At 40.5% G+C, this 518963-nt stretch overlaps 8 protein-coding genes, 3 non-coding genes and 5 pseudogenes across 19 annotated transcripts; 7 read left to right on the forward strand and 9 right to left on the reverse strand.

Moving 5' to 3' along the window:
* The first annotated feature begins 4448 nt into the window (after nt 1-4448).
* Nucleotides 4449-26731, forward strand: ARF4 (ARF GTPase 4). Its single transcript, XM_003936531.4, has 6 exons — nt 4449-4800; nt 15892-15972; nt 16607-16716; nt 20590-20661; nt 22878-23003; nt 26527-26731. Exons 1-6 carry the CDS (start codon nt 4734-4736, stop codon nt 26611-26613), a joined length of 543 nt encoding a protein of 180 aa, XP_003936580.1. The 5' UTR covers nt 4449-4733; the 3' UTR covers nt 26614-26731.
* Nucleotides 26732-27556: 825 nt separating this feature from the next.
* On the forward strand, nt 27557-288092 carry DNAH12 (dynein axonemal heavy chain 12). 5 transcript variants are annotated; one of them, XM_074403604.1, is made up of 74 exons: nt 27557-31059; nt 61333-61535; nt 76886-76967; nt 77165-77191; nt 90063-90252; nt 91773-91845; nt 92436-92594; nt 93708-93903; nt 97563-97751; nt 98804-98960; nt 99875-99966; nt 105225-105403; nt 111166-111301; nt 117286-117411; nt 118622-118756; nt 119620-119813; nt 121322-121565; nt 127504-127689; nt 128959-129159; nt 130906-131100; nt 132476-132597; nt 132693-132975; nt 135777-135896; nt 137196-137352; nt 137707-137879; nt 151686-151838; nt 152106-152345; nt 152921-153166; nt 153522-153641; nt 161243-161352; nt 164490-164673; nt 164810-164950; nt 169762-169845; nt 170284-170472; nt 173626-173745; nt 175333-175521; nt 177604-177755; nt 181311-181449; nt 183101-183267; nt 189538-189793; nt 190965-191264; nt 191786-191964; nt 193107-193299; nt 202587-202748; nt 204494-204688; nt 208827-208960; nt 209445-209607; nt 210290-210370; nt 210722-210898; nt 212201-212332; nt 214584-214673; nt 215932-216072; nt 217967-218208; nt 219548-219695; nt 219982-220127; nt 227988-228202; nt 229308-229500; nt 232689-232881; nt 237047-237219; nt 242821-242961; nt 248734-248892; nt 249057-249201; nt 255128-255278; nt 255486-255739; nt 256249-256389; nt 270421-270558; nt 274591-274824; nt 275676-275864; nt 278082-278185; nt 280416-280620; nt 284574-284711; nt 285145-285236; nt 286569-286636; nt 287870-288092. In XM_074403604.1, the coding sequence occupies exons 2-74, from the start codon at nt 61366-61368 to the stop codon at nt 288058-288060; spliced, it is 11883 nt and encodes a 3960-aa protein (XP_074259705.1). In that variant the 5' UTR covers nt 27557-31059; nt 61333-61365; the 3' UTR covers nt 288061-288092. The 5 variants fall into 5 exon arrangements, with proteins under 5 accessions (XP_074259705.1, XP_074259704.1, XP_074259708.1 ...); XM_074403603.1 differs by lacking the exon at nt 27557-31059 and adding an exon at nt 56793-60661; XM_074403607.1 differs by lacking the exons at nt 27557-31059; nt 227988-228202; nt 229308-229500; ... (14 more) ...; nt 286569-286636; nt 287870-288092 and adding an exon at nt 56793-60661 and having other exon boundaries at nt 237047-237117.
* PDE12 (phosphodiesterase 12) lies at nt 40690-44521 on the reverse strand. Its single transcript, XM_003936530.4, has 3 exons — nt 43089-44521; nt 41715-41793; nt 40690-41543 (listed from the first exon to the last, which is right to left on the reverse strand). The coding sequence occupies exons 1-3, from the start codon at nt 44388-44390 to the stop codon at nt 41101-41103; spliced, it is 1824 nt and encodes a 607-aa protein (XP_003936579.2). The 5' UTR covers nt 44391-44521; the 3' UTR covers nt 40690-41100.
* Nucleotides 53338-53444, reverse strand: LOC120367228 (U6 spliceosomal RNA). Its single transcript, XR_005581656.1, has one exon. It is a non-coding gene; the product is annotated as a U6 spliceosomal RNA (small nuclear RNA).
* LOC120367236 (U6 spliceosomal RNA) lies at nt 68431-68536 on the forward strand. The gene has a single exon (XR_005581662.1). It is a non-coding gene; the product is annotated as a U6 spliceosomal RNA (small nuclear RNA).
* LOC120367224 (U6 spliceosomal RNA) lies at nt 88546-88651 on the reverse strand. Its single transcript, XR_005581653.1, has one exon. It is a non-coding gene; the product is annotated as a U6 spliceosomal RNA (small nuclear RNA).
* Nucleotides 120006-120095, forward strand: LOC120367280 (small nucleolar RNA U13; annotated as a pseudogene).
* Nucleotides 275839-287879, reverse strand: LOC120367158 (keratin, type II cytoskeletal 8 pseudogene; annotated as a pseudogene).
* Nucleotides 288093-289217: 1125 nt separating the features above from the next.
* ASB14 (ankyrin repeat and SOCS box containing 14) lies at nt 289218-309165 on the forward strand. 2 transcript variants are annotated; one of them, XM_074403623.1, is made up of 10 exons: nt 289218-289322; nt 289818-290036; nt 292301-292354; nt 293133-293266; nt 293362-293520; nt 298770-299015; nt 302272-302443; nt 302905-303448; nt 303897-304050; nt 305061-309165. In XM_074403623.1, exons 2-10 carry the CDS (start codon nt 289915-289917, stop codon nt 305237-305239), a joined length of 1764 nt encoding a protein of 587 aa, XP_074259724.1. In that variant the 5' UTR covers nt 289218-289322; nt 289818-289914; the 3' UTR covers nt 305240-309165. The 2 variants fall into 2 exon arrangements, with proteins under 2 accessions (XP_074259724.1, XP_074259723.1); XM_074403622.1 differs by lacking the exon at nt 292301-292354 and having other exon boundaries at nt 289219-289322; nt 289932-290036; nt 293135-293266.
* On the reverse strand, nt 308352-353301 carry APPL1 (adaptor protein, phosphotyrosine interacting with PH domain and leucine zipper 1). 3 transcript variants are annotated; one of them, XM_039477335.2, is made up of 22 exons: nt 353156-353299; nt 346286-346384; nt 344675-344734; nt 344099-344170; nt 341710-341797; nt 340116-340157; nt 339345-339403; nt 335705-335851; nt 334086-334168; nt 333223-333381; nt 332043-332231; nt 329942-329984; nt 328556-328612; nt 324973-325070; nt 324598-324780; nt 322671-322723; nt 321425-321599; nt 321296-321332; nt 320520-320666; nt 313953-314003; nt 313238-313327; nt 308352-312189 (listed from the first exon to the last, which is right to left on the reverse strand). In XM_039477335.2, the coding sequence occupies exons 1-22, from the start codon at nt 353207-353209 to the stop codon at nt 312043-312045; spliced, it is 2133 nt and encodes a 710-aa protein (XP_039333269.1). In that variant the 5' UTR covers nt 353210-353299; the 3' UTR covers nt 308352-312042. The 3 variants fall into 3 exon arrangements, with proteins under 3 accessions (XP_039333269.1, XP_074259715.1, XP_039333270.1); XM_074403614.1 differs by lacking the exon at nt 353156-353299 and adding an exon at nt 351330-351529; XM_039477336.2 differs by lacking the exon at nt 313238-313327 and having other exon boundaries at nt 353156-353301.
* Nucleotides 353302-353446: 145 nt separating this feature from the next.
* HESX1 (HESX homeobox 1) lies at nt 353447-385554 on the forward strand. Its single transcript, XM_003936535.4, has 6 exons — nt 353447-353527; nt 354717-354757; nt 383359-383625; nt 384421-384620; nt 384893-384994; nt 385091-385554. Exons 3-6 carry the CDS (start codon nt 383469-383471, stop codon nt 385187-385189), a joined length of 558 nt encoding a protein of 185 aa, XP_003936584.1. The 5' UTR covers nt 353447-353527; nt 354717-354757; nt 383359-383468; the 3' UTR covers nt 385190-385554.
* A 12989-nt stretch (nt 385555-398543) lies between these two features.
* Nucleotides 398544-398870, reverse strand: LOC101034449 (large ribosomal subunit protein eL42-like). The gene has a single exon (XM_010347002.2). The coding sequence runs from the start codon at nt 398866-398868 to the stop codon at nt 398545-398547; it is 324 nt and encodes a 107-aa protein (XP_010345304.1). The 5' UTR covers nt 398869-398870; the 3' UTR covers nt 398544.
* A 26738-nt stretch (nt 398871-425608) lies between these two features.
* On the reverse strand, nt 425609-427046 carry LOC101035611 (cytochrome c oxidase subunit 6A1, mitochondrial pseudogene; annotated as a pseudogene).
* IL17RD (interleukin 17 receptor D) lies at nt 426951-507234 on the forward strand. 2 transcript variants are annotated; one of them, XM_003936536.3, is made up of 13 exons: nt 426951-427170; nt 476337-476394; nt 482913-483038; nt 487322-487440; nt 487975-488095; nt 491046-491090; nt 491192-491343; nt 492876-492941; nt 494258-494312; nt 494824-494934; nt 496065-496249; nt 499188-500130; nt 500901-507234. In XM_003936536.3, exons 1-13 carry the CDS (start codon nt 427045-427047, stop codon nt 501011-501013), a joined length of 2220 nt encoding a protein of 739 aa, XP_003936585.1. In that variant the 5' UTR covers nt 426951-427044; the 3' UTR covers nt 501014-507234. The 2 variants fall into 2 exon arrangements, with proteins under 2 accessions (XP_003936585.1, XP_074259725.1); XM_074403624.1 differs by having other exon boundaries at nt 496086-496249.
* Nucleotides 448403-448926, reverse strand: LOC141585317 (RNA-binding protein 3 pseudogene; annotated as a pseudogene).
* Nucleotides 462021-462591, reverse strand: LOC104652726 (large ribosomal subunit protein eL19-like; annotated as a pseudogene).
* Nucleotides 507235-518963: the final 11729 nt, after the last annotated feature.

Here is a 518963-nt window from a genome sequence, read left to right on the forward strand (position 1 = left end):
AAACCCCGTCTCTACTAAAAATACAGAATTAGCTGGGTGTAGTGGTGCCTGCCTGTGATTCTAGCTACTCAGGAGGCTGAGGCAGGTGAATCACTTGAACCTGGGAGGCAGAGGTTGTGGTGAGCCAAGATTACACCATTGTACTCCAGCCTGGGCAACAAGAGTGAAACTCTGTCTTAAAAAAAAAAAAAAATTCGCCAGGTGTGGTGGCTCATGCCTGTAATCCAAGCACTTTGGAGGCCAAGGCGGGCGGATCACCTGAGGTCGGGAGTTCAAGATCAGCCTGACCAACACAGTGAAACCTCGTCTATAAAAAAAAAAAAAATTCTGGCTGGGAATAGTGGTTCATGCCTGTAATCTCAGCACTTTGGGAAGCTGAGGCAGGAGTATCACCTGAGGTCAGGGGGTCAAGACCAGCCTGGTCAACAAGGTGAAACCCCATCTCTACTAAAAATACAAAAATTAGCCAGGCATGGTGGCGTTTGCCTGTAGTCCCAGCTACTTGGGAGGCTGAGGCAGGAGAATTGCTTGAACCTGGGAGGTGGAGATTGAGGTGATCTGAGATGGACCATTGCACTCCAGCCTGGGCAAGAAGCGTGAAACTCCAACTCAAAAAAAAAAAAAAAAAAAAGTAAAATCTGAAAGAATGTCAAGCTAACAGTGGTTAATTCTTTTTTTTTTTTTTTTGAGATGGAGTCTCATTCTGTAGCCCACACTAGAGTGCAGTGGCCTGATCTCTGCTCATTGCAACCTCCACCTCCCAGATCCCAGTTCAAGCAATTCTCCTGCCTCAGCCTCCCAAGTAGCTGGGATTACAGAAACGCACCATCATACCCAGCTAATTTTTTTATTTTTAGTGAAGACAGGGTTTCACCAGTTTAGCCAGGCTGGTCTTGAACTCCTGACCTCATGATCCACCCACTGTGGCCTCCCAAAGTGCTGGGATTACAGGTGTGAGCCACTGCACCCAGCGGGTTAATTCATCAAAGATTATTTTTTTAATTATGCAAGTGCAGTAATGAATGAATAAAGTCATCTTATAAAATGAACACAGACACAAAAATACATGTGCTTAAATGTTCATAGAAACTTTATTCATAATAGCCCAAAACTTTAAACAACACAAAGTCCACCAACTGGTGAATGGGTAAACAAACTGTGGTATACAATCAAAGAGTACTCAGCAATAAAAAAGAGCAAACTTCTGATACACACAATAACATGGATGAATCTCAAAATCATTATGCTAGGAGAAAAAAGCCAGACATACTGAATGATTCTACATATATGAGCTTGTAGAAAGGAAAAAAGCTATGGTGACAGCAGCTCAGTGATGGGCCAGGAGCTGGAGGCGAGAGGGGAGCATGAGGGAACTTTTGTGGGTAATAGAATTGTTTGATATCATAATTATAATGATAGCTATACTACTGTATATATTTGTTAAAATTCATCAAATTGCCAGGCTTGGTGGCTCATGCCTGTAATCCCAGCATTTTGAGGGGGCCAAGGCTCGTGGATAACGTGAAGTCAGGAGTTTGAGACCAGCCTGGCCAACATGGTGAAACCCCATGTCTACTAAAAATACAAAAATAGCCATATTTAGGAGGCTGAGGCAGAAGAATGATTTGAACCCAGGAGGTGGAGGTTGCAGTGAGCCTATTGATCTAGAAAAAAAATAATAATCAACCTGTATATTTAAATTGGATTTTATTGCAGTAAATTATATCTCAGGCAGACTTTGGTATGTGTGTGTGAGAGAGTCTTGCTCTGTTACCAGGCTGGAGTGCAGTGGCGTGATCTTGGCTCACTGCAGCCTCCACCTCCTGGGTTCAAGCAGTTCTCCTGCTTCAGCCTCCTGAGTAGCTGGGACTACAGGCACATGCCACCACATCCAGCTGATTTTTGCATTTTTAGTAGAGAAGCAGTTTCATCATGTTGGCCAGAATGGTTTTGATCTCTTGACCTCGTGATCCACCCGCCTCGGCCTCCCCAGTGCTGGGATTACAGGCATGAGTCACCATGCCCGGCCTCAAGCAGACACAGTACAAATAAGCTCTCCTTTAGATTACCAATCCAAAACCAGGTTCTCTCACTCCTTGAGATGAGATGAGAGCTGGCCCCCTACTCCCTCCACACAAGTAAATCAGGTAACTGCTAATGATGAGGTTGGTGCAAAAGTAACCCATATCACTATTGCAAGTGGATTCTACAAGTTCTTGTTCTGCATTTACACACACACACAAACGCAGGGGAGGTACATACTTTTCTGTTATCTTACAGCACTTAAACTATTTGGCATTTTCCCACTAAATGTACCTCGGAGAGCTTTTCATAAGAGTATGTCTTTCTACATAATTCTTCTGACTCCTTAATCTTTTTTGTGTGCATGTGAGGGAGTTTCACTCTTGTTGTCCAGGCTGGAATGCAATGGCATGATCTCGGCTCACCGCAACCTTTGCCTTCCGGGTTCAAGTGATTCTCTAGCTTCAACCTCCCAAGTAGCTAGGATTACAGACATGCGCCACCGTGCCCAGCTAATTTTGAATTTTTAGTACCGACCAGGTTTCTCCATGTTGGTCAAGCTGGTCTGGAACTCTCGACTTCAGGTGATCTGCCCACCTCGGCCTCCCAAAGTGCTGGGATTACAGGCGGGAGAGGCGTGAGCCACTGCGCCCAGCTCTCCCTATTCTGTAGCATGGATACACCAGTTTGTTCAGCTATCCTATCACTCAACCATATTTATTGAGTATTGGCGGTGTGCCAAGTTCAGGAAATACAATATACTATAAAAATGGACTAGTTTTCTGCCCTCCTGGTGTTTTCTGACAAGTGGGGAAGGGAGCGGGCCGTCAATAGTAATATTAAATGTGAAATAATAACCACAAAGGGAGGTTATGATGCTTTGAGCTGAGTAATAGATTTCTCTCTTCAAGAAGTCGACAAAGTATTTTCCTAGAGAAAATACCTTTAAACCGATCTGAAGGTGGGTGAACATGGCTTAACTGGGTAAGAGCAGGGGTTGGCCTGCAGCAACAATATGATGGAAGAGGTATGTTGGAGGTGGAGAAAATTATGAGGAACTTGCTTTTTAACACTTTTTCATTTTTTACAAGATACATACCTTATTTTGTAATCAGAAAAGCTATGAGATTATATATACTTTTTTGAGACGGAGTCTGGTTCTTGTCGCCTAAGCTGGAGTGAAGTGGCGAGATCTCGGGTCACCGCAACCTCCGCCTCCTTCGTTCAAGCGATTCTACTGCCTCAGCTTCCCGAGTAGCTGGGATTACAGGTGCCGGCCACCACGCCAGGCTAATTCCCCCCCCCCTCCCCCCCGGGACAGAGTTTTGCTCTGTTGCCCAGGCTAAAGTGCAGTGGCACAACCTCGCCTCACTGCAAGCTCCACCTCCCTGGTTCAAGCCATTCTTCTGCCTCAGCCTCCCAAGTAGCTGGAATTGCAGGAGCCTGCTAACATGCACGGCTTTTTGTATTCTTAGTAGAGAATGGGTTTCACCATGTTGGCCAGGCTGGTCTCAAACTACCGACCTCAGGTGATCCACCCACCTCGGCCTCCCAAAGTGGTGGGATTACAGGCGCAGGCCCTAATTTTTATATTTTAAGTAAAGATGGGGTTTCACCATGGTGGCCAGGCTGGTTTCGAACTCCTGACCTCAGACCTCGGCCTCGTAAAGTGCTGGGATTACAGGCGTGAGCCACCGCTCCCGGCCTGATCACAAATACTTTTAAAGTGAAGAGGCTTTCCACTTCCTCAACATAAGGTGTTAATCTTTCATGCTTCTAGGAGAATAAGCACAAGAAAAGACTTCCTCGTTGCTTTCTCTTGAAAAAGCAACAGCCGATGAACGTGTTGGAGCGCTCTCGCCGAGACAGAATTAGGGATCTTCAGTCTGACCTGGCAGAGTGGTTGAAGCCTCTAGCCCTAGCTGCTTACTGGGGTGCCACAGCTTCTCCGCCCAAGCGTCGGCTTTTAACCACTTTTCTCCGCAAAAGTACTGCTCGGTCTTCACGCGCCAACTAAGGCAAGTGTCTGGTGCGATGTGTGAGACGTGTAAGTTCAGGGCATCAGGGAATCCCCAACGCGCGCACCGTAATAGAAGAGGGCGCGGTTCCTCACCTGACCCACAATGCTCAGCTTGCCTTTCCGGAAACAAGAACTGTCACCTCGACAATGCTGCATCCTGGCGGAAGCGTCGTGCCCATACTCTGGAAGCGAGGAAGCGAGGTATTGTGGGGCTTTGTCCGTCTTCCAGTACGCATGTGTCAGCTGGCGCCTCTCGGCTTTTAGAGCCACGTCCGGGCGGTGGCGGCGACGAGAGAAGCACGTCAACGAAACCGGCCAATCCCCTGCGCGCGCAAGCGCAGTGGCTCGGACAGCACCGGAAGCGCAGGGGGATGGGGCAAGGGTGACGCGATTCTGTCCGCGTTGGAGGGGCTGGGCCGCGGCTAAAGTCGCCGCGGCCGCCGCGTGACGTGGCACAGCCGAAGCCTAAAGGCTAGAGCCGGAGCTGCCGCGCCAGTCGCCTAGCAGGTCGTCTACCGGCTAATTCCTGTCCAGGAGCTTCATCGGCACAGCGGCCAGCGAGACGTTCCAGGCTGTTTCTTCCTCCGCTTTCTCTTCCCTCTGGTTTATTTTGCTGGGAGCGCGAAAGGAGGAAGCACGGGGCCGTCCCAAACCCCTTTTGCTTCTGCCCATCGCAAGTGCCACTACCACCATGGGCCTCACTATCTCCTCCCTTTTCTCCCGCCTCTTTGGCAAGAAGCAGATGCGCATTTTGATGGGTGAGTGAGGGTCTGCGAGTCGAGGCGGGACCCGGGAAAGGCAGGGTCTCCACCATTGCGGTGGCCTCCGGGCCTGTGTTTCCCTCCGCCAGCCGTGGTGGGGGAGGGGCGCCGGGTCGGGGGGCGGTAGGAGTTCTTAACGGGGAACAATGGAGCGGAGCGTGAGCGGTCGCCCCACATCTGTCGCCCGGCGTGGCAGGGACAGGGCTTCGGTCAGGGCTTCTTTCTGGACTTGGCTTTTTCTCCTTGTTATTGAAAGCTGGGCGACATCGGGCAGAGATGTGGGGAAAGCCAACTCTAGGAATCAGACGCTTGGCCAGGCCCTTCCTGGGGGCGATCTGCATAGCTTCTTGCCCGGGTGTGGACAGCGGTCAGGAGCGAGGCAGAGCAACTCCAGCCTCTTCCCTCCCCCTCTGCGCTTCGTGTACAGGCCCTGCACACCCCACTGGTATGTGAGCGAGCGGCCACCCGGAGCCCAGAGCCGCCCGGGGCAGGAAGTGCGGTGGCCAGGGAGCACCTAAGGTTTCCGAAGCGTCCGGAGTCCTTAAGCGCTCACTTTGCTTAACTTTGCCGTGCGCTGGTTTCCGTTTCAAGTTTTTCCCTCTTGTTCATCGCATTCTCCGAAAACTGAGCTTATCTTTCGTCTATTTCTTTGGCTGTTTAAAAAAACTTTAAATGTATTTGGTTTATTCTCCTAGGTTTTCAAACTTGTTTTTAGCTGGCCTAAGGTCTAATGCAAAAGAATTTTAGAAACATTTTTTTTTTAAAAACCTGATAAATTTTCAGTAACTGAACTGAACATCATGGCGCTGAATTTTAGGGTAGCCTTGTTAGATAGTAACTACAGTTTGTTGGCTTTTTTTTAAATTTCTTTTTAGATAATTGACATTTTAAAAACTACTATTTAGGGGGCGGGTTTTTGCTCAGCTGAGGGAGAAGGGCTGTCAATTGGCTGCTATAAGCAACCGCTCCCGGTTACTGTGAGCATTCTACATTACAGCTGAGCTCCATGGACTAGAATAACGCTGAAAGAAGCCCTTCTCACTTTGAACGTTGAAACTTGTTGGTTCATCAGCTTGTTTTCTACCGGAGGAGATTTTATTTTCTTTCCTTTTTTTTGGAGACGGAATTTTGCTTTTGTCGCCCAGGCTGGAGTGCAGAGGCGCAATCTCGGCTCACTGCAACCTCCACCTGCCGGGTTCAAGCGATTCTCCTGCCTCAGCCTCCCAGGTAGCTGGATTACAGGCATGCACAAGCAGGCCCGGCTAATATTTTGTATTATTAGGAGAGATGGGGTTTCACCACGTTGACCAGACTGGTCTCGAACTCTTGACCTCAGATGAACCGCCCGCCTCCACTTCCCAAAGTGCTGGGATTATAGGCATGACCCACCATGCACGGATGGAGGTTTTATTTTCGAACTGTTCTACCACTGAAAGTTTTCAAACACAAGCTTCTGTAGTATTTCAAGGTATAGGAAGAGTAAAAGTATTTACATTGGCTCATGTTTAATTTCCTCTTAATTCAGCTTATTTACAATTTATAAAACAATTGTTTATGATTCATTCATAAAGATAAAAGTATTTTCTCTTTCAAAGTTTCTTAGATTTCCTTTGTCAAGAGGACAGAATTATTTTAGGAAAGCAAGCATATTTAAGTTTTAAGTGGCTGAAAGTTGGCAGTCTGAAAAAGGATCTGAAGTTAATGAATGGACTTTGGACTGTGATAAATGTATTTCCAGTCTGTTCCTTAAAGAGATTTACCAATGCGTGGTTGGGTTCCATAGCATGTAGTATATTGGTCTTTTTACTTAAGATTTATTGTAAATAAATTGCTGTTTTTCATTTCCTTAGTCTTTTGTGACTGATGAAAGTATCAGAGGGGCAAGGAAGATACAAGTATGCTACCAGCACTTTCCTATATTTACTATATTGGGAGGCATTTTCCACCACCCCCAAAAATGTTTGGAAGAAAATGGGAGAGAAAAAATATTTAACTTTCTGCATTTGTGCGGAGAATTGAAGTAATGATTTAGGAGTTATTTGTTTTGAATGTTTTATTACTCAGGCATGCTATTCTTTTGCACTTTAATTTTGGGATAATCAGTTTTCCTTGACTAATAAAAACACTTTAGTCACAAGATCAAGATTTATGGCAACTCATCAAAGGAAGTATCAACACAAGGGAGATATGTGCATGAACAGGGAAAAAGGTGGTTTGGAAGTTTGATAATTTTTACATTTTTCTGTCTGGCTTTGTGAGTGGCAGCAAAAATAACATCACTTTTAAAGTGTCTGCCCCATTCAGCTGTTGGAATTTATCAGTTAATGTTTTACCTTAGTGTGCTGCTTTTTTCTTTATAAAGCTCAGATAAGATTCATGCCTTCCTGAGTCAGTGTTTTTTTCAGACTTTACCATTTTAAATTATAAGGAGATACCGGTTACCTGATGTGTCAGTTTGCCAACCTACTATGGAGAAGTTTTAAATTTAATTCCTATAAGCTGCTGTTCTCCTGAAAGTTCAAGTAACTTTAAATGATACTGGAAGTTAGCTTGTAGTTAACTGTAATTAAAAATAAAAAGCCCAACACAGTGTATCAAAGTTAACATCATCTGAACTATTGATTGACAGAAATTATGTAGTAATTACTTGTAAGGGGAAGTTACGAGAGTGATGATGCTGCCCGAGTTAGAAAGCTACAGCTTCTGGCCAGATATCGGTGGTTTACGCCTATAATCGCTGCACTTTGGGAGGCCAAGATGGGAGGATTGCTTTGAGGCCAGGAGTTTGCAACCAGCCTAGTCAACATAGCAAGACCCCATCTCTTTGAAAAAAATAAAACAATAGCTTCTGTATTTTATTTATTTATTTAGAGATTGAGTTTTGCTCTTGTTGCCCAGACTGATTGAGTTTTGCTCTTGTTGCCCAGACTGGAGTGCAGTGGCATGATCTAGGCTCACTACAACCTCCCTAGTAGCTGGGATTACAAGTGCTACCACCAAGCCTGGCTAATTTTTGTATTTTTAGTAGAGACGGCGTTTCACTATGTTGGCCAGGCTAGTCTCAAACTCCTGACCTCAGGTGATCCAACTGCCTTGGTCTCCCAAAGTGCTGGGAATACAGGCAGAGCCATCACGTCTGGCCGGCTTCTGCATTTATATATGTACACACACACACACACACACACACACACATATATTTAATATTTATATATACATTTATTTTAAATAATAATGTTTTTATCTTGAGTAGCTGAGACGACAAGGACACGCTACCATGCCTGGCTAATTTTTGAAATTTTTTGTAGTGACATGGTCTCACTATCTTGCCTATTTTTGGGCTAAAGTGATCCTCCCACCTTGGCCTCGCAAAGTGCTGGGGTTACAGGAGTGGGCCACTGAGCCTGGCTGCATTGTCCTATTTTAAGTCTAGTTTCTGTATCTTGATTCACGATAAGATGTAAGATTGTAATATTGCTAAGTGAATCCTTAAATTATGTATGTATCAAAAAATACTAATGTGTTCTGCAGAGGAATTATTAATTCTGATCTCTTTACTTTGAACTTCCCAGTTCTTGCCTGTTGAAAAGGTGAAAAACTGTTACTTTTTAAAAGTTTGCTGATACCAGTGTAGTGCAGTATGCTGGTGTAGTTCTGTATTGTCTTGTGTGTGACTGTGGCTTTGAGGACCTAGAGAGGTTCAGGAGAAAGATCCTGTTTTTGTCACTTTAAAAAATATTACCAAGCTAAAGAATGGTGTTTTATATTTGTTTCTTAGCATATTTTGTGAATTTTTTATTTATTTTTTCTGATTGTAAAAGTGGTATATGTTCTATCTGTTACATTTAGAAAACAGGTAAAAGAATAAAGTGAGGCCGGGCACGGTGGCTCAAGCCTGTAATCCCAGCACTTTGGGAGGCCGAGGCGGGTAGATCACAAGGTCAAGAGATGGAGACCATCCTGGTCAACATGGTGAAACCCCGTCTCTACTAAAAATACAAAAAATTAGCTGGGCATGGTGGCGCATGCCTATAATCCCAGCTACTCAGGAGGCTGAGGCAGGAGAATTGCCTGAACCCAGGAGGCCGGGGTTGCGGTGAGCCAAGATCGTGCCATTGCACTCCAGCCTGGGTAACAAGGGCGAAACTCCGTCTCAAAAAAAAATAAATAAATAAAGTGATAATTACCTATCTGTAATTCCACTGTTCTGTCATATTTACTCTCAACCTTATTTTCGTTTTTATTTTTATTTTTTGAGACAGGGTTTTGCTCTGTCACCCAGCCTCTGGGGCGCATACAGGTGGCATGATGATAGCTCACTGTAGCCTTGAACTCCTGGGCTCAGATGATCCCTCCTGCCTTAGGCATTGGAGTAGCTAGGACTAGAGGCACCACTACACCCTGCTAATTTTTACATTATCTTTTAGAGAATAGGGGGTCTTGCTTTGTTGCCCAGATGATCTCGAACTCCTGGGTTCAAGAGATCCTCCTTCCTCGACCTCCCAAAGTGCTGGGATTACAGGTGTAAACCACCACATCTGGTACACTCCCAGCCTTTTAAGGGGAAGTTTTCGTTCCTCAAAATAGTTGTAATATTTAGTTTTGTGTCCTCTCTTTTTTGATTTAGCTTATTGCAGGCATTTTCTCAGGTTATTGGTTGAACATATAAAAAAAAATTAGCAGGGCATAGTGGCATTTCTAGTCCTAGCCTTTAAAAAAACAGGCTTTTCTGATTGGTTATGTGAATATAGGAAACAGAAAAGGCAAAAATCCTTAGTTTCATGGTACTCGTTGATAGGTACAACCATCTTTAGATGCACCCTTTTGCATTATTAAAATAATGCAATAGGCTGTCAGAAACTTTGATAATTTTCTGCAAATTAACTCACTGATAAAAATGTAGATGTTTCTCATCCATGTGTAGAAGCAGAACCTAAGTTCACATTTTTCCGTATACCTGGTGGCCTCAGTTTCAGTTTGGATAGTCAAGCCTCTGATGAATTAGAGTAAACACGCACACACACACACACACACACACACACTTTTTTGAGATGGCATCTCACTCTCATCCAGGCTGGAATACAGTGGCATGATCTCAGCTCACTGCAACCTCCACCTCCTGGGTTCAAGCAATCCTCCTGCCTCAGCCTCCTGAGTACCTGGGATTACAGGTGTCCACCACCACCCCTCGCTAATTTGAATAATTTTAGTACAGGCAGGGTTTCACCGTATTGCTCAGACTGGTCTTGAATTCCTGACCTCAGGTGATCCACCAGCCTTGGCCTCCCAAAGTCCTGGGACTACAGGCATGAGTCACTGCGCCCAGCCAAAATATTAAGATACAGTGTGTCCACCATAAAAACCTAAAGGCAGGATGACAGTATGTAAATAGTACTTGAAATCTCTGGCATCAGAACTAGGGTTTTTTTGGTTCCGGCTTTTTAGAAAACTTAAGCAAAAAAAAAAATCGAGATACAATTCATGTACCATAAAATTTACCCTGTTACAGTGTATAATTCCCTGGGTTTTAGTATATATATTCACAAAGTTGTGGAACCATCACTATCCTCTAAGGAAACCTGATACGCATTAGTAGTTGTTCCCATTCCCCCTCTTCCCATCCTCTGGCAGCCACTAATCTGTTTTCTGTTTCTGTGGGTTCATTTATTCTGGACATTTCATTTAATGGAATCATATAATTTGTGGCCGTTTATGTCTGGCTTTTTTCACTTGGCATGGTGTTTAAAAAAAAGAAAAAGTTCATTCATATTATAGCATATATTAGTACTTCATTCTTTTTATTTTTTTTCTTTACATTCATGTCACATAAGCACCTCATTTCATTGGATGGCCAAATAGTAATTCAGTTTTATGGATAAACCATATTTTATCTGTCCATTTATCAGTTGATGAAAATTTGTTTTTTTCCACTTTCTGGCTCCTCAATATTCGTGAAGAAGTTTTTTGTGTGGGCAAGTGTTTTAATTCTCTGATAAATACTTAGGAGTGGAATTGTGTCATGGTAACCGTGTTTAACGTTTTGAGGACCTGATAAACGTTTCCATTTTACATCCCCATTTACATCCCCACTAGCAATATATGAGGGTTTTAATTTCTCTGCAAGACTTAGATTTTAAAATAACTATTCTATTTCTGTGATTGTGGGGACATTTCTGAACATTAAATGTCTTTTTTTTTTGAGACGGAGTTTCGCTCTTGTTACCCAGGCTGGAGTGCAATGGCGCGATCTCGGCTCACCGCAACCTCCGCCTCCTGGGTTCAGGCAATTCTCCTGCCTCAGCTTCCTGAGTAGCTGGGATTATAGGCACGTGCCACCATGTCCAGCTAATTTTTTGTATTTTTAGTAGAGACAGGGTTTCACCATGTTGACCAGGATGGTCTCGATCTCTTGACCTCATGATCCACCCGCCTCGGCCTCCCAAAGTGCTGGGATTACAGGTGTAAGCCACTGCGCCCGGCCTCATTAAATGTCTTATCTGAAAAATGGAAGGTTATTGTGAGGATTGAATTCCAAAAATGTGTAGAATCACCTAGTACTATGCTTAGAATGCAGTAAGTATTCAATTTAAAATTATTATTATGTAAAATTATGTGGCTTGGGCAACATGGCAAGACCTCATCTCTACAAAAAATCACACCTGGCTAATTTTTGTATTTTTGTAGAGACAGAGTTTTGCCATGTTGCCCAGTTGGACACAAACTCCAGAGCTCAGGCAATCCACCTGCCTCGGCCTTCCAACGTGCTGGGATTACAGGTGTGAGCTACCACTCACAGCTTCCCAGCTCATTCAATTTTTCTTTTTTAAAGATGGATCTCACTATGTTGACCAGGGTGGTTTCAAACTCTTGGGCTCGAGCAATCCTCCCGACTCAGCCTCTCCTAAAGTGCTAGGATTACAGGTGTGAGTGACTGTGTCTGGCTGGCAAAGATTTCTGAGGTAGTTTTGCTGCTATATTAACACTTCGGTCAAATTGCAAGTCTGGTTAAGGAGAACAAGTAATAATTCCAGTGCATCTTTGAAGACGGTTGCTTGTTTATGGACGTGGAGGGGAGGCAGAACATTGCTGGGCTATACAGATTAGTCTTATCTTGGCCAGTTGAAAATCAGTTGTAGTTTTCATTTTGTGGAGAAATTTCATTGCCAAATATTGCAACATTAAGGAAATACATAAGAAATGACTAAAGTGGCACAAAATTGTTGGATTGATACGTTTTTGAATAAAGAACTGTGTTTTAAGTGAGGATGTTATACGTTTAATTTGTGCCTTAAAGCTTAGTAGAAATATCTTTTTTAAAAATTTTGCATTTATACAGCATTATTATTTTTGATGCAACTGTGTAAGATACATTCTATGTCGCTGTGAGCCATTAAACTGTTATCTTGTAATATATATTTAAAAAATAATTTGTGGATGCTTAAAAGTTATTATGGGTGTATTATTTCCCCCCCACCCCACCCCACAAATTCTGGAGTGACCTAGAAATGGTTGGATTATTTTGTAAACACTTACCTTTTTAAAAAAGTAAACAATATATAAAATATTATATATTTAAAGCCCTCAAGCAATCATCTTCAAAAAGATACGTCAGGAAATGTAAACAGCCCAACATTTTAATAAAAGAAATCTACTTGGACAATTTTTTTTCTCTTTTCATAAAAGTAATAGGTAAAAAAAAAAATTTATCAGTAGAGGAGCAAGTAAACTAGTAAACAATTCTGTAAGTAGAGGAGCAAGGCAACTGTTCATACAAACACATAGGAAAGCTATTAAAAGAAAACGTGGATTCCCTGCGTGCTTTTCTATAATTCAAAATAATATAATCATGATTTGTCTTGGATTTCTTCCATTCTTTGTCAATATTTTTGGATTTACTTTTTTTTTTTTGAGATGGAGTTCCACTCTGGTTGCCCAGGATGGACTGCAGTGGTGCGATCTCGGCTCACTGCAACATCCGCCTCCTGGGTTCAGGCGATTCTCCTGCCTCAGCCTCCTGAGTTAGCTAGGAGTACAGGCACGTGCTATCATGCCCCAGCTAATTTTTTAGGAGAGACGGGGTTTCACCATGTTGGCCAGGCTGGTCTCAAACTCCTAAAGATCCGCCTGCTTCAGGGTCCCACAGTGCTGGGATTACAGGTGTGAGCCACCATGCCCAGCCTTACACGGTTTTTAAATGGCAATCTGAGGTCCAGTTGGAGCGCCAGTGAGAACTGGCAGGTACCATAGTTTGGTGTGTGTGTGTGTGTGTGTGTGTGTGTGTGTGTGCGCGCGCGCGCGCGCATGTGTGTGTCTGTGTTTCCTAATCAGCATCTCAGTTTCAATTCTGACTTGGCTTAATCATATTTGAACTTAGTTAAAAGTTAATTTTTGTTATCTTAAGAATTTGGTCTGAATTACCCAAGGGAGTTTTATGTTTTTAAGAGACTTAGCGGCCGGGCGCGGTGGCTCAAGCCTGTAATCCCAGCACTTTGGGAGGCCGAGGCGGGTGGATCACGAGGTCAAGAGATCGAGACCATCCTAGTCAACATAGTGAAACCCCGTCTCTACTAAAAATACAAAAAAAAAAATTAGCTGGGCGTGGTGGCGTGTGCCTGTAATCCCAGCTACTCAGGAGGCTGAGGCAGGAGAATTGCCTGAACCCAGGAGGCGGAGGTTGCGGTGAGCTGAGATCGCGCCATTGCACTCCAGCCTGGGTAACAAGAGTGAAACTCCGCCTCAACAAAAAAAAAAAAAAAAAAAAAAAAAGAGACTTAGCTTTGTAGAATCATTTAAAGATCCAGGTTTTTTTTCTTTTTTTTCTTTTGCCACCCTCGCCTTTGTTTTATATCTTGTTACTAAAGATTCCAGACTTTAACTTAGTTCCTTTTTATGATATTTTTTAGAATTATGTTTTCTGATCTTTTTGATACTGTTCCATGCTCAAAAAATCAAACACTTGTGTAATAGTTGGTTTTTATTGTTATGCTCCTGAATGAGGGTTTGGTGTGGGCTGATCACACCGACTAGTATTTGGGAAGGAATAAACCTGCATCCAGTACGAAGTGGCGAACAGGATTTTACAGGACAAAGGAATAAAAGCCTTGAGTCTCCAAAAAGATCTAAAAGTTATTTTTGGTAGGGCACAGAGTAGAAAGGGTTTTTAAGAGGATCCAAGGAATCCGAATTGCCTGTAGCCTTCAGTTCTGTTTTGGAGTAACTCATAAAAGATAGACTTAGTTGCCCTGGAATGTAAATTAGATAAGTGAGATAATTTCAGTTCTTTTCTAACTTGCACTGCTTTTATGTGCTAAGTCATGCTTTGACTTAAATATTAAGAACATGTCCTTGCTTAAATCAATACTCGGTTGAATCGATATAAAAATCTACGATAAGTTAAATCCAGGCAGCCAGATATGATATCCTAAGAACAAACATATATTCAGTTAGGCCATTAGATACTGATCTTTCATTTGTGAGGGCTTTAGCAAACACTGCAGAATATACAGGTTTTAAGAGATTCATACTTACAGGCATTTAATTTGTTCTTCACTGTCATTCTAATAAAGAGGTATAGCCTCTTGTTCTAGTGTGGATTTTTTTTCACAAGCAAGCACATTTTTCCCTATATGAACTTCTGCCTCAAATGAATCATTTTAAGAATTTAGGCCTGGCACAGTGACTCACACCTATAATCCCAGAGCTTTCAAAGGCTGAGGCAGTTGGATCACCTCAGTTCAGGAGTTCAAGACCAGCCTGGCCAACATGGTGAAACCCCATCTCTCCTAAAAAATTAGCTGGGGCGTGGTGGTGCGTGCCTATAGTCCCAGCCACTTGGGAGGCTGAGGTAGGATAATCGCTTGAACCTGGGAGATGGAGATTGCAGTGAGCTGAGATTGCACTATTGCACTCCAGCCTGGGTGCAGTGTTACTCTGTCTTAAGAAAAATAATTTAGATATTACTTATATTGTCACAGAACCTATTTCCTTCTCTGAAGAATTTTTTTTAAAAAAGATACTACTGGTATTGGAGATGAATATGAGAGGGTCATTTTTATAACACAGGTTAATCAGACTTTGGTTTTCATTTTGGCACATTTAATGTTGAAATGGATTTAAGCAGGGGTAAAATTGGCTTCATCTTCCTTTATTATCATAAGGTGACTAGGACATAAGTATACCAGTGTATTTTTACCTCTTAGCATCAAAATGTTACCCAAATTTTACTCTGTATTTATGAGAAATTTTTTTTACAAATCTTAAGATAATTCTTTTCACTTATTATGTGTTCTCTGAATCAACTTCTAATTTGTTTTTTTAAATTTTTTAAATTTTTATTTTTATTTTTTCAGAATTCTTTTATGACTGACATAATTTGTTTTAAAAAATGGTGGTAGTACAGCTGGGCATGGTGGCTCACACCTGTAATCCCGGCACTTTGGGAGGCCCAGGCAGGTAGATCATTTGACGCCAGGAGTTTGAGATCATCCCGACCAACATGGTGAAACCTCATTTCTACTAAAAATACAAAAATTAGCTGGGCATGGTGGTGGGCGCCTGTAGTCCCAGCTACTCATGAGGCCGAGGCAGGAGAATTGCTTGAAACCCAGGAGGCAGAGATTGCAGTGAGTGAAGATCACGCCACTGCAGTCCAGCCTGGGTGACAGAGCAAGAGTTCATCCCTCCTGCAACTCCCCAAAAATGGTGGTAGTTCATAGGATTAATAAGGACTTGGATTGGAAGAGATCTTAGATGATTTGATCCAGTCCCTTTATTTTATGGCTCATTTCTTTGGCCTTGGTGTCCTAAAAGTCACTCAACTAGTTTGTTGCAAAGCTAGAGATTAGAGCCTAAGCCAGCTGTATACTCTTTTCCTTTTATTAGTACGTGCTGTCTCTCTTGGTCTAGAAAGAAGAATGGAGAGGCTTGTTGTAGGAAGTGTTGCCCTTGGGAATCAGAAATAAGATTATTTCATTTCTAACTCATTTGTGTCTTAAAGTTAACTTCTACTTTTGAACTATATATTTACTGTAAAATTATTTGTTGGGAGTATGCTTTTGGTCTGGATTTTAAATCTATAATGTCTTCTTCTAGTTGGATTGGATGCTGCTGGCAAGACAACCATTCTGTATAAACTGAAGTTAGGGGAGATAGTCACCACCATTCCTACCATTGGTAAGAAAGTTTACAGATGACTTTATATCATGATATGTTGTAAAGTGGAATATAATACAGTCTAGTTTTGACACTGTCTTTTTGTTAAGCTTGTTGATTATCTTAGAAGTACTTTTAAAACAGGCTGGGCGGGCATATCCCCTGAGGTCGGGAATTCAAGACCAGCCTGACCAACATGGAGAAGCCCCTTCTCTACTTAAAAGAAAAAAAAAAAAATTTAGCCGGGCATGGTGGTGCATGCCTGTAATCCCAGCTACTCGGGAGGCTGAGGCAGGAGAATTGCTTGAATCTGGGAGGCTGAGGTTGCAGTGAGCTGAGATCGAGCCATTGCTCTCCAGCCTAGGCAACAAGAGTGAAACTCTTGTCTCAGAAAAACCAGTCCAGGTGTGGTGGTCATGCCTGTAATCCCAGCACTTTGGGAGGCCAAGGAGGGTGATCACTTGAGCCAAGGAGTTCAAGACCAGCCTGCGTAACATAGCGAGACCTTGTCTCTGATGTTTAGGTTTAAATTATTTTTATATATATATAAAAATAAATAATTGCTTTTAAAACACTATTCTAAAAAAATTCCACAATAAAAGGTTTTATTTTCTTAATGACGCTGCACAGCGGTCATTTTTGTTTTTCTTTGTAGGTTTTAACGTGGAAACAGTAGAATATAAGAACATTTGTTTCACAGTATGGGATGTTGGTGGTCAAGATAGAATTAGGCCTCTCTGGAAGCATTACTTCCAGAATACCCAGGTAAGGGATACTATATGTTTTTATAACTTTTCTTTGTGGGTTTCATGCTCTAAAGTTTATATCAGTGTCTAGTATTTACTTGGATGTTGGTGTTTACTATGAGTTGGCATTTATCTTATCTCCACTTCCACATTCTTCAGTGGACTCTCGCTTATGCCTTGGAAGGCTAACTTATGCAGAGTGGAAGAGTTGTATAACAGTTACAGTAAATGTTTGGAAGATGGGATGGATGATGCTGTACTTCTCAAGTATAAATTGGGTCTCTTATCCATAGTTCTTTCGTTTCCATCTTAGTTTATCAAGTAAGGTCTGTTTAAACTATCATTGTAGTTTCTGATTAAGACAATTGATAGTCCTTTGTTTAGCCCAGTTAGGTGTTTACTTTATTAAATACATTATGGTCAGTTCGCTGCATTGATTCGTAAGATATTTTTTATATTGCCATGTAGTATTTATATATAATACTGGCATGGAAGAGACCTTAGTGTTCCTGTAGAACAGGAGTTCTCAAATTTGGTGGCACTTAAGAATCACATGGGGAGCTTTAAAAATCCCAAGACCTGGATCATCCCCTAGACCATTTGAATCAGAATCTCAGGGTATATAGTCCAGGTATAGTATAGTAGTGTTTCTTAAACTTTAATATGCATATGAATAACCTGGGTATTTATTAAAAATACACATTGATTCCATAGGTCCTACGTAAGGCCTGCAATTCTGTATTTCTAGCACTTCTTGGGTCGTGCTGATACTACTGGTCTGGTATCTTACAACACAGCGCTACTTACATTTTGGGCTGGGTTATTCTTTGTTGTTGGGTATGGGGAGGGCTCTCTATGCATTGTAGGATGTGTAGTAGCATCCTTGTCCCATACCCACTAGATGCCAATAGCAGCTCCCCCCATCTGGCAGCCAAAAATCTCTCCACACCTGCAAAATATCCCCTGGGAGCAAAATTGTTCCCTGCTGAGAACCACTGTTCTTAATCTAACTAACTCTCTTATATTTGAGGAAACTGAAACTTAGAATGACTTACCCAATTATCCTCTGGGAGCAAAATTGCTCCCTGCTGAGAACCACTGTTCTTAATCTAACTAACTCTCTTATATTTGAGGAAACTGAAACTTAGAATGACTTACCCAAGACGGGAGAGTTTGTTCTTACTCTACCTTTGTTTAACTTGGTCCCAACTCTGTTATTTTTTCTGTCACCTAAGGAATTTCTTGTCAGTTTTTGTTTACTACTTAAGTTGGTAAGTTTTTTTTAAATGTGGTATCACTAACACTTTTTATGTTTAAGACTTGCAATGTCATCTTGTTACCCAACTCTTAAAACATTGCATACAAGTGGGGTATATTGCCACCAGGTGGCAGTGAATACCCTAGGTGAGTGGCTGGGAAAACCAGGTTTACATAGTATGTCATGTTAAATAGTGGTATGCTTTTTAATTTAAAAATGAGAATGTTTATGGTCATCAATATAGCTGTGACTAGAAAAGATACTTAATACAGAGGCACATACTTTAAAAAAAGCTTTATCATGGAAAATGTTAAATACAAAATTCTTGGGAAACCACTGTTTCTGATCTCAGAATTTCGGGGGTTTTGGAATATTTGCATTTTACCAGTTGAGCATCCTAAAGCCAGAAATCCAAAATCCGATATACTCCAATGAATTTTTATGCTGGTGTTCAGAAAGTTTTGGATTTTGGGGTTTTGGATTAAGGAAACTCTGTATACATATATAGTCATCTCTAATGTGCTCTACCCTCTAGTCTTTGTTTTTTTTCTGAGATGGAGTCTCACTCTGTTGCCCAGGCTGGAGTGCAGTGATGTGATCTTGGCACACTGCAGCCTCTGCCTCCTGGGTTTAAGCAATTCTCCTGCCTCAGCCTCCCAAGTAGCTGGGACTACAGGCATGTTGCCACCACACCTGGCTAATTTTATATTTTTAGTAGAGATGGGGTTTCACCATATTGGCCAGGCTGGTCTCAGTCTCCTGACCTCATGTGATCCCCCTGCCTAGGCCTCTCAGAGTGCTAGGATTACAAGTATGAGCCTCCGCACCTGACCAATATATTTTGAAAGAGTTAGATACGAAGTAAAACCTTGCTAATCCTTAATCCTAATAGTTCTTGACCCAGGTTAACCCTGGCTTTATCCCTAGATTTGTTTAGAATGCTTTAATTTACTTTGCATTCTTAATTTGAGATTAGACCCAATTCTGGCCTCTTTGGACCACCTTAGAAATAGAAGTCCGCCGGGCGCGGTGGCTCAAGCCTATAATCCTAGCCCTTCGGGAGGCCGAGGTGGGTGGATCACGAGGTCAAGAGATCGAGACCATCCTGGTCAACATAGTGAAACCCTGTCTCTACTAAAAATACAAAAAATTAGCTGGGCATGGTGGCGCGTGCCTGTAATCCCAGCTACTCAGGAGGCTGAGGCAGGAGAATTGCCTGAGCCCAGGAGGCGGAGGTTGCGGTGAGCTGAGATTGCACCATTGCACTCCAGCCTGGGTAACAAGAGCGAAACTCCGTGTCAAAAAAAAAAAGAAAGAAAAGTCCAAGTGCTATTTCCTAGGGAGTTCATGCTAGCTGGGGAAAGCTTTATGTGTTACTTGATACAATCAAAGCTAAGTTCTTAGCTTGTGTTCCGAGCATTCCTGATCAGTTCTTCTAGCTATAAAATTTAAAATAAACTAATTATAACTTTAACCATGTTTCTAACTTACACTAATAAACCATGGCACAGTGTTTAATAAATTCCTATTAGATAATTCCAATTAATTTGCCATTCTAAATAATTAAGCAAATATTTGGCTGTTAAAATAATCATACAGCAGCTGGGCTTATCTGTAGAATCCTAACTTTTCTTCACTCTTGATTCTAGGCTGTTCCAAGAAGAAAATAATTAGGGATTAATTCCTGGAATAATTCTCCTTCTCAGTAATGTTACTTTGGGACTGATAGTATTATTTATGTTTTAAAACAGAATAGAGGCTGGGTGCAGTGGCTTATGCCTGTATTCTCATCACTTTGGGAAGCTGAGGTGGGAGGATTGCTTGAGCTCAGGAGTTTGAGACCAGCCTGGGGACCCTGTCTTTACATTAAAAAAAAAAACAAAAAAACAAAAAAACAAAAACAATAAAAATGAAAGGTTAGTAATCAAGATAAAATTAGATCCCTTTTAGGGGCATTACCTCTTGTAAAGGGTACATTCCAGGACTGGGTGCTGTGGTTTATGCCTGAAACTGCAACATTTTGGGGCCGGACGCAGTGGCTCTTGGGATCAATGGATCCTCCCACCTCAGTCTCCCAAGTAGCTGGGATTACAGGCATGTACCACCACACCCAGATAATTTCTGCATTTATTTTTTGTAGAGACAGGCTTTTGCCATGTTGCCCAGGTTGGTCTCAAACTCCTGAACTCAAGTGATCTCAGGCCTGATTGCTTGACTGCCTCGGCCTCCCAAAGTGTTGGGATTACAGGCATGAGCCACCATACCTGGCCAAATTCACGATTCTTTAGGCTCCTTGATTTGTTGTTTTTCTTTCTGTTCCTACTATGTGGCTATTTTGGTACCTGTACTTATATGTGAGAGTACAGAGGGGAGAGGGGAAAATGGATACAGTTTATTCCTAGGGTAGTTGAGAAAAGTAGTTCATTGGTGAAGAATAAGATTTTTTTAGATTTGAAATAGCACTGATAAATTAAAATTACAAATAGTTCTCAAATCAGCTTTCAGCGTTACAGCCTTAATGAGACATTTTCTTTCTAATATCTAACCACTGATAACATTTTTCTGCCTACACTTATGTTTCTTATAGAGAGTGTTGTTTAACTCTTAAAATTTACTGAAACAATCTTTCCCCAGGGTCTTATTTTTGTGGTAGATAGCAATGATCGTGAAAGAATTCAGGAAGTAGCAGATGAGCTGCAGAAAATGGTAAGAATATACTTTAAATTCATCATTTTCAAGGTGTGTTTTTCTGGGTGAAACTGGTGGTGTGTTAGTACATTTTAGCTATGATGAGATTATAAAAATGATTTTTGAAGGGGCTAGAAATAAACTTAAGAAACTATGTTATCCACAGATTCTTAATAATGTACTTCAAAATCGCTTATAGAGCTTTTTAAAAAACACATGGAAGAGTAGTTACTTCAGTAAGTTGGGAGGAAGGCACAGCAGCTATTTTTAGAATGCCTCATGGGTAATCTTGATGCCTGTGTCTGGCTGAGGATATCAGATTTAGCTAAGTGCCTTATTTTACAGATATCAAATCTGTATTGCTGAAGCAGTGGTTTTTTTTTTTTTTTTGTTTTGTTTTGTTTTTTTTGAGACGGAGTTTCGCTCTTGTTACCCAGGCTGGAGTGCAATGGCACGATCTCGGCTCACCGCAACCTCCGCCTCCTGGGTTCAGGCAATTCTCCTGCCTCAACCTCCTGAGTAGCTGGGATTACAGGCACGTGCCACCATGCCCAGTTAATTTTTTGTATTTTTAGTAGAGATAGGGTTTCACTATGTTGACCAGGATGGTCTCGATCTCTCGACCTCGTGATCCACCCGCCTAGGCCTCCTGAAGTGCTGGGATTACAAGCTTGAGCCACCGTGCCCGGCCTGCTGAAGCAGTTTTGACCCTAAGAATCTTGGTTCAGATGTTTTGTTCCCAGGGTCATTGGTTCCATTTTCTCTATGTTGTGCCAATAATTACTTTAGAAATGTTTTTTATAGTAACCATTAAAAGATAAGGAATTCCTTCTGAAAGTAGAGACAGTTTGGTTCACAGTGGCATTTTGCAGCCTTGCCACATATTGAATTAATGTGATTAATGTTTTCAAGTATTCATGTTGTTATTCTGAACAGAGGAAAACTTAGGAGAATCCTTGTCATGATTTTAAACTTGAATTTTTTTTTTTTTTCTTCTCTGAGGCAGAGTCTTGCTCTGTTGCCCAGGCTGGAGGTGCAGTGGCATGTTCTTGGCTCACTGTAACCTCTGCCTCCAGGGTTCAAGCAATTCTCCTGCATCAGCCTCCCAAGTAGTTGAGATTACAGGCACCATGCCCGGCTAATTTGTTGTATTTTTTTAGTAGAGACGGGCTGACCAGGCTGTTCTTAAACTCCTGACCTCGTGATCTGCCTGCCTTGTCCTCCCAATGTGTTGGGATTATAGGTGTGAGCCACCATGCCTGGCCTGAAATGAAATCTTAATTCTCATTCATTACTCCTAAGACTACAGTGCAGTTTGTAAAACCATTGTGCCAGTATATGTGTGACTAAATCATTGTTGGATTTTTGCCTGAGTCAAATGTCACCAGCTTTCCCCTTTTTTTTTTAAAAAAAAAAGCACTTCATTGAGACATACTTGTTGACATGCTATAAATAACAACCTTTAAAATTGCAAATCAGTGGCTTTTAGTATACACAGTTGTCCAACTGTCACCACAATCTACTACTAGAAAATTTTCATCACCCCGAAAAGAAATCTCGGAACCATTAGCAGTCACTCCCCATTTCCATCCTCTCCTGCGCTACACTCCCAGCCTCTGACAGCCACTAATTAGTTGGTCTCTATACAGTCACCTATTCTGGACATTCACATAAATGAAAACATACAAAGTGTTCTTTTGTGACTGTTTTCACTTAGCATAATTTTTCAGGGTTCATCTGTATTGTATCATGCGTCAGTACAGGTTCTATTCTTGGTTCCGTTTTTGTATTTTTCATGATACTGCCAACGCCCAAATAATTGTGATGTTGTCCCACTCTTGGTCCAGCTGGCAGGAAAGAAGTCTGAAAAGTACTTCTGCTATTAAGTACCATAAGATCCTGTCATAAACATTTTATTCCCATATGTGTTTCTTGCCCTTATCAGTTCTGACAATTGGTAATCATGAAGGCTGAATGATGAGTGATTTGCTTTAATGGGGTTTAGGATGATTGACTGGAAAAACAATCTGTCTTACTTGAAGGCATATGATTGTTTGCTCTGGATTTAAAAACTGAGTGGTGTGAGTTATGAGTATCTGAACTTTATGTAGAGAAATTTGGTTAATGTTTAATAATGTATATAATGCTGAGTAAAGTATATATAGGAAGACAGTTTGTTTTCAGAAATTGGATTCTGGTTGGTAGTTTTTAATGCCTTATCTTTTTATTTCCAGCTTCTGGTAGATGAGTTGAGAGATGCAGTGCTGCTGCTTTTTGCAAACAAACAGGATTTGCCAAATGCTATGGCCATCAGCGAAATGACAGATAAACTAGGTCTTCAGTCTCTTCGTAACAGAACAGTAAGTATGTGGAGGTTAATACTAACCTCTTTTTTTTTTTTTTTGAGACGGAGTTTCGGTCTTGTTACCCAGGCTGGAGTGCAATGGCGCGATCTCGGCTCACCGCAACCTCTGCCCCCTGGGTTCAGGCAATTCTCCTGCCTCAGCCTCCTGAGTAGCTGGGATTACAGGCATGCGCCACCATGCCCAGCTAATTTTTTGTATTTTTAGTAGAGACGGGGTTTCACCATGTTGACCAGGATGGTCTTGATCTCTTGACCTCGTGATCCACCCGCCTCGGCCTCCCAAAGTGCTGGGATTACAGGCTTAATATTAACCTCTTGACTATTAAGAGTTACTAGGCCGGGCACGGTGGCTCATACCTGTAATCCCAGCACTTTGGGAGGCTGAGACAGGCAGGCCACCTGAGGTCAGGAGTTCGAGACCAGCCTGACCAACATGGAGAAACCCTGCTCTCCTAAAAATACAGAATTAGCTAGATGTGGTGGCACATGCCTGTAATCCTAGCTACTTGGGAGGCTGAGGCAGGAGAATCACTTGAACCCAGAAGGTGGAGGTTGCGGTGAGCTGAGATCATGCCATTGCATTCCTGCCTGGGCAACATGAGTGAGACTCAGTCTCAAAGATAAAAAGGATAATTGTGTAAAGTACTATGCAGTTTAAACATTTATTTATTATCTCCTTTTGACAAATAATGAACACATCATTTATTTAAAAATATGGTAATAAGCTTTAAATATCTTTGATTTTTTTGTAAAGATATAGAAAACTATTGTGGAATTGGTCTAAAGATTATTGATAGTCTTTTTTTAATCTTTTTTTTTGAAGGGGGAAGTGGAAAGAATGGAAAGGAGATTATTGATAGTCTTAATTTTAATTTTGTATCTTTTAACCCTACAGCAAACATTTTGTAATTTGGCTTTCTTATTAAGGGTCCAGTATTTTTAGCAACTGAAATTTAGCTAATATTGTTTAGTACTGTTTGTTTGCTTGTTTTAAAAGTGGAGATGGGCCAGGCGTGGTGGCTCAAGCCTGTAATCCCAGCACTTTGGGAGGCCGAGGCGGGTGGATCACAAGGTCAAGAGATCAAGACCATCCTGGTCAACATGGTGAAACCCCGTCTCTACTAAAAATACAAAAAATTAGCTGAGCATGGTGGCTCATGCCTGTAATCCCAGCTACTCAGGAGGCTGAGGCAGGAGAATTGCCTGAACCCAGGAGGCGAAGGTTGCGGTGAGCCGAGATTACGCCATTGCACTCCAGCCTGGGTAACAAGAGAGAGCAAAACTCCGTCTCAAAAAAAAAAAAGTGGAGATGGGGGTGTTGCTTTGTTGCCAGGCTGGTCTTGAGGTCCTGGACTCAAGCAATCCTCCCACTATCTCAGGCTGCCAAAGCGCTGGGACTCCAGCTATGGTGCCCAACGTTGTTTGCTTGTTATCAGCTTATGGAGGGGACCAGGTACCATGGTTCTCCTGTAATCCCAACACTTTGGAAAGCCAAGGCAGGATGATTGCTTGATGCCAGGAGTTCGAAACCAGCCCGGGCAACAAAGTGAAACCCCATCTCTACAAAAATAAAAACTAGCTGGGTGTGGTGGCATGCTCCTTTAGTCCCAGATACTTGGGAGGCGGAGGTGGGAGGACTGTTTGAACCCCGAAGTTGAACGCTGCAGTGATCTGTCATTGTACCCATTGCCCTTCAGCCTGGGTGACAGAAAAAGACTGTTTCTTTAAACGAAAAAAATTGTACTTCTCTAAAATCGCTTATCATTTGAGATCAGTGATTGAGATAAATTATCATAAACTTAGTGTCATGTACTTTTTATAGTAATTTTGCATTAACTTGTAAACAAGGCAAATACTGTGGCTGTGGTAAAAAATGAAACACAGAGAACCTATTGTCTGAGACATCTCAGGCTGATTTAAACAACTTAAACTGGGCTGGGTATGGTGGCTCACACCTGTAATCCCAGCACTTTGGGAGGCGAAGGCAGGTGGATCACTTGAGACCAGGAGTTCAAGCCTAGCCTGGCCAGCGTGGTGAAACCCTGTCTCTACTCAAAATACAGAAATTAGCTGGGTGTGGTGGTGCATGCCTATGTAATCCCCAGCTACTTGAGAGGCTGAAGACATGAGAATCTCTTGAGCCTGCCAGGCGGGGGTTGCAGTGAGCTGAAATCACACCACTCCAGCCTGGGCAACAGAGTGAGTTCTCTGTCTCAAAACAATAAATAAATAAACAACATTAACTGTAAATGATACAAGTTTTCCATACTGTGAAGCTATGAATTTGAGCCTTTTCCTAGCCTCCTAGGTTACTGAGATTTGTTATTCAAATAATCGGCAATATGGTATACTTGCAGTGGCCTCGAAACATTAAACTGGTCCAAAAAATTAATAAAACTAAACTATGCCTTAAATGTAAATTGCTTTCTAGGTTTTATTTTCTTGATATTTTTACATAGTTACTGGAGATAAGATTCATTACCATCTAAAAAACAAGAATGGGCTGGCCACTGTTTTTTAGATGGTAAAAACAATGGCTCACGCCTGTAATCCCAACACTTTGGGAGGCAGGCAGATCATGAGGTCAGGAATTTAAGCCCAGCCTGGCCACCATAGTGAAACCCTGTCTCTATTAAAAATACAAAAATTAGCCAGGCATGGTGGCGCATGCCTGTAGTCCCAGCTACTCAGGAGGCTGAGGCAGGATAATAGCTTGAATCTGGAGGCAGAGGTTGTGGTGACCCAAGACTGTGCCACTGCACTCCTGCCTGGGCAACAGAGTGAGACTCAGTCTCCAAAAAAAAAAAAAACAAAAAAAAAAACCAAGAACATTTTAGAATGCATGAGACTAAAGATAGTAGAATTATCTGAAAAGCTTGCCCCTAAAATATCAACAAACTCTGCTCTTTCAAAAATTTACCTCTTCTACTTTGGGGTAGTTTATTAGTTACTAATTTCCCCATGATTTCTCTTTTCAGATTAAGTGGTAGAACGTTTACTAAAAAGGAACTAAAAACCAGCACTGAAAAAAAGCCGAATGATTGAGGGGGCGGGGAATGTTGTTTAAATATAATAAATAGGTAGAAGTAACTTACTTATTTTATTTTGTTTTGTTTTATTTTTTTTTATTTTATTTTGTTTTATTTTATTTTATTTTTGAGATGGAGTCACACTCTCTCGCCCAGGCTGGAGTGCAGTGGCATGACCTTGGCTCACTGTAATCTCCAGAATAGGTAGAAGTAGCTTTATGTTTAAAAAATAATTTAATCTAAAAAAGTAGAGACAGTCTCACTATGTTGCCCAGGCTGATCTCGAACTCAAGTGATCCATCTCCACCTCCCAAAGTGCTGAGATTTATAGGTGTGAGCCGCCATGCCCAGCCAGAAGTAACTTTAAATATGGGAGAATTTTGTGAGAAGCAGGAGGTTGAGAAGACTCCTAATTTTGATTAAGAAAGTTGAAACACTGGTTATATATTAACTGTGTTAATCAAGTTTTTTCTTGTCTTTTCTTTACAGTGGTATGTTCAAGCCACTTGTGCAACACAAGGAACTGGTCTGTATGAAGGACTTGACTGGCTGTCAAATGAGCTTTCAAAACGTTAAATGAAACTGGATAACTAACCAAGGACATGTTTGATAAAATTGGTCTAGGCTTGTTACAACAAATTAGTTTGTATCTTGGTTATTAAACAGTATCTGGGACTGGTTTGGGCAGAACTTATTTTGTTGCCAATTATTGTTTACCAAGTATAATGTTGCTATTTAGCAATGTTACTGGTTTTAAAAAAATTCTCCTTGGGGAAAAAGTATCCTCTTTCAATTTTACTTCCCATAAGCCTAAATGCCTGGACATAGCTATTGTGAAACCCTTAAATAAATCTGTTTTGAGTGTTTTTTGAGCCCCAGACAAATAATATTTTTAAGTTATCCCCTTGCTACTTTACTGACACCTTTATCATTCCTGAGACAGTCTGCTAATTTAAAAATGTAGCATTCCATTTGTATTTATTTCTCTCCCTTGCCAAAAAAGATTTTCTAATACTGCCTGTACCATCCAGGGAAAGATCCAAAACACTATTCAGCTCTCTTGCACTGAGGAAATTTTTTCCCCCTGCATTGACTCCTGGCCTACATCAGCCAAACTTACTTTGGTGTAGTTTGGATTTGATAGCTAATTAGTTCCGTGCTGGTTGCAAATAATTGACATTTAGATGGTTTTTAATATTCAGCAGATTGTCTTCCTTTATATCATGTCTTTTTTATGTTGCATGTTGCTTTTGTTATCAGCCTGATTTTTTGCTCAGTATATGATAGTTCTGCTGATGTTTTATTATTGGGCAGGCATATCTTCATTAAGAGTTTTTGGAAGACTCGTCAAATTCAATGAATACATTTTCTTCATAACCCATTTGGAATTATTCCTAATAAAATGATAAAATACGTTAATTGTGTGTTCTTCTTGAGTCTTGAAGGTATTTGAAATGTATTTTCTCATATAGCAAACTTTGCTTGCATATTTTGTGTACTGTGAACATTAATACAGATCCCACTGGTAGTTACTAATTGTATAAAGTGGAGATCTGGGTTCTCATGTGTATAACAACATGGGGAGCACTATTAAAAATTTAAGTTTTCTAAAGTCAGATCAAGAGTGAAAAGCAGGTCTGGCACAGTGGCTCACGCCTGTTATCTTAGCACTTTGGGAGGCCGAGGCAGAAGGAGCACTTGAGACCAGGAGTTCGAGATCAGCCTTGGCAACGCAGTGAGACCCTGTCTCTACTTAAAAAGAAACAAACAAACAATGGGGGAGAGGCATGGCGTGTGGAGTAGGGCGGGGAGAGTAAAAGGTTATATAATAAAATGAACTGCCCAAAAAGCACGTATGCACGTAGTTAAGATTAATTAAGAAAAATTCAAGTGCTGCTTGTATGGCTAACATAGAGACTTAAGTGATGTTACTCTTCTACAAAAAAGTTTCACAGGCACTTTTTTCTTTTTTTAAATGGGAGTTTTGCTCTTTCGCTCAGGCTGGAGTAAAGTGATGCGATCATGGCTCACTGCAACCTCCACCCTGTGTTCAGTTGATTCTCCTGCCTCAGCCTCCCGAGTAGCTGGGATTACAGGCGTGTGCCACCACGCCCAGCTAATTTTTGTATTTTTAGTAGAGACAGGGTTTCACCATGTTAGCCAGGCTGGTCCCAAACTCTTGACCTCGGGTGATTCATCCACCTTGGCCTCCCAAAGTGCTAGGATTACAGGCATGAGCCACCATGCCAGACCACACTTTTCTTTTTAACATGATAAATTTTAGAACTTCAACAGAAAGTTGCATTTAACTCATAAAGGTATACCTCATCAACTACATCTATTAAGTTGTTAAGGGCTCAACTTGATAACTGAGTAACTTAGTTTCTGTCTGTATTCTAATGTCGCATTCTTAATGGCTTGTAAAGCTTCAGCTAAATTTATGGATTGAAAATTACTTCCAAAATCAAATGCATACTTGTAAACATATTTTTGAATTGCCAAATAAATAATAATAAATAATGGCCAGGCACAGTGGCTCACACCTATAATCCTAGTACTTTGGGAGGCCAAGGTGGGCAGATTGCCTGAGCTTAGGAGTTCAAGACCAGCCTGGGCAACATAGTGAAACCTAAAATCTACAAAAAATGAAAATTCAGCATGGCGCTGCATGCTTGTGGTCCTAGGTACTTGAGAGGCCAAGGGAAGAGAATCACTTGAACCTGGGAGGCAGAGGTTGCAGTGAGCTGAGATCGTGCTACTGCACTGAAGCCTGGGTGACAGCAAGACTCTGTTCCCTCCCCGCCCACCACCAAAAAAAGGAAATACTGGATTAACCAAAAGGAAATTAGAATAGTTGATTATTAGGGCAAAGTGTATGTTTGAAGTAGTTTGTGTTGCTTGTTAGAAATGCAGTTTTCCTAGCCAACTGGATGAAATCTCCCTTCTTCCTTCCAAAGAAGAGAGGTGTCATTTCTTGTTATGATAAAACTGAGCTATAGTATGTGTGTGTAGTCTTATAGGGTATCAACTAGGAAATATAAAAGATAAATGAGGCTGGGCGCAGTGGCTCACGCCTGTAATCCCAGCACTTTGGAGGCCGAGGTGGGCAGATCACGAGGTCAAGGCATTGAGACCATCCTGGCCAACATGGTGAAACCCCATCTCTACTAAAAAAAAATACAAAAATTAGCTGGGCGTGGTGGTGCGCGCCTATAGTCTCAGCTACTCCAGAGGCTGAGGCAGGAGATTTGCTTGAACCTGGGAGGCGGAGGTTGCAGTGAGTTGAGATCATGCTTCTGCACTCCAGCCTGGTACCTGGCGACACAACAAGACTGTCTCAAAAACAAACAAAAAAAAACCCAACCATAAATGAATAAATTCAGTGTTAGGGTTGTAGTTAAATCATTAAGTTGCCAAAGCATTTAACCCAGTTATGCAAAGGTGTTTTCATGGACTGTAAAAAAGGACTAGAGTATCCATATAATCTTACTTGTGATGTAAGGCAGCTCTTCTTGAGATGATCTCACTCTGTCACCCAGGATGGAGTGCAGTGGCAGAATCTTGGCTCACTGCAACCTTCACCTCATGGGTTCAAGTGATTCTCCCACCTCAGCCCTGAAAGTAGCTGGTACTACAGGCATGAGCCACCACACCTAGCTAATTTTTATATTTTTCTGTTTTTTTTTTACAGACGGAGGTTTCACCATGGTGGTCAGGCTGGTCTTGAACTCCTAACCTTGTGATCCGCCTGCCTCAGCCTCCCAAAGTGCTGGGATTATAGGCATGAGCCACCGTGTCTAGCCTTAATTTTTTTTTTAAATTTATTTTTGCCATGCCCCAAACCCAAATTTATATATTTTTTAAATAAAGTGTTAACTTAGCAACTTGATACTTGTTTACCCCCCAGAATTATTTTGTCTTCAGTCGTTGTAGTATTTTTTTAAGTTCCTTTTTTTTTTTTTTCCAAATAGAAGTGGTTAAATGTTCTGGGGAAAAGTATTGAGAGGTAACTCCTAGCCTTTCCCTGTTTTATGCAAATACAAAATCACTATCACTGTCCTTGCTTACTGAAGCACTCTTACGAAATAGTTTATGCTATTAAAATTGAATGCTTACTGTTCACTCAAATGTTAAACCTCGTGTTGGTCAATGAATAAGAGTTCTCTGTGACTGCCCCTGTTGTACAGAACAGTTGATTATATCCCCAGATTAGAAAGTATTTTGTCAAATAATGTCAAGAGAAACTAAAGAGAAATTGTGATTCCCTTATATGCTCACTTGGCAGCATCAGAGTTAAGAATAGTGTGATTATCTGTTCTCTGGTCTCCCTGTCCAATAAGCTTATTTTTTTTTTTGTCCATAATATTTCCCATTGTCTTTTGTATTTAACATAAGCTGCTTTTCTGTGATTTAATATCTTGATAATTTGTTAAGGGTTTCAATTTCAATGGAATTTTCCACTTAACCTTATATACCCTCCATTGAAATAAAAAAGGCATGGTGGCTCATGCCTGCAATCCCAGCACTTTGGGAGGCTGAGACAGGAGGATCCCTTGAGGCCAGGAGTTTGAGACCAACCTGGTAAATACAGTGAGACCACCATCTCTACTAAAAAAAAAATAAAAAGGAAATATGTCTTTTGTGGAGAGTATTGGTGTCTCATTCAGAAACTTGTTTACTTGAGCATACAGAATTATCTTTCATGTAGTAGTAATTACTTTCAGGTCACTTACTGGGATCAAACTTTTTTTTTTTTTTTGAGACAGGATCTCGCTCTGTTGCCCCGGCTAGAGTGCAGTGGCATGATCACAGCTCACTGAGCCTTAACCTCCCAAGCTCAAGCAATCCTCCTACCTCAGTCTCCTGTGTAGCTGGGATTATAGGCCCACGCCATCATGCCTGGCTAATTTTTGTTATTTTTTTTTTTATAGAGATGGGGTTTTGCCATGTTGCTTAGGCTGGTCTTCAACTCGAGTTCAAGCGATTCACCCACCTAGGCATCCCAAAGTGCTGAGATTACAGGTAGGAGCCAATGTGCCTGGCCTGAACTTTCTTAAATGTGAAATACCTGGTTCTTTGTCATGGATGTTTAAAAGTGACTCCTAACTTGTCATTGAAGACAAGTGCTTTTATTTTCTTTTATCTTATTCAGATGGAGTCTCACTTTGTTGCCCAGGCTGGAGTACAGTGGTGTGATCTTAGCTCACTGCAACCTCTGCCTCCGGGGTTCAAGCAATTCTCCTGCCTCAGCCTCCTGGGTAGCTGGGCTTACAGGCACACACCATGGTATTTTTAGTAGAGACAGGGTTTCACCATGTTGGCCAGGCTGGTCTTGAACTCCTGACCTCAGGTGATCCCTCTGCCTCGGCCTCCCAAAGTTTTGGGATTACAGGCGTGAGCCACTGCACCTGGCTAAGTGCTTTTCAGTGGGGAGAAGCCGGAGAGAAAACAAGTGCTTGTACCTTCTGGTAGCTTGTACTTCTAGGTGTTTCAATAATGTAAATATTGGTTACCAGCTTTGGTAGAATCAGTATGAAAACTATATTTAATAATAACAATCTGTAAGTTAATTACCTGAGGATCTAATAGGGAAAATATACTTCTACTAGCATATACATTGTGACATTGCATTCATGGGCCACTACTGGAAAGTTACTTGGCTGCTGTTGTTTTTCACTGTTACTTTTAGAGGACTATCCCTTTATCTTAAGTAAATTCTAATAACATTGTGAGAAATGAACAGCAAAAGTGCTTATCTAGACACAGGCGAAGAATAATTAAGGTAGCTGTACAGCTGGAGGCCTGCCACTACGGCTTCATGTGTCAGCGGGCAGCGGGGTTAGGTTCCTTCCTGACCTTGTCAGTTATTTCTATATTGTTCAAATGATATGTTTTCAATTTTTTTGACAGGGAGGGCAGTCTCGTTCTGTCACCCAGGCTGGAGTGCAGTGGCATAATCTCAGCTCACTGCAACCTCCATCTCCTGGGTTCAAGCAATTCTTCTGCCTCAGCCTCCCGAGTAGCTGGGACTACAGGCGCACATCACCACACCCGGCTAATTTTTGTATTTTTAGTAGAGACGGGGTTTCACCATATTGGCCAGGCTGGTCTCCAACTCCTGACCCTGTGATCCACCCACCTCGGCCTCCCAAAGTGCTGGGATTACAAGCACTGAGCCACCCTGACTGGTCAAAAAAAATTTTTTTTTTTTTTTTTTTTTTTTTTTTTTAATGGATTCTTGCCCTGTCACCCAGGCTGGAGTGCAGAGGTGCAAATCCTGGCTCACTGCAACCTCTGCCTCCTGGGTTCAAGAGATTCTCCTGCCTCAGTATCTGGAGTAGCAGTGACTACAGGAGCGCACCAGCACACCTGTCTAAGAATTTTTTTTTTGTATTTTTAGTAGAGACAAGGTTTCACCATGTTGGCTAGGCTGGTTTCAAACTCCTGAGAAGTGATCAGGCCTGCCTTGGCCTCCCAAAGTGCTGGGATTACAGGCATGAGCCACCCCGTCCAGCCACATTTTCAGTTTTATTGGGCATGTTAAGTACTTGGTGTTGGACAGCTTATCCCTGCTTTCTGGGAACTCACCAGATTTTGGTTACAAGTTTTCTTTTTTTTAGGCTGGGAACTAAAGGGATGTATGAAGCACAGACAATGATTTGCCTCTTGGATGGCCCTGAAAAGGCAAGGGATGATGGATTATTATTGTCATTATATATATATTTTAAGGAGGGGTGGCTAAACAACAAATAACACTTTTAAATGGGCAAGTATTTCAAAAGACATTTCTCCAGAGATATATAGATGGCCAATGAGCACATAAAGAGATGCTTAACATCATTAACCATCATGGAAATGCAAATCAAAACCACAATGAAATGCCACTTAACACTAGGATGCCTATAATCAAAAAAAGATAATGAAATGTTGATGAGGATGGAGGGAAGTTGGAACCCTCCTATTGCTGGTGCGAATGCAAATAATGCAACTGCTTTCCATAACAGCCTAGCAGTTCCTCAAAAGGTTATCATATGATCCAACAATTCCACTCCTTGTATATGCCCAAGAGAAACAGAAACACATATTCACTCAAAAACTTGTACACAAATGTTTACAGCAGTATTAGTAATAGAAGCCAGGAAGTGGAAGCAATCCAAATGTCTGTCATCTAATGACTGGACAGATGTGGTATGTTCATAAGATGGAACATTCATTATAAAAACTAACTCCTGATACATGCTACAACAGTAAGAACCTTAGAAACATCTTAAGTGAAAGAGGCCAGTCACAAAAGACTACATAAACCATATGATTCCATTTATATGAAATGTCCAGAATAGGCAAATTCAGACAGGTAAGTTGTTGCCAGGAGCTGGGGGAAATAGGGAGTGACTGTCAAGTGAATACGCAGCTTCTTTTAGGGACCAGTCCTTGTCAACTGTGTTGATAAGCAGTGATGAAAAGCTCTTATGGAGAATGGGATTATGTGATGTGAGCCACTGTGTGGGCCTGATTCCATTATTTATAATAGAATTATTTAAAATTCTACAGCTTGGATAGAAATATCCTTTCTTGGTTTAAGATACCCAAAACACAAAAAGAAAAATAAAAGAAAATAAAAAAAAAAAAGATACCCAAAACACTATACTTAACGCAGCCTTTCTGAGGAAGGCCACTATTTATTTCTAACTGATTTTATCTCTGGATGTACCATTTCTCCAAACTATTCCACAGGGGATATAAGGATTATATGCAATAAATTATTTTAAAAGTGTGTGTATCAAATTTTAGAATAACTGAGGGAGTACAATTAGAATGTTCATAACACAAATGATGAATGCTTGATGTAACGGATACTCAATTTATTGAAATGTACCACATAAATATATATACCTACTATGTACCCATAAAATGTTTTTAAAAATTGCTAAATATGTTCTTTCCTGGAGAAAAAACTTGTTTTAAATTTTTTTTTTTTTTTTTAAAGGGCTGTGTGTGGTGGCTCACACCTATAATCCCAGTACTTTGGGAGGCTGAAGTGGGAGAATCATTTGAGCTCAGGAGTTTAAGACCAGCCTGGGCAACATAGTGAGACATTATCTCTACAAAAAAAATTTGAAAATTAGCCAGACTTCGTGGCATGCACCTGTAGTCGCAGCTATTCAGGAGACTGAGGTAGAAGGATCGCTTAAGCCCTGGAGTTTGAGACTGCAGTGAGCTATGATCATGCCACTATACACTCTAGCCTGGGCAACAGCAAGACCCTGTCTTATTACTTAAATAAAAAAAAATTTTGTGCTGACTGGGTGGGGTAGTTTCATGTCTGTAATACCAGCACTTAGGGAGGCAAAGGTGGGTGGATTGCTTGAATTCAGAAGTTCAAGACCAGCCTGGGCAACGGGGTGAAACCTTTTTTTTTTTTTTTTTTTTTTGTCTATAAAATATACAAAAACTGGCCAGGTGTGGTGGTGTGCACCTGTAGTTCCAGCTATTTGGGGAGGCTGTGGTGGGAGGATTGCATAAGTCCAGGAGGCAGATAGAGGTTGCAGTGAACTGTGATGGCACCACTGCCTTCCAGCCTAGGTGACAAAGCCAGACCCTGTCTTAAAAAAGAAAAGTGTGTATGTTACATAGTATAAGAAAGCCGCCGGGCGCGGTGGCTCAAGCCTGTAATCCCAGCACTTTGGGAGGCCGAGGCGGGTGGATCACGAGGTCGAGAGATCGAGACCAACCTGGTCAACATGGTGAAACCCCGTCTCTACTAAAAATACAAAAAATTAGCTGGGCGTGGTGGCGCGTGCCTGTAATCCCAGCTACCCAACCAGGAGGCTGAGGCAGAATTGCCTGAACCCAGGAGGCGGAGGTTGTGGTGAGCCGAGATCGCACCATTGCACTCCAGCCTGGGTAACAAGAGCGAAACTCCATCTCAAAAAAAAAAAAAAAAAAAAAGAAAGCCAACTAAGGCCAGGCGTGGTGGCTCGTGCACTCGTGTAATCCCAGCACTTTGGGGGGCTGAGGTGAGCGAATCACCTGAGGTTGGGAGTTGGAGACCAGCCTGACCAACATGGAGAAACCACGTCTCTACTAAAAATACAAAATTAGCCGGGTATGGTGGCGCATGCCTGTAATCCCAGCTGCTTGGGAGGCTGAGGCAAGAGAATTGCTTGAACCTGGGAGGCGGAGGTTGCAGTGAGCCAGGATCAACCCATTGTACTCCAGCCAGAGCAACAAGAGTGAAACTGTCTCAAAAAAAAAAGCCAACTAAAGAAAACCTATCCAGTTCCCCTACTGAACCATCTTCAACATATAAGGAACACAAATGGTATGAAACTAGCAAAAATGCAACCTAGAAATACTTCAATACACTTAAAAAAAGGTACATTAAAAAAAAAAAAAAAGAACCAAAAAAAAGGAAGGTACATCAACAGTCAATACTTCATGATAACATCATCAAAGTGTATTACTGGGCAAAATGGTCTGTGTTGTATAAATGCCTTGACATACAATCAATACATAAATAGGACAGAAGATAGAGATGAATAATTCAGTTTTCTATGAAATTTTGCAAGGAAATTTTAAATTAGAGTCTAACACCGGCAATATGAACATGGATTTTTGGCAACCCAGAGTTTGCTAGCATAGCAGATAGCTGAAGAGATTTCGCATGTTTAAGATTATTTTACCACATATATAAAATTAAAATTTAGGCCAGGTATGGTGGCTCATGCCTGTAATCCCAGCACTTTGAGAGGCTAAAGTGGGCAGATCACCTGAGGTTAGGAGTTCAAGACGAGCCTGGCCATATGGTGAAACCCCGTTTCTACTAAAAATACAAAAATTAGCTGGGTGTGGTGGTGCACATCCATAATCCCAGCCACTAAGGAGGCTAAGGCAGGAGAATCGTTTAAGCCCAGGTGGCAGAGGTTGCAGTGAGCCAAGATCGTGCCACTGCACTCCAGCTTGGGTGACAGAGAAAAAAAAAATTAAAATTTAGCATGTCTTTTTTTTTTGAGATGGAGTTTTGCTCTTGTTACCCAGGCTGGAGTGCAATGGCGCAATCTCGGCTCACTGCAACTTCCACCTCCTGGGTTCAGGCAATTCTGCCTCAGCCTCCTGAGTAGCTGGGATTACAGGCACGCACCACCATGCCCAGCTGATTTTTTTTGTATTTTTAGTAGAGACGGGGTTTCACCATGTTGACCAGGATGGTCTTGATCTCTTGACCTCGTGATCCATCTGCCTCGGCCTCCCAAAGTGCTGGGATTACAGGCTTGAGCCACTGCGCCCGGCGTAGCATGTCTTAAATATGATTCAGTACACTGCGAAGATGGCCAATTTGCAAAATAATTTCCTGTATTTTTATAATTTTGAATGTCATATTAGCTCAATTTTTTAAAAAATTATTTTAAAATCTTATCTTGAATTTAGAGCTTTCTTTTTAAAATATATTTTTAATAAGTAGAGTTTGGTCTTTTTTTTTTTGAAAGACGGGGTTTCACCATGTTGGCCAGGCTGGTCTTGAACTCCCGACCTCAGGTGATCTGCCCGCCTTGGCCTCCAAAGTGCTTGGATTACAGGCGTGACCCACGATGCCCAGCTGGTCTTTTTTTTTAAGCAGCATAACTTGGTTATATTCAGCCACTGTCATTTCAGTTTCTCAGGAATTAGTATTTCTGATTCTTGCTATCTGCAAATGTGTACCTAAATCAAGATTTAAAAGCAGTAGGAACTAGATTGTTTCATAACATTGTGACTGTACTGAATGCAACTGGCTTATACACTTGAGAATGTTAATCTCATGTGAATCATGTGAATTTTATCTCAAGAAAAAATGATTTGGTAATATATCAGCAAATAGTACTGTATGGTTATTCTGAAGTTAGTGCTAAGAAAAAAAAATCAAGTTAATACAGCTCTAGTATTTTCAACATTTAAAAAAGTACTTTCTCATAAAGCAGGAGCACAGAACTTATATATTACCCATGTCAGTTAAAGCTGTTAAAAATTGTCCTCTCTACCCCCAACAAAATGAACTCTAGAGTGGTTTTCTGGAGACAGGGTCTTGCTCTGTCACCCAGGCTGGAGTGCAGATCACACCTTGATCACAGCTCACTGCAGGCCTGACCTCTTGGGCTCAAGTGATCCTCTCTGGCTTCCACCTCCTGAGTAGCTGGGACTACAGGCATGCACTACCATGCCTGGCTAATTTTATTTTTTGCAGAGATGGGGTCTCACAATGTTGCCAAGCCTGGTCTTGGAACTCCTCAGCTCAAGTGATCTTCCTGCCTTAGCCTCCCAAAATGTTGGGATTACAGTTGTGAGCCACTGTGCCTAGCCCTCTAGACAATGTTGCCTTCCTGTACTATATTGAGCAATTATTTTATTATTATTATTTTGAGAGTTTCGCTCATTGCCCAGGTTGGAACGCAGTGGTGATCTTGGCTCACTAACTTCCCCTTCCTAGGTTTGTGATTCTCCTGCCTCAGGTTCCCAAGCAGATGAAATTACAGGCACCTGCCACCACCCCCTGCTAATTTTTCTATGTTTAGTAGAGATGGGGTTTCACCTTGTTGACCAAGCTGGTCTTGAACTCCTGACCTCAGGTGATCCACCCACCTCGGCCTCTCAAAGTGCTGGGATTATAATAGGTGTGAGCCACTGTGCTGGTCAATTATTATGCTCAAAACCCGGAAATATTTATTTGTGTTTAGAAAATTGGTTTTCAGGCCGGGCGTGGTGGCTCATGCCTGTAATCCCAGCACTTTGGGCGGCCGAAGCGGGCGGATCACCTGAGGTCAAGAGATTGAGACCATCTTGGCCAACATGGAAAAACCCTGTCTCTACTAAAAATACAAAAAAATTAGCCAAGTGTGGCATGTGCCTATAGTCACAGCTACTAGGGAGGCTGAGACAGAATTGTTTGCACCCATGAGGCAGAGGTTGTAGTGAACCAAAATCATGCCACTGCACTCCAGCCTGGCAACAGAGCAAGACTCTGTCTCAAAAAAAAAAAAAAAAAAAAAAAAAAAATTTAGAATATTAATTCTATAGCAAGAACTTGTGATATTATAAAATGTGGTTTACCAAAGAAACTCACTAGATTTTCCATGTTTTCTTAAAATTAAATTCACTAAAAAATCCAAATGCAATTAAAAAAATGCAATCACACAGGTTGCTTTAAACAGACATTTCTGGGTGCCTACGGGCAGTGGGAGTAGACTCAAAGTTCCGGTTCCTCGGGTGAGGTGACCCTATTAAAAAATAATAAAATAAAAAATAAACAGACATTTCTGAATAACAATGCATTCCAACTCATGAGTACAAAGAAATGTGTATGCTATTTATGCATTCTTAGTGTTTGATACCTTTGCACTCCAGTCATTCCAAAATATCTGTATACTGGAGATTTGATCAGATTATATGATACTTCACAATAACATTCCATGTCCTAATAATCTGAAATGTCTGTATACAGAGTATACTGTTTAGTCAGAAAAGGATATAGAACATGGAATGTCTGTAAAGTGTTGAGTTTTTCTGACTAGAGTTTAATCTAGCTAGTTTTAATGTAGAACCTGTATTTTTTTTCATGGGCATGTTTGAATTTTTTCTTTCAAAATGTTTCTCAACTTTTCAAAGTGACACTTTGTGTTTTCTCCCAATTCACTCTAAAGGTCCTGTCAACATCTTTGTTTGAAAGGACCACGGCCGGGCGCGGTGGCTCAAGCCTGTAATCCCAGCACTTTGGGAGGCCGAGGCGGGTGGATCACGAGGTCAAGAGATCGAGACCATCCTGGTCAACATGGTGAAACCCCATCTCTACTAAAAATACAAAAAATTAGCTGGGCATGGTGGCGCGTGCCTATAATCCCAGCTACTCAGGAGGCTGAGGCAGGAGAATTGCCTGAACCCAGGAGGCGGAGGTTGCAGTGAGCCGAGATCGCACCATCGCACTCCAGCCTGGGTAACAAGAGCGAAACTCCGTCTCAAAAAAAAAAAAAAGAAAGGAGACCAAAAACACATTTTAAAAATGAAAAAAAAATATTCATGAGAGAATCAGGTTTTGGTTTTAATCTATTATTTACATATTTGTAAACTGCTGTTAAAATGCTCTCAAAAATAGTATTTAGGAAGGCACAATTTGGTAGCATCAATTTTTTATTTATACTTTTTTTCTAAACAAGATCCCAAGAAACTTCCACTTTAATTTTTCCCTTGGTCAAGTGCAGACAAAACCCTTTCATTCTCAAACTTACTAAAAGTTAGCAATACATTTGATAGTGAGCAGCATATGAAAGTACAGATGTTATCAAAAGAGGAAAATTTTTATGATACTGGGTTCAGAGATTAAAGAATTTGAAACAAGGGCTTTCATGACTGGGGAAAACCAAAGCTTTTCCTGAAGGGGGTGGGCTTTTAATACCCCAGCTATTAATTAAATGCAGAAATGAGATAACATAGTTATCCTGAACATCAAAAAAGCAACAGCTAAAGTATTATAAATAATGTATTTGACAACTTAATTAGTAAAGCTCTGTTACGACTCTAGGCTAGACACTAATCAGCGTAACCATTTGTAATTTCTAATTTTAAAAAGTTTGGTTTCACATTTAAATTTTCTTTTACTATATATATATTACATATGTACACACTGTTGTAACTCAAAACTATAATGCTTGTCTATAAAAAGAATAGTATTTTTTTATTTCAGAGATGCTTAAAAGTCCCACTACTCACCCTTTTTCCTATTTATAAAAACCAACAATTTTGAAATTACTTCCAGCATAGAAATGCTCAATGATTCATCCAAAATTTCAAGCCCATATCAGTAGGTAGTTTCTTATAATGTATTGTGCTGTATTCTCTAATATCATATGGTCAAATACCCTGTTCATTTGTGAACACTTTTCATGGGTAAGAGTAAATAAAGACAATGAGATCAAGTTGAGTATGTTGCTACTCACTTTGAATACTAAATTGTGCTTGCATCCTAAAAATTAAAACGAGCTGCAGTAAGAATTAGAATATAAATTGTGTTCATTTGTACCATACACTAAAAACTAAATTCCTAAAAATAAGAATGAAAATACTTTACTTGTTCATTGAAAAATGAAAGATGAGAAGCAATAACAATGGGTGACAAATTTCTTTTTATCTTTTGTTAAAGCTCTGAAATTGTAGTAAATCACTAAATTGAGGTAGAGGTAGACCCTAATGTTACACCTTCCATGTTTCAGGTCTCTCATCTTAGGTCTCTAATGTCACCTATAACTTAGTCTCTTACCTTCACTTACATATGTTTTCCCTCTTAGTACATAAACATGATTCAATTTGGAATGTGTTGTTACGAAAGAAAAGATCATTCAAATGGTACTTTAAAAATTCTGAAGTACTAGCTAAAAAATTTCACTTATAAAAACATGTACACAAGGGCCAGGCATGGTGGCTCACACCTGTAACCCTAGCACTTTGGGAGGCTGAGGCGGGAGGATCATGTGAGGTCAGGAGTTCAAGACCAGCCTGTCCAACGTGGTGAAACCCCATTTCCACTAAAAATACAAAAATTACCTGGACATGTTGGTGAGTGCCTGTAATCCCAGCTACTCAGAAGGTTGAGGCAGGAGAATCACTTGAACCTGGGTGGGGGGTGGGGGATGGGGGGTGGGGGGGCGGAGGTTGCAGTGAGCTGAGATCCTGCCATTGAACTCCAGCCTGGGCAACAAGAGCAAAACTCCATCTCAAAAACAAACAAAAAAAATGTACACAATAACTGAATCTTCCTTTTTTTTCTGAGAGCCTCAAATTGGAGAAAAATAATTCAATTTTCTATTTTGCTAGTCATAAATATATCTGTTTCTCCTCCAAATGTAGAGATAAAAAAGAAAGAGAAGAGTTGTGATGCAAACATTAACAGTTTCATAACAAAGACATCTGGAACGTAACTAGGAGTATTGAACATTTACCATTCCTCTTCAAAGATTACATATAAACTTTGATTCATATTAAATTTTTTTGCTAAAGTAACTACTTCCTTTTCAGACTTCAGTTCCATTAAACACACATCTATTTCCATTTTAAATCACATACAAGTGCTATGTGATCAGAGGGATGGGAAACACTAGGTAAGGCCTGGTGGGTGGTAACTTCTTCATGACTAGGTAATGGAATCACCTGTTCAACTTCTAAAGCATTTAAGTCAATGAAAATGTAATCTAGACATCCATGAAAGCCACCAACATAATTTGTATAAGCAGGTTCACCACAAGCACTTTTCAGCTTGAAGAAATGCATAAGAGACATGTTGCATCTTTCCTCCTCCCCATTGGAAGCCCAGTCTTCATGATCCTCTGGAATGCTGCCATTGATGACAAAATGATACATTCCTGTTGATGGTGTACTATTAAAGTCCCCACAAAATATAACTGGTATGCCAGGATACAGATCACATGAAACATGTCTAATGTGAGCCAAGGCTACTGCCATTTGAATGAGGCGAATATACCCACCTATGAACATAAAAAACATTAATGTAAGCATTTTTAAAAGTTGTTTAAGTTAAAAAAGAAAAAACTACACAAATTACAGTCTCTCGGTGACATTGAAAATATATATGTATAAAATAAATTTAAACAATCTTAACCACATTTAAGTCACTTGTGAGACTAAGTAAAACCTACCTTTAGGATGCCAGTAAAGATGGGTATTAGCAACACATATCCTTTTAGAAGAGTCCTTTGTAGACTGAAGAACTGAAACCTAAAATAAACAAAAAGTGGCAAGAGTTCGGCTGCCATCTGCAAATCTCCCAAATGTTTTTTTATCTAAGACTATATGATGAACTAACATTTTATTCCACCTCCTTCCCTTGATGAACTAGGACTGCAATCATGAAATCCGATTTGTTATTTAAGTTTCAGGATCTACATGAGTAGGAGTCCGTGGAACATATTTTAATAACAGTTCAATATATAAAGCTAGTATGTAAACAATACATTTTACATGACAACACTTTGGAGAAAAGTGTTTTCAAGCGTAAGTGGAGGCTCGTATCAGACAGACCTTGGTTTGAATACTCCCTTTACCGTGTATAGCAATGTGACCTGCAGAAAGGCACTTTGCTAGCCACTTTCTAGTAATCACTGACAATACCATCCACATGGACTGTTGTGTGGAGACAATTAAATGATCTTACACAGGTGCATGAAGCCCCTTAGGTGCTGAAAAAAATGGTAGCTGCTCTTCTTACCATAAACAAAATTAATTACTTAAAAATTTTAACACATGAATTACATCTATAAAATGGGAACAGGGGAATTACTGTGAAGATTCAATAAGCCTATGATTTTTTAAAAAAACAACTAGTTTATACTTATGGAGCACTTCAAAACACACCAAGCTCTTAAATTTTAAGTACTTTGGGCCGGGAGCGGTGGCTTACGCCTATAATCCCAGCACTTTGGGAGGCCGAGGCGGGTGAATCACGAGGTCAGGCGTTTGAGACTAGCCTGGCCAACACAGTGAAATCCCGTCTCTACTAAAAATACAAAAAATTAGCCGGGCGGGGTGGCGGGCGCCTGTATCCCGGCTACTTGGGAGGCTGAGGCAGGAGAATCGCTTGAACCTGGTTCAAGGTTGCGGTGAGTCGAGATCACGCCACAGCACTCCAGCCCGGGCAACAGTGTGAGACTCCGTCTCAAAAAAAAGCAAGTACTTTAAAATGTGCCAGAACAGTGCTTGGCAAGCAGTAAAAAACATTAGCTACTATAGTTCTTGCACTTAGCATGTGTCCCTCTCGCTAGATTGTAAGCACTGTAAAAGTCCTGCTTGTCTTGTTCAAGGCAACCTGCAGTGTGGCAGGCACACCAGAGGTATTCAAAAAATATCTGCTGAATCAATGAAGATTAAACTTTGCGTTGAAGATACAAGAGCAAACACACCTTTCAACAATAGCTGGATACTTTCATTGCAATTTTAACCCCCACCTAAACGCTTGCCTTTTAGGCCCCTAAAAGTGGGACAGTAATGTGAAGAGATGCGCGGAGTTACTTTACCTGAAGAACAGAAGATCTCTGGAGCACCTTCTCCCGCGCTGATGGGTACAAAACTAGTTTCTCCAGCAGTTCTTTGTGAAGTGGGTCGGACTCAAGGGCTTCGTGGAACGAAATGTCATGCTGGCTAAGAAGGCTGAACTTTGACTTTCGGTAGAAAGTGGCCAGGCCTTCGTGCTGCTTGATTCGAAACACCCCCTCTAGCCCGAAGGCCTCTAGGGCGGGTACCAAGCTGTCAGAAAACACTGCGCGGTCAACCTCCTGCAAACAGATGACATCGGCGTTGTAGCCGGTGAGTTCCTTCTGGATAAGGTTCTGGCGGTAGTCGAGCTCCAGGGCGTAGGGGGCACAGTATGGGTACAGGACAGTTCGCGAGAAATCAGTCTGCGCGTACGTATCTGCCAGGATGTTGTAAGAGACAGTGCGGATAAAAGCGTCCTCCGTCACCTTCTTCGTGTAGAGATGCCGGTGGTCAAAAGTGCAGGTGCCAGGCCCAGCCTCTACCCGACACACACTTTCCAACTCCCGGCTCGGCCCAAAGCGCTGCCCATCGCCTGGGGTGCAATGAAGCTTGAGCCTTAGCCCGATGTCGGCATTGGACGGAGTGTAGACGCGCTCCTGCACTTCAGTCTCGGTCCAAGAAGGAGAGGAGGGAGACAATGGCGAGAGGACACCGACCTCAGGCTCCGCCGCTCCGGACTCGGCTTCCTTGTACCAGCGGAAGAGGGAGCCGGCGGGATCTCCAAATTCGAGGCCGAGCTTGGGGCACACAGGGAACCCGGCCATGATGTAGCGCGGCAACTGCAGTTCGGTGAAGGCGGGCGGGTTGCGCTCCACCTTGTACTTCACGTCGCCGATCTGCAGCACCGCGCCGTCCTGCCACGCGTCCACGTTGAGCACGTCCTCAGCCACTGCCTCCTCCCGGTAGTACAGCTTCACCACGGGCTCGCAGGCCACCGCCGGCTCGGACCCCGGCCCTGAACAGGACTCACCGCCGCTCGCATTCTGCCGGCTCTTCCTGCTCTTCTTGGCGGCGGCCGCCTTCGCGTGCCCCTTTAGGGCGTTGGTAGCGATGCGGCTGAGTACTCGACCCAGAGGCTCGCTCTGGTCGCGCTGCATGTTCTTGTGACTGCCATCAGCCAAAGCGAATGACAGGCTCAGCTTAGGTTCCGAGGGTACACAGCGCACGACAGCGCGTTCCATCGCTTCCGCCGCCTTCTCGCTCTCGGCTTCAGCTCGGCTCAGCTGCTCCACCGCCGTCCGGATCCTCCGAAGCGCGGCGCGAATGCCTGGGAGCCTCCACATGAACCTGGTGGCCCAGCGGTCGACCAGCCCCGCGGCCGATCAGCGGCCTACCGTCAAGTGGAGCTGAGGAGCCGAGACCGCCGGCTTTGACTCATTCAGACCTCGCGACTTCCGGCTAGTGGAGAGAGGGAATGAAGTGTTTCCGCCTCGCACTTTCGCCAAGCGCTTGGGCACTCATGTCTCTAATTCTCTGAAGATTAATTTTTATCTACAAAATAGGTCAGAATTATAGGGAGGTGAAGAAAACATAAAGGTGTCAGAGGAAAATACTAGATTTTATGATTTTCGAAAGTGCACGCTGCGGACGGGAGGTAGCCTGAGCTCCAAGCCGGAAGTGGATGGGGCAGTGTCACGTGTTCCGCTTCGCTAGGAGACGTGGACTTCTGTCCTGGAATCTTGACTGGTGAACGAACCCTCCTGCCTGCGCTCCGGACTCGACTGCGCTAGGATGTGGAGACCTCCACCCGGACTGCGAGCTTTAATCGCGGTGTGGAATATGTTGCCCATTTCATCTCCATATCATTGCCCAGCCTAATCGCTCTTTTCGGTGGCCTGGTGCGTTCATCCCAGGCTGAGCCAGCGCCTACACACGGAGCAGAGTCTTTGTGGTATATAATAACAAACAATATACAGTAACTCCCATTTAGTGAGTGCAGACTATGCGAGAAACACTGCACACACTATCTTATTTAAGCCTCATAGTTCTTCTCAGGTCCCTTTATCCGTTGCTTTACAGATGCGAAGTCCAGAGACATTAGCTGCTCAGGGTCACACAACTATTAATTGACAGAAAGAAATAGTACTGACAAGCTACTGAAGGTTGTTTGTTATTTTTTTATTAGAGACGAGTTGTCACTTTGTCACCCAGGCTGGTGTGTAGTGGCCTGTTCATACCTCACTGCCGCCTCGAACTCCAGGGCTCCGGTGATCCTCCCACTTCAGCCTCCCAGGTACAGGGATTACGGGCAAGAGCCACCCAGCTATGTTCTGTTCATTGTTTGTTAGTAAAGAGATAGGAAGACTCTTTCTGTTTAGAGTTACTACATTTAACAAATAAAATTACAGGACTCTTGGTTAAATTCGATTTTCAGATAAGCAAGGAATAAAAATGGGGCATACTTATCTTAAATAGTTGGCCGGGCGCTCACGCCTGTAATTCCAGCACTTTGGGAGGCTGGGGTAGACAGATCACAAGATCTGGAGTTCGAGACCAGCCTGACCAACATGGTGAAACCCCATCTCTATTTAAAACACAAAAAATTAGCCAGGCGTGGTGGTGCTACCCTGTAATCCCAGCTACTCAGGAGCTGAGGGAGGACAATCGCTTGAACCTGGGAGGTGGAGGTTGCTGTGAGCCAAGATCACACCGCTGCACTCCAGCCTGGGCAAAAGAGCAAGACTCCATCTCAAAAAAAAATCTGAATTTATTTGTTTAATATAATTGTTATTTTTTAGGCAGAGTCTTGCTTTTAGCCCAGGCTGGAGTGCAGCTGTGTGATCTTGGCTCACTGCAACTTCCACTTCCAGAATTCAATCAATTCTGTGCCTCAGCCTCCCAAGCAGCTGGGACAACAGGCACACACCCCCAACGCTCAACTAATTTTTGTATTTTTAGTAGAGACGGGGTTCATCATGTTGCCCCGGCTGGTCTCAAACTCCTGGCCTCAAGCCACCTGCCTTGGCCTCCCAAAATCCTGAGATAAGTGAAAGCCACCTCCCCTGGTGTAAAATGTTGGGTACCAGCCCAACCCTGTACGTGGGTACCCTCAGTCCCGGCAGTGACAAGGGATTGAGAAAAGGAAATAAAGGCAGAGACACAAGAGTAGAAGTTACAGCATGGGTACAGGGGACCAATGCAAGCGTGGGAATCCCATTGGCCTCGAGCTTTGGGCTCCAAAAGCTTTTATTATGTGCATAATCTCATTGATCTTACAGGCATGGAAGGGGAGGATTAAGAAGAGGGTAAGATGGGGAGGGGGGAAGAGCCCTTGAGATCCTTCTAAGACATGCTAAACTAATACTCTTGAGTTTATCACCAATTGTTATCAGGGTGCGGCTGCATCAGAGGTGTAGTGGATTGGTGGGGTGTCTGACCACATCCATGCATCAAGGGGCTTTTCTCTCCCAAGCATTGAGAACATAGAGCAATTAAAATCACTCCATATTCCGAGAACCTAGGCAGAGCCTAAAGTGTTCCCTGATCTCTGCCCTGCAAGGCTTTTCTCCTCCTTGCCAGCTCCCATCAGCAAAGACCCTCCTGGATGTTGTGAGCAGAGGTTGCCTCCCTTCTCAGAGATCTTTGCATAAGCCCTCTTTACGAGGCCCTCATGCAGTCTCCATGTTGAGAAGGCATTCATGGGACCAGACCAGTATTACCTGCTCTGCAACCACCACGAGGTGTTCCCAGTGTTACTGCACCCTCCGATGGTCTTTACCTTAGGCCTCCTGTTGCCGCTTGATTTCCAATTAACTGCACCAATAATACAGTTTAGTTGCATAAACTTCAGTGTACTCTGAGCCAAGCAAGCTTATAATTATTTACCTAGAATTAACATAGGTCTCCCCCTAGCCATCTTGACCCACATAAGGCATCCTGTATATTATTGCTATTGTTTTAAAAGGTCTTGAAGAATGAATGATTTTAACTGTAGACCAGAAAGAGATCCAGCGTGATGAGTAAAGAGACCAGGGGAGAGTAATAGATAGGAAAGATATGCATCTACCAGATTGTGTAGTGCATTCTAAACCATACTATGAAGTTCTGGATTTCTTCTAAGAGGGCCATTAGAGTTGTTTTGCTTGCAATTATGGAAAAGTTTTAATTTTCATTTTCTTGAAAGGGGAAAAGCTAAAAAATATTTGGTTTTAATTGCAGGAAAAAAAGTGTTTGATACCATAATTGTCACTGGCCTCTGTGCTATATATATATATATATATATATATATATATATATATATATATATATTGAGATGGAACCTTACTCTCTCACCCAGGCTGGAGTGCAGTGGTGCAATCTCGTGCCTCAGCCTCCCTAATAGCTGAGATTACAGGTGTGCACTGGCATGCATGGTTAGTTTTTGTATTTTTAGTAGAGACGGCATTTCACCATCTACTAAATACGGTGAAATGCCGTCTCTACTAAAAATACAAAAATTAGACGGGATTTCACCACCTCTACTCAACATGGTGAAACCCTGTCTCTACTAAAAATACAAAAATAGCCAGGCGCAGTGGCAGGCACCTGTAATCCCAGCTACTCGCGGGGCTGAGACAGGAGAATCTCTTGAACCTGGGGAGTGGAGGTTGCAGTGAGCCAAGATCGTGCCCCTGCACTGCAGCCTGGGCAACAGAGAGACTCTGCCTAGAGGGGAGGGGAGAATAAGTAGCTTAAGAATTTAATTTAGACATTACATTTTGCCTGCATCAATTGGTCAGACAGATTTATGCTTCCTCTGCTAGATGTTTTAAGGTCATAAAACTGTTGCTTCCATGATACTTTTAATACTTGCTTGATTTGTGTATAAGCTAAAACCATGAGGGCTGGCTGCTGGGCTCCCCTGAAACCTTGCACACATTTTGATATGAGCTTTTGTCTTTGGTTTTTAGCCTCTGGATTCTGAAAGCTAGACAGGTGGCCATGGTGAAACCTGGAAACATATGTGTGTCTGTGTCCCCTGGCCCACCAGCTGAATGGTAGAGCAGAGACTAGTATGGCCCCATCCTCCCTGGCCCAACTCTTTATCCTTGTCATGTTGGGAGGGGTTGGAACCTCCACTGTCATCTTCACAGCTTTATCCTCTGTACTGGGCTCTACACCTGGTATGTAAATCCAGGACACAGATGGGCTCTCCCTTCATAGCTGTCCTCGATGCCACATGGATACTCAGGAACAGGATGACTGGGGTTGGCAGAAGGGCAAGGGATATTGGGAAAGGTACCTTTGTCCAATATCTTAAAGGCCTTGGTTAAGATGAGACTGGCTGATGAAGGGTTAGGTTAGTTTTGTGTTTTCTTTGCTTTATTATTATTATTAATTTTTTTTGATATGAAGTTTTGCCCTTGTTGCCCAGGCCGGAGTACAATGGTGTGATCTTGGCTCACTGCAGCCTCCACTTCCCGGGTTCAAGTGATTCTCCTGCTTCAGCCTCCCCAGTAGTTGGAATTACAGGTGCCTGCCACCACACCCAGCTAAGTTTTTATATTTTTAGTAGAGACAGGGTTTCACTATGTTGCCTAGGCTGGTCTTGAACTCCTGACCTCAGGCTATCCACACGCCTTAGCCTCCAAAAGTGCTGTGATTACAGCATGAGCCACTGTGCCGGCTACTTTTTATTTTAATTTTATGATTATTATTTTTGAGATGGAGTTTCGCTCTTGTTGCCCAGTCTGGAGTGCAATAACACAATCTTGGCTCACTGTAACCTCTGTCTCCCAGGTGCAAGTGATTCTCCTGCCTCAACCTCCCAAATACCTGGGATTACAATCATGCACCAGCATACCTGGCTAATTTTGTATTTTTAGTAGAGACAGGTTTGAGAACTCCTGACCTCAGGTGATCTGCCTGCCTTGGCCTCCCAAAGTGCTGGGATTACAGGCCTGAGCCATCGTACCTGGCCATTCTTATTTTTTTTTAAGACAGAGTCTCACTCTGTTACCCAGGCTGGAGTGCTGTGGCACCATGATAGCTTGCTGCAGCCTTGAACTCCTTGGGCTCCTATTTTAGGTACATGCCCCACCAAACTAATTATTTTGTATTTGTTGTAGAGATGGGGGATCTCACTATATTGCCCAAGCTGGTCTCAAACTCCTGGGCTGAAGTGATCCTCCTGCCTTGGCCTCCCAAAGGGCTGAGATTGGCAGTGTGAGACACTATGCCCGGTGGCTTTGTTTTTTCAAAATAAATAACTTTCTCGAATGGAAGGGACTTAATGAAAATAAATAAGTAACTTAAATGGGTAGTTTTGCTTTCCATAAGCAAATGAAATACAGTTGTTAAGAACAAGTAAATTAGGTAAGTGTGAATGGAATAAGCATCTACAAATAAACTTGTCATAGTTTCAAAAATCTTTTCAGTAATTTAAAATCATAAAGTCATGTTATATTAAATTAGGTAACAGATAATTATAAATTGTCTTGAGGTGGCTGAGCACAGTGGCTCATGCCTCTAATCCCAGCACTTTGGGAGGCTGAGATGGGAGGATGATTTGAGCCCCAAGCAACATAGTGAGACCCCATCTCTTAAAAAAAAAAAATTAAATGTTTGAGTTATTTCTAAGTTAGTGAGTGAAAATGCTGAAACATTAATTATTAAACATAAGTTTAAGTTTATATATTTGATGTCTTGGTTTATTTTTTCACTTTTTTCCACTTATTCTCAAGTTCTGTTTGTTTTTTTTTTAATTTTTGATGTCTTGCTTCATGTGATACAGACAGCTAAATATATTTGGATCCATTGATCAACAAATTGAGAAAACATATTTTTAGAAATTATTGCATGGCTCTTGTCTGCAAACACTGATATAAAACAATTCAAAATCACTGACTTCCTGGGTTTTCACTAGAAACTGGTGTTACTAAGTTAAAATTCAAATTAATATATGTAATTAAAACTACTAAAAGTAAGAATTTTGCATACAGAGTACAGTAAAAGCAACATGTTTTTAGTGAAGAAAAGTTATGAGATATGTGTGTGTATATATATATATATTTTGTTGTTGTTGTTGTTGTTGTTGTTGTTGTTGTTGTTGTTTTTGAGCTGGAGTTTCACTCTTTTTTCCCAGGCTGGAGTGCAATAGCTCGATCTCGGCTCACTGCAACCTCCACCTCCTGGGTTCAGGCAATTCTCCTGCCTCAGCCTCCTGAGTAGCTGGGACTACAGGCATGCACCACCATGCCTAGCTAATTTTTGTCTATTTAGTAGAGACAGGGTTTCACCATGTTGACTGGGATGGCCTCGATTTCTTGACCTTGTGATCCACCCGCCTTGGCCTCCCAAAGTGCTGGGATTATAGGCATGAGCCACTGCACCCAACCAAGGATATATTCTTTTGTTAAAAAATTTTTGTTTCTAACCACTGAAACAGTAACAACAACAAAAAAAAGAAAAACGTTCGGCTAACTAAAGGTTTTGTAAAGGTTGTTTTAGAATAAATATGTGGCACTTTGGGAGGCTGAGGTGGGGGGATCACCTGAGCTCAGGAGTTCAAGACCAGCCTGGCCAACATGGTGAAACCCCGTCTCTATTAAAAATACAAACAAACAAAAAAATAGCTGGGCATGATGGTATGTGCCTGGGATCCCAGCTACTCAAGAAGCTGATGTAGGAGTATCACTTGAACCCGGGAGGCAAAGGTTGCAGTGAGCCAAGATTGCACCACTGTACTCCAGTCTGGGCCACAGAGCAAGACTGTCACTCACTCACACACACATACACACACACACACACACGCACAAGCTGGGCATGGTGGCTCACACCTGTAATCCCAGCACTTTGGGAGGTCGAGGCAGGTGTATCAGGAGGTCAGGAGATTGAGAGTGCACCATCCTGGCTAACATGGTGCACTCCATCTCTACTAAAAATGCAAAAAGTTAGTCGGGCGTGATGGCACACACCTGTAGTCCCAGCTACTCGGGAGGCTGAAGCAGGAGAATTGCTTGATCCCAAGAAGCAGAGGTTGCAGTGAGCCAAGATCGAGCCATTGCACTTCAGGCTGGGTGATAGAGCAAGACTCCGTCTCAAAAAAAAAAAAAAAAGAATAAATGTATGGAAAAATGTTATACACAAAAATAAATGGATGTAAGAAGTTAGAGAAAAAAATTTAAAAACGAAGGGGGTTATAAAAAGCTTATGGAATTCTTACGTAGTCAAAGCTGACTGGATCTATTTGTTTATAAGGTTATTATTAATATTTATTCATCTTTTTTTTTTTTTTAAGAGACAGGGTCTTGGTCTGTGACTCAGGTTGGAGTATTGTTATATAGTCTTAGCTCATTTGTAATCTCAAATTTCTGGGCTTACGCATTCCTCTTGTGTCAATCTCCCAAGTGGCTAGGACTGCAGGTATGTGCCACCATGCCTGGCTAATTAAAAAACTGTTGTTTTATAGAGATGGAGTCTCGCTCGATGTGTTGCCCAGGCTGGTCTTGCACTCCTGGCCTCAAATGATCTTCCCACCTTGGCGTCCCAGAGTGTTGGGATTATAGGTGTGAACCACCATGCCTGGCCATATAGTTTTATTGAAATTTGCTTTAGTATTAGTTAATACACTGATACAAAAGTAAAATTTGATTCTCTCATTTGAACATGATTTTCTGGTAGTACCTTTTTTTTTTTTTTTTTTTTTTGAGATGGAGTTTCACTTTGTTGTTGCCCAGGCTGGAGTGCAGTGACACGGTCTTGGCTCACTGCAACTTCCACCTCCCAGGTTCAAGTGATTCTCCTCCTCAGCCTCCTGAGTAGCTGGGATTACAGGCACCAACCACCACGCCTGGCTAATTTTTGTATTTTTAGTAGAGACAGGGGTCTCACCATGTTGACCAGGCTGGTCTTGAACTCCTGACCTCATGATCCACCTGCCTCAGCCTCCCAAAATGCTGGGATTACAGGCGTGAACCACCACACCTGGCCTTCTGGTAGTATTAATAAAAGATAGTAAGCCAGTCATGGTGGCTCACGCCTGTTATCCTAGCACTTTGGGAGGCCAAGGCAGAAAAATTGCTTGAGCCCAGGAGTTCGAGAGCAGCCTAGGCAACACAGCAAAACCCTGTCTCTACCAAAAATACAAAAATTAGCTGGGCATGTTGGTTCATACCTGTAGTCCTAGCAGGCACTGCACTCTAGTCCTCAGTCTGGAGACCGAGGTGGGAGGATAGTTTAAGCCTGGGAGGCTGAAGTTGCAGTGAGCTGAGATTGCACCATTGCAATCCAGCCTGGGTGACAGAGCCAGAACTTGTCTCAAAAGATAAAAGAAAATAAAATATGGTAAAAGATTTTGTTCACTTTTTGAGTAAATTGCAAAAGAAAGATGAGAGAGAAACTGATTGTGTGCCTCATGCTGTCTAAAATATTTTAAAAAAAAAAATTTTTTTTTTGAGACTGGGTCTCGCTCTGTTGCCCAGGCTGGAGTGCAATGGTATGATCTTGGCTCACTGCAACCTTTGCCTCCTAGGTTCAAGCGATTCTGTCACCTCAGCCTCCCGAGTAGCGGGAACTACAGGTGTGTACCACCATGCCCAGCTAATTTTCATATTTTTTGGTAGAGACCGGATTTCACCATGCTGGCGAGACTGGCCTGGAATTCCTGATCTCAAGTTATCTGCCTGCCTCAGTCTCCCAAAAGGCTGGAATTACAGGCGTGACCCATTGCACCTGGCCTGATTACATTTTTTAATTAAAAAAGCCCAGGCTGGCCGGGCACGGTGGCTCACGCCTGTAATCTCAGCACTTTGGGAGGCCAGGGCAGGCAGATCACAAGGTCAAGAGATCGAGACCATCCTGGCTAACATGGTGAAACTCTGTCTCTACTAAAAATACAAAAAATTAGCCAGTCACAGTGGTGAGCACCTATAGTCCCAGCTATTCGGGAGGCTGAGGCAGGAGAATTGCTTGAAACCGGAAAATGGAAGTTGCAGTGAGCCAGGATCGTGCTACTGCACTCCAGCCTGGTGATAGAACGAAACTCTGTCTCAAAAACAAACAACAACAACAAAAAGCCCAGGCTGGAGTGCATTGGCTATTCACAGGTGCAACCATAATAGCCCACTGCCTCCTTGAACTTCTGAGCTCAAGTGATGCTCACACCTCAGCCTCCTGAGTACCTGGGATTACAGGCACAGGCCACTGGATCTGGCCCTGCTCTCTTTGTTAGATCTTTTCATTATTTGGAAAACTGAGTCTTCTCTCTATCAAAAAGCGAAGGATTTTGCTTTATAAAATCTTAAAAAAAAAAAAACTGTGGAATGCTTCACAAATGTTTGTGTCATTCTTGTTCAGGTGCCATGCTAATCTTCTCTGTATCATTTCAGCTTTAGTGTTTGTGCTGCTGAAATGAGCACTGCTTTGTAAAATTTTTCAGATTATCACTTTAGCTAAATGAATGACTGATACTTTACAGTGACCTGTAATCTTATTTTGATAAAATGTTTTAAAACTTTCCTAGTTTGTATTCATTAAAAAAAATTTTTTTGAGACAGTGTCTCACTCTGTCACCCAGGCTGGAGTGCAGTGGTGCAGTCATAGCTCACCGCAGCCTCGACCTCCTGGGCTTAAGCAATCCTCCCACCTCAGTGTCTCAAGTATCTGGGACCACAAGCACACACCACCAACGCCTGGCTAAGTTTTAAAAAATATTCTGTAGAGACAGCATCTCTCTATGTTGCCCAGGCTGTTCTCAAACTCCAGGGCTCAAGTGATCTTTCACCTTGGACTTCCAAAGTGCTGGGATTATAGGTTTGAGCCACTGAGCCTGGCCTTTTCTATTTTATTTGAGTGTTTTTATCCTTTGACATACTTGACAGCCTTCCCAAAATCAAATTTCAAATTCTAAATTATTTAGTCTTTTTGGCCTCAAACTAATCTTATGTTATCCTAGAATGGCCCTAGAAGTCTAAGAAAGACATATTATTCTTTATTTGATAAGTAAATTATACGGAAAACCTTCTTTGCATTACATTTATATGAACATATTATTAATATGTTTTTTAAAAGTATATGAGATTCCTAAAAATATGTGTCTTTGTATATGTTATCAGTCATAATTATGGCTACTATGTAAAACTTTTGTAGATTACAAAAAAAAAGCAAATTTCCTTGTCAATTTCATTATTGTTGTAAACTTTTACCAGGTCTTTCACCACAGCCATTCTAAATCTTGTTGTTCATAGTAAATTGCTTTATTCTGATGTTTCTTCTAAATGATCCTTGCAAGCAAATATAATCCTTAAGTATTGTGTCTTCAAAGCGGTTTATGAAAAGGATAAAGAGGTTTATGAAAAGCATAAAAATCTCTGTTACATACTCTGGAATACAGGCATCTGTTGATTATTCAGTTGGACTGGATAAGAACTTGAAAAACTGCAAGGTGAAAACTGGACCTAAGATGTCTAATTTATCAAGTAGAACAAAAATTAATTACATGGGACTGAACTGATGAGGACAGAAATGATTTTACTGACTTTTTTTTTTTTTTAAGAAAAAGAATAAAGAAGATGAAGAAAGAGAAAGAGGAAGAGGGAGAGAAGATGGGGGTATTGCTTTATTGCCCAGGCTAGAATGCAGTCTAAATATGGGTATGCCTATAATTGTCCTTAATAATGGAGACATAAAAGAAAATGAGGGAAGAGAATAACAAACAAGGAGCCAACCAACATTTCGTTTAAACTTCTAAGTTGATATGATGTGGTACTGATAAGAATGTATATTTTGTGTATTTAAAGTGGAGAGTTCTATAAATGTTAATTACGTTTACTTGTTCCAGATCTGAGTTCAAGTCCTGGATATCGTTGTTAATTTTCTGTCTCATTGATCTGTCTAATATTAATGTTGAAGTCTCCCGCTATTATTGTGTGGGAGTCTAAGTCTCTTTATTAGTCTTGTATGTCTAGGTATTCCTGTATTGGGTGCATATATATTTAGGATCTTTAGCTCTTCTTGTTGTTGCATTGATCCTTTTATCATTATATAATGTCCTTCTTTGCTTCTTTGGATCTTAGTTGCTTTAAAGACTATTTTATCAGAGGCAAAAATTGTAACTTCTGCTTTTTGTTTATTTATTTTAGCTCTCTGTTTGGTTGGTAAATCTTTCTCCATCCATTTTTTTGAGTCTTTGTGTATCCTTGAATATGAGATGGGTCTGGATGCAGCATACTGATGGGTTTTAGTTTTTTATTCAAATTGCCTGTCTGTCTTTGGATTGGGGGATTTAGTCAATTTAAATTTAGAATTAATAATGATATATGTGAGTTTAATACCATTTAATATTAGCTGGCTATTTTGCCCATTAGTTGATGTAAATTCTTCATTATATTGATGCTCTTTTTGGTATTTTTTAGAAAGGCTGATACTGTTTGTTCCTTTCTATGTGTAGTGGTTCCTTCAGAAGCTCTTGTAAAGCAGGCCTGGTGGTGATGAAATCTCTGAGTGCTTGCTTGTTCACAAAAAAACTTTATTTTTCCTTCACTTATGAAGCTTAGTTTGACTGGATGTGAAATTCTTGGTTGAAAGTTCTTTTCTTTAAGGATGTTGAATATTGGTCCCCACTCTATTCTGGCTTGTAGGGTTTCTGCTGAGAGATCTGCTGTAAGTCTGATAGGCTTCCCTTTGTGGGTAAACCTGACCTTTCTCTCTGGCTGCCCTTAGTATTTTCTCCTTTATTTCAACTCTGGTGAATCTGACGATTATGTGCCTTGGGGTTGCTCTTCTTGAGGTGTATCTTTGTGGTATTCTCTGTATTACCTGAAGTTGCATATTATCCTGCCTTATTAGGTTGGGAAAATTTTCCTGAATAATATCCTGAAGCATATTTTCCAGCTTGGATTCATTCTCTTCGTCACATTCAGGTACACCTATCAAGCGCAGATTAGGTCTTTTCACATAGTCCCATATTTCTTGGAGACTTTGCTCGTTCCTTTTTATCTTTTTTTCTCTAATCTTGTCTTCTAGTTTTATTTCATTGAGTTGGTCTTCGACCTCTGATATCCTTTCTTCTGCTTGATCAATTCGGCTGTTAAAACTTGTGCATACTTCACGTAGTTCTCGTATTGTGTTTTTCAGCTCCATCAATTCACTTATTTTCCTCTCAAAATTGTGTATTCTTGTTAACATTTCGTCAAACCTTTTTTCAAAGTGCTTAGTTTCTTTGGATTGTATTAGAACAAGTTCTTTTAATTCACAGAAGTTTCTTATTATCCACATTTTGAAGCCTGCTTCTGTAATTGGAACCCACTCGTTCTCCATCAAGCCTTGCTTTGTTGCTGATGAGGAACTGGGATCCCCTGCTGAGGGAGAGGCGTTCTGATCTTGGGTATTCTCACCCTTTTTTGTCTGTTTTCTTCCCTTCGTTGTAGATTTATCCATCTGTGGTCTTTATAATTACTGTCTTTGTAATTGGGTTTCTGAGTGGACGTCCAACTTATTGATTCTCAGCGCCGAAATCTGAGCAACCCACTGCGCTGACTAAATCAGCGGCGTTAAGATTGATGGTGCTTCTGTATATTCTCGCTCATAGGCGGGTGTTGAACAATGAGAACACATGGACACAGGGAGGGGAGCACTACACACTGGGGTCCGTTGGGGGGAAATGGGGGAGGGGCGGGGGGGTGGGGAGGTGGGAAGAGATAGCATGGGGAGAAATGACAGATACAGGTGAGGGGACGGAAGGCAGCAAAGCACACTGCCATGTGTGTACCTATGCAACAATCTTGCATGTTCATCACATGTACCCCAAAACCTAAAATGCAATAAAAAAAAAAAAAAAGATTGATGGTGCTTTTCTGACTCTGCACCAAGAACCGATGCTCCGAGGCGCCGGCAAAACCGCCTCACCGGTCACAAGAGTCGCGCTGGCGACCCGTGGGGCTCCTCCGCTGGGAATCTCCTGGTGCGTGAGCAACAGGAATTCATGTGAAGGTGTGGCGTCCTCTCGTTCTTTGCGCTTTCACTGGGAGCTACAATTTCACTGGGAGTTACACTGCTAGTGATCAGCCATCTTGATTTTACTGACTTTTTTTGCTTGAAAGGTTGCTGACATTTTAATTTTTTTTCTTTCAGAGTTAAGAAAACTTTTTTCTCTGCATTATCTGTAGTTTTACAGCAATTTGGTAACCATTTGGTATATTTTGTGAGTAAAATTGAAATATTTACCTTTTTCTCTACCTGGTATCTCCAGAATTAGGAAACGATTCATGAGTATTCTTATTTTATGACAATATATTTATTTGTATTAGCTCAAGAGGAATCTGTTCTTGTAAAAGAACATACTTTTGGAAACATTGGCTGTTAAAAATATGTACATTGGCAAGGTGTGGTGGCTCACTCCTATAATCCTAGCACATCTAGAGGCCAAGGCAGGAGGATTGCTTGAGGCCAGGCCAACCTGGCCAACATAGTGAGACTTTGTCTTTAAAATAAAATTATTTTTAAAAGTGAAAAAAAAAAAAAAAGATGTACATTGTATCAGTCAGGTTTCAAAGTGGGAAGCAGAACCAGTAAGAGATAATATATATCATCTATATCCATATATAGATATATGTATGTGTATATTATTATTATTATTATTATTATTATTATTATTTTTACAAAGAATTGGCTTATGCAATGGAAGGGGCTGCAAAGCAAGTCCAAGGTCTGTAGGGCAGGCTGTCAAGAAGGGAAGAACTAGAAAATTGAGAGCAGTTGTAGATCCAGCTGTTCTTTGGAGTTTGACTCAGGGCATGCCTATCTTTTTATTATTTTTTAAATTTTTTAATTTTTTAAAATAGAGATGGAGTTACACCATGTTGCCCAGGCTGGTCTCAAACTCCTAGGCTCAAGCAAGCTGCCTGGCTTGGCCTCCTAACATGCTGGGATTACATGTTTGATCCACTTTGCCAGGCCTAAATCTTTTTAAAAGGATTTCTACTGATTGAGTCAGGCTCACCCAGGCTTATCTCCTTAGACCAATGTCGGTTGACCACCAGGGACTTGAATTATATCTGTAATCTCTTCACAGCAGCCCTAGATTAGGGTTTGATTGAATGACTGGGAGGAGGTGAATATGTCATACATAAGATTGCTGCCTTCTCTTCAGTCCTTCTAGTTTAGCCTAACCAAATTGATATTCAGGCCAGATATAGTGACGCAGCCTGTAATCCCAACACTTTTAGGAAGCTGAAGCAGGAGGATTGCTTGAGCCTGGGAGTTTGAGACAAGCTTGGGCAACATAGTGAGACACTGTCCCAACAAAATATTTTTAAAAATTAGCCAGTGTCTTGGTGTGCGCCTGTAGTCCCAGCTACTCAGGAGGCTGAGGTGGTAGGATCCCTTGAGCCCAGGAGTTTGGAGATGCAGTGAGCTATTGCAGTAGTCTCAGCAATGCAAGATGTAGCAGTTTCTCAGGCCTGGCGCGGTGGCTCATGCCTGTAATCCCAGCACTTTGGGAGGCTGAGGCGGGTGGATCAAGAGGTCAGGAGTTTGAGACCAGCCTGACCAACATGGTGAAACCCTGTCTCTACTAAAAATACAAAAATTAGCTGGGCCTGGTGGCATGTGCCTGTAATCCCAGCTACTTGGGAGCCTGAGGCAGGAGAATCGCTTGAACCCAGGAGGCGGAGATTGCAGTGAGCCGACATTAGGCCACTGCACTCCAGCCTGGGTGACAGAGCGAGACTCCATCTCAAAGAAAAACAGTTTCTGGTTATCTGAGATAACAACTGGGATTCTTTGTCCTACCTCCAACACAAGTAAGTAGGGCAGACCCCAAGGTGAGTTTAGAGTGAAAGTTTAATAGTGAAAGAAGAAAACTCTCTGCCAGCAGAGAGGGGCACCTGAATGGGGTGCTCCCTGTGAGGCTGGGGTCCAGGGTTTTTATGGACTGGGAAGGGGAAGAAATGTGTTTCATGCCCCCCACTCCCCTTCCCAGGGGCCTTAGCCCAGGACTAATCAGGAGCTGAAGTGATGATTCATAGATGCTGCTTAGCTTGGCCCAGGACCTGTGGAGCTAAAGTGAAAGCTGGGCCCTGGAGCTTGGCCCGGGACCAATGAGCGGCTGAAGCGATGATTTATAGAAGCCCAATTTACAATCCAAATAAAAGAAAGTAGAGCGCCCACCGGAACCTACTGGACCGTACTGTGCCCACGCCCACAAAAGGAGAAGAAACTTTTTTTTTCCTTGGAGCCCATACAAAGGACAAAGGCATTTTTGTGCCAGGCCTTGTTCCTTTATGTGAATGAGAAGGTCGGTGCAAGTTTTTGTCTAAATGGGCTGGAGGTTTTTCTGTCTGTGCAGTCGCGGGCATGTCTCCAGGCACAACACCCTGTGCTAGTTGCCTTATCAGTGCCTGCAGCTTGAATTTTTTTTTTCCCCAGGCTGCTTTTTATGTTATGTGGGGATGAGGCACTGACCTATGGGCCGGGGTTTCTCCGGGGACCCTTCCCTTGCTATCTACCTAAGGCAAAAGCTAGCTGACTCCTTTCACAGTGATGGTGCCGCTGTACTCCAGCCTGGGTGTCAGAGCGACACCCTGCCTGTAAAAAATAAATGTTAATAAATTGACATTTTAAAAAACTGTCTAATCTGTTATAGGATTAGAGTTTAAACAAAAAAAGGTCACATATTTATACAAGTATTTTATTTTCTACAGAAAGATAGTTTGCTTTTACAAACTACCCAGAAGTTTTAACTTGTTCATTCGCTCACTTAAATGACATTTTAGAGCACCTGCTGTGAGACAGACACAAATGTTGCCTGTGCTTTCGTTAAAACGACAAAAAATTATGTAGTGACTGACAGAGTGCTCAAATATTTGTTGAATGAATATGCTATTTTTTTAAGTCTCATGAGATCTAAGAATGAATATGCTGTTAACAGACCAGCAGGATGTATTCACTTCCCTAATTTAATTTTGATACAGTATTCTTGTAGGCTATTATCGTTTAGTTGCGCAGCTTCAAACAGCAATATTTCACATCTTTCTCCCAGCGAACTCACTAAATTCACACCTTAACCTGTTTGATTTTGCCAAAGAATTGCTGCAAGTGCTGTGTCAACAAATAGCAAATCTAGAAACAAGATAAATTATATTGCTGATTAGTTACAATATTTACAGGATGTCACTAGGGGACACTTGAAAACTTGATTCTCTTGCCGAGTGTTTCCATACATCTATTTTCCAACAGATCTATATTTCCAGTCTTGCAGTTTTCCACAATTTGAAGGTCCTGATTTCCTGGTCCCCTTCCAAGGAAAGGCAGTTAAGTTAAAAACAAACAAACAAACAAACAAAAAACAAAACTCACACACTATTTACTTGAGTCACGACTTATTGTTGTGACAGGTAATCTTAGTCCTTTGCGGCGCAGCAACTGCCTCTCCAGGCAACCTTTGCCCAGCCCCACCCGCGGGGGCCTCCACAGTTTCCATAGCGACGACGTTGTTTCCACCCGCCCTTCTCCAGCTACGCGCCTGGCTTTCCAGAGCCGCTGGCTTTCCGGAGGCTTCGCCCTCGTTATCCCTTTCCTTTCACCCGAGGAGAGGCTCAGACTGTCTCTCAGCGGGAAAGTAGTGAGAGACAATCAGGTACTTGTTCTCTGCTTTTCTCTTCCTTTCCCTCTCAGGGCAGGTGTCGAGATTTGGGTGCCAACTTAAACGCTCTTTCAAGGCAGGAATCTCCAAATCCTGTAGGCATTCATGGCAAGTATAGTTGTGATCACAGTAAAATTTTTGAGCATTTACATGACCTTTTAGATTGCCATGCATTAACTGCCTATTTTTTGCTTGATCATAGCACCACTTTCTTGGAAGGCAGCAAGAGTAAAATATCCTAGTGATGTTAAAAAACATGACTGATGTTAAAATCGGCTTTTATGTGGAAGGGGATCATCCCTCAACAACTGGATTTGTTGTTGTGGTCGTGGTGGTGGTTTGCATCTAGGGAAAATTTTGAACCCAGAATGTTAGAGCTGTAGGGATATTACAAAGCATTTAATTCAACTCCTTAATTTCATGCATAAGGTAACAAGCCCTAAAGGGGAACTGACTGGCTCGTTGCTTCATAGGTGCCTCGTAGAGTTCTAACAGGAATCCCTGCCAACTTACCTCAACTGCCATTCTTTAGACTGATGCCATACTTGGCAGGAAGATCCAAAACGTGTCCAGAATTTTATTTTTGGTATTGGTATGTTAGACCTGTTATGAATATATTGAGGCTTGTTTATACAATAATGGCTTTATGGACTTTTTCTCCTCAGAGTACAGAGCATTTTAATCTTTAGGGGATCAAGATGTCAGTTCCAAACAAAGCTGCCATTACAGCAGAAAAGGAAGCTCTGAACTTGAAGTTACCCCCCATTGTCCATTTCCCAGAAAACATAGGCGCTGATACGCCAACACAAAGTAAGCTGCTAAAATACAGAAGATCCAAGGAGGAGCAGAAGAAAATCAATCAGTTAGTGTAAGTAGCATATTAGTAGATAATTCTTGCTTGGAATTCAAGTGAAATGATTGGTGTTCATATTCTCATAAAAAGTTTTAACTGTGGAGGTTGTTCATGGGTAAAATACAACTGTTTTCAAGTTAGTTAGAAAAAAATTGACAAATAATTGTAATGATAGCAAATATTATACACTGTGCACTGTTAGACATTGTTCTTACCACCTGTACTTCTCACAACAATCCTATCAGGTAGGTACTATTGTTAGCTCCATTTTTTAGATGAGTCAACTGAGGTATAGAGAAGTTAAGTAACTTGCCTAAGGTTGCACAGCTGGGATTTGCACTTGGTTGGTCTGGTTCTAAAGTTCATTAAGCACCATACTATTCCTCCTCTCAATATAACCGTACTGATTCCCGAAAGTAAAATCAAATAACTAAACCTCTACAATTTGAACAAATACTTAATAAAATATCTTGAAACTACTTATATTTGAAATTTTTTGATATGAAAGGAAACATGGTTCAGCATCCTACTCACCCCCCCATCTCCAATTTAGTGGAAATTAAAACTAATTTAGGTACCTGCTGCCTAAGGCTGTGATGAGAAGTTGGTTCAGTTCAATTAGACAGTTACTGAGAATTTCCTAAACACCTGATTCTGCTGAGTTCTAGGGATAAATAAAAATACATGGATTTCATTTACAAAATTCCAAGGCAGCACTTAAAGTATAAAATGAGAAATTTCTCTTAGGTGGATTTGTTTCCCTTTCTACATTGTCTTTCCTTTCTTGGTTGGCCTCATTTTAAAATATTTTTTGCAGCTGACAAAGTATTGTTGCCAATTTAATAATTTTAATTTTTACTAATTTTACTTTCCTTACAACTAAACATTTTTATATTAATATTTAATATAAACATATATTAATCATATAACTTCTTTAGAGTTAGTTTTTTTTTGAGACAGGGTTTCACTCTTGTTGCCCAGGCTGGAGTTTAATGGTGTGATCTCAGCTCACTGCAACCTCTGCCTCCCAGGTTCAAGCAATTCTCGTTCCTTAGCCTCCCAAGGAGCTGGGATTACAGGTACCTGCCACCACACCCAGCTAATTTTTGTATTTTTAGTAGAGACAGGGTTTCACTATGTTGATCGAGCTGGTCTTGAACTCTTGACTTCATGATCTGCCTGCCTTGGCCTCCCAAAGTGCTGGAATTACAGGCGTGAGCCACACCATGCCAGGCCCTAGATTTACATTTTTATTAGTCATCAATCATTTACTTATATTTAAATATATATTTATAGGGTATATAAACTAATGTCAGTACATGTATGATTAGAAATGCTTAAGTGTTAAAAGACTTAGATAAAAAAAAAAAAAAGGCTGGATATGGTGGTTAATGCCTGTAACCTCAGAATTTTGGGAGGCCACAGTGGCAGGATTACTTGAGTCTAGGAATTTGAGACCAGTCTGGGCAGGGTAGTAAGGCCCTCATCTCTCAAAAAAAAAAAAAAAACAAAAAAAAAACCCCAAAACACTAGCCAGGTATGGTGGGACATGCCTGTGGTCCTAACTACTTGGGAGGCAGAGGCAGGAATATTGCTTGAGCCCAGAAGGTCAAAGCTATAGTGAGCTGTGATGGTGTCATTGCACTCCCAGCAATGGGCAATGGAACGAGACCCTATCTCAAACAAGCAAATGAAAATAGTTTTAAAAGTAAAAGAGAGGCCAGACTCAGTGGCTCACACTTGTAATCCTAGCACTTTGGGATGCCAAGGTGGGCAGATCACCTGAGGTCAGGAGTTTGAGACCAGCCTGGCCAACATGTTGAAACCCCGTCTCTACTATAAATACAAAAAATTAGCTGGGTGTGGTGGCAGGTGCCTGTAATCCCAGCTACTCAGGAGGCGGAGGCGGGAGAATTGCTTGAATCTGGGAGGGGAAGGTTGCAGTGAGCGGAGATCATGCCACTGTACTCCAGCCTGGGTGACAGAGAGAGACTCCATCTCAAAAAAAGAAAAAGAAAAACTCCATCTCAAAAAAAAAGAAAAAGAAAAAGAGAGATGCCTTCCTCCTTCATTCCTAAGATTCTATTCAATGTTTCAGTAGATTTAGAGAAGTGAGTTCTCTAGGAATTATAGATTGTTCTTTTTTTTTTTTTTTTGGAGACAGGGTCTTGCTCTGTCAACCAGGCTGGAGTGTAGTGGCATGATCTCAGCTCACTGCAACCTCAACCTCCTGGACTCAAGTGATCCTCCCACCTCAGCCTCTCAAGTGGCTGGGACTACAGGCATGCACCACCACACACGGTTAATTTTTTGTATTTTTTGAAAAGACACAGTTTTGCCATATTGCCCAGTCTTGGTCTCAAATTCTTCGGCTTAAGTGATCCATCTGCCTTGACTTCCCAAAGTGCTGGGATTACAGGCATGAGCCACTGCATCGGGTCTAGATTGTTTTAACTCCATAACTTTCATTATCTTGCATTATCATGTTGAACTGCTTGGAGTTTCACGAATATACTGTATTTTTCACAGTTTAGAGATGTACTCTGCAATTTCCCTCACTGCACTATCTGCCTGAATACTTATCCTAGTTCTTCCAGGTTCAGTTTATGGGTCACCTTCTCTAGAAAGCCTTCTCCTAATCCCTTTCATGCTGCTTTAACCCTCTGTATGCATTTCTCTCACATCAGTTTATTTAGCAGATACTAAGTATCTGCTGTTACACAGACACTTGTTACTGAGGAGACCATAGAAAACACAACAGACGGTGGCTCATGCCTGTAATCCCAGCACTTTGGGAGGCCAAGGCAGGTGGATCACCTGAGGCCAGGAATTCCAGGCCAACCTGACCAACATGACAAAACCCTGTCTTTACTAAAAATCCAAAAATTAGCTGGGCAAGGTTGCTTGTGCTTGTAATCTCAGCTACTCAGGAGGCTGAGGCAGGAGAATAGCTTGAACTTGAGAGGTGAAGGTTGCAGTGAACTGAGATCACGCCACTGCACCCCAGCCTGGGTGACCGAGCAAGACTCTGTCTCAAAAAACAAAACAAACAAAAAAGCGAACACAACAAAAAGGATTGTATCTTTAAGTCATTTGTATGCTAGTGAGAGGAGACAGGTAGTAAATATGTAAAAAACAAAAAGGGTGTGTTAACCTTTTAGCTGATGATAGATGCTATGAAGAAATCAGACAATAGGACAGAGAGAAGGTATTCCCAGGAGCACCACAGGAAAGGCCTGTGGAGATAATATGTAACTAGAGATCCAGAGAATGAGAAGATGCCTGTCATCTAAGTAAACATGAGAAAAGCTCTCTAGCAAAGGGGATAGCAAGCATGAAATCTTTGAAATAATGATGCTTTCAGTACATTCTAGGAACATGATTCTAGGAATCATGAGCCTGGGGAAGGGTGGTATCAGGTGAAGATGGAGAGGGAGGTGGGAACAGATTGTGTAGGCCTTGTTGGCCATGACAGGGAATTCAGATTTTATTTTTAAGTGCAGCGGAAGCTACTGAAATGTTTCAAACAAGAAAGTGACATGAAACCTGACTTACATTTAAAAGGTATCACTCTGGCTATTAAGAATAGAGTGAGGTGGAGGGGAAGAGGGAAGAGTAGGGGGCACAAAGAGACCAGGGAGGATGCCACTACAGTAGCATAGGTGAGAATTTACAGCGGTTTGGATAAGGCTAGAGACTGTGGAGGAGGAAAATAGATTTACAGGAGATGTATTTCAGAGGCAGGATCAGTAGGATTTGCTGTTGGGTTAGCTTTGGTAGCCAGGTGGATAGTAGTGTCACTGATTGATAGGGAATTGAGGAAGTTCAGGTGATGGGGATTAAAAAGCAATAATACTCTTTATTTTTTGACCCATGTCTTGCTATCTTTTGGAGCGTAAGTGCCTGTGTGATATGTAAAGGGAAATACATTAATAGCAGTTGGATAGATAAGAGAAGTCTCGGCTGGAGATACAAAAATTTGGGAGTCGACTGGGAATGGTGTCTCATGCCTGTAATCTCAGCATTTGGAGAGGCTGAGGCAGGCAGATCATGAGGTCAGGAGTTCGAGATCAGCCTGACTAACATGGTGAAACCCCTTCCCTACTAAAAATACAAAAATTAGCCAGGAGTGGTGGTATGCCCCTGTAATCCCAGCTACTCAGGAGGCTAAGGCAGGAGAATTGCTTGAACCAGGGAGGCAGAGGTTGCAGTGAGTCGAGGTTGTGTCACTGCACCCCAGCCTGGGTGACAAAGCAACACTCCATATCAAAAAAAATTGGGGAGTCACCAGAATGTAGATGATGTTTTTTTGCATGTACGTGATTTTTAAAGCTATAGGGAATCGTTGGAATCATGCAGAGAGTGAGGGCGAGAGCTAGGCAAGAGAGAGCACAGGGGAGAGCATGAGTGAGCAAGTGAACTGAGAAAGGCAAAGGCCAATGGCAAAGCGTTACAGGTGTGGAGAAAAGTCACCCAGCAAGTAGAGTAAGTGTGACTGGTAAGGAAGGAGGAAAAGCAGAAGAGCAAGATGTTCTAAGCACAGAGTATGTTACAATACAATGTACTTTTCTTTTCTTAGTTGTCTTTCTTCTCTACCTTGGCATGCTTAAGGAGAGGGATCTCAACACAAATCACAGGGTTTGGCATGTTATGACAAATGAATGAGGGGATGAATGACTTTTTAAGGAAGAAACTTGCCTTATTGTGCTTTTTACAGATCTGTAAATAGTACAACTTTTATTTTGGTGCTTAAATTTAAAAATGCTGCCTCAAAATTACCTGAAGCATAGTGCTATATTAATACTGAGATTAGAACTGCCATGTGTTTCTTTGGGAAAAATGCATTTGGAATTATTGGTTTTATTATATTTTCCCTGGATGTGTTCGCAATGTTAGGGTCATTTAAAAGAAAAAAAAAAAAAGAGCGGGGTACAGTGGCTCACGCCTGTAATCCCAGCACTTTGGGAGGCCGAGGTGGGAGGATCACAAGGTCAGGAGTTTGAGACCAGCCTGGCCAACACAGTGAAACCCCGTGTCTACGAAAAATAAAAACAAGTAAAAACAAAAAAGAAAAAAAAGTTACTTTAGTGAGTGCTCACTTTGCTAAACTTTACCTCATACTGGATTCCACTTCATTTTTTTTTCCATCTCCTTATTAATAAGCATATTCTTTGAAAACTAAGTTTATCTTGTGTGTGTTTCTTTTAAGTATATTTGGTGTATTCTCCTTGGATTTCAAACTCATTTTTAGCTGGCCAAAGGTCTAATGCAAAAAACTTTTAGAAACCAATTTTTTTTTTTTTTTAGGCAGAGTTTCACTCTTGTTGCCCAGGCTGGAGTGCAATGGCGCGATCTCGGCTCACTGCAACCTCTGCCTCCTAGGTTCAAGCAATTCTCCTGCCTCAGCCTCCTGAGTAGCTGGGATTACAGGAACCCACACCATGCCTGGCTAATTTTTGTATTTTTAGTAGGGTATCACCATGTTGGGCAGACTGGTCTTGAACTCCAGACCTCAGGTGATCTGCCCGCCTCAGCCTCCGAAAGTGCTGGGATTACAGGTGTGAGCCACTGCGCCCAGCCTCAGAAACGAATTTTTTAAAAAAATGATAAAATTAAAGATTTTTTTTTTAAAAAACTGGAAACATATCTTTCTGGATGGCTATGGACTTTGGGATTCTCCATCCCTTGCTATCTGTACCTGTTAGACGACAGGCATGCAGACTTCCCTTTTTGAAAGGTGGAGTGATGTCTGTGGATAGAGGAAGTTCCTGGGGTGAGGTAGAGTATAAAGAGTCATGGGTAGAAGTGGGCCCCCTACTAGGGCCAGTCGCTGGGAACACTTGGCTGAGCCAGTATCGTTTTGTAGCTTTCCAGAGTCTCAAGAATGAGCCTGCCTTCTTTTTTGGCTACTACCTCACCTCTTGATTCAAGCCAGTTTCTCTTCTTTACTGCATGTGGTTTTTTACACATTTGAAATTTTCAAGTATTTATTTATTTGATTTTATTATAAAATTTTTTAGTTTAGTGATGATTATTCATTATTCGTCCCCCTCACCGCGTTCTTTTTGAGACAGGGTCTCACTCCGTGGCCCAGGCTGGAGTGTAGTGGTGTAATCACTGCTCACTACAGCCTCTGACTTCCCGGCTCAAGCAATCCTCCCACCTCAGTCTCCTTTGTAGCTGGGACTCCAGGTACAGTGCACACCACTGTGCCCAGCTAATTTATGTATTTTTTGTAGAGACAGAGTCTCATCATGTTGCCCAAGCTGGTCTTGAACTCAAGTGACCTACCTGTGTTGGCCTCCCAAAGTGCTGGGAGCCACTGTGCCCAGTCTGTTTTTAATTGTTAATATACAAATCAAAAACAGTCAGAGAGTGAAAAGGCTCACTCATATGTTCTTCCAGCTCTTTTTATTTATAGCCAGTAGGAGAAAACACACTCTAGAAATTGTTGCTATGCAAAAAGGTGGCATTTATATATAAAGAACAGGAAATCAGGCATATTTATGTTGGGATAATTAGAGTACAAGGCTGACTATGACTAGTGCCAATTAGCATACCAAAGTATAAGGCAAATTCCTTGAAAGTAGCAATCACTTAGAGCTAGACTCTTTAGGGAGACCTGATGGATGAAGGGAAGCCTGGCCAAGGTCTTGAAGATTGACAAAGAAAAGAAGGAGGAGGATATCCAGGTACATTTTCTACTTCATGTGAGAAAGTCTTAGGAGTTTTAGTTTACTACAGGCTTAGTAAGATTCAGCAGGGAAATGAGGCTGCTCAAAAAGGCTAATTCAGTCTTAGGATACTTTAATAAATGTATCATGTCTAGGCAATGGGAGAGAAAATTTTCACTCTGTAGTGGTCAAACATCACATGGAATTCTGGGGTCACACTTCAAGAAGGACTTTGAGTGTTCTTTTGGCAGCACACGCACACAAATTGGAACAATACAGAGAAGATTAGTAAGGCCCCTGTGCAAGGGTAATGTACAAATTTGTGAGGTGTTCCATATAAAATGAAAGTTAAAAGAGGGACATTGATAAACCAGAATAGCTACAGAGGTATCCTAGACTATTTTTTATTGCTATAACCGAATACCACAGACTGGATAATTTATAAAGAATAGGGGTTTAGGCTGTACATGGTGGCTCACACTTGTAATCCCAGCACTTTGAGAGGCCGAGGCAGGCAGATCACAAGGTCAGGAGTTCGAGGCCAGCCTGACCAACACAGTGAAACCCCATCTCTACTAAAAATACAAAAATTAGCTGGGTGTGATGGCAGGCACTTGTAATCCCAAGCTACTATGGAGTCTGAGACGTGAGAATCGCCTGGACCCAGGAGGCGGCGGTTGCAGTCAGCCAAGATCATGCCACTGCACACCAGCCTGGGTGACAGAACTAGACTCCATCTCAAAAAAAAAAAAAAAAAAAAAAAAAAAAGAAGGCCAGGCACACAGTGGCTTATGCCTCTAATCCCAGCACTTTGGGAGGCCAAGGAGGGCAGATCACCTGAGGTCGGGAGTTTGACCAACATGGAAAAAACCTTATTTCTACTAAAAATACAAAATTAGCTGGATGTGGTGGTGCATACCTGCAATCCCAGCTACTCAGGAGGCTGAGGCAGGAGAATTGTTTGAACCTGGGAGGCGGAGGTTGCAAAAAAAAAAAAAAAGGAAAAAAAAAGAGATTTAGGCCTGGTGCGGTGGCTCACGCCTGTAATCCCAGCACTTTGGGAGGCCGAGGCAGGCGGATCACGAGGTCAAGCGATTGAGACCATCCTGGCCAACATGATGAAACCCCGTTTCTACTGAAAATACAAAAATTAGCTGGGCATGGTGGCGTGCACCTGTGGTCCCAGGTACTCGGGAGGCTGAGGCAGGAGAATTGTTTGAACCCGGGAGGTGGAGGTTACAGTGAGCCGAGATCGTGCCACTGCACTCCAGCCTGGCACCTGGAGATGGAACAAGATTCTGTCTTGAAAACAATAAAGCAATGATGCAACAAATTGAAAAGCAGCCGAGCACGGTGGCTCATGCCTGTAATCCCAGCATTTTGGAAGGCTGAGGCAGACAGATCACTTGAGGTCAGGAATTCAAGACCAGCCTGGCCAACATGGTGAAACCTTGTCTCTACTAAAGATACAAAAATTAGCTGGGCGTGGTGGTGGGTGCCTGTAATCCCAGCTACTCAGGAGGCTGAGGCAGGATAATCACTCGAACCCAGGAGGCGGAGGTTGTGGTGAACGGAGATTGCCCCATCGCACTCCAGGCTGGGCAACAAGAGTGAACCTCCATCCCAAACAAACAAACAAACAAAAAACAATCCTAAAGTTTATATGAAACCACAAAACACCCAGAATAGCCAAAGCTATTGTAAGCAAAAACAAAACTGTAGGAATTATATTACTTGCCTTTAAATTATACTAAAGTGCTAATGGTAACCAAAATGGCATAATATTGGCATAAAAACAGACATCTAGACCAGTGAGACAGAATGAAGAACCCAGAAGTAAATCCATATATCTACAGTGAACTCATTTTCAACAAAGGTGCCAAGAACATACAATGGAGAAAGGACAATCTCTTCAGTAAATGGTGCTGGGAAAACTGGATATCCATATGCAGAATAATGAAACTAGACCCCTGTCTCTTACCATATACAAAAATCAAATCAAAATGGATTAAAGACGTAAATCTCAGACTATGAAACTACTGCAAGAAAACACTGGGCGAAACTCTCCAGAATATTGGAGTGGGTGAAGATTTCTTGAGTGATGCCCCATGAGCACAGGCAACTGAACCAAAAATGGACAAAGGGGATTCATATCAAGTTAAAGCCCTTCCTTATAGCAAAGGAAATAACAAAATGATGAGACAACCCATAGAATGGGAAAAAATATTTGCAAACTATCCATCTGACAAGGGAATAATAACCATAATATGTAAGGAGCTCAAACAACTCTGATACAGTTTGGATGTGTGACCCCACTGAAATCTTACATTGAATTGTATTCCTCAGTATTGGAGATGGGGCCTGGTGGGAAATGATTGGGTCATGGGGATGTATTTCTCATAAATGGTTTAGCACCATCCCCTTGATGCTGTCCTCATGATAATGAGTTCTCATGAGATTGGTAGCTTCAAAGTGTGCCTCCTGCCCCTGCTCTTGCTTCTGCTTTCACCATGTGACATGCTTCCTCCTCCTTCACCTTCCACCTCATGATTATATGCTTCCTGAGGCCTCCTCAGCAGCAGATGCTAAGCAGTTTCCTGTGCAGCCTGCAGAACCAGGAGCCAATTAAACCTCTTTTCTTTAAAAATTATCCAGTCTCAGGTATTTCTCTCTTTTAAAAAAAATTTCTTAGAAGCAAAGTCTTGCTGTGCTGCCCAGACTGGTTTCAAATCCCTGGGCTCAAGCAATCCTTCTCCCATGACCTTCCAAAGGGCTGGAATTATAGGCATTAGTTACCACACCTGGCCAGTCTTAGGTATTTTTTTTACATCAATGCAAGAATGGCCTAATACAAACTCTATAGGAAAAGAAAAATCTACTAGTCTGATTAAAAAATAGGCAAAAGATCTGAATAGACATTTCTCAAAAGAAGACATGCAAATGAAAAAGAGGTGGATCACCTGAAGTTAGGAGTTTGAGACCAGCCTGGCCAACATGGTGAAACCTCATCCCTACTAAAAATACAAAAATTAGCTGGGCATGGTGGTGGGCGACTGTGATCCCAGCTACTTGGAGGCTGAGGCAGGAGAATCGCTTGAACCTGGGAGGCAGAGGTTGCAGTGAGCCGAGATCACGCTACCCGCACCCCATTCTGGGTGACAGAGTGAGACTCCATCTCAAGAAAAAAAAGAAAAGAAAAAGAAAATGGCAAACAGATATAGGAAAATGTGCTCAAGATCATTGATAATCAGAGAAATGAAAGTCAAAACTACAATGAGATATCATCTCACTCTAGTTAAAATGGCTTGTATCCAAAAGATAGGCAGTAACAAATGCTGGCAAGGATGTGGAAAAAAGGGAATCCCCATACGCTGTTGGGAATAAATACAACCACTTAGATATTTCTTTATAGCAATGCAAGAATGGCCTAATACAAACTCTATAGGGAAAAAAAATCCAATAATCTGATTTTAAAAATAGGCATAAGATCTGAATAGACATTTCTCAAAAGAAGAACTGAAAATGGCACACAGGGGCGGATCACCTAGGGTCAGGAGTTAGAGACCAGCCTGGCCAACATGGTGAAACCCGGTCCCTACTAAAAATACAAAAATTAGCCGGGCATGGTGATATCTCATTGTAGTTTTGATTTGCATTTCTCTGATGATGAATGTTGTTGAGCACCTTTTCATATACCTGTTTGCCATACGTGCCAAACAGTTTGGAGGTTTCTCAGGAAATGAAAAATAGAGCTCCCATATGATTCAGTAATCCCACTCCCAGGTATATACCCAAAAGAAAGGAAATCCGTATTCAGAGAGGTATCGGCCCTCCCATGTTTACTGCAGTAATAGTCAAGATTTGGAAGCAACCTGAGTATCTATAAACAGATGATTGGGCTGTGCTGAGACCAGCTCAGTCGTGGAGATCCCAACTCAGGTAGTACTAAAGGAAGGAAGAAACAGACACAAAGATAGCAAAAGAGGGAATCAGAGTGGGACATCAGGGGGCTCACAGCATTCCCAGCTGAAAGGCCCGGAGCAGACTCTGACCCACTTATTTATTTTTTGTGAACAAGTGATTATTTTTGATGAGCAGGTGTTCTATGTTTTTTCATGGAATAAAGATTAACTAGGCAGGCGGCTAGTGCCTGTTCACTACTAATTAAGAATAAACTAGAAAACATTCTTGGAGGGAGCTATGGGGGCAGAGTCATGTATCCTGTGTTTTAAGAACTGGTTTCACGGATGCATGATTGGTACATATTGTTTACTATTCTATAACGCCCTGAGCAGTTTTCTGCCTGGGGCGATTTGGTGTTCCTTGCCATTGTTTCTCAGTAAACAAGGTATCATTCATCACACACATCAAGATTTGTTCTCATCAGGCTGTTCTGTCTATGGAGTAGCCATTCTTTTATTTCTTTACTTCTCGAATAAACTTGCTTTAAGAAAAGAAAACAAAACAAAAACCAAAAACCCAGATGAATGGATAAAGAAAATGTGGTACATAAACATAATGGAGTACCATTCAGCCATAAAAAAGAATGAGGACCTATCATTTGCAACAACATGGATTGTTGGGTACCAGTCCCAGCCCCATACATGGGTGCCCTGAGGCCCGGCGGTGACAAGGGATTGAGAAAAGGAAATAAAGACAGAGACACAAGAGTAGAAGTTACAGCATGGGTCCAGGGGACCAACACAAGCATGGGAACCGAGTTGGCCCCAAGCTCTGGGTTCCAAACACTTTTTTCTTTTCTTTTTTTTTTCGGAGTTTCGCTCTTGTTGCCCAGGCTGGAATGCAATGGCTCGATCTCGGCTCACTGCAACCTCCGCCTCCTGGATTCAGGCAATTCTCCTGTCTCAGCCTCGTGAGTAGCTGGGATTACAGGCACGCGCCACCACGCCCAGCTAGTTTTTTGTATTTTTAGTAGAGACGGGGGTTTCACCATGTTGACCAGGATGGTCTCGATCTCTCGACCTCGTGATCCACCCACCTCGGCCTCCCAAAGTGCTGGGATTACAGGCTTGAGCCACTGCGCGGGCCTCCAAACACTTTTATTATGTGCATAATCTCATTGATCTTACGGGTGTGGAAGGGGAAGATGGAGGAGCCGGTAAGTTGGGGGGAGGGGGAAGAGCACTTGAGATCCTTCTAAGACATGCTAAACTAGTACTCTGAGCATTTAACAGCACTTGAGATCCTTCTAAGACATGCTAAACTAGTACTCTGAGTTTACCACCAATTGTTATCGGGGTGCGGCTGCATCAGAAGTATAGGGGATGAGGAGCCACCGGGTTTGACCACACCCAATACATCAAGGGGCTTTTAGTTAAAATTACTCCAGTATATTCTGAAAACCTAGACAGAGCCTGAGGCATTCCCTGATTTCTGCCCTGCAAGGCTTTTCTCCTCCTTGCCAGCTCCCATCTGCAAAGACCCTGCCAGATCTTGTGAGCAGAGGTCACCTCCCTTCTCAGAGATCTTTGCATAAGCCCTCTTCCCCCACCCACCCCATAAACCGTCTTTACGAGGCCCTCATGCAGTCTCCATGTTGAGAAGGCATTTGTGGGACCAGACCAGTATTCCCTGCTCTGCAACCACCACGAGGTGTTCCTGGTGTTAACTGCACTCTTCGATGGTCTTTACCTTAGGCTTCCTGTTGCCTAAGGATTGCTGGATTTCTAATTAACTGCACCAATAATATAGTTTAGTTCAGTGTATAAACTTGAGTGTACTCTGAGCCAAGCAAGCTTATAATTATTTAGCTAGAATTAAGCATAGGTCTTCCCCTGGCCATCTTGACCCACAGTGGATGGTCATTATGTTAAGTGAAATAAGCCAGGCACAGAAAGGAAAACATTGCATGCTTTCACTTATCTGTGGGCACTAAAAATTAAACTCATTCACTTATCTGTGGGTGCTAAAAATTAAACTGTTTGAATTCATGGAGATAGTAGAAGGATGGTTACCAGAGGCTGTGAAAGGGTAGTGGGGAAGATTTGGGGGGGGAGAAATTGGGTTGGTTAATGGGTACAAAAAAACAAAAGAATAAGTAGGACATGAGTAGTATTTGCTAGCACGACATGGTGACTATAATATAAATAATTTAATTGTACATTTAAAAATAACAAAGGCCGGGCATGGTGGCTCACACCTGTAATCCAAGCCCTTTGGAGGCCAAGGCGGGCAGATCACCTGAGGTCCGGAGTTCAAGACCAGCCTGACCAACATGGTGAAACCCGGTCTTAAAAAAAAAATAACTAAAAGAGTATAATTGAACTGTTTGAACCACAAAGGATAAATGCTCGAGGTGATGGATACCCTATCTACCTTGATATGATCATTATGCATAACATGCCTATATCAAAATATCTCATGTAACCCAGAAATATATACACCTACTATGTACCTACAAAAATTAAAAAAATAAAGTGATGACTGCCACCTGTCTTCCAACACCCTCACCCATTTCACAGTACTCTCATGGTACTCTCAGGCTGTGCCCCTGGAGTACCATGGGTACAGCTTGATATTGCTGAGAGAATTCATCTCTATCAGGTAAGGTACTAAACTAGACATGCAAGATCATTTCCAAATACGCTATTCTGATCATTCATTCAACAGATTCTTACTGAGCTGCTATACCTTGATAGATACTATTTAAGTGGTGTGGGGAGAGCAGTGAGCAAAATAGGCATGATCCTTGTCTGTATGCTGTTTACAGGTCTGTGGTTTTATGGCTCCAGTGGACACCCTTTTCTTCAGATTTTTTTTTGGTTCTTCTCTTACCTAGCTGATGGTTATCTCCTTTGCTCATCCAATTGTTATTTGTCCTCATTCCTGTCATACCTGACACTCTCCAAGCTTTTCTGAATTCTCTTTTCTTTACCTTGTATGCTTTTTCCTTTGGCCATCTCTTCTAGTATATCTGGCCTTATAGACTGTTAGATTTGTCTTCCTATATACGTTTCCATCCTCAAAACCTCGAGAGTTCCTATTGTCTATTGGATTGCTTACTTCCTATTGTCTATTGGATTAAAGAGTTTGTTTTTGAGACCTTTAGCTGGATGTTTCAACGCGCTTCTCCAGACTTATCTCTACTTGACACTGTCAGCTTTGGGTGGATTGAACGGCCCCTGCTTCCTTGTTTCCCCTTTGATCCTTTCCTTGCCTTCCTGTTTCTTGAGGTCTTTGTTTTTTTAGATCCCAGGAAAACTATGTCTTCATCTGAAATCCTCTTTCATTTAAAGCTCATTGCTAGTGCTAATGTGTATGTGGCCTTCACAGATGGAAGTGAACTCGTCCCCCCTCGGAACCACAGGGTACCTATATGGCATTCCGTTTTTTTCTTCTCACCTAATCAGTTCATGAGTCCTTGAGATTTGTTGTTATATTTTAATAGGATCTAGTGTTGTGATTTGCATAATGTAGGCATTCAATAAATATTTGCTGACAGATTAATGGATTATACAATAGGATTATACAACTTAATTTAAGGAGAAAAATATATCTTATGGATGCAAAAGATCTATAAACAGTTTTGAAGGTGAACTATTTATTTATTTATTTTTGCTAGAGACAGAGTTTTGCGCTGTCGCCCAGGCTGGAGTGCAGTGGCCCGATCTCGGCTTACTACAACCTCTGCCTCCTGGGTTCAAGCAATTCTCCTGCCTCAGCATCCCGAGTAGCTGGGACTACAGGTGCATGCCACCACGTATGGCTAATTTCTTTTGTATTTTAGTAGAGACGAGGTTTCAACATGTTTCCCAGGCTTGTCTCTAACTCCTGAGCTCAGGCAGTCTGCCCATCTTGGCCTCCCAAAGTGCTAGGATTACAGGCCTGAGCCACCGTGCCTGGCCAAAGGTAAACTGTTTCTTGAGCATCTACTATGTGCCAGGTACTGTTCTAGGCACTGAAGATAGCCACAATGAATAAAACAGTCTACAAAATATACTATATCAAATGATGGTAAGTGCTTTGAAGCAAGATAAGTGAGGATAAAATAGATGGATGTGAAGGAGGTGCTACTTATTAATATAGGGGATGGGGAGAGGCTTCTTTGATGGACTGACAGACATTTGAACAGAGATGATACATATAAGGGCCCACTATGCATTGGGATTCATTTTTAAATGATCAGTAAGTTAAACTTGAAAAAATCTGGGCCAGGCGCGGTGGCTCAAGCCCGTAATCCCAGCACTTTGGGAGGCCGAGGCGGGTGGATCATGAGATCAAGAGATCGAGACCATCCTGGTCAACATGGTGAAACCCCATCTCTACTAAAAATACAAAAAATTAGCTGGGCATGGTGGCACGTGCCTGTAATCCCAGCTACTCAGGAGGCTGAGGCAGGAGAATTGCCTGAACCCAGGAGGCGGAGGTTGCTGTGAGCCGAGATCGCCCCATTGCACTCCAGCCTGGGTAACAAGAGCGAAACTCCGTCTCAAAAAAAAAAAAAAAAAAGAAAAAATCTGATTTTTATTCTCACTCTGTTATATATATATATGAATTATTTAAAAATTAAGATCTCATTGATAATATCTATTGGGATTTGTTTCTTATAAAAAATTCAGTAAGATAACTCAATTATCTCTTAGTATAGTTAGAAGAATGCTCAAATTGTAATGTTTTAGTAACTTATGCTAATGTTATCAAGAGAGTCATATTTCTAACTATAAATTTCAGAATTGATGGAGCCAAAAGAAATTTAGACAGAACACTGGATAAAAGAACACCCGTATTACCACCCCCTGATTATCCTCAAACTGTAAGTCTTTGTTTCCTCTTTAAAATGTTTATCCTTCTATCATTTTAATTTGTAGTTAAGACAATCTCAATATAACTAATGTTTTTAAAAGGAATCATAGATATATTTTAAACTATATATTTAATTTTTAAACAATTGAAATTAATTTTAAAATGTTCTCCTTGATTTAATTATATCTTGTTTATTTTTTTTGACAGATGAACAGTGAAATGAAAAAAAAAGGAGTGAGTTCAAGTTTTTATATTTCTTGTTTTGAAAATGTTCAAAGAAATTATTGCAAAGTAGTTTCTTCTAATACCACCTGCTAAGTCCCATTCTAGAAAAGAGATAAATTTAGAAACGGAGATTTTTATTTTCTTTTCCCAAGGGAACAAACATGTCATGAACAACAATATGGCAATATGGACTTTTTTGTTTTAGGCAGGGTTTTGCTCTGTCACCCAGGCTGGAGTGCAGTGGTGTGATCTCTGCTCACCGCAACCTTCATTTCCCGGTATCAAGTGATTCTCCTGCCTCAGTTTCCCCGAGTAACTGGGATTACAGGTACCCACTAATTTTTGGTATTTTTAGTAAAGACGGGGTTTCACCATGTTGGCCAGGCTGGTCTTGAACTCCTGACCTCAGGTGATCGCCTGCCATGGCCTCCCAAAGTGCTGGGATTGCAGGCGTGAGACACTGCACTGGGGTGCCCGGCCTCACTTGTCTTTTTAAACTCTAGGGCTGAGTGCAGTGGCTCACACATGTAATCCCAACACTTTGGGAGGATGAGGTGGGTGAATCACCTGAGGTCAGGAATTCAAGACCAGCTTGGCCAACATGGTGAAACCCCGTCTCTACTAAAAATACCCCAAAAATAGCTGGATGTAGTATCGGGTGTCTGTAATCCTATGTAGTAGCGGGCATCTGTAGTTCTAGCTACTCAGGAGGCTGAGGCAGGAGAATCACTTGAACCTTTGAGGCAGAGGTTGTGGTGAGCTGAGATCATGCCATTGCACTCCAGCCTGGGCAACAAAAGTGAAACTTCATCTCAAAATAAAACAAAACACTTTGGTCAGTGGAACAGAATAGATGACACAGAAATAATAGACCCAACACTAGTATAGCCAACTGATTTTTATTATTACTATTATTATTTTAGAGATGGAGGTCTCTCTTTGCTGCTCAGGTTCATCTTGAGTTCCTGGGCTCAAGTGATCCTCCTGCCCCAGCCTCCTGAGTAGCTGGGATTACAAGAGTAGCTGGGTTTACAAGAGCATGCCACCATGACCCTGATTTTTGACTAAGTTGCAAAAATCATTCAGTGAAGGAAGAATAGTCTTTTCAAGGAATGGGGGGAACCAAATTGGGTATCATAAAATAAAAAAATAAAAAAATAAACTCAGCCTAAACCTCCCACCTTGTACAAAAATTAACTAAAAATTGATCATAGGTGTAAATGTAAAATGTAAAACTACTTTAAAAAATTAGAAAAAGACATAGGAGAAACAAACCATAAAACTTTTAGAAAAACCCAGCCTAGACAAAGAGTTCTTAGGTGTGTTCTCAAAAGCAAAATCCAGGTGCCTGGATTTTTAATCCAGAGAAAAATTTAAAACTGAATAAATTACATTTCATCAAAATTAAAAACGATTGCTCAGTGAAAGACCCTGTTAAGAGGATGAAAAAACAAGCTGCACACTGGGAGAAAATATTCACAAGTTGCCTATCCGACAAAGGAATTGTGTCTAGGATATATAAAGAACTCTTAAAACTCAACAGTATAAAAACAAAAAAATCTGATTAGAAAATGGGTAAAAATGGCCAGGCGCAGTGGCTCATGCCTGTAATCCCAGCATTCTGGGAGGCCAAGGCAGGCAGATCACCTGAGATCAGGAGTTTGCAACCAGCCTGGCCAACATGGTGAAACCTCCTCGCTACTAAAAATACAAAATTAGCTGGGTGTAATCCCAGCTACTTGGGAGGCTGAGGCAGGAGAATCACTTAAACCCAGGAGGCAGATGTTGCATTGAGCCAAGATCATGCCACTGCACTCCAGCCTGGGTGACAGACAAAGACTCTGTCTCTAATAATAATAATAATAATAATAATAATAATAATAATAATAAAATGTACAAAGGCTTGGTTTAGCATTTTGTAGTTTTACTTTCAGAAATTCTCGGCAATTAATAAGATAATTTATTAAAGATGGTCCTTTCTACCTCTGTGGTGTGTGCTATTAAAAAAGGAGAAAACTCTAAATTGAATCACCTTTTTAATTTACTCATTTCTGTACAGCAGGTTGTGGAAGCAGTTTAATTCAGAGGAGAACTTTGCTTATGGTTGAGCAGTTAGAAAATAATGTTAGCTCTCTCAACACTGTTGCATTAAAAAAAAAAGTTAAACAAAGTCCAGTTTAACCCCCACCCCCCACCAAAAAACGAATGATATGAACAGACATTTTACCACAGAGGATATATGGATGTCGAATGATATTCAACATCATTAGCCATTATGGTAATACAGATGAAAACCATGATTCATTTTCACTACATACCTATTAGAATGGCTGAAATAAAAAAACAGTGACAATTTCAGCTGACTTTTGACACCACGGACCATTTATTTCCTTTCTAACATTCCCTTACGTTTGTTCATCTTGTTCTTCATTATTTCTCTGTCATCTCCATGGTTCCTCTTCCTTGAGTAGCTTGTAGCCACTCTTTTTCCTTGAATCTCCCTGAATGATTCTCTCCTTTTCTGATTTCAGCTACCGTCCATATGTAGGGGACTCCCAGAGATTTTTCTGCACAAATATCTCAGCGTCAGCATGTTAACAAAATGACCCCACAAGCTTCCTTCATAAGACTCCTCTTCCTCATCTTCTATTCTAGTTGTTGTTATCACCATCTATCTGGTTACTCATGCTTAAAATATCTGAATCTGAACTTATTTTTTCCCCCTCCCTAACTACCTCCCTCCCATATACTTAGTCCCCAAAAGCTCTATATAGTTCTTAAATCAGTCATTTTCTTGTCCTAGCCTTTGATCAGAACTTCATCCCTTGTCTTGACCACAGTGGCCAACAGTGGCTTTTTTTTTCTTCTTCTTGTTTTGAGTCATGCTCTGTCACCCAGGCTGGAATGCAGTGGGGCAATCTCAGCTCATTGCAACCTCTGCATCCTGGGTTCAAGCAATTTTCATGCCTCAGCCTCACAAATAGCTGGGATTACAGGCACATGCCACCATGCCTGGCTAATTTATGTATTTTTAGTAGAGACAGAGTTTCACCATGTTGGCCAGCCTGGTCTCAAACTCCTGACCACAAGTGATCTGCCTGCTTCAGCCTCCCAAAGTGCTGGGATTGCAGTTGTGAGCTACCGCGCCAGGGCAGAAGTTGCTTCTTAATCAACTACTATACTGTCAAGCACCAAATATAGTTATTTAATGAATGATTGATGAATGAATAAATATAAAAACACATGTTCAGTAAAATATAACAGCTGTTATGATAGAAGTATGAAGAGACTACAGTGAGGGCATAAAGTAGAAAGGTTAAAAAAATTTTTTTTTCTGTTTTTTGAGGTAGTTTCTCACTCTGTCACCCAGGCTGGTGTGCAGGGGAGTGATCTGGGCTTACTGTAACATCTGCTTCCCAGGCTCAAGTGATCCTCTAGCGTCAGCCTCCTAAGGAACTGGAACTACAGGTGTGAGCCACCACACTTGGCTATTTATTTATTTATTTATTTATAGAGATGGAGTTTCGCCGTGTTGCCCACACTTGTCTCTAACTCCTGAGCTGAAAGGGATCCACCTGCTTCCACCTCCCAAAGTGATGAGATTACAGGCATGAGCCAACTGTGCCGGCCCAGGAAGCTTTCACGAAAGATTTTGAAAGTACATCAGTTGATTTAGAAAGACAGCGTTATGCTAAGGCAGATTATATACTTTAATTCTAAGGGTCAAACTTTTTTTTTTTTTTTAACAGAAATGAAATTACTGTCTATACAGTTGGGCCTGAAGTCATAAAGGGTAGTGCTTGAGATCACAGAAATAAGCAAGGAAGTTCTTTTTTTTTTTTTTGAAAGAAAAAAAGAGAAAGAGAGAGAGAGAACAGGAGTCTTGCTCTATTGCCCAGGCTGGAATGCAATCTAAAAATAGGTATTGAAAACCTCTTTTATGCCGATAATTGTGCTTAACGGTGGAGACAGGAAGGAATAAGGGAAAAAAATAATAAACAGCCAACCAATATTTAAGTCTGTGAAATGCTATGCAAATGCTGAAGAGTGATTTACTTCCAATTATGTGGTCACTTTCAAAATAGGTGTAATGTGATACTGAGAAAAATGTATGTTCTGTGGACCTGGGGTGAAGAATTCTATATTCACTGAGTTTACTTGTTCCAGGTCTGAGTTCAAATCATAGATGTCCCTGTTAATTTTCTATCTCAATCCGTCGAATATTAATGTGATATCAAAGTCTCCCGCTATTATTGTGCGGGAGTTCAAGTCTCTTTATAAGTCATTAAGAACTTGTCTTATGTATCTGGGTTCTCCTATTGGGTGCATGTATATTTATAATCATTGACTCCTGTTGTTGCATTGATCCTTTTACCATTATGTAATGTCCTTCTTAGTTTCTTTTAATTTTTGTTACTATTAAAGTCTATTTTGTCAGAGACGAAAGTTACAACTCCTTTTTTTTTCTCTCTCTCCATATGATTGGTGAGTCTTCCTCCAACCCTTTGAGTCTTTGTGCGTCCTACTTAAGAGATGGATCTGGATACAGCGTACCGATGAGTTTTGACTTTTTATTCAATTTGCCTGTCTGTGTCTTTGATTGGGGCTTTTAATCTATTTAAATTAGGATTAATATTGATATTTATGAGTTTAATATTGTCATTTAATGCTAGCTGGCTATTTTGCCCATTACTTGATGTAGATTCTTCATTATGGAAATACTTTTTACCTTTTGGTAAGTTTTTGGGATGACTGATACTGGTTATTCCTTTCTGTGTGTAGTGCTTCTTTCAGAAGCTCTTGTAAAGCAGGCCTGGTGGTGTTGAAATCTCTGAGTGCTTGCTTGTTCATGAAAAATTTTATTTTTCCTTCATTTATGAAGCTTAATTTGGCTGGATATGAGATTCTGGGTTGGAAATTCTTTTGTTTGAGGATATTGAATATTGACCCTCACTTTCTTCTAGTTTGTAGGGTTGCAGCTGAGAGATCTGCTGTGAGTCTGATAGGCTTCCCTTTATGGGTAACCTGACCTTTCTCTCTAGTTGCCCTTAGAATTTTCTCCTTCATTTCAACCCTGGTGAATCTAATGATTATGTGTCTTGGGGTTGCTCTACCTGAGGAATATCTTTGTAGTGTTCTCTGTATTACCTGGAGTTGAGTATTGTACTGCCTTACTAGGTTAGGAAAGTTTTCCTGAATAATATCCTGAAGAATATTTTCCAGCTTGAATTCATTCTCTTCATGACATTCAGGTACACCTATCAAACGTAAATTAGGTCTTTTCACATAGTCCCATATTTCTTGGAGACTTTGCTCATTCCTTTTTACTTTCTTCTCTAATCTTGTCTTCTTGTTTCATTAAGTTGGTCTTTGACCTCTGATATCCTTTCTTCTGCTTGATCAATTCTACTGTTAAAACCTGTGCATACTTCGTGGAGTTCTCGTATTCTTCAGTTTCATTAATTCACTTATATTCCTCTCTAAATTGTCTATTCTCGTTAGGATTTTGTCAAATCTTTTTTTCAAGGTTCTTAGTTTCTTTACATTGGTCTAGAACCTGTTCTTTTAACTCACAGAAGTTTCTTATTATCCACCTTCTGAAGCCTAATTCTGTTAATGGAACGTGCTCGTTCTCCATCAGGCCTTGTTCCCTTGTTGATGAGGAACTGTGATCCCCTGTAGAGGGAGAGGCGTTCTGATTTTGGGTATTCTCAGCCTTTTTACGCTGGTTTCTTCCCATCATTGTAAATTTATCCACCTGTTGTCTTTGTAATTACTGACTTTCAAATTAGGTCTCTGAGTGGACATCCAACTTGTTGATTCCCAGCGCCGGAATCTGAGCAACCCACTGCGCAGGCTAAAACAGTGGCGTTAAGATTCTTGGTGCTTTTCTGCCTGGGAATCTCCGGTCTGGCTTCCCTCTTGAGTCCATTTTTCAATCAGCTGAATAGGCGACTCTGCCTTCCCGGAGCTCCAAACGTCGACCAAACGGGGACCCAGTCCCGTTTACTCTGCACTGAGAACCGCCGTGCCGGGGCGCTGGCAAAACCGCAAAACTGGTGCGGCAGCCACAGGAGTCGCGCTGGAGACCCATGGGGCTCCTCCGCTGGAAATCGCCTGGTCTGTGAGCAACAAAAATTCCTCTGTAAGTGTGGCGTCCTCTCGTTCTTTGTGCTTTCACTGGGAGCTACAATCCTCAGCTGCTAGTGATCGGCCATCTTGGATCTCTCTCAGGTCAAACAGTTTTATTTTAGGAGATGAAATAGTTTTAAAAAGGCATAAGCTAAAGATACTTAATTAGAATAATGAATTGAAATTTCCTTTTTACTTTTTTCCACAGAAAAACACATTCAATAAATTTCCTTTCATTGTATGGTCATATAGTAATTTTATTCAAGCTTAATTTTCTATATGGTATTTCAGAGCTTGACCATGGCCTCCTTTCTAGAACTGCTATAGGTTTGGGATACTGCGAAAATATCATCTTTGTATAATTTATTTATTCATGAGATACTTAATAAATACCTATAATTGATCCTGTGCTGGAAGCTGAAGATTGCTGGACAAGATGGACATATAACCTTTATGAAGCTTACAGTTTAATGAGGAAGACATATAATAATCAAATAAGCAAAATTTTTCTATTTATTTCACTTAATAAAATTGTGGTAAGTACTATGAAGGAAATACAGGGTAATATGGTAGATAGTGACTGGTGAGGGAGTGGGGCTGTATCAGGCAGGTGGTTACAGAAGGCATTCCTGGCATTTATGGAGACCTGAATGATATAAAGGAGCCAGCCATGGAAGAACCTGGGGTTGAGAATTTCCCAACAGAGAGAACAGCTGAGTTTAAGTTACCTGAAGGAGAAAACAACTTGGTATGTTCCAGCTTGACTAGAGAATGCTGACTGAGCTCGTGGGAAGGTATCGAATAAACTTGAAAAGGGAGTCAGGAGCCAGATACGAGGGCCTTGTAGGCTACGGTAAGGTGCTCGGATTTTACTCAAAGTGACAATTAGAACTCACTGGAGGATTCTGCCCATGGGGGTGACATAAATTGATTTAATGTTGAAAAGTCACTTTGACAATTCTATAAAAAAGCCCACTAAGATTCTTTAGAAGATGGATTGTGGCTACGGCAGGAATATAAAGGAAGAACCGCGTCGTTGTACAAGATTAACAGTCTAGGTGAGAGAGAATGGTAGTTAAGACTAGAGCGATAGCAATAGAGAGAAATTGTTGGACTCATATTTGGGGAGTAAATATGACAGGACTTGCAGATAGAGTGCATGTGGAGGGTGAGGAAAAGAGGAACCAAGGATGACGCTTAAGCTTTGGCCTGATTTTGTAGAGTAATTGGCGACACTTTTTTTTTTTTCCGTCTTCAATATTTCTAGCTGAGGAAGGCGACACTTACTAAGATCATCTAGAGAGGAGAGATGAGCTGGAATAGGAAGAGGACCAAGTTCAATGCTAGACAGAGGTCAGCCCATTGATACAGTGAGGGATTGGGGACAATCACGAGACTTTTAAGATTAAGCAGTACATTAATGGAGTGGGCATAGAAAAATGTCTTTCTGTGAGAATTTTGAGTGAGCAACTAATTGAAAAAAAATAAAGGTAAGATACAAAAGAAAAAATGTCCATCTAGGCTATACATTAAAAACATCTTTTTATATCAGAATAATTTTAGACATACAAAAAAGTTGTAGAAGAGAGTATCAAGAAATCCCCTGTATGCTTTATCTGTTTGCATAATATTAACAGCTTTGTCTGTAACAATGATTACTATGAGAGTTACCAAATAGTAATTTTTTTAATCACTTATTTTACATTTTTCAGTTGGAATTCTGTAGTAAGCAAGAACTTCTAATTTTTTTCTTCATCCATTTGTTCATTTATATCAGTGTGGACTATGGATTTTTATTTTAGCCATTAAGTTATAATGTATTATTAATAATAATTATTATTAGTTTTTAGAGATGAGGTTTTGTTCTGTTGTCCAGGCTGGAGAACAGTGTTGTGATCATAGCTCACTGCAGCCTTGAACCCTTGGGCTCAAGCCATGCTCCCACCCCAGCCTCTTGAGTAGCTGGGATTACAGGCATGAGCCACAGTGAGCTGGCTTTATTATTATTAGTTTCAGAGTTCAGTTGTTCCATATTTGGCCAGTGGGAGCCCTTCAAGTTGACTCTTTCATCTTTTTTCACATATCTCATCATTCTTTGAGCACATCCTTACTTTTTGGCAAAATAAGATGTTCCAGGATCATGGTATATATACTTTTTCTATTCTAGCCCTGGAATCAGTCATTTCTCTAGGGATTTTTGGCTCCTTTTAGTAGAGAATGGTAGTTAGAAACCATGATATGTGTGTTAGATGTGCTCCTCGATACTGAGTGTCATTGCTTCCTGGCTTTCTCAGCAGAAAGATCTAGAAAATAATTCTTTCCCTCTCTCTCTCTCAAAAACCATGGATTCATACTGATACTGCCTATTCCAGTTCAACATCACAGGGATCATTCTAGCCTGTCCCCCTTTCTCTATGCATAGCTCCCTTCTTTGACAGTGAGGAATCTGGCTTTCATCCATTAGCCACAAGGTTTACTTATTTTGTTAAATCCTAGAGTATACATAAGTAATTTCAAAATTGTTAACTCATGCTACTGTGAAAAACCTGTTCACCGTAATTTAATATTCATCTATGGTTTTTTATTCTTAGCATAAAGATATATGGTTAAAATATTGTGTTCAATATTGGTTCTATACTCCTGTTCAGTAGGTAATTATTAATATGTTTTCAGCTAGATAATTATTAATAACTTGAAATTCAGGTAGGTTCATTGATTTGTTTGTTTTCATTTGGAGCTTCTTTTCTCCCCCATTTGTGTTGATATTTTTTACTTATACTTTGAGCATGTGAAACAACAGCAAGGTTTAAAATCAGAACTATACCAAAAATACACCTCACAGAAGCATCTCCCATCCCTTCTACCCTGTTCCTATGCCCCCATACTTTCTACCTGTTCCAAGCCACTCTTTCATGTAACTAATCTCATTAATTTTTGATTTATCCTTTTGTGTGTTTTTTTTTCACAATGAACAGATATGTTTTCTTATTTCTTTTTGTCTTACACAAAATGCATCATGCTATAGGTACTCTTGCTCTGGTTTTTTTTTTTTTTTTTTTTTTTTGAGATGGAGTCTCGCTCTGTCGCCCAGGCTGGAGTGCAGTGGTGTGATTTCAACTCACTGCAACCTTCACCTCCCAGGTTCAAGCAGTTCTGCCTCAGCCTCCCAAGTAGCTGAGACTACAGGTGCACACAGCTACACCCAGCTTTTTTTTTTTTGTATTTTTGGTAGAGATGGGGTTTCACCATATTTGGCCAGGATGGTCTAGGTCTCTTGACCTCGTGATCTGCCCACCTTGGCTCCCAAAGTGCTGGGAATACAGGTGTGAGCCGCCACACCTGGCCACATTTTGTTTTTAACTCAATAATTTATCCTAGAAGTGGCTCCATATCAATCTTCCTCACTTTTCAGTATTGCTGCACAGAACACCAATGTATGCATCAACCACTCTTAAATGTTTTCAGTATTTTGCTGTAATGAATAACCTTGTATATGTGTGTTTTCATACTGTTGGAGGTATAGTGTTAATTTCTCTAAATGGGACTTCTGGGTCAATATGTGGTCTTGTTAGATATTGCAAAATTTCTCTCCAAAATGTGCCAGCAATTTATGAGAGTGTTTGATTCCCCATAGTTTCACAAAAGAATGTGGGGGTCGTATTTTTTAAAAATTTTGTCAATCTGATATGTGACAGATACTATTTCAGGGTAGATTAAATTTGCTTTCTGTAATTATGAATAAGATTATACATTTTAAAATATGGTTTAGGTGCCATTATTAGTATTATTATTTTGAGATGGAGTCTCACACTGTCACCTGGGCTGGAGTGCAATGGAGCAGTCTCAGCTCACTGCAACCTCTGCTCACAGGCTCAAGCAATTCTCCTGCCTCAGCCTCCTGAGTAGCTGAGATTACAGGCACCTGCCACCACACCAAGCTACTTTTTTGTATTTTTAGCAGAGACAGGGTTTCACTATGTTGGCCAGGCTGGCCTTGAATTCTTAGCCTCAAGCGATCCACCCGCCTTAGCCTCCCAAAGTGCTGGGATTATAAGCATGAGCCACTGCACCCGGCCTTTAATTATATTTTTATTGTGAAATGTTGGTTTATATCTTCTGCCCATTTTTCTGTTGTAGTTTTGGTGTTATTTTTCCCTAAACATTTACAAATTGTGAAAAAATACACATAATATAAAACCATCGTAACCATTAAAAAAATTTTTTTTAATCTTTATTTTTTTGAGACAGGGTCTTGCTATGTTGCCCAGGCTGGAGTGCAGTGGCTATTCACAGGTGTGATCCCACTACTGATCAACGCCAGAGTTTTGACCTGCTCCATTTCTGACCTGGGCTGATTCACCCCTCCTTAGGCAACCTGGTGGTTCCCCGCTCCGGGGAGGTCACCATACTGATGCCGAACTTGGTGTGGACACCTGATCGGCATAGCGCACTACAGCCCAGAACTCCTGGGCTCAAGTGATCCTCCCACCCAGTCTCCCAAGTAGCTGGGACTCAGGCACGTGCCACTGCACCTGGCCCATCTTAACCATTTTTAAGTGTACAGTTTAGTAGTATTTTCTGAAAAAAATTTTTTTTTTAAAATTTTAAGTTCTGGGATACATGTGCATAACGTGCAGGTTTGTTACACAGGTATACGTGTGCCATGGTGGTTTGCTGCACCTATTGGCCCATCCTCTAGGTTCCCTTCCCTTGCCCTCCACCTCACTATGGGGCCCTGGTTTGTGTTGTTCTCCTGTCTGTGTCCATGTGTTCTCATTGTTCACCTCCCATTTAGGAGTGAGAATATGCAGTATTTGGTTTTCTCTTCCTGTGTTAGTGTGCTGAGGATGATGGCTTCCAGCTTCACCCATGTCCCTGCAAAGGACATGATCTCATTCTTTTTTATGGCTGTGTAGTATTCCATGGTGTATCTGTACCACATTTTCTTTATCCAGTCTATCATTGATGGACATTTGGATTGGTTCCATGACTTTGCTATTATAAATAGTGCTGCAGTAAACATATGTGTGCATGTGTCTTTATAGTAGAATGATTTCTATTTCTTTGGGTATATACTCAGTAATGGGATTCCTGAATCAAATGCTATTTCTGGTTCAAGCTTCTTGAGGAATTACCATACTGTCTTCCACAATGGTTGAAATAATTTACATTCCCACGAACAGTGTAAAAGAATTCCTTTTTCTCCACAGCTCGCCAGTATTTATTGTTTCAAAAATATGGAATGTTTCATGAATTTGTGGTCATCCTTGCACAGAGGCTGTGCTAATCTTCTCTGTATCGTTCCAATTTTAGTATATGTGCGGCCAAAGCAAGCACAGTTTAGTAGTAGTTTCACATTGCTGTGCAGTGAATCTCCAGAACATTTTCATCTTGCAAAACTGAAACTCTGTATTTATTAAATAACAACTTCCTCTTCCCCATACCCCTTGGTAGCTACCATTTTGTTTTCTGTTCCTATAAATTTAACTGCTCCATTTCTCATGTAAGTGGAATAATGCAATTATTGTGTCTTATTGTGATTGGCTTATTTCACTTAGCATAATGTCCTTAAAGTTCACCCATCACCTAAATTTTAAAGCATTCTTTCTACTTTGAGATCTATGTTGCAAATATTTTCTGCCAGATTGTCAATTGTCTTTTTAAATTGTTTTTTGTTATGCAAACGTTTATATTTTTATTGTAGTGAAAATTAATCTATCATTTGATTTTTTTTGTATCTAGTATTTGAATCATAGATAGAAAGGTTTTTCCTATACTCAAGTTATAAAATACTTCATCTATGTTTTTCTTATGGATCCTTGTATATAATTTCATTGTTTAAGTTAAATTCTGGAGTTTATTCGTGTGTGTGTATTTTATCTTTTTCCAAATGGCTAACCAGTTGTTCCAGAAGTAATTATTAAAACCCAGTGATTTGAGATGCCATGTTTATCATGTGCTAAATTTTCTGATATGTTGGTCTATTTTTTGACTTTTTTTTATTTTCCACTGATCTGTCTATTCATATATCTAGGCTACACCAGGCTTTGTGGTATGTTCTAATGTCTCCTAGGGCTAGCCCTCCATTGCAGATTTTCTTTCTCAGAGTTTTCTTGGTTATTCTTGCATGTTGATTTTTCCACATGAACTTTAGGATCAACTAATCTAATTCCATAAAAGTGTATGTAGATATTTTTATTGGCATTGTGTTAAATTAATTTTGGGAAAACTGACATTTTCATGAAGTTAAAATGTCTTTACTAAGATCAAGTGTCTTTTCATTTATTCATGTCTATTTTTAGTCAGACCATTCTTATAAAAGAATTTATGAAATTATATTATACTACTATGGTTCTGGAATATAATCTCCAAGAGAGCATAGGCTTTGTCTGTTTTGTTCAGCTACTATATACCCAGCATTTAGAACAATGAATATTTGTTGAATCAGTGGATATATTATAATAATAAGTTAGATAATAAGGAATAATAAGTTAGATAATCTTTGTTTTGCCTTGAGAAAATGACTCTATTAATAACATTAATTTGGCAAGAATTCGTCATAAAGAAAAAGATAAAATGGTTTATTTGTAGGGTGTACTTTTGGATTAAGTGGTTTTTATTCTGAAAATGTTATTTTTCAGATTATTTTTAATCTGAAAAAATGTTATCTTAGGAAGGAGAGTTCAGGAGTTACACTGAAATGCTACAACCATGCAGAACATTTAATTTTTTCTTATTATGTTCCCAGTTGAACTATATTTATATGAAGCACTGTGTAGAAAGTAGTCCTATAGTACCTATTCAGCAGGAGTGGCTGGATCACATGTTAAGGCTGATACCTGAGTCTTTAAAGGAAGGGAAAGAAAGAGAAGAGATCCTTGAAAGTCTCATAAATGAGGTGTCAAGTGACTTTGAAAACAGCATGAAGAGATATTTGGGTAAGTAGCATTTAACACACACCAAGCTTCTTTCACCTTTGCTTCTCCCCAACCCCACTGAATCAGAAATAGAAATAAGCAAAATTAATAATGAATATTATATATTTAAATGATATCTATTTTTTTCTTTTTTTTTTCTTTGAGACAGGATCACTGTGTCCAGGCTGGAGTGCAGGGTTGCTATTTCAGCTCACTGCAGCCTCCGCCTGCTGAGTTGAAGTGATTCCCCTACCTCAGCCTCCCGACTACCTGGACCTTCAGGCATGTGCCCCCATGTCCAGCTGATTTTTTTATTTTTTGGTAAAGATAGGGTTTCACCATGTTGGCCAACCTAGTCTCGAACTCCTGGGCTCAAGCCATGTGCCCACCTTGGCCTCCCAAAGTGCTGGGATTATAGGGAGCCACTCAGCCTGGCCTAAACTATATGTATTTCTTACATATGATTTTTATTTAAAGGTTTTACTTTGAGCCTATACTCAAGTCAACATCCTTACAATTTAAGGGTACTTTTTTTTTTTTTTTTTTTTTAGCTAATATCTCTTTGATGTTTTACTTTGTCTTTATTATTTTAGCTATACTATTTATAGATTTACTAGAAAATACTAATGTGTTTTGGAAGATTTATTAAGGTATAATCTTTGCTATTTTTAGAAAAACTTTTTTCCTTTTTAAAAACTGACAAAAACTGTATGTAATTATCATGTACAGTATAGTTTGAAATATGTATACATTGTGGAGTAGCTAAATTGAGCTAATTAACAAATGCATTTTTCCCATATTTATCATTTTTTGTGTGTGGTAGGAACACAAAATCTACTCTTGGCAATTTTCTAAAATACAATGTCACCATGTTGTATAGTTTCTTTTCTTTTTTTTGAGATGAAGTTTCGCTCTTGTCGCCCAGGCTGGAGTGCAGTGGTGATCTCGGCTCACTGCAAACTTCCCCTCCTGGGTTCAAGCAATTCTCCTGCGTCAGCCTCCTGAATAGCTGGGATTACAGGCACACACCACCAAGTCTGGCTAATTTTTGTATTTTTAGTAGGGACAAGGTTTCACCATGTTGGCCAGGCTGGTCTCAAACTCCTGACCTCAGGTGATCTGCCCGCCTTGGCCTCCCAAAGTACAGGCGTGAGCCACTGTGCCCCGCCTGCATCTAGTATCATCTCTTGAACTTGCTCCCTCCTCTCTAACTGAAATTTGGTAGCCTGTGACCAACATCCTCCCAGCCCCAGGTAGCCGCCATGAAATACATTTTTTTAAGTGGCCACGCTGGTGACTTTTGAGTAGATGGAATACGAAAAACTGAGAGTGTATTAAAGCTTTTCTTTATATGAACTTTCCTCTGAAGTAAGGCCAAAATTGTACCAAGCACTCGATTTTGTTTCTAATAAAGGAGTTTTTTCTTGCTTTCCTTTTAATGCACAGTAAACTATAACATCCAAAATTAAAAGTTAGAAACATTGATATGAAGAGGTTGTACAGAGATTTTCAAGAAGCAATAATATATTTGTGTATTTTAGTGCAAAGCGTTCTTGTGAAACCACCAGTTAAATGGCTTGAAGATGAAGGAGGTCCTTTGCCTGAATCCCCTGTGTGAGTAAATTATTTTAAATAGAGTACCTCAGTTTTTCATACAAATCAAAAATAAACTGATCTTAGATTGAGGTCTACAATTGTGATGCTCAAAGGCATTTTGAACATATCTAAAAAAAAAGTACTCTTGTTTTCTCCCCCAACGGTGTCCCCTCCACTCTGCTTGTTTAGTTCTGCATACATAATTGGGGAGATGTTTATGAATGCATAGCTTAACTTAGCCTTGCGTAAGCTTTGGTGTATGCCAGAAAGATCTCTCCATCCCTTTTCTTCAGTCTTAAAGACTGTGTTCTTTCAGCTTTACCTGGGGCAACTGAACCAAAGCACAGTGAAGTTAGCAGAGCTCTCAGATGTGGCCCATCAATCAGCCTTACTCACAAATTATTTCTGTTCTTTCTGAAGATAATGCACTTTGGACTTCTTGATGTGTTTTTTTATTAAATGCATATAAGGCTCCCGTTAGTGACACAGTTCCCTCTTCTCAAGCCACAGTTTTCTCACTTTAATATTAATTCATGTTATAAACATTATTTCCTAAAGTTTAGGGTATATTATTTTAATCATGTTTGACCTGTGTTTTGCTTTTCCAGAGGCCTAGATTATTCTAATCCTTGGCATTCTAGCTATGTGCAGGCAAGAAATCAAATATTCTCTAATTTGTACATTGTTCATCCAACTATGAAAACGCTACTGGACCTTGGTTATACAACATTTGGTGATATAATTTTGTTGGACTTCACAGGAATTAGGTAAAATCCTGTACTTACTAATTAAATTTAAAATATGAATGTCTCTTTGCTTGTCTATATTTTTGACTATATACTTTAAAAAACTGATTCCTAATCTTCAACACTTTTCTCTAAATTTTAGAATATAAAAAATGTATCTTGGCAGGCATGGTGGCTCATGCCTGTAATCATAGCACTTTGGGAGGCCGAGTTGGGTGGATCGTGAGGTCAGGAGATCGAGACCATCCTGGCTAACACAGTGAAACCACATCTCTACTAAAAATTCAGAAAATTAGGCTGGGTGCAGTGGCTCATGACTGTAATCCCAGCACTTCGGGTGGCAGAGGTGGGCGGATCACCTGAGGTTGAGAGTTCGAGATCAGCCTGACCAATATGGAGACACCCCGTTTCTACTAAAAATATAAAATTAGCCAGGCACAGTGGTACATGCTTGTAATCCCAGCTACTCGGAAGGCTGAGGCAGAAGAACTGCTTGAACCCAGGAGGCGGAGGTTGCAGTGAGCTGAGATTGCAACAACGGTGAAACTCTGTCTCAAAGAAAAAAAAAATTAGCCAGGTGTGGTGGCATGCGCCTGTCGTCCCAGCTACTTGGGAGGCTGAAGCAGGAGAATCGCTTGAACCTGGGAGGCAGAGGTTGCAGTGAGCTGAGATGGCATCACTGCACTTCAGCCTGGGGGACAGAGTGAGACGCTGCCTCAAAACAAACAAACAAACAAAACAAAACAAAAACACCAATATCGCTTACTTGTTTCAACAATTGTGTGTTTTTGTCTTTTTCCCTGAGATGGAGTATTGCTCTGTTACCCAGGCTAGAGTTTGGTGGTGCAATCTACACCTCCCAGGTTCCAGCAATTCTTATGCCTCAGCCTCCCGAGTTGCTGGGATTGTAGGTGCACACCACCACACCCAGCTAATCTTTGTATTTTTAGTAGAGTCAGGGTTTCACCATGTTAGCCAGGCTAGTCTTGAACTCTTGACCTCATGATCCACCTGCCTCAACCTCCCAAAGTGTTGGGATTACAGGCTTGAGCCACCTCGCCTGGCCCAACAAATGTTTTTTAAGACCAATATGTATCATTTGCTTCAAATCATATTTCTTTTTCTCATAAATAGAGCTAAAGGTCCAATTGATTGTGAATCACTGAAAACTGATTTATCAATAGAAGCTAGAAAAGCAGAAGAGAAGATAATGAATACATGGTATCCAAAGGTTATAAACATCTTTACCAAGAAGGAGGCACTAGAAGGTATTAAACCTGAAAAGTTGGATGCATTTTATAGCTGTGTTTCCACACTTATGTCAAATCAGGTAAATACACTTTACATATATTGCATGATAATGTTATTAAAATTAGTTCAGTATTTTAAATTAAAATTCTATGTAAACATAGTACTAAGTAATTATTTTGAAATAAATTAGAATATTTCTACTGTAATTTTATTTAAATAATTGTAACAGGAAAATACTGAGTTTCTGAAACTAAAATGAAAGAAGTCTAGAAGTATATGCCAGTATTATGAGTGATTACTTGGCTCATGCCTAAACGATATGTAAGTTAATTATAGTTTTATTGGAGTATGCTAACAAAAAACTATTCTAGTAACGTATTTTTGAATTTATTAGATTCCAAGTTGATTGATTTTCATTTTGTTCTCAGTAAAATATTGGTTTAAAATGTTATTGATCATTGCGTAAGAGGAATCCAGTGGAAACAATTTTAAAAATCACTGATAATCTTTAAATGACAAATAGAGAATTTTTAATTTTATGAAATTATATTTATGGCCTCCTCAAATTTTTACTATTGTAGATACACAATTCTAGAAAAATAGTTTTGAAGAAAAACTTTCCCTTTTGGTAAAGACTTCCAGTAATTCCATGACTTTTGTCTTACATGTTTAAAAGGAGAATATACATATTTAATATCTAGTATGTAACACTGTAAGTAATATACATGGTTTCCTTTCTACCTTTATCCTCTTAAGAGGACTATGATTATAAGGGGCCGGGCATGGTGGCTCATGCCTGTAATCCCAGCACTTTGGGAGGCCGAGGTGGGTGGATCACGAGGTCAAGAGATCGAGACCATCCTGGTCAACATGGTGAAACCCCGTCTTTACTAAAAATACAAAAAAATTAGCTGGGCATGGTGGCGTGTGCCTGTAATCCCAGCTACTCAGGAGGCTGAGGCAGGAGAATTGCCTGAACTCAGGAGGCGGAGGTTGTGGTGAGCCGAGATCGCACCATTGCACTCCAGCCTGGGTAACAAGAGCGAAACTCCGTCTCAAAAAAAAAAAAGGACTATGATTACTAATAAAAGTAAAGAGATGAGGAATGTCTTGAAGATCATGTAGATTCATGTTTTTCTACTGGGCTAAATTCCCAACAGTTGGTTCTCTATAAGAAAGCACTATTCATACTTTAGAGGCTCATCATGCACATTTCTAAGTTCCAGTGGCTTTACCTTCACCTAGTAGTGTGCTAGAGATACGGCTTTCCAGAAAAGAAAATCACCCTGAGGCTGGGTGCAGTGGCTACACCTATAATACCAGCACTTTGGGAGGCCCATGCAGGTCGATCATTTGAGCTCATGAGTTCAAGACCAGCCTGGCCAACATGGCAAACCTCCTCTCTTCTGAAAATACAAAAATTAGCCAGACGTAGTGGCATACACCTATAATCCCAGCCACTCAGGAGGCTGAGGCATGAGAATAGTTTGAGACCAGGAGGCGGAGGTTGTGCTGCATTCCAGCCTGGGCAACAGAATGAGACTCTGTCTCAACATAAAAACAAACAAGAGAAAAAGAAAATTACCCTGACTTGTAGTGTTTACTGATTTCTGTGGTGTAAATATTCCCACTGTGGTAAATTTCAAGTTTCTAAGAGTTTAGCAACTGGCTCACAAAATTCTCGAATATTTAACAATTTGCTCTTGAGACAATAGCATTCCACTGTACCTCACTCCATGTGCATGTCCCCCATTACACCCTTACCTCCTGATGTCAGGCCGCCCCTCCCCTCAGCCTTTACCATGTTGTTTGATCTTCTGGAACATTTTCTGTACCAGGGACAGAATTAATGATTGTGAAAAATTCTACATGCCTATAATCCCAGCACTTTGGGAGGCCAAGGCAGGCAGATTACCTGAGGTCAGGAGTTTCAGATGAACCTGACCAACATGGAGAAACCCTGTCTCTACTAAAAATACAAAATTAGCTGGGCGTGGTGTTGCACGCCTGTAATCCCAGCTACTCGGAAGGCTGAGGCAGGAGAATTGCTTGAACACTTGGGAGGCGGAGGTTGCAGTGAGCTGAGATCATGCCATTGCCCTCCAGCCCAGGCAACAAGAATGAAACTCTGGTTCAAAAAAAAAAAAAAAAAAAAAAAAAGAATGTGAAAAATTTTGAGTTGCCATTTTAAGATTGTTGATATTCTATTTAAAATTAGGGTTTGGCTTGATATGGTGGCTCACACCTATTATCTTGGCACTTTGGGAGGCTGAGGTGGGAGGATCACTTGATCCTAGGAGCTCAAGACAAGCCTGGCTAACAAAGTGAGACACTGTCTCTAGAAAAAAAAGTGAAAAACGAACCAGGCATGGTAGCTCATGCCTATGGTCCCAGCTACTCAGGAAGCTGAGGTGAGAGGATTGCTTGAGCCCAGGATCCCAGGAGCTCAAGGCTGCTGTGAACTATGATTGTGCCACTGCACTCTAGCCTGGTCTTAAAAAAATAAAAACAAAAACAAAATTAGGGTTTGCATATAATGTTCTATTTATTGTTTTGTTTGTTAATGTATGTTCTCACTTATTTGTGGGAGCTAAAAATTAAAACAGTTGAAATCATGGAGATAAAGAGTAGAAGGATCGTTACCAGAGGCTGCGGAAGGTGGTGGGAGAAGTGGGGGGTAAGTGGAGATATTTAATGGATACAATAAAAAATTAGAAAGAATGAATAAGCTGAGTGTGGTGGCACATGCCTGCAATCCCAGCACTGTGGGAGGCGGAATTGGGCAGATCACTTGAGCTCAGGAGTTTGAGACCAGCTATGAGCAACATGGCAAAACCCTGACTCTACAAAAAATAGAAAAATTAGCCAGACGTGGTGGCATGTGCAGGTAGTTCCAGCTACTCGGGAGGCTGAGGTGGAAGGATGGCTTGAGCCCAAGAGGCAGAGGTTGCAGTGAGTTGAGGTCTTGCCACTGCATTCCAACCTGGGCAACCCTGCCTCAAAAAAAAGAAAAGAAAAAACAATGAATGAAAAAGACTGTTTGCTAGCACAACTGGGTAACTATAGCAAAACATAATTTGATCATCCCTTTAAAAATAACTAAGAGTATAATTAGATTGTTTGTAACACAAAGGATAAATACTTGAAGTGACGGATACCCCATTTACCCTGATGTAACTAATAAACATGACATTCCTGTGTCAGAATATCTCATGTAACCCATAAATATATACACCTACTGTGTACCCACAAACACTAGAAATTAAAAAGAACATATCATGCTGATTAGCTGGGTATGATGGCATGCACTGTAGTCCCAGCTACTCAGGAGGCTGAGGCAGAAAGATTACCTGGGTCCAGGAGTTCAAGGTTACAGTGAGCTATGATGGTACCACTGTACTACAGTGTGGGCAACAGAGTGAGACACTGACTTAAAATAAAAACAAAAACAGCCAGGCGTAGTGGCTCATGCCTGTAATCCAAGCACTTTGGAGGCCAAGGCGGGCGGATCACCTGAGGTCAGGAGTTCAAGACCAGCCTGACCAATATGGTGAAACCCCATCTTTAAAAAAACAAAAACATATATATGTGAAGATAATTTTCAAGACTTAATGGATTGAGAAGATGTTTTAATTATAGGAAATTATAATCAGATATAGGCAATTATAATCAGTTTGCTGATTTCAGTTAAAGGTTGAATTTGTATTCTCTAAAGTAATAGCAAATTATGTCATGCAGCTAAAGGATTTCTTAAGGAGAACTGTGGAAGAATTTGTAAAACTCTTTGACCCAAAAGATCAACAAAGGCTGCCAATATTTAAGATGGAATTGACATTTGATGATGACAAAATGGAATTTTATCCTACCTTTCAAGATTTGGAAGATATTGTTTTGAGCTTGGTAGAACGAATAGCTGAAGCTCTGCAGGTATTGCATCTTTACCCACTGGATTTCTTTATGTGGCTTTTTAAAAGAATTTTATTTGAGTTGAATCTCTATGAAGTATATATGTACATAAAATGTTATAACTCTTTTATTTTCCTCCCTCAATTATTTTAAATTAGCAATTGCTTTCTCTTTGAAAAAGTCTCTTGGCTGGAGATGACATTTTTCTTCTTAGAACTTTTCTTGTAGCCATGAATTGATTTTTTTTTTTTTTGGCATGTCTCATCTCCTCTACTGAGTTGTGAGCTTCTTACGAACAAGATTCAATTAATATTTGTTATTTCTAGAGTTTTCTGGTATAATTACTTTGGTATTAGTCAATAAATGTTTGTTGAATGATAGAAAACTAATGTAACTCGAGGTTTTCTTTGTTTTGTTTGAGACAGGGTCTCACTATGTTACCTAGGCTGACATGCAGTGGCTATTCACAGACATGATCATAGCACACTGCTGCCTCAAACTCCTGGGCTTAAATGATCCTCTTGCCTCAGCCTCCCAAGTAGCTGGGACAATAGGCATATGCTGCTGCACCTGGCCCAACTTGTTTTATGTTAGACTACAAACTATATAATTTTAAATCATTATTTTGTATCAATTATTTTTTCTTAGGCCATTGAAATCTGAAAAGAATGTTGTAAAATATTGTATAAGATCTACATATAGGCCAGGCGCAGTGGCTCACACCTGTAATCCTAGCACTTTGGGAGACAGAGGCAGGCGGATTCCCTGAGCTCAGGAGTTCGAGACCAGCCTGGGCAAAATGGTGAAACCCTGTCACCAATAAAATACAAAAAGTTGGCTGAGCGCGTCAGCGTGCGCCTGTAGTTCCAGCTACTCAGGAGGCTGAAGCAGGAGAGTTGCATGAATCTGAGAGGTGGAGGTTGCACTGAGCTGAGATTGCACCACTGCACTCCAGCCTGGGTGACAGAGCAAGACTCTGTCTCAAAAACAAACAAACAAACAAAAAAACCCACTATATATAGATTAATTATACAGTTAGATATTTATTAAATTGTTACTTTTATTTGTGTTAGAATGTCCAGACAATCCCCTCTTGGCTATCAGGAACTTCAACACCAGTAAATCTTGACACAGCACTTCCTGAACACGTGTTATCCTGGGCTGTTAATACACTGAAGGCAGCAGTACGTCGGAACTTAGAAGGCGCAAGAAAACATTATGAGACATACGGTATATATGACATATATAATATTATACCATTTTTCATCATTGTTTTGTGCTGGAGTTTAGTCAGGTATTTGTCTGGGGCTGCCATGAAAGAACAAGGAGAGCTAGAAGTGAGCAGAGGCGTGGCTTTCGGCAGAGTCAAGGATCAAACCCAATGTATTTTGTTGTCCAGTCCAAAGGGTGCATGTTAACTGGAGCAGGGTGATAAAGTCAAAGGCAGAAAGAAGAAATGTTGGAATAATTCAAGGGTAAAAGCAAGGAAATTTCTGAGAGTCGTTTTGAAGAGCCTGTAGCTCAATTTTATTGGTCTGTATCCTTCTCAACTGTGTGTCAGGTCAGGATGTATAGTTGTTAACCAGCATTTTCTATTAATTGGTGTATCTGTACCCCTAAGTTATTTTTAAGAGCCTCAAATGCTCTATTACCTTTGTTTTAAAATGTCTGTGTTTAACTTGGTTTGCTTTTATTCTACCCATTTTCTTAAAATATAGTAAACCATGTATGTTAATACTCTATTAATAATAATATTTAGGCTGGGTGTGACGGCTCACACCTGTAATCCCAACACTTTGGGAGGCCAATGCAGGTGGATCACCTGAGGTCAGGAATTTGTGACCAGCCTGTCTCTACTAAAAATATAAAAATTGGCCAGGCATGGTGGCACATGCCTGTAATTCCAGCTACTTGGGAGGCTGAGGCAGGAGAATCACTTGAACCCAGGAGGTGGAGGTTACAGTGAGCAGAGATCGAACCACTGCACTGCAGTCTGGGTGACAAGAGTGAAATTCCATCTCAAAATAACAATAATAATAATGGCAGTTAATTGAGTAGGTTCCCCATTCCATGATCACGTAAAAAAGTGTTTTATCGTTTAAAAAGGGTATTGTTGAGATTTTAATTAGATTATTAATTTTCAGTTGAAAAATATAATTGGCTCCTTGATGGGACGGCAGTTGAGAATATAGAGACTTTTCAGACAGAAGATCATACTTTTGATGAATATACAGAGGTAAGTGGTAATTCTGTTTTTATGAATGTGTTTTGGATTTTTTGTAATAGTGGGATCTTTTCATTCTAAAAAGTAAATGCTTAAATAGAATTTCTTTCTTTCTTTTTTTTTTTTTTTTGAGACGGAGTTTCGCTCTTGTTACCCAAGCTGGAGTGCAATGGCGCGATCTCGGCTCACCGCAACCTCCGCCTCCCAGGTTCAGGCAATTCTCCTGCCTCAGCCTCCTGAGTAGCTGGGATTACAGGCATGCACCACCATGCCCAGCTAATTTTTTTTTTTTTTTGTATTTTTAGTAGAGACGGGGTTTCACCATGTTGACCAGGATGGTCTCGATCTCTCGACCTCGTGATCCACCCGCCTCGGCCTCCCAAAGTGCTGGGATTACAGGCTTGAGCCACCGCGCCCGGCCTAGAATTTCTTATTTAAAATATTTCAGTAAAACTCATTGGCTTACCTTGTAATTTTAGTCATTCATTTACTCTTTGGTTAATTCAGCAAAAATTTCCTTAACCCATTCAGATACCTAGCAAGGTTTGGTGATGCAAAAATAAATGATAGGGTGGGTGTGGTGGCTAATGCCTGTAATCCCAGCATTTTGAGAGAACGAGGCAGAAGCATTGCTTGAGCCCAGGAGTTTGAGATCAGCCTGGACAACATCGTGAGAACCTGTCTCTACAAAAGTGTTGTTTTTTTGTTTGTTTTTTTTTTTTTAAATTAGCCAGGTATGGTAGTCCCTTCTTACTCAGGAGGCTGAGGCAAGAAAAGAATCACTTGAGCCCAGGAAGTTTAGGCTGCAGTGAGCTATGATTACACCACTGCACTGCAACTGGGCAACAAAGCGAGACCTTGTCTCAAAAAAATATATATGTATATACATGAACACTGTCTTCAGGAACTAACATTTGGCCTGGAAGTCTGACATGGAACTAACAACTATAATGTGTTGATATAAGTACTGGAATAGAGATATGGACAAAGTGTTGTTTGTTTTGGAAAATTGGTAAAGATATTATGCAAAAGTGAAATGTGAGTTAGGCTTTGAAGTAGATTTTATAGGTGGAGAAGGGAGAAGATGCAGCATGAACCAAAGTGTTCAGAGAACATACATGAATGGAAATAGTTAAAGAATAGGTATCAGGGACACAGAACATGAAAGATTTAGAATATGATGAAGTTGGAAATGCAAGTTGGAGCCACATGGGAAAATCCTGGGGTACCTTTGCTTAAGAGTTTGTGCTTTGTCCTAAAGATTTTAAACCATGAAAGTAATCTATTTGGATCTGAGTTTTAGAAAGGTAATTCTGAGCCAGGCATGGTGGCTTACGCTGTAATCCCATCACTTTAGGAGACCGAAGTGGGTGGATCACCTGAGGTCTGGAGTTTGAGACCAGCCTGGCCAACATGGTGAAGCCCCATCTCTACTAAAGATAGAAACTAGCAGGGCGTGGTGGCACATGCCTGTAATCCCAGCTACTCAGGGGCTGAGGCAGGAGGATCACTTGAACCTGGGAGGTGGAGGTTGTAGCGAGCGGAGATGTGTCACTGCACTCCAGTCTAGGCAACAGTGTGAGACTCTGTCTCAAAAAAAATAAAATAAAATAAAATAAAAAAGATAATTCTGGTAGCGATGAGGGAAAAGGCAATTGAAAAAAAGATTCCTACCTCCTCAAGGGACCTTGTTCTATTGGTTAAAACTAGCCTTATATTTCTTCATTTTCCTTCTTTCTATTGACTGTTTAGATTTTTTAATGTGTACTTTATGCATTTTAATTTTTTTAACATCTTAAATTTTAAAAATATAGAGTTTTTTGTCTGTTTTTTGAGACAGGGTCTCACTCTATTGCCCAGGCTGGAGTGCAGTGGCATGATCATGGCTCACTACAGCCTTAACCTCCTGGGTCCTTCACTTCAGCCTCCCGAGTAGCTGGGACTATCTCAGCTCACTGTAACCCCTGCCTCCCAGGGTCAAGCGATTCTCCTGCCTCAGCCTCCTGAGTAGCTGGGATTATAGGCACCTGCCACCACGCACAGCTAATTTTTTGTATTTTCACTAGAGACAGGGTTTCACCATGTTGGCCAGGCTTGTCTCAAACTCCTGACCTCCAGTAATCCACCCGCCTTGGCCTTTCAAAATGTTAGGATTACAGGTGTGAGCCTGTAATCTGGCCTCCGATTATTTATTTTTTTAGAAACAGGGTCTCTGTTGCCCAGGCTGGAGTGCCATGATATGATCATAGCTCAATGCAGCCTCAAGTTCCTGGGCTCAAGCAGTCCTCCTACCTTAGCCTTCTGAGTAGCAAGGATTAGAGGTGTGTGCCACCATGCCTGTCTATTTTTTTCTATTTTATTTTATTCGAGACAAGGTCACCCAGGCTGGAATGCAGTGGTGTGATCACGGCTTACTGCAGCCTCTGCCTTCTGGGTTCAAGTGATCCTCCCATTTCAGCCTCCTGAGAAGCTGGTGCTACAGGCACATGCCATAACACTTGGCTAATTCTTGTATTTTTTTTTTTTTTTTTTTGTAGAGATGGGGTTTCACCTTATTGCCCAAGCTGGCTGGCTAATTTTTAAAAAATTATTTTTTTTGTAGAGATGGGGGTTTCACTATGTTGCTCAGGCTGATCTCAAACTCCTGACTTCAAGCAATTCTTCTGTCTCAGTCTCCCAAAGTGCTGGGGGTTTATAGGCATGAGCCACCATGCCTGGCTTATACAGATGAATTTATAGGATACTTGTGATTTCTGAAAAAATAAAACAGGACAGGGGAGTGGTTAAAGATATAGTTAAAAAAAGGTTGGTCATGAATTGCTAATTGTTGAAACTGGATGATGTGTACATTTTGCCTATTTTTGTATGTTTAAAATGTTCCATGAAAAAGTTTAATATAATTGTGAAATATAACATACATACAGAAAACTATGTAAAGTACATATGTATAGATTGATAGGTAATTATAACCTGGGTGGTAATAACCATGCAGCTTAAGAATGAGAACTTTCTGAAATCATAGGTAGCTAAAAAAAAAAAAAAAAAAAAGAATGAGAACTTTCCAATACCCAGAAGCCACCATGTGCCTCTCCCCAATTATAACTTTCCTGTCTTTATTGGTAACTATTATCCTGACATTTCCTGCTTTCCTTTATGATTTTACCACCTATGTACTTATACTTAAATGATATAGTTTAGTTTTGTCCACGGTATATAAAAGATATCATACTGTATATGTTCTTTTGTGTTTTTCTTCTTTTGTTATGGTAAAATTTATCCATATTCATCTTTCTTCGGTGCCATAAGTTCTTTCTATCCTTTATTTGTTTATTTGGTGTATTTCTTTTCTTTTCTTGTTTTTTTTTTTTTTGAAGTAGAGTCTCACTCTGTCTCCCAGGCTGGAGTGCAGTGGCACAATCTCTGCTCAATGCAACCTCCGCCCCTCAGGTTCAAGTGAGTATCAGCCTCTCGAGTAGCTGGGTTTATAGGCATGATAGCAGGTGCCTATAATCCCAGCTACCCGAGAGGCTGAGATTTGCTTGAACCTGGGGGGTGGAGCGCCACCACACTTAGTTAATTTTTATATTTTTAGTAGAGATGGGGTTTCGCTATGTTGGCCAGGCTGGTCTTGAACTCCTGACCTCAGGTGATCTACCCTCCTCAGCCTCCCAAAGTGCTAGGATTGCAGGTGTGAGTCACCATGCCCAGCCTATTTGGTGTATGTCCAACCAAGAGCAAGGCAGGCACTTCAGATAAGTCTTTGAATTAATTAATTGTTATCTTCCCCCTTGAACATTAAAAAATTTAAACCCAATTCACCACATTCCTAGATACTCTAGAAAAAAGGGATAGCATTGAGAGAGTGTAACATGAAGGAAAGTTCTCCTGAAGGAAGAATAAAAAGAATAGGACATTTTGGTAGAGAGTGGAGATTGAGTGAGAAGGAAGGCAGATCGAAACATTGAAGGTGGATTGTGAAATTAAGTCAAAGTTTGTCCAAAGTTGGTAAGTATGTTTCACTTTTACCAAGTACAACATAGCTTGTCAGATTTTTTTGATACTACTTTGTTTAATTTTAAAAAATTATCCCAGCGTTTAGGTACTAAGAAGTTGACATACATTCCAAAATCTTGGATCTTGGTAATTGCAGAGCATAATATTTCTCTCTTCTTGGATTATTATCATTATTTATTTATCTTTTTTCTTAATCATCATTATTATTATTATTATTATTTTGAGACGAAGTTTCACTCTTGTTACCCAGGCTGGACTGCAATGGCGCGATCTCGGCTCACCACAACCTCGGCTTCCTGGGTTCAGGCAATTCTCCTGCCTCAGCCTCCCGAGTAGCTGGGATTACAGGAACGCACCACCATGCCCAGCTAATTTTTTGTGTGTTTTTTTTTTAGTAGAGACGGGGTTTCACTATGTTGACCAGGATGGTCTCGATCTCCTGACCTCGTGATCCATCCGCCTCGGCCTCCCAAAGTGCTGGGATTATAGGCGTGAGCCACCGCGCCCGGCCTTAATCATTATTTTTAACAGACAGGGTCTCACCTTGTCACCAATCCTGGAATGCAGGGTTCCATCATAGCTTACTGCAGCCTCAAGCTCCTGGGCTCAAGTGATCCTCCCACCTCAACCTCCTTTGAGTAGCTGGGATTATAGGCTCAAACCATCATGCCTGGCTTGGGGTATTTTGACAAAAACCAATAGGTTCCTTATATATATATGTATATTTCCCTGAAGATTGAATTAGAATCCTTGACCATGTGGACGTAAAGTACGAAATACTAAAAATTTAATGAGCTATCAGTAATGGCAAAAGCAAATATTTGTCCGCTATGCAAGTTGACTCTGGGGATAGTATTAAAAAATAATTATTGAGGGAAATTTTACCTTGTGATATGTTCAGATTTTGATACTGTGAATGGCATCATATTAGATATTTACTGGTAAATTGGCAAATTCCTTAAGGAAAGAACAGGTGAAAAAAATATGTATGCAACAAGGAAAAAAATTTTAGTCACTTAGCAGAATAAAGTGTATCTATATTATATAATTAAGGAATTATATATATATAATTATATAATTAAGGAATAAAGTGCATTTATATTATATAATTAAGGAATTATATATTCTATATAATTATATAATTAAGGAATAAAGTGTATATATAATATAATTAAGAATTTCATAACGATACAATATTATAAAATCAGTGAACGTTCTAAGCATTTTTTTTTTTAATTTGAACACTGTTTTTCAAGTTTGTAGAAAAATTTTTCAGTCTTGCCTCAGAAATAATGCTTTTGCCTCAGTGGATTCATTACCCTATGGTGCGTTTGGATTGTGAAGATTTGAAGACAGGCCTGACAAATAAAGCAAAAGCCTTTGCAAACATATTATTAAATGATATAGCTTCAAAATATAGAAAAGAAAATGAATGGTAAGTAGCATTAATTTCCAAGCTCAGAATTATATGGCTAAAAGAAATATTTTGCTAAAGTAATTCTTGTTTAAAAACAAGGGCTGGCGCGGTGGCTCAAGCCTGTAATCCCAGTACTTTGGGAGGCTGAGGTGGGCGGATCACAAGGTCAAGAGATCGAGACAATCCTGGTCAACATGGTGAAACCCTGTCTCTACTAAAAATACAAAAAATTAGCTGGGCATGGTGGTGCATGCCTGTAATCCCAGCTACTCAGGAGGCTGAGGCAGGAGAATTGCCTGAACCCAGGAGGCGGAGATTGCGGTGAGCCGAGATCGCGCCATTGCACTCCAGCCTGGGTAACAAGAGTGAAACTCCGTCTCAAAAAAAAAAAAAAAGCTTAAAATATGTAAGTACTTACAACTTTTTCTCCATAGCTGCCTCCTATAGAGGTGCCTTTGTAGTCCCATTGGGCTGGGTTCTTTTTGTTTGATACTATTTTTAATGCAACCCAGGATTTTAAAGAAAAGAAATGGAAATAAACCAGATTCAGGTACAGATTACATGATAATGATAAGATTACAGACTTTTGGTAATACTGGGCAGATCTGTGATCATCCCTGACCCCAATATTTACTTATTGTATCACCTAGCTTATTTTTCTCATCTGTAAAATGGGGACACTAATACCTACTTTGCAGGTGACTATAAAACTAGATTCATAAATTAGTGGACTGCTACCTGAGTATGTCATGTGGATGTGTTTTGCTTGTTTCACACTGTGTTTTATTTTGTTTAAACACATTTTAGACTTGCTATTATTTTAAAATTAGGAGTACACACACACATGCATATGCACACACACACACTTTGAATTTCTTTCTTTTCTTGAAAAAGTAGGAAGACAATGCCACATTGGGCCCACTGTGATAAATGGAGTTAAGAAGCAACTTTCCTTGTTAGACATGGAATATGTCCTGTGGTTTGTTCACCCAGAGCTCAACCAATCCATCATCCAATTTATTGAACTCATTTGTTATCTGTGAGTTCCCCAAAAAGCTTGTAACTTTTGTAAAGATTAAAACTAATGTATGTATAGCACCTAGCATATGCCTGGCACATGGGTACTCCGTAAATGTTAGCTATGATGTTTATTTTCCTGGAAGCAAAGTGAAAAAATTGTATGCTTTGGAATCAGAAAGACTTGAATTTGAATCCTGACTGCATTACTACTTCCATAAATCCGGGCAAGCTACTTAATTTTCTTGAGCTTCAGTTTCCTACTGTGCTTAACTATGAGAAATAGTACCTTCCTTGCAGGACTAATGTTAGGATCACAGGTAACATTTGTAAAATATCTAGCACCTTGCTTGGCATAGAATAGGAGCCCAATAAATATCTTAAATTGAATAAGCAAATATATTACAGTCAGAAGTCAAGTTTATCAGGCATACTCTCTATATAAAAGTAGACTACACAAGAGGATATCAAAGAGGGTAAAGTATTAGAACCTTTCCCTTTCTTGAGAGTTGTAACCATCCTGATGAGTAAGAACAATGGCAGTGCCACAGTTGGTTAAAAAAAAATTGTTTAACAGAACTTTTTTGTATTTATCTTCACAGTATATGTGATTTTTCTGGAATATTCCATACTTCTCACAAAATAACTATCTTATTATAAACCTATGATATAAAAGCAATGGAAAAAGCTGTGCAGTTTCCTTCACCTAGTTTATTCTTTGATTCCATCCTGTTTAAATTCTATACTTTAGGTAACATCAAAAGGAGGAAATGTGTGCCACTAGGTTAAGTACAAGGTCACTGAAGAACAATTTGCTTACTTCACAGTTTGGTTTGGCATCGCGTGGGCCATCTTGATTTCATAATTTTGTTTGCCTCCTTTTCTTTTGCTGAAATCTCTCTCCCCAAAGGACACAGATTCTTCTCCAGCAAGATGATCCCCAGGAGGATTCTCTGTCTTTTTGCATTATCTACGTTAATGCATTCCTCCTATATTTTTTTTTCTCCCTCTCTGCCTCCCTCCCTCCCTCCCTTCCTCCCTCCCTCCCTTCCTCCCTTCCTTCCTTATTTATTTATTTATTTATTTAAATTAGAGATGAGGCCTTGCCATGTTGCCTAGGCTGGTCTCAAACTCCTGGACTCAAGCGACCTTCCTTTCGTGCCCTCCCAAAGTGCTGGGATTACAGATGTGAGACACCGTGCCTGGCCACATTCCTCTTGTCTTTCTGATAATCAAGAATTAACTATAAAGTCCTACTTGATCTGACTCCTGCTTACCACTCCAACTTCGTCCTACGTCCTCTTCCTGGCATTCATTCCTACTGGCCTGTTTGCCATTCCTAAAGTATGCCAAGCTTATTACCACTGTATGGCCTTTGTCTTTGCTGTTTTTTCTTCCTGGAATCTCTTTTCCTCTTATTTGAATGACTCTGTTGTTGTTGTTGTTGTTTTTCCCTACCTTGAATATCACCTTCCTAGAAAGGCATTGCCTGGCCACTCTTACAGTGGCTTCTTCCTGACACTCGATCATTCTTTTTCCTTTTACCTTGCTTTATTTTTCTTCATAGCTTTTTTTTTTTTTTCTTTAGAGATTGGGTCTCATTATGTTGCCCAGACTAAAGTGCAGTAGCACAATCATAGCTCACTGCAGCCTTGAACTCCTGGGCTTAAGGGATCCTCATCATTTTTTTGCTACCTAACATAGTCCATATTTGTGTGCTTTGTCTCTCTCCTCAGCTTGAATGTAAGCTTTATGAGGACAGGATCTCATTTGCTGCTATATTTACAATGTTTAGACTTTTTCTTAGCATATTGTAGGTACTCAGCTATTTATTAAATGAGTAAATGAGCAAGTAAAATTTCCCACATATTTCTTAAATTCCCCCACAAACTAAGAGGTCACTTACCTCTTTTACACTTTGTTTTTACATGTTTTTTCCTTATATTTCTGGTAATAGCATGGCAATACAGATTTCTATTTCTTACTTAAAATAAAAAAAATTTTTTTTATTAGAGACATGGTTTTTCCCTGTTGCCCAGGCTGATTTCAAACTCCTGGGCTCGAGAGATCCTCCTACCTCAGCCTCCCAAAGCACTGGGATTACAAGTGTGAGCCACTGTGCCTGGGCTAGATATATATATATATATATTTAAATTTTATTTTATTTTATTTTAAAGATGGGGTTTCACCATGTTGGTCAGGCTGGTCTTGATCTCCTGACCTCAGGTGATCCGTCCACCTTGGCCTCCAAAGTGTTTGGATTACAGGCGTGAGCCACAACGCCTGGCCTGGGCTAGATATTTTTTTTTCTTAAAGAAAAAATTATTGGCCTGGTGTGGTGGCTCACGCCTGTAATCTCAGCACGTTGGGAGGCCAAGGCAGGCGGATCACATGAGGTCAGGAGTTCAAGACCAACCTGGCCAACATGGTGAAACCCTCTCTTTAAAAAAAAAAAAAGAAAAACTTATTTTAATTTTTAAAATTTCAATAGTTTTGGGGGTTACAAATGGTTTGGTTACATGCAAGTTCTTTTTTTTTTTTTTTTTAAGATAAAGTCTCACTGTAACCTCTGCCTCCCAGGTTCCGGTTATTCTCTTGTATTAGCTCCCCAAATAGCTGGGATTACATGTATGTGCCAACATGCCTGGCTAATTTTGTATTTTTAGTAGAGACGGGTTTCACCATGTTGGCTAGCCTGGTCTCAAACTCCTGATCTCAGGTAATCTACCAGCCTGGGCCTCCTAAAGTGCTGGGATTACAGGTGCGAGTCACCGCGCCCAGCAGGTAAGTTCTTTAGTGGTGATTTCTGAGATTTTAGTGTACCCGTCACTCAGGCAGTGTACACTGTACCAATATGTAGTCTTTTGCCCCTCACCTGCCTCTCAGCTTTCCTCACACTGAGTCCCCAGTGTCCGTTATGTCACTCTTTTGCATCCTCATAGCTTAGCTGCCACTTTAGAGAATATACTGTATTTGGTTTTCTATGGCTGAGTTACTTCACTTAGAATAATGACCTCCAGCTCCATTCAACTTACTGCAAAAGATATTATTTAATTCCTTTTTGTGGCCAAGTAGTATTCCATGTTTTCTTTGCCTTTTCATTGGTTGATGGGCACTAAGATTGGTTCCGTAGCTTTGCAATTGAGAACTGTGCTGCTACAAACATGCCTGTGTAGATGTCTTTTTCATATGACTTCTTTTCCTTTGGATAGATATCTAGTAGTGGGATTGCTTGAATGATAGTTCTATTTTCAGTTCTTTTTTATTTTTATTTTTGAGACGGAGTCTCGCTCTTGTTGCCCAGGCTGGAGTGCAATGGCGCATTCTCGGCTCACCGCAACCTCCGCCTCCTGGGTTCAGGCAATTCTCCTGCCTCAGCCTCCTGAGTAGCTGGGATTACAGGCACGCGCCACCATGCCCAGCTAATTTTTTGTATTTTTAGTAGAGACGGGGTTTCACTATGTTGACCAGGATGTTCTCGATCTCTTGACCTCGTGATCCACCCGCCTCGGCCTCCCAAAGTGCTGGGATTACAGGCTTGAGCCACCGCGCCCGGCCCTATTTTCAGTTCTTAAGGAATCTCAATACTGTTTTCCATAGTGGTTGTACTAATTTGCATTTTCACAAGCAGTTTAAATACTCACTTTTCAGCATATCCACCCCAACATCTGTTATTTTTAGACTTTTAAATTATGACCGTTCTTGTAGGAATGAGGTGGTATCTCATTGTGGTTTTAATTTGCATTTGCCTCATGATTAGTTATGTTGAGCATTTTTTCATAGGTTTGTTGGCTGTTTGTCTATCTTCTTCTTCTTTTTTTTTTGAGATAGAGTCTTGTTGCCCAGGCTGGAGTCAGTGGCACAATCTCAGCTCACTGCAACCTCCGCCTCCTGGGTTCAAGCAATTCTCCTGCCTCAGCCTCCTGAGTAGCTGGGAATACAGGTGTGTACCACCATGCCTGGCTAAGTTTTGTATTTTTATTAGAGATGGGGTTTTACTATATTGGCTAGCCTGCTCTTGGACTCCTGATCTCTCATGATCTGCCCACTTCGGCCTCCCACGATTCTGGAATTACAGGCTTGAGCCACGAAGCCCAGCCTTATCTATTTTCTTTTGAGAAATGCCTGTTCATGTCCTTTGTCCACTTTTTGATGAGTTTATTTGTTTTTTCCTTGCTGATTTGTTTGAGTTCATTGTGGATTCTGGGTACTAGTCTTTTGTCAGAGGCACAGTTTGCAAATATTTTCTCCCACTCTGTGGGTTGTCTGTTTACCGTGCTGATTATTTCTTTTGCTGTGTAGAAGCTGTTTGGTTTAATTAGGTCCCTTTTTAAATTTTTGTTTTTGTTGTTTGCTTTTGAGGTCTTGGTCATGAATTCTTTGCCTAGGTCAATGTCCAGAAGCTTTTTTCCTCATGTTTTTTTCTGGAATTTTTATGGTTTCAGGTCTTGGATTTAAGTCTTTGATCCATCTTGAGGTGATTTTTGTATAAGGTGAGAGATGGGGATCCTGTGGCTATTCAGGTTTCCCAGCACTGTTTATTGAATAGGGTGTCCTTCTCCAATTTGTCTTTGTATGCTGGGATTACAGGTGTGAGCCACTGTGTCTTGCCAAGCGTAATATTTTAAGATGCCTTAGTGAATCAACCAATTACTTTTAGGATAGCACAGTTCTTATTTTATAATAATTGTCATAACACACATTTATTGAATATGATGTAATATTAATGAACGTAAGTCTATTAAAGAGAAGTATTATGTCAGTATTTGCAGTGAATTTGAAGCAATTAAAGAACATGCATTAAAAGTTCCTGAAACAACAGAAGAGATGATGGATCTGATAACTTATGTAGAAAAAGCTCGGACTGCAGGAATTGAAGAATTGATTTCAAGGATCCAGGTAAGAAACTTTTAATTTACACATTTTGTGTTTTTCTCATTGTGAAATATAATATTCATAGTGAAGATGTGTAAAACAGATAGTTACACAAATAATTGTAAATTCAGCAGTTATATTGCCACCACCCAGGTCAAGAAATAGGGTACTGTTAGCACCCCAGGACTCTGCATATGACTTCCTGATCACAATGCCTCTCCTCCTTCCCTGTCCTCCTCTAGAGGTTTCCAGTTGATTTGTACAGGAATCATAGCTTTGAATTTCTTTAGTTTCACCAATTGTGTGTATGTCCTTAAACAACAGAGATTTTTAGAAATATTTTTTCTTTTAGTTTCTGAATGTATGCCTTTTTCAGCACAAGATTATATACCTATTTACCTATATTTTACTCTTATTCTTTGTTTAAAAAAACTTTAAAAAATGTTAAACAATACATATACCCAAATTACATAAAACACAAATTGTACAATTTGGAATGTTCTAAAGTAAACAGTCAGTAATTGCCACCTAGGGAAATCAATATAACCTTGCTGACACCCTTGAAGCCCATCATCATCTCTTGTCTTCTGGATGTTAGCACTACTCTGATTTTTTTTTTTTTTTTTTGAGACGTAGTCTCACTCTGTCACCCAGGCTGGAGTGCAGTGGCATAATTTCAGCTCACTGCAACCTCCGTCTCCTGGGTTCAAGTGATTTTCCTGCCTCAGCCCTCTGAGTAGCTGGCACTACAGACGTCCATCACCACACCCAGCTAATTTTTGTATTTTTAGTAGAGATGGGGTTTCACTATATTGGCCAGGCTAGACATGCATTTCTAATCACTGTAATTTCTGATTTTGATCTTTATATAAAGGGAGTCATATTGTTTATATTCTTTTGCCTCTCGGCAACGATATATTAGTATAGTAATGTCATTGTTCCTTAACTTTAGTTGATTTTCATTGCTGTCTAGTATTCTATTCCATATTGCATCCATTCCACATTGTATATAATAATTTATTTTACAAATTTGACTACTCTAGATATTTGGTTGTTTCTGCTTTTGCTGTTACTGGCAATGCTTCTGGGAACATTTTTGTACATGTATCCTGGTGCATATATTCATTTCTTCCAGGTGTTATAGGATATGCTTTTCTTCACTTTACTAATTAAGGCAAAATTCTTTTCCAAGTAGTTCGTTTTAGACTCCTATTAGCAGTGCACAAAGTTTCTGTTATTTTACATCCTTACTTGCAATTGTGAGATGGTTTCTATTTTGCCACTCTACTGGGCGAAAGTTTGGTATTTTCAATGTGCATTTTCCTGAAAAAAATGAATTTGAACACTTTTCATATGCTTATTGGCCATTTGGAGTGCCTCTTTTGTGAAATGATAGTATATATATTTTGCTCATTTAATTTTTGGATTTTATTTACTATTTCCTTATTGATTTGTAGTAGTTAAAAAAGTGGTAAAATAACACAAAATTGACAATTTTAACCATTTTTAAGTTTACAGTTCAATGTAGTGAATTTTAATATATTATTGGGTATCTTTTTATTCACTGTGTAATTTAACTTTTTAATGGTGTTTTTGATGGACAGAAGTCCTAAATTTTAATGCAGTTAAATGGAACAATCTTTTATTTTATAGCTAGTGCTTTCTGTGTTTTGTAAGAAATCCTCTCCTACCTTGGTTCAAAGATATTTTTATTCCACCCTTTTCTAGAAGCTGTTTAGTTTTGCTTTTTGGATTTACGTTTCAATCCTGAAATTTTATTTCTGTGAATAATGTGAGGTCCAATTTAAATATTTTCCCATATAGATGAGCAATTACGTATTTATTGATGAGACCATCCCCACCGTGTCCATATATGTGTAGATATGTTTTGAGGCAGCTTGTTCTGTTCCGTTAGCCTTTTTCTTTTCTTTCTTCTTCTTCTTCTTTTTTTTTTTTGAGATGAGTCTTATTTAGTCGCTCAGGCTAGAGTGCAGTGGTGCAATCTCAGGTCACTGCAACCTTCACCTCTCTGGTTCAAGCGATTCGTGTGCCTCAGGCTCTCGAGTAGCTGAGATTACTGGCATGCACCAAACACGGCCATCTAGTTTTTGTAGTTTTTGTAGATATGGGGTTTCACCATGCTGCCCAAGCTGGTCTCGAATTTCTGGCCTCAAGTGAGCCACACGTGCCAGCCTCCCAAAGTGCTGGGATTACAGATGTGAGCCACTGTGCCCGGCCTCCATTGGCCTTTTTGTCTACCCTTTTCTTGATACCACATTCACTTAATTATAACAGGTTAATGACAATTACAATAGTAAGTCCTGATACCTGATAGAACGTGTCCTTTCACCTTGTTCTTCATTATGTTTCTTGCTTGTTTTTAGCCCTTAACATTTGCATATAAAGTTCATAATCAACTTTTCATATTCTACAAAAATCTGTTGGGATTTTGATTAGGAATGTATTAAGTAGACAATGGAGAGAATTGGTAAATTTACAATATGGAGTCTTCCAATTCATAATAGAATGTTTTATTTATTTACCTCTTATTTAACATCTCTCATTGTTTTATAATTTTCTCTGTAGAGGTGTTACATACCTTTTTTAGGTATAATTTTAGGTACTTAATATCTTTTTATATTATATAGTATTTTTAAATGGTTTAATCTTCTGTTTATTGCTTGAATACAGAAATATAATTAATATATAAAATGATAACTATTTTTTAGAACAATTTTAGGTATACAGAGAAATTGGGCACATAGTAAGACAGTTCTTCAGTTCTTATGTTAGCATCCCACCTTTGGTGCTCCCCTCCACACTTAGTGTCCTGATTATTAATGTCTTACATTTGTATGGCATATTTGTTGCAATTGATAAACCATTATTGATACATTATTATTATTATTATTATTACTACTACTTTGAGACAAAGTCTCACTCTATTGCCCAGGCTGGAGTGCAGTGGTATGATCTTGGCTCACTGCAACCTCCACCTACCGGGTTCAAGCAATTCTTCTGCCTCAGCCTCCTGAGTAGCTGGGAATACAGGTACATGCCACCACGCTCAGCTAATTTTTTTGTATTTTTAGTAGAGACGGGGTTTCACCAGGCTGGTTAGACTGGTCTCGAACTCCTGACCTCAAATGATCCCCCTACCTCAGCCTCCAAAAGTACTGGGATTACAGGTGTGAGCCACCACATGAATCTTGGAACAGAAAAATGGCATTAAGTAAAAACTAAGAAAATCTTTAGTTAAAACCCATAGTTTATTCAGATTTCCTTAGTTTTTACTTAATGCCATTTTTTTCTGTTCAAGATTCCATCTAAAATACCACATTATGTTTAGTCATATTTCCTTGGGCTCCCCTTGGCTGTAACAGTTTCTCAGGGTTTGCTTGTTTTTGATGACCATGACAGTTTTGAAAAGTATTGATCAGGTATATCGTAGGATGGCCTCCTATGGATATTGTCTGTTGTTTTTTCTCGGGATTAGACTCAGGTATGGTTTCTTTGGGAGGAGGATCACAGAGGTTAAGTGCCACTTTATGACATCATATCAAGGGTATATACAATCATCATGACTTAACACTGTTGTTGGCCTTAATCACCTGGCTGAAGTCATGTTTGTCAGGTCTCTCCATCTTTTTCCTCCCCCTTCCATTTTGTACCCTCTGGAAGGAAGTCACTATTTGCAGGTCACACTTAAGAATTGGGAAGTTATATTCTCTTTCTTTTAGGATGCAGAATATACACAATTTATTTGGAACTTTCATGCATCAGAGATTTGTCTCTTTTCCCCCGCTTTTTAATTTATTCAATCATTTATTCATATCAATATGGATTTATGGATATTTATTTTGTACTTTGGGCTATAATATAAAATTTATTTTTATATAGTAGTTTAATACCCATCACTCACTTTTTCTTTTAAAATTTTCTATTTAAAAATTTTGACTTTAGGCCAAGCACAGTGGCTCATGCCTATAATCCCAGCACTTTGGGAGGCCAAGGTGGGTGGATTACCTGAGGTCAGGAGTTTGAGACAAGCCTGACCAACATGGTGAAACTCCATCTCTACTAAATACAAAAAGTTAACGGGGCATGCATGCCTATAAATCCAGCTACTTGGGAGGCTGAGGCAGGAGAATCACTTGAACCTGGGAGGCGAAGGTTTCAGTGAGCTGAGATTGTGCCATTGCACTCCAGCCTGTGTAACAAGAGTGAAATTCCATCTCAAAAAAAAAAAAAATTCAACTTTAATATTTTCATATTTTTAAATTTCGCTTCTTAATTTTAATAGTTTATCTGAAGATTATTTTGGATGTCTGTATATTGCATTATATAACTTACAAATAATGACAGTTTTGTTTTTCCTGATCAAATATTACACATTTGCCAAACTTAATTTTCTTTGCAACAGTGGACTGTTTGGGACTCTAGTACAATGTTGAATAGCAGTGGATGGCAGGTTTCCCATCTTTATCCCAACCTTAAGGGGAAAGCTTTCAAGATTTCACTATTAAATATGACATTTATTTTATGTCATACTTAATAGTATTTTTTGCATACTATTTTTTACACACTAGTTTTTACACACACTATTTTTTACATACATACTTATTTTTTACACACTATTAAGTATGACATGAGTTTTATGTAGGTACTTTTGCCAGATTAATGAATTCCCTTCTATTGCTGATGTGCTACTAGGTTTTTTTTTTAAAGAAAAGTTATTATGAGCGGACTTTGAATTTCACTACATGCTCTTTTTTGCATCTACTGTGGTGATCATATGCTTTTTCTCTTTAATCTATTAATTTAACCTATTAATCTGTAATTATAAAAATTATAATTTATTAAATCTATAATTTAATCTACAAATAGATTACATGGATCATTTATTATTTTAAAGTTTTATTTCTACATGCATTGTATATATGTAATATATGTAATGTACAGAATATATATTTAATGTTATTTGCAACATATAATTATGTATAGCTATATAATATAAAATCAAAAACCTTAAATTTGCCTTTGAATCTGTATTTCAGTTCTTAAAAATTAGTACTACAGTACAGCTTATAGAGCACTGAAAGATACAGAAGGTAAAATTATTCAACCTCTCTACTCAGATAAATCTATTGTTTTAAGAGTTTTTAAATTTGCAACTCACTTCCAACTCTGTTTGAGACAGAGTCTAACTGTCACTCAGGCTGGAGTGTGAACTGCAGTGACGGATCTCGACTCACTGCACCATCTGCCTCCGGGGTTCAAGCAATTCTCCTGCCTCAGCCTCCTGAGTAGCTGGGACTATAGGCGTGTATCAGTATGCCCGGCTAATTTTTGTATTTTTGTAGCTACAGAGTGTCACCATGTTGGCTGGGCTGGTCTTGAACTCTTGACCTCAGGTGATCCACCCACCTCAGCCTCCCCAAGTGCTGGGATTATAGGTGTGAGCCACTGCACCCAGCCAACTCACCTACAACTCTTTCTGAATAATTACAAACAGCAATATTCTAAACTATTGTATACAGCAATATGTGAAGTAGGCAAAAAAGGTGGCAAAAAAAGATACAAATCAAAACAAAAGATACTTTAGTATCTTTGTCATTAGAGATTCAAAAATTAAAAAATTCATAAGAATAAAATAATTTAAAATCCTTTAAAATCAAAGTTAAATAATTGCTGAACATTTAGTTATGTTTTTCAGTCATAAACAAGGGAGGACCAAGAGTTCGTTTATGCTAAGTTGACTGCAAGTGAAAACTTCTTAAAAGCCTTATTTCTAGCATAAAAGTAAGCAACTATGTGACATGAAACAAGATAAATAATACTATAGCTATTGAAATACCCATCTGGTTTGGGTGATATATAAAATATCAGTTAATAATCTGAATCTAGTTGAAATCTGAAAAGGTATTAAAAATTATTGTTGTTAATCTCTTTTTCATAATGACTTAGATTTTCTATATGGCATATTATATCTGGAGTTTCTTTTGTAGGAATCTAAACGCCAAATGAGTTACTTTTTAGATGTTTTTCTATTTCCTCAAGAAGACTTAGCTCTAAATGCAACTGTCCTCATGTGGCCTAAGAAAATAAATCCTGTTTTTGATGAAAATGATGAGGTAAATATATTTTTCAGTATGTATTTTTGTATTCTGACATTTGAAGCACAGAATTCACATTTAATTTCATATCTACTGGCCATCTAGCTTTCAAAGTAATTCTGTGTGTCAATATGAGTTTGAGACTGGCCACCCTATGGAGGCAAGCTGTTAGGCTTAACTCACAAGGTCTGGTAAGTAGTGGGGCTGACATTTAAAAAGTCAGAGCTATTACATAAATTAATAATAGAAGCACTTAACTGAGAAAGTGCTTTCCATTTATTCACTTATTTCACTCTCATCAAAATCTCATGTGCTCCCATTTCTTCCATTTTATAGATGAGAAATATGAGACTCAGATAAATTAAATAGCTCAGTATCACAGATAAGATATATGATTTTATATCAGAACGAATATATTTCAGATATTGAAAAAGTCCTAATGTAGACCAGTTTATCCTAAATTGGGAGGTAAGATGGTATTGTAATAAAAAGTGTGGCCTTCCATCAAATAAACCAAGATTCTCATCCAGATTTTGATTTTTTTTTTTGTAAACTTGAACAAGACTTCCATAAGATTCCATTTCTTTTCTCTGAAATGAGAATAATAATACCAGTAATAATATAGGTAAGATATTTAATAGTTCTTGGGCATATACTCAATAAATGGTAATTTTATTATTATCCCAGAATCTGTTAAATAAAGTATTTAATGAATACAGTTGTTAAAGTCACTTTGGAGATCTAGGAACATTTTTCTGTGTGGTTTATTATTCTTTGCATTTTTATATCAGTTATTATAAACATTGTTTTATTTTTCTACTCATTTTTACTTCTCTGGGTTTTTTTTTTGAGACAGAGTCTCTCTCTGTTGTCACCCAGGCTGGAGTGTAGTGGTGCAATCTCAGCTCACTGCAACCTCCGCCTTCCAGGTTCCAGTGATTCTCTGGCCTCAGCCTCCCGAGTAGCTGGGACTATAGGCATGTGCCACCATGCCCAGTTAATTTTTGTATTTTTAGTAGAGATGGGGTTTCACCATGTTGGCAAGTATGATCTCGATTGCTTGACTGTGATCTACCCACCTCAGCCTCACAAAGTGCTGGGATTACAGACGTGCATCGCCGCCCCCAGCCCTCTGATTTTTAAAATTATTATACACAGTATTTAGATTTCTGACTTGGTAATTCTTTGTTACAGATTAACTAACATGATTAAATTGTCTTTTAAAAAGCTAATTGAGAATGCTAAACATAAAAAAGAAAATGAACTAATGGCCAAGAGAGAGAAACTTATTTTGGAAATAGAAAAGGAATCACGCCACATGGAAGAGTTTACAGAATTTGCAGAGCTGGAACGCATGCAACAGGTCTGATAAATATATAAGAAAAAGCTATGGCCAGCCCATAGAGTCATACAGGACATATTAACATAAATTTAAAAATATAGAAAAATATATGTTTACTATATTTTTTGTTAGCTGTATTATATAGATATATAGAAAAGTATAATTACACTTATCTAATACTATAACATATAGTAAAATACATAAATATTTATATAAATATTTTATATGTAGTCCCAGCCTCCTGAGTAGCTGGGACTAACAGGCATGTGCCACCATGCATGGCTAATTTTTTATATTTTCTTTAAAGATGGGGTTTTGCCATGTTGCCCAGGCTGGCAAACGAAGACCTGAATTTTAGGCCCAGAACTGGAACTATGTAATCTTTCTTGTGACTTAGTTATCTAATTGTAGTATAGACATAATTGTACTTTTTGTTTTCAATCATAATTATGTTGTGAAGCTAATATTTAAAGTTGCTGTATAGGCTGGGTGCGGTGGCTTATGCCTATCATCCCAGCACTTTGGGAGGCTGAGGCGGGTGATCACTTGAGGTCTGGAGTTTGAGATCAGCCTGGTCAACATGGTGAAATCCCATCTCTACTAAAAATACAAAAGTTAGCCGGGTGTGGTGGTGTGCACCTGTAGTCCCAGCTATTCGGTGGGCTGAGGCGGGAGGATTGCTTGAACCAGGGGGCAGAGGTTGCAGTGAGCCCAGATAGCACCACTGCACTCCAACCTAAAAATAAAATAAGGTTGCAGTATAAATGCAAGAGCATATCTTACACAGTACCATACTATTTTATAACATTACTTGAATATTTTTAAGATATTTAATTAATTTAAGATATTTTGTTAATATTTAACAAAAAATTATTTGTTTTTAGTATGTGACAGATGTAAGACAATTACAAAAACGTATTCAGGAATCTGAAGAAGCAGTGCAGTTTATTAATAAAGAAGAGGAACTTTTCAAGTGGGAATTGACAAAATATCCTGAACTGGATAAATTAAAAGTTAACATTGAGCCTTATCAGAAGTTTTTTAATTTTGTTCTGAAGTGGCAACGATCAGAAAAACGGTAATTCTGGTAATGTAATAAAAATCAAGCAAATGATAGAAAATAACTTGCAAAATATAAATTGATTTTTTTTTTTGGTTAAGTGTTTAAAAGTAGGAGTTATCTGTCCATTTGAAAGAGAACCAAGTACCATATAGAAGAAGCATCCAGTGCTGCTAAGGTACCACTAACCTTACTAATATAATATCTGAGATCCTTTTCTGGCTTATGGGCATGATTGGTGTGTGAGAAGTATGCCTCCCTCAAACATTGTTACGATGTCAGCACATTACCCTTCTGACATGAAAAAAGCATATATAATATATGAGTTGTCATTTAGGTTTCTGAGAGTCAATTTCCTTTTTAATACAATAGATTAATTTCACTAATGTTTACCCCCAAAATTAGAAGTATGGAGTCAAATCTGCATTTTATTTTTATTTTTGTTTTATAATTTCAACTTTTATTTTAGATTCGGAAACATGTGCAGATTTGTTACATGGGTATATTGCATGCCACTGAGGTTTGGAATACAAATGATCCTATCACCCAGGTAGTGAGCATAGCATCTACTAGGTAGTTTTTCAGCCCTTGTTCCCCTCCCTCTCTCTCACCTTTCGTAGTCCCCAGTGTCTGTTGCTCCCATCTCTATGTCCACGTGTACCCAGGGCTTACCTCCCACTTCAAAGTGAGACCATGAGATGTTTGCTTTTCTGTTTCTGCATTAATTTGCTTAGGATAATGGCCTTCAGCTGCATCCATGTTGCTGCAAAGGGCATGATTCCATTCTTTTTTAGGGTTGTGTTGTATTCCGTAGTGTATATGTACCAAATTTTCTTTTCTTTTTTTTCTTATTTGTACCCCACTTTCAATCATGTGACTTTTCTACCAAATTTTCTTTATTCAATCCACTGTTGATGGGCACCCAGGCTGACTCCATGTCTTTGCCACTATAAATAGTGCTGTGATGAACAGACAAGTACATATGTCTTTTTGGTAGAATGATTATTTTCCTCTGGGTATGTACCCAGTAATGGAATTGCTGGGTCATATAGTAGTTCTGTCTTAAGTTCTTTGAGAAATCTCCAAACTACTCTCCACAGTGGCTGAGCAAATTTACAGTCCCACCAACAGTGCAACAGTGAATAAGCATTCCCTTTTCTTCACAGCATCTGTTTTTTTGTTTTTTTAAGCTTTTTAATAATAGCCATTCTGGTCAATGGGAGATGGTCTCTCATTATGCTTTGACTTGCATTTCTCTGATGTGAATATGCATTTTATTTGGGTACTATAAGTCATCCATTTATAATCTGATACATATTTTAGCACATGCAGCATAATCAAAATGATTATTTTAGTTCTGTCTATCTACCATCAGCTGTACCTGTGTACCTGAGAAAAACTGTTAACAGCTTTTGTCCTCATTTTTCTCTCTTAAAAAAAAAAATAAGGGGTCTAGTCTAAAGGATCTCTAAGGCACCTTCAAACTCTGAAAGTCTGAGTTTAATAATTTTTTTCTTTCAATTCAGGTGGATGGATGGAGGGTTTTTGGACCTCAATGGGGAAAGCATGGAGGCTGATGTGGAAGAGTTTTCCCGCGAAATTTTTAAGACACTAAAATTTTTCCAAACGAAGCTAAAGAAAGAATTACAAGAAAAAAGAAAGGCAGCAAGAAAACGGTCTCTGGAAGAAGAGAAAATTGAAGAAGAACCCAAAGAGAATCCTACTATTACTATGTGCAGTACAGTCATGGAACAGATAAAAGCTTTTAAGGTATAAATGTATATAATAACATTTTAATATTTTAGCGATCTTCTCAACTTTTCTGTTGCATAATATATAAATTATAAAGCCTATCTTCTTGTTTTACATGTTTATCAATTATTATCATTATTATTAAGTTTTGAGACAGGGTCTTAGTATGTTTCCCACGATAGAGTATAGTGGTGACTCCCTGCCAACTTCACCTCCTGGGCTCAAGTCATCCTCCCACCTCAACCTCCTGAGTAGCTGGTACTACAGGTGTATACCACCATGCCTGGCTAATTTTTTTGAGAGATGGGGTTTGGCCATGTTGCCCAGGCTGGTCTCGAACTCCTGTGCTCAAGCAATCTGTCCACTTTGGCCTCCCAAAGTGCAGGGATTACAGGCATGAGCCACCACACCTGGCCTATTATTATTACTTTTTAGATAGGGTCTTACCCTGTTGCCCAGGCTGGAGTGCAGTGGCACAATCATAGCTTACTGCAGCCTCAGACTCCTTGGCTCAGGAAGAAGACACTATTTCTTCCTCTTTGGCCAATGAATTGGGTCTCTGTCACTTGTAATCAAAGGAGTGTGGCCAAATGAAGGTACTGAGGAGAAACAATCAGAAAAAAATAAGATTTTAAATTCCTCTGCTATGCCTCAGGCTCTTGGTCAAGCTCTGACTCACTCCCAGCTCTGTTGTAGGCATGGGTATTGTGACAGAACTAAGTGACTGGTTTTGGGAGGAAGTGGTAAGGGCAAGAGAGGGCACTTTATTCTTCTCATCTTTTGAATTACATCTGTTTGCATCTTTGATATTTTGGTGTCTCATTCCCACAACTTGAGCTCCTCATCATGAAGCACCATTATGGAGTGTAGGGAAGGCTAATGGGTGGTGAATGACAGCCATATTTGAGGGGCAGATCAAAGATAATATACATATAAAGCCAGATGTCACAAAACCGGGGAAATAGTTCCTCTGGCCTAAGAAAGGCAGTAGAAGATTGCTCAGATCTATTAGGGCAGATTGCATACTTCCTGAAAATGATACAAAATCATTTTCCTACGGAAAACATAGGAAGAGGACACCATTGTTCATAATTTTAATAAACTAAACAAATCTAATAAAATAGCCTGCCATTAATTCAGTATAATCCAATCTTTGAAGTGAGGTTATAACTATTTTTTTCTAGATGAATACATTAAAAGTTTTTGGCATTTGCAAAATGCTTAGGTGGAGAAGGCTTTTGAGCCCAGATAAATTATTGACCCATGGATTCTAAATTTTAAGAATTACTCAAGGCCAGGCATGGTGGCTCATGCTCGTAGTCTCAGCACTTTGGGAGGCCAAAGCAGGCAGCTCACCTGAGGTCAGGAGTTTGAGACCAGCCCGACCAACATGGTGAAACCCCATCTCTACTAAAAATACAAAAAATTAGCTGAGCGTGGTGGTGCATACCTGTAATCCCAGCTACTTGGGAGACTGAGGCAGGAGAATCATTTGAACCTGGGAGGCGAAGGTTGCAGTCAGCCGAGATCATGCCACTGCATGCCCCACCTGGGCGACAGAGCCAGACTCCATCTCAAAAAAAAAAAAAAAAAATTTTACTCAAGAAAACCTTGATAGAGCTTTTCTCATCATCAAGTGCTAATGAAAAGAAATAGAAAGATTTGGAAGCAGGCTGGGTATAGTGGATGACACCTGTAACCTGTAATCCCAGGGCTTTGGGAGGATCATTTGAGGCCAGAAGTTCAAGACCAGCCTGGGTAACATAGCGAGGCCCTACCTCTACAAAAAATAAAAAGTAGGTTATAAATAAAAAAATTAAAAGGTAGGGTAACATAGTGAGACTCTATCTCTACAAAAAATAAAAAATTAGCCAGACATGATAAAAAAAATTCAGCTGTTCTGAAGTCCCAGCTACTCCAGAGACTGAGGTGGAAGGATCACTTAAGCCCAGGAATTTGAGATTACAGTGAGCTATTATTGTACCACTGCACTCCTGGGCAATAGAGTGAGACCCTGTCTCAACAAAAACAAGGACATAAATTTACTAGGGCAGACCACGTAGCCTATACTAAGTGCAGCAACACAGGGTAAGAGTTTTTTGGGAAGGATTTGGAACCATACTGCTTAGTTATACTATTCTGCACCTGGCAGTTCTATACCTTGAGCAAGATATGTAGCTGCTTGCGCCTCAGTCCTCTCATTTATAAAGAGAGAATAAAAATAGTTTTTGTGACAGTCAGTAATACATCCTCTTCCCAAGGCAGTAGTGGCACTGGTTTTATTGGCAAATTTCCACTGTCAGCATGCCCAGAGTGCAAACTCTGCGACTGGATTTAAGCATTGTTCCTGTCTATGTCTAGTCGTCTCAGAGATTCCATGGCTGCCTGATTTTTTTTTTTTGACTTAAAAATTCTTTTCAATGTTGAATACATTTGCATGGTCTAAAAAATATAAAAATATATATCTGAAAATTCTCCTCCTCATGTTTCTCACCTGTATCACTCAGGTGATAAGTGTTATTATCTTCTTGTTTATAGTTCCAGAGTTTTTTTTTTTACACATATAACAATGTGAATATATATTCTTATCTGTCTATCTTTTTACATAAAATCTAGCATATGATGTATATGATTTTCTTTTATTTCTTCATTTTGCTTAATTTATCTTAGAGACTTTTTCTTGTTATATATTGGGAGCTTCTTCATTTTTTTTCATACTTATATAATATATGAATAATCTGTGTGTGTGTGTGTGTGTGTGTGTGTGTGTGTGAATTGCATGTGTTTGAAGGTGACTGCAGGGTAAATTGTGGAAGAGTAAATGCTAGGTTACAGTCTACAGTTGAATTACCCTCTGTAGGGGTTATACCAGTGTATACTCTTATCAACTTTCATAATAAAATACATCAAATTTTAGGTTTTTGCTACTCTACTAAGAGAACTTTCATTTCTCTTATTGCAAGTAAAATCTTAAACATTTTCATATATTTCATATATTTGAGTTTTTGTATTTCTTTTCCTGTTAACTGTTTTAACATACCTCTGCCTATTTTTCTTTTGAATTATTGGCCTTTTTCCTACTGATTTCTTTTCCTATATATATGGGAAATTAGGCTTTGTCTGTGATGTGAACATTTATTGTTTGCGTTTTGACCTTGCTTATGGTAACTTGTGCCTTGCAGAAGCCTTTTATTTTTATGTAATTATTTTTATTCTTTTCCTTTATGGTGCTTGGGTTCTGAACTGTAGTTTAAAATGCCTTCCCCATGCCAAATTATTTTTTCTAATGCTTTTATGGTCTGTTATTTGTTCATGTTTTATTCAGGATATTTGAGGTTATGTTCAGGAAGGATTTTGGTTTTAGTTTTCTTTTCTTGTAATGTCTTTGTCAGATTTCGGTATCAGAGTTATATTGGCTTTGTATAACAAATTAGGAAGTTTTGTTTTCTCTATTTGCTGAAACAGTTTTTTATAAATTGGTATTATTTCTTTCTTATTTTAGAGAAACATTCACTAGTGAAACCATTTAGCCTGAAGTTTTGTTTGTAGGAAAGGTTTTGAAAACAGACTCTCTCTCTCTATTTCTCAAGTACTGATTTCTTCTTCATATTCTGTAAGGACCACAGGTTAGCTGAGTCTCTGCTCCAAGTTGCAGTCCTGTTCTGCTCCTGAGTTCCAGGACACAGGCTATGCCTTGAGCTAATGTGAGCCAATCTGGTGTTAGGGAGAAAGAGCAAGGGCTGAGCTACACCATGCACCTGAGTTTAGATCTTCCACTCAATTGTGACATACTTCATGTCCACCCGTATTACATTGGCTGAAGCAAGTTCTGTGCCAATTTCCCCTCTATGTGAAGGAAAAGAGAATTTCTTTAATAGATAGAGGGCTTTTCAAATTTTCTGTTTAATTTGGGTAGATTGTATTTTTTAAGGAATTTGTCCATTTCTTCTAAGTCATTGATTTTGTTGCCGTAAAGTTGCTAATAACATTTCTTTATTGTCTTTTAAATGTCTGTAGAATCTATAGTGCTAGCTCCTTTTAAATTCTAAATATTGGTTCTTTTAATTTTCTCTCTCTTTTTTTCATTAAGCAGTCGTTAGGAATTTCGCTGTTTATTGTTGGTCAGAGGGCTCACATATCCCTGTCTCCTGCACTTCGTCTGTTTGTGGAGATCATGGTTCCCGGTTTGCTGTTGTTTTTGCTGGATATACATCTGTGTCTTTGCATTGAAGTGTTATGTATTCTAGTGTTCATTGTCTAGCTTGCTTTGTTTTATATTGGATATATTTGCTTAGAGTTTCTTTAGCGCTAGGTCACTGCTTCCTTTTCAGCTCCAGGTGGCACCTTAAGCCCAGGTTTGTCTTGGCTCTAGTACCCAGTGGGAAGTACTGCCTTTCCTGAATGGGGACGGTCCCAAAGGGTATATTCTGGCAGTATGGGAAGCTGTCTAGGAGTTTGTGCCCAGGGGACCTGTGGGACAAACCTCCTACAATGTGCTGCTGCAGAATAGCCACTCTAATTTGGGCATCCCCTGTGGATTATAGAGTTTCTGGGGCTGGGGAGGGTCGTCCTACCTTCTCCCTTTGTCTCTGTCCTCAGGAATTATTGATCCCTTCAGGCATTGGGAATGCTTCCTGTGGGTTAAGGGAGGGATGGGTCTCCTGCTAGGGACCCAGGGTGGTGGGGTAGCTGGTTGTGCACTTTGACCTTACTCTTATCAGGGTAGAAACAGTGAGCTGGGGGGAAATTTTCTGCCCACTTGGTACCAGACAGAATAGGGAGAGGGGCATTGCAGATGTGGAAGTTCGATTCTCTTACTGTCGGCTCCTCTGCTTGGAGCTTTTTTTCACTTTTATGTGGCCCAGCTACTCAGGAGGCTGTAATCCTAGCTACTCAGGAGGCTGAGGCTGGAGAATCTCTTGAATCCCGAAGGAGGTTGCAGCGAGCCAAGATCGCGTCAGTGCACTCCAACCTAGGCGATGGAGTGAGACTCTGTCTAAATAAATAAGTAAATAAAGAGTATGTCCTTCCTACTTTTTAGATGTTAAAACTTCATTTATTTAAAAAATACTGAGTGCCTGTTATAGTATGTTCTGATGAATTCTAGGGAATATGTCACAAGCAAAAACATGATGGTGATAACCAACAGGAGGTTAAAACAGTCCTTAACTAAGCAAAATGAAAAGTGTGCTAGTTTGTGGTCCTCCAATTTAAAAAATTTGTAATATTAAGTTATTACTTATACAAAGTTAAAACATGACTCATGAAAAAGTAAAAGAGGGGGCCAGGCATGGTGGCCCATACCTGTAATCCCAGCACTTTGGGAGGCCAAGGCGGGTGTCACTCAGCAGAGATAAAACACTGTTACATTTTGGGATTTTGGCACAGATATTTTCCCCATTCGTGCTATGTGTGTGTATTTATAGCTATATATTATATTTTTCTGCAAGTAGTACTTATAACAAAATTGAATTTCTAAAATAATACCACAGTTTTATCATATACTTAATATTTTACAGAATAATTACCCTTCATTCTTCCTTTTTTTAAAAAAATAGAGACAAGGCCTCACTCTGTCACCCAAGCTGGAGGACAGTATTGCAGTCATAGCTCACTGTGACCTCAAATTCCTGAGCTCAAGAGATCCTTTCATCCCAAACTCCCAAAGTGCTGGGATTACAGGCATGAACCATTGTGCCTGGCCCTTCATTCTTCTTTTTCACTCTTATAATTTTCCTGGCTATTTTTACATGCTTATTTTTGCAGGTGAAGCTTGGATTCATTTTGTTAGCATCTCTCTCCTTCCAAATCTAATTGAGGCTTTGATTGTACTGATAGAAATGTATTAAGTAATTTGAAGAAATGTAATCCTTATACTATCAAGGCTTCATCTACGGAATCTATGTGTGTGGAAGTCAAATGAGTGACTCATTATTTTTTATATTTTTGCCATTAGGAATATATTCCTACTGTCTCCATTCTGTGCAATCCAGGAATGAGACCTCGTCATTGGAAACAGATGTCAGATATTGTAGGCTATGATTTGACTCCAGACTCTGGTACTACACTGAGAAAAGTTTTAAAATTAAACCTTACCCCATACTTGGAACAATTTGAAGTGATAAGTGCAGGTGCAAGCAAGGTAAACGTAAAGATCAACCGAAATACTTTACGTGATGAGTTTGTTAATCAAGTAATCATAGTTTTTGTTGTGGTTGAATATGTATAGTACTGGATAGCAGTGGGAGGTGGTGGGGGAGAGTGGTAGAAGACCACTATCTGGCTGGGAGTGGTGGCTCACACCTGTAATCCCAGCACTGTGAAAGGCTGAGACACGGGGATCACCTGAGGTCAGGAGTTTGAGACCAGCCTGGCCAATATGGTGAAACTCCGTCTCTACTAAAAATACAAAAATTAGCTGGGCATGGCAGTGGGTACCTGTAATCCCAGCTAACCAGGAGGCTAAGGCAGGAGAATCGCTTGAACCTGGGAGGCAGAGGTTGTAGTGAACTGAGATCACACCACTGCACTCCAGCCTGGGTGACAAGAGCAAAATTCCATCTCAAAACAAAACAAAACAAAACAAAACAAAACAAAAACACTCTTCCCACCCCCACACAAAGTGTGTACTTACTTGTCCTGAATCCAAATGAGAAACGACTCCTTTGACATCCTCTTAATTCTGCCACATTCTGATGTAGTTGGATGATGTGCTAGTGTTGGTACATAATTTTTTCATTAAGAATACTGGTGTATGTGTGGCATGTGATATGTGTGTGTTCTAGCAGGGTAAGTATGGCCCTAAAGAATGGGTTCTTGAAGTACACAGAAAACATCTTCAGACTATGGGCTGGCTGTAGAAAGGCCACTTCGAAGAAAGTCCTACAGGCATTTTATTCTCTTGTCCATTTTTTTTTTTTAGACGGAGTCTCACACTGTTGCTCAGACTGCAGTACAGTGGCACGATCTCGGCTCACTGCCATCTCTGCCTCTTGGGTTCAAGCAGTTCTCCTGACTCAGCCTCCTGAGTAGCTGGGATTACGGGCGTGTGTTACCAGGCCTAGCTAATTTTTTTGTATTTCCTGACCTTGTGATCCGCCCACCTCGGCCTTCCAAAGTGCTGAGATTGTAGGCATCAGCCACCGTGCCCGGCCTCTCTTGTCCATTTTTAGTAATGACAGCAGTTTTCATAGCAAGTGAATCTTTAAAAATTACGTAATTCTTTTTCTTAGTCATTTTGAAAATGTTGAAAAAAACTTTTCTAACTTAAAAAGTTATACTGAAGTGACATTGTCTTAAGGAAGTGATAACGTCATACATCAAATGCTTACTGAATTCACTAGGGAAAGTCAATATAGTAAATAAGAATCTTTTGTCACCATCCCATTGTTTTTTCATTCCTACCTTTTAGGAATTTTCATTAGAGAAAGCCATGCATACAATGATGGGAACTTGGGACGATATTGCTTTTCATATAAGTCTTTATCGTGACACTGGAGTCTGTATTCTTTCTTCAGTGGATGAAATTCAGGCCCTCCTTGATGATCAAATTATAAAAACTCAGACAATGAGAGGCTCACCTTTCATCAAACCATTTGAAAATGAGATCAAGGTATGTTAAATATGACAATCAGCTCTTGATCATATGTATAGATTGCAGTCTTATTACATATACACGGTCATGGTAATAAGTAGTTTATTGGATGGATTTTTAAGTGTTTATTCAAATCGTAGACCTATAACCTTGATATTTTAGCTCATAAAATACAAAATGATATTCAAAATTTAATATAGAAATATATACATATAAATGATTTTTAAAAGAAAAATGTCTTATTAACATCTTCTCCAATGGCAGTGATAGACTCAGGAGGAAAACAGGTGGTATTATTTACTCTAAATTTAGAAAACCTAGACCCTGTTTCATGCTGCATTGCTGCAACTTGTAGTAAAGTTCTATACACCAAGCTTTAATTATAGTTGTAAACAGCTAGCATGAGGATCTTTTAGAGTAATTAATGCATTATTGTTCACTTGAGAAAAATAAGTGGTATTTGAGGCTCCAAGATTACTTCATACTTTTTGGTTGATGTGGGTAAATATAGAATGCAAACAAATTATGATAACTAATAGCTCTATAGGTATTGTAAAAATTCTAACTGGGGACTATATAAATTGGGGAAAGACGATTGGATTTTTTTACCCTGATATCAGTTGATTTCAAACTATATTCCAGATGCTGCTCTAGGAACTTTACACTTATTAATCCACTTGATCCCTGCAGCTGACCTTCAAAGTAGGCACTGTTATTATCTGTATTCATAGACAAGGAAACCAAGGCATAGGAGGACAGGTCATTTTCCTGAGTTCACCAACCTAACAAATGACAGAGCTGGGGTTCAAACCAAGGCAGTTTGGTTTTAATATGAGCATAAGTAGTGTTTTATAGAAGATTTTGGCTGTCATTATTTGGAGAAAACAGAGTCATGTTCTTCCAAGAGGACATAAGGCTGGACATTATCCTAAGAAGCAGTCTAGCCTAGCCTTTCCTGATAAATATTACTTTTTTTGTAGAAATTTACTTGTCTAACAGGAGGAATTTAGAAAACAAATTTAAAAGCTATCTTATAGATTTTTTTAAAAATCAAAGATATGAGACTTAATCTCTTGACACATAGATTTAGGTACATATTTAAGAACCAAAGAAAGATATTATGTTAATGGTCTTCAGCTAATGAAATATCTTGTCATTTCTAGGGGATCTATGAGAATAAGGAGGCTTATTTCATTTTATTTTTCATGTCAGCTCATTTTTCTCCAAAGTCTCTTGAGGTAGAGCAGGATTTCTCAACCTGTCACTGTTGATTTTTTGGTTTCTATGCTTCTTTGTGATGGGGGCTGTCTTGTACATTATAGATTGTTTAGCTGCGTCTCTGGCCTCTACCCACTAGACACTAGTAACATCTTCCCCCATCAGTTGTGACAACCAAAAATGTTAACAGACATTGTCAAATGTTCCCTGGGGTGGGAGGCAAAATTGCCGGTGGTTGATAACCACTGCTGTAGAGCAGGATATGTGTTGGGTGCTTTTGGGACTCCAAATGGCTCACCTAGAGATCAGGAAACTGGTCAAAATAACTTTACAGTCATTTCCAATTGTGAGTTCCAATGATTTAAGAAAACCTCAGACCTCTTAGAATTTTTCTAAGCCTTTGTGAGACATACATAAGTAAGCTTAAGCTGTAAGATGTTTTGCATTTATTTAAAAATAATAGTAAATTTGAAATGCATTTTCCTTGCTATAATTTATAGCTTTTCTTTAATAACTAGAATTTAATGCAGTATGCTCTTCATTAAGGCCTGGGAGGACCGTTTGATTCGAATACAAGAAACAATTGATGAGTGGTTAAAAGTACAAGCTCAATGGCTTTACTTAGAGCCTATCTTTTGTTCTGAGGATATCATGCAACAGATGCCAGAAGAAGGGCGTCAATTTCAGACAGTAGACAGATATTGGAGGGATATCATGAAGTTTTGTGCAAAGGATCCAAAGGTGAAATGTTTGTTTTCTCTCTCACAATAGGTGAACCTTTGTTTTTGGATATTAAAGAAAACATCTGACTTTTTTTTCTGATTACAAAAATTAACCTGTTCATTGTATACAAACTGGAAAGTTCAGACAAATATAAGAAAGCATAAAAGTATTAAAATAAGTTTACTTTTCAATTCATGAGATATACTGCTTGTAACTCATTAGTATACCTAGTGGAGCTGCTTCAGATTTACATCTGATTCACATGACTTCTGCTATACACACTCACTGCTCTCCTCCTCAACAAAATAAATAAATAAATCAAATTAAATGGAGAGAGAACAAGAGAGAGGGAGAGAGAATGAATAGTGCAGGTGACTCACCTGACATTCTGCTAGTGACTCTGTATACTCAGAGAGTGATGGGGAAAAATCTGCTGTTCTCTCACTTGGTCTAAATTCCAATATCTCTCCTAGTAAATGCTGAAAGGCATACTCTATATTTTTCATACACACAGTGCACATATTCCATAGATATGCATCTACTTTTTCATCTGGTGTTCAATTTATGAAATAACAATTTATTCCCATGCTGAATGAAAAGTAGCTGTGCTGGACTCACTGAGAGTCAGTAGTGCACTGAAATTTATGTTTTAAGGATTTTGCTTTACCTGTGGACTTCAGAATCTTTGTGAAACATGATTTCTTATAGATCAAAGGTCAGCAATTTTTTTCTGCTAAGGGCGGTCTAGTAAAATATTTAGACTTTGTCTTACAAATATATACATATTTTAGACTTTGCAAGACAGGTCTTTTTTGCAGCTACTCAATTCTGTTGTCATTGCAGTGAGAAAGGAGTCAGAGATAATATGTAAATGAATGTGTCTGTGCGACAGTAAAACTTTATGGACACGGACATTTTCGTATGTCACAAAATACCCTTCTTTTGATTTTTTTAACCTCTAAAAGTGTAAAAATAGTTTTCAGCTTATAACCCATACAAAAACTGACAGCAGGCTGGGTTTGGCCTGCAGGATGTAGTTGGCCAACTCCTTGCTATACATTGCTGAATTTATGGTTGACAGTAGTAAAAGTAAAAATTAAATCAAGCACCAGCCGAACAGACTTTTCACACAATATTCAAAATAATGTAGGAGAAATGACAATATGGATGACAATCATCACTTGTCATTTTAACTAGTGTCTTTGGATAAGTATTTATAATTCATTGAATTTTAGTTTTTACATTTAAAAAAGATTTCATTGCAAATTTTATAAACCCGACATTTTTTCATAAACCTTTTAACATTAAAACATGTTTAACATATAGTATAGATTGATATGTAAGCCTTGTATCTAGCACGTAAGTGCTGACTTGAATGAATTGTCTCGTTTAGGTTCTTGCTGCCACTTCTTTGACAGGTTTGTTGGAAAAACTGCAGAACTGCAATGAACTTTTGGAGAAAATTATGAAAGGTCTTAATGCATATCTTGAAAAGAAACGTCTTTTCTTCCCTCGGTATGATAGATGATCAATTGCGCTGTAATTAAAAGCATTTCCATATGTGTAATGAATTATAACTAAAGCTTTTGTATTTGTATGTTTTTCCCTAGTTTTTTCTTCTTATCTAATGATGAAATGTTAGAGATTTTATCAGAGACCAAAGATCCACTTAGAGTTCAGCCGCATTTAAAAAAATGCTTCGAGGGCATTGCTAAATTGGAGTTCCTTCCCAATTTGGACATTAAAGCCATGTATAGTTCTGAGGGCGAGCGAGTGGAGTTGATAGCACTCATTTCCACGTCTGCAGCTCGGGGTGCTGTGGAAAAGTGGCTCGTTCAGGTGGAAGATCTAATGCTCCGGAGTATTCACGATGTGATCGCTGCAGCCAGGCTGGTATGTTTCCTAGGATTTGATGTATACTCTATTTTCTGCAAATGCTTTGTTTAAGAGGTTTTGAAAACCAGTAAATTAACATTTAAAGTCGTTACTATTTTAAATCATTTATTTTCTTTACCTGTTTGTTTCTAACATTATATTAACATAACAGTATTACTATGAATTGATAATAGTATGTGATGGTTGTAAAAGAGAAAAGATATTATGAGAGAATAATAAGAGGTATGTAATTTAGAATGGGGGAAGTTCCAGTGATAGGCTATTAGAGGAGGTGATGTTGAAACTGAGACGCAAAGGTTAGGTAGGAATTAGCCAGGTAAAGAGCAAGTGAGAGAGCATCTAGGTATCCTACGTAAAGACCTGGGATCAGAAAGAACTGGGGAGTTGTGAGATCCTGAAAGAAGACAAATGTGTCTGGAGTAGGGTAAGCAAAGTGGAGAGTGAAGTCACATGAGGTTGGAAAGGAAGGCAGTTTTATTTTATTTTATTTTAAATGCAATGGAACACCACCTAAATATTTTAATCATGGGAGAGACATAGTCTGATTTATATTTTTATACCATTATGGTTGTGGTATAAATAAAAGATTAGTGGAGGTGTGAAAACAGGAAGGCAAATTAGGAGACTCAGATTAGTTTAGATGAAAGATGATGTGGGCTGGTTTGTCAGAGATTCAAATTCAAAAAACAAAAATCAAAACCAAAAATAAGGGGAAAAAGATGTAGTCTGGTACTATGCAAATGGCAGAAGATATGGAGCAAAGTAGCATATCAGAAATATATTTTGTAGTTAATTTCAACAGGTCCTGATGATGAATTGATTGTAGAGTACAAGGGTAAGGAGGAGGAGGTCTCAAAAATCACTTTTAGGCTTCTAATTTTATCGTATGGGTGGCATTTGTTCTGGGCAATTACTGGACAAGAAGCAGGTTTGTGAGGCTTAGGGGAAGATCAAGAGTTCGATTTTAGATGTATTAAAATAGAAATGCTATGAGCTAGCCTAGTAAATATGTTTCATAGGCAAACAGTCCTGCACATTAGCACATGGGAAACTGTAGGACAGTTCTCTTCAGACGTGAGTGATAAATACAAGACCTAGTTCACTTACTGCTTTTTACACTGAAACAACTACTTAGAAACTGAAATGAGATGAACAAACATTAAAAAGTATGTAATAAATTTGAAAGATAACACTTGGCACTACGTGTATCTCACTTATGCTAATTCAATTAACCCAATCTTGAATGATAAGCATGTATATTTCTGCCTTTAAGACCGCAAAGGAGCAGTTACATAGTAGAATAGTTTTAACATGCTTTATATTCAGCAACTCACTGTACGTCAGTGTTCTTTTTCTTTCACCAAGAGCCCTATGAAGCTCATCTTCTTGTGGTGGCTATTCTGTTCAGCTTCAGTGTTACTACAGATAAATCTTGACTTTTTCTCCCCTTTTGCTATTTATGATTCAAAACAAACTAAAACACATAGGAAAGAATCACTATTGTCCATGAAAGTATTTCCTTAATCAGTATAGAAATTAACCTTCTACGTACCTAGCAATGGCTCTTAGTCACCACTCATCCTTCTTTAAAGCTAAGGTTGGCTTATCATTTGCATTTATTTATAAATATTGCTAATAAGCATATTGTAATAATACTTATATCCTATTTTAACATTCTTAGATATAAGATGATGTTATTGTATTGAAAATATAGTTTACATTAGCATCAGCTTCAAAATTCATTCTGTAGTTTTCGATTTATAGTTTGGATCTGCTAAAATCATTTACTGTTTAAACAAGCTATTCTAAAAAAGATTAAACCTCTCCCTCCATAAATCCACTTAAATGCATTTTGAATATCAAAGTGTTAGGAAAAAAAAGAGAAAATATACCTTGAATTCAAAACTACAGATTGTTCAATTATACATAATTGAACAAATATATGATTATTAAATTATATACTCTGATCATATAGGTTTTTAGAAAAGCTATGGATAAATAATACAAGGGTGCTATTAGTGCAGTTTTAAACTATATTGTAGTTTAAACTCCTTTTCAATCAAATCTTGGCATCAATATACAGAATCTATTTGACTAGTTTTTTGTTTTGGTTTTTTTTTGAGGCAGAGTCTCACTCTGTGGCCCAGGCTGGAGTGCAGAGGCAGGATCTCCACTCGCTGCAACCTCTGCCTCCTGGGTTCAAGCGATTCTCCTGCCTCAGCCTCTCCAGTAGCTGGGATTACAGGTGCCTGCATCATGCTCAGCTAATTTTATTTGTATTTTTAGTAGAGACAGAGGTTTTACTACGTTGGCCAGGCTGGTCTCAAACTCCTGACCTCAGGTGATCTGCCTGCCTCAGCCTCCTAAAGTGCTGGGATTACAGGTGTGAGCCACTGCACTTGGCCTTGACTAGTTTTTTTAAGTTTACTAAAATTTTTATACTTTATTATGATAGAAGTAATAGGTATTCTATATGGAGAACTTGACAACTCCTCATAGCAAAGGAACATAAAAATCACATAGAAATCAACTTCCAGAAGAATCAACAGTTACATCTGTCCATTATTAACATGTTGGTATTTACCTTTTCATTCTTTTATAAATAAGTATTTCAAAAATACAATAATAATTTATGAAATTTGGGAGGAATCTTTTAAATAGCCATTTAACATTTTTTATGACTGTATGATATTCTAGCCTATGTATGTACCAAATATTGCACTTCTCTATTGCTAGACATTTAGCTATTTTTTCCTCATTCAATCTTTTAAAGTTAGAAATTTATTTTAATTATTCAGGCTTATCCAGAATCTGCAAGAAGAGACTGGGTTCGAGAGTGGCCTGGCCAAGTTGTACTTTGTGTTTCTCAAATGTTCTGGACATCTGAGACACAGGAAGTTATAAGTGATGGGAGAGAGGTAAAGCAAGCATTGTTTGCTTTTAGGCAGTATTCTTCATTTCGGCTTTTTGTTTAAATTTAATTTTATTATTTTTAGAAATGAAATCTTGCTGTGCTGCCCAGACTGGTCTCAAACTTCTGGCCTCAATAAATCTTCCCACCTCAGCCTCCTAAAGTATTAGGATTAGAGGCATGAGTCACTGTGCCTGGCCCCGTTCCATGTTTCTTAGTTAGCTTATCTATTGTTTGCAAAGACAATATGTCTGTCAGTTTCTATATGTAATCTTGAAATTATACTATTCATTGAGAACTTGTTCTTAATATTTTACTGGGCTTAGACAAAGTCGCTCACAAAATTCATCTCTCTCTCTCTCTCTCTCTCTCTGTGTGTGTGTGTGTGTGTGTGTGTGTGTGTGTGTGTGTGTGTATGTTTCTTTCTTTTTTTTTTTTTTTTTTTTAAGAGACAGGGTCAGCTGGGTATGGTGGCTCATGTTTGTAATCCCAGCAGTTTGGGAGGCCGAGGCGGGAGGATCAACTGAGGTCTGAAGTTTGAGACCAGCCTGGCCAATATGGTGAAACTCTGTCTCTACTAAAAATACAAAAAATTAGCTGGGTGTGGTGGTGCATTCCTGTAATCCCGGCTACTCAGGAGGCTGAGGCAGGAGAATCACTTGAACTTGGGAGGCGGAGATTGCAGTGAGCTGAGCTGGTGCTATTGCACTCCACCCTGGGCAACAAGAGCAAACCTCTGTCTCAAAAAAGAAAAAGAAAAAGAAAAAAAGAGAGACAGAGTCTTGCTCTCTTACCCAGGCTAGAGTGCAGTGGCATAATCATAGCTCAGTATAACCTCAAACTCCTGGGCTCAAGCTATCTTCTTACCTCAGCCTCTGAATGGCTAGGACGACACCCACACACCACCACATCTGGCTAATTTTTATAGAGACAAGGGTCTCTCTGCTTTGTCAGGCTGGCCTTGAAATCCTGCCCTCAAACAATCCTCCCACCTTGGGCCAGGCACCATGGCTCACGCCTGTAATCCTAACACTTTGGGAGGTGGAGGCCGGTGGATCAATCACTTGAGGTCAGGAGTTGGAGACCAGCCTGGCCAACATGGTGAAAGCCTGTCTCTGTTACAAATACAAAAAATTAGCCAGATCTACTGGTGCATGCCTGTAGTCCTACTCAGGAGGCTGAGGCAGGAGAATTGCTTGAATCCATAGATTATGAAGTCAGAATTGTTTTATAAAAGACTACATATATAAAATACATGTTTTAAGTATGATATGACATCAATTAGATTGCTTTTTTTATTTTGTAGGGATTAAAGAAGTACTATAAGGAACTTCAGAACCAACTGAATGATATTGTAGAGCTGGTAAGAGGAAAACTGTCTAAGCAGACCAGGACCACTCTGGGGGCTTTGGTTACTATTGATGTCCATGCTAGAGATGTGGTTATGGACATGATTGAAATGGGTATGTGACTTTTTCTTTATTTTTAAAGATAAAATGTTGATAGTATCTGGAAACAAAGACTTGTACTATATGTATTTTTGTTTATTTTTAAAGATAAAATGTTGATAGTATCTGGAAACAAAGACTTGTACTATATGTATTTTTCTTTATTTTTAAAGATAAAATGTTGATAGTATCTGGAAACAAAGACTTGTACTATATGTATTTTTCTCTCAACAGAATTTGTTTAACACAATCTTTTTTATAAGTTGGCAAACATGAATTATTTTAATATTTGCTGTTATAAAAGATAAAATACTTATGTTTCAAATTATTTCCATTTAAGGATCATGCATCTTACTTTATTCTTTCTAGGTGTCTCACATGATACAGATTTCCAGTGGCTTGCTCAGCTCCGGTATTACTGGGAAAATGAGAACGTCCGAGTTCGTATCATTAATTGCAATGTAAAATATGCTTATGAATATCTTGGTAACTCACCTCGACTTGTCATTACTCCTTTAACTGACAGGTGTTACAGAACATTGGTATGCATTTAAATTATCTTAATTCATGCATTAACAATAACTTTATGCTGTAGCATTATCTTTTCTCACTTATTGTCTTACCTGTAATAGTTGAATACAATTATCTCTTTCTAATCCCAAATTCTCTTTATGCAAAATTATAATAATGAATATTTACTTCTGGGTGCTTTTGTAGCATACAAGAGTATTTAAATTTAATTGTTTGAAAGTTGTGAGTCACTCCCATTGGGAGTTTCAAAATTAGAAACTCCCATAATTAGAAATATTGGGAGTTTCATGATTAGAAAAAGGACAGTATTGACAATATAATGACAAAACTGAAGCTTTGGAAGATGGTATCAATTTTTGCAGTGGAATCTTGGGAGAGATAACAGGAAGATGAGAAAAGTAAATTTGGGCCTTAGGACACGAAATTAGTGCTGTTGAATAGGATGGAGAGATGAAATGTAGGGGGATGGCGCTGAGATCTGTGCTTGATTGGGAGCTGTGGGAGACAGAGCTGTAACTATAAAAACCCTGGGAATGTGGTTGCTGGATAAAATACAGGGTTCCCAGGTAAATTTGAATTTCAGGCAAACAACAAATAATTTTTTAGTATAAGTAAATACATCCCAAATATTGCATGGGACATACTTACACTAATAAATTATTCATTGTCTATCTGAATGTTAGCAGTGGAAATTACCCAGGTCACATGGCACCAAAATATATGTTACCAGTGGAACATTTCTGTATCGGTATGAGTCTGCAGTAACCTCAATTCTTTTTTTTTGTTTTTTTTTTTGGTTTGTTTTTTGTGTACGTGTGTGTGTGTTTTGAGACGGAGTTTTGCTCTTGTTGCCCAGGGTGGAGTGTAATGCTATGATCTTGGCTCACTGGAACCTCTGCCTCCCAGGTTCAAGCAATTTTCCTGCCTCAGCCTCCCGAGTAGCTGGGATTACAGGCATGCGCCACCATACCCAGCTAATTTTGCATTTTTAGTAGAGGTGGGGTTTCTTCATGTTGATCAGGCTGGTTGCAAACTCCAGACCTCAGGTGCTTCCGCCTCGGCCTCCCAAAGTGCTGGGATTACAGGTGTGAGCCATCCCACCTGGCTGTAACCTCAATTCTTACCTCCTCAGAAGAAAGAATTCTACTGAGGGGCACGAGGCAGGAAAGATTGAGCAGGTTTTAGAGCAGGAGTGAAAGTTCATTAAGAAGCATTAGAGCAGGAAAGAAAAGAAGTAAAGATGAGGAGGCCCAAGTGGGTGACTTGAGAGATCAAGTACGCGGCTTGACCTTTCGACTTGGGGTTTTATACCTTGGCATACTTCCTGGGTCTGACATTACTTCTCCCCACTCACCCAACTCCTGAGATCTTATGGGGAAGCTGCTTATCATCAGTTTCAGGTGTTTTCTATCTGTTAGGAGCCGGCATATCCCTGACACCAGCTGTGACCAATTATTACTTTAGCGCAACAGTTAAAAACCCCTGACCATCACCTGATGGTTGCCCAACATTCCTTGTGTGTGTGGGGTGGGGAGTGCTCTCTGGCCCTCCTGGTACCTGACTAGCCACCCACTGTAACAAAATTTTTATTTTTTTTTCTGAGACAGAGTCTTACTGTGTTGCCCAGGCTGGAATGCAGTGACACCATCATGGCTCACTGCAACCTCTGCCTCCCGGTCCCAAGTAGCTGGAACTACAGATGCCACCGCACCCAGCTAATTTTTGTGTTTTTTTTAAGTAGGCATGTTGCTTGCCCAGGCTGGTCTCAGACACCTAGGCTCAAGCCATCTGCCTGCCTCAGCCTTCTTAAGTGCTGGAATTGCAGATGTGAGCCAGTGTGCCTGGCTGTTTATCTGAAATTTAAATTTAGCTGGGCATTTGCTAAGTCCGGCAACCCTACCTATGGGAATTGAGAAGGAGCATCAAGAAGTATAGCTCTACCTGTGCTGAGTAAGTGAAATTAACATGTCATTGAATAAGTTTAAAGCAGAAATGAAGGGCGATTCTTGTGCAAATGATTTATTAGGAAATGTTCTTAGTAAAAACCTGTAGGGAAGGATGGGACGGGAAAAAGCGAAGCAAAGATGTGGTTTCAACAGACCTACGGTTGTAGCCTGATCTCACAGGGCGTTTTGAAGCATGAATGGCATGAGTTATTCCATTTCAAAGCAGTGGGGTCTGGCTTTTGTACCCATTTATTGTCGTCGTTGACTAAGGGTCATCTCTGGGGCAGGGACATGAGCAAGCTTTCAGGCATTTTCTTGCTGATAAGGAGAAAAGAGCAGCTGTGAACTGTTTGCAACTTAGAAAATGGAGGTTGAATCCAATGGCTGGCTAAAGGGGCTTTGGGTGGGGCAACAATGGGTCTAAGAGAAAATATTTCACGAAATCCTTTATTTTTCTCGGTAGCTGCCTGTGGGCAGGGACTATGTCTGTCTTGTACTTTAGTGCTGAACAAAAACACAGTTATCCCTAAATATTTGTTGAGCAGATGAATCTCAAGATAGGATGTCACATCTGTTACCTCAGTGAAGTCAGAAGCTGTGATATGCTTGTAAGATAGGGGCTAACAACTTTGACTTGTAAAAATCAATCACATTCAACACTTTTTTCTTTTTTAAATTGAGATAGTCTCACTCCGTTACCCAGGCTGGAGTGCGGTGGTGTGATCTTGGCTCACTGCAACCTCCGCCTCCCAGGTTCAAGCAATTCTCCTGCATCAGCCTCCCAAGTACGTACGGGTGGTAAGTCGATCAATACCTGTACAACTTACGACCAGTCGACTTTATGACCACAATCGCTAGCCATGACTGCTGCGCGTCTGGCAGCGCAAACGTTGCCCAGCTGGGCGTACGACAGTGAGGACCAGCTTCCAGCAGCACTACCATCTCCGCGTGCACCATTTTCAGCTGTTATCCCAGACTCGGTACAGCAAACTCAACTTACGACCAACTCGTGTTACGACTGGTCTGTCGGACCCAATCGTGGTCGTAAGTCGAGCACCAGTAGCTGGGACTACAGGCATATGCCACCATACCTGGCTGATTTTTGTACTTTTAGTAGAGACGGGGTTTAACCATGTTGGCCAGGTTGGTCTTGATCTCCTGGTCTCAAGTGATCCACCTGATTAGGCCTCCCAAAATGCTGGGATTACAGGTGTAGGCGACTGCTCCCTGCAGGGATCATATTAAACACTTGAATAACTAGACACTGAGAAAACAGTCTCCTAGTATATTCCTAATGAAGGGAACATGTTTGTGAACATTTTCTTAACATTGAAAAGAAGGGGAGAAGGAAGAGCCTGAGGTTTTCAGCAATCAAGTTAATGGACATTAACTATAGAGCATCCATTATAAATTTAAAATAGGTTGGTCAGGTGTGGTGGCTCACACCTCTAATCCCAGCACTTTGGGAGACTGAGTTTGGAGGATTGCATGAGCTCAGGAGTTCGAGACCAGCTTGGGCAATATAGTGATACCTCGTCTCTACTAAAAATAATTTAAAAAAAATTAACTGATTGTGGTGGCATACACCTGTAGTCCTAGCTACTCGGGAGGCTGAAGTGGGAGGATTGCTTGAGCCCAGGAGGCAAAGGTGCAGCTAGTTGAGATAACACCACTGTCCTCCAGCCTGGGCAACAGAGCGAGCCCCTGTCTCAAAAAATAAAATGAGCGAAATATCACTGATACTGCATTTTTTTATACCAGCTGTCTCTCTTGCGTTTTTAAAATAAAGTAAAAATATTTTGTGGTTTATTTTTTTAAATAGACCTTTTTTTGAGCAATTTTAGGTTCATAACAAAATTAAGAGCAAAGTACAGGGTTCTCTTGTTCCCCCTTCTCCCCTTAAACGCACAGCCTTTATCACTTAGCCCAACTTTTTCTAAAAGAAGTTAAATTTGAAACTCCCATGAAATGGACTCCATAGTTAGAGAGAGCTGACTGAATGTATGTAATTAAGTATAATACAAGGTAGAAAGTGATACTACTGGTAAGAGAAGTGTTAAACATGCACTCTGAATGAAGAGACCCCCTAAACCCAGGCTTTATGTGAGCAGTATGGCTGTTTATTCACTCGGGTGCAGGTGGGCTGAGTTCAAAAAGAGTCACCAGAGGGTGATGGGATAGGAGTTGGTTTTACAGGTTTGGGGTAGGCAGTGGAAAGTTACAGAAGTTACAGTTCAGAGCGGTTTTTGCAAGCTGGGAGGGGGTCTTGAGTCTGGAGTCACAAGGTTGACCAAGGTCAGTTGCAAAGTCCAATTGCCTTTTCAGCTGAGGTGGGAATAAGAAGAAATAGAAGAATGTCTCAAGTTAATTAGGCCCCACAGGGGTTGATCATTCTTCCCTTTTTCGTGGTCTTCCAGTTACTTCAGACTTTCTAGTTCCAGGAACTCGCCTGGAGTGTACGTGCAGGTCACAGAGGTCACCATGGCATAGTCCGTGGTGCAGTCAGTCAGCCTAAAAGACCTTACATTCCTGTCTTTTATATCAGTAATATAAAGGAAAAAGAAATGTAGAGTGGAGGGCAATGGAATATTAGGAAGGCCGGCACAGAAGGGTGATGGGGCGATGTTTCTCAGGGCTTGTTCAAGTGGGATTGGGGGTGGCGCAGAAACCTAAAAATGGGAAAGAAATTAGGCTGCTGGGAGATCTCGGGGGCAAAGGGTGATATTGTGGGATTGTTAGAAGGAACATCTGTTGTATTGACTGATTTGTTATCACCTGTATATGATTTTGTAGGAATTGAGAGATTAATTGGGAAACACAGGGTCCAAATAAGGAGAAAGATAGGTACCAGAGGAGTGAGGATTGGAAGAAGCCATGACACCCAGTTAGAGAGTGTCCAGCCAGTCCAGCCCGATCCAGAATAACCATTTGCGTGATTAGCAAGCTTTGGGCTCCGTGTTCTAATTTATTGATGGCATCATATGCAAGGTCAGACTGGTTTACATAAAAATAACATTCTTCATTTAGGAACAGGCAAAGACCTCCTTTTTCAGCAGCCGGTAAATCAAGACCTCTGTGGTTTTGGAGGACGACTTCAGCTAGGGAATTCACTCGAGTTTGAAGAAGGAATAGTGATTGAGTTAATTCTGCAATGCTAGCAGAGAAACCATTAAGAGAGGCTACGGAAGGTGATGATTGAAGTGGTAAGGTCTGCTACACCTGTGCCCAGTGCAGTAGTAATTCCTAACCCTACAAGTAAGGGGATCCATGGAATGACCTGCTTGTGTCATGTCAGGACCACAAGGGCAACAGGGAGGCAAACTGAATTTTGAGAGTAAGAAAAACTAGGGTACAAGTGCCTGATCCAGTTGGTAGGAAGGCAGATGTAAGAAGAACCACAGAAGGGGAAAAAGGTCCTTGGCTTAGACAGAACTGGAAGTATAAACTGAAACGGTCAGAAAGTGTTGTGAGGGGGCTGGGGCTTTGGACCCAAATGCCAAGGGAACCAGCAAGGGCTGTGGTGGTTAAAGGTTGTAGTGGGGTTTGGTAGGGTTACTGTGTGGAGGGAGAGCTTTTGTTTTCATGGTGTATGAGGAGGTGTGTGGTATCTATAAGTAACCACTCACTTTCATTAACAAATTGGGTGTGAGAGACCAGAAAAGGGGTCTGGAGGAGAGTCTGAGGAGCAAGGGGAGCGCAGCCAATGGTAGAGTCAGAGGCGGGGTAAATGCCTACCTAGGCAGAACCTGCTATTGACATTTTTTAAGGCTGCTAGTAATAAGGGAGGGCTTTTCTGTAATGTGCAGTTCGTATGCTCCTATTTTTTGGTTAACGTGGGTAGCAGGGCTCTTGAAGTGAAGTGTGAAGGAACACAAAGAGGGCGGGAGATTTCCTAGGGGGATTCCAGTGGGTAATTGTCAGGAAATACCTAAGGGAGAAGCAATAGGAATAGTTGTTTTTGTAGTTAGCAGTCTGAGGTCGGGGGGGGGGTGTTGAGTTGACATAGGGGGAAAGATTACTTAGGTGAGTAGAAGAGCAGCAGCCTATTGGGATGAGATACCTGGGGTGTGTCTGTCGACTGTCTAGGAGGTAGAGGAGTTCTGGGGGTACAGGTGGGGGTGTTGAAGGAAGTCTGGAGATAGAGAGAAATGGGAGAGTTTGTCCAGTTGGTCAGTAGGGTGGGAACAACTGTGTAGTGGGATGGGGAGAGGGAAGAGCATAGCCAGCAATCTAAGGAAGGGTTCGAGTTTGCTAGGATAGAGTGGGTTAGGTTTATGGTATGTTGGAGGTAATCAGGGAGAGATAGTGGGTAGCAGGAGAAAGGGAGCGAGATTAAGAGTGAGTGTAGGGCCGGGCGCGCTGGCTCACGCCTGTAGTCCCAGCACTTTGGGAGGCCGAGGTGGGTGGATCACAAGGTCAAGAGATCGAGACCATCTTGGTCAACATGGTGAAACCCCGTCTCTACTATAAATACAAAAAATTAGCTGGGCATGGTGGCATTGCCTGTAATCCCAGCTACTCAGGAGGCTGAGGCAGGAGAATTGCCTGAACCCAGGAGGCGGAGGTTGCGGTGAGCCAAGATCGTGCCATTGCACTCCAGCCTGGGTAACAAGAGCGAAACTCCGTCTCAAAAAAAAAAAAAAAAAAAAAAAAAAAAAAAAAGAGAGTGAGTGTAAAAGAAAAGGACTTCATCGCGGTGGAAGAACTGGAGAGTTCCTTGCCGCTGAAGATCATCTAACCACTCTAAGAGAGTTGAGGGTGGCAGCCTGGGGATAAAACCACGAAATATCGGCCATAATTGCTGGAAGAAAAAAAGTAAACTGGCAGTGTAAACAAAAACAGGGCATTTAAGTTTCCTCGGAAATTCGAGTTAGCTTTAGAGAGGTTGGGGAGAGTACCTGCGACTTCCAAGAGGAGGTGGAGGAGTCAGGCTGGCTATCTGATGGGCACAGCTTCACCCTGGAGTGGTGAACCCACTGGGGAGGGTCTTGCAGGTGGACAGTGATTGGGGTGCTGTAGATTACCAGAAAGGGTCCTGTCCACCGAGGTTGTAGAGACCAGGGGGCCAGGCTCTTTATCAGAACTGACTGTCCGGCTAGGGTATCTTCACATGGCTGGATATCTGGAGTAGGTAAGAGAAGTTTAGCAGCCTGGCAAATTTCATGTCTGGCCTGCTGGAGGATTGGAAGGTAGTCACAGAGAGGGCTGATGTCTGGAATAAGGTTGGGCCCAAGCAGGAAGGTGTGGCCATTTAGGAGTTCAAAGGGGCTGTACCATGTGGGTTCTGGAGGAGTGGCCAGAATTCTGAGATGAATAAGGGGTAGGAGAACTGTCCAGTCTTTCTTAAGTTAGTGGCTGAGTTTGGTGAGATGTGTTTTTATAAGGCCATTAGTTCTTTTGGCTTTTCCTGAGGACTGAGGATGGTATGGGATGTGGAGATTCCACTGGATGCCCAGGGCCTGTGAGATGCTTGGATGATCTGGCTAATAAAGGCCAGTCCACTGTCTGACTGTATGGAAGTAGGGAGGTATGTAAGTAGGGAGATCAAAGCAGGGAATTATGTCTGACAGAAGGGAAGAAAAGGCTTCCACCCATCCTGTGAAAGTGTCAACCCAGACCAGGAAGTATTTGAACTTTCTGACACAGGGCATATGAGTAGTCTGCTAGTCCTGGGCAGGGGTGAACCCTCGAGCCTCATGTGTAGGAAAAGGAGGGGACCTTACGGAGTAGTAGATTGGCAGGTGGAACATTGAGAAGTGATTGCCTTGAGGATGGACTTCCACGATGGAAAGGAAATGGGGGGTTCTAAAAGATAAGCTAGTGGCTTGTACCATACATGAAAGTGGTCGTGAAAGGACCAGAGAATACGAGCTTTCGAGGCAGGGAGGAGGAATTTTCCATGATCTAAGAACCACTTGCCTTGAGTAGGAAGTGATTGATACGTTAAGGTTTTGATGGGAGGGTAGGTAGGAGTGACAGATGAGAAGGAGAAATACTGACCATGAAGGGCAGGTATTGGAGTGTTACCTGCTCTTTAGCTGTTTCATCAGCATAAGCATTTCCTTGAGTAATGGGATTTTCTGGTTTTTGGTGTCCCTGGCAGTGAATGACTCCAGCCTTGGCTAGAAGTAAAGCAGCTTTAAGAAAGGTTTTTTTTTTTTTTTTTTTTTTTTTATCAGGGGGGACATTGTTAATAATGGAGGACCCTTGTGTAGTGAGAAATCCTTTTTCTGCCCATAAAACAAGGATGTGGAAGGCATGTTTAGAATCGGCATAGATACTGACATGCAATCCTTCTGCAAGTGTGAGGGCATGGATTAAAGCAATAAGCTCAGCTTGTTGAGATGTGGTAGAAGGGGGAAGCATAGCAGCTTCAGTAACAGATGTGACAGACACTATTGCATAACCTGCTTTTGCTGGTGATGACCAGTTGGGCTTTGAGGAGCTGCCATGAATAAACCTTAGTGTGGTCTGAGTCCGGAATAGGAAAGAGAGGAAGATGAGGAGCCGGGCGCGGTGGCTCAAGCCTGTAATCCCAGCGTTTTGGGAGGCCGAGGCGGGTGGATCATGAGGTCAAGAGATCGAGATGATCCTGGTCAACATGGTGAAACCTCATCTCTACTAAAAATACAAAACATTAGCTGGGCATGGTGGCACGTGCCTGTCATCCCAGCTACTCAGGAGGCTGAGGCAGGAGAATTGCCTGAACCCAGGAGGCGGAGGTTGCGGTGAGCCAAGATCGTGCCATTGCACTCCAGCCTGGGTAACAAGTTTTGAAACTCCGTCTCAAAAAAAAAAAAAAGAGAGGAAGATGAGGAAATGGGGAGGATGCCATATGGTTTAGGGAGACACAGTCATGGGGTTCAGGGTTTGTGTCAGGTATTAAGTGAGGCCAGGTTGAAATCTGGACCAGAGGCAATGGTAATTGTGGGGGTTTCAATGAATAATGAGTAGAGTTGGGGGGTGGGCAGAAAGTATGTGTGCCAAGTGTGAGGAGGAAATCAGATTTTGAAAGCTATGAGAACTGTAGAGGGTAAGCGGAGCATAGGGGATTCCAGGAGTAAAACAGCGGTGGCTGCCACGGGATGCAGACACGTTGGCCAGCCTAGAACTGTAAGATCAAGTTGTTCAGACAGAAAGGCTATGGGTCGTTGGCCTGGTTCTTGTGTAAGAACTCCAACTGCGAAGCCTTTCACTTCTGCTATGTGTAAAGAGAAGGCTTGGGAGGAGCTGGGAAGCACCAGTGTAGGAGCTGTTTCTAGGGCTTTTTTTTTTCTTCAGAGAATGAAAAGAATGAGGGAAGAATGTAGGGTCTATGGGGTTAGCTAAGTCTCCTTTTGAAAGCTTAGAAAGCTTGGAGTGGTTTTGCCAGTAAGGCAAAGCCTGGTATCCAGAAGCGGAAGTATCCTACCACGCCTAGGAAGGAGAGAAGCTGCTGTTTAATAGGAGTTGTGGTCTGGAAGGTCAACCAGACAAGGTCAGGAAGGAAAGTGTGTGTGTTCTGCTGAAGGATTATGCCAAGATAGGTGATGGATGGGGAAGAAATTTGGGCTTTGGAAGGGGATACTGGATACCCCTTTGAGTATAGTTGCTGAAGAAGCAGGAGAGTATCTTGCTGGGAAAATTTGTAAGAGGGACTGCAAAGAAGAAGGTTGTCCACGTATTGAATAAGGTGAGAAGCAGATGGACAGAAGGAAAGTAGATCCGGAGAAAGGGCTTGGATAAAGTAGTGAGGGCTATTTCTGAAGCCTTGGGCAGAACGGTCCAGGTAAGTTGCTGAGACTGGTGGGTGTCAGGGTCAGTCCAGGTGAAGGTGAAAAGAGGCTGAGAGGAGGGTTGTAAAGGGATGGTGAAAAAGGCATGTTTGAGATCAAGAACAGAGTATTGAGTTGTAGAAGAGGGTATCAAGGATAGGAGGGTATAAGGATTTGGTACAACAGGATGGATGGGAAGTACAATCTGATTGAGGTGAAGGTCTTGGACTAGCCTGTAGGATTTGTCTGGTTTCTGGACAGGTAGGATAGGGAGTTGTAAGGAGAATTTGTAGGCTTTAAAATGCCATCTTGTAATAGATGGGTGCTAACAGGCTTTAGTCTCTTTAAAGCCTGTTGTGGGATGGGGTACTGGCATTGAGCAGGGTAAGTGTGATTAGGTTTTAATGATGGGAAGGGGCGAATGATCTGTTGCTAAGGAAGGAGTAGAGGTGTCCCATACACGTGGGTTGAGGTAGGGAGATGTGAGAGGAGGTTGTGAGGGAGGCTTTGAATCAGGCAAAAGGACAGCTGTGAGATGTGGCTGTAGTCCAGGAATAGTCAGAGAGGCAGATTATTTAGTTAAAATGTTTCGGTCTAGTAGGGGAACTGGACAGGTAGGAATAACTAAGAAGGAGTGTATAAAAGAATGCTTTCCAATTTGGCACCAGAGTTGGGGAGTTTTAAGAGGTTTAGAGGCTTGGCTGTCAATACCCACAACAGTTAAGGGGCAAGGGGAAGGGGCCCTTTAAAAGAAGGCAGTGTGGAGTGGGTAGCCCCCTATCAGTCAAGAAGGGGACAGACATACCCTCCACTGTAAGAGTTACTCGAATCTTGGCGTGATGGTGCAGGGGACTTCCAAGTTGATCAGGCAGCCTCAGTCTTCTGCCACTAAGCTGAGGAGATCAGGGAAAGAGTTAGCCTAAGGGATAATGGGGTTGGGCTCCTAGAGCCTTAAGGACAGCAGTTTGAGTCTGGCAGTCCGACTTCCAGGGGCGTCCCGCACAGATGGGACACAACTTAGGAGGAATCCAGGGCTGCTGGCATTCCTTGGCCCAGTGGCCGGGTTCTCTGCATTTGAAGCAAGGCTTTGTGGGAGGAGGTCCTGAAGAGAAGCCTGAACACTGTGGGTTTGGTTGTCTGAAACTTCTGCCAACTGAAGGAGTGGCTGTGGTCTGTCTTACAGCGAAGGCAAGCATTTTTAATTCTGAAATATGTTGCCACTTGGCAGCTTCTCCTTGGTTATTAAACACCTTAAAGGTGAGGTTGATTAGTTCCTGTTGTGGTGTTTGAGAGCCAGATTCTACTTTTTGAAGTTTTTTCCTAATATCGGGAAGATTGGGTAATGAAATGCATATTAAGAATAAGACAGCCTTCTGGGTCTAAAGCAGTAAATTGTTTAAGGGTGGCTGCTAAGTGGGCCATGAACATAGCAGGGTTTTCATCTTTGCCTTGGGTGGTTTAAGTTTGTTATAGCTGACAGCTTTACATGCTAATTTTTTTAGCCCTTCTACTAAGCATGACATCATATAATCTCACCTTCCTATACCAGAGGAACCTGCCTGGTACTCCCAGTCAGGCTCTTCCTGGGGAACTGCCCTGGAACCTTCCTGGAGAGCAGGCTATAGGTGCTGGCGATCATCAGTGTGAGACTGAGCCAGGGTGTAAACTCTTTCTTGCTCTTCTAGGGTGAGAGTGGAGGTGAGGATGATATTTAAGTCATTCCAGGTTAAACCATAAGACCGGGTCAAGTATTGGAATTCCTGTATGTATTTTCTAGGGTCTAAGGAAAAGGAGCTTAATTGTTGGCTAATCTGAAAGAAGTCAGACAGGGAGATGGGAACGTGGGCTCTGACTATGCCTTTAGCTCCAGCCACCTCTTGAAGGGGAAACTGTTGGGCAGGCAGGGAAGGGCTATTCCCAGGGTTGAATTGCAAACCAGATCTAGTATGAGGTGGACTGGTAACAGGAGGGATGTAGGGAGGCAGAGTGCTGACTGGAGAGGGGTTAGATTGTGGGGAAGCATCAGGAATAGGAGGAGCAGGGAGAGGGTCAGGGCCTGGCTGAGGCAGACAGGGAGGAGAGAGAGCAGGGGGATCAATGGATAAGGAGGAAGATTCAGTGTCAGGGGAAAGGGTTGAAGGAGCGGTGGGAAGAGAAGGAAGATTTGGGATGAGTTACATTGGGAACAGAGTTGGAAGGGATCTGAGCATGAAAAATGCCTGGACGTATGGCACTTCAGAGCATTTGTCCATTTGGTAACAAAAGTTGTCTAGGTCACACAGGATCAAGAAATCAAACGTGCCCTTTTCTGGCCATTTGGAACCATTGTCTAATATGTATTGGGCCAGGCAGTATTGCAAAAGAAAATGAGACGTTTGGGTTTCAGATTGGGCAACAGTTGAAGAGGCTTTAGGTGTTTTAGGATGCAGGCTAGAGGTGAGGATTGAGGAATGGAGAGCTGAGTATTGCCCATAGTGAAGGAGATAAGTTTAAGGAAAGGAGTAGAGTAGAGACGAGAAGGAATGAGCAGCTACCAGGGTCTTCAGTAGGCATCCCTGACTGAATCCTGGGCTGTAATGTGGGTGAGTGATTGAGGCACGTGTCCCCATGATTGTCCAGACACCAAGGGAAGACTGTCTTCCCGTCTGTGACCAACGCTGGAGTTTTCGAGTGAAAGGGAGAGACTTGTCTCCTCTGTCACTAGATGGATAAAGAGTATCTTCTTTGTCTCTACTAGAGGGAGAAAGATTTAAAGGAAAAGAGAGAGAGGGAGAGACTTGTCTCCTTTTCTCTACCTAGAAGGAGAAGGATTTAAAGGAAAAGAGAGAAAGGAGAGACTTATCTTTTTCTCTTTTCCTTTAGAGATAAAGTATCTCTAAAGGAAAAGAGAGAGAAAGGGAGAGACTTGTCTCCTTTTCTCTAAAAGAAAAGGGAGAAAGAGGGGTAGACTGCTTACCCAATCTGAGGGTGGTGAGAGAGCTGTTCGGCATGCTACATGCGGACTACTGGCCTGATCTGATGTGTTGAGGTCTCAGTGGGTCTCTTCCTAGATGGGGGAGTGGCAACAGGAGTCTGGTTTCCCCAGAGGAGTACCCCTGACCCGGGTTTCAACACCAGATGTTAAATGTACACTCTGAATGAAGAGACCCCCTAAACAGGCTTTGTGTGAGCAACATGGCTGTTTAATCACCCAGGTGCAGGTGGCTGAATCTGAAAAGAGTCAGCAGAGGGTGGTGGGATAGAAGTTAGTTTTATAGGTTTGGGATTGGCAGTGGAAAGTTACAGAAGTTACAGTTCAGGATGGTTTTTGCAAGCTGGGAAGGGATCATAGGGTCTGGAGTCACAAGGTTGACCAAGGTCAGTTACAAAGTTTAATTGCCTTATCAGTTGAGGCAGAATGAGGAACAATAGAAGAATGTGTCCAGTTAATTAGGTGCTGCAGCAATTGATCGTTCTTCCCCTTTTCATGGTCTTCCAGTTACTTCAAACTTTCTAATTCCAGAAACTCACCTGGAGTGTACGTGCAGGTCACAGAGGTTACCATGGCATACTCTGTGGTGCAGACCTTAAAGAAGCATAGAACAGTTTTATGGGAATGTAGAAAATGGAGAACATACCAAAAGTAAAAGGCAACAGCTAGGTGAATCATAGACAACATTATATAATAGATCATCTGTTTCTCTTCCCAATGATGGGTGCCATTTATAGCTCTCACTTTTCAGTGTGTGTTTTTTTTTAACCCCCTTTGCAGCAAGCCATCCAGAATGTGTCATTATTGTCCTCCACAACCGTCTCCACAACTACTTCTAATAAAAACCTTCCTGAACTAATTTTACTCCCACAAGGCTAGATTTTCTTTGTTTTTAAAGGTAAATGGGATACCTATGAAAGTGTCAGAAGACAAGGAATTTTTGATACATTTTCACTGTTTTGAACATTTTAAACTGCTTTTTCTTTGTACAGCTAGAAAAATTTGTGCTAAAGATTAACTGAACAAGATAATTATTTAATGGCTTCTCTGAAGCTACAGAAAAGATTAAATCCATTTGGTAAACAAGGGTCTGTTTTGTTTTTACATTTAACCATGGATTTCTTTCACACATGTTTTTCATTTCAGATAGGTGCTTTCTATTTAAACCTTGGAGGTGCTCCAGAGGGGCCAGCAGGCACAGGAAAAACTGAAACCACCAAGGATTTGGCTAAAGCTCTTGCTGTGCAGTGTGTGGTGTTCAACTGTTCTGATGGGCTAGATTATCTAGCAATGGGAAAGGTAGTTAAATTATTGAATCAATAATACTAAATGTTACAAACTTACACCTAGGTCTAACTAGATAAATGGAAACTCATGTTTAGACTTATGAATGTGGTTTGAATATTACTTGAACTCTCATTTTAGGAGTAAATACATTGTTTTTATTCTTGGAACTTTTATTAAATTTAGCTTTCAATTCTGACTTAAAATGTTAGATATTTGTTTTAAGAGATGATACTCTTTCCTAATAAAAAAAAATCACTTTCATTTTTTCCTTGTCCTTAGTTTTTTAAAGGGTTGGCTTCTTCTGGAGCTTGGGCTTGCTTTGATGAATTCAATCGAATTGAGTTGGAAGTGTTGTCAGTGGTAGCTCAACAGATCCTTTGCATTCAGAGAGCCATTCAACAGAAGTTGGAAGTGTTTGTTTTTGAAGGGACAGAACTTAAGCTCAATCCAAATTGTTTTGTAGCTATTACCATGAATCCTGGCTACGCAGGACGCTCTGAATTGCCGGACAATCTTAAGGTAATTTTTAAGTTGTATATTTTTTGAGGTGGAGTCTCACTCTGTCACCCAGGCTAGAGTGCAATGGCGCAATCTCAGCTCACTGCAACCTCCACCTCCCAGGTTCCAGTGATTCTCCTGCCTTAACCCCCCGAGTAGCTGGGACTACAGGCACCCACCCACCACGCCCAGCTAATTTTTTGTATTTTTATTGGAGACGGGGTTTCACTCATGATTCACTCACCTCGGCCTCTCAAAGTGCTGGGATTACAGGCATGAGCCACCGTGCCTGGACAATAGTTTTTTAAGAGTTTAAGTTTGTGAATAAAAAAACCCAGCACAATCCTTTTCAAAATGATATTTTTTTTCATATAATTATAATTTTACTCCCAAAACTTTTTTAGACATCCAAAAAAAAAAAAATACTAAGTGCATACAAATGTTAAAACTACTACTGAAAAAAGTTGAGTTTAGAAAAAGGTGCTGCATTTGGGGAATAAACTTGAAAATCAACACCACATCTTTGAATGCTTATGCTCAGCTTAAAAACAGCTTCATGTATGTAAGTAATATATTTCATTTATTTTATACTGCAGGTTCTTTTTAGAACAGTGGCTATGATGGTTCCAAACTATGCCCTTATAGCAGAAATCTCCCTCTACTCCTACGGATTTTTGAATGCAAAACCTCTGTCTGTGAAAATAGTGATGACCTATAGGCTTTGCTCCGAGCAGCTCTCATCGCAGTTTCATTATGACTATGGAATGCGAGCAGTAAAAGCAGTTTTAGTGGCTGCTGGCAATCTAAAACTAAAATATCCAAATGAAAATGAAGATATACTTGTAAGTATTAAATACACACATTGTGAAAGTTTCAGTAGAAAGATAATTTTCTTTAGTGAGGTTGCACGGGAACTACAAATAGGCGCTTGCTTGAGAAGGTTGTGCTTTGGCTTTTCATATGAGGTCGAAATGATAGTTTTGTGGGTTATGTTGTTGTTACACTTTATATGAATACAAAGACTTTTTGGCTTGATAAGCATAGTGTTGGCTTTTTATTATAGGGATTCCATAGAACAATGTAAAATAAACTTTGACTTCTGGCCAGGGCAGTGGGGTGGGGAGCAGGGTGGGGAGGGAAAAGTGGGATTGCAAATGCTGGCAACTAACTTACATTGCACTTTTGGGGTAATTTTAGCTTCTTCGATCAATTAAAGATGTAAATGAACCAAAGTTCTTATCACATGATATACCTTTATTTAACGGAATCACTAGTGACTTATTTCCTGGTATTAAACTTCCTGAAGCTGACTATCATGTAAGTAAACCCATGAGAATAACTTATTCAGAATAATAAATTCATCTGATGACTCAGCTGTTTACCAAGATTTATTAGAGTGAAATTCGGTTTGGAGTAAAATCCCTTATTTTGGCCACTTTAGTTAATAATGATAAGTAAATATGGGTGCCTCTTTTTTTTTTTTTTTTTTTTTTTAAATCAAGACAGGGTTTCACCATGTTGGCCAGGGTGGTCTTGATCCCTTGACCTTGTGATCCACCCGCCTCGGCCTCCCAAAGTGCTGGGATTACAGGTGTGAGCCACCACGTCCGGCCAAGGGTACCTCTTACTATATGATGCCAGGGTTACCTGTCAAGATTCAGGTTAAACCAGCTAGGCACAGTGATTCACCCCTGTAATCCCAGCACTTTGGGAGGCTGAGACATGCGGATCACCTGAGGTCAGGAGTTTGAGACCAACCTGGCTAACATGGCAAAACCCAGTCTCCATTAAAAATGCAAAAAATTAGCTGGGCATGGTAGTGTCCCACCACTGTACTCCAGCCTGGGCCACGGAGTGAGACTGTCTCAAAAAAGGAAAAAAAAAAATTAAGTTAAAGGTAATGTTCTTTGTAAGAGAATAAGTATTTTATTTTCTATTTTGTGATTTATTAGTATGTATACTATAATACTGTAATATACTATTACAGTATGCATATTAAATACTATTATGTATTTTATTAGGTAGAAATGAAAGTAGTATATTCTATAGATAACATAATAAGGCTTTGTTTCTTAAATTTAGGTAGTATGCTCACTTTTTTTAAAAAAGGAAATGGTCCTTAACACACACAAACACACACATACAAATGGCAACTATGGGTAGTGATAGATATGTTAATTAGATTGTGGTAATCATTATACAATGTATATGTTTATCGAATCATCATGCTGCACCTTAAATATATACAATTTTTATTTGTCAATTACAATGTTAAAATACCAAATAAAAATAAGACACAATCATTTGCATTTCCAATTTCATTTAAATTTTATTATACACATTATAGTGAAGCCTAAATATGTATATACTTGTCTGCGGCTTATAGCTGTCATATAAAACCAGAATACAATTTAAAATGAATTACAGGCCAGGCACAATGGTTCATGCCTGTAATCCCAGCACTTTGGGAAGCTGTGACAGGTGAATTGCCTGAGGTCAGGAGTTCGAGACCAGCCTGGTGAAACCCCATCTCTACTAAAACATGGTGAAACCCCATCTCTACTAAAAATATAAAAAAATCAGCCGGACGTGGTAGCAGGCGCCTAGATTCGGAGGTACTTGGGAGGCTGAGCTGAGAGAATCACTTGAACCCGGCAGGCGGAGGTCTCAGTGAGCCTAGATTGCACCACTGCACTCCAGCCTTGGCAACAGTGAGACTCTGTCTCATAAATAAAATAGGCTAGGCATGGTGGCTCACGCCTATAATCCCAGCACTTTGGGAGGCTGAGGTGGGTGGATCACCTGGGGTTAGGAGTTTGAGACCAGCCTGACCAACATAGTGACACCCTGTCTCTACTAAAAATACAAAAATTAGCCGGGCATGGTGACACACACCTGTAGTCCCAGCTATTTAGAAGGCTGAGACGGGAGAATTGCTTGATCCCAGGAGGCAGAGGTCGCAGTGAGCCAAGATTGTGCCATTGCACTCCAGCCTGGGGTACAGACTGAGACTTCTAGATAAAAATAAACTACAAACAAAGCAATCTCAAATTCAGTTCAACACAGTTAATGAAATAGGTGATATGTGGCTGAAACTAATTTGTCACTTTATGGGAATTTCTACTGTGAAATGTACAGTGAAGATTCTCTTTGAGGTCACATACACAAACCAGCTTTTGCCAAGTGATGGTTCAGTTCTTTCACCTCTTCTCTTTACTGATATGACTGCAAAAATCTTTTTGTTTAAGCTGTCATATCATCAAGACGTCACTTAAAGGCATTTTTACTTTTTTGTCTGTTTTTTAAGTTCTCATGCTCAAATATTAATACCTGCATTTTATGGCAGGTTAAGGTGACTATCAAGATGAGTCAGGATATGCTACTATGATTTTTAAACACCAAAATGAAAATAGAAAATTTCAATATTTTCTTGAACTCTTATGTCCTCTTATGAATACAGCAATAAATCCATAGATTCCAGTTTGAAAAATAGTACTAAATTGCCATCTCACTTTTAAATCTGTTCTATATTCGTTTTTCTTTTACCGACTTCTTTTGAATTTCAAAAAGTGTTTATCACTCTGCTTTATCTTCTCTATTGGCTTTTTAGTTTTACCTTAGTGTCCACAGATTGCAATATATATCCTTGGCTTATTACAGTTTTACGTACGTTGTTAGCATTTTACCAGTTCACAAAAAAATCTAAGCACTTTAAATGGTATAGTTTCATTATTCACTCACTCCTGCCCATTGTGCTATTGTTTCATATATTTTACTTCTATATATTTTTAAACACCACAATGCATTGTTATTATTTTCTGCTTTAACTATTAGTGTTTTTTTTTTTTTTTTTTTTTTTTTTGAAGCATTTTACACTACCCTTTCTAGTGCTTTTATTCTTTCCAGCAGATACGTGTTTTCATCTGGGATCTTTTATCTTTAACCTAAATTACTTCCTTTAGTAATTCTTGGGTGTATATGTGTCTTCTAGCAACAAATTCCCTCCCCTTTTGTCTGCCTGAAAATGTCTTTATGTAATCTTTAATTTTGAAGAATATTTTCACGGGTATAGAATTCTAGATTGGCAGGTATCTCCTCCCCACCCCACCCTGCCCTTAGCATTTAAAGATGTTACTTCATTGACTCCTGCCTTTCAGTGTTATGCTAACAAGTCAGGCATTTTTCTTATTTATTTTGTTTTTGTTTTGAGCAGACTATCTGCCTAGCTTTGTTTTGTACTTTATGGCCTGGGATTTTCTATGCTGTTTGAGTCTGTGGGTTGATGTGTTTTGCCAGAAAACTCCTTTTTTTTTTTTTTTTAGAGACAGGGTTTCACTGTCACCCAGGCTAGAGTATGGTGCATGATCATAGCTCACTGCAGTCTCAACCTCCTGGGCTCAAGAAATCCTCCCACCTCAGCCTCCCAAGTAGCTGGGACTACAGGCACGTGCACCACACCCAAATAATTATTTTATTTTTCGTAGAGACAGGGTCTCACTTTGTTGCCCAGGTTGGTCTCAAGCTCTAGGCTCGAACAATCTTCCTGGCTCAGCCTCTTTTTTTTTTTTTTTTTGAGACGGAGTTTCGCTCTTGTTGCCCAGGCTGGAGTGCAATGGCACGATCTTGGCTCACCGCAACCTCCGCCTCCTGGGCTCAGGCAATTCTCCTGCCTCAGCCTCCTAAGTAGCTGGGATTACAGGCACGCGCCACCACGCCCAGCTAGTTTTTTGTATTTTTAATAGAGACGGGGTTTCACCACGTTGACCAAGGATGGTCTCGATCTCTCGACCTCGTGATCCACCCGCCTCGGCCTCCCAAAGTGCTGGGATTACAGGCTTGAGCCACCGCGCCCGGCCGTGGCTCAGCCTCTTAAAGTACTTTGATTATAGGCATGAGCCACTGTACTTAGCCAGAATATTTTCAGTAATTATCTTTTTATATATTTTTCTGTCCTAATTTTTTCTCTCCTTTCCTTCTGGAACTTCAGTGACATGTTTATTAGACCATTTTATATAGTTTCATGTGTCTCCCATGCTCTATTTTTTTTTCTTTTGTTTTTCCTTTCTTTCTCTCTGTACTTTAGTTTGGATATTTTCTTATTGACCTATCTTCGAGGTTAATGGTCCTTTCTTTGGCTTTGTCCAGTTTGCTGATAAGCCCATTCAATGAATTCTTAATTTTGCATATTTTGATTTTTTAAGTTCTAGTGTGTCCAATTGGTTCTTTTTAGATATTCCTTTTCTCTGCTAAAATTCTTATTTTTTCCATCTTATAATCTATTCTCTTTGATAATTTATATATGTATTGTCAAGTTCTTATCTGTTAATTATGACATTTGGGTCATCTATGAGTTTGTTTACTGTTTTTTCTCTTGGTCATCAGCTGCTTCTCATGACTTTGTTATTTTTTTAAATTATTTTGTTGTGAACTGACTGTTTAGAGTCAGGGTCTGGCACAGTCACCCAGGCTGGAGTACAGCAGTGCAGTCATGGCTCACTGCAGTCTCCAACACTTGGGCTCAAGCAATCCTCTTACATCATATTCCTGAGTCGCTGGGACTACAGGCATGTGCCACCACACCTGGCTAATTTTTTGTATTTTTAGTAGAGAGGAGGTCTTGTTATGTTACACAGCCTAGTCTTAAACTCCAGGGTTAAAGCTATCCACGCATCTTGGCCTCCCAAAGTGCTGGGATTACAGGTGTGAGCCCCTGCACCTGGCCTATTTATTTATTTTAAAAATAAATTTCAACTTTTAGATTCAAGGGATACATGTGCAGGTTTGTTTCATGGGCATATGCATGATACCGAAGTTTGAGATATTATTGATCCCATCACCCAGGCACTATGCATATTACCCAATAGTTCATGAGTACCCAGTGTTTGTCTACCACTTAAGAGTAAGAACATGCAGTATTTTATTTCCTGTTCCTGTGTTAATTTGCTTAGGACGGTGGCCTCCAGCTGCATTCACGTTGCTGCAAAGGACATGATTTTGTTCTTTTTTATGGCTGCATAGTATTCCATGGCATATATGTACATTTTCTTTATTCAATCTACTGTTGGACACCTAGGATGATTCCATGTCTTTGCTATTGTGAATAGTGCTGGGATAAACATAATGCATGCATATATCTCTTTGGTAGAACAATTTTCTTTTGGATAAATACACAGTAATGGGATTGCTGGGTGAAATGGTAGTTCTGTTTCAAGTTCTTTGAGAAATCTCTAAACTGCTTTCCATGGTGGCTGAACTAAATTTGCATTCCTACCAACAGTGTATGAGCATTCCCTTTTCTCTGCAGCCTTGCTAGCATCTTTTCTTTTTTAAATTTTGTAGTAATAGCCATTTTGACTGGTGTATTTTTGACTTGGATTTCTCTGATGATTAGTGATGTTGAACATTTTTTCATGTATTTGTTGGCTGCTTGCATGTCTTTGAGAAGTGTCTGTTCATGTCTTTTGCCCATTTAAAATTTTTTTTTTCCTGTTCAGTTGTCTAAAATCCTTATCAATTCTTGATATTAGACCTTTGCTGGATGCATAGTTTGTGAATATTTTCTCCTATTCTGTATGTTCTATGTTTTCTCTGTTGAGAGTTTCATCATGCGGAAGCTCTCTAGTTTAAATAGGTTCCACTTGTCAATTTTTTTGTTGCAATTGATTGCTTTTGAGGACTTAGTCATAAATTCCTTCCAAAGGCCAGTGTCGAGAATGGTGATTCCTAGGTTTTCTTCTAGGATTCTTATAGTCTGAGATCTTAACTCCTCAATTCATGTTGAGTTAATTTTTGTATATGGTAAAAGTTAGGGGTCCAATAATTATATGGCTCACAAGCTATCCTAGCACTATCAATTGAAAATGGAGTCCTTTTTTCATTGCTTTTGTCCACTTTGTTAAAGATCAGGTGGCTGTAGATACACAGCTTTATTTTTGGGTTCACTAGTCATTCCATTGGCCTGTGTCACTATTTTTGCACCAGCACCATACAGTTTTGGTTCCTGTAATCTTATCGTTTGAAGTTAGGTAATGTGATTCTTCTAGCTTTGTTCTTTTTGCTTAGGATTTCTTTGGCTATTCAGCCTCTTTTTTGGGTTCCACCTGAATTTTAGAATAAGTTTTCCTAGTTCTGTCACAAGTAATCTTGGTAGCTTGATAAGAATAGCGTTGAATCCATAGATTGCATTGGGCAGTATGGCCATTTTAACAGTACTGATTCTTTCAATCCATGAGCATAGAATGTTTTTCAATTTGTGTGTGTCATCTGTAATTTCTTTCAGCAGTGTTTTGTAGTTCTCCTTGTAGAGATCTTTACTTCTTTGATTGGATGTATTCCTAGTGTGTGTGTGTGTGTGTGTGTGTGTGTGTGTGTGTGTGTGTGTGTATGTATTGTAAATGGAATTGATTTCTTTCTTTTTTTGAGACAGGGTCTTACTCTATTGGCCAGACAGGAGCGCAGTGGTGCAGTCTCTGCTCACTGCAGCCTCCTGAGTAGCTGGGATTACAGATGTGCGCCACTACCACCCAGCTAATTTTTGTGTTTTCAGTAGAGATGGGGTATCACCATGTTGGCCAGGCTGGTCTTGAACTTCTGACCTCAAGTGATCCACCTGACTTGGCTTCCCAAAGTGCTGCGATTACAGCCGTGAACCATTGTGCCCAGCCAGATTGCATTCGTGATTTGACTTTCAGCTTGAATGTTATTGGTGTATGCTACTGATTTTTGTACATTGATTTTGCTCCTGAAACTTTACCAAGTCATTTGTCAGTTCCAGGAGACTTTTGATAGAGTCTCTAGGGTTTTCTAGGCAGAGAATCATATTGTCAGAGAAGAGAGATAGTTTGACTTCTTTTCCTATTTGGATGTGTTTAATTTTTTTCTCTTGCCTGCTTCCTCTGGCTAGGACTTTCAACTTTAAGTTTTGAATGTATGTTATTGTGTATAAAATAATTGTACAGACTAAGGTAGTATTATTTTCCTGCAGAAAAATCATGGATTTTTTTTTTTTCCTATTTCAGATAGCTAGGTTGAATTGCTAATCAATTCAATCAGGAGTTGACCTAAGTCAGAGTTTTGTTTACTTCTGCTTTCAAATGTGTTCAGAGTAAGAATTGTGCTGCCATATGATTGGCGCTTCCCTGTAGTAGGATTTTGGGATCTAAGTATTCTGAGACTAAAGAAATCTCACGGTGTATCTTTCCAGCTGAGCCCTTGGTCTCTAGTATCACTACATGCTGAACAAAAACATGGGCAAAAGCATGGACAGTGGAGAGAACCAGCTTGACATTTGGGCTTCTCCACATTCAAACCTGTCACATAAGCTCACACAACCATTAAAATCACTATTGGTTTCTTCTTTCTTTGGCTAAGTCCTTCTGTCTATAGCAGGCCCAATGCAATATCCACCATGTCCAGACTTAGAAAATGTCCGCAGGATAAAACAGCCATTCCTTTGTACTTACCTAGCAAAGGCTCATCATCCCTTTCTGAAATTGAGTTCCTTTATGTTTATTTGCATCTAAAGTATTTCTATGTGTTTAAGTGTTTTATAATTTAAAAAAGTGTTTATTTCTACTTACTACAGTATAAAGGATTGTTTGGCATGTCTTTGTATAACCTAACCAAAAGTGAAATTCTGGGAAACACTATTAAAAGGAGTTGTTTTCATGCAGCATACACCCAATGCTATGATGCTGTGATCATTCATAACTTATAATAAGGAAGACTAATATATTAAAAGTATTTTAAGTCTATATGTTTCTCCTCTTGATTTCAAAAAATAATAAAGGTTTAAGAAATAATTGATCAATGAAAGAACATGCATTTTTTTTAACTTGTAAATTTAAAATCTATACTTTGAAGACAGGTATGACATGATTTATAATGTATTATAGAAATGCATTACTTTTGTTTTTCAGGAATTTTTAGAATGTGCTCATGAAGCCTGCAATGTACATAATCTTCAGCCTGTTAAATTTTTTCTTGAAAAAATAATTCAAACATATGAAATGATGATTGTTAGACATGGGTAAGGTCATATGTTGCTATAGTTAGATGTTGTTTCTTAATTAAACTGTTAACAAAAATCCATGAACCAAAGACTTGTCGAACTGATTGGTGAGCTTGAGAGCAACCCTCACCTGCCCCCTTGGCCCCCCAGTGGCTTAAAAGGCAAAGGTTTATTTCTCTGTCATACTACATGTCCAACAAGGATTGGTAAGAAGTGCTCATTCAGTGACCTAGCATGAATACCCACTATCATTTGCATAAAAATACACTCTTCCCTTCCCAAGGAGACACCTAAAAGTTCTAATCAATAAATGAACCAGACTCAAAGTTCAGGATCCCTCGGTGATGATGCATGGTAGCCTTTGTATTACATCTGGAAGTTGTTCCTCTTGATTTAGAGACCTACAACCTAGAAAGACAAGTTATCTTTTCTCCACAAACCCAGTGCACAATCGTGGGCTTATCAGAACAGGATTACCAGAGCAAACACTCCCATTCAGAAATTGAAGAATAGAAGACATAGCCAACACTGTTCGGTGACAATTCTGAAATCCAGCTGGTCAGGTGAGGGCTCCAGTTTTAGAGATGGATTGATTTGAAACTAATAGAGTTTAAACTTCAGGACCTCACACTTGTAGAGACTCATCCAAGGAGCCATAAGCACTTTGTATGTGTGATTTATTACACAGGGTGTCATTAAAGTGGTATGGATATTTTGTATTTATAGTTAATGTAAGTAAAAGTTACAAATATCTAAGTAAAGTCACATATATTAGAGAGCCACCTTTTTTAAAACTTGAATCTACCTCTGCTTGATTTTGCTACCTGGGAGGGGCTTTCCAGTTTAATTCTTCTCTGTAAGCCTTGGTTTAACCTTCTGAGAGGTCTCTCCATTTCTGTTTTCTTCTCTGGGCACATATGAAGTGGGCAAGAGAGAAAATAATGTTGTTGGGAACTGAGAAATGTTTTCAACCTGATTCCTGCCTGTAGAAAGTTAGAATCTCAATTGTCACGATTTTTTTTTTAAAGGTAGGGTTACAAAAACATTATGTAAAATTTTAAACCTCTACAAAAATAGAGGGAATAGTACAAACAACCCTTATGCATCCAATACCCAAGGATTATTTTAAACATTATTTATGATGTATTTTTGAGATGGAGTCTGTCGATATTGCCCAGGGTGGTCTCAAACTCCAGGGCTCAAGTGATGCTCCCTCCTGAGCCTCCCAAGCAGCTGGGACTACAGGTGCGCACCACCACACCTGGCTCCCAAAGAGTATTTAAGTCCTGAGCATTCACATATGTTTTAGACTAGACTCATGGTTTTTTGGTCAGTAAACTCCTTCAAAAACAATCAACTTTTTATCTGTTTGATTCCAGGCAGCTCCATGTTCCTATATCCATAACAATTGTCCTTATTAAGTCATGCCTTTTAAAATTTCCTTGTAGTATCCTTGACCCTATCAGGCTTTGTGGAGAGAGCCACAGTCTTAGTCTATTATTCATGAATCACTTTATCCTCCTGAAATGATTACTGGGAAATATATATTTACACACACACACACACACACACACACACGTGTGTGTATATTATATGTATATATTTTGGAAATAGAATCTTAGTCTATCACCCAGGCTGGCACGCAATGGCAAGATCTCGGCTTGATGCAACCTCCACCTCCTGGGTTCAAGCAATTCTTGTGCCTCAGCCTCCTGAGTAGCTGGGACTACAGGGACATGCAATCATGCCCAGCTAATTTTGGTATTATCAGTAGAGACAGAGTTTTACCATGTCGGCCAAGCTGGTCTTGAACTCCTGACCTCAAGTGATCCACCCGCCTTGGCCTCTCAAAGTGCTGGGATTACAGGCTGGAGCCACTTGGCCCGTATTAATTCTTTGTAGGTTTTAATAATGAGATACAGTGACCCTATCCTTGATTTTTTTCCCTTGATGCCACACTGAGTTTTAATAGATTTTTGTTTAAAGTTTTTCTTAATTTTATATTTTAAATGAGAATAACTTGATATTTTTTTTTACCAATTGCAAATGAGAATAACTTGATATATTCAATTCTAGAAGTTTGTGAATTTCTGGACTCCCTTTCAGTCCTGCTTACAAACTGGCCATGTTTTTTTCTGGGCTCATTTCTTTCATTTGGTTCTTTTTAAAATGAAACCAGTAGTTGCCATTATATACTAGTAACATTCTGTTTACTATCCTTTTCACCTAAAACGGATTTCCTTAGGTAATTAGCTGTCTTCCAGGTTATCTCAGGGAATACAATACCAAATGTTTCATCATTCATTGCATAATAATTGTCCATATTTTAGCTTCTGATAAGTTAATTTGTCATTCACAACTTGGCCTTTAATCTAATACCACATTAGTATTTTTTTAATTATGGCAAGAACACCCTCCCCACTTCTAGGTACCAATTTCTGTTACTAAGTATGGGCTAGGATATTCTGTAGGAACAATCAACACTCAAATGTTAGTGACTTAAAAAACAAAGATTTCTTATGTGTACTGTGTCCATAGTAGGTTAACAGAGCAGCCCTGCTCATTATGACCACTCAGGGCCCAGCCTATTAGAGTAAGCACCACCTTAACATTGTGGGTCATAGCTGTGCTAGAGGGAAAAGGGATCTCTGTAGGGTCTCTAGCTGGCAATTATCTACCCCTACTTGGAAGTAATACCCATCATTTCCATTTATTACTAATTGTTTATAACTAGCTACCTAGTCTTTCCACAAGAGGGCCAGAAATCCTATATGTACCAGGAGGGAGGAGATCTAGAAATGGTAAACAGCACTAATAATTTTATAGCAAATGAAGACTTTGGGAATATAAATCTTTTCCATTTCTCTCCTCAGGGGGCTTTAGGTTGAGTTTAGTTCAGGTTAGAGTATACAGATACTAAGTTTTCATTATCATTTGAAGATTCTTTATTCTGTCTTGGAGAAAATAATTTTAGTGTGAAGAATTTGATTTAACCAATTCAGAAGTTAAATACGTTTTCCTCATGTCTGAGAAAAATTCATATGATTTCAAAAATTATAAGTAATAATTATCACAAGGTGAAGTTTTATATGCCGATACAAATAATTTAACTTTCTAAAGATGCTTAGTGTATAATTATTTCTTTTCCTTAATAGTTTTATGTTAGTAGGAGAGCCTTTTGCTGCTAAGACAAAAGTTCTGCACGTGCTGGCTGATACGCTAACTTTAATGAATGAACATGGCTATGGAGAGGAAGAAAAGGTCATTTATAGAACTGTAAACCCCAAATCTATTACCATGGGCCAACTTTTTGGACAGTTTGACCCAGTGTCTCATGAGGTAACCTAAATATAAACATTCTCAACTCTTATGGAAAGTGTGTGTTAAAGCAAGAACTGTGAAGTCTTTTCATAGTTTCACTCCTAAATCAAATTTTATGAAGAGAGCTTTTTAATTTTTTTTTTTTCCCCCTCAGTGGACCGATGGTATTGTGGCTAACACTTTTAGAGAATTTGCCTTGTCAGAAACACCTGACCGGAAATGGGTTGTATTTGATGGTCCTATTGACACTTTGTGGATAGAGAGCATGAACACGGTACTGGATGATAATAAAAAGGTAAATCATGATCAAAAGAGCAGCAGATTCAGCCATGATTAAGCAATTTTATGTGTTCAACAACTAATCAACTAAGACCCTATTTAAAATAAAGGATGCAAAAATAAAATAAAGGATGCAGCAAGTCGAGGTTTATATATTCGCTTTTCAATGAAAACTGTGCTATAGTAAGTAGTAAAAATTAAGTCCTTGACTTAATTTTTTTATAGAATGAAAGTGTTGTATTAAAATTTCCGTGTTAGCCAGAAGGCATAGTAATCCAGGTGAGAATAAGTTGTTAAGTGGCTTTAGTCTTATGGTTTCTTATAGAACTTTAATATTTTAGGAGAAAATAACAAAAGCCTCATTCCTTTTGAAAACATGAAATGCTTCAGTGCTTATATATAGTATATCACCTTAGGGGCTATGAGATATACAAAAGAACTAGCAAGTGAAAGTATTCTAATATTTATTTTAATTGAGAGACAACATAAAGTATCAAATGTACTCCAATTTCAAGTATAGATTGTGTGATTTTTAAAAATATATTTGTACATTCACATAATTGTCAACCCAAAAAATGATACATGAAATTTCCTATACCCTACAAGACTCACTTATGTTCCTTCCCAGTTTGTATATCTTCCTCTAGAGATAATTACTCTTCTGACTTCTATGAAGAATTAGTTTTGCCAGCTCTTGAACTTCATGTAAACGGACTCATACTCTTTAGTGTTTTTCTTTTTTTAAAATCAATATATGTGTGATGCTTATATTGTTGTAGTTCAGTTTCATTAACTAATGCCTTTTAGATCTATTAGTATCCTAGTGTGTGAATATATCACAATTTATTTTCATATTTACGTGAAATGACTATACTACTAAATAAGCAAACTCATTTGATTAGCATTTGAAGATATACTCAAGGCAAGGCACAGTGGCTCATGCTTGTAATCCCAGCACTTTGGGAGGCGGAGGTGGGCAGATCATTTGAGGTCAGGAGTTCAAGACCAGCCTGAGCAACATGGTAAAACCCTGTCTCTACTAAAATAAAACTTTAAAAAATTAGCTGGGTGTGGTGGTGGGTGCCTGTAATCTCAGCTACTTGGGAGGCCGAGGCAGGAAAATCACTTGAACCTGGGAGGAGGAGTTTGCAGTGAACTGAGATCACACCACTGCACTCCAGCCTGGGCAACAAAGCAAGACTCACTCTCTCTTTCAAAAAAAAAAAAAAAAAAAAAAAAAAGGAAGCTATACTTAAGCACTTTATTATAGGTGTTATAGGTGGTTGGTCATTCACATTCCTTCCTTCATTTAGTAGTAGTGGTTGAGCTGAGGGTGGAAAATAAATAGACAAGAAGTAGAAAAGCTATTAGCTATTTTAATTGGAGAGTGAAGTCTAAGAATTCAGAACCAAGTGAGTGGATTGTCTGCTGTTACATGAGAGGAAATTACAAAAAGAGTTACAGGTGAGCGTGTGTATTCGATTGTGGAAATTTGAAGGCAAATCCTTCTGATGATTTCTCTTTTCTTCGTGAAGTGATGGGCCTTGGTTCTTTGCAAAATTAGGCACTGTGGAAGATGGGAAAGAGAGCTACTTAGGAAAACATAGAAACATTTCTGGGTAGCACTGAGAGCCTGATTGAGTGGAAGATCATACATTAGTAGTAGTAGTACCACCATCTCCTTTGTGAGATACTCTCTACCAGTCTAAGCAGCTTAAGTATGGGTAATATTTCAGGCCTGTAAATACAGTAAGACTTTAAAGATACTGACATAAGAATGGTAGAAGCATTAGACCATAGAACAGAAGCTGCCTAATGAAAGAAGTAAAAACATCAGGAATGTGAAAATGAAGAGCAAGTGTAGCAGGAGACAATGAATGAAATAACTGGATAGATTGGAGGCTATGGGCAGAGACTGAGATACTTGAATTTAATATTTCAGAATTGTGTAATATTTTAGGAGAGAAGGTCCCAGATATATAAAGTGGATGGCTGAAGTGGAGCAAGGTCGTCAAGGACCTGATGGGCTGCTGTGTTGAGATTCTCCGTCTTTTTAATGCTGGAGCAGGCAAGAGTTACAGTGGAGAGAGAGATTGGGCCTTTAGCTATGGTGGAGGGAATCATTGGGTTCTGTTGAGTGGCAGCAAAAAAGCAGGAGTGGTCAAAGGAGCAAGGGTTGTCACTGGGGTGGAATAGAAGTAGTTGGAAAACAACATGGGGCAGTGAGGAGAATGCTGACCCTACCTTTCAAATTTGTGGAGAGTAGGAGAATGTTTGCTGAAATCATCTGGTCAAAGATTAAAAGTACTCTAGACCAGCATGTCCAGTAGAACTTTTTACAATACTGAAACCACCTGCATTCTCTGATAAGGTAGCCACTAGTCACATGTGGCTACTGAGCATTTGAAGTGTGGCTTAGTGCAGTTGAAGAACTGAATTTAAACTTTTAGTTACAGTTAGTTAAATATAAGTAGCCACATATGGCTAGCGGCTACCATATTGGACAATCCACCTCTACATCATTCATTTTGCAGCTAGGAAATGGAATCCACAAATGTTAAATTTCTCATTGTTGACGTGTGACTAGATGGAGCAAAACTGGAACCAGAGTGATGATTGTAAAAGCAGAGAGGAACTACTGAAAACTAAATGTAGAAGATTTCAAAGACTTAGTAATAAAATTAATTTAGGTATCAAGTTAATAAAGGTAATGATGGCCAGGCGTGGTGGCTCACGCCTAGAATCCCAGCACTTTGGGAGGCTGAGGCGAGCACGTCACAGGTCAGGAGTTCGAGACCAGCCTGGCCAATATGGTGAAACTCCATCTCTACTAAAAATACAAAAAATTAGCTGGGCGTGGTGGCACATGCCTGTAATCCCAGCTATTCTGGAGGCTGAGGCAGAAGAATTACTGCTTGAACCTGGGAGGTGGAGGTTGCAGTGAGCCAAGATTATGCCACTTGCACTCCAGCCTGGGCGACAAGAGCGAGACTCCGTCTAAAAAAAACAAAAACAAAACCCAAAAAACAAAAAACAAAAAACAGTTAATGACAGTTCCAAAGGTACAAGTCAAAGAGATTGAGGAGATAGGATGGCTTTAATAATAACAGCCAAGATAGAAATTTGAGGGAAAGGAAGCAGTTGAGAAATTCAGTTTTTGACATAGTTAATAAAAGAAGAAATGTTTTAGATTAAGAGAGACCAAGGAGACATAAAAAACTCAATGCACAGTCTTTGAATTTTGCTTTGAATAAATCCATTGAAAAGACATTTCTGGTACAAATGAAGAAATTTGAGTATTTACTGTTAGATAAGGAATCACTAATTTTGTTGGGTGTGATAATGTTCTTGGATTGCATAAAAAATATACTTCTTTTGGAGACATTTACGTTTGGATGTGAAATGCCATGATGTCTCTAATGCTCTTTAAAATGTTTTTTTTTTAAGGCCGGGAATGGTGGCTCATGCCTGTAATCCTAGCACTTTGGGAGGCCGAGGCAGGCAGATCATGAGGTCAGGAGTTTGAGACCAGCCTGGCCAATATGGTAAAACCCAGTCTCTACTAAAAATTTAGTCTCTACTGAAAAACAAAACAAAAATTAGCCAGGCATGATGGCACGAACCTGTCGTCCCAGCTACTGGGGAGCCTGAGGCAGAAGAATCGCTTGAACCCAGTAGGCAGAGGTTGCAGTGAGCTGAGATCGCGGCACTGCACTCCAGCCTGGGCGACAGAGCGAGACACCGTCTTAAAAAAAGAAAAAACCTTTTTTAAAAAGGCAATGATAATATGGCAAGATCTTGACATTGATTAAATCTAAGAGGTGGGTATATGAGTACTCATTATGTTAGTCTCTGTTTTTTTAATTTAATAAAAAGGTCTATGGTAACTTTATAAATTCAGTAGTATTTTATTTAATTTTCTTTTCTTTTTTGAGATGGAGTCTTACTCTGTCACCAGGCTGGAGTACAGTGGCATGATCTCGGCTCACTTAACATCCACCTACCAGGTTCAAGCGATTCTCCTGCCTCAGCCTCCCGGCTAGCTGGGACTACAGATATGTACCTCCACACCCAGATAATTTTTGTATTTTTAGTAGAGACAGGCTTTCACCATGTTGGTCAGGATGGTCTCAAATCTCCTGACCTCGTGATCTGCCTACCTTGGCCTTGCAAAGTGCTAGGATCACGGACTCATTTAATTTTCTTAATAGCTGATATTTATATAGGATTTTATAGGTTTTAGACTTTGTCTAATAGTTTCCCTTCTTGCAATTCTACAGGAGAGATATTATTCCTGTTTTATAGATGAAGAGACTGAGACTCAAAGATGTTAAGTATTTGCTTAACTGTAATAACATGGCTAGACCTAGAATTAAGATTTCTGAGGCCGGGCGCGGTGGCTCAAGCCTGTAATCCCAGCACTTTGGGAGGCCGAGGCGGGTGGATCACGAGGTCGAGAGATCGAGACCATCCTGGTCAACGTGGTGAAACCCCGTCTCTACTAAAAATACAAAAAATTAGCTGGGCATAGTGGTGCGTGCCTGTAATCCCAGCTACTCAGGAGGCTGAGGCAGGAGAAATGCTTGAACCCAGGAGGCGGAGGTTGCGGTGAGCCGAGATCGTGCCATTGCACTCCAGCCTGGGTAACAAGAGCGAAACTCCGTCTCAAAAAAAAAAAAAAAAAAAAAAAAAAAAGATTTCTGGCTTCCATTCTAATTTTTATTTCATTATATCACAGGAGCTACTTTATCTTACATATAGTATAAATTTTTATCTGAGAAGCTTGAAAGGTTTAAAAATAAATGTTTGAAAAATAATTACCTTTAGCTTTGCCTTATGAGTGGAGAAATCATTCAGATGTCCCCCCAGATGAGCCTCATCTTTGAAACAATGGACCTTTCCCAGGCATCCGTAAGTTCGTAATTTAATACAATAGCAGTTTGTTCATTTCTTAATTTAGCCAATAAGCATTTTTTATTATATGTCAGAAAACGGGTTAGGCACTGGGAATACAAAGATGAATAAGACACAGCGTATACTTGTTTAGGGAGGAAGAGAAGCATCCTAATAAATAATCCCCATACACAGCTACATGTTCGTGCTTTAAGAGTGTGGAGAGGAGTGAGCATCTGTGAGGCGGAGGGTTAGAAGGGCCCTGTGGAAGGTGACTGAGTGTTTGATGTGATTTTGAGAAAGATGTAAGACTTCTCCAGGGAGACAGGATTTGGAAATCCTAAGCATGTGAGGTAGATGGGAGCTAGATGATGAAGGGTCTCATAAGTCATCCCAGGAAGTAGTTGATAGTTGCCAGCTGCAGTAGAAAAAGAAAATGTTGTCTTTTTTCTCTAGCCTGCCACTGTAAGCCGTTGTGGTATGATTTATCTGGAGCCCTCACAGTTAGGATGGGAACCGCTTGTGGCTTCTTGGTTGAATTCACTGAAAGGACCTCTGTCTGAACCGGAACATCAGGCTCTTCTGAGAGGACTTTTTGCCTGGTTGATACCACCCTCTTTAAAGCATCGTAAGAAAAAATGCAAGGTAATCCTATAATTCTGACCTATTCAAGTGTCTTTAGTTTCCATGCAACTTGATTAAGTCTAAAGTCACAGTGGTTGGTAGAATGAATAGCGAAGACGTTTGTCCTCATGCATTTACTATTGCCTTGGTTTTATATTGCTGAAGTTACAGTCATAGAATCACCCAGGGGTTGAATTTATTCCAGCTAAACTATTTGTATACAACCATAGTGTCTAAAGCTTTAAAAATTCTAATTACTTTTTGTATTTCAAATTATTTTAAATATATGCCTCTAAAAACTCACATGTCTATGTAGTGAGTTTGAGTTATTTAATACTTAGTATTTTATGAGAAAGCTTTACATATTGTATTAGCTTCCTGGGGCTGTCATAACAAATTACCACAAACTTGATGGCTAAAACCAGAGACACGGTGGCTCATTTCTGTAATCCCAGCACACTTTGGAAAGCTGGGGTAGATGAACCACTTGAAGGCGGAAATTCAAGACTAGTTTGGCCAATATGGTGAGATCCCATCTTTTCTAAAGATGTAAACATTAGCTGGGCGTGGTGATATATGTCTGTAATCCCGGCTATCTGGGACGCTAAGGCAGGAGAATCGCTGGAATCTCAAAGATGGAGGTTGTGGTGAGCTGAGATCGCACCACTGCACTCCAGCCTAGGAAACAGAGCAAGACTTCGTCTCAAAACCGCCCCCATCAAAACAACAACAAAACGCCCAAAACTGGAAATCTATTCTCTCGCAGTTCTGGAGGCCAAAAGTCTGAAACTGGGATGTTTGCAGGGCAATACTGCTTTGGAAGCTCTAAGGGAGACTCTTTCTTTACCTTGTCCAGATTCTGGTACCCTCAGGTATTCCTTGGTTTGTGGCTACGTAACTCCAACCTCTTCTTCCATCTTCACATGGCCTTCTACTCAGTATGTCTCTCCTCCATGTGACACTTGTAAGAACTTGGATTTAGCATCCACCAGATAATCCAGAATGATGTCCTCCCCCTGAGATGTTTGACTTAATTACTTCTTCAGAGACACTTTTCCATATAAGATCACATTTATAGGTTCCTCAGGTTAGAACATGGAAATATCTTTTTGGGAACCACTGTTCAACCATTACCACCATCATCTACACACACACACACACACACACACACACACGCACGCACGCACACTAGTTTCTTACATATAAATAAATATATTGATACAGAGAGAGGAAAGAGATACTCAGATTTATCATCCTAAAATACTGTTTTAGGGATAGAGGAAAGTGCCATTTAAAAGAAAAAATGAACAATTCCAGTTTATGAAGATTCTGTATAGTGTCTTCGTAGAGAAAATAAAGTCCTTTTGGAGTTTTAAAGCTCTAATGCTGTATGTTGTAAATAATTCAAAATAGTCTTCTTCTTCCCACGTAATGAGTAATGGATTTTTTTTTCTCATAGTTCATTCTCCAGTTTTGTTTTTGTTTTTGTTTTGTTTTTGAGACAGTCTCTCTTTATCTTCCAGGCTGGAGTGCAGTGGTGCAATCTCACTGCAACCTCTACCTTTCAGGTTCAAGCGATTCTCATGCCTTAGCCTACTAGGTAACTAGAATTATAGGCTTGCAGCACCATGCTTGGCTAATTTTTGTATTTTTTTTTTTGCTTTTAGAGATGAGCTTTTACTGTGTTGGCCAGGCTGTTCTCGAACTCCTGGCCTTAAGCAGTCCTCCCACTTCAGCTTCCCAGAGTGCTGGGATTACAGGCGTGAGCCATTGCACCCAGGCCCCAGGATCTATTGATTTTTCCCTTCTTGATAATGTTTATATCTGTTTTCTTTTAATCCTTGTTTCTGAGCCACCTCCTCACCCGACTCTTTCTATTATAGTATCTCAGTTCTGACCTTCATCACTTCCTACCTGAATCCAAAACAATAGAGCTGCTCTGGTCCAGTCTACATCCTGCTACAGAATGAAGTTTGCAAAACACAAATCCTTTGTTTATTTCTTTATTTAAAACCTTCCCTTGGAACTCTTTCTCTTATAATTAAATCCTTAATACAGCATGTAAAACTTTTCAGGATCTGACTGTTGTCTATTTCTCAAGCCTTATTTTTGGCCATTTGTCCTTCAGACCCGATTTTCCTATCCTACAGAATCCCCTTAATAATCTGTATCTGCTCACGTCTCCATTCCTTTGTATACATAGTTTCCCCTGCCTTGAACATCCTTCCCTTGTTCAGCTGGCAAACTAACATTTTCCTTCCAAATTCAGCACAGCTATTACTGCTTCCTCCAGAAAGCCCTCCTTGATGTATCTCTCTCTCATTTTCCTCCTCGTTCACTCCTCCGGTTGTTTATCCCAAGTAGTCTAGTAGCCTCCTCCTTCCCTGAGACTTTCTCTGTCATACCATTATTGTATCATATTATTTTTGTCTATTTATCACTCCTTTTTAAACGTTCTATTATTTTCATATCTCCTAGCTTGCCACATATATATAGTGTGTTTTCCGTAAATGTTTGTTCAATAAATAACTGAGTGAATGGCTCCTAGAGACTTCATTTCTGCTGCCCTTAGAACATTCTCTTCCAGTAGCTAGGTTTCGTTTGTCAGAAAATTTAGAATGTTACTGTACAATTGTTATGTATAATTGTGGAATATAACATGGCAAACTAAAATATTTGAGAAATGTTCTATCATGCCTACTTAAATATTCTAAGATTAAATATTATAAAGACATCATGAGGCCAGGTGTGGTGGCTCATGCGTGTAATCCCAGCATTTTGGAAGGCTGAGGCAGGAGGATTGCCTGAGTCCAGGAGGTTGAGGCTGCACTGAGCTGTGATCACACCACTGCACTCTAGTCTGGGCAACAGAGTGAGACCCTACCTTAAAAAAAATTAGCCTGGTGGTGCGTACCTATAGTCCTAACTACTTGGGAGGGTGAGGTAGGAGAATCCCTTAAGCCCAGGAGTTGGGGGCTGCAGTGAGCTATGATTGTGCAACTGGACTTTAGTCTGGGTGACAGAGTGAGACTCCATCTAAAAAACCAACCAACCAACCAACAAACAAAAAACCCTTATTAAAACGATGTTTACTTTTATCAGTTTTTAAAAATAAAGTGTTTATTTTCTACATATGATGAAAATTTAGAAAGTTACCTTGCTTTCACCTTGCAGGAACTGATTCCTACAAGCAACAGCAATGTGGTTGTATCTCTCACACGCCTCTTTGAAATACTACTTTGTAATGTGGTAGAAGATGACCCTTCTAGCAAGCACATTCGTATTTGGATTATGGTTTGTTTTATACTTCATGTAGTTTTTAATTACAGAATAAATTATGCTTCTGGTACCTGATACTTACACTGAGAAAGACATGACAAGATTCAAAGCTATTTTTTGGTGAGCATTGAAAGAATAGCTGGAGACACTAAAGTTGCCCTGACACCTGGTATTCTGATATGAACAAGCACTTTAAAGAAATTAAAATGTCAGAAGGAACCAAAACTAGAGTCTCACTCTGCCTCCCAGGTTGGAGTGTAGTGGTACGATCTTGGCTTACCGCAACCTCTGCCCCACAGGTGCAAGTGATTCTCCTGGCTCAGCCTCCCGAGTAGCTGGGATTGCAGGCACCTGCCACTGCACCTGACTAATTTTTGTATTTTTAATAGAGATGGGGTTTCACCAGCATGGCCAGGCTGGTCTTGAACTCATGACCTTGTGATCCACCCAACTCGGCCTCTCAAAGTGCTGGGGTTATAGGCATGAGCCACCATGCCTGGCAACTATCCTACTTTTTATGGAAGAGTATAATTTGATAAACACTTACTAAGGTGATTTAATACTAAATAAATTTGGGCTGGGCACAGTGGCCCTCATCTGTAATCCCAGAACTTTGGGAAGCTGAGGTGGGTGGATCACGGGGTCAGGAGACCATCCTGGCCAACATGGTGAAACCCCATCCCTACTAAAATACAAAATATTAGCCAGGAGTGGTGGTGCATGCCTGTAGTCCCAGCTACTCAAGAGGCTGAGGCAGGGGAATCTCTTGAACTCAGGAGGGTTCAAGAACCAGGAGGCGGAGGTTGCAGTGAGCCAAGACTGCACCACTGCACTCCAGCCTGGTGACAGAGCAAGTCTCCATCTCAAAAAACAAAAAACAAAAACAAACAAACAATATATATGTATATTGTAAAGATGGGGGTCTTACTATGTTGCCCAGGCTGATCTCGAACTCCTGATCTCAAGCCATCCTTCTACCTCAGCCTTTCAGAGCTCTGGGATTACAGGTGCCAACCACTGTACTCAGCCAGCGTGGCATTTAAAATTTTGATAGATAAGAGGCCAGGCACGGTAGCTCATGCCTATAATCCTAGCACTCTGGGAGGCTGAGGCAGATGGATTGCAGAGTCTGGGAGTTCAGGACCAGCCTGGGCAGCATAGCAAAAACCCCATCTCTACTTAAAAAAAACAAAACATTATCAGATGCGTAAGTAGAAGACAAAACTGGAAAAAAGAAAAAAAAATTAGGCTTTGTCTTATATGCCTATAGTCCCAGCTACTCAGGACAAAGGCACAAGAATCACCTGAAATGGGGAGTTGAGGTTGTAGTGAGTTGAGATTGTGCCACTGCACTCCAGCCTGGGCAACCAGAGTGAGATCCTGTCTCAAAAAAAAAAAAAAAAAAAGACATGCATATATTTTGATAGAAATTGCCAGAGAAATGACTCTACGTGGCTTAGCAGTGCTACATTCCACTTTATTTACATTTATGACCTTGTTCAAGTAGTTTGAGCAGGTCCTAACATGTTGAATTTTGGTTAAATTTCTCCTAAACTTTTTTAAAAATAATTGCTATAAGTTAAAATTTTTCTCCACCAACAGGCTTGCTTTATATTCTCTTTGATTTGGTCTATTGGAGGAAGTTGTGACACTGATGGCCGTCATGTTTTTGATGCTTTTATACGATTAATCATACTGGGAAAAGATGAAGCAAACCCAGTGCCAGACTCTGTGGGTAAATGGGAATGCCCATTTGATGAAAAAGGCCTGGTCTATGACTACATGTATGAGGTATGACATGGAAAGCTTGGTATAGTCAAATAAAACACAAAGCCTTGGATCAGCAGACAAAGCTCCTGCGTTTTCAACCTAGAGTAATTTTGACTCCTGTGGTGAGCTTTTTAGTCTCCCTTCTTTTTCGTTTCACCTCCCATAACTTATTGGCTGTATAAGTAAAGTTGCTTTAATAATATTTTTATAATTTTACATTTAAATTAAATTTTTCATTTGATTAAATCTCCAAAGCGCTTTTTAAACAGCAAGTATTTGAATAATTATTTGATTCTTACAAATTTTATTACATACCCCATAAAATCTAGATAGAGCATTAGTTATCATTTGACCTAAATCTCAAGTTTTATGATAAGGAAGTAAGCCTAAAAAGGTTAGTGGCTAGCAGAGCCAGGACTTAACCCCGGTTCTCCTGACTGATAGTTCAGGACCCTTTCCCCAAAACCATGCTGACACAGAATTTTCAGAATATGGCCAGAAAGAGAGTCTCATCCTCATTAGTCATAGCGGGAAGTCAATAAAGTAATCTCTAAAAGTGAAAAAGAGATAGTAACACTAGCATATTCTTTTAGAATTGAAAATAAATCTCAAACAACCCAGCTTAGAGAGGTAAAGGTCTCTAGGAAGGGGAAAGTGAGAGTAGGGAAATGCTATTTTTCTTAATCTTATAAATCGTTTGACTGTGAAATATGTATATATTTAATGTTGATTTTAAAAAAGCTAAAACTTAAAAATATACAAATATGAATTACTAAAGAAACATTCACCCAAACTTGCAACATGCCTCCATTCAAACATATAACGTATATAACATGTATAATTTGCTGCAAGATAGGAAAAGATTCAGAGATTCCAGCCACAGCTCTGGAATAGGGTCCTAGACTCCCCCTACTTTGGCGAGTGTTAAAACTTTTGTTACTTAATAGTGGAAGAGCCCGGCGCTGTGGCTCATGACTGTAATACCAGCGCTTTGGGAGGCCGAGGTGGGCGGATCACGAGGTCAGGAGATCGACACTATCCTGGCCAACATGGTGAAACCCTGTCTCTACTAAACACACACACACACACACACACACACGCGTGCGCGCACACACACGCACACACACACCCACACACCCACACACCCCCACACACACACCCCCAAACACACACACACACACACACCCCCAAACACAAACACACACACACACACACACACACACACACACACGATTAGCCAAGCATAGTGGCACCCACCTGTAGTCCCAGCTATTCGGGAGGCTGAGGCAGGGAAATCGCTTGAACCTTGCAGGCAAAGGTTAAAATGAGCTGAGATCATGCCACCATACTCCTGTCTGGTGACAGAGCAAGACTCCATCTCAAAAAAATAAACAGTGGAAGGGCTGGGGGTCTCCAGGGACGGGACATAACAACCTGGAGAAGAAGAAAATGATTGGGGCTGGAGTGAAGATTGGGAGGCACTCAGGAGTGTCAGGACAGCAGCTGTTTAGCCGGTGGTTCAGAAGAATTTCATGTTGTAACCATCAATACAACTATATATCCTGGTTGTTTCAGCCTGGATCAAAATGCTAAAGAAAATAATGTTAGAGAAACAAATGTAGTGGTTTTGCTGATATTTTTAGTTAGATTATTGCCCATTTATTTTAAAATAAAGTAAAGCCAAAATCCAGGAAATTGTTACTTGAGGTACATTAGAGTAGCTTTTAAATAAATACTTGATGTATGCAAAAGAACATCTTGAAGGCATTTGGGGAATACTGAGGGTTAAGAAAACATCAAGGCAAAAATATCTGAAATGTTAGGTATTTTGAATATGTGATAACAAAAGTTTCATTGTGTTTTTTGGGTTATTAAAAAGGAAAATTTTAAAAGTATTAAATTGAGTGGTGTTTGCATGAATGCTTATTTTATTAATCTGCTTTATGACTTAAAATGTTATGTGTTCTTTTATATGATTGTAATGTTTCGTTAAAAGGGGGAAGACAAGTTTTTAAAAGCTAATATAATATAAATGTTGAAAAGAGCCTTTCAGATATAACAAGTACATGGTTTTAATATTTTAAAACTTATCTTTTCTTGTAGTTGAAAAACAGAGGTCGCTGGCTCCACTGGAATGAATTAATTAAAAATACTAATTTAGGAGATAAACAAACCAAGATTCAAGACATCATAGTTCCTACAATGGACACAATTAGATATACATTTCTAATGGATTTGAGTATTACCTACGCAAAGTAAGGAACTCTGCTATAAACAAGTATTTTGAAATGTAAAAGTACCATTTAAATAGGATTATGGCAATTTTCGGAGTATTTAAGATCATTCTTTTTCAGATAACTGGGATCCTGGGGGACTAATTGACATGTTCAGAGTGACATCTGTTGCTATTGGCAAACCTGGAATGCACATTTCCCATTGCCCACTCCAAAGCCCTTGCCATCATACTTTGCTGCCTCATAAGTCACCTAACGTTTTTCCGATTTGTAACAGCACACTAAAAGTCTGCTGCAGTGTTACTGTTAAAAAGGTATGCGTTGGGCTGAGCGTGGTGGCTCACGCCTGTAATTCTAGCACTTTGGGAGGCCAAGGTGGGCAAATCACCTGAAGTCAGGAATTTGAGACCAGTCTGACCAATGTGGAGAAACCCCGCCTCTACTAAAAATACAAAATTGCTGGACGTGGTGCCACATGCCTGTAATCCCAGCTACTCAGGCTGAGGGAGGAGAATGGCTTGAACCGGGGAGGCGAATGTTGGAGTGAGCCGAGATTATGCCATTGTACTCCAGCCAGGGCAGCAAGAGCTAAATGCCCCCTCGCCCCCTCGCCCCCCCACCCCCCTTCCTCCACACACCACAGTATGCATTCCCCTGAAAGATTCAGTGTACTCCTGAGATATCATTCTCCTATTACATTTGGCATTTTCACATATCCTGTGTCAGTTGTGGATTCCATAACTTAAGATTAATATTAAAAACTCAGACTTAATTCAGAAGAGTCCATCAAAAAAGATGCATGAAACTAATAAAAAATATGTACTGTTTGCATATCCATACCAACTTTCTTAATAACATTTAATAGTTATTTTTCTTTCAAAACACTAGGCATAATTTATCATTCATATTATTTAAACTAGACAATATTATATTCATAAATGTCTTTTTTGATAAAATGTTTCTGAATGCATTCTGTCAATAATTTTATCTTGTATAAAAGAAAAAACAGAAAAATAGCTTGAGGGAAAATAGTTTACCCCTATTTTGTGTCTGTAGTTGCATTTTTGCATTTAAAAGCTGAGCAAGGAAGACAGTTGCCAATTCTGGGACATTCCTAGTGTAGCAGTTCTTTTTTTTTTTTTTTTTTGAGATAGGGTCTCACTCTGTCACCCAGTCTGGAGTATGGTGGCACAATCATGGCTCACTGCAGTCTTGATTCCCCTGGTTCCAGCGATCCTCCTGCATCAGGAGGATCCCGCAAAGCTGGGACTAGAGGCATGCACCACTATGCCACGGTTTTTTTTTTTTTTTTTTTTTTTTGTTGTTGTTGTTGTTGTTAGAGACAGGGTTGCCCAGACTGATCTTGAACTCCTGAGCTCAAGGAATCTACCTGCCTCAGCCTCCCAAAGTGCTGGAATTACACCTGTGAGCCACTGTACCCAGCAATACAGTTCTTTTGTGTCAAGAACCATTTGCCAGAATAATACTTTTAAATAAGTACAAATAGAATTATACAGTAAACTCTCTCTCTCTCTCTCTCTCTCTCTCTCTCTCTATATATATATATATATATATATATATATATATGCAAACCATACATATGTATGTAATTATATATATTTTTATTTTTTCTTGAGACAGAGTTGTTCTCTGTCTCTGAGGCTGGAGTGCAGTGGTATGATCTCGGCTTACTGCAACCTCTGTCCCCTGGGTTGAAGCAATTCTCCTGCCTCAGCCTCCCGAGTATCTGGGATTATAGGCTCCTGCCACTACACCTGGCTAATTTTTTTGTATTTTTGGTAGAGACAGGGTTTCACCACTTTGGCCAGGCTGGTCTCAAACTCCTGGCCTCAAGTGATTCACCCACCTTGGCCTTCCAAAGTGTTGGGATTACAGACGTGAGCCACCATGCCCAGCCAGTTTTTTGCTGTGTTGAAATACATTTATTAAAATATTGAACATATTTGGGCTATAGTAGAAATGTATATGTTTATTAGCACATTAAATAACAAGATCTCTCAGTGGGTCTGATGACTGTAATATCTTTGAGGATGGAATGGGCATGAGGGATATTTTTGAGACACTGTAACAATTGTAATGTGTAGAATAATAGCTATGGTTTCTACTGGTGACAAAGACGCAGGTACTATTCATACAATTGCTACATTGGAGTCATCCCAACTACTCAGGAGGCTGAGGCAGAAGAATTGCTTGAACCTGGGAGGCGGAGGTTGTGGTGAGCCAAGATAGTGCCATTGCACTCCAGCTTGGGCAACAAGAGCAAAACTCTACCTCAAAAAAAAAAAAAAAAAAAAAAAATTGGAAACTTTGCTTGAAGCCTCACTGAGTAGAGAATTCCTTAGTTTGCTTTTAGACAAATATTTTTTATTGAATTGATTTTAAAATGCTGTTAACAGTATAGATAACTGTTAGCTTTAGAATTCACTGTCATTCCACCTCTCACAAAACCTTTGGCTATTGAGATCACTGTGAAGCAGCCTACAGCTGTCTTACTGTCATCACCCTATTATTCTGTTCCACACGCTGCCCCCATATCTATACCCTAACTAAAAAGTACAAATACAGCTCTTTTCTGAGGAGATAGACTTTGACTTTCTGTTTTAAAAAGTTAAGCATATTATTATTTTATAAGTGTTTTGTATATAGCAACATTATATCTATTCAAATAATAGTTTATTTACTTTGAAAGTTTATTACTTTGAAAGTTTATTACAAAGTAATAGTTTATTACTTTGAAAGTATGTGCAAACCCAGGCACAGTGGCTCCTGTCTGTAATCCCAGTGCTTTGTGAGGCTGGGATGAGAGAATCACTTGAGGCCGAGAGTTTGAGACCAGCATGGGCAAAATAGCCAGGTCTTGTCTCTTCAAAACATTGAAAGTAAAAAAAAATTAGCTGGGTGTGGTGGCATGCCACCTGTAGTCCTAGCTACTTGGGAAGCTGATACAGGAGGATCACTCGAGTCCAGGAGTTTGAGGCTGCAGTGAGCTATGATTGTGCCACTTCATTCCAGACTGGGTGGCAGAGCGAGACCTTATCTCAAAAAATAAAAACAGGTTGGTCATGGCGGCTCATGCCTGTAATCTCAGCACTTTGGGAGGCTGAGGCAGGTAGATCACTTGAGGTCAGGAGTTCGAGAACAGCCTGGCCAACATACTGAAACCTGTCTCTACTAAAAATACAAAAAATAGCCAGGTATGGTGGTGCACGCTTATAGTCCCAGCTACTTGGGAGGCTGAGGCAGGAGGATTGCTTGAATCTGGGAGGTGGAGGTTGCAGTGAGCCAATATCATGCCACTGCACTCCAGCCTGGGCTGGACTCCGTCTCAAAAAAAGAATAAAAAATGATACAAAATAAAGTCCCTGCAACATTATGGAAAAATATATGCCAATCATTGCTTTTATCCATATTTTATGAAATAATAATTATGGGTAAAATATGAGTTTTTAATGAAGATGATTTTATTATGTAAGCTTTTAACTACAGCCTCCTTTAGTAGAAATGTATACTGACTTTTTTTCCATTTTTAATAATATATTCATTGTTTTCATTAAGGCCACTGCTTTTTGTGGGTCCAACGGGTACAGGAAAGTCTGTGTATGTGAAGGACAAGCTAATGAATCACTTGGAAAAGGACCGGTACTTTCCTTTTTATGTTAACTTTTCTGCACGGACCAGTGCCAATCAGGTTCAGGTTAGTTTAAAGACAGAAATGTGGATCTATCATTATTAATTTTTTTGCCTTATTTGGTAAGTGTTTAAATTGTACATTAAATAAGCAACTGTATGCATCTATAAATTTAGAACTTTCAAATGTTTGAGGAGTTACAAGTTTTGAAATTAATGACAAAAGTTTCAGAGAACATTTTTACATTAATAGTGGGTTATCGAGCTTTATTACCTTTTTAAGCTTGAAAAGAAGCAACAATTGATTTCTTAACTGGTGAAGGGAGTATAAAAGACACACCACACACACGCCACACACACGCCACACACACGCCACACACACGCCACACACACACGCCCCACACACGCCCCACACACGCCCCACACACGCCCCACACATGCCACACACACACACGCCACACACACACACGCCACACACACACACGCCACACACACACACGCCACACACACACACACACGGTGGGGCAGGGGTTGGGAGACCCAGAGAGAAATGAAAGGACTTTGAATTGTTCTCCCAAGACTCCCGGATGGTCCTCAAGGGCATTTGCTGCTATTGGACCTTTCAAACCGTGGACTATTGTGTGACCTGTGACAAGAACCACGTGAGTGCATCCCACCCTTTGGCCTCAAATGTACCAAGGTGAAACTACTTCATGAAACCTTTTCTAATTGCCATTTTTATCGTCCATTCCTAAATGTATGCCTATCCATTCTCTCCTGATCCCATTTCTGTTGTTTTAAGTCTGTATACTTCCCTGAACTTCAGAATCTTACAAATTTAGAACTTCTTTACTGTGGAGCTTTATTTGAATGAAAACAATAATTTTGGTTTATTTTTCCAATAGACAAGTACGTTCCAAAAGTATTAGAACTATAAGAAAGGATCCACATTTATTTTGGCTAAAAAAAACCTACCAAATGTAAAGATTAATGCATTAAGTAAGTGAGTTTACAGATATGTTGTTGAATACAGATGGACACAAAGAAGGAAACAACAGAAATTGGGGCTACGGGAGAGTAGAAGCGGGGAAGAGGGTGAGGACTGAAAAACTGTGTATTGGGTACTATGCTTATTACCTCAGTGATGAAATAATCTGTACACCAAACCCCCGTAACACACAATTTTCCATATAACCTGCATTTGTACTCCCTGAACCTGAAATCAAAGTTGGAAAGAAAAATTTATTCAGTGAAGAAAAAAATAAAACAGATACGTTGGTTATCCAATGAGGAAAATATTGTAGAAATTTTGGTGACATTTATAGAAATATTGTAGACACATGCATATCCTATACAAAAATACATAAATACGTGTATAACAATTGTGAGTGCATAGAAGGATTTCAACAAATGTCTAAATGATGTTGATTGTGAAGTTTAGTATCACCCTAAATATGAATAAATAAAAATACACACGTAATGCTGCTTTGTATGATTTCCCTCAGAGACTTAAACTTTGTTTTTCTGGTGTTAAATAGGACATTTTATGTTAAGTTAATCATTGATAAATTCAGCAGATAGCAATTGTTACTGGTAAAAATTCCATGGATTCTGGCAAAATGGGTTTTTTTACTTGTTGATACTGATTTAACATAAGTCTAATAATAAATTCATAATTCAATTATAGGTAAATATACTACTCTTCCTTTATATTTTAGAACATTATCATGGCTAGATTGGATAAAAGACGCAAAGGAGTCTTTGGACCACCTATGGGAAAGAAGTGTATAATTTTTATAGATGATATGAATATGCCTGCATTGGAGAAATATGGAGCTCAACCTCCTATTGAATTATTACGACAATTTTTTGACTGTGGACATTGGTAACTATTTCAAGTCTCAAGTTAGGCTGAAGTTATAGCTCAGTTTTTAGGTTTTCAAAGTAAAATATATTTTTCAAGCTATTTAGGGAAAAGAATGGTTGCTCAGATTTTCCTATACAGGAAGGCAGGCTTTCTAATATCTTTCTAAAAGCCTATTTTAAATTAAGAGGAAGGTACAGAGATTTCCTGTATATTCCCTGCCGCAACACATGCATAACCTCCTCAGTCTCAACATCCCCACTGAGTTGACACATTTGTTACAACTGATAAGCCTACGTTGATAAATCACAATCACTCAAAGTCCATAGTTTACTTTAGGGTTTGCTTTATGTGTTGTACATGCTATGGGTTTGGAGAAATGTATATGACATGCATCCATCATTATAATATGCAGAGTATTTTCACTGCTGTAAAGATACTCTGTGTTCTGTCTTTTCATTCCTCCCCCAACTCCAGCCCCTTTGTAAGAGAGCCATTGATCTTACTCTCTCTATAGTTTAGCCATTTTCGGAATGTCAGACAGTCGGAATAAAACAGTATGTAGCTTTTTCAGTCTAGCTTCTTTCATTTAGTGATATGCATTTGAGTTTCCTTTAAGTCTTCTCATGGCTTGATAGCTCATTTCTTTTTAGCACTAAGTAACATTCCATTGTCTGGATATACCACACTTGACTAATTCACTAACCTACTGAAGGACATCTTGGTTGCTTCCATGTTTTTGGCAATTATGAATAAAGTTGCTCTAAACATTCGCATACAGATTTTAAGTGAACGTAAGTTGTCGGCTTCTTTGAATAAATACCAAGGAACACAGTTGCTGAACAATATGGTAAGAATATGTTTAGTTTTGTAAGAAACCACCAAATTATCTTCCAAAATAACCATATCACTTAGTATTCCCATCAGGAACGAATGAGAGTCAGTGTTGCTCCACATCTTCTCTGGCATTTGGCATTGTCAGTGTTCTAGATTTTGGCCATTCTAATAAGTATGTGGTGGTATTTCATTGTTTTAATTTGCATTTCCCTGATGACATGACATGTGATAAGAAGCATCCTTTAATATGTTTATTTGCCCTCTGTGTATCTTACTTGGTGAGGTGTCAATTAAGGTCTTTGGCCATTTTTAAATTGAGTTTTTTACTTACTTACTGAGTTTTAAGAGTTCTTTGTATATTTTGGATGATAGTCCTTTATCAGATGTGTCATTTGCAATTATTTCTCCAAGTCAGATGTGTCTTCGCATTCTCTTGACATTGTCTTTGGCAGAGCAGAAGTTGTTAATTTTAATGAAGTCCAGTTTTTCAATTAATCCATTGGTGTTGTGTCTGGAAAAAGTCATTGCCATACTCAAGTTCAACTAGGTTTACTCGTATGCTATCTTCTAGGAGTTTCATAGTATTGCATTTATTATTTAGGCCTGTGATCCATTTTTAGTTAATTGTTGTGAAGAGTGTAAATTGTATATAAATTTTTTTGCATGTGGATGTCCAGTTGTTTAACAATATTTGTTTTCTTCTAAAAGACAGGGGTCTTGCTATGTTTTCCAGGCTGTTCTCAAATATTGGCTTCAAGCAATCCTTCTGCCTCAGCCTCCTGGGTAGTTGGGATTACAGGTGTGAGGCACTGTGACCGGCAACATTTGTTGAAAAGACTATCTTTGCTCCATAATATTGCCTTTGCTCCTTTGTCAAAGATCAGTTGACTATATTGGGTCTATTTCTGGGCTCTCCATCTGTTCCATTGACCTATTTGTCTCTTCTGCCAGTACCACATTGTCTTGACACTATAGTTTTATAGTAAGCCTTAAAGTTGGGTAGTGTCAGTCCTCTGACTTTGTTTTTCTCTTTCAATAGTGTTGACTAATCTAGGCCTTTGACCTCTCCATATGAACTTTAAAATCAGTTTCTCAGCATCTAAAAATAACTTGCTGGGATTTAGATTGGGATTGCATTCAATCTACCAGTCAAGTTTGGAAGAACTTCATAACATTGTTTTCCTATCTGTGAACATGGAGTATCTCTCTTTATTTAGTACTTTGATTTAGTTCATCAGTGTTCTATAGTTTTCCTCATATAGATCTTCTATATATTTTGTTAGCTATATCCCTAAGCATTTCACTGGGAGTGGGTGCTAACGTAAATGGTATAGTACTTTTTTTTTTTTTTTTTTTTTTTTGAGATGGAGTCTTGCTCTGTCACACCAATTGGAGTGCAGTGGTGTGATCTTGGCTCACTACAACCTCTGCCTCTGGGTTCAAGCAATTCTCCTGCCTCAGCCTCCCAATTTGCTGGGATTACAGGCATGTGCCACCATGCCCAACTAACTTTTGTATTTTTAGTATAGACAGGTTTTCACCCTGTTAGCTAGACCACCCTTGAACTCCTGACTTCAAGTGATCCAACAGCCTCAGCCTCTCAAAGTGCTGGGATTACAGGTGTAAGCCACCGTGCCTGGCCCAGATATTGTACTTTTAATTTCAAATTCCACTTGCTTATCGCTGGTGTATGAAAAAGTGATTAACTTTTACAGGTTAACTGTTTATTCTGCAAGCTTGCTATGATCACTTATTAGTTTCAGGAGTTTTTTGTAGTTCTTTCATATTTTTTTTTTATAGATCATCACATTATCTGCAAACAAAGACAGTTTCATTTTTTTCTTCCTAGTCTACCTTTTTTTTTTCTTGTCTTATTGCTAGCCTTTAGTACGATGTTGAAGAGAAGTGAGAGAGGACATTCTTATCTTGTTTCTGATCTTGGTGAAAAAGCTTGGCAAGTCTCGTCATTTGATATTAGCTGTAAGGTTATTAACATCTTACCAAGTTGAAGATGTTACCTTTATTTTCAGTTTACTGAGAGGTTTTTGGTTTTTTAGCTTTTTTGAGACAGTTTCACTGTGTTGTCCAGGCTGGAGTATAGTGGCGTGATCTTGGCTTATTACAACTTCTGCCTCCCAGATTCAAGTGTTTCTCATCCCCCAGCCTCCCAAGTATCTGGGATTACAGGTATGCACCACCACACACCCAGCTAATTTTTGTATTTTTAGTAGAGATGGTTTGGCCACGTTGGCTGGGCTGGTCTGAAACTCCTGACCTCAAGTGATCCACCCACCTCAATATCCCAGAGTGCTGGGATTACAGGTGTGAGCCCCCATGCCAAGCTTGGAGGATTATTAATTGGCCTAACTTCCATATTGTATCTCAAGGAATAGGAAAGTCTGAGAAGAGGGAGAGAGATGGGAACAGCCAGTCAGTGGAACAGTCAGAACACACACATTTATCAGTTACGAGTTGAGTTTTTCTTCTTATATAAGTGCAATTCAAGGTGCTCCAAAACAATTAGAATAGTAACATCAAAGATCACTCATCACAGATTACTGTACCAGACATAACAATAGTAAAAATAGTTTGCTATATTGCAAGAATTACCAAAATGTGACACAGAGACCAGAAGTAAGCAAATGTTGCTGGAAATATGGTGCCTGTAGATCTGTTCAACACAGGGTTTCTAAAAGCCTTTTTCAGGCTGGGCATGGTGGCTCATGTCTAATCCTGGCTCTTTGGGAGGCCAAGATGGGCAGATCACCTGAGGACAGGAGTTCGAAACCAGCCAGAGAAACATGGAGAAATCCTGTCTCTACTAAAAATACAAAATTAGCTGGGAATGGTGGCACATTCCTGTAATCCCAGCTACTCAGGAGGCTGAGGCCAGAGAATCACTTGAACCCAGGAGATGGAGGTTGTGGGAACTGAGATGGTGCCATTGCACTCTAGCCTGGGCAACAAGGGTGAAACTCTCTCTCTTAAAAACAACAACAACAAAACTGGCAGGCTATGGTGGCTCACACCTGTAATCCCAGCACTTTGGGAGGCCAAGGTGGGCAGATCATGAGGTCAGGAGATCGTGACCATCCTGGCTAACAACAGTGAAACCCCACCTCTACTAAAAGTACAAAAAAATAGGTGGTCTTGGTGGCACACACCTGTAGTCCCAGCTGCTTGGGAGGCTGAGGCAGGAGAATCACTTGAACCTGGGAGGTGGAGGTTGCAGTGAGCTGAGATCATGCCACTGTACTCCAACCTGGGTGACAGAGTAAGACTCTGTCTCAAAAAAACAAAACCTTTTTCAGTTTGTAAAAGATATAGTATCAGCTGGGCATGGTGGTTCACACCTGTAATCCCAGCACTTTGGAAGGCCAGGGCAGGTGGATCACAAGGTCAAGAGATCAAGACCATCCTGGCCAACATGGTAAAACCCTATCTCTACTAAAAATACAAAAATTAGCCGGGCATGGTGGCATGCCCTGTAGTCCCAGCTACTCGAGAGGCTGAGGCAGGAGAATTGCTTGAACCTGGGAGGCAGAGGTTGCAGTGAGCTGAGATCGTGTCACTGCACTGCAACCTGGCAATAGATCAAGACTCTTATCTGAAAAAAAAAAAAAAAAAAAAAAAGCACAGTATCTGCAAAGCTTAATGAAGTGAAATAAAATGGGACATGCCTACACTTCAACTATTAGTTTTAATTATTGAAAATAACTTAACGATTACATCCTTCAAAGTACCATTCCCCCAAGTCAAGAATTTGTGGGTAGCATCCCACCTAAGTAACCATAATCAGCACCCATTTTTCTACCGTGTTTAACTCTATATTTTCTATGGCTGCTTGGGACTACCAACCGTATATTTGAGATGGCTTGGTTTCCGACAGCAATTTCATGGATAACCCTTCCATTCTCCCCACACCAATTTATGGTGATGTCATTAGTTTCTAACCTGCAAGATACAGCACCTTTTAATTAGGAGGAATAATTAATTTCCTTCTCTTAAATGTACTTTTCTATTCCTCATTATGCTATGATTTTTTTTTTTTTTTTTTTTTTTTTTGAGACAGAATCTCGCTCTGTTGCCAGGCACCAGGCTGGAGTACAGTGGCGCGATCTCGGCTCACTGCAACCTCTGCCTCCCGGGTTCAAGCAGTTCTCCTGCCTCAGCCTCCAGGTAGCTGGGACTACAGATGCACACCACCACACCCAGCTAATTTTTTTTGTATTTTTAGTAGAGATGGGGTTTTACCATGTTGGCCAGGATGGTCTCGATATCTTGACCTCGTGATCTGCCCTCCTCGGAAGTCAAGGGCAGACAAATTTCAAAGCTAAGTCATATTTTACAGATGCATTTTTGTTATTATAGGCCCTAAGAATTCTGCTTCCAGGAGATAACCATTGTTGAGATAATCACTGTGATTATCTCAGGAGATAGTCACCCTCCTGAGTTAATTTTTTTCTATATATTTTTACGTTTGAAAATAGGTTCATATTACGTGTGATGTTTTAGAAATTATTTTACACTTACATATTTATCTGGAATATCCATATCAGTGCATCTTCGTCTACTCATTTATTTTATTGGCTTTTAATATTAGTTATGTGGATGTCACCATAATTTACTTAACTGATCTTCCATTGATGATTATTAGGGTTGTTACCAAAAACCTTGCTTTCATACTTTGTAGCATGCTCTTAGCCTAAGGACTGGCTAGATAGAATCCTCCCCCAGCCTTTGTATGTGTATGTCTGGTTGTCTGAGTGTGCAATAGCTTCAATACTAAAGACTTGATGACTTATTGACAGTAGCAGCCTTTTACTCTGAGTGGTTCCAACTCAGCTGTTTCATCCATTTTTCCCTAATGGGTCCCTTTCTATAACAAAATGTATAGGTCCTATTTAGACATCGTATCCACTCTGAAGTTATGGTTTGAGATGAGAAAAAGAAAATCAGGGCATTCCTATAACCAGTTAGACTATATAAATTAGTGTTCAAACTGTGGCATTTCTGAGAGTAAAAGGGGAGTGTTATAAATAATTACTTCAATACAAGCACAAGCCAGACTTGTCCTAGGTAAAATGAGGTACAGTCACCTTATCTACAAACAGCTACAAATAGGACTGATCACTCATCTATGCTTCTAGATCTTGACTAATAAAGGAGAAATGGAGAGCTGAACTGCAAGGAAGACTACTAGGAAATAGAGTGAAAAGTAAGAGGAAGGGTCATTCCAGATACCCAGAATCTGGGTAACAGAATCGGTCATGGAGGGGAGAAATGAAATTCTACTTTTAAAAAAATTCTATCCTACTCAAAGTGTTATCTGAAGTTACTCCTTTTAGAGAAGCTAAAATCTGATTAAATTTCTTGGGAGATCTATATTTCATTCCATCTTTATAACAAATTATTTAAACAGATTATCTAAAAAATTTTTTTGTGCTTTCTAAGGTACGACCTCAAGGACACAAGTAAAATCACACTGGTGGACATAGAGCTGATTGCTGCAATGGGCCCTCCGGGTGGTGGAAGAAATCCAGTTACTCCCCGTTTTATTCGACATTTCAACGTCTGCAGTATTAATTCTTTTAGTGATGAAACTATGGTCCGAATCTTCTCGTCTATTGTAGCATTCTACCTTAGAACTCGTGAATTTCCTCCAGAGTACTTTGTAATTGGGAACCAGATAGTTAATGGGACTATGGAGGTCAGTCAATAAAGCAGTGTAAATGTTTTGATATTACATATTGCCCTCATTTGGCCCTTATTTTATTTTATTTATTTATTTATTTTTGAGACGGAGTTTCGCTCTTGTTACCCAGGCTGGAGTGCAATGGCGCGATCTCGGCTCACCGCAACCTCCGCCTCCTGGGTTCAGGCAATTCTCCTGCCTCAGCCTCCTGAGTAGCTGGGATTACAGGCACGTGCCACCATGCCCAGCTAATTTTTGTATTTTTAGTAGAGATGGGGTTTCACCATGTTGACCAGGATGGTCTCGATCTCTTGACCTCGTGATCCACCCGCCTTGGCCTCCCAAAGCCTTATTTTATTTTTTAACATTGTTTCCCACTTAGCTATCTACTTTGATCTTTGGTGTCAGAGAAACTGTTCAGAAGACCAGAGAATGGGAAGATCACAGGATTTGAAATCAGGGAATCTAACTTGGGTTGGGCCTTGACTGCTATTTCCTAGCTATATGACTTAGAGCAAGTAATCTGACATTCCAGAGGCTTTGTTTTTTAATCACTAAAATTATTCACCTTTAAATGGCACAACCGTAATAACTGGGCAATAAAAGTAGAGATGGGGTTTCTATTTGGACGGGCTTGGATGGAATCGGATATTAAGTTCCCTTAACTTCATGATGCCTGGCTGAGTGCTATAAGCCAAAATAAACATATATGCCATGTTAGGCTTAGTACTATGTAATTTTCTCAGCCAATATAATCTTTGTTTTTTTTTTTTTTTTTTTTTTTTTTTTGAAACAGTCTCCCTTTGTTGCCCAGGCTGGAGTGTAATTGTGCAATCTTGGCTCACTGCAACCTCCACCTCCACCTCCCAGGTTCAAGCCATTCTTCTGCTTCAGCCTCCTGAGTAGCTGGGGTTACAGGTGTGCGCCATGACACCCAGCTAATTTTTGTATTTTTAGTAGAGACGGGGTTTTGCCATATTGGCCAGGCTGGTCTCGAACTCCTGACCTCAGGTGATCTGCCCCCCTCAGCCTCCCAAAGTGCTGGGATTACAGGTGTGAGCCACCGCGTCCAGCCCAAGCCAATATAATCTGATAGAGCAAATATTTTGTATAACATTCCATTGGTTATATGACTTTGCTGATTATAAGCATTTTATTTTTGCTTTGTTGCTTTTTTCATATTCAGATTTATAAACAATCCATGGAAAACCTTTTACCCACTCCCACTAAATCCCATTATACTTTCAACTTGCGTGATTTTTCACGTGTCATCCGTGGCTGTTTACTCATGGAAAGAGACTCTGTGCAGAGCAAACACACTATGATCCGTCTGTTTGTGCATGAGGTTCTCCGAGTGTTTTACGACCGCCTGATTAATGATGATGATAGAAGATGGCTGTTCCAGTTAACTAAAACTGTTATAAAGGACCATTTTAAGGAATCATTTGATAGTATCTTTTCACATTTGAGGAAACAAAATGCACCAGTGAGTACAGTGATTAAGAATATATCAAGTTAAAGCAGTACAATACATGAATTGTTAACGTTATCTTTTTAAAAATCATTTTTTAATGAACATACTCTTTTAGCTTTCCTTGTAGATAGGTGTTTGTTTTGAGAAGATTTATCTTCATAGCAATGTATGCAACATAGAATTTACTTAAAGAACACCTTATGTGATAGGGAATAAATGATATAATAGATATAAAGCGCTTAACATGATGACCATCACTTAATAACTACTCAATAAATGGGAGTCATCCAGAATGACTTCTCTAGCCTAACGACAACAAAACATATATGATAGAAAATCTTACTTTTCTTTTTATTTTCTAAGGATATACTTTCAGGTATTAATTTTATAAGTATATTATTTACTACCCTAATGTTTAAAAATCATTTTGTAACGTGGATGAAGCAAAAATTTTGTATGTTTTCTTAAATGTATTTTTAAATGTTTTATGTTTGGTAATTTTCTATTACCTATAGAAAATTTCTTTTCTATAGGTAACTGAAGAAGACTTAAGAAATCTCATGTTTGGTGATTATATGAATCCTGACCTTGAAGGAGATGAGAGACTTTATACTGAGATTCCAAATACTCATCATTTTAATGATGTTGTGGACCAGTGCTTAGATGAGTATAATCAAACTCACAAAACAAGAATGAATCTTGTCATTTTTAGGTACCTATGTTTGGTGTTGATGTTTGTCATTGCTATCTATAAAATATTACTAACAAATGTTTTAAATGTGCCAAAAGGTGTAAAGAAAAATACAGTGAATAACTTTGTACCCATTATCCAGCATAATACATAAAACGTTAGTAATGTATTTGAAGTTCCCTGTTGTAGCCATCCCCTCTCCTGCATCCTGTGTCATACGTGTAGTAGTGAAAAGAAACTTGTGTTTCTTAGAACTTTTACTATACATGTCTATATTCCTAAATACATATGCAGTCTTATTTTCATATTTTAAAACTGCTTATAAATGGTATAATACTGGATACAATCTTCTGATAGTTTCTTACTCCATATTGTGAGAGTCACAGAAAAATGAATATTTACTACTATATTGCATTCTATTATATAATTGTACCACAATGTAGTCATTCTTCTGAGACAAATTTGAGGTGACTTCTAGTTTTTGCTATTATAAAAAAGGCTTTGAAAATTCACATGCATGTCTCTTTGGGTACATGTGTGAGAATTTCTCTAGGCTGTTTTCTCGTAAGTGGGATTATCGTGTCATATAAGCATCTTCAACTTTGCTAAACTTTGCCAAAATGTCTTTAAAAATGATTTTTTTTTTGAGAGCTTCCATTTTTCCTCACCTTTGCTGATGCTTAGGATTGACAGATATTGTAAGATTTTCTGGTCTAAGGAGAGTGAAATGGTATCTCATTATTGGATTAATTTTAATTAACCTAGTTATCAGTGAAGCTAAGTTCCTTTTCTGAATTTGTTTTTTTATAGGTAACTGATCTTTCATTTCCCACGTAGAAATCTTAAGAGACTGAAGAAACGTATTTAATAAAAATGTTAATATACTGCCATATAAGCAGTTAATATTTCATTTTATTTGTATAACTTATATATTAAATTTCCTGAATTTGAGCTTTTAATTAGTTTTCCCCTACATCAAATGATCCATTTGTAACTACTTTTGAAAAATCACACACTTTTTGATAGTAAACTCTTTAAAATTGGAATAGTAATATACGGGACAGCAAAGTCACATTATTCTAGGAAAGTAAAACAATAGTTACATGTAAATATACATTGACATTGGTATTATAATGTATAATAAAATTTTTATTTTGTGGTAGGTATGTTTTGGAACATTTATCAAGAATATGTCGAGTTCTAAAGCAGTCTGGTGGAAATGCTTTGCTGGTTGGACTTGGAGGAAGTGGTCGTCAATCTTTAACTCGTCTGGCTACATCCATGGCAAAAATGCATATTTTCCAACCAGAAATTTCTAAGAGCTATGGTATGAATGAATGGAGAGAGGATATGAAGGTAAAATTAACAAGAAGCCTAATATTTAAAATGAAAGCAGTCATTATTTTACTTGTAAAGTTAGAGCCAGCCTGTGTAGCTGTATACTCAACTCCAGCAATGATGATAATACTGTCCCTAGAGCATCTACTGTGTGTGCTGAGTTCTGCCTTGAGTGCTTTACCTAGCTTTTACCTATATGATCTCATTTTATAGGTACAGCAATGCAATGAAGCAGGTGGGTTGTCTCTTTTACGGAAGCTGAGTGGCATGTGACACACAACAGATCAAGGCTTTCTGACTCATCTTATCCACCACACTGTCACCACTGCTGCTACTTAAAAAAAAAATTGATATGTAATATTTGTACGTATTTATGAGGCACATGTGATATTTGATACATGTGTAGAATGAATAACTATTGTGTAAGCACATTTAGGATATCATGTAGAACATTGATCTTTTTTGTGTTGGGAACATTGAAAATCTTCTCTCTCGAAATATACAATATATTGTTAAATATAGTCATGCTATTGTACCGTTGAACCCTGAAACTTCTTTCCTTGTAACTGTATGTTTGTACCCATTGACCTACTTCTTTTTATCCTCCTCCACCCCCCATCTCCTTTCTGGCCTCTGATAACTGTCATTCTACTCTCCATCTCCACGAGGTCAACTTTTTTGGCTCCTACATAAAAGTGAGAACATGTGATGTTTATCTTTCTGTTCCTGGTTTATAGCACTGACTCTGTATTTATTCCACTTCAGAGAGGACTTACTTCAGATAAAATATGGTTTCCAGCAGATAGAAACATGAACCTGGTTATGAGGATGGCATTATTGTTGTCTTAGTAGTAATCTTAATAGTTTCTTTTCTGCCTTTTTTTTTTTTTTTTTTTTTTTTTTAAAGATGGAGTCTTGCACTTGCCCAGGCTGCAGTGCAGTGACGTGATCTCGGCTCATTGCAACCTCCACCTCCCCACTTCAAGTGATTCTACTGCCTCAGCCTCCCAAACAGCTAGAATTACAGGCTCCACCACCACACCCAGCTAATTTTTGTATTTTTAGTAGAGATGGGGTTTCACTATGTTAGCCAGACTGGTCTCAAACTCCTGACCTCATGATCTGCCTGCCTCAGCCTCCCAAGGTGCTGGGATTACAGGCGTGAACCATTGCGCCCAGCCTTAATCTTAATAGTTTCTTCAGAGCTTTATTGCTGTCCCAGTAACCAACAGGATAGTGGAGTACATACTGAGGCTTCATCCTTATATGCTATGCCTAGTGGTCTGTAGACCCAGCAGAGAGAGATAATACAAGGTGAAAAAAAAAAAGAAGAGAGAAATTGCTGGACTTCTTTCATTTTCACTGAATAAATTTCTACAACTTAAAAGTTAGCATACAGAAATGGATTTTTCTTTGTCAATTCTAGGCGGAAATGGTAGAACTCAAGCTCATATCAAAGAAATCTATTTACATAGCCATGAAAGGAAAAATTACACTTATATTGTTTCTTTTCCTGCTTACACGTTAGAAGAAAACTTTTGATGCATTTACTACCAAATTAACTACAGATTTAGAAATCAGCATACTTCATGTACTACTTTGTGGTAGCAAAAACATGGACTTTGAAATTAGACAGATACAGTATTAGCTCCTGCTTTGCATGATTTCAGCATATCACTAAATCTATCTGTGCTTTAGTTTCTAGGGACTTATCTATTTCTTCTAGGTTATCCAATTTGTTGGCATACAGTTGTTCACATTCTCCTATAATTCTTTTTATTTCCATGGCATTGGTTGTGCTACCAAAGTATGCTACTTTTTTCATTTCTGATTTTCATTGAGTCTTCTCTTTTTTCTTTTTGTGTTGATCTTCTATTCTCAATTTCATTAATCTCCACTCTATTCTTTATTATTTCCTTCCTTCTGGGAGCTTTGGGTTTGGTTTATTCTTCTTTTTCTAGTTCTTTGAGGTTTCAAGTTAGGTGGTTGATTTTAGATCTTTCTTCTTTTATTTTTATTTATTTTTTATTTTTTGAGATGGAGTCTCACTCTGTCACCCAAGCTGGAGTGCAGTGGCATCATCTTGGCTCACTGCAACCTCTGTCTCCCAGGTTCAAGTGATTCTCCTGTCTCGGCCTCCTAAGTAGCTGGGATTACAGGCGCACGCTGCAATGCCTGGAGAATTTTTTTGTAGGTTAGTAGAGACCGGGTTTCATGGTGTTGCCGAGGCTGATCTTGAACTCCTGAGCTCAGGCAATCCACCTGCCTCAGCCTCCAAAAGTGCTAGAATTACAGGTGTGAGCCACCATGCCCAGCCTTCTCTTTTTTAATATGGGTGTTTACAGCTACAAACTTCCCTCTTAAAAATATGTTTGCTGCATCCCTCAAGTTTTGGTTTGTTTTTGTTTTCATTTGTCTCGAGATATTTTCTAATTTCCCTTGTGATTTATTCTTTAAATTACTGGTTAAGATTAATAATTAACAGTTTAATTTTCATATATTGTGAATTAAATTTTTTTTGTATTGATTTCTAGTTTTGTTCTATTGTGATCAGGACAGATACTTTTTATGATTTCTTTTAAGTGTTAAGACTTGTTTTGTGGCCTAACATGGTTTATCCTAGAGAATGTTTGATGTGCACTTGAGAAGAGTATGTGTGTTGCTGATGTTGGATGGAGTGTTCTGTATATATCTGTTAGATCCAGTTGGTCGACAGTGTTCAAGTCCTCTATTACTGATCTTCTGCAGGTGTTCTGTCCATTACTGAAGATGGGGTATTGAAGTTTCTTAATATTATGGTAGTCCCCACTTACCTGTGGCTTTTCTTTTTGCGTCTTAGTTACCCACAGTCAACTGTGGTCCAAAAATAGGTGAGTACAGTGCAATAAGATATTTTGAGAGTGGAAGGGACCACATTCACATAACTTTTATTACAGTATATTGTTATAATTGTTTTATTTATTATTGGTTGTTGTTAATGTCTTGTTAATTTATGAATTAAACTTACAGGCATGTATGGAAAAAAAACATAGCATATAAAGGATTCAGTACTATCTGTTTCAGGCATCCACTGGGGGTCTTGGAATGTATCCCTGATGGATAAGGGGAGACTCTACTATATTTGTTGCTGTACATTTCTTCTTTCAACTCTCTCAAAGTTTGCTTCTTGTATTTAGGGTGTCTGTGATTTGGTTCATAAATATTTGTACAGTTGACCCTTAAACACCACCAGCCCCCAACACAGATGAAAATTCACATGTAACTATTTTTTTTTTTTTCAAGATAGAATCTTGCTCTGCCGCAGGCTGGAGTACAGTGCCACAATACCAGCTCACTGCAACCTCCACCTCCCAAGATCAAGCAATTCTCATTCCTCAGCCTTCTGAGTAGCTGGGATTACAGGTGCATGCTTCTACACCCAGCTAATTTTTGTATTTTTTGTAGAGATGGGGTTTCACCATTTGGCCAGTCTGGTCTTGAACCTCTGAACTCAAATGATCCTCCTTCCTTGGCCTCCCAGAGTGCTGAGAATACAGGCATGAGCCACCATGCTTGGCCCACATACAACTTTTGACTTCCCCACAACATAACTATTAATAGCCTACTGTTGACCAGAAGCCTTACTGACAACATAAATCGTTGATTAATATGTATTTTATGTATATTCTTATAATAAAGTAAGCCAGATAAAAGAAAATGTTACTTCAAAATTCCTAAGGAATAAAAATATATTGACTATTCCTTAAGCGGAAGTGGATCATCACAAAGGTCTTCATCCTTATGATCTTTATGTTGGGTAGGCTGAGGATGAAAAGAAAGAAGGGGAGTGAGTTGGTTTCGTTGCCTTTTTTTTTTTTTTTTTTTTTTGAGGCGGAGTTTCGCTCTTGTTACCCAGGCTGGAGTGCAATGGCGTGATCTTGGCTCACCGCAACCTCTGCCTCCTGGGTTCAGGCAATTCTCCTGCCTCAGCCTCCTGAGTAGCTGGGATTACAGGCACGTGCCATCATGCCCAGCTGATTTTTTTTGTAATTTTAGTAGAGACAGGGTTTCACCATGTTGACCAGGATGGTCTCGATCTCTTGACCTCGTGATCCACCCACCTCGGCCTCCCAAAGTGCTGGGATTACAGGCTTGAGCCACCATGTCCGGCCTGGTTTTGTTGTCTTGAGTGGCAGAGGCAGAAAAAGATCTACATGTAAGTGGATCCACATAGTTCAAACCTGTATTGTTCAAGGGTCAACTGTAATTGTTATATCTTCCCGGTGAATTGACCCTTTTGTCATTATATAATATTTTTCTTATCTTGTGGTTGTTTTTGACTTAACATCTATTTTGTCTGATACTAGTATAGCTATTCCTGCTCTCTTTTACTTACCATTTACTTGGAATATCTTTTTCCATTCTTTTGCCTATATATTTCCTTGGATTTAAAATGAGTCTCTTGTAGGCAGCATGTTAATGTATCTTTTTAAAAAAATCTGTTTGGCCACTCTATGTCTTTTGATTAAGGAATTTAATCCATTTACGTTGAATGTAATTACTAATAGGGAAGGATTTATTATTGCCATTTTGAGATTTGTTTGCTGTGTGTCTTGCAGCTTCTTTGTTCCTCATTTCTTCTTTTACTGCTGCCTTTTATGTTTTGATAATTTTTATTTGTAGGGGCGTTCTTTATTCCCTTCTCATTTCCTTTTGTTTATATTCAACATTTTCTTTGTGATTACCATTGCTATTACATAGAACAACCTGAAGTTACAGCAATTTATTTTAAACTGCTAACAACCTAACTTGAACTGCATACAAAAATGTTACTCCTTTATAGCTCTACCCCTTCCCCATTTTTCATTCTGGATTTCACAAATTGTATCTTTATATATTATGTACTAATTAACGTATGTTTATATATTATGTACTAATTAACGTATGTTTATAAGACATGTTTTTGTCTTTCAGAATTAAAAGTAGATTTATGCACCAAAATTACAGTAATACAGGATTCTCTATTTGTCCACATGTTTACTTTTACTGGAGAGCTTTATACTTTTGTATGGCTTCATGTTACATTATAGGTTCTTTGGTTTCAACTTGAAGGACTCCCTTTAGCATATCTTGTAGGGCGGATCTAGTGATAAAGGCTCCCTCAGTGTTTGTTTAACTGGAAAGGTCTTAATTTTACCTTCATTTTTGTAGGGCAATTCTACCAGATACAGTGGTCTTGGTTGGCAGGTTTTTTTTCTTTCTACACTTAGAATATATCACCTCACTTCCTTCTGGTCTGTAAAATTTCTGCTGAGAAATTCACTGGTAATCCTAAGGTAGTGCCCTTGTAGATGACAAGTTGCTTTTCTCTGGCTGCTTTCAAGATTTTCTCTTTGTATTTGACTTTTGAAAGTTTGATTATAATGTTTCCCATTGTGGATCTCTTTGACATCATCCCAGTTGGAATTCATTGATCTTCCATAAAATGGAAATTTTATGTCCACTTCTTTCCTCAGATTTGGGAAATTTTCAGCCATTATTTTTTGAAACAAGCTCTCTGTCCTCTCCTTCTCTCTCTTTTATCATTCTGTGATTTCCATAATGCATATATTGGTCTACTTGATGGTGTACCAACGATAAATCGCTTAGGTTTGCTTCGCCTTTCTTTATTGTTTTTGTTTGGTTTGGTTTTGGTCCATTTAACCCAATAATTTCCAGTGACTTGTTTTCAAGTGAGTTGACTTTTGATTCTACCTGATCAAGTCTAATGTTGAACCCCTCTAGAGAATGTTTTAGTTCAGTTGTATGTTTCAGGTCCAGAATTTCTATTTATATTTTATAGTTTCTGTATCTTTGCTAATTCTCATTTTGTTCATGCATTGTTTTCCTGATTTAGCTCTGTGTTCCTTTCAGTTCATTGAGCATCTTTAAGGTAGTTATTTTAAATTTTTTGTTAGTCAATTCATAGATCTGCCTTTCCTTATGGTTGGTTTCTGGAACTTTATTTTGTTTCTTGCATTGGGCCACAGTTATTTCTTTGCATCCCTTGTGATCTTTGTTAAGAGTTGACAATTTGAAATACAGCTACCCCTCCCAATCATTATGACTTGCCTCATGCAGGAAAGACCTTCACCAATCAATGTAGAGGTTCTGGGACCTTTCAGAAATTTTATGGGGATGTGTCTTCTTTGAGGTTGTATGTGTGTTTTTATTGTAGCATGTATGAGAGCTTTTGATTGTCTTAATTTTCTGTTTCTTCTCAGGAGGTTTCAGTTGCTGACTCAGTTGTATTCCTCTGCCCTTGATCTCTTCCTCCCTCTGGTGCCTGCCTATAGAACTGCAGCCTCTGCTGCTCTAACCCACCAGGGAACTCACCTCTGTTTCACAGTGGCCTCCAACCTGGTATCCAAAATAGGCCATCGTTCCTGTCAGCACTCAAAGGCAGGTGAAACAGCCCTCACACAAGCCAGTATGCTGGGCTCAAGCTCAACTATATTCCTTCTGTCCCAAGCAAGGAGCCAGGATTTGGATGGTATTCTCTGGATCTCCTCACACTACACCCAGTTGGGGGAGGGGCTAGAGTGAGAAAAATGTGAGATATTGTCTTACGGTTCTGGGAACAGTCCCTTCTCTTGTTTGTGCTCTTTTCTGGGTGCTGCAGCAACTTAACTAGTTTCTAAAGTTCTCACAAAGGTAACTGTATATTGCTAATTCAATGTCTTCAGGGGAGAGCAAGGGTCTAGAGCTTCCTAGACCATTGCTGATATCACTTTCTAGATTCTTCATTTGTAAAACTTGGATAATACCACCTATTTCCTAGGTTGTTATGGTTAAATTATGTAATGTATGTAAGGATTTTCATAATATTACCAGCATATAATTAATATGTATATTTTTTAAGACAGAGTCTCACTCTGTTGCCCAGGCTGGAGTGCAATGGCACAATCTTGGCTCATTGCAAACTTCACCTGCTGAGTTCAAGTGATTCTCCTGCCTCAACCTCCCTAGTAGCTGGAATTACAGGTGTCCATCACCATGGCTGGCTAATTTTTTTTCCTGTATTTTTAGTAAAGACAGGTTTCACCACATTGGCCAGATTGGTCTTGAACTCTACCTCAAGTGATCCACCCGCCTCGGCCTCCCAAAGTGCTGGGATTACAAGCATGAGCCATTGTACCTTGACAGTATTCTTAAATGTTAATTCTGTTTTCCTACTTGGAAACAGTTTTATACGTTGTATGTTACAATGTAACAAATACAATGATGTGGCCATGTGGCTCATGCCTGTAATAACAGAATTTTGGGAAGGCTGAGGCAAGTGGATCACCTGAGGTTCAGGAGTCCAAGACCAGCCTGGCCAACATGGCAAAACCCTGTCTCTACTAAAAATACAAAAATTAGCTGAGCATGGTGGAATGCACTTGTAATCCCAGCTACTCCAGAGGCTGAGGCAGAAGAATAGCTTGTAGTGGAATGCACCTGTAATCCCAGCTACTTGGAAGGCTGAGGCAGGAGAATCACTAGAACCCAGGAGGCAGAGGTTGCAGTGAGCTGAGATCATGCCACTGCACTCCAGCCTGGTGACAGAGCAAGACTCTGTCTCAAAAAAAAATAATAATTAAAATAAGACTTATGACAATGTTAAATGTGTTTGTTTATATCGTATTTTAAAGTTTATTTTAAATTAAAATTAAAAAAAATTTTTTTTTGGAGAGGTGTCTCACTTTGTCACCCTAGTTGGAGTACAGTGGAGTGATCATCATAGCTCACTGCAGCCTCAACCTCCCAGGCTTAAGCAGTCCTCCCACCTCAGCCTCCCTAGTAGCTGCCTGTGGGACTACAGGCATGTACCACCATGCCTGGCTAATTTTTTTTTTTTTTTTTTTTTTTAGAGATGGGATCTCACTATGTTGCTCAGGCTGCTCTCAATCTCCTGGGCTCAAGTAATCCTCCTGCCTCAGCCTTCCAAAGTGGTCAGATTACAGTGGTGAGCCACTGCATCCAACCTCATATTTGTTTTGATATAATATTAATAATTACAGGCCTGACATGTTTTGATATGATAGTGCTTTAAAAACTAAACTCCCTAGTTTTGATGACAGAAAATTATTTCTGAGAATAAAACAGTCTTGATATTGGAGGATGGCTTTAATGGAAAAAGGACATAGTTGTGTACAATATAAAAATCTACCATTTATTTTAGGGAGTGAAAATATTAGTATTTAATGATTTAAAATATATGGTTTTACAATTGAGAAGGCTGTTTTTAAAAATAACTTACAGAAGTTGTAATGCTATTTTCACTGTGAACGATAGCCAGTCTGTATGCTGACAAATGTTTAAAAACCAGATTTCCAGGACTGGGGGTGAGAGGGAGCCTCTAACCGTAGATTTTCCAATTTCTATGATGTAAAAACTTCTACCATGGCTAATTTGAAGCTCCCAACATGATGTCACTGAGAACAGAATTGAAAAGAGATATATGTAGAACACGATTACATGGGATTTGACTGTATTGATAAAATAGATTGAAAAACTTTCCAGAGCATAGATACTAATAACATAGTAAAGTAGGACATGATGAAATTTAAGCATATACCTCCCTTTTAAATATAACTGTATTTTAATATAATTGTAAGTTTATATAATTCTAATTTTAAATCCTGGCTATGTTTTACAAACTTCTGACAAGTCCCTGAAATTTTAAGTCAGTTCTAACAAGCCTATACAAGTCAACTCCAGCACATTACTGAGCCCATATCTTATATTAGGAATTTGTGTTGCAGTTAACCCCTCCACAAAAAACCCTAGCCTGTCTACACTGAAGTGTCTAGAGGTAGATAGGCTTTTGACATAGCTGAATTTAGGATCTCAAATTATGTCCTTAGTAATTACTCTTTCTATCTCCTGACACAGTTCTGCTCCTTTTGGCTTCTTTCTCCAGCAGGCTTATTCCACGAGGCAGTTAGCTCCAAGTAATTCAGGTTACTGGTCTTTGTATATTCCATCTCAGAACAGCCAGGACTCTTTCTGTTTCAAGTCCATCTCAGTCCCTGAAGTAAGACTGTGACTGGGCCCTGCTTAAATCATATGCCTTCCTCTGAATCAGTGATTATGTCTAGGGGTTTGGGGAAACCCTGACCAGTCTGGATCTCCCACTTAGGGGAATGGAAGCAATGGAGGCCCTGATTGACAGCCATACTAGAAGTGGGGAGAGGTGCCACCCTAAAAACAAAGTGGTGTTATCAAAAGAAAGGGAAGGTGAAGGAAATCAAAACCAACAGATGTCTACCGTATTCTGTTTATAAGTATGTTTTTATTTTAAGGGTCTGTTAAGGAATGTGGGCATGAAGGGCCAGAAGACCGTCTTTCTCATCACAGACACTCAGATTAAAGAGGAAGCTTTTCTAGAGGATATTGACAGTGTGCTCAATACAGGAGAAGTGCCTAACATTTTTGCAGCAGATGAGAAACAAGAAGTGATGGAGGTAAGTGCTTTTGGGGAAGTGCTGCTCCCAGTACAGAAACTTTATTTCTTGAAACCTCCTATCTGCTCTTGAGGATAAATATGGTTTGTACATATGATTTTGGCAATTAAAAATTTAAAGTATATTAGTTTAATACATCATCATTTGGTGAATTTTAAATTGCTTCTACCATAGTTATAAGGCATAATTTTATTTTATAATTCCTATCTTCATAATAATGGCAGTTTGTTTCATCTGTTTAATGTTATTTAGCATGTTTTATGAGTGATTAGAAATTTTTCAATCATTTTTTAAGGTTACATTGAGGTAAGAAAACATGCTTTTATGCTACTTTATTAGTCTTTATGGTTTACCACTGGTTAGTACATTTTTTCAAAAGTTTTAATAAAACTATCTTATGGTTCTGATATATCTGAAAGTCTTGTTTGTGGTTTGACAAAAAATACCATTGTGAAATGTCCACTACTGTCACACATTTTAACCCTCATTTGTAAGATGAAGATAATGTCATGCTTTCTCATTACCATAACCACTTTTACCCACAAAATATATCACTCATACCTGGATATTTAATTCTCAACCTGCAGCCATAACACCTGGAGTGAAAGGGACTTACACTTTCAAATACTCTGCTTTCTCTTCCATGAAATGGCAGCACAGATAAGAGTTCTTCCTACATGGGGTTGTTGTGAAGTCTGAGAATCACACAAAATAAAGCACTTACATAGTATTAGGCACTTAGACAGCTCTCAGTAAATGGTGCATTACCAGTTCATGGTCTGGAGTGTGGAAGGAGAAAAGCAGGGGGAGGAACAAACTCATGTTCTTTGCTTTTATCTGGGATATGTCAGAGATGTAACCAAGGCTGCGAATTAGTAGTAGTAGTCTTCTGATTTATGTGGGAAATACATCCTCCATATGCCCATCCAAGGAACAGTCACCTTTGGGAAATGGAGTTTCCTAAACTTTGCTAGACTTTCCTGCTGCTTTAGCTCTTATCTTTCTTTTCTTCCCATCACTTTGCTATTAAACTTTTCCATTGCTTCACTATTTCTGTTTCATATTTGCCGTTTTATATACCTCTATATTTTTTAAACAGGATCATATTCTACATACTGTTGCAAAACTTTTTTTTAGTTATCTTCCTATAGCACAAAATACACTGTGTATGTGTTTTGTTTTTGTGGTTTTTTAATTTTTGTTTTGTTTGTTTGAAGTCTCACTGCTCTGTCATCCAGGCTGGAGTGCAGTGATGCAATCATAGCTCACTGCAACTTCGAACTCCTGGGCTCAAGTGATTCTCTTACCTCAGCCTCCCAAGTAGCTGGGATTCCAGGCGTGAGATACCACTTTATTATTTTTAACAGTTGCATAAAATGCTAATATGTGGATGTTTTACATTTATAACCAGTTCCTTACTGATTGATACTTCAGGTGTATACATTTTTTTCTCTTAAAAACAGTGTTAATTTATAGTTCTATATATACACATCTTGGCAAACTTTTATGATTTTCTTTATAAGGTAAATTCTTGGCAGATACTTGTTTTTAAATTACAGAATTTTGGAGTTGGAAGAGGTTTTCTAACTACAAACTATGTCAAAGCCGTTCTATTGATAGAAAACCAAAATTTTACAGATATTTATAGGGAGCAATAAAACTTCTTCATATTCTAATATCCACTAATCTCATTACCAGCTTATCTATTTTTATGTACAAGGTTTTTATTTTCTGATATTCCCTAGGGTGTTCGCCCAGTAGCTCAAGCTGGCAATAAACATGATGAACTCAGTCCTTTAGCCCTGTTTGCTTTCTTTGTAAATTGCTGCAAAGATAATCTTCATGTCGTAGTGGCCTTTAGCCCCATTGGAGATGCCTTTCGAAATCGGTTGAGACAGTTTCCATCCCTCATCAACTGCTGTACCATTGATTGGTTTCAGGTTTGTAATTTTTCTTGTTTGGAGGGGGAGGCAACTAACTCCTTTGGAATTTTGCTGAAATAATTTATTCTTTGTGAATAAGTCATTTATTTTAAAAAAGGTATTTTACTGAAATAGTTGAAAAACTTTATTAGTATACATTCAGCAAGTGTTTCTTGATCACTTACTGTAATGACAGGCATATGTTTGGGACCAGAGACTGTGAAGACTGCATGATCCTCACAAGGAGCTTACACTGTAGACTGGAAGACAGAAAAAGCAGTCAGCAATCATGATCATATAAGAGAGCCACAATGTTGGTGTGCAAAGGGTATACCTATGAAGACAGTGAATTGCTGAATCACTAAGATGAATTAGTTACATAGAGGGAGAGTGTATTAGGGATCAATAGGAAATTTATATGTAAAGAAATTTATTAGGAGGAATTGGCTCATATGATTATGAAGCCTAAAAAGTCCCAGGATCTGCAGTTGGCAGGTGAAAACTCAGGAAAGCCAGCGGTGTAGTTCTAGTCTGAAGGCCAGCAGGCTCAGGAGCCAGGAAGAGCCAATTCAGTCCAAGTCTGAAGTGAGGGGAAAAAACAAAATGTCCCAGCTCGAAGGCAGTCATGCAGTCGGAATTTGGGGAAGGGTCAGCATTTTTGTTGCGTTGGATTAAACCAAGTTGGACAGGCCAATTGGATGCAGCTCACTGACATTAGGGTGGGCAGTCTGCTTTACCTAGTTTATTATTTAAATGTTGAACTCACGTAAAAACACCCTCACAGAAACACACAGAATCATGTTTGACCAAATATCTGGGAACCTCATGGCCCAGTCAAGTTGACACATAAAATGAACCGTTATTAGTGGATAGTACGTGGAAAAGGAGAAGGGTGGGGAAAGAATGGCTCGTCTACCCCACTGGAAATGGTTTGGTATAGCCGACTGGCATTAAGGGCAGCAGCAGTTGATGTCTCTGGTATAAAACCAAATTCCTAGGAAAACCTTGCAAGGTATTGGGATTGGCAAGGTATTCCTAGGAATTTGGTTTTATACCAGAGACATTATAGTAGCATTAACATATTTTTAAATAAGCTGCATTTAGGAAAAAACAAAACAGCTGGAAGCTGTGTGGTGGGTGAATTGGAGTAGGGCAAAACGAGAGACAGGAAAACCAATTGGGGAGCAATTTCAGTCATGCTGAAAGCAAATGATGAAGGCCACTGCCTCACCTAAGGCAGACTGTCACTGCCTGTGTAAAACCATTTGGTATTCACACTTTTCAGAACTGTAGCTCATGGTACCTTCTATTTAATTGTTTCATGCCCAATAGTATGTAAACTATCCATCGACCCTGGATAATATTTTTTAAAAATTAATTTCTGGTACTAATTTGTTTTATTCTTTTTTGCCTATTTATTATCAATTGCATTCTGGTTTTGTTTGGGAAATCACCCTCCATGTAGCTATGTATTAGAGGGATTGAATCATGGTTGATCTCAGTCTCTCTCTATCAATCTGTCTCTCTTCCCCCCACCCCCCCTTTATTTATTTATTCATTTATTGAGACAGGATCTCTGTCGCTCAGGCTGGAGTGCACTGGTGCAATCATGGCTCATTGTAACCTCCACCTCCAGGGCTCAAGCAATCCTCCTACCTCAGCCTTCAGAGTAGCTGGGACTATAGGTATATGCCACCACGCCCAGCTCATTTTTGATTTTATTTTTTATAGAGACAGGGTTTCTCTATGTTGCCCTGGCTTGTCTCCCACCTCGGCCTCCCAAAGCGCTGAGATTCAGGCATGAGCCATTGTGTCTGGCCCTGAGTCAATATTGATGCTCTCATTTCTCTTGCTAGTGATTGTTTGGTACCTGGGCCCATGTATGACCCATTCCTTGCTGGTGGGTCCTGAGGTAAAATCTGCTAGAGAGCTTTGGGGAAAAAAAGTATTTTCACTATACAAGGTATTACATGGTAGGAAAAGGACCTTTTTTGTGATGCCCATAGCTGCAGCAGTCATCATTTCACTATAATGGGACAAGCCCAGGGATGAAATCAAGTGGACTGAGAAAAGTAACAAAAAGATGGAAAGAACATGAATATTTGATAATATGGTTGAGCTTCTAAATGAGGCAACCCTGGAAATACCCTGCTTCTGGGTATTACTCTATGAAAATATGCATTCTCTTCTTTTTAAGATACAGTAAGACTGGTTTTCTGCCTTTTTAGTCATAAATATTTTAACTGCTACAGATAGTATTAAATATGTATGATTATTAACAAGATGATTAAAAATGAAGCACCCAGAACACAAAGATAAGTCTCTGTAATGTTTTTTAATGATACATAAGTTATATGACATTTAACCTGGCATTTTATAAAATTTCACAAATCTTCTTTTTTCTTACTTGCCATCTAGTAACACACTAATCTTAATAATTGATCTTTAAAAGCCTTTTAGATTTAAAATATATATTGGTACAATTGGATCACATGAGTATAATACGCTATTAATTTTAAAATGCCATACACTGGCAGTATGTGCTTAAAACTTTTGACTAATGGAGTACTTGAACCAAAAACATTTGGATTTTACTAAGGTGTAGGGCTAGACACCAAAAAAATTGGTCTTAAAATATATATTGTCTGTTACAATGGAAAAAAATTACAAGCAACTTATTGAAACTAAATGGAAGGAAATCCGGAAAATACTCTAGTGAGCAAATAAAGATTAATGATACTCCAGGTATTGGTAAGTGAAGAAAACTCAGTATGAAAGACAGAGTAATGAGAGAAGGAATGCTGTTTTATGAAGACTGCTCTTGGAAGGCCTTCCTGGTAAGTCAGTATCTGAGTTTGGATATGAAGGAAGTGACAGCATGAACCATATGGAGGTCTGAGGGAAGAGGTTCTAGTCAGAGGGGAAAGTACATCCAAAGGCCCAGAGGTAGGAGCATGCTTGGCATATTCCAGGAAAGCCAGGGAAGGAAGCATTTCACTAAGATGGAGAGGACTGGATAGGAAGCAAATCTGTGGGGAAGAAAATTTAAAAATCAGCTTTGGACATTACAGCAGAAATTGTGATGGTCTGCCAATAACAGAAACCCAAACTAAACATACAGAGTTGTTGTTGTTGTTTTTGAGATAGAATCTTGCTCTGTCACCAGGCTGGAGTGCGGTGGTGCTACCTCAGCTTACTGCAATCTCCACCTCCCGGGTTCAAGCGATTCTCCTGTCTCGGCCTCCCGAATGGCTGAGGCTACTGGTATGCGCCACCACACCCAGCTAATTTTTGTGTTTTTAGTAAAGACAGGGTTTCACCATGTTGGCCACGTTAGTCTCAATCTCTTGACCTCGTGATCTGCCCCCCTGAGCCTCCCAGAGTGCTGGGATTACAGGCTTGCGCCACCGCGCCTGGCCATACATAGTGTTTTTCAACTGTCATATGAAAAAAAAAAAAATCTAAAGGGAAGCAGGGTGGGGCTTTTGTGGCTTGACAAAGTCATGAGAATCCCAAGTTATTTCTGCTTTGCTATCCTTAGCATGCGATTTCCATTCTCAAAGTAACTTAGGGCCAAAGGTGGCTGCTGGAGTGCCATTATTCGCAACTGTGTTCCAAACAACAGGTAGAAGAACAAAAGTGGGCCACAAAAAGAACATCTAAGCTCTGTGTAACTCTCTAGAAAGTCTTCCCTGAGGTCCTCACCCAACAACGGCTTACGTGTCATTGGCCATTCTGAATTCCAAGGGAGTCTAGGAGATCTCATCTTTTAGCTGGGTATGCTGCTATCTAGAATAAAATTGGAGTCCTAAAGAAGAAGGGGCTAGTAGATATTGGGTGGGCAACTGGCATGATAAGTGTGGGTTGTCTGCTAGACATACAAGTGGAAGAGGTTGGGAAGGCAGTGTAATGTATCTTTGATAAATAAAATTTCATTGATCCTTTATATTATCCGATTTTTTTAATGTATAAGAATATTAGGTCTTTCAGAGACCTTAGTCCGCCTAATTCTGCTTTCCTTAAAGTTTTAATTTTCTTTACATGAAATTATTCTCCCATAGGAAGTCATGTAACTTATTATGCATTAACTTATGGAGTTGGAGTGGGACTACTATTCATCTTAAATTTCAAGAGTTTTTCTTTTCCTTATTTTTAGCCATGGCCTGAAGATGCTCTTGAACGTGTAGCTGTGAAATTCTTAGAAACCCTGGAGCTTACTGAGGTTCAACGACAAGAGATAGTTCCAATCTGTAAACACTTTCACACCTCCATTATGGACCTTTCAGAAAGGTTAATATTAGTAAATTTTAAAATGGCAATGAAGGGATTTGTGAAGCCCATTTCCAAATTAGTTCATGTGTATTTGCTATCTTATTTGCAGTTCCCTTTCCTACTGTACTTACCTGGTTTACATGATGTCTCGGGTCTCTTACCAAGTGGGATCCTCCCGGCTTATGAAACGTGAAATAGCCAGATTCTTTCTTGCTGCAGTTCATCTTTTGTAGACATATTTGTTGATTTGTATTTTTTTTAAAGATAGGCTCTCACTCGATTTGTGCCTTTTAAATATGTCACCACCAGTTGATATTTTACAGACAAGAAATTAGAATGTGGTAATATATAGGATTCTAGAGTCTTACAGTGTTCAAGTACTCAGTATCTTCTGTATAAAATTTAATCTTTATTCTTAAATGTCTGTTAATGGTATGTTGAATTTACCTTTTTGGTGAAATCCATAACTTACAGTGAACTATGTTATCTGCCTCTCTTTTAGGTTCTTGCATGAGTTAGGACGACATAACTATGTTACTGCTACTTCTTATCTTGAACTCATTGGCTCCTTCCGACAGCTTTTGACAAAGAAGCGACAAGCTGTCATGGAAGCAAAACAACGATACGTGAATGGGCTTGACAAATTAGCTTTTGCTGAGTCTCAGGTAAATGTGATGAGCTGCTCAAGATGGTAATATATACGTGTAAGAAATAATCATACAAGCTATAATTCATTGAGAATATGTGATATGCCAGGCTCTTTGTTATGCATTTCACATCTATTCCTTCAGTTATTCTTCATAACAACTCTGTAAGGTAGACACTTTTAATGATCCTCATTTTACAAATGAGTACAGTAAGTTTTACGGAAGTTCAATAAGTTGGCCGGACCACACAGACTCAATCTCATGTTTTATCTTAAATTATTTACCATTTAAGAGAATATAACTCTACGTCACTTTTTATCGTAAAACTGGTTAAATATGAGATTTGTGGTTGTTTGAATGAGTCAAGTGCTAGCAATACTTATTAGTTCAATATAAGTAATGGAGGTTGGTTGATCTTTTATCATATGTCATGCACAAAGTATAACAGGAATAATCTGAGATGCTGCTCGTTTTCAGTCTACATTTCTTTCATGGCAACTGCATTCTACTGAAGTCTTCTGTGAAGAAAACTGGCCACGCTTTCATAGTTTTGTTTATTATGCAAAGAACTAGAAGAAAAAGTTAAGATTTTTTTGCTCCAATACTTTTATGGATACATTTAAATTTCTATTTTTTGCATTTGGTTTCAATAGCAATTATAGCAGTGGAAACTTAATCATATTATAAACCGTCTCTTTAGGTTGGTGAAATGCAAATGGAGCTTGTTGAATTACAGCCCAAATTGGAGGAAGCTAAAATTGAAAATGCAAATATGATGCAGGTAGAGTATCCTGAATGTTTTTGATGTCAAAGGACGATTGAAATATGTAAAATTGGCCTTGAAAATAAGGGTTAATTTTTGCCACTAGACTTCAGAGACTTTACTCTTTTCTATGGACTGGCTGTCTTACTGGTCCAAATGTGGGTTCTGCCTTTTTTAAAGGAATTTGTGAAGACCATTGCTAAAGTAGTTGGCATGTATTTGTATGTCTCCTCATTTTATTATAGATCCTTCTATCGTTCACAATGATGTTAGACTCCCTAATTTTCAAATATTCTTTAGTCTGGAATTGAGAAAACAATAGGGTGTTTGAGATGCATTTTTATTTCTCTTTATCTTTCACTTCTTTAGATTATTGAGATAGAGTCTGTGCAAGTGGAAGCAAAAAGACAATTTGTGAAACTGGATGAAGAGATAGCCAGTGGGAAAGCTGAAGAAGCCCAAGCTCTGAAAAATGAGTGTGAAAGTGACCTAGCTGAGGCGATTCCAGCCTTGGAAGCAGCTCTGTCTGCGCTGGATACACTTAAGGTGAGTATTTTAATTAGCTACTTTGTATTTCATCAACCCCACTCAGCTTCCTGAGTAGCTAGAACTACAGTCACATGCTACCATGGTTGGCTAATTTCTGGCACATTGAAGAGTCATTTATTATCCTGTGATCTTTCTGCATTCTCTCCTTAGAGATTTATTACAGCAGCTACTTAATTGGACAAAGCCTTGTTTCAAGAGGCACTCTATTCTAGGTGACCGTGAGCATTAATTTAAATGACGTCTATGTTCCATGAACTTTCAGCGCTCCCTCCCCTGATACAGGATTCTTGATGCCTTCAAACTCTCACCAATTAGATCATTAATATTAGGTTCTCCTTTCATTGAGAGTCTGTTGCTTGTACCCTTCCTGGTATCAAATGCTATATTACCTGAGTTAGAGTTCAGTTGCAGAGAAGAGAGTTGACTGTAGTTAGCATAAGCAGACAAGGATTCTTCAGGGAATTTTATAAATGGATTACAGAACTGTTGGAAGAGGTAAAAGAATCAGATCCTAGGCTGAGCTTCCGGGAATAACTCAAAAAGCCACAATGCAGAAATGGTCTACCAGAGCAGCTATCCCTCTGAGTAGGAAGCCTGCAGGGCCTTCCTATGGGGGCGCGTAACTTCCACTATAATCTAAATACTGTCACAATGGATGTCTCACACCCTACCACGCTCCCCATTTATTGTCTGAATTCTAGTATCACTGAAGTGATCTGGAACCTAATTCTCACCCAGAACTCTAGTAACATGAAAACCTAAGATACATAGTTGTTAGCTTTCCAGCATTTACATCACTACAAGAAATGTCAGAAATATATTGGAATGGATAAGTGAATCTTTCTTTCTGTCATAACAATATATACCTTTTTAGAAAATAGAGTTGGAATTGGGACCTACCTCTTCTTTCATCTTCTTCAATACAACTAATACATATAAGCAAATATAGAATTAAGTCTTTGTCTAAATTAGGATTCTTAACCTGGGTTCTACGTATGCATGTGGTGTGTGATTGTATATGTAAACAATTATATTTTCTGTTGGGTTTATAGCTGCCATTATATTCTCATAAGCATCTTTGACCGACCCCTCCCAACATTTGAGAACGATTAATCTTAATCTGTGCTGAATTCTCTTTTGCTAATTCTTTCATAACCACATAAAGCCAAAAAAAATCTTTAGATTTTGAATAGAAAAGGGTGCTTTTATTATTCCCCAACATTACTTTAAAATTTTACATTATTTAAAAGTAAACTATTCTGAGGATGTCCTGTTTGTTTTTTGTTTGTTTGTTTTTAGCCAGCCGACATTACAATTGTGAAATCAATGAAGAATCCTCCATCTGGTGTTAAACTAGTAATGGCTGCTGTTTGTGTCATGAAAGATATAAAACCAGAAAAAATTTCAGATCCTTCAGGGACTGGAGGCAAGGTAATAACTTGACACAGATTTGAGTTATATTCATGAATGCACAGAACTTGTCAGCAGCAACTGTTATCAAATATCAACAGTACCCAAATTAGGAAAGAAACACTGTTTTCCAGATATTGTCTATGTGTATTCTAGGGTAAAACTAAGACGATGTAGTGTCCAAAAAACGTGGTTCCAGACCAGTCTGGCCAACATGGTGGAACCCTATCTCTACTAAAAATACAAAAATTAGCCAGGCACAGTGGTTGGCACCTGTCATCCCAGCTATTCAGGAGACTGAGGAGAGGCAAGAGAATCGCTTGAACCTAGGAGGCGGAGGTTGCAGTGAGCCAAGATTGCGCCACTGCACTCCAGCCTAGGTGACAGAGTGAGACTCCAGCTTAAAAAAAAAAAAAATGTGGTTCTAGTTGCTTCCATCTCCTTTTCTGTCTATGCACAATTCACTACCACGGGCTTGGAACTAAATGAACACCAAGGTACCTGTACTTTTCCAACTAAGATTCTTTCTGGGTATTCCAAAAAATCTGTGGGCTAAGCAATATAGTGAAGTTGCTAAAAGCATGTGCTCTGGAGTTAGAATGTCTGTATTCAGAAATCACGACCCCACCAGCAGTATGACCTCGGTCAAGGAATTTAACCTGTGTGGGATTACATTAAAAAGAGGATACTCAAAAATATCTACCTCATTAAACTAATGTGGGGATTAGATTAGTTAATATATATGAAGTTCTTAGGTATAAAGCCTCACAAACAGTGCACAATAAATGTTAGCTGTTATTATTACTATTATTATTCAATGATAGATCCCTTAAGGAAGGCATAGTATCCATTCTAAACTGAATTTACAGACTTATTTGCTTTTCAGGTTTTTGTAATACCTGGGTTTAAATTCCTGAATTAAAGAATTGGAATTTTTGTGTGTGTGTGGGGGGGGGCTTTGAGATAATAAAATAGTCTCTTATTAAGTTATTCTAATTTACAACACACACACACACACACACACACACACACACACACACACACACATTCACTCTCACACACTTTCCCCCCCTCCCTGCCTCCTTCCCTCCCTCCCTCCCTCCCTCCCTCCTTATCAGGCTTCTGGAAGTAGAAAAAACTTTTGTCTGGATATTTAAACTCTTTTGCCAGCATAAGTAGCATGCGCTTTTACTCTGTGGTTGGCAGAGCAATGCGTAATCTTTGGCCTTCTGATTTCTTCTTTAATTTCACTTGGAGAGCCTAGGTAAGTGAGGAGTTTGTCTTTTTTTTTTTTTGAGACGGAGTTTTGCTCTTGTTACCCAGGCTGGAGTGCAATGGCGCGATCTCAGCTCACCGCAACCTCCGCCTCCTGGGTTCAGGTAATTCTCCTGCCTCAGCCTCCCAAGTAGCTGGGATTACAAGCATGTGCCACCATGCCCAGCTAATTTTTTATATTTTGAGTAGAGACAGGGTTTCACCATGTTGAACGGGATGGTCTCGATCTCTTGACCTCGTGATCCACCCGCCTTGGCCTCCCAAAGTGCTGGGATTACAGGCTTGAGCCACCGCGCCCGGCAGGAGTTTGTCTTTAAGGAAAAGTTTGCTACTTTTTTACTTGAAAGAATCAAAGAATAGAGGAAATTAAATTTTGAAGTAATAAAAATTTACTTATATGAAATTGTGATGGTGTTTATGCAAGTTGCTTAAGTTTTCAAAAGAAATAATCACATTTTTCCTCTCAGTGTTTACTTTTTTAAAACAAATTCTATCTATAAATGCATTTACACTATTTAAAAATATTTTATGTTTAACATATTCTTGGGGAAAGTAGTCTTAATTTCCAAGAAGATGTAAATTGATATTTTGAAATATGATTCAGCTAGGCATGGTGGCTCACACCTGTAATCCCAGCACTTTGGGAGGCTGAGGCAGGTAGATCACTTGAGGTCAGGAGTTGGAGACCAGCCTGGCCAACATGGTGAAACCCCATCTCTACTAAAACTACAATAATTAGCCGGGTGTGGTGGCAGATGCCTGTAGTCCCAGCTCCTTGGCAGGCTGAAGTAGGAGAATCACTTGAACTCAGGAGACAGAGCTGAGACTGTGCCACTGCACCCAGCCTGGGTGACAGAGCAAGACTCCATCTCAAAAAAAAAAAAAAAGTATATGATTAGTTTATCTAGGTAATGTCTCTTAAACTTCAAGAAGGAAAATTTTACATCTAGCATCTTTAATTGCAAATTTAACAAATTTCCATAAATTTTATTTGTAGATATTCGATTACTGGGCACCAAGCAAAAAACTGCTGGGAGATATGAATTTTTTAAGAGATTTGAAAGAATATGACAAGGACAACATTCCAGTGAGTTGCATTGGGTTTTTTTCTATAAATGTGACTTGGCTAAGATATATAAGAGCTTTAATATTATGCAGTAGTTTACAACACATATAGAAATAGTTCATTTTAGGATTAAGATAATAAAGATATACTACATTTATTAATGATACTATGAATTCCTGTAATGTTTAAAACCATTCCTCTTTCAGATAATTAAAAAATTATTTAATAAGTTACTCTTTTAGTGTATTATTGACTTGAAAGAGTTCTCTAAGTATCTTCTTATAATAGTTTATTTCTTAAAATCTGATAAATTTATGTAAGATTTAAAAAGTAAAGCACATTCTTTTCTATCCAAATTGTTATTTGTTAATGTTTAATTCTTTTCCTGTTTCCATTTGTTCTTTCATCACATATATATATATATATATATATATATATATAGAGAGAGAGAGAGAGAGAGAGAGAGAGAGAGAGATGGAGTCTTGCCCTGTTGCCAGGCTGGAGTGCAGTGGCATGATCTCTGCTCACCACAGCCTTCCTCTCCCGGGTTCAAGCAGTTTCCCTGCCTCAGCCTCCTGAGTAGCTGGATCTACAGGAGTCTGCCACTACCTCTGGCTAATTTTTTGTATTTTAATAGAGACAGGGTTTCACCATGGTGGCCATGATGGTCTGGATCTCCTGACCTCATGATCTGCCCACTTCAGCCTCCCAGAGTGCTGGGATTCCAGGCATAAGCCACTGTACCTAGCCTTTTTGTTTTTGTTTTGTTTTTTAGATGAAGTCTCGCTCTGTTGCCCAGGCTGGAGTGCAGTGTCCATCTCTCGAATTCAAGTGATTCTCCTGCCTCAGCCTCTTGAGTAGCTGGGAGTACAGGCATCTGTCACTATGCCCAGCTAATTTTTATATTTTTAGTAGAGATGGAGTTTCACCATGTTGACCAGGCTGGTCTCGAACTTCTTGGTCTCAAATGATCCACCAGCATTGGCCTCCCAAAATGCTGGGATTACAGGCATGAGCCACGGTACCCGGCCTAAACTTGGAGTCTTTTAATATTTTTGGAAGAAACATTTTGGCCTGGTATCTGTAATTAATTTGCATATTTTGCTCACAAATGTGATGTATTTCTGCTACAATTATACTTCAGTTATCTCAAAATACCTATTTTGGCTTTTAAAGCCAACATCATTTTTATAAATGTTTTTATTGTATATGAATTTTTTCCATCTGATGGTTATGTGATCTATATTGAAATTTTTAAATTTTAATCTTTGTTATATAGGTGACTGTTATGCAGAAGATTCGTAGTGAATACTTAACGAACCCTGAATTTGATCCCCCTAAGGTTGCTAAAGCTTCTTCTGCAGCTGAGGGTCTGTGTAAGTGGATCATGGCAATGGAAGTGTACGACAGAGTTGCAAAGGTATTTTGAAGATTAGCACATTGGTTTTCTACTAAGATATTCTCAGGAATTAAAATCTGTGCCTATATTTACTAGTTAAGAAGTTTCTCAAACTGACCACAGAGAATTTGTCCTGCGGTAGCATATCATCCTATATTGATTGCATACCTAGTAGACAAAAATGTTACTTGTGCATCACATAACCTGTTTGGGGCTGCTGTGGGTGGTAGTGATGAAGGAGCAGGAATGATGAGTAGAATTAGTCAGACTTGCTAGCTTTAGGATCCTGGACAAAGGGGAATTAAGGTTCGATGAGGCAGAAGCAGAGAAAAATCTAAAACATTAAAGGGAAAATGCCAGATTAAAAAATTGATTCAGAGGATCAGAAGTAGGGCATCCAGTAGAGTTAAGAGGAAGGGCATGGATAGATCCCTTGAAACAATAGCATGCATTGATAATAGAACCTTTCATGGAATACCCACTGGGTCCAAATTTCTGGGAGACAGAGAATAGTTAGGAGCATTTTGTAAATTTGGCTAGCAAAGGACCAGGGCAACAAAGGCTTTGCCCTCATAGCTTGCAGGATTCTGCCCAGGGAATAACAAGGTAGATGAAAACACGTGGTAGCGTGTGTTTAAAACAAGCTCAGAAGATAGAATAAATGATCAAGCTGTAATAATTGGGAAGGTCTTCCTAAATGTCCTAAATGACGTATGTACATGGACCTATAGAAAGGTAGAGACTTTGTTAGTTTCAAGGGAGCAGACCTGAATAAATCTGTTAAAGAAATAAAATTAATTTTATTTAGGGTGTCCTTCCATTAAACATCTTTTCCCTTCACATAGTAGTCTGATGGTAGCTCAGCTTATTTCCATGTGTTCCACAGGATGTGTAGAATCTTGTGGAACCTTTTTACAAAGCAGAGAAAACAAGGCACTCAGGCTTTTTCCTGCCTTCCCACTCTACACCTCCACACTGCCATTTTTATTCTGATACAAGCCGCCCCATGTTGATACAGAAGCATGGAAGGGAAATACGCCCAATGTCTTCTTTGAAGCCGGAAGTAGAAAAGGGAGTTTCCTGCTTGCTAGCTACTTATTTAACACGTTTTCTTTTGTGATTTCAATGCAGAGGAGAGAAAGCAGGGCATTTTGTGTCTGATATGCTGTTCTCTTTCTCATCCCTCCCTACCTTCAGCTTCATTCATGGCAATTTACCAGAAGGGTTAGGTCTGTCTGCTTTCTAACAGGCACAGACTGTCTCTGGTCATCTTCTGCATTCTTTGTACCAGGAGCTTGGAGGATGCTCAGTGATCCAGATGGCTAAACTGCATTCTTGATAGGCTGATGAGCATAACAAAACAACTTGAGGAAATCTCTTTTCTTGCAGTCAAGTGTAGCTTTTCAATATTTATTGAGGAAAATGCAGTTCTGGTTAGTGAAACTGAGCATCAGGGTTTTCTTCCTTTATATTTCCACCATCACAGCTGTAATCCTGGTGAGGCAAATGTAAGCCTCAGTCTGGGAAGAAAATCACAAGCTTGGAAAGGAAAAAAAACAAAAAACCCAAAACATATCCATGTATTTAAACAAACACTTATTATTTCATGTTACATGTTTTTCTCTGTTATTTGACAGCACTTGAGTGACACCTACTCATTATTTTGAGACATCTTGTGACATTTTTGCTACATATTTTGACATTTTGTTAGCCCAGAATAAATTATCTCTTTTATAGTGACAATTTGCTAGTCTAGATTTATATTTTATTTTGTATGTAAAAACAGAAGATTTAAGGCAAAACGTTTATGTAATTTATTATGCATTTCTAATCCATAATATCTATAAAGGAGAAATTATATAGATGCCAATTTTACATAGTATACATTATATCTGCATATATTGTTCCCAAAAAGGTAGTGGCTCCTAAGAAAGCTCGCTTATCAGAAGCTCAGAAGTCTTTAGCTGAGACAATGGAGCTTTTGAATCAGAAAAGAGCAGAATTGGCAGAAGTAGAACATCATTTGGAAAATTTACAAATGACATTTCTTGAGAAAACAGAGGAAAAGGCTGCTTTAGAAGACCAGGTGGAACTCTGTGCTAAGAAACTTGAAAGAGCCTCACAATTAATTGGAGGACTGGGTGGAGAAAAATCAAGGTCAGATTTCTATTTGTTTTAACAAGATTTAAGAATGTCAGCCTTGAATATATGACCTTCTTTGGGCATTTATTGTGATTACTGATTTTACAATGGCTGGTTGAGAATGTGGGACATTCTGGAAGACACCTAGCCAGGCTTCTCCAAACAAGGATATCAGTGTTGAGAATGGTGTTTGCAAAGTGCTTTCAATTTTTTTCTTTTTTTTAAACAAGGCAAATAAGGCAAATGGTAACAATTTTTTAATCAAAGTGGTGAGTATGTAGTTGTTTATTGTACAATTCTTTCTAATTTTATGTACGAATTTTTTTGCAATAAGATGTTTGGGAGGGAGTAGTGAATGCATAAATTTTATGTTAAAGAAGATATTAACTGGCTTGATCTAACAAAACCAGTAAGCTTTATTGTAATATATTTACTTGGATTAGACAGCCAGCTATTTCATTTATTCTATTTGTTGAATGAATAGCATGATAAGGTAATAATATGTCTTTGATGAGACTTTGTAGTACAGATTAGATAGTTTGGGAATACACTTTTATTATTATATGGGCTTCATTAAATGGAAAAAATAGCAATCTTAGTAATAGCATGTCAGCTTTTTTTTTTTTTTTTTTTTTTTTGAGACGGGAGTCTTGCTCTGGTCTCCCAGGCTGGGGTGCAGTGGCATGTTCTCAGCTCACTGCAACCTCTGCCCCCTGGTGCAAGAGATTCTCCTGCCTCAGTCTCCTGAGCAGCTGGAATTACAGGCTCTTGCAACCACACCTGGCTAATTTTTGTATTTTTAGTAGATGGAGTTTCACCATGTTGGCCAGCCTGGTCTTGAACTCCTGACCTCGTGATCCGCCCGCCTTGGTCTCTCAAAGTGCTGGGTTACAAGCATGAACCACCAAGCCTGGTCATATGTCAGCTTCTATACAGCTTAAATGTAATTTTTGGCAATGAATTACAAATGTTTCTATGTTTTACAGTCTAACAATAAATACTGAAACAAATAGCACAGCTACTAGACCAAATCATCTCAGAGAAAATTCTTAGGTAAAATGTTGATGGGTTTTGTTTGTTTGTTTGTTGGTTTGTTTGCCTTTTCTGAAGGGCCAAGTCCTGTAAGAAATGCTAATATTCTAATAATGAAAGGAAGATTGTCATTCACATAATATAGATACATGTTATAGCATGTAAGAGCTAAAAGTGTTCGAACCTCATTTTACAGATAAGCAGGTGCCCAGCATTTTATAGCTTTTTGTTACAGAATTGGACTGGAAGCCCTTGCCCTTTTGATTACTGTCTCTCATCATTCTCTGCTGTAAATCTGTTTTGCCTTTGGTTGATGGCATAGATGGGCTCAAGCTGCAGATGACCTTCAGATAACATATGAAAATTTAATTGGCGATGTCTTAGTATCAGCAGGAGTAATAGCCTACCTTGGTGCTTTCACTTCTGGCTTTCGACAAACATGTACAAAAGATTGGAGCATGTTGTGCAAGGTAGTGGTTTTATATTTTGTAAATCTTGTTTTAGAACATCCAAAGTACGTTTTGGAGTATTTTTTTGGAAAGGATGATAACGAGGACAGAAAAGAAATCACTGAAAACGTGGGGTCTTTCTTCTTTTGCTTCTTGTTTCATCAGTAAAATACTTCCATAGTTCAACTTTTATTTTGTTATGTTCCTTACAGTTATTAAATAATACCTAGTGACAATTAAACGGATAATTTATAAATATTTTAGTTAACAAGATGAAAGATAACAGATTTTTGTTTATTTCTTGCAGAAGAAAAAAATCCCATGTTCAGAGGAGTTCTTGTTGAGTAAAACCCTGGGTGATCCCGTAAAAATTAGAGCTTGGAACATTGCTGGATTACCAACAGATACGTTTTCCATAGATAACGGAGTGATCGTTAACAACTCTAGGCGTTGGTAAGAAATAGAAAATGTTTATTTTCTCCATTGTTTTATTTGAAAGTTTTCAAACATATGGAAAAGTTGAAAGAACTTTATCATAAGTACTAATATAACTACCACCTCTGAGAATCTGCAATTAACATTTTAATATTCTTGCTGCTTTATCATGTAACTAACCTTCCCTCTATTGCTCCATCAACCCATCTTTTAAAACGCATTTCCATGTAAATTGCAGACATGGATATACTTCCTTCCAAATACTTCAGCATGAATATCACCAACTAAAGTTTAATACTTGCTTATGTCTTATTCTTTTGAGGTAAAATTTTACATATATGAAATACATAAAACCCAAATATACCATTCAGTGAGTTCTAACAAAGATACACACTGGTGCAAGCCAAATCTCTATCAAGATACAAAACATGACTACCACCAGGAAGTTTCCTTATTTCCCATTCCAATAAATCCCTACCCTCCTCCCACCCCAGGAAATCATTGTTCTGATTATTTCCCACCATAGGTTATTTTTGTATGGATTAGTTCCAGAATTTCATATAAAAGAATCATAATGTATATGTTCTTTTGTATAAGGCTTAGTAATGCAAGTTAAGGATTAGTTCTAGAATTTCATATAAGGAGTCATAATGTATATGTTCTTCCTTTTGGCATATATTTTTTTCTGAGATTTATCCATGTTATTACACGCATTGGTAATCTGTTCCTGTTTTTTGCTGCTGAGTTCCATTTTATGAATTCTCCTATTGATGGACATTGGGGCAATTCGTTTCTAGCTATACAATGTACTTATTTTAGCTAGGTCTTGCTACCCATCTTCAAGATACTGTAACTTGATAATTTATGCAATTTCATGGGTACCTTTTTTGGTTGCTATCATGGTTAGTCTGATAACTATAAAAACTTTTCAAATGGCCTTTATTGTTATCCTTTTACTTACATCACTTTGAAAAACCTGGAAAATTACTTTCCTTTGAGAAATAGTTTTCTATAATGGTTATATAGTGATGCTGTCATCTAATTTTAAAAGTCATTTCATGGGACTGTATCTCAAATATACTGTGATGGATACTACAGAGATCTTAGATTCATTAGGTACTATTCTAAGTGCCCTACATCTTCACAACATCCTATGAGTTAGGTATTATTATTCTTCCATTTTATAGATGAGGAAACTGAGGCCCAGAATATTTGGTAATTTTAAATTAGTAAAGATAACTTAGCGAATAAATGATAGTCAGAATTTGAATCCAGGCAATCTAACTTTCAAATTCCTGCTCTAAATTATTATGCTAGAGTGAATTGAGGAATATGATATCACACACATTGCCTTTAAAATCATAATGGAAATTTCAGTCTTTTTTTAGATGAGAGTAATTAAAGATATAAGGAAATCTAACATCCTGAAAGTTTGAGTTGTTTTATATTCTTTGCACATTCTTCTAAAAACTTCAAAACAACTCTCATAATGATGGTATTGTTTTAATAAAATAAGAATGCATATAATCATATATTGTGTTTGCACTCAAAACTTTACTAGAGAGCAAACTTAGGTTGAAACATGTAAGCAATAAGCACAATTTAATATAATCTGTAAAAGAATATATTTTCGTTGTTAAAAAATGTGCTCCATGGTAGAGCAGGGATCATCCTGTTTAAAAGAATATTGGACCCTTGACTCTGTTAATGCTGTTTTAGAACCCATTTCCATGTGTTGGGCGATCATTTAGATTTTTTAAATTGCAGTTTAGAAAATGTGCTCTGTGGTAGAGCAGGGATCATTCTGTTTAACAGAATATTAGACTCTTGACTCTGTTAATTCTGTTTTAGAACCCATTTTCATGTGTTGGGTGATCATTAAGATTTTTTTTTAAATTGCAGTTTAGAAAATGTTATTGTGGGCCAGGTACAGTCGCTCACACCTGTAATCCCACCACTTTGGGAGGCCAAGGCAGGTGGATCACCTGAGGTCAGGAGTTTGAGACCTGCCTGGCCAACATGGTGAAACCCTGTCTCTACTAAAAATACAAAAAAGTAGCTGGGCATGGTGGCAGGCACCTATAGTCTCAGCTACTTGGGAGGCTGAGGCTGGAGAATCACTTGAACCTGGAAGGCAGAGGTTGCAGTGAGCCGAGATCATGCCACTGTACTCCAGCCTGGGCAACAAGAGCAAAACTTCATTTCAAAAAAAAAAAAAAAAAAAAAAAAAGAAAATGCTGTTGTGTTATCTGTAAGCCCCCTAATTGGTATTCAGGGAAACTAGAAGTTTTGGGTAGTATATAATTTAAAGAAAACAGCCTGTTATTTCTGTCAGAAAGCTGACTTTTTTAATAAAGTGACATTCCAATGAAATTACCCTTCCTACCTATTATTTTTGGACTAGCTGGTCAACAGGACATGCCCTGGTTAAACTTTGAAGGATGAGTCTCCATCCTTATAACCAAGACTCCACTTCTTGCCAGTTGAGGGTCCAGGATAATAATTTATGATTTCGTTATTTTGGTTACTCACTTAAACTATATTAAGGGACTCTCGGAGAAAACATGGGCCACCAGGTCACTGGAAGGTGAAAATAAGAAACCATTAGTACTGATGGCAATTCTCATCCATATTTTCTGTCTCACACGCACATTCTCGCTCTATCTCAGTAGAACTTATATTCTGTGTTATTCTCTGTACAGCTGCTTCATTAATATATCTCTGAAGGTATGTTAGCTCTATTCATCTGTGCACATGGTCATTTGCTAAGGAAACCTTGATTCCTGAGTTCAAAAAAACACATCAATTGGCCAGGTGCAGTGGCTTACGCCTGTAATTCCAGCACTTTGGGAGGCTGAGGTGGGTGGATTGCAGGGTCAGGAGTTCGAGAACAGCCTGTCCAATCTGGTGAAACACTGTCTTTACTAAAAATACAAAAAATATTAGCCAGACATGGTGGCAAGTGCCTGTAATCCCAGCTACTCTGGAGGCTGAGGCAGAATTCCTTGAACCTGGGAGGTGGAGGTTGCAGTGAGCCAAGATTGCACCACTGTCCTCCAGCCTAGGGGACAGAGTGAGACTCTGTCACAAACAAACAAGCAAAAAACCCCACATCAGTTGAGTAATATAGATTAACTCTAATCATTGAGCCCAAATTCTAATTCCTGTGAAGAACATCTGATCTAGCTTGGGACAAATATTCACCTTAGGTCTAGTAATTTATAGCTGGGAGGGCCAAACCAGAGTAACACACATGAGCATTAAAGGCCAGGAATATAGTTCTCAGAAAGAGTCATGACCTGGTAAAGCAGCGTACTTTTTACAATTACGACTCTGGTGTTTGCTTCCTCCTTTTTGCATTTTTGGACATGATGAAAGATAGTTTTATTTATTTGTATAATGATGGCCATTTACTCCAGCACTATTTGTTGAGTTATCCATTATTTCCTCAATGATTTGTAATGCTTTGTCCATTTAGTCTTTCTTTCAGTGAAGACTTGTGAATTGATCTTAAAATGGTTTCATTTTTCTTTCTACTTTTAATCAGTCATTTGATCATTTACATTTAATGGAATTATTAACACATTTAGATTTAAATCTACCATCTTGTTCTTTTCTATTTGTCTCATTTGTTCTTTGTTGCTTTTTTTTTTTCTAGTTGGATTTGGATTAATTGAATTTTTTTAATGATTCCATTTTATGTCCACTATTGGCTTAATGGTTAAACACTTCCTATTTTGAGTGTTTGTGCTAGTGTTTATAGCATCATCCATCTCTAGTTTATTACTGAATATCTTCAAATAATTTTATTAGATACATAGTGTAAGAATCTTTCAAAAGTACAATTCTACTCTCTTGTGCTGTTATGTTTCACTTTGTATGCCATAAATCTATATTTATTATTTATTTTTACTTTAGATGATAATTTATATTTCAGAATGATTAAATATAAGAAAAAAGTCTTTTATGTTTACTTTCATCTTTTTCCCATTTTGGGACCCCTTTGTTTCTTTATGTTTCTGTTTGGTTTGACATTTCTTTTGCCCAAAGAATGTCCCTTAACACTTCATGTGAACAGGTCTACTGGCAGCAAATTCACTCAGCTTTTTTCTTTTTCTGGTCTGAAAAAAAATTTTTTTTTTTAAATTGATATGTAATAGTTGCACATATTTCAGGGAAATGTGTGATATTTTAATATATTCATTCCATGTACAGTGATCAAATCAGGATAATGGGGTATTCACTTTAAACATTTATATTTTCTTGTAATATTCCAATTCTTCTAGCAGTTTTTAACTATACGATAAACTATTTTTCATTATAGTTACCTACTGTACTATCAAATGCTAGATCTTATGCCTTCTACTTAACTATATTTCTGTATCCATTAACCAACCCTGAAAAAATCTATTTCTTCTTCATTTTGAAAGATTTTTTTTTTCTTTGCTGAGTTTATAATTCTGGATTGATAGTTGTTTTTTGCTTTTGTTTGGGGACTTCTTTTTTTTTTTTCTTTTTTGTCTTTTCAGATGTCACTTAATTGCTTCTGACCTACATAGTCAGATGAGAAGTCTACTCTAAGTCTTACTTTAAAAGTTCTTCTTTATGTAATGTGTCTTTTTTTCCTCTGGAAATTTTCCAATTATTCTATCTTTAGTTTTCAGTAGTTTGATGTGTCCAGGTGTGTTTGCACGTGTGTGTGTGTGTGTGTGTGTGTGTGTTTTGAGATGGGGTCTCACTTTGTCACCTAGGCTGACGTGTAGTAGTGCAATCATGGCCCACTACAGCCTTCACCTCCTGGGCTCAAACAGTCCCCCTGCCTCAGCCTCCTGATGTAGCTGGAACTACAGGCATCCATAGTGTTCCAACCTCCCATCATTTGTAACAGCTTTGCTGATAAACACTTTATGTACCATAAAATTTACCCTTTTAGATTGTACAATTCAGTGATTTTTAGTATGAAATGCTATGCTTAAGAAATACAAATACATTTAAAAAGTCATTTACCATTAATAGCCTAAAATCAAAGAACAAGACATTTTGTAAGAAATGAATACTGTGAGTATATGTTAAAATGTTAAAAGAATACATTTCATTAAAATTTTTCTGATCTGTGATATTTATGTATGTTACCTTTTCCAGGAATAAAAAAGACAACTTCAGTTAGGGAACCACTGGTGTGGCAGTAGGGGTAAACTTCCCAATGTACTTTCAGCTGCAATGTGTGTTTTGCCTTTACTTCTTCCAGGATTCTCAGGAGCATTGCTGGCCACAAACATGTTAATTTTCCAGCCTGGAGTTTCCTCAGTCATGTAGAGGCGTCCCCAAACTACAGCTCGCGGGCCGCATGTGGCCCCCTGAGGCCATTTATCCGGCCCCCCCCCCGCCACACTTCAGGAAGGGGCACCTCTTTGATTGGTGGTCAGTGAGAGACGCACAGTATGTGGCAGCCCTCCAACGGTCTGAGGGACAGTGAACTGGCCCCCTGTGTAAAAAATTTGGGGACGCCTGATGTAAATAGTATAAATTTATACCCTAAACCTGTATTAGATACTGACCCACAGCTACACATTCACATTTTCAGGGGATACTTTTTTCTAGCCAGATATGAGGTAGGAATCAAAACATTTCCTTCTTATCTCTTTATGCATAAGGTTGAAGTTTTTCTATCAGTGACTTCACTAGGCCTTTTGTGAGTTTCAGCTTTATGCAAAGGTCTCAGTTCCTTTATGCAAAGGTCTCAGTTCCTCCCACATATGGACTCAGTGAGCCTCTGGGTTATCAGACTGACACTACCCAAGTCCAGCTGTCAGTTTAGCTCACATACTTACTGTTCTGGATTTTAGTTTTATCGGTTTTGGCACCTGTGTTTTTTCTGTATGTATGTATTAGATATGTGTGAATGTATGTACGTATGTGTCGTTTAAATGCATGCTTCAATTAACTCGTGCATTTAAAATAATAGCATATTTTATCCATCAGTACTAGGAGGAAGAAGGATTTGTAGCGAGTCATGCTGTTGGGACCATACTTATAATTAATCATTGTGCTTGCTCTTTATAATTTGTAACAGTTTGTCTGTTTATAATATTGTGCAATGGTTGAGAGCAGTTCAGACTCTGGAGTCAGGGTATTTGGCTTCAAAATTTCCTCACTTTTTGTCCTGAGATTTTGGTAATGTATTTGACCTCTCAATACCTCAGTTTTCTCATCTGTAAATGAAAATAACTCTTAGCTCATAGAAATGTTGTGAGAAAGCACTTAGCATATAAGTGCTCGATAAATGTTTTTTTATAATTATAGTTGAATATCTCATTTTAATCTACATCTTAAATTCTGGTTTTGCTTTGTTTTAACCGTGTTGAAAATACTTACTGTGTCTCCTTCGTGGAGGTAGGAGGGAAAAAATAAAATGCAAAATATTGTTCTTTTTTAGTGTTTATACATTACTTTGGCTACTTAACAGCAAAGCTTATTTTCTTCAAAATTACTACCTCTGTCCGAAGCATAGATAATGCTGCTTTCTTCAGACTGCTCAAAAACCTCAAATCTAGGCTAGTATTATTTTCATACCTAGAGTAAGGCATACTTAGAATGCAAATACCGTGTCCTGGCCTTATTTCTATGATGGACACAACAATCCAGTTTTCCAGTATTCACATAAGGTTATATTAAATAGAAGTCAAATTTGTTTCGGAGTAGACAAGAATCTCTGATTATTGGATAACCAAGAACATTTAGGCATTACCAATAACATTTATTAACATTAGAATGTTAATTTATAGGTGTTGTTAACATTTTGCGAGGGAATGAACATATATTGTATTTTTCCAATAATAAGGACATGAAAGGAAGAAAATAAACGGGCTTGAAAGGTACTAAAAGCATCTACTAGTCTAATTACTAGGTAACTTGTATGAAAAAGTAACTTTCTTGTTTGTAGAATGCCCTTGCTTTCTTTGCTGTGGTAGGAAAAGTAGATTTTAAGTACCGTCTGGACCTTTTTGTACTTTAAGTAGGATTTCAGCACAATTAGAGCTAGGAAAGGAAACATCGAGTCAGCTAGTTTTGTCTTTGGGGAAAGAAAGAAACTAAAAGAACATAGTTATCTGGGAGTAAATTAAAGAGTTTATTCATAGGGAAAGGGGATTTTAGCCCTAGAAGTTGTTGGAATAAAAGAGAATGGGAAAGCTGAAGTGACAGGGGACAAAAACTTCCTTTTCTGTGCTATATTTTTAAAAGAAAATTTAATGTACTGCACTGAATACAAGAGGAACCTAGGACAGGCAGATCATCCATGACGAAGAGGAAGGCACATCCTATTTTACACATCTGATCCGTGATTCACATATTTTTGAACACAAAGTCTTTACTAACTCAGAAAAAAAACTCCTAAATAGATCTCAAATATACACCACCCCTAAACTTGGACACAGTTTGTAATTCTACTCATAATCTGAGGAAATCCCCTATATGCTAGTGGATCTCTTGTTTTAAATTATCATCAAATATTTTATAGTATTATTTTAATATGTTAACAGATGTCATGTGCTAAAGTTACTATGAAGACAGTATATTATATTGGGAAGAACAGAGCTCACAGATTAACAAGGTTCTACTACTTCGAACACTGAATTAGTTGAACCTTGGGCAGAGTACTTCCTGAGACTGAATTTCTTCATTTGAAAAATAAATAAGAAAAAAAAATCCTTTTAACTTTTTTCTCATAGGACTTTTGTAAAGAATGATCCTGATAATGTATGTGAAATACTTCATATTTGTACAGATTGATGGTGATGTTTATTATTTAAATTACATAATTTTAAATAGTCTCAATGTTTATGTCTTCCTTTCAGAATTTTTCTTATTATATTCTAGGCCTTTAATGATTGACCCCCAGGGTCAAGCCAATAAGTGGATCAAAAACTCTGAGAAAGAAAATCAGCTTAGTGTTATTAAGCTATCAGACTCAGACTATATGAGAACATTGGAAAACTGTATTCAGTTTGGAAATCCACTTCTATTAGAAAATGTTGGTGAAGAACTGGATCCATCTTTGGAGCCTTTACTGCTTAGACAAACTTTTAAACAAGGTATAAAGCAATTGCTATTAATCTGAAAGATGATTGAATTATCTTTGAGGCATGAAAGAGGCCTTACTACATAAATTTAATAATAATGTTAATAACTCAGAACTTCTGGGTCATTGTTACGCGTGAAAGGAAATTTGGAACAAGCTGTCGGCAATGAACCTTAGCCAGGTGTTCTAAGATAAATAACTTGCCCTCCCTTCGTTGCCTCAACCACTGCTGTCTAGATTGTTGTTCTATAGAGAACATAAAGAAGTTGAAGCCAGCTTGAAATTTCTTTATCTTGTGACCTTTGACCACAAAAAAATCTTGTTATGAATAGTCGCGGTGTCGAACTTCAGGCCTCAAGTGATCCTCCTCCCTCAGCCTCCCAAAGTGCTGGGATTATAGGAATGAGCCACCATGAATAGTGGTGGTGCGTGTGGGCCTAAGTTGTTTTTATCTTTCTGTTTATAAAAATTTGTCTCTGCCAAGTACTATTACCTTTAAGAGCTTTAGTCATTTACATGTATTTTAGAATCATGATTGAAAGTTGATGAAGAAAGCTCAAAAGAAATCTTCATTTACAAAGCTCTATGACAACTAGAGAAAATGTCCTTTATTAACCTGGAAAGAGTCCTGCTGTATAACTGCTTGCTTGCTGTTGTGTCTGTGACTTTTGCCACTCCTGTTTTCTATATGTTGTTATCATTTTGAGACAAAGTCTTGCTTTGTCTCCCAGGCTGAAGGGCAGTGGTGCAATCTCGGCTCACTGCAATGTCTGCCTCCTGAGTTCAAGTGACTCTTGTTCCTCAGCCTCCAAAGTAGCTGGTATTACGCGCATGTGCCACTATGACACCCAGCTAAGTTTCTGTAGTATTTTTAGTAGAAACGGGGTTTCACCATGTTAGCCAGGCTGGTGTCAAACTCCTCACCACAGGTGATCTGCCCATCTTGGCCTCCCAAAGTGTTGGGAATATAGACATGAGTCACTAAGCCCTGTCCTGTTTTCTGTTTTAATTTACTTTAGGATCCTTTATTTGTAACCTGGGCGAGGCCATAGAAGTACATAGGGTGAGGGGGCTATGTAACTGACTCACTTGTTAGGCATTTGTTTTCTGAAATCTAGGTGGCATTGACTGCATCAGACTTGGTGAGGTCATTATTGAGTATTCCTTTGATTTCAAATTTTATATCACCACAAAACTGAGAAATCCACACTATATGCCAGAGCTGGCTACAAAAGTGTCTTTGCTGAATTTCATGATCACTCCAGAAGGACTTGAAGATCAATTACTAGGTATCGTTGTTGCAAAGGAGAGGTATGTATTTTCTTAGATGATTCTAGATGGTTTAAAGAGGAATACTTGTAGGCCATTAAATAGTTTTGTTTTGTGAATATTTTTAAACTTTGTCAAATTTGTATTTTGTTACTGTAATAATCACACGATCCTCTAAAATAGCCATCTGTAACAAGTAAGTTATAAGCCAACCGTGATATATTGGGGTTTTAGTATGGGCAGTTGGGTTCAGGTTAACATGCCATTGTTATAGGAAAGGGATTCTGATCCAGAACTCAAGAAAGGGTTTTTGGATCTCATGCAAGAAATAATTCAGAGTGAGTCCACGAAGTAAAGTGAAAACAAATATATTAAGAAAGTAAAGGAATGAAAAAATGGCTACTCCATAGGGCAGCCCCAAGGGCAGCTGGTTGTCCATTTTGATGGTTATTTCTTGATTATATGCTAAACAAGGGGTGGATTATTTATGCCTCCTCATTTTAGACCATATAGGGTAAATTCTTAACGTTGTGATGGCATTTGTAAACTGTCACAGCACTGGTGGGGTATAGCAGTGAGGGCAACCAGAGGTCACTTTTGTGGCCATCTTGGTTTTGGTGAGATTTAGCCAGCTGCTTTACCGTAACCTGTTTTATCAGCAAGATCTTTATGACCTGTTTCTTATATGGACATTCTATCTCATCCTGTGACTTAGAATGCCCAGCCATTTGGGAATGCAGTCCAGTAGGTTTTAATCTCATTTTCCCAGCCCCTCCTCACGATGGAGTTGCTCTGGTTCAAATGCCTCTGACCCATGACTTCTGACTTGTATCTGAATGAGCCAGAAATTTCACCTCTAGGAATCCATGCTATGAACATAAACAGAAATACATTCATTCTTATGTATATACAGGATATTAATAATAAAATGCTTAGCAAAAGAAGGAAAAAGTAGCATATAAAACTATGTGCAGAATAGGTAATATTTTGTTTAAAAAAGATGGAGGTTTATCTACATACATAAAAAGATTGAAAAGATTGGGAAGGAATACACCCCAATGTTAAAGTAATTATCTCTGTGGTGGTAAGATTATGTGTAATTTTTATTGTTTTCTTTACGTATGTTCGATTTTTATTTTAAGTTCCAGGGTACATGTGCAGAAGGTGCAGGTTTGTTACATAGGTAAATGTGTGCTAAGGTGCAGCAAACCACCAATCAACCCATCACCTAGGTATTAAGCCCAGCATTACTTAACTATTTGTCCTGATGTGCTCGTTCCCCCATCTCCCCCAACAAGCCGTGTGTCATTCCCTACCCTGTGTTCACATTTTCAGCTCCCACTTACAAGTAAGAACATGCAGTGTTTGGTTTTCTGTTTTTGTATTAGCTTGCTGATGGTAATGGCTTCCATTTCTCTGCAAAGGATATGATCTTGTTTTTGTTTTGTTTGTTTGTTTGTTGTTTTTGAGATGGCGTTTTGCTCTTGTTGCCCAGGCTGGAGTGCAGTGTTGTCATCTCAGCTCACTGCAACCTCCGCCTCCCAGGTTCAAGTGATTCTCCTGCCTCAGCCTCTTGAGTAGCTGAGATTACAGGCATGCACCACCATGCCTGGCTAATTTTTTGTATTTTTGGTAGAGATGGGGTTTCTCCATGTTGGTCAGGTGGTCTCCAACTCCCAACCTCAGGTGATCTGCCCACCTCAGTCTCCCAAAGTGCTGGGATTACAGGTGTGAGCCACCACACCCAGCCAATCTTGTTCCATTTTATGGCTACAAAGTATTCCATGGTATATATGTACCACCTTGTCTTTATCCAGTCTATAATTGATGGGCACTTAGGTTGATTCCATATCTTTGCTATTGTGAAGAGTGCTGCAATGAACATACATGTGCATGTACCTTTATAATAGAGTGATTTATATTCCTTTGGTATATACCTGGTAATGAGATTGCTATGTCATATGGTATGTCTGGTTCTAGGTCTTTGAGGAATCACCACACTGTCTTCCACAATGGTTGAAATAATTTATATTTCCACCAACCATGTAAAACCATTTCTATTTCTCTGCAGCCTCACCAGCATCTGTTGTTTCTTGACTTTTTAATAATCGCCATTCTGTCATAAGATGGTATCTCATTGTGGTTTTGAATTACATTTCTGTAATGATCAGTGATGTTGAGTTTGTTTTCATATGTTTGTTGGCTGCATAAATAGCTTCTTTTGAGAAGTGTCCTTTGCCCACTTTTTAATGGGGTTGTTTTTTGTAAATTTGTTTAAGTTCTTTGTATATTCTGGATATAGACCTTTGTCAGATGGATAGATTGCAAAAATTTTCTCCCATTCTGTAGGTTGTCTGTACATTCTGATAGTTTCTTTTGCTGTGTAGAAACTCATTAGTTTAATTAGATCCCATTTATCAATTTGTGCTTTTGTTGCAATTGCTTTTGATGTTTTTGTCATAAAATCTTTGCTCGTGCCTACAAGATGGATTAAAGACTTAAATGTAAAACTGGAAACTCTATGTATTCTTTTTTTTTAATGAGGAAAAACATGATACCTGGAAGGGCTACTAGTGAAGAATTGCTTCTGGAAGGAAATCTGATTTCACTTGAAGCTCAATGTAACACTATCAAGTGGTCTAGTAAATGAAATCAAATTAAAAGTTAACATATGTAAACATGAGGTGTTTCTTCCAATGTTTAAATCTCACTTGTATAGTGTCCAGTACAGAACCATGTCATAACATATGCTATTCCATGGTAGACTGTTATTTTGAAGTTCCATCCCGTTTTTGTTTGACATAAGTGCCAATTTTGCCTTTTACTTAAAGAGCCAGGTTTATGACCAGTCATCCTCTCAATGTTTGTTACTATAGAAAATATGATGAAAATGAGACTTCATGGTGACAAAATCAAGAAATAGATAAGTCCATACTTTGAGTGTCTTCTCCAGTTCTTGCTCTCACATAGCAGCTGTGCCATATGGATCAGTCTAATGTATTCTTAGACTTACTGTAGCACATGTTATTGCCACATTTCACATGTATACAATTAATGCTTTTTTTTTTTGCTTGAACTTCTCAAATGGTTATGTGTGTGAAAGTATTTTTCCTTTAAAGCAATTAATGACCTTAGTGTGTATTAGATGTTTACAAATTTGTAATACGTAGTACTCAGCTATAAATTTAGGTAAGACTATAAATTTGGACTAAATGTTTCTATCCTTTTAGACCAGAATTAGAAGAGGAACGAAATGCCCTTATTCTTCAGTCTGCAGCAAACAAGAAACAGCTGAAAGAGATAGAGACAAAAATTTTAGAAACATTATCATCATCAGAAGGAAACATTTTAGAAGATGAAAGTGCAATTAAAGTCTTAGACTCTGCCAAAATGATGTCCAATGAGATAACCAAGAAACAACAGGTGAAAAAAAGAATCCTAGAAATCCTTTTATTCTTAAGATTCTGATTTGCTTCCAGTCCCCAAGGAAGGTGCTGGAGTAGGCTTGCTGGGAAAAAGAAAATGACAAAATACCCAAACGTGAATTTAAACTCGCAAGAGGATATCTTGCCACTATTTAAAACCTGCTCTGATCTATATGGTATCTATATGCAGAAGAAATAAATTTAGAATGAATGCTTTAAAATATATTTATTATTATTGGATAAGTAAGGTATTAGGAGTATTGGATAGGTATTATTATTGAGTAGGTAAGGTAGGCTACTTGGGTTCATTCAAGTTTTAATTGACTCTTCTCAGAAAACTTGAATTTGAGAGCTTGTCTTATCTCTATTCCTGATTGGAGTTCTTGATGCAGTTAGTTGCTGGTTGATTGAACAATAAGGGGTTCTAGGAGTAAATAGAGATTCCTAGACATTAATTCCAACATTATCATGTCATTTGTCAGGAAGACAGGTATGAGAGTTGAGGATGGCAGGTGGAAGAAGAGAGGCAAGTAGTCTATAGCCAATAATGCATTTATTGCAAATTTACCTAACTCGGCTGAATGATGATGATGATAATGATTATTATTATCATTATTTCTGAGATGAAGTCTTGCTCTGTCTCAGGCTGGAGTGCAGTGGTGTGATCTCGGCTCACTGCAACTTCTGCCTCCCAGTTCAAGTGATTCCCCTGCCTCAGCCTCCCCAGTAGCTGGGACTATAAGCATGACCTACCATGCTTGGCTAATTTTTTTTTTTTTTTTTTTTTTTTTGGTAGAGACAGAGTTTTTCCATGTTAGCCAGGATGGTCTTGATTTCCTGACCTCTGATCTGCCCACCTCAGCCTCTCAAAGTGCTGAGACAAAGTGTCACTCTGTCACCCAGGCTGGAGTGCAGTGGTGTGATCTCGGCTCACTCCAACCTCCGCTTCCTGGGTTCAAGTGGTTCTCCTGCCTCAGGCCTCCTGAGTAGCGGGATTACAGGCGCCTACCACCATGCCTGGCTAATTTTTTGTATTTTTAGTAGAGATGGGGTTTCATCATGTTGGCCAGGTTGGTCTTGAACTCCTGACCTCAGCACCCGCCTTGGCATCCCAAAGTGCAGGGATTAGTTACCGTGCCCAGCCCCAAATGATATTCTTTTTATAGAATAATACAATGTTATAAGCAGAAAAGGCCTTATCAAGCACTTACTTTCTGCACTTTATAGTTGAGAAAAATAGGTCCCAGAAAGGTTGGGCTGAGGCTCAAGTTTACACAATTAAACGGTATTACAGAATGACTTCTGTAAGCTAACGTTACTGATCTTCAGACCTTTTGGTTTTCCTTGGTCCAACCCATGAGTTAAGTGCTCCTTCACTTTAGGGTAATTAAAAAATAAAAAGAAACCTGAACAGAGATTGCACTAATCACTCAGCATCTCTGCACTGCCCCCACCCCACAATACACCCTTGCTCTGGGACAGAGGACTTTCTAAAGGTCTAGGCACCCTTCCCCTTTGGATAGATTTATTTTGCATGAATGTGATGGTCCTCACTCTTGTCACTTGTACTGTTTGGTGTCTTATGCTTTTCATCTTGGGAGAGCCAAAGGAGTAAGGTCTTAGGGTAATATTCTTTGGCAGCCCCCAGTCTGGGACCATGGCTGAGATATTCTGTAGTGCCTCCTTTCCCAATACCTGTCCATCAGAGCAGAACAAGCTACTACTTGTTCCCTCACCAAACTAGTTTTCAAAGGGGAGAGAGGATAGGAAGCACTTACTGGCTTATTTCCTATTAAGACTTGAAGAGAAAGGGAGATATAACGATGAATTGGTTCAAGTACTTTATCTTACAATGAGATAAATGTAATAAATCATAGTACCTTTCTGACTGAATACCACTGATCATTGCAAACACAGTTTTAAATTCATTATATAGTTTCAGCTAAAACATACTCTATTATCTACCCTGACTTCTATTCTACCATTATCCACCCACCTAATGTAAGAAAAAACAGGGAAGGCTTTCCAACATAATCAAAACCTGCTGTTCCCTTTTCCCTAAATCTGCAAGATTAAACAAACACAAAACTTTAAGAGTTTAGAGATTTCAGAGTTTACCTCTACTGCCACTCTAATGGTTTCCTGACTGAAGCTTAGTCTTTTTTATTTTTGGAAAGTATTACATATATAAGTATCACAGACCAGAAAATGTTTACAGGTAACAAGTTGTCGTCTTTTAACATCTTTACATGTACGCAGTCTTTATTTCTTAGAAAATACCTTTCTTTGACTTTAGGCCATTAATGGTAAATGATTTTTAAAATGTATTTATATTTCTTAAGCCTAGCATTTCATGCTAAGGATTCAGGTTTAGCAAACACTGTTTATAAATATACATAGATCAAGCCATTAAATATGAATTAAGTTATTATTTAATGTTTAAAAATTATGGCCCGGTGCTATGGCTCATGCCTGTAATCCCAGCACTTTGAGAGGCCGAAGCAGGTAGGTCACCTGAAGTTAAGAGTTTGAGACCAGCCTAACCAACATGGTGAAACCCCGTCTCTACTAAAATACAAAAATTATCCAGAAGTGGTGGCAGATGCCTGTAATCTCAGCTACTCAGGAGGCTGAGACAGGAGAATCACTTGAACCCAGGAGGTGGAGGTTGCAGTGAGCTGAGGTCATGCCACTGTACTCCAGCCTGAGTGACAGAGCGAGACTCCCTCTCAAATAAATAAATATAATATTTGTTGTTTGTTTCTGCTTGCTGTTGCAAAATGGCATTTGAATTGAAAATCAAAGTTTAAATGGTAAAAGGTTTAAATGGGAATACTAAAATAATGCTTTCTTACATAAAGTGTCATTAATTACCATCGTTGATAACTTTGTTTTACTTATTTATAGTCAGGACTGAGATTCCGAACTTATCTTTGCTTCATCTGTGGTTATACAGTATAATTTGGGGGAAAGTTTGTTTGCAAGGAACAGGAACTCACTCAAATTAACTAAAATGAAAAAGATACAAGGAAATCATTTATTTTCCCAATAATAAGACATACATCCAGACCTAAAGGATAAATGGAAGGCATTAAGTTTCTATGCTCTGTGTCTCTTCCCCTACCTCTGGGGCTGTGTGTCATTCTGTGCTTCTCTCTACTCTATCTGAAGACCAGTTTCTTTTAAGACTTGTGTATCTCTTCATATACTCACATAGCATTTAAACCAACATGTAGAAAAAGTCCCACTACCTTTTACTCCTAATGCCAATGCTATCTAACTTCAGTTTCTGAGGCTCCTGAAGTTTCAGCTCTCCAGGGAAATTTTTGATTACCTTATCTTGGATCTGGCCCTATCCCTGCCTCTTGATTAAATTAGCAACAAGCAGGATTTGATATAAACATGACTGCATAGGCATACCATTCATCAGTCTGTGGATACCATTACCAAAGAAGGAAGAGGGAGCTGGAATAGTGCTTGAAACATTTTTTCTATAGAATATCAACCTATCAGACTGAGTTGAAGAGCTGTTATCTTGGAGAGCATTTTTATTTGGGGGTTGAATATCTACAGCCCTATAAATTAGAAAGTTAAACATGTGAGAAGCTAGTTGAAAAAAAAATCATCCTTGTATATAAAACCACTCATCAATAAATAGTTTTGAATACCTACTTTGCCAGACTGCTGGGTTCCAGTACCTGAGTTAACACCTTAAATATACACACAAGTATACTTGCTTTCCAGTCCTCTCTCCCTCTTTAACTCTGACCTGTTAAAATAAAAGAGGGTGAATGATGGCAAGAGAGACAGGTCAGAGTCAGGCAAAGAATAAGCCAAGTTTTCTTACTTGGTACATCTCAAAGAGATGGTCAGTAGCAGACAATACGATTAATCTAAAGTTTCAACTTGTTTTTTCCTTTTTCTTCTCTTGTTCCTCTCTCTCCTTCCCCTTTCCTCCATCCCTAGTTCTTTCCTTCATCCCTTTGTTTTATTTCTGACTTTTAGTATGATAAAGCCCTTTCTTGTAAACCATACTTAAATTCATATAATGTTATCATTGTGCTGAGATTTTAAAAAATATATATAAACTTCATTATATGAAAAGTACATAATTAAAATACTCTTCCTATTTCTTAATCTTGGTTTTTCTGTTCTTCTCCTAGATTGCAGAAAAAACAGAACTCAAAATAGCAGAGTCTCGAGAAGGTTACAGACCCATCGCCAAACACTCATCAGTACTATTCTTCAGCATTGCAGACCTGGCTAATATTGATCCCATGTATCAGTACTCTCTCATCTGGTTTGTGAACCTTTATATCAACTCAATTCATGACAGGTAAACTTCTCTCACTTTATTCATCTTGATGAGGTTGGATTTTCACAGTCCTTTCCATTTAAAAAAATGTAACTTTTTTTTTTTTAACTTATGTGTATTCATTACAGAACATTAAAAATGTGGAAAAGTGGCTAGGCGCGGTGGCTCACGCCTGTAATCTCAGCACTTTGGGAGGCCAAGGCGGGCAGATCACTTGAGGTCAGGTGTTCGAGATCAGCCTGGCCAACATGATGAAACCCCATCTCTCCTAAAAGTACAAAAATTAGCCAGACATGGTCATGGGTGCCTGTAATCCTAGCTATTGGGGAGACTGAGGCAGGAAAATCACTTGAACTCGGCAGGCACGTGACTTATTTTTGAGCAACTCTAGTGTATCTTTCTCCAGGCTTGAGGTCTCTGAAAGGCTTCAATCCCAAGTTTCTTTTTTCTTTGTTTTATTTGATTTTTTTTTTTTTTTTTTTTTTGAAAAAAGGTCTCACTTTGTCACCCAGGCTAGAGTGCAGTGGCACAATCACAGCTCACTGCAGCCTCAACCTCCTGGGTTCAGGTGATCCACCCACCTCAGCCTTCAGAATAGCTGGGACTTCAGGTGTGCACCACTATGCTTGGCTAATTTTTGTGTTATTTTTTGTAGAGCTTGGGTTTCACGAAGTTGCTCAGGCTGGTCTCGAACTCCTGGACTCAAGAAATCTGCCCGACTTATCCTCCCTAAGTGCTGAGATTACAGTAATGAACCACTACACCTGGCCCCACATTTTTTTTCTTTTCTTTTCTTTTTTTTTTTTGAGATGGAGTTACTCTCTGTTGCCCAGGCTGGGGTGCAATGATGCTATCTCAGCTCGTTGCAACCTCTGCTTCCCAGGTTCAAGCAATTCTCCTGCCTCAGCCTCCTGAGTATAGGTGCGCAGCACCACACCTAGCTAATTTTTGTATTTTTATTAGAGACAGGATTTCACCATGTTGGTCAGGCTGGTCTTGAACTCCTGACCTCATGATCTACCTGTCTTGACCTAGTGAAGTGCTTGGATTACAGGCATGAGTCCCTGAGCCTGGCCTCTAGCCCCACATTTCTAATGGTTTTCTAGATATTCTCACTTTAATCAATTAATGTATGTATGCAAATTTCAGAGTCAGACTGGAGTTGGCGATTACATTTCCTTTCTGCCACATACTAGCTGCATGCCTATAGGCAAGTCCATTAATGTGGGGTAATTACCTCAATTTTTCTTATCTATAAAATTGGGATAATAGTACTGACCTTTTAAAGTTTTTATGACAATTAAATGAGATAATATTTGTATTATTGTACCTGTTAAAAAAAATTAAAGTATGACTTGAGCCAATCGTGTGTGCTATAAGAAATTTCGACACTGGCTATTGGTAGAATAATCTCTGCTGTGTGATTGAAATTCCAGATTCCTTCTCAGTTCGAATTTGGAATTTGAATTTATACAACCCATATGATGAAGGAAATTCAAGTTAAAGAATTGACATAAAAATGTCAGTCTCAAGTTTTGGTGAGGATGTGAAATAATTGGAGCCCTCCTACACTGCTGGTGGGATTTTAAAATAATATGGCCACTTTGGAAGTTCTTCAAAATACTAAACCTAGATTGCCATATGACCCAGCATTTCCACTCGCGGGTATATACCCAAGAGAATTAATTGCATATGTTCACACACAAACTTAGTTTAAAAAAAAAATTGGGCATAAAATGCTGCATTCAAAAGTTACTTGGGTTACTTTCCCCCGCTTCAACATGTGATGTTATCCACGTGAAATACAGTTAGGCTCATTTGTTTACTTTTATGTTTCATTTTAGGGTTTTTCTTCATCCTTGTTGAGTTTAATTGTATTATATGTTTGAGTACATAAACCATTAGTGACTCCAAAATTCAACCCTGTACACAAAGATCTACTCAGAGAAGTGTCACTACCCTCAACCCTTCCATCCCGTTCCCATGGTCCTATGTATTACTTTTTAAAAGTCAAATTTTAAATTTTGAGTTAAGTGTAGATTCACATGTGATTATGAGAAATAATAAAGATCTTAAGTACGTTTTACCCAGTTGCCCCAATGGTGGTATGTTGAAATCCTATAGAACAATGATCACAACCATGATAATGACATTAATACAGTTAAGATACAGAACATTTCCACCACCACAAGGATCCCTGTGTTGCCCTTTAATAACTATACCCACTTCCTTCCCATCCTTACCCCTTCCGTAACCCTTGGCAACCCCTAACCTGTTCTCCATTTCTATACTTTTGTTAGTTTAAAAATTTTATATAAATGGAAGCATATGGCATGTAACTTTTTGAGATTGGCTTTTGTTACTCAATATAATTCTCCAGAGATTCATTCAAGTTGCTGTGTGTTTAAATATTTGGCTCTTGCCGGGTGCGGTGGCTCACGCCTGTAATCCCAGCACTTTGGGAGGCCGAGGCGGGTGGATCACGAGGTCAAGAGATCAAGACCATCCTGGTCAACATGGTGAAACCCCGTCTCTACTTAAAATACAAAAAATTAGCTGGGATGAAGGCACTTGCCGGTAATCCCAGCTACTCAGGAGGCTGAGGCAGGAGAATTGCCTTAACCCAGGAGGCAGAGGTTGCAGTAAGCCGAGATCGCACCATTGCACTCCAGCCTGGGTAACAAGAGTGAAACTCTGTCTCAAAAATAAATAAATAAATATTTGGCTCTTTTTGAAGGCTGAGAAATATTTCATAGCATGAATTTACCACAGATTAAAATCTGTTTAATCATTTATCTGTTGAAGGAACTCAATTATTTCCAGTTTGGGGTTACAATGAATAAAACTACTAAAAACATTCATGTACATGTATTTCTGAAAAGAAATTTTTATTTCTTTGAGATAAATACACAGGAATGCAATTGCTGGATTATGTAGTAGTTCAGATTTTTTTTTTTTTTTTTTTTTTTTAGCAAACAAGACACATGGTTTACTGAGGACTCTTTTTTTAAACTTTTAAGTTCAGGGGCACATGTGCAGGTTTGTTACATAGGTAAATTGCATGTCACAAAGGATTAGTATACAGATGATTTTTGTCACCCAGGTAATAAGCATAGTACCTGTAGGTAGTTGTGTTGTTTTGTTTTGTTTTGAGACAGAGTCTTGGTCTGTTGCCAGGCGCCAGGCTGGAGTGCAGTGGCGCAATCTCGGCTCACTGCAACATCTGCCTCCGGTATTCAAGCAATTCTCCTGCCTCAGCCTCCGGAGTAGCTGGGACTACAGGCATGTGCCACCATGCCCAGCTATTTTTTTTTTTTTTTTTTTTTTTGTACTTGACGGGGTTTCACTATGTTGGCCAGGATGGTCTTGAATTCTTGACCTCACAATCCACCTGCCTCAGCCTCCCAAAGTGCTGGGATTACAGGCATGAGCCACCGCACCCAGCCCTGTAGGTAGTTTTTTAAACCTCACCATCCTCCCACTCTCCACCTTTTGTCCCCTTCCTTGTGTCCATGTGTACTCAAAGTTAGGGGAACGTGGGGTACTTGGTTTTCTGTTCTGCATTATTGGTTCGCTTAGGATAATGGTCTCCAGCTCCATCCATGCTGCTACAAAGGACATGAGTTCATTCTTTTTGGTGGCTGTCTTGTATTCCATGGCACATCTGTACTACATTAGCTTTAGCTAGTCTATGATTGGCAGGCATCTAGGTTGATTCCATGTCTTTGCTATTGTGAATAGCGCTGCGATGAACAGATGGATGCATGTTTTTATCGTAGAACAATTTATGTTCCTTTGGGTATCTACCCAGTAATGGATTGCTGGGTAAAATGGTAGGTAGTTCTGTTTTTAGTTCTTTGAGACGTCTCCAAACTGCCTTCCACAATGAACTAATTGACATTCCCACCAGCAGTGTGTAAGTGTTGCCTTTGCTCCACAACTTTGCCAGCATCTGTTATTGTTTTGACTTTTTAACTATAGCCATTCTGACTGGTGTGAGATGGTAATTTACTGTGGTTTTGATTTGCATTTCTCTAATGATTAATGATATTGAGCATTTTTTCATATGCTTGTTGGTCCCGTGTATGTCTTCTTTTGACGTGTCTATGGCCTTTGCCCACTTTTTAATGGGGTTGTTTTATGCTTGTTAAGTTCCTTACATATTTTGGAGACTACATCCTTGTCAGATGCACAGTTTGAAAATATTTTCTCCCATTGTGTAGGCTGTTTACTCTGTCGATAGTTTGTTTTTGCTGTACAGAAGCTCTTTAGTTTTTTTGCTTTTCTTTTTCTTTTTTTTTTTTTTTTTAAGAAAGTGACAGCCTGGGCAATATGGTGAAACAGCGTCTCTACAAAAAATACAAAAACCTAGCAGTGCTCGTGCCATGCACCTGTAGGAGGCTGAGATGGGAAGATGCCTTGAGCCTAGGAGGTAGAGGTTGCAGTGAGCTGTGATCATGCCACTGCGCTCCAGCATGGGTGACAGGGCAAGGCTCTGTCTAGAAAAAAAAGAAAGGAAGAAAGTGCCAAACTGTTTCTTAGAATGGCTACATCATTTTATATTCCTATAGGTATTATATTTTAAAATTGAATTGGAAAAAATTGAAAGCAATATATGCTTATTGTAAACATTGTTTTGGACTATGGAAGTGTAAACAATATTAGTTGTAACTCCACCCAGTAAGTACAGTTGTCCACATGTTTTCTGACTTTTCATGCATTTTTTTCTTTCTCTCTCTTTTTCTTTTTTTCTTTTTTTTTTGAGACAGAGTCTCACTCCATTTCCCAGGCTGGAGTGCAATGGTGCCATCTCGGCTCACCACAACCTCCGCCTCCCGGGTTCAAGCAATTCTCCTGCCTCAGCCTTCCTCGTAGCTAGGATTATAGGCATGTACTACCATGCCCAGCTAATTTTTGTATTTTAGTAGAGATGGGGTTTCACCATGTTGGCCAGGCTGGTCTCAAACTTCTGACCTCGAATGATCCAGCCATTTCGGCCTCCCAAAGTTCTGGGATTACAGGCAGGAGGCACTGTGCCTGGCTTTTTCATGCATTTTAAAAATATGTAGATCTTTATCTAGAGTTTATGCTTCTTTGGGGCAGACAAACATTTCATAATTCTTTGTCTCTTACATTTTCCTCCCTAGCATAGAACCTTACACTAATAGAGACTTAATAGGCATGTTTTTTAAAAAAAAATTGACTAATTGTTTACAGTCACTTTGGGGCAGAATAAGAAATTTAGGATTTGGAAAATCGAGATGGTATAAACCATATTTCACTTTCTCAGAGAATTATACCCTACATTTTGAAACTTTTTATTTTGAAATTCTTTAGGAGTCACAAGAAGTTGCACACAGAAAAATATGTGCAGAGAGGTTTCATTTACCCTTCATCCTCTTTCTCCAGTGGTAGCGTCTTGCCTATAGTACAATGTCACAACCAGGAAACTGACGCTGCTAAACCCATACAGCTTATTCAGATTTCTCCAGTCTTGCATGCCCTCATGTGTATGTTTTTAATAGTGATACTTTGATAAAATAAAAAGTGTATATGTGAATTCGCATTGCTTATATTTTCCTAGTTTTGATAATACATTTTCTTTCTTTTTAACCTTTTTAGTAACAAATCCAAAATTTTGGAAAAGCGTCTACGATATTTAAATGACCACTTCACATACAACTTATATTGTAATGTATGCCGATCACTATTTGAGAAGGACAAGCTGTTATTTTCCTTTTTATTATGTGCCAATCTTCTCCTGTAAGTTGCCTGCTTTTACCATAATTTACTTATTTTTAAAACCTCCCTGGAAAATCAAATCTGTAAATGTTTCTTCTCACAGAAGGTTATATTTTTCTTTGCCTAAGTCATGATTTTACTTGTGCATTTCACTGATAACAGTGGCTCCTATGATAGTATTGATGTTTATTTCATTTTTAAAATTTACATAACAAAGAAAAGTTCACAGAGTATTAATGTACAGTTCAACAAATTCTCACAAAGCAAAGATCTGGTGATGAAATAGATCATTTCCCATCATCCTTGAAGCCCTTGTACTCCACTTAGTTACCACCTCCTTATTCCCCAAAAAGATAACGACTGTACTCACTTACAACACTGCAGTTTAGTTTGACATATATGTGACATATATATATATATATACACACACACACACACATATATATATACACACACATATATATACACACATATATATATACACATATATATACACACATATATATATACACACACATATATATATACACACACACATATATACACACACATATATATACACATATATATATACACATATATATATATATACATAAAATGAGTCATATATATATTAAAGCAAATATGTATTATTTTATTTGGCTTCTTTTCTTCAACATTACTTTTATGAGATTCATCCATGTCATAGCATGAGGCTGGTTCATTTGCTTTGACTGCTTTACAGTATTCCATTACAAGAATACATTGAAGTTTACCTGTTCAATTCAATGAACAGTTGGGTTGTTTCCACTTTGTCACTATTATAAGTAATGGTGCTATGAACAATCTTGTGTATAAATGTAGGGGCACGTGTGCACACATTTCTGTTGGGAAGATGCCTAGAAAGAAAATGACAAATTGTTTTCCAGAATGATTATACCAGTTTACATCCCATTAACAGAGTTTGAGCATTCCATTGCACCAGATTTCCAGCAACATATTATGTTGTTGTTTTAAAGAAATATATTTTGGTATGTGATACATATTATTGCATCATGGTTTGAATTTATTTTTTTCTGATGACTAATGAAGTTGAATATGTTTATAGATACTCATGTTTATAGGCTACTTGGAAATCTTCTAGTGTACTTGTTCATATAACTTGCCATTTCTCTACTGGGTTTTTCTTAGTGATTTGTATGAGTTCTTTATATATTCTAGACACAAATCCCTTAAAACTTAGGTATGACAAATTGGCAGTCAGTTTCTAGTTTGCTTTTTCATTCTTTCTTTTTCTTTTTCTTTGTTTTTTTTTCTTTCTTTTTTTTTTTTTTTTTTTTGAGATGGAATCTTGCTCTGTTGCCCAGGATGGGGTACAGTGGCATGATCTTGGCTCACTGCAACCTCTGCCTCCTGTGTTCAAGCAATTATCCTGCCTCGGACTCCTGAATAGCTGGGATTACAGGCGCCCACCACCACACCCAGCTAATTTTTTGTATTTTTAGTTGAGACAGTTTCACCATGTTAGCCAGGCTGGTCTCAAACTCCTGACCTTGTGATCCACCCACCTCAGCCTCCCAACGTGCGAGCCACCGTGCCCAGCCACCTTCTCGTTCTCTTAATGCTGCCTTTTGCTGAACACAAGTTCTTAATTTTAATATAGTTTGATTTGTGGCTTTTTGCTTTGCGAAAACTCTTTTCACAGCCCAATATTATGAAGATATTCTCCTACATAACCATTTGGAAGCTTTATTATGCCTTTCACATTTAGATGGACAAGCCACATGCAACTGATGTGTGCGTGTGGTCTAAGGAAATGTCAGATTTTACATTTTTTCCACGCAGCTCTTCACTTGTAGAAAAGACTGGCCTTTTTCCTATTGCTCTGTAGTGCCACCCTTGCCATAAGTAATACATTCATTTATCTAAATCTGTTTCCGGACCCTCTATTCAGTTCCATTCGTGTGTTTGTCTGTAATTAATCTTGATGTCTTATAGTGTTTCATTTTGTTCTTTAATTTTTTTATTTCAACTGGTTTTTGGGGGAACAAGTCATGTTTAGTTACATGAATAAGTTCTTCAGTGTTGATTTCTGAGATTTTGGTGCACCCATCCCCGGAGTAGTACCTAATGTGTAGTCACTGTACCTAGTGTGTAGTCTTTTATCCCTCTGCATCCACACACTTTCCCCCAAGTCCCGGAAGTCCAATGTAATATTCTTACGTCTTTATGACCTCATAGCACAGCCCCCATATATAAGTCAGAATATAGGAAGTTTGTTTTTCCATTCCAGTTAAGTGCAGTGAGTTACTTCACTTAGAATAATAGTCTCCAGGCTGGGTGCGGTGGCTCATGCCTGTAATCCAAGCACTTTGGGAGGCCAAGGTGGGTGGATCGCCCGAGCTCAGGAGTTCAAGACCACCCAGGACAACATGGTGAAACCCCGTCTCTACTAAAAATACAAAAAAAAAATTAGCTAGGCGTGGTGGTGCATGCCTGTAGTCCCAGCTACTTGGGAGGCTGAGGCAAGAATTGCTTGAGCTCTGGAGGCGAAGGTTGCAGTGAGCTGAGATACACCACTGCATGCATTTCAGCTTGGGTTACAGAGTGAGATCTCTGTCTCAAAATAAATAAATAAATAAATAAATAAAGCAATAGTCTCCAATTCCATCCAGGTTGCTGCGAATGCCATAATTTTGTTCCTTTTTATGGCTGTGTATATACACCACATTTTCTTTATTCATTCCTTGATTGATCAGCATTTGTGCTTCTATGCCTAATTTATTAAGAGTTTTTATCATGAGGGATATTGAATTTTATCACATGCTTTTTCTGAATCTTTTGATATGATCATATGGTGTTTGTCCTTCATTCTGCTGTGATGTATCACATTATTTGTGTAGGTTGAATCATCCTTGCTTCCCTAGGATAAATTGCACTTGATTATAGTGTATGATCTTTTTGACATGCTGTTGAATTCGGTTTACTATATTTTGTTGAGGATTTTTGCATTTATTTTCGTCAGAGATATTGGTCTGTATTTTTTTCATGTTGTAGTTTTATCTGGTTTTGATATCAGGGTTTTGCTGGCCTTGTAAAATGAGTTTGGCAGAGTTTGCTCCTCTTCAATATTTTTGAATAGTTTGAGAAGAATTTTAAAGAATATTGATTCTTTAAAAGTTTGGTAGAATTCAGCAGTGAAGACATCTGTTCCTAGACTTTCGTTTCTTGATTTCAATACTGATTCAATCTCATTACTCATTATTGATCTATTCAGGTTTTCTATTTCTTCTTGGTTCAATCTTGATAGGTTGTACATGTCAATAAATTTACCCATTTTCTCTAGGTTTTCAAACTGATTAGTCTATAGTTGTTTATAATAGTCTCTGATGATCCTTTGTGTTTCTGCAGTATCAACTGTAATGTCTCCTTTCATTTCTATAGAATTTTATTTATTTGGGTCGTCTTTTTTTCTTAGTTTACTTAATGCTTTGTCAATTATGTTTATTTTTTTTGAAAAACCAACTTTTTGTTTCATTGATCTCTATTTTTTCAGTCTCAAAAATGTCATTTATTTCTGCTTTTTTTTTTTTCCTTTTTCTAATTTTGAGTTTGGTTTGTTCTTTTCTAGTTTCTTGAGGTGCATCATTAGCTTATTTGAAATCTTTCTACTTTTTCATGTAGGCATTTATTGCTGTAAACTTGCCTCTTGTTATACTTGCTATAAACTGCTATAAGTATGGTTTTTGTTGTGTCTCATACATTCTGGCATGCTGTGTTTCTGTTTTCATTTGCTTCAAGGTTGTTGTTGTTGTTGTGTTTGAGACAGGGTGTCATTCTGTCCCCCAGGCTGGAGTACAGTGGCATGATCACAGCTCACTGTGATTTCAACCTCCTGGGCTCAAGCAATCCTCTCACATTAGCCTCCCGAGTAGCTGGGACTATAGGCATGGACCACCACAGTTGGCTAATTTTTGCTATTTTTCGTAGAGACAAGGTTTTCCCATGTTGCCAGGTGGGTCCTGAAACCCTGGGCTCAAGCAATCTGCCTGCCTCAGCCTCCCAAAGTGCTAGAATTACAGGCGTGAGGTATTTTTTACTTTCTCTCTTAATTTCTTTTTTAATCAGTTGGTCACTCAGGATCATGTTTAGTCTTCATATATTTGTTTAGTTTTGAGTGTTCCTCTTGTTATTGATTTATACTTGTATTCCATTGTGGTCAGATAAAATACTTCATATTATTTCAATTAACATTTTTTTTAAGGTTTCTTTTTCATGTCCTAACATAGGGCCAATCCTGGAGAATGTGTTATGTGCTGATGAAGAGAATGTGTATTCTGCAGCTACTGTGAAATGTTCTTTAAATGTCTTGTAGGTCTATTTGGTTTATGGTACAGTTTAAATTTGAAACTTCCTTGTTGACTTTCTGTCCAGATGATCTGTCCAATGCTGAGTGGGGTGTTGAGGTCCCCACCTGTTAACTGTATTGGGGTCAACGTCTCCCTTTAGATCTAATGATTTTTTTTTATATATATCTGGGTGCTCTGGTGTTAGGTGTGTATATTTTTACACTTCTTGTATTCTCTTACGTTCATGCTTTTGTCTAAGTCCTTCAGTATGTTTCTAATAACTATTTTAACGTTCTTCTTGGCTAGTTATCTCCTTTACTTCTACATCTGCATCTATGACCAATATTTTCCTTGGTTATGAGTGTTGTGAATTTTATGTTGGTAAATGCTGGAAAGTTTGTATTTCTTTAAGGAGCTTTAGACTTCACTTTTTCAGGTAGTTAAATTACTACTGGATTAGTTTGATCTTTTCAATACTTGTGCTAGGTGCAGTGGTCCACAGATCTAATCTCACCTACTCAGAAGGCTAAGCCAGGAGGATTGCTTAAGCTCAGAAGTTTGAGGCTGCAGTGAGTGTGATCTCTGGGAACTATTCAGTTTATAGCCCCTTAGATGTTTTTTTGCTGGCCTCCTGGAATTTTACCTTACTGATGCATGCCTTAGTACAGTCATGTGCCACATAACAACGTTGCGGTCAGCGACAAACTGCATATGCAATGGTGTTTCCGTAAGATTATAATACCGTATTTTTACTGTTCTTTGTGTAGATACACAAGTACATGCCATTATGTTATAATTGCTTACTGTATTCAGTACAGTACCATGCTGTACAGATTTATAGCCTACGACCAACAGACTATATAATATACACCATCTAGATTTGTGTAAGTACACGTTACAATGTTCATGCAGTGATGAAATCACCTAACAACACACTCCTTAGAATGCCTGACTAAGAATTCAGTGAGCAATGCCTGCTGTATTTATCGGTAGAACCAAGAGAGCACCTCTGTAGATTTTTAAGACAGTCGTTCACCTTTTCCATTCATCTTCCTTCTCTGCTCACAAACTCCAGTCACTTCAGTCTTCCCTAATGCTGATGTCCTCAACTCAGCAATACTGTTGAGGAGACCTTAATGCTGGTTTCCTCAACTCAGCAATACTGCAAAGCTCTGATTTTGATCACACCTCCCTGCTCTGTAATCTAGAAAGTGCCTCCAGGCAGACTGCTGAGGAACAGGAGTCACCTTCTTTATCTCTCTTCTCTCAGAGGCCACAGTCCTGCACAGTCCTGGCTATTGTACAATTTCAAAAAGTGGTTGTTTCATTAATTTTGTCCAGTTTTCTAGTTGTTTACAGCAGGTGGGTAAATACTGTCTAGGTTACTCTAGCCAGGTTCTAAAAGTAGCCGTTGACATCATTCAATTTGGAAATCAACAATTTATTCCTTATTTTGGGAATACAGGGCAAGGAAAGAGATTGAATACCAGGAACTGATATTTCTTTTAACTGGAGGAGTAAGTCTTAAAAGTGCTGAGAAAAATCCTGATCCAACTTGGCTACAGGAAAAAAGCTGGGAGGAAATTTGTCGTGCAAGTGAATTTCCTGCCTTCAGAGGACTCAGGTAATTGTTTAAATTGATGATTTATCATTGAATGGCAGTAGGTAAACTTGTTCTTTAGTGATTTTTAAATGGTCCTGTAGCTGTCTGGTGTCTACTCCTTGTTCTACAATCTCTTTTAAGTTTTTCCCAATAAAAAGAATAATTCTTAAGCTTTTTTCTATTAGGCAACATTTTTGTGAACATATATATGAATGGCGGGAAATCTATGACAGTAAAGAGCCATATAATGTCAAATTTCCAGCACCAATGGATAAGAACCTAAATGAACTACAGAAAATAATAATTCTTCGGTGCTTAAGACCTGATAAGGTAAAAGACCAATGTGTTCTATTTGAAGCCTAGATAATTTTCCATTTATGAAGTATTAGGCTTAAAGTTATTGTTACTTGATTCTTTAACTATCATTTCAGATTGATTATCCAGCTTACAGTTCATTGAGCTCCTTGAATTTGGATCTGTAGGTTTATTGTTTTCCTCATTTTGGGAATGTTTTTGGTTACTATTTCTTCAAATATTGTTTCACCCTACCCAGGATGGATGGATGGATGGATGGATGGATGGATGGATTTCTTTCTTTCTTTCTTTCTTTCTTTCTTTCCTTTTTCTTTCTTGCTTTCTTTCTTTTCTTTCTTTCTCTCTCTCTCTCTCTCTCTCTCTCTCTTTCTCTCTTTTATTAGTACTTTCTTTCTTTTTTATTGTATTTTAGGTTCTAGGGTACCTGTGCAGATCATGCAGGATTGTTGCATAGGACATACATGGCAAGGTGGTTTGCTGCCTCCATCCTGCCATCACCTGTATCTGGCATTTCTCCCCATGTTATCCCTCCCCAACCTCCCCATTCCCTGCTGTCCCTCCCCTAGCCCCCAGCAACAGACCCCAGTGTGTGATGCTCCCCTCCCTGTGTCCATGTGTTCTCATTGTTCAACACATGCCTATGAGTGAGAACATTGTGGTGTTTGATTTTCTGTTCTTGTGTCAGTTCGCTGAGAAGGATGGTTTCCGGATTCATCCATGAGATTGCTTAATATGATGCTATGTAATATAATATAATGTAACCGATACTCTGTTAATTATTTTTTTAATCCTTGGTATCTCCTTGCGTCTGTTTGGGTAGTTTCCATTGCTGTCTTAACATTTGCTGATTTCTTCTTTTGTATTGTCTAGTTTGCTACAAATCCTATTCAATTAATTTTTTAATTTTAGTAATTGTATATTTCATCTCTAAAAAATTGTTTGTTTCTTTTTGTATATCTTATTTCTCTTTTTACTCTGCTAATTTCTTTTAAATAGTTGAACGTAGTTATAATAACTGTTTAAAAATTACTGACTACTGATTCCATCATTTCTGGATCTGTTTCTACTGACTGATTTTACTGTAAGTTATACATGATATTTTCCTCCTTCTTGGTATGTCTAATAACATTGATTACATACTACACATTCTGAATATCACATTGTTGATGAGTTAGATTTCATTTTCCTATAAAGATTGTTGAGTTCTGTCCTGCTAGTTCAGGGTTCAACAAATAACTGTGGGCCAAATCTAGCCCATATCCTTTTTGGTCCAGCCCATGAACTAAGAATGTTTTTTTGTGTGTCTGATTTTTTTTTTTTTTTCTTGAGACGGAGTCTTGCTCTTGTTCCCCAAGCTGGAGTGCAGTGGTGAGTTGTTGGCTCACTGCAACTTCTGCCTCACGGGTTCAAGCGATTCTCCTGCTTCAGCCTCCTGAGTAGCTGGGACTACAGGAGCCTGCCACCATGCCCAGCTAATTATTGTATTTTTAGTAGAGATAAGGTTTCACCATATTGGCCAGGCTGGTCTTGAACTCCTGACCTTGTGATCCACCTGCCTCAGCCTCCCAAAGTGCTGGGATTACAGGCATGAGCCACCACGCCTGGCCATGTTTTTTATATCTTTAAAGAATTGTTTCAGCTGGGCATAGTGGCTCATCCCTATAATCCCAGCACTTTGGAAGGCCGAGGACAGATCACTTGAGGTCAGGAGTTCAAGACCAGCCTGGCAAAGATGGTGAAAGCCTGTCAGTACTAAAAATACAAAAATTAGCCAGGCATGGTGGTGCATGCCTGTAATCCCTGCTACTCAGGAGGCTGGGGAAGGAGAATTGCTTGAACCAGGGAGGTGGAGGTTGCAGTGAGCAGAGATCACACCACTGCACTACAGCCTGGGTGACAGAGTGAGACGCCATCTAAAAAAAAAAAAAAAAAAAAAAAGTTGCTTTAAAAAGAACCTGCAGCCCAGCCTGCACAGTGGCTCATGCCTGTAATCCCAGCACTTTGGGAAGTTGAGGCAGGTGGATCATGAGATCAGAGTTAGAGACCGGCAAGTTCAACGTGGTGAAACCCCATGTCTACCAAAAATATAAAAAATCAGCTGGGTGTGGTGGAAGGCGCCTGTAATCCCAGAACTTTGGTAGGCTGAGGCAGGTGGATCATGAGGTCAGGAGTTCAAGACCAGCCTGGCCAAAATGGTGAAAGCCCATCTCTACTGAAAATACTAAAAATTAGCCAGCATGATGGTGAGTGCCTGTAATCCCAGCTACTCGGGAGGCTGAGGCAGAGAATTGCTTGAACCTGGGAGGCAGATGTTGCAGTGAGCCGAGATTGTACCACTGCACTCCAGCCTGGATGACAGAGCAAGACTCTGTCTCAAAAAAACAACAACAAAAAACCCCATGCAACAGAAACTGTATGTGTCCCACAAAGCCTAAAATATTTGCTATTCTGGCCATCTGTAGAAAGTTTGTCAACCTCTGTGGCTGTGTAGTTAAATTACTGAAGTTTAATTGTTCCTTTCAAATATTGTTTTTAAGATTTGGTAGGGCTGGTCTAGAATCACCTTTATACAATGCATAGTTTAGCTCTACCAAAGTGCCGCCTGTCTGGGGCTTTGACTGAATGCTCCAAGTGATCACTAAGGACTCTCTTTGGCTGTTGGGAACCTGAATGAGTCCCAGCCTTCATGAACAGCGGTAGCTCCCCAGATCTCCTGCTTACAGCTCCTCAGACCTTCTTTGCTTGGCCTCCTGCACACACACCATAGTGTTCAGCAAAGATTCAGCGGTATTGTGATGCAGATTTCCAAACTCTTCCTGGATAGTTCTGTGCTAATTAGAACTCTAACTTCCAGCAGCCTTGGCCTCTTTGTCGTCTTTTTCTTGTTTTCCCACCTCAGCATCACTGCATTGCCCTGCCTTAATTACGTTCCCTGTTCCACAGTCTAGCATATCTCCAAGAAGAAAGCTGAGAGAATAGCGTTCACTTTTTCTTTTTCTCGGTGATCACAGTCCTATACCACCTGTTGCCCCAGTGCAAAAATGGTTGTTTCATTAATTTTGAATGTTCTTAAGATGTTTGTGGTGGTAGGATAAATCCAATCCCTATAACGACGTCATAGCTGAAAGTGGAAGATAGCAGAACCTTTTGTACATGTCACAATGTTATTAGTTCAAACATGCACAGAAATCTTTATCTAAAGATAGGACCAATTTTCACAAATTTAAGAAAGGCGATTATAGTATTACAAAAGGATAATTTTGTAATAGAAAACAAAAAACTATGTTCGTACATCTAAACTTTGAGTAATGTTAAAAAGTTATTCATGACAAATGTTAAAGGAGGAAGGAAGACTTTGTTCAAGACTATCACAATAGGGCCGGGCACGGTGGCTCAAGCCTGTAATCCCAGCACTTTGGGAGGCCAAGGCGGGTGGATCACAAGGTCAAGAGATCGAGACCATCCCGGTCAACATGGTGAAACCCCATCTCTACTAAAAATACAAAAAAAAATTAGCTGGGCATGGTGGCGCGTGCCTGTAATCCCAGCTACTCAGGAGGCTGAGGCAGGAGAATTGCCTGAACCCAGGAGGTGGAGGTTGCGGGGAGCCGAGATCGTGCCATTGCACTCCAGCCTGGGTAACAAGAGTAAAACTCCATCTCAAAAAAAAAAAAAAAGACTATCACAATAGGAAAGAGAGGTCAGGCTTAATTCCAGATACGGCAGAGACAGTTGGGGATTCACAGTCAAGGAGAAGGGTGTGGGGGAATTACTAAGAACAGACATCAAGGGTAGGAGGAATTCTTGCTACCCTGACCTAACAGAATTCTTGCTGAAAGCAGGCCAGGGTGATGAGATATCACCTGGGTGATGGCAGGGTATGAGGAATTTGATCAGTTATGGAGGGTGGTCGGATAAAGAGAGTGGGGGACTCTCACTAAACTGACTAGTGGGATTCTTGCTACAACTGGGCCCTTGGAAGACAAGGCCTCATAGAAGAAAGGGCTCAGAGGAGCCTGTCTAACTAAGGTTTGTTTGAGGAAAGAATGTTAGTAAGTCACTTCACCTACACCATGAAAAATATGAAGGTGTTAAAAGTGATTGCAATAGTCCCTTCCTTTCTTTCTTCATTTAAAAAAAAAAATTACAGTTTTAGTAAAGTCTCACAGGACACATTATCTAATACTCTGTTTCTGAGTTAAAGAGAGACCTACATAATGTTTTACTCCTTACCCTGCCTCCCAAAGACTTTTGCACATTGTTAAAACTCACCTCATTCTTCCCGATAGTTGTGTGTGTATACGTGTCTATGTATGTTTACTCTCCTCTCACTAGAGAGTCCCTTTAAGTTCCTGGAAGCCCCAAACCATGCTCTATTCATGATTTTGTCACCAGTAGCCTCCCTTGTTCATGGTAAACTGAGGACTTAATAGCTTTGCATCTGGGAACACTTGCCTATTTGCACTTTACAGAGTGGCTCCCCAATGGGCAATAGAGATATCGTTTCAATACCATGTGTAGGGTTTTTGCTTTGTCTGCCATGCTTGAAAGCCCGTGCTTATATACTACAGCACGTACCCCATTATAATGCACTATACTTGTCACTTGTTGTTTAGGGTCTCCTACTAGGCTGTGAGCTTCTTGAGGTCAGGACTCATGTCTTATTTTGCTCTGTATTGTCAGGATTGAGAGCAATGCCTGGCAGATAGTAGAAGCTCAACAAATGTCTATGAATTAAGTTGAATTCAATTCAACTAAATGGAATTCAAGCGTATGTTATTCAGGCCTTCTACTTGTTTCCCTCTGTTCTCCAGAGAAATAAAACAATAAGGGAGGGGAATTAATTGATTGATTTTCTGAAAGGAATTGGCTGGTGTGATTGTGGAGGCTGGTGAATCTGCTGGCGGGCTGGAAACTCAAGGAGCATTTGATGGAGCAGCTCAAGTCCAAAGGCAATTTGGTGGCAAAAGGTCCTCTTTTTCAGGGGAAAACAGGCTTTTTTCTTTCTTAAGGCTTCCAACTGATTGTATGAGGCTGACCTCTTTATGGAGGACAATCTGCTTTATTCCAAGTCTACTGATTTAAATATTAATCTAATCCAAAAATATCTTCAGCAACACGCAGACTGCTATTTGACCAAATATCAGGATATCATGGCTTCACAGGCCATCTTTGGCTCGTTTATATAACAATCAATAGGTTAAAAATGGTATCTAAGTATAGTTATAATTTGTACTTTTCTCGTTATTAGAGTATAAATGAAGCTGCTGTAACAAAGGAACGCAAAGTATAGTGGCTTAAATCAAATAGAATTTAATTTCTCTCTCTCCTAACAGCTCAGAGGCAAATGATCAAGGGATGACAGGAAGGCACATCTCCTAAGATCACCCAGAAACTCAGGTTCTTTCATGCTTACAGTGTGGTCCCCATCAGCAAAATGGAAGCTGGCTTGTGAACACTGTGTCTGTTGAAAAAAGAAAATGTTGAAGGCAAATAGCTTCCTTAAAATATAATCTGGAAGTTCCATACATAATTTCTACTTGTATCTCTCTGGCCAAAACTTAGTCACATGGCCACATTACCTGCAAGAAATGCCAGGAAAACTTGAGGTTCTGATACCAAACAGAGACAGAGAAGTGGGTCAGTTTGCAATCTCTGCTATAACGAATGACACTGAGCATCCCTCATGTGTTTAGGATCAGTTTGTACTTCATTTTCTCTAAGCAGTTCATCTCCTTTGCCCATTTTTCTTTTGGATAATTAGTTTTGTCCTATAAATGTGTATACTTTTTATTTATTAGAAAAATTAGTGCTTTGTCTATAATGCTACATGCTTTTCTTGACCTTTAGACTCAAATTGTATTCTTTGTTGTTTTTTAATAACAAAGCTGTTACGTGAAATAAAAGTTGCTCTAAAGATCATATCTTTTCTCTTCAACAGATAACACCAGCTATAACAAACTATGTAACTGACAAACTTGGGAAAAAATTTGTAGAGCCTCCACCATTTGATTTGACAAAGAGTTATTTGGATTCAAATTGCACCATTCCCTTAATTTTTGTTCTATCTCCAGGAGCAGATCCTATGGCAAGTAAGTGCATATACTGTAAACTTTTAAGAAATTACAAATAAAACATCTTGCTCAATACTCATTTCTTATATGATTATAAATCAGGTAGTAAATCTGATATTTACAGAGAAATGTTACTAGAATTTTTCATGATAAAACGTCTATGCATAAGACACATTTTTATAATTCTAGAGTAAGCAGTGTGACAATTTTTTGTGCCTCTCATAGGCCTGCTGAAATTTGCAAATGATAAATCTATGTCGGGAAATAAGTTTCAAGCTATTTCACTGGGACAGGGACAAGGACCAATTGCAACAAAAATGATTAAAGCAGCAATAGAAGAAGGAACTTGGGTGTGCCTACAGAATTGTCACCTTGCAGTCTCCTGGATGCCCATGTTGGAAAAAATATGTGAAGATTTTACCTCTGAAACCTGTAACTCATCCTTTAGACTTTGGCTGACGAGCTATCCATCTCCAAAAGTATGTTTATTTCCTACAGAATTCCATACATTTACTTAACTATCTGTATATCTTGTTTGTTTTGAGATGGAGTTTCACTCTGTCTCCCAGGCTGGAGTGCAGTGGCACAATCTCAGCTCACTGCAACCTTCGCCTCCTGGGTTCAAGTGATTCTTCTGCCTCAGCCTCCCTAGTAGCTGGGGTTACAGGTGTATGCCACCACGCTCGGCTGATTTTTGTATTTTTAGTAGAGTTGGGGTTTCACCATGTCGGCCAGGCTGGTCTTGAACACCTGAGCTCAGGTGATCCACCTGCCTCAGCCTCCCAAAGTGCTGGAATTTCAGGCATGAGCCACCACACCCAGCCAGCTGTCTGTATATCTTAATCAAGCTTTAGATGTGTAACCTTAAGAGGTTTTAAAAATACTTCTGGAGTCCTCCATTATGCCTATTTTTTAATCCACTGGTATATGCACTTTTAGAGCCTCCGCTTGCTATCTTGCATAATACTCTCCATTTATTTCGTCTTAGTTCCCAGTAACAATTCTACAGAATGGAGTAAAAATGACTAATGAACCTCCCACGGGTCTTCGGCTGAATCTCCTTCAATCATATCTCAGTGATCCAGTTTCTGATCCTGACTTTTTCAAGGGATGCCGTGGAAAGGAACTGGTAATATTCATCTTTCAGAACTTTTTTTTTTTGGTAGCATTTTAAAAATTTTATTAATTGTGCTTTAGATTCTGGGGTACATGTGCAGATCATGCAAGATTGTTGCGTAGTACATTCATGGCAAGGTGGTTTGTTGCCACCATCCCCCCATCACCTATACCTGACATCATTTCCCACGTAATCCTTCCCGCACTCTCCCTCCCACTAACCCTCCCATGGCCCCCACCAACGGACCCCAGTGGGAGATGTTCCCCTCTTTGTGTCCAAGTGTTCTCATTGTTCAACACCCGCCTATGAGTGAGAACATGCTGTGTTTGATTTTCTGTTCTTGTGTCAGTTTGCTGAGAATGATGGTTTCCAGGTTCATCCATGTCCCTATAAAGGACACAAACTCATTTTTTATGGCTGCATGGTATTCCATGGTGTATATGTGCCACATTTTCTTTGTCCAGTCTATCATTGATGGGCATTTGGGTTGGGTCCAGGTCTTTGCTATTGTAAACAGTGTCACGTGAACATGTGTGTGCATGTGTCTTTATAATAGAACGATTTATAATCCTTTGGGTATATACCTAGTAATGGGATTGCTGGGTCAAGTGGAATTTCTATTTCTAGATCCTTGAGGAATCGCCACACTGTCTTCCACAACAGTTGAACTAATTTACACTCCCATCAACCGTGTAAAAGTGATGCCACTTCTCCACATCCTCTCCAACATCTGTTGTCTCCAGATTTTTTAATGATCGCCATTCTACCTGCTGTGAGATGGTATCTCAATGTGGTTTTGATTTGCATTTCTCTGATGACCAGTGATGATGAGCATTTTTTCATATGTTTGTTGGCTTCATATATGTCTTTTGAAAAGTGTCTGTTCATATCCTTCGCCCACTTTTGGATGGGTTGGTTTGTTTCTTGTAAATCTGTTTCAGTTCTTTGTAGATTCTGGATATTAGCCCTTTGTCAGATGGGTAGATTGCAAAAATTTTTTTCCCATTCTGTTGGTTGCCAGTTCACTCTAATGATAGTTTCTTTTGCTGTGCAGAAGCTCTAGAGTTTAATTAGATCCCATTTGTCTATTTTAGCTTTTGCTGCCATTGCTTTTTGTGTTTTAGTCATGAAGTCCTTGCCTATGCCTATGTCCTGAAGGGTTTTGCCTAGGTTTTCTTCTAGAGTTTTTATGGTGTTAGGTTTTATGTTTAAGTCCTTAATCCATCTGGAGTTAATTTTAGTGTAAGGTGTCAGGAAGGGGGTCCATTTTCTGCTTTCTGCATATTGCTAGCCAGTTTTCCCAAGACCATTTATTAAACAGGGGATCCTTTCCCCATTGCTTATTTTTATCAGGTTTGTCAAAGATCAGAAGGTTGTGGATGTGTAGTGTTGCTTTAGAGGCCTCTGTTCTGTTCCATTGGTCTATGTCTCTGTTTTGATACCAGTACCATGCTGTTTTGATTACTGTTGCCTTGTAGTATAGCTTGAAGTCCAGCTATGTGATTCTACCAGCTTTGTTCTTTTTGCTTAGGATTGTCTTGGCTATGTGGGCTCCTATTTGATTCCACATGAAGTTTAAAGTGTTTTTTTTCCAGTTCTGTGAAGAAGGTCATTGGTAGTTTCATGGGGATAGCATTAAATCTATAAATTATTTTGGGTAGTATGGCCATTTTCACAATATTGATTCTTCTTAACCATGAGCATGGAACATTTTTCTATCTGTTTGTGTCTTCTCTTATTCCCTTGAGCAGTAGTTTGTAGTTCTCCTTAAAGAAGTCCTTTACCTCTTTTGTTAGTTATATTCCTAGGTATTTTATTCTTGTTGTAGCAAGTTTGAATGGGCGTTTGCTCTTGATTTGGCTCTCTGTCTGTTACTGGTGTACAGGAATGCTTGTGATTTCTGCACATTGATTTTGTATCCCGAGACTTCGTTGAAGTTCCTTACCAGCTTAAGGAGAGTTTGGGCTAAGACGATGGGGTCTTCTAAATATATAATCATGTCGTCTGCAAAGAGAGACAATTTGACTTCCTCTCTTCCTAATTGAATACCTTTCTTTCTTTTTCTTGCCTGATTTGCTCTGGCTAAAACTTCCCATACTATATTGAATAAGAGTGGAGAGAGAGGGCATCCTTGTCTAGTGCCAGATTTCAAAGGGAATGCTTTCAGTTGTTGCCCATTCAGTATGATATTGGCAGTGGGTTTGTCGTAAATAGCTTTTATTTTGTGATAGGTTCCATTAATACCTAATTTACTGAGAGGTTTTAGCATAAAGGGCTGCTGAATTTTGTCGAAGGCCTTCTCTGCATCTATTGAGATAATCATGTGGTTTTTGTCTTTGGTCTGATTTATGTAGTGGATTACATTTATGGACTTGCATATGTTGAACCAGCCTTGCATCCCTGGGATGAAGCTTACTTGATCGTGATGGATAAGCTTTTTGATGTGCTGTTGCAATCGGTTTGCCAGTATTTTATTGAAGATTTTTGCATTGATGTTCATCTTGGAGATTGGCCTGAAGTTTTCTTTTTTTTGTTGAGTCTCTGCCAGGTTTTCGTATCAGGATAATGTTGGTCTCATAAAATGAGTTGGGGAGGATTCCCTCTTTTTGTAGTTTGGAATAGTTTCAGATTGACGGGTACCAGCTCGTCTTTGTACATCTGGTAGAATTTGGCTGTGAACCCATCTGGACCTGGACTTTTTTTGGTTGGTAGGTTAATTGCTGCCTCAATTTCAGCCCTTGTTGTTGGTCTATTCAGAGTTTCAACTTCTTCCTGGTTTAGTTTTGGTAGGGTGCAAGTGTCCATGAATTTATCTATTTCTTCCAGGTTTTCTGGTTTCTGTGCATAGAGTAGTTTGTAGTAATCTCTGATGGTAGTTTGTATTTCTGTGGGATCGGTGATGATATCCCCTTTTTATTGCATCTATATGATTCTTGTCTCTTTTCTTTTTTATTAATCTGGCTAGTGGTCTATTTTGTTGATCTTTTGAAAAAAAAAAAACAGCTCCTGGATTTATTAATTTTTTGAAAGGTTTATTGCGTCTCTATCTCCTTCAGTCTGCTCTGATCTTAGTTATTTCCTGTGTTCTGCTAACTTTTGAGTTTTTTTGATCTTGCTTCTCTAGCTCTTTCCATTTTGATGATAGGATGTCAATTTTAGATTCTTCCTCGTTTCTCATGTCGGCATTTTTTGCTATAAATTTCCCTCTAGACAGTGCTTTAAATGTGTCCCAGAGATTCTGGTCCATTGTGTCCTTGTTCTTGTTGGTTTTGAAGAGCATCTTTATTTCTGCCTTCATTTCATTGTTTATCCAGTCAACATTCAGGAGCCAGTTGTTCAGTTTCCATGAAGTTGTGCAGTTTTGAGTTAGTTTCTTAATCATGAGATCTAATTTAATTGCAGTGTAGTCTGAGAGACTGTTATGATTTCCATTTTTTTTGCATTTGCTGAGGAGTGATTTACTTCCAACTGTGGTCAATTTTAGAGTAAGTGCGATGTGGTGCTGAGAAGTATGTATATTCTGTGGCTGTGGAGTGAAGAGTTCTGTAGATATCTGTTAGGTCCACTTGTTCCAGTTCTGCATTCAAGTCCGGTATATCCTTGTTGATTTTCTGTCTTGTTGATCTGTCTAATGTTGACAGTAGAGTTTTAAAGTTTCCCACTATTATTGTGTGGGAGTCTAAGTCTCTTTGTAGGTAATTTAGAACTTGCTTTATGTATCTGGGCACTCCTGTATTGGGTGCATATATATTTAGGATAGTTAGCTCTTCTTGTTGTATTGATCCTTTCACCGTTGTGTAGCGTCCTTCTTTGTCTCTTCTGATCTTTGTTGGTTTAAGGTCGATTTTATCTGAGACTAAAATTGCAACCCCTGCTTTTTTTTTTTTTTTTTTTTTCTCTCCATTTGCTTGATAGGTCTTCTTCCATCCCTTTATTTTGAGTCTATGTGTGTCTTTGCATGTGAGATGTGTCTCCTGAATACAGCACACCAATGGGTTTTGACTTTTTAACTCAGTTTGCCAGTCTGTGTCTTTTAATTGTGGCATTTAGGCCATTTACATTTAATGTTAATATTATGTGTGAATTTGATCCTGCCATTTTTTTACTCGTTGTTTGTTTTGCCCATTGGTCGACACAATTTCCTCATTGCATTGTTAGTCTTTACCATTTGGTTCGTTTTTGTAGTGGCTGGTACTGGTTTTTCCTTTCTGTGTTTAGTGCTTCCTTCAGGAGCTCTTGTAGGGCAGGTTTGGTGGTGATGAAATCTCTCAGGAATTGCTTGTCTATAAAGGATTTTATTTCTCCTTCACTTACGAAGCTTAGTTTGGCTGGATATCAGATTGTGGGTTGAAAGTTCTTTTATTTGAGGATGCTGAATATTGGTCCCCACTCTCTTCTGGCTTGTAGGGTTTCTGCCGCGAGATCCTCTGTGAGTCTGATGGGCTTTCCTTTGAGGGTGACACGAACTTCCTCTCTGCCTGCCCTTCGCATTTTTTTCCTTCATTTCAACCCTGGTGAATCTGATGATTATGTGCCTTGGGGTTGCTCTTCTTGAGGAGTATCTCTGTGGTGTTCTTTGTATTTCCTGTATATGAATGTTGGCCTGCTTCACTAGGTTGGGGAAGTTCTCCTGGATAATATTTTGAAGAGTGTTTTCCAGCTTGGATTCATTTTCCCTGTCCTCTTCAGGTACACCAATCAAGTGTAGATTAGGTCTTTTCACATAATCCTGTATTTCTTGGAGGCTTTGTTCATTTCTTTACGCTCTTTTTTCTCTAATCTTGCCTTCTCTTTTTATTTCATTGAGTTGATCTTCGATCTCTGTTATCCTTTCTTCTGCTTGACTGATTCGGTTATTGAAACTTGTGTATGCTTCACGAAGTTCTTGTGCTGTGTTTTCCAGCTCCATCAAGTCATTTACGTTCTTCTCTGGGCTGGTTATTCTAGTTAGCATTTCATCTAATCTTTTTTCAAAGTTCTTAGCTTCTTTGCATTGGGTTAAAACATGTTCTTTTATCTCAGAGAAATTTGTTATTACCCATCTTCTGAAGCCTGCTTCTGTCAGCTTGTCAAAATCGTTTTCTGACTTGTTTTGTTACCATGTTGGTGTGTTGTTGTGATCTCTCTGGGGAGGAGAAGCGTTCTGGACTTTGATGTTTTCATCCTTTTTGCGCTGGTTTCTTTCCATCTTCTCTGAGTGGATGTCCTTTCTGTTAAAGTTGGGGTTATTTCTCCTGTATGAGGCTTTTTTTTTTTTTTTTTTTTTTTTTTAATGCAGGTGTCAGTGTGCCACTTGAGACAGTCTGTCCATTGTCTGCCTATGGAGGCCCTGCTGGGCTGCCTTGGTCTCAGCCCAGGCTGCTTTTTATTATTTGCCTAGTTTCTGTCCGCTGTGGTTAGCCCTGCCTTCCCAATGGTGGGCTTTTTTGCTCTGCCGAGCCCACTGTTCCTGGCTGGAGGATGTGTTAACTGCGAAACTCTCCTGGGAGAGGGACTCTGGTTGCTGGATCTTGTTGGGGAGGGGCATGTCTGGTCGTATCTCCCTACCCGCTTTCAACTCTCCCTTCCATGAGACTGGCAGTTCCTTTTTGCAAGCTTTCTTGGTATAAGCCCAAATCTCCACCCTGGTCTGCGCTAACAAGGCACCGGGCTGGCCGGGGCTGCTGGCCTGGGCTGTTGCCTGGGTCTGTGACTCCGGGTGTTTCTCAGCAAGGCAGCATTTCCCTGGTCTGTGTGCTGCCAGAAGTCTCAGAGTGAATTGCTGTATCTGATTCAGAGAACCGAGGAGGTGATGCCCCCTACCATCCTTCGTGCCTGATACGCTTTCCAGGTGGGGCAGTGCCCCGCCTTGCCTCGGCTGGACACCTTTGGGCTGCTTTTGCTGCCTTTTTTGGAGGTTAATCCTGCCGTTCAACCAGTCCCTTTAAAACAAAACTGGTACCTCGCTTGGAGACAAGGATATCACTCTGGTTCTGTCTCACTCGGTGGTAGCCGCACTCCAGAGAAGCTTCCTTTTGGCCATCTTCCCTTGAATCTTTTTAGAACTTTTAAAATGTGCTTTATAATGATCAAATATACAAATGTAAATTTTTATTTAATAATACTTTTAAAAACATTAAATAAAAATTTTACAAAAGTTTAAGCATTTCCTAACAAGACAGAGACTATGCTTATCTTGTTCACCATGTTGTTCAAAAAAGTTTTTTGTTCTACTTCCCACACAGTAGACATCAAAATGAATATTTGTTGAATGAATGAATGTATCTTAGTTTATTAGCCAAAGCCCAATAATGTTTTTGATTAGGACCCAAGAGTAGAAATCTATTTTCACATTGTTGATTCTTTTTCAACAAGTATGTGTGCCAGGCCCTCTCCTAGGTAGTAGATATAAAGCAATGAGAACAAAATAGATCCACAGAGAAATCTGCCTTTATGGAACTTAACTTCTAGTAATAATGTTAAGTATATTAATAGTGCTTTTTCCTGAATCCACCTACAACAGTTTTGTATATGGCATTGGGTACTTTACGGGTCCCAATACAGAGCACTCATTTCCCTGCCTGAATTCTTATCAACTGAGAAACAGGAAAAAGTATGAATATATGGTAACCAAATTATAATTTTAATTGTTAATATAGGCTAGATTAAAAGATGTAGCATACATCTGTGAACAAATGGATCTCATGTTACTGAACCCCAAAATTAAGCAAATTTTTCCACTCAGAGGAATAAAGGAAAACCCAGGTCCCTATAAGAAGCTCACTTCTAAGAAAGAAAAGGGAGAAGCTGGGATGAGCATAGATAATTTTCCCCAAATTTACTAGTCAGGTAGGTCACTTCCCTCTCCTGCTGCAAGTGAGTACAAGAATGGAGAAAAGTCCACCATATTATGTTAATTGGGCACATGAAGCATTAGTAAGGGAAAATCACCTCCTGCCATCACCCCAATATTCACTGTTTATCATATTTGCCTATTTGAGCTAGAAAAAGAATGATATTGAAGGTAAAATAACTAAATTCTTTGAAAGTCAGGTAGTTTCCCTCTGCTTAATGATACTTTCTGTGTACCCTAGTTCTGCGCAGTAATTTTGTTTGTAAATCTTAGAACTAGAGAGAATATTTTGTGGTTTTATTTAGAAAGAGAGTTTAGTGGAATGGAGAAGATAGTATGGTGTCTGATCCCCATCCAGAGTTTGAGCTTCTGCAATTAGAAGAGAGAGGGCAAGAAAGAAAGAAGGGAAACTTTGAAAGATTCTAAGCTCGAGCAGAGGTAATTTGGAACTCAGGTTATTCAAATAAAAATGGTGCTAAGTTAGAGAAGCATTCTCACTCCTTGTGTATTACAACATTGAGCAAGCAACATTGGCACCCTAAGCATTGGATTTGTGGGATATATGAAGTTAGTATCTTGCCATGTATCGTCATTTTTATGATGAACGGTGGTAATAGGTAAGGCTTCACCAAGCAACGTCTCCGGCAGTACAAACAAATGAAAGCTGGAGTAAGAGAAGTAAAAGAGTGTAAATGCCCTATGACATGGGTTCTCAATATGCATCTGATTCTCCGCTTGTTCAAACTCATCTTTCTAGGTCCCATCTCCAGAGTTTCTAATTCAATGGGTCTGGGGTGGGGCATAAGAATTTATAGTTCTAGGCTGGGCGTGATGGCTCACGCCTGTAATCCCAGCACTTCAGGAGACCAAAGTGAGTGGATCACCTGAGGTCAGGAGTTTGAGATCAGACTGGGCAACCTGGTGAAACCCGACTCTACTAAAAATACAAAGCAAAAATTAGCTGGGTGTGGTGGCAGACACCTGTAATCCCAGCTACTAGGGAGGCTGAGGCAAGAGAATCACTTGAACCTGGGAGGCAGAGGTTGCAGTGAGCCAAGATTGCACCACTGTGCTCCAGTCTGGGTGACAGTGTGAGGTTCTGTCTCAAAAAAAAAAAAAAAAAAAAAAAAAAAAAAAAAAAAAATTATAGTTCTAACAAATTCCCAGATGATGTTGATGTGGCTGGTCCTGAAATCACACATCAAAAACCATTGCCTTCCAGTATCTGCAGGAGACTGGTTTGTAGACATAGGAAATTCCACTGAGGTTTCCAGAAATAGCTAGAATGCCTTTAGATAAGGCTAGTTTCTGACAGTTAGGCCAGAAATAATTTGAACCCTATCATCAATTGGCCCTTAAAAGTAAAAAAGATCTTTTTAGTCATAGGTTGTTGATATCTTGGGTGTTGGAGTTACCTAGCAATAATAAAACATCCATTGTCAGTTTATAGACCTATCTGCTATACTCACTTTATTCTCCTTAAGGGCAGGAATACAATTCTGTATCTCCACTTATTTATTCAGTAAATATTTGTTGAGTACCTACTAGGTGCAAAGCATTCTTGTAGGAACTGGTAATATGGCAATGAACATATAAATATATAAAAACATAAAAAGGCCTGTCTCTATGGAGCTGACATTCTAGTCAAAGGAAACCTATGGAAGGCAAGCTCAACCCCAGTCCCCACAAACATCAGGGACTTGTTAAAGCTACAGATGTCAGTGCCCTACTTCTGAAATTCTAATTCACTAAATTTGAAGGTAAGGGTCAAGAACAAGCATAAATACAGCATATCATACATACCCCATGGCCAAGTGGGATTTATCCCCTAGGATGCAAAAACGATTCAACTTATAAAAATCAATTAATATGTTAGACATTAACAGAATGAAGGATAAAAATCTCATGATTATCTCACTAGATGCAGAAAAAGCATCCAACAAAATTCAATACTTGTTTATAATAAAAACTCTCAGCCAGGCACAGTGGCTCATGCCTGTAATCCTGGCACTTTGGGAGGCTGAGGTAGGAGGATCACTTGAGGTCAGGAGTTTGAGACCAGCCTAGCCAACATGGTGAAACCCTATCTCTACTAAAAATAATAATATTTTTAAATGCCAGGCATGGTGATATGTGGTTGAAATCCCAGTTACTTGGGAGGGTGAGGCAGGAGAATTGCTTGAGCCCATGAGGCGGAGGTTGCAGTGAGCTGAGATGGTGCTGCTGTACTCCAGCCTGGGCAACAGAACAAGACTCTGTCTCAGAAACAAACAAACAAAGCTCTCAACAAATGAGGAATAGAAGAAAATTACCTCAGCATAATAAAAGCCATTATGAAAATACTACAACTTATACTCAACCATGGAAAAACTGAAAGTTTTTCCTGTGAGATCAGAAACAAGGCATGGATACCCACTCCTTCTACTTCTGTTCAACACAGACTGGAAGTCCTAGTCAGAACAATAAGGCAAGAAAAAGAAACAGGAGGCATCCAAATCAGAGCAGAAGGAGGAAAATTGTCCTTATTTGCAGATGATGTGATCTTGTATATAGAAAATCACAAAACTCCACACAAGAAAAACCTGTTAGAGCTAATCAATGACTTCAGTAAAGTTGTAGCGTATAAAATCAACATATAAAAATCAGTTTCATTTCTATACACCGAAAACAAACTATCTGAAATGGAAATTAGGAAAACAATCCCGTTTATAGTAGTACCAAAAACAATAAAATACTTAGGAATAAATTCAAGAGAGGAGGTGAAAGATGTATACACTGAAAACTACAAAACATTGATGCAATAAATTAAAGAAGGCACAAACATGAAAAAAATATCCCATGTTCATGGATTGGAAGACTTAATATTATTAAAATGTGCAAACTAACCAAAACAATCTAAAGATTTAATTTAGCAATCCCTATCAAAATCCCAATGACTTTTTTTTTTTTCAGAAATAGAAAAAAACTCTAAAATTCATATAGAACCACTAAAGATCTTAAGTGGGTAAATCTGTCTTGAGAAAAAACAAAACTAGAGGCATCATACTTCCTGATTTCAAAATATATTACAAAGCTACATTGATTAAATGGGGTACAGGTTAAGTATTCCTTATCTGGAATGCTTGGTATTTTTTCTTTTGGAATATTTGCATTGTACTTTCCAGTTAAGCTTTCCAAATACAAAAATACAAAATCTGAAATGCTCTAATGAGCATTTCCTTTAAGCATCATGTTGGTACTCAAAAAGTTTTGGATTTTGGAGCATTTTGGATTTTGGGTTTTTTAATCTAGGATGCTCAACCTGTACTAACATAAAGTCAGACATATAGACCAGTGAAAAAGAATGGAGAGCCCGGAAATCAATCTACATATATAAGGTCAACTGATCTTTGAGAAAGGTGCCAAGAATATTCCATGGAAATAGTACATACAGTCTCTTCAACAAATGGTATTGAAAAAACTGCATATCCACATGCAAAAGAATGAAATTTATCTCTTATTTTCCACCATACACAAAAATAAACTCAAAAGGGATCAAAGACTTAAATGTAAGATTTGAAACTGTAAAACTTATGGAAGAAAACTTGGAAAGCTTCATGACATTGATCTTGACAATAATTTCATAGATATGACACCAAAAGCATAGGCCGCAAAAACAAAGTGGTATCAAATCAAACTAAAAAGCTTCTGCACAGGAAAGGAAACAATGAACAAAGTGAAAAGGCAACCTAAGGAATGGCAGAAATTATTTGCAAACCATATATTAGATAAGGGATTAATTTACAAAATATATATGGAACCACCTACAACTCTATATAACAACAACAAAAAAGAACCAGATTTAAAAATGGGCTAAAGATTTGAATAGACATTTCTCCAGAGAAGACGTACAAATGGCCAACAGAGATATGAAAAAATGCTCAATATCACTAGTCAGCAGGGAAATGCAAACCAAAAGCACAGTGAGATATCATCTCACACCTTCTGGGATGGCTATTACCAAAAGCAAAAACATGTGTTAGCAAGGACAAAATTGGAGCCCTTTTACACTGTTGGTGGTAATGCAAAGTGGTGCAGCCATTAAGGAAAACAGTATGGAGACTCTCAAAAAAATTAAAAACAGAACATATGACCCAGCAGTCTCACTTGTGAGTATTTATCTAAAAAAATTGAAATCAGAATCTCTAAGAGATACTAGCAGGCCAATGTTCACTGCAGCATTATTCACAATAGCCAATATGTGGAAACATCCTAAATACCCATTGGTAGACTATTATTCAGCCTTAGAAAAGAAGAAAATAATGCCATATGTGACAATATGGATAAAACTTGAGTATATAATCCTGAGTGAACTAAACCAGTCACAGAAAAAGAAATGCTGTATGATTCCAGTTATATAAGGTATCTAAAATAGTCAAACTTACAGAATCAGAAGATGGAATTGTGGGTACTCAGGGTTGTGGCCGGTGGGGAGGGGGGCAGGGAATAGGGAGTTATTAATGCGAATAGGGTCTCAATTATGCAAGATGAATAAATTCTAGAGATTAGCTGTACAATATTCTCCTTATAGTTAAAATACTGTATTGTATACTTAAAAATTTAAGAGGATAGATTTCATGTTAAATGTTTTACCACAGTAAAATAAAAGTTATTAAAACATAAATGACGTAAAGAAAACTTGCACGTTCAACTAGGTTAGCAACCACCCGGCTCAATGGCCATGATAGCGTTATGAAGTAAGGGAGGAGGACAAAGAAAGGAAGAGAGAAAAGGGACATTTACTGGCCACCAGCAGATTTTAGGTAGTTTAAATATACAAGCCTTGTAACAGTCCTGTAATATAGGTATCATTTTCATACACCTATTTGTTAAATAAGGAAACTGAGGCTCAAATGATTTAAGTAACTTCTTGAGGTCATTGAATTAGTTCATTCCTACACTGCTATAAAGAAATACCTAAGACTGGGTAATTTACAAAGGAAAGAGGTTTGACTCACAATTCCACATGGCTGGGGAAGCCTCAGGAAAACTTATAATCATGGCAGAAGTTAAGGGGAAGCAAGCATCTTCTTCACAAGTCAGCAGCAGAGAGGAGTGAAGGAAGAACTTCCAAACACTTATAAAACCATCAGCTCTTGTGAGAACTCACTGTCACAGGAACAGTATGGGGGAAACTGCCCCCATGAGCCAGTCAGCTTCCTCCCTCAACACCGGGGGATTACAGATCCCTCCCTTGATATGTGGGGATTACAAATTGAGATGAGATTTAGGTGGGGACACAGAGCCAAACGGTATCAGTCATAGCAGCTCAGCCCAGTGTTGGAGGTAGGATTTGGTACCCAGGACTGCTGACTCATTCCATTTGTGTGTTAATCACACAAATGGGAAGAGTCATTTGCTTGGCTGAGTTTAAAAATGCTTTACAGAGGAAGTGGTATTTGAAGTAGGCACAAGAAGTGTGTTTAATATGTACACTATTATGACAAGACTGTTGAAAGAGCAATAAGCTCATTTTGGCTAAACTGGTAGGAAATAAGAATGGGAAGGAACATTGGGTCAAAACTGGAAGTCTACATGCCTTGCTGAGGAGTTTGAGTGAGTCAACAGAAAACCGCATCATGGCCTAGAAAACAAACTACAATGCATACCCTCACTGATGGTGGGTCAGTGGTATCATCAGGCAGAGAAGGCAGCATCCTACTGCCCCCTTGGCTTAGTCAAAAACAAGCAAGAAAAAAGGACAGGGTTATTTCTGAAGAAAATATTTAATGTTTAAAAGCTTTTTAAGAATATCTAGCTTTTTAAAATAACTAGGTAATGGGACTGTGGCAAACTAATGTCCTTTATCACAGCTCTTCAGTCCATATCTCATTTCAGCCACAACTGTAGAAGATAGTTCTTTGTGAGTTCAGACTCTTCATAGGCTACAGCACTCTATCTCAAGTATGCTGGCCTCAGGTATTCTGTTTTCTGTCCTCAAGAGTCCTCTGATGCCACAGGAGCCTTCTTGGCCTGTAAAGACGCGCAAGCATAGACCAAAAATGTGGAGAAATTATCAACTCCAGGGACAACCTTTAACTATTCAGGGACCACCTGTCCCAGCAGAAACTGAGTCCCCATCACAGCAGCAACTTCAGTATTCCTGATAGTAACTTTTCCTCTTTCTGGGCCTCCTTTTCCCTTTCCTCTTTTCCTGGGATTACCTCTCAAACCCACCATCATGCTCGTCTTTCTCTCAAGGTCCATTTTTGAAGGAACGTAAATGAAGTCCAAAGACAGAAACACATCCAATCATACCGTTTTCCAAAACCTTAAGGATGGTTCCTGCCTTAAGAAAACCCACTATTTAAAAATATGTAGAGAATATATGTAAATCAGGTAATTGTCTTATTGCTAAATGTTCTTCCCCTATGAAATGTTTTGCCACAGCATTCATCCAGTATATTTAAAATATGCTTTGATTTGCTTAAAACATTTCAAAAACATATTTATTCAGTAAGGCATAGTATATTTGCATTCTAATATTAAAGAATAATGTCTACTGCATTATATGAAAATAGCTCAATGGATTTTCGCTGGATTTGGAGCTATGTTTGAGATGTTCTAAATTAAAATACATGCTGTGTATCATACTTGAAATTTACTTGAGGGGACCTTGAAGAGTTGGGCAATCCTCTGGAGCACTGACACAGATTTTGTGAGAAGCCCAGTGGCACACATATCACATGCATGAGGATGCCACAAAGCAGATCAAATAAACAGTGGTTTCAAAAATGATCTTCAAATGGAAGGTCACAAAGTCAGGAATGACATACTGGGATTTATTCATGTCATAATGGTTCATCATTCCCCTGCACTTACAGCCTCAAGCATATGCCAACAAGTTTATAGAATAACATTTAAGCATTGAAGTTGTAAATATGAGTAATACCAAAGTATTATTAATTAATACCTTGGTAAAATGATAACATTTTTGCATTTTAACAAGGCTTAACATTACTGTGGTTTGTCCAGCTTTGGATATTTGCATTAAATCATAAGATGAATACTATTTATAGTAAGTATTATTTTAGATAGGATTTTTTCAAAACAAGTTTATAGCAATACCTGATCACAGAATCTGACAATGAGAAAGATCATTTATCTTTTCCTCTGATTTTACTGATGGAATTCTGACCAGAATTTTTTGTTAATGCTTTATACTTTTAAAGGTCTGGGAGAAGCTGCTGTTTGGAGTTTGTTTTTTTCACGCCCTTGTGCAAGAAAGAAAGAAATTTGGTCCTCTTGGTTGGAATATTCCATATGGATTTAATGAATCAGACTTGCGCATCAGTGTCCGACAACTGCAGGTAAAACTTACAAGAAATTAACATTCATGAAGGATCACTATTTATCAGGCCCTAGGCAAGTCTTTTGCTTGGAATAACTGATTCACTTCTCCCAATACCACTAACAGGTGGGTAGATAGTACTAACTATGGCTTATAAAACACTGTCTCCGTCTGGATTCTTTCTGCTGCAAGTAATGGAAAATCTCATTCAAACTGGCTTAAACCACAATGAAACTTATTATCCCACATAATAAAGAGGTGCAGAGGAAGGACAAGCTCTAGGTTGATTCAGCAACATCACGATGTTGTCATCAAGGACCCTGGTTCTTTGTCTTTTTGCAGTGCCATCGTCAGTGTTGGCTTTATGTATGTCCTGACTATCCTCTCCTTTCCTTCACTTGGTCAATGCTACAATTTAGCTCTATTAATCAACAGAAACAACTTGTCTAAGCAGAAAAATAATTTATTGAAAGGATACTGGATAGCTTAGGGTATCACCAAGACAGACGGAGAACCAAGCTCAGAGAAGAGGCATCCAGAGTCAAATCCAAAATCATTCTGTGTCTGGTAAGGCAGCATCTCTACCCTTGATGAATAAAGACCCCAGAGCTTGCATGGCTGCCACACAGACTCTAGTCTACTGCAGGCCTCTGCTGCCATGACCACTTCAAAGAGATTCCTTGCTGTTACTGATTTTTCTTCTTTTTTTTAAATTTTAATTTTAATTTTTAGGTTTTGGGGTACATGTGAAGAACATGCAAGATTGTTGCATAGGTACACACATGGCAGTGTGGTTTGCTGCCTTCCGTCCCCTCGCCTTTATCTGACATTTCTCCCCATGCTATCTCTTCCCACCTCCCCACCCCCCATCCCTCCCCCATTTCCTCCCAACGGACCCCAGTGTGTAGTGCTCCCCTCCCTGTGTCCATGTGTTCTCATTGTTCAACACCCGCCTATGCGTGAGAACAAGCGGTGTTTGATTTTCTGCTCTTGTGTCAATTTGCTGAGAATGATGGTTTCCAGGTTCATCCATGTCCCTACAAAGGACGTGAACTCATCGTTTTTGATGGCTGCGTAATATTCCATGGTGTATATGTACCACATTTTCCCTATCCAGTCTATCATCGTTGGGCATTTGGGTTGGTTCCAGGTCTTTGCTATTGTGAACAGTGCTGCAATGAACATTCTTGTGCACGTGTCCTTATAGTAGAATGATTTATAATCCTTTGGATATATACCCAGTAATGGGATTGCTGGGTCAAATGGGATTTCTATTTTTAGGTCCTTGAGGAATCACCACACTGTCTTCCACAATGGTTGAATTAATTTACATTCCCACCAACAGTGTAAAAGTGTTCCTATTTCTCCACATCCTCTCCAGCATCTGTTGTTTCCCGATTTTTTCATGATCGCCATTCTAACTGGTGTGAGATGGTATCTCAATGTGGTTTTGATTTGCATTTCTCTGATGACCAGTGATGATGAGCATTTTTTCATATGTTTGTTGGCCTCCTGTATGTCTTCTTTTGTAAAGTATCTGTTCATATCCTTCGCCCATTTTTGAATGGGCTTGTTTGTTTTTTTCTTGTAGATCTGTTTTAGTTCTTTGTAAATTCTGGATATCAGCCCCTTGTCAGATGGGTAGACTGCAAAAATTTTTTCCCATTCTGTTGGTTGCCGATTCACTCTACTGACTGTTTCTTTTGCCGTGCAGAAGCTGTGGAGTTTGATGAGGTCCCATTTGTCTATTTTGGCTTTTGTTGCCATTGCTTTTGGCATTTTGGTCATGAAGTCCTTACCTACACCTATGTCCTGAATGGTTTTGCCTAGATTTTCTTCTAGGGTTTTTATGGTGTCAGGTCTGATGTTTAAGTCTTTAATCCATCTGGAGTTAATTTTGGTGTAAGGTGTCAGGAAGGGGTCCTGTTTCTGCTTTCTGCACATGGCTAGCCAGTTTTCCCAACACCATTTATTAAACAGGGAGTCCTTTCCCCATTGCTTGTTTTTGTCAGGTTTGTCGAAGATCAGATGGTTGTGGGTATGTTGTATTTCCTCTGAGGCCTCTGTTCTGTTCCATTGGTCTATATCTCTGTTTTGGTACCAGTACCATGCTGTTTTGATTACTGTAGCCTTGTAGTATAGTTTGAAGTCCGGTAGTGTGATGCCTCCTGCTTTGTTCTTTTTGTTTAGAATTGACTTGGCTATGCGGGCTCTCTTTTGGTTCCATATGAAGTTTAAGGTTTTTTTTTTTTTTTTCCAGTTCTGTGAAGAAGGTCATTGGTAGCTTGATGGGAATAGCGTGATTTTTCTTTTTTGAGATGGGGTCTCTGTTACCCAGGCTAGAGTGCAGTGTTGCAATCATAGCTCACTACAGCCTTGAACTCCTGGGCTCAAGCGATGCTCTTCCCTCAGCCTCTGGAGTAGCTGGGACAACAGGCACATGACACCATGCCCAGATAAGTTTGTTTTGGAGACAGTCTCACTCTGTCACCCAGGCTGGAGTGCAGTCACATGATCTCAGCTTACTGCAACCTGCACCTCTCAGTTCAAGTGATTCTTGTGCCTCAGCCTCCCAAGTAGCTGGGATTACAAGTGTGTGCTAAATGTTTTGTGTGTTTTTTAGTAGAAATAGGGTTTTGCCATGTTGCCCAGGCTTGTCTCAAACTCCTAAGCTCAGGCAATCCATCCACCTCAGCCTCCCAAAGTGCTGAGATTACAGGCATGAGCCACCGTGCCTGGCCCCTTGTAAGTTTTTTTTTTTTTTTTTTTATTTTGTAGAGACAGGGTCTTGCTACATTGCCCAGGCTGGTCTCAAACTCCTGGTCTCAAGCGATTCTTCCACCTCGGCCTCCCGAAGTGCTGAGTTACAGGCATGAGCCTCATAGCTGGCTTGTTCTTGCTCCTTTGTACCCTAATCCCCTACTTAATTTAAGGTGGATGCATCTGAGTAGCCAAGCCCAGGTCACAGGTATAGGCATTAGCTGTAAGGGGCTTGGGAAAGTGAGTAGCTGGCCTTTTACCAATTACAGAATATTAATATTTTTCTGCTCTTTTGCTGTTGTGAGGGGCCTTTTTGAAATAGGGCCGAATGAAGGGAAAAGAGAAACATTGACAAAGTCTGATTAGGTGCTAGTATATTTCAGTCAGGTAGGTTTTTATAAGGCTATAAGCATTTAATCATATTTATGATTTAAAATAAAAATTAACACATAGTTTGTATAGAAATGTTTGCTATTTTATCAAGACTTTTAAAAATATCAGGATAGAAACCTTAAGTGGAATAAATATGTCCATTTGAAAATCCTTGTAACAGTTGTTGAGATTGTTGCTCATGGAATTGTAACTGCATGATGAAATGATACAGTAATACCTGTACCACCCCACCCCGCCCCACCGCAGTTGTGATGTCTATCTCCAGACATTGCCACATGTACCCCGAGGGAAAAAATTAACCCCAGTTGATAGCCAGTGTGATAAAACAAGGTTTATCCAAATTTATATGAAAAATACTTGGTAATTTCCATGTCATCTTTTTTTAATTAAATGTTTCTCTCATTACAGAAGGAGTATGTCTTTATTTCAGAAAAAATTAGAGGCGCAGACAAGCAAAGTAATTTAAGATAAAATATAATCGGCCAGGTGCAGTGGCTCACACCTATAATCCCAGCAAGGGAGGCCAAGGCAGGGGGATCACCTGAGGTCAGGAGTTTGAGACCAGCCTGGCCAACTGGTGAAACCCCATCTCTATTAAAAATACAAAAAATTAGCCAGATGTGGTGGCACTCTCCTGTAATCTCAGCTACTTGGGAGGCTGAGGCAGGAGAATTGCTTGAACCTGGGAGGCAGAGGTGGCAGTGAGCTAAGATCACACCGCTGTACTCCAGCCTGAGCAACAGAGTGAGACTGTCTCAAAAAACAAAAACAAAAACACTAAGACAACTCATGATAACTCTTTCAGTCCCCTTTCTAGATAGATAGATAGATACTTAAGATGGAAATGAAGTGAAAGACTTTAAGATTTTTCTTGTTTCATTTTTTTCCTTCCCTTCAGTTATTTATCAATGAATATGATACAATTCCATTGGAAGCTATATCTTACCTGACTGGGGAATGTAATTACGGAGGAAGAGTAACAGATGATTGGGACAGACGTCTCCTATTAACCATGCTGGGTGACTTTTATAATCTGCACATAGTTGAAAACCCTCATTATAAGTTTTCTCCCAGTGGAAACTATTCTGCACCTCCTAAAGGCACTTATGAGGACTACATTGAATTCATTAAGGTAATGATGTCATTGAAAATAAGGTTAGATTAATGTGTGATTTTTCTAACAGCAAACGGTGAAATGTTATTCTCTAATGTATAGATTTGGACAAGTATTATGGTTTTAATCAACTTTTAATAAACTTTCTTCTAGTGATTACTGAAAATTAGAAAAGTTTGAGTATTCTGTTATTTGATGCTGGTTTTTAACCCTTTTTGGTCTGCACATGTCTGTCATGAATTAATGTATTGCAGGAAAGGAAAAACTTTACCCTCTTATGTTCAATGCCTGGGGTCTGCTAATCAAATTAACAAAAAATAAATTAGCAGGAGAAAAGGCAACACAGTTTGTATTGTTGTTAACAATATGTGCACAGGGGCTTTGCAGAAAAGGAGTGAAAACTGAACAGTGCGGTTGTACTTGGGCATTTAACATTTTAACAGAGGGTGATAAATTATAGAGACATGACTAGATAAAGGAAACGGGGTTTGGGGCTCTAGGGGCAATACATTGTGGGAAAGTGATTAAGAAATGTATGGGGGAAACTAATGGAAGATAAGCATCGTTTTGAGTGAGGTCTGTTCATACGGTCTCATCTCAGTGCCAGTTCTGTCTCCAGTGAGAAGGGTCATTCTCCTCATCCTGATACAAGGATGAGGAATGCCTGCCACAAATTAAAAATGGAAATTGATGCCCTGCTTTTAGACAGATAAGGGGAGGTCAGAGACCTCTTTCTGCATCTGTTGATTCTTAATTGCCTTCAGCTCAAATAATCCCCATGCCAAAGTAGCATATTTTGGAACAGCGTGTCCTGATTGTCCCTTTCAGTATCCAGGGAAAATACGCATGTTTAATTTGTTTTCTGGTAGAAACTTCCATTTACTCAACACCCTGAGATATTTGGATTACATGAAAACGTTGACATCTCCAAGGATCTTCAACAAACAAAACTGCTCTTCGAGTCCTTGCTTCTCACCCAGGGAGGCTCCAAACAGACAGGAGCCTCAGGAAGTACTGACCAGATTCTGTTAGAAATTACCAAAGATATCCTCAACAAGGTAATGTTTAGCTTAAAATATGTTGCTAATAATATAAATAGAAATGATACTGAAAAGACAATCTGAAAGTGCCATGTACCAGCATTATGATCTTGAGCAAGAACTTTGCCTCTCTAAGCATTAGTCTCTAAATCTGTTAAATGGTAATAATAGTACCAATTTTTTTTTTTTTGGGGCTAAGTTAGCTAAGGTTTTATTTTGGACAATAAAAAAAAAGTAATTGAATTGTTTTGCAGCTGGAGACATAGGCAAGGGGGGTCCCCAGGCAGTAAACTCCTCCGAGGGTGGGCTGAGGGCTAGGGCTAAGCCTCAGGTGGGTCTCTGTTCCCTCGGCTCCCCTGCACAGTGGCCTTCCTCCTGAGCCCTGGGGCAGCCGCAGGAGGGGCAGGCTGGGAGGGACTGTCGCAGCTGTTCACTTGGGCAGGACATCAGAGGACTCAGACACCAGCCTCCAATTGAGGATCTGATTGATCTTCACAACCACGGCCCTGGTGGAGCTAGTGCCGCTGAAGGAGCTGGAGCCTGCGCCAGAGCCAAAGCTGGAGTCTAGGTTGTAGCTGAGGCCTGTGCTTGTGAGCCCCCCATAGGCTGAGCTGAGACCACCTGCATAGCCGCTGTTAGTCTTCATACGGATACTCAGGTTCTTCATCCCAAACTCCAGCCGGCTCTCCTCACCTTCCAGCAGCTTCCTGTAGGTGACAATCTCAATATCCAGGGCTGGCTTGACATTCAGTAGCTCCTGGTACTCACGCAGCTGCCACGCCATGTCCTGCTTGGCCCACTGCAGGGCAGCTTCCAGCTTGGACAGCTTGGCATTGGCATCCTTAACGGCCAGCTCCCCGCACTGCTTGGCATCTGTGATGCCAGCCCCCAGGGAAGCCCTCTGGCCTTTGAGGCCCTCAATCTAAGCCTGGAGCCGGCTGATGTTCCGGTTCATCTCGGAGATCTCGGTCTTTGTACGCTGCAGGTCATCCCTGTGCTTCCCAGCCTGCATCTGCAGCTCCTCATACTTGATCTGGTACATGCTCTCAGCCTCAGCCCGGCTTCGGTTGGCGATCTCCTCATACTGTGCCTTGACCTCAGCGATGATGCTGTCTGTGTCCAGGGAGCAGCTGTTGTCCATGGACAGCACCACAGACGTGTCTGAGATCGGGGACTGCAGCTCCCGGATCTCCTCTTCATACAGCTGCCTGAGGAAGTGGATCTCATCAGTCAGCTCTTCCAGGCGAGACTCCAGCTCTGCCTTGTTCATGTCAGCTTCATCCACATCCTTCTTGATGAGGACAAATTCATTCTCCATCTCTGTAGGCTTATTGATCTCATCCTCATACTTGAAATCCTCCACTAGCCCCTGCATGTAACCAAGCTCCACCTCCAGCTTCAGCTTCTCCTGGCCCGGAGTTTCCAGCTGCCACCTAAGGTTGTTGAGGTAGCCGTGGAACGTGTTGTCCATGTTGCTGTCAGCCATCTTATGCAGCTGCAGGAGACTCCACTTGTCTCCAGCATCTTGTTCTGCTGCTCCAGGAACTGCACCTTGTCTATGAAGGAGGCAAACTTCTTGTTGAGGGTCTTGATCTGTTCCTTCTCCTGGGTGCGCACGGCCTCTTTGTTGGGGTCCACCTCCAGGTTAAGGGGGCTCAGCAGGCTCTGGTTGACCGTGACATCCGAGATGCCTCCTATGCCACTGGCCCCACCATAGCCTCTGCCCAGGGCATCCCAGGAAGCTGCTGCTGCCCACTTGGAAGAAGAGCTCAAGGAGCTGATGTGGGCACTGGGCCCACTCATGTAGGAGCGGCTACTGAAGGCCTGGGGGCCAGAGGTGAACACTTTGTAGGACTTCTGGGTCACCCTGATGGACATGGTGGAGGCAGGAGTGGAGGCAGGCGGGCTGAACCAGGGGGAGATTCCAGAAGGAGTGGAGAAGCTGCTGCTTCAATAGTACCAGTTTTTTAAGGTTTTTTGAGAACATTAAAGAGATCATGAATTTAAAGTAATTCGTAAAATGCCTGGCATATAGTGAGTTCTTAGTAACTGTGATTGTGGATAAGCTAATGTACGTACATACGACTTATGTACATTAATGTACATATCCACGTTAGTTCATGTAGATGAGCTGATGTACATATACACCCTAGTGTTAGCCATTATATCATAGCTGAATGAAGCTAATTATCCATTCTGAGAGTAATTCGTGATCTTCAAAATCTATTCTTGTAGCTCCCTAGTGATTTCGACATTGAAACAGCACTGCAGAAGTATCCTGTGAGATATGAAGAGAGCATGAATACTGTGTTAGTACAAGAAATGGAAAGATTTAACAAGTAAGGATATATCATGTGATTCAGAAAGCAACTATCCAAAGTTGATAAAAACACACAATGATATTGACCCAAGAAGACTATTAAATCCTGTCATTTCATTGGAATTTTCCCCCTTTTAAAAAGTTCCAGGCCAGGTGCGGTGGCTCACACCTGTAATCGCAACACTCTGGGAGGCCGAGGTGGGCAGATCACAAGGTCAGGAGTTCAAGACCAGCCTGGCCAATATGGTGAAACCCCGTCTCTGCTAAAAAATACAAAAATTAGCTGGGCATGGTGGCAGGCACCTGTAATCCCAGGTACTCAGGAGGCTGAGGTGGAAGAATTGCTTCAACCCAGGAGGCAGAGTTTGCAGTGAGCTGAGATTATTCCACTGCACTCTAGCCTGGGCAACAGAACAAGACTCAATCTCAAAAAAAAAAAAAAAAAAATAAGAAAAGTTCCAGCCATGCACAGTGACTCATACTGTAATCCCTACACTTTGGGAGGCCGAGGCAGGAGGATTGCTTGATCCCAGGAGTTCCAGCTTTGGAAACATGGCAGAAACCTTTCAACAAAAATTTAAAAATTTTCCAGGCATAGTGACACATGCCTTGTAGCCGCAGCTACTTGGGAGGCTGAGGTGAGAGAATTGCTTGAGCCTGGGAGATGGAGGCTGTAGTGAGCAGAGATTGTGTCATTGCACTCCAGCCTGAGTGACACAATGAGACCCTATTAAAAAAAAAAAAATACCAACTTTGGATGGTTGCCTTCTGAATCTGTCTCAGAAGAGAGAATATCTTTTAAAATGTAAAAACGATGATGAAAAAGAGATTTGTTCTTACTGGTTTAAAATATTCATTAATCATAACTTCTTATTCATTTGTTAACTATTCTTAGGAATTAGAAACAGAATAAATATCAACGAGACCTATGTATAGTCACATCTTTTGTCATTTTTCTGCTACCTGACACACATACCCCTCCTTTTCCTTACTGAGTCCAATTCAACCAATCTGAGTTGATTAGGTACCCCAGGATAACTAACGAATGATGTGTTTTAAATTTGTTATTGAATTTTCTGTAATTTAATATTGGCTTAAGGAATGGAGAATTGTTTAGGTTATCAATTTTTTTTCTTATTATCCAGTAATGGCTATAAGCAAAGGTTATGAATTTTCTATAGTACTTTGAAATTTATTTTAGTGTCCAGGCTGGTTGACATATTAAAATAAAATATATTAAAACACCTGATGCCTTAGTTAATTCAGCATTTCTTATACAAAAGTTATATTTATGTATATATAATAACACACTATCTCTCAGCTGCTCAGGCTTCTAGCCTAAAAACTCACTACAGGAGGCGGAGGTTGCAGTGAGCCAAGATTTCACCACTGCACTCCAGCCTGAGCGACACTTTATCTCAAAAAAAAAAAAAAAAAAAAAAAAAACCTCTCACTACAAGTATACTTATGGTGTTCTTAGCAATTTGGGCCTAAGTGGAAGTAAAGTATTTGCAAGTATATAAATGAATATGCAGTTTACGTTTTAATGCAGTATTTCCTTAGTTTCAGCCATTGCACATCATTATAGCATTTTCATATTTGCATGCCACCTGAAATACTATTTACCTAATATTTCTCCTTAAATCATTCTCTGCTGGGGCCAGATGTGGTGGCTCACACCTATAATCCCAGCACTTTGGGAGGCTGAGGCGGGTGGATCACGAGGTCAAGAGATCGAGACCATCCTGGTCAACAAGGTGAAACCCCGTCTCTACTAAAAATACAAAAATTAGCTGGGCATGGTGGCGCGCGCCTGTAATCCCAGCTTCTCGGGGGGCTGAGGCAGGAGAATTGTTTGAACCCAGGAGGCAGAGGTTGCGGTGAGCCGAGATCATGCCATTGCACTCCAGTCTGGGTAACAACAGTGAAACTCCGTCTTAAAAAAAAAAAAAAAAAAAAAATCATTCTCTGCTTAAATTAGCCAGGTCCTAAGCAAAAATAGCCAGAAAGTAAAAATTTTGATATGGTAGTTGTATTACTTTCTGTATTTTAAAATATGTATGTAATGATTAAAATGAAAAATGTTCATACATGTATCACTTAACATTACCTCACGTACCACCACATGGGAGGTGACACATTTTGGGAATCAATCTCATAAAGCTGGGAATGAAATTCCTCCTGTTCTTCTGGAAAGACTTGTTGATACCATCATATATATGTTGATGACATAATTTCTTTTATTGCAGCTTAATTATAACTATACGTAACACTCTACGAGACCTTGAAAAAGCTATTAAGGGTGTGGTTGTGATGGATTCCGCATTGGAGGCGCTTTCCGGCAGCTTGCTTATTGGAAAGGTTCCAGAAATATGGGCCAAACGATCATACCCAAGTCTTAAGCCCCTAGGAAGTTACATCACAGATTTCCTAGCCCGGTTGAACTTTTTACAGGTAAAAGTGTAAGAGAGAGAGAGAGAGAGAGAGAGTGTGTGTGTGTGTGTGTGTCAGTGTGTGTGTGTGAGATACATGTATAAAATTTTATTTTTTTGGTTAATTGGGGAGATATTAGTTATTGGCTGTGGTCACTTGAATGTCTCTGAGTTCAATGAAATGTGATTAGTAGCTTCATGGTAACCTGATGAAAACTTTAGCAAATGGAAAAATATACATATTTCAAAGTACTGTGTGGAAAATTAAAATTATACTTCTTCCAAACCCATGTAATATGTGACATTTATATTTTTGAAAATTCTGAATTTATGGTTCTCTGAGACCAAGGTTCTAAGTTTGTGGTTCTGTAAGACCACAGTTTAAAGTTGTCTTGTGATTTTGATACTGATAGTAAGTCAAAAAATCTGGAGGCTTGGATTTTTTTTGTCTTTTTTTGGTTTTTTTTGAGAGACAGGGTCTTGCTCTGTCATCCAGGCTGGAGTGCAGTGGTGTGATTGTAGCTCACTGTAATCTCAAACTCCTGGGATCCTCTTGAATAGTTGGGACTACAGGCATGTACCACCACACAGGGCTCATTTTATTTTTTGTAAAGATGGAGCCTCACCAAGTACCTCAGGCTGGTCCCTTGCTCCTGACCTCAAGCAGTCCTCCCACCTTGGCCTCCCAAAGCACCTCCCGGTGCTTACAGGCCAGAGGCTTGAGTTTATCAATAATTGGCCATTGTCTTTATATCAGTGCCTTTTATATCAGAAAACCAGGCAAAAGATGAGTATTTTGAATACTCCCTACCCTTCCCCCAGCATAAACATCAGACAGAACACTGCTTTTCCTTCTCAACTCCACTGCCTGCCCCCATTCTATGGTTGATGTTTATGCAGGAGTATGGGATGGGGAGAATTCCCCCAATTTTTAAAAAATTCAGAGGTAATATAATCTTTCTGTATTCACTTGCATTTTTATTGTGCAAAACCTTTATTTGTTTCATTGTATAAGCTAATCATAAAATCGCCAGTCCTTGTAAGAATGTAGAGCAGAATTTCTCCTACCCTTTAAACTTTTTGCCAGTCTGATAGATCAGCTATATCTTGCTGGCATGTACTAAGCACTTAGTAAATGGTAGCTAATTAAGAGATAGTACAAGTGGCTGACCACAGAGACTAATGACACTCTTGGATAAAGGAAGCCATGGGTGAATAAGTTTTCTAAATGATTGCCTTGTGGGTCTTTTTGTTGTTAATACAGTAAGTTCTGGGGTACATGTGCAGGTTTGTTATGTAAGTATACATGTGCTGTGGTGGTTTGCTCCATCCATCCTGCCGTCATCTACATTAGGTATTTCTCCTAATGTTAGTCCTCTCCCAATGCTATCCCCGTAAAGCTACCATTGACTTTCTTCACAGAATTGGAAAAAGCACCTCAAACTTCATGTGGAGCCTTGTGGGTCTTTACAGCCTTTGTGTGCTTGGTGCTCATTCTGCCTGGTTTTGCCCTTATCAGACTTCATTTCTTCTCTGCGTCGTCTTGACCCGATAGTTTGTACTGTTGCAACACCTCCAGCAGCAGTTTGTTCTCTTCCCCTAGGGAGCAAAACTGGCTCTTCCCATAGTGTACTGCCTGCTCAGAGCCAAAATTCATTTCATTGATTCATCTGTTCATTTCGTAAATATGACTTGAGACCCCATTTTATTCAAAGCACCTTATTGCATGTTCTGTGATAAAAAGATAATTACAATACAAGTCCTGCCTTCAAGCTGCCAGTAGCTTACAGGGAGACAAGCCATGTATCTAAAGAAAATCAGTACACTATAGTAAGAGATATTCTATAAGAGACTAACATGTAAAATGCTCTGGGCTTTCAAAAAAGGGAGATAATTCTTATGGCACAAGAAAGCAGAGATTGTTTCGTGGATAAGATAGCATTTAAGCTGCATTTAAAGAATGAATGGTTTTGATACTGCAAAGAAAGGAAAAAGAAATAGCTATGTAGCTTGTGGGATAAAAGGCACTGTATCACTTTGGGTTGATTCCATTATAAGCAACAAAAATTCAGACATAAGCAAAAATAAAGTTTGTTCCCTCATGTAACTGAAAAGTCCAGGAGCTTAAATGGCTTCAGGTAACATTTGACCAGGGTGCAAATATGGATATCTTGTCCTGGCTTCTTGTACTTCATCTCTTGTCTCCATTCCCTTCTGGTAAACTCCATTCCCTGTTGAGTTGTCATCTGATGGTAGCAAGACAGCAACAGCAACTCTGGCCTCACATCCACACATCTTCAAGGAGCTGAGAGTGAGTCTTTTTCCCTAAAGTCCCAGCAAGAGTTTCTGCATCTCCGGCTTTGACTGGGTCACATGTCCATTTCTCAGGCAGTCACTATGGCTGAAGTATGACTGGCCGGGCGAGAATCACCAGCCTACCCTGGGATGCTAGGTGGAGTTCTACCACCAGATGTGCCTGGACTGAGAAGGGTAGTATCGCTTTAAGATAGGCAGGAAAACAAGTGTCTACCCGGCACAAAGAGAACAGCAAGTAGTCCAGTCTTTTTAGTCCAGTCCAGATTAGAATGCAAGATGCTTGAAAGGAAGTAAAAGAGATATAATAGAACTGAAAACACAACTTGGGGCCAGATTGTGAAGTATCTGTGTTTTTGCTTTGCTTGTTTTTTGAGATGGAGTCTTGTTCTGTCACCCAGGCTGGAGTGCAGTGGCGGGATCTCAGCTTACTGCAACCTCCGTCTCGTGGGTTCAAGTGATTCTCCTGCCTCAGCCTCCCAAGAGGCTGGGGCAGGTATGTGCCACCATGCCCAGCTAATTTTTTGTATTTTTAATAGAGATAGTGTTTCACTGTGTTAACCAGATGGTCTCGATCTCCTGACCTTGTCATCTGCCCGCCTCAGACTCCCAAAGTGCTGGGATTACAGGTATGAGCCACTGTGCCTGGCCTGGTTTGCTTTATGTGAAATATCTTGAATAGGAGACCAAGAGATTTAAGCTTTAATTTTGTGGGTCACTGAACAATTTGGTAGGTCACTGAGAATTATGCAAGATGCTACATCTGATTGAAACCATGCACAGTGAGTTATATTCTGGGAGCGTTCTTCTGGATGTATTGAGCAGAAAGGGAAGAAGCAAGAAGACAATACAAGCTGGTACAGAAAGAAAACCATGAATAGATGAACTGGAGTGAGGGCAGTGGACACAGAGACAAGGGGTTTAAGAGGGTTAAGAAACTGGGGGTCAGGCACAGTGGCTCAAACCTGTAATCCCAGCACTTTGGGAGGCCAAGCTGGGCAGATCACGTGAAGTCTGTAGTTCAGAACAGCCTGGCCAACATGCTGAAACCCCATGTCTACTTAAAATACAAAAATTAGCCAGGAATGGTGGTATACGCCTGTAATCCCAGCTACTCAGAAGGCTGAGGCAGGAGAATTGCTAAAACACAGGAGGCAAAGGTTGTAATGAGCTAAGATGGTGCCACTGCACTATAGCCTGGGTGACAGTGTGAGATTTCATCTCAAAAAAAAAAAAAAAAAAAAAAAAAAAATATATATATATATATATATATATATATATATATATATATGGTTAAGGAATTGGAATCAACAAATGAGGCCTATAATTAGACAATGTGTAAGATGTCTAATGATGGTTGCTTTTTGGTGGGATGATATAATAAAGCATTAAATTTACATTTGGCTTTTGAAGAAGATTTGACTCTTTCAAGCCATGTTTCATTCAGGTTAATGCTCAAATTGTTTTGAGTTTTCCAAGAAGAGTAACTAGAAAAGGAAAGTGGGAGGGCCAAGATAGGCTGTGTGTCTGACGTCAGGGAAGAGGGCCTGGTGATGGACAGTGTGGGCAACATACGCAAAAACCAGACTCAGAAATTGTACGTCAGGTGGCACTGGTATAACTTTAAAAACTGACATAATGTGTTTTGTTTTCCCTTTACAGGACTGGTATAATTCAGGAAAACCTTGTGTGTTTTGGCTGTCAGGTTTCTTTTTCACCCAGGCCTTTTTAACTGGAGCTATGCAGAATTATGCCAGAAAATATACTACCCCTATTGATTTGCTAGGATACGAATTTGAGGTACAGTAATTCCTTAAAGTCAACAGTATATCATTACATTAAATCACGTATTTAAGCCGAGTTTATATATTATAACCCATTGTAAGCAATTTTACTTTCTTCTTTGTGTTGTATGAAGCATATGTCTTGCTATCCCTAAGATAGAACTTTTATATATTACAATATGTGATTTAAATAATCCAAAGCTGTGCCTCTACTTTAGCAAAAATTATTATGAGGTACAGTAAAATTTGATAAAATACTTCAAAAAGAACCCATGGTCAGTAAAACAATAATATAGTTTTTTACAAATTATGTCTGAAAAAAGTGTATCATTTATAAGCTATTATATAATAGAGTTTCCCTGAATATGTTCTGAATATTCAGCTAATATGTTCTTTATGAGATCAGGTTGTCTGAGAGGATCATTGCCACTGTGTCCCTCTTCCGTCAGGTTATCCCATCTGACACATCTGACACATCGCCAGAAGATGGTGTTTATATCCACGGATTATATCTTGATGGTGCACGCTGGGACCGAGAAAGGTCAGTGGTTTCACCTACAAGGACCTCTTCATTTGTAGCTGAAACATAGATAAGCAATCTGCCACTTTAAAAAAAAAAAGTCCTTTTCTAAGGCAAGTAATAAATAATATCAGAATTCTCACATAAATCGTTAGTCAAGCTGGGGCAACTGATGAGTTGTTATTTTTAGGTCCTGACTAATAGTATTTCAGTAGTCTTATTAGTAGAAAAGTTAGCTGAAATTATTTTCCTGCTTATTCTGCTTTATAGCAGTTGCCTTCTGTTTTGTAATGTGTAGGGCCACCTCACTTTTGAACAGTTTACAGTTAGTTATCATGAAGTTCTCCTTTCTGTTAGAGAATGGGAAACCTTTTCTTGCCTTTTGATGGAATAATAAATAAATATTCACAGTAAATAATGAATTTCCAGCTTCACTCAGGAAATTATGCCATACTCTTCCTGTTTAAAATAAATGGGGATGTGTATACCTATGTAATAGTCTTGCACAATCAGCACATGTACCCCAGAACTTAAAGTATAATAAAAAAAAAGAAAAAAGAAAAAAGAAATATATGGGGTAGGAAAGAAGGAGAGAAAGTTTCCCTTGGAGCCCTGGCCTTAACAATCCATCTATAGGCATAATCCTCTATCTCCAGGGTCAGAGTCAGACGTTGCTCCCAAGAGAGCATTAAAGACTGAGTAGGAAAAATCATTTAAGAGGGGGCAGTAAGATAGTTCTGCAGAGCTAATTCTAAGACAGTGTTATGAGGAGAGTCAACTGCACGTAAGTTCATTTCATTATTTCAGTCTCTTCTGTTTTCATCTCTTTACTGCTGTTTTTCTTAACTTACTTTGCCTTGTGTATATATTCATTTTTTCTTCCTTTTCTTCCCACCTTCATTCCTTCCAACTAATACAATGCAGCATAGTGAAAAGGAACCAGATTTTCTAGATAGGCAGATCTGTTTGAATCCTGCCGCTGGCACTTAGGAGCTGTGTAACTGAGAAGAATGCTCAGTGTCTCCAAGCCTCCAGTTTGTATCTGTGAAATAGGAATAGGAATGGGGACAGGGTCATTGTCAGGGTCAAATGTGATAACATCTGCCTCATGAATGGTCATTAAAAATTGCCTGACATTGATATGTGTCCACTGTTTACCCTTTGCCTTTCCAGAGTTTTCTTGGGTTTCTCTCAATTCTTCATTGTCACTTTTTCATTTTCTTTCTTTTACATTTCTTTTCCTCTAGGTCTCTAGTCCTTTCTTCTAGTAAAAGCCAGTATGTAAGCAGCAATCTGTTCTTAGAAGCAAATTCCGTAAGTTATTTCTAATAATCTGTCTATTTCTCTTTACAGTGGATTGCTTGCTGAACAATATCCCAAACTTCTGTTTGACCTGATGCCCATCATATGGATAAAACCAAGTAAATATTCTCTCAACAAAATTTGAGTTTTAGGGAGAGTAAGGAAGGATATTATATACTGCTCCCCAAAATAAGTTTTTGCTCAAACTTTTTAGGACCTAAGATAATTATAATAAACAGTGATGGGAGTATTAACTTTAGAAATTATTATCCCTTTGTATGTGGCATTTATATTATTTTGGGAATACAATTCTGCTTTTTGATGCTCTTAGCCTATAAGCTATATCATTCTTTTCAGCCCCTCCCCCCACTTCTACGAGGGGGTTCACACATTGAACAGCGGCCCACCCATATTTTGATTCTGAATTCCCTTTGCACATTGCTCATGGGCACAAATTAGCTTGACACAGTCTCCAGCTAGTGACTAGCATTTTCTGGCTATAAGAAACAGCTAGGAGCCAGCCAGGTGCCCCAAGGCATAGATGCTGCCAGCCACGTGGAGTGGGTGCCAGTTTTGCCCCATTTTGGAAACTGCTTGCTCCTTCCCTGCTTCTGTCATCATCATCTTTCTACAAGTCTGGAAAAAAGGGTCTCATTCTTTTATTTTCTTTTCCTTACCTTTTTTATTCTTAAATAACAATAAATGAAAACATTTACCAATCACCCAGAATCACTATCTGACCTATCAAATATTCTCATTATGAATGTGGTTCAGTTATAACTGTGAGAAATGTGAACTCAGTTTAGAAAGATTCCTAATATCTCATATCTTGCTTTTTGGGGGTTGTACGTAGTTTCTTTTTGTGAATTAGTAAGAGTTGATGTGTTTCTCTTATTATTTACCTGCTAAAAACAAATAGAAATGTCAGATTCTTCTAATGTGTGGGTGTCTTGGATTAGAGCTCTAAGCAGTTATATTTCTCCTTTGAAGTCTCCCCTACTATCTATACTGTATACATAGTATACATCTTCCCTTCTCCTTCTTCCCTCCCAAATCCTCTTTTCTCATGACTGCTAAGTGATCAGAACTTTAAAATCTCTTCCTGTCTTCCACACCTAGAATCATGCACCATATGAAATACTTGCCTTATTTTACAACCATAATACTATATGTACTCTAAACACACACACACACACACACACACACACACACACACACACACCCCTTCAAATATCACAATTTCAATCTTAGAGATAGTACTGGCCATTTTATTACAAAATAAATAGTTCTTTTAGTACCAATGACTTTTTTCCCCTTTATCAAATAAATGTATTTCTTTATTTTTTTTCAAGCTCAAAAATCTCGGATTATAAAGTCGGATGCCTATGTTTGTCCCCTCTACAAGACAAGTGAACGTAAAGGAACTCTTTCCACTACGGGACATTCTACTAACTTTGTCATTGCAATGTTGTTAAAAACAGACCAACCTACTCAGCACTGGATCAAGCGTGGGGTCGCTTTGCTTTGTCAGTTGGATGACTAAATTGGACAAATTTATAAAACATCCAAAAGTTAAAAAAAAAAAACCCTGTCTTAAAATATATACATTATGAAACCAAGTATCTTGGTGTTACTCTTTTAAATGGTCTTTTCAAATAGTCATTGCATTGTTCTCTCTGATATATCACTCTTGTTTGGAATATGGCCTTTTAGATGGACTCTATTGAGATCACCTATGGAAGGAAAATAAAGTGTGTTTGGGAAGCAGATGAGAAATCTTCAATGTTTTTATTTAGTTTGTTTTTAAAGTTTGATTGTATATGAAAAATAGATTTGGGGGAGTTAAACTGATAAAATTTAACAAATATCAGAAATTATCTCCCTCACAAATGTTAAGTCATTCCTTTGGCTCCAGTATAGTTTATTTTCCACTCTCCTTCCTAAAGTAATTATACATAAATATTTCAAATACATAAGAAATTAAAAATATGGAAAATACTAAAACAATTACATGACTACAGCCCTTATTTCATACCTCTAAAACATTAGTTTCGTTTCTCACCGTACCCTTGTGACTAGGAAACTCAAAGCTGTGAAGTTGACCTACAAAGGCAGTAAGATGGCTGGAGGGCAGTCCTAACTTCCATACCTGCAGTGACATCGTGCTTCTTGGCATTTGCTCCATATTTAATTTGAAATATTAAGTGGTCCCTTTGATTTTTTAAGTGTATATTAACAATTTAAAAATATTTCAACAAAACAGAATTTTAGTAAAAATTTTATTTTGTGTAGAGTGAATTCTTCCCTTAGGATTCCAAGGACACTTAAGGCCACAGTTCTGTAACCCAACAAAAATGGAGGCACAGCTACCTAGTGAATCTAGTACGTTGGAACAGTCACTTTGGATAACTGGGTCAAGAGCAAAATGTTGGTTTCTCTGAAATGAAAAATGGATTCTGGTTTGCAGTGGCTATGTGCATGAGTCTTAAGAGAATGAATTATCTTTGCATGGACAACCCCCTGCAAAAGCATTTTATTCCAGGAATAAAATGTATAATCCTTTAAATTTGATGAATGTAGCAGTGAAGAAAAGAGATCATGTTTCAAAAAAGAGCTAAACCACATGTAAAAAACAAGGAGAATGTGCCAGACTGTCTTATGATGCAGTATTTATAGTAAAGCTATTAATGGAATGGTCACTACAAGAGAGAGGCGATCCTAAATAGAAATGAAAATTCTGAAGCTTACATGTCTTAGTCCTTAACAGTGAAAACTTCAGTGCTGTCCTAGAGGATATAAAAAAAGGTAAAAAGTCTTTGACATGTGACCAAATGTATTCTATGCTAAACTGACATTTTTCTTTTAAAACCATTTAGATATTGCCTAATAAGATACATTTGTTTTTACTACTGCTGTATCTCTGTTGTAATTATGAGAATACATTTGTTCCTATAGCATGTTTATTTTTAATGTTTATTAAGGGAAATATTATTTTCAGCATAACACTCACTGTGTGTAGGAAAGATATCTTTTCGGATGAGTGCTACAATCACTGAAAAAGTCACAAGCCAAGTCTAACAGATCAGAGTGTTGTCAGAGTGGCACTAACTAAAGTCTTATCTGAAAGGTGCATTTTCCTGAATAAGCTTTAAGTCAGTGGCTACTCATGGAAACTTGTAATTTTTGTTGAATCTGTGGCAGTCCAAAAAACTCTTTTAAGTTTACAGAAAAATTTTAATGGAATATTTTGTTTCCTAAATTGTATATATTTTTCATTTATTAATCCTATCAATTTTCTAGGTTTCTGAATTTCATTTGTAATTTTAAGCAGTTGATAATCTTTTCACAACTGGAAAAATATTAATACACTCTGACTTAAAACCTGTCTGCATTTCACATGGATAATTACACCAGCGACGAAGACATAGACGAAGACTTTGACACCCAGTTCACCATTCAACAGAGTTTACAGGATATTTACAAGCCAGGAACAACACAACATGCACCTGAGGATGGGAGGTAATGGTTTTCTCATTGGCAGTGTAGTATTAAGTGCTGTATTCAACAGCTGACACTTGTCGTTAGCTTAACTCTAGTGCTGTGACAAAACCAGGAGGGTCAGAATTCAAGGAGCTGTCATATTATGCTTGATTAGACAGGAATAATCTAGAAAGAATTCAGAATTAGGCAATAAAAAAATAGCTGAAGGAAGTTAGCAGCAAATCTTGATGAGGTGATGCAGACTGGAAATCAAAAGAAGAAAGAAATGAGGCTATGACAGGCTAGAGAAAAGCTCTATAATATGTGTTGTCTTTGAGAATTGAAAGCACATCTGCTCACACGCGCTCTGGCTAATCAGCAACCTTGGTCTCCTAAGGTAGTAACATCATTTTTTCTGGGGTGATAACCCAGTTTGCTTGGGATGATAATCTCTATTTGCCTGTTGGAGGTAAAACTAGAAAAATGTCTTTTATCCCCAAGAGATTTCATAACTAAATATAGATATGAAGTACATCAAACCTATATAGTATTTTTTAAATGTAACAAACTCATGGAGTGATCACTGCGTATCATGTGATTTTAAGCACTTCATAAATACCAACTTTTAAATTCTAATTCTCATGACCTCGCTATGAGGTAGGTCCTGTTACTATCCCTATTTAGAGATGAGGAAAATGAGGCACAGAAAAGTGACTCTCCAAGGTCACAGAGCTAGTAACTAGTAAGTGAAGAGCCAGGCAGTCTGATTCTAGAGTCTGTGCTTTTAACCACACACTATTCCTATACTTTTGTGTTCAATTTAGGATTTGCTTTTAAAATAATCTTTAAAGTTTTGTAAAGCAATTTGCTTTATTAGATTGTTACATTAACCTTATGATTAAAACCTTAAATTGCATAACGGAGTAACTGACTTTGAACTCATGATTTCAGGTTGAAAGGTACAAGAGAACTGGGCTAAGTAGAGTATGGAAATGTTTCAGAGAAACGGAAATAAACTGTGGTTACGCATTTACTTGATGTAGTTACGCATTTACTTGATTAGAGTTGCAGGAATTGTATGATACTTATGCAGTCTTGCTGATTTGGTCAGGTATTTGATGGAATTAGAAAACTAGAACATGCTTGTGATATGTGGAGTAATGGTTCCATCCAAAGATGTCCTAATTTCTGGAACCTTACATGGCGAAGGAGAAGTAAGGCTACTGATGGAATTATGGCTTGCTAATCAGCTTTTAGATGGGGGGTGTATTCTGGATTACCCACGTGGTCCTAGTGTAAAACAGGATCTTTAACTGTAAAGGAGGGAGGCAGGAGAGAGAACCTGGGAGAGGGCAGTGTTAGAAGGACTAAGCCCAATATTGCTGGCTTTGAAGATGGAGGAAGGAGTCCACAAGCCAAGAAAAGTGGGTGGCCTCTAGAAGCTGGAAAAGCAAAAGATAGATTCTCCCCGAGAGCCTCCAAAAGGAACACAGCCCTGCTGCCACCTTGATTTTAGTCCAGTGAAGACTTCTTTGAGTTTCTGAACTACTGAACTGTAAGATAATAAATTTGTTTTATTACTGTTGTAAGCCACTAAATGGGTGGTTACTTCTTACAGCAGCTATAGAAAACGAACACAATACTAAATCTATGAGTGCAGGTTTAAATGTTTAAGAGAATTTAATTGACCAAATTGTAAACAGGACAGACTGTCCAAGGGAATTTATTCTCTGCAACCTGGGTTCACTAAATAAATAAAGAATGGAAGGTGACAGTTCTTATTTGCTAGATTTTAAAGAAAGATTCATAAATTGAGCTTTAAAGCCTTAAATAATAAAAACATTGCTTAACTGCTAATAGTGTATTCTGAGCACACATTCTATGAATATTTTTTAAAACTCACACCATTTTTTAAAATAGTTTTTGCTGGAATCGTTGACATTATAGAGTGGCCATCAAATTTTACGATGAGATAGTGTAACATTTCAGTCATCGGTAGGTTTGATTCAGTTCAGCCAACACTGATTAAGGGCGCAGTGCAATCCAGGCCCTCACACGGTTCTTGTCCTGGAGAGGCCAACAGGCTAATGTGGAAGACAGACATAGGAAAGGTGTTTCCGTAGAGCCTGTTAAGCCACGACATTTTACAAATAGTATTTCTATTACACCTCAGTCACTGCCTCCTATGAGAGTTCATCCCGTATTAACTACTACTGTTACCCTTACCTTTTGGTTATCCTGTTATCAGATAACAGTTTTTTCTCCTCAGTTTCGAAATTACATATGTATTTTTTTCTATGCAGCTTCCATTCCTTTTTGAGCGCTAAGTATGAGAAGATAGTTGAAGCAATAGAGAAAGTTAAGTATTCCTCCTCTTCTATCCCCTTTAACTTATGGTAAGATGTGATGGTGACATTGGCCAGGTGTGGTGGCTCACGCCTGTAATCCCAGCACTTTGAGAGGCCCAGGTGGGCAGATCGCCTGAGGTCAGGAGTTCAAGACCAGCCTGAACAACATGGTGAAACCTAGTCTCTACTAAAAATGCAAAAATTAGCTAGGCATGGTGGTGGGTGCCTGTAATCCCAGCTACTTGGGAGACTAAGGTAGGAGAATTGATTGAACCCAGGAGACAGAGGTTGCAATGAGCCAAGATCACATCACTGCACTCCAGCCTGGGTGAAGAGTGAGACTCTGTCTCAAAAAAAAAAAAAGTGACAGTAACAGCTGGCAGCATTTCCCCTCAAAGCTCAGGAGGCCCAAAGACAGGTTCTTCCAAATGCTGAACACTGGGCGGGAGGGGCGGGGGCCGGGGGGTCCACAGCTGATTGTCAAGAGTCTGATGTGGGCTTTTCTGAGAGAAAATACTTCAGCTCAACATAGCAAAGAGCTCCTAGGTTCCTTGCTAGACAGAGCTGTGTTTTTTAAGTAACAAGATGGTGGGGGTGTTGACACGCCCAGTTGTGGAAAGCTAGATGAACAGCCTTACTGTCTGTCTTAAGCCATTTGTCTTTCATAAAAGGTGGTGCTAGAATTCTGTTGTCTCAGGCATTAACTTTGGTGGTGGAATTCAGGAAGCAATATGGGCTTTCTTGTAAGTGTGCCAAATGTGAATGTGTTCTCATTTGACTTGTTCATAGGTAAAGAAGACGCCTTGTCACACTTAACCAAGTACCATTCTGCTTTTGATGAAGCAGATGAGATAGGCTGGATTCCTCTGCATAAGGCTGCAGTGCAATTAAATAAGAAAATTTTGGAAATAACCCTAAGCGGTAAATTCCCTTTGATTCTTCTTGACGTTTCTGAGAGATAAATTTAACATTTATTTCTATGTCTTAACTTGTGTGGTGTGATGAATTTATTTCAGCTTCAAAACCCGCTCTGTGGGAGCAAACCACTCACAGTGGTGAAACGCCACTTTTTCTGGCTGTCAGCAATTGCCTCTTGGAAAATGCCACTTTTCTTCTTCTCAACGGCTGCAATCCAAATGCTAAGAATTTTGAAGGCAACTCTCCTCTTCTTACAGGTAAATGAATACAAGAGTCAGTGGCACTTAGTCTCCTTCATGCCCACACGTTACAAAGGCAGCTTTTTGTGCACAGTGGCAGCACCGTCACTCTGCTCCCAACTGACCAGACATGGGTACCCACCCTCCAGAAGCTTTCTATAGGCTGGCCTGTGGAGGTGGCCTGATGCAAAATCTCTGCCCAATTAAAAGCAGCTCATTTTGCATGGTGCCTTGATCAAACCAGTTAATTCTGATGTAGGAAATCGGAGGACAGCAGAATTACCTCATGGAGCATGGGTAAAAGGAAGGCAGCTAAAATACAGTAGAAGAGTTGGTTGAAAACTTACGAAGAAGCAGATAGATCTCTAGATCACTCCTACCCCACCCCAGCAGAATCCTGGAGGTTTATTCTCTGCATAGCTTACATGGAGAGTCTCTGGACCACAAAATTTTAGGTGAGGGTGGGAGTACTAGATTGAAAACACAGGAGGAATTAAGCAAACACAATCGAGGCTGCCCAGCCTTCCTCCCAGAAGGCTGGCAGCCAGGCCCTTACCCTCCAGGTTAGGGGTACTCTGGGGGAATCTGACCAGCCCAAGAAGAAAGATCTAAAGATAGTAATATTGGGGCTTTCCTAACAAGTGGACCAAACATATCAACCTATTTTTAAGCCCATAGTCCACAAGCCCCACCCTTTGCTTAGAATTTCCAACCAGCTTTTTAGTCTCCAACTTTTAATTATGAGCAAATAGCTAAAGGTTATCTGAGGAAAATCTTCAACAAAGAGTTAAGCAACTTTAGAATTACTTAGGGAAATAAAATTTAAAGGGAAATTATCATTAACTTCCTCAGAGAAACCATTTTAATAAGAACAAGATGGTAGCAAAAAAAATCAGAAAAGAAAATATTATTGAAAATTAAAATATGAGCAGAAATTTTAAAAACAAAAAAATGCTGGAAGATGGAGTTTAGTAAAGCTTCCAGAAGAAGAAGAAAATAAGGCATGGAAAATAGGAAAGAAGTGAAATTAGCTAGATGATCCAAGAGGAGCAACATGTGAATGAGAGGAACGAGAGAGAGAACAGACAAGATGGGGGCGGTATATCACCAATGCAGTAAGTCAAGAAAATGATTTCCTAAAATGAAGGACAAGTATTTCCAGAGTTAAGGGGCACACCACGTGGCAGCTCAGTGAACCTTAAGAGACACAACACCCTCAGCACTTTGTTTCTAGTTCTAGAGCAATGAGAGCACTTTCTGTGGCAAATTATAAATGGCTATTAGCAGAATGCATACTGATTCAGCATCTCAGCAGCTAGCAAGACTCCCTGTACACATTTAGTGCCAATAATTCATGAATGGATAGTGAGATGGGTAAAGTTAGGTGTTTTAGGATCTTGAGGGTCTAAGGATCCCCCTCCAAATGTGAATTAACAGTATAAATGCAGAACAGCCAGTTATTAGAGAATTTTGTGTAACAAAAAGTTATTTAAAATTTAACATATGTAGAAATAAAGAATTCAAGGATACATGTGAAAATGCTAACAAAAATCATCTCAGCCGGGCACGGTGGCTCACGCCTATAATTTCAGCACTTTGGGAGGCTAAGGCAGGTGGATCACCTGAGGTCAGGAGTTCAAGACCAGTGTGACCAATGTGGTGAAACCCCATCTCTACTACTAATAAAAAATTAGCCAGGCGTGGTGGCGCATGCCTGTCATCCCGGCTACTTGGGAGGCTGAGGCAGGAGAATCACTTGAACCCAGGAGGCAGAGGTTGCAGTGAGTTGAGATTGAGCCACTGCACTCCAGCCTGGGCAACAAGAGCAAAACTCCATCTCAGAAAAAAAAAATCGGCCGGGCGCGGTGGCTCAAGCCTGTAATCCCAGCACTTTGGGAGGCCGAGGCAGGTGGATCACGAGGTCGAGAGATCGAGACCATCCTGGTCAACATGGTGAAACCCCGTCTCTACTAAAAATACAAAAAACTAGCTGGGCGTGGTGGCGCGTGCCTGTAATCCCAGCTACTCAGGAAGCTGAGGCAGGAGAATTGCCTGAACCCAGGAGGCGGAGGTTGCGGTGAGCCGAGATCGCGCCATTGCACTCCAGCCTGGGTAACAAGAGCGAAACTCCGTCTCAAAAAAAAAAAAAAAAAAAGAAAGAAAAAAAAATCATCTCAGAGGTGGAATTAGGGGTGTTTTTTTCTTTTCTACTTATATACTCTAAGTTTTGAGCATAACCTCTTTTACATTGTAATAAAAAATCATAAAGAGCTAAGACTCACAAGTCACTAGAAACAGAGAAGTTTCCCCAAACCTCCTGAGAGAAAAAAAGGAATACGTAATACACAAAAGATGAAAAATCTGAGTGGTTTCAGACATCTCCATGGGAACTAGAAGCTTGAAGTAATTGGTAGTAAATAATAGTTTTACAAATTCTGAGGAAAAAATTTCCAACTTAAAATTCTTCCTTTGCTCAAACTCTCAGAAAAAAAAAAATCTGACAGAGACATAAAAGATATTTTCGGATCTAGGAAATCTCAAAAGCTTTCTCTCTCCCTGCTGTTAGGAAGCTAACGGAGCAAATGTTCTACCAACATGGGAGTAAAGTAGAAAAACAAAATCTTGGGATCCAGGAAACGGAAGATTCAAGGCAGGTGGGAGGCAAATGAGATCCCCAAGATGAGGGGAATAACGGTCTTAGGATGACCACACATTACTAGACACCAAGGTCCAGATTGGAGCAAGTCAGGAGGACCCAGGTAGAGGCTTCTTCAAGACCACGGAAGGCTAGGAATGGCATCCTGAAGGGAGATGTGGACAGTTTAGAGTTTGGGGTGGTATTAATGATAAATTGAAAACTAAGCAAATGAAACATAAGTATTAACTCTAGGGAAAACAAAAAGATATGCAGAAAAGGAAATGTAAATATGGTCCACTTTTGAATGGCATACATTAAGATAAATATTGAATATTTATCTAACAAAAATTATGCTATAAAAATATTCGGATGAGCTGGGCGTGGTGGCTCACGCCTGTAATCCCAATAGTTTGGAGGCCAAAATAGGTGGATCACCTGAGGTCACGAGTTCAAGACCAGCCTGGCCAACATGGTGAAACCCTGTCTCTTTAAAAACAAACGAACAAACAAAAACATCATATATATATATATATATATATATGTGTGTGTGTGTGTGTGTGTGTGTGTGTGTGTATGTTTTTTTTCCGGGGGATAGTAGGTGGAGAAATATGCACACGTGGTGAGGACAGGCAGAAAAAAACATTAAATTCTCATTTTCCATGGTAAGTCATTAAATTATCCCCAAACCAAATATCAGTAAGTAGCAATACAAGCAGGTTAGAGATATAGCCATGAAGAGCAAAGAATCAGCCAAAGGATGCCTCTGGGGAAGGAGAAAGAATGTAGGGAAAGGGTGATGAACTTCACAGTAATTGGCTCTTTAAATTCTGTACATGGATAACTTTTATCAAATTTAAAACTGAAAATGAGGCTGGGTGCAGTGGCTCACAGCTGTAATCCCAGCACTTTGGGAGGCCATGGTGGGTGGATCACTTGGGATCAGGAATTTGAGACAAGCCTGACCAGCATGGTGAAACCCTGTCTCTACTAAAAATACAAAACTTAGCTGGGCGTGGCAGAGCATGCCTGTATTCCCAGCTACTCAGAAAGTGGAGTCAGGAGAATCACTTGAACCTGGGAGGCGGAGGTTGCAGTGAGCCGAGATTGCACCACTGCACACCAGCCTGGGTGACAGAACAAGACTCTGTCTCAAACAAACAAACAAAAAAACACTGAAAATTAAAAAGAGAACGACAGAGTACTGCCAAAAATTAGGATTGGGGTCCTTTCATGGTTTGTCCCCAGATGCTTTCTAAGACTTTGCATTTTGTAGACTAAGCAGAAGAGCCTTCTCTGACAAAGCATGCATAAATCATAAAGTACTCTAGCACTGCAGGGTAAGAAGAACTCTGGGTCAGGTCTAACCTCTCTAAATCTGTTTCCTTGTCTGTAAGATAGCATTTGTCTTGTGTGTAGAAAAATCACGTATGTAAAAACATGAAGCTGTAAAGTGTGTTGTAACAATGATGGTGGGGCTAGTTTTCCTTTCTTCACTTTGGCCTGACAGGTCAAATGATTCCATTTCTGTGGCACCTAAACAGCATGTTCCCATTGATAGGTCATGGAAAATGTTGGGTTAAAAAGTTAAGCAAATGCATTTCAAGATTTCTCAGAGACTTCAATATACCAGTGTGCAAAGTGAATCTTGAAGAGGGTGATAGAATATACAGTGGTGGCTGAGATCAGTGGCTCATGCCAGTAATCCTAGTCTTTGAGAGGCTGAGGCAGGAAGATCACTTGAACCCAAGAGTTTGAGACCAGCCTGGGCAACATAGCAAGACTGCATCTCTACAGAAATTTTTAAAGAAATTAGCCAGGCATGGTGGTGCATGCCTGTAGACCCAGCTTCTTAGGAGGCTAAGGCAGGAGGATTGCCTGACCCCAGGAGTTCAAGTCTGCAGGGAGCTATGATTGTACCACTGCACTTCAGCCTGGATGACAAAATGAGACTCTAAATATATATACATATACACACACAGAGTGCTCCCAAGCCTTTTATTGGTATTTTTTAAACTACAAAATCATTTTCTTTACAGAACCTTAAGGGGCTTTCTGCACAACAAAATTTGGTGTGTTGCCAAAGTGTGTTACGCAGAAATGGTCGGCAAAACTATCATTTTCTATGGTCTCAATCACTCCCACCAGATATGCATATTTAAATTATGTTTTAGTCATTCATTTTCTGGGGTAGGTTCTGTTGCTTTTTAAATTTTTTATTTTTGGCACGTTTCAGAGGCTGGGCTGTCTTGCTTTTTCTTATTTTAAAGCAGTTACAAACATTTCCAGGATGGTACTGAATACTTAAGTTGCCATTTTCTTGAAAAATAAAAGTAAGTGAAAAATTTAGAATTGTGTTTCAACCGCATAAGCAGACAATAATTGTCCACATAGGCAGACAATGAATAATTACTCATGGCTTACAGAAAAACAAATAGTCTGTTGATGTAAAAAAACCACTCTCAATATTATCTGACAGAGGCCTTACTTCGCAATCTGTTTCCTAAACACAGAATGTTGGGGTCTGGGAGTCAGTGGGAAGAACTTGAGAAAGCCTGAGGGGCACTTGCAGATATGCTACTCTGCTCTTAACTTCCTGTTGAACATACCCACCTCACTTCTTATTTCCCAGCTGTGCTGCGTGACTCCTATGACACAGCTGCCTTGCTGATCAACTATGGAGCAGATGTCAATCTGCGTTGTGCCAACGAGAGGACAGCTCTCCACGAAGCAGCCAAACTGGGCAGAGAGGACATGGTGAAGCTTCTGCTGGTTTCTGGGGCACACCCTGACCCACGGAGCACGTATGGATTCACTCCTCTTGCTCTTGCTGCCCAAAGTGGACACACTGAAATCATGGAAATGTTACTGCGGAAAGGCAAGATCTTCTGTTAGGGTCAGCACAGTAACAAAGGGTACCAGGATCCAGGTGTTCTCTTAATGGAGAGCTTCAAAATAATAAAAACTAACATTTTATTTAAGCCTAATATAAATGTTTGATAAAAAATTATAGGTTAATAGTGATTACTGAGAAGCCTAACATAAAGACTAAATTTTTTTATTAGGTATGACACAATTTCCCTAAAGCAGATGCAGGTTACTTTTACTTAACATTCCTTCACTGTGCTAAGAGGGTGGTGGTTTTTTTTTAACTTTTTTGTGGTGTTGTCCTTTTCTAGAATCATAAAGTCAAAGACCCGGCAACATCCTCTACACGTTACCTTTGCCTAAGCCTAAATCATGAGGCAGTTTAATCAGTTACCAAATGGCTTTAGATGTTAGGAAAGTCTTCCCGATTTCTTCTCTTTGGGTCTCAGTTCTTCACCCTAGTAACAACCTAAACTCCAAGAGAATGGGAAAGCAGCTTCAATTTATTGGGTACTGTCTAAGCAACAAGCATTAAACTACCCATGTTGCCTCATAACCCTTTAAAAACTCTGTGAAGTGGGTATTATCCTCGTTTTGTACTTGAGGAAACTGGGTCAGCGATGGTGCCAGTTGCAGGACTTCCCTTCAAACATGCTCCCACCCCATCCTCAGCTCTGTAGCTGTGGCCATTTTGAATCCTGACTTAACTGGCAGGGACCCTTGGCTCAGAGAACTTTGGCCTTTACTGTCTTTGAGGAGAGCTCCATTGGTGATACTGTTAGATGAAGCGAGGTACGATCAATTAAAGCTTTTTTTCAAAGCAACCTTTTACCAAGATTTTTTAAAGTCTCAATGATAGAATTATCTTCTTTATTCTCCTCCCTGTGTCTAGAAGTCTTACTTGTTCTTTAACCATATGTGGCCCTAGTCTCCAGTATTCTAGATGGCAGAGACTCCTATGTTAAGAACAGCCTTGTGCTTGCTTTCTTTTTGAGACAGAGTCTCGCTCTGTTGCCCAGGCTGGCATGCAATGGTGTGATCTCGGCTCACTGCAACCTCCTCCTCCTGGGTTCAAGCAATTCTCCTGCCTCAGTCTCCCGAGTAGCTGGTACTACAGGCACGTGCCACCACACCCAGTTAATTTTTTGTATTTTCAGTAGAGACGGGGTTTCACCATGTTAGCCAGGCTGGTCTCAATTTCCTGACCTCGTGATTCACCTGCCTTGGCCTCCCAAAGTGCTGGGTTACAGGCATGAGCCACTGCACCCAACCTTTGCTTTTCAGACATACCTAAATCTTTCCTGTGGTATACAGGGGAGGCTAGGTTCTAATCAATGGCCATAAGACATTTTAAGTAAGATGTTTCAAATGATCAATATAAGAAATGTCTAGGCCGGGCACGGTGGCTCAAGCCTGTAATCCCAGCACTTTGGGAGGCCGAGGCGGGTGGATCACGAGGTCAAGGGATCGAGACCATCCTGGTCAACAGGGTGAAACCCCGTCTCTACTAAAAATACAAAAAATTAGCTGGGCATGGTGGCGTGTGCCTGTAATCCCAGCTACTCAGGAGGCTGAGGCAGGAGAATTGCCTGAACCCAGGAGGCGGAGGTTGCGGTGAGCCGAGATCGCGCCATTGCACTCCAGCCTGGGTAACAAGAGCGAAACTCCGTCTCAAAAAAAAAAAAAAAAAGAAATGTCTAAAGTCATTAGCTGGAGTAACAAAAGATTGGGATCTTTCATCTTTAAGGAAAGAGTAACCTTTTGTATAGATCATTGATTAAAATACAGAGAAAGAGGAGAGGCAACAGATGTTAAAGCCTTTACCCTGCAAAGAAACCAGCATGAGCTGACCTCAGTGAGTGAGCATTTCCTTCAAGTGACTCCCTTACACAGTAATTTGCACCAAGTGACATAGAAATGACAGAGCCAGCATTTCAAGGTACATCTGTCTGATTCCAAATCCCATTACCACCCTGCAAATCATGTTGCCACTCTAGCAAATCACATTGCTAGAGTGGCAATATGGCGTCATAGATATAAGCCCTGGGTCTAGAATAACTGTGTATGAATCCTGACTACCTTGCTTACTAGCTGTGCATCTTTGGGGAAGTCACTTAAACTCAATGAGTTTCTACATCTTTAAAATGAGTCTGTTAGCACCCACTGCTGAGCGTTGTGAAGTTTAAAAATTATTATACACATGAAGGAACCAGTACATAGTGGGCACTCAATAAACAGGCTTATCAGACTTCTTAAGGCAGCCACTGTACCCTGATGACTCTTATGGAGTCTGTGTTAAAGTCACAACACCTTTTTTTTTTATATGAGCTTCAGAATGCTCTCCTCAACTTTTGTCCATTCAAATGCTATTCTTCCTTCAGAGCCCATTTTATTGAGAAGCCTTATACAACTGACCCAAACTCTTTCCTCCTTCATCTCCCAGCTCCCCTCACAACTCCAGCCCTAGATCTTCCAGGAGACTTTTTGCCTGTACCTGTACGCTTATTATTCACACAACTCACAAAACACTTAGTGTACAGGGTTTAGGTTAAGCATTCTTAATCTGAAACTTTTTGAGCACCAACATGATGCTCAAAAGAAATTCCTACTGGAGCATTTCAGATTTCGAATTTCTGGATTTGGGACTTGTAAGTATAATGCAAATATATATATTTTTTACCCTGAAATCTGAAACACTCCTGGTCCCAAGCATTTCGGATAAAGGATAATCTGTACCAATAACTGTACTACAACTTATCTCTTTGGCTATTCACAGTTCCTAACTTCAATTTAAAACAATTACAATGTCTCTTACTATGGTCTGCTACCAACAAGCTAAAACAGAACAAATGCCCCTTTTCACCAAAAAGGTATCATTAGATGGAATGGTGTTACAGTTCAATAGATTTGTTTGTACCGTCCTATATGTGTGTTACAAGTTAAGTGGGCTTTTATAGGCTGGTCTAGAAATACAAGCAACTTTTATAACAGTATTTCTACTGGAATTTTCAAGTTCCAAACAAACAAACATCAAATTACTTCAAAAACCAACCTACTTACAGTTTAGAAACTGCCATTTTCTTCTTCCCCAACTAGTTTATAAGCTGCTTGAGAGCAGGAGGTATATATTTTGTTTCTTTGATTCTTGGTGCTTTGCTAGAGTCCATACTCACTAATTGCTTTTTGGTGATGGTAATATATTTTTTAAATTGCTTAAATACAGTGGAAAAGAATTTTTGCATTAACAAGAGTCTTTCTCCTATTAGGAGCTAATGCTCATGGTCAGGCCTCTGATTGTTCTTCCATCTTACTTGAAGCTGCAAGTGGAGGAAATCCAGATGCCGTGGCTCTCTTGCTGGAATATGGAACTGATGCCAACATCCCTAAGAATTCAGGCTACCTGCCCATCCATGTGGCAGCTGACAGGGGCCACTTACTGTAAGTTCAATTAATTATTGTAAATAATAAAAACAGTAATAGCTACCTTTTATTTTGAGCTGCTTCTAAAAACTTTATCACTGATCCCACAACCTAAACATACCTTTTAAAGATGAGAAACTCTTTTCAGCTAGAAAGAGCTAGAAATGGCTTTACCAGGCATCCTCTGAAGCCACCAAAGAGATATAAAACTTTTTTCCTCAGGTACTTAGGCAATATGGGAAGCCTCAGGTCTCTGGGCTAATTCTGAGTTTTATAGCCTAGACAGTAATTCCATTCAGTTTTACTTGGTATCTGAGCTTCTGGATGAAGGAATTATGCTTTTATTTTTGGTTCGAGGTTCTAAATGTGCCATCTGAATATTGATTGATACTATCTAGTATTAGTATAAAACAATAATAAACAAGTTAGTGCTACATCTTAAAAACAATGTTGAAATCCATTTGGAAATTCTTTCTCAGAGCTCTAAAGATACTGATTCCAGTTACGGATCTTGCTGCCATTAAGCAAAGTGGCATCAGTCCAATTCACTGCGCAGCAGCAGGAGCACACCCCCAGTGCCTGGAGCTCCTCATCCAAGCTGGATTTGACGTGAACTTCATGTTGGATCAGAGAATTCGCAAACACTACGACGACCACAGGAAGTCAGCTTTGTATTTTGCTGTATCCAACAGTGACCTCTCTTCAGTCAAGCTGCTTCTGGGTGCTGGAGCTCTGCCTAATCAAGACCCGGTTAACTGCCTCCAGATAGCCCTCAGGATGGGCAACTATGAGCTCATCAGTCTGCTGCTAAGGCATGGGGCCAATGTCAATTACTTCTGCAGAGTTAACCCTTTACATTTCCCATCGGCACTGCAATACACACTGAAAGATGAAGTCATGCTCAGGATGCTGCTCAACTATGGGTATGACACAGAGCGATGTTTTGATTGCCCTCATGGGGACAAAGTCCATTCTTCCTATACTTCTGAAGGCTGGACATCGACAGTTATCAAAGATACTAAGGTAAGTCCACAGTATTGGCTATATTCCCTTGCAGTCATTATTTGTGGCCATGGAACTATAGCAATATATAGACTACATCCATTCTCTCCAGAAGGTGGTTGAAGAGATCCTAGTATAATAAATATATGATAAAATAATGATAAAAACAAACACAATAGTAGAAAGATGTAAAAGGAACAGAAACAGTACAGAGAAAGAAGTGATTTAACTCTGCCTAGCAGTGTGAGGAAGTTTCACAAATGAAGTAACTGATTAAATGATTTCTTTTGATGACTTTTCTGATGAAAAATGAATCAGAGTCAGTACAGTTGACCCTATTATCCCTCCGTTTTTGAGCCATTTTTCCCTCTTGGCTTTCATCACACCACATTCTCCTTTGACTACTATGCTAAACCATAGATGAATGTTTCTTAATTGACTTTTATAATTCTCACTTCATTTCCCTCAGTTCTGTGAAGTAATAACTTTGTCATGGCTGCAACATCTCTCTGGAAAGGTTGTTCGAGTGATGCTTGATTATGTTGATCAAGTTCGGATCTGTTCAAAGTTGAAAGCTGTGCTCCAAAAACAGGGGATCTGGTCAGAAATACATTTTATCTTAAGTGAGTATCCTTCTTGTAGAAGACTTTTTGCAAAAATACTAATTGTATTCTTACTTGGTTGTTTTAGAATTAGAACACCCTTCTCTTCTGGTTAAAAGCTTGACTTAAACCAGAAAAATGCTGCTCCTATCTTTAAAAATGTTACTAACTACACTTAATTTGTATTTATTACCTTTTCCAAGGAGATAAAATCTGTTAGATAACTACTTATTATATAGGTAACCATGGCTACGAAAGAACACTTGACACAGGAATGAAAAGCTATGAAATGGCAATAAAAATAAGGATGAGAAAAAGCTAAGAGCTATGTCTGTAGAGGGTATCAAATGACCTTCTTCAAACCAAATTCTTTCAAAGTAGCACATAAGACAAATTAATAATTTATTTCATGTTATTTCCCCTTGGGTGGTAATCTTCGGTTTTTAGCCTGTCCCCAGAGGGGCTAAAACATGCAGATTTTTTTTTGGAGACAGAGTCTCGCTGTGTCAACCAGGCTGGAGTTCAGTGGCACAATCACAGCTCACTGCAACCTCCGCCTCCTGGGTTCAAATGATTCTCCTGCCTCAGCCTCCCAAGTAGCTGGCATTATAGGCATGCGGGCATCATACCCAGCTAATTTTTGTATTTTTAGTAGAGATGGGGGGATTTCACCTTCACCATGTTGGCCAAGCTGGTCTCGAACTCCTGACCTCAAGTGATCACCCGCCTTGGCCTCCCAGAGTGCTGGAATTACAGGCGTGAGCCATCATACCCGGCCACATGTAGATTTAAGAACTTTAGATCTCACAGGCCAGATCTACAATTGATGCCAGTCTTTGGACTCTAATTTGACATGGCACTAGAACCCTATCTACAAGGATTGCAATGAGAAATGAAAAATTGTTTCCCTATTGACTTTGCCATTTAGTCACAGCAAATGAAATGCTATCAAATACATTTGCTAACAAAACCCTAAGATACTAAAAAATAAGTTATTTTTTTCTTTGGATAATGTGCCTTTTTCCTTTTAGCAAACCCTCGCTCCCTAAAACACTTGTGTCGCCTAAAGATCCGGAAATGCATGGGACGTTTACATTTGCGCTGCCCTGTCTTCATGTCATTTCTTCCATTACCCAATCGTCTAAAAGCATATGTCCTTTACGAAGAATACGACCTTTATGGACAAGGAATTTTTACAGGAACCTGGTAATCAAACCATTCTAATGGAAAAGGTATAATTCTGCAGCTGTATTCCTTAAAATTTGACTTATGTATGATTCATATTTTTTGCTTCATACTTATGTATGATTCATATTTTTTACCTGCCAACTACAATCTCAATGCAGTCTAAGTCCTTTAAAAAGTACCTCTGCTTAGGAGGTTGAGGCAGGAGGATTGCTTTAGCAGCAATGGGAGGTCAAGGCGGTGGTGAGCTGTGATCACACCTCTGCACTCCAGCCTGGGTGACCAGAGCAAGACATCTCTAAAAGAAAATTTTCTTAAAAAGTAGCTTTGAACATAGTCTCTCAACATAATGACTAGCACTCTCAAGGCAGTTAAAAAAAATAAAAGCCAAATAGTAAAAATTTCAATTAACTGAAATATACTAGTTCTAATTCTGTACTGATCTTACATTAAGTGCACAAATCCAATGTCTATGTGCTCAAAACAATAGATGGCACTTCTGACAAGTCAAGGTAACTCATTACAGTATCTTTTTTATAGAGAAGTATATATATAATAGTCATCCTTATCTTCTGAGGATATGTTCTAAGACCCTCAGTGGATGCCTGAAAAAGGGGGATAGTACAGATCCCTATATATACTATGTTTTTCCTATATATACTGTGTTTGTTCCTATACAGCTACTGTCGTTGAACAATGTTTCAGTCATCAGTGGACCACATATGTGATGGTGGTCCCATAAGATTATAATGCTGTATTTTTACTGTACCTTTTCTATGTTTACGTACATACTTACCATATGTTATGATTGCCTATTCAGTACAGTAACATGCTGTACAGATTTGTAGCCCAGGAGCAATAGGCTGTATACCACATGGCCTAGATGTGTAGTACAGCATACCATCTAGATTTGTATAAGTGACTCAGTGATGTTTGCACAATGACAAAATCACCTCACAACACATCTCTCAGTAGGTATCCCCATCTTTAAGCCAGTTGTTAAGCGACATACGACTGTACATACATGCCCTACAGTGCGAATACACTGGACAGATGGATGATTCAGCTCCCAGGTGGAACAAGGTGGGATGGTGAGAGATTTCATCATGTTACTCAGAATGGTGTACAATTTAAAACTCATAAATTATTTATCTCTGAAAATTCTTTTTAATACTTTTTTTTTTTTTTTTGAGATGGAGTCTTGCTTTGTCACCCAGGCTTGAGTGTAGTGGCACAATCTCAGCTCACTGCCATCTCTGCCTCCCGGGTTCAAGTGATTCTCATGCCTCTGCCTCCCGAGTAGCTGGTATTACAGGTGTGTGCCACCATGCCTGGCTAATTTTTGTATTTTTAGTAGAGATGGGGATTTCACCATGTTGGCCAGGCTGGTCTCGAATGCCTGACCTCAGGTGATCTGCCCACCTCAGCCTCCCAAAGTGCTGGAATTACAGGTGTGAGCACCACACCTGGCCTCCTTTTAATAGTTTTGGACCATTAGTAACTGAAACCACACAAAGAGAAACCATGGATAAGGAGACCTACAGTACATCACAGTGACTGAACTGAATACTGACCCTAGTACATGACTTAGAAGTTGGCTGTTCTTGTGTAAAAGTCCCAATACCAGCTTAGTGTCTATTACCGTTTTTTGTAGAGTCACGTATAAAGGTAGAGTAATTCAGTTAATTGAAACAGAACCCTCAATTCAAATTTCATTATTAATGAGAAACATGTGCCCCTTCTTTCCACAAAACCCTGGCTATGGCTGACCATTTACTGGTTAATGTGATCACTGGAATTTGAATTACAAGTGTTTTCAAATGAATGACGGCTTATGGTTTCTGTATTGAACCAAGCCTGATAACGAACATGAAGGGGCACACTGATGGCAGATTTTTATTTCTATATATTTCATACTGCATGTAAGTATAGGTTTCTTTTTCTGAGAAACCTATTGCCCAGACTGGAGTGCAGTGGCGAAATCTTGGCTCACTGCAACCTCTGCCTCCTGGGTTCCAGCAATTCTCATGTCTCAGCCTCTCAAGTAGCTGGAATTACAAGTGTGTGCCACCATACCCAGCTAATTTTTATATTTTTAGTAGAGATGGGGTTTCACTATGTTGGTCAGGCTGTCTCGGACTCCTGACCTCAAGTGATTTGCCTGCCTTGGCCTCCCAAAGTGCTGGGATTACAGGCATGAGCCACTGTGCCAGACCTGCATGTAAGTATACATTTCTATGTGTGGAAAGTGAGGAAAGAACTGAAAAAGACATTCATTCCACCACACTTGAGCCACATTTAGAAGCCATATCAATAGGGATAACAGGTAAAATGATAATGTCCATTTTCACTACAGCCCAGTCAGCTATAGCCTTGATGTTTACATGTTTAGTCTTAGTACTTTTTAAAAGAATTAGATAGTCCATTTTAGGGAAACTAAAGCTATATAATTTTTTCTGGTGTAGGGATTAATGGCTAGGTAGACTATTTCAGTAAGCACAGACTTTAAATTATTTTTATAATTTTTTACATTAAATTTATATAGCTGATATGAAGTTATTTTTTAAAATCAAACAGATTATATATCTTTCAATATAGAAATATATTTACACTATACATGCACTTATATCAGATAAATTATATAATTCTAAAGTCAATTTCATCTAGCCCCTGTACCTTCTAGAAGTGTATATACATTTCTATAAAATTCAAAATAAAACATTAAATCCCAGAAGAACTAATTGCCATAAGAAACTCGAGAGAGCACATGGGATGAATATGCATTAGAATTAAAAATTATAGACCCAAACTATACTGGTATGCACAATAACCTGCCCCTTTATATTAGAGGAATTTTCTGTGAGTAGGACCCAACAGTAGCAAGTATACATCAATTAATGAAGTCTTTTACCTTTGCTAAAAGAAAAAGTCACCAGTGATGGATTAGTTTGCTTCTGTAACAAACTTTTCCTAATAAAGTGACAATTTTTTTTTTCATTTTAGCTGCTATGGAATTGTAGTTGGGCTAGATGTATAATTTACAATGTTGGAACAGATTAAGATGTCCAACTGTTTTTGTAACATCCTAAATTACTTTGAGAAATAAGTTCAGAGTATCAAATATTTCATACAAAACACACTGTACAAAAATCATGGACTTTATTATACATTAAAAAATCTAACAACTTTTTTCCTGAAGCCTTGTCAGTAAATACCTGTTGTGTGACAAAATGAAAAAATAAGTTCTCCACCCCACATGTATACCATGATCACAAAAAGTTGAGTTCTTCAAATCCAATTAAGTGAAACATTGCATGATTTTAAATTGTACACTGCATGATTAATACTATCAGTGAAATAAAAATTAACCAATTCACTTACATTATGAAATCACCAAATATACAAAGCAATTTTGCACATTAGTTACAACTTAATCCCCAGTCTCATATTAACTGAAGTAAATTTTATATGAGTGAAGCCACAGAGATTGGTTAAAAAGTATAATATAGTTCCAGTTTCAAATCTTTATGTATTACTAATTAACATAGAAAAAAAAATCTTATGGGAGAAGAGTAAACCAAACTTGCTAAAAATAAAGGGTTGCTTGCTACAATTGGTATGTTTAAATATTTAAAATACAATCTGAATGCTAAGAGGTTGAAAACCAACATTAATATTTTCATTTTATTCAGGTGGCAGGTTTTACAATATACTAGCTCTTAGGATCTCTCTCAGAATTAATAATAGGATTCAAATTTTAAATACTATGGTTCTTAAATATAATGCAAAATTAACTCAGATGCCTTTACCATATAGGATTTTGTCATCCCTAGAATGCCCCTAGATTGTGGAGCCTGAGGATTCTTTTGAAAATAATCATTGCAGATGTGGCAAAAACTAGACTAGCTTTAGGGACTCTTTTTTTGTTGTTTTTTTTCAGATGGAGTCTCACTCTGTCACCCAGGCTAGAGTGCAGTGGCGTGTTCCTGGCTCACTACAACCTCCACCTCCCCGGTTCAAGCAATTCTCTGCCTCAGCCTCCCGAGTAGTTAGGATTACAGGCGCCCACCACCACGCCCGGCTAATTTTTTGTATTTTTAGTAGAGACAGGGTTTCACCATCTTGGCCAGGATGGTCTTGAACTCCTGACTTCATGATCCACCTGCCTCAGCCTCCCAAAGTGCTAGGATTACAGGTGTGCACCTCTGTGCTAGACCGGGACTCTATTTAAGGTAACAGCTTTATTCTCTTAGCAAGTTTTCAGAATTTTTAAAGTTAGAAGGAATAACTGGTTTCCTAACTACTGACTTCATTGCCATAGTTACAAATACACTGTTCATTTAAGTAACAGAATGCATTGTAGAAGTAGGCAGGCTTAGTATCTTTTCTTTTAAAAGAGCAGTTTTGGTGATTTCTAAAAACATTAACTCAATGTGAGAAAAGATACACAAAATCTAATCCAATTACTTTCCAAGCATCTCAAGATCTAGAAGGGATTTCAAAGAGGATAACAATCAGCTTCACCACTAGGCAGAAACCCATGGGCAACCTTTAAATAACAAAAAGCTTATTAAAACGAACACTTAAATCTCTGCAGTAATGGAATAGTTCATATCGTTCAATAGTAAGTAATGGAATAGAAGTTGAATCATCTAAAATTGTTAAACCCATTCATAACTTCTATTTAGCATTGGAATGCACTTTGATCTGACCTATGGACATGGGTGCATTATTGTAGAAATTCCTGTGAACATAACTTAAAACGAACTACAGGTCTGTCTAGCATCCCTAAGTCTGCCAGTGCCCTTAACTCTAGCCTACACTATGAGCCAGGGTGCTGACAAAGGGCAGCACTTGCTACCATGCAAAGCACCAGCTTAGTGAAGCTGCCTCCTACTGATGACCACCTTTCCTGTAGAGTAACAGACTTCATCTGAGCTAAGTGAAGTGACAATTTGTAGTACTTAATGGAACAGAAAGCTCTAGTCTCCAAAGGTCTTAAAAACAGGACTTGCCATGAAAGTGCTGGCAACAGAAGAAATTCCAACTTCAACAAAACGACTGATACACTATTGTGAAAGCATTCCCTTTGTTAAGCACAAAATAAACTTTTTATCAAAAAGTACTTCATAAATTTCTACTTTTTTACTGTATGTTTTGGTAACATAAGGTGTCAGTAAATAAACATTACACCCATTTGGCACATGGATAAAAGGAATATCATGAGCCTATATATCATCTATCCTATTCTTACAGAAAGCAATGTACATATACAGTGTGAAACAACCGAGTTATAATTTGAGACCTAAAACAGATGCCATTTCTAATGCAGAACTAAGGAGAAAAAACTGTATATCGAAAAAAAGGGGGGGGGGATTTCCCTTGTAAAATTATTAGTCTTAGTGGCTAACCTCTTGAAAAATTGGTAAATGTGTGACTATGTAAAATGTTTTACTCACTATATTGGGTATATATCTGTGTGTGTATATATATATACTTTTTCATGTGAAACACATGAAAATATAATTTCTATTGGCAATGTTAAAAATGTGTTTACAGAAAAATTATGGTTTAACATAGACAGTAGGTTTAACATAGGCAGCAGAGAAAAGTTATTTTAACCTTGGCAACAGGTTAAATCCTTCCTTAGTCAACTTCTCTTATACTATCCTAGGCATTCAGTTCCTTTCAATCTTTCTGGACCTTTTACTCATTTGAAGAGTAGACATATTTACAATAATTAGTGCAAATTATTCTATTCTCAGACATTAGTTATTTGCCTTTGTGGATATAAAGTGGTGATTCAGTACTTTATCAAAACATGGGATTATGAAAATACTGGGAATATAAGTCTGAAATTTATAAGATTACATTTTCTAAACTAAACTCTGGTAATTTTTACTTTAAGCATGAAACATAACTGTTATAGAACTTCTTTTGAAATGTCACTTGACTTTCAGTAAAAGCTATTTCATACAATGCAGAAAATACAATGTATCACTCCACAGCAATGTCTTTGTCATTCCTAATCTAAAATGTATCTGAACAACAACAAAAATCTTTTAATAAATTCCAATATCTTATTTTTAACCACTACTGCTCTGCAGCAGTAATTGAAGTCCCAACCTGAGAACTAAGAATATGATAATAAAATGCCAAGGGCTCTATCAATCTTGAACTGAAGACACTTAAGCTTCTTTCTACTGGCATCAGGTGCAGTACATTAGAGACATATGAGCAATCCCAGAAAGTGGCCCTGAGATCAACAGTACCACCTACCACAATTTGAAACCTTAAGTGTAAAATCTCTGTTCTAATTATTTTATAAAAGTTCTATTGCACATTAATATTGTTAAAATATTTGCAAACTTGTAGAATTCTCTGTATAAAGGGCTTTAAACTTTTTCAGCTAAATGCTTCCTCATTGCCAGCAAAATTTTCCTAATGAAAGAAAAGGACCATAACCATGAATGTCTAAGCCTGAAGAATTAATGATTTTTCATAGCCAATTACAATGCAAGATTCAAAAGTTCACAATTTGAAGGAAAAAATTCTTAAGCAAATTCCTCAGCAGTCTACCTCAGGGAGATGAGCAGGTTTCCTTTAGATGTTAATGCATAGTACATTATGTTTAAGGGGGGAAAAAAGATCAATGCAAACCTAAGTCATCAAGTTCAATCCTGTTTTTTTTTAAATGCAGCTACAACAAATAAGCAAATATAAAGCTTAGTTTCCTCCTAGATATTTCAACATAGTTGTTACCTTGTGCCATTTCACCACAGAAACTGTCAAATTCCAAAGGGGAAGTATCTATCAAAAAGTGTAAGTTTATGCTTCTGACTCTCTCTTCTTTCCTTCTTCTCCCAAATCACTCTCTTCTGACTGGCTACTGCTAAGGACAACAAACTGCCCCTCACTACTGGCTTGGTTTGGTCTACTGGAAGCAGCTATCAACCGACTTTGTTCTTCCAAGTCCTAGTGAAAAAAACAAAAAAGAAACTAAGTTACTTGCCTGCAGTCAAATGGAAAATTATGCAGTTAAGATACATTCTTAGAGCCACTTCAATTCTTCTGCCATAAATATATACACATACTTCTGACAACTTGATAAAAAGAAAAGCTACACCCAAACAATACAATACCAAAATGAATTTTGGCACCATCCTGTAAAAGCCAACATTCAAACTAAAATCTAATGTTTTCTTTTTCTCTTTTTACAACCAACAACCAAATAAAGCCATTATCATCTCTCACTATACACTATAGAAAAAACCCTTGTGAGGGATCACCCCACACTCCTTTCCCTTCCCCTCTCCAGCCCTTTTCTCCATCTCTGTCCAATTCATTTTGCTAAATCAGTTATCACCTTCCCTCAGCCTAGGCTATCAGGAAAGCCTCATTTCAGTGTCATCTTTGCCACTTCCCTCTTTTTTGTCCAGATGGCCAGCCCACAGCCAATGCTTACTGATCTGTTCTTAGTAAGTATTCCAGCTGTCTCCTCTTTTCCTTCCATGAGTGCTACAACCGATAACATGCTCTTAAGTCTCAAAAATCATTTATCTAATACATCCTTCGAGTTTTGCTCTGAAATTTGTCTTTTAAAATTATCCTGTTGGATGGACAATGATTTGACATTCCTGGCAATATTTAAAATATATTATTTCATTATACATTACATATAATCTATAACATATATATATACACACACATATATCTATTTCCCCCATAGAAGGCAATTAAATGGCTTTCAGCAATGCCAATTAAGTCCTCTCAAAAGAACTACTTTGACAGACAACTTCCTCTGAAATGTGAAACAGTCGTATTACATGTCAACATAACTATAATATCAACATCCTAACAAAAACCAGATGTTACACTTTTCTGCTATGCTATGAATCATCTGTTTGTGAAGTGGCTGAACAAGCAGAAATAGCCCTTAATTTGGAAATTCAAATCTAAAAGTCACAGTGCTGAAATAAGTCTCCACAAACAACACATAAAGATCGACGTTAGGGCTGTGTACCTTTTCAATCTGTTTTTGTTTACTGAGTTCTTTCTGTTGCTTCTCTTTTACTCTCTCTATTTCTTTTTGTTTTTCTGATGCCCTACGATCCTAAACAACAGATAAATAAAACTAATGAATTAAATATGAAATAACTTTAAATTTTAGACATTTCAGTTAATACCACATTTGTCACCTTTCAGTTTTTTTTTTTTTTTTTTTTGCATTTATAAATGAGAAAGCACACCAACAGTTTACATTCAATGGTAAACAATTATCCAAATTCTAAATGCCATGTTGGTAATAGCATCCACTGTTAACCTTGCTTAGCAAAATCATTTTATTTATTTGCTAATATGAAAGAGCTAATATATTATTTTAGTTAACATTTTTGGAAAATCAAGCATCTTGCATTCCTTTTTTTTTTTTTTTTTGAGATATTAGAGTCTGGCTCTGATGCCCAGGCTGGAGTGCAGTGGTATGATCTCGGCTCACTGCAACCTCCACCTCCCAGGTTCAAGTCATTCTTGTGCCTCAGTCTCTTCAGTACCTGGGATTACAGGTACATGCCACCACGGCCAACTAATTTTTGTGTTTTTGGTAGAGACAGGGTTTCACCATGTTGGCCAGGCTAGTCTAGAACTCCCGACCTCAAATGATTTGCCCACCTCAGCCTCCCAACATGCTACAACTGCAGGCATGAGCCACTGTGCTCAGCCACATCTTGGATTCTTACCAGTTCAGCATGCAAAGCTATCTGTTTTGCCAGTCCAACAGAATCACATATCTAAAAAGAGAAAAAGTATGAAAACTTCAGGCAGTTCTCATATCAAAGCAAAAATGTCAAAATATCCAAATAACTGATACAACTAGTTTTATAACTAATGGTTATACACTGTATAATACAATGTATTATACCTAATACACTGTTTCAAGCAAAAGCATATTTAATAATGCTTCAGCCCCAAAACCAAGGCTTTGTATGTTTTCCTTGGAGTCTATAGGCTTCAATGTTGACTCTCACTTTCTTCAAATACCCCACTTCTTGTTATGTCAAATTCATCACTGTCATAGCAAGGCTTGCAAGGAATAAAGCAAGCAGCTGGTAATGCTGTTCTAAGTTGAAGACATCTGAAAATGGCTGGTTTGGGGAATATATTCCATTCCCAGCATAAATTAGAGACTAAAAGATTGCACCAGCTATCAGTGGCAGGGAAGACAGGTCTGTAGAGTCAGAAGGCCCAATCCATCAGCTTGGCTCTCTTCAGAGGAACATGCTTTGGTCAAACAGCTCAGTCAGCCTAGGCAAATCTAGGGGTTTTTTCCAAAAATCTTAAAAATTATATAAGAAATTTATTGACAAGAAAAACTACAAAACACTGATGAAAGAAACTGAAGACACACAAAAATCCCATGCTCATGGATCAGAATAACATCGTTAAAATAACCATATTGCCCAAAGCAATCTATAGGTTCAATGAAAATAGCCAAAGCAATCTTAAGCAAAAAGAACAAAGCTGGAGGCATCACATTACCTGACTTCAAAATATATTACAAGGCTATAGTAAGCAGAACAGCAGGGGATTGTTATAAAAATAAGACACATGACCAATGGAACAGAGTAGAGAACTCAGGAATGAAGCCACATGTTTACAGCGAACTGATCTTCAAACAAAGCTGACAAAGAACTTTCATTGGGGAAGGGATATCCTCTTCAATAAATGGTTCTGGCAAGATGGAGAGCCACATGTAGAAGAATGAAAACAGACTCCTCTCGGTCACCATATACAAAAATCAACTCAAAATGCATTAAAGACTTAAACATAAGACCCAATACTATTAAAATACTAGAAGAAATCATAAGGATCAGAGCAGAAATAAATGAATCTGACATAAAGAAAACAATATAAAAGATCAACAAAACAAAGTTGGTTTTTTGAAAAGATAAATAAAACTGGCATAGCCAGACTAAGAAAAAGAAGACTCATGTAAATAAAATCAGAGACGAAAAAGTAGACATTAAAATTGATACTGCACAAAGTCAAAGGATCATTGGTGGCTATAATGAGCAAATATATGCTACTGGAAAATCTAGAAGAAATGGGTAAATTCCTAGACAAATACAACCTACCAAGATTGAACCATGAAGAAATCCAAAACCTGAACAGTCCAGTAACAAGTAACAAGATCCAAACCATAATAAAAAGTCAGTCTCCTGGTAAAGAAAAGCCCAGGACCCGATGGCTTTACTGCTGAATTCTACCAAACATTTAAAGAAGACCTAATATGTTCCCCAAAAATAGAGTAGAATACTTCTAGATTCATTCTACAAGACCAGTATTACCTGATACCAAACCAGAAAAAGACATATCAAAAAAAGAAAACTACAGCCCAATATATCTAATGAATATTGATGCAAAAATCCTCAACAAAATACTAGCAAACCAAATTCAAAAACATATTAAAAAGATCATTTATCATGACCAAGTGGGATTTATCCCAGGGATGCAAAGATAGTTCAACATATGCAAATCAATCAATATGCCAAATTATATCAACAGAATAAAGGACAAAAACTATTTGATCACTTCAATTGCTGCTGAAAGTGCATTTGATAAAGTTTAACATCCTTTCAGGATTAAAAAAAAACTTCAAAAAAACTTGGTAATAGAAGGAACACAGCTCAACATAATAAAAGCTATATATGACAGACCCACAGCTAGTACCAAAAGGCTATCCATCTTAAATCTGGAACGTGACAAAAATGCTCATTTTCACCACTCTTACTAATATTAAACATAGTACTAAAAGTCCTACCTATAGCAATCAGACAAGAGAAATAAAGGGCATCCAAACTGGAAAGAAAGAAGTCAAACTATCCTTGTCTGCAGATGATATGATGATCTTATATTTGGAAAAACCTCAAGACTTCACCAAAAAACTATCAGAACTGATGAATTCAGTAAAGTTTCAGGATACAAAATCAACATACAACAATCAGTAACATTTCTATATGCCAACAGTAAACAATCTGAAAAAGAAATAACAAAAAGTAATCCCACTTACAATAGCCACAGATAAAATTAAATACCTAGGAGTTAACCAAAGTGAAAGATCTCTATCATGAAAACTACAGGCCAGGCACAGTGACTCGGGCCTGTAATCTCAGCACTCTGGGAGGCCAAGGTAGGTGTTTGAGGCCAGGAGTTTAAGATCAGCCTGGTCAACATAGTGAAACCCCATCTCTACTAAAAATACAAAAATTAGCCCGGCATGGTGGCATACACCTGCAGTCCAGCTACTTGGGAGGCTGAGGCATGAGAATCGCTTGAACCTGGGAGGTAGATGTTGCAGTGAGCTGAGATCATGCCACTGTACTCCAGCCTAGGCAATAGAGTGAGACTCTGTCTCAAAAAACAAACAAACAAAAAACCCTATAAAACACTGATGAAAAAAATTGAAGAGGACACCCAAAATAGAAACATATTTCATATTCATGGATTAGAAGAACCAATCTTGTTAAAATGTCCATACTACCGAAAGCAATCTACAGATTCGATGCAATCCCTATCAAAAAACCAATGACATTCTTCAAAGAAACAGAAAAACATTCTGAAAATTTATATGGAATCATAAAAGATCCAGAAGAGCCAAAGCTATTCTGAGCAAAAAGAACAAAACCAGAGAAATCATATTACCTGACTTCAAATTACTATACTATAGAGCTATAGGAACCAAAATGACACGGTATTTGCAAAAAAGAAAAAAAAAAAAGGCACATAGACAAATGCAACAGAATAGAGAACCCAGAAACAAATCCACACTACTACAGTGAACTCTTTTTTGACAAAGGTGCCAAGAATTTAATTGGGAAAAAGACAGTCCCTTCAATAAATGGATCCAGGAAAACTGGATATCCACTTGCAGAGGAATAAAACTAGACCCCTCTTTCTTACCATATACAAAAATCAAATCAAAATGGATTAAAGACTTAAATCCAAGACCTCAAACTATGAAACTACCTCAAGAAAATATTGGGGAAACTCTCCAGGACATTAGTCTGGGCTAAAATTTCTTGAGTAATACCCACAAACACAGGCAACTAAAACAAAAATGGACAAATAGGATCACATTAAGTTAAAAAGCTTCTGTATGGCAAAAGAAACAACAAAGTGAAGAGACGAGCCACAGAGTGGGAGAAAATATTTGCAAACTACTTATCTGACAAGTGATTAATAACCAGAATTTACAAGGAGCTTAAACAACTCTATAAGAAAAAACTTAATAATCCAATTTTAAAATGAGCAAAATATTTGAAAAAACATTTTCAAAAGAAGACATACAAATGGCAAACAGACATATGAAAAGGTCCTCAACATCACTGATCATCAGAGAAATGCAAATCAAAACTACAATGTATTATCTCACTTCAGTTAAAATGGCTTATAGCAAAAAGACAAGCAATAGTAAAAAGATGAGCAATAACAAATGCTGGGAAGTATGCGGAGAAAAGGGAACTCTTTTACACTGTTTGTGGGAATGCAAATTAGTATAAACACTATGGAGAAAAGTCTGGAGGTTCCTCAAAAAACTAAAAATGGAGCTTTCATATGATCCAGCAATCTCACTGTTAGATATATACTTTAAAAAAAGGATATCGGGCGAGCACAGTGGCTCAAGCCTATAATCCCAGCACTTTGGGAGGCCGAGGCAGGCAGATCACAAGGTCAAGAGATCCAAACCATCCTGGCCAACATGGTGAAGCCCTGTCTCTACTAAAAATACAAAAATTAGCTGGGCGTGGTGGCGCATGCCTGTAGTCCCAGCTACTTGGGAGGCTGAGGTAGGAAAATGGCTTGAACCTATGAGGTGGAGGTTGCAGTGAGCCGAGATTGCGCCACTGCACTCCAGCCTGGCAACAGAGCAAGACTCTATCTCAAAAAAAAAAAAAAAAATAGATTGAAGAGATACCTGGACTCCCATGTTTCCTGCAGCTTTGTTCACAATAGCCACAATTTGGAAGCAACCTAAGTGTCCATTAACAGATGAATGGATAATGAAAATACACATATGCACAATGGAATACTATTCAGCCATGAAAAAGAATGAGATTCTGTCATTTGAATGGATGATATGCAGATAAAGAAAATGTGGTACTTATATACAATGGAGTACTATTCAGCCATAAAAAAGAATGAGATTCTGTCATTTGCAACAACACAGATGGAACATGGAGGTATTATGTTAAGCAAAATAAGCCAGGCACAGAAAGGCAAATATTTCAGGTTCTCATTTATCTAAAAATCAAAGCAATTGAACTCATGGAGACAGAGAGGAGAAAGATGGTGACCAGAAGCTGAGAAAGGTAGTATGGGGATGGGTGCTGGAGGGATGATTAATGAGTTATGAAAAAAAAAAACCAGAATGGGTAAGACTGAGTATTTGATAGAACAGGGGGATTATGGTTAATAACTGTACATTTAAAAATAACTAAAAGGAGTATAATTGGATTATTTCTCATACAAAAATGCTTAAGGGAATGAATACTCAATTTTCCATGATGTGATTATTTTGCATTGCTTGCCTGTACCAAATATTTCATGTACTACATGTACTGTGGGTATCTACTGTGTACCCAAAAAAATTAAAAAAGTTAATCCTACTTTCACCATTTTAGCTCTAATCAGTCTCTTGAGAAACTTCGTTACTATGATATTCTCAATAATTGTTCTATTAAAGATTTTTTTCCAGTGTGGCGGCTCACAACTGTAATCCCAGCACTTTGGAAGGCTGAGGCAGGTGGATCACTTGAGGTCAGGAGTTCAAGACGAGCCTGGCCAACATGGTAAAACCCTGTCTCTACTAAAAGTACATTAGCCAGGTATGATGGCAGATGCCTGTAGTTCCAGCTACTTGAGAGGCTAAGGCAGGAGAATCACTTTAATCCAGGAGATGGAGGTTGCGGTGAGCAAAGATTGTGGTGCCGCGCTCCAGCCTGGGCAACAGAGCAAGAGTTCGTCTCCAAAAAAAAAAAAGTTATTTTCCATAGGGAAAAAAAAAATCCTAGCCGAGAACCTAGGGAGCATTCTCTTGCACACTGGTTTAGGCAAAGATTTTACGCCTAAGATCTCGAAAGCACAGGCAACAAAAACACGTAGACAAATAGGGCTTAATTAAAAAGTATCTGCACACCTAAAGAAGTAAGAGTAAACAGACAACCAGTTGAATGGGAGAACGATTTGGAAACTATTCATCCAACTGGGGACTAATATCCAGAACATACAAGGAACTCAACAGGGAAAAAAACAACCCCATTTAAAAGTATGCAGAGGATAATACAAACTTTTTAAAGGACATGAAAATAGCCACCAGGTATATTAAAAAAATGCTCAACATCACTAATCATTAGAGAAATGCAAATCAAAATGACAATGAGCCATTCATACCCTATCATTAAAAAGACAAAAAGTAACAGATGTTGGTGAAATGCAAAAAAAGGGTAACTCATACACTTTTGGTAGGAACATAAACCAGTACAACCACTATGGAAAACAGTACGGAGATCTTTCAAAAACTAAAAATAGAACTAACATTCAATCCAACAATCCCACTACTGGGTATCCACCCAAAATTAAAGAAATCTATATCAAAAGGATACCTGCACTCACATGTTTACTGTAGCACTATTCAGTAGCAAAGCTATGAAATCAATCTAAATGTTCATTCACAGATAAATTAATAAAGAAAATGTGGCACATGTACACAATGGAGTACTATTCAACGATAAACAAGAACAAAATTATGTCATTTGCAGCAACATGGATGGAACTAGAGGTCTTTATCTTATGTGAAATAAGCCAGGCACAAAAAGACAAATATCACATGTTCTCACTTGTATGTGGGAAATAAAAATTTGATCACGTGGAGGCAGAGAGTGGAATGGTAGATAACAGAGACTGGGAAGGCTGAGTGATAGGGAAAGGGGAGGATCAAGAGAGGTGAGTTAAAGGGTACAACCATAAATTATGATAAAAGGAATATATTCAGTATCTGACAGCAGAGTAGGGTGACTATAGTTAACAAAAATGTATTGTACTTGGGTGGACACCCTAAATACCCAAACTTGCTTACTACACATTACATACATGTAACAAAATTCACATGTACCTCATATATTTGTATAAATTGTAAAGAATTCAATCACTAATTACTAAGTAATTTAATAAGAATTTAATAATTTTAAATCTTACTAAGAATCACTTGGTAAGTGGTTACGACAGAGATATTCTGAAAAGCCACGTACCTTTTCCCCCTCATTGTTTGACTCGAATATATAGCAGACTGATGACAGATTACTTTCACTTCTCCCGCCTGATGTCCGAAGAACAAATCCAAAAAGGCGTTTGTTTTCCTGGTGCGTAGCATACAAAACTACACAAGGCAATGGAAACTGCCACAGAAAACATCAGAAGCAAACATGAGATCTTACAAATCATTACAGCAGCACTCATGACAAACTCATATGCTAAGTTCTAAAAATATCATAAATATTTTAAAGACAATTATTTTAACAGACTTGTAATGCAGAAACAAGTAATGTCATATTTGATTTGAATTACCAAGCAGAACAAGAGGCTGTTGAATATTAGTCATTAATACATTTTACAAAGTCAAACTGAATTTAAAAAGTGGTCTTTTTAATAAATGATAAAATAGAAACAGTTCTTTAACATTTAATAATTTATTAAATAGAAATTATTAAATAGAACATAAATAACTATGAAATAAACTAACATATTTACCTTCTCATTCCTACTGTTAATTCTTTGATGTATGATATATGCTTCCTAACTAAGGGATAAACACTAAGTATCACACCAAATTGTGTTAATTCTTTTAAGTTACCTAAAATGTTCAATGACAACTTTTTGGAGATGGCCATAGACTTAACTACAACAGCCAAAGACCAATCAGAGCTAGCACACTTGAATATACAGGATCAGGATTATTACCAAGTTGTAAGATGTATACATATACACAGTGGGACCTAAAACAAAGCTTAAATCACGTGAAACTCACCGTAAGCCTTGTAACTTGTGTCTGTGGATCAATTAACCTAAAATAGTAATTTAAAAATTGGAAAACATTTTAATTAGGTAAAATGGTAAATGTTTTTTCTACAGTTTTTTAAGGGAGGGTTTTACTTACTTTAAACAGTCACAAGTGACTAATAAATGCGATTCTGTCATACGAAAGATGTTATGGATGGCTCGGGCAGCTAAGATTTGGCGCATGGTTTCATAAACAACATCCGGATGGTCATCTGATTTCACCTCCATTGAACCAAGGAATCGGACAATAAATAACTGGTGAAGAATAGAATCTATAACAGAACAAGACATATTACATATTTTTAAACACCATATTTCCTTTCCAAAAGAATAAAATACACTGCCTCCTTCTAGATTTTCTAGTGAAAAATTCAACAACCTAAGGGAGACATTTCAAAATAACTCCTAACTATAGTATTCTAAGTTATAGGAAAATTAGGGTTTCAAATTCAAATAGCTAAAAGTAATGCTTCAACAACTGGTGGTTCTCAGGCCAGGCATGGTGGTTCATGCCTGTAATTGTAGCACTTTGGGAGGCTAAGACAGGACAATCCCTTGAGCCCATGAGTTCAAGATCAGCCTGGGCAACAAAGGAAGACCCTGTCTCAAAAAAAAAAAAAAAAAAAAAAAACAAAAAATACAAAAAATCAACAACTGATGGTTCTTACAGCTTTTCTGTAAGTTTAGAATTAAAATAAACAGGCCAGGCACAGTGGCTCATGCCTGTAATCCCAGTATTTTGGGGGCCGAGGCGGGCAGATCACAAGGTCACGAGATTGAGACCATCCTGGCCACCATGATGAAACCCCATCTCTACTAAAAATACAAAAATTAGCCGGGCATGGTGGCATGTGCCTGTAGTCCCTGCTACTTGGGAGGCTGAGGCAGGAGAATAGCTTGAACCTGGGAGGTGGAGGCTACACTGAGCTGAGATTGCAACACTGTACTCCAGCCTGGCAACAGAGTGAGACTCCGTCTAAAAAAAAAAAAAAAAAAAAAAGAAAGGATTAAAATAAATAGTTAGCGGTGGGGGGGGGAAACAAAACTTATGCTCTAGTACCAGAAGTGAAACATCAACTACTAGGAGAAGCCTAAAAGGTATCTTAGGCACTGAGTATTTGACTATAAGGTCAAAAGTATGAGTCTATCATTTTATATGAATCACAACATCCTGTCAGATTAAGTTCTGTTGCTTCAAGAGTACTATGAGTAAGCAGAGGAAATTCTGAACTAAAGACAGCATTAAAACTGAGCATGGTAGCAGAGCAAATATAAATGACAAATTTTTCACGGTTTGCTGATAAGCAGTTCTAAAATAGATGAATGCTGCACATCCATTTTACCTTCAGTTTCAGATTTTGTACTTCCTCCAGATTCTCCAAATGGATTTGTACGCCTGAAGAGTTTAGAAAAAAATATGGTCAGTTACCATGAACCACATAGAAGAAATCGAATCATTAAAACCAGAGTTAACGTTTTAAAAAGAAAGCTCTAAAATGTCCCATCCTGCTAAGAAACACTATTGATCACTAAATGACTATGATGAAGGCCTCTGTCCTCACATACTAACTAATCAATATTGATGCATTTTAGAAGAGACAGATGAATCAGGAGTTTAGCCATACACAACAAAAAAATCAGCATAATAATAAACCATGTTGCAAAAGTTCTTGAATTTAAATAAGCTAGCACAGAGGAACACTGATTTAGTTGCAATCTTTGCTAGAGAACTCCAGGAATGTCATGGAATTGTAAAAACTTCTTTTTAGGTTCTCTAAGCACACATTGCAACTTAATAAGCTAGTTTTAAATTTGTATTTCTTAAAGCATAAGTAACAATGCAAAAAGAAAAGTGAACTGGAGATGGAAGCTACCTTTCTCCTTAGTGTGCATGGCTTGTGGCACACCACAGTGAAGAAAGAAAAGTACAATTCAAAGTAGTTTTTTGGAGGGCTGGGTGTTGTGGCTCACACCTGTAATCTCAGCACTTTTGGAGGCCAAGGCAGGAGGACTGCTTGAGCCCAAGAGTTCGAGACCTGCTTGGGCAACACAGAAAGACCCCGTCTCTACCAAAAAATTTAAAAAATTAGCTGGGCATGGTGGCACATTCCTGTGGTCCTAGCTACACAGGAGGGTGAGCCAGGAGGATCCCTTGAACCTGGGTCAAAGCTGCAGTGAGCTATGATCATGCCACTGCACTCTAGCCTGAGCAACAGAGTGAGATCCTATCTCAAAACAAAAAAAGTAGGTTTTGGAAGCAGAGAGTTTTAAGTGGTTCTAAAAAAAAACCCAAAACACAGTGACATTAAGATAACAGGAAATTAGGCCAGTGCAGTGGCTCAAGCCTAAAATTCCAGCACTTTTTGGGAAGCCAAGGTGGGCAGATCACGAGGTCAGAAGTTCGAGACCAGCCTGGCCAACATGGTGAAACCCCGTCTCTACTAAAAATAAAAAAATTAGCCAGGCATGGTGGCAGGTGCCTGTAATCCCAGCAACTCAGGAGGCTGAGGCAGGAGAATTGCTTGAACCCAGGAGGTGGAGGCTTCAGTGAGCCAAAAACATGCATTGCACTCCAGCCCGGGCAACAATGCAAGACTCTGTCTCAAAAAAAAAGAAAAAAAAGACAACAGGAAATTAATCTCTTTAGTACATGTCTGACCTATTACATCAAATGCTAAGTGTATTTCCATAATCAAATGTAAATTACTTTTTCTGGGTCATAGCCATTTTATCCAAATTAATATATTATCAATTTATTAGGTGTCCACTCTACTTAATAAACAGTCATGTTTCCTTCATCTACAGCCAAGGAAAATTTTAACTGCTTTGGTGAGAATATTCATTATATAAACAAAAGATGGCTCATTAATAATTCAAAACAGTGATAATGTGTTAGTAACTTCCTGAAGATTTCTTATTCTGGTATAAGATAATATTTTCTAATAAACGTATATCACATGTATTACCTTCAAGAATTTTTAAAAAACCATCATGACCTGAAAACAGGGCTATCAACTTTCTTCTGCAATTTTAAAAGCAAACATCTAAGAAGTAGACCTAATGAGCAATTCAGAATTAAATATTTTGAAACTAAATTATCTTAACTCCTTAACTGAGGCAGAAGACATAGGCAAGAATCTATCAATATGTTACAAAGAAAGTACAACATAGCTGAGGTACATGATAAATAAGAGCAGACTCTCAAACATAGATAGGGGATTATAAACCTTACAGACCACAGCACAAAGTACCTGTGATGCTATCACCCACCTGCCTCCCTGGCCAGAGGCTTTTGCTTGGCCAGGCTGATCTTCACACACAGGAGAAATTATGTCAAACTGTATTGGGGTATCTGGGGCAACAAGAGAATCTAGAGAAAGAGCAGCCAAATTTGTAGACTCAGATCCTAGGGATCCTGAACTGCTGGTTCGAGCTGTCAGTGGCCGAGACTGTCTAAGCATAAAACAAGAAGGCATTACATTTAATTTTCCCTTTTGGATATTAAATATAAACACACTATGAAAAAAGAAAACCCAATATTGTAAGTCAATGAGAAATCTTATGTTTCAGTAGAAACATAATCCCAGATCACAGATACTTTAAATAGCCCATATCGTTTTTTAAATAACCAGTGTGGTAACTTACCCTCCTCCTGCTGGCCGCAGGCTCTCGTGCCTCTGCTGGAAAGATGGGGAAGGAGTGACAGCTTCCAGAGCTGACTGATTTACTCGTGCAGCAGTTTCCTATTTTAATTTTTTTTAAAGGACTAATATTAGTAAAGTAAGCAAACCAAAAGTTTGAATGTAACTTTGAATTGTTAGAATGCTTCTGAGTTACACTTAAAATATAAATTAGAGCTACTAAAGTAGTTCCATATTTTCTTGTCTTAATATTAGGGTACATAACTGATTTATTTCCTATAATCTAGAAATAAAATTTCTGATTTTCTACTTATACACAATTATTATATATTGCCTTTCTTTAATTTTTCTAAATTCCCTGCAAATGTTGCACACTTTAAATTTTTAAAGAAAATACTGTTTTTTTCTTTAAAAATTTAACTACCAGATATTTTTGATTCAAGTTTTATTGCTAGCACCCAGCCCAGTACCTGATACAACAGACAATTGATATATTTGTTGAATAAAGAAATTCAGGAGTAGGAAATACTCATAAAATATGAGTATTTTATAACTATGCTAGAAATTTTCACAATTTTCCAGAATATATTTATGCTCGGAAATATCTGTTTATTAATTTATAAAGTTGTCATACTTTCAGACCAAAAAATTGAAAATAAGAAAGCTTTCCATAGAAATACTTTAGACTTACTGTTTTATTTAAAACACTGACTAAATAAAATGATATTTAAATTAAAAATCTGTTTTAATAATGTATAGTTAATATTACTCTTCTTGTATACTTAAAAATGGTTAACATGGTAAATTTGTGGGTTTTATCACGATTTTTTAAATGGTCTTTTTTTGGGAGATAGGTTCTTTGTTGCCTAGACTGGAGTGCAATGGCATTATGGCTCCCTGCAGCCTTGATCTCCTATGCTCAAGCAATCCTCCCCTCTCAGCCTCCTGAGAAGTTGGTACTGCAGGATATACTACATAAAAATGGTCTTTAAATTAGAAAAAATAATTACAAAACAGGTTTGCATTTCTTGTCTCATAGTTAGCAAAATCATCACCAATACAATGCCATAAACTGATCAAAATTTCTATTCTAATAAAGATAAAATAATTCTGGATAACCTAGGAAATATTAACTAAAAATTAGAGTTCTGATAATTAGTAAGAAAAGACTAAGTATTACAAACTATTCAAATTCAAACACTGTATTCCCTAGATGATAAAATAAATCATGTAATTTGTATTTTAATTGTATTTTTTGTTGCTCCCAAGTAACCTTACAAAAAGGAAAAGCTAGATTGGTGGGAGATCAAATTGCTAAAAGCAAAAGACTTCTCTACAGTTACCACTGATTTTCCATAATTAAACTTATAATTTATTGTATTATATATAATTATAATACATTATATGTTACAGTATAAATATAATAACATTATTATAAAACTAACAAATTACTAGTATGTTGGCGGTCATGAGATTTTGTTTCTATGGTTCAAAACTTCCTCCTAGGCATTTCTTAGCTGGCACCTCAAAGCCATTAAGATAAAAACAGAAATCGGGCCGGGCGCGGTGGCTCAAGCCTGTAATCCCAGCACTTTCGGAGGCCGAGGCAGGTAGATCACAAGGTCAAGAGATCGAGACCATCCCGGTCAACATGGTGAAACCCCGTCTCTACTAAAAATACAAAAAATTAGCTGGGCATGGTGGCGCGTGCCTGTAATCCCAGCTACTCAGGAGGCTGAGGCAGGAGAATTGCCTGAACCCAGGAGGCGGAGGTTGTGGTGAGCCGAGATCGCGCCACTGCACTCCAGCCTGGGTAACAGGAGCGAAACTCCGTCTCAAAAAAAAAAAAAAAAAAAAAAGATAAAAACAGAACTCTTCTTTCCCAAATTCTTCTCTTCCCTTGGGTTTAAAACCTGGAAGTCATCTTTACTTTATTCATCTTCTTCATCCTTCACATCAATTAGTTACTAAACTAGTCTAGTCTAGCTCTCCCATCTAAACAATTACATCAGTAGCAGATTAAGATTTAGAAGAGTGAAAGCCTCCCAAAGAAATTATCTTTCCCAGCCTCAGCTGAAATCATCAGCCTGTGCCAAGCCATGGGAGTTGCCTGGATTGTCATAGCACAGACAGGCCCACCAAGAGTAGCAGAGGTCGGACAGCTCCTGTCCTAGTGTCATGTCTTTTTCCAACAACACTGAAGGACCCACTTGACTCCATACTCCTGGGTTCTACCTGTATGTTTGGACTGCACATATGGCTATGTCTACATGTCAGGGTTTGTCTGTTCTGATATCCTTGCTACTCAAAGTATAATTTGCAAAACTGGGAATTCAAGTTGTATCACCCTAGACATACTGAATCATATTAAGCATTTTAACAAGACCACTAGGTGATTTGTATGCATATTTCAATTTTGTATTCTCTATCAAGAATCTTTAACTTGGTTGGGTGTGGTGGCTTATGCCTGTAATCCCAGCACTTTGGGAGGCCAAGGCAGGTGAATCACCTGAGGTTGGAAGTTTGAGACTAGCCTGGCCAACATGGCAAAACCCTGTCTCTATTAAAAATACAAAAATTGGCTGGGCATGGTGGCACAGGCCTGTAGTCCCAACTACTCAGAAGGCTGAGGCAGGAGACTCACTTGAACCCGGGAGGCGGAGGCTGCAGTGAGCTGAGATTGCACCACTGCACTTCAGCCTGGGTGACACAGTAAGACTCTAAAAAGAATATTTAATTACATTACTAGTTTCATAAACTTGCCATTTCTACATCTGCATTTGTGCTCTTTTTTTTTTCTCTTAACTGTACTGTCTCTTCTTTTCCTCAAAACACAAACAAATCCTACTCAACTCAGGTTTCCACCATCTCCACAAAGCTTTCTCTAAAGTCCACACTGATCTCAAAACTTAGTCATCACCATATGCTTTCAATTACATCCTGTTTTATCTAAAATGTTACTTAAAGTTTTAGTTTTGTCTCTCCATACAGAGAGGCTCTTGGAGGGCATGGCTCAATTTTCTTCTCTATTTCCTTTCTTCATGGTGCTCAACACGAGTAAAACAGTCAACACCCAATAAATATTTGTTGACCGACTGAGTTGAGTACCTTTTGAAATAATTTATTGTTCTAGAAAGACCACTCATTATATACATAGCACATTAAAGCTATTCATTCAGTTCAGATATAGTGGCTCACACCTGTAATCCCAGCACTTTGGGAGGCCAAGGTGGGCAGATCACCCACAGACAGGAGTTCAAGACCAGCCTGACCAACATGGATAAACCAGTTTCTATGAAAAATACAAAAATTAGCCGAGTGTGGTGGCACATAATCTCAGCTACTCGGGAGGCTGAGGCAGGAGAATCAGTTGAACCTGGGATGTGGAGGTTTCAGTGAAGAGAGATCGGGCCACTGCACTCCGATCTGGGCAACAGAGCAAGACTCCATCTCAAAAAAAAAAAACAACTACTCATTCAAGGCCAAATTAAAAACTTACAGAACTTGAGAAATTATGAATAAAAACATGTAAGCCACAAAATTACTCAATTTTGCTAGATCTGGGTAACATAAAATAAAAATATTACCTCTGGATTTTCACTTAAGTATATTTGTTTAGATATGTTGTTTATTGTACAGATCCACTGCAAGACGAAAAAATAGAAAAATATAATTAATAATTTTTTTCTATAAAGCTTCTCTTATAAAGGCAAATGTTCAATACTAAATTGCAGCAGATGTTTCATTAGAAGTAATACATTTATCTTCCTTATAAGAAAACATTTCATAAGGTACATATATAAAAATATTTATAAAAGAATATTCAACATTTTTATTATTTATGAAAACATTTAGTACATTTATGTAAGAAGCTCAAATTTAATTCATATAAGGAAATATAATAGCAATCATGTTAAACTATACATAACAATCTATATATTTCTTTTTATCACTTCCCCTCCTAAGCCTCACCATACAAGACAGTGTGAACTCAAGTATCATAATTAACACAAATGCAAAAAATTTAAAAGATAAATATATTCTTGGTGAATATATTTTACATGCCTCCGTTCTGTCAAGTTTATAAATTATTAGCATAGAAAACAATCTCTGCTCTAAATCTTCTGCTTAACTCTAGAGGATTCAAGTGTCTGTTAAGCATCATTAAACTAAACAAATATTGTTTGGAAAACTATGCAGAGAACAGACATTTGTCTGTGTTCCTCAGAGACCAAAAGCAAGATTTAATATTAACTCTTTTCCATAAGAAGTAAATAAAGGTAGATCTCTATAGCATTTCCAACTTTTATCTATTACCAACACAATTATAATGCCAAATTAAAAGGCTAAAAATCAAGCTAGGGTGTATTTTCACGGAAGAATGTTTCTCAAGATAAAGGTTTGAAGCATCAATTCTTGCTAAGACCTTACCTTCCATATCTGATATAGCAGGAGTAAAAATGGAGCCAAAAATAAAAGGCTCATGAGGAAGAACAGAGACTCCCAAATTTTTGTTTTTCTATCTTTCATTTCTCCAAGCTTTTCAGCTTTAGTTGCTTCCTGCCATGTCACACCTGCTGCCACTGTGTTCTTAGTGCAGCAAATAGTGTGTCTCAAAGGATTGGTGAGAGAAAGGAATAAACTGTCACCTCATGATACTAATAGCCTGCCAGACAGCAACAGTCACAAGGTCATTTCTGAATCTGAGCTTTTAAAATAGCAGAGATCTCTAAGGTCCCTCCCACTATAAAATTCTGTGAGAAACTTAAGAATGTTACTTGAGGACAATAGACTTTTACAAAAAAAAAAAAAGAAAAATTTTTAATAAACTAAGATTCTATAATGAACACATTAATATATATTTTTGTCAGAAAAATATTTTAAATTATTAATTTTAATAATAAATATCACTGAATATGACATTTATTCAATGAATAAATGTCACTGAAGAAATGAACTAGGTAAAATTTTACCTCTTCATGATCTTTTTTACTCTCTGCTTGCAAAATTGAAGATCTGGAAGAGAAGAGATGTTTGAGTCTCAACTGTTTAAAAAAGTACTTTCAACATAATCTGAGAGAACCTTTTATCTTTAAAGGTAAAGGAATATACAAACACCAATCAATATTAAAAGGAAAAAACAAAACACAACCAACAGTATCTTAGGAAATGGAGACTACCAGAGGTAACAGGACACAAACTTCAACAACTCCAACTCTGGCTATCTATGCCAAGATGTACCAAAAAGGAAACAGGTGCTGATCCTCAGAAGACAGACCATGACAAAATTACATTTCAGTGAAGATAATGCATTTCAACACATCATATATATTTCATATATATTATGAACTTATCAAATATATTTCAAATATGCCTCAATGATCCTAATAGAAAAAACGTTGCTCCATTAATTCTCCTTTAATATTAAATCAAGTATTTTGATATATTAATCATTAAACATATTATTTTGCTTTTCTATAGATATATTATTAGAGTTAGAGAAAATAATTTCTACTAATTTTGCATCACAACAGGAATGTGAATGGGAAATCATGGTAAGCATTAAACAAAAAGTAAGCACTTATAATAAGTAACATGTTAACAAGTTGGTAATTTTGATAAATAGATACCATGATTCCCAACACCCAACATCTAGTGTGATAAATGCACACATTATTGGCATTCATTATGTTTGTAGAAGAAATGTGAAATTAACCATTTTGATAAAGGATAGTGACCTATTTTTTTTTAAGGGGGAAAGGTCAAATGTATTTATTTTTAGAATATCTTAATGTGCATAAATACAGGGGAAAATGACTTTCCGGGAACCCAGAGGCTGCTCCTGAACATTAACTTAAGAAAGTTCAAAGGTCAAAAACAGTACTTTAATTGAGTTGGGGGGGAACGGCAAATAGTCTAAACATTTATCATTAGGAAAATGTTTAAATTATAATGTATGTCCTTAAATAAATTATAGTATAGCCATTATAACATGTTTTTAACGGATGGCTGCAGATCCAAATTATAATATTTCAACTATTTTTAAAATGTACTTAGGTTAAAAATTGGAAGGCAATGGACAAAAAAGTTAATTGTTGCTTTTGGTTAATAAGACAGTAGGATTTTTTCATACTCCTTTTTATGTTTTCCATGCTTTTTGAAAATTTCCTTTAAATGCTACTTTAAAGATTCTCATTTAATGCAAAGGTAATAGAAGGCTGGGCATGGTGGCTCACACCTATAATCCCAGCACTTTGGGAGGCTAAAGCAGAAAGATTAGTTAAGTCCAGAAGTTCAAGACCAGCCTGGGCAACATGATGAGACATCTCTACAGAAATTTTTTTTTAATTGCCAGGCATGGTGGCATGCACCTGTGATCCTAGCTACTTGGGATCCTTGGGTGAGAGGATCCCTTGACCCCAGGAGGTTGAGGTTACAGTGAGCCACGTTCACACCACTGCATTCTAGCCAGGGCGACACAGTAAAGACCCTGCCTCAAATAAACAAAGAAAGGTAATGGAAATTTTTAAAAATGGTATTATTATATCATTAATGGGAAAATAATCTAATCAGAAATATTTGATTAACATTTTAAAATAACAGTATTGTTAGCACCTACTATGTCAGTCACATTACATATGCTAGAATTTCTGTTCCTCACAACAGTTTACAAAGTAGGGATTACAACTCCCCCATTCACATTTTACATGAAGGAAAATGGAGCTGAAAGGGGTAAGTCTGAGGTCACACAGTAAGTAATAAATCCAAACTTTGAACTTTCTGATCCCAGGTTTAGGACTCTTTCCATTAACTTGTTCTGTCTTCTTCCATACTATGCAAGATTTTCAGTTGCAGTTCCTTAACATGAAATCACAGGTCTTTACTATATGACACAAGAAACCATAACCAAGTCAGAAACAAAAATTCAACATAATTCTACAAGATTAAAAAGCAATTTATCTCAATATATAATAAACCTAAAATGTCCATAAAATTTCTAAACAAAAAGGAATTATCCCACATTTCAGTAGTTTAAAATATTATCGATTATTAGTAGTAGAAAAAAATACTAACTTTTTTCCATCGAAAGAAGTGATCTGAAAACAGTATCGTCTGTCTTCACAGTCCACAGCCATCACTGAACAGTTGTCTATGTCCATGGCCAGGCCTCCTGCTACATCCCCACGAGCTTGACTCATCAAATTTCCACCCTGCGTGAAGTAAAACTGTCTGTCCCAGGTAGAAGACACCAAACCTGTTTTACTAAATGAAGAAACACATTCACTCTTTAATAACAACATACCTGAAATCTCATCATCAGCCAGACACAAGATAAAGCATGTTACAAAGAACTGGCTTGCAAAAAGGCACCAAGGTGCCAAGAAAATAAATATAAATATACTTTCAGTCTCTAAGATAAATTCATGTATGCTGACTCACTTTGGTGAATGTATATACAGTTTCCAAAACAAGGCTGGAAATTATAAAATTGCAGCTGTTATAATAATGCTCCATAAAATATAGGTTATAGTTCAACTTCCAAGAGAGTAAATTCAAAATAATAGAATTTATTTTATTTCCAGGGCTAACCTGCTCCATCCTATCTTCAGGTGAAAACTAACATTTTACTTGGTGGTATAATCACACATATCTTAAAGTAAGATCAATGATACTTAATAATATTCTCATGTTCTGATACAATATATGAATATTTATTTAAACTCAAATTAGTTTCACTTCTTTTTTTTTTTTGAGACAGTCTCACTCTGTCCTCCAGTGGTGTGATCTCGGCACACTGCAACCTCTGCCTCCCAGTTTCAAGTGATTCTCATGCCTCAGCCTCCCGAGTAGCTGGGATTACAGGCGTGAGCCATCATGCTCAGCTAATTTTTGTATTTTTAGTAGAGGTAGGGTGTCACCATGTTGGCCAGTCTGGTCTCAAACTTCTGACCTCAGGCGATCCGACTGCCTCGGCCTACCAAAGTCCTGGGATCACAGGTGTGAGCCATCACAGCCAGCTTTGGTTTCACTTCTTTTCTCATTCTACATTATTCAATAAATATCTAGGTAGGATTTTACTTCTGAAAAGTACTCATGTACCTCATCTGTCAAAAAGTTCACATAAATACACCTCTAAAAAGTTTAAACCTTTAGTAAAAATCAAAACAATGACAGACAACATCAATTATTTATTATTCATTTGGTATTGTCTTACATGATATACAATATACAAAAATAACAATAGTTTTCTTACTTCCTAGCATTAAGGTATCCAGCCTTTCGGGTTAAGTTTCGATTAACAGGAAATTTGGTGGGGTCTGGGTCAGGCACATATAAAGGGTCACTGGCTACTTCCAAATCCTCTATTGTCTGTTGCATGGTCTCTACATCACTGTCCATTTCCCTGCGAACACTGACAGAGACAGAATTATTTACTACAAATCACAACCAATAAGAACTTACCAATCATGTTTACCTGTATATTTGTTTCGCATGTTTTCTTAAAGAGAGGAAGAGTGACACGGGTGGTTAAAACAACACAAAGATATTTTAAAACAGGTTTACATTTTATTTGAAACTTAGATATTTTGGAAACAATATTAAATTTAAAAAACTAATGACTCCCTACTGAATGCCTGATTTTGGAGTAATTTTCAAACTGCTCTCTCCTGTGCCTTTAAAACAACAATCAATTTCATCTCTCTCCATACCACAGACTGACCACATATACTGCTCAGCATTTTGAACCTGATGAGAACTACTTTCTCTCTAAGCTTTCATGGCTTAGAAACAATATTTAGTAATCTCCCATCAAACTCCCACAATTTCAAGTTTAAAGATAATTTCACTTATGGAGAATTAATATTATGTGTCTGTTATACATAAAACTAAGTTTAGAATCAATAAAATTACCACTACTATGAAATTCAAAGTTCATGATTTATGGAAAAAAAGAGGTAAACAAGAAGTAACCATGAACCACATAAGAAACTCTCATGACAGGGAAAATATTCCCTCAGGAAATTAAATGGTAAATATCTTTACATTATAGTCATTTAGCTGTTAACTTATCATTCACATCATTTCATTTTCAATTTTAAGGAAAACAATACTTACTTCTGTACGCTTGTTCCAATATTAGCTAAAAATTCTTCCAGTTGTTCATTAAGATTTTCAGAACCCATCTTAAAGAAACTTATCTGGAGAGTGGGAATGGGGGAATAGAACAACACAAAAATACGTTAAACAATATATTTAAAGTAAATCATATAAATGATCTCTAAGATACATGGTTAAGTTAAAAAAAAAAAAAAAGGAATATTCCCATTTGTGTAAAAACACATTGCAGTTTGTGACTTCCACTGCACATGGAGCCACTAAGGAAGTTAGATTTAAATTCCACTGTATATCCTTTTATATTTTTTGAATTGAACAAGTAATACATATGTATGGTTAATAATTTTTTTAATTAGAAAGTAAATTTTAAAGCATTTCCAATAAATTATATAAACTATTTCATGTTTACTATAAAGATAAGTTTTCTAGCTGAGGAATAATCAGTAAAATACTCTTTTACTTAAATATATTCAACTTTTTTTTTTCCTTTGAGACAGGGTTTCACTCTGTCATCCAGACTGCACAGTAACATCTCACTGCAGCCTCAGCCTCCTAGGAAAAATGTCCTATGATTTACTTTAAATATATTGTTTAACATATTTTTGTGTCCTTCATATGACTCAGCCTTCCAAGCTGCTGGAACCACTGAGGCATGCTACCATGCTCAGCTAATTTTTTCATTTTTTGTAGAGATGGGGTCTTCCTACATTGCTGAGGCTAGTCTCAAACTCCTGGACTGAAGTGATCCTCCTACCTTGGCCTACCCAAGTGCTTGATTATAGGCATGAGGTACCACACCTGGCCTCAAATTTCTTTAAACTCTTGATTTTTAGGAGACTGATGCTGTGTCTCATACCACCTAAAACATAAATTTTCTAGTCCCCTTCCTGATGTACACCTGTTTGAGCACTTTTGAGTTCCTCTATTAACTCAGGAAGTATGCAAAAAATATGGGATAAACTCAAACTTGTTCATTCTCTTTCAGATCTATTATGAAGCAGGTGTTTAGTTGAAGCTCCAGCAATAGGTGTAACTCTGAAATTCATTTAGCTTTCTGTTCTCAGTCCCCAGCTAAGGTGAACAAGTTGTTACTCCTAAAATATTTGAAATTTTCATTTGTAAGGAAAACCATTCTTCCTAACTTCCTTAAAATAACAGTCTGATGACATTTGTAAAAATTACTTCTTAAAACACAGACATGAACAAGGATGTTGAAAATAGTTCATAGACCAGACATGGTGGCTCACACCTGTAATCCTAGCACTATGGGAAGGTTCAGGCAGGCGGATCACCTGAGGTCAGGAGTTCGTGACCAGCACAGCCTACACAGTGAAACCCCATCTCTACTAAATATACAAAAATTAGCCAGGCCAGTGTCGCACACCTGTAATCTCAGCTATTTGGGAGGCGGAGGCCGGAGAATAGCTGGAACCTGAGAGGCGAAGCCTGCAGTGAGCCAAGATGGTACCACTACACTCCAGCCTGGGCAACAGAGTGAGACTCCACCCACTCACAAAACAAGGAAAATAGTTTATAACATCTTTACACTTAATGTAAATATCAAGCTTAATATAAAGCTTTTAGAACAGTTATAATCTAAAATACTATACAGTATTTACCTGAGCTTGCATGTATCCAAGTAGAGGTTCTAACAATGCTATTTTCTTCTTGTACTGAAGAGTATTTAATGCACAAAAATAATGCATCATGGTCTGGTGTTGTTTCTTTCTGGATGTATACACATCTTCTGTTACTTCATACTTCACCTTTGAATGAAAAGATTTAAAAAATTAAGTAAATAATGGTAAATTATCTTCTATATCTACAATTATGTATTTTATCTATAGTAGATAATTATTTGAATTATCTTCTGTAGGAGCTGTGGTGTATCACAAGTAATTGAGCATTAATGTTCCTGTTTTCTGATCTTTTAGAAATCCTTCAACATTGGTTAAGTCAATTTTCCTGTTTAACTTCCAACCACATAATTTACAAAACGCATATTGAGGCCAGGTGTGGTGGCTCATTCCTGTAATCCCAGCACTTTGGGAAGCAGAGGTGGGAAGATCACTTGAGGCCAGGAATTTGAAAACAGCCTGGTCAACATGGTGAATCCCCGCCCTACTAAAAATGGAAAAAATTAGCTGGGTGTGGTGGTGCACACCTGTAATTCCAGCTACTGGGGAGGCTGAGGCATAAGAATAGCTTCACCCTGGGAGGCGAGGTTGCAATGAGCTGAGATCACACCACTGTACTCTAGCCTGGCAAAAGAAAGAGACTGTCTCAAAAAAAAAAAAAAAAAATGCATACTGAAAACAGAATTCTGTACATAACTAAGAATGGTACAATAAATAACTCAACTACGCATGGTAGAGAAAGTTTATCACAGGGAGGAAGGGCAGACAATTGTTGGTATTAGTTTAGCCATTAATCGTTGACTTTGATCAGTTCACAGCATACCATTCTTCCCTCCTGGTTCTCTCCCTATCAGTCCTCCTCTCTTGTACCTGTTTGTCTTCCTTCACCCATATTTGAAATACGTGTGCTCACCAGAGTTCTTTTATTCAGACAACAAATATTTATTGAATACCTATTATCTAATATGCATTAGGTTCTGTCTTCCTGCTTTCCTTAGAATCCCTCATCAGGTACGAAGAATATTCTAATATTCCAATATACCAATGACTCAATGACTCACAGATTTTATCTCCTGCCTCTCACTCTCCCAAGTGACAGAGGAAACACATCTCCAGCTAGGTTCTTTACATGTGTTTGTGTGCTGAAAATGTACAAAACTGAAGATAGTTTTGTACACAAAACCTGTTCTTCTACTTTGTTTCTTAGCTCTCTTAATTACTACAGGATCCATCCAGACATCCAAGAAATCTAGGACTCATTTTTTATTCCTATAACCACTAATCTTGTCAATTCTACTTATGAAATATCTCCCAAAAGTACTCCTTCCTCTCCACTTTGAGTAACAACCTTAGCTGAGACCTTCATTATATTTTTGCAAACGATTCCAATTCCTTTCCTTGGATTCCCTCTAGTCTTGTCCTCTTCACATTTTCATCAGTATGCTTGTTCTGTAACATAACTGCATGGTGTTATTCACCTACTTAGAATCCCTGGAGGTTGCCCACTCCCTCTAACACAAATTTCAAGGTCATTAATATAGTAATCTGGTCCCAATATACTTCTTACCCTTTCTGCCATATCTCCAAACACTTCCTTTATTGACACAGAATACTCTTAACCCTTACACTATCCCAACTCTACCATGTGCCTCTGAAAGGCTGTTTTTCTTTCAGGAAAGCACTCTCTCTGATTCCAAACTGGTGTTATCCACTTATCTTCAACGTAAATGTCACCTTTTAAAAGTGTAACCTTTCCTGGCCAGGTGCAGTGGCTCATGTCTGTAATCCCAGCACTTTGGGAGGCTGAGGTGGGTAGACCACTTGAGGTCAGGAGTTCAAGACCAGCCTGGTCAACATGGTAAAACCATGTTGTATCTACCAAAATTACAAAAAATTAGGTGGGTGTGATGACACATGCCTATAATCCCAGCTACTGGGGAGGCTGAGGCAGGAGAATCACTTGACCTGGGAGGCAGAGGTTGCAGTGAGCCAAGATTGCACTGCTGCACTCCAGCCTGGGAGACAAAATGAGAGCCTGTCTCAAAAAAAAAGTGTAACCTTTCCCAATTCACCAATCAAAGCTAACTGCTGCCCTCTCTGTGCTCTCTCAGCATTTTATTAAAACCCCTATTACTTTATTTAACAGAGTTACTCCAAGCCTTCTCGTCATCCTTGTTCTAGTCGACTTGCATGCCTTCACAAAGGAAGCCTTCGATAAATGTGGAGTATCCAGTCTTTGAGGGCAGGAATGAAGCCTACTCACATTGTTCCCCCGACATACTAAACAGACTATTGGGTATAACTAATATATTCTTGACATGTATTAGGTACTCAATGAAATTTTTAAATAAAATAAAATTGGTGAGAGAATGTTTTTTAAAATAATTTGGACAGCCAGAAGTAAGGTAAAATATATCAAATTTTATACCTAGAGACTTTACTTCTCTAAGGCCAAGTGACTAATATAAATCTCAAAATGTATATATTTTATCAATATACCATTAAGTAGTCTGCAGCTAAAATTAGAAATAAAGCAAATCAGGCCGGGCGCGGTGGCTCAAGCCTGTAATCCCAGCACTTTGGGAGGCTGAGGCGGGTGGATCATGAGGTCAAGAGATCGAGACCATCCCCGTCAACATGGTGAAACCCCGTCTCTACTAAAAATACAAAAAATTAGCTGGGCATGGTGGCACGTGCCTGTAATCCCAGCTACTCAGGAGGCTGAGGCAGGAGAATTGCTTGAACCCAGGAGGCGGAGGTTGCGGTGAGCCGAGATCACGCCATTGCACTCCAGCCTGGGTAACAAGAGTGAAACTCTGCCTCAAAAAAAAAAAACACAAAAAACAAAAAACAAACAAACAAACAAAGAAATAAAGCAAATCTTTGTACTAAACTTTGTGTGAGAAATATTTCCTTTTGTCACAGTAGGTAATGCACAGTAAATCCTACCCAATTGTGGAATCCCACAAGCAGGTCACTGTGTCTCTACCAGCAGCTGAAGCCAAGGATGCAGACACCAACACCCAGGAAGAGAGATCACCTCAGTTACAAAAGACCTACACAATAAGCCTTGGACTAGGTGCTGGAGAAAGGCATGATCTTAAGGCATGCCCAGAAGAACCTGTTAATATTCTGTTCTCTCATCTTTACTTGAATGCATTTCTCCTCAAATACAATGTAATACTTCTGTATTTCACTCCTTGAACAAATATCAAAAAATATATATTTCTGGAAATAAGGAGGGTCTCATAACAGAATTTCATTATGTGTGTGAAAATTCTACTTTCTGACCACTCTATCTCAGAAGACATTTTTGAACATGCACATATTCAAACAGAACCAATGCCATGTCATCAAAATCCAAAGCAACAAGAGGCAATGTTATATACTGGGTATCAGTTACATTTCCAGAACAGTTATGTTTAGTTATAACACCAAATTTTGGCAGAAGAAAATATTTTGTTTAAAGAGGTCAATGATTATCAGAAAGGTTTCAAACAGCTAGAAGGAAAGAATAAGAGCAATATAACAAAACATACGAAGTAACTGATGGTTCCATTTTTTAGACCACCTAATGAATAGCTGTTAATTATGACACTGAAGGAATAAACATGTATCAAACCTTGTCATTTTCTCTTTTTTTTGACAATCGACTGTATCTATTAATTGCAGCATCATGATCTGGAAAAAAGAAACAAGTGACAATACAATAATAATTTTCAAAACTTACAAATGCTTTAAACGGTCTTCTCATGTGCATCTTTAAAAAAAAGTACTAAAGCAAGAATTTCCTACCACACGATCACTGCACTTAAATTTTCCTCGCAGCCAAATTTCCCCTAAATTATGTGTCCACTTATCAAATTCATTTTTTAAAAAAATTAATTCTAAGGAAACTGCAATGTACTAAAGTTTTATAAAGCATTTTTTAATAAGAAAATAGCAAACGCAGCTTAAACACAGTGGCACGTGCCAATAGTCCGAACTACTCAGGAGGATGGGGCAGGAGGATCACTGCAGTATGCTACGATTGTGGCTTGAATAGCCACTGCACTCAAACCTGGGCAATGGAGCAAGACCCCATATCTTAAAATATATACATACATAACACTCATTAAAGAAAAATGGGAATATATAAAAGAACAAGAAAGGTAAAATATTACACCACCTCTTTAGGTATTATGAAGCTAGTAGCCTATAAGACTTAATTTCCTTAAGATTTTTCTCATAGCAGCAACAGTGTAATTTAAGCAGCAATACTGATTTAAGTAATGTTCAATTATCTTTAATTGGGTTCTCTTTTTTTTCAATTATTACAGAGTCTGGCCACAGATATGCACTGATAAATAAATACATCACTGCAAGAAATAAGTGTGCAAATTACAGGGCTTACCATTACTTGCAATCTGAAATACTTCCTTTAACGTTAGTATTTCTGAAAAAGTTCAAGAATAATTTAAGTTTGGCATACTTACGCAATACAACTGTTTGGAAAACAATAACTGCCACTTAAACTATAATTAAAATTCCAAATAATATTTCATACTTCAACATTCAAGGTGAAAAAACTACTCTGTGTTTCAGCTAGTCTAAGGAACACTTACAATCATTAGTAACAGAAAATCTACTTGCTACAAATCTACTTTGTTCAGTGATATGACACAAAAACACATTTCAGAAACCCACTATAAATGGTAACATATGCAAATATTCTGATTTAGTGCCAGAATCTTGCATTCTTGATATATGAATCTAAACATTGAACTGCTACACAAGAAACAAAATATCTTATTAATAAGATTATGTCATTCAGTCCCCTTACATTACATTACAAGAAAAGAGATCTTATTCTAGACCTTAGAAATGACCATTCTTGAGGATCAAAGCCACAGTTAGTTAACTCCATCTTTAAAAAACATTAGAGATGTATTGGAGACTGAGTAAAGGTGGCACAGGTTGCAGTCCAGAAATGGTGTAGGTACAGAATAGTAGTATAATATGCATTTGTCTGTATTCTATGTATAATTTAAATACTTTACCGTTCCCTGATACATTAGTTCAGTATTTTTAATCTGTCTACATATTTTGGAAATAAGTCTGTATGACTGAGATTTGAAGTTATAGGAAAGCAGAACGAATTCTATAAAACTCTCATTGTATCACCTAGTAAGCCTAAATGGGTGAAAATAAAACCCACAAACTACTAGGTTGCAGATTATTAGATGTGCCAGTGCCCCTACCTCTTGCCACTTCAGGCCATACACACACCTCTATACCCTGTGCCACTATCCTAAACCAGGCCTTGGTCATATCTCACTGGACTCCCAAAACTTACCAGTCTAGTCTCCTACATAACAAGGCCACTCTATTCCATCCTTCAAAGGAACTGTCTCTCTCCTTAAAGACCCCCACTGGCTTCGCCTTTGCTCATAAACTCAAGTCTAGCCTCTTAGCATGACCTACTCCCACCACTCTATTTCTGGATTCATCTCCTGCCTCACTCTAACACAGCCAGCATTACAGCCATACTGAGTTTCTTCGTACTGTCAAAATAGGCAGTGTTATTTCTACAAGCCATACCCTGTGCACTCTAGTCCCTCTAACAGAACAATGACTCTTCCCCTGGCAAACCTCTCTTCACTGTTCAATGCTCATGACACATCCTTGGGTGAAGCCTTGCTGAGCCCCTCCTAACAGCCCCAACAGCACCTTGCTCATTCCCTAATTATAAGAGATATAAGTGTTGTAATTATGTGTGTGCCTACTTCCTTCTCTAGAATTTCTTGAAAGAGGGGATCTCTTATCTATAACAGTATTTCTCAATATCTAGTTTGACATTTAGCAGGAGCTGCTATAAATGTTTGGTAACTGAGCAAAGTAAGAGTGGCACAGGTTGTGGTCCAGAAATGGTATAGGTATAGAGTAATATGCATTTTACAAGCACTGATCTCACAGCCAATGAAAGTAAACATAAGCGACTGCAATACCTTTCAGATCTCTTTCTTTAAACTGGGTAATGGGGAACATCATGGCATCAGCAAGTTGAGTTGAAAGTACTGCATGGCAAGAGCTAAGCTAGAAAAAGAAAGACCAAAAAGGCCAAATAACTATATACAGACATTTAACCAGTGTTGTATAAATTAAACAGAATCTAATACAAAAGGTTTTGATACATTTTACATTAAAAAAACACTAAAAATTATGTGATATAGTACCAAATATGATAGAGTCAAAAAAAATTCCATCTACCAAACTCTTAGAAAACATAGAATGACCTTGGATTTGGTAATAGTTTCTTGCATGTGACACTAAAAGCACAAGAAACAAAAGAAAATATATAATAGACATTATCAACATTTAAAACTTCTATGCATCAAACCACACCATCAAGAAAGTGAAAAAAAAAAGTTCAGAATGGGAGAAAATATTAAAATATTTGCCAATTACGTAACCGATAAAGAACTTGTATCCAGAACAGAGAATGTTTACAACTCAATAATAAAAAGACAACCTGAGTTAAAAATAGGCAAAGGATCTGAGTAACTTCTTGAAAGATAAACAAATGACCAATAAGCACATGAAAAGGTGCTCAAGATCATTAGACATCAAGAAAATGCAAATCAAAACCACATGAGATACCACTTCACACTCACTCAGATGGCTATAATTTTTTTAAACAATTTAAATACACGTAAACAAAATAATTGTTAGTGAGGATGTGGAAAACTGGAACCCTCCTATATTGCTGGTAGGAATGTAAAATGGTGCAGGCACTATAGAAAACAGTTTGGCGGTTTTCTACAATTATTTAACTTTTAAATAAACATAAAATTACCAGGCAATGACCCAACAATCCCATTCCTGGGTAACTACTCAAAAGAAGTGAAAACTGTTGTTAAAAAAAAAAAAAAAAAAAACCTGTATATGAATGCTCATAACAACATTATTTGAACTAGTTAAAAGGTAGAAACAACACAAATAAACAATGACTAGATAAACAGATACAGAGATATATAAAGAGATGACTAAATAAACAAAATATGGTATATCCATAACAATAAAACTTTATTTAGCCAAAAAAGGAATAAAGTACTGAGGCATATTACAACATGAATGAACCTTGAACACGTTATGCTAAGTGAAAGCAGACATTAAAAAGTCTACAAATTATGAGTCCATTTATATAAAATATCAAAAATAGGCAAATTCATAGAGAAAGAAAGCAGATTAGTGGTTGACAAGGGCTGAGGGAGCAGGGAGGTGGAAGTGACTGCTTGATATGGTTTGGCTGTGTCCCCAACCAAATCTCATCTTCAATTGTAGCTCCCATAATTCCCATGTGCTGTGGGAGGGAGCCAGTGGGAGATAACTGAATCATGGGGGCAGTTTCCCCCATATGGTTCTCGTGGTAGTGAATAAGTCTCAGGAGATCTGATGATTTTATAAGGGATTTCCCCTTTCACTTGTCTTTCACTCTCTCATCTGTCACCATGTAAGATATGCCTTTACCTTCTGCCATGATTGTGAGGCCTCCCCAGTCACAAGGAACTGTGAGTCCATTAAACCTCTCTTTCTTTATAAATTACCCAGGCTCAAGTATGTCTTTATCATCAGTGTGAAAATAAACTAACACACTGCTTAATGGGCACAAGGCTTCCTGTGAGATGATGAAAAACCAGATGGTGGTTATGGTTGCAGAGCACTGTGAATGTACTAAACGTCATCAATGGCAAATTTTATGCCATGTATATTTTACCACAAATTTTTTTAATGAAAAAAATTATTTCCTTATCTTGATTTCCTGTTATAATATTTCAAAAAAATTACTTTTCTAGTTAAAATTCTAGAAAATGCAGGACTATCTAACGGTCCATGTGAAAAGAAGAGGTTTTACTGCAACAGTAGAGAACAGTTATTGATTCTCCACATTAACTCATTACCTTTTATTCCTCTTAGACTTTAGGTCTTTGTTTTAATGATCTGTTGTGATGACTGAGAAATTTAGGGTTGATTTTGGCTGTGTAGCAGGGCAGGATTAATAAAGACTAAACAGTATAATCTTGCTTTATAGCAGAAGAGCAACCACAAAGAACCCAGATGGAGCTCACAACCTAACTCTTCTCTCCCTGCCTACATCAAATGACACATGTCAAGGTTAAATGGACTACATGTAGAAGAAGCACATTTATATGTTTACTCCTGGCAAACAATGTTTTAATCAGAGAAAGAAAGTATTGTTTAATAAGCTAGCCACCAGGATGTAGAAGTAAGGCTATTCTTTAGTCATCTTTGTAATTGAGTTTTTACTCATAAATAAAAGCTAAATTGGGTTTACTGTAAGACCATTTAATCAAGCAAAATAAAATAAATGCTTACCTCATCTATAACTTTTGAAAACTGTTGCAATGTAGAGCTCATAACTTCATCATCACCTCCCAGTGGAAAACGCTGAAAAGTGAGAAACAGAGATGAGGTAAAGTTTCAATGTTGTGTCTTTTGAGGATTACATTACTATACTTTACATTTTTAAATAACTTCAGAAAATGTCTAATATTTTGAATAAGTTCTAAAATATCATTTAACTAAAACTGTGTAATATATATAATTAATAAACATTAATTAAAATGTTTGTTAAGTAACCAATTGACATGGCAAAATGGAATACCCACCGAATTGGGAGTTCAAAGATTTAGCATTTAGCTCCAGTTCCTCCAACACAGTGTCATGTTGAGCAAGTCACAACTTCTTCATTTGTAAAAGAAAATCGGTAAACTAGACAGCCTCTGTATTTAATATTAAATTATTAAAATTATCTCAACATAAATGCTGTCATGAAATTTCAAAGGGATATTCTGTGAATTCAAGAAAACTTTAAGGATTCTTGATGAAAGTCTATCTTTCTATACAGATGCTGTACTTTTAAAATTGTGCTTTTAAACTGACATACAATACCTGTTTTTCATATTCTTTTAAAAGTTTTGAGGTCAGGTGTGTTGCTGCACTTAATTCATTCTATGGAAAAAGCATTCAAATTAGCATATTAGTAAGAAAAAGTTTTAGTTGAATATACCTAATTTATTTATTATCACTTTACATAAATATTCTACATGTTTTTTAAAACCTTCATTAAATCACTGGAAACAGGTACTACCATTAAAGCACTTTAAAACTCAAAACATAAAATAGACACTGTCAAGGAATTCAGCAGTGTTCCTTATGTTGTTGTTGTTGTTGTTGTTGTTGTTGTTGTTGTTGCTAATAAAAACTAAGCATTAAATATTTTAAAGCCTAGAGATAAACTGACGTAATCTTAGCAAAATCTTTGGAGAGTCTACGTTCATGACTGATTATCCCTATCTGTAGGTGCTGATACTAGACTACAGTAAGCACTTAATAACATGCAACCAAAATGTGGTTGATATAGTCATACAGCATAGCAACACAGCCATATGAAAAACTTTCAGTTTTTTTTACTGGTGAATATAACAAACATAACATTTATTTAACATATTAATCACATATCTCTGTGGTCAGAAAGCAAAGCTTCAGAGCCCTATCATAAGGAAAAACTAAACAACAACATAACAACTCTTAAGTACGTAATGAAAACATGAATTAAGAAAGCAAAGAATATGAAAAGGGAAAAAAATAAAATTTGTACACTTAATCCCAAAGAAAGTTTAACACAGAACCTAGGTTGCTGTTTAAGCTTATAATTAAGTAATCCAAACACAGCTTCAAATTTTATGCCTGGTCAACAAGAAAACCTAGTCATACCCTTCATGTTCTTGTACTCCAGAGCTGCATCTAAAGGTAGACTACTTTCAAATCCTCTACTCAAAAAGGGTAAGTGTTGGCTGGGTGTGATGGCTCACTCCTGTAATCCCAGCACTTTGGGAGGCTAAGGTGGGCAGATAACCTAAGGTCAGGAGTTCGAAACCAGCCTGTCCAACATGGTGAAACCCGTCTCCACTAAAAATACAAAATTAGCCAGGCGCAGTGGCACACACCTGTAGTCCCAGCTACTCAGAGGCTGAGACAGCAGAATTGCTTGACCTGGGAGGTGGAGGTTGCGGTGAGCCAAGATTGCGCCATCATACTCCAGCCTGGACAAGAACGAAAGTACCTCTCTCAAAAAAAAAAAAAAAAAAAAAAAAAAAAAAAAAAAAAGCGGGGCAGGGCGGCGGGGGACAGGAATAGTTCCATAAGATTGTAATAAGCATGATTATGGAAAATATGGTGATGATATGAGATCTTCATTCAAACCTTAGGAAAGATCACTATCAGAGTTTCATGAGGGTAGTTTCCCCCATACTGTGTTTGGAGAGAATGGGCAGATGCTTCAATCTTCCATCACTTTTCCAGTGCTACATACTATACCCTAGCAATTGAAATGTGAGTTCCGTAATACACTTAATAGTCATTCATCCATTCAAAAAATATTTATTACTAGGAACCTAGTACAGGGCTAAGCACTGGTAAACAAGATAGACACTATCTCTCTCTTCATGGGGCTTAAAGATTCACGTTTTAAAAGTATCAAGTTAGTCCTTAGCTTTTTACCTGTGCATCATAAATCCGATGCATAGCTTGATACAACTGGTTCATATAGTTGGAAATAGCTGTGGCATCTTCTTCAAATACACCAAGTAAAGACCTTGTCTGTATAAAGTAATAGCAATAAGTTTATGTTAACCATTACACAAAAATCAGATGGCAAAATATTTCTTTTAAAGTAAGCAAAAATCTTAAAAGATATTAAAGCTCTAGCAATTCTGAGTTTTAATCTATTTTCTCTCTTTTGATAGTAATGTTAAGAAGTCAGAGTTTTTTAGTTCTCAGTTTCAGTTCAACAAAGCAGAGGTATTTTCCAACTATGTCACACAAACTTTAGGAGGAATAAGAGGTATACTTTCAGAAACTAAAAATTCTATAAACTAAAAACAAATCAACAGAAACATTCAAAGCTAAATTAACACCATTCCTTGTAGTATAAATATTTAAAACATCTTATTTCAAGATAATTTAGTATGATTATTTCTTTTCTTCTACAGGTTTTTCTAGAAGAGGCCAAACCCCTCCCTGTCCTAATCTAAAATATCACAGTAAACCCTCCCCAACATGACCAACTCTTGAGCCTATAAAAAGCTAACTTGGTTTTTCTGAATGCAGAATTTGGGGTTTTCCTTTCTTCTTCTATATACGTGTCTATGTTGTTTGGCTTTTATTTTGTTTTGCATTTTTCTACTATGCACATTTAAAAATTATCTTCATTTTAGACTGGGCACAGTGGCTCACGCCTGTAATCCCAGCACTCTGGGGGGCTGAGCTGGGCAGACAAGGTCAGTAGTTCAAGACCAGCCTGGCTAACTCGGGAAAACCCCGTCTCTACTAAAAATACAAAAAATTAGCCAGGTGTGGTGGCACATGCCTGTAGTCCCAGCTACTCAGGAGGCTGAGGCAGGAGAACCACTTGAACCCAAGAGGTGGAGGCTGCAGTGAGCCAAGATCACGCCACTGCACCCCAGCCAGGGCCACAGAGTGAGACACCATATTAAAAAAAAAAAAAATTATCTTCATATTTAAGGGGAAAGCTTATAAGTAAATGTTAAGAATGTCAATAAAAATTTATCAAAGATAAGGAAACCAAGGCTATAAAAGGCAAGAAAGACATACTCATATTACATTCCAAGGGCAGGGGAAAAATGAAAATACCAACAACTACTAGCAGTAACTATAGCTTAAAATCTAAAAGATGACTTTGTATTTTTATTCTAAAAATAATTTATGCCTCAGCCTTATAAACTGTTGTTGCTGTCGTTATTGTTTGAGACAGGGTCTCCTTCTTTCTCCCAGGCTGGAGTGCAGTAATATGATCTCGGCTCACTGCAGCCTTGACCTTCCAGGTTCAAACAATCCTCCCGCCTCAGCCTTCCAGGTAGCTGGAACTATAGACATGTACCACCATGTCTGGCTACTTTTTCTCTATTTTTTGTAGCGGCAGGGTCTCACTATGTTGCCCAGTCTGGTCTCAAACTCCTGGGCTCAAGCAATCCTCCTACCTTGGCCTCCCAAAGTGCTGGGATTGCAGGTCAGGTGTGAGCCCCCGCACATGGCCAGAAATTTTTTTTTTTTTTAGATGGAGCCTCACTTTTGTTGCTCAGGCTGGAGTGCAATGGCATGATCTTGGCTCACCTCAACCTCTGCCTTGCAGATTCAAGCAATTCTCTTGCCTCAGCCTCCCAAGAAGATGGGATTACATGCACGTGCTACCACACCCAGCTAATTTTGTGTTTTTAATAGAGAAGGGGTTTCTCCATGCTGGTCAGGCTGGTCTCGAACTCCCAACCTCAGGTGATCCACCCGCCTCGGCCTCCCAAAGTGCTGGGATTACAGGTGTGAGCCACCGCGCCAGGCCCTTTTTTTAAAAAAAAAAAAAATCAACTTATTCCTTAGCTTCCCATCTTGAGAGGAGAAAGCTAAGTTAATATGGTATAAAGGAGAGGAAAAGGCACAAGATCATTATGCCAGCAAGTCCCTATTTTCTGTCCTCTACTTCCCCAGGCCTCAGAGATTTGGATTTAACAGAATCTTTTTCAAATACTCCACTACAATTCCCCATTGTGCTATTTTAAGATGTAAAAAAGAAAGCATCAGGTAATCTTGCCTGGCTACTGACATGCTTAAGAAAAATCTGCTATTTTATTTATTTTTTTTCTAAAAATGGGTAATTCCAATTCAAGGAGTTACATATTTATGTAAAAACTTGTAGCAGAATTAAATTTAAAAGCTCTTCTTAGCTCAAACAAGGTTGAAACAGATTCCCCATTTTAAGTTAACAATATCAAGTTCAACATTGGATAATTATTATTTAAAGTTGGCAGTTTAGAAATACAGAATCAATATGGTACCATGTCATTTAATCTATAATGGTATCCATTGTAAGATGCATCATTTTTATTTTTGTAGTACTCAAACAAAATAATGCTGGCAATTAAGCTGTAATTTAAGGTTTTCTTGTCTTGAATTTTTTACCTTCACACAGAATTTTATCATATACAGCTCTCATGTGAACATAAGAAATATAAGCATCACACATTTATTTCTAAAACTTCAGAGTTCAAATCTTATTCGACTCACTCATCGATATCCATGTTTTCCTATACATTATTATTCTCTGTGACATGAGGAGATAAGTATTTCTTATTTATTTATTTATTTATTTATTTATTTAGAGTGCAGGTTGGAGTGCAATGGCGCGATCTCGGCTCACCGCAACCTCCGCCTCCTGGGTTCAGGCAATTCTCCTGCCTCAGCCTCCTGAGTAGCTGGGATTACAGGCACGCACCACCATGCCCAGCTACTTTTTTTTTGTATTTTTAGTAGAGCTGGGATTTCACCATGTTGACCAGGATGGTCTCAGTCTCTTGACCTCATGATCCACCTGCCTCGGCCTCCCAAAGTGCTGGGATTACAGGCTTGAGCCACGGCGCCCGGCCCTGGAGATAAGTATTTCTTGATGTGCTCCATTTTTGTCCCTAAACACTCATTCAGCAAGTTTTGATGTCATCTGACGTCTCACCAGGTATCAAAGGAAGGTTTTCAGACAACAACCAGGACTGATATTCCTTCCTCAAATGGTGGTAAAATTGATTTGTTAGTTTAACACTGAGAGCCTACACTTGGCCAGCATGCTACTAGGAGAAACAACCAAGTATGTACATTGGCAGGCAATGTGAAATACATTACTACTGCTACCTGGCTGACAGCAATTGTTAATATACCATCAACTATAAGAAGAATCCCAATCAGAAACATTAAAATGTTAGGGAGAAAGGAACATCTCATAATTTATGAGTATTTCATATTATACAGAGGAAGAAGATTCCCTTTGGGAACAGGGGTTTGTCTTCACTGTTCTGTCACAGATGAATCATTAAGATACACATCCATACATAAAACCATTATTTTTTTAAACATCATCTGTTTTTAGTAATTAACAAGGTTTATTTTGATTTTAATTTTCAAAACAACATATAAATATGGACAAGGCATCTAGTATAAGCTTAAGATTTTCTGGCTCAACGGATCATCTTCTGCAGGATTGTGTGGTTTGGGCAAGATAATTCCAAAGACGCTTTTTTCCCCCCAGATTCCAGGCAGTATCCTTAAAAGATGCTTGATCAGCTGGATTTTGGACTTGCAAATTCTCCCTAATTTAGTAACTAGTTACTATAAATCAAAACTAAAAGAAAGATAACTGTAATTTAAGATACTCTTCCATCACTCCTAGGCGCTTTTTTTTTTTTTTTTTTTTTTTCTTTTTTTGAGGCAAAGCCTCATTCTATTGCCCAGGCTGGAGTGCAATGGTGTGCTCACAGCTCACTGCAGCCATGGACTCCTGGACTCAATCAATCCTCCTGCCTTAGCCTCCTCAATAGCTGGAACCATAGGCTCCTACCACCATGCCCAGCTAATTTTATTTTTTGTAGAAATGAGGTCTTGCTATATTGCCCAGGCTGGTCTTGAACTCCCAGCCTCAAGTGTTCACAAGCATGACCCACTGGGGCTGGTCAAGGCTCTAACTTTTTTATGTAACAACTGGCAGGCCTCTTTTGATTAGATCTAAATAATCTAAAAAAGTAAAAAACTGATCAAATAAAAAACTTTTGGGCCTGGCACAGTGGCTCGCATCTGTAATCCCAGCACTTCGAGACTCTAAGGTGGGAGGAACCCTTGAGGCCAGGAGTACAAGACTAGCCTGGCCAACATAGTGAGACCCTGTCTCTACAAAAATTTCTTTCGTTGGGCTACTTGGGAGGCTGAGACAGGAGAATCACTTGAACCCAGGAGGCGGAGGTTGCAGTGAGCCAAGATCACGCCACTGCACTCCAGCCTGGGCAACAAGAGAAAAACTCCATCTTCAAAATAAAATAAAATAAAATAAAATTAGCTGGGCTTAGTGGGGTGTGCCCAGGAGCCTGAGGTTGCTGATCCATGGCTGCACCACTGCAGTCTAACCTAGGCGACAGAGTGAGACTCGGTCTCAAAAAAACCCCAAAAACTTACCAGTTTTTTAAAGTCTTCATATTCTTTGCTGCTCTACTTCTTGGACTCTACTGTAGATAAAATAGTTCAAACTGAGAAGAAAATTCATGGCCCAAAGCATTAATCTAAGCCCTATTTATAAAATTCAAACTTTGAGAAAACTCTAAAAGTCCAGCAATGGGTTGTGAAATCAGTTAAGAAAATGCGTAGTCGCCGGGCATGGTGGCTCACACCTGTAATCCAAGCACTTTGGAGGCCAAGGCAGGCGGATCACCTGAGGTCGGGTGAAACAAGCAACTATTATTTTTCATAATCAGGGTCAAAAATAAAAACATGCCATTAAGGCACAACAGCTAAGGCTCTGAGAAGTTGAGTGATTTGTTCTAAAGCAGAAGGTAATAAGTGGCCGTGATGAGTAAAAACTACCTCAATCCTAAATCCAAGGCTTTTCATTCTGCCACAGGTTCAACCTAAGAATCACCTCCAAGTATCTTCACTTTCTAAACCCCAGTTGTCCCAGTTAAGTTTCCCAAGTAAATTTTACCTAGTTCAAACTTACTGTCTTTAAACACTGAAGGAATATCAATGTGGCTACTTCATCAAAAATTAGCTGTCACAGTGTCGCATGCCTGTAGTTCCAGCTGCTAGGGAGGCTGAGGCAGGAGGACTGATTAAGCACAGGGGTTCCAGGGTGTAGTGCACTATGATAATGTCTGTGAACAGCCATTGCTCTCCAGCCTAGGCAACACAGCAAGACCCCTACCTCAAAAAAACAAACAACAAATATACTGTGAAACTGACACTAGTATGACACATGCTTGCCAAAACACACACACACACACACACACACACACACACACACAATTCTTAAGTTGTAAACTAATCTGTATAAAAAACTCAAGAAATCAGATGAGTCAAGAGTTTGTCTCTGCTTCACAAGTCATATCTAGGGCAATGCGCAATCCATTCTGAGCCATTTATAGTCTTTATGGGCTATTAAAAAAAAAAAAAGCCAGATAAGAGAAGACAACCTGTTGAATCTCACATAATAAAAAGTAAAACAACAAAGTTCACCTGACCAATTCCACAAGCTTTCTGCCAATCATCTGAAACAAATATAGTATAACTTTATATGGAGAAATCACCAAGAAAAATTGAACTGGGTATACTGGCAATCAAGATAAACCAAATGTGAGTGTCTCTTTTTGTCAGTATAGGCTGATAAGAGTACATTAGCAGCAGGCAACTGGCCTGTGAAGATAGCTTTCAGAATGAAAAGGAACAAATCAATTCTACAATCAGAGCTCCATTTCAACTTGGCAATTAACACTAGCACGAAATCCAAGGCAGAAGTGTCAACCAGGAAAGGGAAATCTAGACCTCTTCTGCTTTTCTTCTTTGGAGGCCATGATCAACTGTAAAGACACATGAAGTAGGAGCAACTGCATTTCTAAATGAGCAATAATTCAGAAATGTTTCATTGTAAATGGTGTCCAACCAGCAACACCGTGTTAAACCGTTTAATTACCGTGTAAAAAGACAGGCTTAGAAATGAAGTCTTCCCCATGCAAGTTACATCCCCTGACAACATTTTTAAAAGTATAGCTGATTTATTTCATTCTTCAGTACTGAAAAAATATCATATCGTTACATTTTCCAAAACTCTCTTAAGCTAGAGCAACCACACCAGCATCATTCCGACACGGAGAACACAGGGCTTTTATTTTGATGAGTTTATTAAGGCCAAGTCTGCAGGGAGCGGCGCAGCAGTCGAGGCTCGAAGGCACCTTCCACCACTCGCCGCGTAAGCTCGAGTAACAGCGACCACACTCACGGCCGCGACACGGGCACACTCGGCGGGGCTGAGCGGTCTTGGGCTCCGGAACCCGTCACAGGCTTTGCCGTTAAGTAGCCACACACAGCCTTTCAACCTCTCCCGACGAAAAACGATCCATGCCCTTCCCTAGCTTGCTGAGCCTTGGAAATCATTAAATAAAGCTACCAGGGTTTCTCTCCCTTCTGCACTGCTCGGGGAGAAAATTCCAGGATCGAGATTCAGCACCTCACATCGCGGCGATACAAACGGCGCCTTTCGTCAAATAAAAAGCAGACCCGCGCGCGTACGTGACGCCGGGCCCACGAGCACCAGCGGCTCGGTCTCCGCCCGCGGCCCTCGGCCCAGCGGAGCAGGCCCACGCGGGCCTCGGGCGGCGGGCCCAGCCTCGACAGCTCCGGGTGCGGCCTGCGACGGGCGGGGGCCCCGGGCGGCGGCGGCGGCGGCGCCCACCTGGGCCGGGGCGGGCACCTGCGGGAGCGGCACAGGCGCCAGGCCTGGGGTCGGCCAGCCCGGCTCTCCCTCGTCGCCCACCAGCGCCCGCGCCTCACCTGCGGGCTGTCCTCCAGCGTCTCCTCGATGGGCAGCTTGTCTATCCCCGGCATCGTGGCGGAGGGAGGGCGGCGGCAGGGCACGCAGCGGCCGCCCACAGCTCCCCGCGCCCGCCCGCCCGCAGCAGCTGACCCCGACCCGCCCTCTTCTCTAGGCGCCGGGCGGCCGTGCGGGAAATCCCGCCCCCTCAGCCTCCCTGCCCCGCCTCGCGGCGCGTCCATTGGCTCGCGGGGACGCCCATCGGCGCTGCGGCGTTGGCGTTGGTTCGGAGGTTCCCGTGCGGCGCCAGTCTCTCCCGCGAGCGCGGGCGTCGGAAGCGGCGGAGGTGGTGGTGTCTGCACTGGGCTGGCCTTCCCTGCGCGCCTGCATTTGTATCTAAATCGTAGGGGACGGTCTCTTCCCCAGCTTGCCGACGCAGGGAACCGGAGCCTCGACTGAGGGCCACGCCGGGGAATTTGGAGCGGGTTGACTTTTCCGGCAACATTTTCCTGCAGAGACCTTGAAAAAAGGTCCCTACTGCTGGCGCCTTGTGGTTCCCTCAGATGGTGACCTTCCCAACTCCGCTCGAAGCATCCAGTCTTAATCCCCTCCGGCAGAACGGTGCTGACCAACTCGCGTATCTGAGATCCGAAGTTGTCTCAGTAACAGGGCTTTCTGGCAAACTTGTGAACAGTCAGCTCGAAATTATGTTTTTGGACACTTGAATATCGGTATATTCCGTTGAAAACATACGACTTAGTTTGGCCAGTCTATCAGTTCCTACCTGGCTTCTCAAGGTCAGTCCTTCGGGACTGACGCTGCAACTCCAACAAATCGCAAAGGGAAACAGCTTTTAAAAATCAGGATACACTGTTAATTATGTTGGTAACTGATTGGCATTTCTGTTTCATCAAAAAGTTTTGGAAGAGGCTTTAAATGGGTTTAGCCTCTAATTTTACAATAAAATGAAGCTCTAAATTGAGAATTCGACCGGATGAAGGCTACAAGCCCATCCCTTCCTCTTACCTCTTCATCTTTCCCAGTCTCGCAGCCTGGCTCCTTTATGTCTCTGTAAAGTTACAGGCTTTCATCAGTATACACAGAAAATAGCAAAATAGCTAGGGTCTTCTAAACATCTAGCCATTAATTGCACCAATCCATTCCATTTTCATTCAAGAAATAGCAGAGATGCTGAGTAAAAATTATTAGGGGCCTGGTTCCACAGATGCATGGGAACAAATCCAGAATAGTAGTAGCACAAATCCAAATATAGTAACAAATAGAAGTTACATGTTTTAAACGAAGATAGTAGATTTTCCTATGGTCTATCTAAGGAAAGATAAAATTATATTTTTAAAGTTTTGTCGGGTAGACTTGCATTGTAGTTTTACAGAATTATTTTTACTGTTACAGTCTTTAAAAGCTCTCCCCTTAGATTGTCTATCAACTAGTCGCTCTCTGGAAGAGTTCTTTAGTTTTTGAGGAAGTTAGTTTGGAGTCAGTTCTTACAATGAGTTAAGGGTTCCCAGTTGTATTATAGGCTCTTTTTCCTTGATATCTCATTTCTACTCTACGAGCAAGAACACCATGCATCCTAGCTCTAAAGAAGGAAGACTTTCAAGGTAACTGACCTTCCTGACTGAACTGAGTTAGATTTTAAATGAAGGAGAACAAAGGTAGTGACAACTGATAAGAATCAGGAGTAAAGGAAGGATGTAAACAAAGTATAAGAAAAAAAAAGTTGGGGCACTGTGGCTCAGGCCTGTAATCCCAGCACTTTGTGAGGCCATGGCAGGTGGATCACCTGAGGTCGGGAGTTTGAGACCAGCCTGGCTAATGTGGCAAAACCCCATCTCTACTAAAAATACAAAAATTAGCCGGACATGGTGACGCACCTGTAGTCTCAGCTACTCTGGCAGCTGAGGCAGGAGAATTGCTTCAACCTGGGAGACAGAGGTTGCAGTGAGCTGAGATTACAAGACTGCACTCCAGCCTGGGCGATGGAGCAAGACTTCGTCTCAAAAAAAAAAAAAAAAAAGAAAAGCACTTGTTACCCAATTAACTTGGCCAAACCAAATAATTACAATGAAAAATGTTATTAGGTATCTGAATTATCTGGGTGTGATATTATCAAGTTAAATGATTTCATTTTTAGGATGTTATGTACAAATAAAACTGTGTTTCTGTAAAGGATTCTCAAGAGACCATTACATTATCGCAGAATGGCAAGGAATTCTGGTTATAAAATAACAAAAAAACAGGTTTACATTCAATTGGGTGGAGAGGTAGGTTTAGTCAAATCTAGTTTTAACCTATTTGGACTAGAATCCAGTTTTAACCTTCTATTTGGATTCTCTAGCGTTAGGTCACTATACCCTGCTGATCCAAAAATGTGGTTGTATTTCCTAGGTTAAAACATCTCCAAAGCTGCAGAATTCACAGTCCTTTTTGATAACTGTGGATAACACCTCCCAGGGGCACAGAGGAAGGAGAACTGTCCAGACCCCAAACACAATTAGTGCCTGAAGAATATCTTATAGTGTTATTACTCAGCTATTTCCTTTATATAATCCTTTAAATATGATCATATATTAGTTTATAGAATTAGTACCTGAAGTATAACTTACACCTTACATATATCCAGCTTATATGATCATACTTAATACTTATATCTAGAACTTGTACTTAGTTCTATATAATCTTTCTATATAATCATATAGGTATTATAGTCAGAGCTGTACTGACACGTTTAGTGCTGATTTATAGAACCCCTCTATATAACCATATAGTAGTTTGTAGTAGGAGGAATGCCTAGGGCAGTCACAGATCAGAAGCAGTACATGGGAAAACAGCTAGACCAGGACAAGAACCAAAGACCCAGCCGGTGGCGTCCCTGCCTGAAAGGACATACGCTGTATGGCAGGCTTGGAGCAAGAGCCTCTCCTCCTGATAAAGGAGTTGGAGTACCTTGCATCCAGTTCCTGTGGAAAGTAGGCCTCAGGCCTGAGATCCTGGAAGTAACCGCGGGAGAAGAACCCCTCTGGTCTGACCAGTCACAGTGGCTGTACACCCTGTCAGTCTTTTCTCACTTCTGTGCTAGTGCAAATCATCTTCCCATAAATATCTTAAGAGCACAAGTTTGTCAGTTCCCACTGCATTGGCTTACAGTATTCTGCCATTAGAACTCTTGAAGTCTCCAGCCCCCAGATAAGAAGTGTTTCGCACGACACCTATTGCACATAGCCCACCTCCTTGCCTTGGTGACCTAATGGAGGTGGACCCTTTTTCTCTACACGACCCCCTACTACTGCACATGGCATGCCCCTACTGCACAGGGCCCACCTCTGTCTGTGACATAATGGGGTGGCCCCCTTGCTTGTGACTCACGTGATTATGTATGCCCTATTACTAAGCCTATAGATGATGACCTCACTCACGACCCTGCTTCTGGGGTCGTGATAATACAGATGCTTCTGGGCATTTGGGGCTCTCGCTGACCTCCACTCAGGGGTGGCGTGGCCCCCCGAGTCCAGATACTCTTCACCATTTCTTCAGTGTCCTGTCTCTTTGCTTCTCGGATCCTGCACCTCAGCACAGCATAAAGGACACCCCATGACCCTGCAGGGCCCCACGGCCCTATAGATAACCGGTTTAAGTTTAATCAGCCTAAGTTTTGTACAGTTAACCAAACTCAGTTCATTTCTTTTTTTTTTTTTTTTTTGAGACGGAATCTTGCTCTGTCACCAGGCTGGAGTGCAGCAGCGGATCTTGACTCACTGCAATCTCTGCCTCCCAGCTTCAAGCGATTCTCCTGCCTTAGCCTCCCGAGTGGCTGGGACTACATGTGCACGCTACCACGCTTGGCTAGTTTTTGTATTTTTGGTAGAGACGGGGTTTCACCGTGTTGGCCAGGATGGTCTCCTTCTCTTGACCTTGTGATCCTCCCGCTTCGGCCTCCCAAAGTGCTGGAATTACAGGCCTGAGCGGCCCAAACTCAGTTCATTTTAAGCCAGTTTTTTTTAATACAAGAAATTAGGCTTGTTCAGAGACTGCCTTAGGGGTTACTGGAGACTCATGTGTGGGTAGTAAAAACTTTGGGCAATAACTGGTTAATTTTATGGAAGGCAAGTCAGGATTAAACAACATCCACCAAAGATTTCTTTGAGATGTTTCACATGTATACCTTGAGACATTTCACACGTATAATTTACAACGAAAGGACATGCAGTCTTGTAAATAGAGTTGTTAATTATTAGTTTCCTAAAATTATATTTGGTCTTATAATTAGGTTTTTACATGATACTCCTTGAAGTTCTCATCTGTGATCTGTAATAGGAAAGAATCCAATAATCCAAATGATGCTGTTGCTTTACTTTTAAAAATTATCCTTTAGGTCAGTGGTTTCCAAACTTACACACACATAAAAATCATCTGAGAACATTGTTAGAATACAGATTCCTGAGCCTTGCTGGAAGATTTTAGTGTAGTAGGTCAGAGTTAGGGCTGGGAATCTCTCCAGTAAAGTCTGAAGAGGATAACACACAAACCACATGAGGAAAAACTCTATCCAAGATGGAGAATAGATATTTCTCTTTCCCAAATCACTTTGTATTTTAAAAATTTAAAGACTCAGGTGGGCACAGTGGCTCATGCTATAATCCTAGCACTTTGGGAAGTCAAGGTGGGTGGGAGTTTGAGACTAACCTGGGCAATATGGTAAAACAGCATCTCTACAAAAAATTTAAAAATTAGCTGGGCGTGGTGGCTCACACCTGTAATCCCAGCACTTTGGGAGGCCGAGGCGGGTGGATCACCTGAGGTCAGGAGTTCGAGACCCCAGCCTGGCCAACATGGTGACACCCCATCTCTACTAAAAATGCAAAAATTAGCCAAGCATAGTGGGGGGTGCCTGTAATCCCAGCTACTCGGGAGGCTGAGGCAGGAGAATTGCTTGAATCCAGGAGGCGGAGGTTGCAGTGAGCTGAGATCGCACCACTGCACTTCCACCTGGGTGACAAAGCAAGACTCGGTCTAAAGAAGAAAAAAGAATTAACAAAAAATAAAGAGTCAAGCAAACATTTAGAAAAGGAATCCTATATTCCAGGTGAGTGTGGTGAGAGGGACATCATTTCCAGGTTAATGAGCCTGGAAACCACCTACTCACAAATATCCTCTGAAAGAGTCCATCATTCCAAAATTCTGGGAAATTCATACTCCTTTTTAAGAGTATAATGTATAATGCAAAAAATTCTGGGTGTTACCTAGTAAATCACTCCTTAATAGGACTAACTTTAACAGATAATTCGATTATTATTTTATTACCTGGCTGAGATAAAGCAGATTCAGGAAATAGCAGATTTCAAGAAAATTGGTAATTTGGGCACTTGAGTCATTTAATCTATTTTAAAACATGACAGCCAGTAGCAGAGTAGGGGGAAGTTTTGGACAATTGGATAGTAGAACAAAAAGTTCTGAGCAATGGGTTGTAAAAAGCGGTAAGGGAGGGCAGTAAGGACCAAATGGTTCTTCATTATGCCACTGCAAACTAGCTTCTGCCTTTGACCTTGACTTTGATGTCGCTTTTGCTCATTGCCATAGCATCCTTAGAACATGGGACAATTCTGCAGCTTCAACTTCTTGACTGTAAAAAGAAAAAAAACCTTACTTCTAGGAAAATTGTCTATGCTTTTGTTTCTTTATGGTTGCCTTGATTCCTTTGTAGAAAACTACGTTAATTAATTAATTAGTTTCATTAGGCCAAGAACTTTGACACAAAACAGCATCATTCCCCTTCTGTAGGGAGGTAGATGAGAACATGGTTATGAACTCATGGGCTTGGGCTGTGATTTAAATTCTGGCTCCACTGTTTAGTAGCTCTGTGACTTTAGTCAAGTTACTTAACTTCTCTGTTTCTCCATTCAGTCATCTGAAAAGCGGAGCTTAATACTAGAGAACCTACATTAATAGGGTTGTTAAGATAATTAATGAGCTTTCAGAGTAGCTGCTAGCACAATAAGCATTCAGTAAAAATGAACTGATTAACTTTTTGGTTTTCAACTATTAAATATTAAAATATTTTAATGGTTTTAAGGAAGGTTTTGTTTGTGTCCCTATCATATGTTTTTAAAACTCAATATTTTCTAAATCAGAAGATTGGGCTCATTACCTTAGAGAATTCTGATGCTATTTTAAATAATACTAGTTACCCTTGCTAGTGTTTTACCACTTGGATTTGGGGGCTTTTGAGGCCAAAACCAAAATTTCAAAATAAATAAATATGTACTTTGAAATGCTGGAGGAGAATTATACCAAAACAATTACCAAAATAGCCAAGATTATTGCCATTTTGAGGTTTTTGAGAGGGTTTTTTTTTTTTTTTTTTTTCTGGCAGTGAGGAGGTGGAGGTGCCCCAAAGGTAAAGAAGACTTTCATAATGCTTACCTCACACAGGAATTCTAGAAGGAACAGTCAAATCAGTGGGGAAAAAAAAATTGCTCTTAGGCTGGGGGCAGTGGCTCACACCTGTGATCCCAACATTTTGGGAGATTGAGGCGGGAGGATTGCTTGAGCCTAGTAGTTTGAGACTAACCCAGGCAACATGGTAAGAGAGTGTCTCTACAAAAACTTTAAAAATTAGCTGGGCATGGTGGCTCATGCCTGTAGTCCCAGTACTTTGGGAGGCCGAGGCAGGTGTATTACCTGAGGTCAGAAGTTTGAGACCAGCCTGACTAACATGGAGAAACCCCATCTCTACTAAAAATATGAAATTAGCTGGACATGGTGGCACATGTCTGTATTCCCAGCTACTTGGGAGGCTGAGGCAGGAGAATCACTTCAACCTGGGAGGCAGAGGTTGCAGTGAGCTGCGATTGTGCCATTGCACTCCAGCCTGGGCAACAAGAGCAAAACTCTGTCTCAGAAAAAAAAAAAAAAAAAAAAAAACACACACACACAAAAATAAATAAATAATAAAAATTAGCCAGGTGTGGTGACACACGCCTGTAGTCCCAGCTACACGGGAGGCTGAAGTGGGAGGATTGCTTGAGCCCAGGAGGCTGAGGCTACAGTAAGCCATGATCTTGCCACTGCACTCCAGCCTGGGTGACAGCAATAACCTGTCTCAAAAAAAAATGCTTTTAGGGAAGTTAATATGTCCTGTGCCTGTTTGATCACTGAAAACATTTTAATATTTTCAGAGCTACAGAGGGCAGTCAAAAACAGAGTAACAGAATTCATTATATCAGTACTATTTATCCCATGACTTATGCAAATATGACTCTCAGGGTTAAGTCACACATCCTTCCTGGAACACTAGATGGCGCCATTAATTTAGGATTCAAACTACCTCAGGGAATTGCTGTCTTCATTCAACAAATATTTATTAAATAATGAACAAAACAATAAAAAAAATCTGCCCGAAAGCAGAAACAGGACCCCTTCCTGACACCTTACACCAAAATTAACTCCAGATGGATTAAAGACTTAAACATCAGACCTAACACCATAAAAACCTTAGAAGGAAATCTAGGCAAAACCATTCAGGACATACGTGTAGGCAAGGACTTCATGACCAAAACGCCAAAAGCAATGGCAACAAAAGCCAAAATAGACAAATGGGACCTAATCAAACTCCACAGCTTCTGCACGGCAAAAGAAACAGTCAGTAGAGTGAATCGGCAACCAACAGAATGGGAAAAAATTTTTGCAGCCTACCCATCTGACAAGGGGCTGATATCCAGAATTTACAAAGAACTAAAGCAGATCTACAAGAAAAAAACAAGCCCATTTAAAAATGGGCGAAGGATATGAACAGATACTTTACAAAAGAAGATATACAGGAGGCCAACAAACATATGAAAAAATGCTCATCATCACTGGTCATCAGAGAAATGCAAATGAAAACCACATTGAGATACCATCTCACACCAGTTAGAATGGCGATCATTAAAAAATCGGGAAACAACAGATGCTGGAGAGGATGTGGAGAAATAGGAACACTTTTACACTGTTGGTGGGAATGTAAATTAATTCAACCATTGTGGAAGACAGTGTGGTGATTCCTCAAGGACCTAAAAATAGAAATCCCATTTGACCCAGCAATCCCATTACTGGGTATATATCCAAAGGATTATAAATCATTCTACTACAAGGACACGTGCACACGAATGTTCATTGCAGCACTGTTTACAATAGCAAAGACCTGGAACCAACCCAAATGCCCAACGATGATAGACTAGATAGGGAAAATGTGGTACATATACACCATGGAATATTACGCAGCCATCAAAAACGATGAGTTCACGTCCTTTGTAGGGACATGGATGAACCTGGAAACCATCATTCTCAGCAAACTGACACAAGAGCAGAAAATCAAACACCGTATATTCTCACTCATAGGCGGGTGTTGAACAATGAGAACATATGGACACAGGGAGGGGAGCACTACACACTGGGGTCCGTTGGGGAGAAATGGGGGAGGGGCGGGGGGTGGGGAGGTGGGAAGAGATAGCATGGGGAGAAATGACCGATACAGGTGAGGGGACGGAAGGCAGCAAAGCACACTGCCATGTGTGTACCTATGCAACAATCTTGCATGTTCATCACATGTACCCCAAAACCTAAAATGCAATAAAAAAAAAATCTCTGCCCTTCTGGAGCTATAGGTTAGTAGATATGGTGGGGAGAAAGACAGACAATAAAAAATCAACATAGTAAGTAGTATTAGAAGTATAGCATATTGCAGCTACATGGCTGCAGTGAGCTATGATTGTACCCTAGCACTCCAGCCTGGGTGAACCTTATCTTATATATAAAATAAAGAGATGTTTTATTAAAATGTCATAAGTGCTATAAAAAATAGAATAGGGAAGACCAGATACAGTGGCCCATGCTTGTAATCCCAGCACTTTGGGAGGCTGAGGTGGGAGAATGACTTGAGCCCAGGAGTTCAAGACTAGCCTGAGCAACATAGCAAGAACCCATCTTTACAAAAAAAAAAAAATGTTCAATTGCCTGGGCATGGTGGTGTGCATCTATAATCCTAGCTACTTGGGAGGCTGAGATGGGAGGATCACATGAGCTGGAGAGTTGGAGGCTACAGTGAGCCATGGAGTAGAGGTTGCACTCTAGCATGGGTGACAGAACAAGTCCTTGTCTCAAAAAAAAAAAAAAAAAAAAGAGAAAACAGAGCTGGGGCAGCTGCAATTTGAAATAGGTTCTTCAGAATGGGCTAGAAAGTAACATCTGAACAAAAACTTCGAGTGGCAGGAATGAGCCATGGGGTGTCTAGGGAGCAGGCATTCCAGAAAGAGAGACCACCAGGGCAGAAGCCCTCACCCCTAAGGTAGGAGTAGCCTGGCCTGGCCTGGTTCAAGAACTGCACAGAGCAAGATGACAGTATAGCAAGCAAGGGGAAAGCCTGAGGAGTAAAGAAGGGGAGAGGAGGCCACATCAGGCAAAGCCTTGTGGCTCAGTGTGAGGACTTTAGCTTTGACCCTAATTTTAGACAAAACACCTTTAACAGAGGTAGCAATTTGAAACAAATGTTGGGGAAACTGGAGAATTGGTGACATATGATATAATAAATTATGGGTAGCTGGCGCCTGTAATCCCAGCACTTTGGGAGGCCCAGGTGGGTGGATCATTTGAGGTCAGGAGTTCAAGACCAGCCTGGCCAATATGATGAAACTCCGTCTCTATGAAAAATATAAAAATTAGCTGGGCAGTGATGGCACACGCCTGTAATCCCAGCTACTCGGGAGGCTGAGGTGGGTGAATTCCTTGAGCCTGGGAGGCAGAGGTTGCAGTGAGCTGAGATCGTACCCCTGCACTCCAGCCTGGCCAACAGAGAGAAACTCTGTCTCAGAAAAAATAAATAAATAAGTAAATGGCAAATTAACTTTGGCTTACTTTGTCTTAAGTAAATTTAATCCTTTACAAGATGCTTTGATTTAAAGGGGGAAAAAAACTACATTAGTGATTTAGCTAAATCACATTCACTATATACAGGACCAAAAGCAATGTCTTAAGATAATGCTTTAGTCTAAAAAAGTTATAAAATACGACTTCATGCCATACTTCAGGGCTACAGTATCCAAAACAGCATGGTATTAGTACAAAAACAGGTACACAGACCAATGGAACAGAATAGAGAGTCCAGAAATAAGGCTGCACACCTACTACCATCTGGTTTACAACAAGGCTGACAAAAACAAGCATTAGGGAAAAGACTCCCTATTCAATAAATGGTGCTGGGATACCTGGGAAGCCATATGCTGAAGATTGAAACTGGACCCCTTTTTTATACCATATACAAAAATCATTTCAAGATGGATTGAGACTTAAATGTAAAACCTAAAACTACAAAAATCCTGGAAGACAACCTAGGCAATACCGTTCTGGACATAGGAACAGGCAAAGAGTTTGGGATGAAAATGCCAAAAGCAATTGTAACAAAAGCAAAAATTGGCAAATCGGATTTCATTAAACTTAAGAGCTTCTGCACAGCAAAAGAAACTATCAGTAGAGTAAATGGACAACCTATAGAATGGGGGAAAATTTTTGCAAACTATGCATCTGACAAAGGTCTAATATCTAGCATCTATAAGAAACTGAAACAAATTTATGAGGAAAAAACAACCACATTAAAAAGTGGACAAAGGAAATGAACAGACACTTTTCAGAGAAGTCATACATGCGGCCTACAAGCATATGAAAAAAGCCCAATATCATTGATCATTAGAGAAATACAAATCAAAACCACAATGAGATACCATCTGTAGGGAGCTGTAGGCCATCATCATTAGCAAACTAATGCAGGAACAGAAAACCAAATACCACATGTTCTCACTTACGAATGGGAGCTAAATGATGAGAACACTTAGATACAAAGAGGGAAATAACAGTCAGAATGGCTACTATTAAAAAGTAAAAAAAAAAAAAAAGGAGAGAGATCCAAGATGGCTGATCACCAGCAGCTCGGGATTGTAGCTCCCAGTGAAAATGCAAAGAACGAGAGGACACCACACCTTCACATGAATTCTTGTTGCTCACGCACCAGGAGATTCCCAGCGGAGGAGCCCCGCGGGTCGCCAGCGCGACTCTTGTGACCGGCGAGGCGGTTTTGCCGACGCCTCGGAGCATCGGTTCTTGGTGCAGAGTCAGAAAAGCACCATCAATCTTAACGCAGCTGATTTAGTCAGCGCAGTGGGTTGCTCAGATTTCGGCGCTGAGAATCAATAAGTTGGACGTCCACTCAGAAACCCAATTACAAAGACAGTAATTATAAAGACCACAGATGGATAAATCCACAACGAAGGGAAGAAAACAGTCAAAAAAGGCTGATAATACCCAAGATCAGAACGCCTCTCCCTTAGCAGGGGATCCCAGTTCCTCATCAGCAACGAAACAAGGCTTGATGGAGAACGAGTGTGTTCCAATTACAGAAGCAGGCTTCAAAATGTGGATAATAAGAAACTTTTGTGAATTAAAAGAACTTGTTCTAACACAATCTAAAGAAACTAAGAACTTTGAAAAAATGTTTGACGAAATGTCAACAAGAATACAAAATTTAGAGAGGAAAATAAGTGAATTGATGGAGCTGAAAAACACAATATGAGAACTACGTGAAGTATGCACAAGTTTTAACAGCAGAATTGATCAAGCAGAAGAAAGGATATCAGAGGTCGAAGACCAACTCAATGAAATAAAACAAGAAGACAAGATTAGAGAAAAAATGATAAAAAGGAACGAGCAAAGTCTCCAAGAAATATGGGACTATGTGAAAAGACCTAATCTACGCTTGATAGGTGTACCTGAATGTGACGAAGAGAATGAATCCAAGCTGGAAAATACGCTTCAGGATATTATTCAGGAAAATTTTCCCAACTTAGTAAGGCAGGATAATATTCAACTCCAGGTAATACAGAGAACACCACAAAGGTATTCCTCAAAAAGAGCAACTCCAAGGCACATAATCGTCAGATTCACCAGGGTTGAAATGAAGGAGAAAATACTAAGGGCAGCCAGAGAGAAAGGTCAGGTTACCCACAAAGGGAAGCCTATCAGACTTACAGCAGATCTTTCAGCAGAAACTCTACAAGCCATAAGAGAGTGGGGACCAATATTCAACATCCTTAAAGAAAAGAACTTTCAACCAAGAATTTCACATCCAGCCAAACTAAGCTTCATAAGTGAAGGAAAAATAAAGTTTTTTGTGAACAAGCAAGCACTCAGAGAATTCATCACCACCAGGCCTGCTTTACAAGAGCTTCTGAAAGAAGCACTACACATAGAAAGGAACAAACAGTATCAGCCTTTCTAAAAAATACCAAAAAGTAAAGAACATCAATATAATGAAGAATTTACATCAACTAATGGGCAAAATAGCCAGCTAATATTAAATGGCAGTATTAAACTCACATATATCATTATTAATTCTAAATTTAAATTGACTAAATTCCCCAATTCAAAGACAGACAGGCAATTTGGACACAAAACTAAAACCCATCGGTATGCTGCATCCAGACCCATCTCACATTCAAGGATACACAAAGACTCAAAACAAGGGATGGAGAGAGACTTACCAACCAAACAGAGAGCAAAAATAAATAAATAAAAAGCAGACGTTACAATTTTTGCCTCTGACAAAATAGTCTTTAAAGCAACAAAGATCAAAAGAAGCAAAGAAGGACATTATATGATGATAAAAGAATAACGCAACAACAAGAGTTAAAGATCTTAAATATATATGCACCCAATACAGGAATACCCAGACATACAAGACTTATAAAGAGACTTAGACTCCCACACAATAATAGTGGGAGACTTCAACATTAATATTAGACAGATCAATGAGACAGAAAATTAACAACAATATCCAGGACTTGAACTCAGATCTGGAACAAGTAAATGTAATTAACATTTATAGAACTCTCCACTTTACACAAAATATACACTCTTATCAGTACCACATCATATCAACTTAGAAGTTTAAACGAAATGTTGGTTGGCTCCTTGTTTGTTATTTTCTTCCCTCATTTTATTTCATGTCTCCATTATTAAGGACAATTATAGGCATACCCATATTTAGACTGCATTCTAGCCCGGGCAACAAAGCAATACCCCCATTCTCTCTCCCTCTTCCTCTTTCTCTTTTTTCCTCTTCTTTATTCTTTTTCTTATTCTTTTTTTCTTTCTAAAAAAAAAAAAACCTACCTACCAGTTGAAAATATAGGGGGAAATTATATATATGTGTAGGTATATAGAGATATATATGTATACACGCACACATATATACTCACATATATATATACATTTTTTTATCCTGTAATCAGAAGCCCTTTTGAAATACGACCTCAAACCCATAACTATGAAAGAAAAGATGTATGAATCTGACAACTTTAAAAAAATATTCTGCATACAAAGAAAAATACAGGTAAAGTTAAAGATAAATGACAAACTAGGACCAAGCATGGTGGCTAAAAAAACAAAAACAAAAACAAAAACAAACAAACAAACAAACAAAAAACGGGTGCTGGCAAGCTTGCAGAGAAAAGGGAACATTTATACACTGTTGGTGGGAGTGTAAATTAGTTCAGCCTTTGTGGAAAGCAGTGTGGTAACTCCTTAAAGAGCTAAAAACAGAACTACCATTCCACCCGGTAATCATATTACTGGGTATAAACCCAAAGGAATATAAATCATTCTACCATAAAGATACATGCATGTGAATGGTCATTGCAGCACTATGCACAATAGCAAAGCCATGGAATCAACCTAAAGGCCCATCAGTGGTAGACTGGATAAAGAAAATGTGGGGCCAGGTGTGGTGGCTCACACTTGTAATCCCAGCACTTTGGGACATTGAGGTGAGTGGATCACAAGGTCAGGAGTTCAAGATCAGCCTGGCCAAAATAGTGAACTCCCATCTCTACTGAAAATACAAAAATTAGCTGGCGTGGTGGCAGGAGCATGTAGTCCCAGCTACTTGGGAGGCTGAGGCAGGAGAATCACTTGAACCCAGAAGGTGGAGGTTGCAGTGAGCCGAGATGGTGCCACTGCACTCCAGCCCAGATGACACAGTGAGACTCTGTCTCAAAAAAAAGAAAGAAAGAAAGAAAGAAAGAAAGAAAGAAAGAAAGAAAGAAAGAAAGAAAGAAAGAAAGAAAGAGAAAGAAAATGTGGTACATACATACCATGGAATATGCAGACCTTAAAAAAAAAAAAAAAAAAAGAATACGATTGGAGAGGCATAGTGACTCATGCCTATAATTTCAGCACTTTGGGAGGCCAAGGCAGGTGGATTATCTGAGGTCAGGAGTTCTAGACCAGCCTAGCCAACATAGCGAAACCCCATCTCTACTAAATATACAAAAATTAGGCAGGCGTGGTGGTGCATGCCTATAATCCCAACTACTCGGGAGGCTGGGGCAGGAGAATCACTTGAACCCAGGAGGTGGAGGTTGCAGTGAATCGAGATCACGCTACTGCACTCCAGCCTGGGGGACAGAGTGAAACTCCATCTCAAAAAAAAAAAAAAAAAAGAATGAGATGGATGGAGCTGTAGACCATCATCATTAGCAAACTAACGCAGGAACAGAAAATCAAATACCAAATGTTCTCACTTACAAATGGAAGCTAAATGATGAGAATCCATAGACACAAAGAGGGAAACAACAGACACTGGGATGTGCCTGAGAGTGGAGGTAGGAAAGAGGAAGAAGATCAGAAAAAATAACTATTGGGTACCAGGCTTAGTACCTGGGAGATGAAAGGATCTGTACAAGAAACCCCATGACACAGTTTTAACTATGGAACAAACCTACATGTGTACCCCTGAACCTAAAATAAAAGCTAAAAAGTAAAGACAAATGGGTTTGTAGTTTTTCCTCTTCTCTTCCTGAGAACTAATTCAGCCTTAAAGCCATTAGGTGGGGCCAGGTAAAGTAGGAGTAGGTATAGAGTGGAGAAGCCATGGGGAAAGAACAGGGTGTTGGAGTCCAAGCTCTGTGAGGAGGGCATCCACACAGAGGAGTGGCCTGCTGTGAGGTGTCAGAGCCTGTGCAAGGTGAGGCAGGTGTGGAGGGGGTTGTCAGAGGACAAGAATGGTAAAGAGGGTATTTGGTGGCAGGATGTTGGAACAAAAGTGGGGTGAAGAGAGCATCTGCATGAGAGGGCAGTTTGGAGCCCAAGCATCATGAGGAGAGCTTTGTGTGAGGTGGGAGTTTGGTGCAGGATTTCAGAACCCAAGGGGTGAGGGAAGTACCCACAAAGGAGGGAAGCCTGGTGCAGGGTATCAGAGCCCTGAACCTCAGAGCAAGGTGAAAACAGCATTCCTGTGGAGCATGGCTAGGTCTAGGGTGTCCTCTGAAACCCCAAGTAGAAAGAGAAGGGCTTTTGGGGGAAGCACTCGGGGATTGGTCCTCAAGTGAGGTAAGGAAGGCATCTCTGTGAGTAAAAGGTGATGGCAATGAAAGTTTGGCTAAATACATGGGACAGATCAAGTAAGTAAATATATTGACGAAAATGGAAGCCATGTTTCTCACTGTCAAAGGCATTACAAATATGGAAAGGGTGAAAATTAGAATGAACCCACTGGTGCTGGATTGGAATTAGAAGTATCCATGTGAACTCATAGATGTCAATAAATATATGGAAATAAATGTAGATATAAATGTATATATGTATCACATGCTTATGTTTCTTAGCTCTTCTGTTGAGAGGGCCTGGGAGCAGAGATGACTCAATGGCAATGAACACACATACGGCCCAGATTTTGGCCTCCAAACACCATTCTCCACTACAAAGAAGCTTGGAGGGCTCGTTGGAGGAATGGCTTATCCTAAATCCCTGGAAGAAAAAAAGAACAAGATGTACCTGGGACATCTTGTTATGCCAGAAAGTAGAAGTGTTAAAAAATGATGTGTCAGACTTTCAGGGGACTCCCATCGGCCAAATTTGGGGAAATTTGAACATCGTAATAATGAGATTATAACCTATTAAAATAGGAAACTGTGAGTCCATACTGATATAAATAAATGATACAAATAAAAAAATTGATGAGAAACAATATTTATATAGGTTTTAAGCATATCCTCCTCACAAAATATTATAAAGGGGAAAAGAGTAACTTTACAGTGGAGAAACCTGGCAGACACCATCTCAATCAAAATTAAATATCACCAGTAATGGGACATATAAAAATCATGTGCCACCTGATTGGAAATAATGAGAACACAGCATTTCTTCTGTGACATTCCTACCAAAGATGCTCAACCTGAATCTAGTCACGAGGAAACATCAGATATAACTTTATCTTTATTTTTTGAGACAGGGTCTCACTCTGTCACCTAGCCTGGAGTGCAGTGGCACGATCGTATCTCATTGCAGCCTTGACCTCCTGGGCTCAGGTGATCCTCCTACCTCAGTCTCCCAGGTAGCTGGGACTACAGATGCACACCACCATGCCTGGCTAATTCTTGTGTTTTTTGTAGCTATAAGGTCTCCCTCTTTTACCAGGCTGATCTCTAACTGCTGGGCTCAAGTGATCTGCCCACCTCGGCCTCTGGCCTCCCAAAGTGCTGGCATTACAGGCGTGAGCCAATGTGCCCAGCCCAGATAACCCTAAATGAAGGACATTCTACAAAGTAGCTGACTATAATCTTCAAAAAGTGTCAAGGTCATGAAGATCAAGATACTGAGGATCTGTTGCTGATTCAATGAGACTTAAGAGACACAATTGAAGATGATGTGTGATTCTGAACTGGATTATTTTACTGTGAAGGATGTTATTTGGGGAAATGAGTGAAACTTGAATGGGGTTTGATGATAACATGGTAGTGATGTAATCAATGTTAATTTCTTGATTTTGATCGTTTGATTGTGATTAGGAGGAAGTCCTTCTTTGCAGGAAAAACACTATTCAGGGTTGATGGGGCATCATGTCAACAATTACTCTCAAATGGTTGGAGAGATTTTGGACTGTACTTGAAACTTGTAAGTAAGTTTGAGATTGTTTCAAAATTAAATCAAAAATGTTAAAAATTAAAACTAGGTACATAGCTATAATCACGAATAGACCAATGAACATGATACATGGCTAAATTGTTTATGTTTGCCTTAACATTTTTCTGTTTTTAAAGAGAGATGATTAAATAGGTGTCTTGGCTGCAGAAAAGAAGAAACTGTGGGTCCTGGAAAGTAGTAAGACCTCTGGGCACTCAAAGTAAAATATTCCAAAGTTCATCTTTGCTCTTTTCTATCCCTACTTTTATGAGGACCTAGATACCACTGAGAATTCTCATACCTCCCTAGAAGAATCCATTGATAACCATGGCAGCTGCCTTATTTTATTACAACCTTTTAGAAATATATAATTAATTTAAAGCATTTCTGAGTTGCTTGATTTCTGAAATGTTATTTGCAGTCTTCTAGTACTAAAATTAACTCACTTATTTAGGTTATATATGTGAGATATATGACAATAACATTTACTATTCTAGGTAAGGTTATTCCTTAAAGTATTCTTAGATCTTTATCATTTATCACATTCTGTCCATTTTTGCTAGAATTTTACCACCTCGTTCTGAGAACTTTGTCTTAATTCTGAAATAATTCAGTTTGCTAAACACTTGCTCATTTGTTTATATAATTAGAAATACAATTTGTATTTTGATTAATAAACCCTCCTTCATCTATGTTTTCTTCTTAATTAAGGATACCATCATTCACCTGGTCATCTAAGCTAGAAATATGAGAATCACGTTAACTTTCTCTCCTGCCCCTCAGCAGACAAGCACACACACCCCCTACCTCTGATGGGCCTTAATATTATGCTGCTTTTCTCTGATCTTTTCTTGAAACATCTCTGCCTCAAGACATCTCTGAAAAGCCTTTATAACAGCATTGGTAACAGCAATAAATGAGTAGTAGCAAGTAGTTTACATAATGTCTACTATGTGTGAGTCTCTATTCCAAGAGCTTTGCAGATATTAACATATTGGATTCTCAATTAGGCACTGTGATTATCCCCATTTTATGGCAGAAGAAACAGGCTCAAAAAGGCTAAGTTATATATTCAAAGTCACATAGCTAAGAAGAGCTGGAATTTGGACTCAGATAATCTGACATCAGAGTAGGGTTCTTAACCCTTCCTCCGTCCTATTCAACCTCACCCAAGTAGATTTGGGCCATTTTCTATTCCCATAGTCACTTGTGCCTGTATCTTTATTTTCTTATATTATAATTGTGTGCGTACATACTGGTGCTCCTAGAAGACTAAAGGGAATGTTATTATTTATATTTACATAAGTAGAGAGAATAATGTGAATCCACATATACCGGTCTCTCTAATTCAACACTTACCAACATTTTATAATACCTGCTTCAATTATCTCTTTCTTGGTTTTCTTTCTGTTTTCCTAAAACATTTGAAAGCAAAACCCAGATACCATGAAACTTCACCTGTAAATACTTCAGTATCTTTTAAATGGGCATATTTTTAGGTAACAATAATCATATTATTATACCTAATAAAATTAACATTAATTACTATCCTTTTGATCGTGAGTTTCTTGAAGGCAGAAATGATTTCATCTCTGTGCTCTGAATCCTAGTGCACTCCTTGATATACATTGGCGTTTAACAAATGTTTGTTATGGTTGAAAAGTTTATGTATGTATATATTATTATTATTATTATTATTATTTTTGAGATGGAGTCTTGCTCTGTCGCCCAGGCTGGAGTACAGTGGTGCAATCTTGACTCACTGCAACCTCCTTCTTCTGGGTTCAAGTAATTCTCCTGCCTCAGCCTCCCCAGTAGCTGGGATTACAGACACGAACCACCATACCCAGCTAATTTTTGTATTTTTAGTAGAGACGGAGTTTCACTGTTGGCCACGCTGGTCTTTAACCCCTGACCTCGTGATCCACCTACCTCAGCCTTCCAAAGTGCTGAGATTACAGGTGCGAGCCACCATGCCCAGCCAAAAAGTTTGTTTTTTAAGTTGTTTAAAACCATATCATTTATTCTCCAGGAACAATGTTAAAAATAACTATCAGGTTCTTGGGTTAACTGACAACTGCCATTTAATCTACAGCAATTAGATTATATAGCACTGAAGTTTAGGCTAGAGCCCTTTGGAGCCCTAAATCCTAAACCATTTTATATTTGAATATTGAGTCTGAGGAAAAACCTGAGTCTAATTTAGCTCAGCCCTGAGTTTTCTTGTTCCCACTGTCAATGCAGGGAGGACATTAAGAACAAGGGCTCAACTAGATGAGAGTGTTCGTTGGTAAAGATTTCTTAGAAGGAAATATGGTAGCATCCACTAAAAAGTAATATGCTCTTCAAAGAAATTTTTCCGTGGAAATACTCCTGCATGTGTGCTAACATGTATGTAAAAGATGCTTATTGCCAAAATGGTATAGTAAAACATTGGAGACAGCCTATATTCCTCATTACCAGGGTGTAGATTGATAAATTGTGGTTCATCCACTTATAGTTCCAAGCAGCTGTTGAAGGGAGAGGCAGAGCTATACATGTTTGTGGTGTGTGTGTGTGTCTGTGTGTGTGTGTGTGTGTGTGTGTACGTGTGTGTGTGTGTGTGTGTGTGTGTGTACTATGGGAGAGTGAACCACATTACAGAACCACATTACAGAAATGCTACGTTGTTAGTGGTGATAGCCAGTAAGCTGGGAACTAAAACAGCGTAAAAGTGAAGGAGACTATCATATTTTATTCATGTACTGTATTATAGAATGAATCTTTTTTTTAATTTATGTTTTTTTCTCTCACTGCTTGGATCAGTATAGAATGAGTATTTTAAAAACAAAAATTAATTTGTCTTTTGGTTGGCTTCACATCAAATTTTTTAAATCAAGGGCTTGATATGTGCAAGACATTATACTGTAAATAATTTTAACTGATTTGAAAATGAAAGACATATACTTTACTCTTTTGAGATTTGAGAAGAGCAAAGGCCAAAATGCTTTTTAATTGTTATAAAGTGAACCTACTCAATAAATTTATATATATATATATATATTTTTGAGACAGAGTGTCGCTCTTGTTACCCAGGCTGGAGTGCAATGGCACAATCTCGGCTCACCGCAACCTCCGCCTCCTGGGTTCAGGCAATTCTCCTGTCTCAGCCTCCTGAGTAGCTGGGATTACAGGCACGCACCACCATGCCCAGCTCATTTTTTGTATTTTTAGTAGAGATGGGGTTTCACCTTGTTGACCAAGATGGTCTCGTCTCTTGACCTTGTGATCCACCCTCCTCGGCCTCCCAAAGTGCTGGGATTACAGGCTTGAGCCACCACGCGCGGCCCCAATAAATGTATTTAACATTTCCTATGTGACAGGCACTGTGCTGGGTGCAGGGAGAGATAGAAGACTGTATGAAACAGACCCTTCTCTCCTGAACCTAGTAATTACTGGGAAAGATCCTGTGTGTCTCTAGTAACAATGGCAGACAAGGGCCATAGAAACCACAGAGTGCCACAAATATGAATTGTTCAACATGAGTCAAGATTTTTAGATTTTTTTGTTTTGTTTTCTTTGAGATGGAGTCTCACTCTGTCACCAGGCTGGAGTCCAGTGGTGCAATCTCGGCTTGCTGCAACCTCTACCTCCCGGATTTGAGGAATTCTCCTGCCTCAGCCTCCTGAGTAGCTGAGACTACAGGCATATGCCACCACACCCAGCTAATTTTTGTATTTTTAGTAGAGACAGCGTTTCACCATATTGGCCAGATGGTCTCAATCTCTTGACCTCTTGAGGCTACCTGCCTCAGCCTCCCAGAGTGCTGGGATTACAGGCATGAACCACCAAGGCTGGCCTTTTTTTTTTTTTTTTTTTTTTTTTTGAGGCAAGGCCTCTCTCTGTCACCCAGACTGGAGTGCATTGGCATGATCAAAGCTCACTGCAGCCTCAACCTCCCACGCTTAACCTATCCCCCCACCTCAGCCTGCTGAGTAGCTGGGACCACAGGTGCGTGCTACCACGCCCGGCTAATTTTCAGTTTTTGAAGAGACGAGGTCCCACTGTGTTCCCCAGGAAGGTCTTGAACTCCTGGGTTTAAGCAATTCTCCCACCTCGGCTTCTCAAAGTGCTGGGATTACAAGCATGAGCCATGGCACCTAGCCTAAACTCAGATTTTTAAATGAATACCCTATCTCAATTTTTATTACATTTTAGTTACAGAATGCCATATTGTCTTCTATTTTGTGGATTGCCCTGGAGTGGTAACACATGTAGTTCACAGAAAACTGAGATTACCTTATACAGTAAAAAAAATGGCAACCAATAGTTAAACCCTGTTCAAGTAAATTTAAATAATAAACGATAGTAGTACAGTATTTAAGTTACATGTCAGGTTTCAAATGTCACATCTTGGCTAATCCCATCTATCCATCCATTTAATTGATTTATTTAACAAATTTTATTGAATGTCTACTTGGGCATTGTTCTAGGAAACACTGAAGGTATTACAGTAAAAAATAAAATATTTAAAAAACACATTTTAACATCAAAAATACTGAAAGTCTGAAATCAGTGCAATTTCTATGCAAAAGTAAGGAAGGGACAAGGTTCACTGGAGCTTTGCTTATTCCATTTCTTATTACACTCACAGCATAATAATTGTATAGTTGGCTTACAGAAATCTCTGCCAAAATATCTCAGATCTAGTACATTTTCCCTGATGTTAATGATTTAGATATTAATTGAAATACACAATTTAAAAATAAATTTTTTATCAAAACAAGTAGATTCACATGTTCATAAAACAAGACAAAATATAAAACTCTCCATTTTTACTTAATCTTGTATGTATAGATAATTGAAATGTAGACTGTCCAGTTTTATTCCTAAAATCTCTTCTCTTTGATGTCAATGTCAGACTTTTTTCTCATATCCAAGTAAGTGTTGAAAGATACTGAGTATCATATGCAAAGTTTTCAGTTTTTTCCTTAATTGATTAGTGCACTTTAATATTTATACTACGAGATCATTGGTGAAGATGTTACAGTGGCCATTAATTGGTAAAGTCAATAAAATAGGATTTGGAGACAGAAAATACAAGTCAAGGCTCTTCCACTTCGTAGTTAGTGACTTCTGGGTATTACAACTGTACTCTCAGTTTCTGTTTTTTCAGCTACAAAATAATAAAAGATTTGTGAGAAGATTAAACACAAATATGCTAAAATGCTGGAGAAGCTATAAAGCTCTGTGGATATTTTGTGTTTGTATTCATTATAACACTGTGCTAAATAAAGAGCATTTATTAGAAACCAGCAGTAGATATTATTTTAATGGTGAAATACTGTTCTCAAGTCGAAACAAAACGAAGATGTTTGTTTTTATCATCACTATTTTCTTTTCTTGTTGCCCAGGCTAGAGTGCAATGGTGTGATCTTGGCTCACTGCAACCTCCACCCCCTGGGTTCAAGCAATTCTCCTGCCTCAGCCTCCCTAGTAGATCGGACTACAGGTGTGTGCCACCATACCTGGCTAATTTTTTGTATTTTTAGTAGAGATGGGGTTTCACCATGTTGGCCAAGCTGGTCTCAAACTTCTAACTTCATGATCCGCCCCACCTTGCTGTCCCAAAGTGTTGGGATTACAAGTGTTAGCCACCTCACCCAGCCTATGATCACTATTTTCAATATTGTTCTATAATTCTAGACCAGCTCTGTGCAGTAAGACTTCTTGCAGTTATGGAAGTGTTCTCTGTCTGTGCTATTTGATATGGAGCCATTAGCGATGTGTGTCCATCCAAGTTTAAATTAAATTAAACTTAATTACATTTGAAATTCAGTTCCTCAGTTGCACTAACATTTCAAATGCTCATTAGCCATTAGTTCATTAGCTAGTGACTACCATACTAGATAGCTCAGATGAAGAACATTTTCAGCATCCCAGAAAACTCAATTGGTTTAGAAGTTCTAATAGTCCAGAATTACAGAATAATGTTGAATAAGAGAGATAGTGAAAGCATCACATATTTATCCATCCATCAATCCATTTTATGTTTTATTTTTTTGTTGTTGTTTGTTTGTTTTTTTTGTTTGTTTTTTTGAGACGGAGTTTCGCTCTTGTTACCCAGGCTGGAGTGCAATGGCACGATCTCGGCTCACTGCAACCTCCGCCTCCTGGGTTCAGGCAATTCTCCTGCCTCAGCCTCCTGAGTAGCTGGGATTACAGGCACGCGCCACCATGCCCAGCTAATTTTTTGTATTTTTTAGTAGAGACGGGGTTTCACCATGTTGACCAGGATGGTCTTAATCTCTTGACCTCATGATCCACCCGCCTTGGCCTCCCAAAGTGCTGGGATTACAGGCTTGAGCCACCACGCCCGGCCCTTTTTTTTTTTTTTTTTTTTTTGAGATACAGTCTCGCTCACTGTGTCACACAGGCTGGAGTGCAGTGGTGCGATCGTGGCGCACTGCAACCTCGCCTCCCCAGTTCAAGCTATTCTTGTGACTCAGCCTCCCAAGTAGCTAGGATTACAGGCATGACCACCACGCCTGGCTAATTTTTGTATTTTTAGTAGAGACAGGGTTTTACCATATTGGCCAGGCTGGTCTCAAACTTCTGACCTCAAGTGATCAGCCCACCTTGGCCTCCCAAAGTGCTAGAATTACAGGCAAAAGCCACCACTCCTAGCCCAAGCACTGTTTTGAATGCTAGGGAGTGAACAGATCACACACACACACAAATCCTATAGAGAAGAAACAGACAATAAATGTATTAAACCTATATTTTGTAATATGGCCAAAAGTGATTAAATGCTGTGGAATAGAAATGGGAGCAGGGCAAGGGACGTCAGGAGTGCTGGAAGAGAGATTGGAAATTAAAAAAGGAGAAATGTAGGCCTCATTGAGAGGATGATATCTGAGCAAATACTTGAAGGACATAAAGGGGTAAGCTGTGGGGAATCATAAGGGCGGAACATTACAGATGACAACAGCCAGTGTAAATGCCTTGAGGGAGGGTTGTGCCAGATATTTTCAAGAAGAGAAGGCAGAGTCCAGTGTGGCTAGAACAGAGAAAAAGGAAGGGAGAAAAAGGAGGTGAGATCAAGTAGGTAAGGAAGGCTGGCAGGTCATGTAGGGTCCTGCAGGCCATTGTAAAGACTTTGACTTTTTTTTGAGATGGGGAGTTTTTTTTTTCTTTTTCTTTTTTTTTTTTTTTTGAGACAGAGTCTTGCTCTGTTGCCTAGGCTGGAGTCCAGTGGTATAATTCACAGCAGCCTTGACCTCATGGGCTCAAGCATCCTCCCACCTCAGCCTCCCAAATAGCTGGGACTATGGGTGCAGGCAACTATGCCTGGCTAATTTTTTAATTGTTTTGTAGAGGTGGGGGGTCTCACTGTATTGCCCAGGCTGATCTTGAACTCCTGGCCCCAAGCAATCCTCTGTCCTTGGCCGCCCCAAATGCTGGGATTATAGGCATGAGCCACCATGCCCGGCCAGGAGGCATTTTTTGAGCAGAGTTATGACATGAACTGACTTACATTTTTAAATGATCCCTCTGGCTGCTGTGTTCATAGAAAGCCATGAGGGGGTCCAGGGTAGAAGCAGAGACCACTAGAGATGCTATTGTAACCATTCTTTTCCTTGACCCTGTTCCCTCTGTTGACTATTTTCTTGTATCTCCAGATTTTTCTCCTGCCTTACTAGCTGCTCCTTTTCCAGTCCCACTTCTGTTCCAATCTACAAATGTTGGAGCACCTTAGACTCAGTTCTGAGATGCTTCTTGTATCTAGCATCATTTCCTGAGTAATTTTTTTTTTTTTTTCGAGACAGGGTCTTATTCATTCATCCAGGCTGAAGTGCAGTGGCATGAACACAGTTCACTATAGCCTCCACCTTCTGGACTCAAGGGATCCTCCTATCTCAGCCTCCCAAAGGTCTGGTATTACAGGCATGAGCCACTGTGCCCAGCCACTGGATGATCTTATACAAATCTATGGCTTCTAAAACCATCTCTTTGCTGGTGAAGCATAAACATAGCACTGTAGCACTGAGCTTAAAGCAACTTGCTATCCAAACTGGAGCTGTTCATTTCTCCTCAAACATTTCCTTCCCTAGCCCAGGCTTTCACATCCCAGTAAATGGTATTGTATTTGCTCAAGCCAAAAAAAATAGTCATCTTTAACACCTTCTTTTTCCTCACCTCCCTATCCAACCCATCAACAAGACATGTTCTTTAACCCCTGAATCAAAGAGCTCTTTCCTCCAAAATACTATGTATAAAATAACCACAAAAACCTCCGTGGAGTCAGTAAGGGCTGGCACCTGTAGTCACAGCTACTCAGGAAGCTAAGGCAGGAGGATTGCTTGACCCCCAGAGTTCAAGACCAGCCTAGACAACATAGTGAGACCCTATCTCTAATAGATTGTTTTAAAAATTAAAAAAGAAAAAAAAGAAAGAAAAAACTTCAGTGACTTAAACAATGAATATTTTTCTCACAAAACTGCTGGTCAGTTGGTATTTGACTGAGATTGGCTGGGCTTGGCTGACTTGACTGCAGGATATAGGATGAGTTAGAATCTGATCCATGTGTGTTCATTCTGGGGCTCAGGCTGAAGGGCAGCGGCTGTCCCAGGGGTGATCTCATAGTGAAGTCAAAAGCACAAGATGGGACTGGGCACCTGTAATCCCAGCACTTTGGGAGGATGAGGTGGCCAGATCACTTGAGGTCAGGAATTTGAGACCAGCCTGACCAACATAGTGAAACCCCATCTCTACTAAAAATACAAATTACATGCCTGAATCCCAGCACTTTGGGAGGCTGAGGCAGAAGGACCACTTGAGGTTAGGAGTTTAAGACCAGCCTGACCAGTATGGTGAAACCCCGTCTCTACTAAAAATAAAAAAAATAGTCAGGTGTAGTGACATTCGCCTGTAGTCCCAGCTACTCAGGAGGCTGAGGCAAGAGAATCACTTGAACCTGGCAGGCGGAGGTTGCAGTGAGCAGAGATTGCACCACTGCACTCTAGCCTGGGGGACAGAATGAGACTATGTCAATTAAAACACACACACACACACACACACACACACACACACACACACACAAGCGGGCACACCGAGCTTCTTCTCCCATCACTTCCTATTGGCCAGTCAAGCCTAAAATCAGGAGGTGAGAAGTACATTGTTTCCACCACGAAACCACAGCAACGGGATGGTTATATATGATATTATGGGGATTGAAGAATTGGGACCAAGTGTTCGATTTCTCAATCTCCCATAACCTTCTAAAGAATTGCACTTCTCGCCGGGCATGGTGGCTCACGTATGTAATCCCAGCACTTTGGGAGGCCAAAGCAGGTGGATCACGAGATCAAGAGATAGAGACCATCCTGGTCAACATGGTGAAACCCCGTCTCTACTAAAAATACAAAAAATTAGCTGGGCATGGTGGTGCACGCCTGTAATCCCATCTACTCAGGAGGCTGAGGCAGGAAAATTGCCTTTACCAAGGAGACGGAGGTTGCGGTGAGCCGAGATCGCGCCATTGCACTCCAGCCTGGGTAACAAGAGCGAAACTCTGTCTCAAAAAAAAAAAAAAAGAATTACACTTCTCTCCAAACCTACCCTCTCTACTCACCCTATTGTCAAATGATCATCATCTTTTGCCTCTAAACAAGCGTGTTTTCACCAGTGTATCCCTCACACCTAGAACAATACCTAGCAGGTAGTATATGCTTAGTAAATAATGTGTTCAATAAGTAACTCCAAACTGATCGCCCTGGTTACACTCACTTCTCTCTAATCCCTTTCCACAGAGCAGCCAGGGTAAGGTTTAAAAACATAAATGCTATTATATCAGTCCCAGCTTAAAACTCTACTCTGGCTTCTCTTTGCACTGGAACTCCTCACCATGTCCTTTAAAGGCCATCCATTATCCAGCCTGTCCTGGCTCTCCAAATGCACCTGGTACCACTACCTCCTCAAATATTTCAAGAGGTTTTCTCTTTATTTTGTTATTTTTTTTTAGAGATGGGGTTTTACCATGTTGGCCAGGCTGGTCTTGAACTCCTCAGGTGATCTGCCCACCTCAGCTTCCCAAAGTGCTGGGATTACAGGCTTGAGCCACCACGCCCAGCCTATTTTTATTATTTTTTGAGATGGAGTCTCGCTTTGTCACCAGGCTGGAATGCAGTGGTACTATCTTGGCTCACTGCAACCTCTACCTCCCAGATTCACACGATTCTCCTGCCTCAGCCTCCCGAGTAGCTGGGACTACAGGTACCTGTCACCACACCCAACTAATTTTTGAGTTTTTAGTAGAGACAGGGTTTTTCCATGTTGGCCAGAATGGTCTCAATCTCCTGACCTCATGATCCACCTGCTCTGGCCTCCCAAAGTGCTGGGATTACGGGTGTGAGCCACTGCGTCCGGCTGCAAGTGCTTTTCAACTGCAAGACCTTTGTACTTGCTGTTCCCTCGGAGTGCAGTGCTTTTTTTCAGGCGCTTGGCATGCTAGCTCAGCTTCAGTGAAAATGCCGCTTCCTCAGGCCCTCCTCCACCATTGACCACTGACCACTGTACTTAAAGTTACTCTCTCCCGGCCAGGCGCGGTGGCTCAAGCCTGTAATCCCAGCACTTTGGGAGGCCGAGGCGGGTGGATCACAAGGTCGAGAGATCGAGACCAACCTGGTCAACATGGTGAAACCCCGTCTCTACTAAAAATACAAAAAATTAGCTGGGCATGGTGGCACGTGCCTATAATCCCAGCTACTCAGGAGGCTGAGGCAGGAGAATTGCCTGAACCCAGGAGGCGGAGGTTGCGGTGAGCCGAGATTGCGCCATTGCACTCCAGCCTGGGTCACAAGAGCGAAACTCCGTCTCAAAAACAAAAAAAAAAAAGTTACTCTCTCCCGTTATGTTGCATCCCTGTCACCTTGTTCACTCCTTTCAGTGTATTTATCACGCCACGGTTTTGTTAATCACTGATCTCTAGTACCTATAATAATGTCTGGCACATATTAAGTGCCCTATAAAAATTGTTGAGGCCAAGCATGGTGGCTCACACCTGTAATCCCACCACTTTGGGAGGTTGAGGCGGGTGGATCACTTGAGGTCAGGAGTTCAAGACTAGCCTGGCCAACCTGGTGATACCCATGTCACTACTAAAAATACAAAAAGTAGCCAGGCATGGTGGTTCGTGGCTATAATGTCAGCTACTGGGGAGGCTGAAGCAGGAGAATTGCTTGAACCCAGGAGGTGGAGGTTGCAGTGAGCTGACATCACGCTACTACACTCCAGCCTGGGCAACAGAGCGAGATTCCGTCTCAAACAAACAAACAAAAAAATCTGTTGGGGAGTATATGAGAAAAGACTTCCCTCACATTTTTAGATGATTTTTACTGCCTTTAATTTTCATCTACTCATCCATATATAAAATGGTATTATGTAAATCCAAAGAAAATAAATTTAAGTTGAATAAAAATACTGGAACATATTTGTTAATAAGGAAGTTGAGAGCTGGAGTTGCCCTGGCGTGCGCTGTGGCATCCTTCTGCCTTGTGCCTCTGAGACACTCACCTGTGGGGCTTAGGGGCTCAGTGAGGCCTACACTGACATCTACTCTCCCACCTTCTGCACGGATTCATCTTACCTGGCTCACCTGTTTCCTTTTCCCATTCTTATCCTGGCTAAAGTACTAAATAATTTACCTATAATTATTATTTGCTTCCTGTCCCCCACTCTGCACCACTGTGAGCCCTATGAAGGCAAGGATAGTATTTTGTTTTGTTTTCTGGTTCTGAGTAGGTGCTCAGCCAATTGTAGAAGGAAATAATGAATGTCTCAAAGAAAGAAAGCTGCGAAGGTCCTGTATTCTCTCACTTCCTCCTAGTCGTCGCAGATTAAGATACCCCCCACCTTTGCACAATCTACATCTCAGCGCTATATACAAAATCTCCATGAGGTGTAAATGTTCACTGCTTTATTCATCCACAGAATGGTTTTACACGTGTATTTATAAATCCGTGTGCCTGTTGATGTTTTGCATGTGACATCCTTTATTTACCTGACAGCTTTCATGAGGAAGAATTTAGCTCAATATTTGTGAGATCATGATAGGATAAAAGCTGATGAAGATAAGCACCATCCTATAGAGGCTGTTTCTGGTATGAGTGGAGACTGCTATTCCTCTTCCCTGAAGGAAAGTCCAGCAGTTGTTTAAATAATGAATAAAGCTAAGCACTTAAATTTATCTTCAGGAAGGTACTGGAAGAAGAGAAGGAGCAGAGTACAAGAACTACAAGTACACCTTTTGTGGGAAACAGCCAGTTCAAAATCTTCCCAATCATCAGTTATACTTTTCTTGGGATTATGAAATTAAAACAATCTGTACTTGGTTATTTTCACAAGCCTTATCATCTTCAAATACTCCCTCCTTTGCCCATCCCTCAAAAGATCAACAGTGGGAAATTTTTCTTTAAAAGTAAACTATGTTCTTTTCTTTAAAATAACCATTATAGAGAAATTATTCTCTTTAAGTAGTCATGCTTTTAAATTGCTTGGAGGTGATTGCATATGAACCTTCCTATAAACTCATATCTCTCTCATTTAAAAGAAAAGAGGAAGGAAAGGAATTAGCCCATTAATTATTTAAAATACTTGGTGCAACTGTTCCTATGAATTAATCCAGGCACTTGGAAGACAATTACACTCCGTGTTAATATCATTGCCAACCTTTTCCACTATGCTGCACTCCAAATACTATTGTGTTTTCAATGACAACATTCCCTATTACATATGCATATGAAAAACAGGCATTTTCATCAGAATTACCGTAATAGCATTAAGAGATTATTTTTTCCAATTTTCTTGGAAGAAAATTCACTTAAATTAGATTATTTATTACTCGGCTGCTCTTGTATCTTGCCTGTATGTTTAGGTAACTGGAGCCCGTGAAAGTATAAACTTTAGAATAAAAAGCATGATTTTATACATTAATGACTTCAAATAAAAGAGGAATGCCACATTTGTGCATCACTTCTTTTGAGAAAGTTAAGTCTGTGTTCTGCTTAGGAGAGATAACACTTTTTGTCCCAGTAGGTGGCCCCCCTGGTGTAGCCATTAGTTGCTAATTACTTGCAAACAAATAAACAATTAACTCCTTAAGCTTCTGGCTGGGCAAGTGTTCATTGACATGCTAAAACTTTCTAAGACAGGATTTTAATTAGTGACGTTCTAAATCCAGCCCCCTTGTCAGCGTAGCTATAAGGTGAATTGCAGGAAGATCCCAGCCTTATACACGTTGGGCAGAGCCAGCAGAGGCCAGAGCTGTTGCTCTGCACAGACCACGAGAGGATGTCTCCCAGCCTTCAGGAAGGCGCTCAGCTTCGGGAAAGCAAACCCTCAACTTGCTCCTTTTCAATTGAGAGAATCTTAGGAATGGACCAGAAGACAGACTGTGTTCCATTAATGAAACCCCACAGGCCCTGGGCAGACACCTGCAGCTCCTCAGGTATGCCACGACTTCATTGTTTCAATTATTTGTTATTGCATTTACAGTGTTTGTTTTTTGCCCTTTATCTCATACTACATGGAGTCTAGGACTTTTATTCTATTCTATTCTATTTTTTTTTTTCTGGGACAGTTTTGCTCTTGTTGCCCAGGCTGGAGTGCAATGGCACAGTCTCGGCTCACTGCGACCTCCACCTTCCTGGTTCAAACGATTCTCCTGCCTCAGCCTCCTGAGTACTTTGGAGTACAGGCATGCATAACCATGCCTGGCTAATTTTTCTATTTTTGGTAGAAATGGGGTTTTACCATGTTGGACAGGCTAGTCTCAAACTCCTGACCTCAGGTGATCTGCCTGCCTCGGGCTCCAGAGTGTTGGGATTACAGGTGAGCCTAGCCAGAGTCTAGAACTTTTAAAGCCTCTAGCTGAGGCCTATGGGAAATGAAAAGAATCTATCAGTTTGGGATGGAGCAAAGTGGATATGAAGTTCAATCACAGGAAATGCCAAAAACCTGCGTTTACTTCAGAAGATCTCTCTCTGTGTTTGACACAGCAGATATTTGAAATCTCTTTTCACTGAAAAACAAAACATTTAGAGACCAAAGAGGCAGGATTACCAAGACAGGATCTTCATTTTTGATTGGTTTTCAGTTTTTGGTTGATGGGGGCTGATTCTCTTGTGAAACTCAGAAGAATTCCACTAGGAAATGAAAGATGAGTTCCTGAAACTACCTCTTACAGAGCTTTGTGAAACGTAAGATTGACCATCTAAAATGGGGTTTATTGTTCTGTTTTTAGGGAAAGATGGTAACTTATGTCTACATGTCCCAAATCCTCCCTGTGGGATTTCATTCCCTAGCATGGTGGATCACCCAATACCAGAAGAAAGAACTTCAAAATATGAAAATTACTTTTCAGCCTCAGAAAGACTGTATTTGAAAAGAGAGTTGAGTTGGTATAGAGGCCGAAGACCAAGAACCGCTTTTACTCAAAACCAGGTGGGAAGTTTTTTCACCCAATAATGATAATAAAAGGTTTTAATTGACACCAAGTTGAGCAAAAGCCATTCACTTTGGTATCTCAGTTTAGAAGCCTTGTTAATGAAACAATAGACTGTCATATTTTAACTATTTCCAGGTAATCATTTTTAAAAAGGCATCCAGATTAATTGCCAATATTTAAATGCAGTCATTTTGCTCCAGAAATTAAAGCTCATTTTTGGTGACATACTGAATAGCAACATTTTAAAGATTTATTTTCTTATTCTTAGATTGAAGTGTTAGAAAATGTCTTTAGAGTAAACTGCTATCCTGGCATTGACATTAGAGAAGACTTAGCTCGAAAGTTGAATCTAGAGGAAGACAGAATCCAGGTAATTTTCAAATTTAGTTGTTACTCCTGATGGTTGAAATGTTAAAAATAATAAAATAATCTTTCTGAGACCTATTTTATTTTTCCTTAATTTTAGATTTGGTTCCAAAATCGGCGTGCAAAACTGAAAAGGTCCCATAGAGAATCACAGTTTCTAATGGTGAAAAAAAATTTCAACGCAAATCTCCTGGAATAGATAGAAAACTAAACAAGTGAAATTGTCTTCTAGTTGCAGAGCGTGAAGAATCAGTGGAAATATTAAGTGTTAAAATGTGATTTTTTTTCCTGCATTTAATCTGCATATTGTCATTTTTTCCGAAAATATATTGTAAATAATTACTATTATAGCATGGTACATATTATATTTGGGCACTTTTAGTTGTAGTAAAGACCTTTCCTATATATTTTAATAATCATTTTCAGAAAAGATTGCTATTTTTTAAGTGAGCAAACTTAACCTAATAAATTAGTTTGTTAAAATCAATAGACTCATGACTAAGTGATTCCACAAGTTGGATTCTATTTGTAAAGTATTTCAAGTGAAATAATCTGAAGAGCAAAGATGTGAGTTGTTTCCATTAGTTTCCTTCATGAACATTTGGAACATGATTATGCTTAACTATATTATAGATTATGATTTATTGACAAATCTTCAACTTCTCTTGATTAATAGCATAAAGCAGTGAGAATTTCTCACCATCTATCAAAACAAATTGTTAGTGTTAGTTTCAAGTTTTTTTCAAGCCAAGTCATTATGCTAAAGCAGAAATATACAAGCATCAGCTATCATATTACATGCCATCGGTATTGAATTGCACAGAAGAATTAAGCAACAAACAAAAAATTAAGCTACAAAAAAATGCAAAATTTTAAATAGTTTTCTAGTTTAATTTTGTACTTTCATTCCATAAAGTGATAGTAATCATCTAGCTTATATTTATTTCCAGTTTAATGATTTCTAATCAACTACAAAATTAGGTTGACTGAGAAGGCAGGATAACTGACCTACCTTTTGTAAGCGCTCTGACATAGTCACTGGAAACAATCAGGATGCTTTCTAAGTAACAAAAACTATGTGTCTTTATTTCTCATTTTCCCATTTTACCTGCCAATTAAAGATGGGAATAGGATAAGATATATAACAAGAAGGGAACCCTCTCCACTGGAAATGTAAGTATTTGTTTTCTAGTTAATCGAATACCTAAGTGAGTCTTTTTGTTCTCTCTTTTTTTGAAATGTTAGCTTACGACTGACTTTGTCCACTGGAAGCCAAATTTCAGCTTCGTCCATTTGAATGGAATTCTCCCTTGCTTCTCTTTTCTTTCTATCCTCTGTCCTTTATGATGTCCCAGTGATGATCAGGTGGGAGGTTCTCATTGAGTTATTGAATCTATAACCACTATATATTTTTTTATACATGAAAGACTAGAGGGAGTTTGCATATTATTTCTAAGGAAAAGCAGCATGACTCAGATTTTAGAGCTTTTTAAAATTATTTACTGAGAGCACATTTGGGGTACAGAGCTATGTGTCCCAACAATTGATCAGCAATAAGCAGCAATATTCTACTGTTGCTGAGACAGAGAGGGAGGAGGAAAAGAAAGGCAACAGGGCAGTTAGGAAGAACAAAGGCATTACATGTTTTCCAAAAAAGACTGGGCCACTTTTCCCAATATAAAGAGCTGCTTCCATTCACATAAAAATTAGAAGCACTATTTATGAAATGTATTAGTTAAAATTTATCCACAAAGAGTTTTCTTTGTTCTCCATTAGGTTACTAGGAAATTATGCTAAATTGGAAGACTGGAAGTTACCAGGAGTAGACTCTCGGGGAATGGGTTGGAGGGGAATGTGTCACATGATGAGTAAGCTTTTATTTTAATTCCAAATTTATTGTCATTCGATAGTCTGCAAACAATGTGTAAGCAGTATAAAAGTAGAATAAAATCCCCCTTGAATCTTATCCTTAAGAGATAACCATCATTAAACATCTTTATAGACCTTTTTGTGTATCATAAAAGCATCTTTTTATATATAAACACACACATATTTGTTGTTTTTGCTATTATTTTTTAAAATGTGATCATATTCGACATTCTGTTTTGCATCTCTGACATCCTGCCATGTCAGAATTATAGCTCTGTCTCCTGAATGTCTGCTTGGTTTAGGATAAGATTTCAAGTCTTATACACAATAATAAATAATTCCACAATATTAATATTAAGTATTTTTGAAGTAGTGCTTTTCATAAATTGAGATTATTCAGAGTAATCATAGCTTATCTAGAATTTCTACAATTGAACATAATTCTCAAATCCCTGAGGAATGTGAAGATTCTGTGTAAAATTGTAGAATCTAGAGAAAAATGAAACACCATCACAGATAGTGATCAACAACTAATAATGCACTTAAGTTTTTTTTTTTTTAATTATAAAAACTAGTCATACCTCTAAAACATCTGGTGAGGAGAGAAACATAGCAGTAACTCTAGACTATCATTATCTCAGTATTTTCCAATGACAATTTTGTGTAACTGATTTATGTGGCCCTGAAATTCAATTTTATTTATAATTGAAATAAATTGTGTTTATAACTAGTTATAAACTTATAACTGAAGCTACATATTTATAACTGAAATCATTTATAATAGAAATGATATATTTATAACAAATAATATTTATGTCAGAAAAATTAAAACCAGAATTTATAATATTAAACAACTATGTCTGTTTTTATATTTTTCGATACTAATAACAAAATATAAGTTCTATCATAACTTTTGTGAAGCAAGTTCATAATATATAAGAATATTCAAAAAGCAGGATAATATAAAAGATCGCTAGTATATTTTCCCTAAAATCTTTTCTAAAAACCTAAAGATAAAGGCTGATCCTGTTAAAAAAAATAATGAATCAGTAACATTTTTGGATTTACAATTGCTAGAAAGTTGGAGAGAATATAATGATATTCGGGGGTGAAACTGGACTCAGGAAAAATCAAGCAAAATGCAAATGGAAAGAAAAACCCAAGATAGAATTTTCTTTCCCTCAAAACATGTAGGCTCTAATCCACAGCTTATTTCTGTTCCTGGTAATTCTAGGCCTTTGTCTCCATTAATGCTCAGGACAAGGTGAACAGTAGTAACAAATCAAACTAATGCAGTCAGGTTAATACCTGGAACGCTTCTATTATCTGACAACTGCCTAAATAAGGTTATTTGGTCTCCCGTAATGGCATTTGTCTTTTGTGAAGCCAGCCAGCCAAAGCCCATCACTGAAGAGTGCTGCTGGAAACAATGGCTGTGTGTGCTGGTGGTCAACTTTTTTGTTAACCAGTGTTAACAGCCGCTTTCACCTCATGCATCTTATCACACATCGCACAAATGGCATAAATCTCCCACTACCAAACCCAACACACAGTGTCAGCCTGGGCCTTGTTCCTACCTCTTGTTCCTTCCAGCAGAGAGCTGGGAACTGCTCCATTTTCTCAATATGGAACTGAAATCACAGTCTGACAAAGGGTGACTTGTTAGCTCCATTTCACTGAGCCCCATAGGAATAAAACCCCCTCCAAAGTTAGTCTTTGGCTACCTTTCATGCTCATTTTGACCGTCCTGACTCCTGTTGGAACATCAGTCCACAGCATGAGGCAGCTCCTGGTGGCTCTCAACACTCCACACTCCATTAAACTCACCTCTTCTGCCCATGGTTTAATCTTAGACTTCACAGCCTCCAGAATTGTGAGAAATAAATTTCTGTTGTGTATAAGCCACCTAGTCTGTGGCATTTTTGTTATAGAAGCCCAAACAGACTAAGCGTCCACTATGAGCTATGCAATATGGTGCTTCACATGAATCATCCCATTTAATTTTCACAGTAGCTCAGCAAAGTGAGTATAGACAATTCACTTTACAAATAAGAAAACCTTGGATATTTTTATTATGATTTTTGTTTTTTGAGAAGGAGTCTCACTCTGTCACCCAGGATGAAGTGCAGTGGCACAGTCTCAGTGCACTGCAACCTCTGCCTCCTGGGTTCAAGTGATTCTCTGCCTAAGCATCCTGAATATCTGGGACTTCAGGCGTGTTCCGCCATGCCTGGCTGATTTTTGTAGTTTTAGTAGAGATCGGGTTTCACCCTGTTGGCCAAGCTGGTCTCAAACTCCTGACCTCAAGAGATCTGCCTGCCTTGGCCTCCCAAAGTGCTGGGATTACAGTCATGAGCCACCAGGCTGGGCCTTTATTATGATAATCATTATCCCATTTTATAGATGAGCTGATTGAAGGACACAGACTAAATGACTTGATCATGGCCACACAGCTAAAGCAGCTCAGCCAGAATTCAGACCAAGTTCTGCCTGGCTCCAGAGTTGCCTCTTCCTGTTAAGCCTTCCAGTAGATGGAGTTACCGGCTGTGATGCTAATACCTAGAAAAATGTGCTACATTTTTCCTTTCTTTCTTTCTTCCACTATTTTTTTTGGTGGGGAAGGATTGGGTGGGAGTAGAGGAATGTGAATAAAGGTCTGAGTGTTTGATACCTAAAGTAATCAAATTCTCTTAAGTCCCAATAATTTTTTGGAAATATTTTCTCTAGATATAAATGGTATTTTGCCCAGATAATATGTACATCCTTATCTGTATAAATATTAAACCTCATTAAGGGTTTTTTTTTGTTTTTGTTTTTTTTTGTATTTTAAACCTTATTAAGATTTAACAGCAATCACTTGATTTAAGTCCTTTTTCCCCTGAAATTGCCGTCAGAAATTTGTGGAGGCCAGGCATGGTGGCTCACACTTGTAATCCCAGCACTTTGGGAGGCCAAGGCAGGATGATCACTGAGGCCAGAAGTTCAAGATCAGCCTGGGCAACATAGTGAGATTTCATCTCTACAAAAAATTTAAAAATTAGCCACCCTTGGTGGCTCACACCTGTAATTCCAGCACTTTGGGAGGCTGAGGCAGGCAGATCACTTGAGGTCAGGAGTTTGAGACCAGCCTGGCCAACATGACGAAACCCTGTTTCTACTAAAACTACAAAAATTAGCTGGGTGTGGTGGCAGGCACCTGTATTCCCAGCGACTTGGGAGGCTGAGGCAGGACAATCACTTGAACCCTGGAGGCAGAGGTTGCAGTGAGCCAAGATTGTGCCACTGCACTCCAGCCTAGGCAACGGAGTGAGACTCCATCTCAAAGAAAAAAAAAAAAATTAGCTGGGCATGGTGATGTGCACTTGTGGTCCCAGCTACTCAGGAAGCTGAGGTAGGAGGATTGTTTGGACTCAGAAGACTGAGGGTGCAGTAAGCTATGATCACACCACTGCACTCCAGCCTGGGTGACAGAGTAGTCTGTCAAAAATTAAGAAATTTAGTAAAGAAAGATCTCAAATCAGCAATCTAACCTTTTACCTTAAGGACCACAAAAAAGGAGAACATAATAAATTCAGAATAGTTTCTCTAGATATAAATGGTATTTTGAAAGAAGAAAGATAAAGATCAGAAAAGTCATGGAGAAAAGTCAATTAAACCAAAAACTGATTGTTTACAAATATTAATAAAGTTGATAAATCTTTAGCCAGACTAACAAAGAAAAAAAGGAAAAGATATAAGTCACTCACGTCAGGAATGACAGTGGCTATAACTAAGGACCACATCAACATTAAAAGAAGAATAAGAGAATACTATGAACAACTCTATACACACACATTTGATAGCTTAGAAGAAATAGATCAAATCTACAAACTACTAAAATCCACCCAAGAAGAAACAAATAACCATAATAGTTCTATACTTTTTTTTTTTTTTTTGAGATGGAATTTCGCTCTGTTGCCCAGGTTGGAGTGCAGTGGTATGATCTCAGCTCACTGCAACCTCTGCCTCTGAAGGTCAAGCAGTTTTTCTTCCCCAGCCTCCCAAGTAGCTGGGACTACGGGCGCCCACCACCATGCCTGGTTAATTTTCGTATTTTTTTTTAGTAGAGGTGGAGTTTCACCATGTTGGCCAGGCTAGTCTTGAACTCCTGACCTCAGGTGATCCACCCACTTGGGCCTCCCAAAGAACGAGGATTACAGGCATGAGCCACCATGCCCAGCTTCTATACTTACTAAATAAATGTTAAATAATTATTTTAAACCTCTGAAAAGGTAAACTCCATTTCACTGGCAAATTCTAACATTTAAAGAGGAAATAACATCAGTTCTACACAATCTCTTCCACAAGATACAAGAAGATCACTTCTCCACTCATTTTATGAGGCTAGTATTACCCCCATACTAAATTAAACAAAGACAATAAAAGAAGGAAGAAAAACCCAAGTTCACTTCCCTCATTAACATAGATGCAGAAATCCTCAACAAAATATTAGTAAATAAAATCCAGGAATACAAAAAATAATAATAACACAGTATCACCAAGTGGGGCTTACTTAGGAGACTACAAGCCTACTTTAATATTTGAAAATCAATTAATGTTACCTATTATATTAACAGACTAAAGACAATAAATCACATTATATCAACTGATACTAAAAAGTATTCAATATCCATTGAAATGCAATAGCCACTTATGATAAAATTTCTCATCAAACTAGGAATCAGAAGGGAACTTCCTTAATATCCACAAAACATTTACAAAAAAACACGAAGCTAACATGATTTTAATGGTGAAAGACTAACTTTCCCCCTAAGACTGGGAACAAGGCACTGTCCACCTCCTCTCTCCTATCCAATGTTGTGTTTGTAGTTCTAGCCAGCGCAATAAGGCAAAAAAAAAAAAAAAAAAAAGCATAAAGATTGGAAAGGAAGAAATAAAACTATCCCTATTCATAGCAACATGATTATCTACGTAGAAAATCCCAAGGCAAGCTGGGCACAGTGGTTCATGCCTGTAATCTCAGCACTTTGGGAGGACAAGACAGGCGGATCACCTGAGGTCAGGAGTTCCAGACCAGCCTGACCAATACGGTAAAACCCTGTCTCCACTAAAAATACAAAAATTAGTGGGGCATGGGGGCATGTGCCTGTAGTCCCAGCTGCTTGGGAGGCTGAGAAAGGAGAATCACTTGAACCTGGGAAGCGGAGGTTGCTGTGAGCAGAGATCACAACATTGCATTCCAGCTTAGGTGACAGAGAGAGAATCTGTCTCAAAAAAAAAAAAAAAAAAAAAAAAAAAAATCCCAAGGCATCTACAGAAAGTACCTAGATTTAGTGAGTTTTACCAGGTTGCAGGATGCAAGGTTCACATACAAGAGTTAATCATATTTCTATTTACCAGCAACCAACAATTAGAAACTTAAATTAAAAAAAATAGTTCCCTCCCCCACAGCCAATACCTAAGTATAACTCTTAACAAAGTGTGTATGCTGAAAACCTCAAAAAGCTAATGAAAGAAGTCAAATAAGACCTAAATAAATAGACAGACATGCTGAATTTAGTGATTGTAAGATTCAGTGTGGTTAAGATGTCAATCCTCCTCACAGTGATGTATAAATTCAACATAATTCTCATCAAAATCCCAGCAGGATTTTTTTTTTTTTTCAAAAAAAGCATATGGAAAGGCAAAAGAACTAGAATAGACAAAACACTTTTGAAAAAAAATCACAGAAAATTTAGAGGAAGCATAGTACCTGTTTTAAGATTTACTATAAAGCTGCAGTAATCAAAATAGGATGGTATTAGTGACCAGAGAGACACATATCAATGCAACAGAAGATAGCTAGGCTTTTCAGTCTTTGCACATTGACATTTTGGGTTAGATCATTTTTTTGTCAGGGGCTGTCCTGTTTAGCAGCATCCCTGGCCTCTATTCACTTGATAACAGTAGCACCCGCTTCCCACGTTGTGACAACCAAAACCGACTCCAGACCTTCCAAATGTCCCCTAGAGGGCAAAATCTGGAGTTGAGAAATACTGGCATAGAGGCTTCAGAAACAGACTCTCACACATACCGACTGATTTTTGACAAAGGGCACAAGAGAAAGAACATTCGTTCAATGGTGTTTGAAAAATTAGACATCCATGTGCAAAATAATAATAATGATGAAGCTTGACTTAAACCTTACACCTTATATAAAAATTGCCTCAAAAGCATTCATAGATCTAAAGTGTAAAATTATAAAACGTATAAGAAAACATAGAAGCCAGGTGCTGTGGTTTATGCCCGTAATCCCAGCACTTTGGGAGAGTGAGGTGGGCTGATCACCTGAGGTCAGGAGTTCAAGGCCAGCCTGGCCAACATGGTGAAACCCTGTCTCTACTAAAAAATAGAAAAAGTAGCCAGATGTGCTGGCTTATGCCTGTAGTTGCAGCTACTCAGGAGGCTAAGACAGGAGAATTGATTGAACCTGGGAAGCAGAGGTTGCAGTCAATAGAGATCATGCCACTGTACTACAGTCTGGGTTACAGAGTGAGACTCAGTCTCAAAAAAAAAAAAAAAAAAAAAAATACACACACACACACACAAAAACGCACAAAAAAAGAAAACATAGGAGAAAATCTTTGTGACCTTGCTTAAGCAGAATTCTTAGATATGACACCATAAACATAATCCATAAAAGAAAAAAATTGATTTCACTAAAATAGGAAACTTTTTGCTCTTTGAAAGATACTGTTAATAGAATGAAAAACAAAATATAAACTAGAAAATATTTGCCAATGGTATATCTGACAAATGACTTGTATCCAGAATATATACAGTGCAGAATACAATTGCAGGCCAGTTACAGTGACTCATGCCTATAATTCCAACATTTTGAGAGGTTGAGGAGAGCAGATCTCTTATACCAGGAGTTCAAGACCAGCCTGGGCAAGAAAGTAAGATCCTGTCTCTACAAAAAACTTAAAAAGTAGCCAGGTGTGGTGGCAGGTAGCTGTGGTCCCAATTATAAAGGAGGCTGAGGCAGGAGGATCACTTGAGCCCAAGAGGTAGAGGTTTCAGTGAGTTATGATTGCACCACTGCACTTCAGTCTTGGTGACAGAGCAAGACCTTGTCTCAAACTGCCCCCATCCCTCCCACCATCACACACACACACACACACACACACACACACACACACTTCATTCAGAAAGTAAACCAAATAAATTTGAACTAAATTTTGAGCAGACACCTTATTTAAAAAGATATACAGATAATAAGTTCATGAAAAGATGTTCAACATTATTAACTACTAGGAAAATGCAAATTAAATCACAATGAAATACCACCACATACCTATGAGAATGGCTAGGGAGGAGAAAGAGATCCAAGATGGCTGATTACTAGCAGCTCAGGATAGTAGCTCCCAGTGAAAGTGCAGAGAACGAGGACACCACACTTTCAGACGAATTTCTGTTGCTCACGGACCAGCTTTCCAGCGGAGGAGCCCCATGGATCGCCAGCACGACTCTTGTGGCCGGAGAGGTGGTTTTGCCGGCTTCCCGGAGCCGCGGTTCTCAGTGCAGAGTAAACGGGACTGGGACCCCTTTTGGTCGACGTTTGGAGCTCCAGGAAGGCAGAGTCGCCTATGCAGCTGATTGAAAAAGGGACTCAAGAAGGAAGCCAGACTGGAGATTCCCAGGCAGAAAAGCACCACAAATCTTAACGCCGCTGTTTTGGCCGGCGCAGTGGGTTGCTCAGATTCTGGCGCTGGGAATCAACAAGTTGGACGTCCACTCAGAGACCTAATTTGAAAGTCAGTAATTACAAAGACGACAGGTGGATAAATTTACAATGATGGGAAGAAACCAGCATAAAAAGGCTGAGAAAACCCAAAATCAGAATGCCTCTCCCTCTACAGGGGATCGCAGTTCCTCATCAACAAGGGAACAAGGCCTGATGGAGAATGAGTGCGTTCCATTAACAGATTTAGGCTTCAGAAGGTGGATAATAAGAAACTTCTGTGAGTTAAAAGAATATGTTCTAGCCCAATGTAAAGAAACTAAGAACCTTGAAAAAGGTTTGATGAAATCCTCAGGAGAATAGACAATCTAGAGAGGAATATAAATGAATTACTGGAACTGAAGAATACAATACGAGAACTCCACGATGTATGCACAGGTTTTAACTGTCGAATTGATTAAGCAGAAGAAAGGATATCAGAGGTCAAAGACCAACTTAATGAAAGGAAATGAGAAGACAAGATTAGAGAAGAAAGAGTAAAAAGGAATGAGCAAAGTCTCCAAGAAATATTGGACTATGTGAAAAGACCTAATTTACGTTTGATAGGTGTACCTGAATGTCATGAAGAGAATGAATACAAGCTGGAAAATATTCTTCAGGATATTATTCAGGAAAACTTTCCTAACCTAGTAAGGCAGTACAATACTCAACTTTGGGTAATACAGAGAACACCACAAAGATATTCCTCAAGTAGAGCAACCCCAAGACACATAATCGTTAGATTCACCAGGGTTGAAATAAAGGAGAAAATTCTAAGGGCAGCTAGAGAGAAAGGTCAGGTTACCCGTAAAGGGAAGCCTATCAGACTCACAGCAGATCTCTCAGCTGCAACCCTACAAACTAGAAGAGAGTAGGGGTCAATATTCAATATCCTCAGAGAAAAGAATTTTCAACCCAGAATCTCATATCCAGCCAAATTAAGCTTCATAAATGAAGGAAAAATAAAATTTTTCACGAACAAGCAAGCACTCAGAGATTTCATCACCACCAGGCCTGCTTTACAAGAGCTTCTGAAAGAACCACTACACACAGAAAGGAACAACCAGTATCAGTCATCCCAAAAACTTACCAAAAGGTAAAGAGTATCTCCATAATGAAGAATCTATATCAACTAATGGGCAAAATAGCCAGCTAGCATTAAACGACAATATTAAACTCACAAATATCAATATTAATCCTAAATTTAAATGGATTGAATGCCCCAATCAAAGGCACAGACAGCCAAATTGAATAAAAAGTCAAAAAACATCAGTTCGATGTATCCAGATCCATCTCTTAAGCAAGGACACACAAAGACTCGAAACAAAGGGTTGGTGGAAGACTCACCAATTGAATGGAGAGAAAAAAAAAAAAAGAAAGAAAGAAAGGAAACAGGAGTTGTAACTTTCGTCTCTGACAAAATAGACTTTAATAGTAACAAAGACTAAAAGAAACAAAGAAGGACATTACATAATGGTAAAAGGATCAATGCAACAACAGGAGTCAATGATCGTAAATATATATGCACCCAATATAGGAACACCCAGATACATAAGACAAGTTCTTAATGACTTATAAAGAGACTTGAACTCCCGCACAATAATAGTGGGAGACTTTGACACCACATTGTTAATATTCGATGGATCAATGAGATAGAAAATTAACAGGGACATCTATGATTTGAACTCAGACACGAAACAAGTAAACTCAGTGAATATTTATAGAATTCTTCACTCCAGGTCCACAGAACATACATTTTTCTTAGTATTATATTACACCTATTTTAAAGTGACCACATAATTGGAAGTAAATCACTCTTCAGCATTTGCATAGCATTTCACAGACTTCAATGAAATATTGGTTGGCTGTCTGTTTGTTATTTTCTTCCCTTATTCCTTCCTGTCTTCTCTGTGAAACACAATTATTGGCATAAAAGAGGTTTTTAATACCTATTTTTAGACTGCATTCCAGCCTGGGCTGACTCCTGTTCTCTCTCCCCCTTTCTCTTTCTCTCAAAAAAAAAAAAAAAAAAGAATAGAACTGAGGTTTTTTTGTTTGTTTGTTTTGATTTTATTTCTAAATGTGGGGATAAAAAAAGTTCTTTTTATCTGCACATAAAGAAAAAAGTAAATTTCAGCTCTTACACTTAAAATGTCATATTCTAGTTTTGCCCTTAATCACTGAGAAAAATGTTGATAATTAATCTCTCCTCATTTGATAAAAATGTAACTCAGTTGACAATGAAAGTGGTTTTCTTAGGGTCATACATATAAGGACAGTCTTTCCATATGTTATCTTAATTTGATGTTATGTGTCTAATAGATCCAGAAACTGCCCTTTCGAAGGACTCTCCAATATTCCCACATATGGCTACTTAAAGTATTTGGAGACAGAAAAAAAAAAGAAGGAAACCCTTGAGAATATACAGATAAGTGTCCGCCAAACACTGGGAGCTATTTGAATATTATTATAACACATAATGTAATTATAACAATTCGATCTTCTGGAAGATGCAATAACCAGTAAAAAAAAAAAAAAAAAAAAAAAAAAGAGAATGGCTAGGGAGAAGGGAGTAAAAGCTGATAGTAGCAAGTATAGGCAAGAATGTGAAACAACCAGAACTCTCTTCAGTTGCTGGTAGGAATGCAAAATGGCACAACCATTCTGGAAGACAGTTTGGCAGTTTGTTATACAGTTAAACATATGTTTACCATATGACTCAGTAATCCCACTGCTAGGTATTTACCTTCAAAACTCTACCCAGATGTTTATAATCAGTTCCATTCATAATCAGCAAAAACTGGAAACAACAGGTAAGTGCATTTATAAACTGTCATACATCCAAATAATGAGATGCTACTCAGAAAAAAAAAAAAAGGCCAGTACAGTGGCTCACACTTGTAATCTCTCTCTTTTTTTTTTTTTTTTTTTTTTTGAGAGGAGTTTCGCTCTTGTTACCCGGGCTGGAGTGCAATGGCGCGATCTCGGCTCACCGCAACCTCCGCCTCCTGGGTTCAGGCGATTCTCCTGCCTCAGCCTCCTGAGTAGCTGGGATTACAGGCACACGCCACCATGCCCAGCTGATTTTTTGTATTTTTAGTAGAGACGGGGTTTCACCATGTCCACCAGGATGGTCTCAAACTCTCAACCTCGTGATCCACCTGCCTCGGCCTCCCAAAGTGCTGGGATTACAGGCTTGAGCCACCGCGCCCGGCCACACTTGTAATCTCAACTCTTTTGGAGGCCAAGGCAGGCAGATCACCTGAGGTCAGGAGTTCAGGACTAGCCCGGTCTACGTGGTGAAACCCACGTAGATTAGCTGGGTGTGGTGGCCGGCGCCTATAATCCCAGCTACTCAGGAGGCTGAGGCAGGACAATTGCTTGAGCCCAAGAGTCAGAGATTACAGTGAGCCAAGATCCAGCCACTGCACTCCAGCCACGGTGACAAAGCAAGAGTCCATCTCAAAAAAAAGAAAAACTACTGGCTCACATGACAACATGGATAAATGTCAAAGGTATGCTGAGTGAAAGAAGCAGGTCTCAAAAGGTTACATTCTATACAAGTCCAGAACTCCTACATGTCTATGACACTGAACAAGTCCTAGCTATAGGGGTGAAGAACAGATCCGTGTTGTGCAGGATTCATGAGTGGGGAGGTATGTGACTACAAAAACATCAGCCTGAGGGAATTTTGGGGAAGGATGAAGTCGTTGTTCTGTGTCCTGACTGTGGTTACATGAATCTATACACATAAAATTCATGGAACTGTGCACCAAAAAATAGTTTGTTTATACGTATACAGTTTTTTGTTGTTGTCGTTGTTGTTGTTTTTAAGAATACCACTGTATTTATTTTCCTACAGGTAATTTTTCTATGGCTTTAACATTTTTCTCTTCAAAATTAAAAGTAAAATATCCCTAAGTTTAGAACTGGATCACTTGGCCCTTTCTCTTCTTACCTCTTCCCAGTTCAGAATGCTTGCATCTCTTAATGGCCAGCATCCTCTTGGATCTGCAGTTAGGCTCAACACATTCCAGCCTTAGCACAATCTTCTCTGTGGTCTTAGCCTTCTTCTGGAAAAAAATTGGCTTTGTCTGCCCACCACAGCCACTCTGCTTCTGATCATAGTGCCTCTTTCCCTGGGCATACAAGGAATCCTTGCCCTTCTTATATTGTGCCACTTTGTGAGGCTGATGCTTGCCACACTTCTTACAGAAAGTTCTTTGGGTTTTAGGTGTGTTGACCATCTTTGCAGCATGGCTGTTCTATCTATATGATGAAAACGATAAATGGTGTCTGAAACCCTTGCCTCTCACAGCTCTCGCTTAACAGAAAAGGGCTTTTTTTTTTTTTTTTAAAGATAAAGTCTTTCTCTGTTGCCCAGGCTGGAGTGCAATGGCACGGTCTCGGCTCACTGCAACCTCCGCCTTCCAGGTTCAAGTGATTCTCCTGCCTCAGCCTCTTGACTAGCTGGGATTATAGGCGCCTGTCACCACACTCAGCTAATTTTTGTATTTTTAGTAAAGACAGGGTTTCATCATCTTGGCCAGGCTGGTCTTGAACCCCTGATCTCAGGTGATCTGCCCTCTTCAGCCTTCCAACATGCTGGGATTACAGGTGTGAGCCACCACATCCGGCCTATATACATTTTTTAAAAACTGCACTGAGATATCATTTCTTACCTGCCACATTAGCAAAAATTTTAAAGTTTGACAAAGCAGTCAGCTGGTAAGTCTGTGGGAAAACAGACACTTTCATATGTTGCTGGTGCGTATGCAAATTGCTAGAAGTCATATGAAGGAACTCTCATAACGTCTAAGAAAATCACATATGCGTTTAACTTTTCATCTGGCGATACAACTTATCAGGATTGCCGGGCACGGTGGCTCACGCCTGTAATCCAAGCACTTGTGAGGTCAAGGTGAGCGGATCACCTGAGGGCAGCAGTTCAAGACCAGCCTGACCAGCATGGTGAAACACCATCTCTACTAAGAATACAAAAATTAGCTGGGTGTAGTGGTGGATGCCTGTAATCTCAGTTACTCAGGAGGCTGAGGAAAGAGAATTAAAATGAATAATGAAAAATGATGCAAAAGTACTGAAGTAGGGCAGGGTGTGGGAGAACCAACCCAAGAGACTTTCGCATACTGTGTTTCTGCTATATACCTTCAGACTAAAGATAAAGAACTATAAGCAATAGTTTTTGAACTATTGAACTCTAGTTAGTTGGCTTCCTTTATTTATTTATTTATTTATTTATTTATTGAGACAAAGTCTCACTCTGTCGCCCAGGCTGGATTGCAGTGGAATGATCTTGGCTCACTGCAACTTCTGCCTCCTGGGTTCAAGCAACTCTCAGCTTTCTCTACTGGGTGGGTGTGATGCAACTGGACAACAGAAGGCTCATCTCTGGCCAATTTGGGAAACCAGGAAGACAGGGAGCCTGCATCTGAGTCTGGCAAAGAAGTCTCAGGGACGACTCTGATTGACCTAGCTCCTGGGGTTGGAGAATCAATTCTAAAGAGGGTTGGCTGGTACAGGGACGCCTTGATTGGCAGACCCCTAGAATTACAGGGAGGAAGACAGGGGTTCCTAAAAGAACTCACAGAGAGGAGAGGCTGACAACAAAGTCATGGCTCTTTGCCACTTGTCCTTGTCACGGCCTCTTTGTGAAGTTCTCATTTCTGCTTATCCTTACCACGTGCCTACCAGGTGGGAATAGAGAAACTCCTCGAAAACAATGAACAGTAAAACTACTGTACTCGATCTACTTTGCCCCATGGCAAGCTCTGTCGAGGGGCTGTAAGCCCTCATGGGCAGTCTGGGCAGACGTGGGCTCACTGTCTTGCTTCCCCCTCACACTTCTAGCATAGGAACTTGCCTGTAGTGTCAGCTCAGTGTTTGCTTACGCTTCCAGTACCTTCCAATGGGACATTTTAATTTGTCCCAGATAATTTGTTTGTCCTGTGTGAGCCTTCCAGGGTGACTAGCTCTCAGGCAGTCAATATCTGAATATATCTAAGTCCCCAAACCCCATCTTAAAGGAAGATCTGATTTGTTATAGTTACTTTATGTTTAGCTTACTAATAGATAGATAAATAATGGTCACCATGAAAAATCTTCCTGGGCCAGGCTTGGTGACCCATGCCTATAATCCTAACATTTTGGAAGGCTGAGGCAAGTGGATTACTTGAGCCCAGGAGTTCAAGACCAGAATGGACACATGACAAAGCCCAATCTGTACAGACAATATAAAAATTAGCTGGGCATGGTGGCATGCACCTGTAGTCGAGCTACTTGGGAGGCTGAGGTGGGAGGATTGCTTGAGGCTAGAATGTGGAGGCTGCAGTGAGCCGCGATTGTGCCACTGCACTCCAGCCTGGGTGACAAAATGATGAGATCTTGTCTCTATATACATTTAAAAGAAATAAAACTCTTCCTAGCTAAAATGTTGGCCCTTCTGGCCTTTGTGGGGCACTTTGAGACCTGTAACACCATCCTTCTGTGAGCTGACATACCATACCCAGGTCCTTCTTGAGGAGCATCTTGGTCCAGGGGACTTCCCTTGTCTCACAAAAGGCTGAGAGAGAATAGCTATGCTCCAGGCATCTATCTGTCAGATGTTGGTTCTTGAATGCCCTTCCCCTTAAACCCTCACCCAAATCCAGGAGCTGTGAGATGTGAGTGTGCATGAACATCATGTGAAATGCATATTTAAAATGCAGATTCCTGGGGACGCTGGAGGAGGGGGGGCTGACCATGTGAGGAGCTGAGGGAAAAGCATAGGCAACAGCAAGGACAATCGCCCTGAGGCAGGAAGGCGTTCCAGGAATGATCAACAAAGTGAGCAAAAGGAAAATGGGCAGGAGAAGGATCTAGGGCAGGAGGGGCCGGACCTTGAGTGGGATAAAGAGCTTGGGTTTTTATCCGTATGCAACTGGAAGTCACTGAAGGTTATACATGGACGGAATAATGAATCGGATTTTCATTTCATGTAAACACTCTGGCTGTTCTGTAGAGACGGATTATTGAGAAGCAAGAGCAGGCAGAAGGACCAGACAGGAGGCGTCCCTAGAGGTGCAGGCCAGAAGGGAGGGTGGCCTGGCAGGGGAATGGATTTGGAGTAGGACAATTGAGTCCATGAGGAGTTTGACTGTTAACCTCAGTCCTGGCACATCTTATTTTTTCTGTTCTCGTTTTTTTCTGTTCCAATTATTTCATCCCTTATTCCCTCCCCACATTTTTTGCTGTCGTTCCAACATGAAAATGTTCTTTTTATTGTAAAAATAAACTATTCTCAATATTCAAAATTAAATAATACAGAAAAGTAAAAAGAAATTAATCACGAGCAATCCTACTACCTTGAGATACTGCCGTTCTTCCAGACATTCTCTACATGAGGACAGATGTGTTTTGCACAAGTACAATTTTTTCTTTGCTGTTCGTGCAAATTTCCTGAATCAAAAAGAGGCCTTCAAAAGGAATAGCTTTGGGTCTCAGAGGTCAGAAAACACAAGTAATTTTCTTAAAAGGCAGGAGAGGGGATAGGGGATTTAAAAATTAAAATACCAGAAAATATACTCCAAATAGAGGAGCTGAAAAATGAGTGTGGTCATTTCCTCCTGGAAGGGAATGTGACACCCGGGCAAAATTCCGTTGTTTATTTTGCATGGTCTTAACCTGAGCTACACGAAAACAGAGAGCAGTGGCAGGAAGTGCCTTCCCACGTCAAGGCGGCATGAGGCTCCCCATGTGAGGCCTCTGGATGTCTCAGGATTAGCCAAGAATCCTCAGAGCAACTTGCTCAAAACACTAATTGTATTTGTGTCTCTGTCTTTGATTAGTGGCTTAGTCAGCTTTCTGACTCATTATCATCGTAATCTTTTTTTTTAATGTAATTAAATTAAGACTCCAGTTTTATTTTTCCCTTTTCCCGAAGGGGAAAATAATTTAACTACAGACTTAAAAAGTATTTTATATACTTTTTATCTTTAGAAATGTATTTAATAACCTCAGTGTGAGAACGTTGTCTCCTCTCTGACCTCAGTCATCAAATGGTTGAAATAGAAAGCAAAGGCCAGGTCTTGGAGTACCTGAACTCTGTCCTCAACCATCAGTTGTTTTCCTCACATGGAATAGCCTATAGCTCAGCAAAGACCAAATCAAAGCAGACAATGTATATTGAGAGAAGTGGAGTTTTACATGTCAGTGATCGCATGTGAAAAAGCAGGAATCGTACAGTGTTAACTGTAGCGTGCAGGTGGTGGGTGTATAGAGTTCACTGCAATTTTAGATTCCAGATTATTGCTTTGCTTGCACTGCTTGGTTTTATTAGCAGACAACAAGCCTTAGTGGCAGGCAATTTTTAGAAAGGGATTCTCACATTTTATGGGGGTAGAGGAAGACTGTCATGTTTCAGAATTTTCTGTAGGTGGAAGATACTGATTATGAGTCTGCTTGCTTCTACAATAGATTGTAGTCACTTTTTCAAGAGTTTTGAGGTCTAATTAATGTAGCCTGTTTTGCTTATTGGTTTGTTTGTAATTATACAAATAATAATTATATTAGGATTGAAAAAATAAATACATTACACATAAAAGTTATTTTTGAGACTCTTCCTCCCAAACCCCCAGTCTCCTCCCTCCAACAGAACTGCCTTTTTCAGTTTGATACCTTTGATTCCAAAATCTTTTTCTTATGGATTTTTTTTTTTTTTTTTTTTGTGACAGAGTCTCAGTTTGTTGCCCAGGCTGGAGTGCAGTGGCACTATCTTGGCTCACTGCAACCTCCAGGTTCAAGGGATTCTCCTGCCTCCGCCTCCCGAATAGCTGGAATTACAGGTGCATGGCACCACACCCAGCTAATTTTTGTATTTTTAGTAGATATGGGGTTTCATCATGTTGGTCAGGCTAGTCTTGAACTCCTGACCTTGTGATCTGCCCCCCTCGGCCTCCCAAAGTGCTGGGATTGATTACAGGTGTGAGCCATTCTTATGGATTTTTACACAAGGATATGTACCCACATAAAACATGTGGCATTGTTTTATAGTTCTATTTATTTGTTGGTTTTTCATAAATGGTATTTTAGCATACTCATCATTCTACAATTAGCGTTTTCCCGCCATTCAACGATATATGTCAGTGCTTTTCCTAAGCTCCTCGTAGCTGTACTTTGTTAAAACAAACAAACCTATTGCATTGTATAGTGTGACAGGTTGGGTATTCCACAGTGTGTTTTTAGTCATTTATCTCTTCATAGACACTAAGGTTGTTTCTATTGTTGTTTGTCTCGCCATTAAAAGTAGTGCTATTGCTATGAGCTGAGTATTTCTCCCCCAAAAATCAAATGTTGAAATCCTAGTCCCAGTCTGGTATGGTGATTCACACCTGTAATCCCAGCATTTTGGGAGGCCGAGGTGGGCAGATCACCTGAGGTCAGGAGTTTCAAGACCAGCCTGACCAACATGGTGAAACCCCTTATCTACTAAAAATACAAAATTAGCCGGTCATGGTAGCATATGCCTGTAATCCCAGCTACTTAGGAGGCTGAGGCAGGAGAATCGCTTGAACCTGGGAGGCAGAGGTTGCAGTGAGCTAGATCATGCCATTGCACTCCAGTCTGGGCGACAAGAGCAAAACTCCCTTTCAATTAGAAAAAAAAAAAAAAAAAAAAAAGAAGAAAGAAAGAAAAAGAAAAGAAAAGAAAAAAGAAAAGAAAAGAAATTCCAATTCCTCAGGTGATGGTATTAGGAGGTAAAGCCTTGGAGAAGTGACTGGATCAGTAGAGTAGAGCCCTCATAAATCAGATCAGTGCCCTTATACAAGAGGCTCGAGAGTGCTCCCTTTCCCCTTCTGCCACGTGAGGACACAGCAAGAAGGCACCATGTATGAACCAGGAAATGGGTTCTCACTATGATGGCAGTGGCTGTAACAGAGAGGCACCGCTCTGGCTGCGCACTCCATGGAGCCGGTGGGAGCCCCCACCTTCTGAGTTCGGGTGGGAGCTCCCCGAGTGCCACTGCAGCTGCCTAAATGCAGGTGCAGGACCTGGGTGTCTCTGTAGCCTGCACCCTTCCTACATCCCGGGAAGGACACTTCCTCCAAGTCCCTTCAGGCTCAGGGGTGTCTGTTCCTGCTGTTTGGCTTCTCTCCACTCCTGGTGCCTGCTCCAATCTTGGAGCAGGGTTTGGGCCGAGCAGGAGGCAGATTGATTCCTGGGTAGAAGGGGGTAGGTTCCCAGTAGGGCCCCACCTTCAGGCCAGAGAGGGCCTGAAGGCTGGGACCCAGGATCTTAGTCTCATGGACTGGAGTGGAGACTCATGGTTCCTCTTCTGGCCGGCCCATGGCCACTTGTGGACCAACCAGCATGTGCTTCTGTCCCTCTGAGGTCCATGAAAGTCCAGAGTTTAGCCAGAGCAGGGCAGAGAATGCCAGAGGACAACGAGGGCAGAGAGACAAGGGACAACCAGCTGGAGAGAGGAGTTACCCTCTCTGCTGATAGCTGGAGATGACAAGACAACCAGCAGCAGAGGGGAGCTATCCTCTCTGCTGAGACCGGCAGAGATGACATGCCAGCAGAGAGGAGCCACCCTCTCCAGGGCCTCCTGTCTGCTGAGAGCTGTGGACATTGGGACAACCAGTTGCAGAGAGGAGCTACCATCCCCAGGGCCTCCTCTCTTCTGAGAACTGAACATTGAAGGATAACCTGCCTACAAAGAGGAGTTACCCACTGTGAGTCTCCTCTGAGCTGTTGTAAAACTCCATAGAGTTCATTCTCATCTTGTTAACCCTTCACTTGTCTGGGTACCTCATTCTTCTTGGATGCAGGACAAGAACTTGGGTGCCACGCCTACAGAGGTTTCCAGCCAGAAAAATCAACACCCTGAAGATCCTGTAACAACTAAACGGCAAATCTGCTGGCACCAAAATCCCTAACTTTCCATCCTCCAGAACTGTAAGCAATAAAATTCTGTTGTTATTCAGTCCATGGTATTTTGTTCTAGCAGCCTTAATGGACTAAGATAGTTACTAAAAACAGCTTTGTATATATCTACCTGTGCACAGAAATGATTTTTTTTTCTGAGGTTAAACATCAAGAAGTAGAATTGCTGTGCATTACAACTTAGAGATTATTCACGTTTTATTTTAATAGAAATGGCCAATTCTATGATCCTCCAATATGACTTTCAGTGGTCAACTCCTGTAAATATTTCTCACCTTCTTTGAGGTGGACACAACCTGAGATCCCAACAAAGTAGGGAACAAGATATGTACACATATATACTCAAGGTCTAGCTTTTTAGACCCTTTTAAACAGGGTCTAGCTCTGTTGCCCAGGCTGGAGTGAAGGGGCACACTCTTGGCTCACAGCAACCTCCGCTTCCCGAGTTCAAGTGATTCTCATGCCTCAGCCACCCAAGTAACTGGAATTACTGGCATGCGCCACTGCGCCTGGCTAATTTTGCATTTTTAGTAGAGACGGGGTTTTACCATGTTGGCTAGGCTGGTCTCAAACTCCCGACCTCAAGTGATCCACTTGCCTCGGCCTTCCAGAGTGCTGGGATTACAGACTGAGTAGATCCTTTTCTGTGGCTCTGACTCTTAGAACCGCAGTGATGCTTCACATACCCCCAAAATAAACAAATAAATAATTCAAATCAACCAGGATGAGAGAAGAACCCAAAATGGAACTCCAACACTAATGAACTTCAGTATATCCCAGACAAATAGTATAACTATATTGGAAGTAGTTAAGAAAAGACCTGACTTATATAGCTCTAGAAAGCAATGTTTTGACTGGTTACTATAAGACTAAAGATGGAAAAGAGCTGTATGCAATATTATAGTTTTATTGGTAGATTTGTTTCTGTCTATGGCTCTCACAGGGGAATGGGTTAGCAATTCTGAAACTATTCTTTGTGTGGACTTGTCTGGGTCCAGTCAGTAGACAAGCTACATAGTAATTTGAACAAGGAAAGTTTAATATAAGGAATTATTAACAATAACAAAAGATTGGAGAAATGATGGATTCACTAGTAAGAAGTAGAGAGAACACTAAACGTAGGAATAGCATGTAGAAGGAGCAGTCACTGCCTAGAGCTGAGAGAGATAGTGCAAGGAAGAACCCTCTCCCCAGGAAAGAGATCAGACCCCACTGGAGAGGACACAGCTATACCTCACTGAGTGGCAGAGAAGTTGCTGTGGGGCTTCTGGGTTAGAACTTGTCACAAATCCACCCACTATGGAGCCAGGGAAAGCTGTTTATGGGAAGATTTCTCTGGAGGCTCTGCTATGAAACTGTTCAAAAGGAGTGCCCGGGGAAGCTGCTGGCCACAGGCATTTCTGGCTGCCGGGCACTGCAGGACCCAGCTGCTCTAAGAACCTGGTACTGGGGAAATTGTCTTTGTAGCAGGAGCTGAACACTGGAGAAACTGCCAGCAATGCAGGTGCTAGAAGAGCCACCAATGCTTCAGGAGTGGGTGCTGGAGAAGGAGCCTGATGGAAGGAACACACCAAACCAGGTTTCCCTCCTTCCTCCTACAGTGTCTCTCCATCGCCCTCTACTGACAGAGTTTAACATAGTGCTAGCTGAGAAAGGCGAATAAATGGACCGGAACCATTTTTGCTGAGCACCAGATAATGAAGGGTGAATTTGAATCTGAGGGGCAATAAACGGATAACTGAGAGAGATGTCCGCTTTGGCTATTCACCTTCCATATGCTCCCTTCTACACACATTTGAACGCTTACACGATGAATCACCTCTGTAATTCTATCTAACAAGATAGAACTATTCCTCTTAGAAATGAAGATGTTCTCATGCTCTCCCCCAAATGAGAAGACACTCAGTCCCAACAATCATTACATCCAATCCTGGCTATATGAATTATTCCTTATATTCCAGTCCCAGTCCTATCAAATCTTCTGTTCCCTAAAGACTAAACTGTAGCATTAACTTCAGCAACTTGTGTATAACATAAAAATGGCAAGAAGAGAAAGAAGGAGAAAATGATTTAGAGAGACAAATAAACACATATAACAAGAAAATAGAATGTAGTTTCCTTAATTGGTCATAAGACAAAATTGATATGTATAACTTCCTTCTCCCTCTACCCATTCAGTATTTCCCTAACCTCAGCCAGAACCTTAGCTAGTTGGGGTTCTTTACCTGATGGACCGACCTAAAACCTTAGTTCCCTAGAATTCTGAGTACTCAATGGTCCTGCCTTTTCTGGTTTCTCTAGTTGTTCATTAACCCTTATTATAGGGCATGGAAGTACTAAGAGGGGCCCTGGAGAATCCCTGGGTCCCAAACATAGTCTTTCTTATCCGCATTGTGTAGCAACGATCAAAAAAATTTCCCCTTTGTAACAGGGATCAATCACTTTAGCCAGAGAGTAACACATTTCAGTGGAATAAGGAGTTCAGTCCTATCTTTTGTGGGTAACACCCCTCAGGGGCACTGAGGAAGGAGAACTGTCCAGAACACAGGCACAATTAGTGCCTGAAGAATATCTTAGTTTATAGTGTTATTACTCAGCTATTTCCTTTAAATAATCCTTCATATATAATCATATAGTAGTTTATAGAATTAGTGCCTGAAGTATAACTTACTGCTTACATATATCTAGCTTATGTAATCATACTTAATACTTATATCTAGCATACTTAGTTCTATATAATCTTTCTATATAATCATACAGGTATTATAGTCAGAGCTGTACTGACATGTTTAGTGCTGATTTATAGAACCCCTCTATATAACCATATAGTAGTTTGTAGTAGGAGGAATGCCTAGGGCAGTCACAGATCAGAAGCAGTACATGGGAAAACAGCTAGACCAGGACAAGAACCAAAGACCCAGGCGGTGGCGTCCCTGCCTGAAAGGGCATAAGCTATATGGCAGGCTTGGAGCAAGAGCCTCTCCTCCTGATAAAGGAGTTGGAGTACCTTGCATCCAGTTCCTGTGGAAAGTAGGCCTCAGGCCTGAGATCCTGGAAATAACTGAGGGAGAAGAACCCCTCTGGTCTGACCAGTCACAGTGGCTGTACACCCTGTCAGTCTTTTCTCGCTTCTGTGCTAGCTCAAATCATCCTCCCGTAAATATCTTAAGAGAAGAGCACAAGTCTGTCAGCTCCCACTGCATTAATTTTACAGCATCCTCTTATTAGAAATCCTTTGAAGTCTCCAGCCCCCAGATAAGAAGTGTTATGCACAACACCTGTTGCACATAGCCCATGTTTTTGCCTTGGTGACTTAATGGGGGTGGACCCCTTTTCTGTACACGACCCTCTACTACTGCACATGGCATGCCCCCTACTGTTCACAGCCCATCCCTCTGCCCAAGTGACATAATGGGGTGGCCCCCTTGCTTGTGACTCACGTGATTATGTATGCCTTATCACTAAGCCTATAGATGATGATCTCACCACGACCCTGCCCCTGAATTCTACTTAAGAAATACAGATGCTTTGGGGCATTGGGGGAGCCCTTGCCAATCTCCGCTCACAGGTGGTATGCCCTCCCCCTCCACCGACTCCAAATGCTCTTCACCAGTTCTTCAGTGTCCTGTCTCTTCTCAGATCCTGCATCTCAGCACAGCATTAGGGACACCCCATGACCCTTTGGGGCCCCTACAACCCTACATCTTTCAATTCAATTGCACCATTATTGGGTTCCCTTGGGGGATTAAGACCTCTAAACCAGCAGAGCTCCAAGTTGCAGGGAAGGGAAGCAAAAATTCTGCAAGAGGGTTAGTATGTAACAGTGAGAGAAGCCACTTCCACTTCTACCCCTTGCATCATGGATCTATTTATTTTGGCTAAGAAGGAGACAGCACCATATAATGATCTCTGACTGAAAATATATACTGCATTCTGTAAGACAGAATCCATTCTTTCAGGGCGTTGTTTCCCAAATGGCACTATGATAAACTCTTCAGTAAATTCTGTCAACTTTTGATTAGGTCTGCTGCATCAGGGTAATGAGATACGTAATAAGACCAGTTAATTTTATGATCATGAGCCCACTGTTACATTTTCTTTGCTGTGATGTTTCACTTTTTATCAGACGCAGTGATTTGGGGATGAGGTTGGATAAGCTATTCTGCGAGTCAGCAGCAATATTGTGGTGCTGGCAGAAGCAAACAGGAGAATGTATTATAAATAAAGACAGCCAGGTTTCTTACTGTGGAAGAAAGAAGGGACAGGGAAGGGAGAAGGCTGGATTGAACCTACAGTGTTGGATTATAATTGAATTTATCAGTATGAACTCATGGCTTCGTGTGTGTGTCTTTGTGTGTGTTAGTGTACATATATTTTCTAGCTCAGTCTGCTGGGAGGGCCTAGGAGCAATGATAGCCCAGTAGAAATGAGCACACCTAGTGCCTAGATCTTAATTTCTAAATAGTATTCTCCAATAAAAGAAACCAAAAACCCTTATAGAAATTATTAATTCCAGCTGGGTGCAGTGGCTCACGCCTATAATCCCAGCACTTTGGGAGACTGAGGCAGGCAGATCACGAAGTCAGGAGATTGAGGCCACCCTGGCTAACATGGTGAAACCCTGTCTCTATTAAAAATACAAAAAAATTAGCCAGACATGGTGGCAGGCATCTGTAGTCCCAGCAACTTAGGAGGCTGAGGCAGAATTGCTTGAACTTGGGAGGCAGAGGTTGCAGTGAGCTGAGATCACACCACTGCACTCCAGTCTAGGCACAGAGTGAGATTCTGTCTCAAAAAAAGGAAGAAAGAAAGAAAGAGAGAGAGAGAAAGAAAGAAAGAAAGAAAGAAAGAAAGAAAGAAAGAAAGAAAGAAAGAAAGAAAAAAAAAAGAAAGAAAGAAATTGTCGATTCCACAAATCTGTAATCCCAGCATTTTGGGAGACCAAGGTGGGTGGATCACCTGAGGTCAGGAGTTTGAGATGAGCCTGGGAAACATGGTGAAACCCTGTGTCTGCCAAGAATTAGCCAGTCGTGGTGGTGTGCACCTGTAATCCCGACTACTCAGGAGGCTGAGGCAAGAGAATCACTTGAACCCAGAGGGTGGAGGTTACAGTGAGCTGAGATTGCACCACTGCACTCCAGCTTGGGTGACAGAGTGAGACTCCATCTCAAAAAAAAGAAAGAAATCATTGATTCCAGTACTAGGACACGGAAAATACAACATGACAACATGACCCTGGGACATTTTTGTATACAAGGCAATAAGGACATAATAATAATTTAAAAAGATAAGACATACAGAAAGGACAGAGGACCACCCTGAAGGTGCTCTCAACAGCCAAAGCTGAAAGAATGTGAACACCAAATTAAATTATGACAGTTCAGTAATAAAGCCTACTAAATAAAATATTCATTAGTCCATACTTAAATAAATGGTTGAATAAATAAATTAATGGTAGAAAAGAGACAGGAACCTTCTTCTCCTTACAGAATTCCAATTAATAAATGAAGAGGGTAGAAGAGAAATTTAAAAATCACTATTAGAACACTGCAGTAATAACTTTTGCATTCCAGATCCACTCATGGATGCTAAAATCAACAACAAAAGTTTGAAGAGTAACAGGATATTTCTACCATCTAAAAGTATCTCCACCAAGATATTAATTAATTACAAGGAGACAGAAATTTTACAGTGGAGAAACCTAATAGACACCATTTTAACAAGAAGTAATAGAAGACATGGTAACATCATGTACCCTTGATACATAATATCATGTCTCTGGCATTCTTACCAAAATTTTATAATTTCATTCCAAACATGAAAAAACACCAGATGAATCCAAACTGAGGGACACTTTTGAGTAGTCTTGAAGTGTCGGCCAGGCCTGGTGGCTCATGCCTGTAATCCCAGCACTTTGGGAGGCCAAGGCAGGTGGATCATTTGAAGTCAGGAGTTTGAGACCAGCCTGACCAACAGGGTGAAACTTTGTCTCGTCTATAAAAGTACAGAATTAGCCAGGCATGGAGGCACATGTCTGTAATCCCAGCAACTTGGGAGGCTGAGGCAGGAAAATCGCTTGAACCTGGGAGGCAGAGGTTGTAGTGAGCTGATATTGCATCACTGCACTCCAGCATGGGCAACAATTCCGAAACTCTATCTCAAAAAAAAAGTGTCAAGGTGATAAAAGATAAAGACTAGGGAACTTTCACAATGATGTCCCTTGGCCCTGTGTCCGCAGCCAAATCTCATTTCAAATTGTAATCCCCATGTGTCTGAGGAGGGGCCTGGTGGGAGATGATTGAATCATGGCGGAGGACTTTCCTCTTGCCGTTCTTGTGATAGCAAGTACTCACAAGATTTGGTTGTTTAAAAGTTTGTAGGCCGGGCGCGGTGGCTCAAGCCTGTAATCCCAGCACTTTGGGAGGCCGAGGCGGGTGGATCACGAGGTCAAGAGATCGAGACCATCCTGGTCAACATGGTGAAACCCCGTCTCTACTAAAAATACAAAAAACTAGCTGGGCGTGGTGGCCCGTCCCTGTAATCCCAGCTACTCAGGAGGCTGAGGCAGGAGAATTGCCTGAACCCAGGAGGCGGAGGTTGCAGTGAGCCAAGATGGAGCCATTGCACTCCAGCCTGGGTAACAAGAGCAAAACTCTGTCTAAAAAAAAAAAAAAAAAAAAAAAAAGTTTGTAGCACCTCCTCCTTTGCTCTCTCTCCTGCTGCCATGTAAAATATGCTTTGCTTCCCTTCCTCCAAGATTGTAAGTTTCCTGAGGGCCTCCGAGTCATGCTTCCTGTTAAGCCTGCGAAACTGTGAGTCAATTAAACATCTTTTTTTTTTTTTTTTTGAGACGGAGTTTCGCTCTTGTTGCCCAGGCTGGAGTGCAATGGCGTGCTCTCGGCTCACCGCAACCTCCGCCTCCTGGGTTCAGGCAATTCTCCTGCCTCAGCCTCCTGAGTAGCTGGGATTACAGGCACGCGCCACCATGCCCAGCTAATTTTTAGTATTTTTAGTAGAGACGGGGTTTCACCATGTTGACCAGGATGGTCTCGATCTCTTGACCTCATGATCCACCCGCCTCGGCCTCCCAAAGTGCTGGGATTACAGGCTTGAGCCACCGCACCCGGCCTCAATTAAACATCTTTTTATAAATTACCCAGTCTCAGGTAGTTCGTCTTTTTTTTTTTTTTTTTTGAGATAGGGTTTCACTCTTGTTGCCCAGGCTGGAGCGCAATGGCATCATCTTGGCTCACCACAACCTCTGCCTCCACGGTTCAAGAGATTCTCCTGCCTCAGCCTCCCTAGTACTGGGATTACAGGCACCCACCACCACACCCAGCTAATTTTTTGTATAGTTGATAGAGACAGGGTTTCACTATGTTGGCCAGGCTGGTTTTGAACTTCTGATCTCAGGCAATCCACCTGCCTCACCCTTCCAAAGTGTTGGGATTCCAGGCGTGAGCCACCTCACCTGGCAGGTAGTTCTTTAAAGCAGTGTGAGAACGGATTAATACACACAGATTAAACTAGACCATTCTGTAACTGGGTTTTTTTTCTTGGATGTTGTGGGTTCTTGGCCTCCAACCTCTTAAAGAATAAGCTGTGGGGCCCCTTCAGCTGCACCGTATATAGCAAAGTGAATATCGGACCCAAAAAGTGTTGCAGAAAGGTGATTTTATTTAGGTAGTGAACAGAGAAGGAAAGGAGAAGAGGAGAAAGCTTCCACGAAGTGTGTGGAAGGGGATTCCAGAGGGGAAATCCCGGAGGGAGCTGCCACTATGCGGGAGGGGATTCCAGAAAGCTGGAAAATCCAGCAGGTGAGGGAGCACGTACTTTTATCCTGGGAGAAAACTCCATCTTCTCCAAGACTCTGGGCAAATGAAAGGAGTTCCTTAGAACTTCCGCTGGAGTGATTGACTTTTAGTTTCCTCCCGCACCCTCGAAATTAAAACATAAACCATTGAATGTCCCGGATGGAGAGAGACGGGAGCGAGGCATGGCGCCTGGGAAAATCTTGCCCCCTCATGGACCCGGAAAGATAACACATTCCCTCAATAAGGCATAACAACAAAGTGCAATTAGTGTTATATCTAGGATTCTGAACTGTATTCTAGACCAGAAAAGGGACATCAGTGGACCCTTGATATGCTGTGATGAAAATGGCACTTTACCTGCATTACCTTGTCTCAAAAATCCATAACCCTGAACCAGGCATGGTGGTGCAACTGTAGCCCTAGCTACTAGGGAGGCAGAGGTGGGAAGATCACTTTAACCCAGCAGTTCAAGGCCACAGTCTACTATGATTATGTCTGTGAATGGCCACTGCATTCGAGCCTGGGCAATGTAGTTAGAACCTATCTCTAAATAAAAATAAATCCACAAGCCTAGTCTACCTATGAGAAAAACACCAGACAATTACAATTGAGGAGTAGCCTACAAAATATCTGACTAGTACTCCTCAAAACTGTCAAGATCATGAAAAAAACAAGGAAAATCTGGGAAAGTATTACAGCCAAGTGAAGCCTAAGGAGACATGACGGTTAGATATTATGTGGTATCTTGAATGGGATCCTGAAACATTACATTAAAAACTAAAGAAATCGGGCTGGGCGCAGTGGCTCAAGCTTGTAATCCCAGTACTTTGGGAGGCCGAGGCGGGTGGATCACAAGGTCAAGAGATCGAGACCATCCTGGTTAACATGGTGAAACCCTGTCTCTACTAAAAATACAAAAAAATTAGCTGGGTATGGTGGCATGTGCCTGTAATCCCAGCTACTCAGGAGGCTGAGGCAGGAGAATTGCCTGAACCCAGGAGGCGGAGGTTGTGGTGAGCCGAGATCGCGCCATTGCAATCCAGCCTGGGTAACAAGAGTGAAACTCTGTCTCAAAAAAAAAAAAAAAAACTAAGGAAATCAGAATCAAGTATAGATCTTAGTTAATAATAAGGTATTAATATTGGTTAATTAATTGGGGCAAATATATCATACTAATATAAGATGTTAATAGTAGGGAAAACTCGTAAAGTATATGGAAATTCCATACTTTTCAATTTTTCTGTAAATCTAAACATCTTAAAATTTAAAAAACTGTTTTTAAAAATGAGACATTAGAGCTGGGTGTGGTGGCTCATGCCTATAATTCCAGCAACTCAGAAGGCTGAGGTGGGAGGACTGCTTGAGGCCAGGAGTTCAAGACCAGGCTGAAAACCCTAATGAGACGCCTGTCTCAAAAAAAAAAAATTTTTTTTTTAATTAGCTGGGCATAGTGACACACTCCTGTTGTCCCAGCTACTTGGGAGGTTGAAGCTGGAGGATTGCATAAGCCCAGGAGTTTGAGCAGTGAACTACGGTAGTGCCATTACACTTCATACAGGGTAACAGAGTGAGAGTGTCCATCTCTTAAAAAAAAAAAAATGAGTGGGAGGATTGGTGAAATTCCAGTAAGGTCTGTAGATTACTCAGTAGTATTTTAATGTTAAATTTCTGGTTTTGATTATTGTGCTATGGTTATACTATGAAAGGTTAACATCAGAGGAAGTTAGGTGGAGAACATGCGGGTACTCTGAGCTACTTTTGCAACATTTCCATACGTTTAAAATTATTTCAAAAACTTTTGAAAAAATTAGCCTGAAATGTTGCCAGTTTTTAAAAAAAGGATCCCAATCTATGGCCTTGCATACCATTCTCAACCTGGGCGTCATGATGATATATGCATACTTTAAAGGTATAAACTATGTTGAGAGTAGCCAATGTACATATGGCTCAATTTTATGGAGAGCAGTTTGGAAGTCATGAACAAAGCTGGAAGGGCACCCAAAGCAGTAAATGAGACCGCCTGGAGGGTCCCTGGGAAACACTGTGAGACATTACATAATGGCAGCCAGTGGCAATGGAAGAATTTATTTTAGGTTTCCGGTTTTAATGTATATCTTTAGTCGAGCTGAGAAAGGCCAATGGAAATTATAATCTGACCTCTCCAGCGAAAGAAAGAGGGAATCACTTTCCTTCACATTCCCACCCATGCCTTTGCCAACTGCAGGGGTTTCCAGGCAAGGATGCAGAGCTGCTGTCCCACCCGAATCTTCAGGCCGATTCTGTGGGAGGAGTAAGCAGCCTGGCAGGGAGGTTGCTTGGTGGATTTCATTGCTGGCATGGCCTGACTTTTGCTCATGAATTTGGCTCAATGTTTTGCTGTGCTGCTGTTTTTGAGATCTGTAATCCTTGCTCCACCTCTAGCAAAATCTAGCTTACATTCAGAAATTTAGAATTTCTTTTCTTTTTTTGAGATGGAGTCTCGTTCTGTCACCCAGGCTAAAATGCAGTGGTGTGATCTCAGCTCACTGCAATTTCCGCCTCCGAGATTCAAGTGATTCTTGTCCCCCAGGCTCCTGGGGCCAAGACCACAAGGGTGCGCCACCATGTGCAGCTAATTTTTCTATTTTTAGTAGAGACAGGGTTTCACTGTGTTGCCCAGGCTGGTCTTAACCTCCTGATTTCAAGTGACCTGTCTGCCTCAGCCTCCCAAAGTGCTGGCATTACAGGCGTGAGCCACCGTGCCTGGCCAGAAATTTAGAATTTCTTGCAGTTTCTTGCAATGGCATTGGACTGGGAGAGGGACCAGAGTCATAGCTCACTGCATATTTTCACAACAGAGGGATGCTGGTTGGCCTTCCTCCTGCAGTGGAGAAGACACCCTAGAAGGCTCTGACTCACCCAGTTGCCAGCCGCTGTTTCTAAGTGTGTGGATTATTCAATGTGAGGATTATTGCCCACAGGGATTTAACGCCAAAAGAGTAGAGAAAACATTCCCTGCAACTGTAAAATGAACACAGCATGTCTCTTTCTCTCCTCTGTCCTCTCTTCCACGGAAACCTCTCCCAGTCTCCTAGGTGCTCCTGCGGGTCCTGTTCCCCCACGGAGTGTCCTGAGCCAGTCCCTGCCAAAGTGTAAAATGGGGAGGCTAGGGCCTGAGCGAATACTTAAAAACTCTTGTTTCCCTTGGTTTCCTCTTGGTTCTCCTGTCTCTCTGAACTCTCCTTTGGGGTTCCTTTTCTCTGTCTTCTCTTTCTGCCCCAGCCTTTGAAACAAGGAACGTGGGAGAGGAAGATTTGGGTTAATAATGCAGCACAGTTTCCAAGTAGCCGCATGTCATTAGGCAAACCAGGGAACCTCCCGGAGCCTCAGATCCTTCACATCTGTTAAATGGAACTGCAAGTGGCTGCCCCTCAGGCTCATCGCACTCTGCTAAGTGTTAAGGGACTGCCCTGGGTGGGGAGTGAGTTCCTGGAGGGCAAGGACGTCGTGACCTTGACATCGTGTTCTTTTTCAGTATTTTGCACAGTGCCTGGCATACACTAGACACTCAATAAATGCTTGCTAGATTAACAGTCGAATATAAGAAATGCTATTTATTATGATGACGCATTCATTTATATCACAAGCCATATTATTTAGATTTGTGATGGTATCAGAGAAAACAAAAAACAATTCATCTAGGTGAAAGGACAGCTAAACCTCATAGGTGTAATAATTCACAAAGTAAAATAGCTAAGAGTTGGCATGGCTGCTCCAGGTTGTTTATTAACCACATCTCATTTGAGTGGTTCACTGGAACCTCTTTCCTCTTGGTATATGTGACCTGTTCTTGGATTTTTGTTTGTGGATGTCAATTACCCAGATTAAGTCCTAACCTGCTAACATAGTCTCTCTGTTTTCTACTTTTAGAGGAACCATGAAAAGTTGATTCTGTTTTAAAATTTCAAACAAACAGAAACAAAAGATATTTGGAGGAAACAGAAGAACGCTTCAATAAAACTATCTCCTCAGAGAGATAAGAGAAAGAATTACTCCTTTAAAGCAAGAACAACATGCTCAGCAAAAAAGACAACAACTAAACAGGAAAGAGTGTCTCTTCAGTATTAAAAACTATAGGCCAGGCACAGTGGCTCAAGCCTGTACTTTGGGAGGCAGAGGCAGGAGGATCGCTTGAGCTCAGGAGTTCTAGATCAGCCTGCGTATCATGGAAAAGCCCTGTCTCTATGAAATTTTGTTTTAAATTAGCCTGGCATGGGACTAACGATCAGAGAAATGCAAATCTAAATCACAATGTGATACCACCTTACTCCTACAAGAATGGCCATAATAATAATAAAAAAATAGTTGTTGACATGGATGTGGTGAAAGGGAATACTTCTACACTGTTGTTAGGAACGTAAGCTAGTACAACCACTAAGGAGATTCCTTAAAGAACTAGAAGTAGAACTACCATTTGATCCAGCAATCCCACTACTGGGTATCTACCCAGAGGAAAAGAAGTCATTATACAAAAAAGACACTTGCACACACATGTTCAAAGCAACACAATTTGCAGTTGCAAAAATATGGAACCAGCCCAAATGCCCATCAATCAAAAAGTGGATAAAGAAATTGTGGTGTGTGTGTGTGTGTGTGTGTGTGTGTGTGTGTGTGTGTGTATCTATCTATCTATCTATCTATATATCTAGTGGAATACTACTCAGCCATAAAAAGGAATGAATTAGGCTGGACACGGTGGCTCATGCCTGTAATTCCAGCACTTTGGGAGGCCAAGATGGGTTGATCACCTGAGGCCAGGAGTTCAAGACCAGCCTGGCCAACATGGTGAAACCATGTCTCTATTAAAAATACAAAAAAATTAGCTGGGCCTGGTGGTGGGCGGGCACCTGTTATCCCAGCTACTTAGCAGGCTGAGGCAGGAGAATCGCTTGAACCTGAGAGGTGGAGGTTGCAGTGAGCCGAGATCATGCCATTGCACTCCAGCCTGGGTGACAAGAGCAAGACTCCAGCTCCAAACAAAAACAAAAACAAAAACAAAAACAAAAACCTGTCAAGGTCACCAAATACAATGGAAGTCTGAAAAACTGTCATAGACAAGAGGAACCTGAGACATGACAATTAACTCTTATGTGATACCCTGGCTGGGATCCTGGATAGAATAAAGACATTAAGTAAAAACCAAGGAAATATGAATAAAGTTTGGACTTTAATGATACTATATCAGCCTTGGCTTATTAATTGTGCCCAACTCACATAATATGTTAACAACAAAAGAAACCAGGGGTAGGGTATATGAGAACTCCTGTACTGTCTTCTCAGTTTTTCTGTAAATCTATAATTGTGTTTTTAAAAGTCTATTACAAATAAGACAGAACTTTACAAAATAAAAATAACCTCAAAAGATGACAAAAAAATGTTTCTGTACTCTGCTTTATTTCATTCACATTATTTGGAGCTTTGGTAGGGTTGCATGTTTTTCCTAGGATTTTTAATGAGTCTCATTCAAGACATTAAAACTCAGAAAAATTAAATTAAAGCTCCTGATCATTCATTCATTCAACAAATATGTATCAAATCCTCGCTAAATGCCAGGAAGTACCCTGTGCTCAGCACTTGGAATACAGTAATCTTTTTGAAATACAGCCCCACTTCTGCCCTTAAAGTAATCCTAAGAAGCTGCTGGCTACTTTTAGGTTCAAACCAAGACATAAAGTACTACCTGGCTGCCCCTACAGGCCTCTCCAGCTCACCTTGAAACATTCCCCCACACCTGACTGCTCTCCAACCACATTAGCCACTTTCAGCTCCTTAAAGTTGCCATGTTCCCTATTGCCCCAGGGCTTTTGCGCATGCTATTCCTTCTGCCCAGAACAGTCTTCCTCTCTCTGCTCCCCTCCCCTTTGCCCAGGTAACTCTTTTTTTTTTTTTTTTTTTTTTTTGAGACGGAGTTTCGCGCTTGTTACCCAGGCTGGAGTGCAATGGCGCGATCTTGGCTCACCGCAACCTCCGCCTCCTGGGTTCAGGCAATTCTCCTGCCTCAGCCTCCTGAGTCCAGGTAACTCTTGTACTTGGAATCTCAGCTCAGGAATCCCTTCTTCAAAAACAACTTATCTACTAGTAATTCCCCACAGTCATAGTGCTATTTGAGTAACACCAATGTCTTCCATGGAATGTTTGTTTGTAGGTTGATGACAACTATGACAGTGCCCTGTCGTTGACACTGATCCCCACTACTGGCATAATGACTGATATGGTCCAGAGATTCCATCGGTACTTACTGAATGAATTAATGAATGAATGTAAAACAGGATATGGCCCTTAGCCTTCCGAACCAGGGTGTTATCTTCTGAAGATTAGATGTGGCCATTTCCCTAGGTCTTACCTGGGTTGCAGATAAGAGCCGGCCCTGGCTGCATCACCTCCTAGTTCACCATCTACAGTAACATTCACACATGCTCTTAGTCATTTGCTTACTTCAGATTCCAAAAAAAAAAAAAACCAAAAAACAAAACCAAAAACACCCGAGGTCTGCATCCACATCATTCCCGTGTTGCCATCTGAGAAAACTGACATCCAGAGAGGTTGAGTTGCCCAAAGCCACATGGTTACTGAAAGGCCCAATTTGATCCTGTTTTCTTACGACCTACTTGGACCTGCCCTGGGGGACTCTGGTCTGGAATAACTTGTTTGTGCCGGCGTAGTGCAGGGTCGTCTAGGGGTCTCCGACCCGAACTGCGCGCGCCCCCTCGTGGTTACCGTGGAGACTAGACGTCTGTGATTCTTTTCCTCCAGGAAAAGAAATGGGAAGTGGCGGTGAATTCTGTGTAGTGGCCAAGGCACTCACCGCCTCAGAACTATGGGGTGGGTGTCCTAGGATTCCTGGGCACAGGGTTGGGTCTGCGGCTGATTGAAAAAGGGACTCAAGAAGGAAGCCAGATCGGAGATTCCCGGGCAGAAAAGCACCAAGAATCTTAACGCTGTGTTTTAGCCTGCGCAGTGGGTTGCTCAGATTCGGGCGCTGGGAATCAACAAGCTGGACGTCTACTCAGAGACCTAATTTGAAAGTCGGTAATTACAAAGACGACAGGTGGATAAATTTACAATGATGGGAAGAAACCAGCGTAAAAAGGCTGAGAATACCCAAAATCAGAACGCCTCTCCCTCTGTAGGGGATCACAGTTCCTCATCAACAAGGGAACAAGGCCTGATGGAGAACAAGTGCATTCCATTAACAGAATTAGGCTTCAGAAGGTGGATAATAAGAAACTTCTGTGAGTTAAAAGAACAGGTTCTAGCCCAATGTAAAGAAACTAAGAACCTTGAAAAAAAGGTTTGACGAAATCCTAATGAGAATAGACAATCTAGAGAGGAATATAAGTGAATTAATGGAACTGAAGAATATAATACGAGAACGCCACGAAGTATGCACAGGTTTTAACAGTAGAATTAATTAAGCAGAAGAAAGGATATCAGAGGTCGAAGACCAACTTAATGAAATGAAACGGGAAGACAAGATTAGAGAAGAAAGAGCAAAAAGGAGTGAGCAAAGTCTCCAAGAAATATGGGACTATGTGAAAAGATCCAATTTACGTTTGATAGGTGTACCTGAATGTCATGAAGAGAATAAATCCAAGCTGGAAAATATTCTTCAGGATATTATTCAGGAAAACTTTCCTAACCTAGTAAGGTAGGAAAATACTTAACTTCAGGTAATACAGAGAACACCACAGAGATATTCCTCAAGTAGAGCAACCCCAAGACACATAATCTAGGCAGTCTTATGGAGCTCAGGGACTACGGGCTCGCAGGTAGGGTACCACTTCTCCACATAGTGCTCCCTCTAAAGCAGGCATCCCCAAACTATGGTCTGCGGGCCACATGCGGCCCCCTGAGGCCATTTATCCGCCTTCCCCCACCCTCCCGCCGCACTTCAGGAAGGGGCACCTCTTTCATTGGTGGTCAGTGAGAGGAGCACAGTATGTGGCGGCCCTCCAATGGTCTGAGGGACAATGAACTGGCCCCCTGTGTAAAAAGTTTGGGGACACCTGCTCTAAAGCCTGGGAAACCTTGTACCCTCAAGCACTCTGGGAGACTGGGGTCAGGGGTGCAGTGACATTCTTTACCTTTAATGTCTTTATTAGTACAGAAAACAGATACTGGTTTATCACAATACCAAAATAAATTAGAATTTCTGCTGACTGCTTCTAACACTGTTTATTAAAATAGTATTTAGTTATTCCCTGCTCAAAATGATTCATAACACAAATTATTTCCACCATCACCTTATCTTTTTTAATGTTTCGTGGGATAATTTAACCCCTAACAAAATCCAATTCTTGTGTTAAGGATTTTTCTTACCTGGCTAGGTTATAGTTAGATTGGGAAAATATATTTGCATTTCATCAACAGCTTTATTCTTTATTTTTTTCTCAATACGGAATCTTGCTCTGTTGCCCAGGCTAGAGTGCAATGGCATGATCTTGGCTCACTGCAACCTCCATCTCCTGGGTTCAAGCAATTCTCCTGCCTCAGCCTCCCGAATAGCTGGGATCACAGGCACACACCACCACGCCCAGTTAATTTTTTGTATTTTTAGTAGAGATGGGGTCTCAAACTCCTGAACTCATGATCCGCCCACGTCAGCTTCCCAAAGTGCTGGGATTACAGTTGTGAGCCACCACGCCTGGCCTTTCAACAGCTTATTTTAAGGCGATTTTATCTGTTTAATCCTCAGCTTTGTTCCAAAGAGGGGAAGGTGGTGATAGTTTCTTGCCCACTGATGTGTGCCAGACAGAGTGCCAGGCACAAGTGCAGAGGTAAATCAGATGACAGCTACCTCTCACCACGAGGGGTGGCTGAAAGTGTGACTGGACTATAGGCAATCCTGGGATTGGCAGGTGAGACCAGGTGTTGTATTGAGGGAGGGCTTCCCCAGCTCATCTTCTGGTCACCTCCACAGGTGAGCTCTACTGCGGCCTGGAGGAAACTGTGATCCATAGAGGGCATGTGGCGCCTGGTCCCCTCATTTTAGCTCAGCTTCCAGGACAGAGAGGCCCACTTCCTGGAGCTTCACAGCTATTCTGAAGGGTTGGGATAAAAAGAGGAGATGGAGGCCAGGTGTGGTGGCTTACGCCTGTAATCCCAGCACTTTGGGAGGCTGAGGTGGGTTGATCACCTGAGGTCAGGAGTTCGAGACCAGCCTGGCCAACATGGTGAAACCTCATTTCTACTAAAAATACAAAAAATTAGCCGCATGTGGTGGCAGGCATCTGTAATCCCAGCTGCTCAGGAGGCTGAGGCAGGATAATTGCTTGAACCCGGGAAGTGGAGGTTGCAGTGAGCTGAGACCACACCATTGCATTCCAGCCTGGGCAACAAGAGTGAAACTCCATCCCCCCCCCCCAAAAAAAAAAAAAGGCGATGAGAGAAAGAATCAGCGGGAAAGACCAGAATGTGGAGAATGTTGCCAAATGCCAATTTACTACCTTAATTTCCTGACTAGATTTGACTGTTTGGTGTCTGTGGCTCTCCTCCCACTCACACACGTGCTGGTGGCCTCCCTAGAAGGGAAATAGGAGGGTCCTGAGGTCCCTGGTCCTGAGGGATGTCATTCTAAGCATGTTTTAGACTGGATGCTTAAGCTTTTTCCTTCTTGTGCCCTCCACACCCCTTCAGAAAAGTTTGCGCTCTCTCTGAACCCTGCAGCATGTTTTCAGAGGCGGTTAGTAGTCAGATTCTGTGGTGAGCTGTGGATGGGAGGGAATTCAATAGTGGGTGGGTGTGGAGATAGAAAGGGAGCAGGAGTGTGACTGTCTTCCCTGTTGTACAATCATATGGTGATGTGAATAAAACCAAGGGAGAAACAGTTTCCTCTCACCCATGCTCTCCTTGAGGTTCTCTCTCTGATGTAAGCTCTAAGTACTGCTCCTTTTACTGGAGTTCAATTCCTGACTAAAGACAGAGTACTAATGGGCTGGGCGCGGTGGCTTATGCCTGTAAGCCTAGAACTTTGGGAGGCCGAGGCAGGCCGATTACCTGAGGTTGGAAGTTCAACACCAGCTTGGTCAACATGGTGAAACCCCATCTCTACTAAAAATACAAAAAATTAGCCAGGCACGATGGTTCCTGCCTGTAATCCCAGCACTTTGGGAGGCTGAGACAGGTGGATCACCTGAGATCAGGAGTTTGAGACCAGCCTGGCCAACATAGTGAAACCCCTTCTCTACAAAAAATACAAAAAATTAGCTGGCTATGGTGGTAGGCGCCTGTAATCCCAGCTACTAGGGAGGCTGAGGCAGGAGAATCACTTGAACCCGGGAGGCAAAGGTTGCAGTGAGCTGAGATTGCGCCATTGCACTCCAGCCTGGGCAACAAGAGCAAAACTCCATCTTAAAAATTATATATACAAAAAATTAGCTGGGTGCCTAGATCTTGATTTCTAAATAGTATTCTCCAATAAAAGAAACCAAAAACCCTTATAGCTACTCTGGAAACTGAGACAGGAGGCAAAGGTTGTGGCGAGTCGCGATCTCACCACTACCCTCCGGCCTAGGCTATAGAGTGAGACTTCCTCTCAAAAAAAAAAAAAAGAAAAAAGAAAAACAGAAAAAAGAAAAGAAAGAGTACAAATGGCCAACAAATGCATGGGAACATGGTCTACCTCATTCGCAATGAGAGAAGCCAATTAAGATGGCAATAATACAATAATGAGCAGTTTTAGACAATTTTAAATGTGCATAATCAGCAATTCTGATTCTAGAAATGTATAAAAAATCATTGAATCAATGTGTCAAGATAAATGTGTTAGGGTATTTTTGAATCACTGATTCGAACAGACGTTTCTTAGTATCGAGTTGCTTAATAAGTTATAAAGCATATATAGGCTGAAATGTCACACAGATTAAGGATTTGGTCGCCTATTTGTTTCCTCCCTGTTTCACCAAAACCCATGTGGTCCTGGCCGCATCACAGCCTCTGGCACTCCTGGCTATCATGGCCAAAAGCTGGACATCCCTGCTGTGGGGAGTGCAAACAACCCAGGAATGGGTACCAAGAATGTAGGGGAGGGTGGGGAGGCACTGAACCAGCAGCTTCCCAAAAGGAGTGATGTGCTTCCTGAGGTCTATTCATAGAAGGCTACTCCAGAACAGTCTTCTGTGGATCCTGGCTGTTCTGGTGTCTGAAGAGGGTATGGTACACCTCACCGGATCTGGCTGAATTCCTGAATTCCAGGCAATGAGGTTAAAAAAAGAAAAAAGGAAAAAAATATTCTCCCCAGCATCTGAGATGGATGCTGCTGTTTGGGGAAGCCAGCACCCATTCTCCCTTTCCCTGGCAACAATGTCAGTGTTCCCTTGGGCAACCACTGTTTCACGCTTCCAGCCCCTGAAGTTCAGGTGAGGCTGGCGCTACTCCTTGGTTCTAGACCTCACTACTTCCAAGTCAATCCCCGGGACTTCTGCTAGCATTACCATGACTTCCTCCACTGAAGCCCTCCAAGGAGATGTGGGCAGGGTGGTGGAGCCACAAGCGAAAGTGCAGGAATCCTGTGTTAGCAGTGGCCGAGCTTAGGCCAGGCGAGACGAGGAGAGGGAGGGGATTCTGGACCCTGGAAGGAGAGTCATATAGAGGAGCCTACCCTGTTGAATGGATGGAGATGACAATTCCCGAGGTTTCTTGAGGCAAAAAGACCAAGATAAGGCTGGGACTGAGGGGAGATTCATGCAGCAGGAGCCAGGTGGTAAAGACAGAGGGGAAGAAAAGACTAGTACGGATTTTATTCTAAATGGCCTTTGCATAAAAGCCACCACAAAATAGTTTTATTTATTTATTTTATTTTTATTAATCTTCCTCTGAACACAGAACACATAATTTTATTGTTTTTTGTTGTTAGTGGTGGTTTTTTTTTTGTTTTTTTTTTTTTTTTTCTCTTTAGAGACAGGGTCTTATTCTGTCCCTCAGGCTTCAGTGCAGTGGCAGGATTGTAGCTCACTGCTGCCTCTAACTCCTGGACTCAGGCAATCCTCTAGGCATGGGCCAGCACACCCAGCCTAGAGTTTTGTTTGTTTCTTTGTTTTCTAAGTTATTTATTTAAGCCATCTCCTGCCACAAGCAAAGGGATGGAAGATCAGCATGCCAGTCATCATTTGACACAGGTAAAGAAGGTGAGCCTAAGGTCCCATGTACTTTTTCTGGTTCGTGTGCAGAGTAATGGTCCAAACCAGTGCTGTGCTCCCCGGTGCCCGGGTAGTGGTCCAGATTCTCTTTATTCATCTTCGTAGCCGGTTGGAAGTGGATTCACACGAGGGCTATGGAACAGAGTATGGTTACTATCGCCCCAGGGAGACGGCTTGGTCCTGATGTGGAGATGGGGGTAGGGGATGAATTTGGGTCTCTTGTGCTCTCCATGGTGTGACTTCAGGAACACATTCGACATGCTGACTGCCACCCCGGGGAGCATGACGAAGAAGGTGAGGGCCTTCCACATGCTAGCCTTTCCCTATCCGCCATGGTGCCACTGGGCATAAACCACCCCAGCTGTGGGCAAGACTGACCCAGCAGCCAAGAAATCCCTGAAGCCACAGCTGCCACCATTTTCACCCTGGACCCCAGCCTAGAGTTTTAATTAGAAAAAGTCAGTAGTCTGATTCGTGTTTTTGGAGGATCACTTTGGATGGAGAAATGTATTGGATATGGGGACAAAGTCAGAAGTAGAAAAAGCCCTTAGGAAGAGGAGATAGTGTTCTTGAGGAAGGGGGCAGTGGAGAGGGACAAAGTTGGCAAGAGTTAGGTGCTAAGATACAAGGCAAAGGTCCAGGAGTGCGGTGAAAAGCTGGATAGCTTGGGCTACTCCACTTCACTGAGCCTCAGTTTCCTCTTCCATAAAAATAATATCCACTTCATGAGGGTAGGTTAGACAAGGGTAGTAGCTGAGAGTGTTGTTTTTAGTCAGATCTGGATTTGGATCTCGGGTCTGGGAGGTGACAGCTGTGTGACCTTATGAGAGACTGTTAATGATAGCCTTTGTTATGTTTCAACCAACAGAACTCTCCCCACACTAGGATACTTATTCTAGCTTCCATGGGGGTTGCGGGGGGGGGGTGGGAAGCACCATGGAGACAGCAAGGCTTTTGTCCAAAGTCCTACTAGCAAATGTGGAGCCAGGATTTCTCTGTCGCGTTCCCCTAACTTTTCTGCGTCTAAAACTGGGATAACAATAATACTGACACTTACCTGTGTGGTTGGGAGTACACAGAAACGGGTCTGGCACATAGCAGGTACTTATTAAATTATTAAAATTATTATTATAATATTCTTTGTGTTTTCCTGAGTTTTTACATGGAGTGAGCATCATTTGGACAAATCCTTTGGATTAAAAAAAATATCTACTAAGCGAGGGGGAAAAAACTGCGGCCGCCGCAGTCTCAGCAGGGGCTTGGGGCGTGACCAGGGGGCGTGGTCTACGAGGGCAGGGCCACGACTGGAGGGCTGGGCTGTGGGGGCGGGGCCAGGGCAAGACAACTGAGGATTGGGGCGGGGCCCGGGTTGGCGACGCATGCCCAGTGAGGCCCTCTTGGCCGCCGCCGCCGGGGCCACCGCCCACTCGGGGCTGGCCAGCGGCGGGCGGCCGGGGCACAGAGAAAGGCCGGGCCGGGCGAGTGCACGGCCATGGCCCCGTGGCTGCAGCTCTGCTCCGTCTTCTTCACAGTCAACGCCTGCCTCAACGGCTCGCAACTGGCTGTGGCCGCTGGCGGGTCGGGCCGCGCGCGGGGCGCCGACACCTGTGGCTGGAGGGTAAGGCGAGGGCGGCGGGTGTCTTGCTGTCGCCAGCTCGCGGGGGACGCGGCGCGCACAGGTGCTCGCGGGGAGGCGAGCCCGCGCCAGCCTGTCTGCTCTCCGCGGCTTTCGCGGCGGGCCGGGGTCCCACTCCTCCCGCGCATCTTCCTGCTTTGCTTTCCCTCCCGGGGCGCGCGTCCTCCGGCCCCCGCCGGGATGAAAGCGTCTGCCGGACCCCGGCTTTGTGTTGCTAATGAGGTGCGGCTGCCGGCCGGGGTCCCTTTCTGAGGGCAGGCGTGAGGGGCGGCGGGGACGGGGCAGGGCGCCCCACCCTTTGTTCTTCACCCGGGACCTCCTTAGCCCCAGGGCTGCGTGTCCCGGGCTGGCATCCCCCGAGCCAACCGGACGGGGGAGCGCGCTTTGGAGAGGGAAGGGGGTCTTCTCCCGGACTTCCAGTCCACAGCTCTGCCAAGGCCCGGGCGGCGGGAGCGGGGACCTGGAGCGCCGGGGAGGGATGCGCCGCGCTCTTCTGGTAGCTTTGTTCCTCCTCGCCTGGGGCCGTCACCCCACTCCTAGCCCTCCTCAGACTCCGGGACCTCCTGAGAAACTTTGCCTCCCGGTTCAGTCCTTCGTCTTGTGAAGGTCTCGCGGCAGTTGCCTTCCTTCCCCTCTTCGAGTTGCGGATATTTTTCCGCCAGGGGTCACCTGAGTGTCACCTGGATCAGGTGCCCAAGACGAGACTGGAGAGGCGCCCACACTTTGGCCATGTGCGTGGAGCCGTCCCTCTGGAACCAGGCGCTCCTTTGACACTGTCTCGGGCGTGTGCGCGGGTCATTGCCATCCCCTTCCCGGCTCCTTACCTGGGCTTCTGGAGATTCCATCCGTCTGCCCCGAGCTTCCCACAGAGGCCAGCATGGGCCCGGGGTTAGGGTACTCACGGCCTTAAACCTTGTGAAGAAAACGCAGGCTTTGCACTCAGGCAGCGGTGACATGATCTTGGCTCTGCTCCTGGGGAGCCATGAGCCTCAATTTCTTCATGTGATAAACGGGATGAAATGAGAGTTTCCTTAGTATTGCTGGGCTGAAGGATAGGTATGGAGTGGTTTGCTTAGGCCAACGTTGACTCACCCCACTTCTGGGTGGCTCCAAACAGCCTCAGCACGGTCAAAACCTAGAACAACAACGCGCTTAGGGACCAGGTTGGTGCCTCCAAGCTCACTTGCCCCACAGTCCGAGAAATGTGGTGCAGAAAACCAGGTGTGAGCCAGGCAGCTGGGCTGTCTTCAGACTGAATAGCTAAGCTGTGGAGACAGCCCCTGTCCCCCCTGCCTCACACCCCACGCCCTTGGACTCTGTATTTCCTTCCCAGTTGAGTAAAGCATCACATTTTCTTACTCTTCCATTTTCGTAAAACATCACTGCTCTTGTTTTATTGTTTCTAAACAGTTTTAGTAGCTAGCAAGTTTCCTCAAGGCTGTCTTGTGTGGACTTACAGATCCTACCAGAATTTTGGATTTAGACTTCTGCTGGCTTTTGAGTGACTACAGTAGCATCATAGGCGTTTTATTCTGAGTGTTCGCGTGACGGCACAGGTAAAGCAGTCCAATTTGCTGTTTTGCTGCAGTTGCCAAGGTGGCTTCATAGCCAGTGTACAAAACTCGTGAAGTTTTAATGCTGTGGGGTATGATAGTGCCCCAACAGAGCCAGGCTGATGCTTTTATTCTACCTGTGGGAGTGTGTTCTCCTGCACCCTCACAGAATGATGGCTCTGTCCCAGTCATCTAACACTCATGCTGACCTTTTTCCCCACCACAACCTCTAGCTGGGGGTAACTCTCTCAACTGCTCCTGCCTTGGCCCCACCAATGCTTTCCTTGGGTCATCTTTATTCCCTTCCTGTATGATCGTAGAGGCCCCTGGGCCATGTTCCAGATTCCAGGCTCATTCAGGCTGATACATGGTTCCTTCTCCTGGATTTGTTGCTTGGTGCATTTCATGGACCCAGTTTACTCACATGCTTTGCATTCCCATCCTTTTCAGCCTCACCCTCTGCCCCTTGAACCCTGCTCCTAACTCAGGATGGATGCCCTCTGTGCTTCGAAGGCATGCTTTTCCCACCTCCTAGGATGCCTTTTCATCCCTGAGAATTCCTTGCCTAGCTTAAGACTCAGTTCAGGTGGTGCCCCTCAGGGCACTACTGAATGCCATGCCCTTTGCTTTGCCTTCTCATGCAGGACCTTGCACTGTGGCCTCACCAGACCACATTTTCAGCATTTGTTCACTTTTGTGTCTTCAGACTAGTTTCTTTAGACAGGCACTGAACCTCATCTTGGTGGTCTCAGAGCCCTGTAAATCTTGGCTGAACCAAATTAGACCTTGCTGCCTTCCTGCTAAATGCTGTATTTCCTGATAGATTTTAAGAAGTAGAGGCAAAGATCAGAGCCTCAAGTTCCGTTGTCTTTGCAGCAGGCCTTTGCACATGCTGTTCCTGCCTATGTTCCTTCACTTTACACCTCCGCACCTTCCCTAGCATCACTTCTGCAGAAAACTCTCCTTGTTCACACCTCCCTGGGGCATGTCTTCCAGAAGCCGCTCTGTCAAGGAGTCAGCCAAAAAGTACTGGTACACAGTGACTAGAGTATTTGATTCATGTTTGGGTCGCCTACCAAATGATAGGTACTCAGTCCATAGAGGTTGGCTTCAGTTCTAAGGTTGCTTGCAGTTGGGCTATAGGAACATAGAAGAATAAGGGTCGACTATATGTGATGCAAATCAGAGGAGGCTTCCTGTGGATCTGGGTCATACTCAGAACCTGAGAGAGGCAGCAAGGTGCAGTACCAAGCCCTGAGAGACCAGATTTGGGTGCTGGAGCCGAGCTGAGCAAAAGATCCCCTTGATCTCCAGGGAACATTTGTTCCAGGAACCCTTGCCCCTGCAGGAATGTGTATTTTCACAGGACTTGCAAGGTGACTGCAGCCAGCCAACCCTCTGCAGCCCTGTTAACAGACCCTTCGGGGGCTGCTCCCAGAGGAGTCAGGAGCTGGTCTGGTTTAAGTGGTCAGGTTTCACAACCTCCCTATTATTAGTTGGACAATTAAAAGGCTGATACCATCTTGAACACAGGTCAGTGTTTTAGAAATGAGTCGTGGGCACACTTCCTCAACTACTTAAAAAAAATTCTTTTAGGGTCTTTGCCAGATAAGATTGCTCCTTGAGTAATAAATACTGTGTTCCCAAAGAAGCAATAACTTGTAAAACCTCCAGAGGGACCCGCATCTTCATTTACACTGGCTCTTGTCTTGCTTTTAGAGAGTGGAATGGTTTTGTTACTGGAAGCAAGTTTTGTTCATAACTTTGTGTCAGTCACTTGTATTGAAGTTCTGCTGCCCCTGGTCTTGCTGGTCTAGAAGCTTATTTATGGAACAAGAAGTTAGGAATCTACTCCCACAGGGTTTTTCTTTAGTGTCTTTTCCTGCAGTAGGGGAGGAGGGGACATTTCTTGCCTTCTTACAAATGGGGTACACCTTCTATGGTCTGTTATCCCTGAAACACAATTCCTACTGCCGCTGCAAAAAAAAAAAAAAAAAAAACAACACCACTCCTTCAGGAATTTGGGAAGCCAGGATGCTGGCATCCTGGCTTCTTTACAGTGAAGCGCAAGTTTCCCATTTAAGGCAAACACTTCATCTCAAAAGGTAGGAAGGAATAGGGTGGTACTTGGAAAAGAGAAGTTCCAGCTGGTTAAAATTTAGGTTCCTGATAAAAGTCCAATCCAAGAATTATCCTTGGCTGTGGGCCCAGGCATGTTTATTTGATTCCGAATTGGATGCATTTTCATTCACTTGCAGCTCATGGCTCCCAAGCCCACATCTGGTCTGCCTATCCTATGGCCATGTCATCCATGTTACAGATGCTCTTGTGCCTGTTACAGAATTCTTGGTTAAAAAATTACTCAGTCCTGGTTGATACATTTTTTAGAGAGACGTTTTTATAAGCAGTGCAAAGCTTTCTTCCAGCCTCTTTTGCCTAGTTATTGGGAACTCTCCTGGCCCATGTCCATCTTTCTTGAGCAGCCCTCTCTTCTCTCCCCACCCCGACCCATCCATCCAACCCCAAGCCCCTGCAGTGCCTGGGGCATTCTGCTGGTTATTAACTTGGACATACAGCTTGGTGACCAGGAGACCAGCAGCTACTTTCTCTCCAAGACACCCAGGGCTTTCCAGTATCAGAATTGCCTTAAGACCTTGTTAAAATGCAGATTGAAAGCTAATGGGATCAGAGTGGGAATGTGGAGCCCAGGAATTGGCATTTTAACAAGTTCCTCTGAAGAAACTTAGGCTATATACAAGGATGAGAGACCTATTGTTTTAGGGGACAGGGCTTCCACAGTCTGGAGAAGGGGAGAAGACACATTCTAAACATTTAAAATCAGAGTTTGGCTTTAAATTATGTCCCTGGACTTAGAGAGGAATGTAGAGACTTTCTCAGAGCCCTGACCAATGAAAGGGGTCAGGCTTGCTGGGGAGTGTGAGGACAGTGGGGTGAGGAGGAGCTGGTTTGGGTGGGTGCCTCTGGCCTGGGGCGGATGAGGAGGCCTGGAGTCGACTTGACACTTCCCCTGGGTTCCTCCCTAGAACTGCTGGGTTTGTCTGAAAACAGTCTGAGGAAGGAGTAGCATAGGATCCAAATCAGATTCTCGAAGTTCAAATCTTACAACTTCCCGACAAAGGAAAGAACTGCTAATGCTTTTTAAGTATTTTTCATGCTTCATTTGGCCTAAAACATGTTTTTTTCTTTTTTCCTTTTTTCTTCTTTAAAGCTTTCAAGGCTTTTTCCTCCTCTGTCCCTGATCTTTTTATATACTATGCCCCAGCAGATGTCTGCTCCTGCTGGGTCTATCCCATCAACAATTTTATTGTCCTTCTTCATTCCCCACTGCCTCTTTTTTTTTTTTTTTCTTTCTTTTTTTGAGACGGAGTTTCGCTCTGCACCCAGGCTAGAGTGTATTGGCGCAGTCTCAGCTCACTGCACTCTCCACCTCCTGGGTTCAAGTAATTCTCCTGCCTCAGCCTCTTCAGTAGTTGGGATTACAGGCATCCCAGCTAATTTTTGTATTTTTAGTAGAGACAGGGTTTCACCATGTTGGCTAGGCTGGTGTTGAGCTCCTGATCTTAGATGATCTGCCCACTTTAGCCTCCCAAAGTTCTGGGATTACAGGTGTGAGCCACTGTGCTTGGCCCCCAACTCCCTCTTGAGCCTGCTTATGATGGGTGGGTTTTTAGGCTTCTAGAAACTTGAACCTCCACCCTGGATTTGTAAGAATGTGGGGTGAGAGAGGGCTCAGGTATCTCCTGGAGCTTGACAGGTTGAGAGGTGCAGTGGCCTTAGAGCAGACCTCTCTTCTGCCGCCTGCCCTGGCAGCCAGACCTTTTCCATTTCCCATCTACTCCCTAAATTTGGAGAGCTCTTGCCCTGAGTAAGCTAGGGGGCTGTCTGTGTGGGAGCCACAGGCCCCATCTCCAGCCAGCCAGACTTGCCCCGCCAGTGGGAGGCATTGTCCTCCTGGGCAGTGTTTGTCTTGGCTGCTTGGATATTCTGAATGGGCCTGACACACGATTAGGTGACTGATGGCCCCTGAAACACATTGTCTCCTCCGGGGCCCACAGCCTTTGAAGCTTGTCCCGGTGGGAAGTAAAGAGACTATTTGCTCTATTAAAATGCCTTGGTATTTCCTCTGTTTAACCACAGGCCACTTCCCCTCTGCCACTCTAAACCCGGCAGGGCCACCGGCTGATTGAAAAGACACAAGCCCTCGAGTGATCACATCCTATTGAAACAGATAGTTTTACTGCAGATTAAAGCTAGGGGCCAGTCTTGAAGAAACAAATCCAAGGGAGATTTTTGAGATGGCTCCTTATCTCGCTCAAATTTAGTCTGTTGAACAGAATTTACACTCAAAGTCCTGAATGCATAAATGTAGATATGTCCTTTTTTTAAAAAAAAGAAGAGATACCTACATTGTAAATTAAGTCAGTGTGTGTTTAATCTACATATGGCAGGTTAAAGCAATCGAATCAACAATTTCTCATTGTGTGAGTTGGAAACCCTTTGGTGTCTCAGAAGGGCATGATGTCTGTTCAAAGAAAACCACACTCGGCTTTTTTCTCTATTTGCAGATTCTGTCTGTTCAGTTATATGCTGAACAAGTAAGAAAGAAGTCTGTAGCTTAAATAATACCAAGAATATCTCTGGGGAGACTCCTTCATGCTTTCCCAGACAAGATATTAAAAGAAGGAATAATTAATAACAAACACCAGGTAGGAAACTAAAAATTGAACAATTAGAAATATTACCTACATAACAAAGACTCCATCTGTACCCTGTTTTTGTGAAGTGGCCTAAAAAAGGAATAACTATTTTCTAATAGAGACTGTTACATTAATGTTGACAACTCCATTGTTCAAAGTATCCGAGATAAAAATGGATTCCCTTTTCTTTGGTTCCTTGTTTGGAAATGTTGGGGGAAGGTGGATGTAGCTAATTAAGGCTACAACATTTAAAGTGGGGACTTAATAGATACCAGCTGTCCTCAGCAAATCACTGGGTGGACAACAAAATAAAGAAGTGATGTGAACACACATGTAATTCTCTTCTGAAACGGAAGTGGGCCCATAAATTTTCTGATTTAATAATGTAAATGAAAACTACCTCTACTGTGCTTATTTAAGAAGCATTTGTTTTATAGTAAAATGAATGCTAAAATGTCTTATTTGCATATGGCTGGTACCTTAAGACTTGAAAGGCCAGTAGATGGCAAGTATTATTGGAAGCTTAGTAAATTGTAATTTTATTGTAGCTTTCTTCATTCCAAACCTGATCTAATAGACATTAATCATGAGGCTTTTCATTAAAACTACTGCATGGTAGGGAAGCGTGCTTGAACGTACCAGAAAAGCCATATAAAATTCAAGTATCAACTTTGAAAAGGGAATGGGAATTGGTAGTATTAATTAAAATGTTTGGATGGATATTTACATTTCACACATTAAATGAATACTTCATATGAATCCTTTTGAAATTATGAGGGATTAGGCCTTAAATCCGACTTTTTTTTTCAGATGTAAAAAGTACTTCATTCTCTTCAAAACTAGGAGTTTTTCCAAGTGTTCTGTTTTGTCAGTTTTGTAGATCTTTTCCCCCCATGGAATAGTAACCCTTTAAAAAATGCTGGCAGTGTCCCCAGACTTCTGTGCTAGGATGGACTGTTTTACTTGAGAGTGGGAGGGTTAATGGGATAAAGGGAGGGCTTCCTTGGAATGAAGAGGTGTGTTTTCCTGAGATAGGCCATATGGTTTAGAAACCCTTTCCCTGTGATTTTATTCTGTCCAGGTGATTTCTGGTTTCTCCTCTCCTGAAACGGCCCCCTTTTATCTGAGGAAAATGCAGTGCAGTACAGACCAAATGTAGCAGCAGTCTGCCTGAGCATGGTCCCTCCTGAGTGACAGTTTATGGCCCCTTCCTCTGGAGTGTGCTCATTTGCTCTGGGTGGAGCACAGGCACTCACACGGTTAGGATTTATTGCAACTGCTCAGTATCTGAAGCTCAAAAAGATTTATTTAGAGTGAAGAGGCAGGAGACAATTTGTTGTTGTTGTTGTTTTTTGAGCAGCTACCCTGTGTTAAGTTGTGGGACCAGGCCCACAGTGGCTGCCCATCTGGGCCAGGAGCAAGACAAAGGAGTAGGACCCTGGACAACAGGGAAATTCAGGAAAGATTCCGGGCCACAGTACCAAGCACTACCCGTCCTCTTTCCACACTTCCCTACTCATTCCAGAGAAACTTGAACCGGCTTCTCTGCTCTTCATCCTAGAACTGCCCTGTGAAAAGCAGTTTGTTGACAAGCAAGTGCCTGAGGACCTGCTTGAGGACCACCTTAGAACTCTGGCTTTATAGCCCATGTCTCATTTGGTTCCCAGTAACTCTGGCTTCTTGCTCTGCCTCAGTTTCCCCTGCTTTGGAGGAGGCTCCCTTTTCTCTGTGAGGCTTCTCCCTACCACTCCCTAGCTTTCCCATGTGCCACATAGCCTGGCTCATTCCATCATCCCTCCAGATTTTGTGAGAATGCGTCTAGCCATGTTTGCAGTGATGTGTTGAGAACAAATTTGATGTGTTTATAAAGAAGAAATTGAATTTGAGTGGCTCATGGGAGCTTAGGTGAAGAAGACAGGTCTTACCACAGGGATTCGAACAGGGCCTGACCAGTGAGTGGACCTGGGTGCTAAGGGGACAGTTTAGGCAGAAAATAAGATGTGGGCAAAGCTGGAGGAGGGGGCTCATTGTTTGGGGGGCAGTAAGGTTGAAGACGTAGGTACTAGATAACAGGGCACCTTAAAGTTTGCCTGTGTGTGTTCTGTCAGGAGTGGTGAAGCTTGGAAGATTTCTCCAGTAGGTGAACGGTTTGATAAGAGGGACACTCAGTGGCCGTTCATTCACTGACTATATATTGGTGCATTCTGTATGTTAGGTCTGATTTCTAGAGCTTAGATTTCATTTTATTTCCAGAAACAGGGTCTCTGTCACCCAGGCTGGAGTGCAGCAGTGGCATGATCATAGTTTATTGCAGTCTTAAACTCCTGGGCTCAGGCAATTCTCCTACCTTAGCCTCCCGAGTAGCTGGGACCACAGGCATGTGCCACCAAGCCTGGCTAAATTTTTAGAGATGAGGTCTCATTGTGTTGCCCAGGCTGGTCTTGAGTTCCTGGCCTCAAGTGATCTGCCCACCTGGGATTACAGACATGAGCCACCATGCCTGGCCAGAGCTTAGATTTTAGTAGGGGAGACAAATAGGATAATGAAGTATCAGACCTGACCACATTGTTTAAAATAGCAACTTGCTGCTCACTCTGTCCTCTTTTCTTCACTTTTTCTCTGCAGAACTTTTCACCATGGGACACATATAGTATTTTCTCTCTCCATCCTTCTTCCCCAATGCAGTGTCAGCTCCATGCAGGAAGGACCTTTACCTGTTTTGTTCCCTTCTGCATCAGGAGAACAGTGCCTGGCACATAGTAGGTTCTGCATTATGTTTCTTAAATGACTAAGCGCTCTATGGGAAATTAAAATGAGGTGATAAGAGCAATGGGTATTTGCAAGTAGATGCTCTCCAATGGCCTCTCTGAGGAGATGACATGTCAGTCTAACAATTGTAATAAAAATTTCCTCTGGGCAGGGAGTGGTGGCTCATGTCTGTAATCCCAGCACTTTGGGAGGCCAAGGCATACAGTTCTCCTGAGGTCAGGAGTTTGAGACCAGCCTGGCCAACATGGCAAAACCTTGTCTCTGCTAAAAGTACAAAAATTAGCCAGGTGTGATGATGCGCACCTGTAATCCTAGCTACTCAGGAGGCTGAGGTGGGAGCATCACTCGAACCCAGGAGGTGGAGGTTGCAGTGAGCCAAGATTGCAGGATTGCACTCCACCCTGGGAGACACAGCAAGACTCCATCTCAAAAAAAAAAATTTCCTCTGAAATTGTTTTCTTAACATTGGCTAATCATATGGTGGTTAGTGCTGAAAGTAGCATTAAAAAAATATGCTTGATGTATTCATTCACACCACAGTTATTGGCACTCCTGCCAGAGGCCACATACTGATTAGAGGCTGGCCTTTGAGCTGTGTTCCCACTCATGACAGAGGAAGAGTGTGGGCTGTGTGCGAGCCACACCTGGCCGAGTGTCTGTTGCTTGAGGGGGTTGTTTGGACTGTCCATGTTTGCCCTGCACTGTGGATGAGAAAAATGTAAAAAGTTACTGCTAAGCACTAACTAAGCATCCTGGTTTTGGACTTTCCGAAACAATGTGAACGAAACAAATCTCACTCCCTGGCAGCGACCCTCAGTTTGTATGAAACTTTTGTCTTTTTAACAGAGGTGCAGGTCTCATTTTTGTTTGCTTCGTTCCCCTCTAGTGGTGAATACATTTCATTTTCTGAGGCCACATGAAGGTCTGTCCATAATCAGAGGTGCTCTTTGCCTTCTTTCCGGGGCTGTGGATTTGCCAGCCAGCTGTGGAAATGAGTTTTTGCCTGGCTTTGATTTTCATGCCTTGCCTCCCTGTGGGAGGAACTAGATATTTCTGATCTTACCTCTGCTCATATTCAGATCCAGCCAAGCAATCAGTGACTTCCCAGGCTTTTTTGTGGGAGACTGTGGGAAAAGTCCTGGTTGGCTGGCTATGAATTAATGAAATCTTTAGAAGGCTTCACTAAAGATAGCTCCTGCGGCTTACAAAAAAAAATGGCATTGCCTTTTTAATTTGAGAAGGAGGTCATGGAGTTTTACCAAAATTAAGCAGAAAAAATGTAACATCTGGTTGTGTTGGTAGAAGACTGCTTCAGGGCCTCTGGAGCTATGAGTTCCCAGTGCCGACTTGCCCAAGGTGGCTGTCACTGGCCCCTATAGTGCTGCTCTGGACAGGCCGCCTCTCATTGTTCTCTTCCCTGGGTTTTGAAGTCATTGAGAGACAAATTCTACCTCCCACATCTTTTCAATTGAGCACATTTCCCATCTACTGAGCTTTCTTCCTTTTACTTAAAGGGTCACACATTTAAAAAAGTACAGTTTTCGAGTTGGTCAAGGCTAGTGTAGTCATTGCTTTTATCTCATTAAAAAAGGATAGGGGTTGATAATGGAGGAGAATTTGGGCAGCAGGCCCAGTGGATTTTAAAGAGTTCTAAAAAGTTTTTAAATTAGTAGGAATTCTGGTTAGAGGAGAGACTCAAAAATTGCTGGAGAATAGTTTTAGGGAAAGGTATGCAGGAGATTTTTTTTGTTTTTCAGACCGTCTTGCTCTGTTGCCAGGCTGGAGTGCAGTGGTACGATCTCGGCTCACTGCAACCTCTGCCTCCCAGGTTCAAGCGATTCTCATGCCTCAGCATCCTGAGTAGCTGGGACTACAGGCGCATGCCACCACACCTGGCTAATTTTTGTATTTTTAGTAGAGATGGGGTTTCACTGTGTTGGCCAAGATGATCTCGATCTCTTGACCTCGTGATCCACCTGCCTCGGCCTCCCAAAGTGCTGGGATCACAGGCGTGAGCTACCACGCCTGGCCGGCATACAGGAGATTTTAAATGGATCTATGACATATATATATATATATATACTTTTTTTTTTTTTTTTTGAGACAAGGTCTCTATGACCCAGGCTGGAATGCAGTCATGTAATTATAGCTCATTGCAGCCTTGAACTCCTAGGCTCTAGCAATCTTCCTGCCTCAGTCTCCTGCATAGTTGGGACCACAGGTGTGTGCCACCAAGTTTGGCTATTTTTTTTAACATTTTCTTTAAGATAGAGCCTCAATGTGTAGCTTAGGCTAGTCTAGAACTCTTGGCCTCAAGCAATCCTCCTGCCTTGGCCTTCTAAAGTGCTGGAATTACAGACATGAGCCACCACACTCTGCCTAGGGCATACATTTTCTGAAACTATATAGGAAGTTATTGCCATCCCAACCCCCCAAGCAGGCAGCCAGTCACCTGTACAAAGTGCAGGTATATATGATGTATAAAATGTATATATAAATGTATATAGTATATAACATGTACATATATAATGTATAATAAACAGTCACCGGGGCCAGGCGTGGTGGCTCACGCCTATAATCCCACCACTTTGGGAGGCTGAGGAGGGCAGATCACCTAAGGTCAGGAGTTCGAGACCAGCCTGACCTACATGGAGAAACCCTGTCTCTACTAAAAATACAAAAGTTAGCATGGTGGCACATGCGTGTAATCACAGCTACTCAGGAGGCTTAGGCAGGAGAATTGCTTAAACCTGGGAGATGGAGGTTTCAGTGAGCCAAGATTGAGCCATTGCACTCCAGCCTGGGCAACAAGAGCTAAACTCTGTCTCAAAAAAGAAAAAAAAACAAAAAAACAAAAACCAGTCACCTGTATATTAGAGTCTCTTACAGCCCCAGGTGGGGCTTCCCCATTACTGTGCTCTTTCTCCCATCCTTTGTATTCTGAAAATTTTCAAACCTGTAGAAGAATTGAAATAACAGTAAAAGGAACACCCATTTCCCCTTTGTCTAGAGTTACCAGTTTGTAACATTTTGCTACACTTACCTCAGTTGTCCTTTTAATGTCATTGATAATTTCTTTCTCCATCACATTCTGTGGGGCAGACAAGAGTCACTCATTGCTTTTTAATGTCCTGTCTCTTTAGCCTCCTTTAATACAGAACAGTTTCTCCACCTATTTTTTGGTCCTTTATAGCCTACATTTTCTGAAGAGTCAAGGCCACTTGTGTACACAATTTGAATTTTTGATTGTTTCCTCATGAATAGGGTCAAATGAAATATTTTGGCAGGATCCCTCTAAAGCTGATACTGTGACTTAGTTGTATTTTAGATATCAACTGGTAACAAATGTGGATGCAGTTTTAACAACAGGAAAAATTTGTTTTTTCCGTGTGAAATTGTTGTGTTTATAGATCTGTGCTAATGGTAGTACCCAGTTTGGTCTTGTGTTACTTGTCTTTTTGAAAATGCTGTGTTTTACATTAAGGCTTCCCTTTTACTTTATTGAGAGTCTAAGGAAAGTGCAGGTTTTTGCTATCCTGTAATGAACTCTTTCCTTAGACTATTTGAAATCAACCACGCTCTCTCAAAATTAGGAGTGCTGTTTCTCAAGAATGCTCAAGGCTTTTGCTATTCACATGGGCTTGTGTAGTTGTAGGTGTCTCCCTCGGAGACTGGGAGTGGGTTCCTATTAAAGACCCCTATTTGGCCAGGACAGGTTTACGGTTGATTGCTTCTTCACACCAAAATTCAGCCATTTCTTTTTTTTATGCTAAGAAAACATTGAACTTTTTTTCTAGAAAAGGCTACTTCACTCAAAACATATCCTCCAAGTCAGTTTCTAGCCTTTTAGTTCTGTGAGTCTATGTTACCTACATTATTTTATTAGAGTCCCTTACAGACAGTTTCATTAGTTTAACTTGAATTATTATCTTCTACCTAATTACATGGCTTTTCTTTCTTCCATTTTACTCCACTCCAGATTTAAGGGCCAAGACATGTAAAGTTAATATTGGTCATTTTTCAAAGTTAAGTTAAAATGTCAAAAAGCGACAAGTTGTTATTCTTACAGGGTACCAGGGAAACAGCAGAGACAAAACCTCCATCTTTTATTCATAAGTCCGGAGAGACTACGAGGGTGCAGGCAGGCCTGTGTGCCCGGCGTTTGTTCAGCTTTCAGGACTGGGCCTCCTCCCCTGCTGGCCATGAAATGTCGTGCCGAGATGTAATAGTGGGACATTCAGCATCCAGAGAATGGTCCGCAGAGGTTCAGCTTTGCTTTTCATTTTCTTTTCTGGCATCGAGTCTGCAGTCCCCTCTGTGGCCTGACAGTGAAAGGCCAGAAAGCAGCGATTTAGATGCTGGCAGGAATGGTGTGCAGCCTCTGCCCAGCGGGCCGGAGCTCCTGGGCTGGAATGCACGCTGGACACAAAGGTTGGGTGAGGGTATGCTTTGGTGGGGGGCAGAGGGGCAGGAGGGCAGCTTGCCTTTGCTTGGTCTCGTTTGCTCTGGTCACAGCCAAGAGAGTTCTCCTTTCTATGTCTGTGCGACCTTTAGTTTTGTAGAAGAGGGAGTGCAAGGTGCTTTTGATTTCAGAAATCACTCAGGGTTAACCATTTTTGTGTAGAGGAAGGCACTGGGGGCAGAGTGCTGAGGCTGCGCAGCTCCCAGGCTCTGATATTTCCTTTGGATGTAGAAAACGTAGGCAGCATTTGCTAAACAAGCCTAGACTTTGATTTAGAGCAGTGGTTTTTGATTGGGGGTAATTTGGGAAATTTCTTTCTATTTTTTTTTTTTTCTTTTGGAGACAGGGTCTCTTATCACCCAGGCTGGAGTGAAGTGGTATGATCACAGCTTACTGCAGCCTTAACCTTGACTTGGGGAATTTCTGGAGACATATTTGGTTGTCGCAATGGGGGTAGGTTGCTACTGGCATTCAGTGGGAAGGGCTAAGGGATGCTGTAAAACATCTTGAAATGCACAAGTCAGCTCTCCGTGACAAAGAATGACCTGGCCCAAAATGTGAATAGTGCTGAGATTGAGAAACCCTGATTTAGGGGTCCCATCTTAGTATTTTGATTTCTCAGCCCTCTTAGCCTTATAACACTTTCAACTTCCTTTCTTTTTAACAGAAGCTGCTGGTTCTATAAATCTGTACTCAGGATGAATTTCCATGAAACTCTCCAAGACATATGATTAAACTATTGTGGTGCTCCTTGAAGATAATGCCCTGAATGCAACTACTATTTTAAATGCAAAAGAATTTTTTTTTTGTCATAATTTGATCAAAGTAGCATAACTTGTGCCTCTGTTTTTGTTACTCACTGATGGTCTGTGGATAACATTACATTTTTTCAGCATGAAACCCAACACTTCAAATCCCTAAAGCAGTCTCAAATTTATGGTTAATAAAAGCATTTATTGTACTGGATGTCATCTGTTATATCACTCTGGGGCTAGAAACTGGCAAGCAGTGGACAGGAAATATTTTCATTTCAAATCGCTTCAGTCTTATGGTCTAGGGGCAAAAGTGTCTGATTTCAGGAAAGCCGCAGTGAATAGCATAGTAATGAATGCATTTTTAGTTGATTAAGCAGGCATTCTCTCCCTTTCAAACAATCTTCCCTCTTTGGCTTGGAGGGACTAAATAAACATGTGATATTAAATGATAGCATTTCTTTCATTTGTTGGCCGTGCCTTTTCTTTGATCATCTTAAACTTTTCAGTGTTTTCCAGGAATCCTCAGCAGAGGAGGAGCTAGCCAGAGGAGAATGACTAAACTCAAGTTTTGGCCCCCTTCATAATTGTTTACTTTCTGAGCAGAGGGAAGCTTTTCTGAGAAGATGCTGACTCTTCTGAATTCCGCCTTAAAAATGGAATTTGGTACCTCTCCCTTGGGATCATGAATTTAGGAGGAAAAAATATTTTGAGTTTTTGTTTGTTTTTAAAAAGTCTGCAATTTTATTGTAATTTGAGTCGCAATCTCCCACATCCATCAAGTAAATAGGGTGAGGAGAGTTCCATCCAGAGGAAATCTGGTGTTGCGATGACATATCCAGGACAGTGTACCTTGCGTCCTGGCTACCCAGTGCCTTTCAATGTGTTATCTAAGTCATCACTTCCCAGCAAGCCTCAGAGGTAGACGATTATTTCTGATGTGGTTCCCTTTTTTTCCAGATGAGGATTCCATGGCACAAAGAGCAAGGAAGGGATTAAGATGAGAGTCCATGTTGACTCAGAGAGGCCTCTCCCCACCAGAAACCCGAGCTTCAGAGTTCTTACCCTGCCGGTGCCCCCAGCAGTTGGGCTTGCCCTGCCTTCCAAGCACCCTGTCTCAGATGGATGGCTGCCATGTGCAACAAAGCGACTAATGGGGGGTGGAAAGACAGCGAGACTAGACAGCACTTTGCAGATAATTAAATTAAACTCAGATTAGGCAATTACCCCAAAGATTCCCAAACCTGGCTGAATACCAGCATCACCTGAGGAGCATTCTTGGAGTGGTGGAGGGAGATTCCGGGCCTCACCCCAGACCTGCTTAAGTGGGATTTCCAGGGGAAGGCCAGGAATCTGAGTTTTTAAAAAAGTTGCCAGATTAGAGATTGCCAGGGTTTTTGGAGGGATGAAGGGAGTGCTTGACTACAAAGGGACAGTACAAGGGAATTTTTGGGGATGATGGGACTGTTCTGTATGCTGATTATAGTGGTGGATACATACATTTATATGCATATAACTTTTGGACCCGTACACCAAAAACTGTCAGTTTTACTGTGTGTAAATAAATTTTTTTTAAAAATGCTGCCTAGATGAAACTGAGTTATCTAGGTGTCAGTTGAGGTAACCTGTGGTGCTTGGTGACAGTTGAGAAGAGCTGCCCAGCTGTGTGAGAGTGTCACCTGTTATTGCAGAGACAGGCAATGGGCAAATGCTGAACTCTTTAGCCTGGTGCTATCCAACAGAACCATCAACCACTTTTGGCTACTGAGTACCTGAAAGTGGCTAGCAGAATTAAGGAACTGAATTTTTAATTTTACTTAAATTAATTCCTGGCCAGGCGCAGTGGCTCACACCTGTTGTCCTAGCACTTTGGGAGGCCAACGCGGGTGGATCATCTGAGGTCAGGGGTTCAAGACCAGCCTGACCAACATGGTGAAACCCTTTCTCTACTAAAAATACAAAAACTAGCAGGGCATGGTGGTGGGCACCTGTAATCGCAACTACCTGGGAGGCTGAGGCAGGAGAATTGCTTGAACCTGGGAGGCGGAGGTTGCAGTGAACCGAGATTGTGCCATTGCACTCCAGCCTGGGTGACAGAGCGAGACTCCATTTCAAAAAAAATAAAAAAAAATAGCCGGGCATGGTGGCGCATGTCTGTAATCCCAGCTACTTGGGAGGCTGAGGCAGGAGAATTGCTTGAACCTGGGAGGTTGTAGTGAACTGAGATTGCGCCATTGCACTCCAGCCTGGGGGACAAGAGCGAAACTCCATCTAAAAAAAAAAGGCAGATTCCATCACTCAGCCTCCCAAAGTGCTAGGACAACAGGTGTGAGCCACTGTGCCTGGCCAGGAATCTGCTTTTTCTTCTGCAAAGATAGCACCATCTTTGGCCCGCTTCTTTCCCCAGCTGTACAACCTAGTTCATTTAAAAAGGTGCAGAGGTTAGTTGAGATGCTCTTGAATTATGCTCCCATTCCTCTGCAGTGATAGGATATACAGGAAACCGTCAGAGGGGCCAGGTGAGCCCAGAGGAGAGAGGTGAGGATGTGTATGGGCTTCACTAGGCCCACCTGCCTTCTTAGACAGAGGGTGATGAAGAACCTGCGTGGGCATATTATATTCCTTTTTGGGGAAGGAGAGCATGTAAAAAAGGCAATTAGGCGTAAACTTCCTGCTTTATGCTTTGAGCACATGACCTCCATCTTGGCTTGTGTTCAGGCGCTCTTAAACCCACCTCCTCTACCCCCACTGATTTATGTTATCTTAGTGTTACTTTTCCAAATGTGTCATAAAAGAATGAGATTCAGGGAGTGTGGACTTTTATTAGTACAAACCAAATGGTGGCAGAAAGAATGTTCCAATTTGTAAACATGTGTTCTTAAATAAATTTGCTAAATGAATAACAAAAGATTTCATGAGCTAGGTTTTGTTAATCTGATTTGAAAATAGGACTGACTTGAAAGCTTAAAAGGTGGCTTTAAAATTAGTGGGTCTTCTTTTCTTTTTTCTTTCTTTCTTTTTTTTTTTTTGAGACAGAGTTTCGCTCTTGTTACCCAGGCTGGAGTGCAATGGCACGATCTCGGCTCACCGCAACCTCCACCTCCTGGGTTCAGGCAATTCTCCTGCCTCAGCCTTCTGAGTAACTGGGATTACAGGCACACGCCACCATGCCCAGCTAATTTTTTTGTATTTTTAGTAGAGACGGGGTTTCACCATGTTGACCAGGATGGTCTCGATCTCTTGACCTCGTGATCCACCCGCCTCGGCCTCCCAAAGTGCTGGGATTACAGGCTTGAGCCACCGCGCCCGGCCTCTTTTTTTTTTTTTTTTTGAGTTTTGCTCCGTCGCCCAGGCTGGAGTGGAGTGGTGCAATCTCGGCTTACTGCAACCTCCGCCTCCCAGATTCAAGCGATTCTCCTGCCTCAGCCTCCCGAGTAGCTGGGATTACAGGTGGCACTGCCACCACACCTGGTTAATTTTTGTATTTTTAGTAGAGACAGGGTTTTTCCATGTTGGTCACACTGGTCTCAAACTCCTGACATTGTGGTCCACCTGCCTTGGCCTCCCAAAGTGCTGGGATTACAGGTGTAAGCCACTGCCCCCTGCCTTTTTTATTTTGTATATGAAAACTTGACTTCTAGGCCAGGTGCAGTGGCTCACGCCTGTAATCCCAGCACTTTGGGAGGCCAAGGCAGGCAGATCACCAGGTCAGAAGTTTGAGACCAGCCTGGCCAACATGGCGAAACCCTGTCTCTACTAAAAAAATACAAAAATTAGCTGGGTGTGGTGGTGCATGCCTGTAATCTTAGCTACTTGGGAGGCTGAAGCAGGAGAATCACTTGAACCTGGGAGGCGGAGGTTGCAGTAAACCATTATCACACCACTGTACTCTAGCCTGGGCGACAGAGCGAGACTCCGTCTCAAATTAAAAAAAAAAAAAAAAAAAGAAAACTTGATTTTTTTTAGATCAGGAAGAGGACATTCTGGATCATAGCATCTCTAAGGAGAGTTTTCTTGTGTTGCCTTTACAAATTGGTTACTTCAACCTTATAAGAAAAATGAAGCGCCGGGCGCGGTGGCTCAAGCCTGTAATCCCAGCACTTTGGGAGGCCAAGGTGGGTGGATCACGAGGTCGAGAGATCGAGACCATCCTTGTCAACATGGTGAAACTCCGTCTCTACTAAAAATACAAAAAATTAGCTGGGCATGGTGGCACGTGCCTGTAATCCGAGCTACTCAGGAAGCTGAGGCAGGAGAATTGCCTGAACGCACGAGGCGGAGGTTGCAGTGAGCCGAGATTGCGCCATTGCACTCCAGCCTGGGTAACGAGAGCAAAAACTCCGTCTCAAAAAAAAAAAAAGAAAAATGAAGCTTACTAAATATTACGCTCCCATTACCTACCGATTCTTCCACCCTTAAACACACAAACAGATCTTGTTGCACAGCTGCTTTCATTACTATATTTATTTATTTATGGTTATTTTTAACTTAATGTTTGTTTTCCAAAGGTATTTTCATGTATTGATGTAGGGCACAGACATGTCACTTTTAGTGGCCATATGACATTTTCCTGTTGTAAGCTCCTCTCCCCTTTTTGCCAGTCCTCATCCCACATTGGATGAGGCATTTGGGCTGTTTCCAAGTTATTACTGTTACAAAGCTGCCATGATGAACATCTTCATACAGATGGGTTTCCTGCCCACCTCCCTTGCTGTTTTGGTTTATTTCCTTGCCGTGTATTCCCCAAAGTGGAATTACTGGGTCAAAGGATTTGTGGCTCTCATTACATTACATACATGCTTACCAGCTTGCCTTGTGTAATGACTGAACCAGTTTACTGAGATGAATTGTGTTTTGAGAAAAGGATCGGTTTGTTTCACAAATCCCAGCTCCACGATTTGCTACCATTTATTTAAACCTTGCGCAAATTTTTCTCTGAGGCTATTTCTTCATCTGTAAAATGTGTTATTAATAGTTCATCTCCCAAGGTTGTTGGTTGTTTTAAGATGTAAGCAAGATACTGCTTTTAAAACATCCAGCTCTGTGCCTGGCCACAACTGCTTAGCAACTGGCTGTAGTCTTTTTATAGGCAGTATACATGTACTCATTCTTCTCCATCCTAAAAATATTGATGTTTATTTGCCAGGTGCAGTGGGTCTCGCCTGTGATCCCAGCACTTTGGGAGGCCGACATGGGCAAATCATCTGAGGTCAGGAGTTTGAGACCAGCCTGGCCAACATCAAAACCCTGTCTGTACTAAAAATACAAAAAAAAAAAAATTAGCCGGGCGTAGTTTGCAGGCACCTGAAATCCCAGCTACTCAGGAAGCTGAGACAGGAGAATCGCTTGAACCCAGGAGACGGAGGTTGCAGTGAGCCAGGATTGCACCATTGCACTCCAGCCTGGGTGACAGAGACTCCGTCTCAAACACACACACACACACACACACACACACACACACACACACTTTTGGATTTATTAGAGAAGGACTAACTAAATCTTTCATCTGGTGATTTACCTTCTGAGTATGTTTTAGTGCTTTTAAGTCTAGTAATATTAAAGCTAGGTGTGGGTGAAATGTTGCTTAGTAGAGAGTGTTAGGGAAGATGTTTAAGTGAATAAATAAGGTTTTAAAATAAGGTTTTAAAATAAGAATTTAAAATAAGAATTATTGATTAGTGAGTCTAAATATGAATTATTGATTAGTGAGTCTTTCTGACTTACCAGCATATTATGAAAATAATTGAATCTGAATATTATCATGGAAATTCTATTTGTACTGCCAATTTGGCCAGCAAACCTTCGTTCCTTTTTGTGTATGTGTGTGCATGTGTGAGAGTGTGTGTGTATGTGTGTTTGTGAGTGCACGAACACTTTCCCCAAAGTCTTTGGATTGATCACACATTACCCATAAAGAGAATATACATGAATTGTATTTTACTGGAATTTTAAAAAATCCAGATTTTGGGCTAGAAGCCACCCTGTTAGGCTGTCTCTTTGAGGTCACTGCGAGCATCTCAGGCTGATTGCTTGTGACTGTGGACAGGGCAGGTGACCCATCTGGCTGTCAGTTTCCTCTACCTGTAAAATGAGACAGTTAGACTAGAATTATTCTTTTTTTTTTCAGGTTCATCTTTTTAATAAGCTCTGTGAAGGACATCCTAAGCGCTATATGAGACACAACAGAATATTTTTTCTTCCAGTATTAAAAAAAAAAAAGACATTTGCAAACATTTTAAAGCAACTCTTCTATATAATCAGGTCAGCGATCTGAATTAGAAAACACCCCTGGATAATCCTGCTCTTGATGCACATTTCTTTTCCTTTTTTTTTTTTTTTTTTGAGACAGAGTCTCGCTCTTTCAGGTTGGAGGGCAGTAGCATGATCTTGGCTCATTGCAACCTCTGCCACCTGGATCCAAGTGATTCTCCTGCCTCAGCCCCTTGGGTAGCTAGGATTACAGGCGCGCACCACCACACCCAGCTAATTTTTTTATATTTTTGGTAGAAAAGGGTTTCACCATGTTGGTCAGGCTGGCTTGATGCACATTTCTTATAGGTACATTTGGAGATTGCTTCCTAACCACATTAAACACTGTGTACAGGTTTTAAAAATGTCCCTGGATATATATTAATTTTTTGAAATCAATCTGGCCCAACTTGCCAGTTATTGCTAGATCCAGTAATTCTGAGAGCTCAAACTAAAAAACTGGTAAAAAGAAAAACACTCAGCCTCTACAAATGTAAGTTTAAACAGGCAGAAATTTTTTTTTAAAAGATAGAGGTGTCTAAAAGGTCTTTGGCTACCTTGGCAGCTCAATTTAAAAACAACCGGTTGATATACTGTAAAATAAGATGTTTCAGTGTAGCTCCAAAAACCTTTATAAATACAGCCATTTGGAAGGACGATCCTGGATCAAAAATTATTCCTTGTGCATCTACATTATGTGCATGTCTCATTTCAGTTGTCATAATTGTCTCTATAATTTCCTCCTAAGTAGTGGTCATAACCACCCTGGTTTCTGCCATTACAGTCTCTGGAACTGGAACGTCCACATCCATATCCATACCCTCCAGGTCGACTGTCATAGTACCTGCCACTCCCATAGCCCTGGTCCCCAACACCTCTAGAGTAGCTGCGACCACACCCATGGGCCACAAAGGCACCTCCTCTAGTTCCCCGAGCAGACTTGCCTGCATGATCCACATGGATCTGACCACCATCCAGGGACTCTCCGTTCATGGCTTTCATGGCAACTGAAGCATGCTCTGGGTTGGTGAAGGTGATGAAACCAAAACCCCTGGACCGCTGAGTCTCCCGGTCCTTGACAACGACCACCTCAGAGATAGGCCCAAAGCTGCTAAAGTGATCTTCCAGTGGCTGCTCATCGTTGTTAAAGTTGAGCCCCGCTACGAAAAGCTTTCCTTCTTCAGAGGACATGGCAGCGAGTTCAAATCCTGGAAATTAAAACGTAAAAAAGCCAAACACACAGAGAGGTCAGAAGAGCAGAGAAAACAGGGCAGACTAGAATTATTCTTAAGATTTTAACTCTTATTTTTATTGAGGTGATTTGAACCTTTAATTCAGAGGGTGTAATTGTCCTGTCCTACCCACACCATGTCCTTATTGAATTGCCCACTTCATTTGCCACCTAGACTCTTGCCCCTTGCACCTGGGTGTCTGTTTTTCATCTCATTTGGGAAAGAACACCCAGCCTGTAGCCATTGTTGCAGATATTTCTCTAATACAAGGAAAGCATTTGTCCTCCATATAGTTTTTACTTTTTAAATTGAAACACAGCTTTATTTTTGCAATGTGTGGTCCATGGGCTCTGCTGGTCATTTTTGATGTGCCTGTATTGCTTGTGTACATGGAGGTGCCCACGTTTTCTCCTGGCCCCATCCTTCACAATTCATATGTGTTCACTCAGCTCATCCACATGGCCAAAGACCCCATACATCTCCCAGTTTTTAACATCAACACTATTGTTAATGATTGATTACAACTCGTTTAGTCTTCTGAGCCAGGAGCTTTTAGGGCCCAATCAATCACTGAATCCATAAACAAGGGAACCTTGCCTCAGACTCCCTGGGAGCTCTGAATCACACTGGGGTGTTGACAGTCCCAGAGACCTTTCTGTCAGCCACTGTCTGGGTTGGAGAGGATTTGGGTACTGTGCTAGGTGGTAGCGAGGGCAGGGGAAAGGTAGCCACAGATATAGAAATACTCTGACAGTTTCTGCATATGGGTAATTGCAGAACTGAGTTGTTGATTTTTTTATACCTCTTTACTCCCATTTACACCAAGGCGTCTTGCTGGGAAAGCAGGAGGTCAGAATAGTGATAAACACATACACACACACCTACACTTTCCTTACTGGTTTTTTTTTTTTTTTTTGAGATGGAGTCTCACACTGTCTCCTAGGCTGGAGTGCAATGGCGCAATCTTGGCTCATTGCAACCTCAGCCTCCCAAGTAGGTTGGATTACAGGCACTTGCCATTCATGCCCGGCGAACTTTTGTATTTTTGTAGAGACAGGGTTTCATCATGTTGGCCAGGCTGGTCTTGAACTACTGATCTCAGGTGATCTGCCTGCCTTAGCCTCCCAAAGTGCTGGGATTATAGGCGTGAGCAGCCCCCTTACGTGACCGTGCCCAGCCTCCTTACCTGTTTTTAAAAATGACTCCATCCTGGAAACCCCAACATAAAACAGATAAGAGTGCAACAGCTCTGGTTGAAGACAGTGGGGAGAAGGACTCTGGCTGAGCCCCGTGCCACCCACAGGTCCTTGCCTTGCCCCTCATGCCAGCATTGCTGTTCTGTAGGTTTCCTTCTCAGTCTGAGAACACTGTTCCTGAGTGATTGTCCACCTGCCCTGGCTGAAGTGGCATTGCTTTAGCAGGTCCTCTGAGAAGGACCCTGGATATGATAAGAACATTTCTGGAAGAGTCCTGTTAAAGCAATTCCTTCCCCTCAACAAAGGTGAGCCAGAACTACCCTTAATACACCAGTGAAGATCCTGGACTTACAGTACATGCATGGATGGACTTAAAGGAACCAGGGAGACAGAGACTATAAAAGCAGAGATGAGCTTTAAGAAGATAAAGTGATGACTTGCACTGGCATTCAGTCATGGGCAGAAGAGGAACCAAGAATGCCTGATAGGCTGTCAGGCAGATGGACACCTTCAGGGAGTCTGTGACACAAGCCAGAGGAGGAAAAGATGGTGAGCGGCTAGGGAAGAGGTCACGCAGAGACCAAAAGGGCAACTGTGTGTGATAACAGGCCCTAGAGCATGAGGGCACCAACAAGGCTGACTTGATGAAATACCTTATCTCCAGAGGTCATACCCTCTGGAAGCACACTGAGCTTAGACAGGAGTGATGACAAGTTGTTGTGGGAAGGGACAGTGGTTTAAACCAGCACCTCCACCTGCAGCAATGGCAGAGCAAAGGATGTCTTAATCCTCTGCAGAAAGGACTGAAATGTGCATGGTATGTGCAGCTCATACCTCTTGAATATCCTCACCTCAAAGCTTGCTTGTGAACACCTTCTAAGAGCCTTCATCCAACACCCTGTGATTTGACAGTGCCTCTTCTGTGGCTTATACTTTGTGGTCCTCTGCCAGCAGAAAGCTGGGCCCGCTGGCCAGTCCTTTATGCTTGCAGGAGCCTTTAAGGTTTTCCCCAGTGCTGGTCACTCATTGCATGAATGTTCATATCCTTAGGTGGCGGGGGCCACACTGCTGCTATGAGGACAGAAGGGAAGGAAGGGAAGAAGAGGGGATCTCTTCCGTGGAGTCCACTCGTTACTAGGAGCTCTTTGCCCTTATTCTGCCCTGGGCTGACTGGAGCTTCAGCCACCTTTGCAGAAAGCTCATGGCTCCTGGTGAGAGCATCTTGAAATGGGCCTAATATCTGTGGAAATTGAAAAAGGAGACCAAGGGTGTAGACTATTTCCACGATTCTGATGTGCCTCTTGCCACTGTAGGTACAGAAATATTTAACTCCAAATAGTTCACTCAAGTTGTAACGCTGTGTTCTAATTTGGAATTGTGAAGCTGGCCACTTCCAGAAGGTGCCCCTTCGCCTGGTCTTTACTCAGAAAACCCAGGTATGTCTCTTCTACCTGAATGGCACTGCCCTAGGCACATGGCCCTCATCTTTCCTAGGGCCTGGCTCTAGACTCTGCACAACCCGGAAGCCTATGAAGAAGGGCAGGGTTATCCTATTGAGTGCAGATATTCATCTTATACATGGTGGGGGCTTTGGGTTAAAGTGGTTTATGTGGGGCCAGCATTTTTGGGAGCATGTAAAGCCTGGGGGACTTGTGACTTGGCAGATTTATGTGTAAGCACAGCTTCCTAGCCTCCTGCCTACTTCTGATAGGAGTACTGGCAGCCTTCAGGAACTGAGGCTGTAGACCCTGGAGATGTTCCTCTCTAGGGAGGCAGTAGCAGGGTACCTTCAGGGCTGGCTCCTCTGAGGGAGTCACCATTTTTACCCTTGCTGATGAGGGTGATGTAGCCTTTGTTGAGATTGTCCAGGTAGAGTGGAGATAGGTTCCTCCAGCACTGAGACACTTTTGTGCCTGTGCAAATAAAGCACTTCAAAAAAGATACTGCCCCTACCTCCATCCTGGTATAAGGTGGCAGAAGGAAGCAGTGGCTGACAGCAGAGTTAAACACACTTTAAGGTAGGTCAAATTTTTAACATACCATTTTCCTCTGCCATACCAGCAGCTGCTCTCTACTTTGAAAGGGGGCTTAAATGCTCATATAAACTTTGGTTTGTGATAATGTAAACTATTATTAGGATTATCTTTTTATTCATAATGTATGCCTGATTCTCTGTCTACTTTATTTATGCTCCGTTTGAAACACTCATTTACCTTCGATACTCAGAGCCAGCATCAACCCCTCTGAAAATGAAGGGAAACTATAACAGACTATTTAAATCTCTCTGTAGTTAAAAAGGACTTTGGGAATGAATCATTGGGTTGAGGAAGCTTCAAATCTCAGCAAAGCTTCCAGGTTAAAACTGGGATGTGATGTTGACAAAACATTCCAGTTAAAAAAATTTTTTTCTAAATGAAGGTTTATCCCTAGGGTGGTTGTTTTCATAAAGAAATGCTTGATTCTCAGTTGAGATTTTTTGGCCTTCAAAGTCTCCTCTTCTCTCCCCCTCACCCCCCCAAGTTTTCATCACCACCTGGTGGAACCATTTGCCACCGAGGATGTTCTGGAAGTTAGAGAAGTTCCTGAGGCTCAGGTTGGCGACACCAACACTGTGGTCAGCCAGGCCCTGCCTCCCTGCCAGGAGGCCAGAGCAGGGGAGGTCAGAGGGGGAGGGATGCCACGAGCTTCTGCCTCAGGTGCTCCCATGTTGTTTGTCAATGGAGAGCAGGTTAGTGGGTGAGCCAAGAAAAACCAATAACTGTTTCAATTTTTAATAAAAATCTCTCTCCTAGCCTTTGTTTTTCCCTCCACTCCTCCCCAAAGGAAAGAACAGAGTGAATTTTTAAGCACATCTGGACACTGTTTTTGTAAAACTTTTACCCTGAATTCCCAGAAGGAATGTATTGGCTCCCATTTTTCCAAGCAAAAACTGAAATGATTCCTTTGTTTGTAGGTACTATGCTTGCATATTTTAATAAAACAGTAAATCTGATTTGCAAATCTTTAGCTAGACCAAAGCACTGTCCTTTATGTCTCTCTTGAAGTCTTTGAGAGGTGCTAGAAGTTTATGGTTGGTTATTTTTGGTGTCAGTGGGAAAGGGAGAGTTGGGAAGGCTCCATGTGCCCCTTTTTGAATTTTTTTTTTCCCCTGTGGCTGTTAAGAGTGTTCAGGCCATGGGGGAGAGGCTGCTCTTGGTCCTTGTCCCTCTGCTCTGCTTCCTCTACCATGCAGTACCCACGTGGTGAACACCATGCAGATACAATTGGGTAACAGTGTTCCAGGTCCTAGAGCCCAAGGCCTGAGGTGGAAGACAGAATCCATCTTTCCCTTATCAGATAGTGTTTATTTTTCTCTTAGGTGATTCTTCTATGAGCCTATTGTTGCCAAGAAAACGAGGTTGATCTTTCATTAATACCAGTCTTATTAGGATGTTGGCATGGTGTTCTAGTCTGCAGAGAATTGCAAAAGAAACAAAGTGTCAAGCTTCTTTTTCCCCAGAAATGTTTATTAAAACAAATATTAAGTAATAACATTTAGCAGTTTTTGTATAGAGATAATATACAAAACATAGACAGACCTTCAAAAATTTCTAATCTGAAGTGACAAGTAGCATTTAATAATCACAAGTTGTTCTGCTCAGGGTTGTGTTCAATTGTATACAGTTCAAACAATACATTAGAGAAGAAAGTATTTTAACATTTATTCCCATTCCTCAGAAATGAAACCTGCTAATATTACAAAAAAATAGCTACATATTCCCTGAAAAATAAGTCCTGAGTGTCAAGCTTTTAAAGATGAAATACAGAGGCATTTGCTATTTGGGGGAACTTGTAAGATGACATGGTTCTGTTCAGACTGGTAGTTACAGAAGTTCTTTTTTATACCCTCAAAAATTATGTTTGGTGAATTAAAGTTATATTGTCAGGAAAACATCAGTATAGTGTGGTTAAGTTATAAGGGTCAGTTGAATATGGTGGCTCAGGTCTGTAATCCCAACACACTGGAAGGCTGAGGCAGGAGAATTGCTTGAGCGCAGGAGTTTCAGACCAGCTGGGGCAACATAACAAGACCCGATCTCCACAAAGAGTGAAATTTAAAAAATTAGCCAGGCATGGTGGTACATGCCTATAGTTCTCCCAGCTACTTGGAAGGCTGAGGCTGAGGATTGTTTGGGCCCAGGAAATCGAGGCTGCAGTGAGCCATGATTGTGCCACTGTACTCCAGCCTGGGCAACAGATCGAGACCCTGTCTCCAATTAAAAAGTTGTGAAGGTCAGTCACAGCTCTGCTACTGTATAAATGTTCATAGTGATAAGCATTGAACCAGTGTAACAGTTACTGTTTCCTAGAATATTACTTTTCCTAGACCTGTTCTGGGTGTCTGGAAATAAACTCTAGAAGTATAATATTCCTGTAGTAGACTTGATCTCAGAGATCAATCAAATTTCAGAGATGACCACACCTCAGCTTTTCCACCCTACTTTTGAGAAAGAAAGTTGTTAGCCATGATGCCAAAACTGACCACTAAACCTTTCAGGGTTATGGATGTACATCTGTCAAATGGTAGCAAATGTTGAATAATGTCCAAAACAGGATGGTCTGAAAATTAATACTTATATTAGTGTCCTCATTCAAACATTCACCATTTTCGTGAGCTTTGAACAAAAAGGGTTTGCCTGAATTGAAATCCTATTTAATAACTTTAAGTCCTGCTGAAACCATTCTAGCCAATCTTTTGAACTTTTATTTCTCTTTGAGTTCTGGAAAATCGCCAGTTATTTTAAATGCTAGCTCTTAGACCAGTTGGTTAGGAGTATCTGGTTAAAAAAAGTGACCCGATTTAGAACTCATAGTTTAGTGTTGGTTATCTCTACATTTTCCAGGTAGCATTGTTTCAAAAACTGCAAAAAGGTATTATTTTAACAGTGGTTCAAACTGAAGTGCTGAGCAGATCTTGGGGAACATCATGACGTGGGTTCTCTGTTTTCTTCTCCATAATGTGGGAGATTAGAGGGCTGTCCTGGCAGAATCATGAACTCTCAGCACAGCCTTGCCTCCAAGGTGCCTGGCTCCATATCTGTACACAGAAGCCTGACAGTGAACTACCTGTCTTTTCAGTACCTTTTTCCGTGCCAGTGGCAATTTTTTTTTAAAGTTTCAAATATATGAAAACAGTTTATATAAATGGGCCTAATAATGTGTTTTCTATTTTTTCTGTAAAACCAGGAGTTGAATCTGAATAACAGCAGAAAACTTAGGAGTTAATATGGAGGAGCTGGCTGGTCACGGTGGCTCACGCCTGTAATCCCAGCACTTTGGGAGGCCAAAGCAGGTGGATTATGAGGTTAAGAGATCGAAACCATCTTGGCCAACATGGTGAAACCCTGTCTCTACTAAAAAACAAACAAACAAATAAAAAAAGTTAGCTGGGTGTGGTGGTGTTCGCCTATAGTCCCAGCTACTCAGGAGGCTGAGGCCAGAGAATCACTTGAACCTGGGAGGCGGAGGTTGCAGTGAGTTGAGATTGTGCCACTGCACTCCATGCCCTCCAGCCTGGGTGACAGAGGGAGACTCTGTCTACAAAAAAAAAAAAAAAAAAGGTGGCTCTGTTTTAAATGATCTAGCAGTATAATTATTTTCTCAGAAATTTATATAATCAAAAAGGAGGTTTTCAGCCAGGCGAGGTGACTCACGCCTGTAATCCTCATACTTTGGGAGGGAGGCTGAGGTGGGTGAATCACCTGAGGTCAGGAGTTCGAGGACAGCCTAGCCAACATGGTGACACCCTGTCTCTACTAAAAATACAAAAATTAGCTTGGGCTGGTGACGTGCACCTGTAATCCCAGCTACTCAGGAGGCTAAGGCAGGAGAATTACTGGAACCCAGGAGGCAGAGGCTGCAGTGAGCTGAGATCACACCACTGCACTCCAACCTGGGAGACAGAGTGAGACTCTGTCTCAAAAAAAAAAAAAAAAAAAGAGGAAGTTTTCATCTCATGTACCCCATAAATAATATATACTTATGTGTATGTGTAATATACACATAGTTCCAAATTACGTAAAAATTCAAAATAAAAAATAAAGGAGAAATATTGAAAACATTAAAAAAGATGGTTTTCATGTTGAAAACATCCATCTTGACATTATTTTACTGTAGACTGTTTAATATTCTTTAATTATATTTCATTCTCCTGCCTTGCCAACCTCAGTTTTTCAATCTTTTTCCTCCATATGTGCCCTATGGGTAGTCTGACAAAGCCCAGTTCCGATTTTTTTGTTATTTTTTTACAGTTTCTGTTAATTTTTTGTACCTCTATGAATTAACCTGTCTGTCCTTAAGGTTCTATGGCACAACTTCATGCATGACTTCCTGCCTTTTAATCCTACATCCCTCTCTTCCCCTGAAAATATATGATATTGTAAAAAAATAGTAGGTACCTCACTTTCACTGTTTTTCTGCATCCTACTTTTTCTTAAAAAAAAAAAAAAAAAAAAAAAACCATCTTTTTCCAGTGTTCTCTTTATTGCTTTAAAATCACTGTCTTACCACTTCATCAAATAAGAGCCTGCAAATTACCTTTGAATATTTCATCATCACTTCTGTATTGCATTTGTTATCAAGTCCTGCTATATTTTCTTTAAAATTGCCTCTCAGTCCTGATGTGGCAGATCACCCAAGGTCAGGAGTTTGAGACCATCCTGGCAACATGGTGAAACTCCGTCTCTACTAAAAATGCAAAAAATTAGCCAGGCATGGTGGCGTGTGCCTGTAATCCCAGGTACTTGGGAGGCTGAGGCAGGAGAATTGCTCAAACCTGAGAGACAGACGTTGCAGTGAGCTGAGATCGTGCCATTGCACTCCAGCTTGGGGAACAAGAATGAAACTCCTTCTCAAAAAAAGAATAAAAAAGCATCTCAGACCTTTCCTTTGATCCTCATCTGTACATTGCCACCCGTGTCATGTTACATGTGGGCTGCTGCAGTGGTTGCTGGCCGTCTGGTCTTCCTCACTCTGGTCTTCTACCCTCTAGTCTCTAGTTCTTCCTGCGTATGTGGCCCTAACACTGTTTTGTTATTATTCCTTTCCTACTTCAGTTTACTTTTTTTTCTTTTTTTCTTTATTGTGTTGAAATATACATAACAAAAAAATTTACCATTTTAACTATTTTAAGTGTACAATTAAAAGATTTTAAGTAAATTCACAATGTTATACAACCATCACCACCATTCATCTGTGGAACTATTTCACCTTCCCAAATGGAAATTCCATACCCTTTAAACAATAACTCCTCATTCGCCTTTCCCTGCAGCCCCTGGCTGTCTCTATTCATGTCTCTATGAATTTGACTGCTCTAAATATCTTATATAAATGTAGTTATATAGTATTGTCCTTTCTGTCCTTTTGTGCCAGTGTCTATATATCTATATCTATATCTATATCTATATCTGTATCTATATATTTTTTTGAGACAGAATCTCACTCTGTCGCCCAGACTGGAGTGCAATGGCACAATCTCAGCTCACTGCAACCTCTGCCTCCTGAGTTTAAGCAGTTCTTGGCCTCAGCTTCCTGAGTGGCTGGGATTACAGGCATGTGCCACTGCACTTGGCTAATTTTTGTATTTTTAGTAGAGATGGGGTTTCACTGTCTTGGCTGGGCTGGTCTTGAGTTCCTGACCTTGTGATCCACCCACCTTGGCCTCCCAGAGTGCTGAGATTACAGGAATAGCCACCATGCCCAGCTGCCAATGTCAAATTTTTAAAGATTGTATTTAATGGTTTTGATCTGTAGGGAAGTTGATGAAGATTTGGTAAAAGCTAGCAAAGGGCCTTTGCTTTTGTGTCTTCTTATCTCTTTAGTATTTAGTGAGCTGTGTCTGGAAGCATGACACTGGTTTACTCTGAGTGCAGACAGGAAAGTCCTGTGGGAGAAATGGGAAGTTTAGGCCCAATTTAGTCCTCTGTGGACTAACCTAATACCAAACGTTAGTAACAATTTTTGTCATGGAGGGAAGAGAAGGTGAAAATTGAAGTGGGTGGTGACCAGGACTCACCTTCCTCCTCCTTTTTTTTGAGACAGAGTCTCACTCTCTTGCCCAGGCTAGAGTCCAGTGGTACAATCTCGGCTCACTGCAACTTCCGCCTCTAGATTCAAGTGATTCTCCTGCCTCAGCTTCCTAAGTAGCTGGGATTACAGGCATCTACCACCATACCTGGCTAATTTTTGATTTTTAGTAGAGAAGTGGTTTCACCGTGTTGGTCAGGCTGGTCTTGAGCTCTTGACTTTGTGATCTGCCTGCCTCGGCCTCCCAAAGTGCTGGGATTACAGGTGTGAGCCACTGTGCCTGGCCACCTTCTTCCTTCTTAAATACCTTCCATCTGTATTAGGGGCAGGGAGTCAGTTTCCACCTAGAAATGGATGTGTGTTTTGAGACTGCAGCTCCAGTCTTCTGTTTCATAAGTGGCACCTCTGCTCTCCAGGCCCTGGGGTTTGACTCATCCCCTCGGTTCAATTCTTGGATTCTTTGGATTCATCCTTTGAAGCTGCTGTTTCGTTGCCTCTTTCTTCGTCCTTCCCCATCTCCCCACCTACCCTATTGCCACCTTGGCCTGTATCAGAGACCTTTTCCCTGTGCTTCTGCCTGCCAAATCTAGGCTTATGCTCACATCTCTAAGGACCACTGTATTTGGATTTTGCCTGTCTCCACGACATACCACATGCAAAGCTGAACCCACTTGGCCATTTCAGCCCTATGGTGCCCATCTTTTCAAGCCATTTAGGGGTGTCTAACACAGAAGCAGTGAGGGTGTGTTGGTCGCTTTCTGGGATGTGAGAAGTGTTTATTCTGGATGACCAAGAAGGCTCTGTGTCTCCCTGAGAAATGGCAGCCATTTCCTGAATGCTTACCATGTGCTGTGCACCAGGTGGTATAGTTGGTAGCTTAAGCTCCCCAGTCTGTGTTTGCTTGAAAGAATCTTCCTTCCCCTCCCCAACCCCAAAGCTTGACATGCCTCCTCTGAAGACACTTCCCTGGCTAGCCTTCGTCTGTTCAATTACCTCTTCACTGAAATCTTACTACACATGGAGCTCAGTGGCATAACAACCCATTTATTCTAGACAGTGTAACATCTGCTATAGTTTTATGTTTTTTAGCTTTGTTTTCTAAAACTAATTGTAAACTAGAGGCGGAGTCTGGTTTTGCCTTATTCTTACTCAAAATGGCTTTCCCAAGTGCAAAAGCATATTTCAAGCTCTTTAGACATCTGGTTGATAAATCCTGGGGCATTTGCAGAGGTTTTGCGTGAATAAATGAGGAGGAGATAATCTCAAGATGCAGTTAAGTATTGCTTTTAGATCAGGCTAAGGTTTTCTTCTTTCTTTCTTTTTTTTGGGTCGGGGGACAGAGCTTTGCTTTGTTGCCCAGGCTGGAGTGCAGTGATGCAATCTCTGCATCCTCAACCTCCTGGGCTCAAGAGATCCTCCTCAGCAGCTGGGACTACAGGTGTGCACTACCACACCTAGCTAATTATTCTTATTTTTCATAGAGACAGAGTCTATGAGATGGGGTCCAGGCTGGTCTTGAACTCCTGGTTTCAAGCATTCCTCATGCCTTGGGCTCCCAAAATGTTGGGATCACAGGTGGGAGCCACCATGCCTGGCCAGGCTGTTTTTGAGGCAGAGCTCATTCTTTCCTCTTCAACACCTGGGCTACATGTGATTCTAATCACAAAATGGGATTTACCATTTTTACCAGTGAGTGGTTTTATCTCCTTAGCTTGGTCTGTAGAATCAAGCCACCCTGACTCTCTAGAAAGAGTTGGAGCTCTTAGGTTTCCACAGGGCTATAATGTGATTCTTGTGCTGGAGAGAGGAAGACATTGTCATCTGCTTCCTGGATTTGTCAGTTTCCCTTTTAATTTTACACAGTTCTGTTATTCACTGGAGACCAGTCATCTAATCATAAAATCCTCTATATTTATGTCATTTTAGAGAAACACACAGGATAAATTATAGTAATTTGGTTCCCCTACAGAACAGCATTTAGGATACCTATATCAGTAGGCCATCTACCAACATATCGACATGTGTGTACTGTACAAGGAGCCTTGTCAGTACATGGATCCTCTTGCCTGTTCCATGTACACAGCTGGCTCTGGAGCAAGTGACAGGGCCTGCTGTACTACCTCCTAATGGTGTTTTCCCTTTGTAGAAAATGATGGTTGATGAGAGTTGCCAAGACCCTTAGAAAGAATTTTGCCCAGTGGTCCTAACTCACTTAGTTAGGCTCTTTTTGTTATTTCCCCCATAGATCCTACATATTTCATCCAAAGGGAACTGCATTAACTGATAGCTGGTGGAAATTTATCAGAGCAAATGTTATGATATTAGGATTAACTTATGTCCCGTCACAGTCCATGTGATGCAGGCAGGAAGACCATCTGAAAGAGTCTTTTTCAAAATGATGGTGTGGGAGAAGTTTCATATTCTTCTTTGTACCTAATTTTCTTTTACCTTGAACTTGTTATCTTTACAAAAATAATAAAGCCCTCTTCAAAAGAAAAGCCTACAGTTCTAGAAACTTGAAAACCCACTCTCAGGGAATCTCTGTTGGGGAATCACTGAGTATCCCACCACTTCGCAGGCAGCTGGGGAAGTGGCGGACAGGAAGTGGCACATCTGGCCTGGTCTTCTGCCTCCTCCAAGCCTCCTGTCCCGCCTTGCCCTGAACCCGCTGTGCCTTTGGGGCTTTACTTCCTCAGTGCTTCAGGAAATGCCTGAATCTGTGTCCCTAGAAGCAGTGCTGCTCACCTGACATCTTGGCCTCACATTGACCCAGGTCCCCATTCTTTGTTTGTTTGTTTTGTTGTTGTTTGTTTGTTTGTTTTGGTTATATTTGGTTTGGTTTTTTGAAACAAGATCTTGCTCTGTTGCCCAGGGTGGAAGTGCAGTGGTGCAATCATGGCTCACTGCTACCTCCGTCTCCTGAGCTCAAGACATCCTTCCACCTTAGCCTCCCAAATAGCTGGGACTACAGGTGTACACTACCACTTCTGCCTAATTTTTGTGCTTTTGTTGGTAGAGATGGGGTTTCACCATGTTTCCCAGGCTGGTCTGAAACTCCTGGGCTCAATAACCCACCCACCTGAAAGTGCTGGAATTACAAGTTTGAGCCATCTCACCCAGCCCCCATTCTCTCTCTTTTTTTTTTTTTTTTTTTTTGAGACAGGCTGGGGTGCAGTAGTGCAACCTTGGCTCACTGAAACCTCTGCATCCGGGGTTCAAGTGATTCTCCTGCCTCAGCCTCCCGAGTAGCTGGGATTACAGGTGCCTTCCACCATGCCTGGCTAATTTTTGTATTTTTGGTAGAGACGAGTTTTCACCATGTTGGTCAGGCTGGTCTTAAACTCCTGACTTTGTGATCTGCCCGCCTCAGCCTTCCAAAGTGCTGGGATTACAGGTGTGAGCAACCGCACCTGGCCCCCATTCTTTGTTTGTTTGTTTATTTATAGTAGATAAAGGCTTGTTTTATTTATTTATTTATTTATTTTTTGAGACGGAGTTTCGCCCTTGTTACCCAGGCTGGAGAGCAATGGCATGATCTCAGCTCACTGCAACCTCCGCCTCCTAGGTTCAGGCAATTCTCCTGTCTCAGCCTCCTGAGTAGCTGGGATTACAGGCACACACCACCATGCCCAGCTAATTTTTTGTATTTTTAGTAGAGATGGGGTTTCACCTTGTTGACCAAGATGGTCTCGATCTCTTGACCTTGTGATCCACCCGCCTCGGCCTCCCAAAGTGCTGGGATTACAGGCTTGAGCCACCGCGCCCGGCCCAGGCTTGTTTTATTTTAATGGTTGATCTGTGTAATCACTAAGGCCGGTATGTACAAAGGGGGAGCTTTCACTTCTTGGTCTCTTCCTCCTTAGAGAAAGTCTTGATGATCTCCTTCTTGGCCTAGATGTGCTCTTCACAGTGATTGTGTGCTTCCTTGGTCTTAGACCTTTGAGCCTTAGCCTGGTCAGCCAGGAACTTCTTGTGGGCCTCATCTGCCTTCAGCGTATGGATGCATTCCATGAGAATCCGCTTGTTTTTGAACACATTCCCCTTTACCTTCAGGTACAGGCTATGATATGTGTGGTGATCAACCTTAGATTCCTGGTATCAGCAGCCGGCGCAGAATCCTCATTCTCCTCATCCAAGTTACCTTCTCTGGTATTCAGCCTGTACCCTTTCACTTACCTATGCCCATGGGCCTGCCCTTCCAGCAGGCCAAGGTGTTTTTCTGGTATCCAGTCTGGGAATGGACAGTCACAGGTTTGCAGATGATCAGCCCATCTTTGATCAGCTTCTGGATCTGCTGACATGAGTTGGCATTGGTGATTTCATGGGTCTCATTGGTGTCCAACCAGACCTTCTTGCCACAGCAGAGGACACTAGAGGCTAGCCTCTACTGAAATCTGAGCATACTCATGGCTGCAGCCGCAGCAGTGAAAGGAAAGAGCTTCCCCATTCTTAGTTTAAAATCAGTTTGGCCAAAACCTTTGGACCTTCCTTTAAAAAAAAAAGTTAATCACTGCATTTAATCTTTTCTGGTGAGCCTCTGTTTCATGCTAATTTCATGACAACATGTTATAGGTTTCTAATTTAATTTCACCATATTACTTTGATTTTGTGAACATTTCACTATGGGAAGCCTTAATGAAGGGGCAAGATAAACTGATTTCTTCTTGTCGACAGGTGAAGGGACCAGGTTGTGCTTGCTGTTTGCTTGCTGCAGCCCTATAGGAGAGGAATGGGAACTCACCACCATATTTCCACCCCCGATGGGCCACTTCCTTAGGGGTGGAAACATGCTCCTGTCTGCTGTTCCATTTGCTGTGTCTGCCTCACAGTGGATTTACTTAATAAGTGATGTCTCTGTACCACTCCTTGCCAGAAATCCTTGGAGAGGAGTGCAGGGAGCCCTAAATTCCTGGGAACACTCCACTGCCTTCTTCACCCACAAAAAAACCCATTTATCTAAATGTCAAATTGACCAAGACATCAATCTTCATTTTTATGTTATTCTTTGCCTTCCTTCTCCGAATGACATTTTAGCTATTCAAGGAAATTAAAACAAAGTCGTGTACTCCTTGGCAGATGTAATTATTTCCTGGGCTAAGTGTCACACAGTGATTTAATTGGTGTGTCATTGTGTGTGTATGTGTGTTTGCATGTGTGTGTGTGCTTTAATGGAAATCCCATGTGTTGTTATCTTTGGGAAATTAGGAAAGAGAGTCTTGTAGATTTATTGCTTATAGTTTAAGGACAGACTGCTGGCTTCCATCCAAATAGTGGAGAGATGTAAAGTTACAGGGATCATTAGTGTTTGAATATATCCTTCCGATTGCTTGCTATTTTAAAATTAGTTTGGCAAAAGGTAAAAGTCAGAACTGACAGTGAATTTTTTTCCCTTTGAAACTTGTAACATTCATCAAAATAAACTTGTGGAGAACTTGGTATCATGTAAGTGATGGTGTCCTTTGCTTTATACCAACATCTTAATTTTGAAGTGGAATGAGTTTTGCTGTGACTGGAGTAGGAGTCAGAGGTGTAGATTATTCATTTTGGAAAGTTGGAATTTTAGATTATCCTCCGTAGTGGCTCATAAACAGATAATACATCAAAAACCTAACTCAGTTTTGTGTGTTGACCACAAATACCATACTCTGCAAAGGCAGTTGAGCAGGAGTGGGAAAATCAGCTGTTTTCTTCATCTGGTGGATACTGTGAGTATTTTCCTCCACACTCAATGATGAAAAATAATAATAATAATTAGCCACAACCTAGTTCACTTTTTAATCTTGATTCAGTGCAATTGACTTGGCTGCAGACATGACTGTTGTCACCTGTGATCTGAAAAGTGATAGATACTTCTCTCTTGGTGAGTTTATGTGCTTAACAGCATAAGTGGTTGCCTTTTATGTTGCTACTTTGTAAAGTTCATGAGTCACAACATCTTGGACACGGTGTTCAATTACTGAGTTGTAACAACTACTGCCTATAAAGGATTACAGTCGGATGGCACAAATCCAAGAATTCTATTTAAGATGGAGATTTTACCTCAACCACTTCCCTCCCCCGTTAGAATTTTTGTTTTGTTTTGTTTTGTTTTGTTTTGTTTTGTTATTTTGTTGTTGGTGGTGGTCGTTTCTGAGGAGTCTGACTCTGTCACCCAGGCTGGAGTGCGATGGCGCGATCTCTGCTCACTGCAACCTCTGCCTCCCGGATTCCAACGATTTTCTTGCCTCAGCCTCCTGAGTAGCTAGGATTACAGGCACATACCACCACACCTGGTTAATTTTTTTTTTTTTTTTTTTTTTTTGGATTTTTAGTAGACACTGTGTTTTATCATGTTGGCCAGGCTGGTCTCAAACTCCTGACCTTGTGATCCACCTGCCTTGGCCTCCCAAAGTGCTGGGATTACAGATGTGAGCCACCAAGCCTGGCCCTTGTTTTGTTTTTGAGACTGTGCCTTGCTCTGTCACGCAGTCTGGAACACAGTGGTGTGATTTTGGCTCACTACAATCTCAACTTCCCTGGCTCAAGGGATCCCCCTGCCTCAGCCTCCCAAGTAGCTGGGACTACAGGTATGTACCATCATGCCTGACTAATATTTTTGTACTTTTTGTAGAGATGGGTTTCACCATTTTGGCCAGGCTGGTCTTAGACTCCTTGGCTTGAGCAATCCGCTGGCCTCGAGCAATCCACTGGCTTTGAACAATCTGCTGCCCTCTGTCTCCCAAAATGCTGGGGTTACAGATGTGAGCCACTGTGACTGGCCTGAGTTTATTTTATTTATTTTATTTATTTTTTATTTTATATATTTTTTAAAGATGGGGTTTCACCATGTTGGTCAGGCTGGTCTTGAACTCCCGACCTCAGGTGATCCGCCTGCCTTGGCCTCCAAAGTGCTTGGATTACAGGCGTAAGCCACCACACCTGGCCTTGAGTTTTGTTTTTAATCACTAAAGTAAAAGCACTCTCTGTCATTCAACAGATGTGGCATTAAGCTATCAAGCTATTCAGTAGAGTTGGACTATAAGGCAGGTGAGAGCTCTGGGGGGCTTCTGGGATCCAGAAGCCTCCTGAAAATACTGTGTGCCAATGTGTGTGCACATGTGCACCACAGCTCTCACCCATATAAAAAGCTGCAACCCTCTGGAATGAGGGGTAAATGAGAGGAAAATGATTTGGGCCTTGGTGATGATAGTATTGCCAAGAGAGGGATGACGATAGGATTGCAGCTATATAGCAACTCACACCCCATTTTCAGATCTCACCAGTGTTTGTCTGAAGGCCTCAGGATATCACTCAAACCTTCAGCAAGTCCTTGCATCTTGAGGCCATCTTTGCATTTCAGTCTGTGAGCATTTCAGATTGCGCTTGTGCTTGATGGGCACTGGGCTGGGTGTGGAACAGCCTGGGACTCCTATTAGCTGAACACTTTCACCTTTCTTTGTTTCACCTTACTTAAGGCAGGACAGTGATTACACAGCCATTGTAACCAGCAGGCACTCAGCAAGTGTGAGTTGCATGCTTGTACTGAAATATTCTAGGAAATGAGGTGTGGAGGCTCTTTCTGCAGAAAGGCAGTGCTGCTCGCCTGGCATTGAGACTTGGTATTTCTCCCAAGTAACTCAAATTCCCACAGCTGGGGAGAACCACGACTGTTGAGAGTGGTAGGCTGGAGGAGCAGCTGAGGTGGGAGGGGATGGGGGAGGAGAAGCTTGTTCACATGCTTGTTAACATTTGAGGGTCTTTGACAAAGGAAGTCTAATGCCTTGCCCGGGTCAGCCGGTGATTGCCCCCCCGGGAGGTCCCGTTGTGCACAGGAAGTCAGACACTAATGATGTTAGCGAGGGGACAAAGGCGCCTGGCCCAGGAAGGGCCTAATTGCTGTGTCCGGCTCCCAGGCGGCCGGCCTCCAGCTGGAGGGGGCTGGGCAGGATGTGCTAAGTGTTAACACCTGGAGCCGGCACTGCTGACTTCCTGGTGCTTTTTTGTTGTTGTTGTTGTTGGCTATGTGGCTGGGTGCACAGACAGTCAACACACACACTCAAAGGCACTCGGAAACCCTGGCTGCATCTCAGGGGGATGTTTCAGGACTTGGTATCTAAGAGACTAGATGGAAATGGTTTGATCAGGAGGTTACACCATGAGTGTCACCCTGGGCCAGTCAGGGCCCTGAACCAGGAGGCGTTACCCTCTCCTCCCATCTGCCTGTCAGAGCTCAGTAACTGTGTCTTCACCTCTGGGCCCATTCCTTCCCTCTACCCCTGGAAAGCTTTTGGGAAAGGCCAAACCTTGCAGAGAGAGGCAGATACTTATTAGGAGGGCCACTCTGGCTTTAGCTTGGAACATTCTAGTCAGAATGAATGGGAAAACATTGGCTCTTGGAGGACACCGAGAACCATCTGGGGTCACCCAAAGGGGCTTATGGTATATGTGGGGAGACTTATGTGGCTGTCTGAATCCATACTTAGAGAAGTCAGTTGGAGGGTCTGCATCCCAGGAAACTGGCAAAGCCAAAATGTACCCTCTGAATTCTAAGTGGGGTCTCTGGATTCTTTGTGTCTAAACATGGCTTTGGACCTGGGGCTTTTGAATCCCTCAGAGGTCCTTGGGTGGCCTTCATGGACTCTGGGAACCTCCCAAAATTGTGTAAGAAATGTTTCTGGGGGAAACGGGATAAGGAATGTTTTTCACAGGATTCTCCAAAGACTCTAGAAATCTTTTCCTCTTAACAACAACAGAGTCATCAGTAATTAAAAGCAAAGACACCCTGCCTGGGCCAGTAGCCCTGTAAGGTGGAATTAGAGGTTCAGTTCATCAAGAGCATGCCTATCTGGAGCCTGAGCCTGGAGTCCTCCCGTGGGCTACCAATGGCAGGCAGTTTTGAGGACAGGTTGACTCACTTGGATTTTTGCAGCCAGAGAACAGGACAATTTGAAAGGATACTTGAAGCTGTCTCCTTCCCAGAGAAAGTGGGGGAAAGCCACACATTTTGAAAAAGGGTCCAATGCTGACTTGCTGCTTCCCACTGTTATTTTAAGGTTTTTCTTTCTGAGACCACCATGTGGACAGACTTAATCGGCTGACAGAAGGGGTCGCCTCGCTTTCCAGCATGTCCTGTAATCTTTCCATTAACGCTGAAACCTAAAAGGACGGGCCTCCATAATTTCCAAATATGCAAAATCCACCTTGAAGGAACCATGTGTGTGGGGCTTGCTGGGGACCTGCTGGGGTGGAGGAGGCTGGATCCCCATGGCAACGTCACAATCCCCCGTTTCTACAGGCATTTGTGTTGTAAAAGCAGAATTCCAGATGTGACACAGTATTTGGAGACTCAGTCCCCAGGCCTCGGAAACGGTGGTATTTGAAGTCGGCACAATTCGGTGCACCTCTCTGTGTGGTCCTAAGGCTTTTCATTAGTAGTTGTGTTTTGATCTGAACATTTCCTCTCAGCTTAGGCATAACAATCATGTTTATAGCTTTAACTTTTCCTCTATTGTCTAATCACTATTTTGCCCTCATAGGAAGAGACTTTTTGGGCTTCTGGAGTGAAGTCTTTGTAACTGTTCCTTTCACAGCTAAGTGAGAGTGAGTCAGCAGCCGATTTGTTAGGTGGGTATTTGGGTGGTTGGTTGGTTGCTTCCTCTTTGTACCCAGTATTTATGGAAAGCCAGTTAATCTGTGTCTGTGTATACTTTTTAAACTACAGATGGGTCGACTGTTACCTTAAAGATGCCAATTCTCTAACATGCGGTTCTCATTTGAGTGGATGGGAGTGGTGTGCGAAGCAGAGGGAAAGGTCTGGCATCCAGAGGCATGTTTTATAGCTTGTCTCTAACGTTTTCGGAATTGGAAAAATGGAACAATCCTGTCTGTTTGTGAGTATCAGCGATGGGAGAACACACGGCTCAGATCCTTAACAGACTAACTGGAAAAAGTACTTGAGTTTTTGCTTTGTGAAAACTAAAGAGACTGCACAACTTTGTTTTGCCTTGGTTTTCAACCCAGGGAGAAAGTTAGCCTGTGTGCATTGCATGTGTATGTGTCTGTGTTGATACCTCTGGGCTTTAACTGCATGGCTAGTTCTCAGTAGCAAAGCAGTAAGAAAATCATAAAGTAAGGCATGGGAAAGGACATTTAAAAATATATATGGTTCCATTCAGGCCACCATCATTTAGAGAAGTTGCTATTGGAGAAACAACTCACGCCAATGTCTTAACACATCTTTAGTGGGTGGATTTCAGGGGCCAGAGTGGGTGGAGTGGTGGGATGGTGAAAAGAAACTTGGATGAAAACTAGAGCTTTCAGTTTGATAAGCAGGACACATGGTAACTTGGCATGGGTCAATCCCATGTTAGAGCTCAGGAACAATGTCCCTTCAGCTTTCCTTTGGAGAGGGTAAAATTAGGAACATGTGTGTGCTGATTAGCACCATGTCAGAGATGAATCATGATTACGGCTTTGGTCTGGTGCACAGGCCATGCTCTGTAGTAGTGATTTCCTACCTCCCCAAGCAAATCTTTAATTAGCTTAAGATCTCCAGGTCTTTTTGGGCCAATGTGGTAATTGCTGGTGGGAACCCAGCAGCATCCCCCCAGAGCTTGTATGTTTCTTGCTACATATCCAAGACCTCACCTCCAAATCAGACTGCTGGCATCCTTCATTTCTGAATCTGGTTGCATCTCAGTTTGAAAGACAAGGAGACAACAGCTCCTGGGAATGTAGAGGAAATATCTTGAATAGATCCAGGCCCAAGCTGGCTTTATGATTTATTTTCCCCATGTTTTGGGTTCACCAGCATTCTCTTCAGCTGACATCACCTGGTGCTTCTCTGCCTTTGCTGACTTTTTCTGTTGTTGTTGTTAAAGTTTTGAAATGAAGTAAGTGGCATCTGTCTTTGTTTATGAAAACATCTGAATGGACATAGAGTCAGATGGCTCCATGTTCTGCTTCCTCTCATCTGTCTCATGTCCATTGGTCACAAATGAAGACGTTAGTCACATTGTACATTTTAAGCCTCACAGCACTGTCTGCTTTTTATCTTGTTGACACACTGGAAGCCCAAGGTGGAGGAAACATGATAGAAAAATAGAAAATATGGCCGGGCATGGTGGCTCAGCACTTTGGGAGGCCAAGGCGATCGGATCACTTGAGCTCAGGAGTTCAAGACCAGGCTAACCAACATGGGAAAACACCCATCTCTACTAAAAACAAAAAATTAGCCAGACATGGTGGTAGGCACTTGTAATCTCAGCTACTCGAGAAGCTGAGGCAAAAGAATTGCTTGAATCTGGGAGGCGGATGCTGCAGTGAGCCAAGATTGCACCACTGCACTCCAGCCTGGGCAACAAAGCAAGACTCTGTCTCCAAGAAAAAAAAGTATGAGTTGGCCTTAGTTTTAATTAGTTACCAGGTTTGCCTTTAAAAAACGCATCTTCTGGCTGGGCGCAGTGTAATACCAGCACTTTGGGAGGCCAAGGTGAGTGGATCACCTGAGGTCAGGAGTTTGGCCAACATAGCGAAACCCCATCTCTACTAAAAATACAAAAATTAGCTGGGCATGGTGGTGGGAGGATTGCTTGAACCTGGGAGGCAGAGATTGCAATGAGCAGAGATTGATCACACCACTGCACTCCATCCTAGGTGACAAAACAAGACTCCGTCTCAAAAAAAAAACCAAAAAACAAACCCGTCTTCCCAGTTCTTTGTGACAAATGCTCTTATTTAAATTTTCACTCTAACTGTGTTCACTAAAACATTACTGGCTTTCTGAAAATTGCTTACTTGACTTGAAAGTTTGGCCTGCCTTCCACTGGAAGAAGGGAGCTATATTTAGCACAGTTCTTCTTAAAATGCATTTTTCCAAAATGGCAGTTAAGCTATGCTGGAGGTGAATTGGAAATGTTGCTCCGGGAAGTTGGTGTCTTCATATGGCTTGGAATCCCTGAAGGCCCCTCAGGAAGTTGGCTGTCTGATCACCTTCATGGCTGCCCCTGGCTGCTGCCTGTGGATCCTGCTCTGCTGTATCCAGCCCTTTGCTTTTTTGCCGTATGGCTGGAGCATGGTGTGGGTTTTTAGCTTTTGAATTTTATTCCTTTAGAGCACTTAAGGGTTATCCTCCCCTCCCTTCCTGAGTTAAAGATGTTTTCTCCATTATGTTACCATTTGTTGCTTCCGTCCCTACTGACCATAGAGCACCAACCAAAGGAATTTCATAGCAGCGCTCCAGGCACCCAGGGTTTGCTGCTTAGCTCCCTTTGGAGCAAATTAAAAGCTACCCATTAGAGCAGCAAATGGAGGTGGTTAATTAACTAAGAATGTGGCACCCTGAGGCCACTGCATTGGCATTTATAGTTTTTAAGTAATGGGCAACAAACAAGTATTTTTAATCATCAGCTCATTAAATATCAAAAAGGATATAGTAGCTGAAAGCTTGGGATTGTTTCCTGAAGAACAGTTTACAAAGCTGGTCAACAGCTTTGTAAGTTGCCTTAACTGTGTTCTCTTAGTGTAGGCCCTCATTCTAAGCCTATAAATCACTGTGTAACACCAAGCTAGGTTCTTGGGGTATATTACTTGACTTCTGCATTCATTTATTCAGGCAGAAACTTATACTTATCAAGGGCTGACTATGTGCCAGGCCCAGGACTGTAGGCAGGGGTTTTAAGGGCTACCTTCCTGGACCCTGTCTTCAGCCTCTCCTCTTCCAATCCAACCTATATCCTTAACAGAACTGGAGTTACTGGGCCACCGTGACCGTCTGTTGAATGCATTTTAGTTTGGTGATCAGTGCCTTCGACCACCTTGCCCTGACCTGTCTGTCTGTTTCATCTTCCACAATCCTCCAAGGTTCTGAATTCAGGAGACAGATCATACCTAGGAAATGCACGACCTGTGAGCTTTCTCTGGTCTTGCTCATGTATCTCTTTGTAACTTGTCCTAAAGTATAACTCTCACCTGTTTATTGAGGCGGTAACCTTCTCGGGAAGGATGATGTAACATTTGTGAGTTTATTGTGTATCAGATGCTATGCTGAGGGCTTGACGTATGTCATCTCATACAGTGCTTTTCACAAAATTTTATTCAAACCCATTTTTGTTTTCTTGTCTCCCAGGCTGGAGTGCAATGGCCTAATCTTGGCTCATTGCAACCTCTGCCTCTGAGGTTCAAGCGATTCTCCTACCTTAGCCTCCCAAGTAGCTGGGATTACAGAGACCCGCCACCATACCCAGCTAATTTTTGTATTTTTAATACAGATAGGGTTTCACCCTATTGGCCAGGCTGGTCTCGAACTCCTGACCTCAGGTGATCCACTCACCTTGGCTTCCCAAAGTGCTGGGATTACAGGTGTGAGCCACTGCACTCAGCCTATTCAAACACTTACAGCTCAGGGAAGCTCAGAAATTTACCCAGAGTCACACAGCTGGAAAGGTGGTGGTTTGAACACACATCTGCGTAACTCCAAAACCCATTGTCTTAACCACTTCTCTGCTCCAGGTCAGCCCACAGAAGCCTGCATCTAGGGTAGCAGAATCTCAAGCAGCAGCACTGATGGGTCCATGTTCTATGCCTGCCTGAAGCTTGGACTGGGGAGAATGCAGGGACAAGGGATCAGTTGTGGGTGTTGGGGGCAGGGTGGGGGAATGACAGCACTTGCCGTGTGTATGTGACATAGAGATAGATCTGTTTTATCCATATTGCAGCTGAAATTATATGAGTGTATATTAGCTTTCTAGTTGCTGCTGTAATAAATTACCGAAACCTTCATTTATTATAGTTCTGGAGGTCATAATTCTAAAATGGATCTTAATGTGGCTAAAATCAAAGTGTTGGCTGAGCTGTCTCCTGGAGGCTGTGGGGGAGGATCCATTCCTTGCCTTTCTCAGTCTCCAGAGGCTGCCTGCATTCTGTGGCTCCTCAGCCCCTCCTTCCTCCATCCTCAAAACCAGGACGTACTTCAAATTGATCTCTTTCTCTCTCTCTCCTGCTTTCATTGTCACATGTCCTTCTCTGATTCTGACTCTTCTGTCTCCCTATTATAAAGACTCTTGTGGTTATTGGGCCCACTTAGATAACCCAGAATACTCTCCTTATCTCAGGATACTTGAACTTAATTACATCTCTGTAGTTCCTTTTGCTCTGTAAAATAGCATAGTTACAGGTTATGGGGACTAGACTGTGGACATGTTTAGGGACTATGATTCTATCATGAGGTGTAAAGAAAATAGAAGTGCACCATGGGCTAGCCTGGGATACCATTGCTAAGATGGTTTCTGAGGGCTCTAGAGCAGCTGAAGCATTATTTGGGTGTTGACACAAGGACAGCCTGATAGAGCATTTGCCATGCATGTGCTGAGAAGCTGTGCACTTGAGAACTTCCAGGAGTGAAAGGTATTTTTTTTTTTTTTTTTTTTTGAGATGGAGTTTCACTCTTGTTGCCCCAGGATGGACTGCAATGATACAATCTTGGCTCACTGCAACCTCTGCCTCCTGGGTTTAAGTGATTCTTCTGCCTTAGCCTCCCGAGTAGCTGAGTACAGGCGCCTGCCACCACACCCAGCTAATTTTTTGTATTTTTAGTAGAGACGGCGTTTTACCATGTTGGCCAGGCTGGTATTGAACTCCTGACTCCACCCACTTCAGCCTCCCAAAGTGCTGGGATTATATGCGTGAGCCACCATGCCTGGCCGAAAAGTCTTTAAAATTCATGTAAGAACTGATACCTGGGATGGTGTCTCCTGCTTCTGAGCACCATGACCAGGCTTGGATGGCCTCTTAGAATCTCTGATTTTCTGTGGAATTGGAATTATCATTTTGCATCTCTATCCCTAAAAGTGCCATGCTACCCAAATTGTGGGAATGAATTACCGTGCTCCCATCAAGTGAGTAGCAGGCAGACCGATGTGTCAGGAACACGGTGTGATGCAGCAAGCAGCCCACCAGGGGAGTGGGACCTGAACGATAGGAAGAGAAGAGGAGGGGATTCTGAGAATGCAGGCATGCCCGAGGACATTTTCAAAGCAGAACTGCAGTGTCCAAACGGTTTAAAAGGTGCGAAGGGGAATGACTGGGAAGGTAGGCAGGTGTCACATCAGGAATAATGTGGAGGGACAGGGAGCCAGTGAAGGGTTCGGAGCAGGGGAGCAAGGGCCAAACTGCATGTGGCCAGAGCCCCTTAAGGTCAAGTCCTGAGTCTGCTTCATAGCTGAGTGCCCAGCTTTGTGAGTCTTAAGCCAAGGTGGAATGCTCAGCAGAGAGTGAGTGGATGTCACAGGTAAGCCTCACTGTCCTTCCAGGCCAGCTCACCGGGCCCCCCTCTGAACAGCTCCACACACACCACTGAGACTCTGTTTGGAGGGATTTAGGTTCTCGCATGCATGTCATGGCACGCCTCACTGTCATGGGTTCCTTTCCACAGTGCGTTGGCCATTGCCCAATAAATATCTGTGAATAACATATTGCAATAGGAATATAGAGGAAACAAAAGAGATATAAGGGAAACTGGAACAAAAAAAAAGCTAAGTCTGACAAGGTGATTGATTGGTCACCAGGATCCCTATGCACCAGGGAGCATGGTATTAGATGGAATATGTTTCCTTTTTCAAAAGTCCATCCTGTACCAGGCTTCATTTAATCCTCCTCAAAACTACCTCCTAGAGGGAAGCCATGTAAATTCTTAAAAAAAAAAAAAAAAAGGCAGTTGAGGAGACCCAGACCTAGACCCAAACCCAGACCCAGTGGAGTAGAGCAGTGGTCCCCAACCTTTTTAGCACCAGGGACCGGTTTCATGGAAGACAATGTTTCCATGCACTGGGGGTTCAGTAGGGGATGGTTTTGGGATGAAACTGTTCCACCTCAGATCATCAGGCATTAGAGTCTCATAAGGAGCACAGAGCCTAGATCCCTTGCATGCACAGTTCACAATAGGGTTTGTGTTCCTGAGAATCCAGTGCCACTGCTGATCTGATAGGAGGTAGAGCTCAGGTGGTAATGCTCGCTCACCTGCTGCCCACCTCCTGCTGTGCAGCCTGTTCCTAACAGGCCAAGGACCAGGACTAGTCCAGGGCCCTGGGGTTGGGGACCCCTAGAGTAGAGTGGTTTGCCATAGGGCATCTGGTAGAGGATGGGAGGATTAAGGTACTAACCTTGGCTTCTGGATTACAGTTTTCTTTCCTCCCATGATGCTGCTCTGCTTTCCTCTTCATTCTAGCCTAGTTATCCTTCCCCCTGTTAAGCTTTTGGAACCTGTGGTCTTACCCATCCTTCATTCATCCTTACTCAAGGGCTGTCTTGGGGCATTTCATACACTGTACTTACACCAAGCTCTTTTATCCTTGCTATATATACCTTGTTTTGCCATCTAAACTGGGCATTCTTGGAGGGCCAGCGTATGATTTGAAATTTATCTGCATGCCTAGGGTATAATCCACGTGCCTAGTTACCCTTCTTTGAAAGAATGAATTCCATGTTAATTTATTTCATGAGGGTGGGGACAGCGGCTGTTTTGTTTGCCATTGGAGCTAACATGATGTCTGGCTCCTAATAGATGGGGAGTGAGTTTATGTGTTGGGGGTTTATAAGAGCACAGAAGGGTGTGGTATGGGGAGCTTGAGCGTTGGTCTTGGGCAAAGGCCAAAGGTTGTGGGGGATTGGATTGTCTTGTTCCTGGGCTCCTACCTGCCTGTGTTACTCTGGTGTCTGCCATCTGTAGGTTGAGCAGCCTTTAGTTGCACAGACTGTGGTCTTGTCCCTAAGCAGTTAGAGACACTCTTAGGATTTTAATAAGTTAACAGCATTTTCCAAAGTGTTTCAGTTCAGGTGGCAAATTCTAGAATCTTGTATATCAGGGGAAGAAAGGCTACAAGGAGGAAAGCTGGAGAAGAAGGTGAGCTAGGAAGAAGGGGAGCCCCAGTAGATTGTGGGCTGGTATGCCATGTGGATTTAGGCTTTCTGTTACTTATTCCTCACCTTAGAGTGGAGGGTGGGGGTAGGTGTGTCCATGTGCCTCTATCTGCCCAGCTGTGCTTTCCCAAAGCCCATGTATATCTGGGTTCAGGGATACAGTTTCAGTGGGTGTGCCTGGCTTTAGGATAAGCAGCGTGAACATGCCTGTGGCATATGGATGTCATGTGGTTGTGACCTAAAACCCTGGGCTCCATCAGAAGTGTTCTCCACATTGTGTTTCGGTGTAACAATTGCCCGTTAAATGCCAGGCTGCCAGCATATGGTTCCCTCCAACATCCTTCTTGTTAAGTGGAAGCTTTAGCTGTGTGGCTGGAATATTTTCCCATCATTTAGTATTTCAGAATTAACGTATTTTGGAGAATTCTGCAATTAATGCTAAATGGCATGTTTGCAGAGTATTACAGAAACAGTTAAATGGGAGTTGGTAGATCTGTAGCTGCTTTTTCTCATGATGGTTAAGTGGTGGGTTAGGAAAAGGCGGGGTCAACGGGAGGATTCTGGGGCTCACTCTGTGGATGCTATAATTAACGTAGGAAGTCTGGCACAGTTGTTAGCCCTGCTATTAAGAGTGCAGATGGCTAACGGCCACATCACCAAGAGTAAGAGGCCTTTTAAAGTCCTTTTTCTTTTTCTTTTATGACCCACCCTGTGTATTCCAAGCATAGGTATGGATGAAGTGAAGAATTTTCTCATTAAAAGTAACAGCTTATTCCCACACTCCTTCCCATTCTTGGAATGAGAAACTGGTTTCCCTAGACTTGAGGAATTGCCTATCTGTCGTGACTTAATAGCGCTTGTGGATGAGGACGTCTGGAGTAGGCGCATTTTATAACCAATCAGTGCTCAAAGTGGATCTAATTGGAAGGGTTCCATCTGGCAGCTCTTGGTCTTTCTCCCAGTTTTACTGTTAATGAATTATTATTTAACCCCTAAACATAGAACAGCATTCCTCTATTGTTTTAGGGGAAGTAAATGCTCATGATCCCTCTGGCCTGGCAGTTAGGAATCTCCTGGGCTGGCAGGAGTCTGGCAGCTGTGGGGGACCATGAAGTGGGCAGAAATAGTGGTGGTACAATGCCCGGGGACTGGCATGACCCTGGGTCTCAGCAGTACTGCCTGTGTTTGGATTCCATGGGGATCTGTGCTGGAAGAGCAAATTGGCTTCACTCTGCATCATGTTCTCTTGTTTTCCCACAGGGAGTGGGGCCGGCCAGCAGAAACAGTGGGCTGCACAACATCACCTTCAAGTATGACAGTAAGTAACCTCCTTTATTGCTGAAGAATGGAGCCCTTTGAGTCATCTAAAGATGACATAGCCATGCTTAATCAAGGACGCTGCAGTCTTGGACTTGAGGAATTTTCTGAACCTGTTCAGGTTTGTCAACAGCTAAGGCAGCTCAGTCTCAAGCCACTCAAGTATTTGAGAGCTTGACCAGGTCAAGTGTCTTCCATAGTGTTTAGAAAAGGTGTGTATGGAGACCCTCCCTATGTTCCTTGGGGTTTATCTGCATTTGTTTGTTGTTAAGGACATAGCTGCCAGTATGGCCCAGCAGGGAACACATAAAGTTGCCCCAGTGCAGGGTGCTAGGGAATGGTGGAGACGATGGCAAACTGGATAGCTCATGTCTACCCTGAGGGTAGCATTGACTCCTTAATTCCAAATATTGTGGCCATGAGGAGTTCTCACTGAAGGTAGCAAATTGATTTCCAAGAATAGTGGGAAATTTGTGCTTTTTGTGTAAACATTTTTTAATAACAGCAGTTATTTTTAAAATTTCACACAGAGTGAATCTGTTTGAAATTCACATAAGGTGAATCTGTGTGAATCTGGGTCTCAGATTGGCCAGAGGTCTGCAGTTGGTTGGTCATTGCTGACCAGACCTGGGCTCCAACCCCAGTTCCCCATCTATCAGGTTTTTTTTCTTTTCTTTCCTTTTCTTCTTTCTTTCTTTTTTTCTTTCCTTTCTTTCTTTTTCTTCCTTCCTTCCTTTCTTTCCTTTCTTCTTTCTTTCTTGTCTTTCCTTTCTTCTTTCTTTTTTGAGATAGAGTCTCACTCTGTCATCCAGGCTGGAGTGTAGTGGTGTGATCTTGGCTCACTGCAACCTCCACCTCCCGAGTTCAAATGATTCTCATGCCTCAGCCTTCTGAGCAGCTGGGATTACAGATGGATGCCACCATGCCTGGGTAGTTTTTATATTTTTAGTAGAGACAGGGTTTTACCATGTTGGCCAGGCTGGTCTTGAACTCTTGGCCTCAAGTGATCTGCCTGCCTCTGCCTCCCAAAATGCTGAGATTACAGGTGTGAGCCACTGTGCTTGGTGCCACCTATCAGTTCTATGAGCTGTGGCTGGTGATTTGACTTCTCCAGCCTTCAGTTTTCTTGTATAAAATAAAAATTAAGTTTCCTTCTTCTAGCATCGTTTTGAGGTTTAAATGAGGTAATGCTTATAACTGCTCAACCTGGGAGCTACGGTGTACACTTAGTAATTGATATCTATAAATATAGAAGTCAGTCCAATTGGAGTTGGAATACAAGCACCATTTTTTGCCCTTTCTCCCAAGAAAGGGTGACTGTTTCTGAATTGTTTTCTAAGGGCATGGGGGTACTTTTTCTAAGCACCTTCTTTCATTCATAAAAAAAGTAGTTGTATAGAATTGTGTCAATTTTGGCTTTATGAGCCATAATTTATAAGTAAAAATGACAAGAAGGAACTTGACTCATATTTAGTGATTTCTGGCATCTGATTAATCTCTTGGACAGGGTTATGAATCAATGTAAGTAAAGGGCTTATTTGCATTAAGGCCTTTGGAATAATCACTGCTAAAGCAGGATTTTAAAAGTTGTGGTTACACTCTAACAGTTTTTTTTTTTTTTTTTTTTTTTGAGACGAAGTTTCGCTCTTGTTGCCCAGGCTGGAGTACGATGGCATGATCTCGGCTCACTGCAACCTCTGCCTCTTGAGTTGAAGTGATTCTCCTGCCTCAACCTCTCAAGTAGCTAGGATTCCAGGCACAAGCTACCACGCCCGGCTAATTTTTCATATTTTAGTAGACACTGGGTTTCACCTTGTTGGCCAGGCCGGTATTAAACTCCTGACCTCATGATCCGCCCACTTTGGCCTCCCAAAGTGCTGGGATTATAGGCATGAGCCACCGCACCCTACCACAAACCTCATATTAAATTAGAGATACAAGTGCTTGTTTGCAGCTGATGGGAAAATTTCGGACTCTTGAATGTAATGTAAGATCTGCTGGGACCAAGAGCACATATTAGAAGTTCACTTTGTAACTCAAAGAAAAGATCCCTTATACATGTCTTTACCTAGCTGAATCAAGTATCATGGATGTGCCAATCTTTCATTAGCGTCTCAGCATTTACTCAGAACATATACACACCACCGACGTGAACAGCCTGAGTTACACATATAAGTCCTCACTGGTTAGCCTAAAATAGCCATGCCAGCAACAGTGGGTGTGAATCTGACACACACATTTGTATCTTAAAATTGTTACATTGTAAGCTGGGTGCAGTGGCTCATGCCTGTAATCCAAGCACTTTGGGAGGCCAAGGCGGGCGGATCACCAGAGGCTGGGAGTTCAAGACCAGCCTGACCAACATGATGAAACTCCGTCTTTACTAAAAATATAAAAGTAGCCAGGCCTGGTGGCTCATACATGTAATCCCAGCTACTCAGGAGGCTGAGGCAGGAGAATTGCTTGAACCCAGGTGGCAGAGGTTGTAGTGAGCCCAGATCACACCGCTGCACTCCAGGTTGGCGACAGAGCAAGACTCCATCTCAAAAAAATAAAGGGGGGGTTTGTGAAAGAGGATCTCTATCTGTAAAATTTTAAAGTATCTTGCTGTTTTCTTCATGATACCAAATATTTGGTCACATATCTATGCCTGTCTCTTAGTCATTACTTTCTTTCTAATTCTTCAACATTTAATTAGAATATAATTTGCAGCTTGTATTGACTCCTGAGACGTTTGAAGCTCAGTTGCATTTTGGTAAAATGTCATTTGGGCATAAAGTTTTTGTAACCAGAATCCAAAACTTTGAACTTGCTAATAATTGGATCCAGGCTGTGTAGAAAAACTTATTTCATATTTTCCATTGAAAAAGATATTTCTGTCTTCCACAAGGAAGTTCCTGTTATTGCTCAGTTGACTGGTTACTAGTCAACTGAAGTAACTTGTTTGAAATAACTAATAACCAATTACTGGGTTTTCAACAAAATTACTAAAAATCCTATTTTTCTATTTCTTTGTCATTTACTTTATAAAGGAAAAAAATGTTTTTCCATTAAGTCAAAATTAAATTTTACAAGTCTGTCTGCCTCCTTTGGCCTTGAATTCTATGTTTTTTCCTTTACATTCCGGGGAGAGGGGGGGCGGGGTATGCCCAAGTAGGTTATATTAAATTTTCTTGACTTTATATTGGCTGGGTGTGGTGGCTTATGCCTATCCCAGCACTTTGGGAGGCCGAAGCAGGTGGATCACCTGAGGTCAAGAGTTCAAGATCAGACTAACCAGTAAGATGAAACCCTGTCTGTACTAAAAATATGAAATTAGCTGAGCACAGTGGCATGTGCCTGTAGTCCCAGCTACTCAGGAGGCAGAAACAGAATTGCTTGAACCCAGGTGGCAGAGGTTGCAGTGAGCTGAGATCATGCCACTGCACTCCAGCCTGGGCGACTCTCTGAGACAGAGCAATACTCTGTCTCAAAAAAAACAAAACAAAATTCTTAGACTCTATATTTCATAATTGTATTTACAGAAACCCAAACAGTGTTAATTTTGGCATTAGGAATGAACAAAGAAAACAATGACAACAACAACAACCATGATTTGTTCATGCGTCTTTTCAGAGCTGTTTGTTTCCAAGGTTTCTCTTTCATTATAGACTACAATAAACCAAAATATTTGAACTTTACAAGTATGACAGGATTTTGCTTTTTTTAAAATTTATTTATTTATTTATTTTATTTTGGGAAGCTGGTCTCAGCCAGGAGTTTTGCAGGTGGAACACCTCTGATTCAGAACTCATGTTGGTAGCAATAAGCTCTGTGCTGTGATACAAGTGGTAAGAGCTGATCTCTCATAGGTGCAGTTTCCTTATTTGTAAAGTGAGGATGTTAAACCAGGTGTTATAAATTTTTTCCTATTCTAAAATCTCTTCTTCTCCCGGAGAACATATGTTGATTGCTTTGAGAGTGATTTTCACTAGAAGTAGAATTTGGTTATATTAATTACATCCTTTGAAAGAAGTAATATTGAAATGCAAATACGGGCCAGCTTGGTGGCTCACACCTGTAATCCCAGCACTTTGGGAGGCTGACGTGGGTGGATCATCTGAGGTCAGGAGTTTGAGACCAGCCTGACCACATGGAGAAAACCTGTCTCTACTAAAAATACAAAAATTAGCTGGGCATGTTGGCACATGCCTGTAATTCCAGCTACTTGGGAGGCTGAGGCAGGAGAATCACTTGAACCCAGGAGGCAGAGGTTGCTGTGAGCTGAGATCGCGCCATTGTACTCCAGTCTGGGCAATAAGAGTGAAACTCCATTTCAAAAAAAAAAAGAAGAAAGAAAGAAAGAAAAGAAAGGTAAATATAACTGTCTCTCTTTTTTTAAGTTCCATCAATTTTTTAAAATTCTTTGAGTGAGAAAATCCAGAAAGATGGAATCCAGGAGAGGAAAGCAGCTTCCACACTGAGTGGAAGGGAATAGAGAGAGATGGAGTTTAGAAGGGGAAGACAGGCTTCCAAGAGAGAATGTTCGTGGAATGGGACTCCAGAAGGAAAATCCAGGAGAGAGAAAAACAGTTTCCACGAAGGGAGTGTTTGTGGAAGGGGATCCAAACATGAAGTCCCAATGTAACTGTTTTTTAAGCAGATGTAGTTTAGTGGAGTAAGGGAGTGTGCCTAATGTTGTCAGGCAATAAAGCAGAACACAGGCAGCATGAAGGATGGGGTTTTACAAGTGTGGGTGGTGCGTTTTAGTGTATGTATGTTATGGTTTAATACATTTAAAAGGAGGAATATTATGCGCATGTTAAGGCTTGGAAGGGTATTTATTAGAATGTTCATCGCACCTCCATGTGGTAAGAGGTTATGAATGCCTTTTGTATTTTTCTTATAGTGTTTTGTGGTTTTTAAATGTCTCCAATGAACATTTTTAGTCATAAAAATGGGAAATGTGCAGTAACGTCTACAGGGAGAAAAAAGCAGACTCACAAAGCTTCTTACAAAGTGCTCTGGAATGCTTTACCCCAAAGAAAAACACCCTGGCTTCAGAGGGGTAATGGACAGGTTTGGATGTTTGATGGAACTGATGATCTTTTGCAACAGATACTAAAAGAGAGGGTGCTCAGGTTTGATCACTGAGAAAGAAATGGGGATAAAGCAGCATAAGAATTATGAGTAGTGTCTGCTGGGGATGGCGAATGGTTCTCCCTGCAAGAGTGGCCAGAACAGCTCATGGCCATTCACTGAAGCCACAGGCTGATTCCTGCCGGAAGCTTTTGGCATTTTTTTTTTAAAGAAACTTCCAGATTTTGAAGGTGTATTTAGCAAGACCAGCTGGTGCAGCTACTATGGCTACCTTGACAGGTGGCAGTGAGTAACCTCCTCAGATGAAATCAAAGATTGGTGTGGTTTTTGTTTTTTGAGCAACGTGGGGTGCCTTGGATTTACTGGGGGTTTCTGATATTTTTGATGACACACGATGTCTCAGAACAAAAATTTTACCTTTGACCAACGCTAGTTAACAACCTTATCACTTGGTCACTGAGTTAGTACCCTGTGCTCAATGGGTAAAGAGTCTTGCTGAGACTCACTCTCCTATAAACTCACATCTGTGTTAATTCCTTTCCCCCAATCACCTGGCCCTCTGGGTTTTTTCTAAAAACAAACAATGCCCAAGTTATTTAGCAATTCTTTTGTTTCAAATCACTTTTTTTTTTTTAAGAATTAAAACTGTTTTTATTCTCAGATGGCATGATCTTATATGAAGAAGATCTCAAAGAATTTGCCAAAAAGCTACTATAATTATTAAATGTATTAAACATTGCAGGATACAAAATTAACACACAAAAATCAGTTGTGCTTCTATAAACCAGCAGTGAGCAGTCCTAAAAGGAAACCAAAAAAATTCATTTACAATAGCATCCAAAAGAATAAACTATATAGGAATAATTTGTTTTTTTTACTATATATTGCTTTTTTAAAAAATACGTTAAGTTCTGGGGCACATGTGCAGATTGTGCAGGTTTGTTACCTAGGTATACACATGCCATGGTGGTTTGCTGCATCCATTCCCCCTGTCATCTACATTAGGAATTTCTCCTAATGCTATCCCTCCCTAGTTCCCCCAACCCCTGCTATTCCCACTTAGCCCCTGCTCCCTCAAATCACTCTGAAATGTTGAAAATTGGTTGATTTGATGTAAATAATTACTGATTTAGGTTTAAAAAAGTTCATGCCAGATACACACACAGACTCCACACTGTGTAAGATCCTCCCAACACTGCCCTGGCATTTAACATGGGATGAGTGGGTGGTGGTGGTGGTGCGACAAATCATCCCTCTGTAGTATCTGACAGTTTTCCAAGCGGTAGTCAACCTCTGATGTATTATTTGGGCTTTTGAGGTATACATTTTTAACAGAACGGATTTGGCCACCTTCAGACATGTCCTGTTTATTTTGATAATGAACCTGAAAATAAAAATGAAATTTTAAATTTAATTGTTCTCATTCTCCCCACGCTCTAGACTGTACCACTTACCTGAATCCAGTGGGGAAGCACGTGATTGCTGACGCACAGAACATCACCATCAGCCAGTATGCTTGCCATGACCAAGTGGCAGTCACCATTCTTTGGTCCCCAGGGGCCCTCGGTGAGTGGTCAAAAATTGAGTGCATAGTAGTGACCTGGGTGGATAGGGCCCAGTGCAAAGCTCCCACATGATGGTTTCCAGGAACCAGGCAGGTCTTGATGTGAGTGAGGCTTATGTTGGATTTGGCACAGATAAACTTTGAACTTTGTTACATGTACTTGCTGGGCATACACATGGCTTGAGGCTGTGCCCCACGGTCTTTTGTTTCTTCTACTGTTATTGTTATTCACTTGGGCTTGAAAAATAATATTACATGAGTAATAAATGGCACTGAGGTCTTCTTGGCCTCTGCCTCAGGACTAGTCAGGGGTGGGAGGGCAGCAGTGCCAGGAAAGCCCATGGCCTATCCATGGTGATAATGGCCATTCAGCATTAGCAGTCTCTGCAGACACGGAGACATGCTAGCCCAGCATTGGCACATGTTGTGATTTTTCAGGAAAATCCCAGTATTCATGAAAAACAATGAAATCAATGAATTTTTAAATGTTGGCAACAAATTGATTTTTTTTTTTTTTTTTTTTTTTTTTTGAGACAGAGTTTCACTCTTTCATCCAGGCTTGAGTGTAGTGGCATGATCTTGGCTCACTGCAACCTCTGCCTTCTGGTTTCAAGCAATTCTTCTGCCTCAGATTCCCATGTAGCTGGGATTACAGGTGCCAACCACCACAGCCAGCTAATTTTTGTATTTTTAGTGGAGACAGGGTTTCACCATGTTGGCCAGGCTGGTCTCGAACTCCTGACCTCATGATCCGCCTGCCTCGGCCTCCCAAAATGCTGGGATTACAGGCGTGAGCCACCGTGCCTGGCTTGAATTTTTATTTAAATTCTGTCTGAGCCAAAAAAACAAAATGGAAAAGAAACAAACAAACAAAAAAGCAGGCCAAGCATGGTGGCTTATACCTGTAATCTCAGCCCTTTGGGAGGCCAAAATGGGAGAATTATTTGAGGCCAGGAGTTTGAGACTAGCCTGGGCAACAAAGTGAGAGCCCATTTCTACAAAAAGATTAAAAAATTATCCTGGCATGGTGGCACAAGCCTGTAGTCTTAGTTACTTGGAAGGCTGAGGCAGGAGGATCACTTGAGCCCAGGGTTTGATGCTGCAGTGAGCTATGATTATTGTACCATTGCACTCAAGCCTGAGCTACAGAGCGAGACCCTGTCTCTAAAAAACAAAACAGGCTGGATGTGGTGGCTCATGCCTATAATCCCAGCACTTAGGGAGGCTGAAGCTGGTGGATCACCTAAGGTCAGGAGTTCAAGACCAGCCTGATCAACATGGTGAAATCCCATCTCCACTAAAAATACAAAATTACCTGGGCGTAAAGGTGCATGCATGTAATCCCAGCTACTTGGAAGGCTAAGGCAGGAGAATTGCTTGAATCCACCAGGCAGAGGTTGCAGTGAGCTGAGATCATACTATTATACTCCAGCTTGGGCAACGAGAGTGAAACTCTGTCTCAAAAATAAATAAACACATTTAAAAAAAAAAACCCCAAAACTAAAAGCAAACCTGTATTATCGGGCTAGATTCAGGTTGGGGCTAAATCTGCTTGTCCTCTTGAATGAATTGAAGACACACAGCAAAGAATGGTTTAGCCAAGCGTGAAACGTAGGAAGGACCATTTGTTCAGACAGGCCTGGGTTTGAACCCCCAGAACTGATCTTTCACATGAGATATTGAACCTCACTGAGCCCCACCTTCCCTATATGCAGGGTAGAGATGAGAACTGCCTCACGGTTAGAGACACCCATGGTACATTTTCAGAGCACTCTCAAAGAATAGTGGCTGCTATTACCGTGATCAGAACCTGGTTCTTGGGCCTGCTGCTTTGACTCTACCGCCTGATCTTACAAATCTGTAACATCCTGGCCAAGGGAGAAGTAAAATAAAGTCTGAATTTCTTAATCTGAACAGGATAAATCTCAGAAGAACCAGATTGCAGGAAGATTGTGTGCAGGAGAGGGAGGATGGAGCAGACCCATGGGCAGAACCACTTCTCCATATCAATACTTCTGGGTTTTAACCCACTGGGGTTTCCAAAAATAATATTATCTTAACATTTAAAGATTAAAAACATTTTCTGTAGATAAAAGGGAAGTGGTCATTCCATGTAATGCTTAAATGGTTAAGGAGTTAGCCTGATGAATTGCAGGCCGCCTCATTAGAATGACAGTAAGAGATGTGAGCTGATGGCAGGAAAACTGACATGGAACAGGCAGAAGTCTGTACTTTTCTTGAATGATGCTTTAAGGGTGGGAGTGACTGGAGAGTTTCTGTGACATTCTATCAAGGACACTTCTTGGCAGGTAGAAAAGCATATCAGTTAAGAGAACTGGCTGAGAGCCACTTCCTGGGTTCAAATCTCACCTCTGCCATTTTATTTCTGTGTGACCCTGGGCAAACCAGTTGGCTGCTATAAACCTCAGTTTCCTCATCTGTAAAATGGGGATAATAACATCTTCCTCCTTTGGTTGTTGGGAGGATTTGATGAGTTTAAATGATGGGAGAGAGAGCAAATAAGTTCTTTCATGGGAAGCTGCTCTATAAAATTGCTAATCATTACATAACTACAAGGTGTTAATAGTACTATAATGTGTCAAAGTGATAAAGGAATTACGTTTGCTGCCTCTTTCCTCAGTCCCAGAACCTTGGCATGGTGGTTTTTAGGCTAGTCTTTTAAAAAGAAGAACAAGAACCACCCCTTGCCACCTCAACTGATGAATTTTTATGTAATTGTGAGATGTATGGCTGTTAATCATATTAATCACCTGGCTTTTGTTAAACAGTCATTCTGGGAATGTTGCATACATTAAATCTTAGTATTAATACTGAGGATTTGTTTTAAAAAACTTGTTTTGAATTAGCCAGGTGTGGTGGCATGTGCGTGTAGTCCCAGCTCCTTGGGAGGCTGAGGCAAGAGAATTTCTTGAACCTGGGAGGCAGAGGCTGCAATGAGCCGAGATCGTGCCACTGCACACCAGCCTGGGAGACAGAGCAAGACTCTGTCTCACAAAACAAAAACAAACAAACAAACAAAACCCTTTTTTTTTGTTGTTATCTCGAAAGGCAAGTCTTGTGAGATCTAAGTAGTTGTTGGTCTAACGACTTTGTCATCACCTTGTCTGAATCTCTGTTGGTTGGTCAGTTGGCTTTCATCCCAACAGGAAGCTTTGTAATTGAAGTACAACATGGCAGAGTCTGTACCTGTGCACAATAATGCTCTGAAACCCTAAAACGTGAAGCTCTAATTGTTGCTCCTCTGCCCTTCCCGCCATGAAATATGTATTCTTCATCAAATAATTATAGGATTGGAGAACCTATTTGAAAGAGAAAAAGGTTTTCCTGGCCTTTATCATCAATAAATTTCCCACCTGCTTAATTGCATCCTGTGTAATTACTTTTGTCCTGGGAGGGGAAGGGTTGAAAATGTTCAGAAAGAATGTGAAATCGATATCTCGCCAATTGTGGCAGGCTTTGGGGCTCTCCAGCTGCAGTTGGACCACTTCAGTCTCCGTGGGATACACAGCCCCGGTGCTGGCTCTTGTGGCCATCAGAGCTTAATCCTTTTGAAAGCATCTAGTCGGACGTGCAGTGGGGGGAGCTCAGGTGGCAGGAGGCTGGGCTGGCGCCTTTCAGTGGCGCTGTGGGTGTCTCGGGGCCTCAGAGGCTGTATGAAGAGCACACACTGGGCAGCCCTTGGGTGTCTGCCTTTCAGGCATGATTAGAGCAAGAACCGCTTTGTAAATCACATAGGCATTCCCCTAAGCTATTTAATCTCAAGCCTCAGAACCCCTTGGGTCCAGACACAATTTGTTGGGAATTTTGTATGTTGCTCAGTGAGACGTGCCAAAAAATATAGAGCTAAAACTTGAAGTGGAAACATGGTTTTGGGGGATTCCCTAGTCAACACTGGGAATTATCAGCTGAATGTACTCTGTGTAATGACCTAGAAATTATATATTCCACTTCAGGCTTTATATGATAAATTGTAACTGGAGTCTAAATATTTGAACCCTAATGCCAGAGAGGCAATGGGTATTTATGAAATAGCTGGCTGGATTAGGGATTAATTAGTAATGGTGTGATGGAGAAAATCACCTGGTCTTTACCAGAGGAATGCAGGGGATATGTTTTTTTCATTCTATAGACTCAGATACCTTGGCCAGAGTTAGAATTCCTTTAGCTCTGGTGTGTAGGTAGAGAAGATGGCAATCTTGGAGGAAGGAGAATCTGTTCAGAAGTGATTGGTTCACTATTAACAAAAGCACTCTGCTTTGCTCAGGCATTGAATTCCTGAAAGGATTTCGGGTCATACTGGAAGAGCTGAAGTCGGAGGGAAGACAGTGCCAACAACTGATTCTAAAGGACCCGAAGCAGCTCAACAGTAGCTTCAAAAGAACTGTGAGTCACACTGGGGAATGTGCTCCTGAAGACATGCCATTGTTCTGGGGGCCTGAATGGTCTATTCAAAGTCTGAAATTTGAGAAGGAGGGGCTGTGGGGTCCACCCCACCCGCCAGCGTGGGCAAGAATGGTACAGCAGCGCCTTGAGCCTGCTCCACGCTCCCAGGGAAACTCTTCAGCACCTCTCTGTGTAAACACGCCTCTTGGGTTACTGCTAGAACAGCAATCCTGGAAGGTGTCTTTGTGCTCCGAAGAGTGTATGTGGGTTCACCCTGCCCCCCAACTCTGAGATTCAATATTAACAAGCCATGGATTCTTTGCCAAAAAGCAGACTGCATTGTCCATCTTCATGGTTAAGCAATCCAAACCTCAAGTTGGCCCAGCAACTAGACCTGACTTCCTGCCTTCCCAGAACATGTCCTGCAGATCTGGAGTTCTGTCTGGGTGGCAGCTGGGGTAGGAGCGAAGACCTTGTGTAGGTGGAGGGTGGGTGATCTCTCCATGATGTCACTGTGTTTTTGTTCCCTTTTAGGGAATGGAATCTCAACCTTTCCTGAATATGAAATTTGAAACGGATTATTTTGTAAAGGTGGTCCCTTTTCCTTCCATTAAAAACGAAAGCAATTACCACCCTTTTTTCTTCAGAACACGAGGTGAGTATGGTCTTTCCTGTCTGGTTCCCATGAGAAGCCTTTTCTCCTGCTTTTAATGACTTTTCTGCAGAAATGTATTCAAGAACATGCCAAGCCAGGCACAGTGGGTCATGCCTGTAATCCCAGCACATTGGGAGGCCGAGGAGGGTAGATCACAAGGTCAAGAGTTTGAGACCAGCCTGGCCAACATGGTGAAACCCTGTCTCTACTAAAAATACAAAAATTAGCCAAGCGTGGTGGCGGGCGCCTGTAATCCTAGCTATTTGAGAGACTGAGACAGAAGAATCACTTGAACCCGGAAGTGGAAGTTACAGCGAGCCGAGATCTCGCCACTGCATTCCAGCCTGGGTGACAGAGCAAGGCTCTGTCTCTGGGGAGAAAAAAAAGAACATGCCAAAGACTAGTATGAAACAAGCATGGCAAGGAGAAAAGCATCCAGAAAAGCACTTTACAGATTTAGGGTTAGGTACAGACACTGTTCATCTAACCAGATATATCTACTCCCGGCTTATAGAACAGACTTGACAGTTGATATTTTTAAGGATGCTGTGACTACCACAAAGACAGCCCTGCATACACTGTTGCACATGCCTATACTTGCAGCTATTTGGGAGGCAGAGGCAGGAGGATCGCTTGAGCCCAGGAGTTTGAGGCCAACCTGGACCACATGGCAAGATCCCATTTCTAGTTAAAAAAGATAGCCGTGGGGCCAGGCGCAGTGGTTGATGCTTGTAATCCCAGCACTTTGGGAGGCTGAGGTGGATGGATCATGAGGTCAAGAGATCAAGACCATCCTGGCCAGTTGGTGAAACCCTGTCTCTACTCTAAAAATACAAAAATTAGCTGGGTGTGGTAGCACATGCCTGTAGTCCCAGCAACTCGGGAGGCTGAAGCAGGTGAATCACTTGAACCTGGAAGGGGAGGTTGCAGTGAGCCGAGATCACGCCACTGCATTCCAGCCTGGGCAACAGAGCCAGACTCCATCTCAAAAAAAAAAAAAAATAAAGCCATGTATCAAAACAATTGGATTAAAGAAAAAAAAAAACGGGAATAAAAAGTGTGTTGATTTTATGGTAAAGGGCAGGAGCATGAAATAATCCCATTTTTTACCTGTTATCAGGAGGGTGGCCTGTCATTTTTAGGACTAGATTAAGCAAACATTTTCTAGAAAGTTCTGTTTATTTAATGTCTATGTGCAAGGCCCTGTTCTAAATGCATTCCAAATATTAACTCCAAACAACCTCTGTGACAACCCTACGAAGAATTTAATCGTACTGTCTCCACTTACTAGATGTCGAATCACACACAGAGAAGGTAAAGGGCTTACAGAGAGTTGGATTTGAACCCCAGAAGTCTGACTCTGGAATCCACGCTCTGAGCTCAACCACCAGCTGTGCTGGGTCACTCACCTTCTGTTCTGTACAGGGTATCTCTTTAATCTTCTGAGTTGCTGCTTGCTTTTTCCTTTTTTTCTGAGACAGAGTTTTGCTTTTATTGCCCAGGCTGGAGTGCAATGGCACGATCTCGGCTCACCGCAACCTCTGCCTCATGTGTTCAAGCCATTCTCCTTCCTCAGCCTCCCGAGTAGCTGGGATTACAGGCATGCACTACCACACACGGCGAATTTTGTATTTTTAGTAGAGATGGGGTTTCTCCATGTTGGTCAGGCTAGTCTCAAACTCCCAACCTCAGGTGATCCGCCTGCCTTGGCCTCCCAAAGTGCTGGGATTACAAGCACAAGACACTGGACCCAGCACTGCTTTCAAACTTTGGTGGCTGGTCATCCTGCAACCAGTAGCAGCTCCTTCTTGCTTTCCTGATCAGTCTTTCTGCCATTCAAGGCCTTGGATGGTCAGTCCTGTCTGACATCCCCTCCTGTGAGGTCTGGTTGCAGTCCTCATCTATTATGATGTTTCTGTTTGCAACTCAAGCCTACACCAATGTCTCCCTCTGCAGAATTCTTACTGTGGTTGTTTTCTATGCATCATAGTTATTTTAACAATTGGTCTCATTTCTTAAAATAAGATTTCATAAAGCAAAGACCATGTGTATGTCACATCATCTCTGGATGACTTGCACATAATAACCAGAAAGAAGATTCAAAGAATGTATTTATGAAAGCCTCACCTAAATCAAAATTAGTGTAATTTAAGATGAATTTTTCCCATTGGCATGGAATCAATGTGTCTCTTTGGGGGTAAGGTGGAGGCAGGGTGTGTGTTCCTGGAATGTAAACATTTATCACCATTTCAGTGCACTGTGGTTTTGATGCTGCCTTCAGTTTTCTTGGCATTATGTGGAGACGCTCCCTGGGTCAGCAAGTAGTATGACACAGTGGACTAGCTGTTGGGCCTCTCTCATTGTGTTTTTATTGCATTTAGATTCTGTTTAAAAGCTATTGGCTTTGGTACCTGGTTTTCAGTGCTGACACTACTACTTCTATGCCTGCATGTCATTTTGAGAAACCATCAAAAGCATTTTAAATTAGAATACTAGTGAAGGTTAAAATAATCCTATAGCAGCTACTAGGACCGCTCCAAAGTTCTCTTGTGCCTAAACATCTCCGCAATGGGGAGGGGCTGGCATCATTTCTGTATACAGCTGAAACAGAGCCTCCATGTGACTGTAGCACGAACATAGCCCTGCTGCCCTTGGCCACCAGCCTTGAAATTATTACGTAATACTTGACAAGCTTTTAGAATCTGGATGACTTTACACTGTTACCATTTATGTGGCATAAAGTAAATTGCATTGATATTTTTATATTGTACCATTTAAATTTTCGTAAGATACAACTGCACAGTAGTGAAAATCATTGTTGAATTTGATGTATTTTATACCTTTTCTAGCATCACCCAGCACAGTATCTTTATATTTCATGGGGTTGTTGGGAGAAGAAAAGGCTAAACTGTCCTAAAACTAAAAACATGTGTCTTTATTGTCTTAATAGCTTGTGACCTGTTGTTACAGCCGGACAACCTGGCTTGTAAACCCTGTAAGTAATTGTGTTCTTATCTATCAAGTCTCAAAGTCTTGCCACGGTGATGGTGTTGGGGTAGCCTCTGGGTGCTCACTCTGGGTCCTACCTCCTTCCAGTCTGGAAGCCTCGGAACCTGAATATCAGCCAGCATGGTTTGGACATGCAGGTGTCCTTCGATCACGCACCGCACAACTTCGGCTTCCGTTTCTTCTATCTTCACTACAAGCTCAAGCACGAAGGACCTTTCAAGCGAAAGACCTGTAAGCAGGTGAGCTGCTGGGTGTACATAAAGGAACACTGTGTTTCAAAGGGACCCCCGCCTTGGGCCACTGGAATTTGGGTTGATTAATGTGAGCATTAGGCTTTGTTGGCTCGCAGTGGCTAGAAGTGGTGTTTCAGAAATTTACAACACTAAAATTTCACCAGTTTGTTTCCTCTCAGTGGTCAGTAAATACTTGAGAATGTAATCACTGGGCACGTCTCAGGGCCGTTTGCCATTGTCCTTTTCTCCCTAGTTATCTATAACCCAGCTGTCCTGGTGATGATATAGCCTGGTAACAGTATTGCCAAGGAATACACAAGAATTAAGTATTTCTCATTTGTCTATATATATATGCTAGATACACACACACACACACACACACACACACACACACGGGCTTTTTTTTTTTTTTTTGAGATGGAGTCTTACTTTGTCACCCAGGCTGGAGTGCAGTGATGTGATCTTGGCTGACTGCAACCTCCGCCTCCTGGGTTCAAGTGATTCTCCTGTCTCAGCCTCTGGAGTAGCTGGGATTATAGGCGCATGCCACCACGCCCAGCTAATTTTTGTATTTTTATTAGAGACGGTTTCATCATGTTGCCAAGGCTGGTCTCTAACTCCTGACCTCAAATGATCCGTCCATCTTGGCCTCCCAAAGTGCTGGGATGACAAGCATGAGCCACCATGCCTGGCCTGTCCTTTTATGTTTTAAACATTCATCAGTGCTCACTTCGTGGCAGGTCCTGAGCTTTATGCTCCCTGAAGCCACACCACTTTGTGAGACAGAGGCTGTTGTCATCTCCATTTTACAGATGGGAAAGCTGAGGCTCAGGGAGGTCACCTGGCTTGCTTAAGGCCACACAGCTAGTAAATGGAAAAACCAGATCTAGGAGCCAAGCCACTGTTAATTCAGTGGTACTGATTTTACAAATAGGCCAAGGTTAAATAGTCATTGAGTAACCGAGCCCTTAAACTGGGGTGATCAGAAGAGTGGAAACCATTTCATGAATGTTCAAAGGACTGCCCGATCACCCACTGTGGGTACCAATAAAATTTTTGGTTGTGGTGACAAAGCCCAGTACCTCCTTAGACAAGCTCCTGTGTATGTTGGGTTCTGTCACTGTTTGTTCTTCTTGCCGGCTGTCATCTCCATCAAGGTCTTTGACCTTCTGTCCATGTTAAAATTGTGGCAAATAAAATATGTATAAACACAGACTGGTCATTTCTTTCCCCACCCTTTTATTAAGTAAAGGTTATTCAAACTAGTTACTTTGTCTTCAAATTAAATATTCCTGCTGAGGGTGCTACCAGCTGCATAGACTATGGCAGGGGTCATGGGCTGTCCTGGGCCTCTTATCAAAGGGAAGTTCAGATAACACATGGCAGATAAACACAGTTGCTTTCTGACCTAATCACCTTTTGTGAAAACTGTGGTTGAAAATGGTGGCAAGTCTCCTTCAGCTCTGGGGCAGAAGAGATGTCCTTGATGACCTTTGTCTAAGAGGTGAGTTTTTAAAGTGTTCTTTGGTCTGTTGCAGGAGCAAAACACAGAGACAACCAGCTGCCTCCTTCAAAATGTTTCTCCAGGGGATTATATAATTGAGGTATGCATAACACAAGAAAGCCCTATTAATACTATAGAATGAACCCAGTTCATATAGAATTCCAACTGTTTACAACACTAAAATTTCAAGCCATTGAAGGTGTGCACAGTTATATTTTTATATGGTTCTTAACATGCTTTTAAAAAAAGTTTATATATAATTGATCCTTGATCTTTTCATTAAATATTTCTAATAAATATTTTTATGTAATCATATGGTCTGTATATAACTATGGCTTAAAATCTCTAGTATTCCTTCATACTACAAAGATACATTTTCAATATTTTGGCTTAAAATTTTTTTGTTTTTGTATGAAAACAGCAAAATCGGTTATGCCCATTACTTTTGCCTACCCTTCTCTGTTTCTGTTGCTAATCTATGTAAGTATAAAGGAGTTCTAAACACCACTTCAGAGAACATGTAAATGTAATGTTTCATTTCCTTTTTAAGATTTCTTTTCCAGTATCGAATTGGTACTACAAATATTAGAGTATAAGGAAAATAGAAAAGGAAATTAACAATGTGTCCATAGTCCTGCCATTCAAAGACAACCAACATGTCTTAACATTTTGGTAGAAACACCCAGTTCTTGCATTCCTTGGAAGCAGTGTGTGGTTTTAGACTGACACACCTTCTTTTTTTTTTTTTTTTGAGATGGAGTTCCACTCGTTACCCAGGCTGGAGTGCAATGGCGTGATCTCAGTTCACTGCAACCTCCGCCTCCTGGGTTCAGGCAATTCTCCTGCCTCAGCCTCCCGAGTAGCTGGGATTACAGGCACGTGCCACCATGCCCAGTTAATTTTTTGTATTTTTAGTAGAGACGGGGCTTCACCATGTTGACCAGGATGGTCTCGATCTCTTGACCTCGTGATCCACCCGCCTCGGCCTTCCAAAGTGCTGGGATTACAGGCGTGAGCCACCGCGCCTGGCCGACATACCTTCTTAAAGCATTAATGGAGGCTCAGTAACATCAGTGGGAGGATGTCAGTTTAATTGAACATGATTAGAACCTGGTACTCACCAGCTGACTTCTTCGATGAATACATAGCCTTTTTATTAATAAAAGAAAACATGATGAAGTTTAGAGTTTAGAGTTGGGAAAGCAGAGATGAACCGGAGTACACGTGATGCCAAGTCTCAGCCTGGCAGATGATTACAGGCTCTAGCAGCTCTTTTCCTTCAGCCCTTCTCCTCTACTTGCTTCCCACCCCTTCCCGCACAGCCCACTGATGGAAAAAATGAATGAAATTACTGTTTTTCTACTTACCTGGTATATATCACTTAAAAATAATAATGCAGCATCTTCTGTTTTGCAGCTGGTGGATGACACTAACACGACAAGAAAAGTGATGCACTATGCCTTAAAGCCAGGTAGGTATTTTTTTTGTTGTCGTTTGAAATTTTGGCCCTAGACTACTATAGACCAAAGTATTTGATATTCTTTATACTTCATGGTTTATAGAAACAAAACAAAATTCGGCTCCTCTCTCTTAAAAGATATTCCATCAAATCTGACTTTCCTTCCACTCTAATGTGGATACCTGGAAGATTAAAGCCAGTTTGGTGTGTACAGCTGGGACTGGATAAATAGTCAATTGTCCTCTGAAGAAAAGTGGGGGGAGGGGAGGTTTCCTTAGGCAAAATTCTCACTCGAAGGTATTTAATCTCCCAGCCTGACTCTTAACTGTTGAATAGTTCTTTGCAACTCTTAAAAAATGAACCTTTGATTCCTTTTATAATCACCAAACCAGCACTAGAGAAAGTTGGAAGGTTGGAAGGTCCTAGAACCTGTTATGTGGCTTATGTTTGAAAAGAAAAACGTTGTTGCTCTTTGAACCTTTACACTGCTTAAGTTTAAAGCTTTCCCTTTGAAATTTCCCAGTGCACTCCCCATGGGCTGGGCCCATCAGAGCCGTGGCCATCACAGTACCACTGGTGGTCATATCGGCATTCGCGACGCTCTTCACTGTGATGTGCCGCAAGAAGCAACAAGGTATCTCTTTGAGTGCTGTGTCTCCCCACAACAAGGGGCAGACCAGGGGTTGCTGCCAACAGAGAGGGAGACTCGGTGTACCTGGGTCCTCCAGGCTGGCACCTGGGAAGCCTCATATCCTATTCAGTTCCCAGAACTAAAATATTTGGCTTTTAACCTCAGGAGCTACTAGAAAGATAGGCATCATTTTATACACACACACACACACACACACACACACACACACACACACACACACACAGATTTTGAGACAGGGTCTTGCTTGTTGCCCAGACTAGAATGCAGTGGCACAATCATAGCTCACTGCAGGCTGGACTTCCCGGGGTTACACCATCCTCCCACTTCAGCCCCCTGAGGAGCTGGGACTACAGGCATGCACCTGCTAATTAAATAATAATTTGTTTGTGTAGTGATGGGGTCTCACTATGTTGCCTAGGCTGGTCTTGAACTCCTAAGCTCAAGCAATCCTCCTGCCTCAGTCTCCCAAAGTGCTGGGATTACAGGCATGAGCCACTGTGCCTGGCACGTAATTCTATTTTCAAACATAGGATAGTAAATTCAGGGACATAAAGGAAGCCTGAAGTATAAGTAAGGATATAGCAGGGCTTGATCATTTACAAACGTCAGCATGAGACAACCTTCTGAGGAGTTGGAAATGATCCATCACTTGTTCTGGATGAAGGTTACACTGTTGTGTATTTCCATAAAAATTCACTGAGATGTACACTTAAGGGTTATGTACTTTACTTTTATAAATTATACCTCAATAAAAACTCCTATAAAAAATATCGGCTCTGCCAGTGCTTGATTTGGTCTAGTAGGTGCACTTGGCTGTAAGAGTCAGGTCTGGGCATTCTGCTAACCAGGGTGGCCCCTGCAGCATTTCTTAGTTTATCCAAGGTCAGTTTCAGGTGAAGAACAATTTTTTTTAACCATTTGTTGCTCCACTGCAGAAATCAGCTGTCTCATTCCAAGTGATGACCCAAGGGGCTGATGGAGTTGGGGACTGGGACTGCTCTAGGTAGACATATCAACTGTTCTTTCTTGAAGACAGCACTGGGTTCCAAGTCTTAGGGTACAGAACAAAGCATTGCTTGTAGGTATCAACTCTATCTTCTTTTCCAATTTAGAAAATATATATTCACATTTAGATGAAGAGAGCTCTGAGGCTTCCACATACACTGCAGCACTCCCGAGAGAGAGGCTCCGGCCGCGGCCGAAGGTCTTTCTCTGCTATTCCAGTAAAGATGGCCAGAATCACATGAATGTTGTCCAGTGTTTCGCCTACTTCCTGCAGGACTTCTGTGGCTGTGAGGTGCGGAATCTAAAGTTCCTTCTCTTACCCTGGCCAAGACACTTGCCCCCTACTCTCTCCCTTCTGCCTTCTCCTCTCCTCTGGGCCTCCTGTGGTGACACCTGCCCTTGACTGGTGCCACAGCTTTCAAACTGGGGATAGTCTCACACTTTTTTCAGTCTGTCCTACTCATCACTAGCACTAAATATTTCATAATACTTACTTGTAACTCTGACACGCTCCTGCTTTAAGGCCTTGCGTGGCACCTCCCTGGTATTAGGAAGACCAGTAACTTCCATGGAAACATGCAATTGGGGTTAAGGAGTGTCGCTCAGGACATCTTCGTGGGCATGTTCAGGACAGAAATCCCATTTGTAGGGTCAAAGAGAGTGGCAAGGAAAGCAGTGAATTGACACAATTGTTTGGAGGAGTTCTGCTGAGAAGGGGAATGAAGGATGTGGCTGCCATTAGAGGGGATCTCAAGGTCTAGGGAGAAGTGATACAAGGGCTCTGTGAAGTTGTTTGACCATTGACTGGTGGAATCATGGAGAGGGAGAAACTGGTGATGCAGGAGAGGGCACTGGCCAGAGAAAACAGGGAAGTGGGAAGGGAGCACTCCCAGAAAACAATATTGTGTCAAGCACTCAAATGATCTGCTCTGGTTTATTAGCTGTTCTCTTAAGTTATTAATATGTAATATGTTATTAATATGCTTTTCTATAATGTCATATTGTATATTTTTCGAGTAAGTCTGAAACTCTCGTGTTTTTCAGAACCTCTCCATGTGGTGAGGCTGCCCCCTAGTGTCAATATAACATATTACTCTGGCCCAGTTCCCCGCTCCCTAGCCACATGAACTCGGTGAGACTGGTGGATCAGCATGTGCTGAAAAATAATTGCACTCTAGCCAATAGCACAGTTTTCAGATACCATGGTCAACCAAGTTTGCTCTACTTCACAGCAATTTAGCCTCTAGGGAAAACGCTCTTCCAGTTATTAGTGAAATAGTTACTCTAGAAAATTTGGAACTAAAAAGGGATGATAAATAAAACATTTGTCTGGAATTCCAACCTGATTAAGGAAAATCTGAGATAAAGGAACCCACAGTTCACGTGTGGTTTATTTCCTTCCAGTCTTTTTCTGTATAGGTGAACTCACACATACAGTTTTGCCATTGGGGCTGACTGAAATAATTTTTTGTCATCTCTTAATAATTTTTTACACTATTAGTAGTTATATGTAAATTGCAATTTTAAATAGCTACATGAGCCTCTATGTTGATTTGCCATAACTGAGTTAATACAAATACAAATTAAACATCTCATGTTCAATATTGTCCCATTTGTGATGATTTCCCAAGAAAGATGCCTGGAAATGGAATTGTTGGGTCAAAGATAGGAACATTTAAAAAATGCTTGGTATGCTCCCACTGCTTCACTTGACTAGCCTAAAAAAAATAAAATAAAATAAAAATGCTTGGTATGGCCGGATGCAGTGGCTTATGTATGTAATCCCAGCACTTTGGGAGGCTGAGGTGGGTGGATCATGAAGTCAGGAGTTCAAGACCAGCCTGATCAACACTGTGAAACCCCATCTCTACTAAAAATTAAAAAAAAAAAAAAAATTAGCCGGGCATGGTGGTGCATGCCTGTAATCCCAGCTACTCAGGAGGCTGAGGCAGGAGAATCGCTTGAACCCAGGAGGCGGAGGTTGCAGTGAGCCGATATCGCACCACTGCATTCCAGCCTGCGCAACAGAGCAAGGCTCCGTCTCAAAAAAAAAAAAAAAAAAAAAAAAATCAAAAAACAAAAAAACCACAAACAAAAACAAAAAAACAAACCCTTGATCTATACTCCCACTGAGCTTTTAGCATGTGTAATGTTAGCAAGAATTAAGGAAAGTATAAGACAATTCAGGGTTATTTTCAGCAAGTGGATGGATGTTGGGCTTTTTCCCCTTTGGTAACATCTTAGAGAAAAGAACAAAGTCATTTCAGCCCCAGAAGAGAATGGGGCTGCTGTGTTTGGTCATAGCCATTGGGAAATAATATCTGAACTACAGAAGGAAAAACACCACCACCACCACGAAGAGATGTTTTCAGCAGAATTAAATGAAAATGCTCTGAGAAAATGAAGTCCTCTGAGGGGCCACACATGTCTGGTTTTCTTTCCTTTGTCACCCACCCCCATAATCTCCCTACCAAGACCCCCTTTGGGGGTAAAGCCTTGTCAGTTACCAGCCTTATAGAGATATAGTCCTGTAGACCTGTGTGAAGCCATAGAGGAAGGTGCTAGTCACTCCTAAGTGAGTTACTCAGAATGACCATGTTAGTGCAGTTCACTAGCTTCCTCTCCAGCCTTGGACCAACTGGTAAATAGCATGGCTGAGCATGGTCCTCTTTGTCAGTCACTCTCTGGATGTGAGTCACCTATAATTGTGGGTGACTGGCATCCAGGCCTGAGCCTCATCTTCCAGCTCACTTTGGAATCACTCAGCCACATCCTCCTCTCAGAGCCTCCAGCCTTTTCTCCGGGATCTGCCCCCTCCAATCCAGGCATCTCACTCACCAGATCAGCCAACCTCAGTTTCTCTGTCCTGTGCTCTCTGCCACCTCTTGCTTCCTTGAGGATGTCCTATGTAGGGTGTAACTTGGGCAAGGTGCCACAAGTGCTGTGCTTCCGTCCCCTCACTTGTATGGCAGGAGTGGTAATGACTCCATGTGATACTAAAATGAACTGCTGGATGGCAAGTCTTTGCAGAGGGACTAGAGTGGTATGACCGTCACCCACGGAACCTTAGCTGTTCCTTGGTACGGGGTAACCTGGAGCCTGCACATAGCTGTGCTAATAAGGGTTAAGGGGCAGAGGAGGTGGCCTCCTTCTGACATTCCCCTCCTTGTTACTTCCTGAGCCTCTTCCTGAGCCCTCCGTGTGGGTAAGGTGCCTTGTTCTCTTTCCAGGTGGTTCTGGACCTGTGGGAAGACTTCAGCCTCTGTAGAGAAGGGCAGAGAGAATGGGTCATCCAGAAGATCCACGAATCCCAGTTCATAATTGTGGTTTGTTCCAAAGGCATGAAGTACTTTGTGGACAAGAAGAACTACAAACACAAAGGAGGTGGCCGAGGCTCCGGGAAAGAAGAGCTCTTCCTGGTGGCGGTGTCAGCCATTGCCGAAAAGCTCCGCCAGGCCAAGCAAAGTTCGTCCGCGGCACTCAGCAAGTTCATCGCTGTCTACTTTGATTATTCCTGTGAGGGAGACGTCCCTGCTGTCCTAGACCTGAGTACCAAGTACAAACTCATGGACAATCTTCCCCAGCTCTGTTCCCACCTGCACTCGCAAGACCATGCCTTCCGGGAGCCGGGGCAGCACGGGCGACACGGCAGCAGAAGAAACTACTTCCGGAGCAAGTCAGGCCGGTCCCTGTACGTCGCCATTTGCAACATGCACCAGTTTATCGACGAGGAGCCGGACTGGTTCGAAAAGCAATTCGTTCCCTTTCATCCTCCTCCACTGCACTACCGGGAGCCAGTCTCGGAGAAATTTGATTCGGGCTTGGTTTTAAATGATGTCATGTGCAAACCAGGGCCGGAGAACGACTTCTGCCTAAAGGGAGAGGCGGCCGTTCTTGGGGCAACTGGGCCTGCCGACTGCCAGCTCGAGAGTCAGCACGGGGCCCTGGACGAAGACGCGGAGGCCCGGCCAGCCCTTGACGGTGGTGCCGCCCTGCTGCCGCTGCTGCACACGGTGAAAGCCGGCAGCCCCTCGGACATGCCGCGGGACTCGGGCATCTATGACTCGTCTGTGCCCTCATCTGAGCTGTCTCTGCCACTGATGGAAGGACTCTCGACGGACCAGACAGAAACGTCTTCGCTGACAGAGAGCGTGTCATCTTCTTCAGGCCTGGGTAAGGTGCCTTTGGGGCGAGGTCCTAATAGACCACAGCCTTCGGCCATGCTTCTGTAATCAGTCAAAGCGTTTTCCAATTTTGGTGTTAATTTACTGAGCAATGAAACCTGATGAGAACACAGCTTGTTTGGTAGTCTTGATTTATCCCAGGTGATGGGAACACTCACATGTTTGAGTTGCAGAAATACCAAGCCAAATTATGGTGAGCTGCCCAGTCCCTGCAAGGGGTATTGTGCAACATACAGTGTATGCACTGTATCACGTTTCTAAACTCCAGAAACATCAGAACACCAAAACACATTGGACTTCAAGGGTCTTGGATAACAGTCGTGCCTTTTTTCCACCTATAGTTTTCACTGCCCCCCATTTTCTTTAAAGCTACATTCATTGAGCCTGGGATTCATGGGTACAGTATTCTCTCTATCTTAGCTCAACACAGGGTCTCAGGTGTGAGGGCTCTGTAGGAGGGCTTACTTCCCCAGGAAGCATCAGCTGCATGCCATCTCAGGCTGCACCTTACCATGTCTGTAACTGGTTGGAGTCATGCATACAAACCCTTGACTTTTAAGAAAGATCTCTTCCTTCCTCAACTAAGGGAACTAGAGCCTGTTAGGAGGATGAGAGTGCACCATCTTGAGCAGGTTGGGATTCTTGCCTCATTTATACAAAGCCCATAGTCCAAACCCAGATCCAGCCACATTCTGGCATGAGCACCCAGCCCAGTGAAATGCAATGACAGTGTGAGTCTGTATTCTCTTCTCTCCTTAGGTGAGGAGGAACCTCCTGCCCTTCCTTCCAAGCTCCTCTCTTCTGGGGCGTGCAAAGCAGAACTTGGTTGCCGCAGCTGCATTGATGAACTCCACGCGGTTGCCCCTTTGTAACAAAAATGGAAGAGTCTAAGCATTGCCACTTTAGCTGCTGCCTCCCTCCGGTTCCCCAGCTAATCTCCCTGGTTTCATGGCCCACTTGGAGCTGAGGTCTCATGCAAGGATATTTGGAGTGAAATGCCGGCCAGTACTTGTTCTCCCTTGCCCCAACCCTCTACCAGATATCTGGGCAAACTCTCCAATTTTCTAAAATGATATGGAGATCTGAAAGGCATGTCCGTAAGGTCTGACAACAACATTTGGTTAGTTCTTGGATCAGAGCCAGTTGTGGGAGGTAGGGAAGAAATATGTAAAGAGAAACAGGAAGATATCTGCACTGATCATTCAGACTTCATTGAGCTCTGCAAACTTTGCCTGTTTGCTATTGGCTACCTTGATTTGAAATGCTTTGTGAAAAAAGGCACTTTTAACACCATCAGCCACAGAAATCAAGTGCCAGTCTATCTAGAATCTGTGTTGTAGTGCAGATAATGTCCTCATTTATTTTTGATGTAGAATCAACTTTGCCATGGGTGTTAAATAAGCTTTGAGTCAAAAGTCAAGAAAGTGACTGAATATACAGTCACCTTTTATGAAATGAGTCTCTGTGTTACTGGCTGGCATGACTGACTGAAGTGAAGGTCACAGGGCCTGGCCGATTATCTTGACCATTCCATCTGAGATAGGTTGGTCAACATGCAGAAGGCCCCAGGACCTCAGCACGGGCAGCCTCCTCTTGGTCTGAGTAGGCATCATGCAGGGGCCAGATCTGCCTGCTGTTCCATGGGTTACATTTATTGCTATATCGCAGATGTTGGTGTCTGGAAGTTTATTCTTAAGAGACTGCTACCCAGCTGGTCTGAATTACTGGAAGTTGCAGTTCGTGCTTTGGTTAGTCTCTGGTCTAAAGCTGTGTCCTGAATATTAGAGATCAGAATTCACTGAAATATAGCAGTGTGTGGAGGTGATGGCCAGTTAATTTGCTGAACTGGTTTTGACTAATGACAAACCTCTTTTTTTAAGAAGGGAGAATGGAGGAGGCAGTCACAAAAGTAAATGTTCCATTTTTATGAATGACTTTCTACAGAATTTCTGTTTCTAAAGAAAAAACAATTGTTCACACCTCATCTGATGACTAGCATGTGTGTAGTGAATAATGTCTTGGTCTCACCTGTGGAAACCCTTCTCCCTGTGCCTTACAGCAGGTGTGGACATCTCTCACTACCTTTCTCATGGGTTGGATTTTGGCACCCTGTTTTCTCAGCATTCACCCCAGGGACTGTGGTTTTCACTCCTTCTTCAGATAGGACCAACATGAAGGAGTATGCTGAGAAACACCCTGAGGCAGGGTGGGAGGTGGGATGGGGCAGGACTTTCCCTTCAAGCACATGCTTGGCAGGCGGGGAAAGGGGGCTTGCACCCCTGCTTGAAAGGGTATATTTCTTGTGTATATTTCTGATGCAAATGTCATAGTCCCTGCTCTGTAAAGGCAGCTGGCAGCTTTTGGGAGAAGAACGTGCTCGTCTGTTCTGTGGCATCAAATTTCCTGCAGCTGCTCTGAGGGAGAGACAGTGAGCTGCAAGACTATCTCCCCATAAAACCAGGCAACTCAGAGGCGAGTCATTTCATCTTCCTGTGAAATCTGGAATGAGTGCAAATCTCCTGCCCACACATGACTGCCCCGCCGTTTCATCCTAGGCATACGTTCTGTGAAGGAGATTGGTTAGTCCAAACTTGCTAACATATGAAAATCCACTTGGAACATTATGAGAGATTTCTTACTGAGGCCAAGAGATGTTTCCTGTCCCAACGGAACCGTTAGGAACCACTTTTAGGATATTCAACTTTGCTCATGAAATAAGGCGTCTCTGAGAAAGTGGCCTCAGGGAGAGAATGGAGGACTGGGGGAAGGAGCATTAACTGGGTTCCGAGGGTGTGGGCAGGGAGCTTGCTGCACGAATGCACTCCCTAGGAGAACGGAAGGGGAAAGGGAGTGCCACTTAAAAAAGCAGGGGATATTTTAGTTTGGATTTAGGGTTTTAATACTTATATTGAAATACTAATGTTTCTGATCAACAAAATCAAACTCTTAATATACCAAGTAATGAAACGACAGTGTGATCGCCTGAGAATAAATTGAGAAATCCAACTTCCTAGTTTTGCTTCATTGGTTTCACTTTTTCTACTCTCCCCATGATGCTAGAAATGGAAATTGTTGCCCTGCAGATTAAGGCAAAACATCTGTTTTAAGCAAAGCTACATTTTTTGACTCAGAAACTGTCCCAGACAATGGATATTAATAAGATGAAATTCAGAAAAAGGTTCTGCCAAGTCACAGGCCTTTAGATATTGCGGAAACAAGAAATGGAAAACAAGGATAATCTCCATGAGAGACCTTGATCTTGAGAGTAAAAGGCTTGTGTGGTTGGGTTAGACAATATCTTCAGAAAGGAGACCAGGGGTGAGTCCAGGGTTCCAGGAAACCAAGAAGCCTGCAGGTAGCTGAAGGTAGTGTGCTAGTTGTTCATCTTAATTACCAACACTTTACAGAAAGGACTTAGCATCTGATGTAGTCAGCTTTGCCAGGAGAGTGATCAAGGAGGTTAAAGCTCAGGTAAAGGTGTGTTGTTCTCAGAGGTTGGCTACAAGCAACAGAGACCACCTCAACAGACCCAGCTCAGCCATACAGGGTACAGAAGCTCCTCCAGAGGGCTGTCTTGGGCCTTTGAGGCAACTGATCTCCAGAAAGAATCAAAAGTCATTCCAGTCCAGGCCCAGGTATTCAGATGGTGACCCAGCCAGATAATAGTATCTTGAGCCAAAAATGAGATCAGGCCGTAAAGTTAGGAGACAGAGTTTTTGATTGACACGTTAGCAATAACCGAAGACAGTCTCAGAAGTTCAGTAAAATGTCTTTAGCAATGGCGACATCATTGGGATCAACATGTAGTAAGTCATGGATCTTTAAATTTATATATGTTTGTCAAAGTTCAGTCTTACAACTTCATAGCCACAAGTATCTTTTCAAAAATACCAACTGTTAGTCTAGGTCAGGTGTCCCCAAACTACTACGGCCCGCGGGCTGCATGCGGCCCCCTGAGGCCATTTATCTGGCCCCCCACCGCACTTCAGGAAGGGGCACCTCTTTCATTGGTGGTCAGTGAGAGGGGCACGGTATGTGGCAGCCCTCCAACGGTCTGAGGGACAGTGAACTGGCCCCCCTGTGTAAAAAGTTTGGGGACACCTGGTCTAGGGTCTCCTGACTTCAGTGCAAATAGGAAGACTGTCCTTCCAAAAATGTGGGGTTACATGATTTTCAGAGCCTTTTTTTCATAGTTGAGCATCTTTTCCTTTAAAAGAAATAAAGGGCAAGAGGACCAATTTTATTCCTGGAGGAAAAATGACACACCCTCCTCCCAAAAGAAAGAAAACTCTGGCCCCCACAACTCCAACGCTAATTTGGCTCCCTGAGAAGGGAGAAAATATTCTGTCTTTATTGAAGAGAAATGGACAATGCCAGTGTGAAGGTTCCTAGTCTTATTTTCTATTGGTGAAGACTACTAGACTACTACTGCTCTTATTTAGTAGATCTTATGCCTTCGGGAGTCGCCAGTGTAGCACGTGAGGTTTAAGGAAAACAGCTGTGTGATGATAAATGGTAATTAATACGCTTTGTCAGTGTCAGAGAGAAACAGAGAATGGTGGTGACTGTGGCAAACTAAAGTGTTCCTGTTCCACCCACAGGGGGCACTTTTCCAGTTGACTGTGGCTATGAAGTATTTCCTGATCTTCTCATTTTTCAAGAGAAGCTGCCAATCTGGATTTTTATTTGAAAAATTCCAATTTTAAAAAATATTGGCAACTAAGTTTTAAAAATTTAAGTGAATTTAGACTCAGCAGAAGATGTGGATGGACTTGGTTTGCTTCACTGACAACCAGTTTGTCACCTCTGCTTTATAAGATTTGAAGTGAAAGGCATCCATAGTAATTAGAGATGGTGCCAACAGAAAATGCTGTTGCTAAATGCAGCCAGTAGCTAGATTGCTTCTTTCTCCTGTCTCTCCTGCAAAGAAATTTGATGTGATTCTGAATGCATTGGACATGTCTTGATTGCATCTTTACATTTCATGTTGTCTTAGAGGCAAGCCAGTTGTTAATTTCAAAATCAAATTTATGCTCTCTCAGTTTAAAAAAATGCTAGGGACAATTTCACTTAAACTCCACAACCTGAAGGGCTAAACTTGTTTATAGTTTTAGCTCTTGGCATAATAATTTTTTTAAAATGGTGTGCAATTCTGAGCATCGGCCAAGACATGATCAGGAAAGCAGGGATTTGTAGTGAGTAAGGCAGGGAATCTCCTGGCGTCCATTAGAGCCAGGTATTTGCATTATCTTCCGTTTTAAGTGATCTGTGAATTGACTTTGTTTTGGAGGTGTGAAACAGTATACAGAGAAGAGCTTTTCCTGATGTTGAGCTATCAGCTAGGATTCCAAGTGGGGTATTGGGTCACCCTTGCCAGATCACTTCCTTTCCAGGCTTAGGGTGAAAATAGACAAAAGGAAATCTGACTGCAAGCCAGTAGCTCTGATTCCAGTTTCAGAGTTTAGGGACTGGAGAAAGTTTAGATTATCTAGCATGTTCTCGCCCTGGTGTCAGACAGGGCTGTGCCTGAATTATTCCAGACATGGCTGTAGATGATATTCTGTATTTTCCAAGAAGGAGATTCTGTAACCTACTTTGCTGATCAGATAGTTCTTTGTATGTCTTACAGAAATTCAAGCCGGCTTCCTTTTGTTCAGCATGTAGTGGAGAAAGAACAGCTGGTCACCTTCCATGTATTTAAAAACCGCAGTGAAGTCATCCTCCTGGTGTTTTTATTTCAGTGATAAATAATTCCACCCACTTAAACCATTCTTCATGGCTCTTGTTTTCCAGGGGCCTAATAATTTTCTCTGCTATAATGTTTCTCAGCTTCACACTCCGTTTAGTTACCCAAACAGAATGTTGGTGCCTTACTCACATTAGTGCCTTGTGAAGACCAGGCTCAGGGTGGGGATTGTGGGGAAACTCTTGCACACCCATCTCCTCTTTACCACTTATAATGGCACTTTTACTAAATGGAATGTTGCCTATATTCATTGAGCATTATATACTATCACATTTTTTTCCCTAGGTGATAGTCATCCATCATATCTTGTGTTTGTTTTACTCCTGAGATCAAACACTCGGTGCTTATTCCTGATGTATTAATGTCATTCCTGAGCTCCTTCAAGATACCCTGTTGAGACCAGCTCTTACCTTCTGAGTGGCAGCTACCCTCTCCCTCCCAATTTTAGATACTGTTTTTACACAGCTCTATAGACATCACCTTTATTTCATGACCCACAATATTAAATGGTGCAGACTTCGGTTTAACCACTGGTGAGGTAACAGCAGTAGTCGCTAAGGGCCATCTTCCCATTGCCATTTGAGGGCTAATTTGCAAAGACATTTGAATCCTCCAGTGAAGTTGTCTGGGGAATTTTGGCCAGTTGTCTTCCCTCTTGCTCTTTTGCTCTTTAAAATTCAGCCGGGACCACAGACACCTCCAGGATCTTGTTTATGTTCTACACTCAATTGACCAAGCACAATCAGAAGTCTCACAAAAGCAAATAGTTATGACTACATATCTGATGTTTATATCATATAAAGTTTCAGGAAGATTCAGAGGGAATCTTCTATTTGTACATGATGTAGACAAAATTAGCTGCTCCAGTTGTTAGACAAAAAATTGCCACTGGATTACACTAACATGCTCGTTTTTTTAAAAAGGTTGGTATGTTTCTCTAAAGAGAAAAGCATGATGAGTCTGGACAGCAGCAAAAGCTTCTGTGAAAACCAAATGTGTTCATCTAGACAGTAAGTAACTCCGCTTTTTACTGTTTTTTAAAAGAGAATTTTTCCCTGTGAAAACTCCCTGTTCCTATGTCCTAGGGGAGAGAGCCTGTGGAATGCAGTGGTTATTGATGGCGTTGCCTTTGTTTCATCTTTAAGTTTGTCCTTTTTGGGATCTGGTGGGATAGTAAGCACCGATGGAACTGTAGCAGTGTGCTGTATTTTTGACATTGAAAATGTTAATGACTTATTTGATTTGTACATAACTCTGTAAATACGTGAAAGTAGATCACAGCTGACATTTACAAAATGTTTTTGTACCTTAGAATTTCTGCATTCAATAAAATGTTTTAAGATTGTAGTGGTTCATTTTTTAGCACGTCTTTCTTGTCTCCTGACTGGCTGGCGTTCCCAGCCCAGTTTTCAGAGGGCTCTGCCTCAGGACGAGGCAGCCAGGGGTGGCCAGTCCTCCTTGCCCTTTAGAGAACAGGACCCTGCTGCCTCAGACCTTTACCTCACCTCCACAGGCAGTCAGTTGCCCATTACCCATGTGGCATCAGGAGGCCTCCCTGCTGCAACCGGGTTACTTATGTCAGAAGGAAATGTGACTTCTCAGAACAAATGGGTTTTCTTTTTAGAAACTTGAAAGAAGCCACTGAGATTTGGGGGCTGCACATAAATTTTTTTTGTCACTCAGACAGAAAAAGAGATACCTGCTCAGTCCTCATGAACATTCTCCCCTCCTGTGCCCCCATGCTCTGCAAGTTAACTTCTTGATGTCCATCACCTTCAGGATCAGGTCCAAGCTCTGCTGACTTTCTTTTTTCTTTTTTTTTTTTCTTTTTTTAAGAGATAGGGTCTCTCCACATTGCCCAGGCTGGTCTCGAACTCCTGAGCTCAGGCGATCCTCCCGCGCCTCCCAAAGTGCTGACATTACACATGTGAGCCATCACGCCTGGCCTCTGCTACTGTTGCTGTGCTGTCAGACTCTGTCCTCAGCCTCTCATCCATAGAGAGGCCCTACTTTAGAGGGTGGTGAATTAAACCGCATGATGAATGTAAAGTCCTACCTGTGCATTCCTGTCATGTAGTCCATGCTCAGTAAATGACAGTGTCCACAGGAGGACAGTAGGGGTTAACAAATAGCAAGGATGTAGAACGCAGGCTTTTGGCCATTGCCTGAGCAGGTTATAGTCTAAATTTGGGGTCTTGGGAGAATAATAGGTTTTTTTTTCCCTTTTTTTTTTTTTTTGAGATGGAGTCTTGCTCCTTTGCCCATGGGGTGATCTCCACTCACCGCAACCTCCATCTCCCGGGTTCAAGCGATTCTCCTAGTTCAGCCTCCCGAGTAGCTGGGATTACAGTTGTCCACCAATGTGGCCAGCTAATTTTTATATATTTAGTCGAGATGGGTTTCACCATCTTGGCTAGGCTGGTCTCGAACTCCTGACCTTGTGATCCACCTGCCTCGACCTCCCAAAGTGCTGGGATTACAGGCTTGAGCAACTGCGCCCAGTGCATAATAGATTTTAAAAACTGGATTTTCCTTATTTACTTGTTCCTTCTCATACTTCACTGGGATGTTAATGTGCTTGGGGCCTATAACCCACCCTGTTTGGGGATCCCAAGGAAAACAGAGGGAGTAGTAAAAAACAAAACCCCCAAAGAAAACAGCTCTGAGGGAAGCATTGTTGGTTTCTGAGAGGAGGAAATTAGCACAAATTCGCATATCCTTCATTTCTTCAGTTTAGAGTCACCCAGGAGGCTCCTTGTCATTTCTCCCATTGATTTCCTTTTCCCCCATACTCTCTGTCAATTCTTTTTCTTTCCAGGAGTGACAAGTGCTTTACACACATCATCTCATTTATCTTCATGGCTGCTCTGTGAGATGGCCAATCCCACTGTTCCTATTTTACAGATGAGGAAACCGAGGCTCAGAGAGGCTCTAACTGACTTGTGATCCCACAGCTGGCTAATGGCAGAGCCAGGATATGAGCTGAGGCAAACCCTACCTAGACTGCTCAGGTATCCCCTTAGCAAAGTTCTAGCCAGCCAGGTAGGGATAGACTCAAAAATGTGTGGTCAAAGGCAATAGAGAGCTTTCCCATAAAATGAATAGCAGAGAGGAAGTGATAATTGCCAGCCTCTGAATGTCAGCAGGGCTGGTTCCTGCTCTTGGTGCTCTTCATGTTTTTTCTCACCATGACCCCCTATGGAGTGTACTATCAGCAGCCTCATGTTTGCGATTCTGAGGTCTAGAAATTGTATAGCTTTGCCAAGGGCACAAACAAGGAATTGGCAGCATTGGAGTTGAAGTCTCTCACTGAAGCATCATTATTCCTGATCAATAGGCTGCTCTGTCCCTCAGTAATAGTTTAAGTGGAAGGAAGAAGCTTGAGTGACTTGGTTCCTTTCTCATAGCAAATATTGAGTATAAATCTGGTTCAAAGTTGAAGCAAATGGATCTTGTTAGGCAGACACTGCAATACATGAATTTCTCTTTCCTTTTATTTTATTAAAATAAAAGTTGCAGCTGGGCTTGGCAGGGCGCACCTATAGACTCACCTACTAAGCAGGCTGAGGCCCCAAAAAATACAAATAGTTCAGGCAGGGTGACTTACACCTGTAACCTCAGCACTTTGGGTGGCCAAGACAGGAGAATCACTTCAGGCCAGGAGTTTAAGACCAGCCTGGGCAACAAAGCAAAATCCCGTCTTAATAAAAAGATTTAAAAATTTGCTAGGCATGGTGGTGTGTGCCAGTAGGCCTAGCTACTCCAGAAGCTGAGGTGAAAGGATCACTTGAGCCCAGGAGTTTGAGGCTGCAGTGAACTATGATCACACCACTGCATTCCAGCCTGGTGACAGAGCAAGATCCTATCTCAAAAAAATTTAAGTTAAAATTAAAAAGTAAAACAACAAACAAAAAAACGTTGCAGCTAGTACTTTCTATTAGTGTTCTCTTGGGACAAAGCATGAGAAGCCCTCACTTGGCCAGGTGTGGTGGCTCACGCCTATAATCCCAGCACTTTGGGAGGCCGAGGCAGGCTGATTTCAAGGTCAAGAGATTGAGACTATCCTGGCCAACATGGTGAAACCCCATCTCTACTAAAAATACAGAAATTAGCTGGGCATGGTGGTGTGTCCCTGTAGCCCCAAATACTTGGGAGGCTGAAGCAGAAGAATCACTTGAACACAGGAGGTGAAGGTTGCAGTGAGCCGAGATCATGCCACTGCAGTCCAGCCTAGCAAGAGAGCGAGACCCTGTCTCAAAAAAAAAAAAAAAAAAGCAGCTCTCATTTTTACCATGATGTTAGAAAGCTGTCTGTTTTTACAGCTGCCTCGAGTTCTTGCAGTCCCCATCATCTGTGGGGCCCTGCCACTGTCTTTGCTTTGTTTTAGAAATAACAGCATTACAGGAGCAGAGACCAATTTCCTCTTGCAGGCTCTAATTAGAAAAAAAAAATTTTTTTTTTTTGCTTTAGTTGAATAAAAACTATAGGTGATAAGCTAAGCAGGTGGAGGAGGGAGGAGACATAAAATACATCTTTGTAGTCCTGGGCACAGTGGGTCCTCAATAAATGTGTTTCCTACTCCTTCCTTAGCATATACTGTCCTCGCTGTCCACAAGGAATGAAATCATAAGAGGCCCAAGAATAGGATGAGTTAGAGGATGCAATGAAGGGGAAAGATGGACGCAAACACAGTATAAGGGCTTTTGCAATGCCAAAATTCAAATGGGGCCGTTGAGATTAAGGAAAAGAAATGGAAGGTCCGTGAGCTTGGTTCCCTGGCCTCTTCCTGGAAGGGACCTTGCACCATCTTTGGCATTTGTAGATGATACAACTGCCTTAACAGGGTTAATTCCAAAGTATGTGCTGGGACAGAGACATAGTGATGGACACAGTACACACAGGACCCCTGCCCTCCTAACTCTACCTCTTCCTATGTATAGAGTTGAGGGCAAGTCATCTAAATGTTCTGAAACTCAGTTTCTTCATCTGTAAGATGGGACTAATACCCACCACAAAGGGTGATTGTGAGGATTAAATGAGATGGAGTATATAAAGTACCCAAGGCTGTGCTCAGCAAGTGCCAGGTACTTGGTGAATAGTAGTTAATTATCCTGTGGTAGAGCAAGTCTGGGGCTCTTTGGGGGCCGTATGGAGATGGGTGGGAGACAGTTCCATGCCCACAGGGAGCTTTAAGACAAGCACTTTGTTGGGTGCTAAGTGATATCATTCCTATCTGCTAAGAGAAGAGAGTGAGGCATGGTGGTTCATGCCTGTAATCCCAGCACTTTGGGAGGCTGAGGCAGCTGGATCATGAGGTCAGGAGATTGAGACCATCCTCATGCCTGCAGTCCCAGCTACTCGGGAGGCTGAGGTAGGGGAATTGCTTGAACCCTGGGCGGTGGAGGTTGAAGTGAGCCAAGATTGTGCCACTGCACTCCAACTTGGCGACAGAGCAAGAGTCCATCTCAGAAAAAAAAAAAAAAAAAAAAGAAAGAGAAGGTGGGTCCATGCCTAGTTGTTGCAGAGGTGAGGGTTGAAGAGGAACTTAATTTGGCAAAATTAAGACATTAGCTCTGGGGTTCCCAATAGCTGACCACACATGGCCTGTGACAGTTGACCGTGCACCTTGAGATCTGCTAATGTTCCATTGCCCAGACTCCTTTTTTCCTGGTTGCCATTTAATCCTGATAAAGACGCATTTCTCAGGACTTGCTGCTGTAAGGTCTCTGTGCCAGGTGGATGACCACGATCTGCTCTGGATGTGAAGGCAGGGGTTGTTTCTCAAACCATCAGTACGAGGGCAGAGCAATTTTCCAAGTTTTACAAGTTAGTGGAGGGAGATGAGAGATCAAATAATGGTCTTCCAGAGTGAGATGACTCAGCCTGGTCTTTTCCATTCTTGCTGGTCAGAGACATTCTGGGGCGTGGGCAGGCATCAGCCTCAAAACAAACCATAGACTTTCCCTACCAAGTTGGGCAAGGCCAGGCCAGAGGAAACTTGTAGCAAAGAAAGGCGGGACCATGCCTGGCAGCTGAATGCCAATACAGTCAGTCTTGCCTTTGGTTCTGTATCTCTGGAGGTAGATGTGTTTCAATGTCCTGCACACCTGTGTATAATTGTGTATTATTATTCGTGAGATGATGATAATTAGCATTGCGATTAAAGTGGCGGCAGGCTTTGGTCTCAGGCATCTTAAACTTAGATCTCAGCCTGCCATTTTCTGTGTTTCCCTGGGCAGGTGGCTTGCCCTGTTTAGGACTTAGTTTCTCTATCGATAAAACAGTTAGTAGGGCGGGGCACAGTGGCTCACACCTGTAATCCCAGCGCCTTGAGAGGCTGAGATGGGTGGATCACCTGAGGTCAGGACTTTGAGACCAGCCTGGCCAACATGTTGAAACCCTGTTTCTACTAAAAATACAAAAATTAGCTAGGCCTGGTAGCATTGCCTGTAGTTTCAGCTACTCAGGAAGCTGAGGTAGGAGGATCACTTGAGCCTGGGAGGTGGAGGTTGCAGTGAATTGAGATTGCACCATTGCACTCCAGTCTGGGTGACAGAGCAAAGCTCTGTCTCAAACCAACAAAACAGGTCAGGCGTGGCAATTCACGCCTGTAATCCCAGCGCTTTGGGAGGCCGAGGTGGGCAGATCACGAGGTCAGGAGTTTGAGACCATCCTGGCCAACATGGTAAAACCTGTCTCTACTAAAGATACAAAAATTAGCCTGGTGTGGTCGCATGCACCTGTAATCCCAGCTACTTGGGAGGCTGAGGCAGGAGAATCGCTGGAACCCAGGAGGCAGAGGTTGCAGTGAGCCGAGATCACACCACTGCACTCTAGCCTGGGCAACAGAGCGAGACTCTGTCTCAAAAAACAAAACAAAATAAAACAAAAATACAGTTAATAGTTCAGTACCTACCAGGGCTGTTGTGAGGTTTGAATGTGAGGCTGGGTGAAATTCTGGGCACAAAGTGTGGCACACGGAAAGCCCCTGTTCCAATGGGATTTCCCCTTAATGTGTCCCTTGGCCCTGGCCTGGGTAGCTTATGGCATAGCTAATTGAATGGAATTCCTGCCTCTTGGAGGTCTCAGTTCCACAGGGCAGCTGGGAATGGCCTTCAAGGGAGACGGGTACTTGATCAGATGTCACTTTCTGCTTGAAACCACCAGTGGTCCTGGAGGTGAATACCAAAGTTTTTATGTGATGCCTTGCTGACATCTCCTCTGTGTGTCTGTTCTTTCTCTGACCTTACCAGACTGTTGAAATTCTTCACTCCTGTGTTCCTGCACTGGGTTCCTTGCATGTGCTGTTTCTTCTACCTGAATCACTCTCTCTCAGTCTCCATCCCTCCTTTGTAATCAGACCTTCCCTGACTACTAAACACCTCCAGTCTAGGTCATGACATGTGTCTTCAGGAACACTTAGCTTGTGTAATTAAGTGATGGAACCTCTTACCCACTAGAATTCTGCTCCATGAGGGCAGGTGGTATCCCTTGCAGAGGCCTTCCATCTGGACTGGACTCAGATTCTACTGCTTTAACCAGCTTGCACCCCACCCTACCACTGAGCAGTCACTGAGGCAAGTCACCTCATCTCCCTGGTTCTCAGTTTCCTCATCAGCCAGATGGGGGTAAAAAATGTACCTGCCTCATGGGGTTGTTGTGTGGATAAAGCTGGGGAGGGGGGAACCCACTCAGTGCCTGGTGCTTGACAAGTACTCAAAACCATTACTATCTGTTTTAGCTGTCATCAAGATAGGCAATAACAGTGAGTTCTTTTTTTTTTTTTTTTTTTTTTTTCTTTGACAGGATCTCACTGTGCCACCCAGGCTGGATTTGGAGTGGCGTGATCATGGCTCACTACAGCGTCAATCTCCTGGGCTCAAGCGATCTTCCCACTTTAGCCTCCTGAGTAGCTGGGACTATAGGCATGCACCACCATGCCCAGCTGAGTTTTGTATTCTTCATAGACATGGGGTTTCATCATGTTGCCCAGGCTAGTCTTGAACTCCTGGGCTCAAGCAGTCTACCCACCTTGGCCTCTCAAAGTGCTAGGATTACAGGCGCTGTGCCACTGTGCCTGGCCAAGAAATAATGGTAGTACATTTAAAAGGTTCCCTACAGGAGAAAACTACATCTGTGCCTCATTTTGCAAACTGAGGCTCCCATCCATTTACCATGATCCCAGAGTGGAGAACGACTGTGCTGGTTTATGAATTTCCTCCACAAGGCTTTGTCATCTCAAGGTTTTACACCCTGTGGTTCCTGTCTCCAGAATGGATAATAGCTTGCTATAGGCATTGGTCTGACTAGCGACACAAGCTCTATCAGAATCACCCCTGGGTGTTGGATGCTTGCATTGGACAATGCCTGAGCTCCCCTCACCCTCCCAAAGGGCCTTTGGAGTTTAGGTCATGTCCCGCCTTGGGACAGGGCTCAAGTTGGATTTGAACTCAGGTATTTCCCACTCCACATCCTCTCTCTGTCCTTCCACTCCCCCACTCAGCCTTACTCCTCAGGTTTTCCTGTAACCCAGATTATGAAAGCAGAAAGGACTTGCTCCCAAAGAAGCCTTTTAGTAGCACTTGGAGAGCATTGCTTAGGCCTGAACAATAAGACTGATGCCCAGAAGCGTCACCATCCCCTGGATAAGACCACACCAGGTTAGTGTTACTTCATCAACTCCACACTCCACACCTTTCAAATGCCAAGAAATGGGAGGGGGGAGCACCTGTACAGTGCATTGCTACAGGCAGAGAGTTGAATGTCTCTTCTAGTAATTTCACTTCTGGGATTTTATTTTAATAAATAACCAAAATGTGTGTTTACATTTGTTGTGCAAAGATTTTTGAGGCTGGATATGGCTCATGCCTGTAATCACAGCATTTTGGGAGGCTGAGGTGGGTGGACTGCTTGAGGTTAGGAGTTCGAGACCAGCTTGGGCAACACAGCGAGACTCTGTCTTTACAAAAAAAAAATATATATATATATATATACAAAAATTAGCTAGGTATGGTTGGCGCACACCTATAGTCCCAGCTACTTGAGAGGCTGAGGTAAGAGGATCACTCGAGCCTGGGAGGTCAAGGCTGTACTGAGCTGAGATCGTGCCACTGCACTCCAGCCTGGGCAACAGACCAAGACCCTGCCTTGAAAAAAAAGAAAAAAGATTTTCAGGCCAAAAGTGGTGGCTGAAGCCTGTAATCCCTGCTTTGGGAGGCCAAGGTGGGCAGATCACTTGAGGTCAGGAGTTTGAGACAAGCCTGGCCAACATGGTGAAACCCCATTTCTACTAAAAAAAAAAATAATACAGGCTGGGCATGGTTGGCTGACGCCTGTAATCCCAGCACTTTGGGAGGCCGAGGTGGGCAGATCAGGAGATCGAGACCATCCTGGCCAATACAGTAAAAACCTCATCTCTACTGAAATACAAAAAAATTAGCTGGGCGTGGTGATACGCACCAGTAGTCCCAGCTGCTCAGGAGGCTGAGGCAGGGGAATCGCTTGAACCCAGGTGGCGGAGGATGCCGTGAGCCGAGATCGTGCCACTGTACTACAGCCTGGGTGACAGAGCAAGACTCTGTCTCAAAAAAAAAAAAAAAAATTAGCTGGGCATGGTGGCGGGTGCCTGTGATCCCAGCTACTCTGGAAGCTTAGGCACGAGAGTCCTTGAACCCAGGAGGTGGAGGTTACAGTGAGATCACACCATTGCACTGCAGCCTGCATGGCAGAGTGAGGCTCTGTCTCAAAAAACAAATTTGTTACTAAGCATTATCCTGCTAATAAGAAATGAGGAACAAGCCAAGTACCAGTCGGACTGATAAGAGGCCACATGCATTCAATGGACCAAATGGTATTTAGAAATCATGTTGCAGAAGAATATTTCATGACAAAGGGAAGAGTTCACAATATGTTAAATGAAAAATCAAGGACACAAATTAACAGTGGTTACCACTTGGGGGAGTGATTGTGGGTGGGTTTTCTTACTCTTTGTACCTCTGGTATTTTCTACATTGCTTTACAATGAGTAGTGTTATAGAAGCAGAGGGTTTTAAATGTAAGGTTACACACGACAGACGCTCAGCAAGTGTTAAAGGTGTCCGGTGGTTACTAGGTAGCTGGGGCCTGTGGTCTCAAAGTCCCACCCTTGACCCTGGTTGTGCTTTCTCCTGTGGCTGCTTTCCCCGAAGGTGCTACCCAGCCCCTTGCCCCGGCCTCTCTCCACTGCTTTTCTGCCTGGGGTCAGTCATAGCTTATCCTCAGCCCATCCAGGTGGGGGTCTCTTGCAGAAACCTTGGCTTCCCCAATTGATGATTGATGATGTTTGTGAAGTAACTGCCCCGATCCCATCCTAGCCTTTTTTTTTTTTTTTTTTTTTTTTTTTTTTTTGACATAAGGTTTCTCTGTCAGCCCAGGAGGTCAGAGTGCAGTGGTGTAATAGTGGCTTACTGCAACCCCAAACTGGGCTCAAGCAACTCTTCTGCCTCAGCCTCCTGAGTAGCTGGGACTACAGGCATACAACACCATGCCCAGCTGATTTTTAAATTTTTGGTGGAGACAGGGATCTCACTTTGTTGCCCAGGCTGGTCTTAAACTCCTGGCTTCAAGTGATCCTCCCACATTGGCCTCCCAAAGTGCTGGGATTACAGGTGTGAGCCACTGCATATGGCTTTCTCATCCTGTGTTGTAGTTCAGGGAGAGGGAGCTGAACTCAGGAATGGGAATGGGCCCTTATAAATAAACTGACCATTTCGAGGAGAAAAGATGACTGACCATCAGAGGCTCTGAGAAAAGATGACTGACCATCAGTGGCTTCTGGAGTCTTCAGTTTCCAAACTCTGTGGACAGCACCCACATTTCCTGCCTATGCCCTCTCTCACCCCCAACAAAGGACTGTCTTTGGGTGTATCATCTCTCCTACCACGGACTCTGTCTGTCTAGGACCGAAGCCCTCCCCAGCCCCAAGCCTGCCTTAGAGCTAAGCATGGCACAGACGGGAGAGCTGCCCATAGAAACCCTGTGGGTCAAATTGCTGTGCTGCTAATCTAAATATCCTGCTTGCAGATGTGTCCTGCTTTCTGGAAACCTGAATTATAAAACAGAGGAAGTCAAGGCATTTGCCTTTAGTAATAATAAAAAGGCACATTGCCTCTGACTGTTTACAGGTGAGTGAGTCTCATCTCTCACTCCGAAGCCAGTGTGATGTCTTCAAACTGTAGCTTCCATCCCGTCGTGCCTCTGTCTGAACCTTTCGGTGGACAATGTCTAATGTCTCCCCTTGGCCATCAAGCCCCCTCCAGCCTCCTTCTCCCCCTACCTCCCTGTCCACGGACTTGCAGAGTGTGGCCTGTGCTCTTCCACCGCTGAGCTTCCACACTTTGTCTTCTCACCTCTCTCCTGCTTGGTTCCTTGCCTTGTCAGGGCTCAGCCCAAGCCCTCTTTTCACAGGAGGACTCCCTTCTGCCTGGGCAAGCGCTTCTTCCAGGTGTCTGTCACCACGTCCTGCTCCCTAGCCGCCTGGTGAGGGGTCAGTCGACTATCTCCCTCATCGGCTCATACCCTCCATGAGGTCAGGGACTGTGTCTATCTTTGCATCCTAGTCACTGCTGTCCCCAGAGCCTAACACAGTGTGTGGCATGTACTAGATGCTCAAATAATTGCTAAATTGAATCTAATGCAAAGACAACTTTTCTCTTTGACAAGGCTGCCTGGGTAGAGCACCAGGTGTTGGCTGGTCGATCCGAAGCGACTGCTGAGCTCAGATGAGGGAGCAAGGACTTCAGAGGGAGGAGCAGCTCTTTGCTTAATTAATACAATTACCTGATAAACACAGCTGGTTGTTGTATGGATTTTGTGCATTCGGGAGGAAGGAGAATGGCAAAAGGGTTCTTGGGGGGAAAAGGTTGAGGGCTAGGGGTCTGGACACAGGGGTTGTCCTTGGAAATGGAGTACTGGGGATAGTGTGTTCCTTGAACAGGAAACTGGTGGGTCATAATGCATTGGGTCTGGAGTCAAGGAACCCTCTAGAAGCTGTAGTGGGATGAAGCTGCAGCTGTTGGAATACAAGTTGGTTTGCTCAAAATGTCCAGTTTCTGGCCCAAAAGTGGGCTGCAGGCCAGGAAGAGGCCACCCAGCACTGCGGGACTAAGCACCTGCAACAGAAAGCAGAGGTTGCTGCGAAGTAAATCTGGGAGTTCTGCATCCCAGCAGCTGCTGTCAGGACAGGTGGCCTCCCGGGGAGCTCTCAACCCTCACCCAGCTCCTGCACCTGGGGAAGAGCCTTAATACCTTGGACTGATCCTCTTTCTTCTGTAAACAGGGGCCAGACTGTGATCCTCGGGCTCTGGGGGCTGGCTTCGCCTCGCTGAACTTCAATTTCTTCATTTGAGAAGCGGGCCGCACAGACCCTACATCTTAAAGGCTGTCGTTAATGTTAATTTCCATCAAGCACCTAAAATGCACCGCTGGCACCACGTGTGAGCAACTGATGAATTTTTGCTTTTTAGCGTCAGGGTTTACCCTTTCTTAAGAGTCCAGTAACTGCAGTCTAGGGCACTCTTTATTTCTGGTTTTAATAGGTGGTGAGGACCTTAGGCGTTCGTCTGTTGAATGAATAAATGCCTGCAGAAACTCGTTTTAGAGTCCCATGTTTATTTCCGCATGCTCGACCCAGGCCTTTCAGGCTCGGCGTCCACCTGCAAGCCGGCGACTGAGAGAGCCTGCTGGGCGCCGGGCTTCATGCAACTCGAGGCTCATCCTCATTCTCACCTCTACCGTCGAGGAAAGCGAGGCTTGGGCGAGACCTGACACGCCCAAGATCAGCCCAGCGGTGGGGGTGGGGGCTCCTTGTGCAAGCTCTGGCCCCCGCCCGCTAGGGCAGCCTCTCCCACCCTGGCACGAGAACCGTCCCACTCGGGTACCCGTCCCTCGACCTGCCCTCGGGGTTTCCGCGGCGCGTTCTCTTGAGGGAGCGAGGGCCAGGATTGTTTACCCCTCCTCCGACTTGCTCAATTATCTCCGCCTGAGTCTGGTTTAGGCGGCGGCGGGGGAGGGATGTCCTGGGGTCCCCACTCTCCTCT

The sequence above is a fragment of the Saimiri boliviensis genome, chromosome 8 (genome assembly GCF_048565385.1).
Source record: "Saimiri boliviensis isolate mSaiBol1 chromosome 8, mSaiBol1.pri, whole genome shotgun sequence".
NCBI classification, from domain to species: domain Eukaryota; kingdom Metazoa; phylum Chordata; class Mammalia; order Primates; family Cebidae; genus Saimiri; species Saimiri boliviensis.

Coding starts and splice junctions, on each gene's coding strand:
- DNAH12 (XM_074403604.1), top strand. CDS start 61,366: ATGTCAGTTCCAAACAAAGCTGCCATTACAGCAGAAAAGGAAGCTCTG. Junction 127,690..128,958: donor TAAGTGCAGGTGCAAGCAAG/GTAAACGTAAAG, acceptor CCTACCTTTTAG/GAATTTTCATTAGAGAAAGC. Junction 219,696..219,981: donor ATTGGAGCATGTTGTGCAAG/GTAGTGGTTTTA, acceptor TATTTCTTGCAG/AAGAAAAAAATCCCATGTTC.
- ARF4 (XM_003936531.4), top strand. CDS start 4,734: ATGGGCCTCACTATCTCCTCCCTTTTCTCCCGCCTCTTTGGCAAGAAG. Junction 4,801..15,891: donor GCAGATGCGCATTTTGATGG/GTGAGTGAGGGT, acceptor GTCTTCTTCTAG/TTGGATTGGATGCTGCTGGC. Junction 16,717..20,589: donor ATTACTTCCAGAATACCCAG/GTAAGGGATACT, acceptor ATCTTTCCCCAG/GGTCTTATTTTTGTGGTAGA.
- HESX1 (XM_003936535.4), top strand. CDS start 383,469: ATGTCTCCCAGCCTTCAGGAAGGCGCTCAGCTTCGGGAAAGCAAACCC. Junction 384,621..384,892: donor CCGCTTTTACTCAAAACCAG/GTGGGAAGTTTT, acceptor TCTTATTCTTAG/ATTGAAGTGTTAGAAAATGT. Junction 384,995..385,090: donor TAGAGGAAGACAGAATCCAG/GTAATTTTCAAA, acceptor CCTTAATTTTAG/ATTTGGTTCCAAAATCGGCG.
- APPL1 (XM_039477335.2), bottom strand. CDS start 353,209: ATGCCGGGGATAGACAAGCTGCCCATCGAGGAGACGCTGGAGGACAGC. Junction 328,613..329,941: donor GTAAAAAAGATCATGAAGAG/GTAAAATTTTAC, acceptor TTCGTCTTGCAG/TGGATCTGTACAATAAACAA. Junction 321,600..322,670: donor TACAAAATCTGAAACTGAAG/GTAAAATGGATG, acceptor GTTCTGTTATAG/ATTCTATTCTTCACCAGTTA.
- LOC101034449 (XM_010347002.2), bottom strand. CDS start 398,868: ATGGTCAACACACCTAAAACCCAAAGAACTTTCTGTAAGAAGTGTGGC.
- ASB14 (XM_074403623.1), top strand. CDS start 289,915: ATGGATAATTACACCAGCGACGAAGACATAGACGAAGACTTTGACACC. Junction 290,037..292,300: donor CATGCACCTGAGGATGGGAG/GTAATGGTTTTC, acceptor TTTTCTATGCAG/CTTCCATTCCTTTTTGAGCG. Junction 303,449..303,896: donor CAGTTATCAAAGATACTAAG/GTAAGTCCACAG, acceptor CATTTCCCTCAG/TTCTGTGAAGTAATAACTTT.
- PDE12 (XM_003936530.4), bottom strand. CDS start 44,390: ATGTGGAGGCTCCCAGGCATTCGCGCCGCGCTTCGGAGGATCCGGACG. Junction 41,794..43,088: donor AGAGATCTTCTGTTCTTCAG/GTAAAGTAACTC, acceptor TGTTTATTTTAG/GTTTCAGTTCTTCAGTCTAC. Junction 41,544..41,714: donor TCTTTACTGGCATCCTAAAG/GTAGGTTTTACT, acceptor TTATGTTCATAG/GTGGGTATATTCGCCTCATT.
- IL17RD (XM_003936536.3), top strand. CDS start 427,045: ATGGCCCCGTGGCTGCAGCTCTGCTCCGTCTTCTTCACAGTCAACGCC. Junction 491,091..491,191: donor CAACCTGGCTTGTAAACCCT/GTAAGTAATTGT, acceptor ACCTCCTTCCAG/TCTGGAAGCCTCGGAACCTG. Junction 491,344..492,875: donor AGCGAAAGACCTGTAAGCAG/GTGAGCTGCTGG, acceptor GGTCTGTTGCAG/GAGCAAAACACAGAGACAAC.